This window comes from Stegostoma tigrinum, chromosome 5 (genome assembly GCF_030684315.1).
Source record: "Stegostoma tigrinum isolate sSteTig4 chromosome 5, sSteTig4.hap1, whole genome shotgun sequence".
NCBI lineage: Eukaryota > Metazoa > Chordata > Chondrichthyes > Orectolobiformes > Stegostomatidae > Stegostoma > Stegostoma tigrinum.
In genome coordinates, this window is record NC_081358.1 from 105474130 (window position 1) to 105960161 (window position 486032).

Here is a 486032-nt window from a genome sequence, read left to right on the forward strand (position 1 = left end):
ATTGTGGCACTGCAGGAGGCCCATGATGGACATGTCATCTAGAGAATGGGAGGGGGAGTGGAAATGGTTTGCGACTGGGAGGTGCAGTTGTTTGTTGCGAACTGAGCGGAGGTGTTCTGCAAAGCGGTCCCCAAGCCTCCGCTTGGTTTCCCCAATGTAGAGGAAGCCGCACCGAGTACAGTGGATGCAGTATACCACATTGGCAGATGTGCAGGTGAACCTCTGTTTAATGTGGAATGTCATCTTGGGGCCTGGGATAGGGGTGAGGGAGGAGGTGTGGGGGCAAGTGTAGCATTTCCTGCGGTTGCAGGGGAAGGTGCCGGGTGTGGTGGGGTTGGAGGGCAGTGTGGAGCGAACAAGGGAGTCACGGAGAGAGTGGTCTCTCCGGAAAGCAGACAGGGGTGGGGATGGAAAAATGTCTTGGGTGGTGGGGTCGGATTGTAAATGGCGGAAGTGTCGGAGGATGATGCGTTGTATCCGGAGGTTGGTAGGGTGGTGTGTGAGAACGAGGGGGATCCTCTTAGTGCGGTTGTGGCGGGGGCGGGGTGTGAGGGATGTGTTGCGGGAAATACGGGAGACGCGTTCAAGGGTGTTCTCGATCACTGTGGGGGGCAAGTTGCGGTCCTTAAAGAACTTGGACATCTGGGATGTGCGGGAGTGGAATGTCTTATCGTGGGAGCAGATGCGGCGGAGGCGGAGGAATTGGGAATAGGGGATGGAATTTTTGCAGGAGGGTGGGTGGGAGGAGGTGTATTCTAGGTAGCTGTGGGAGTCGGTGGGCTTGAAATGGACATCAGTTACAAGCTGGTTGCCTGAGATGGAGACTGAGAGGTCCAGGAAGGTGAGGAATGTGCTGGAGATGGCCCAGGTGAACTGAAGGTTGGGGTGGAAGGTGTTGGTGAAGTGGATGAACTGTTCGAGCTCCTCTGGGGAGCAAGAGGCGGCGCCGATACAGTCATCAATGTACCGGAGGAAGAGGTGGGGTTTGGGGCCTGTGTAGGTATGGAAGAGGGACTGTTCCACGTAACCTACAAAGAGGCAGGCATAGCTGGGGCCCATGCGGGTGCCCATGGCCACCCCCTTAGTCTGTAGGAAGTGGGAGGAGTCAAAAGAGAAGTTGTTGAGTGTGAGGACGAGTTCAGCTAGGCGGATGAGAGTGTCGGTGGAGGGGGACTGGTCGGGCCTGCGGGACAGGAAGAAGCGGAGGGCCTTGAGGCCATCTCCATGCGGAATGCAGGTGTACAGGGACTGGACGTCCATGGTGAATATGAGGTGTTGGGGGCCAGGGAATTGGAAGTCCTGGAGGAGGTGGAGGGCGTGGGTGGTGTCACAGACGTAGGTGGGGAGTTCCTGGACCGAAGGGGAGAAAATGGAGTCCAGATAGGTGGAGATGAGTTCGGTGGGGCAGGAGCAGGCTGAGACGATGGGTCGACCAGGGCCGGCAGGTTTGTGGATTTTGGGAAGGAGAATGTGAGGCTGGAGATACACAGCAGGACAAGCAGCATCTCAGGAGCACAAGAGCTGACGTTTCGGGCCTAGACCCTTCATCAGAGAGGGGGATGGGGTGAGGGTTCTGGAATAAATAGGGAGAGAGGGGGAGGCGGACCGAAGATGGAGAGAAAAGAAGATAGGTGGAGAGAGTATAGGTGGGGAGATAGGGAGGGGATAGGTCAGTCCAGGGAAGACGGACAGGTCAAGGAGGTGGGATGAGGTTAGTAGGTAGATGGGGGTGCGGCTTGGGGTGGGAGGAAGGGATGGGTGAGAGGAAGAACAGGTTAGGGAGGCGGAGACAGGTTGGACTGGTTTTGGGATGCAGTGGGTGGAGGGGAAGAGCTGGGCTGGTTGTGTGGTGCAGTGGGGGGAGGGGACGAACTGGGCTGGTTGAGGGATGCAGTTGGGGAAGGGGAGATTTTGAAACTGGTGAAGTCCACATTGATACCATTAGGCTGCAGGGTTCCCAGGCGGAATATGAGTTGCTGTTCCTGCAACCTTCGGGTGGCATCATTGTGGTACTGCAGGAGGCCCATGATGGACATGTCATCTAAAGAATGGGAGGGGGAGTGGAAATGGTTTGCGACTGGGAGGTGCAGTAGTTTGTTGCGAACTGAGCGGAGGTGTTCTGCAAAGCGGTCTCCAAGCCTCCGCTTGGTTTCCCCAATGTAGAGGAAGCCACACCGGGTACAGTGGATGCAGTATACCACATTGGCAGATGTGCAGGTGAACCTCTGTTTAATGTGGAATGTCATCTTGGGGCCTGGGATAGGGGTGAGGGAGGAGGTGTGGGGGCAAGTGTAGCATTTTCTGCGGTTGCAGGGGAAGGTGCCGGGTGTGGTGGGGTTGGAGGGCATTCAGAAACTTGTTCTGAAAGATGAGAGCTTGCACAATTCTCTGATGAAAGCTATCCAATCAGGGCAAAGCAAAGAATGGATTAGAAAGATTTCTAATACAATGACAAATGGTAACCTTAAAAAAGATTCATTTATTGCACTAGAGAATGAACACTCTGCAATTTTAGCATCAAGTGGAGCGCACAGTGGAATTATAAAACTGAAACTGACAACTTCTACAGTATCAAAAGAGCTACAGAATAAAGGGGAATATTCTCCAACAGGACAACCAGCCACTTCATCCTGTGTTCCTCCTCCACATTTTTCAAAAAACTGAAAAATTCAACACCAAACCTCTTGCAAATGTCGAAAAGGCTCAAACTGCATTAATAGAAGCGATTCATTCTGGCACTGGTGCAGCTTGCTTTTGGGATTCCCAAAAGGATGAGAGATAGTTATAACTGGGAAAAATGGAGCGCTGAAGGCCAGGTTTCTGTTTACTGAACCTTGTAAAAATATTATCATTTTGTGGTCTGGTTTGAATGCACTTTTGTTTGTTGGTTGCTACGTGTCATCTTGTATAATTTGTGTCCATTTGTTCCCTGGAGTTCGAGATCTGGGGATACTTTGAAATTGAGTTAGCATTTTGGGATTGATTTGAATGTGTGTTACATAGAAACATAGAAGATAGGATCAGAAGGAGGACTGTTTGAGCCTGCTCTGCCATTCTTCATAATCATGGCTGATTGTCCAACTCAATAGCTTAATCCTGCTTTCTCCCCATAACCCTTGATCCCATTTGCTCCAACTGCTACATCTTGTCACCTCTTGAATACATTCAATGTTTGTCATCACTGCTTCCTGCGTAATGAATTCCACAGGCTCACCACTCTTTTGTGAAGAAATGTCTCCTCATTTCTGTCCTAAATTATCTACCCTGAACCTCTAACCGTGACCCCTGGTTCTGGACTCACCCATCATCGGGAACATCCTCCCTGCATCTACCCTGCCCAGTCCTGTTAGAATTTTATAAGTTTCTTTGACATCCCCCTCCTTCATCTGAACTCCAGTGAAAACGATCCCAACTGAGTCAATCTGTCCTCGTACGTCAGACCTGCCATCCCTGGAAATCTGCCTGATAAACCTTCGCTGCACTCACTCAAGAGCAAGAGCATCTTTCCTCAGAAAAAAGAAACTGCACACAGTATTCCAGGTGTGTCTCACCAAGGCCCTGTATAATTACAAAAACACATCCTTGTTTCTGTACTCCAAACCTCTTGCAATGAAGGTCAACATACTATTTGCCTTCTTTACTGCCTGCTCCACCTGCATGCTTACCTTCAGTAACTGTTGCACAGGTCCCACTGCACACTACCCTCTCCCAATTTGCAGCAATTCAGGTAGTAATCTGTCTTCTTGTTTTTGCTTCCAAAGTTCTGTGCCTGTATCTGTGTGGGGCATGTATGGTTAATGTAATGACCTTTCAAGAAGCCATCAGTGGCTGTGTAAATCCAAAATTTGTGAAATGTTGATTCAAAAATTTGGTTTGTAAAACCTGGTAGACATTTACCTCTTGGAATTTGCTCTGTGTTGTAGGTAAATTTTAATCCCAGAAATTATCACGCTTGGAATTTCATATACTGGCCAGAATGAACTTCCGAACATTGTTTTGGCACATGAGTAAATCATTAAATCAGAATGATAAGATTGACTCATTGTTAATTTGCAAGTGATTGTGGTGTTGGAATGTTGAAAATACAACTCCCTGTGTGCCAGGAGTTTAGGAAAGGCAAATTTAACAAAGGGGAAGACTTTTCCTTCCTTTAAAGAGGAGAGACTGATGACATAATTATGTGCAGGAGTTTATGCCCCACCCCCTTTTGAATCCCTAGTGGATTAATACTAATTAACCCATTCGGCTTGACATGGATGGAGCTTGTTTGTTTTTTATGAGAAATCGGAGACACTGAAGCCCGAACCCATTTGCAGAGTTTCAATGTTGCAACACAGTGATGGCTGAGGTACCCATGACCCATCAAGCAATTCATCAATATCACATTTCAATGTTGGGGACGCACTGTGAAAATATCAGCTGTAAGAAGTGCCAGGAATCTTGAAGCCATTCAGCCTGGGTACACTTAAACATATCATGACAAAAAACTATATTAGGACACACTTGCCCTAGTATTCTAAAACATTTGAAAGGAATAATTATCTGAAAACTTAAAGGGATTCTGAAAAATGGTAAAGTACACAGAGACACAGACTCAGGGATTCAATGCATAAAAAGTGGTTAGTAAGTTTAAGTTAAGGGAGCAAACAGAAAATTGAATGTGGACAAATCTACGTAGAGCTATATCAAATATCTGGAATGAATTTCCAAATAACTTTAAGAAAAAGGTGGGCCATTTTAGAGAAAAAATAAAGTATGTTGTGTCTGAATCAAACAGAAATATTTAACTTCTGTTTTCAAATGTTCTAAGATTATATTCCATGGACTACCAAATCACTACAGATCTCTCGAATCAGACATGGTGGTAATCGTTAAATTTAAAGTAATGCAGGCTGTAGAGTGGTGGCAGCAGACAAAAATAGTTAGAATAATAGGTTGAAACAGCAATTCAGGTTAAAATGTTACAGTAGCAAAAAGGAGGTGAAGATGAGTGCACAAGCTGATAGCTTTCTCTTGGTGACGCTTGTGTCCTTGTCTTTGTTTTAAAGAAAGATTGAATTGGTGATCAAAACTCTACCGGAGGCATCAGAACCACAGGAGGAGAGATCAGCAAAACCTCATAGATCATTTGACAAGATCATGTGGGAGCTGAGAATACATGTTATGGTCTTGGGACACCGATATAAGTATGCCAAAGTGAATGTTACCTCGGAGGTAACAAACGTGAGACAGTGCAAAAAACATGCACTGAAGAATGATTTTCAGATACGTTAACAAAAGAATTTTTGTGTGGCTTGGAAGAGCACAAAAATCTAGTTTAAACAATAAGACACTGATACAAAATCCATAGAGAAATTGACTTTAAAACAATGTAGATGATATTAGTGACAGAGATGTAAAACAAATTACAACAAAATAAAAAGTGTGATTGGCTATTATATCAAGATATTGCAGAAATGAAAGCGTGCGGATTTTGAGAGGAGTAGTGATGGACTGCGTGAAAGGGTTCATAGGGATAACATACAGATACCCTGTATTGACCATTCATATGACTAAACCAATGGGTGAAAATGCATTGTGTAAAGGCAGTTAGTGTACGTGGAAAATAGGGTAAGCTCAGCCTCAAGTAGTGTAGGCGTCTGTGAATTGGAAATTGAAAACAAACACAAATTAAGGAAACATAATCTAGACTATCATCAATTTTAGAGAAAATTATGTAAGTAGACTACTGAAAAAGAATGTAGATGATATCCTGGTCACCTCAGTCAGGTGGCATGACTTGCTTGCTCCACTATGGCCTTGAACGTACATCAGGGGTGGTGTATGTATAAGGGTCTATCCCCAAAAGCCACTATGATCATTAATTTGACGATATGCCCTATTGTTGTACTCTTTATATTGATGCTAGTTATTTTCATTATGGTTTTAATTTTCTAGTGCAGGTTACATACTCTTATTTATATGTTCTCACGTAGCTGTCGCTGATTTGCATCTGCATTTGCAACTGTAACATGCGCTGTCAACTGTCATCAGGGATGGAATGCATAGGTTGGGCCAAAAGGCTAAACTTGTTGATGATATTCACTAGCTGTATAACCGTGGATGAGTCCTGTGAACATTCCCATATATGCACAGACAGCAGAATTAAAAACTTGTTTTGTCTGATGTATCTGTTGTTTGCTGTACTGGTTGTTTGTGATCCTGTATGAGAGAGAGAGAGAGAGTTTTGTTCCAAGGCTGCTGGACTTCACCTCAGACCAGGATCGTGAATGGTGCCAGAAACGAACCTAAGCCTCTGTGCCAGCCTAGATCAAGGGGGCCATGAAGGGCAGAGGGGCATAGTGACTTGGTGCTTGTTTCTTCCTTTGTCTTTTCCATTTATTATTACCACTATAATAATGTATCATTGCCATTATAATCATTTGTTATTACTTAACAAAAATTCATATTTAACCAAATTGCTGTTGCTATTATTGAGCCTTCTCTTAACTTTATTTACCTGAAAGTGAAAAGAACCACTTGGATACACACTGTGATCCACACACCCTCTCATGCAGCTTTACGATTCCTGGTCTCACTGACACTGAGTACAGGGAAAGGGAAAGAGTGCTTCCCTCCCTTTCTCAACCAACTGCCTTCTCACTAACCATAGTTTTTCAACTCTGAGCCAGAGCACTTCAAGACAGAACACGGACCTCTCTTATTTATAAGAGATAAATAAGGGATTCAGATAAATCCCCTTATTGGCATTTATCGATAAAAACATTTTAGCCCTGCATCCAAGTATCCAAGAGACTGTAGAATTAAAACAATATATTTAATTAAAATACTAAATTGTAGGCAAGCAGTCCTAGATTTATTCCAGGATTAACACTTAAATATAAAACTTTTAACTTTTGTCTCACTTATTTCCACCCGAAACAAGACCCCATTTCTGAGGGATGCCTGGTGCTGCTCTCGGTATGCTGTCCTACGCTCTTTGCTGAATTGATCAACTGCCGTGATGGTAATGGTAGAGTAGGGAATATGCGAAGCCATGAGGTTACAGATTGTACTGGAGTACAATTCTGCTGTAATGGTGGCCCACAGCACCTTGTGGGTGCCCAGATCTGCTTGAAGATTGTCTCTTTTAGCATGACACTGTCTCCACAAGAACTATGTGGAGGTAGAGTCTCCTCTACTGCTACTGTCATGGACAGGCACGTCACAGCAGCCAGACTGGTGAAGATGAAGTCAAGATTTCACTCTCTGGTAGGCTCCCTCATCACCTGCCATTGAACCAACCAAGCTACAATGCCCTTTAGGACACAGGCAGCTCAGTATATAATGGTGCTACTAACCTCAGGGATAGACATAAACTGACTCTCTGTACCCTTATCACCCTCAGTGTTTCCTCCAGCTGGTGTCACCATGGAGGAGTATTGGTTCACCAGCAGAGGGTGTGTGATAGGTGATAATCAGCGAGAGATTTCCTTGTATGTGTTTCATTTCTACCACAATGCCTGATACTGATCTGAATGATCCTTTCAATACAATCATATAACAGCTGGAAAGTGACAGAGTGGACTGCCTTCCAGTTGCAGTAGTTCTCCAAATTTCTATGCAGCGTTCAAAAAGTGTGCAATCAAAGGCAGCTTTCATCGTTGACAGAATTCTGATAAAGCCATGTACTCACTCTGCCACATTGCACTCTCTTTGCCAAGTGGAGAAGAATGCAGTTCTCTTTACATATTAAGTCTCAGCGGTCTGTTGCATAGGACAATAGATGGTGAACTGGGAAATGATGTAAATATCATCTGTTTCCATCTGAAACAAGCCCAATGTCATATTTACATTGAAACTGTTGATTAATGTGAATTCATACTGACTGTCTCTGACCAACTGAAAATCTTCATTACCCCATCCTTAATTATCAACTCCCAACAATTTTCCTACAACTGACCTTAGGCTAACTGGTCTGTAAATTATTGGTTTTCTTCTTTCACCCTTCTTAAAAAGTGGAGTGGCATGTGCATTCATTCATGTTCATAGCAACAGGGTGCACTACCTACAATGGAAACTGCAGAAATTAATTGACAGTCCTTAGACAGCACCTACCAAACACATAACATCAAACCATCTGGAAGGATAAGGGTAACAGACACATGGGAACACTACTACCGAGAAGATTCTCTCCCTGTCAAAGTTGTCACTTGGAAATATACTGCTGTTCATTGACACCGATTCAAATACTGGAATTCCTCACAACATGAGGGACCTAGGTTCAATCCCAACCTTGGGCAACTATCTGTGTGGGGTTCCTCTGGGTACTCCAGTTTCCTCCCACAGCCCAAAAGATGTGCAGGTTAGGTGGATTGGCCATGCTAAATTACCTGTAGTGTTCAGGGATGTGTAGCTCAGGTGGGTTATAGGGAGATGGGCCTGGGTGGGATGTTCCAAGTATCAGAGTGGACTTGTTGAGCCAAAAGGCCTGTTTCCACACTGTAGGGATTCTATGATTGCACAGTGTCACCAGATTACTTGTGGGAATAAAATATTTTCTAACATTCTCACAGAAATCCAATGAAAACAGCGTTCTGGGAAAAATTTGCTAATAGAATGCTGCATGGGCAGCTGTTCTTTTTAATGCGATATCCTGCATTATGATGAGTTTTAAGAATGGTGGAAAACATTTTCTTTCTCTTTGATTGCTTTGTATACTATAAAGGTTTTCTATTAAAAGAAGAAACTGGAATATGTTAATGGCTTGACTGAGTGTTAAAGGTACAGAGCTGATGTGCATTGTTTAGCCAAGGACTGAAATCACAAAAAATCAACTGGGATATTGGGTAGTAGTATAAAATGTTCTGTCGGTCCGCATCCTGTGAATAACTCTACCATAGAGTCAAAAGATTGTGTCTTATTTTGTGCTTCATTATCTGGCTTTGATTTATTTAACAGTGGACTCCTTCCTGCTGTTGAAAGTATGTTCTGTTGTGCATGGTTTAAAAGTGATTGGTAGTCAGATAAGGTTGAGGTATAACGCGGCATTACTGGTGTAAAATTATGCTAATTGATCTGCCTGCTCTGCATATTGCTGGCACATTTCCCCTGTGTATGCACTAATGCTCTTGCCAAAACCAGAAACACTGCATCTGCCATGATTCTGAAACTATGGATATTATACAACCCAGTTTTGTAGCGAGGAGTTGTTAAATGAGAAGTAACATGAAAGATCAATTTACATGGTTGAGGTGGCAAACTATGAACTTTGGAGATCTTATTCTTTTATAGTATATATTTCTATGCCCATGTGGACATTTCTGATATGATATGTAAGGTTAGAACAAACTTAATGCTGGAGTATGATACATTCTCTTAAATGTCAAATAAAATATGTCTTTAAGTTTTACTAACCTTTTTTATTGTCTGCACTGATCCAAGATTTATGTTATATTCATATTTGAAAGTGTTTTTCTAACAGTACAAGTGTATTTTGGCTAGATTCAGAGTCTTTGTGTTCTAACTTACTGTCTTTTTTTTTACCTTTATCCTCAATCTTATATTATCCACTACAGACTTTTTATTGTCTCTCTATTTTAACTGTATTATAGTTCTCATTTCTCCCCTGAAATGTTTTCCTATGTGTCAGCTCAAATTTATGTTTAACACATCTGATTTTTACATGGCAAACAGGATGATTGAAGATTACTGTCCAAACCTATCATTTGAAAGTTAGGAGTGGTTGTCTTACCTTACCTCAGGCCATAGTCCAGGCCAACACTTCAGCTCAATACTACTGCAGATGTTATCTATGAGACAGAGACGTTAAATTGGCTGCCAGCTTGGATGAACAGTATCACAGAAATGCTAGCTGATGACAATCTCCAACAAGAGAGAATCTAACTATCTTCCACTTGAAGTTCAATGCATTACCTACACTAATTCCCCCATTATCACTATTCTGTGATGACCACTGACCAAAAATCTATCTGGATCAATTATATAACTACTGTGGTTAAAGATCAGATCAGAAGCTTGGGATATTGGAGCAAGTAATTCATCCCGAGCCTTCCCATTGCCCATCCATCACCTGAAGGCACAAGTTAGTTGTGAGCAGGAATACTTGCTCGGATGGGCAAAAGAAAAGCAAATTTAAAACTAGAAAATTGGATGGTGCAAAGTAAAAATGTATTTTAGTCAACTAGTTTGGGCTTATTATGACAACTCTCTGTGTCTTCACATGTAGTGGTGGCATTTGACCTTCACCTTCTGACCCAGAGATTACCACTGCACTGCAATGCTGAGTTAAATTTGAATTTAAGGCAGATGAATAGCATTGTGTTATTATTGGATTCCTAATTACTGGAATAGCCTTCAGGTATCCTCAGGCACCTGCATCTCTTTCAAACAAAACCTATTATTTATTCCTTCCACTATTGGTTCATGTTTGCAATATTGCCGTATTGCTTAATAGATTTTCAGATTAGTAAAGTGAACTTTAGAGTTTGTGTTCATTGATTTGCAGGCTCTACCCATGACCCATGACATTCTCCCATTCTTCATCTGTATCACACAACCCCTACTTCCCTGACAACTCTGCATCAAAGTGTCTGTTTTACTTGCAAGCCCGTGACTATTAAAATGCCATGCCCCTCTGGTTCTATCTCCTTCTCAAATTGAGACCAGTTTGAAGTTGCCCTGTTGTGATTCCCCATCTCCTCTATCCCTTTAAGATTTTTCAGTTTCTTCCCATACCCTACAGGATCCTATCCTACTATATTAAATTGTTCCATACAACCGTGACCGTGCTCTCAGCTACACTACAAATAGGCCAATTTCCAGTCTGAAGCTTGACCTGAACTTCATCAACGGCATGGACAGACCCAAAATCCATTGGATTATGTAAAATCCCACCTTCCCACTGACTGGCTGGCCATGGTCCATTGCACATTGATAGACTTTTCAGGGCACTGTGAATAAGCATAAACAGTTACTCAGACTCAATTTGTAAGATGACCCTAAATGATTGACAAGCAAGGCCCACACTGATTTTGTTTGACATCCAGGACTGACTGTGGCATAATAGACATCTTATACAACATTTTACATATTCACAATCACTACCATCAGGAAGGGCAAAGATAGCAACTGCATAGGAGGACCACCACCACTGCAAAGCCACCCACCATCCTGACTTGTGAGTGGTCACCGGGTCAACATCTTCAAACTCTTCCGAATGGCATTGTGAATCTACATACCTCAAATGGATTGCAGCAGTTCAGGATGGCAGCTCACTGTCACCTTCTCAAGGCTGACGAGGAAGGCACAATAAATGCTGGCCCAGCCAGCGATGTCCATATCCTGTGAGTGAATAAAAATATGCCTAACTGCAATGGAGCTGGCCCATTGGCTTGCATCGAAATATCCAGCCATAATTGCTGCCAAAGCCCAAGGCTAAAAAAATGCCTCAGCCCCTCCACTCCCTGTGGTGGTGCTCCCTGCCTAACTGGAGTACATTCTCAGAGAGTCAGTCATTGGTTGTATAGCACAAAAACAGACCCTTCAGTCCAAATTTTCCATGCTGACCAGATATTATAACTCAATCCAGTTCCAATTGTCAGCATGTTGCCCATATCCCTCTAAACCCTTCCTATTCATATACCCATCAGATGCCTTTTAAACGTTGTAATTGCCCACTTCCTCTGACAGGTCTTCTCATATGCGCACCACCTTCTGTACGAAAAAGTTGTCCATTAGTTCCCTTTTAAACCTTTTCCCTCTCAGCTAAACCCTATGTCCTCTAGTTTTGGACTCCCTTACCCTGTGAAAAAGACCTAGTCTATTCATCCTATTCATGCCCCTCATGGATTTACAAACCTCTATAAAGTCACTCATCAGCTCCAGGGAAAATAGCCCCAGTCTATTCAGTATCTCCTCACCCCACCTCAAACCCTGCAACCCCAGCAACATCCTTGTAAATCTTTTCTGAACCCGTTAAAGTTTAATAACATCTTTCCTATTGCAGTGAGACCAGGACTGAACACAATATTTCAAAAGTGGCCTAACTAATGTGCTCTCGTGCCAATAAAGATATTCAAATGTGCCCTTTCACACATCACTAAGCACTTCATGTATATATCGTGTGTGATTGTTGAATAGGCTGTAGGTACATCTACAGCTTCTGACATTGACTTTGTACTATGCCATTCATGTCACTACTTCCTTCAAATTGACATTTCACATTTTCCTATAGTTTACACTTTGGTGTCTGTGATCTATCCAGGACCTGCCAGCCACAAATTGCCTGCTTTTCTTCTGTTCTTAAGCACTGCCAGTATAACTAAAGCTGCTTCCTAACCCAAATAGCCACCTGTAAAGCTGAGGCTGGTGTTAGCATAAATTAGATGATAAGGATAAATAAGGAAAACTGAAGAGCAAACATTTCCAAATATACTAGATGAGCCTGGTATGCCCGAAAAGTTGGTTCAGCAGGCATTTGCATAAACCACAGCGCCCACAAAATGTTTCAGAGAGGCTTTGCACTTAGAAGATATTTAGAGACAGGACAGTAATGAATAATGATAAGAAATAGAGAAAATGATTCTTGACTGGATAGATAAGACATTAATGACATTATCCAGTAACCTAGAATGGACGTGCTTTTAATGTTAGTACAAATCAGTTTTGGACTTTGATTAATGAAACTTATGTGACCAAAAAATTGCATAAAACGTTGCCTTTTTATGTATTCATCAGAGTTACTCTAGCTGGCCCTAGAATATACTCTCCTTCTCTTTCACTTGAATAAATTATCATAAACCTATATTCAAGACATTTTTTCAACTGATTATTCATAACCACAACACAGGTGTTTCTGTTCTCTAGTTGTGTAGAGTGATGGATACAGAGATACATTTTTCCTTTATTCACTATCTACTGCCATTGTAGAGATTACAACAAGGCGAAGTCAAGGACTGTTGAGACATTTTTGATAGACAGAGCCAAAGCTATGTCTTTACCTGGGCTCCAGGCTAAAGTGCAAACTCAACAAGCACATGCATGTTTGATGCAGTTTGGTTTGTGAAGCATTTAGTTTCTTGATTGGGTGGAAGCTGCTTCAGAAAGGTAAGTTACTTCCAGCAAGTGAAATTAATGAGATGCAAAAGGAAGTACATAAGTGAAATTCATCTTGGTAGCTAAAGAGGAAGGGCTTAATTTCAAAAATGTTTTAAATGGTGAGAATGTATTCTTACCAATTCAGTCATCATGTTTGCTCTTATTCTTGTCAACACAGGGAGGGGAACATCATTCTATTCACTGTTTCACTCAGTCTCTCCATGGACCTCAAAACTGTGGAATTCATGACTTCCCTCAGTATTGCCGTGAACAGGTGCAAAAAAGATCAAGAAAGCTAATGGAATGCTGGCCTTTATATCTAAATGACTGGAGTGCAAGGATACAGAAGTTATTCTGCTGTTATACAAAAATGTAGTTAAACCACTCTTGGCATAATGTGAGCAGATCTGGGCACCACACCCTCGGAAGGATATATTACCCTTGGAGGGAATACAATATAGGTTTACAAGAATGATACCTGGATTTCAGAAGTTAAGTTATGAGGCGTGATTATACAAATTAGGCCTATTTTCTTTTGAATTTATAAGGTTCAGAGGTGAGCTGATCAAAGTCTTCAAGATATTGAAAAGAAAATACAAGGTAGAGAAAGATAAACTATTTCCACTGGTTAAAGGTTCTAGAACTGAGAGTAACAGTCTAAAAATTAGAACCAGACCATTCGGGATTTTTGTCATGAAGGACTGGTGGAACTTCCTTCCACAAACGGTCTTTGGTGTTAGATCAATCGCTAATTTTAATTCTGAGACTTTTTTTTTGTTCAGCAGAAGGATAAGGGATATGGTCCAAAGGCAGTTATATGGAGATAGGCAACAGGTCAGCCATGATTTCAGTGAATGTAGAACAGGGTCAAAGGGCTGAATGGCCTACTCCTATTTCAATAATCCTATGGTCCCTAATATTCCTTGACTGCTCTAAATAATGGCTTTATTCAAGTTAAATTTCTCAACAATTCATGACTCGTGTATCTTTGCATAGATATTAATTCAACCTTGGTGGTGTCCTTCAAGTTTATATATTAAAGATGTAATTAATTGAAATTCTGGAATGGATGTACAAAAGAACTTTTCAGTGATACATTTCTTCACATCCTCATCACAAATGTATATCCCTTCATCACCCTGCTGTAATACATTTCCAAATTAGCAGCCAGTTAAAAATGAATTTTGGTGCAGTTCTATCTTATAATCTTATATACATACTGACAGCTGGATTATACTGGTGTGAAACCATTCACTTAGGATTCTTAACAGCTGTCAAAAAGAGAATGCAATTATCCCCTTTGTCAAGACGAGACTTAAACCCAGGTCCATGAGGTAAAAAGGTTAGCATTTTTACAAACTATGGCATTCTGTCTGGATTGGATTGAACTTTGATGGAACAGATTGTTCCTGATAGTCCCAACATAGCAATTCCTGTCTCCTAGATTTATGAAAACATTTCAGGTCACTAAAAACAGGAGGATTATAATCTCCTAAATTATTCAGAACACCGCCCTATGTCTTTAGGCTTTGCTGTCAAATAGGATTGAAGCACAAGCAGGTAGGCTTGTCAATGAAAATTACTGCCCAAATAAAAGAAAGTCTAATCTCACAAAAAGAGAGAGAAATAAATAAACCATAACCTGATGCTTAGTTCAAAATGAGGGTGAAATAGCCTCAGTTTCTTATATTCTAATACATATGTTAATTGGCCTTGAATATTTTAAAATAAAATGGTTGCACATCTATATTCTTCTCGTTAGTGACCTGCTTATGACCAGCAGTTATTTCTTGGCTGTGATGACCCAGGGCTAAGCTATATATAATAGGGACAGGATCAGACTCCGTGTAACCAGATGGAAATGAAAATTGAGCATGACAGCAGAGAACCATGTCGATGGTGTACTGTGTAACTGAACCATCTGATCAGACAGAGTGAGCAGAAATGTGTGTGCTGAATTAAGTGATGCCAGACAAGACTGCAGTAGCGTAGGGACAATTAGCTTCAGTGTCGCTCTTTTGAGAAGCAAAAGGCAATATTAGTGTTTTAAACTACAGTTAATAGGAAAACAATAAATTAAAGGGTTATTTCAAAATCGGTGTGCTATTAGGTACCCAGTCACATTCTGATTCTGCTTTTGGGATTTTTTATTAGTTAGTACAAAGAAAATAACAGAGAGAAAAATACCCATTAGGGGATGTCCATTTTTGTATCTCACTGTGTGAATTGTAGAGCTGCTACAGGCATATGAACTGATCCTTCATGCAAAAGCCTATATGGATTCACTCGGGCATCTTGTAAACTTTCAACAAGTAGTCACCTCAAATTATTTACCATTGAACTTTGTTGTGGAAGATTATGCAGATTTAAATTGCATTCTGATCTTTCTCTTTTCATCATTTGCACTTGATTTATCAAAGACTTCTATTTTAAATGATCATGACTACTTTAAACAAATACTGACAAAGCAAGTCCTAGTTTGATAGTCTGTCTGCATGTTCAACTGCCACAGAGAAAGGGGAACCATGTTCTTTGTCCTGAGACTTATGTGTTTGTGGTTCCATCTGTGCACCTTCCTTACACGTCATCTGAATGACCCACGCGGCCATGGTCATTAGGAAGACAGAATATTTCACACAGTCCAGACTCACATTTCCTTATTTTATATTCACATAGGGCACATTCTAGCATATATCCCAATGCACTGAAGAAAATTTTAGCATCCTTCCTTTCAGCTCTTTCAAATCAGAACAGGATATACGCCTGGGATTGTCCTGGTCTGTGTGCCTTAATTCAACACTTTTGAAGTGCATTTGGAGACATGGCCATGAGGAAAGCTCTTGCTAAAGATAATGTGTTACATTCAGTATTAATATCAAAAGATTTTAGACTTTCCAAAATGTACTTTTCACTTGGTAAACAACACTATTTGGTTAACCAAAGGTTGGAAAATAGAAATGCTCTCCAAGAATGTCTGTGAAGATTAATGATATTTGAAATATATTACTATTGTTTCAGACAGCATAGAGGACTAATTGAGACAATCTGTACTTATGCAAAGATAAGGGACAAGTTTGAAGATAAGGCAGCTGTCTGTCTCAGTCTCTAAAGTATATGCCATTAGTATGGCATTTGCTTGCTTGAACCATGTAAGAGTGAGAGCTTCAAATATCAGCAGTCTGTCTTTGCCAGTAAGAATGGTACAGGAGCTGAAATTCTAAATGAAGGGTGGAGACAGTTTGCAAGACAAACTAGAATAACTTTAAGAGTGGTGTCTCTGGAGAACTAACACATTTGTCTCTTGAATTTGATCATTCTGAATTTCAGATTTTATTACTAACAATTTGCAAATTATGTTTGTTTTTCTAATCTGACAAGATCTGGCATCACTGGAAAGGCCAATATACGAGATGTACCATAATTTCCCTTGTGAAATTCATTACATTATTATGGATACAGAGCCACATTCATACGGGCCAAGTTTTTTCTTCCCTCCCAGATGTTCATAAACCAATTAGGTTTCTTTCAAAACAGTCTGATGGCTTCATGATCATTAATCCTGGCATTAGCATTTTATTACAGATGTATGAAATTAATTATATTTAAGTTCACCAGCCATCATGGTCAGATGTTAACTCAGGTTCTTAGTCTAAATCCGTTGTATTCATCCAGTAACAAACACTGTGCCACCACATTTGTACTTGTGGTTTAATGTTAATAAAGCCAATTGTTGGGAATCTTGTGCGAGGCAGTTATTACCTGAAAGTGTCTGCTGACAGCAGATCATAAGCTCGTGCGCGCACGCGCGTGTGTGCGTGTGTGTGTGTCTGTGTGTGTGTGTGTGTGTGTGTGTGTGTGTGTGTGTGTCTGTAATGCACATTCACTCTTAAATTGAGCCTGATGCCTCACAAGAGACTTTCGGTAAATCAGATTTAAGGTAACTAATTAATTACTGTGGAAACGACCCTATTACCTTCTCAGTTTTGAGACCATCTTCGTGTGGGCATCCTCCCCGACTTTGCACCTATAATTTAAACTAATACAAATAAGGAGGATCAGTGGCTCTGAATCTATGGTAGGTGTCCCAGATGGCTCCAGAGAAGAGAAAAACAAGAGATGCTACTCAATTACAAACAAAATACTACAGATCCTAGAAATCTGGAACAAACACAGGGAATTGTGAAGGAAGTCAGTATGCCTTACAGTATCTGTGGAGAGAGAAACGGATTTAATGTATTGAATATTGTATGACACTTCTCCAAAACTGAAAGATGTTAGGAAATGATATAAGCGGGGTGCAGTGCAAAAGGCAACAGGGCTGCTAATAGTGGTGAAACAGAAGAAGAGATGAAAAATTGGTGTAAATTAAGGTGTGGAAAGGAGAGAATAGGTCCTTTCAACTAAGAGCAAAGCGAAGAAGAAACAAGCAAGACAAGGCTGTGTGAGGAGGTGGAGACGTGGGAGTGGAGTGTATCCTAGTCAAATGATGAACAGGTATAATGGGGGACAGTTTCTGAAGTCATGGAATTCAATATTGAGATCTTAAAAATAAGACAATGTTCCAAAAACTTGCGTTGAAACATTACAACAGAGCCAGGACTGAAATGTTGGCGTGAGAGCAAGATGGTTGTTTGGGATGGCAAACATCTGGGTGGAATTGTCTATAAAGCAGTCAATCAGTCAGGGTTTGGTTTCACCAATATTAAAGAGATGGTATTGTGAGCACCAAATGCAGTAGATTAGATTGAAAGACGTGGAAGTGAAATGCTGTTTCGTGCGGAAAATGCTTCTGGGGCCTTGGACAGTAACGAGGGAGGTTACGAACGGGCAGGTGTTCTAACTTCAGTGATTGCAGGAGAAGGTGCCATCGGGGAGTGAGGAAGTGTTCGGAATGATGGAGGAGCGAACCTGCAGTGCCAGGGAGGGAATAGTCCCTGCAGGATGTTGACAGTGGAGGAGGGGATGACGACGGCGGCCTTCTTCTGAGGGGGTGAAAATGGCAGAAAATTATCCTTTGAATGAAGAGTCCAGTGGGACAGAACATAAGGGCAAAAGGAATGTTATTGTTATTCTGAAAAGGAGGCAATGGGGTGAGGCTGAGCTGCAAGAGATGGGTCAGACATAGCTGGGGCACCTTCAACAGTAGTGGGGCAGCCCTTGTTGGGGAAAGAGGAGGTCATGTCAAAAGCAGTCCAGTGGAAGATGGCATTTTCAAAACACATGATGGAGAAGGAAAACCTTGGAGAAGGGAGTGGAATACAGAGTAGATGACACTCATTCTCTCTCTTTTACATCTTAATCTACAATCATTCTTACATGTCAATAAATGTGGAGCTGGGCAAACACAGCAGGACCCTGGATAATAAAATGTGAGGCTGGGTGAACACAGCAGGCCCAGCAGCATCTCAGGAGCACAAAAGCTGACGTTTCGGGCCTAGACCCTTCATCAGAGAGGGGGATGGGGTGAGGGTTCTGGAATAAATAGGGAGAGAGGGGGAGGCGGACCGAAGATGGAGAAAAAAGAAGATAGATGGAGAGGAGAGTATAGCTGGGGAGGTAGGGAGGGGATAGGTCAGTCCAGGGAAGACGGACAGGTCAAGGAGGTGGAATGAGGTGAGTAGGTAGGAGATGGAGGTGCAGCTTGGGGTGGGTGGAAGGGATGGGTGAAAGGAAGAACAGGTTAGGGAGGCAGAGACAGGCTGGACTGGTTTTGGGATGCAGTGGGTGCAGGGAAAGAGCTGGGCTGGTTGTGTGGTGCAGTGGGGGGAGGGGACGAACTGGGCTGGTTTTGGGATGCGGTGGGGGAAGGGGAGATTTTGAAGCTGGTGAAGTCCACATTGATACCATTGGGCTGCAGGGTTCCCAAGCGGAATATGAGTTGTTGTTCCTGCAACCTTCGGGTGGCATCATTGTGGCACTGCAGGAGGCCCATGATGGACATGTCATCTGGAGAATGGGAGGGGGAGTGGAAATGGTTTGCGACTGGGAGGTGGAGTTGTTTATTGTGAACCGATCGGAGGTGTTCTGCAAAGCGGTCCCCAAGCCTCCGCTTGGTTTCCCCAATGTGGAGGAAGCCACACCGGGTACAATGGATGCAGTATACCACATTGGCAGATGTGCAGGTGAACCTCTGCTTAATGTGGAAAGTCATCTTGGGGCCTGGGATAGGGGTGAGGGAGGAGGTGTGGGGGCAAGTGTAGCATTTCCTGCGGTTGCAGGGGAAGGTGCCGGGTGTGGTGGGGTTGGAGGGCAGTGTGGAGCGAACAAGGGAGTCACGGAGAGAGTGGTCTCTCCGGAAAGCAGACAAGGGTGGGGATGGAAAAATGTCTTGGGTGGTGGGGTCGGATTGTATATGGCGGAAGTGTCGGAGGATGATGCGTTGTATCCAGAGGTTGGTGGGGTGGTGTGTGAGAACGAGGGGTTCCTCTTTTGGCGTTGTGGCGGGGGCGGGGTGTGAGGGTTGTCTCACCAGCTTCAAAATCTCCCCTTCCCCCACCGCATCCCAAAACCAGCCTAGTTCATCCCCTCCCCCCACTGCACCACACAACCAGCCCAGCTCTTTCCCTCCACCCACCGCATCCCAAAACCAGTCCAGCCTGTCTCTGCCTCCCTAACCTGTTCTTCCTCTCACCCATCCCTTCCTCCCACCCCAAGCCGCACCTCCATCTCCTACCTACTAACCTCATCCCACCTCCTTGACCTGTCCGTCTTCCCTGGACTGACCTATCCCCTCCCTACCTCCCCACCTATACTCTCCTCTCCACCTATCTTCCTTTCTCTCCATCTTCGGTCCACCTCCCCCTCTCTCCCAATTTATTCCAGAACCCTCACCCCATCCCCCTCTCTGATGAAGGGTCTAGGCCCGAAACGTCAGCTTTTGTGCTCCTGAGATGCTGCTGGGCCTGCTGTGTTCATCCAGCCTCACATTTTATTATCTTGGATTCTTCAGCATCTGCAGTTCCCATTATCACTCACACAACAGGACCCTGCTCCTCTGACACTGTCTGACCTGCTGTGTTAGTCCACCTCCAAGTTTATTTAGCCTGTCTTCCAGCATCTGCAGGCCTTACTGTCTCCTGGTCATTAAAAACCATTTTTACATGTCTTTTCTCTCATTATTACAAAATACTTCTTTGTCTTTTGCACTTTCGCACTCTATTCCTCTCTCCATAGAAGCAGGCAGACCTGCTGGTTTTTGCAAGCACTCTCTTTGTTTGTTTCACAATATAAACCATGCTGGCAGAGGAGAGGATTTTGCTTTGTATATGTCTTATTGTATTCCAATGCAAGTTCAGAGACACACAAGAAACTGTGTTGAACTTCAGTGTGAGATTAGGGTTACATTTAAGTGAATCCCTGCTTTGTTGCTGTCTTTGAGAGCTGTGGGATCTAATCTTTGATAACTATATCCAGATGCTCAAAAATGGTTACTAATTGGAGCAAGCAATACTATAGCTCACTGCTGAATTTATTAATTGTTAAACCTCACCTTTTGACATTCAATTATGACATGACTCCTCAGTGATTAATTCCTAATTAAGGCTTTCAATGGCATCATTATTCTCCTTAAGAAGAAATAAAATTCCACACCTTCCAATAGAAAGTGACAAATGCTGATCGTGTTGCATTTTTCTTTTTTTTTAAAAATAGTTGTGATTATGAGCCTTTTGCCCTTGTGCTTTTAAAACTTCACTTGCCATGCATTGGCACTATTTCTTAATTTACACTGTATTTCTCATTCGCCCATCCCCTTCCCCCACCCTTCCTTATACTTTATGACCTTGGGCATGTAGTCTACAATGAAACTTGGCTCATCACATCATTTTCTTTTTCAAGGGTTGGATAGCACTCTCCACAGCAGAAACAAATAGACTTATGGAATAAATTTTGAGGACAGTGCTCTCAAGGGGTGGCTGTGAAATGAGTTGTAGAATTGAGATTCCATGATAACTAAGCCTGAATCTGCCTCCCCCACTATCCAAGCACAGGCATCATGTAATGATCAAAAATACCAAATCCAGTTATTTATTTTTCCTTGCTCATGGAATAATACATTCAATTTTAGCAGATCTTGTTGGTTCTCCTATTGACATCAGCTAACTCAGTCAAAAAGCAGGATGATTAGAACAAAACCAATGTAAAATTAGCCTTCTGCTATTGCTGCCCTGGTGAGTCTCGGGATGCAGTGCATTGATAAATTGGTCACCACCCAAAAGTAGTTATTAAATTTTATCTGTGTTCAAAGACTAGATTATTTTTGAAGCCCCTACAGCAAATATACTGAAGCTGATCGTAGAACTAGCACATTTTGCTCTGTTTTAATCATGAGAATCAAGTACTTCCATTTATTTTGTAAAGATTAAAACTGATGGGCAACGTTTAGGTATAAGTTGTAATAAGTAGATCTTTTCACTTGTTTAATGGGTCTGTTTGTCTCTGTTGGCTCTTGTCTCAATGTGAGACAATTCTGAATTCAAGTCAATAACGCATGAACTCATTGTCTGCCTGATACTCCTCTGCAATATTTATGGAGTGCCGTAATATTATAGTATTCCGGCTTCTTTTTATTTCAAAAATATACTTTATTCGGAAAACGGTTGGAGGGTTTGAGCTTTAGGGAGAGGCTTAATAGGCTGGGGCTATTTTCCCTGAAGTGTCAGAGGTTGGGGAGTAACATAAAACATAGAACATAGAAAAGTACAGCACAGTACAGGCCCTTCGGCCCACGATGTTGTGCCGTGGATTAATCCTAATCCAAAAATAAAATAACCTAACCTACATTCCCCTCAATTCACTGCTGTCCATGTGTGTGTCCAACAGTCGCTTAAATATCACTAATGACTCCGTTTCCACGACTACCACTGGCAAAGTATTCCATGCGCTCACAACTCTCTGGGTGAAGAACCTCCCTCTGACATCTCCTCTATACCTTCCTCCTAACACCTTAAAACTCAGAACCTCAACCTGAGCTACAAATCTTCTCAAAACTCGCTACCTTAAAACTATGACAACTCGTGGCAGTCAATCCTGCCCTGGGGAAAAGTCTCTGGCCTCTCATCACCTTGGACACCTCGATCAGGTCTCCTCTCTTCCTCCTTCTCTCCAGAGAGAAAAGTCCGAGCTCAGTCAACCTCTCCTCGCAAGACAAGACCTCCAGTCCAGGCAACATCCTGGTAAACCTCCTTTGCACCCTCTCCAAAGCCTCCACATCTTTCCATAATAGGGCAACCAGAACTGGACACAATATTCCAAGTGTGGTCTCGATCCCCCTGTTAATGAAAGCCAAAACACCATATGCTTTCTTAACAACCTTATCCATCTGGGTGACAACTTTGAGGGAGCTATGCACTTGAACACCAAGATCCCGCTGTTCCTCCACACTGCCGAGAATCCTGCCTTTAATCCTATATTCAGCATTTAAGTTCGACCTTCCAAAATGCATCACTTCACATTTTTCCGGGTTGAACTCCATCTGCCATTTCTCAGCCCAGCTCTGCACTCTGTCAATGTCTTGCTGAAGTCTGCAATAGCCCTCGATACTATCAGTGGCACCTCCAACCTTTGTGTCATCAGCAAACATACTAACCCACCCCTCAACCTCCTCATCCAAGTCATTTATAAAAACTACAAAGAGCAGAGGCCCAAGAACAGAGCCCTGCGGGACACCACTCAGCACTGACCTCCAGGCAGAATACTTACCATCTACAACCACTCTCTGCCTCCTGTCAGCCAACCAATTCTAAATCCAGACAGCCAAATCACCCTGTATCCCTTATGAAGGTTTACAATATCATGAGTAGCCAAGATCTTTGCCCCAGGGTGGCAGACTCCAAAGCTAGAGGGCATAGGTTTAAGGTGAGAGGGGAGAGATTTAAAAGAGGCCTAAGGGGCAACTTTTTCACACTGTGGTTTGTGAGTGTATGGAATGAGCTGCCAGACGAAATGGTGGAGGCACATACAATTACAACATTTAAAAGGCATCTGGATGGATAGATGAATAGGAAGGGTTTCGAGGGATATGTGCCAAATGCTGGCAAATGGAACTAGATTGATTTAGGCTACCTGGTTGACATTGACGAGTTGAACCGAAGGGTCTATATCCATGCTGTACAGCTCTATGACACTTTGACTCGATATACATAGTCACAACACCGTTCAGTTATGTTCAGTAGCGTATCAAGGAAACAAACAATCACTGGAATTAGACGTTATCCAAACAAAACAAAGACATCTTTTACAAGGACAAGACCATATTTACATGCATTTGAGGCACTGGGAGGGTCCAATAATTGAACAGACCCCCATTTAACTTCAGCAGAAACACTTCAGGCAGTGGTCATTCCCCACTGTGTCTTGGTGGCAGATGCCCAAGCTTTACTGCATCCTTCAGCACATACTCCCGGACCTTGGAATGTGTCGGTTCGCAGCACTCATTCGAGGTCAATTCCTTGTTCTGGAAGACTAACAAGTTTCGGGCAGACCCAAAGAGTGTGTTTCACCGTGTTTATAGCGCTCATGGTGCAGTTGATCTTGTTTCGATGTGCGTCATGGGGAAACAGACCTTGGAACGCAAGAGTCCTGTGTCAAGGAGCTGCTTGGGATGAACCTTGACAAAAGCCAGCTAAAGTATTAGTCAGTTAGTCTGGTTAGCTAGAGTGTAATTCAGAATGACATCATTGGTGTGGGCTCAATCCCCGTTCTGGTTGCGGTGTCTGAAAGGACTGGCTCCTTGTCTTGCTGCATACTGCCAACTGGTGCCCTTCAAGCTGTGTGAGATAACTGCCTCTGTCAACCATTGAAAAATGCTTATAAATCTGTTGTGGACCATGGCTTCTTACTCACTGTTAAAACACATGCTGGCCCAAATTTTTTCAACAACGAATTGTGATCATGCCATGGCAAAAGTTCCCAAAGTTGGGAATCCAAAATCCCACCCCCAAACCTGGTATTTTCATTTTTGTATGATCTACAGAGTGTAACATGTGCAATTCCTGCAGGCAACTGGTAGTGGAAGAGTCTCCAAAGAGATGGTATTTTAGAGCCCTTGCCATCTGGAAGCCAAAGTGTGCACATTAGACCAAATAACAAAAATTTGTTTTTGATGCAATTACTTTAGATAACGGTGGAAACCCTTTAGATATAATTCCCTGGGCTCATTTGAAAGAGGTAAGGTACCTTTTGGAATTTTGAAAAGTGTGCTCGTAAAGTATAAAAATTAAATTTCTTTTATTCGTGCATGGGCACACTCACTTAGCCTGTACTATTTTCCATCCTGAATTATTGTTGAGAAAAGGTGGTGATGTACTGCCTTCATGAAGCTTTGAGGTCCTTAGAGTGTCAGTACATCCTGAATGCTGTTAGGAACAGCATTCCAAGATTTTCATGCAGCAACAGTGAAGGAATGACAACATAGTTCTAAGTCAAAAAGGTATGTGTCTAAGAGACTAACTTGAAGGTGGTGGTGTTCTTGTACGCCTACTGCCCTCATCCTTCTGGATGGTAGTGGTCATAGTTTGGCGAATGCTGTTGACCACTTCTGCTGAGTTACTTCATATATTTTGGAAATGATGCACGCAACTACGAACTGTACATTGGTGGTGAAGAGAATGAATGCGCAAGATGGTGGATGGGGTGATAATCAGCAACAATCTCAATGGTTTCCATCTGCTTGTTGTTGGAGCTGCACCTATCCAGGTAATTGGAGAGTATTCCATCACACTGTTGACTTGGGCCTTGTTGAAGGTGAACAGATATTGGGAAGACAGCAGCTGAGTTATTTTCCACAGAATTCCTAGCTTCTGATATGGACTTCAAGCTGTGGTATTTATGTGGCTGGTGCAGTTTAGGCTCTGGTCAACAGTAACCCCAGGACGTTGATTCAGCAATGGTGGCATCATTGAAAGTCAAGCAGAGATGAATAGATTCTTAGATGCTGGAGATGTGCATTGCCTGGTTGTTGTGTGCAGTGAATGGTATTTGATGTTTATCAACCGAAATCTTGAATGTTGTCCATGTCTTGCTGCAGATAGCAGGAACAAATTTTTCAAAATTCTGGAATCTGTACTGACCTTCAGAATCTGAGGAGTCATGAGTGCTGCTGAATATTGTGCAATGATCAGCAAACATTCCTGTTTCTGACATTATGAGGGGCTGAAAATCATTCATGCAGCAGCTGAAACCTTTTGGGCTGAGGACGTTACCCTGAGGATCCCCTTATGAGGAAAGGTTAAGCCAGGCTAGGCTTATATCCTCTGGAGTTTAGAAGAATGAGAGGTGACTTAATTGAAACAAAAAAGATTGCAAGGGATTTTAACCAAGTAGATGAGGAAAGGATAATAAAATGAGAGGCTGGATGAACACAGCAGGCCCAGCAGCATCTCAGGAGCACAGAAGCTGATGTTTCGGGCCTAGACCCTTCATCAGAGCTCTGATGAAGGGTCTAGCCCCGAAACGTCAGCTTTTGTGCTCCTGAGATGCTGCTGGGCCTGCTGTGTTCATCCAGCCTCACATTTTATTATATTGGATTCTCCAGCATCTGCAGTTCCCATTATCACAGATGAGGAAAGGATCTTTCTTCTTGTAGAAGAATCTAGAATCGGGGTCATAGTTCAAATAGTGATGAGGAACTGCTTTAAGTTCTCTCAGATAGAACATAGAACAGAGAAGAGTACAGCACAGTACAGGCCCTTCGGCCTTTTGATTCTTTGGAATTCCCTTCTCAGTGGACATAGAATCCTTAAATATTTTTAAGGCAGAGGTAAAGAGATCCTTGACTACCATGGGGATAAAAAATTACCAGGGCATGCAGGAATGTAGACCAGAGATTAAAGTCATAAATGTCATGATTTTGTTGAATGGTGAAACAATCTGGAAGGGCTGAGCAGCCTAGTCTTGTTCTTTATTCTTATGTCATATGTTTATGTGAATTCCTGCACTGATGTCCTTGCAGTGAGATTTTTGACCTCCAAAAACCATTGCCATTTTCCTATGTGCCAGGTATGCCTCAGATCAGCAGATAGTTTGTTCGCTTCTTCCTCCTAGCTCCCTTTTTGTTGGGGTTTAAATCTTGGTGTCACACTGAAACAAGCTACTGCCTTAAGTAAAGGATAGGCACTCTCACCTCACCTCTGGAATTCAACTCTTTTATCCATGTTTGGACCAAGACTATGACGAGGTCAGGGTCTGAGAGGTCCTGGCAGAACCCAAAATGACAATTGCTCAGGAATGAAAAGGTAAGGCCACCATAGTCCCAGAGGATAATAGGGCTGCTCTCTCACTAGAGAGAAATGACTGATCATGGTTAACCTGAAAGTCACCATAACTCAGGCAAGGGGAGAGATTCAGAAGAAATGTCCTTTCAATGTATCGATTTCTCTTTAATATCTGAGGATTACTTGGTGTATGTAGAATATGAAAGGTTATGAATGATGAGTCAATATGTGACTTGGGTTGAAATGAATGGTCCATGGAGCTTGAGGGTTTGAGACTTAGGGGTGCGCTTCTCGTTTTCATCTTTATTTACAAACTCTGAACACAGAGCAGGAAGCTCTCAGGCAATCTATTTGGCAAGCTGGTAACTCCTCTGCACTTCCTGTGTTATCTGACCTTACTCCAAATCCAGCCCAACCATCCCAAACTGAAAACAAACAGTGCAGGCAGTGATTTTCCAAGGTTGAGTTTGAGAAGCCAGGATTTTTCCAACTTCTGCATCCTGACTCAGGAATGAAGTATATTATAAACTTGAATTAAATAAACATTTGATACGACATGGACTTGATTGAAGAGGAATAGTGACTTTTTCTCAGATACCCTGACCAACATTCCTCTCAACTCAATACCACTAAATCAAACGCATTGATTATTCTTTAATATTACAGATGCTTGTGGGGGATTATTGTTTCAAAACCTTTGCTTTCATAATGCTGATCACTGTACGTTAAAAGTATAGATGTACTCTGATTGGCTTTAATATCAAAAAAGGGTATCATATTGAAACTTCAGTGTCACATAATTGAAAATACATTAAAATCACTGCATGTACTCAATGGATGACAGCTGTTTCCAAACAATCATTGATATGTTAGGTCCGAGCATTTTCTATTACTTTAATATTAGAATTATCAAGAAATGTCTTTTTTTCATTTAATTCCCAACTTACAGAAGAAAGTGCTCTATCAGTGGAGCTGATTCAAAATAAATTATTATAAGTTTACCTTCCCAGAATAGTTTGTTCAACATTGCTTTACAGGGTCAATTTTAGGAAGGAATCTAACTTGCTACATCTTCAAAAGCTAAAGCCAACCTGTTGCCTCTTGATGCAGCCCTACACGGTTCCCCAACGGTAAACTAAACAGGGTTTCGTGCAAAGTTAAGGTCAAAACAACAAACTTTCACACTGTAGCCCACTGTCCAGTAGCCAGCTTAAACAACATAATTGCTTGAGTGAATATCTTTTATAGTTTCCCACAGATAGTGATGCAAAATGCAGAAAATTACCAAAGATCCTTAGATAACATGTTCTAAACACACAATTACTTCCAGGGCAATAGGTTAGATGGGCAATGTGAACTTCCCCACCTCAACAGTTACCCCCGACACTACTCACTAACCTGACTTGGAAATTTTTAACTGCCCCATCAGTGTTGTTGGGACAAAATCCTGGAATTTCCTACTAAATGGCGTTGTGGGTCTGGCTACAGCACATGGACCTCAGTGGCTCAAGAAGGCAACTCACTGCCACCTTCTCAAAGGCAACTTAGACAAGGGCTAGATTAGAAAAAGGCAATGTCTATTACTGGAGGGCTTATATTTAAGAAAACAGGGGTAAAATTTAACGGAGATGTCAGGGGCATGATTTTTACACAGAGAATGGTAAGTGCCTGCAACTTACTGCCAGGGATAGTGGTGGAGGTAGGGCTTTTATATAAGCACGTGAATAAGCAAACAATGATGGGATATGGACCAGGAGCAGCCAGAAGGGATTTGTTTGATTTGGCATGATGTTTAGCACAACATAGTGGGCCGAAGGGCTTGTTCCTGTGTCATACTGTTCTGTGTTCCATATCTTAACTAGGATCAGGCAATAAATGCTGGCCCAGATAGCAGTACCCACATACCAAAAAAAGTCTTGAGAGAGAGCAAATTGGAAAAAAAAAGGCTCTGTTCACTTTAGTCTCAAAATTCTGCTGTAGCATAGCCTTGCAAAATGTAATACTTTATCCGAACTTGCTCTGTTGCCAATGGCTCCCCAACTGAATGTGTCACAATTCTGACACAGATGCTGAAAGAGTAGCAGTTTATGTTGAATGCACTGCAAGTGTCCTGTGAATAAGCATTTTATTTTGGTTGGCTTCTTCCGAAAATAGAAGCTGCTTTCTTAACATTTTTGTTGATCTGACATTTCACCAAATGTCTTTCATGTAGAGGAGCTGGTGCAGTTATAAACATTGTCATCTGTACACACACATGCCCAGATGGGCTGGGACACCCGAAGAACATTACAATAGTGAGTCTTCAGGGCTACATACTTAAGAACGAACAAATGTGCCATATGTCATGTTCTCCACGTAATGTAAGACAGCAGTTTCCAAGCAATCTACAATTTGGCAGCACAAAGTAACAGAAAAGTCAAATTTAAGTCGTGATTAATTAATCAAATGGTTTGAATGAATGTAAGCTGTTTGTGTTTCCTGTCAGCACCAACTGTGAAATGCAATTCAGGTATGAAGTTGGTCAAGCTAAATTTAGGCCAAAGGTGTAGGCCACCTTTAAACAAATATTTCTGTTCCATTTCAGATTCAACATCTGTAACATAATATTAGAGAAGAAACGTTAAGTTGAAAGCTATACTCACTAAGTGATCCAATAGCCTGTGTATGCCGATGACTGAACAGAGATTCTTTTGATACCTCAGTCAGATGGCTGGAAGTGTGAAATCCTTGAAGATATTGGTATTTTCAAACTATTTTATGATCAGAAAAATAGTATTTTGTTTATTTTCTCTTTCTTTATTTGAAGTTGTGTTTTCTCAAGTGGATGGTCTCACACCTGCACCCAGTACTTGAACTCTTTATGCAGCTGACATGCTGTGCTTCAGTTCTATCAGCAACCCTCCTACATTCCCCATACGTAGGCCTGTGAACATTGCTGGATTTGGTTGAAAGCTCATGGCATATCACACAAATGAAGTTGGCTGAAAATTTACATTGTTGACGAGCAAGTTCTGAAGAATTGGTCTGTAAGTGTTTCCAAATCTGTTTGCCAGCTATTATAACATTTCTGAGGAAATGGTATGTGCTATTTTGTTTACATGCACATTACCCTGATTGTGTGAGTTGGTATCTGCACAATTGCTCAGTAAATCAGAAACATATACATTTGTATTTTTCGTACTTTGCCCATACAATTCATTCCAACAGCTTGTGTGAACCATTAGATCATACACTCATTCAGTGCAAATGTGAAAGGAATATTTTGTCAATGAGTAATGACTGGAAGAAAGTTTGCCACAATAGAGATAGTAGGAACTGCAGATGCTGGAGAATCTGAGATAACAAGGTGGAGAGCTATAACAAAGACAAAGAAACAAAGAAACCTACAGCACAGGAACAGGCCCTTCGGCCATCCAAGCCTGCGCCAATCAAGATCCTCTGTCTAACCTGTCATCTACTTTCTAACGGTCTGTGTCCATTTGCCTTCTGCCCATCCATGTACCTGTCCAAATATATCTTAAAAGACACTAACGTGTCTGCGTCTATCACCTCCGCTGGCAACGAGTTCCAGGCGCCCACCACTCTCCGTGTATAGAACATTCCATGCATATCTCCCTTAAATTTTCCTCCTCTCACTTCGAACTCATGACCCCTAGTAATTGAGTCCCCCATTCTGGGAAAAAGCTTTTTGCTATCCACCCTGTCTATACCCCTCATGATTTTGTAGACCTCAATCAGCTGCCCCTCAATCACCGTCTTCCTAATGAAAATAATCCTAATCTATTCAACCTCTCTTCATAGCTAGCACCCTCCATACCAGGCAACATCCTGGTGAACCTCCTCTGCACCATCTCCAAAGCATCCACATCCTTTTGGTAATGTGGCGACCACAACTGCACGCAGTACTCTAAATGTGGCTGAACCAAAGTCCTATACAACTGCAACATGACCTGCCAACTCTTGTACTCAATACCCCGCCCAATGAAGGAAAGCATGCCATATGCCTTCTTGACCACCCTATTGACCTGCGTTGTCACCTTCAGGGAACAATGGACCTGAACATCCAGATCTCTCTGTTTATCAATTTTCCCTAGGACTTTTCCATTTACTGTATAGTTCACCCTTGAATTTGATCTTCCAAAATGCATCACCTCGCATTTGCCCGGATTGAACTCCATCTGCCATTTATCTGCCCAACTCTCCAGTCTATCTATATTCTGCTGTAATTTCTGACTGTCCCCATCACTATCAGCAACTCCACCAATCTTAGTGTCATCAGCAAACATGCTTATCAGACCACCTACACTTTCCTCCAGGTCATTTACATATATCACAAACAACAGTGGTCCCAGCACAGATCCCTGTGGAACACCACTGGTTACAGGTCTCCAATTTGAGAAACTCCCTTCTACTACTACCCGCTGTCTCCTGTTGCCCAGCCAGTTTTTTATCCATCTAGCTAGCACACCCTGGACCCCATGTGACTTCACTTTCTCCATCAGCCTGCCATGGGGAACCTTATCAAATGCCTTACTGAAGTCCATGTAGATGACATCTACAGCCTTTCCCTCATCAATCAACTTTGCATGTCCTCAAAGAATTCTATTAAGTTGGTAAGACATGACCTTCCCTGTACAAAACCATGTTGCCTGTCACTGATAAGCCCATTTTCTTCCAAATGGGAAAAGATCCTCTCCCTCAGTGTCTTCTCCAGTAGCTTCCCTACCACTGACATCAGGCTCACCGGTCGATAATTACCTGGATTATTCTTGCTGCCCTTTTTAAACAAGGGGACAACATTAGCAAGTCTCCAGTCCTCTGGGACCTCACCCGTGTCTAAGGACACTGCAAAGATATCTGTTAGGCCCCCGGCTATTTCCTCTCTCGCTTCCCTCAGTAACCTGGGATAGATCCCATCCGGTCCTGGGGACTTGTCCACCTTAATGTCTTTTAGGATACCTAACACTTCCTCCTTCCTTATGTCAACTTGGCCTAGACTAAGCAAACATCTATCCCTAACCTCAACATCCATCATGTCCCTCTCCTTGGTGAATACCGATGCAAAGTACTCGTTAAGAATGTCACCCATTTTCTCTGACTCAGCGCATAACTTTCCTTCTTTGTCCTTAAGTGGGCCAATCCTTTCTCAAGTTACCTTCTTGCTCTTTATATATGAATAAAAGGCTTTGGGATTTTCCTTAACCATGTTTGCCAGCAATATCTCACGTCCTCTCTTAGCCCTCTTAATCCCTTTTTTCAGATTCGCTCTACATTCCCGATATTCTTGAAAAGCTTCGTCTGTCTTCAGTCGCCTAGACCTCATGTATGCTTCCTTTTTTCTCTTGGCTAGTCTCACAATTTCACCTGTCATCCATGGCTCCCTAATCTTGCCTTTTCTATTCCTCATTTTCACAGGAACATGTCTCTCCTGCACACTAATCAACCTCTCCTTAAAAGCCTCCCACATATCAAATGTGGATTTACCTTCAAACAGTTTCTCCCAATCTACATTCCTCAGATCCTGCCGAATCTTGGTATAGTCGGCCTTCCCCCAGTTTAGTACTCTTCCTTTAGGACCACTTCTATCCTTGTCCATCAGTATTGTAAAACTTACGGAATTGTGGTCGCTATTTCCAAAGTAGTCCCCTACTGTAATATCAGCCACCTGGCCGGGTTCATTCCCCAGCACCAGGTCCAGTATGGCCCTTTCCCGATTTGGACTACATACATACTGCTCTAGAAAACCCTCCTGGACACACCTTACAAATTCTGCTCCGTCTTGACCCCTAACACTGAGTGAATCCCAGTTCATGTTGGGAAAATTAAAATCAACCTATATGAACACAGCAGGCCAAATAGCATCAGAGATAATGGGAACTGCAGATGCTGGAGAATTCCAAGATAATAAAATGTGAGGCTGGATGAACACAGCAGGCCAAGCAGCATCTCAGGAGCACAAAAGCTGATGTTTCGGGCCTAGACCCTTCATCAGAGAGGGGGATGGGGAGAGGGAGTTGGAATAAATAGGGAGAGAGGGGGAGGCGGACCGAAGATGGAGAGTAAAGAAGATAGGTGGAGAGAGTATCGGTGGGGAGGTAGGGAGGGGATAGGTCAGTCCAGGGAAGACGGACAGGTCAAGGAGGTGGGATGAGGTTAGTAGGTAGCTGGGGGTGCGGCTTGGTGTGGGAGGAAGGGATGGGTGAGAGGAAGAACCGGTTAGGGAGGCAGAGACAGGTTGGACTGGTTTTGGGATGCAGTGGGTGGGGGGGAAGAGCTGGGCTGGTTGTGTGGTGCAGTGGGGGGAGGGGACGAACTAGGCTGGTTTAGGGATGCAGTAGGGGAAGGGGAGATTTTGAAAAATAGCTTCAGAGGAGCAGGAAAGCTGATGTTTCGGGCCGAGACCCTTCTTCAGAAAAGCATTTCTGAATGAACATCAGCTTTCCTGCTTCTCTGATGCTATTTGGTCTGCTGTTTTCATCTAGCTCTACACCTTGTTATCTTGTTATAACAGAGATTGTTTTTAATATTGCCCAAAAGCATATGATTATATAAACGAAGAACCTAAGACATCTCAAGTGATACGAAAGGAACACAATCAATATCAGTGTACTCCTCCACTAGGTCTCCAGCTGAAGGGTAAAGATTTGGAAATTTTCTCAGAAGCCTATCTGTGCTCAGAAATGTACCTTCAATTTTTCCATACTTGCAAACTATGCCCCATTTTCAAGCTTCATTACATACAGGGTGATGGAGAAGGCATTTGGCACACTTGCAGAGTGTTGGTCAGAGCATTGAATGGAGGAGTTAGGATGTCATGTTGCAGCTTTCCGGGATATTGGTGAAGCCTCTTTTGGAGTACTAAGTACAGTTCTAGTCACACCACCATAGGAAGGCTTTTATTAAATTGGAAAGGGTGCAAAAAGAGATTTACAAGGCTGTTACTGGGACTGGACAGTTTGAAATATAAGGAGAAGTCGGATAGGCTGAGACTTTTTCCCCTGGAGCATAGGGGTTTGAGGGGTGAACTTATAGAAGTCTATAATATCATGAAGAGCAAGTTAATTTGAATAGCAAAAGTCTTTTCCCTACGGCAGGAGAGTTCAAAACTAGAGAGCTTAATTTTAAAATGAAAGAAGAATGAAATAAAATGAATCTGAGGGCAACATTTTCACACAGAGAGTAGTTCATATGTGGAATGAACTTCCAGAGGATGAAGTAGATACAGGCGCAGTCACAATGCTTAAAAGACATTTGGACAGGTACATGAATGGGAAAGGTTTGGAGGGATATGTGCCAAACACAGGCAAATGAGACTAGTTTAGCTTGGGAAACCTGATCAGCATGGATGAGCTGGACCGAAGGGTTTGTTTCCATGCTGTATGACTCTATGACTCCAGGATCATCCACATACATTCTCATTCTACACATAAGTGGCCAACATCTAACTTAGTCTGCAATAGTCTCCATTTTTTTAAAAAGAGTCTAGGCCTGAAACATCAGCCTTCCTGCTCCTCCGATGCCCTTTGGCCTGCTGTGTTCATCCTGCTCTTCATCTTGTTATCTCTCAACTTTGTTTGCATACCACCCTTTTGGCTCCCCCATTGTCTCTTGTTATTCGATTGCCTACTATCTGTTCTTGGATGATATGTGACTACTATCAGTTAAATAAAGCAATTACCTTGCCACTAATTCTATCCACCAGCTAATCTCCCTTGTCAGCTTTCGATGGTTGTGCTAGTCTGTTTGCAACCTCATTGTCCCATGCAACTCTAAACTATGTTTCTCAACACATATTCACTCCATCTTGGGAAAAGTGTCAAAGAAATGTCATTGCACTCAAAATATTAATTATATTTCTCTCCCCACAGACGCTGCTACACTTGCTGAGTATACCCAGCAATTCCTATTTTTATTGCACATTTCCAGCATCCATGGTATTTTGCTTTTATCTGAGTGTTGTCTAGCTTATGTCCATTTCTGAAATCTTCCGTAGCTCTGAAATCATTTTTGTCCACCTGTCCTTTAACACTTGTTCATGCATTTGACACGACCAGACTCAGCTATTCCCATATGTTGTTGTCCAGCATTCCTTCTATATCTTCTCTAAACTTCTCCTGATCCAAACCTCTGTTCTCTATACTCTGCATCAGCATCTGTCCATGGACCTCCAGTTGACAGGAAATGGCTGCTAATTCCTCAATGCCTCCAGCTGTAAATTTCTCATCCGTACATTTAAGGTCTCATCACTATGATTTACAATACTCCAACGGCTATCTGGGCTATAATCCACCATATAATGCTCAAAATGAACAGAAAATGGTCTGGCGTGCAGCGGTTTCCTGATCACCAATGTCATAACATGCAGTACAGTTACCCAGAAGGTCTTTGCCATACTTTCATTTTTGGCCAAATGTCTATACCCTACATATCTGAAGGCAAAAAGAGACTGCTACACTTATTTCACCATCTACAACCATGTATCATGATACCTTTGTGGTAACAATGGACAGAAACTTTGATGTAGAATGATTATTGTCTACTGTCTCACCTATGAGTTTGTTTCCTGAAGGTGTTTAAGCATGGAAATGGAAGAATCTGGGAAAACATGCTGTAGTTACAGATTAACATTGACAACAGAAATGGATTTCCAGAAACGCCAGTGCTTACTTTGGCCTGCTGCATTAATTGTTTATTTATGTATTTGATTTTAATCAGATAGCAATTTTATTAAGTGTTCAAAGTTCCTAGGCAATATGGGAAAGGCTGTTACTCATATTTCTCCAAACAGTCACCTACTCCTTCCAAACAGTATCACCTCCTCGTGCTTACAGTCTGCATTTTCTGGACTGCTGGCTTTCAAAAATAATGAAGTTAGGAAAGGTGCAAGCATGCTTAGAAACTATGTTTCTGTTGTTGCAAATTCATGAGGGCAAAAGAAGGATAAACATCAAATTATGCTTGCAAATGAGTGCAGTTCAGTAGTCCCATTATTGAAGGTGAGATTTAAGAAACTGCATTCGGGTCAGAATATTAAGCATTTTCAAAGGATCCTGCACAATTTGTAATGTGCAGGTGCCGGTTTCGGACTGGGATGAACAAAGTCAGAAGCCACATAGCACCAGGCTATAGTCCAACAGGTTTATATGAAATCACAAGCTTTTGGAGGGCATGCCCCTTCATCAGGTGAAGTCTTCAAGAAAAGAGAGTCCTAATAAAAATGTGTGCTTTCTGACAGTGCTCAACTCAAGCAGAGATCCAGTTAATATCCCAATTTCTTCATTACCATTTTACACGACTCAGAGTATCTCTGCTGGCTGCAATTCTTTCTCCCGACAAAGGTAAAATCTGTCCTGACTAGATATAACCGAAACAAGCACTACCAGGGTAGAAAGGTGGAAAGTTGACAGATGAAGATATGAAATAGCAAAGCCTTGGAATGTATGAATAATTTGTGAGATTATGTGGTTTATTACTGATCATTTACTGCAAAGTTAAGCTGCTTTTCATTTTAATCTGTTACAATGGAAGTTAAATCTTACTGAATCATCCTTGCCTACATCCTTGCCTACATTGGCAAATAAATTTTGTTGATTAAATGTCTAATTGAGAATTTGTTTCCACTGACTACTTAAGCACAAGCTTTTATGGCAAATTGCGTATTATAAGTAATCTGCAAGATAACAACAGGAAATGTATTTGTAGTTGTCAAGAACGGGGGACCTCTGATGATCCAGCAATAACCACTCATTATGATGGACGTCAGTGAGTGCATGAATGCAGTTTATTGCTTAGGTGCACAATAGAAAGCGCTGGCTCTAATTTGCAAGCTTGCAGTGCCACTCTCTGGATACAAATCAGCAACACGCTGCTTCCAAACCTGGCAGTCAAGCAACATTTTTAATACTGACCATGTAGTGTCATTTTAGAGAATGCACTGTCAAATCTACTCAATGATTTGTTGAGGGGAAGAGAATTATCAAGGTAACACATTGTAAAGCATTTGCCTTCATATGCTTTTTCGTTATTTCAACCGTATAGTTCCTCTGTTGTTTTACCTTTTCTAGTCTCCTTGAATATGCACATCTGTGGCCATCTGTTATATTGTTTATATACTGTGATCCGAAGGAAAATGTCATCAGTTTTCTTGTATCTAACAGGATGTTTTCTATATATAGGCATCTGATCCTTTCACATCTGTATCAGCATATTCTTAAACATTTCGTAGAAAAGTAGTAAACGGTGATAAAATAGCTCCTAAAATGTAGTAATCATTTGTCAAAAGCATTGATCTTGCATAAAAGCAAACGGAAGTGAATGAATTGGTTAGCAATTTCTCGAATACTGATGCAACCCTGTTTAATGCCTCCATTGAAATAGCCAGCAAAATAATTGAATAATGTTGCAGTATGTGTTCACACACTGATATTTGTACAGTTCCATTTGAAAGCTATTACATTGATTTATTGTTTTACATCCATGGTTATCAAATGTCCAGAAGGCATCTGAGAACTGGTGACATCATTGACATACATGAAAGTATTGTCTTTGAGGAAAAAATGCAAAAAAAAGTGGAGATGGAGGTACTTAGTAATTCAGGACTGCTACAATAGATGATGAGAAGAGATAATTCAACAGATTTATAATTGGTTGGAAGGTTTATATCACAAGCCATCATTTTAACTGAAATTGTCAGCAATAAAGTGGACTCTGGCTGCAGGCATGGGCTGCTGAGAGGTTATGATACTGGAGTAGTAACCTAAAAATGCAGTTGACTTCTGGAATGCTCAGCAGAAGAGAAAATTACAGGGTTTTAAAAAAATTTTTCAGTTTCTGATATTCCTTTCCAGTTGGTGTGGTCACTTTATTTTCTTTCCTAGAAGCAGAGAAAGAGAAGCCTATAACTTGCATTGGTTTTCAATCAAAAATCCATTGTCTCAGTTTCTGCCACAAAGTGCTTTTTGGAATGACAGTTTTGCTATATAATCTGATGGCAGATGATGCTTTCATCTGTGAAAATTTTCATGTGTGAAAATTCTCACAATAGGAAAAATCAGGGAGAAAATGAAGACATTTTAATTCCCTCTGAAAGGACCAGGGTGAAGTGGGGGCTGGTCTTGACCTCTGAACAAAATGTTAATTGCAGCCAATTTGCTTCCTGCCTAATCCATGTTATTTCCATAAAACCTAGCCAACCTGTACTGTCAGGAAATTCCAAAGGCCTTTTAAAAATCAGTATCTTTGGCTTATTTTTGGAACTATTTCAGTTTGCGAACATCTCTGATTTAAATCATACAACTGGATTCAATTAATATTGTCCTTTTCTACATGACCATACTACTATATAGACTGCAAATATTTATCATTAGAAATGAAAGCATATGGAATTGGAGGTAAACTTTTGGCACAGGTTAATATTTAGTTAAGAAGTAGGAGATGGAGTTGGAATAATCATCTCATCAGAAAACTTTTCCACAGATCAGTTCTGAGGAAGCGTCACCGGACCCAAAACGTTAACTCTGTTTTCTTCTCCACAGATGCTGCCAGACCTGCTGAGCTTTTCCAGCAACTTTATTTTTGTTCCTGATTTACAGCATCCACAGTTCTTTTGGTTTCCACAGATATGTTGGGAATCAATTTTTCCAAATACATGCCAAATCTTGGATTAACGAACAGAATTGCATAGCTAGTTTTTCAGACAATGAACTAAGTAAAAGCAAAAAAAATCTAGAACACTTTCATCCAAAAGATTGAAAATGCTTACACATTGGACACTTAGGGCTTGCCGTATTCATGCGACCTCTGCTGTCTCTTGTGTCTCCAAGCAAAGGCTGACAATGCTGGGTCAGTAGATATTTTTAAGTCTGATATTCATGGTTTGGCAAAAGTATCATGAAAAAGCTTTGTCAAGTGGAATGAAGCACAGGTCAACAAATCAGAATGGTGGAGTAGGCTCAAATGCTGAATGGCCTATTCTTGTTCGAAACTCCTACTCGTCACTCACCTGGATGAGTGAGATGATGCAGCAATTAATAAGCCAAAAACAGTCAAAGACAAAAAGGCTTGCTTGATTAGCAGCATGGTTTCTGGAGTAGCTTTTTTACAGGTCCTCAAAAATCAATATCTGAACCCATGACTAACTGACATGTAGATATAATAAGGTAAATGGAATGTCCAAGAATTAGATTCAAAAATTCACCTTTGGCCAAGTTATATTGTCCCCACCATAGAATGGTAGAGTCAGAGTTAGCTTGGTATGACACACAGCGAGAAGCATCCGAAGAAGCTCACTGATTATCACTCTGAGATAATGGGAACTGCAGATGCTGGAGAATTCCAAGATGATAAAATGTGAGGCTGGATGAACACAGCAGGCCAAGCAGCATCTCAGGAGCACAAAAGCTGACGTTTCGGGCCTAGACCCTTCATCAGAGAGGGTCTAGGCCTGAAACGTCAGCTTTTATGCTCCTGAGATGCTGCTTGGCCCACTGATTATCACTCTGTTTGACTGGTGATATTCTTGCTTTGGATACAGAAATTTCTTTTCTACACATTTTGCAGTTTGACATTTCAATGTCAGATTTTTAAGACAATAAGTCAAAGGCAGTTCTGCCTTCTCAAAGAAGGCGGTGGTGTGATGATATGTTACTGGGCAAGCAATCCAGGTGGCCAGCCTAATGTTCTAGTGCCGTGGGCTTAAATCCCACCAGGATAAGTGATTGGATTGAGATTCAACTAATTAAACCTGTTATCAATATAAAGCTTGTCTCAGTATAAAACATTCATTGGTTATCATAAGAACTTTTTTTTAACTGACGTGTTTGAGGGAAGGAAATCTGTCAACCCTCCATTTGACTCCAGATCAAAGTTATAGGACTTACTCTTAATTACATTGAAATGTCGGGATAAGTCATGCAGTTCAGGGGGATAATGGGCAACAAATATCAGCCTTGCTGGAGATGTCCTCTAAAATAAAAAATAAGGTCAATTGAATGATTCTATACCACTATTGAAAGAGGAGCAATTGAGTTCTCTCCATGACCTTGGCAACATTCACCCCTTAACCAACAAATGCCAAAACAGATTGTCTGTGTTCAATGCAAGTTTACAATGATGGTACCTGGATTTGAGGGGTTAAGTTATAAGGAGAGATTGGACAAATTAGGCTTTTATTCTCTCAAATTTAGAGTGTTAAGGGGTGCCCGAAATGAGGTCTTCAGGATATTAACAGGAAAAGCCAGGGTCCATTAAAGATAAACTACTTCCACTAACTGAAGATTCTAAAACCAGGTGGCATAGTCTAAGAATCCGTACCTGGTCATTCAGGAGAAATGTTAGAAAGCACTTCTACATGCAAAGATGAGGAGAGGTTTAGAATTGTCTTCCTCAAATGGCGGTCGATGCTAATACAATTTTTAAACTCAAGTCTAAGAGAGACAAATTTTTATTAAGCTTGGGTATCAAGAGGTTTGGGCCCAAGCGATTGGAGTTGTGCCACAGGTCAGCCATGATCTTATTGAATGTTTCTCAGTTCCTTTAACCAGTTTTCCCCGCAGTATCCATGGGCTATCAGCTGGCTACTTTTCCATATGATATAACTACTCCATTGGTGAGAGGAAAGAATGCACGAGGATTTAACATCATTTGTAAAAGGAGTTGGAGAAACATTTTTCATGCAGCCAGTGGTTAGGGTCTGGTATGCGCTGCCTGGGTGTGTTGTAGAGTAAGCTTCAATCAAGCTATTCGAGAGAGATATTAATTATTTTCTGATAGGGATGGATGTGGAAGGTTCGGAAGGGAAGCAGAGGAGTGATAATAAATAAATTATTTCTGTGGGGAGCCAGCACAGATAGACTGAACGGTCTCCTTTGATTCTCCGACAATTTGATGACTTTATGACGTTTCAAAAGCAATTGTTTATCTGGAGCATTTCTGGAATTCATGAGGCACTATATATTTGTCTCTCTTCTAAAAAAAAATTCAAAACAATCTGAAAGCGATCATTACCAAGCAGGAAGAACACAGTTAAACTAGACAACCGTAAATGATTCATGACAAGATCATTTTGGTTAGCCCCATGGTGACTGAACAAAAGGCTTGTGACTCAGCATCTTCCCCCTCAATTCTTCCCTGCTCCTCATTGGTTGCTGACACATGCTTGGGCAATGGGCTCACATTAGCCACCTAGTTGGAATGGAATTGCAGGGGTTTTGAGTCAGACAGAAATCCTTACTTTTTTTTGCTATGTTTTATTTTCCTACGTCTTGCCACTGTATTTCAGCGCGAGCTAAAATATTATTTCATTATTTAGGGATTGAACCTGGGACCTTCATGGGCTATGAGGTCAGATTATTTACAAAGTAAATCGCCACAGAAATATATAAAACTTTTAAATCTTTAGCTATTAGCTATTTTGTCAAAGAGAAACATGTTTTATCTCCTCATTAAGAATTCTAATGCAGTCAATGTATTTACATGTTGCAACTGCACAGATGATATATATATGAGCAGGTTCTGCTGATTTCCTTTTGCATTCATTTGAAGTAAAGCCAAATGATGTATTAAAATAATGCACCATGTCCAAGTGATAAGGGAAAAACAATTTCCATAAACTATTAGTTGTGATGGTCGCTATTATGAGATCATTAAGTTTCGAACCTGTTTCTATCCTCAAGGGAGAGCACAGGTCACTGGAGGGTAACTCTCACCTCCAGTCGTTAATGATATCCTAAATTAGGTGTTGAGCAATCACAGCTGACAAAAAAATTGTAAGAAATTAATTATAATGAATGCATTAATTATTCTGTTATTCGGAAGTGTCAAATGGAATGGTGTAATGAGCAAATTTAGACATGTACCACAGCTTTATATCTTCTGATCCTCGCCAGGGAGCTACTTATTGTATGTGTAATGGGTAACCGATGACTTCTGGGCATGTACTTGCCCATTTTGCATTCAAGAGACATTTCATTTTCAATACAAGTTATCCTGACACAGAAGTGAAATACAGTGGATGTTGGGAATCTGAAATAAAACCAGCTGGACAAATTCAGTGGGCATGCCAGCATCTCTGGAGAGAGAAATAAAGTTAACACTTCAAGTCCAATGTGACACTTCTTTCTATTTGAAGAGAGAGAAAGGTCAAAAAGGAATGGGTTTTGTTCTGGGAGAAAAGATGGGGAGGGACAAGCAGAAATGTGCAAAGACCGAACAAGGCTAGTGTGCGAGCAAGATCAGAAATCACAGGTGTCACAAAGCAAAAGGCCAAAGGAGTAGTAATGGTTTAACTTTTGCTCCCTTCACCACCAGCGCACAATGGCACCCATGTGTACAAGATGCATTGCATTTTCTCACCCAGGCTCCTCTGAAAGTACCTTCCAAACCTATAACCTCCACCACATTGGTGGACAAGGGTAGCAGGTGCATCCGAACACCATCCTTCCAAGCTCCCCCTAAGCTACATATCATTCTGTTTTGAAATTATAGATTTTTCCTTCACTTTAACTGAGTCACCCTCCCAATTTACTCTCCCCACCCTGTCTCCAAATGCTAACAGCATCGTGTGTCCCTACAATCCAAGGACTGCAATAATTCAAATCGTTCAAGAAGACAGCTAACCACTACATTTTTCAGGACTTTCAGGGAAGGACAGCAATTGCTGGTCCAATCAGCGAAATGGACATCCAAGGAATGAATAACTAGAATGATTATAGAGAAGAGTGAGTGGTCCAGAATGGGTGTTAATAGTTGACGTTAATAATAGAACATAGATCAATACTGCTGGTGTTTTGAAGACAAGGATAGCAAAATGAAAGGCAGACGTTGTGAAATGCAGTTGTTGAATTCACTGTCGGGTCCAAGAGGCTATCAAATGCATAATCAGAAAATGAGATGCTGTTCCTTCAGCTTACATTGAACTTCATTAAAACACTGCATCAGGCCTAGCATAGAACAGCGAGCCTGAAGGGATATTAAAATGACAAGTGACATGAATGTCTTGGTCTTTCTTGTGGACTGAGCAGATGTGTTCTACAATGCACTCACTGAGTCTTCATTTGGTTTCCCTAATGTAGGAGAGACATCCAATGTAGTAGATTAGACTGAAAGAAGTGCAAATAATTTGCTTCTTCTCTTGCAAGGTGCCTTTTTGACTTGGACAGTGATGAGATAGGATGCAAAAGACAAGTGTTACTTATCCTGTGATTGCATGGGAACATGCCAAAGAGGGTGAGGAGAGGATGGGGAAGAGTGGACCAGGTTATCTTGAAAGCAATGGTATCTTAAAAGTAATGGAATTCTGATGGGAAGGAAGGGCAAGATGTGTTTGGTGGTGGCACTTTGCTGGAGGTGAGGGAAATTGCAGAATTAGTGATTTAATCTGAGACATTATTGAAGCTCTGTCTTTTTCCACATTGCACTGAAAAATGACAGAAAGGATAGCATGCTTCAGTTTCTCAGACCCTCTACCTCTCTGAATTTCTGGTCACCATAACACTCACCCCACCACTCTCAAATTAAAACTGCTATGACACTGCAAGGCATAGTTAGCACATTCCATGGATGAGTGGTTGAGTTCAATTTTAAAGTAGAATTTCACATGGGATGTGCAACAGTAGCTTCTACATCTTTCTGAATCATATTGCCTATTAAACATGTATACATTTCACAAGAATGTCAAGAAGCAAGATTTTTCCGTAGGCAATTAGCCCATCAATAAGCATTTTTAAAATCTTGAACAATTGTGTTTTATGAAATCCGTGAGAATAGAAAACATTTTCCTTTGAAAAAAATACATATGGGTATTTTGTATTCTGACTAAATCATTGTGAGTACAAGGATCATTCACAGTTAACAACTGGTTCCTTTGAGTGGCTAGAGCTAAGTCCACCCAGGCTTTTCCAAATTATACCTATCATGTTATTCCAGCCATGTGGTTTGCCTCCAACACCACCTTATTTTTAATCTTTTTGTAATTGTCTCCTTGTCTCAATTAATCCAATTATAGGTCATCCTTTCACTTGCTAATCAGCTGTTGGCACTTTAATCACAGGGTCTGACGCTTTCGATCGCCTGCAGAGACTTATTATTAGCCTGTCAACATTCCACTCACACTATTTATATGATCTCAGCCTATAAATTCTGTGCCCATGTGCTTTTCTTCACTTCATCTGATGACGGAACAGTGCTCCGAAAGCTTGTGGTTTCAAACTAACCTGTTGGACTGTAACTTGGTGTTGTGTGACTTCTGATCTTTTTCAGATTGAAATTTCTGAACAGAACAAAAAATACCCGTAATGTTGCTGAGATGATGAGAGAAGGAGGTTCAACATGTGCAAAAACATTAGCATAGACCGGGTTGACATGAATGGCCTATTCCTTTATTGGGTGGTCATTGTATGCTATGTTGTTTTGCAATCGTATGCTGTGTTGCAATTGCTCTCAAGAACAGACAACAAATCTCTAACATAATAAAATGTGAGGCTGGATGAACACAGCAGGCCAAGCAGCATCTCAGGAGCACAAAAGCTGACGTTTCGGGCCTAGACCCTTCATCAGAGAGGGGGATGGGGGGAGGGAACTGGAATAAATAGGGAGAGAGGGGGAGGCGGACCGAAGATGGAGAGTAAAGAAGATAGGTGGAGACAGTATAGGTGGGGAGGTAAGGAGGGGATAGGTCAGTCCAGGGAAGACGGACAGGTCAAGGAGGTGGGATGAGGTTAGAAGGTAGCTGGGGGTGCGGCTTGGGGTGGGAGGAAGGGATGGGTGAGAGGAAGAACCGGTTATGGAGGCAGAGACAGGTTGGACTGGTTTTGGGACGCAGTGGGTGGGGGGGAAGAGCTGGGCTGGTTGTGTGGTGCAGTGGGGGGAGGGGATGAACTGGGCTGGTTTAGGGATGCAGTAGGGGAAGGGGAGATTTTGAAACTGGTGAAGTCCACATTGATACCATATGGCTGCAGGGTTCCCAGGCGGAATATGAGTTGCTGTTCCTGCAACCTTCGGGTGGCATCATTGTGGCAGTGCAGGAGGCCCATGATGGACATGTCATCAAGAGAATGGGAGGGGGAGTGGAAATGGTTTGCGACTGGGAGGTGCAGTTGTTTGTTGCGGACTGAGCGGAGGTGTTCTGCAAAGCGGTCCCCAAGCCTCCGCTTGGTTTCCCCAATGTAGAGGAAGCCGCACCGGGTACAGTGGATGCAGTATACCACATTGGCAGATGTGCAGGTGAACCTCTGCTTAAAGTGGAATGTCATCTTGGGGCCTGGGATGGGGGTGAGGGAGGAGGTGTGGGGACAAGTGTAGCATTTCCTGCGGTTGCAGGGGAAGGTGCCGGGTGTGGTGGGGTTGGAGGGCAGTGTGGAGCGAACAAGGGAGTCACGGAGAGAGTGGTCTCTCCGGAAAGCAGACAGGGGAGGGGATGGAAAAATGTCTTGGGTGGTGGGGTCGGATTGTAAATGGCGGAAGTGTCGGAGGATAATGCGTTGTATCCGGAGGTTGGTATGGTGGTGTGTGAGAACGAGGGGGATCCTCTTGGGGCCGTTGTGGCGGGGGCGGGGTGTGAGGGATGTGTCGCGGGAAATGCGGGAGACGCGGTCAAGGGCGTTTTCGATCACCGTGGGGGGAAAGTTGCGGTCCTTAAAGAACTTGGACATCTGGGATGTGCGGGAGTGGAATGTCTTATCGTGGGAGCAGATGCGGTGGAGGCGGAGGAATTGGGAATAGGGGATGGATTTTTGCAGGAGGGTGGGTGGGAGGAGGTGTATTCTAGGTAGCGGTGGGAGTCGGTGGGCTTGAAATGGACATCAGTTACAAGCTGGTTGCCTGAGATGGAGACTGAGAGGTCCAGGAAGGTGAGGGATGTGCTGGAGATGGCCCAGGTGAACTGAAGGTTGGGGTGGAAGGTGTTGGTGAAGTGGATGAACTGTTCGAGCTCCTCTGGGGAGCAAGAGGCGGCGCCGATACAGTCATCAATGTACCGGAGGAAGAGGTGGGGTTTGGGGCCTGTGTAGGTGCGGAAGAGAGACTGTTCCACGTAACCTACAAAGAGGCAGGCATAGCTGGGGCCCATGTGGGTGCCCATGGCCACCCCCTTAGTCTGTAGGAAGTGGGAGGAGTCAAAAGAGAAGTTGTTGAGTGTGAGGACGAGTTCAGCTAGGCGGATGAGAGTGTCGGTGGAGGGGGACTGGTCGGGCCTGCGGGACAGGAAGAAGCGGAGGGCCTTGAGGCCATCTCCATGCGGAATGCAGGTGTACAGGGACTGGACGTCCATGGTGAATATGAGGTGTTGGGGGCCAGGGAATTGGAAGTCCTGGAGGAGGTGGAGGGCGTGGGTGGTGTCACGGACGTAGGTGGGGAGTTCCTGGGCCAAAGGGGAGAAAATGGAGTCCAGATAGGTGGAGATGAGTTCGGTGGGGCAGGAGCAGGCTGAGACGATGGGTCGACCAGGGCAGGCAGGTTTGTGGATTTTGGGAAGGGGATAGAAACGGGCCGTGCGGGGTTGGGGAACAATGAGGTTGGAGGCTGTGGGTGGGAGGTCCCCTGAGGTGATGAGGTCGTGAATGGTGTTGGAGATGATGGTTTGGTGCTCGGGTGTGGGGTCATGATCGAGGAGGCGGTAGGAGGTGAGGACTGATGAGCCAGCTAATCTTTCCTTTGCTGTCAAGGTGTTTCTGTCAAATGTAGCCTGCTAATATTACTTTAACAGAACTGAATGACTTGCATGGCTACCTCAGAGGGCACTTAGGAGTCCACCAAGTACACGTGGGATTACAGTAACATACAAATCTCTAACAGCTGATTCCAGGAGTGAGTCAGTCGAATGTGGATTACCTTACTACTTTTACTTAAAGCAAAACAACTTAAAAGATTTTTCTGTAGTCAGCTTTCTGGTTCTTGCTTTATTTAAATGATTAACCATTTACCCTTTGTAATAGCTTGACATGCTATTGCTTAAAGTATTGTCACGAAATAAGGCACCCTTGCAATGAAAGGCATCAAACAGCTACAAACCAAATGCCACCCGAAGGTTGTTTTCTCACAAAAGCACAACAACAAAAGAGAAACATATCAGATTGATCAAAGCTTCCTGACAGTGAAGTTCTTTATCTAGGTTTAAAAATAAAATTCACCTGCTATTTAAAAAATAGTCAGTAAATTGCTGAAAACAAGAATTCTATGCCAAGAGGATGAAATAAAATTGCTGTAGAGTTTTGTTTCAGAGGTGGTTCTGAGCAGCTGAAGCAGGTGAGCCCATCAACTGGAAATATAAATAAATAATCAATGAATGCAAAAGCCAGAAGCTTATCAGCTATGAGTTGGCTATGTAGAATTTTGAAGCATTGAAAAGAGAAAATTCTTCTAAACTGATAACTTTCAACTATAAAAAGGGTCAAGATTAAACCAACCTTGCTGAGTTTCAGAATATTTACAATGTTGAATACAATATGAATGTAATAAGTAGAGCCCAGTTGCTATGGGGTAGTGTTGACACACTTGAACTGTCTTTGTGAGGACTGATGAGCCAGCTAATCTTTCCTTTCCTGTCAAGGTGTTTCTGTCAAATGTAGCCTGCTAATATTACTTTAACAGAACTGAATGACTTGCATGGCTACCTCAGAGGGCACTTAGGAGTCCACCAAGTACACGTGGGATTACAGTAACATACAAGACCGCTCAGTAAAAGTTGAGATTTTACTTTTGTAAAATACATGAGTGAACTGTTTGGGCTGTATGGCATTCTGACAGCTTCATTATCACTTTCAGTAGTAGAACGTGAGAACTTTAGTTGATTTTTCTCCTCGCCTAGCTTAGATGTACCAGTGCAATCTGGAGACCTCTGCATGCTCAGTAACAAACCAGCAAGGCATTGAATTGTTGGGAACTGTTGCCATTTATAATGTAAATCCATTTGCTGCATTCTGAAAATAATAGCAAAATGTACGAGAAGTAAGAATATTATGATATATTGAGAAAGTTCCATTCTGTCTAATTTGGAAAGTACTCATTGTCCATGGAAATTCAAATAACAAAAGTAGGTGGATATTTGATATGTAGCTAGTTAATTAGATATTCAGTTTTGCAGATCTTGTAAATGTTACTCTAGATTCTTAATATTTAATCTTCCAAATTATGGTATTCCAAGGCAATAAGTTATATTTTCATGTCATTTTCTTTCTATCAGTTTTAAAATCAAGGCATTCCCCTGTTTAGATTGCTGGATAAATGTATTCTGAAGTAATTCCATATTGAGCAGCCAATCACAGCACATATAAAGAAGTGAGTTAAGAGATGCATTGTTCCATTGACACTGCTGGAGCAACCTACTGTTCACTTTGTGATCTCTCTGAGGGGCAAATGACATTGATATCATAACAGACTTGGCTGGTTTATCTCATGCTTGGTAGAAAAAGATTTAACACTGCATGATTCATGTTCACTGAGCATTTGTCTGAAAAATAGTTGCTGGGTACACTGAAGGCAGAAAGTAAATAAAACCAATAAATATACAGCTATATTGACGTTCTGTTGAGTTGTAGGCAATAGCTTTATATATAGAGATGTACACAGTATATGAAGAAAGATAAGGATGTATGGATGTCAGATAAACTAACCCATATAGATCTTGAAGTAAATATTATAGTTTTGAGGATAACGTTTAAATGAAATTCTACTTTACAGCAGAATTGACACATATAAAAAATCAAGGTATAAAATAGTAGAGAGACAAATATAAAAAAGTTGATGTAAGATCTTCCAGTCCTGCTGAATATTTCGTACATTTCCTGTATTTATTAATGTTGTATATAAGAATGGCTTATTCATATCGCTTAACTTTCTGTCTGTGATGGAGTCCGAGAAGTCATTCTGATTTGAAAACAATTTAAAATTCCATGAAGTTTTCTTCAAAATTACTCAGCTATGAATAGGCTTGAGATGGTATACACAGGAGCACACAGGGCACAGAGGATGGGGCACGAGACTGTTACATTCATTCAAGATATAAAATCCTTTCTAATTTGCTGCCAACAACAAGCACTATGAAGTTGCCCTGAAGTTGAGATTGAATTTAATTAATCTCCTCTTCCCCCATTCCTATTTCTAATTGAGATACTGAAGAAAAGAGTCTTTCTTCCACTCCATTTGTTGTAAGTGAAGTTGCCTACTTACGCTCTCTGGATGAAAGAGAGATGGTAACATTTCAGAAGAAGGGTCCCAACCCATAATGTCAACTTTCCTGCTCCTCTGATGTTGCCTGGCCTGCTGTGTTCCTCCAGCTCCACACTGTGTTATCAAAGACAGATCCTGTTCTGTTTTTGTTTGACTGCGTTCTGCTCTTCATGATAAAGTTGGGTGAAAAGTCACTCTGAATGGAAAATTAAAATTTTAAGCCCTGGAGATGTAACCAATGTCCAGTTCCAATTTTAAAGGTTCAACTTATGATTTCCAGGAAAATAAATGCTTGAATGTTATCAAACAAACAATTTGAGAGGTTTTGTAGAATTGTGGGGAATCATGAGATTATTGACATTTCTCTCTGAAGACATCTGAGCTATTACACTAATTAACAGGGCAGAGAAACAGTAAAAATATTCAACCATCTACAGTTTCTGTTCATTCGATATAATGGCTGTTCAAAAAGGAGATCATTAGGAAATAGAACAGATATATTCCCAAAAGAAATAATGGAAATGGAGCCTAAACTGTAGTTCCTTGGGTGGGCAAGTAAAATTAAAACTACGATCTGATTTTTAACAATGCAATACAACAATTTCAGCTTTAATAATCAAAACTAAAATAAAGCTAGAAGATGTAAAAAAAAGTTATATGTTGAGGACAGATTTGAAGGAAGACTTGACAGGAAGCATAATAGGAACAGTCAAACATTTTATAAAATAGAAGAGAATAACTTGCTTTGTATTCATTCACCGGTTGTGTGTTGCTGACAGCATTTATTGGCCATCACTAATTGCCCTTGAGAAGAAGGACCTGAATCTAGTGAGACATCACAATGGCAGTCCTCAAACTGTCCAGATGGAATTTCACATCAGCCCTAGGCTCCTGAGCTTCCCTTAAGAGCCTGCACTTTATAACCTGAGCCATCTCGTGGGAATTCCATGTCCATCCAGCTGAGGTGGAAGTGCTTCTTGTAGAGGCTTGCTTCTGCACACAATCCCCTTTGTATTCCTTTGTGCACTGCTTGGGCACAGCTCGGTTTAATGCTTTGCTATCGGGCAGAAGAGATCTCTAATGGAGGGTTCTGTATGCAGAAAACCTTTTGTTTTCCTTTCAGGTCTTGGGATGGAAGCAGTCAGCAGCATTCCTGGGTAACTGTACATTGTAATAGCTCATTAACTCCCAACTCAGCTTTTTATTTTGCAGTGCTGGGCAGTCTGTGGACCATGTGTATATTGTTTGTGGGTGATTACCAACCTCTCTCCTCCACTTGCATTGTTTGAAAATTTTTTTGTGCTTTTGGTTGAACTTCAGGCTCACCTTCCTGATCTTTGGCGAGGAAGGGTGTGGGCAAGTCAGAGGACCTCTGCGTAGTTGTCTTCCTGAGCCTGGCTAAGTTGGCCATTATTCAGTCTAGGGAGCAGGTAGTGAAGGGAGTCACAGTTGCTGACTGCTTCTCTTCCCCAGGAATGTTGTCCCTGTATGTCCTCGAAGAGGGAGCATGCAGGGTCCTCTAAGACTGCCTGATGCCTTTTGAGAGAGGTGGGCACTTCAGGGGATAGACTGCTTTATCTTCTCTTCTAACACTCGTCTGATTTAGCCCCATCACCCTCTCCCTTACCTTTGGTGGTCTGCTTTGCTTTTAACAGGATTTGCAGGCAAGTTAAACAAATGAAAATCATGGGTGATTTACTACTGGTGTAAAGTAGGTAAATGTTATCATAAGTGATCTGGTGATGGGAGAAGTCATTTGGTTGTGTGCAATCTTGCTTCCCAATATAGACAAAATTAAAGAAAATCCACCGAGAGGCCATTTTTTAAAGGCCAGTTAAGAGTTAATCACATGGGCCAATTAAGGAACACAGAAGTAGAAATATATTTCAGTCAACCCACCTTTTTCATGAGACTGCTTGTTCTATTCCAAATAATTGTCTCTGTAAGATTCCCTACCTCTGAATTTAATTGTAATTGCTGGGATTATTCTTACAACCAATTTTGAACAAAGGTATAATTTTTGTGATTCTTCAGTCCTCTGGCCCTGCTCTTAATTTTATTTTTTATAAAATTATTATATATGACTTCTGTAGTGGCACAGTGACTCAATGGTTAGCGCTGCTGCCTCTCAGCATGAGGGACCTCGGTTCAATTCCAGCCTTGGGCAACTATCAGTGTTGAGTGTGCACATTCTCACTGTGTCTGTGTGGGTTTCCTTGGGTGCTCCAGTTTCCTCCCACAGTCCAATTAGCTCGATTGACTGTGCTAACTTGCCCATTGTTTCCAAGGGCATGTAGGCAAAGTGGTTTAGTGATGGGAAATGCAGATACACTGGGGGTTGGGAGGTTGTAAGTCTGGGTGGCATGCAGCCTAGAGAGTTGGTGTGGACTTATTGAGCTGAATGGCCAGTTTCCACATTGGAGGGATTATGTAGGTGCCATGGTAGGGCAACTTACAAATCTTTTCACTGTATTTTTTAATGTAGAATTACATGTAACAATAAATTTCTAGTCTATTCTATTCTGTGTGGTTCAAGTCCAATTATAACAATTATTTTTATATAGCATGTGCAGTATTCAATGTAAGTATGGAAACATTCCACTCCAGTAGGTAAAATGAATAATCTGGTAATCGCAAGGATTGTGTGGTCCCAATGACAGTGAAGGCTAAGAGATTCACTACATATGAGATTGCCAGGGTCCTCCAACTTCTGGGCAGCATTGATACACTCAATTACAGAAGTTGCGGTGCACTATAATATCCTTCAAGGGAGCCAGGTCAATGGTTCAAGTTTCAATCTATTGATGAAAACCTTGAGTTGTTTAAAAAATTCTTCCCTCTCAACAGACCTGGGCTCACAACAGCATCTCTTATGCCTAAATCAATACTACCTCTGATGACCTGATAAAGTGGTCCAGACTCATCGTATGTAGCTAGATGTCTGTGTCATCTGTGTCATGTACTGATCAACAGCATCCCCTCCCCGAGGTCTGATTTGAACATATCTCATTCATAAGTAGCACTAGTATTGAATTCAAGGTATGTTTTCAAAACCTACAAAACCTCCTGTCTGGGTTTGCTTCTCCTTTGTGGGATTAAGTGTGCGAAAGAACTTGTGGACTTCTTTCCCCAGTGTTAATAGTAGACTTAGAATTGTTACACATGTGGCATTTTTTACCCAATTCTGATGTTATTTCATATATTTCTTGCTGAGACTGAAACAAATTACAATTCTGTCTTATATCCCCCCTTTAATTTTAGTCTCAGGAGGCAGCTGGAGAATTCAGGGACTTATTGGCTCACCCAGCAATTCAATGTTGAAGACTGCAGACATAATTCTCTCTTTTAAATGTAGCTGGTTCTCTCAAAACCTTGAAAGTTTACTCAATCTCGCTTCACATTTCTGATTCCATGTTTCATATGACGTGTTTTAGTGGTTGTTCCAGACTAAAGTGAAAGCACTTACAGCAGACGTAGCAATGACATCGACAACAGCAAGTCAGCCTGTACATTATACATAAATGTATTTCACAAAACACAAATCATCCATTACCTCTTCTGTCCCAAGAGCAAAGCAGTGAAAATTTCCTAATCTTTATTATTATTTTCAAACACTGAGCAAAACATTGGGAATCTGTGATGTGAATCTTTATTGTCCCAATATCTTATTATAACATGGATCACAAATCCATACTCACTACTCTGATTACTTCAGTCCAATAGATCATCAGGAAATTATCTCAGATATTGTAGGAACTTCAGATGCTGACAATCTGAGATAACAAGGTGTGGAGCTGGATGAACACAGCTGGACAAGCAGCATCAGAGGAGCAGGAAAGCAGACGTTTCGGGCCTAGACCCTTCTTCAGAAATGCATTTACCTGTTCATTTAAGACATGTCTCACGAGTTTCTTCTAGGTATTCTACTTGCCTGCAGAAACAAATACGTTATCAGGGTCAATGGCCTTTCATCAGGACATGAAATATTGGCAGCTGAAAATGTTAGTTGTGTTTCTCTCCACCAGAGCAGCCAATCTTGTTGAGTATTTTCAGCAACTTTTTGTTTTAATTTCCCATTTCCAGAATCAATAGTATTTTACTTTGTGTACTTGCTTATTATCAGCTCCCGGGAGAAAAGGAATGAGTCCACAGTGGGTGAAATGCTGCCTTTATTTTTACCTGACACTTTTTCTCTGCTGAATTAAGATCAGGGCCATGCCTTTACAAAGATGATCATGTAGCTGAAAAACATCTTTAAAAGGTTCTAGAGATTAAAATGATTGACTTACCCTTTTGCACAATCAACGATTGATCCAGAAATTGGATCAATTTACAAAAGGGCTAATAAGCCTGTCTGCTGAAATTTGCAATTACGCTAATTGTTGCCATTTATGTGTGCTGTTCATCAGCTGTAGAGATGGCCACACTTTCAAACAGTGACAAATGTGCCAATTTTTAACCTCACTCTTGAACTTATGTTGTTAAAAGCAATATTAACAAGAAAAAGACGAGAAAATGGAAATTGCTTTTCTTATAACCTTTGAAAAGCCTGTCTTTATTAATGTTAAATAAGGTCACATGCAGACACAATCCATTACAGATAATTGTGGATTTAAACAGTGAAAGCCTGAAATGTGTATGCTTCAGTTGAATGGTGAAATATATTTAAAAACAAAATTAAAAACCCTGGTGTTACATAATGTAAGTACTTCCATTCCATTTGTTTCCCTCTGTTTTATGCACTGATTTAATCTGGAGTGTTAGTCTGCGGACACCAATTGCTCTCTTGTACCTCATTCTGTTATCTTAGGACCCAGCCATGTTACTCTGTCGATCTGCGCCACTTCAAAATAGACTTGCTGGTTGTACAACCTTATTTCCTGTGGGATGAAGCTGCGCATAATTTATCTGGTCTGTTTCCTCAAGTAACAGCAACAAATTTGTTTCAGAAATTTAGTAGTTTGACATGAAGATTTGGTGCATCCAAGGAAACAAAGTACTGCACTTTCTTTCATCACTCTCCATGGCTAGGTCTGGATAGTGAGCATCATTAAAATCCCTAAGAATGTCTGCCGTCTTCAATCACTGTTGACAGACATGTACTATCTAGAATGGCAGCCTGAACCTTTGTACTGCTCACTTTGGAATTCCTCCCTAAATCTCTGACTATAACACTCTGCTGCCTCCTTTAAAACTCTCTTTTAAACTTACATCCTTAAACAAGATTTTGGCCACTTTAATCAATATCTCCTTATGTGGTTGAATGTTAACTTGGTTTGATAACATTCCTGTGCAATCTTTGTGATTTCTTTTTTGCTTCTGTGATACTTCGCTGGGTTGGAGGACAGAAAGTCAAGCCTTCATATTGTTGGAGTTATCATAAAAGTCAAAGATTTTAAAAAGTAGGCAAAAATTCCCAGTTTACCTGTGTTTTAGACCCAGGCTGCCAGAAAGCACTGCCAAGGTTTCTACAGTTAACAAAAATTATATTATCACGAATAAACAGATACTAACTACAGATAAACAATTAGGAATTATTGATATATAACTTCACTGATTAAGGCTCAATTTCCATCATAAATTCCATCTCTATGCACAAAGAGAGACACAAAAATTGGGCATTATGGGTGGAGAGAATGATTAAGACAGCACTGAGGTGGTCCTTTTGGCTTGTCGGGTAATGCTGCTACTTGATTCTTCTTGTCCACCTACTTTCACTTGATTGTGAAGATAGAGGGTAGCTGATTCACACTCAGAATGTCTCTGGCTCACTGGTTAAGAGACACAGCTAACAACAACTTCTGAGGGGAAGAGACCAAAAAAAGGTACCTTCAAGTTAGAGATGCATTTTTTAAAACTGCAGATCGAAAATGCCCCTTCTCTTCCAGAAGTCTGAGGCCAAAACATTCATGCCTGAAGCTGTTCAGCCAGTTGGGAGCCAATCACTTTGTTGTTCACAGGTAGAAGACCAATGATTTAATAACTGGTCACGAGTCCACAGACTAATTCCTCACTTGTTGCCATACAAAGTTCCATTTGTACACACGGCTTGGCTCTAGGTGGCTGCAAACTAGGTTTTGATGACTGCTTTAGCTGTGTAAATAGTACTTACAACAAGGTATTTGCTTTTAGAAAGTACAGCAAGCCTTCAACAATTCAGTCATTTTAAAACAATAACAGTATTTTTTGATAATAAAATGTGAGGCTGGATGAACACAGCAGGCCAAGCAGCATCTCAGGAGCACAAAAGCTGACGTTTTGGGCCTAGACCCTTCATCAGAGCAGTATTTTTTTCTGATTTCAGTCCACAATCAAAACTGCAGAAAACAAACGATCTTTACACTTGTTTCATTGACCAGTTAAAGGGAATCAGTTAGTTCAGTTAGCTGGACAATAATTTTCCTGATGAATGTCTACTTCCCAGGCACTTTTCCCGATCCAACTGTGAATTTCTGCTCTGGAAGTGGAAGTTGGAAAATGATCTGGTTTGATGACTGTTGTGTCAGGTCAGTGTACACTTAGGGATTGGGTTGGAGCAGGGTGATGGTTTTGGGAGCAGATGTAAATAAATGGTTCTCCAAAGTGACAAATATAATATTGATAGGAGATGTGGAAATTTGAAATTTAACAACTGCAACATGGTTTCTGTGACAATGTTAGTTTGAGTTTGACTTACCTAATATTATAGGAAGCTACTTGATGGAGCAGACCTCATTGGAACATTGAGCTGAAAAGGTACCAGGAGAAATTCACTGTCAGTTGGGACGATAGATAGTTTGTGTATGAGGCACTTTGATATGAAACTGCAGAAAAAGAAATATTTGGATACTGTTAGAAGTTCCACAATAATAAATTAATTTAATGCATGACCAAAAGATTATTAATCTTAATCTAGTCAAGGTATATAGCACATGAACAAAAAACTACCAACAGGAACGTACTCTCAGATAACAAAGTGTGAAGCTGGATGAATACAGCAGGCCAAGCAGCATCTTAGGAGCATAAAAGCTGACGTTTCAGGCCTAGAAGCTTCATCAGAAAAGGGGGAAGCGGAGTGGGAGCTGAAATAAATAGGGAGAGAGGGGAAGGCGGATCGAAGGTGGAGAGAGGAGAAGATAGGTGGAGAGGAGACAGATAAGTTAAAGAGGCGGGGGTGGAGCCAGTAAAGGTGAGTGTAGGTGGTGAGGTCGGGAGGAGATAGGTCAGTCCAGGGAGGACGAACAGGTCAAGGTGGCGGGATGAGGTTAGTAGGTAGGAAATGGAGGCGCGGCTTGAAGTGGGAGGAGGGGATAGGTGAGAGGAAGAACAGGTTAGGAAGCCGGGGATGGGCTGGGCTGGTTTTGGGATCTAGTGGGGGGAGGGGAGATTTTGAAGCTTGTGAAATCCACATTGATACCATTGGGCTGCAGGGTTCCCAAGCGGAATATGAGTTGCAGTTCCAGCGACCTTCGGGTGGCATCGTTGTGGCACTGCAGGAGGCCCAGGATGGACATGTCGTCTCAGGAATGGGAGGTGGAGTTGAAATGGCTCGCGACTGGGAGGTGCAGTGATTGCACTCTCAGTCAAGTTTAAGTCAAAATAGTGAGTTAAGGATTTGTCTCATAGCCTGAAGCTTGCAAACAGTATATATTTTATTACATCTGCTCACTAATTAATAAATAGATGAGGTAACATTCTGTTGTGAGAAGATTTCAGTTGATCTTGCAGTGTTCTCCCAGACATCCAGACACAGGGCAGATTTTTCAATGGGATACGGGGCTGCGAAAATGGTGGACAGTTGGATACATAACTTCACACAGTCAACAGGTACGTTCATTTGCTGGCACAATCTCAACTCTGGGCCAATTTATTGGATTTCAGTTCAGGGAAGGAGTATCACTCTTCCATCCAGCAGCAGATTGTGTGTTTGCGAAAGGGCAGAGATTGATTTGATTTGATTTGATTTATTATCATGTGTAACTAAATGCAATGAAAAGCTTTGTTTGTGAACAGTACGGGCAGATCATTGTAAGCAAGAACATATAAATCATAGGGTGGAAAAACTTGGACAGAGTAAGACAGTGATAATGGGAACTGCAGATGCTGGAGAATCCAAGATAACAAAGTGTGAAGCTGGATGAACACAGCAGGCCCAGCAGCATCTCAGGAGCACTGCTTGGCCTGCTGTGTTCATCCAGCTTCACACAGAGTAAGGCATGCAGGTTACACTGCAGACGATGAATGGGAGGTAAGATCAACTTTAACAAGATCAGCATTATTTGAAATTAGTCTATTCATCAGTCTAATAATGGTAGGAACAAAGCCATTTTTGAATCAGCTGATGTGTGTGTTCAAGCTTGTGTTTCTTCTGCCTGACAGAAGAGATTGTAGGAGAGCATTAGTGAGTGGAATGGGTCTTTGATGGTGTTGGCAACATTTCTGCAGCAATGAAGCATATAAATAGAGTACATGGTCAGGAGATTGGCTTCTGTAATGATCTGGGCTGTGGAAATTGGCACTGTAGAATGCCTTTGAACCTACACATCTCCATGTGAGACGATTACCTTTCATACTGGCGACTTTATCTTTATTCACTAATTAGACATGGGCCTCACTGGCTTGATCAGTGTATCATTTCTCATTCTCAGTTGTCCTGAGATGGTGATGCTTAGCTGCCCTCTTGAACGGCTGCAGTCCATTTGATGTAAATACACCCACAATGCTATAGGTAACGAGTTACAGGATTTGGACCCAGTAACATTGAACAAACAGTGACACATTTCTAAGTCAAGATGCTGAGGGGCTTGGAGAGGAACTGGAAGGTGGAAGTGTTCCCATGTACTTGCTGCCCATGTCATTCTAGGTGGAAGTGATCATCAGTTTGTCTCAGGCGCCTTGGTTAGTTTGTGCATGTGTCTTGTAGATGGCTGATACTGCTGCCGCTGAGCATTAGTGGTGGAGGCTCTGGGCTCTGAATGTTTATAGATACAGTGAGTTAGATGGTGTCAAATTCCTTGAGTGTTGTTATACCTGCACTCATTTAGGCCATTAATTGTATTCAATTAAACTCTTGACTTGTACCTTGTAGATAATGGACGAGCATTAATGAGTTTGGAGATGAGATACCTACTGCAGGATTCCAAGTCTCTGACCTGCTTTTGTAACCATAATATTTATGTGGCCACTCCAGATCAGTTTCTGGTCAATGGTAACCCATAGGATGGTCAGGGATTCAGCAATGATGAAGGATAATGGTTAGATTGTCTCTAACTGGAGCTGATTATTGCCTGGCATGTCAGCTCAAAGCAAGATATTTTCCAGGTTTCACTGCATTTGAATATAGGCAACTCTACTATCAGAGGAAACAAGAATGGTGCTGAACATTGTGCAATCATCAGCACATATCTCCCATTCAACCTTATGATCGAGGGAAGACCATTCATGGAGCAGCTTGAAGATGGTTGGGCCAAGGACATTGCCATGAAGAACCCCTGCAGATATGTCCTAAAGCTGAAATGGCTCAGCTCCAACAACCACAGCCATCGTTCCTTGTGCCAGATATAATCCCAACAAATGTGGAGATTTTCCCCAATTCCATATAATCCCAGTTTTGCACCAAAGTTTTGAACAAAGAGCCTCTTTATGGCTCAATGGGCCACACTTGGCCCATTTTGACAATGATGTCAAGGAAATTTACTCTCACTGCGCTTCCCGAATTCAGCTCTTTGGTCCTTGTTTGAACCAAGGATATAATGGAGTTGGGAACTGAGCCACCTCATGGAACCCAAACTCAGCATCAATGCAGGTTACTGCTGAGCAGGTGCTGTTTGATTGCACTTTGGGTAAAAATGACCTTCACTTTACTGACTCCCAGAGTAAACTGATGACGCATCGATTGTCCAAGTTGTATGAACCGAGTTGATTGAAGACTGTCACCTGTGATGCAAGGGACCCCTGCAAGAGGCAATCATCTTCTCAGCACTTCTAGCTAAAAATCATCATGTTTTTTTAACATTATCTTTTTGACTGATGTGTTGGGGATGTGGATACTCATGGAATATCATCCATCAGAGAAATTTATGTAATTACCCATCACCATTCACAATTGGATATGGCAAGACTACAGAGCCTAGATATGATTTGTTGTTTGTGGGATCAGTTAGCTCTGTCTTTAATTTGCTGTTTGTGCGGTTTGGCATGGACGTTTTCAAGTTTTACCAGGTCGAAATCTCACTTTTAGGTCATCTAGTCCTGTTCCTGTTATGCTCTCCTGCACTCTCCTGAACCAGATTTGATCCACTAATTTGATTGTGATGTTTGTGTGAGGGATATACCAGGTCATGAGGTTTCAGATTGTAACAAAAACAGAAGTTGCAGGAAAAACTCAGCAGGTCTAGCAGCATCTGTTAAGAGAAATCACAGTTAACAGATCTAAGAAAGGGCCACCGGACCTGAACCATTAACTTTGATTTCTCTTCACAGATGATGATCTGCTGAGTTTTTCCACCAACTTCTGTTTCTGTTGCTGATTTTATAGCGTCCGCAGTTATTTCAGTTTTATTTAGAATGCAGCTTGTGTTTGATTAATCTTCTGCTGCTGTTGATGGCCCATGGTGCTATGCGAATGCCCAGTCTTGTGTTACTAAACCTGTTAGAAGTCAGTCCCATTTAGCTCGGCAAAAGTGCCATGCAACATGATGAGGATATTCTCAATGTGAAGACAGGATTTTGTCTCCACAATGACAGTGCAATGGTCACTCTCAATGATATTGTCATGGACACATGCAACTACGGCAGGCAGATTGGTGAGAATGAGACCAAGTATGTTTCTCTGTCTTGTTGTTCTCTGCTGTAGGCACACTGTAGCGGCTATGTCCTTTAGAGCTTAACCAACTTGGTCAGTAATGCTGCTGCTGAGTCACTCTTGGACATTGAAGTCCTCCACCTAGAGCACATTCTGCACAGTTGACCCCCTCAGATCTTCCTCCAGCTAGCATTCAACATGGAGGAGAACTGAGGTGGGGAGCTGGGGTAAGTTTTTGCTGTAATCTGAGGAAAGTCTCATTGTCCATATTTGACCTGATGTCATGAGATCTCATTGGGTCTGGCATCAATGAGGACTCCCAAAGCAACTTTTAACCGACTGTATATCACTGTGTTTCTACCTCTGCTGGGTCCGTCCTGCGATGGGAGGGGGCATAGCCAGAGATGGCAATAATGTTATCTAGGGAAACAATGAATACTAGAAAATGGTTATGTCAGGCTTGTGCTTGACTTATCTGAGACAGCTCTTTCAGTTTTGGTGCGAGATCTCAAATGTTAGCATGGAGGACTTTGCAGGCTTGACATTTTCTCATTTACAATGTGTAGCTCGAAGCCAGGTGTTCCATTTGGTTTAACTCAGAAACCGTTCAGCAATGACACAACTGAAAGGCTTGCAAGACCATTTCAGAGGGCAGTTCTGGAGTCAGATGAAGACCAGGCCAGGTAAGGACAGCGTTCCCCTGTGAAATAACTCCATAGTGGCTGGTATCCCATTATCAAGTCACCCATTTATTTACGTGTGGAGAGTCCTTGACACTGATCCAATTCCATCACAGCCAGGTCTCAGGGTGAACAGGATGTCTGACACATCAGATCTTACCTGTTAACAGCCCCAATCAGGGAACTCATATTGTATGAAGTCCGGTTGGCTGACTTTGTTATCTTTACTTGGAGGGACCAAATCGGCTTTTTTGACCATGGCTTCTCAGTTATTACTAAACTTTTAATTCCAGATGTTATTAAATTCAAATTCCACCATGTACCCTAATGTCAGAAATGGAGTGTGGCCTTTTGCGGCATATTTATTTAAATTACTGAGAGAGTGCATTTTGTCCTTGTCTATGATCTTTAAACCTGTGAGCACCTGTATAATTTTTGAATTCATAATAGGCAAACAGAACTTCTCACATCTGTGTTTCGAAAGGTAGCAGAACAGTGGTGCTAACTGTAGCAATGTCATGCAGAGGACTGTTGGAAATGGGAATCCCTTTCAGACTGAATTTTCCTCGCACTTACTGCGTAGCGTGAGATTCAATTTAACTGCGGATACAGCAGCAACTAGCTTCCCAAAGTTATCGCATATGAAAACTAGAGAAAAAGTCATAGGGATCAGTGAGGCGAAGACAGTATAAAATTGGGTGTACAATTCTGAATGGGGTGCGGGATCGGAGTGTGTATATGCACAGGTCACTGAAAGTTGCACAACAGGCAGAGAGTAGTTAATAAAGCATACAAGTAAAACATACTTGGCTTCATTAATAGGGGCATGGAGTAAAAAAGCAGGGAGGTGACGAACTTGTTAGACCTCAGCTGTGGCATACAGTTGTGGTCACCACGTTTTTATGGGAAAAAGGTGAATGCACAGAAGAGAGTGCAAAAGTGATTGATAGCAATGGTTCCAGAAATGAAAAAAAAATCAGTGATAAGGATCGACTGAAGATGTTGAGACTGTTCTCCATTGGAGATGAGGCGCAGAGGAGATTTGATAGAAGTTTTCAAAATCATGAATGAACCAGATAGAGAAGATAAGGAAAAGCTGTTCTCGTTTGTAAAAGGAACAATAATGAGAGTGATGTGCAAAAGAAGCAAGGGTGATATGAAAAAAAATCACAAAGCAAATGGTTAGGATAAGGATATCACTGCCTGGAAGTGTTGGTGCAGGCAGGCTGACATTATTTGCATATGCGAGGGTATGTGCAAAAACAAACAGAGGTTTGCACTCAGTAATGATGCTCATTTGAAGAGGCAGTGCAGGTACCATGGAATGAATGGCTCCCTTCTAAACCGTAACATTCTGTAAATCTGTGATGCTCCACTGGTTCAGCATTAACAATTTATCTGGTGCCATTAGTGTTCTATTATTAAGATATTTCTTTGGAAATTAAGAAGTTCTTATATTTAGAAAGAATAGTAAAGTCACCCTCAGCTGTTGGCAGGCAAAGGGACAATGGTCATCCTAATATTGTGTAACTGCTCATGGTAATTAGCTGATGACTAATTACAGGAGCAAAGAGCTGACAAGAAATGTGAATGTTCTAATTACTCAGTGCGGGACAGAACTCATTGAATGTTGGAGCAGTCTCGATTACCAAATGGCTTAATTCTGTTCCTATGTCTTATGACTCAATTGTCCGTGATCTGGCAGAAGATGAGGTATTTAATGTACTGCTCCTAAAGCCGTTTTCATCTCATCTTTGAACATTTTTCATTGACTGTTTATTTTTATGGATTAATGTTAAACCCGCATTACATCTGCTTGGAAATATGAGATTAGTCTTAATTCCAAATAAGCAGCTTTGCTTGCAGAATTCAAAGATAGGCAGAGAAGAGGTTAGAATTATTTATCACATTATTATAATGTTATGTATGTACATTTGCAATAAATACTCTCTGTGTAACTATGGTTTAATATATAAGAGAAACCTCAGATCAATCTTGCAATTCTGTACCACAACCCACACATCCTGGAGATCATTACAGCGATTTCATATAACAGACAATCTAAGAGTAACTGGACTAATATCAGTTTACTGTATGAGTAGGTTGGGTAAGGCCTTAATGTAACAGGATATGATGATTATGTGGTATGTCGACAGGACTAATCTTCTCATTAAAAATATATAATTCCGTATAACTTGTTGGCATTTGGTTTCCTTAAGCAGAAACCACTTACACAAACTGATGAATTTGCCATTATTTTACCCTGAGGAAGCTAGGATGAAGCAAAGTTCCAACAGAGTATAATAGTTGTAGTCAAAATCGAAGTGGAGATCGGTGGCTTCGGGACTGCCATCTAGTGGCAGAGATGCACAGCTGCAACCACAAAAATCAAGATGGGCCATTCAATGTTTGTGGTATATATGGGAAAATTGAATATTGAACTATTTTGCGTTTGAATTTATTTAGAAAATATATATTGCATGTATCCTTTGCAAAACTAGCATTTATAGCCCAACACTAGTTGAAAAATGTCGATACAACAGTGAGACTTCCAAGTTTCTCATAAAAAGATAACCAGGTTGATGTGAGACCGGAGTAACCGATAGAGTTTATGGTATTCCATGACTAAAGGATAACAATGAACTACTTTGACTTTTCATACAGCAGTTTGATGGTCACTTTCACTGTTGTCGTCAGTATTCTACACTTGCTTATGATTTTCATCAGACAACCAAATTTATTAAAATTATACAAACTGTTTACCAGCAAAAACAATGTATTTCATTTGTTTCATGACAGATACAGAAACAGGCTATTAAGAACATTGAGACAAACAGTTCATTGTGTTGATACTCTAATGTATTTTGAAGTATAGAAATGATCAAATCAGTTAAATTTCTTTAATTTACGGTTTTACATAAATACTAGCACGTGTAGAGTAGATAATCAGCTAAAAGACTTATGATTCTACAGCACTGAAATAAGCTCAGAACATCTCAAAGTGCTCTAAAACACTGTTGTTATGTAGGAAACACAGCAGCCAATTTGTACACAGCAAGATCCCACAATGTGTGATTTAAACCAAATAATCTCCTGTGGTGATTTGAACTGAAGGACAGTTATGAGCCATGACTGCAGAAGAAGCATCTGTTCTCTTCTTTCAGATTCCTAAATATCTTATACAACCTCTTGGGAGACATGCTTGACCTTGGTGCACATCACCTCAAATTGTACACCACTCCTTCAGAACTTACTGCTACAGAATCAAAAAATTCATAGTACAGAAGGAGGCCACTTGACCCATCGTGTCTGTGATAACTCCCAAAAGGGTTACCTGGCCAGTCACATTCTCCAGCCCTATCCCATCGCCCTTTAAATTCATCACTTGGAAATATATATTCAGCTCTCTTTTGAAACCTCTTATGGAATCCACCTCAACCACTCTCCCAGGCAGTGCATTTCAAATCCTAACGACTGGGTAGAGAAGTTTCTCCTCATCTCACTCTCAGCTCTCTTAAAGGCAATCTTGAAATAATGATAACAAAGTGTGGAGCTGGATGAACACAAAAGGCCAAGCAGCATCTCAGGAGCACAAAAGCTGACGTTTCGGGCCTAGACCCTTCATCAGAGAGGGGGATGGGGAGAGGGAACTGGAATAAATAGGGAGAGAGGGGAAGGTGGACCGAAGATGGAAAGAAAAGAAGATAGGTGGAGAGGAGAGTATAGGTGAGGAGGTAGGGAGGGGATAGGTCAGTCCAGGGAAGACGGACAGGTCAAGGAGGCAGGATGAGGTTAGTAGGTAACAAATGGAACTGCGGCTTGGGGTGGGAGGAAGGGATGGGTGAGAGGAAGAACAGGTCAGGGAGGCAGAGACAGGCTGGGCTGGTTTTGGGATGCAGTGGGGGGAGGGGACGAGCTGGGCTGGTTTTGGGATGCAGTGGGGGGAGGGGACGAGCTGGGCTGCTTTTGAGAATCTAGTTAGTGATATACTAATGAGTGTAAACAAAATATCCTTCTTTACCCTGTCAAAGCTTTTTTTGAAATTTGAACACGACAGTAAGGTCACCTCTTAATCTTGACTGATCCAAGAGAATAAACATAATTTCTCTAATCTTTCATTGTAACTAAAATCACTCATGTCTGACATCATTCTAGTAAATCTGCTTTGTGCTCTTGCCAAGGTGTTGAAATCCTTCCTCAAATAAGATGCCCAGAACTGAACACAATACTCCAAGTGTAGTCTGAACAGTGATTTGTAGAAGTGTAGCATCACTTCTTTGCTTTTACAGTTTACGCTCTTACTTATAAATCTTGTAAGTCTTCTGAACAACAATTTCAACATTCCGGGCTGGCTTCAGAGAATTTTACATATGAAACCTGAGGTCCGTCTGCTCCTGTACTCCCATCAAAGTTGTACTATTGAACCAGGACTGGCTCTCCATGTTTCTTCGAACAAAATGCATTACTTCCATTCCTCTATATTAGTATTCATCTGACAGGTGTCTGCCCATTGGCCAACTGTCTAAAATCACTCAGCATCGTCCTCAAAACTCATTATTCTTCCTGGCTTAATATCATCTGCAAAATTAGAGATTTGGCCTCAACATTCATCTCCAAATCATTTGCATAACCCAGGAAAAGCAAGGGTCCTAATACTGATTCCTGGAGAACACTACTTTCAACTTGTCTCTAAACTGAGAAGTACCCATTTGTACTTAATCTCTGTTTCCTGTCTTTTAACCAACTTCCAATCCACGCTGTCAAGGATCCATCAACCTCAAACATTTCTCATTTTCTAACTAACTCGCAACAAGGCATTGTATCAGAGATAATGGGAACTGCAGATGCTGGAGAATCTGAGATAACAAAGTGTGGGGCTGGATGAACACAGCAGGCCAAGCAGCATCTCAGGAGCACAAAAGCTGATGTTTCAGGCCTAGACCCTTGTATCTTATGCTTTCTGAAAGTCAAAATATACAACATCCACAGAACTACCATTATCCACTGCTTGTGTCACCTCGTCAAGACCTCAATCAAATTTATCTGATATGACAAAGCCATGTTTACTGTCAAGTATTATCTTGTTTTTCTCTAAATATATATTTACCACATATTCTAGCCCCCATTAGTTTTCCCACTGTTGACATAAATCTGACAGATCTGTATTTCCTGGGTCATGCTTTGTCCCTTTCTTGTCACTTTTGCAATCTTCCAGTCCTCCAGGACTAATTCCCTGTTTAGAGAGGCCTAGACATTTTTTGTCAATGGCAGGAGAATTTGATCCCCTACCTCTATCTGCAGCCTAGGATGCAGCCTGTCTGAACCTGGCAACTTCTCCACGTGGAGTACTGCCTGCCTTTTCAACATCTCTTCTTTATTAGGGGGTTATTATTTCTTTTAAAGGAGAAAGACTTCAGAAACCTGAAGCTTATAGGGAATTGGGAGTCCTAGTTCAGGATTATCTTCAGGTTAACATGCTAGTTCAGTAGGCCATTAAGGAAGGGAAGTGCGATGTTAGCATTCAAGAGGGTTAACATGAAAGAGCAAAGATGTACTGCTGATGCTGAATAAGGCTCCGATCAGATACTTATAGAATATTAGAAGCAGTTTTTGTTCCCATGTCTAAGGATGGATCAGCTGACTTTCATTCGTGTCAAGAGTAGGTTTACAAGAATGATCACGGGGATAAAGGCCTTGGCATATGAGGTCCCTGGTCTGTACTTAATGGAGTTTAGAAGGATGAAGACAGGAATCTCATTGAAACTTAAAGAATACTGAAAGGCCTGAACATGTGGATGTGAAGAGACATTTCCACCAGTAGGAGAGACTAGGACCCAGAGACAGTGTTAGAGTGAGGGATGACTCTTTACAATCACAGACATAGAGTCATATAGCTCGGAAACAGTCCATGTGAACATTATCCCAAGCTAAACTAGTCCCACCTGACTGCACCAAGCCTATATCCCTTCAAACCGTGTCCTATTCATGTACTTATCCAAATGTCTTTTAAACATCGAATTGTACCCACATCTACCACTGCCTCAGGAATTTCATTCCACATGCGAACCACCCTCTGTGTAAAATATTTTTAAACATCACTCCTCTAACCCTGAAAATGTGTCCCCTAGTCTTGAAATCTCCTATCATAGGCAACAGAAAACTACCATTAACTCAATAGATACCCCACATTGTTTTATAAACTTTTATAAGGGCCCCTCTCACCCAAACTGACATGAGGAGGAATTCCTTCAGCCACAGGGTGGTGCATGTGTGGAACTCATTTCACAGAAGCCTGGGGAGACCAAGTCACTGACGGTGTTTTTACAAGAGAGGTAGTAGGTTTTTGATTAGTAAGGGGATCAAAGGTTAAGGGGAGAAAGCATGAGAATGGGTAGAGAAACATGATCAAATGGTGGAGCAGATTCAATAGGCTGCATGACCTAATTCTGCTCCTGTAACTTATGGTTTAATGCATCAACATCTCATTGTTAGTTAATCTCATCTCATTTATATAGTTTCTCATTCTCCCAATCTTTGAATAGAAACTGGATGCTGACAATTCCCAACATGGGAGGCAGAGGGTGACTCTAGCTGACTGTTTGCTCCTCTTGACCCCTGGCTTGGATACCATGCATCAACATCTTTGGGCATGCACCGGGGACAGTAAGCATATGCACCATGTGTCCAAAGACACATAGCAGCCTCACTACATCAACATGGCACCTATCCAATCTAATTAAAATTTGTTTTTGCAGTTAAGTGCTGTACATTGGAATGCATTGGTAGCCTTCACTGGAATGCTGCTGTCAGGATCCCACACACAGGGGTAGGCAACCAGGGTACTTCTGAGAGCTACTCATTTGCTCTTTTACCATGCACTCATAGAGCCTATTTCAGTGCTCAGAAAATAATTTCCTACCTTTGCCTTTTGGCAATTTTCCTCCTTAGCCAGAGCTTAGATGCTGACAGTGCTTCCATCATGTCTTGCTATTTAGCCCAGACACAAAGCCAGGCAGTTTGTCAGGGTTGTTAGCAGTCATCAATCAAAGGGATTACCGATGCTGCTGTGTGGCACTGTACTATATCAGTCTCATGTCTACAGCATGCATCAGCATTCTGGGCAGGCATACACTCCATCAATACATTGGCCATGGTTCAAAATCTGATAGAAGTAGCCTTCAGTAAGGTCAAGGCAAGTCTCCTGCCCATCAGGAGATACGATAACAGTAAGTCACATGCATTAGTTCTGGAGCGTGGACACAGTTCATTGCTTGGGGTGGTCACGGTCAGGAAATCAGCATCACTGTAGTCCAGGGATTGACTTCTGTTCTGAAGTTCCATTGCAAACAGTCACAGAAATAGTGTTCAGTCGGTCAGGGAGTGTAAACTGATCGCTCAGGGGTCAGGTCACCCATCATTAGAGGCTATTGGTACATGTTGGTTAGTGAGTTGGAGAATGGTCAGTTGTGAGTTGTCTCTGAATGGAAGGCGAGGTTATCAGGCGATACAGCTGCGTGAGTGAATTTGTGGCCATCAATGCTGAGGATTGGTGGCAGCAGCCTGGGATGCAGAGACAAAATTCAGTTGATGCTGTAGAGACAGAGGTTTGAATCCTGCCTTGGCAGATGGTGGAATTTGAAATTCCATACAAATCTGCAATTAAGAGTCTGATAATGAAACCATTGTTGATTGTCAAGAAAAACTCATCTGGTTCAATAATGTTCTTCAAGAAACTGCTGTCCTTCCCAATTCTGTGATTCTAGATCCACAGATGGTGACCCTTAACAGCCCTTTGGATGATTAGGAATGGGTGATACATGCTGGTCTAGCCAGTGTAGCCCATGTCCTATGAATAAAGTTTTAAAAAGCAGTAGTGGAGCAGGAGGGATGGGTGTCTGAGAATTGTGACTGGGGATGGATTTAACAAATCAGAAGGGAAGGCAGCAGGGCACGGGAGGACATAAACTAGAGGAGTGGGGGCTTTTGGAGGACAGTCTGATAAAGCCCATTACGGCTTGAGAAGAGTGAAATTTCTAGGAAACTGACAAAAAATTACCTTTAGCTGGTTTCTAGTAAGATTCAGCTCCAGGTTTAGACTGATGCTGCCACATTAAAAGACTTAATCAGTTCCACATAAAGGAAGTCAAGAACTTTATTTGGTTTGTACACAGAACACAAGCCACCATGAATGATACAAAAGCAAATGTAGGAAAATAGTGGAATCACATTGGCACTGACGACTATCTGTTCTGTACACAGTTTTAGTCAAAATAAATAGAAGATTTCCATCTTGCAATGGCATCAATGTGTACAATAAATTTCTGCTTTCAATTTGCATGAGTAATTATAAAGGATGGTAGATTCCTGGGTGCCGCACATGCTTCAGAGTTCACCTCAAGACTGACTGATATAGTACAGTGCCACAGAACAGCTTCTCCAATCCCTTTGATTGATGACTGCTAACAACCCTGAAAAGGCCTCAATGAAAATCTGTGCAGCACAACAGTGGGGATGAATAGATATAGGATAAATTGGGGGTGGGGGTGCAGGTCAGGGGTTTCTGGAATCTCAGTGTATTGGAGGAGTGGGGGCCAGAGGTCACAAACATCTCAGAAGTAGTGGAGAAGTGGGGCTCAGGGAACACAGATATCTCAGGGGTAATGGAAGATGGGGGCTCAGGGGTCACAGACATGTAAGAGGTAATGAAGAGAGCTGCAGATGTAATTCCATGTGATGCATGTGGCAACATGTGGAGGATCAGCACTGATCCAGGGAGTGCCAAGAAGAAATGGTCATTGTGGCTTAGGGGGAATCTGCTGGATTACCAGGCTGAGACTGTGACTGACTGTGCCAAGCATGATCTGTGTTTCCTGCCATTGTCACAATGTCTGTGACCACACCCAAAGTGAGCACAGTTCGTGAGAGGTAATAAGAACTGCTGATGCTGGTGTCAGAGATAACAGTATGGAGCTGGAGAAACACAGCAGGTCAGGCAACATCAGAGGAGCAGGAAAGTTGACGTTTCGGGTCAGGACCCTTCTTCAGAAGTGGGCATTTGGCATTTCTGAAGAAGGGTCCCAACCCGAAATGTCAACTTTTCTGCTCCTCTGATGCTGCCTGGCCTGCTGTATTCCTCCAGCTCCACACTGTTATCTCAGAGCACAGTTAGTATTTCTTATCTGCTTAAGCATGTAAGAAATGAGGACCTTCAAGGAGCAATCAAATCAATCAGGAACTTTCACTGCATAGGTTGAAGCCATCCATAATCACAGGAATGTAAACGCAAAATGCATGTACTATTGTGTTGGGTGCAAATGCTCATCTCAGGCAATCTCAGCCATGGCAATGTCCCTTGTAGATTGAAGCCAGTCCTCTCTGTGAAGCATAATTAACCACAGACAACCTTCACAAGTCGCACATGTAGATAACAAAACACAAAAGATGCCGCAGGATCTCAAAGGCTGCAGTCAGGCTCAGATTCTGTTCAACCTGAACTGTACGTCTATGCCTTTTAATACGCAATGACACTTCACCCAGGTGAAGACAAGTTCTTAGTGCTCAAACAGAACTGATAATTTCCTTCTGTCTCAATGCCATGAGAGAACAGGAATGCAACCCAATGTAGAGTTCTGTGGTAAGATGTTCCATCTCCCACTGTACAGAGGACTATGCTAACTTGTCATCGGTGTGAAATACAAGTGCTGATTGCTTAAATCACTCAAGAACTTTCGTGCTTCTCAATGTTGGCAAGGCCAACTACCAAGTTGCATCATGGGGTAAAAAGATCAGGTTCATTGCAAGTGTGACTGATAGATCACAGAATGAGTTTCAGTCGCCGAAGCTGCTATGACGCAAACAAGGCGCAGAGAAGTGGAGGAGAGATGGATGCCTCAGCCAGCCTTGGACCAGCTATGAGCTTCAGCAGCTACTGGAATCACAGCTGAAGGGCACCTTGGGAAGTGCAAGAGGTACAAAAAGGCCACAGGCTATCATCCTCAGTATCACTTCCTCCAGATCAGTGAGGTACAGTATTGCCACAGACTGCCTGGATGCCCGGGTACACTTCCACAGAACTAGGGTGGGACAGGACCCTTGAGCAAAAGAGGTCGGTGCCCATTCTTTCCTAATGGCTGTCAGGGCGGCAACTGCGCTCAAGTGTTAATGCAACTGGCTACTTTCAAGAAACCATGAGAAACCTGTGTGGGATCTCTCAATCATCAACCCACTGAAGTCTGAAGGCTGTTATTGATGCAGTTTGTGCCAGATCTTTTTACCCCATGATGCAGCCTGGTAGTAGGCCTTGCCAACATTGCTGCCCTCCCCCAGATGCAAAGCATGAAAGATTGTACACATATTGCATTGAGAGCAGTATAACAATACACAACCTTATCAACAGCAAAAGGTTTCTGTTCATGTCACCGGTGCACTGTCGATACCACAGACTAGACGGTATGTGCCAGACACCCCGGAACGTGCCAGGATGCCCACATCCTTGAGAACACTCATGTTCCTTGTAGTGTTTAAGGGCCAGATGTGTTACAAGGATGGCTACTGGTTGGTCTGTCACCATGGTTAAGGATTCCATTAATTAGACCTCCCTGATTGAGGTACAGTGTGGATGCAATGTAGCTAATTCCTCAACTGGGACAATGCCAGAGCAGATGCCAGGCCTCCAGAAAATGAGGTTCCGATGCCTGGATTGATCTAGGCTTGCCTTGCAGTTCATTCCAGGCAGGGTATGTCACATAAAGCTAGCATGCCGTGCTCTGACAAAGTGGGGATGTTATGGATGCTGAACAGCTGTAAGAGTGGCACACAGACATTGAGTGGCACAGACTTCAACCAGGTTGCAAGATAGAATGGGTAAGCTGTGTGGGTTGGATTGTAAACAGTGTCAGATGTGAGAATTTGCAATTGTATGAATGTATGTGCAATTGGATGTGAGCTGTGCCACCCATGTGCCTTGGGAATTGTCGGTTTGTGGTCGCTCTCCCACTAGATGCTGATGGCCTTGTGGTGTTATCATTGGGCTATTAATACACAGGGCCAGGTAATGTTTTGGGTTCAAATCCTGCCATGGTGGAATTTGAAGTCAATTATAAAAAAAAATCTGGAATTAAGTTTCTGATAATGACCATGAAACCATTGTTGGGGAGAGGGAAGAAAAGAAGTTTGGTCCACTAATGTCCTTTAAAGAAAGAAATATGTTCTCCTTCTGTGACTCCAGACCCACAGGAATGTGGATGAGTCTTAACTGCCCTCCGGATTATTAGAAATGGGCAATAAATGCTGGCCTAATATTCTGTGAATGAATATTTCAAAAATTGATGTGAAGGACAACTCTGGACTGCCAATGCTTGATTGGGTGCATGGCTGGGCCTTACCACAATGCCTTGGCATCAGTGGATACTTCTGTCTATGACAAATGGTAGAATAACAAAATGGTACATAATTAATCAGCAAAGTTTGGGAGGACAGTCTGATAAAACCCATTACGGCTTGAGAAGAGTGAACCTTCTAGGAAACTAACCAAAAATTACTTTTAGCTGATTTCTAGTAAGATTCAGCTCCAGGTTTAGACTGATGCTACCACATTAAAAGACTTAATCAGTTTGACATAAAGGAAGTCAAGAACTTTATTTGGTTTGTACACAGAACACAAGCCACCATGAATGATGCAAAAGCAAATGTAGAAAAATAGTGGAATCATATTGGCACTGACGACTATCTGTTCTGTACACAGTTTTAGTCAAAATAAATAGAAGATTTCCATCTTGCAATGGCATCAATGTGTACAATAAATTTCTTTCAATTTACATGAGTAATTATAAAGGATGGTAAATTCCTGGGTGCCGCATATGCTGTCCAAAGGTTATTTTGCCTTAAGTGTAGCAAAATTTCTGACTATATAGAATGGCAGCAGCTCTGAGGAACTTCCCAGCCAAAGTGTGAAGGCATCCCACTCCACACATATCTGATATCTATTAAATTGTCCATGTATGTTTGTATGCTTGTCCCAAAGTCAATCCTTTCAGTACTGGGTCTGGAACCAGGACAGATTGATGTTTGATTTAAAGTGGGCCGACTGGTGATATGTCAAAATGCTCCAAGTTGCTAATGGATTGGTGACATTGTTTATTCCATCTGCAGCTGTAATACTAAAAGTGAGAGGGGGATTATGGGTCCAGTTGTGATAGCACCTTAAATTTGCTAGAGCACCAAGGAACATCCATAAACCCTGTACTGTGACTATTGGAGATCTGAAATAAAAACAGAAACTGGCACAAGAGTTGACTGGCACTTGAAACAGAAATAAAAAAGTTTTAATTCTTCATTTGTGCCTTTGTAGTTTCCAACTCAAAATGTTGCAATCTTTCAAATGTTGCCTTACCAAGAGTGCATTTAAGGAATTTGCTATTTGAACACTGCTGTTATGGTAAAAGAGCAATGGAGTAGAGCATATCAGATAGTCTTTTCAAACAGTCGGCACTGACAGAATGGGCTGAATGGCCTCCTTGTCCCTTGCATGATTAAACAGATTTTCTTTTTCTCAATTTTTGTTAATCAGCTACTTATAAAAAAAACTTGATTTGGTGTTTGGCTGCCTTATTTGGGAACAATTCGGAAGAAACTATTTTTGGCCAACCTGTTCAAATACAGTCTAATATACCTCCTGAACACATGGCGTTTGAATCTGGGTCTTTTAGCCCAAAGGTAGGGACATGACCACTGTACCATAAGAACACCAACTCATCTTATGAATGCATTTAGGTGATAGATCAAGACCTACAGGAGTAAATGCTACCAAGGTTGAAGAGAGTAGGCAAAATGATCTTTTCTTTGTAGAAGCCTGAATATTATGAGTGAAGAAGACATCTGAACAAAATAAGGTATTCAGTTTTAAGGCACTGGAATTTTTTTTTATATATATAAATGGCTTAAATAATGATTTGAACAGTAACTAGGTGCACATTATCTGAAATAATGAATTGTGGGATTGGTACTTACCGAAAAAAGAACATTTGGAAAAGTGTGTATTTAATAAAATGTAAAAGTTAAAAGGCCTGAGAGAGAGACATTGGACAATTATATCTGTCATTGACTACATTGTATAACCTGTTGGGGGGGGGGGGGGGGTAAAGAGGCAAATTACTAGAATAAAACAAGCTCGTTCATCCATATAATGTGAGACTCGTAATAAGCAAGGTTAAAAATGGAATGCTCTTTTCTACTTGATGAATCTAGTGATAATTTGATCACAGATTCAACTGTGACCTAAAATCGTCTACTTAGTTTAATACAGAACTTTTTATTTTCCCTGTAAAGCTCACTTACCTGGCAGCCGATTTGGAACTGGTTCAGGGAAGCACATTTATTACATGATTTACACAAATTCAGCAGCTGAACCTAGGGCAAGTTGGTTTTGGATTTCCTTGTTAAACTGACAAGACTGACGGAAATTCAGGATGTAAATGGACCTATAGCAAAATGTCAGTGTGTGACACAGACCCACAAAAAGGAAGAATCAATCTGTAACTACTTAATGAAATGAACTGTGAAAAAGGTCATGATATTAAAGCATTTAATGCTAATGTTAACTGTTCAAACCATTAAATAAGAGTGCATTAAGGCTGCTTATTATGTCCGTTATAGTAATCAAAGCAAGACTGTAATGTGCATATGTACTCTGAGCAGCCATCTTGAAATGTTAGTCCAACGCATAAATTAATAGATTTTGGTGATGGTGAATTATCCGAAATGAAACAAGATAGACAGTGGTTGCCCAGATCTTCTATTTTTCTGAGTTCCTCAGAAACTTGTACCTCATAACACTGGCACTGGTGTATGGATGTGGCAGGAGCTGAGTGGTCTGGCCGTATGGGAAATCAGACATTTTTTGAGACTTTATAGAGGGGATGATGCTGAAGCAGAACTATTATTGAACACAATTGTTCCAAGCCCTGATTGCAGGTGACAACAAATACAGTCCAATACCCAACATTTCAATGATCTTGCCATGACAATTGAACTTCAAGTAATTGAGCTTCCTCACACTGTTGCGCATAGTTCTGCCTGATCATGTTATTAGCAATTGTGAATGTTCTCTACACACAACTTAGTGGAGAAATTGAAGGATAGGAAAAGAAATTAAATTCCATCGAAATTCCACAATGGCTTAATGGTATTTTTAAAGAATACTTGTTTGACACAACTGTGTGATTGATTCTGAAGCTTTCAGCTACATTAGTTATATGTCTAATTTTCAGTGATACTAGGTACCACAGAATCTACTTGCATATTGCAGGAGACATGCAGATTGCTTACATCTAGTCCAGTTAAGAGTTTTAATGAAACGGGAACTCAATATTTACATTTAGGATCCTTGGGTGTGACTGGCATTTGACTAAACAATATTGAGACAGAACATCACATGAAGATTATGCAATAGAACAAAAAAAAAATAGGCAATGTTGAGAAAATATAAAGAAAAGGTAAGAGATAATGGGAACTGCAGATGCTGGAGAATTCCAAGATAATAAAATGTGAGGCTGGATGAACACAGCAGGCCAAGCAGCATCTCAGGAGCACAAAAGCTGACGTTTCGGGCCTAGACCCTTCATCAGAGAGGGGGATGGGGGGAGGGAACTGGAATAAATAGGGAGAGAGGGGGAGGCGGACCGAAGATGGAGAGTAAAGAAGATAGGTGGAGAGAGTGTAGGTGGGGAGGTAGGGAGGGGATAGGTCAGTCCAGGGAAGACGGACAGGTCAAGGAGGTGGGATGAGGTTAGTAGGTAGCTGGGGGTGCGGCTTGGGGTGGGAGGAAGGGATGGGTGAGAGGAAGAACCGGTTAGGGAGGCAGAGACAGGTTGGACTGGTTTTGGGACGCAGTGGGTGGGGGGGGAAGAGCTGGGCTGGTTGTGTGGTGCAGTGGGGGGAGGGGACGAACTGGGCTGGTTTAGGGATGCAGTAGGAGAAGGGGAGATTTTGAAACTGGTGAAGTCCACATTGATACCATATGGCTGCAGGGTTCCCAGGTGGAATATGAGTTGCTGTTCCTGCAACCTTCGGGTGGCATCATTGTGGCAGTGCAGGAGGCCCATGATGGACATGTCATCTAGAGAATGGGAGGGGGAGTGGAAATGGTTTGCGACTGGGAGGTGCAGTTATTTGTTGCGAACTGAGCGGAGGTGTTCTGCAAAGCGGTCCCCAAGCCTCCACTTGGTTTCCCCAATGTAGATGAAGCCGCACCGGGTACAGTGGATGCAGTATACCACATTGGCAGATGTGCAGGTGAACCTCTGCTTAATGTGGAATGTCATCTTGGGGCCTGGGATGGGGGTGAGGGAGGAGGTGTGGGGACAAGTGTAGCATTTCCTGCGGTTGCAGGGGAAGGTGCCGGGTGTGGTGGGGTTGGAGGGCAGTGTGGAGCGAACAAGGGAGTCACGGAGAGAGTGGCCTCTCCGGAAAGCTGACAGGGGAGGGGATGGAAAAATGTCTTGGGTGGTGGGGTCGGATTGTAAATGGCGGAAGTGTCGGAGGATAATGCGTTGTATCCGGAGGTTGGTAGGGTGGTGTGTGAGAACGAGGGGGATCCTCTTGGGGCGGTTGTGGCGGGGGCGGGGTGTGAGGGATGTGTTGTGGGAAATACGGGAGACGCGGTCAAGGGCGTTCTCGATCACTGTGGGGGGAAAGTTGCGGTCCTTGAAGAACTTGGACATCTGGGATGTGCGGGAGTGGAATGTCTTATCGTGGGAGCAGATGCGGCGGAGGCGGAGGAATTGGGAATAGGGGATGGAATTTTTGCAGGAGGGTGGGTGGGAGGAGGTGTATTCCAGGTAGCTGTGGGAGTCGGTGGGCTTGAAATGGACATCAGTTACAAGTTGGTTGCCTGAGATGGAGACTGAGAGGTCCAGGAAGGTGAGGGATGTGCTGGAGATGGCCCAGGTGAACTGAAGGTTGGGGTGGAAGGTGTTGGTGAAGTGGATGAACTGTTCGAGCTCCTCTGGGGAGCAAGAGGCGGCGCCGATACAGTCATCAATGTACCAGAGGAAGAGGTGGGGTTTGGGGCCTGTGTAGGTGCGGAAGAGGGACTGTTCCACGTAACCTACAAAGAGGCAGGCATAGCTGGGGCCCATGCGGGTGCCCATGGCCACCCCCTTAGTCTGTAGGAAGTGGGAGGAGTCAAAAGAGAAGTTGTTGAGTGTGAGGACGAGTTCAGCTAGGCGAATGAGAGTGTCGGTGGAGGGGGACTGGTCGGGCCTGCGGGACAGGAAGAAGCGGAGGGCCTTGAGGCCATCTCCATGCGGAATGCAGGTGTACAGGGACTGGACGTCCATGGTGAATATGAGGTGTTGGGGGCCAGGGAATTGGAAGTCCTGGAGGAGGTGGAGGGCGTGGGTGGTGTCTCGGACGTAGGTGGGGAGTTCCTGGACCAAAGGGGAGAAAATGGAGTCCAGATCATCTCCAACACCATTCACGACCTCATCACCACAGGGGACCTCCCACCCACAGCCTCCAACCTCATTGTTCCCCAACCCCGCACGGCCCGTTTCTATCTTCTTCCCAAAATCCACAAACCTGCCTGCCCTGGTCGACCCATCGTCTCAGCCTGCTCCTGCCCCACCGAACTGATCTCCACCTATCTGGACTCCATTTTCTCCCCTTTGGTCCAGGAACTCCCCACCTACGTCCGAGACACCACCCACGCCCTCCACCTCCTCCAGGACTTCCAATTCCCTGGCCCCCAACACCTCATATTCACCATGGACGTCCAGTCCCTGTACACCTGCATTCCGCATGGAGATGGCCTCAAAGCCCTCCGCTTCTTCCTGTCCCGCAGGCCCGACCAGTCCCCCTCCACCGACACTCTCATCCGCCTAGCTGAACTCGTCCTCACACTCAACAACTTCTCTTTTGACTCCTCCCACTTCCTACAGACTAAGGGGGTGGCCATGGGCACCCGCATGGGCCTCAGCTATGCCTGCCTCTTTGTAGGTTACGTGGAACAGTCCCTCTTCCGCACCTACACAGGCCCCAAACCCCACCTCTTCCTCCGGTACATTGATGACTGTATCGGCGCCGCCTCTTGCTCCCCAGAGGAGCTCGAACAGTTCATCCACTTCACCAACACCTTCCACCCCAACCTTCAGTTCACCTGGGCCATCTCCAGCACATCCCTCACCTTCCTGGACCTCTCAGTCTCCATCTCAGGCAACCAACTTGCAACTGATGTCCATTTCAAGCCCACCGACTCCCACAGCTACCTGGAATACACCTCCACCCACCCACCCTCCTGCAAAAATTCCATCCCCTATTCCCAATTCCTCCGCCTCCGCCGCATCTGCTCCCACGATAAGACATTCCACTCCCGCACATCCCAGATGTCCAAGTTCTTCAAGGACCGCAACTTTCCCCCCACAGTGATCGAGAACGCCCTTGACCGCGTCTCCCGTATTTCCCGCAACACATCCCTCATACCCCGCCCCCGCCACAACCGCCCCAAGAGGATCCCCCTCGTTCTCACACACCACCCTACCAACCTCCGGATACAACGCATTATCCTCCGACACTTCCGCCATTTACAATCCGACCCCACCACCCATCCGACCCCACCACCCATGACATTTTTCCATCCCCTCCCCTGTCAGCTTTCCGGAGAGACCACTCTCTCCGTGACTCCCTTGTTCGCTCCACACTGCCCTCCAACCCCACCACACCCGGCACCTTCCCCTGCAACCGCAGGAAATGCTACACTTGTCCCCACACCTCCTCCCTCACCCCCATCCCAGGCCCCAAGATGACATTCCACATTAAGCAGAGGTTCACCTGCACATCTGCCAATGTGGTATACTGCATCCACTGTACCCGGTGTGGCTTCCTCTACATTGGGGAAACCAAGCAGAGGCTTGGGGACCGCTTTGCAGAACACCTCCGCTCAGTCCGCAACAAACAACTGCACCTCCCAGTCGCAAACCATTTCCACTCCCCCTCCCATTCTCTAGATGACATGTCCATCATGGGCCTCCTGCACTGCCACAATGATGCCACCCGAAGGTTGCAGGAACAGCAACTCATATTCCGCCTGGGAACCCTGCAGCCATATGGTATCAATGTGGACTTCACCAGTTTCAAAATCTCCCCTTCTCCTACTGCATCCCTAAACCAGCCCAGTTCGTCCCCTCCCCCCACTGCACCACACAACCAGCCCAGCTCTTCCCCCCCACCCACTGCATCCCAAAACCAGTCCAACCTGTCTCTGCCTCCCTCACCGGTTCTTCCTCTCACCCAGCCCTTCCTCCCACCCCAAGCCGCACCCCCAGCTACCTACTAACCTCATCCCACCTCCTTGACCTGTCCGTCTTCCCTGGACTGACCTATCCCCTCCCTACCTCCCCACCTACACTCTCTCCACCTATCTTCTTTACTCTCCATCTTCGGTCCGCCTCCCCCTCTCTCCCTATTTATTCCAGTTCCCTCCCCCCATCCCCCTCTCTGATGAAGGGTCTAGGCCCGAAACGTCAGCTTTTGTGCTCCTGAGATGCTGCTTGGCCTGCTGTGTTCATACAGCCTCACATTTTATTATAATGAAAAGGTAAGGTCTTTTTTCCCCTTAGAGGAATATTGATAAGAGTAGGTGAGTGGAAAGACAGAAAATACAAAACAGAAATATGGTTAAAGCAAATCTTGCACAGAAAAGACCAGGGACTAACAAATTGTTAGTTCCTAACTGCAGATTGATTAGAAAGGAAATGAAAAAAACATCCAAATCAGTTTTGTACCAAATATATTTGTGTTAACTTTTCTCTACTCACAATGGACGGCACTCTGACAGAATGAATTGCTCATTCAGTATAGAATCTTTGTAATTTTCATCCTATCCTTTTTGGCATTTATAAGGGACAATTAATTCAATCTGCCACATTATCGCAATTGCATGAGGATAAAATTCAACCCACTATACCTTCTCCTTCAGATACTGTTCAATTCATTGTATCATCATCCACAGTTTCTGCTTTATTTCAGAACGCCAGCTTGAAAATAATGTTGCAAAATCTTTACATATTTTGATTAATCCAGAGATGGATGCCACTTTGAAATGTCAGTTGCAGGCATTAGCTAACCATGGACTTCTATTGCACAAATATGATGGGCCTATATTAATAGTAACTAATATCTAGGTAACAGATTGCACCAATGTATAAATCATTTCCTTATTTTACTTTTACCCTGTTATTTCAATGAAAAGTACATTTAAAGGTGTGATTTATAAACTGGATTTTATATTCTTACATGTATAATCTCAAATACTGTCAGAATTATGTTACCACAGTATGTAAATATTAGCAATTATGGAAGATAAATAGTGCACATAGGCCCTTACATTATACTGTCATGATATGGAAATATTTACCAATGCAATAACACACCATAGTAGGATCTGGCACTTATACAGTTAATGGAAGGAGATCCAAAACACAATAAAATCAAACCCAATTCTAACATTAAGATTAATTCCCCACCAAAGCTGCAATTTCAGTTACATTCTTGTTCCCTGGTGTCATTGACACAAAGACAGAGGCTAAAGCATATTCCTGGGTAACCTTGGGAGCTGGTTTGTGGGGGAGGGCAGTGGGGCAAGGAAAATAGCAAAAGACCTTATTAGAATGGCTCGCTGACGTTGTTCCCCTTATGGATAAGAGCTGCAGGGGTAGATCGCCATGGGAACACACTCCATGTGAGCAACAATGACTCCACACAATGGCTATTTTTCAACATCAAAGTACTTTTCTAGTGTCATACAGGGTGTCTGCCTCACCCTGATGGGTTAATAGCTCTTTCTTTGTTATGAAACTTCTGCAGTTTTTTGAGAGCAACTCTGTTTTGCCATGACCCTCTCCCAGTGGGGCTGCTGGCCCTCTTCTGGGCTGCCTGCGATCCTGTTCCATCCAGCATCTTCAGCTGACCTGATAAGGAAGTTTGCCTTAGGCAAAGTTGTGCTGTAGGCATCCCGCTGAGATGCATAGGCCTGGGATGCATAAATTGTCCCAAAGTCCAGTTCCCAGCATTCATTGGAAAGTTTAGTCCAGAAGCCTGACTGCCTTTAAAAAAAAACTGAACCAATCTATTTCATCTGAATGACATCAGAATTTCATGATGGTCGTAACATCCTGGAACAACTGATAGGATTTATTTGCCGACACACTATCAGCCAACAAGTTCCAACAATAACAGGTCTTTTTTCAAAAGGAATATCACTTCACCATGATCTCTGTGTGAGGGAGAAAATGGTGAATCATAACCCCTCTAGAGTGGGTGCTTTTGGATCAGGTGAGAAGTAAAAATGTAAAAAGTCTCTAACGAGATCGATTTATTCATGATTTTACTGGAGGCCGGATGAGGGCAGGGTACTGGTGATCAAATCTCTCTCAATGAGATGAATTCCCTTGGTCCAGCTTTAATGCTGGCTGATTGGGTTTTCCAGGCTGTAGAAGCCCAGCAGTTAAAGGGCAGGGAGGACAGCTGGATGGAACAGGTATGTGGCTATAGGGCTCAGCTTCTGGGCTGGGAGACTTACCCCAGCCCCACTACCAACCACCTCCCTCAAACCAAACCAGTTAATGTCTCTGAGACTCCGATCTCACATCAGTGAGATCTTATATCCTTGTGGTACTCGCTGTGGGCTATAATCTCCTTGCATGCTGTCTCTAATTGCCCAAAAACTCTGCAGTCATATCAGCGCCCTCCATGATATCTCTGCCCCTCCACAGATTTCTTTCCTCCTCCCTCAACTTCTCTGACACCTTTCATATTACTATTACATATCTTATTACTGTTTCTCCTGATAACCCCAGTCTTTAGCCGTTGTCTCCCCTACTCTGCCAAAAGCCCGTCCTCCCAATCTGACTGGCTATTGCTGGCAAACAGATTTGTAAAATATTAATCAGGTCCTGTCAACTCAAGAAAGAACTTTTGTTCTGAATTTTTTGACCTTAAGACTGTGTCCTTCCACTTGTAAGTTTCAAGGACAGAGTCTGACAGAAAGAAGCAGGCAGTGCGTGTTTGCGGGGCCTGATTTAAATAGGGCTGTCAACGAAGAGTTAACCAAATGTGATTACGATTGTTTTCTCTCCCTTAAAGTTGTCTGATTGGATGTAATGATTTTAAATTAAATTGTTGTTTGGTAGAAATTATTTTTTTCACATCAATGCTTTGGGAATGGAATTACTATTTTTTTCCAACAATCTCAGCATTAAGTGGGTCGATCTTGACTATGTACGGCAGTATAAAATGGATGATAATGAGTCAGCAGCCCATTTCATATCCTATCCCAATTTTAATTCCATGGAAGTCAGCATACATTAACTATGAAACCCCCTTATTGAAGCTTTTATACAAAGTCACAACCTTCGTCTAGCTACTCTCAATACAGCTACAGCATGAGCCATAGTAAGAAATTAAAGTTTAAAGATCAAAACATTCCATTCTGCCAATTAAACCATTTCAGACACAAACTGTTCATGTTTATTCCATCAGGTACTTGCTTTCTCCCTCAAGCCAGAGCATTTTGGTGATCTGACTCTTTAACAAATTGTGAACTGACATAGACTGGTGCCCAGCTGAGTCTGTCTGTGCAGGCTCTCTGAACGAATGACTATTTGATCCGTGCTCTCTTTGTTTTCTCTATTCTTCTGTTGAATATGTTCTCCAGTGCTAAGTTTCATTGAACAGAGTGGCTTGTTAGGCCTTATCAGAGTGAAGGCAAGTGTCAAACGCATTGCCACAAGGCAGCCAGGACAGGCAAGGATGACAGACTTCCTTTGTTGAAGAACATTTGTGAACCAGATCAGTTTTTAACAACACGTGATAACTGTCATGGCCACCATGACTGAGACCACCTTTTTCTTCCAGACTGAATATTTGGATTTAAATTCCAGCAGGAGTTAGACTCGGATTTGAACCTGTGCCCCAGACTGGACTGCTGGATTACTAGTGCAGTGATATGATCACTGTGCCACTAGCTCCTTGTCTGTCTTTGTAGCTCAACAATTGTCCCCTTTCAATAGGACAAACATTCCATTCTTGAGTTCAGTCTTAAGTGGATTTGTACGCAAACTGGAACACAATACACTACAAAGTAGAACGGCCGTTCGTAAGTATAATGTTTGCATGTCAGATCCTTAAAATTAATATGGGATCTTGTTCATACGCTTTCTTGAGCATTTGATGTAGATCAGATGTTCGTAAAGTGTGGCCCGCCTCTATACCCAAATCAACTTCCTTTCCTTACCTTCCACAAAACTAAGGCTTTGAGTTTATGATGAACTTGAACCATGCTACACCTTTTCTGTGAGTGCTTCACCCTAGTGAACATAGTAAAATAATAGTCCATTCCCCAGTATTGATGTTCCTCAGAATGATCAACACATCAATAATTTGGTATTTACTTTAATCATGAATCACTCGACAGGGCCAAGGTAGACTCACAAAGCAATTAGTCTTTGCATTTGCTGAGCTATGAATAAAATTAATCCATACGTTAATGAAAAATTAACGAAAAGTCCTGGGGTGCCCTTCACACTAACTAATAGAAGAAACAGCAGGCACAAGGGAGTGATTAATTTTCCAAACTCACAGTTGGGCGTCAGGAACCATTTGCACGTTAATTGATATCACCTAAACCCACAATAATGCCGCCCATGTATGATTATTCTTCTTCACTCATTGTTATACAGGTCCCTCATCATTGCAAGGAATAGTTCTCATAAAAGGAAAATGGGCTGCTGTTGGGGGCACCTGGGATTAAACTGGCACAGGTGCAGGCATGCAAATTATCTGGTGACATTCATTGCATTTTGGCTTTACTCAAAATCATGAGTTTTGTCTGAGAAGCCAATGCAGTGCCATGTTTGTTCCAGAGGAAACAACCAATATCCATCTTTTAACACGTGCAGATTGACACATGACAGCTAAACAATAAATAAAAGATAAATCAGAATCTCCTACTCAAGTTGCTTCTCATAGAAAGCCTTTGCTGAATTTCTGTGTGTATTTTAAGGCAGGAAAGTATTTTTTAGATAGATTTAATCTGAAATGTAAATTATTTTTAGTACTATTTACAATACAATCATGTTTTTCACATGGTTAATATACGGACGTTTGTAATCAAGAATCAAGACCAAGTCAGTTAGTGCTTTCCTATAAGAAAGCACCTGGAAATGCTGGAACATTTTAGAGTTTTGCAAGTGAGGAGGAGAAACATGGGGTGCTACTTGAAGTAGTTTAAACCTGCCACCAGCAAAAACTTTTCCAGGAACAGTTCAGAGTCAAGGACGGCAATGTGTGCAGCTCGTCCAATTAGTGCGTTGGCGGTGTTTGGCAGTGCGTGGAAAATGTCATAGCGTATCAAAGTGCAGTCCTCAGTCTCTGTCACTGGCCGAAGGAGATTGTTGATCATTTCAGTGTAGACAGAACCTGTTCCAGCAGGAAAAATAAACATTAGAAGAAGAACAAGAAATTTATGATATTCACAAGGGGAATGGATATTTCAAAGACATATGTTTACCTGTGATTACAGAACTCGAATTTTGCTGAAAATTGTGACATGTCGCTGAAGGTTTTCAACCTGCACTCATCAGGACACTTGCAAAGATGCCAAATTTCAAATGCCTTTCCCAATTAATAATATAGGAGAAAAGGGTGCTGATTGGCTGTCATGTTGATTCTGAATGGTTCAGCCGGTGCCATGGCAAAAACAGTGAGGTATATATTTTTGTCGAGGTGACATATTTTCAACTTAAAGGCGCTTAAATAAAGGAAGTAACAAGACAAGTCATAAAGATGATATTTACCAGTCTGTCTATCTTTTAGTGCTGTCTTACACATTTCAATCCGGGCAGAATGAAAAGGAACATATCGATCCTGTGTTGATGCCACCAGCATGACATTCTTGAAGTACTGCAGACCTATATCAAAATAACAAGTTACAATTAGAAAATTTGACCCAAATAAAGTGTTTCGGTTCCGATTACTAGAAGTTCTTATTTCGCTTATTTTTTTGTCAGTCTTGCTGGGTCTCCTGGTGCTGAGAAGGATGACGATGACTAATTCCCATATCTATGTCTAAAGCTACAATGAGCTGAAACAAAAGTCTCATGAAACCCAGATTGTGAGAAGCAACAAAATTCTGGATTCTCAGTGAGTCAGCAGGACCTGTGAACTTAGCAGAATGCAAATTGAAAGCTGGGTGTTTTCATCCACTTAGTTGACTTGTATGTACCACAAATGATCAGGATAAAGAACCTTAGTTCATTTTGCTGGCCGTCAATCATAATGTGCTACATCCATCTGATCCATTACAATTGATGGATAAAATGTCTCCTGGTTATTCCAACGGATAATTGCAATAACTGAAGTTCTCACTCGGTATTGAACCACACAGACCAGGAATGCTTGCAGTTTAATCATTACAATGCACTGAGCTGCTTAGACAGGTCTTGATCAACGTCAAAGAAACTCAACATATGCAAGAATGAAGCAACATTCGAGACTACCCCCTACACCACTGATGCATAGCGGAATATGTAACATGCACAGAAATGACCCACCAAGATTCCTTGGGCCACATCTTTCAAGTTTACAACCTCTATCATCTTGAAAAGTAATGAAAACAGGCACATAGAAACACCACCAATTTCAAGATTTCATGTGAGGTACACACCATCCTGAGTTGAGACTATCACCATTCCCTCTCTGTTGTTGGCTCAAAATACTGGAATTCTCTTCAAACAACAATGTAGGTTCACTGTAGTGATTCAGGAAGCGAGCTCATTTCCAACTTCTCAATGGCAACGAGAGATGAGTTACAAATGCTCTCCTTGTCAGTGGCGCTCATATCCCATGAAAAAATAAAAATACTTTACAGGACTTTAACAAGGTCAAGAGTAATGATTAGTTTGGTGTCCTTGACCTGATCACCAACCAACGGCTCTGCTTGGACAGCAAATGTACTGGATGTTATATGATGAGAATCAGTAGGGTATCCCCTATATCTAGGGGAGACAGTGGCATGATGGCCACGTTGCTGGACTGGTAAACCAGAGCTAACACTCTAGGATCAGAAGTATAAGCCCCCTCCCTCCATGGTAGCATTTAAATTCAATCAATGAAAATGGAATTGAAAGTTAGTTTCATGGTTACCAGCACTGAGTCTCTCACCAATTGTTGTTTCACTAATGTCCTTCAACGGGAGGAAGCTGCCATCCTTATCTGGTCTGGCCATCATGTGACTCGAGAACCACAGAAATGTGGCCGACTCTTAACTGCACATTGAAATGGCCCAGCAAGGCACTCAATTCAAGGGGAATTGGGGATGGTAACAAATGCTGGCTTTGGTAGTGACGCCCAAAATCCATGAAAGAATGACAGGGGGAGGAAAAAATACCCTCCTCAGATAGATACAATCATTGCTCACACATAAAAAGAAGTTGACTGGAGTGATGTATTTATGGTTGGCTGCTGCCTCGGGGGCTGTTCCAATCATGACAGAGCTTTCCGAAAAGGACTGAAGCAAACTAGGAATGAAGATATAAAAAATAATTTATGTATCCACTGGAATGAATGAATGCTTTGACTGGTTCATGAACGGTAACATTTTTCTTCAAATAAAACCGAAATGACTGCAAGCAATGCAAACAGAATGCACATCACGACTTCTGTAACGATAGTTATCTCCATTTGTGTATCTTTGCATTTGTGTCAGTACATAGCTGACTGAGTCGCAGTCTCTATTTCTGTCATGAATCAGTTGGAAATAGTAACTATTTACCGAATGCGACATTTAGCTCCCTATTGTTTGGGACAGTGTGCATTTGGCCATATGGAGAGATTATATTTTCTTCATATTTTTGGGACTTCTGACATCAGTGCTCTTTGAATTGAGCAATTTTAATTGGAGCACTTTCCAATTTGTTGCACCAATCATTAGCTTTGCATGTACAGCCATTGAAACTGGCATCCCTAGGCATTTATATTTCGCTAGGCGAGTGCAATACCTTGACTTTCCATTATCACCTTTAAAGCCTCTTAGAAAGGCCTCCATAATGTTTAGAGATAATGGGAACTGCAGATGCTGGAGAATCCAAGATATTAAAGTGTGAAGCTGGATGAACACAGCAGGCCAAGCAGCATCTCAGGAGCACAAAAGCTGATGTTTCGGGCCTAGACCCTTCATCAGAGAGTCTCTTTTATTATCTTCATAATGTTTAGTGCCACTCTATTTACCTAATAATGATCAGCTTTTTGCTATGCCCTGCAGATGCTGGCAATGGATTTCAATCGGTCCAAAATCTTTTTCACTTAGCACCCACATTAGTCAATGGAAATAACAGGAAATACACTATTAAATTGGTTTCAGCGTTCAAATTATTTCTCTGAATGGCATTAATGTTCCAAACTGAGTAAGCTACATAAAGCAAAATATTTTCAGTTGGTGTACAGACATTGAGACCAGCATTATTGACACAAAGTGTCAATTTAAGTGCCTACAGTCTTCAGGAACCTTGTGCAAATATTCATTCTTGTTTTGCGCTTTTGCGATGAACATCATAGAATTGTTTAACTGTGGGGCAGGAAAGCCTGAAATTAATTGTGTTCAGAAATCTTTATACTTTTCTGCTTTAATGTTTACTGATATGCGGAAACAGCATAGTTGTTGTGGAGAAACAGAGTGAACAAGCGGATCACGATCAAGAACATCTGACTCATGGAAATCTTACCATTTAATTGTAAAATACTCACTTTTAGCACAAAAGAACTGCTAAATAGCATCGTCTGTATCACTCATTAATTTCTTCTTGATTTTTGCCTCATTTAAAATCACAACTCTATAAAAAAAATTTAATCATATTGCTTTTAACTGAAAAATATCCTAGCTATTCTTCTTTCTTTTCTTCCCTGACCCACAATGGAGTTGGGACACAAAAACTTCCTGGACAACCACTTTAATTTAAATGCTGTCACGATAGCTAGAATGCTGCAATGTGGTCCAGTTTTCACTTTTTATCAACATCGTTAAAGTAGCTCTTCACCTCACTACTGGTTAGGGAATTTCGCAACATACAAATTGGCAGCTGGATCAGCAAGCTGATATAACAGCTTCTAAGTAAACAATTATTAGGAATATTATTTGAGGTGTTTCAGAGAAAAGTGATAATGGAGGCCTTCTGTGGATTTATGTCTGTATGCCTTAACTTTTATCTTGACACGATGAACATTGGTAAATTTTATTCGAGAAGTCCTCCGCTGGTCCTTATTCATCTGGCAGGGTACAAATCAATAAGCAAACGTTGAGATCAAATAGCCAGGAGCTCTGAGAAAATTGAGATTACTTCTTCGCCTGCACCATACGTATATCACAGAAACTCGAAGGCTGTTCTGAGATTCAATGACACAACTTCAGATGATTTCACATCCCATATTTCCGAATAGAACTCTTTGTGACTTTGTTATCAGCAGTAATGAGTTTTGTCTTGTAGATTACATTACTTCTTGCCGAACAGCAGTTAATAAAACCGTCATCATAACATTTACAGGGGCACTATGACTTGCAGGAACATCTGTTTCAGTGTTTTTGACAGATGTTGGTACTTTGTAAGAAACTACTTAATATTGGTGCATATGCTCATTAATAAACACAGCTGCCAGCAACATTGATCCCTTTAAATCACATAAATATTGCACATTTTTCATGGTGACTTATGTTCTTAATAGTAATTTGGGCAGCAATTTCATTTTGCGAGTTTTTTGTCCAAGAGCACACTACCAAACAATACTTTTTTTCAGGGTTACTCTCAAGAATGCTTCAATACTGGATTGAGCCAAAACCTCCCTCGATATACTTTAGGAAGTGTCCTGGTCACCAGCTCTGTTCTCCGCACTAGCAAAAGATCTTGGGTAGTATTTCACCTGAAATTTCTGACACATATTTGGTTCATCAACAAGATGAACACCTCCACAACAACAACACAAATGGCTTGTGTTTATACAGCATCTTTGACATAAAGAACCATCCTAATGTGCCTCATAAGTAGAATGATCTTAGTAGGGTAACAGGTCAGCACAACATCGTGGACTGAAGGACCTATTCTGTGCTGTACTGTTCTATGTTCTATAAGTACACTATACAAGAAAAATTCCCAGAAAGTCACATTCACAAATACCTGGGCTGAAATGAAGAGCCCTTAAGAAGTAACTAGAATAATGAAGGAACAGTAGAGTTCTGGGTTTTGGCAGCTGAAAGCATAGCCAGACATATCGTGGCAATTAAAACCAGCATTGCTCAATAGGACAGAATTAGAGAAGAACAAATATCTCAGAAGTTGTGGGGCAGAAAGAGATAGGGAGAGTTGACGTAACAGTGAGATTTGAAAGCAAGGATCAGAATTTTAAAATAGAAGTGCTGCTTAACTGGAGCCATAATGGGTCAGTGAGGGATGGGTGAATCGGACATGAGGCAAGATAGACAGCTGATTGCGGAATTTTGAATGACCTCAAATTCAGAATAGAATAGAATCCCTACCCTGTGAAAACAGGCCATTCGGCCCAACAAGTCCACACTGACTCTCTGAAGAACATCTCACACTGACCTAACCTTACCTTATCCCTGTAACCCTACGTTTCCCATGGCTAACCCACCTAGCCTACACATCACAGAACACTATGGGCAATTTAGCAATTGGATTGCAGTAGAAAACCCACGCAGACACAGGGAGAATGTGCAAACTCGACAGAGACAGTCACCCGAGGGTGGAATCGAACCAGTGTCCCTGGCACTGTGAGGCAACAGTACTAACCACTGAACCACTGTGCCATCTGAACAGGAAGAATAGTTGCTGCTGTGACATGGATTTGAAGCAAGGTTGCAGTCATCACAACATAGAGTACTAACCACTACACAATTACAGCACCACACAAAAAAAAGTTTCTCTTCCGCTGATCAGTCATGGTGACTGCACTGACTTCTCCCAGAATGCTTCTCAGCAAAGTCTCTTTGCCATCCTTTATTGGATTTGTTTCCTCTTGCTTATCACCGGGCCGGGGTGGGGGTGGGGGGTGTTCTTCCTCACTCTGCTCACCAGTCATGGCGACTGCACCGATTTCTTCCAGAATACACGTCAGCGAAGTCTCTCTGCCTCGATTGGACAAGTATGAGGCCAGTATGAAGTGCATTGGTATGGTCAGGCTTAGAGGTAACAAAAGATCTTCGCATTGTTTCAGTGGGCAAAATAAAAACTCTTATTGATGGTTTGTGTATAGGATTCAAATTGCAATTCAGGGTCAACAAAGTCTGTGAAAAGCCTAGTTCAATCTAAGATAGCTACAAGTTAAAAAGTTGGAGTCAGTAACAAGGACATGGAATTGTACTAGGAACTGAAGACAATATTCCAATTTCTTAATTGGAAGAACTTCATCCAAATCTAGTTATCAGACAAGCAATCTGATCATTTAGGGACATGGGAGGAGGGCGAGAGACTGTGGTCAAGTATAGCTAGGTGTAACCATCACACATGTGAAAACTGATGCTGTCTTTTGTTATTATTTGTCTCCCCTCCTGCTTTGGCTAACTTTTTTGTTATCCATTCAGAGGATGTGGGCCTGTAGGAGGAGGCATGGAAAATAGATTTTGGGAATTTCTGCTGGACATCTTGTCGATGGTACACACTGTTGCCACTGTGTGTCTATGGTGGAGGGAGTGAATGTTTGTAGACGTGGTGGCACTGAACAGGTGCAAATGCAGGATGCCGAGGAGATTACAGAGCGTCAAAGGGAAAGTGTTCTTGGATCCAATACAAACTTGACATTTGTCGTGACCCTGGCTGCTAGGAATGTGTAGGACGCAGATATACTCTGTGACAGATCTATCAATGGCACAGTGTGCACCCATTTCATCAACACGGACAATCACCCTGAACCAAAGCTGTACTTTCTCTTGTTATCTGAGAGCTGCTAAAGGTAAGCTTTATTGCAAACAGTCACTGATTTTAATTGTGCATTCACCTACATACCCTTGATGCCATTTTACAGCATCTTTGATCAAAGTCTCAGCTCTTCACATCCTGCTGTTGTCTTTGTTGTGCTCGCAGGCATTATTAACTGTTCCCTCTTATTCTCCCCAGCTGCAGCTTGCCTTGGTTATCAGCTACACTTGAAAGGTGCAGTGGAATACCAGGAGCAAGCCTGGATCTGCAGTTATAATTCAAATAATGGAGTTGACAAGGCCCAAAGAAAACAAGTAACATTTATTTCCGGGTGAGAGGTGGTTTATTTAGGTGGCTTAGGCATTGTGAGCTGTCCTTTTTTATACTGGTTGTGCACTTTTATTGGCATTCTCAATGCAATTTCTTCCAAATTCTTAAAAATGTTCTGCAGTTGAGGTTATCATATACACCCTGCGCAGCACAAAGTCCCATTCATGTAGACAGTTCGTTAGACCCTGCAAAAAAACACAAAGAAACTGTCTGGGCAGCATCTCTGTATGGCCTGACAGACAGTGACACTTACTGCACGTAGACTGGTGCCATAGTCAGTGGTCCTTCTAAACTGCGTGGCTCTAAGTGCAATTTCTCCAATATTCTGCGCACAGCAATCAGCGTGTGACATGGATCACACTAACTTCTGATTTCAGAAGTCACTGCCACCTGGACGTCAGTGGTCCACACAGAAGAAAAAGAAATTTGAGGGAATGTTGGCTATAATGCACATTTCCAGAATGCTGCAATTACAACAGTCACCTTGACCAGTATGGCTCTCAAAGCAATAACGCTTCCGCAACTACTAATGATACTGGTCCTGAAATCAGTAACACCTACTGGTTTCAATTCCCATTGTAAATTTCACTGATCCTATACTGTTGGCTTTTGCTGACTGAGCTGCTTTGTTTTGGATACTATCAAGCTTCCCGAGTGATGTTGGAGCTACACTCATTGTGCTCCTGACTTGTTTCTTGTAAATAATGGACAGGCTTTAAATTGTCGTGGGATGAGTTATTCACAAGTGATTTCTAGCCTCTGGCCTACTCTTATAAACGCAGTATTCCCATTGCCAGCCCAGTTCAGTTTCTGGTCATTAATAAGGCACTGGATGTTGACAGTAGAGACTTCAAAAAATGTAATTCCTTTGAATGTCAGGTGGTTAGATTCACCCTTGTTGGAGATAATCATGGTATGATACTTATGCAGTGTGAATGCTATTAGCACTTGTCAGCTCAAGCCTTGATATTATCTATTACCTTGCTGCATTTGACCATGGACTGCTTCAGTATCTGAGAAGTCAGAAATGCCGCTGAACATTGTGCAAAGAGCAGTGAACAGACCTGATTCTGAATGTATGATGGATGGAAGGATCATTTAAGAGCGTCAATCTGGGCAAAAGCAGGTAGGTCATGCAAAAAGAGCCACCCATTTGACTGACACTATGTGGAGGTTGGGGTGGATGGGAAGCCAGACTGGGGGTGTTCCCAAGACATTTTACTATTCCCCGCTCACTCCCTCTTGCCTCATCTCATCAGTCTCCCCTCTCAAGCCTGCATGTAAGGCACTAATATTTTACCCAAAATGATTTAAACCTCTCTGGAAAATTAACAAATGTGTGTGATTATGTACACATTAGCAGATATCAGGGAGGATCACAGAATAATAGATAATACTGTGAGTAATAATAGATGAGTAATAATGAATTATAGATATATAGTGAGTTGAGTTGTGTATTTAAACATATTCCAAGTTAAGTCTCAAATGGAGTTTGTCAGCAGTTCCACTACTTTTTGGCTACTCACTGAAATGTTGTACCAATTAAGATTCCAGACAGTGCATGTTTAACTTTCCATTCGCATTCCACTGACTTTTCTTCATGATAGTGTGGTCTAACCTCTGCTGTATCATGTCAAACTATATTGCAACTTTGATCATGACTGATTGACAGTCTAGGTTTCAAAGCAACAAAGGGTTTGAAACAAATCGACTGTGCCTCAGGGTTTTTAACTCTTTGTCACGGTTCAGAAATCACTAGCCAGCATTATACACTCTTTAAAAGAAGAACTGAAAGCTTTCTATGAAGAATTACTTGATTAACTATTTCTGTTTATACAGCTTTCAAAAGGAAATAAAATCCACGCAAATTGAGCTTTTGATGTGTGTGCGATCTAAATCTAATGGATTTATTTTTGTGCATTATTTAAGTAGAAAAAAAGAATAATGGGTTTAGCCTGTGTAATTCTGTTCAGCAGTCCATATTTTCTGTCAATCGATACAATGAATACATAGCAGAATCTGAAATGGATTTCAGCTGGCTATTTACTACAATCAAAATGAATCATTAGACTTGAACTAAGATTTTTCTGCGAGGCGGAAAGCAGAAGATGTAATTTTAATATCATTGGGAATGTAAAACTAATAGACATTTGAAAAAGAAAAAATGCGTAGATAAGCGCTAGAACTGTTGCAGATTCCTACTCAACACATAACAGTGGATATCAGATGAAGACAGGCTTGGTTGCGGTGTTCGCTTTGGTTGACATTTTTCCCAGCAGCAACAAAGGTCAAGTTTTAAGTATGCATTTGTGTGAGGTGTGGAAAGTTGCTCATCTGTGCCTCAGCTTTAGTCATTTTTTTTCAGAGCAGCAAGAAAACAGGAAGAGATTGGGCGCAGGAAAATAGAAACATCAGCAGGCACTTCAATGGAATAAATACCCAATTGCTGAAGACGACATAATTTACACAGCACCTACCTGGTTTTTCACTGAGTTTATACAGAAAAGTCTTGCGAGGGTCAGCCTGGTCCTTGAACGTTAGCTGCAACAGTGAGCTAGACTTTTTCAGCTTCTGCATGAGCCAAAGACCTAAATTGGTAAAAGGACACAACGAATTATCAACAACCACCAACCAAGCAGCCCCGTCAGTTTACAAAATGACAAAGGTAGGAGAGCGTACAAGTTAAGTCAAGTCACGATTAAGTGATGCCCAACTTGATATTCAAAGCACACAGAATGTGGGGAGATGGCTAAAGCAGTTATTGTTTGAGGCATATCCAGGAAAACAAATTTAAAGTTTTGGTGCTTCTCGGTTTCTGCCTCTCATTCTGCCACTACTCTTTGCAGTCAATATCCCCCTTGCATCTGTCAGGTCTCCAGAATCAGTGACCATTGTCAGAGTAGGGTCAAGCTGCTTCAATCAACTTGTTCAGATATGTTATTATGCACCTCCATGACAGTTATTTGAACGTAATCCTTCTGGTCCATATGCAGAGACATTACTACCGTGCCATAAAAGCCTCTACATTTTTAATCACCCGGCAATGACACACTTCCACTGGTACCGTGTCCTGAAATTGAACCTGGATCTTAAAGTCTACACGTAGGAACACTAAGACCTCAAGTCTATCTGCAGGTCAAACTTCATAACTTCTGTTCCAAGTGTGTGTGTCCCCACATACAAGTGTCCCATTCACTCACTCTGACAGGTACCCAGCCATTCTGTCATACACTCTGATGCATGTACATAGAAAACCAGGGCCACAGTGACTATGGAGAAGCCAGGAAGGGGAAAAGTATAGTGGAGAAACAAAACAGAGAGTTAAAGACTCCTGTGTATGTGTGTGAGGTCAGTTTCACTGGCATCAGTATTGGGGAAAGTGGAATTTGCACTGATGGGCCAATCTCCAGCTGAACCATAATGTGGATGATGTTGTTGCCAAGTATATAATGAGGCAAGTAGGAATGTTTTTAAACTAAATTGTTAGGGGCAAGGAATCAAACTTGGGAAGTTATGGTAAATTAAAGAGTAGAGTCACGGCCAAACAAAATAATAAACAAGCTGTGGCAGGGAGTCATAGAGATGGCAAATTTAAGAGTCAACTAACAGGTAGGACTACAACTTACAAAGAAAACAAAAAAGGATCAAACTAAAGATTCTCTGATTGCACGTAGTGTTAGAAATAAAACAGATGAACTGCAGTTAGAAATGAATGAGTACAATTGGTAGTAAGTACAGAGACATGACTGCAGAATAGCATGGATTAAGACCCGAATCTGGAACAGTACAGGACATGTAGGAGTGACTGGAAATTAGGAAAAGGCAAAGGAGTATATCTGTTAGTTAATTAGTGCATTTGTACAACAGTGTGGGTGAACTAAATTCAGGAAAGCATGATGTGGAAACAGCTTGGCAGAAGTGAGAGAACATAAAAGCAAGAAGCCACTTTTGGGAACAGAATACAGACCTTGTAACAGTATGCACATGGTAATGTTAAGCATATAGGGAGAAGTAATGGCATAGTTTTGTTCTGTTGGTTGGAGAGTCAGTTTTGTAGCAAAGACGATTAACACATTGGGACCCTGTGGAATCCTTGATATAATGGACTCCAAGGGTATTGGCTAGGAAACTGAACATTCATTGGGTATTTGGTGAATTGCTTGAAACCCTCAGAGAATCCAGAGGCTTCTGCTGCAGTTAAATAAAGTGTTACGTGGGACAATGAAAAATCTCGTCTATTTCTAGAATAACTACCTAAGTGATCTCACAAATTACCACATTCACATGCAACTCCATTCTCCCCAGATCTTTTAAATCCATGGACCCTGCCCCAACATCACCTGGGGTCCTGACATCCTTTTCCTGCTGCCAAACCTGAAATCCAAACTCCCCTGGAACCTTAACACCCCATACTTACATTCTGACTGGTGCCATGGAGTGCAGGAGAAAGCAAGCACATCCTCTTAAACACATTGTAAATGTGTTTAATGTCAAGCAGAAAATATAAAAGTTTGAATACACGTATAAACAGATTCAAGGACAGCCTCTTTTTGCTCACCCTTCACTCTGGCTTGTTCTAAACACTCCATCACATACCTGTCCCCCTTGAGCCCTGGCACCCAGCCCTGCTTATCTGGCACCATCCTTATCTAGCACTGTATGACCTAGCCACATGGCATCTCATTTGCAGCAGTGATAGGGCAATTTTTCTTTTCTCTCAAATTGTTGAGAGTTTTTGGAACTCTTTTCCTGAAAAGATGTGGGGGTTAGAGTCCTTAAATATTTATACTGCTGAAGTGGATAGATTATTGTTAAGCAGTGGCATGAAAAGTTATCAGGAAGGCAGGATTGCAGATTTCAGCTTACAACCAAATTAGCCATCGTTTCACTGATCAGCAGAGCGGGCTGAAGGGGGTGACTTCTACCCCCAATTAGCACAAATGCGGGCTTCATCTTAACTCATGTTCTAACAGCCTCTAGTCCATCTGACGAAAAGTGAAAAACCCAACAATGACCAAAATGAGCAATGCACAATGTCAGTGAGGAGGAAGGGCCTGAGTATCTAGCTGCCTCCTACATAGCCAATGAACATGACTGCTCAGAGAAACAAAGCATTGGCTGTCTAACCTATCAAGCATGCATTAGGTTGGCTACCCTCAATGTCCAGATTGACAGCCTACTCAGCTAATAGATGGGCCCCCATATGTTTGAGACTCAGCAATTAGCAACAAATGCACCCACTTAGCTCAGGCCTTGCATTGTGTTTCTGGGAAGGAATGAGGCAGTAGAGGCAGGGCAACTGCTATTGAAAAGGACATCAGGCATTGTGTTTGTAGCTTTGGAGGAAATAATGTTCAGAGCAACAATGCCCAGTGTTGAACCAAAAAAAACAGAATAAAGAAATCAACGGAAGGGTTTGGAGGCTAGAATTAAAGAAGATGCAGTCACCCTCTACCTTCTCCCAAGTTGACATGTTTTGTTGTGAACATAGAACATAGAACAGTACAGCACAGTACAGGTTCTTTGGCCAGGATGTTGTGCCGACTTATTATCCTACTAAGATCAACCTACCCTGCATACCCTACACTTTACTATCATCCATGTGCCTATCCAAGAGTCACTTAGATGTCTCTAAAGTATCTGACTCCACTACCACTGCTGGCAGCACATTCCACACACGCAACACTCTCTGTGTAAAGAACCTACTTCTGACATCTCCCCTATACCTTCCTTCAATCACCTTAAAATTATGTCCCCTCATAATGGTCACTTCTGCCCTGGGAAAAAGTCTTTGAGTATCCACTATATCAAAGCCTTTCATCATATTGTACACCTCAATCAAGTCACCTCTCACCCATCTTCGCTCCAAAGAGAAAAGCCCAAGCTCCTTCAACCTTTCTTCATAAGATCTGCCCTTCAGCCCAGGCAGCATCTTGGTAAATCTCCTCTGCGCCCTCTCTAAAGTTTCCACATCCTTCCTGTAATGAGGTGACCAGAACTGAACATAATAATTCAAGTGTGATCAAACCAGTGTTTTATAGAGCTGCAGCATAACCTTGCGGCTCAGTCCCCCTGCCAATGAAAGCCACCACACCATACTGAAGGGCAAGACAAAATTTAGAAGAAACAATATAAAAGGTGAATAACAAATGGTATTTGAAAAGTGTTCAAGAAGGAAGCTCACCACGATCTTTTCAAGGGGAACTAGGGACAGGAATAAATACTATCCAGCCGGCAACTCCCATATCCCCTGACTCAATAGGAACAAAAAGTGAAGTTTTCTTGGAATTCTCTGATTGCAGTTTGAGAAGTTACACTTTGTATTGTCAGCAGTTCTTGATTAAGTTCCTAGATGTTCAGTCAAGTTGTTTAGAGTTTCTGTATGCAGTCCACTGAACAGATGGGGCTGGTGATGGAACAAGCAAATTATAAAACTATCTTAAGTGAGCAATAAGGTTCCTGACCCTCTTTGCGAGGTGTTTGGCCAGAACATTGGTGTCATTGTAATGTCAGTGTACAAGTAACCCATGAGGATCAAGCCTAATGGTCCCAGGATATGAGTTCAATTGTAAAGCAGAAGATAATGGTATTTAAATGCAATTAATAAATCTGGAATTGAAATCTAGTCGCAGTCATGCCAGAAAACTATCATTGCTCTTTGGTTTTACAAAGAATCAGAGCTAGGTGCATTGCCACTGTGTTACCACAGCCACAGCTATTTTTTAAGCTCCCTTTTCTTCCTTAAAGCAGCGGGAGCTCAAATTCATCATTTGTCCAGTTCCAAACCTGACAATGCAGTTTTTTGACAGCTTTCAATTGCTATGACAGGTAATAGGGTTTCCACTACAATTAAAGTCAGTTCTTTCACCATTCAGTATTTGAAATGTGTTGTAACATATACTTCCGTGGTTGTCTTGGCTTAGAAATGCAGCGGGAAATGAGCTCAACTCTTGCTGCTACCTCAGTGTGACATTACAATTCCCCTGCACTCGATGCGATCTGAATGAGTTTGCCAATTAATGTGGAATTGTCAGCAGATGGGGTGCTGTGAATCTCATCACTGGCAATTCAGTGACACAGCCAAATTCGTCTCATGTAGCAGCCTTTTAGGAGAAATGCTGAGAGTGAGAGCAAAAGAAATGAAATTGAACACAAAAGAGGCAGCAAGCAAGAAATATTGAGAGAGTGAAAAATATCCATATCATGAATAATGCAGATAGAGACTGATGTCGACATACTTAAACACGGAAACAGATTGCTTTCATCTATCTGAGCTGGATTACTCTGCAAATCCCAAAGGGGACAGGACCGTGTATTAATGCTGATTTGACTCTTAAATCTCTCTGTGAGCAAATTGAGCCTTGATAAAGATTTGTTTAGATCTGATTAGCATCTGAGTAGATTTGAATTGAGCATAACGTCTTATTATAAAACTACGGGAACAGCTGTTGTCTAAGATCACAACTAAACTACAGCTATACGTTCGGCAATCTGTCATTGCCTCTAGTGCCTTTCATCAGCAAGCATTTGTTTTCAACTAAATAGAAAAGACAAGTCTCTATTTTCAGGCAGAAAAAAATAGAATTTCAAAAATCTTTTCCGAAGAGACTTGAATTTACTAGAAGTATACACTTGAAACATCAGAGAGAATGTTAGAGCGAACTGAAATTTTTTGTAAGTATAATTAGGACTGCTTAGTGAGATTGTTTGTCCTGAATAGCTTGGTAGTCATACACGAATAATTCATGAGATGGTAAAGTGACTGAGTGGAGCCAAGAGTTCTTCCCATTCTTGACTATGAAGGTGCCCCCTATACTGTGGTTGCATTTGTTTATCTTCCAGTCCCCCAAATATGTGGTATTCAAGGTTTACCTTGGATAATTACTTCACGGGCCAACATCCCATTAATTCAAAGTTCAAAACACATCACAGCAATTTATACAAGTTGAATGGAATAATTTTGCAAAAGTAAAAAAAGTCAAGATATCTACTGATCATTCATAGAATCCTACAGGTAATGTGCTTCAAACCTTTTTCTGCTTTAGAGGTAATGTGAACGAGGATTTAAATTTTAATATCTTTTTATTTTAGTATTAATAAGAAGCCCCTGTAGGTCAATGTCAAAGGGTTATTTGGCAAGCGGCACTTAGTGTGGGACAGAAGAGATAAATGCAAACGAGATTTTTAAAAGTTGGACTTTACATTTGGATGTGAGACTGGAAAGAGTCGACAAAAGCAAGGATTATGACTTCAGCTGCAGTGGGAGTGAAGGTAGGGAGTTGACAGACAGTGATGGATGCTAAGTGGCCTTGGCATGCATACAGTGCAGTATTTGACCTGTGCTTTGAGTTAAGCAGGAGGCTGAAGGATTTATATGGTTTGGTTTTGCTTGAGCTTTTCGGAGGATATGCAGAATTTGATGTGTAGGAGAAGCTAAATGGTTTCTGTTGGAAGAAATTTTGACTTATCCAGTCAGCTGTCTGGCAGTGAATTAGTGGCAAGGGAAGGTTAATGAGAGCATCCTCAGCATACATTTAAGGTTGGTTACCCATCAGGAAAAGAATCACATTAGATTTTCTTGTAAAACCAGTCGATACCATCCTTTAAACTGTACACCACTGTAGTTAGATTTCTGCCATGAGTCATTAGTTATATCATGGAAACAGACCCTCTGGTGTAACCAATCAGTGCTGACAGTGATTTCAAACTAAACTAGTTTCACTTGTCTGCTTTTGGCATATATCCGTCCAAACATATTTTAATCATGTACTTATCCAAATGTGTTTAATATTTTGTAATCGTACCTGCATGCCCCATTTCCTCTGGAAGTTCATTCCACACACAAACCACTCTCCATGTGAAAGAAATTACCCCTCGTATTTTTTTAAATCTTTCCTCTCTCACCTCAACAATATGACCCCTAGTATTGAAATCCCCCACCCTAAGGGAAAGAAACCTGCCATTTGCCCCATCTATACCCCTCATGATTTTATAAACCTGCATAAGGCCACCTCCCGACCTCCTACATTTCAGTGAAAAAGGTCCCAACCTATCCAACTTCTCCTTATAACTCACACCCTCCAATCCTAGCAACATCCTTGTAAATCTTTTCTGAACCCTCTCTAGTTTAATAACATTCTTCCTATGGCAGGGTGACCAGAGCTGAGCTCAGTAGTCCAGAAGAGGCCTTACCGATGTCCAGTACAACCACAACATTACGTCGCAACTCCTGTATTCAAAGGTCTAGGCAATGAAATCAAACATGCTAAACACTGTCTTAACTGCCCTGTCTACATGTGATACAAACTTCAAAGAATTATGTTCCCAAACTCCTCGGTCTCTCTGTTCTACAACACTACACAAGGCCCTACTTTTAATTGCATAGTATTGTATAATATCCATACTGTGTGTTCTATTTCATTACCAAAGTAAATTCTAGTCTCCTCAACGTACCTGTGCTAACCAATGTGCTATTGTTATATAGTGTTCCCAGATGAGGCCCGGAAAGTGACAGGAAGGTATGCAGCTTGTTCAGGTAGCATCGAAACCTTGGCCGTGTCAGCACTGAGCGAATGATGATGTTGCCCAGTGAGTGGCCAATGAAGCTGCAAGGAAACACAGAAGATGAATTAAAATCTTAGAGAATACACTGGTTGACAACTCCAGTCTCGGCAGTGAACGATATATGTGTGGAGCTGACATTTAGCATGGAGAAGAAGCAACTCCAGAGGCAGGAAACAAATATCAAGGTTGGATTACATTGCAAAGCATGATAGCAGAACTGAAAATTATATTGAGAAATCAAGGTGAATGATCAAGATCCGTCGCAGAAAGGCAAGCTAATGTATGTTACAGTCTATATTATTAGCTGAAACCTAAAAGGAACGTCACAGTGAAAATCTTCCAGTCACCATTTAGCATTCATTACAACTGCAGAAATCATTGGCAGTGTGCTTTTCAAATGTATTTTGTCTCCATTTCTATGTGTGATGTTTATCAGCTTCCTTTAAGTAATTAAATGAAGGACTTTCTAGTGGGTAAAATTTACATCAGTGGGCTATAAGTAGCCTTTGAACTTCTGCAGTTCAGCCCAAGACACACAAGCAATTCCTTTCCACTTGTATTTACGATAGCGGATTTCTTCCAAGCACTGCAAAAGTTGGGAGATTGAGCTATAGGTCATAGGTAATGTGCCAACATTTTCCGATATTCATATACAGTGCTAGCTTTGTTACATCTCTCAAATTAAAATTCAGGGAATTAAAGGACTCTGAAGCATGATTTATGACTCTTAGAATTGGGCTTTTAATATTTTTGAACAGCAGTGTGTTTGGTTAGGCAGCTCTGAAGAAATTAGCATCCCTCCTTTTGTTGTTTTCCCTTTCTCATTGTGATTACTGTCAGGGTTCCATTGGTGAATTTTATGGACAATATTTATTATTGCAGTTTTTTTCCATTACGTCAAACTGCTTCCTTTCTGACTGAAAGAAGTATTCTTTCTGTTATCTAAATAACCAGAAGTCAGCCATCTCTGACATTGACAGGATTTCAGCACAAACAGAGTGGATGTAGGAAAAGAGGATTTAAGAAAAGGAGCTCTTCCAATTCTATCTTTCAGAAAAGCAACCTGAATCACCAAGTGACTAAGAACAGACTGCAGACCATGATGGGCTGCCAGACAAAATTAAAGATGAAGCTTTTCTTGCTCCTGCAGTAGAGTACTGGCTGTGGTGTAACTAGATGTCAAGTAATGAGAAATTTCTCTCAGTTGCTGCAAAATGAATTGCAGTGCCATAGGGAATAGTTCAAGCTGAAATCTTTTAGGGGAAAATTGCGTAGACAACAGAAGCAGTGGAGGATGCAGGAATTTGGGGAGAAGTCTTAGCTGTTAGGTGAGTCCACTCCGAAAACCAAAACACGTGACAGAACTGACTTCCTCCTGTGCTGTGAACTTTGATGGTTCCAAAACAAAATCAACAGGCAGCCGAACTACACTGATCATGTTTCCCATTACAGAACCCTTGAAACACCTAACCAACAATGCTGAGAAGCAACTGTCTCCATAGGCTCTAAGTCATCGGAGAGACAATTACAGAGCTCAACCATTTGTCAGTCGACCTGGAAGCTCCATCAATGGCACTGCAGGCTCAATGTTTTTGGCTCCAAATCATTTCAGCCAAGCATTGCACTGTCAGCTTAAGTGCTAACAATAAGCATAGCTAATGAGCAAGTGAAACATCAGGTATGATCACAGCACTTTTGTCTCATTTGTCATTGAAATGAAGCATGACACTGCTTGCCAATATGACTCCTATGCAGAGGGATCGATGTTACTCTGGTGATCATCTGTCCAGCAGATTCCTGCTCTTTAATTTTTGCCAACACATCTTGTTTGACCTGGCACTTCAACCTCACTGACTACATTTACTACTGCGAGTGTAACCGTGTTGGCACTGGTGTGTGTTTGTGAAATACAGGACCTTTGTTGGCACTGTGTTGCTGAGTCAAGGGAAATGATAGTAGGTCACTTTCCCAAGCTCAGAATGAATATAAAGGAGCAGATACTGGCTTCAAGGCACATCTTTAAGCAAACCTCACATTGGAAAATTCTAACTGCAGGGAGGGAGAGTGAAAACATGCATGTACATGTGTGTGTCTCTGTGAATGTAAATTCTAGCTTTTCAAGGGGAGGGGGTGCAGGCAAAGCAAGAAAATCACACAGGGCTCAACTCAGCAAAAAAAACAGCAATTAAACAGAATTGAAATTTCACACTTTTAAGTGAGAGCTTCATTTAAAACTCACCTTATTGATTATGACCTTGTTATATTTATGTGACCAATTCAAACTCAATTAACTCCTAACTAATATACCATCACCTGTTCCCTTATACAACTGGATCTCAGGCTCTCCTTCAAAACATATTAGATGATAACATCAACTGCCACCAACCTACTCCTTTGTTTCTCTTCCTTCTGTTTTCACTTTGAAGCAACAGCATGCGACTTCTACTTTCTTTCAAATTTTTGTTTTCTTGGGGGCTCTGAAATATCTGTACAGAGGCCAGTACCCTGTCGCCAACTCCCCCTTTATTTATATATACATGGTACACTGACTGTAACCAGCCAGCACAGAGTCTGTCCATGCAGTCAGAAGACTCTCTGAATCTTCAGTCTATATCTGTCAACCAGGGCTCCCTGATTAGCCAGGTTATCAACCTCAATCAGGGATCTCAGTCAATGAGATCCACCTGGTTTCAATCACTACAGGTTTTCTGTGGTTAGTTCTAGGCAGAAGAAGAACTTTATATTGAAAATTCATGCTTACTAATCAGGAAGTAAGCTGATGCTGGAAACTTGTTATTTCTTTGTGATTTTACATTAGCTGCCAGGCTGACCCAACTCTAGTCAAGGATGGTACGGTGGCTCAGTGGTTAGCGCTGCTGCCTCACAGCGCCAGGGGCCTGGGTTTGATTCCACCCTTGGGTGACTGTCTATGTGGAGTTTGCACATTTTACCATGTGTCTATGTGGGTTTCCTCTGGGTGCTCTTGTTTCCTCCCACAGTCCACAGATGTACTCGGTGGATTGGCCATGCTAAATTGCCCATAGCATTCAAGGATGTGTAGATTAGGGGCATGGTCTGGGTGGGATGCTTTGAGGGTTGGTGTGAACTTGTGGGCTGAAGGACCTGTTACAACACTGTAGGGATTCCAAGAACAATGTAAAACTAATCCTATATGCTTACATGCTGGTATATTTTGCTTAAATATGTGGCTGTTGAGGTTTGGAGAGTGTTTGTTAGTGCTATTACCTCACTGGTATGTAACTGAGATTACCTAGGTCTGTTACAAAGATATATATGAGAAACCTGATATAAAATTCATATATACCTCATGAGGTGCGAGGACAAGCAATAAAGTAGCAATGAATGCATCAGATTGAGCATTCCTTTCTTCAGGTTTGATAGATAGAATATATTTGATGGGCTGAATGACCATTCCTCATTTGATGTTGTCAAGAACTGTTTCCTTATAATACAAAATTTACAACTCAATCTTTTTCTCAAAATTCTATAATATAAAGATAAATTGTAGACAATTTTGATCAATTAGTACAGTGAAAGTGGCGCCTAGTGGAAACTAGGAAATCTACCAAAGTGACCTGCACTCCATTGTCACGTTCAATCCTTGCTCGTGTTTTTTTTTATCAATTGTTCTGGACACACGGTTATGAAACCCACTGTAAGAAGGGGAGGCACCTTTACAAATGAGATCAGATGAATTCTCTGCTTCCTGGCTGGAAGTTAAAGTCTGATCTGAGAAAGGAACCCCACTGGTGGTTTACTACAAAGTAAAAGTCTGTCATAAGAAAATCGGGATGTGAATATTCTGTACTTACTTATCTGGTCCCTTGTGTAGTCTTTATCTTTTTTTAACCACAGCACTGTAGGGCCTGTGTTTGACACCTGACCATAGATTATTGAATACGATTAGGAAATTCTGGAGAAACTCAGCAGGTCTAGTATCAGCTGTGACAAGAGAAATAGAGTTCATACTAAGTCCAATGGCTATTCTTTTGGAACGGAAGAAGCTTATCTCTCCACAGATGCTGCCAGACCTGCTGTGTTTCTCCAGAATCTCCTCATGGTATTCAAAAATCTATGGTCAGGTGTCAAAATAGGAAATGCCAGAGAAACTTAGCAGGTCTGGTATCAGCTGTGACAAGAGAAATAGATTTAATACTAAGTCCAATGGCCATTCTTTTGGAACGGAAGAAGCTTATCTCTCCACAGATGCTGCCAGACCTGCTGTGTTTCTCTGGCATTTCCTATTTTTATTTTGATTTCCAGCATCTGCTGTATTTTGCTTTCATTTAGATTCTGGAGATCGTTCTCTAGATACTGCTATTTCACTTCTGGATTTGAACTGTACTTGACACTGAGGTCTTTGACCAAAGTTTTGGTTATTCATCCTAAGCACACCTTCATTGCTCAGTTTTTGTGTTTCTCTTGACTTCGCTGAGCAACTGGCGATATTCTTCTGCGTTAATAATGTCACATTAATGTATTGTAAGTGGTTGCTGTCCTTGCATGAATAAACTATGAATAAACTAGGAATTAGGTAATTACTTCTAAAACACTAATATTAATGCTCATAAAATGTGGCAAAGAAAAAATTCAGACACAGGCCCAAGTAATATTTTTGTTCCGGTTTAATTTAGTTCTCTCCATAAAATTGCTACGAAAGCTTTTCAGCAGTTTTCTATACCTCTGGCCACAGCAGCCTCGGCTCCCAGTTTAAGCATTCCTCAGTTTAAGCCACTAGTATTTCAACAACAATGATCACCAAGTAGATATTCTGGAGGTGAGCTTACTTGCCAGCAAGGATTACCAAATAAGTGTGCAGCATTTTCCCTCAGGAGATTAAATAACTAGTGTGCGCATCAAAATGAGTTAGATCACATATTTATAATAAAACAAACTTGAAGTATTGAATGAAAAATTAGATGTTTTTGGAACGGGGACTTACTGTTGAGGTCAGCAACCCAGGACCCAGTGCTTCTCAGCCACAACTAACCACCTTCACTCTATCGTCCCAGTCCAGCGATTCTTTCCCACTTGAGATAAAATGTTAATTACCTTTGGTACCCATTCATAACGTTTGCTTCAGTGATTTTCCCTGATAAGTTATTCCACAGTGCTATTATGCTTTGAGTAAAAAAGTTCCACTTCAATGCACTCATTCTCATTTCAAATTTGTTTCCTTGATACTTCTGATACTTTGCTATTTGTAATCTTGAAAGGTTCGATCTGGTCAAGTCAGGAGTTATTTTGCAATGAAAATAAACCTTGGTGGCATTTTCATGAGATGATCAATTGTTATCTTGGAAGAAGAAATGTAAGGAGTAAATAATTAATTATATATCAGTTGTATTGTTCTCTTTTTCTTCTTCATTTTCTCAAGGTGTCAATTCACAAATACACAGTTGCATGCAACTTTTCAATGTCGCGAGTATTTTGCCTTTTCATTATGAATGACAGCACGTACTGTGGGGCATATCTCTCTTCTTTCCAAAGAGAAAACAACAGTCCAGAATCAACTATTAATGACCTTTTTATAGATGAGCAGCCCTTAGTACCCCTTTACAATGATCAACTATTGATCATCTTTTGTTGCTTGTATTTTGAACTCCTAAAATGTACAAAGAGGTCAGGGGCTTTTAAAACTATTCATTCAGCTGCATATACTGATTTATCCAACTTCCCCCTGTGCACTGCCCGCTTCCTCTCAGTAATCAAGCCAGCTCTCACTCAAGCTCCTTTCACTGTTCCCTTGAATCTGTGTTTCTGTCTGGTCTCCCTTGAATCCATTAGACCACGTTCCTCCTCTACTAATCTCAACACAACAAAACTGTTGAGAACTTAACTAGTTTATAGGCTCCTGCATGTTATCATTGATACTTCTCCTCAGATTCCCATTCCTTTTAAAACTGGTATTATCACCAACTCTTCAGTGCTCAGTTCTTGCAAGCTATTACCTCAGTTCCCATGTCCCTTCCTCTCCACTTGGCCTCTGACTTCCTCCGAAATGTGAGAGGTGAAGTAAAATAAGAGCAATTGCCCTTGACATCAATGCAACATTTCACCTAGTATGTGATCAAGTCCCTTTAACAATGGGAATCAAATGAAACCTCTCTGCTGACCGGACCCTTAACTAGAAGAAAAGGAAGATGTTTGAGGCTTTTGGAGGTCAATAATGTGAGCCGCAGGGACCTTACAGCGAGAGTTCCTCAGGACAGTATTCTTGGCTTGGCCATCCTCAGTGCCTTCATCCATCATAGTATCAGAAATGAATGTTCACTGATGAATGTATCATATCCAGCACAATTCATGATTCCTCAGGTACTGAAACAATCCATGTTCATTTTCAGCAAAACTCACATAACACAGTCTTAGGCTGAGAAGTAGCAAGTAACATTCATGCACAAGTACCAGGTAATGACCATCTCAGTGAGAAAGAGTCTACTGATTGTTCTTGGAGTTCAATGGCATTGTCTCCACTCAATTCCTCACTGTTACCTTCCTGGAGCTTGTCAGTGACCTGAAATTGGATCGGGATGGATAACTTTCCACTTGATGGGTGGGGCATCACAAGAATTAAGAAACTCCAAACTACCCCAGACGTGGCAACCTACTTAATTGGTACCTCATTCACCCCCTTTAACATTCACTCCCTTCACCACTTAAGCACAGTGGCAGCAGTGAGCACTATCTATAAGAAGCACTGAAGGAACTCACTAAGGCTCCTTCCACAACACCTTTGAAAAGTACAACCTCCACTAAGGGCAGAAGGGGCACAGGAACCCAATCCTTACAGGTCCCCCTCCAAGGCATACACTACCCTGATTTGGGACTTCATTGCCATTCCCTGGATCTCCCCTAATTACTAAACATCTCCCTATACCTCAAGGACTGCAGCTGTTCAAGAAGGTAGCTCATCCTTCTTCAGTACAATTTGGAATGAGCAATAAACATTAGTCTAGCCAGCAATACTCTCAACTCATGAGGGCATGTCTAAGAAAAAATCCTTGGCCACGTTGTCAATTCTCCAACCCATACCATTCTCTCTGTCTTGTTTTTGTCTCTCTCTTGGAATCAAAATGACTTCAGGAAAAATCTAAATAAATGACATGACCACAGTGCATTTTCCTTCTCTTTTCACTTCTGCAACCTCTGACACAGTCAACTCCATCTTTTTCCTTAGTGCCTTTCACTTCAGAATGTCTGCCATCACTTACAAGCAGTCACTGATGTAATGGCTCCTACAGACCACTGGTCTATAAGAAGAGTGAGTATAAGTTGACCTTTGTAGCCTCATGTGTCCTACGTTTACATGGTAGAAATCTGCGATTGAATCGCAAAGTGCTGCAAATCAAAAGCTAGTCGATGAGTACTGCAAAGAAAGTTAATATTTCAGCATAGCTGTTGGATCATTCATCAGTTCATCATCTTCACTTCTCTTATGGGTGTTGACCTTTTATTCTTTCATGGTATGTAGGTGCCCTGGCAAGATTAATATTTATTGTCTATCCCTGATTGCCTTTGAACGGAGTGGTTTTCTTGGGCATATCAGGAGACAGCTTAAGAGTTAACCAAATCGCTTCAAGTCGAGAGTTGCAGATGGGTCAGACAATTTGAAGACAGCACCTTTAGTTCTTGAAAGGCAATGGAGGTGGCGCAGTGCCATAGTGGTTAGCACTGCTGCCTCACAGCACCAGGGACTCAGGTTCAATTCCAACCTCAGGTGACTGTGTGGAGTTTGCACATTCTCCGTGTGTCTGCATGGGTTTCCTCCAGTTTCTTCCCACAGTCCAAAGATGTCCTGGTTTGGGTGGACTGGCCATGCTAAATTGCCCATAGTGTTCAAGGTTATGCAGAGTAGGGTTATGCAGGATAGGTCTGGGTGGGGAGCTCTGAGGGTTGGATTGGGCTGAAAGGCCTGTTTTCACTCTGTAGGAATTCTATAATCTGGTGAACCAGATGAGATTTTACGAAAGCCAACGGCAGTTTCATGGTTATCATCACTAAATCTCGCTTTTATTTCCAGACGTATTCATTACAGCATTAGTCTTCTGAGATACTAATTCCCTGACATTATCACTTCCCTGTTCTTCCTGTTGTTACTTTAACTTACGTCAGCAATCTCGTTTGCATAGTTCAAAGAATTCAGAAAAGCTTACAGTTTTGCTTCCAAGAATACTTTGTTTACTTTTGACAAAGGCTAAGGTAGCAAGGAAGCTCAAATAATCTACAGATGTTTGACAAGCACAGAGTTGGATAGATTATCCTGTAGCTTTTAGGACTGCTTTATGGATTTCCTCACTTTAAAGCATTATTCCTGAGAACTGCTCTGACAGGAGCAGTCAATCTCAGATTCTTTTCCTGAACTTTTAAAAGAACTTGAGTAGTTTATTTAGTTCTGATGATAATCAAACTTTTCTAACTCCTGAAACAAACCCTGGGCTGGATTTTATGAGCATGTCCTGTCCCTCCACAGAAAAGTCAGTTGTGTGCCAGCCGACTTAGCTCCCAGATACCCTATGGCAGTAATGTACGAAAAGTAGCAAAAACTGTCTCAGGGTGTGAATTCCACTCCTGAAGGAAGTAAGTCCCGACCCAGAGAGAAAGAAGAGATAACAAAGTGTGGAGCTGGATGAACACAGCACGCCAAGCAGCATCTGAGGAGCACAAAAGCTGACATTTTGGGCCTCGACCCTTCATCACCCTTTTCTGATGAAGGGTCTAGGCCCCAAACATCAGCTTTTGTGCTCCTAAGATGCTGCTTGGCCCGCTGTGTTCATCCAGCTCCACACTTTGCATTCTCGGATTCTCCAGCATCTGCAGTTCCCATTATCCCAGAGAGAAAGAAGTTGGAAAATCCATCTCAGGCAACCAGCTTGTAACTGATGTCCATTTCAAGCCCACTGACTCCCACAGCTACCTGGAATACACCTCCTCCCACCCACCCTCCTGCAAAAATTCCATCCCCTATTCCTAATTCCTCCGCCTCCGCCGCATCTGCTCCCACGATAAAACATTCCACTCCCGCACATCCCAGATGTCCAAGTTCTTCAAGGACCGCAACTTCCCCCCCCCAGTGATCGAGAACGCCCTTGACCGCGTCTCCCGCATTTCCCGCAACACTTCCCTCACACCCCGCCCCCGCCACAACCGCCCCAAGAGGATCCCCCTCGTTCTCACACACCACGCCACCAACCTCCGGATACAACGCATCATCCTCCGACACTTCGCCATCTACAATCCGACCCCACCACCCAAGACATTTTTCCATCCCCACCCCTGTCTGCTTTCCGGAGAGACCACTCTCTCCGTGACTCCCTTGTTCGCTCCACACTGCCCTCCAACCCCACCACACCCGGCACCTTCCCCTGTAACCGCAGGAAATGCTACAATTGCCCCCACACCTCCTCCCTCACCCCTATCCCAGGCCCCAAGATGACATTCCACATTAAGCAGAGGTTCACCTGCACATCTGCCAATGTGGTATACTGCATCCACTGTACCCGGTGTGGCTTCCTCTACATTGGGGAAACCAAGCAGAGGCTTGGGGACCGCTTTGCAGAACACCTCCGCTCAGTTCGCAATAAACAACTGCACCTCCCAGTCGCAAACCATTTCCACTCCCCCTCCCATTCTTTAGATGACATGTCCATCATGGGCCTCCTGCAGTGCCACAATGATGCCACCCGAAGGTTGCAGGAACAGCAACTCATATTCCGCCTGGGAACCCTGCAGCCTAATGGTATCAATGTGGTCTTCACCAGTTTCAAAATCTCCCCTTCCCCCACCGCATCCCTAAACCAGCCCAGTTCGTCCCCTCCCCCCACTGCACCACACAACCAGCCCAGCTCTTCCCCTCCACCCACTGCATCCCAAAACCAGTCCAACCTGTCTCTGCCTCCCCAACCTGTTCTTCCTCTCATCCATCCCTTCCTCCCACCCCAAGCCGCACCCCCATCTAACTACTAACCTCATCCCACCTCCTTGACCTGTCCGTCTTCCCTGGGCTGACCTATCCCCTCCCTACCTCCCCACCTATAATCTCTCCACCTATCTTCTTTTTTCTCCATCTTCGGTCCGCCTCCCCCTCTCTCCCTATTTATTCCAGAACCCTCACCCCCTCACCCTCTCTGATGAAGGGTCTAGGCCCGTAACGTCAGCTTTTGTGCTCCTGAGATGCTGCTTCGCCTGCTGTGTTCATCCAGCCTCATATTTTATGATCTTGGATTCTCCAGCATCTGCAGTTCCCACTATCTTGGAAAATGCAGTCGGCTAGAAGCTCAACCGCCTCAACAGCGCCATGATCAAGTGGTGGCCATGGCTGAAATTACAAGCAGTCCCTGAGAAGTCAAAAGTCACACAACAACAGGTCATAGTCCAACAGGTTTATTTCACATCATAAGCTTTCAAAGCACAGCCCATTTATCAGCCATTTCACCTGATGAAGGGGCTATGCTCCAAAAGCTTGTGTTTTCAAATAAACCTATTGGACTATAATCTGGTGTTGTGTGACTTCTGACTTTGTACACCCCAGTCCAACACCGGCACCTCCACATGTTGAGGAGAAGAAAGTTGGAGCCCAAGTTTGGCATTTACTGATGGGCCACATTGTGCAAACTCAGTGAGAGATAGTAAGCAGTGTGGGAAACAGGGTTAGAGAAGCTGGAGGAAGGGGCGGTTAAATTTTGACTTTGTGGTGGTGGAGTGATCCCTCCAATTTTCACAGGGTGTGTCTTTAAAGGAAGTTCTCCCTTTCCTACATGACAGTAGTCTGCACAGAATAACTGCCAGGTTATCTACCTTGCCTCCATTTACCTATCCCACACAAAAAAGGCAGGTGCAGAATGAGACTCTATTCAAATGGAGAACAACTGCATAAAGCTATTGAACAGAGTGATATGAGGAGTTCTTCATCCTGAAAACAGTTGGCATCCAAGTTCACTGGGAAGTAGAGAAGGTAATTAAGATGCTGGCCATGATTTCAAAGGGAATGGAATATTAAACTTGGGAGGCTTTGCTAAAACTATACCAGACACTTGTCAGACTATAGTTAGAATGCTGGGAGAGAGATAATGGGAACTGCAGATGCTGGGGAATCCAAGATAACAAAGTGTGGAGCTGGATGAACACAGCAGGCCAAGCAGCATCTCGGGAGCACAAAAGCTGACATTTCGGGCATAAAGCTCCGATGAAGGGTCTAGGCCCGAAACGTCAGCTTTTGTGCTCCTGAGATACTGCTTGGCTGCTGTGTTCATCCAGCTTCACACTTTGTTAGCTGGAATGCTGGGAACAATTTTAGTCCCTTACCTTAGGAAGGATATACTGGCTTTAGAGGCAGACCAGACAAAGCTCACTGGGCTGATACCAGGTATGTAGGAACTGCCTTATGAAGGAAAAGTTGAGTAGGTTGGGCTTGCACTCACTGGTATTTAGAAGAATGACAGGGGATCTTATTGGAACCTGCAGGAGATTCAGGGGATTTGGCAGGGTAGTTGACGAACAATTGTTTCTCCTTGTGTAAGTATTTAGGAACAGAAGGTCCAATCTCAGAATATGGGGTCCCCCTACCTCAAAATAAACACAGATGACAAATTTCTTCTCCGAGGGCAGTGAATCTGTGGAATTTTGTGTCATAGAGGGCTGTTGAGGCAGTGGTCTTTAAACATATTTAAAGCTGAGATAGATAGATCTTTCAATCAGGGAATCAAAGGTAAAAGGGAAAAGGTGGTAAAGTGGAGAGGAAGGTTATCAGATCATCCGTGAGTTCATTGAATAATTTCATGTGAGGGGCTAAATGGGCTACTTTTGCACTTATGTCTTATTGTCTTACTTAGTGGTCAATAAGGGCCTCAAAGGATCTAAGGGTTGATGGATTGGCTGATGGCATTTCTGCTGACTATGAGATCAGAGATGAGTTGGGGGTGAGAAAGGTCACCACATTATTTTACACCTTCATTGCAGCAGCTTCAATCGTAAAGTCCAACTCCGCGATTCAATAACATCATTTTTGAAGCCATAAAGCAAGAAGTACTCAACAGGGTTCACAACATCCACTGATGAAGAAACAGATTTAACGTTTCAGGTCTTTGGTCATTTAAGTTGCCCCCCTTTGTAATGCACATCTTGGATAGCTGTTCTCGGTACTGACTGTGGCTACAACAAGCATTTCACTCCAGATTTCAGTCCTTGGCTTGGAGTGTAAATTGGAACATGTCCTGGCTCCCCAAACCCAACCTGGGAAAAAGTTGACCCTGGAGGTTGGATTTTCATATTAGGGAGATGGTGCTATCTGGGAGGAGGTCAAACGACCCCAGCATGGGAGTGCAGGCTGCCAGCTGCAGAGGCAGGTTGGGAGAAAGACCTGCCTCAGTGCTACCACACTGTATAACTACAACAAAAAGAATAAAAACGCAAGGAACATCTCCTCAGCTCCTGGTGCTTCACAGTGCCTATGCCAACTTAATACCAATTCATGGTTCCCAAATAGAAACTACTGAACATACACCTGCAGTGTGAACCACAGATGGAACTCAGGACCCATGCAGAAATGGGACAAAATTATTTTCAACTGAATAAAGTTTGAGGCTTGTGTATAGAATTCAGTATATTGAAAAAAGAATAGTCATGCATAAAATCCCTTTTACAATCATTACATTCCTTCAGCTAGATGGAGCTTTATAACAATAAATGTTCAATGCAATGTACAATTCCCTCATAAACAGATTACTGCCCCACCTGAAAGAGTCTCTTACAATTTATAGCTGTCAATCAAACTGATAAATTGCAGGGACCTTAGTATATTAATGAGCTGTTGCAAAACCAATCATGCAGTGTCAACCCAGTAATGTAAACCCTCATAGTTATGGCAACAGAGTGAACTGGCAAGAAATGATTATGTTTAATACTGCATCACTTTTTTCATATAGTTACAGACCAGAAATTTTAAATATCTTCACAGCTCCCCTTGGCAGACGACTTCTCAACTCTTTTTGAAACTGTTCCTCTTTCCAGTGCCCTCTGATATATTTGACAGCTGCACACAACAGGATGCTTTGGCAGGACCTCTCACTCTCGACAGTTCCAAAAAGAATTGTTGACAGGTGCTTCTGAAAATCCTGACAGTTCAATATTGTCAGAACTGCTGCCAGTTCCATGAGCTTGTCGGCAATTTGTTTATGCACTGTTTTACTATTTTACCTGCTTTAAAAATTTGTCGAGGACTCCTTTCCTCTCTAACGGGTTACCCTGGCTATTCAAACAAGTCTGCAAAGCTCTGACCTGCTCATACCAGAGACAATCTACATAGGTCAGGCGTTACAATCCAGGGCTACTAAATTCCCACTTCAGTGGGGTACGAAGGTAATTTAAATGGCCATTTTCACTATGATGGTGAAACCTGCTGTCATGACAAAATTCTGGTCTTTCGTGTTTACGGAGCTGAGTTCACAAGATACAGGCCAGGATGCTGTTTGACTTATAATCTACTCAGAAAGAAACAAGAATTCAACCAGTCTGCACCCCAACACCCACAACTCAGTGCATTCAGATCCTTCTGTGTCAGATGATTAATTGTTTTGTGGTACTCAACACCACATCATGCCCAGAATTGAATCTGTGTTTTCTTTGTGAAGAATTTACTGACGCAAGTGAAACTTCACCTCCTTTCTGCTTGAATCCATTATGTTAGTGTCCTTCCACCGTTTGATTAAAAGCAGGATTCCACATTTCCAAAACCTGCTCTCAGATCAGCAGCCAAAAAAAATAAAGGATCTGGAGCAGATCAGAGGTTCAAAACAAAATGCCAAGAGTGCGGACGTTAGAGATGAAGCATTGGAAGCAAATTAAATCAACCGTGGAGAAAGTTAGAGGAACATTAGTATTTCCTCTAAGTGAGGAGTGATGAAACCCAGGGCACTTAAAGCAAACGTTTCGGGCCTAGACCCTTATGAAGGATGTTACTACTGATGGAGTTACCTGCACAGGTTTGAGTGGCTAGATTACGTACAGCTGTTCCTTGATCTTCTGTTCCATCTGTATATAAGGCATTTAATTGAAATTTAACAAAATAGACTTGTCCCTGATCTGGAGAGAAAGAAAACACCAGTTACTTATTATTCAAGTCCTTTTATATTCATGAATTTTGTTGTTGTGTATCCTTTCCCTGTAGCCAGTGATCCCTTACTTCAGGTCTTTTGTCTCTTGAACCAATTGATCTGTTGATAAAAATGTAAAACATACAAAAATTGTATCTTGATTGTTAACCTATCTGTTTGCTTTAAGTGAGAGAGAGAGAGAGAGATAATGGGAACTGCAGATGCTGGAGAATCCAAGATAATAAAATGTGAGGCTGGATGAACACAGCAGGCCAAGCAGCATCTCAGGTGCACAAAAGCTGACGTTTCGGGCCTAGACCCTTCAGCTTTTGTGCTCCTGAGATGCTGCTTGGCCTGCTGTGTTCATCCAGCTTCACACTTTGTTATCTTGGATTCTCCAGCATCTGCAGTTCCCATTATCTCTCTCTCTCTCTCTCACTTAAAGCAAACAGATAGGTTAACAATCAAGATACAATTTTTGTATGTTTTACATTTTTATCAACAGATCAATTGGTTCAAGAGACAAAAGACCTGAAGTAAGGGATAACTGGCTACAGGGAAAGGATACACAACAACAAAATTCATGAATATAAAAGGACTTGAATAATAAGTAACTGGTGTTTTCTTTCTCTCCAGATCAGGGACAAGTCTATTTTGTTAAATTTCAATTAAATGCCTTATATACAGATGGAACAGAAGATCAAGGAACAGCTGTACGTAATCTAGCCACTCAAACCTGTACAGGTAACTCCATCAGTAGTAACATCCTTCATAAGCATGTTACTAACATTTGAGAATTCTTGAGCCTACTCTATTACTAATAATGATCTCATCTGGGCCACAATTCCACATTCCTGCCCATTCTCTATTGACATTTTTTAATTAGTGATTGTCTTAACAGTTATCTCCTCCTTAAGTTTATTCAGTGGGCACAACTGAGTACTTCAGTATCTGTGGAATACATATACTAGGCATATGATGGCACCTGCAGGGGGTTTCTCATGTTCTGACCTGCACATGTGTCGTGAATATGGTCCACCAGAGGATACTGGGCTACAGTTTTCGTGATAACACACAGTGTGGAGGAGCTGGATGAACACAGCAGGCCAGGCAGCATCAGAGGAGCAGGAAAGCTGACACTTTGGGTCGGGACCCTTTTTTCTGAAGAAGGGTCCCGACCTGAAACGTCAGCTTTCCTGCTCCTCTGATGCTGCCTGGCCCGTTGTGTTGTGTTCCTTCAGCTCCACACTGTGTTATCTCTGACTCCAGCATTGGCAGTTCTTACTTTCTCCGACAGTTTTGCGAGTTTTTTTTTCCTTTATTCATCAAGCGGATGAGGGTGTTGCTGGTCAGGCAGCATTTGTCGCCCATCCCTAATTGCCCAGAGGGCAGTTCAAAGTCAACCAAATTGCTGAATTTAGCGTTTCATTTACTGGGAGAACAATTTTCCTCTGCCTTTATCATCCCACACAATTTCTGTAAGATGGGCTTATTTGGGGTCATCACTATGCGTTCCACAGGAAAATGGTATTTCTTCTCAAGGATTCTTCTCGTGCTGTTGTCGGTTTCGGAAGCCTTGAATAAAAATGTATCCCCGCAGAGAGTTTGTGACCACTAGGGAATTATTCTGACGAATTGTAAACTTGCTGAAATGTAAGTCTAATTGTAACTATTAGATGCCACATTCTAAGGTAGATGTGTTTTTAACTCAGAATGATTCAAAAAGGAATCTGTCCAGCAAATGCAAGTTGACCCTTCTGTAGTCCATCATTGTCTAAGCGCTGTCTCACACTACAGAATGTTTTCCAATGGGCAAAGTGTAGGAGATAGAGGGTAAGAAGGAGGTCCTGTCAGCCTCTGTTGCCAAGTCCTATGACACCAGGCTATAGCTTAACAAGCTTTCGTAGTGCTGCTCCTATGTCAGGTGAAGAGAGGAGAAGACATACAGGCACAGAATTTAAAATCAGAGAGATCAAAAGACCAGACAAATGGTGTGAGCGGAGTGTCAACAGGCTGAATAATAAGTCTCTGCAGGTGATCAAGGGTGTCAGGCAGTGTGAGTAGAGTGTCATCAGCTGAATGGAAAGTGAATGCAAAGCTGGCCTCAACTAAGACCTAGGGTTCATGTCATGCGACATGTAACCTCACTGTACTGTACTGTATTTGTAAAATCTTCCTTACTGTCCTGCTTCGACACCATCACCTTGATAACTTGTTATGATCTCTCTACCTTAATTAATTTGTAGAGTTCTTGGATTATTTGTTACTTTGGTTTGACCCTCAGCATTCGACTCTTACACCTATCATGTAATTCCAGTCATTTGATTTGTCTCTTAACACCGCCTTTTTTAAAAAATAATCTCTCTGCCTCAACTAATCAGCTTATAGGTAATTTCTTCACTTTTAACTCAGTTGTTAACACTTTACTCACATTGTCTGACACTCTTGATCACCTGCAGAGACTTATTATTCTGCCTGTCAACACTCTACTCACACCATTTTTATGGTCTTTTGATCTCCCTGATTATAAATTCTGTGCCTGTGTGTCTCCCTCTCATTTCATCTGACAAAGGGGAAATGCTCCAAAAGCTTGTGATTTCAAACAAACACTGTTGGACTATAACCTGGTTTCATGTGACTGCTAAATTTGTACACCTCAGTCCAATACCAGCATCTTGATATCATGGCCAAGTTTTATGATGGGATTAAATTGGCTGTTGTAAAAAGCTCTGTTCTTTGTAAGTTGGAAAACAATATGCCACCTGTTCCCTTCCACTAACAGACATTCTGCTTTGCTTTGAAATGTAAACAGGACAGATTGAAACATTAAACATTGGAACACACGCAAGTCATTCAGTACATCGCAACTGTTCTGCCATCCGTATGATCATCGCTGATTCTCCATCTTCAAGCCACACTTCTTCACACTTATAGTTTCCAGTTGTCTATTTATTTATTGAATATATTCAGTGATTTCACCTTCGCAGCCTTTTCTGGCAGAAAACTGCACAGGTTTGCTACCATCTGAATTATAAACTTGCTCCTCATTCAATCCAAACTGGCAAAAGGTCTATCCAGAGACTGTGACTCCTTGTTCTGGTCCCCTACCAAGGGGAAACATTACCTCTACTCCTAGTCTGTCCAGCCCTGTCAGAATTTGATATGTTTTAATGATATCCTTTCTCAGTCTTCTAAACTCCATTGAATACAGGCCCAGTCCTCCCTGTCTCTGGTCATACAATTGGCCGACCATTCCATGAATCAGTTCTATGAGCCTTTGTTGTGCTCCCTCTATGGGAAGTGTATCTTTTCTCAGATAAGGAGACCAAAACTGCACGCAATACTTTAGATGTGGTCTCACTTATTCCCTATTCAGTCACAGCAATACATCCTTGTTCTTGTACCCAATCTTCCTGCAATGGAGGTCAATATGCCATTTGCCTTCCTAACTGCTTGCTTGCATTCAACAACTAGTGTGGGGACACCCTGATTCCTTTGTACATCAACTTTTCCCAATCTGTCACCATTTCAATAACAGTCTGCCAGTTTGCTTTTCCTACTGAAGCAAACAACTTCACATTTATCCATGCCTCACTACATCTGCCACGAATCAACCCATTTAATTAACTTGCTTAAATTATACTGTAGCCTCTTTACGCCCACCTCACTATTCACACTTACTTTTATATCATCAGTAAACTTGTAAATATTCCATCAAATGGTTGATAAATATTGTGAATAGCTGGGACTCAAGCACTGATCCCTGCAGTACCCTATTCCCAAATGAACTATTTATTCGTTTTCCTTGTTTTCTGTCTGCTAACCAATATTACCACCAATCCCATATGGTTCATTGTGTACCATATCTTGCAGTTTAAACAAAATCATTCTGAAAATCCTAATACACCACATCCACTGATTTTCCCATATCCACTCTGCCTGTACACCTTCAAAATAAACTCCTGTTGGTTTGTCCAACATGATTTGCATTTCATAACTCCACGTTGATTTTCTGTAATACAGTTCGTATTTTCTAATCGTCCTGAAATGACATACTCAATGACAGACTCTAGTATTTTCGCGATTATCGATATTATTCTAACCACTCAGTAATTCATAGTTTCTTCCTTCTCTCCTTTTCTAAATAATGTGGCTCCATTTTCCATCTTCCAACTAGCCAGAATTTTTTTAGAATCTACAAAAATTTAGAAGGCGACAAATGACACATCTGCAATTTCCATGGCCATTTCCTTTAGTATCCTGACATGTATATTATGAGGCCCACAATTTTCTTCAGTACTTATTTTAAAATAAAACTAATTCTTTCAATTCCTCCTTTGCAAAACATCCTTACTTACCCAGCACTTATCAGGAATTATTTGTGTCTTCTTCTGTGAATGTAGTTGTTCAATTCCTGTGCCATTTCCTTGTTCTCCATTATTAACTCTCCTGTTTCAGACTATAAAGGGTGTATATTTGTCTTCACTAATCTTTTTCTTTTCACATAGTTATAGAAGCTCTTACAGACTACTTACACTTGCTGCAAGTTTGCAATTTTTGTTGACATCATATTAATTTAAAGCAATGTAGCTGGAAACTTTTTTAAAACAGCACTTTTAACCATTCTGAATGATTGGTTGGATTTCAAAACCTTCTAATTATTTCAGCTCAACAGATAGTCTATTAATCTAAGAATGGCCGACTATTGGAGAAAACTTTGATGTGATCTCTTATTTGTCTAGAAAACTAATTGGTCCCTAAAGGATTTCACTTAAACTGGAAGGTTTTTTTGTTTTTCCTTCTAGTATCAATCAGAATATGTTTTTAAATTGTGGGTATTATCAACTTGTCAGATCATTATTCTGACTGTTAAAATCATTGAACCAAAGTGTTGTCATGGGGAAACATTAGCCCTACATCTAGTCTGTCCAGCCCTGTCAGAATTTTATAAGTTTCAATGAGATCCTTTCTCAATCTTTTGAACTCCACTGAATACAGGCCCAGTCCTCCCAGTTTCTGATCATACAATTGGCTGACCATTCCATGAAGCAGTTTGATGAGACTTTGTTTCACACCCTCTATGGGAAGTATATCTTTTCTCAGATAAGGAGACCAGAACTGCACGTAATACTCGAGATGTGGTCTCACATATGTTCTGTTCCAGCACTGCAATACACCCTTGTTCTCATACTCAATCTTACAGCATAAGTCCTAAGGACTGTATATATTGTACATACTGAATAAAAGGCTATGCACGAAATAATTAGGAGATTTGAGGGGGCACAGGATCATATGGGCAAACTGATGGGTTATGGAATGGTGGCATGAAGGGGCACGAATTCAACAGAGGAGGTGGTATGAATTTGAGAGCTGGGCTGCTACGTTCTACTTTCTAACCACCTCACCCATATACCTGCCATCTCCTCATAGACTTCAATGCTTGCAAAATATACTGAGAATCTGACTCCCAAGAAAAGAAGAAAGCAAAAGACCCAGGCAAGGTCACACAGTGGGTCGGCTGTGCATTTTGGAATGTACACATATTGGGATTTTCCAGTTATTCCAGACCAGTGCATCTATAATTTGAAATTGTGACCAAGATATTTCGAGACAGTTTGACAGCAGCTGAGCACAAGAGCATAAGGAACGATCCCTGTGGCTGAATGGATAGCTTCAAGGTAAACCCAATACTGGGCCCCAGGGTTCATTTAAAAGAAACAAGTGAGTTACGGGGATAATGGGAACTGCAGATGCCAGAGAATCCAAGATAACAAAATGTGGAGCTGGATGAACACAGCAGGCCAAGCAGCATCTACGGGGAGCTGTTGGGGAACTTACTTAGGAAGAGGATTTACACTGAAGCCAGCCATCAGAAAGACTGTTAAACTGAAGAGAGGCAATGATGATGGAATGACCATTAAAGGCTGAGTTAACAGGCTGGCAGTGGTAATCAATTTGCTAGTGGGTGGCTGGGGAGAATGATGGATATAACTTTAACATTGAGCTGGAATGACCATCCCCCTTCTTTAGTTGTATGTTCAGTACTTTTTTTTACAAATTTAAAAACACCAAACTATTGGCCTTCCCAAGTCTATAAGACTGTTTGTTAGACTTCCAGAAATGCAATTAATGGAGGGCAGGGGTTGGGGGTGGCTATTATTTAACATGTATCAATATGGTGTGCAATGTCAGTACACTTCTGGTTTTGAATAAATTTGGAATGCCACATTGCAAGCTGCATTAGTTCCTAAAAATAGGCATGATGCTCGTGAAATTCTCAGCCTTTATGGAAAGGCATGAAAGAATGGTTTATATTGATTTCCAATTGAAAAGAAGGCAGCACTCCGAACAAAATGTACTCTTCCCCGTTCTTGTAATTTTAAACTAAAGATGTTCTCTGGCTTGCGATTGACAACAAATCAGCAAGAACGAGTACAGTGTAATCTCCTGGCAAAAGCAGTTGCTGACAATTACTCTGCAGTTGTGAAAAAAAAACCCATTTTGAAACTTGTTCTTTTCCTTCTCCTTAGAGGGAAGGAAGAAATGAGTCACAGCTGGGAACTAGTTAATTACGTATGTGTTTCAAAGCTTATATCCTTTCTTTTCAAGCAGGTCCGCACTCAACAATTACAGAGAGTGTATCATTTGCCAAGTGAATTGGATATGATCTATTATGTCCGCCTGGTATTGTCTCTAGAGGGACATGGAGGATCTGCAGGGAAAGGTCGGTAAATCGAGGCAAACATTTTGTGGGGAGAGCATTTTAGACAATCTGTAACGCGAAATGATTTTTATGAGCTATCACTTTATGATGAAGGACATGCTGGCTCACTACAATTTGATGGCAATTCTTCCCAAAGGCATTAGTGCAGTTAATTTCTTTCTTTTAATATATTGCTTTGTCCAACAAAGCATAGCTGCTACAGATCAGTGCACTTATTTCTTAACTTTCTACTATTTTGTTTGCCCAAACTTTGCGTTCGTGAAGAGGAGAAGCAATCCTTAAGTTTAAGAACACTTTTTTCCGCAGGCAATACTGCCCAGGTTAGGTAATGAGAGAGTAGAATGTCGGCTCGCTGTTGCATTCAAAGTGTTGGTCTATTCTAAATGGGCAGGAGGAAGGGAGAAAACATGTAGTTGGATGGGGTAGCAGGGGAGATTTTTTTCAAAAAATGGGAACAGTTGATCCAACAGCACTCATATCACAGACATAACAATTTCAAAGCAGAGACAAAGATCCCAATCACTGATTGTGCCATCAATACTGCTGGATAAACTGCCTTATATCGCACAGGATTGAGGCAAAAAAAACTTTACCAACACTATTGTTGCACTGGAATGTAGTGTTACCAAGCCTGGCAAAAGTGCAACTGGGTGGAATGCTTAACTGTTTGTAAAGAACTCAGTACACAACCTGAACTGCAGCCAAAGTGTAGGAGTGGCTGGGTCAGGAGAAACACATGCCCCATTTATTTGGAAACCTTCTGTAAATCATCATGCCTTATGTCTCTCGCAGATATCCTGAGCTGTCACTTTTATGTGCAAAGTAAAACTGTTTGTACTCTATTCTAACATGTCAGAATGCCCAAGTTCAGGAGATTAGTGGAGTGACACCACTTCCAAAATGATAGAACCTCTCACCTACTTGATGGAGACCACCAAATGAGGCCTAGATTAAAACTGTCCATGCTCAAATTTCACAGCATACCTGCAGGCAACAGCATAAAGAAGCTTCGATCTCATATGATGGGCTTGCATCCGTTTGCACATTTGAAAGCTTGAACGAAGCACCCAGTTCTCCAAGAAAGATTTTACAGAACAGTTTAATACTGTAACAATTTTTGTTGTTCCTTTTCTTGGGCCATAACAGCAAGGTCTTTGTATCATCTTACTTAGGATAGAGTTGAACATTTTATTCAGATGAATTTTTTTTGACATCACATTTTGTAAAGTACATAGCTGCTGGGGATTTTACAAGCTTAGGGACATTGAAGCAACTCTTAGATAGGCATATGGATGATAGTAAAATGTAGGATATGCAGGGTAGTTTGATCTTAGAGTAGGACAATAGGTTGGGATAACATCATGGACTGAAGGGCATGTACTGTGCTGTACTGTTCTGTGTTCTATGTTCCTGTCCCCAGTTGCATTCAGGATAACATATCAATGTGCGGTGCAAACAGTATGCACTTAAAAGAAAACTGAATGAGTGCTGGAATCAGTAGGATGCTTGGTGACTACCTTCCATTTGCCCCTCATCCATCCTAGTTGCTCGCTTCTCACTCAAGCTCATCTTCCTCTCACTTGCTTTCTCCCTCCCTCCCTCCATCCATGATTTTTACACTCCCCTTTCTGATTGCAGAATTCTCCTCTCCCAGACGCTACCTTTTGTACTTGACCAGTGATGTGGTGGCTTGGAATCTGAATATCTCCATTGCCAGTAAGCATGTTAGGGTCACCCTGCATGTAGCTCTGCTTTATCAGTCCAATTTAAATGAGGTTCCAAGCCCAAACCACAGATTTTGACCCAGCGCATATCAGTATCCAGCATTATAAACCTCCATCCAAGATCTCTGATTCTCTTGACACTTCATTATGTTAAGGATATGTGCCTTTTTTTTGCTTTATCCTAAAGAAAAGAAAAACTTTGTTTATCTTCAAAACATTAGGTCTCATTTTGATGTTCCTACAGATGTACCAATAAATAAAAGGAAGATGCACTGAGAACATTATTTAGTGACTTTTAAAAATAGAATCATCCTGCTGAATATGTAATATGGATTGGCTTTATTACAAGCTATGTCTAAACTTTATTTTTGTTTAAACATGTAAATTAAACGATTTTGACTATTTAGTTACATACATGCGTTTTGTTTTCTCGGTTGGAAACATTGCACAAAGTAAGAATTGTGTACATTTACCTTATTCTGGATATTGTCAGATTGTAGAGATGGATATGTTGGATAATTTCATCCAAGAGTCGATCAGTCATTGCATCAAAATCAGCAAAGGTGTCACTCTGCAGTGAAATATTCAAAATAAAGCAAAAGCTGATGTGACCCAGAAAACTGAATCGGAGCACAAAGATTACTATCCATCTCATTTTGAACAGATTGTACCTACATTCAGGAATGTAAACCTAATACCATTTTCTTTACTTTTCACTTTGCCTCTGTTCCTTATAAACTATTATTTATTCACATTTTGCACAACAATGAAATAAATAGCAAAATTCAAAGGTACATTGCATCTCTTTCCTACTCACTCTCTCCAATGCTCCAGACAGTATAAGCTGTAAATTTGACTGTGATAATAATTGTATGTAGGGCTGTTTACCAGAAAATTGTGTTTCATTTATTGCTGGACTTTTCTTTCAACAAAAGACATCACAATCTACTGAATTTATTTACATTCTTAAATTTTTATATGAAACCTACCTGTTGCGGTGTTTCAGAGATAGTAGGAACTGCAGATGCTGGTGAATCTGAGATACAAGGTGTCGAGCTGGATGAACATAGCAGGCCAAGCAGCATCAAAGGAGCAGGAAGGCTGACATTTCAGGCCTAGACCCTTCTACAGAAAATGAAAACTACACCTTGTTATCTCTGTTGCTGTGTTTCTCCTGTTTATTAAATCCTTTGTGCATCTTGTCTCATAAATACCTTTAGCTCCACAGTGATCTCCTCCAGCTATCTCTGCTTGCCTATGGTCTTCCAGAAAAGTCACTCCTCCAACTATCTCTTTTTGAGTGGCAACCATTTTACCTAATTCCTCTGTAAAGTGCTTCAGGGCATTTTGCATTGAAAGATCAGTATAAATACAAACTATGTTGTTAATCCTGTGATCTTTATGAAGTTGAATGTGAGTAATTTTTTTTTCCATCCAGTGAGTAGTTGGGGTCTGGAATGTGTGACCTGGAACTGTGGTGGAGGCAGGTTCAGTTGAGACATTCAAGAGGACAATGAACAATCACTTGAATAAAAATAATGTGGAAGGGGACTGAGGAAAAGTTGGAGGTTGCCACTAGGTATTGAAGATTATTTCAAAGGCTGATGCAGATGTTTAGGGCTGAATGGCCTCCTTCTGCTCCATAACACCTCTGATTCTGTGAATGGTACAGATTAGAATGGAAAGAGTTAATCCAGGAAGTGGCATAGATCATGCTACAGAATTGGAAGAGACGAAGCCTGCTGGGTAATACTTTGAGTTTTATATCAAATAAAGTTACTGAGTGTGTTATAACCGTGGAAAACAGCACTTACTATTTGAGAAATGCCTGAGCATAGCTCTAAGCTATAATACTTTGATCAGTGTTCAGGCTCTTCTGTAAGTCTGACTGTGTATGCTAAGTGGATAAGGAGATGAAACTTGTTGGAATAGATTACTGAGACCAAATAGTCAGACTGTTAATTCTGCAAAGGGGTCAGTTTAAGTGTGTGTTAAGGTTGGGTAGCAGTGAACAGCTATGACCAGAGCTTTTGTGCAAGTGATGGGAAAGGACATTAAGGAAGAGGAAAGTCGTGGTGAATTATTTCCTGACAGGAAACTCAGTTGATCTAGCTTCTAGGAAAGAGACAACAATTGAATTTTGATCACTAACACTGCCTTACAGTGACTTGCTGCTACAGTTTATGATGCTGTCTTGCTGATATACTTGATGTTCGTTGTAAATCAAGATTAAATTGCTTTTCATCTGCTACACATGTATGTAGTTCTGACTGATTTGACAAGAATATATTCAGAGACACAATGATTTACCGACATCTCCACAACCTATTATCTCCATTTCTTGACACAGAAGAATGCTGAACAGCTGGAGCAGATTGCCAGGGAAAGCTGATGAGGACAGGATTTTGGGTTCATTTGAAAAACAGATATAGCAATGTAAAGAATTTGTAATTATGAACCGGCTTTCAGACGGTCTCAGAACAACGAAGTAATTATGAAATGTCGTGATTGAACCATAGAATGATTACAGCACTGGAGCCCGTTCAGGTGAGTCCGTGCTAGCTGCCTGCAAGACAAACTCACACAGCTATAACCTCACCTAACCTTCCTTCACACCCTCTCAATTCGTTGTTGTCCTGAAATATTTTACTTCAGGTGCCTATCCAGTTTCCTTTTGAAAACCCTCTCAGATACAGTCCTCTGGATCCCCACTCACTGAATGAAATTTCCTCTTGTTGCCATTGTTTCTTTTACTAATTGCCATCAATCAGTTCTCTCTGGTTCTCAATCCTCCCAACAACAGAAACAGCTTCTCCCTGTTCACTCAGTCCAGGCTCATGATTTTGAACACCTCGATCAAACCTTTTCCTCACATCAGGAGAATAGTCCCAGCTTCTCCAAACTAGATAAGTTAATAAAGTTCCTCATCCATAGAACCATTCTTGTGAATCTTCTGTGCACCTTCTCTAATAGAACATAGAACATAGAACAGTACAGCACAGAACAGGCCCTTCAGCCCACAATGTTGTGCCAACCATTGATCCTCATGTATGCACCCTCAAATTTCTGTGACCATATACATGTCCAGCAGTCTCTTAAATGACCCCAATGACCTTGCTTCCACAACTGCTGCTGGCAACGCATTCCATGCTCTCACAACTCTCTGCGCAAAGAACCTGCCTCTGACATCCCCTCTATACTTTCCACCAACCAGCTTAAAACTATGACCCCTCGTGCTAGCCATTTCTGCCCTGGGAAATAGTCTCTGGCTATCAACTCTATCTATGCCTCTCATTATCTTGTATACCTCAATTAGGTCCCCTCTCCTCCTCCTTTTCTCCAATGAAAAGAGACCGAGCTCAGTCAACCTCTCTTCATAAGATAAGCCCTCCAGTCCAGGCAGCATCCTGGTAAACCTCCTCTGAACCCTCTCCAAAGCATCCACATCTTTCCTATAATAGGGCGCCCAGAACTGGACGCAGTATTCCAAGTGCGGTCTAACCAAAGTTTTATAGAGCTGCAACAAGATCTCACGACTCTTAAACTCAATCCCCCTGTTAATGAAAGCCAAAACACCATATGCTTTCTTAACAACCCTGACCACTTGGGTGGCCATTTTAAGGGATCTATGTATCTGCACACCAAGATCCCTCTGTTCCTCCACGCTGCCAAGAATCCTATCCTTAATCCTGTACTCAGCTTTCAAATTCGACCTTCCAAAATGCATCACCTCGCATTTATCCAGGTTGAACTCCATCTGCCACCTCTCAGCCCATCTCTGCATCCTGTCAATGTCCCGCTGCAGCCTACAACAGCCCTCTACACTGTCAACGACACCTCCGACCTTTGTGTCGTCTGCAAACTTGCTGACCCATCCTTCAATTCCCTCGTCCAAGTCATTAATAAAAATTACAAACAGTAGAGGCCCAAGGACAGAGCCCTGTGGAACTCCACTCACCACTGACTTCCAGGCAGAATATTTTCCTTCTACTACCACTCGCTGTCTTCTGTTGGCCAGCCAATTCTGTATCCAGACAGCTAAGTTCCCCTGTATCCCATTCCTCCTGACCTTCTGAATGAGCCTACCATGGGGAACCTTATCAAATGCCTTACTGAAGTCCATATACACCACATCCACAGCTCGACCCTCATCAACTTTTCTAGTCACATTCTCAAAAAACTCGATAAGGTTTGTAAGGCATGACCTACCCCTCACAAAGCCGTGTTGACTGTATTTGATCAAGCCATGCTCTTCCAGATGGTCATAAATCTTATCCCTCAGAATCCTTTCTAACACCTTGCAGACGACAGACGTGAGACTTACCGATCTATAATTGCCGGGGATTTCCCTATTTCCTTTCTTGAAGAGAGGAATTACATTTGCCTCTCTCCAGTCCTCAGGTACGACTCCAGTGGAGAGCGAGGATGCAAAGATCTTCGCAAGTGGCGAAGCAATTGCATTTCTCGCTTCCCAAAGCAGCCGAGGACAAATCTGATCCGGGCCTGGCGACTTGTCAATCTTAATGTTTGACAAAATTTTCAGCACATCAGCTTCGTCTATCTCTATCCATTCCAGCATGCACACCTGCTCTTCAAAGGTTTCATTCACTACAAAGTTCGTTTCTTTCGTAAAGACAGAAGCAAAAAACTCATTTAGGGCTTCCCCTACCTCCTCAGGCTCCACACACAAGTTCCCTATGCTATCCCTGATCGGCCCTACTCTTTCTTTGATCATTCTCTTATTCCTCACGTAAGTGTAAAATGCCTTTGTGTTTTCCCGGATTCCTTCTGCCAAGCCTTTCTCGTGAGCCCTCCTGGCTCTCCTCAGACCATTTTGGAGCTCCTTCCTTGCCTGCATGTAATCCTCTCTAGCTGAACTTGACCCTAGCTTCCTCCACCTTATGTAAGCTACCTTCTTCCTTTTCACTAGAAGCTCCACCGCTCTCGTCATCCAAGGTTCCTTAATCTTACCCCTTCTTGCCTGTCTCAGAGGGACATATTTACTCATCACTCACAACAACTGTTCCTTAAACCGTCTCCACATGTCTATAGTTCCCTTACCATGGAACAACTGCTCCCAGTCCATGCTTCCTAACTCATGTCTAATCGCATCATAGTTTCCTCTTCCCCAATTAAATATCCTCCCATTTTGCCTAATCCTCTCCTTCTCCATAGCTTTGTAGAATGTGAGGCAGTTATGGTCACTATCACCAAAATGCTCTCCCACCACAAGATCTGATACCTGCCCCGGCTCGTTTCCGAGCACCAAGTCTAGAATGGCCTCTCCCTTCGTCGGCCTGTCAACGTACTGCGTTAGGAAACCCTCCTGAACACACCTTACAAAAACAGCTCCATTCAAATCTTCTGTTCGAATGCGTTCACAATGTTCCTAAAGTCCAGAACATGACACAATGTTCGCCAGTGCTCTTGCAATCAAATAAACATTGGAAGGCTATAGTTAGTACCTTTGCCATTTCATAAAACCCTATTTATTTTGGTATCTTTGAGTGCATTGTATCTTATCCTGATAACATAAAAGCATACATAACAGGGCCAGGCGCAGGTCCTTTGGCACATCAATCTTCCTCCATTATTCAACAAGATCATGACAGATCTACTATCACAACACCAAAATCCTGTGCCCTTCCCATAATTCTTGGTAACTTTAACTTCGAGAAACCTATTTCTTTCTTAAATATATTAAGAGATGCAGTTTCCACCATCTTCTGTGATTGAGAATGACACAGGTTCACTGTCCTCTGAGTGAAGACATTTCTCTTCATCTGGTCTGAAATAGCCTACTGTATATCCTGAAACTGGGACCCCTTGTCCTAGACGCACTAACCAAGGGAAACATCATCTCTGCATTCAGTCGGTCTCACCTAGAATACAATTCATTTCAATTGGGTCCCCTCTTATCCTTCTAAAGCCCAGTGAATGAGGGCCCAATCATCACAATCTCTCCATATTTGACAAGTCTGCCATCTCAGGAATCAGTCCAACGAACCCATCAATTATTATTTATCAACTTTGACGACAGTCAGCCTTTCTAATGCCTCTCCTTATCAAGTTTTAGTACACTGAGTATCTCAGCCATGTTCTCTATTACCATGATTGAGGGTATCTACATCTTCTGTAAAGATAAATACAAAGTACTCGTTTACCACCCAAGAAACTACAGAAGTTGTTGTGCACAGCCCAAAACATCATGATAGTGAACCTTCTGTCCATGGATTCTGTTTACACAGCTCGCTGTCGAGGAAAGATGGCCAGCATCATCAAAGACCCATTGCACCCGGTAATGGTCTCCCACAACCTCTTCTGTCAGGCAGAAGATATGGAAGCGTGAACACGCACACCAGCAGATTCAGGAACAGCTTCTTCCCGGCTGTTATTAGACTAATGAATCGTCTCTCTACCCTCAAATGTTGCTGATCTTGCTAACATTGATCTTGCCTGTACGCCTCTGTCTAAGTCTTATCAATCCGCACATGTTTGCTTATTGTGATCTGCCTGTGCTGCTCATCAACAAAACTTTTCACTGTACTGTGGTACACATTACAATAAATCATTCATGCCAGTACCTCATTGCATACATCCCTTTTGTTGGTCCTTAATTAACCCCTCCTTTTATTACTCTTTTAGTATTTAGTTATTGATAGAAGAGTTTTGGATTCCTTTTTATGTTAGTTACTTCTCACACTCCCTCTTTGCCTCTCATTTTCTTCAGGCTGATTCTCATTTGTATTATCAGTCTCTCAATTTCTGTTTCATCTTCCTCTCAATTGTTCTTGCCATTCCTCAGCTCTGGTTTTGTCTACAATACCATACCCCTTCCAAGGACAGACCTCAACAAAACCTGAATCACCTTCTTAAAGTCAGATCTTTGCTGACTGATGGTTTTGCCTGTCAGTCTTTGATTCCAATTCACTAAAGTCAGATCTGTTCTCACTTTAGAGATGTTTTGATGAAAGCAGATTCTGATGAAGAGTTACCAGACTCAAAACATTAGCTCTACTTTCTTCCCACAGCTGCTTCCAGACTTGCTAAGTTTCTCCAGCGATTTCTGCCTTTGTATCAGATCTCCAGCTCTTTGTTTTATGCTACTCATCTCAGAGAAAATGGCTCTCTTGCAATTAAGTATTTTAAATCAAAGTTGTTCAGTGCCTTTTATAATAAATAACCTATAGATTAAGGTTCTAAAATCTGCCCTCAAGGGCAGAATCTTTCCAGACCTGAAAGGGCATGGGCTACAGTGAGAAATTTGGTAATATTGGGGGAAATGCTGAGTAACATGCATTTTGACTGAGGCCAAAAAAGCTGTAATTTCCAACCAGGTTCTGGACTTCAAGGTGAGATGCTAATTTGTGAGTGGTAACAGACCTATTGATGAGGGATTCTCTCTCTCTTTAGCTTTCTTATTTCTACATAATCTGGTCTCATTTATATGCAGGGCCCCACTCTCCCTCCCGCTGGATAGTAACTAATTGACATGAATTCCTGGCAGGAACATCCGAGTGGGTCAACAGTAAAGATGGTGGAAACATTGTGCTCTGACACTGTGCTAAATTAATCTCACACCTACAGCATGTGGCAACAGCCTACATGGTGAACACACTGCATTTGCTTAAAATCTGTGGGCACGTTGCAAAGTTGAACAGGAATCGTTTCTCAGTCAACACAAATGCCTGGAAGTGATCATCTCCAATAACACATGTGTCAACCACTGCTCCTCAGTGGTTGACTGGTTCGTCCCCTCCTCCCACTGCACCACACAACCAGCCCAGCTCTTCCCCCCCACCCACTGCATCCCAAAACCAGTCCAACCTGTCTCTGCCTCCCTAACCTGTTCTTCCTCTCACCCATCCCTTCCTCCCACACCAAGCCGCACCCCCATCTACCTACTAACCTCATCCCACCTCCTTGACCTGTCCGTCTTCCCTGAACTGACCTATCCCCTCCCTACCTCCCCACCTATACTCTCCTCTCCACCTATCTTCTTTTCTCTCCATCTTCGGTCCGCCTCCCCCTCTCTCCCTATTTATTCCAGAACCCTCACCCCATCCCCCTCTCTGATGAAGGGTCTAGGCCCGAAACATCAGCTTTTGTGCTCCTGAGATGCTGCTGGGCCTGCTGTGTTCATCCAGCCTCACATTTTATTATCTTGGATTCTCCAGCATCTGCAGTTCCCATTATCACCAGTATATGTAAGCTGGGTGTATTGATCACAGAATCCCTGCAGTGTGGGAACAGGGCCTTTGGCCCAAAAAGTCCACAACGGCCCTCTGGGCATTCCACCCGGCTCCATCCCCGTATAACCCACCTAATCTACATATCCCTGGACTCTACGGGCAATTTAGGATGGCCAATACATCTAGCGTGCACAACCTTGGACTGTCGGAGGAAGCCGGAGCATCCAGAGGAAATCAATGCAGACATGGGGAAATGTGCAAACTCCACTCAGACAGTCACCCATGGATGGAATCAAACCCAGCGCTGTGAAGCAGAAGTGCTAACCACTGAGGCACTGTGCTGCCAATCTTTCACTGGCTGTGAAACCGCTTGGCAAGTGAGCAGTTAGTTTCTGTTCTGACAGGCAAATGCACCTTGCTTTAGTTCAATTGCTGCTTGTTTTCATGTTGGTGAATAAAGGTGAGTGTTTTAAATCATATGAAGTCTTCTCTGGATCTCATGGAGCCACATTGAGCAATGATAAAAATCTGAGCTACATTGTGCATTTGGGAAAGAGCAGCAGTGATTTAGACAGAGTTGTATAATTGGATGTGGCTAAGGATGTGAGGGGTTTCATCGATGGGAGATGCCTCATTACCTAGTTGATAAGGTGAGTTTGGGATGGCCACTTGAGAAAACACGCCAGGCCTCGCAGCGAGAAACCTTTCATTAACCTTGACAAAATGGACATTTTTCCAGCCCTAAATATTCTCAACTGACACTCTTGATTGAACTTTCCTATCACATTCCTGTGTCTTTTATTTCTGGGCTGCAAATAATCTGAAAGCAAAATAGAAGTCCTCCTCCCCTCTGCGATTAATACATTACAATGTCATTCAAAACGAGAATAATTAGTCTCCCATTTCCTGTCTTTTTTTCTTACTCCTCTGTAATTACTTTGCAAAATTTTCTCCTCAGTATCTATTCCACTAGTTGCTGCCATATAGAACAGATCCAGCAGTATAAGGCATGTCATATGGCTCCTGACTCTAACCAAAAAGATCATGTCCTTCAACTCACCGGGATATTTTCTTTCTCCAGCACTGCAACACTCTCCTTAATCAACATTCCGTCCACTCCCTCCACCACCAGGCTCCTTCATTCCATACTTTTCCTGAACACCTTGTACCAAGACCGTTCAATACACTGCCTTTCCCTTTTTCTTGTGTTTGGTCTCCACTATGGCTGTACCATGGTACTTATGTGTGGTGACCTGTGTCACTAACGTTACTTTATGTTTACCTAATTTTAGAGCCAATTACAATCCCTCTTAGTCATGTCCCATCTTTCTTTTTCTCTCTCATGCTGTCCATCTCTCCGAACCTTCAATGCAGCTTTTAATCTTACATTGTAACTTCCATCACTTTGCCAAATGGGTTTGCAAACTTTGTCAATAGCACCAGAAAACTGCCCGCAGACCTTCGTTTAATCTGCTTTGCAAACTGCCATTGGGCCTCTTTCATTCTCTTGGGAAGGCTAACCTGGATAAAAATGGCTCATCCGAATGACCGGACCTGATGGGATGTGCAAATGAGGGAAAAGTTAGTCACTGAAGCCAGGCAGGGTAATGCAAGGCCTGGTACACAAGCAGGGCAAGGTGAATGGTTAAGGTGGCCCCATGGCTGGCAGCATTCTACACTTCTCACTGTATTTCTGTACTTCCATCCACATGACAATAAAATCTATATCATTCCATATGAGATATTTACTGTTCTCCAAAAATAATAAAACAGTACAACACAAGTTTAATCAGGATCAGCTAGAAAACATCTCTTACAAAATCGTCAGGTTTAGGTAATGGTTAAAATATATTTCCACCATCGGGTAATGGCTGATTATTTTTCCCCTTCTGAAGTTCCATTTGTTGTCCACGCTTTGAGTTGGTCATTTTGAGCTTTCTTTTATAGGGTTATTCTACAAGTGGTTCCCCCCACCGCGACTGACAGTGGTGAATCGGTTTTCATATTACAACAGCATGGCCTTCAGTCTGGTGCCAGCTCACCAAGGAACAGACTTTCTCAATTCAGTTTCATAACTGGTCATAGTGGAACAGCAGGATGCTGGTCTAATGCAACTGCACCTTGACCTCAAGAGGAGATGGTGCACTAGGATATCTCCACTTTCTTTTCTGGATCACTCACCATCCCGGCGTGGATAATACATCACAGGAGCAGGAAAGTAGACATTTTTGGGTGGAAACATCAGCGTTCCTGCTCCTCTGGTGCTGTCTGGCCTGCGATGTCCCTCCAGCTCCTCACCTTGTTATCTTTGACTCCAGCATCTGTAGTTTTTACTATTTCTAATACAGTCCCTTTTCATCACTGGATGAAAACTAAATCACTTTACCCTCTGGGAGCACTTTCACGATGTGGGCTGCAGCATTTCAAGCAGAATGCTCACCACCTCCACCTCAAGGCCTACTAGGAATAGGCAATAAAAACACTATATGCCATATATTGTGCTCAATATCCTACTAGATCCTCAATGGGCCTCACAACAAAGCGGTAGAACGTGATCTCCCCCAAGTGGCTCTTGGCTGGTAGTGCACCCAGGATTTTAAAGAATGTTTTCCATGGCAAATGAGAGTATGAGATACTGTACTGCACAGAGCTGACATAGAGGAGGGATGATTGTAGATGTGATAATTGATGTGGAACCTGTACAACTGTTAACAAGCAAGTGGATCCCCTCAACACAAGCCTAGCCCCTCTTTAATTTCAAACTATTCCCAACTGAGTTCAACTAGTTGATGTCTGACCACACGAGTTCCCAGCATAACCAATGAACGCAAGCAGTTTCGTGTTCACATAAAGCTTAGGGATTCAGTACTATAGTGAGCAAACTCAGTCTAATTTTTGAATACTAAAGGAAATACCAAGACAATGAAAGACAGAATCAGCTTAGCCGTTCGTCTGTTTTTTACCAACCTGTTCATTTGTAAGGTAACAGCTCCCTCTAGTGCATTTTGTCTGTATTCTCAAACTGGAGCAGCTTTGACTGAAATAATGGCCTCCTATGGATTTTAATTTACGAGGTGTTAGGTCCTGTTTGTGAGGAAAGTCAGCTGCTGACATTGCTAATTCATCAGAGACTGATGTATGATAAGAGCCAGTAGGTTTTATTTTTTTCACACAAGGTGTTTAATTGCTGGCCTGTCTACTTTCCTTTTCCTCCTGACGGATGTTTGGATAAGATTCCATCGGCACTGGCCACCCTCTGTTATCTGGCCCTGGTGGCCAAGCTTCATGCATAAGTCCAGACAGAGACAAATGTATGCACCCACATATCATAGGTTGCGTCACTGAGAGCAGAGTCGATTTCTCCCATGCTCCAGCTCATTTACAACAGATTTCACTTTCATGTTGACCAGCCCACAATCTATTTCCCAGTCATATTTGCTGCATGAAACTTTGCACTTTCAATGTCCCACCTCACTTTCAGTGCTGATGTTCATTCACCACTAAAGATAAAACAGGAGATTGAGAGAGTGCATATGGATATTCCGTGTCTTTTTTACCAGTTGTTCAGAAAGTGCAGTGGGTGAGAAAATCCATTTAGAAATATACAGGGCAAACAGTTGCATTGCTAATGTGGTCATTAGCTCAGGATGATGTTTATACTACTACAATTGCAGGAGTTATGACAAAAATATTCAAATGTAAATTCCAAATCTCCTTCTCTGATTTTTCTTTGTCAGTAACTTTGTTTTCCCTCTGCATTCTGCTTTCTCCAATACTCTCCACCTCCTCTTTACATCTGAGAATGCGGCAAGAGCACCGGAACCTAGGAGCAAGAATAATTCACTCAGTCCCTCGAGTTTGTTCAGCCATTTGATTCAGTCAAGAGCTCATTGTGATCCTGACTCCCGTCTCCAGTCTATCTCCTACTCCCTTTTTGATCAAATATCTCTGCAATTCCAACACAGCTCCTGAACTCCATTCACTCACACATACATCAGGAGAGCATGATTAAGATACTGTACAAAGGAGAAGTGAGGAAGTATTGCTTATTTACTTCTCATGTCCTTCATGATGCTCCTCAGAACCTCTTTGATGAAGCCTACGCACATGCCTCTTACTTTCACTCAGTTTTATGTTATCTGCCCTGTTTCTGTGCTGTAGATCTCTTTGACTCCATTGCTTAACAGCAGGAGAACATGGCTAGTTTTTAGGCAGATGCCAAGCTTAGCACTCTGCCTGAGACTATTCCTTCAGTTTTAACATCCATTCTGTATTGATTCAAAATCCTGGCATCTATTTTCCAAGATTCAATATGACGTCCTGTGCAAATTCGTGGGACAGAAGGAATGAGCTTGGCGGAGAGATGAGAGTTTGTAGAATTTAAATTAAGTTTAGATGAAAACAGAGTCACAGAATTATGCTGCTGAAGGAGGCCATTCAGCTCAATATGCTTGGACCAGCTCTCTGGTTATTTTTACTTTGTGTCAATCTCTTGCCTTTCCTCCATAACCCTACACATCATAACATTTATCCATTCCTTACCGAATGCTCCAACTGAACCTGCTTCCTCCACACTTTCAGGCAATACATTCCGGACCCTAACAATTCACAGTGTGTAATTTCTTTCTGACTCATCTCATATTTGCCTCTTTCGCAAATCAGTTTAAAACTGTGCCTTCTGCTTCTCCATCTATTTACAGTTGACAACAATTTCACGCAATCCACTCTGTCCAGATCTTCCATGGGTTTGTAAACCATGATCAAACTTCCTTTTAGCCTTCTCCTCCTGAACGAAAACAGTTGCAATTTTTCCAATCTTTTCTTTTCACTGAAGGGTCTCAGCTTTTAAACCATTCCCATGAAACTCTACTGCATTCCCTCCAATGTGGTCACATCCTTCCTGAGGTATGGCACCCAGACCTGTTCACAACACTCATATTCCGCTTGGGAACCCTGCAGCCCAATGGTCTCAAAGTGGACTTCACAAGCTTCAAAATCTCCACACCCTGAAAGGGGAATGGGTCTGGGTGGGATGCTCCAAGGGGCGGTGTGGACTTGTTGGGCCGAAGGGCCTGTTTCCACACTGTAGGGAATCTAATCATCCCAAGGACAGCCCCTCTCCTTCCCACCACCTTGGCCTGTCCTTCCTTTCTCTCACCTGTCCGTTCCTCCCACCTCACTGACCAACCCTACCCCCACCTCCTACCTATTAGCCTCATCCTTGCCTCCTTGACCTGTCCATCTTCCCTCCCACCTACCCACTCCTCCTGCCTCACTGACCAATCCCCATCCCAACTCCCTACCTACACTCACCTGTACTGGCTTCATCCCCGCCTCCTTGACCTGTCTGTCTTCTCTCCACCTTTCTGCTCCTCTATCCACCTTCTATCACCACCTCCCCCCTCTCTATTTATTTTGGAGCTGACTTCCCCTCCCCCATTTCTGAAGAAGGGTCTAGGCCCGACACGTCAGCGTTCCTGCTCCCCTGATGCTGCTTGGCCTGCTGTGTTCATCCAGCTCCACAGCTTTATTTTATACCACTTTTCCATGTCCTTTGTACTCAACTTTATCTGCTTACACTTCTCTGCATTAAACAATCTGCCACTTCTTCATCCACTCAACGTCCTTTTAAAAGTTCCACAGTATCCGCCTCAGTTTAAAATTTTCCAAACTTGGTGAGTTTGAAACTGATCCTTGCACACCAACTACTAACTTATTAAAATGTATCAGAAAAAGCAAAGGTCCTAATAATGACTCCTAGGGAATTCCACGGCAACCATTTGCAGTTTTAGTGTTTCCTATCCCTTAGCCGATTTTAATTCTATGTTGCTATTATTCCTTGTATTACTTCCGTCACAACTTTGTTGTGGGGGATTGTTTCGAAGCTTATGTACAATCACAAAAATGGATTTGCCCTCATCAATTGTCTCTGATGCCTCTTCAAACAACTCCAGCAAGTTAGTTAGGCACAATTGCCTTTCAACAGAGACTGTAAGAACTGCCGATGTTGGAGTCAGAGATAACACAGCGTGGAGCTGGAGGAGCACAGCAGGCCAGGCAGCATCAGAGGAGCAGGAAAGCTGACGTTTTGGGGCAGCTCATTTTGGTTTTCTGAAGGGTCCTGGCCTGAAACATCAGCTTTCCTGCTCCTCTGATGCTGCCTGGCCTGCTGTGTTTCTCCGGCTCCACACTGTGTTATCTATTACTTTCAACAGACCTATGCTGACTGTTTCGAAGTAAATCACCTTTTTCCTCAGACAATCAATTCTGTACCAAAGTGTTTCCAGAATTTGCCGCACTTGTGAAGTTAAGCTGACTACTCTGTAATCACTAGGGTTGATGCTTATAATCTTTTTCTGGATATGCTTACAAAGTTGGCAAGTCTCTCACGCTGAAGTAACCACCCTCACCCCACCCCACTCTGTATATTCAGGGCAGATTAAATTATTCACCTCAGGAATGTGATAATCCTCTCACATTAGTTGATTTCACTTTAAATCATTCACAACAACAATTTGGATAGTACTTTATATACAGTTGGAATGTAAAGCCTTGACTTCTGTGTCAAACAGTAGCGGATCAAGTTGCTTTATAACTGTGAAGGATAAGGAGCAGGTTCTGTTTCCACTTGTTGGTACCTCAGCAACTAAGGATCACATGTTCAGGATTGTCAGCAATAGAGTTAGGAATGAGACAAGGAGAAACATTTTTAGTCAGAGAGCTGTGAGGATTTGGAATGCGCTGCCTGGGAGAGTGGCGGAGGCAGATTCCATTGGAGGTTTCAAAAGAGAGTTGGATATATATTTGGAAGTGTTTAGCTGAGAGGGATGTGAAGAATGGGGCTAGCCGGGTGACTCTTTCGGAAACTGGTACAAGCATGATTGCCCCCTTTGGTCCTGTCAAATTCTTTGAGTCTATTTTACAATCTTAACTCGTCAAAGTACAAATTTCTGGAACCCGCTCATCAGGTTGATCCAACAGCTGTGAAATCAGCAACAAAAACAGAAATTGCTGGAAAAGCTCAGCAGGGCTGGCAGCAGCTGTGGTGGGAAATCTGAGTTGTAGTTTTGGGTCCAGTTACCCTTCCCAAGAACTGATGGTAGCGAGGATAAGTCATTTCTTCTAGGTTTTCCTGGCTCCCACCAGTTCTGAGGAAGTGTCGCTGGATCCAAAACTTTAACTCTGATTTCTCTTTGCAGACCTGCTGAGTTTTACCAGCAATTTTTGTTTTTGTTTCTGATTTTCAGCATCTGCAGTTCTTCTGGTTTTTATTTAGCTGAAAGTGAAGAATAGGTCAATGTTTGAGAAAAGAAATGGCTCACATTTTGTTTCAAAGCTTGGTCTGTCCTTAGCTCATATTTTTTTTCAATGTCTTGCTTTACGACATGTAATGATTAACAAAGAGCCAGAGTTTATCCCCCACTAATAAGACCAGGTGACTGAGGTACACCTGATGGTGCCCTACCTGGTTCCTTTCAGACATCAAGAAATCCAGCTTGGCACCAGGAAGTCCCAGCTCAATGAACGTCTTCACAAGTCGCAAATCTGCGCTGTTACCTGAAAAGAAGAACCATTCTTTAATTAACCTCAGCCTGTCTCGCTGGACAAGGATAGCCATGAAGTAAATTACCATCCCCGCTCCCATTGAGTCCTGAGATTCCTGTAAGCAGTGAGAGCAAAGAGTTGATCTTAAATATGCATTTCACGGACAGCCTGACATGTAATATCGAGGCCGTGTATGTTGAATAGCTGTTTGAATGGGAAATCGGAGCTTTGTCGGCCTTAATCCAATTGGACATTAGGCAGCAACTTCATGAAGTAAGGTTAAGTAATTTTCTCAGAGATAAAAAATGCAACTTCATTAAGAAAGATGCAACAAGCAGTTATTTAATGCAGACCTTAAATACTGCTGAGAGAAGAATCATATTTCTGGAGATTTTCATCTTGCACCCATCAGGACAAACACAAGAATGTCATATTTCAACTGCCCAGCGCAGGAATGGGCCCTTCAGCCCAGCAACACAACAATTTAGAGTTCATGGGAAAAGGACACCGATTGGTTGGTCAGTTGAAGCCGTTATCTCCAATGGCGACCCTAACCATTCCGAGTTGACATGCAAACCCTATCGGCAGTGCTTTCTCCTGTGGCCTACACTGTTGTGACTATTTGAAATTTGACATTCTTGTACTTGTTCTGACTCTATTCAGCAAAGAGGCAACAGAAAAGGGATTACATTATAAATGAGTCTAGCCTGTTGAGACACATGAAAAGTGCCTCACTTTAGAATTCATGATATTAACCGTTCCATGCTGGTCATGGATCTGATGGTAGAGATAAAGCTGGGCAGATGGTAACATCACAACTCCCACACCTCTTTCCCCTGCAGGACAACTTTGATAATGCTTTTTTGGATCCAGGCAGGTCTGATGGTGAATGACTAAACCAGTTGTCCGTCATGTCCAATCAAGTTTGTATCCCTTGGATTCAAGGAAGTAGAGTTTTGAGTTGTATTTGGGGAGCAGCAGGACACGAGAGAAGGTAATGGTTTTTCTGTGGGCTGGGTTGAAGGAGATGATGAGGGAGTGGTTGAGCAGCAGATTGAAAGCTGCAAAAGTATTGTGGGGGTCAAAGTTAGATGTTTGGGATTTTGAGGCCATGGTTATAAGTGAATTGAGGAGAACCTGCTTGATAAATTGGGTTGGAGACAGAAGGAAGTAAGCTTTTGACAAGGAAGTCAGATGTACGTGGACAGCAATACAGGGGGGTGGTCAGAGACGGCTTATCTGTGAGTAGACAGTCCACCTATTCATTCCTCTCATTAGGATTGTGTGAGTGTGTATTATTGTAAAAGCTAACTCCACAGTCATTGCCTACCGTCTAATCCATGAACACAGATAATCAGGTGGATTCCCTCTTCCAAATTCACCTCCTCCTCCTCTTCCTCTGGAGTGAAGTAAGGGATATTGGAAGCCAGAAGAGGCAGATTACTGTACAACAACCCTTCAAACTTCAGTCCCTTTAGCAACTCTTCTTTGGCTTGAATAAAACTGCAATGAAAAGAAGGTACAATGTTGACATCTAAGTATGTGCAGCACGTGCAGAGAACTGATACAAAACCCCTGGCCTGAGCTTTTCCGCCTAACAGCCTGAATCACTATTCAAATGAGGTAAATGCTCTTACACCATTTAAATATTTCTGCATGTTTATAACATAAGTATTTGAGAGTGCCCCTCCATATTACGCATGGCAAATAACCTCAGGTTTTATTTTTTTCCCCAAATCAGGGTTTGGGAACCTGAGACCTCGATAAATTTCCAGGTCCCAACTCCTTGTCAGCTCTTGCAAAACAATTTTCAAAAGTAGTTGCCCAACTTGGTCAGGTGGTAAGCGAAGCACTGTTAGCGGTGTCAGCAGGAGCTGCCCTGCAGAACACAATCATCAAAAGACAGGCTGCAAGGAAGGGAGGCAGCTCATGGGAGGCCCACCAGCCTCACAGCACAGAAAAGTATCAAACAGCTAAATGAATGGTGTTGCAACAGATTTCACAAAACAAACCCTCACGGCAAAAGTATTTTCCTTATTCAATAAACCTTAATCTCTTATTGAATCTGAGCTGTACATAACTGGTCGACTCAGATTTGGCAATTCGTGGTTCAAAAATTTCCTTATAAAACTTTCATTTGCCAACGCCTCAAGGGGCTTAACATGCTGTTAACTGAAGGCCTTCCCAACTCTTATATGCTTTCCTCCAAAAATTCCATTGTAACCCGAAGTCACAAGGTTGCTGACATTGAGTCCAGGAGCACTACTTTCTGAGGACATGCCTTACTCTTCCTGCCCCCATGAGCAATTCCAAATTCTATCCCTAATTCCTATTAGGTCCAAGGAATTTTCTGAGGAAGGGACACTGGATGTGAAATGTTAATTCTGCTTTCTCTCCACAGTTGCTGCTGGACCTGTGGAGTTTTCCCAGCAATCTCTTTTTGTTTCTGATTTCCAGCATTTGCAGTTCTTTGTGCTTTTTCTTTTGTGTAATGTGTCATAGTACTCCAGGATTATAAACTGAGTGTACAGATATCTGACTGCGTATATATACTGAATGACAATGAGTTTAGGTTATTCAAAACAGCATTCAACACCTACATGACATATTAAGTGGTTTGTCTAAAGCATAATTTTGGAAATAACTTGAATCACATTGCACCAGTAATTTTCGACAAGACACTAAACAACGTAATTGCTTTCAGGAATATAGGGCAAACGTCCCATTTATGTCTTTACTTCCATTTGAAGTGGTTTACATGGACAATGGTACTTTGCCTGTAGCTCTGTTTAATATTTTAGCTCAGGCTCTCTGCTCTGTGTTCCATTTAAACGATAAAGTGAATGCAACATATTGCTGCTATCTTCTGGGAAATCTTAACTTTGTTCAGGATAGGCAGAGAAGGAATGCTATAAAGTGGCAATATAGCTGCTGAAATTTAGAGCAGATCTTCTGATCTCTGGACAGTTGGATTTCAGGGATCGTTGAAGTGGAGCAGACCGGGTGTCTGAGGGGTGGGGGCAAAGTCAGAATGCTCTGAAGTGGTGGGGTGGGGTGAGAGTTAGGTCTTGATGGGAGGGGCATGGATCAGATGTTGAGGGGCTTGGTTGGGAATCAGGTGAAAGTGGGCATGAGATGTCAGGATGGTTTGGGTTTTCGAGCAGGTGGGGCAGTGAATGTGAACATGAGCCTGAGCAATTGTTGGGGTGGGGAATTAGTTTTGCAGTTAAACAGGAATTATATCGAATTGTAATCCCTCTGACTATTTCTCGGTAGCTTTTAAAGTGAGGAAGCCAGAACTCTCCGAAATCACCAACTCTATTCTCAGGTTTTAGGGTCACTCTCAAGTAATTGCGCATGAAAATGTTAAGTTAAAGTTTAAATTAATTTGTCATCTGTGCACCTGGAACTTTCAAACAGTCCGATTGTACATCTTTCAGGGTACATCTTGTGTCGAACAATCCCTATGTATGCCGCAGTGTTCCAGTGAAGCTCAACGCACGCTGGAAAAACAACACCTCATTTTCCGCATGGGGGCCCTGCAGCTCTCTGGGTTCAATATCAAGTTCAATTATTTCAGGGCTTAATCTCTCCCATGTCCCAGCCCCCTACCCCACCCACCAGGCCTTGATACCACATTACACACTCCCTGTTGTTAGCTACTAACAATCTCCATTAACAGCTATTCACCCTTGCAACCAGATCGTTATCGATTCCTTGGTCTGTCCAACTGCTCTTGTCTCTCTTTGGGCTCTATTCCCACTTATCATTTACTCCTTAGCCCCCAGAACCTAACCTATGTTCTGCATATAAACCGACATTTTCTGAGCTACCATTAGTTCTGAGCAAGGGTCACTGGTCCTGAAATGTTAACTGATTTCTCTCCACAGATGCAGCCAGACCCGATGAGCTTTTCCAGCAACTTCCACTGTTGGTCCGTATTTAACTCACTGCCACATCTCTTTTACATGTGTCCACCTTGGAGAAATTTTGCTCCTCTCTCCGATGGTATTTCTGTTCCAATGCTTCTTCTTGTCCACTGACATTAATTTCTCCTGGTGGTTGGCCAGATATTTGCTACAACTCATTTCCACAGCTAATTCACATTCCTGAGCGACTGCCTCCAGCTCAGACTCACCCCATGTGAATTTCAACTGAAGTTTAACCCTATCGCAGGATTACAGGCATCTTTGCAATGTTTAACATTCCACAGACAGATGCTCTTGTTGCATCCTGAGATCCACACTCAGTGCCAACAGCATCACATCACACCGCCTCAGGGTTGCACCATTCCGGAGTTCCACTTCATCCTCTGGCTCATTTGTTGCGCTAACCAGAACCATTTCCTTTCAGCATCAAGCCCCGCAAGGTGCAACAACCCAGAGATATTGGAGGATTCTCCAGCACTGTTGTCGACAGGGCCCGCAACTGGGTCTGACCCATCTCCCGCACTTCCACCCTCACCCCTTCTCTTCCCTCCTGCAACAGCAATAGGGTCCCCCTTATCCTTACCTACCATCCCACCAGCATCTATATCCAGAAGATCATCAGATGCCATTTCTGCCATCTCCAGCAAGATACCACCAGACACAAATTCCCCTCCCTTCCCTGGTCCACCTTCAGCAGCAACCATTCGTTCTCGGTCAGTCTTCCTTCACTCCCTTTAACCTCCCTACGGCCCCACGGCACCTTCCACTGCAATGCTGAAGGTGCAACACCTACCCATTTACCTCCTCCCTTCCCAGATTCCATGGGCGCAAACATGTGTTCCAGGTGAAGCAGCACTTTCCCAGCTCTTCCCACAATCCAGTCTACTGCATTTGCAGCTCACCATGCGGTCTCCTCTACACCAGGGAAACAAAGCGTAAATTGGGTGACCGCTTCGCAGGTCCTGCCTATCACTTCAATGCACTACCCTGTTTCCTGGCCATCATCTCTGTCTCAGGAGGGCTGCAGGGAGTTTCTGTGAACTCAGGAAGGACAGCAATGAGGCTGGAATGGTGAATTTTAAAATACGTGAAGGTAGGAGGGAAATGAATATTATCTTCCCAGAGGAACTCACACAGGACACCATCCAAAGGCAGCATCCCCTTTCTCACACCATTTTAAAATCATACAAAAGGGGCTGACCACTCCCACTCACCTGCTCACAACTCCCATGCATTGGCAAGGGATGCCTGAGGTCAACTAAGCTTTGAACTCGTTCAATTTACATATCGTAGGCAGGCTGTGATTTTAGGGACAACTTCAGGGGCAGGTGGGACATTGGGTGGGCTAGGTACTTGCTGTATTTTCTTGAAGCTCCTTCGCCCAACCAAAACACACACTATGGTGGTGGTGGATGGGAAAAAATATCCAGCTCCTAGAACATTATCATGAATCTCTGGATTTAGTCCAGTGACACTACCATGGCACCATTTCTTCCCATCTTGTAGTATGTACTGTTTAGATACAATTGCGTGCCTTAATGATTCTCTGTGCAAATGATGTTAATCTCGGTTGTGTCGCTTCAGCCTTTGTGTGAATAAAGCATGACGTTCATCAAGTGTACTCTGGCCTGAGACTGGCATTAGGACATGGGAATCATCAATTCAGTTTCCTCTCCCCTTTGTTGCAAATATGTTAGGATACAACATTCTTCCTGTTCCTCATCCAATCCTCCATTACCTCACCCAACCTGGCCACTCGTTACACTGTATATGTTCCTCCACATTAATTACTCAGCAACTAATTTACTATATAGTAATGATTACTCCTGTTCTAGTTGATGCAAGAACTTTGGGAATTCACTCAAGCAATTTTTCTGTTCCTTATCGTCAATGGTGATATTTCAGAGTTCTAACTGCCTTATTGATGATGCAGGTATGATAGCCTACCCCAGTTCTAACAAGAAACTTCAGTCTGACCTGTTCTGAATGTCTCAGTTCACCACCAGGAAGTGTCTTTATCCCATAATCCCAAGGCACGTGCTCAGGCTGAGAAAGGATATGAATCAGTGATCAGTCGTAAATTTACCTCGCCATTTTCTCATTGATTTCTGCATCAGCATCCTGGGAAGTAGAAGAGACCATGCCAAATGAGCCGATGGGCTGTCTAGTAATTGGAGACGCTAACTGCTTTGAGGGAAAGGAAACAGGAGAATCCCTCAACATGGAAGAAAATGGCAGACACGTGGCTGTGCATGAAACGGAAAGATTGACCACCTCAACCACGTTCGTCTTCTCAAAGACCATGCCTGAGTTACCAGTTCCAGAGGAATTTCCACCATGAACCAGAGGCTGAAATTCACTGTTGTTGGTATGCGCTGACGGGTTTTCACTTCCCTCTTGTATTCCTGTACAGCTATCACATTGCTGCTCCATTTCTAGTTTTCCTTTGTATAGGCAGGGAGTTTCTTCATGACATGTTCTGTCGGGAGAAGGGACATCGCTGAATGCTACATTGGTCAGCTCCAAAGCCTCTGTCTGCAGGTCAGGTTGTGTCACCAACTCACACGTTGTTAGCTCATTGTTACTGTTTGCAACAAATACAGCATTTGGCAACTCATCGCTAAATGACCCATGATTGCCACTTTGCAGTTCAGCAGAAAGGAATTTAATCTCTTCTGTGTGACTGTCAGGGTCAGATGTGTCAACATCTGTGTCTAATAATCTATTAAAATCCACTTCCTTACACACATGCTCTTTAACACTGTGACTTATCGAATCGTTACGGCGATCAGCACTGAATACATTTGGACGCTGGTCAATATTATTATTCATTTCAGAGGAATACCATTGATCTCTTGCCAAAATGGTGGTATTTTTGATGGGCTCCATTTTGCTGCTACTATTCAGTACTGAATCTTCTAAATGTTTAGGCGGGATCTCTTTATCTGACAGGGAATCAGAATCCTCACCGCATTCTCTTTGAACTGAACACATCTCATGTTGCTCTTCCCTTTCCTCCTCCAAGGGATGCCTACTCAGCCACTGATTTTCGTCAGCTATCTGTTGCTGCGGTAAAGAATCAGGGGCTTCACCTGTTTGATCTGAGCTACTGATCTGTGGGGCTGAGACAGATTTGGTCAATTTTCTGAGTTCCACCTCCTCTTCATCCTCAAAAGGCAACGAGCTGATTGATGTCAAAGAAGCCTGGATCCCACTGGGCAAACTGGTGCCACTTTCGGTCTGACCACCTTCTAGTGAATTCCTGTGGATTGCTTGTGCTCTAACTATCTGGTGCACGAGGTCCCGGTCACTAGATGAATCCAGTGGTTTTCGCATCTCTGACCAAGCCACTGAACTGGGTTCACTCTCTATCCCTGAATCAGATATTAACGAAAGAGATCGTTTCATGGCCCCAGTTATAATGGGATAGTCAGTACCCTCAATTCTTCTTCTTATAAATTCGTGTTCAACAGACTCACTGTCCACATGCTCAGAGTTAACAACAGAACACGGCAAGTCCAAATCTACTTCACTGAATTCCTCCTGCTGATTAATTTCAGTGTCATTAGAGGCAGAGCATTCACTGGTATTTGTCCCATTTGGAGAACAGACTAACACAGTCTCACCCTGGTAAGGATCCTTGGTGCTGGGTTTTACCTCAATATACATCAAGCCTGATGTTGATCCCAACTGTTTGACTAATTTGGTCTCAATGCATTCAGAGACAGTTTCTTGCTGCTCAGGAGTCAGTGACTTTTCATTCAGTTGGAGTGATTCAGAATGATTTTCATAGATTGTAGAGAGCTCCCCTTGACACTGTCCAACCAAACTAGCCGCCTCTGAGGTCTGAATACTTTTGGTTTCATTCTCACTAAATTCATCATATTCTTGGCTGGCAAAAGCAGCCAAATCCACAGAGTTGTACATCGTTTCCAAGGAAACAGTTTCATTCAGTGTCTGTGTTCCAGATGTCCTTGTTGCAAGCACCTTCAAAGCCTCAGAATTCAATACACCATCATGAATTTGCTGGTATCCCTTTACTTTAATGGGCAAGCTTCCAAATTCTGAAATCTTTGTGTCCATCACATGATTCACTTTCGATCCCATCTCCCTGTCAGATGCGTCACTATCAAACATGTAGCTGGCTGCAAATGGAAAAACACACACAACGTAACACAGTAAACAGTATATGTGGACAGAATGTTTAACCATTTCACGTAGCTGCAAATATACACCAATGATCATCCAATTAGCATTCTGAGGGAAACAATTAGCATATCCGGTGTGATGAACTGAAGCCAAAGCATTATTGTGGCACTGCAGGAGGCCCATGATGGACATATCGTCTGAAGAATGGGAGGGGGAGTTGAAACGGTTCGCGACTGGGAGGTGCAGTTGTTTGTTGCGAACCAAGCGGAGGTGTTCTGCAAAGCAGTCCCCAAGCCTCCGCTTGGTTTCCCCCATGTAGAGGAGGCCACAACAGGTACAGCGGATGTAGTATACCACATTGGTGGACGCGCAGGTGAACATCTGAACATCTGCTTGATGTGGAAATGTTGGGGTCTGGGATGGGGGTGAGGGAGGTGGTGTGAGGGGCAAGTGTAGCACTTCCTGCGGTTGCAGGGCAAAGTTCTGGGTGTGGTGGGGCTTCACAAGCTTCAAAATCTCCCCTTCCCCAACTACATCCCAAAACCAGCCCAGTTTGTCCCTGCCTCCCTAACCGGTCCTTCCTCTCACCTATCCCCTCCCCCCAACTCAAGCCACACTTCCATTTCCTACCTACTACTCATCCTGCCCCCTTGACCTGCCCATCCTTCCCGGACTGACCAATCCCCTCTCTACCTCCCCACCTATACTCTCCTCTCCACCTATCTTCTCCTCTATCCATCTTCGGTCCGCCTCCCCCTCTCTCCCTATTTATTTCAGAACCCTCTCCCCATCCCCCTTTTCTGATGAAGGGTCTAGGCCCGAAACGTCAGCTTTTGTGCTCCTGAGATGCTGCTCGGCCTGCTGTGTTCATCCAGCTCCACACTTTGTTATCTCAGATTCTCCAGCATCTGCAGTTCCCATTATCTCTGATCACAATCTGTTCAGAGATATCATTACACACCTCTGGAGCAAGTGGAACTTTAATCCAGGCCTCCTGGGCCTCCAGTCTAGAAGTAGGCAAACAACCATTGTGCCACAAGAGGATCCCTGGAGGTAGTTTTTAAATCAACTTTGCAGAGACATTATTACATACCTCTGGAATAGGTGTGACTTGAACTTGGGCCTCTCAGTCCAGGGGTAGGGACTCTACCTCTGCACCACTACAGTCCCTTCCAGAAGTAGGATTAAGGGCTCAGGTGATGACTTCCAGCTAGAAAGGCCAATACCCATTACAAGGGACTCAGACTCAATGAGCTCCACTGGGAGATTAAGTAGTAATTCCCCATGTAATTTGTAGGGGTTATCATATCTGGAATGTGCAAGTTTACATTGGCTTGCAAGAACAATCGTTATTTCCATTGGTGTTAAAACAAAATCATGATGGTAAGTTTTTTTTTCATGGCTGCAAAAGTAAGGAATAAGTACATAAGTTCATACTCAAAAACTTAAATATCCAAGGAAAGAAAACCGAATGTGTAAAGAGGGATTAGGTCTTGGAATTATGCCACAAGACACAAACATTTACTTATGCTGAAAGGTTAATGCTCTAAAATATTAATCATTTCCCTGTTCACACGTGCTCCCTGGCCTGCTGAATGTTTCCATTTCATTCCACATTAGAATACCCATTTAGCATTTTTATCTGATGTCCTTCAAATGAGGAAGAAATCTCCTATTTATTTCAACTGAATTTACTGAGGTGGATAGGAGAAAATTATGGTCAATTTATCTTTCCACATACCAGTACTCCGATGTATCATTTGATTTTTGACAACAGGATGTTTTATCCGTGGAAGCAACTGAGGTTGAACTCACACCTTTTTAGCTAGGAAATAGGAAATGCTGAAATCATGACGTTGCAAGGCTACAGAGAAAGGACTTTAAGATTCGTTTTGGATTGTTTTAGGAAAGTGCAAATGGTTAAATGCCTTCTTCCTTTGCTGTGTATTCCCGTGGATCAACATTTCTTAGAAATTTGCGTCTGCACACCAACAGTATATTTGTTCTAAGACCACTAGGGGGCTGCAAAGGACATTTTGCATCAACTATGCATGTTTTTGTTTGATCTAAGCATCACTTCACCTCAATTTTGACCCCCTCTTAGGTACACTCAAAATAAAAAAAAAGACTTTGTTCAAAAATGTTCTAGTCATCATTTATTTACTATGTTAAAATAAGCTTGAAATAAAAGTACTTTAGAGCAAGCGATAACAAGGTGTGGAGCTGCATAAACACAGCAGGCCAAGCAGCACCAGAGGAACAGGAAAGCTGAAGCTTCGGGTCTGGACCCTTCTTCAGAAATGGGGGAGGGGAAGGGGATTCTGAAATGGAGAGAGGGGGAGGCTATGATAGAATGTGGACAGTGGAGGCAATAGGTGAGACAGAAGACGGACAGTTCAAGGAGGCAGGGATGAAACCAGTACAGGTGAATGTAACTAGGGAGTTGGAATGGGGGTTGGACAGTGAGGAGGGTGGGGTGTACAGGTAGGAGAAAACACAGACAGGTCAAGGAGGCTGGGAGGAGAGGGGCTGATCTTGGGATGAGGTCGGGGCGGGGGGGGGGAAACGGAGATTTTGAAGCTTGTGAAATCCACTTTGATACCAATGGGCTGCAGGGATCCCAAGCGAAACATGAGGTGCTGCTCCTTCAGGCATTGGGTGGCATCTTTGTGGCACTGGAAGAGGCACAGGATGGGCATGTCGTCCAAGGCGTGGGAGGGGGAGTTGAATTGGTTCGCGACCTGGGAGGTGTTGTCATTTGTCGCGAACCAAGCGCAGGTATTCCACAAAGCCTCCGCTTGGTTTCCCCAATGTAGAGGAGGCCACAATGGGTACAGCGGATACAGTAAACCACATTAACAGACGTGAAGGTGAACATCTGCTTGATGTGGAAAGTCTTCTTGGGGCCTGGGATGGGGGTGAGGGGGGAGGTGTAGCACTTCCTGCGGTTGCAGGGAAAGGTGCCAGGTGTGGTGGGGCTCGTGGGGAGAGTGGAGTGGACAAGGGAGTCACAGAGAGAGTGGTCTTTGCGGAAAGCAGGTAAGGGTGGGGAGGGAAATATATCCTTGGTAGTGGGGTCAGATTGCAGGTGGTGGAGAATGATGCGTTGAATCTGGAGGTTGATGAGGTGACACATGAGGGCGGGGGAATTCCGTCTTTGTTTTTATTGTGGGAGGGGGTGTGAGGGCTGAGGTATGGGAAATGTTAGAGATGTGGTTGAGGGCATTTTCGACCACTGCGGAGGGGATATTGCGGTCCTTGAAAAACGAGGACATCTGGGATGTTTGGGAGTGGAATGCCTCATCTTGCGAGCAGATGTGGCAGGTGAAGGAATTGGAAATAGGGGATAGCATTCTTGCAGGAAAGTGGGTGAGAGGACGTGCAGTCTAGGTAGCTGTGGGAGTTGGTGGGCTTGAAATAGATATCGGTTTCCAGATGGTTGCCCGAGATGGAAGCAGAGAGGTCCAGGAAGGAGAGAGGTATCAGAGATGGTCCAGGTGAAATTAAGGTTGGGGTGGAAGGTATTGGTAAAGTGGATGAACTGTTCGAGCTCCTCATGGGAGCACGAGGCGGTGCCATACAGTCATCGACATGACAGAGGAAGAGGTGGGGGATGGGGCCAGTGTAGCTGCAGAAGGACTTTTCCATGTATTCTACAAAGAGGCAGGCATAGCTTGGGCCCATGTGGGTTCCCCCTTCATCTGTAGGAAGTGGGAGGAGTTGAAAGAGAAGTCACCCACTGCACCACACAACCAGCCCAGCTCTTCCCCCCCACCCACTGCATCCCAAAACCAGTCCAACCTGTCTCTGCCTCCCTAACCGGTTCTTCCTCTCACCCATCCCTTCCTCCCACCCCAAGCCGCACCCCCAGCTACCTACTAACCTCATCCCACCTCCTTGACCTGTCCGTCTTCCCTGGACTGACCTATCCCCTCCCTACCTCCCCACCTACACTCTCTCCACCTATCTTCTTTACTCTCCATCTTCGGTCCGCCTCCCCCTCTCTCCCTATTTATTCCAGTTCCCTCTCCCCATCCCCCTCTCTGATGAAGGGTCTAGGCCCGAAACGTCAGCTTTTGTGCTCCTGAGATGCTGCTTGGCCTGCTGTGTTCATCCAGCCTCACATTTTATTATCTTGGAATTCTCCAGCATCTGCAGTTCCCATTACCTCTCATTAAGTGTAAGGACGAGTTTGGTTAGACAGATAAGGGTGTCCGCGTAGAGGGACTGGTCGGGCCTGCAGGGCAGGAAGAAGTGGAGCACCTTGAGGCCATCTGCATGGGGAATGAAGGTGTATAGGGACTGGATGTCCATGGTGAAGATGAGGTGTTGAGGGCCGGGGAATCAGAAGTTTTGGAGGAGGAGGGTGGAGTAGTGTCATGGATGTAGGTGGAGAGTTCCTGGACTGGGGGGAGAAAATGGAGTTGAGATAAGTGGAGATAAGTTCGGTGGGGCAGGACTAGGCGGAGACAATGGGTTGACCAGGGCAGTCGGGTTTATGGATTTTGGGAAGGAGATAGAAACGGGTGGGACAGGTTTGGGGAATGAAGAGGTTGGAGGCTGTGGGCATTTTAGAGCACATGCTTTTGTCATTGCAGAAGTGTGTGCATTAATCAAATTAGGACCTCGAAACAGTACTTCCCATCAAAGCATCAAAGCGTACTCAAATCCTCGTTTTCTCCTTGCGTTGACTTTACTCTAGCCTTACATGCCTCAAAACCAATCTCCAAATAGGATATGCTTCTATTTCTCACACCAGCCAAGCAGCAGGCAGTGTAGTTCCAATGTACTTCCAAATTACTTGTGGCTTTTCTGCTCTGGTCTTGAGACTAGGCTAGGGAGCCTAACATCTGTAGTGGGTGAATTACTTGAGGGGATTCTGAGATACAGGATCTACAGGACCATTTGGAGATGTAAGAACTCATTTGAGTTAGTCAGCATGGCTTTGTGCATGGGAACATGTGTCTCACAAATCTGATTGAGGTTTTTTGAAGGGATGGCCAAGATGGTAGATCAGGGCAGCGTGGCAGACGTTGTCTACAGGTGTCTGGAACTGGCTGCCAGAGGTTGTGATGGAGGCGAGTACAATTTCATCATTTAAGAACCATTTGGAAAGTTATATGGATGGGACAGGTTTGGAGGGATATGGACCACAACCAGGCAATTGGGAGGAGTTTAATTCTGAAAACTGGGCGGCGTGGACAAGTTGAGCCAAAGGGCCTGTTTCCATGCTGTAAATCTCACTCATTCTACGATTATGACTTGCCATGGTCGGTAATTAATTTTTTTGAGAATAAAAATACTTCTGCCTCAATGCTTCCTTTTTCATGTGTATTCTCTCTAAACAAATTAATGAGGCAGAGACAAGCAGCGAGATACCAATGTGCTTGCTGTGATTCTGTTACTTGGTGGGGGGGGGTGGAATTGTAAATAGACAAATTATTAATCCATTTCGACAGATTCCTCTTTCTATTGTACTGTAAAACCTTTGATCCCTTCTCATGGCTGTGAGCAAAAAGATACAAGAAAGAGACTGGAGGCAGAGAGCAGGTTATTTGAAACAGAACAGCAGTCAGGTTCGTTAATGGGAAAACTGTGAAGGCTTTCGCCAAAGTGAAGAGCTTAGAAATGCTGGAGAATAGTCAGAGGTCATCTAGTTTGACCTTCTAATGTGTAATACTATGGAGCATTCCTTATCTTACAATGTCACTCCCAGTTCAGTTCTGTGAGCTGAATCAAGTGAGCCTAGTGTTCATATCTTCCCTAAATTAAGCACATCTTCTCTGTTTAACCAAATGTTTGTTTGGTTTTCTGTCAGGAAGATTTAAGAAACATGAAAAGCACAAATATTTGGTTCTGGGGACAAGCAGATAATATTACACCATTGAGTCACGCTATTGTACAAATGGATTTATGATAACACAAACAAAGTTGCTGGAAAAGCTCAGCAGCTCCTCTTTCCAGCAACATTGTTTTTGTTCCTGTTTAAAAGCATCCACAGTTCTTTTGGTTTGGATTTATGATAATGTGGAGTCAATCTTCACAAGACAAAATGCTGCTCAGACTCCCAGAAGGGATCTACAGTGGACTCAAGTATGTAGCTATTCAAATGTAAATGGAATCACGAAGGAATATTACAGTCAAAAGAAAGAGGAATCACTTACACCATCAGATGAGATTGTAATAAAAATTGCCCCCAATAAGAGAAAAGGGAAAGGTGACTTGCTGCCGGTCTCTGTAGCTTATCTTCTTTTATAGGTAAGAGATATTTATTAAATAAAGCAGAATTGATACCTTGCCGGATCAATTTGGAGGGATTATGAACTAAAGTCAAGATTGAGTAACATTGGCCATAACATTTTGGTTACTAAAAGTAATCAAGATGGTGTTCAAACTCTAATACGCTTCACTCGGCTCGGGGTGGAACATTTCAGCACCAAGAGGTTATGAGCAACAATGAGTAGATTTCACAGGATATAAACTGCTGCCGGCCATTTTAGTGAATGAGTATTTACCATATTTGTTTCAAATTCCTCTGCTCACTATTAAACAATGCTGTTGATCCATTAAAACCAAAAGATGTTTGGGGAGATTCGCTAATGTCACTCAAGAGGATTCAAATTAGTGTGACAGGACTGGCGTGGGGAGGTAGTGGTGAGGTGGTAGGGCACAGAGCAGTAGGTCACCAAATGAACTGATCAAGGAGAGGTTACAAACAAAGGCCAGTTAAGACTAAGAGGGAGTACAGAGAGAGGGAGGTTACTGAACACAGCAGGGCGGGCAGTCTGAAGGAGGAGTATGACAGGTAAAGCAGATAAACTTACAGCTTGGATTAATGCATAAAGCTGATGCTGTAGCCTCTTCAGAAGCTTACTAGAGAGAGGGACAAGACCAGCAGCTTAACGTTCTGGGATTTAGATGTTTCTGCCAAGATAAAGAGGGGTAGTAAAAGAAGTGGGGGAGTTGTGTTACTGACTAGAGAGAATATCACAGCTGCACGGAGGGATGCTCCGTGGTGTGCTCATTCATCTGGGTACAGCTCAGTAACAGGAAGGGTGTGCAATCATATTGATGGTATTGTACTACAGGCCTCCCAATATCCAGCAGGAGATAGAGGAATAGATATGAGGATTATGGAAAAATGTAAAAATAACAGGGTTGTTGAGGTGGGTGAATTTAACTTCCCCGATATTGAATGGGGCTTTCTTCGTGCCAGGACTTGGATGGGGCGGAATTCATTTGGTGCATCCAGGAGGGTTTCTTGAAACAATATGTGTCGAGTCAAAGTAGGGAAGAACTGGTTTTGGGGAATGAGCTTAGCCAGGAAATCAAAGTTTCAGATGGGGAACATTTTGGAAACAGTGAGCTTAAATCTAATTTAACTTACTTGTGAATAAAGATAAAAGTAATCCTGAGGCAAGTACACTGAACTGGGGCAAGCTAACTGTGACAGTACGAGGTAGGAACTTGGGAATGCAGATTGGCAACGGGTGTTTGAGAGTAAATCCACATCTGCCATGTCAGAAACTTTTTTAAAGGGCAGTCGACTGGAGTGCAGAACCAGCATGTGAAAGTAAAAAATAAGAATAGCATGATTCATTGACAATAAGAGGCATTGTGAGCTTAGACAAAGAGGAAACAAGGCATATGTCGGCTTAAGAAACTGAAGACAGAGCCCTCAAAGAATATAAAGAAAGCAGTTAAGAACTTAAACAAGGAGTTGGGAGGCTTGAAAGGGCCCATGAGATGTCCTTGGCAAACAGGATTAAGGAAAATCCCAAGGTGTTTTAATTGCACACAAGTAGTAAGAGGTTGGCTAGGGAAGGACAGAGGAGGGAACCTATAGGTGGAGGCAGAGGAAGTGGTGAGGCTTTTCATGGTGTTTGTTTGCATCAGTATTCATAAAGGAGAAATTTAGATGGATGGTGAAGCTAGAGAGGGGCATGCTGATATTCTTGTGACTGTCAATATGTAAAAGGATTATGAGTTGGATATTTCCTAAAACATTAAGGTAGACAAGTCTCCAGGGCCCAGTGAAATCTGTCGCAAAATGTTGAGGAGGCAGGAGAGGAAATTGCTGGGGCCTTGTAACAAATCTGAGAAGTTCCAGAGGACTGAAGAATAGCCAGTGTTATTCTTTTGTTTAAGAAGGATAACAGCAACGGGGATAATGTGCAGAGTTACATGTCAGTGAGCCTTGCATCAACAGTACGGAAATTATTAGAAAAGTTTTATCAGAAAAATTCTTAGGGGAAGAATTGACTTATTTGGAAAAATATGGATTTATTAGTGATCCGGAGGCATGGCTTTGTGCAGGGAATGTCGTGTCTCACAAACTTGATTGGGTTTTTTTTTGAGGAATGACAAGGATGATTGATTAGGGCAGGACGGGGAATATATCTTAGCAAGACCTTTGACAAGGTCCCTCACGGCAGGCTGATACAATAGGTGAGGTCATACCAGGATCCAGTGAGTTGATAGGGTAGATACATAACTGGCTTAGTCATAGAAGACAGAGTAGCAGTGGAAGGATATTTGTCTGACTAGAGATTTGCGACCTGTGGTGTTTTGCAGGGTTTGTTGTTGTTTGTTATATACGTATATTTTCAATATATTGCTTTGGTAGACTGTAGGTGATCTGATTGGTAAGTTTGTGATGACACAAAGATTGGGGGAAACTGCAGGTAGTGAGGAGACTTGTCAGAGGATACAAGCAGGACATAGATTGGCTAGAGACTTAAGTGAAGTAATGACAGACGAAGTTTGATCCGGACAAATATCAGATGATGCATTTTGGAAGGTTGAACATAGGATGGAAGTATACACCAAATGCCAGAGCTGTTTGAAGCATTAGCAAACATATGAACACTGGCGTTCTCTAAAAATGGCAACACAAGTAGATAAGATAGTCAAAAAGGCATATGGCATGCTTGCCTTCATTGGTCAGGGCACAGAGTATAAAAATTGGCTAGTCATGTTGCAGTTGTGTACAAGTTTAGTGGAATATTATGAATAGTTCTGGTCACCAGACTATAAGAAGGGTGTAGAGGCTTTGGAGAGAGTGTAGAAATGGTTTACTGGACACTGCCTATTTTGGAGGGTATTAGGTATGAGGAATGAGTGGGCAAACTTGGTTTGTTTTCACCCGAACATCAGAGATTGAGCGGCAACCTTATAGAAGTTTACAATGTTATGAGACAAAATTACAGATGGATTGGATCGTTGAAGTTTTTTCTCCCCAGGGTAGAAATGTCAATTGATTTCTGAAGAAGGGTCTCGACCAGAAACGTCAGTTTTCCTGCTCCTCTGATGCTGCTTGGCCTGCTGTGTTCATCCAGCTCTACACCATGTTGTCTTAGAAATGTCAATTACTAGGAGACTTCAGTTAAAGGTAAAATGCAGAAAGTTTAAAGGAGATGTGAGAAGCAAGCTTTGTGCACAGAGAGGGTGATAAGTGACTGGAATGCATGGCCAGAAGCGGTGGTACATTAGCAATGTTTAAGAGACATCTTGGCAGATACATGAATACATAGGAACAAGGCAAAAGAAAGATATAGGCCCTAAACGTCAGACTTCCTGCTGCTGTGTTCATCTAGCTCTACACCTTGTTATCTCATGTAGAAATAAAATGTTTTCAGTTTAGAAAGACATTATTTTTCAGCATACACTTGGTGAGTCAAAGTGCATATTCCAGTGCTGTACTGTCCATCTTTTTCTATGTCAGTTACACTAATGACTGGGGAACAGTCAGATTGTGTTTTCTCTACGTCTCATCACCGACTAATTCAGTTAGCAATCAAACTGAGAAGATCCTCAATCAGGCTACTCACTTTATGTCCTCACCAGGGTGTGTTCAAAAAGCTACAGCAGCAAGAACTGCAACCACGGTCAGGTTCTTCAACAGGGTTTCATTCCGTTTAACCAAAGCTGAATCAGGGTCTCCTTACACCAATACTGGGACTTTAATTTCAATCAATTTGAATGTCAACACACACAAAAATTACAAAGTGTGACAATGTCAATTGTTCGGTGAAAGGGGAAAACACAATAAGTCTTAGAAATAGTTCATAAGCAAGCTGGTAGAACTGATTGAGAACAGGTTGTTATATCACTCTCTAGCAGGTAAGGAGGTTAGGAGATACTGCAAGAATGTAGCTTGTACCTTACATGGAATAAGAAGTGACATCAGTAATTTCCTAACATATACATGGCATGGCTGCAACTAATCAGAACAATTTAATCCAAATGAACCTGTTGGGATTGGCCAGCTATCATGCATTTAGTGCAAGAAGAGTATTTGCAGAGTCTCAATTGGATGGCTGCCAAAGCAGGCTGGTTGGTAATGTAACCAATGCTAATGAAACATAAAGTCTTTGTCTGTAATTAAATCAGGCAGACTGCTCTCTGCTGCATGTGCGCTTGAATAAAGCTGGCCAAACCAAGTGGAGCCTTGAGCGGTCTATGAGAGAATCAGAGGGTGTGTGAACTCTGGGGAATATCCCCCATCGCTAGGCTGTAATCTTCCATTATTAAATAGAAATGATCTTTCTACCTAGAGCACATGTAATAGATTGGCTGAGGTTAAAAAGTAAGTCAGAAAATGAGACCAACCTTTAGAAACAGATTCTACATATCGGTCTTCAAATATAATAGGAAGATTACTCCAATCGCCATCTATATCCAGACACTCAATGGGCAGTGGAGGCATACTGGTGAGGTAGGATGAATTTCTGACAGCTGCTGCAATCTGACTATGCCTTTGGATTCTAGAAGTAGGAAATGACAAAGTGAGATTTAATGTTCTTAAAAATTTGTGTTGAGTAGGGATAAGCAAATTTAAGGATAAAAATAACAAAACGAAGGACCATGGATATTAGAAACTGGAAACAAAGGCAGAAATTGTTGAAGAAACTCTGGCTCTGGCAGCATCTGTGGAGAGACAGCCTTCTGAAGATGGATTCAAAACATTAACTCTGCTTTCTCTCCTCAAGTCACAGGAACAGAATTAGGCTATTTGACACAAAGAGTCTGCTCTGCAATTTGTTCATGGCTGATATGTTTCTCAAACACATCTTCTGCCCTCTCCCATAACCCTCTATTTTAAATACACAGTGACTTGGCCTCCACGGCCCTCGGGGCAATGAGTTCCACAGATTCACCACCCCCGGGTCAAATAAATTCCTTCTCATCTCAGTTTTAAAGGGTCATCCCTTCGCTCTGAGGCCGTGCCCTTGGATCCTAGCCACATCGTTCAGCGCACCTTTTCTCCCACTTCTGATTTGCTCCACTGCACCTCACCTCCACCACTCATGCCAAATTACTCAATTTCAGTCTTGTCATGCCCCATAGGACGGTTCTCATTGCTATTCTATTTAACTCAAGGGATAGAGGCTTGAAGAGAGATGACCGAAAACTGGTTAGAACATTCACCACCAGATTTATTAGGTGGAAGGAAACCATAACAGGGTCTTGTCTCATCAGCTAGAATGGCTCACAATTTCAGGCTCAGTCTATTTCTGATGAAGGGTCTAGGCCCGAACCATCAGCTTTCCTGCTCCTAAGATGCTGCTTGGCCTGCTCCACACCTTGTTATCTCGGATTCTCCAGCATCTGCAGTTCCTATTATATCCAGGCTCAGTCTGTGCTGTTTCAGTTCCTTTCCTTGATTTTGACTACTGGACAACACTCCCAAAAGATACTTTATTACAATAAATGCTGTACATAAATATCAGTTGCTGTCAAATCTGGATCGATATATTTCTTTTAGTGTCAGAGATCGTCTTTTGAAAAAAATTGTTCATGGGATGTGGGCACCATTGGTGAGATCAACTAGTATACTGTCTATCACTGACTTCCCCGGAGAAGGTATTGGTCAGTTTTCTTCTTAACCTGCTGCAGTTCTTGAGGTGTAGGGACACCCACAGAGATATTAGGAAAGGAGATCCAGGACCCTGACTGAGTGAAGTGGCGGCAATATAATTCCAAATTAGGTTGATGTGCGGCTTGGAGGAGAAGTTGATGATGGTGTTCCCATGTACTGGCTGGCCTTGCTCTTCTAAAATGGCAGAAGTAATGTCTTTGGAAGATGTTGTCAAAAAAGTGTTGGGAATTTACTGTATATAGTATAGGTTGCTGTTACCTAGTGTCAATGGTGAATAGAGTGAATATGGAGGATGGTAGATGGAGTGCCAAACAAGCAGGATGCTTTGTCTTGGACAAGCTGCTAAGTGTTGGTGGAGTTTCACTTATCCAGATAAGTGGAGATTATTCCATCACACTCCTGACTTGTCTCTTGTAGACGGTGGACAGGCTTTGAGAAAAGATAAGACAAGTTACTTACTCATTACTGACCTTTTGACTTGCTCTTGTAGCTACAGTATTTGTATGGCTAGTTCAGTTCCACTTCTGGTCAAGAATAACTCCCAAGAAGTTGATAAGGGGGGTGGGATTTAGAAATGATAATGTCATTGAATGTCAAGGGACATACTGCCTGTTCAAGATGGTTAGAACCTGGCAATTGTGCAGAGTAAAGGCTAAAGTTGCTTTATGGAGCTAGGTCACACATCAATTGTGTTATGACTGTACGGTAGTACAGGATTCTGGTATTAAATACCCTAACTCCATTCCAATGAATGATTGACACATTTTCTAATGTTCACTGTTTCAATAAGGAGAGCATTAAAAGGCTGGCCTCATCCATTTTCCTTGATTCAATAATAACAGCCTTCCTTCTGAGTTCAAACCCAGTTTGAGTACATAATCCAGTAGCACTCTTCAAAGTAACACTGATGGAATGCTGCAGTACCTGAGGTGCGGTTTTTGGATAAGAATTCTATCAGATTGATGTAAAATGTCCTGTGGCACAATTCAAACATCAGCAGAGAATTTAATCTCATGTCAATCATTATCCTCTGACAAACATCAGTAAGAATGTCTGGGACCTCTCTGTACACAGATTAGTTCTTCCCATATTGCAGCAGTGCCTACAGGATCAAATAAGAAATCTTTTGACTGTATATTTCTTTTTGGCAACAGTGAACTTGTGATAGGAGTTTTATATCATGCATACACTTACATTATTTCTTTTTGAGAAGGTATATTTCTTGTTTCAGTTGTATCTGGATTTTTGCCTTTCATGTAGAATCAGTGCTAGTCATCATGGACTTTGTTAATCAATCTTTACATGGTTTAATGAGAAAGTTGCTTAGAAATGGACTTAGTGCTTATATTGGCTCCTTCTTACCCAGAAACAAACAGCTCTTTAAGCGTAATACTTTGTTGAGAGTTAAAAATGTATGTAGGGCAACCAAATGTGTAGTGATTGGAATGAAGTTAGCTGGGTGGACCTCACAGCTTAAGGGTTCCCTGATTGGGGCTATTAATCTGGTCCAATCAGGAAGCCCTGTCTGACAGATATAAACAGGAATGTCAGGGGTTCTGCACACTCTAAAAGTTGGCCTGATCAGTGTCATGTACCATGCATGTCTAAGTAAAGGATGACCCAGTGACAGGATACTGGCTTCCGTGGAGTTATTTCAGACTGTTTAGTCATTTTTCCATTTTTTTCAGAGGATAGCAATTGCAATGTCAGAAATCTGAATCCTTCAATTAACTGGGGACAAGGACCAAGGAGAAATAGATTTAAATTCATTTCGCATTGCAGCTAGAGATGGTCATTTTATTGGATTATATAAAGCAATGTATAAAGCAAAAAAGCACTGTAATGCACCAATATTTCAGTTATCAACAGCAAGATAAAATAGACCGATTGCTAAATCAGCACATTTCCTGTCAGCAACCATAACCAGCTGGAAAATGAATAAAGAATTTATGTTAATCTTTTCTTGCCTTCCTTTTTTATCCCAGTCTCAAAGTAAAGACTCCAATGTTACATTCTTCAGCCAGGCAATTAATTGAACCAATTCAATAATCCAGTTGAACTTTTGCAGTCGACATTATCCAAAATTATTCAATCTTGATATATTTTCCAAGTTTTCTGTCAAAAAACCAGTACCATTTTCCATCTCAAGAGAGATGTAGTGGTGCTGAGGACTGCATAGATTTCAATTGAAGATGCTGCTTTACGTTTGAGTGGAGTTACATCAGAATTCACGGTACCTTCTAGTATCTATTATTAATAAATGCACCTAAACTGTGAGTGTTCACTCCTGAGATGAATTTACACAGACTCGGGAGGGTAGAATTTTAACACCCTATGAATCAGTGGTTTTTGCATGCAATAACACAAACAATTTTACTCTTCCATTTTCTTCCTCTCCAAGTAATCTGGTCAGCCCCAAAGACTCCTCCGTCTGAAACTGATTCTTCCCATCGCTCACCACCACTCCACCTTTCCAATCACCTCACCCACACTGAACTCCTTGCATTGCGAGGGGACGATTTCTTCCCCAGTTGTTCATCCAGGTTACCAATCTTATCCTTCATTGTCCTTTTCAGCATCTCCGAGGCTTCTAATCTGAACCTCTCCTCTCCATTCCCCAGACAATGGCCTCCAAGGGCCCCTGCCTGCCTCTTAACCTGGTTGCTGCATGGTTTCCAGGACCTGAATAGATATCTGGACACTGCTTTTCAGTGCCTGGGGCACAGTAGTTTCTAGGAGGACAGTGTGAAACAAGCTGGTAGGCTAGAGGAGGTGGATGTTAGTCAGGAAGATGTACTAGGAGTTTTGAGGAACTTGAAGATAGATAAATCCCCTGGGCCTGATGAGATTTATCCAAGGATTCAATGGGAAGCGAGGGAAGAGGTCACAGGGCATTTGGCGATGATCTTTTCTTCCTCACTGTCCATGGGTATAGTGGCAAACATCGTTCCCTTGTTCAAAAATGGGAATAGGGATAACCCAAGAAATTACAGGCCAGTTAGTCTTACTTCAGTGGTGGGCAAATTATTGGAAAGGGCTCTGAGACACAGGATTTATGATCACTTGGAAAGGCACAGTTTGATTCATGATAGTCTGCATGGATTTGTGAGGGGTAGATTATGCCTCACAAACCTTACTGAATTCTTTGAATAGGTGACCAAACACATGGATGAAGGTAGAGAGTGATGTGGTATACAAGGGTTTAAGTAAGGCGTTTGATGAGGCTCTTGCAGAAAGTAAGGAGGCATGGGATGGGGGAAATGTGGCATATTGGATTCAGAATTGGCTGACCCTTAGAAGACAAAAGGTGGTAGTGGACTGAAAACATTCAACATGGTGCTCAGTTACAAGAGGTGCACCACAAGGATCCGTTCTGGGTCCTCTTCTATTTGTGATTTTTGTAAATGATTTGGATGAAGGAGTGGAAGGGTGGATTGGTCAGTTCACGGACACTACGAATGTGGGTCATGTTGTGGACAGTGCGGAGGGCTGTTCTAGGTTACAAAGGGACATTGATAGAATGCAGAGCTGGGCTGAGAAGTGGCAGATGGAGTTTAACCCTGAAAAGTGTGAGGTGATTCATTTTGGAAGGACAAACTTAAAAGCAGAATACAGGTTTAATGGAAATATTCTTGGCAGTTTGGAGAAGCAGAGGGATCCTGGGGCTCATGTCTATAGTTCCCTGAAAGCTGCCACCCAAGTGGATAGAGTTATTAAGAAGGCATATGGTATGTTAGCTTTCATTAATAGAGGGATTGAGTTCAAGAGCCGTGAAGTTATGCTCCAGCTCAACAAATCCCTGGATCAGCCACATCTGTAGTATTGTGTCCAGCTCTGGTCACCTCATTACAGCAAAGATGTGGAAGTGTTGGAAAAGGTGCAGAGGAGATTTACCAGGCTGTTGCCTGGAATGGAGGGAAGGTCTCACGAGGAAAGTTTGAGAGATCTACAGCTGTTTGCTTTAGAACGACGAAAGATGAGAGGTGACTTGATAGAGATGTACAAAATGATCAGAGGTATAGATAGAGTGGACAGCCAGACTTTTTCCTAGGGTGGAGGTAGCCTTTACAAGGGGGCATAGTCTTAAAGAGAGCGGAAGTAAGATACAGGGGAGACGTCACAGGTAGGTGCTTTACCCAGAGAGTGGTCAGGGTGTGGAATGCATTGCTGGTGAGGGTAGTGGAGTCGGCCACATTAGGGGCATTTAATTGGCTATTAGATTGGCTATTAGATAGGCATATGGATGATAGTATAAGGTAGGGGTGGAGGTTAGATAGACCTTAGGATTAGGGTAAAAGTTTGGCTCAACATTGTGGGCCAAAGGGCTTGTACTGTGCTGTACTGTTCTATGTGCTAGGAGTACCTACATGGAATTATTATTGATGGCTTGGAAATCATTTAGATATCTCACCTTCTTTCTTTGCAAGTTAAAACCTAATATTTCACAGCAGGATGCACAGGCTATAATTCGGGCATGGAAACCCAGAATTATTTTGTTTCTGCAGCCCAACTGACCTGAGTACCTCAGGCAATAGCCGATGGAGATCAGTTGTTTTAATGATATTAACAAGATTGTCTTAAAATAAAACAGATCAAAAGATTCTTCTCCAAAAAGGATTTAATGCCAATACTTAACAGAAAACGCAATAAAAAGGGATAATGACCAGTGCCCTTCACTGCACCAGAACACAGTCATCAAGAAATATATCTTGATGGTATTATTAATAACAATTTTTATTGAAAAAAATTGCTTTCCGTTATCTTGTATAATTTAAAGTTGCATTGTTTTCCCCGGAGATAAGAAAAAAAATCAAATTTTGCTTTTGGCTAATTGAAAGAGAACACTCTGCCATTTGTCAAAATATAGTGGAAATGACATCAATCAAAAATCATCTTTAATGTAAGTTCAGCAAATCCAGTGCCATAATGCGCTTAAATCTTTAGTGCAGAGTGATTACACTATCTATTCTATGTTGCACTTTCTCTTCCTCCTCTTTCTCTTCCAAAATATATTTCAGGGTGGCCTAATTGAAAACTTTGATCCAGACACATCTTTCATTACGGTGAAAGGGAGAAATACAAGTGATATGTTAACAATTTAGAGGAAAGGAATGGGGAAAGAAGTCAAATGGAACCTAATTAATGCAGGGAGTAATTGTCTTTTTTATCGATATGCTGTCTCTCAGTGACTGATGTCCCCTACAGACACTAGCAGCAAGATGTTGACCTCTTTCATTGTATTACCTTTTTATGTCTCTGATTGATCACTTAAAGTAACTATTCCTTTGAATCCAATGTTTTTGCGTAATTCCCTTAACTTTCTTTGAAGACCCTTCGTTTAGGCAAATCCTGGGAATGTCCTCTCTGTCTCTCCCTGGCTATCCAACTTCCTCTTGGTTTTATATCCTTCCTTTGTCTCTTGAGCTCTGGTTCTGGGTTTCAATATTCCACTATGTTGTGAGCTATTCATATTTTTAAAAATTAAAGTTGTGATCTATTTCCAAATTGTGTTTTTGTAGATTTGTGCAGTTATGGGAAAAACAAAATTAACTGGGAAAGGCCTTGAGGTCAACTGAATCAATGTGTTCAAAACTTGAAAAATTCAAGGGTATGAAGGAAAGCAAGGCAGTATCTCATTCACCAAAATAAACACAAAATACTGCAGATGCTGGTTATCTGAAATTTTTAAGCAGTGCTAAAGAAACACAGCAGGTCTGGCAGCATCTGTTGAGGAAGTGTTTACAGGTCGAATATTACGGTTTTTGATTAAATGGGGGTCTTGGTGAGTTACATGAAAGGCTGAGGGGGATTTTTTCACCATACCATACCAAACCCACGGCATTTATTTGTGCTTATGTCTTTATACCGAGTATCACTTGTCTGAAACTTTAAATAAACTCAATCCTACAATACTGTTTGTGAGAAAGACTTACACATATTCCTGAAATGTAAGTGCCATCTGCTTCTGGTGCTCCATGAAGAAAAAAGCCTCTGAGAATCTTCTTACCTGTACAGAAACAGGTATTAGTCCATTTCATCTCAATTTTCTAAATTATTGTTTCTATTTTTACAGTGTCTTATTTGAATTCTCAGGAGGCCACCAAGTATTGCTTCTCTGATTCAGCTATGTCACTTCACCAATGAAAAGCTTCACAAAAACAGTCACTGAAGCAGAGTACAATTTGCATGTCACAATTCAACCTATGGAAACAGTAATTACTTAGCAGGTCTTCCCTGTCAAAATAACAATAAGCTTAACGGCACTTACTGCTATTTAAGTATAGAGTCAGATCAACAACAGTTCAGTTACAAAAGCCAGAAATTGCTTTGTTATCACCTTTATGAAAATGGCTTATTGCTATCCTTATCAAAATGCATGGCCTGGCATTGGTTGTCATACTCACGCAATAAGTGAACTCATCACACAATGCTAAATCAAGTTGTAGCCTGTTACTGACATAATAAGTGTTAATTGTTGCCAATTTTTCTCTCTGGCAGTGTTTTTAACTATCACAAATGTGCAATTTAATTCCATTACGGTTGAAATTGTTATTAACTTTTGAAAAAAAAATGTTTTGTTTTACTATTCTTTGACTTTGTTTTTTCTCATTGTGAGACTATTAATTCAGAGACCCAGGTAATGTTCTGAGGTCCTGGGTTTGAATCTTGCTATGGCAGAAGTTGGAATTCGAATTTAATAATAAACTGGAAATAAAAGTTTAATGATGATCATTACCAATTGTCACGAAAAACTCATCTCGTTCACTGACGTCCTTTAGGGAAGGATATCTGCCATCCTCACCTGGTCTGGCCTACATGTGACTCTTAAACTACTCTCTGGGCAATGAGGGACAGGTAATAAATGCTGGTCCAGCCAGCGACACCTACATCTCATGAATTAATTTAAACAAAAACCTGTCTTCCTTTCCCTTCCGTTCACTTCCCTTTGTGTTCCTGATTTAGTATTGAATTTGTCCACTTAAATGTGCACTTTCACCTCAGTCCTTGCACTATTAACTTCATAATCGTTCAAGTTGATGACTTAAGCTGACATACATCTGTTTGTCCTGTTCACTAAGGTCCCAGCTGGTCCTTCTCTCATTTTGATATCATCAGCTTATACTTTGAGCAATTTATCACGGGAACATTCAGAAACGTAACCATACAAGAACAAGTTGAACTCCCGGCCTCATCAAAAATCGGCCCAATGAGCTTACTAACAAATTGTGCATTATCTGACTTCTAACCCTTGGATACTGTTAGTATGACTCCACAAACTTCCCATCAACATTCCAATCCCACTTCTCTCTCCGCCTTTATACTGACGGTACCACAAGCAGAAAATTTTTCATCACATTACTATAGCCAGTATCTCAGAAACGGAGTAACAATGCTTTGACTAACAGCCATCGGATTTTTAAATTTAAAATGTTTCTTAAATCCTAGATAAGTGCTTGTCTACCTTTTACCACTGTGCTTTCTCCCCACCTTCTACACACCAAAAATACCATAAAATGTCACAAAAACACACAACGGAGACAACATGCAAGATGTCAATTCAGAGAATCGGAACTTGGGTTCACGTGACAAATCCTCATAAAACCTTCAAGCTGACCTCAGTTGCAATATATAATGAAAAGAGATCAGTTAGCATCTCTTCAGAATTAAATTTATTTGGGTTTATTATTGCATGTACTCACAAGAGTAATGAGAAGTTTACAAGTCACTAATTATGACACCATCTCAGGTACAAAGGAACCTAGGTAGAGAATCTTGGTTACAAAGTTAAAAAGTTAAACAGTCTTTAATATTAAAAGGTAGTAAAACAAAAAAATGCAGTTAGCAGTTCAACACCAGAGTCCATAAGTGCCTGCCTATTCTAGGCTCATACACGTCACAAGGGCTTGATCGCAGTCCCACTGCTGGTCTGGGCTACCTGCTCCTGCTTTCGCCACCGGCCATCCCTTACCGCTTTCTTTTGCCATCAATGCTGAAAAGATGAAGATGAAGATGACGTTGACGATGAAAGAGAAAAGAAGAAAGGAAAGAAGAAAGAAGGATGCAACAAGGAGTGGGTTGCCAGATCTGAAACAAACTGCTTGGCTGTTGGCTAACTGGAGATGTCAAATTATACCTGGACAGGTAAAAAGAGGGAGGTAAGGATGAAACAAAATCCAATGGCTGAAATTGGGCTTCATTATTCTAATTTTTAGAACAATGCCATGGTGCAGAAACTTATACATTTTTGGCGAAGTTAAGTTGCATTGTTTTGGAGGGATTCTCACCATGAGACCCATTGAGACTTCTCACCACATCTTACAAAATGCATTTCATTAACTACCAATCCCACCCCTACGATGTCCTTCATTTCTAATTCTATCCCTATCTTACCACACATCTTTCTCAGATCAACTTGTCACTCACCAGATATCTGCTGAAAGACTGGGTCCTAGCTGCTCGGTTCCACAACAAGATTTAGCAATCTGGCATTGCCCCTCATTAGCAACATAATGGCACAGCAGCACAAAGCAATGCTACCCACATATCTGGTATGGCTGACATCTCTTTGCATGTACAGCTTTTTCTCTCACCCCAGTCATTGTTTAACAGCCAGGTCACACAATTTACCTGTTGTTAGCTACATTCTGTCTAAGTACCCTCTCTAAGTCACTGTTACTCTTCCTAATTCTGACTGGATATCTGCATCTGTTTGTTGTCCTGTAGGGGAACATTACATACAGGTGAGCAATCAAACAACTCCAAATGTGAGCTTCCATTTACAGACAGAAAAAGCGTAAACAAAAACAGTGAACAGAGACTGTAGGTCAACCCCGTAATACGAGCCAAAGGTTGGAACCTCAACCAAATGCAATTTTACATTCTAAGGTTGTCTGTTGCACCCAGTTGCCATCTACTGGAACTGGGTGTGAATCAGGTCCTGCTTGGTTTGTAGCATTCAAATTAGATCTTTCAATCTGAGATAGCAAGAACTGCTGATGTTGGAATTCAGAGATAACACAGTGCAGAGCTAGAGGAACACAGCCGGCCAGGCAGTATCACAGAAACAGGAAAATTGACGTTTCAGGTCAGGACCCTTTTTCAGAAATGGGGGAGGGGGAAGGGAGCTCTAAAATAAATAGCAAGGAGGGTTGAGATTGGGGAAGGCAGGTGGGATGGTGATAGGTGAGTGCAGGTAGGCAGTGGTGGGGATTGGTCTGTGGGATGGGAGCGGCAGATAGGTGGGAGAGAAGATGGGCAGGTTGTATCAGGTCAAGGAGGCTGGGATGAGAGGGAGGGTAGGTGATGGGATGAGGACAGGGGTGGGGAGTTTTTAAAACTGATAAAGTTCACATTGAGACCATTGGGTTGCCGGCTTCCAAGGTGGAATATAATCTTTCAACCCTCCTCCTCCTCCCCAATATCCTTCACTTCCTTGGAAGACAATGCTAATCCCAGCAGCTCCTCAGCGTCTATCACATTGCCTCGTTGCTTACTTCAATTGTGCACAGCACAGCGCACAGGTATGATGTGGCACAGTCTGCCTGGATTATACTGAAAACTGTGCTACAATTCAGGATATTGTACCTTAGAAAGATTATGTTGGTCTCCAAAGAGGTGCAGAGTAATTTCACAAGTGGTTACCGGGGCTGCACGGGTTAAACAGAGTGACGGGTTACAGAGAGAGATTACATAATCTACGTTTCTAAACCCATAAACGGGTGCAGTGTGTCAACTGAGATCGTTAAGATTTTAAACAGAATTGGTGGAGTAGATTTATTATTCAATGGATGTTTATATTGCTTACCATCCCTTCAGAAGACCGGTTAGACGAGCTGTCATCTTGAACGTGTATATTGTCAGTGCAACTAGGAAGAGCATTCCAGGATTTTTACCCATGGCAATGAAGGAACAGCGATACAGTTCCACATCAGGAAGGTGGGTGGCATGGAGGGGAACATTTCTGTGGTGATGTTCCCAGGCACATGCTGTCCTTGTTTTTCTAGGTGGTAAGGTCCTGGGTTAGGAAGGTGCCGTTAAAGCTAACATCGGCACAGAGCAACTGTATAATGCATAATAAAAACCAAAAAAATTGTGGATGTAATAAATCAGGAACAAAAACAGAAGTTGCTGGAAAGCTCAGCAGCAGGTCTGGCAGCATCAGGGAAGAAAATAACTCGAGTTAGCATTTCGGTCCAGTCCCTTCCTCAGTTCTGACTCTTCCTCACTGGACCGAAACATTTTCTTGAGTTTTTTCTTCACAGATGCTGCCAGACCTGTTGAACTTTCCAGCAACTTCTGTTTTTGTTTGTGTATAATGCACATTGCTGTCACTGTGGTGAAGTGAGTGAACGTTTAAGAGATAAATACTCCTATAGATCATAGATAAATACTCCTATGACGGAAGAGTTAAGGGCAAAGGAAAGAAACTGTCTCTCACAAAACACTGTAGATGCACTGTAAATTAATAATTGAAATCTGATATATTTTTGATTGCCAAGTACATTGAGAGACCTTAATATAACAGGTGGTTAAAGTTAGGATACACATCAGTCTTACTGTCAATGAATGCCCGAACAGGCCCCAGAGACCGAACAGCCTCCTCATGTTTCTATAGCATTTCCCAATAACAGCCTTGATTGTTCAAGCTCACTCCCCACATGCATGGTCCATAGCCCTTCCCTCAAACTGACACCAAAAGCAGTGCCTACAACATATTGGGTACGGCAAATTTCTGATTCAGAATTAGAAATGAGAAGTCAGTAATTCAGTGCTCAGAAGAGTTTGAGAAAATTAACATTTCAAGTGAAACACTTCATAACTGGTACAATTAGGCTGGAGAAACTGCTTTTATAGGACTAGCAAGTGAAAATCAGGATGAGTTACCATAGGCTTTTCTGTGTCCAGGACAAATAGTGCTACAAATGGTCAAGGAAAGACATCTAGACTTCATTGTTGTAGTAACAATAATCTTACCAGTGTTACAAAGTTCAGAGATATCTTGGTTCCTCTAACTCTGGTCACTAAAGCCTCCAACTTAAATAAGCAGTCAACAATGATACCTTAAAATGCCATGACCCTAATTTCTAGAATTTTACCTCTAAATCTGCCCACCTTTATCCTTTTCCCATTATTGAAACTTCCCTTTTTCACCCAGCTTTTGCCCATTTTCTCAAACAGTTCCTCATTTGCTACTTCTCGAATTTTCCCTGATAACATTTCTTTAAAGCTGGTTTTACAATGTCAGAAGTGTGATCTAAATGTAAAACTATTTGAAGTAAAAACATAGTCAAACCATACTCAACCCTCACCTGCTACTCATGGAATTGTTCTCGTTAGACAGTAACATGGATTCTTGTAAATTTTCTTCAGTATCTTTACATTGGATCCACTCCAGATGACAAACTGTCTCAGGTAAAGGCAGAGTTGACTCTTTCAACTCTTATGAAGGGGATAGGCTCAATTTTGTCCCCCTCCACCCACACATCAATGAATACCGGTCACGTTTGGACAGTGAGCAGTTTTCCCATCGCCTCCGCCTCCGCGCTTACTTCTTTAACAGTGAGCCTAACCCTCCCTCTACTGACCCCTAGTCCCACCTCCAGCACACCCCTCCTCCTGGACACCACCCCAAGGCCTCCTACCCTCCCTCGACCTCTTCATCTCCAACTGCCGGGGCAACATCAATCGCCTCAACCGCTCCACCCCTCTCACCCGCTCCAACCACTACCCTGCAGAACATGCAGCTCTCTGCATCAATCACAACCTCACTGTAAAACCCGTGGACAAGGGAGGCGCAGATATAGTATGGTGTACTGACCTCTACATCGCCAATGCCAGACGCCAACTCTCCAACATCTCCTCCTACTGCCCCCTTGATCATGACCCCACCCCTGAACACCAAACCATCATCTCCCAAACTATCAACATCATCATCACTTCAAGTGACATCCCACCCACAGCCTCCAACCTCATCGTTCCCCAAACCTGCACCGCCCGCTTCTATCTCCTTCCCAAAATCTACAAACCTGACTGGCCTGGTCAACCCATTGTCTCCAGCTGCTCCTTCCCCACCGAACTCATCTCCACCTACGTGGACTCCCTTTTCTCCCCCTTAGTCCAGGAACTCCCAACCTACGTCTATGACACCACCCATGCTCTCCACCTCCTCCATAACTTCAAAATCCCCGGTCCCCAACACCTCATCTTTACCATGGATGTCCAGTCCCTATACATCTGCATTCCCCATACAGAGGGACAAAAGGCCCTCCACTTCTACCTGTCCCGAAGGCCCGGCCAGTCTCCCTCTACCAACACCCTCATCCGCTTAGCCAAACCTGTCCTCAGCCTCAACAAATTCTCCTTTAATTCCTCCCACTTTCTACAAAGAGGGTGGCTATGGGTACCCAAACGGGCCCAAGCTACGCCTGCATCTTTGTAGGTTGTGTGGAACAATCTCTCTTCCGCACCTACACTGGCCCTAAGCCCCACCTCTTCCTCTGCTATACTGATGACTGTATCAGCACCGCCTCGTCCTCCCACGAGGAGCTTGAACAGTTCATCCACTTTAGCAAAACCTTCCACCCCAACCTTAATTTCACCTGGACCATCTCTAATACCTCTCTCTCCTTCCTGGACCTCTCTGTCTCCATCTCGGACAACCACCTCGAAACCGATATCCATTTCAAGACCACCGACTCCCGCAGCTACCTAGAAAAGACCTCCTCCCACCCACCTTGCTGGAAACATCCCATCACCTATTCCAAATTCCTTCGCCTCCACTGCATCTGCTCCCAGGATGAAGCACCCCACTCCCGTACATCTCAGGTCCTCGTTTATCAAGGACCACAACCTCCCCCCATCAGTAGTCGAGAATGCCCTGGACCGTGTCTCCCGCATTTTCCGCAACTCATCCCTCACAACCCCTCCCCGCAATAAAAAAAGCCAAAACAGAACACCCCTCGCCCTCACATACCACCCCACCAACCTCCGGCCCAACGCATCATCCTCCGATACTTCTGCCGTCTGCAGTCCGACGCCACCACCAAAGACATTTTTCCTCTCCACCCTTATCGGGTTTCCGAAGGGACCACTCTCTCAGTGACTCCCTTGTCCGCTCCACACTCCCCTCTAGTCCTATCATACCCGGCACTTTTCCCAGCAACCACAGGAAGTCCTACACCTGCCCCTACACCTCCCCCTCCTCACCCCTATCCCAGGCACCAAGAAGACTTTCCACATCAAGCAAACGTTCATCTGCACATCTGCTAATGTCGTATACTTGATCTGCTGTTCCCATCGTGGCCTCTTCTACATCGGGGAAACCAAGCGGAGGCTTGGGGGCCGCTTTGTAGAACACCTACGCTCGGTTTGCAGTAAGCAACTGCACCTCCCAGTCGCCAACCATTTCAACTCCCCCTCCCATTCCTCAGACGACATGTCCATCATGGGCCTCCTGCAGTGCCACAATGATGCCACCCAAAGGTTGCAGGAACAGCAACTCATATTCCGCTTGGGAACCCTGCAGCCCATTGGTGTCAATGTGGGCTTCACAAGCTTCAACATCTCCCCTTCCCCCACTGCATCCCAAACCCAGCCCAGCTCGTCCCCGCCTCCCTAACCTGTCCTTCCACCTATCCCCTCCTCCCACCTCAAGTCCCACCCCTTTCTCCTACTTACTAACCTCATCCCGCCCCCTTGACCTGTCCGTCCTCCCTGGACTGAACTATTCCCTCCCTAATTCCCCCCCGACCGGTCTGTCTCCTCTCCACTATCTTCTCCTATATCCATCTTCTATCTGCTTGCCCGTCTCTCCCTATTTATTTCAGAAGCTCCTTCCCCTCCTCAATTTCTGAAGAAGGGTCTAGGCCAGAAACATCAGCTTTCCTGCTCCTATGATGCTGCATGGCCCGCTGTGTTCATCCAGCTCTATACCTTGTTATCTCAGATTCTCCTGCATCTGCAGTTCCCACTATCTCCTTCAAGTAAATGCTGTACTTTTAACATTTCATTGTTAGTAACCCCGTATTGAAAGTGAACTATCTGAGTCACAGTGTGGTGACATTCAGACAGAACAAAACAAAACATTATGTCTTTTACATTTGTTACATTACCCTTAAACTGTGATGATCTTGGCTTAAGAAAGCTGTAACATCTGTTTGGAGTGTCATACTGTCTAGGAACTGGCTCCACAGTGCTGCAAGACAGGAACAGAGCTGGGCCAGGTCCCTGCTGATCTGTTCTGCCACTTTGTCTGGGCTGTTAAACATCTGCAAGAAAATCATAAATACTTTACAACCAAATGAACTTACCTAAACCTTTGTTTCACTTTGTAAACTGACATGTTACCTCATGTTTATAGCACTATTTTGAGGAGCAAGATAAAATAGAGAACTTGTATATTAAATGATGAAGTTTTAACAGGAATAGAATTCAGAAGCACTTGAACTGTTAAAACATGGTATATTTCTTAAAAGGTAGCATTTTTATAATAGAACCTGTTACAGTTAAATTTGCATTTTATTCTGTTTAATGCTGTTTAAAATTTTTATTTTGCACATTATAAATTTTGATCATCATGGACAAAAAGTTGGAGGCCACCTGTTTAAAAGTTGTTTAACTGGGCATTCAGAAATGACTGCTTTTCTAATTTTTTTATTCATTCATGGGATGACGGCATCAGAGGTTAGGCCAGTTTTTACTGCCCATCCCCAATGGCCCAGACAGCATTTAAGAGTCAACTACATTGATATGAGTCACATGTAGGCCAGATCAAGTAAGGATGGCAGTTTGCTTCACTAAAGGCCATTAGTGAACCAACTGGATTTTTCCCGACAATTGGCAATAGATTCATGGGGATCATTTGACTCGTAATTCCAGACTTCTGTTGATTTCAAATTCCACCATCTGCTGTTTGAATATTCAGCAGTTTCTCACGGACTCCTTTACTTACTCTTGACCTATGTGTTCCATATTCAGATTTGCTACTTTTCCTTCGAACTAATTAGCGAATAGAAGGACAAAAATGTGACAGACATGATAATCTGCAGCATAAGCTCACTCACATCTTTGGTACCTGCAGTTCCCTTTACTCCTGCAGATGTCACACTCAGTCACATACAATGGTTAGAGAATTTTGGTGAGAATACATCACTCTGAGGCTGCTCAAAATGGTTAGCAAGCCCCGACAAATCATTCAAACCGTTCTCAAAACAGTTTCCTGCGCAATTTATCTTTGACTATTTCTACACATTCTGTGATTTTAAAAATTGGAACAGTGGTGACTGTATTACTTCATCGATTGATCCATTACTTTTGGAATCCAGAAATGATTGGGTTTAGGAGGACAAAATATTTCTCTCCGTTGTATTTTTATTTGTCAGTTGTGGCAGCAGGAATACACACATGCGTCCAACAGCACATAATCTCACAGTGAGAAACAATAACCAATAAAACACTGCAGCATTCTCCAGAGATCGCTTACCTGAATTTCTGAAAAATAGTGCCAGCCAACCAGAAATGGGTGGGAAAAAAAATCAATATATACAAACAGAAAATCTGCCTGAAAATCAAAGATAAGTAAAAAGTAGTATTGGATTGCTTAGGGAATGTCCTGATGATGCACATTTGATTCAGCCGAAGGAATTGGGATCAAAAAATCTCACAAATCCTCTCACACGCTAAGGTCCACAAATTATAGTTTGAGAACCTGAGAGATAAAAATATTGTTTGGAGAAAGTCACAAAACAGTAAATCCAACCAGGATCTTTCACAAAGATATTGTTGGAATAAAAGATCAGTGGTACCCATAAGGCTTGCGTGGTGGAGAGAGCATACCTGCGTAGTATTTATCTCTGTAATGCCTCCTTTTAATATTATAAAGCCTTTCTCAGTATTTCTATACAACTCAATCCTCTGAGTTTAAAGGCTTTTCTCATCAGATCCTCGAGTCTCAAGTATATGCTTTATACCAAGGTAACCAAAATTGGACAAAGTCTTCTCGTTGTGGTCTGTTAATGCTGCTGTATGATTTTAAACTGACTTCTACTAACTTGTACTTAACTGTTTTTCAAACTCTGCATTCTAATAATATTTCAGACAATTGAACATGTCCAGTGACAATCTTCTGAAGCCTTTACTTTTAACTCCTTACTAACTTAATTCAAGACTGTTGATTCGGTGTTTATCATCAGCTATATCTTTCAATGTTCTACCTGACATGTTAATTTTTTGGTTCAACTGATCTTCCTTTTCCTGAACAGACTCTGCAAATTCAACTACTACTCCTTGCTTAGTATTGCCAGCAAATATGATTGGTCAATACTGAATTTCTAAATCCAAGTTGCTCATTGGTATTAGAAACAACACCTGCATCAATGCCCATCTCAGAGTTAATCTATTCACTTTCTTTTGTGTATTCTGTATTTACAGCATCTCCTCTGTGTGGAATAGACGATGTCACATTGGGAGTTTGGGCAGCTGCAGCTCTTTGGAAGAATACCTGTTGTCACAGGTAATTATATTACATAGATTTTAAAATATTATCCTAACTTGTATTTCTGTTGCCATTTCAGGTGTCACACAAAAGGTGCCTGCTGCTTTCTAAAAATTAGTGCATCATTTTATTTGTTCCAAGCTTATAGATTTTGTTAGATTTAAGGGACAGTAGGGATTAAAGTTTGACTTTGGCAGAAATTTTAAATGAAGAGTAGTGGGTGGATATTCTGCTCCTGCCCATTTTTCCCAATTGCCAAACTTGAATTTTACTCACATGTAAAATGAACATTTTTAGAATAAGTGATAAAATCCCTACCTGCAAGTTAATGTGAAGCTGGCACAATGTTTCTTCGATGAGGCAGTCCTCTACAAGCAAGAAAAATATGCAATCAGAATTCTATCCCTTAATAACAAAGCACCTATTGGACAATGCGTGATAATGTATTAGCCAAAAACAGCTGACTGAAGAAATCTGAATCATGAAGAGCGAACAGCAGGCAACTTTAACCATCACATTTGTTTCCTGCACTCTCCACTTAGCACCTTAAGTTTCTTGGCTTCAAACAACAAACCCCACCAATATTTCAGAGAAAAAAGCCACAATAATATTATTGGTATAGACTTTTTGACAGAAACATTGCGAGGAATGGTATATGCCAAAAATGTTAAGTTTTTTTGTTTTACAGATACCAAAAAATTTTCTGTGCATTTTCTGCAGCCGCTGTCTTTAGTTTTCCCAGAGATTGGTCATTCTTACGGCTGCATTATGTTTAAATACACTTCTTATGAAAATGGGACTGTGAGGTAAATTTTGGAGTAACAGTAATCAGAAACTCCTACCTCAGTTCAAAATAGTACCATTCAATATGGTTCACATTTAAAATCAACAAACATACTTTCTGACTTACAGCATACAAAAGTTTAAACTTATCTGGAGGAATAAGTCATGGAATGAAGAACCGTGTGATGCCTTTAGTTCTAGCACTGGTGATAATGGGAACTGCAGATGCTGGAGAATCCAAGATAATAAAATGTGAGGCTGGATGAACACAGCAGGCCCAGCAGCATCTCAGGAGCACAAAAGCTGACGTTTCGGGCCTAGACCCTTCTCTGAGATGCTGCTGGGCCTGCTGTGTACATCCAGCCTCACATTTTATTATCTTAGTTCTAGCACTGGGTTAGTTTTGCAAGTTTGTTGTTTAGCAAACTCATTGGATATAAATCATACCCCACGGCTCTTTGGTGTGCATATCTAAACAAAATGTATCATTGGTGGCACATTAACAGTGAGGTCACATAATGACACTTTAACACTACAAGACATATTATTTGAACTCTGAAAACAGCCGCACTAACTCAATGTATTGCTGAATTTTCTCTGCCACGAGATGTCCAAAAGTGTTAGGCAGTTAGAAAACCTATTTCCATCCACACAGTCAGGCAGCTTGTACTAACCTGCAATGGTCACTTTATCATCTTTGAGATATGCAAGTCTGTAACACTTGGTTGAGGTCAACCTTTTGCACTGGAAGATCAACAAGTTTCAGCCAGGCCAAAGAGCATCGTTCATTGAGTTAATGGTCCTCCAGGCACCAGTGTGCATTCCAAAGAAAAGGCATTACAGCACAGAGTCCTGCATTGCAGAGCAGCTCGATGAATCGCGACAAAAATACCTGCATCTGTTACCTTCTTTGCAAAGGCACATTCCAAAAAGGAGATGTGTGATGCCACCTTCTCCACCGCAGTCATCTTGAGGGCAATGTGCGGTAGTGCAAAAAGTCTAGGGATGCGTGAAAGGTCTTTTCACTACCAGCCAAGCTAATGACGTGGTGCCTGTTGGAAAGTTCCAGTGATGGGGCATTCTGCCAAGTGACTTTGACAGTCTGCTCAGGAAGCCACTCGACAGGATCGACTGTCTCCTTGTTTCACAGGACATTACATGCTACCACTGCCTCATGGACTTGTGGGTCAAAGGTGTTTCCTTTGCAAATTGTTCCATGAGGAACAAATGATATGGAATGGTCCAACTACTTGACAACACCAGGGATGATGTGATAGTGAAACGTGGTGTTTCTGTACAGAAGGTTGACACACAACTGGATGATCTGGGTACAAAGATGAGCATCCAGATGAAGGTAATATTGGGTATGTTCTTCCCCCACTGCCTTAGCCAGAGTGGTACTAAAGTTTGGAGCAGCTGTCACTGAGGTGCAGTGGAGAGAGGTCACTAGCTAAGGTCTTTCTGCCAAAGCACGACGAGGGTCTATTACCTTTTGAGATTCCATTGTGGCCTTTATGGGAATGTGAATATATTCCTTTCATTTAATAAACTGCTTTTGTTGTTGCAACTGGATTGAAGCTCTAATAAGGAATGTCAAAATTACAATACATTTTCTGCATGGTACTGATCTGTTTACACTTGTATTTGCTTACAGAAAATTTATGAATAAAGTACATATTTGATATTTTAAATGAAAAAATATGGTCTATTTGCCAAGAGAGACAGTAAGAACTGCCGATGCTGGAGTCAGGGATAACACAGTGTGGAGCTGGAGGAACACAGCAAACCAGGCAGCAACAGAGCGGCAGGAAAGCTGACGTTTTGGATCGGGACCTTTCCTCAATCATCTTAAATCTCCTTAAGTCTTATTAAAGGTATGCAGACTTAAAATCTCACATCTGACAATCAGTGTAGATAAATTTGTTTCTCACTATGAAATGCCATTTGGACACTCTAAAGAAGTGAGTCTTGGCAAGGACTGCACTTATTTCCCACCCTGAAGTGCCCTGGGAAGGGGAGGGTGGCAGTAGCCAATTCAGAGTTCAATAAGGAGTCAATATCATTTGTGTGGGATTGGAATTATACGCTGAAAGGATCTCACGTAAAGCAACTCTATTTTAATTGTAGTCTGACAGCTGCATGGACAATTTTGTTGAAACTATTTTTTAAATTTAATTTTCAAACACTGAATTGAAATTGTCAAGCTACCAACTAATTTGAAGTTATAAGGCTGAGCCTTTGTCTCCAAAATAGTTAGGAATGGAAGGGGTAATTGTCAACAATGAAGTCACAATGAAAAATATGAATTGCCTCCTAATAACCAAATAAAGTTGCCTCAGGCAGTAAGGTGTTTGAGTTAGGTCAGCCAGTGATGCCTAAATTACTACTGACAGGCCAAGGGATAAGTTGTCTCACAAGTCCCATTTATTTTCATTGGGCTTTCTGAATTTCGACACTCTGTAGAAGCATGTTGATTAGTGGAAACATTCTGTCAATTAACTGTTAACTATTGTGACAACTTTAAATATCATTATTAGATTTTGTCCTCTAAGTTAGATGTTTGTTCACTGAAATGATTTGATCACCGGGCTCTGTCCTGCAAGGGAGGTTGATAATTGACACTGCTCTCATGCTAAGCCAAATAACTTGCGTTATTTGTGAAAGTATGACCCCTCTACATTCAAAATGGTACAGAACAATGCTAGTTAATTCTTCTGGTACGATCCAACGTGATTTGAATATCTACAGTCCTGTAACTTTAAAACTAAAAAAAATGGATCTAAGGATTCTTTGAATAACAGGTCATCAGATGTAACTTAAAAAACAATCCTAGCTATCTACCATGGTGGCTTGATGGCTCACGTGAATGCTTGGATAAGTCTCAAATACTATTGGTGTGCTTAACTAATCAAGAGGTTGTTTCTCTATCTTGGTAGTTTTCAGAAGTTAATGGATGATAATTTGCCTTCAGTGTGGTTTGTGACTGGATGTTTGCTTTTACAACTTAATAACCAATTGAGAAAATTTAACTTTCTCTAAATCTTTTTCAGAGCAGTACAAATGGCAGTTTATTGTATGATATCCTTGCTTGATTATTTGGGGTTTATTTTTGATTGTCCACTTCAAAGACTTGCCATGGTTTTCCATAGCTCCTGGCATTTACCCAGTGTGAATATGGATGAGTGGCATGAGTGGTACATGGGGTGGATGTGGAAGCATGAAGGGGCATATAAATTAATGAAGGTGCATAGGGATGATGTGGAGATGTGGGCTGATGTCTGCAATTACCATAATGGGCCTTCTAACTAGTGTTCATCGACACTCATCTTCTCCTGTGCCTAGGAAGGTAGCAGATCTGAATCTTGCTCATCCCCATCCCCAGGGGCTGAAAACATAATAGGTATGTGACAGATCATGGCCTCAGGTTGTAGTAGTTCCAAATGGTCCAGAATTACATTCCTTGAACCTGGAGTGAAATCCGAGCCCACACTCTCTCAGTACACTACATAACCATGACACTACCTGGCCTCACAGTGTGGCACAGCTGATACCAGTGAAACCGTACCTTAGCATGAGTCTTCACTTAGTGGTGGGGTGGTAGGCAACAACAACATTACATTTTAAAATTGCATCTCTCTTACCCAGTTGAATCTGATGAAGTTCTGGGATCTGTTTCATGATTGCACTGAAGTAGCAAAGAAGTCCCTTGTAAGCAGAAAGTAAAGTTCGGCAGAGATTTTCATGCCATCGGTATACGTGTTGCATACAATCCTCAGAGGTGACATTACTGCTCCCCTGGCAGAAAGAATAAAAGGGTGAGATACAGGAGAATGAAACTGCACACCCAACACTTCTCATTAATGAAAGGAACACAACCATAGCCAAGGCGGACCATGTATGGAAACAATTAAACTATATCTACATTTTCCCTTTGTTTTTGCTCTTTTCCGGCACAGTTAGTGCTCCTCTGAGCTTTTCTCTTTTGTTCCTTCTATGCTACAAATATAGTGTCTTCCACATCCAGCCCTCTCCAAGCATAGTCAGTTTGCAAATCTAAACATAGCAACTCATCGTTTCCTGGGCTCAAGTCCAGGGAACTCGTCCCCTCTTTTAGTATTCCCCATCTTGTAATATTACAAGATTTAAAGGACAATCTTGGCATTATCTGTTCACTGTTTTTCTCACAATGCAGTCAACCTTGCTGTTATCTTGACTGAGGACCTTCATCTTCCATTGAGCTTTCTCATTGGTGACATGGTGGCTCAGTGGTTAACACTGCTGTCTCACAGTGCCAGGGACCCGGGTTCGATTTTACCCTCAGGCGACTTCTGTGTGGAATTTACATGTTCTCCCCACGTCTGCATGGGTTTCCTCCGGGTGCTCTGGTTTCCTCCCACAGCACAAAAATGTGGAATTGGCCATGCTAAATTGGCCACAGTATTCAGGGATGTGTAGATTAGATAGGCTACCGGGGGATGCGTCTGGGTGGGATGCTCTGAGAGTTAGTGTGGACTTTGAGTCGAAGGGCCTGTTTCCACACTGGAGGGATTCTCTTCTAATATTCTACTTTTTTTTTACAAAAAAATTGTATGCCTGCGCAACTGTGAAAAATGTTGGCTGTGTTTTACTCGTCTTGAGATTGGGAGTGATATTTCACTGACCTTTTCAGAGAAACCCTCCCAGTTCATTCACAAAAAAACTAAGCAATATTAAAGATAAACAGCAACACTTTATTTGAAGGGAACACTTTTTTCAATCTGATAAGATTTCATCTTAAAAAGAAACAAACTGATGCAAAGAGAATGCAGGTGTTACCTGACATCTCCTCAAAGCACAAGATAGCCTAAAAAGAAAATCTGTGTTAACTAGCTGCAGCTCACCACCTCCTCCTCAAGGGTAACTGGGGGTGGGTAATAAACACTGGCCCAGTCATCCCACGGCTGAACGAAAAAGAACGCCCAGGATCTCAAAGCAGGAACAGCGCAGGGTTAAAGCTAGTCCTTTAACTTATCGATTCTTGCGATTTCAAAGACACCAAATGGAAGCCCCTGAATTTCCTCTGTCTCCAGTGAGTGTGGGGATATTGAATGAGGATAGAATAAAATTAGGCCTTAGTGCTCTCTTTCCAGAATAAATGTAACTGTCTATGCTTAGTCTTTGAAGATGAAAATGTGGGCAAGATGCTAATGGGCTCCTCATGTCATGGAACCTAACTCAACGTGGTAACATGACAAGGTGGAGATTATAAAAGAGCAAAACCTGCAGATAGAAATATATATTCTTCTAAAAAAAAGTATTACATATTTACATTCACATTAACAGAAGTACATCCTGTTGCAGTCCTCCATTAAAAGCAATCATATTCAGGTTAAGAATAACACTGAGTAAATTGCTGTTGAACAGATTTCCTCTCTACAGCATGAGAGGAATTAACATTAAAATAATTTTTAATTCTTGAGAGTGACCCAGAAAACCACATTTGTATAGCCTTCAGACTTTTCTACTCAAGAGCAATTCAGACAAATTCTAATTGAGCTAACAAATGGGGCATAATGTTGTAAAACATCGCAGTAGGAACCCAATTAAACTGAAGTGTAACACAAAGCCCAGTTAACCAAGGTGAGGAAAACAAACTGTGTTATTACTGATTAATGATATTGTAGAATGAAGGTTTGTCTGTAATAACAGGTGAGAGGTAATTCTTGTGATCAAAGTGCATTACTCAGCGAAAAAAAATTATTAATTAAATTAGACACAATACTGAAGAGCAAGGACAACTGAAACTAGGAATACAGAAGAAAAAAATGCAGATTACTTACAAAGAATTAAAATAAATTGCAAGTCATGGCAAAGTTTAAAGACTGAGTAAATTCATGATTTTTTGCAATATTTGTATTTGCTGTGCGAAGTAAAAAGACCACATCTTGTTGAAGTGAACAACACTGAAAACTCATTCTCATGACCAAGCTGCACTCCTAATCAATCTGTCCTACTACAGCTACAACACTACCAGATACTGTGGAAAATTGCCCAGGTATCTCCTGTGCATGAAAGGTAGAATAAATCCAATCCATTGAATTATTGCTCTGTCAGTGTACTCTTGATCATCGACAAAGTTATTGGCAGGGGTCAGCAACAATATGATCAAGCAGCACTTGTAAAGAAATAACCTGCTCACTGACACTCAGTCTGGATTCTGCCAGATCCACTTGACTCTTAGTCTCATTACACCCTTACTGCAAAGAGGGACAAAACAGTTTATCTCCAGAGGTGATGTGGGAGTGTTTGCCCTTGACATGAAGGCCATATTCATGGCATCAAGGAGCACCAGTAAGTTTAGAATTAGTGGGAATCAGAGAGAAAACACTTCACTGGTTGGATTCATATCTAACCCAAAGGTCATTATTGGAAGCTAATCACCTTAGCCCTAAGACATCGGTGGAAGTGTTTCTCAAGGCAGCATTGTAAACGTGAACATCTTCAGCTGCTTCATGAATAACCCTCTCTCACTGTAAGGTCAGAATTCGGATATTTGTTATGCCTGCACAATGTTCAGCACCATCTTTGATATCTCAAATACTGAAACAGTCTCTATTCACATGTAGCAAGACCAGGACAGCATCTGAGCTTTTGCTGTTGTGGCAAACAAAAGTCACATCCACTCATGCCTGGCAAAGTTTAACTTCACCAGGAGAAAATCTAACTGTTGCTGAATCTCCCATTACCAAAATCGTGCTATTACCATTAACCAGAAAGTGAACGGGACTAACTTAATACAATGACTTAAATTGCTGGTTTGAGGCTAGGAATTTTGTGGCAAGTAACTCACCTCCTGAATTGCCCACAGCTTGTTCATCATCTGCAAAGCAAAGTTAAGGGTGTACTGAAATACTCTCCACTGGTCTGGATGAAAGCAGCTCCAAAAACACACAAGAAGTGGGGAGAGCATCCCACTTGATTGGTACCCTTTTCATCACCATTAACATTCAGTCCTGTCACCAAATATTGTGGTACTCAAGGCTACTATTCCAAACCTGCAACCTCTACCACATGGAAGGGCTAGAGAAGCACGGGCAGATATGGCAACATCACAATCTGTAAGTTCCTTTTCAAGTCACATATTAACCTGAGTGGGGACGATATCACTGTTCCCACAGTGTCACTCATTTTAAGTACTAGAACTCCTTTCCCAATAGCACTGTGGGTGTCTCTAAACTCCAAGGATTGCAGTGGTTTAAGAAGACAGGTCACCATCATCTTCTCCAGGGAAATCAGGGATGGGCCTTAAATGCTGCCAACATACCTTGAACAAATATTTCTTAAAAATCACACTTAATGACAACTTTCACCAACACATGAAATCTCAAAGCTTTTGAACTGGAGTGTTTCTTGTTCCATAGGAAATATAGCTGCCAATTTGCATTCAGCAAGTTTCCACAAATATCAATTTGATCAAGACCAAATAACCATGATTGAACAGCCCATACATTGGGCCTTGTGAAGACAGGAGATCTCTGGTAAAGCTGATGACGATAGGTGAGGCTAGGATGTTGTCCTGAGGAACTAGACAGAATGTTCCACAGAATTTAACATTATAAAGCGTAGAGCTGGATGAACACAGCTGGCCAAACAGCATCAGAGGAGCAGGAAAGCTGACGTTTCAGGTCTGGACCCTTCTTCAGAAATGGGGGAGGGGAAAGGCATTCTGAAATAACTAGGGAGAGATGGGGAGGCGGATGGAAGATGGATAAAGGAGCAGATAGGTGGGGAGGAGAGACAGGCCAAAGAAGCGGGATGGAGCCAGAAAAGGTCAGTATAGGTGGGGAGTGAGGGAGGGGATATGTCAGTCCAGTGAAGACAGACAGGTCAAGGAGGCGGGATAAGGCTGGTAAGAGGTGGGGGTAGGGCTTGAGGTGGGAGAATTGGAGAGGTGGGAGGAAGGATGGACAGATTAGGGAGGCAGGGACAAGTTGGGTTGGTTTTGGGGTGTGTTCGGGGGAGGGGAAATTTTGAAGCTTGTGAAGTCCACATTGATACCATTGGGCTGGAGGGTGCCTAAGCAAAATGAGGTGCTGTTCCTGTAACCTTCGGGTGATATCGTTGTGGCACTGGAAGCGGTCCAGGATGGAAATGTCATCCAAGGTATGGGAGGGGGAGTTAAAATGGTTTGCGACTGAGAGGTGCAGTTGTTTATTGCGGACCGAGCAGAGGTGTTCTGCAAAGCAGTCCTCAAGCCTCCGCTTGGTTTCCCCAATGTAGAGGAAGCCACACCGGGTACAGTGGATGCAGTATACCACATTGGCAGATGTGCAGGTGAACCTCTGCTTAATATGGAAAGTCACCTTGGGGCCTGGGATGGGGGTGAGGGAGGAGGTGTGGAGGCAGGTGTAGCACTTCCTGCGGTTGCAGGGAAAAGTGCCGGGTGTGGTGGGGCTGGAGGGGACTGTGGAGCGGACAAGGAAGTTACAGAGAGAGTGGTCCCTCTGGAAGGCAGATAAGGGTGGGAAAGGAAAAATGTCTTTGGTGGTGGCGTCGGATTAGCGGAAGTGCCGGAGGATGATGCATTGGATCCGGAAGTCGGTGGGGTGGTACGTGAGTACGAGGAGGATTCTGTTTTGGTTGTTATTGCGGGGAGGGGTTGTGTCGGGGGGGGGGATGAGGGAAATGCAAGGGACACAGTCGAGGGCGTTTTCGACCACTGTAGAGGGGAAGTTGCGGGCGTTGAAAAGTGAGGACATCTGACCCTGGCACTTTTCCCTGCAACCACGGGAAGTGCTACACCTGCCCCCACACCTCCCCCCTCACGCCAGTCCCAGGCCTCAAGAAGGCCTTTCACGTCAAACAGATGTTCACTTGCACATCTGCTGGTGTCTGTTGTTCCCGGCATGGCCTCCTCTACATCGGGGAAACCAAGCGGAGGCTTGGAGACTGATTTGTGGAATACCTACTCTCGGTTCGCGACAAACGACTGCACCACCCAGTCGCGAACCATTTCAACTCCCCCACCCACTCTTTGGGTGACATGTCCATCCTGGGCCTCCTCCAGAGCCACAATGATGCCACCTGAAGAAACAGCAACTCATATTCCACTTGGGGACATTACAGCCCAATGGCATCAATGTGGATTTCACAAGCTTCAAAATCTCCCCTCCCCCAACAACATCCCGAAACCATCCCAGCTCATCCCCACCTCTCTAACCTGCCAATCCTTCCACCCACCTCTCTACTCCTCCCACTTCAAGCCCAACCCCCACCTCCTACCTACCAGCCCCATCCCGCCTCCTTGACCTGTTCATCTTCCCTGGACTGACCTATCCCCACCCACACCCACCCTTACTGTCTCCATCCCCGCCTCCCTGACCTGTCTATCTCTTCTCCACCTACCTGCTCCTCCATCCATCTTCTACCCGTCTCCCCCTCTCTCCCTATTTATTTCAGAATCCCCTTCCCTTCCTCCATTTCTGAAGAAGGGTCCAGACCCGACACGTCAGCTTTCCTGCTCCTCGGATGCTGCTTGGCCTGCTGTGTTCATCCAGCTTGACACCTTGTTGTCTCAGATTCTTGAGCTTCAGCAGCATACCATGTCCATAACAAAAGACATGTACTTCATGCAGAATTTTTTTTTGCTACTTTTGTGTGTGTACATAAACAGCAACCCTTTTTATTCTGGAGTGGGCTTTGTATTCAGAGCCTTTTATGTTCGACAATTCCAGTGTTCACTACCATCTGAGTGAAGAAATCTTCTCTCATCAAAGTCCAAAACCATCTACTCCATGTCCTGGAGAAGGTGTTGTCAGAGACAACATCCTCCCTACACCTACTCTGTCCAGAAATGTTACATTTGGTTCAGATCATTTTCATATATTGTGAATAGTTGGGACTGAAGCTTGGATCCTTGTGGTGCGTCATATTGTCTGCTCATCAGAGCAATAAAGACTTATGCTCCAGAATTAGCTGTGCTTCTACTCAAGCTGTTCTAGTTCAGTTACAATATTGGCATTTACTAATGTGGTAGCTTATCCGTGTATGTCTAGTACTCAAAAAGCAGGACAAATTCAAATTAGCCAATCTTTGCCTTAACGATCAACTCTTGATATCGGCAAAGTGATGGAAAGGGTCATCAATAGTACTATCAAGTAGTTCCTACACAGCAGTACACCTGTTCAGTGGAGCAAATTGCTTGCTAGGCTGCAGTGAGTCACCGATTAAGACAAATAAAGCTTGCTAAATACCTTATTGATGCAGCAACTTGTCTCATTAATGCTCAGTTTTCTATCTTCTGTAATGTTCCCAACAAGCCAGATGTCAAAAATTCTCAATGTGCAAGCCAGAATGGGTAACTGATTCCACCCACCACTTGCTCCAAAAGGACCTTCTACATGCTGGACACAGTACAATGAGAATAGAAATAACAGAGTATACCACATGAATATGTGGCTGGAGAAACGGCACAGAAGGAAGGAATTCAGATATCGAGGTCACTGGGACTGGGTTTAGGGAAGGTAGGATGAAGAAGCAGGATGAGTTGTATCTGGGCAGTGGCATAACCAATGCTCTTGGAAAAGTATTCGTTAGTGTAGTCAGAAGGGCTTAAACAAAAATGGCAGCGAGATGGGAACTGAGCAGAAAGGCAGAAGAAGCGGAACCAAAGACAGATACAAAAGACAGCAAGGTAAGCAGCAAAAATAGAAAATAGAAATGGGGCTATAATGCAAAACAAAACTAAGATGCCTAACAATATTTTAAGTCTTAATGTATGGAGCATTCCAAATAAGATTGATTAATTAGCAATGCAAAAAGATATAAACAGTTATAATATAACTGCAATTATGGAGACATGGTTGCAGGGAGCCCAAGATGGAAACTAAACGTTGAGCGGTATTCTTATTTAGGAAGAACAGACAAAAAGGGAAAGGAGGAGTGGTAGCAGCGTTAGTAAAGAATAAATAAATACGATCATGAGGAAGGATGCTGGTTCAGAAAACCATGATTGGGAGCCTGTATGGGTAAAGATAAGAGACAACAAGGGGCAGCAAACATCTTTGGAGGTTGTCTATAGGCCTGAAGGGAACAATGAGGGGGAACCTGTCGCATGATAGTAACATCACGACTTCCAATCCAGAAAGCCAGGCTAATGTTCTGAGCAGATGGTGAAATCTGACTGGAAAAAAAAATTCTGAAGACAAAAATAAAAGCAAGTCTAACAACAACTATATAACCACTATCAATTGTTCTAAAATCTCCATTTAGTTCACTGAAGTCCTTTAGGGAAGGAAACCTGCTGTACTGGTCTACATGTGACTCTGGACCCACACCTTAATCATCCACTGGATAATTAGTGATGGGCAATAAATGCTAGCCTAACCAGTGATGCCGACATCACATGAACAAATGCTGAGGATAAAAAAAGGCCGAGTTTCATGAAACTACAATCCATTAGACTTTAAAGACAGAGTAATCTGAAATTAACTTTTATTCTCCAAGGGAAATGAAACCAGATGGCCATACCTCGTGGGAAGCATTAAAGATCCTCATCTCCTATCTGATTTACATTGTTCTGAGAATCTTCTTTGAGATGAAACATCACCTGAAATGATCAAGTCTGTCAACATAAGCTTTGCAGACAAGAGAATACATAAAAGCAGCTGCTAATTCAAGACCAGAGGGGATGCAATTAACAACACAGCAATAAGCTCAGTCTGAGAGAGCTCTCCTTCCCCCAAGGAACAATGCGCCCAGCTTGCCAGCATGCATGGGAACGAAACGTCAGACAACTGAGAACGTAAGGGGCAATTGCAATATTCACCACTGCGCTTGATAGCTTAAAAAAAGAGGCAACTAATTAACCATGGCCTCAGCTTAAAACCTTACTCCTTAAGGATACCCAAAGGACTTAAGTTGTGTGATCTTTTATCTTCCACTACACGGGGACTATCACGTTTTAATTTTGAACCTTTGTATGTGTGTGTATGTACCTACTATGTGGATGTGCATGAAGTCCCAAGTAACTGCAAGAAGGCTGTTTACTTGCTGAAATAGCTTAATTATTTTTCTTGGGGTTCCAGCAGAGTACAAGATAACCCTTTTTTTTTAAGGAATCCTCTTTATATTTTCTACCCTACCATTTTCTCCCCATTCCACTCTCTTTGCAGCCTCGCTTTCTTCCACCATCCTGTTTTAGCCTGCCTTGTGGCTCCTCCCTGATTTCCCCACCACCTTGCCAGCTCCCTGTCTCCTCTCGCCTCCTTCACAGTTTTTCTCACTCCTGGATCTTCTTTGCAGTTTGTCAAACCCCAGCCTCACTACTACAGGTTACTAGACAGATGCTGATGTTGGTACAAAGCTGATACTGGTCTCTCCCATCCCGCTACCAGTAAAACAAAGTTCCTGAACGCCACGTGTCACACTCTGCGCTGCTTTTGTTGCTCCGGGTTTCATGAGTGAGCCTATAAGCAGCTACAACAGTAAAAAAGCATCCTGTGATCAGGAAAGCAGCCCAATACCATTTTTCCATTTTAAGTATGGTGAGGACTTTTCTCCAACTGATTGTTCCCGTGTACGAATTTTCTGAGAGTTTTGTTTGGGTTTCAGAGGGCATTTTATTAAAATTCAACCGTTTTTTTCCCTAATCAACCTGCTCAGGTATGTTATTTACACACGTCTGGAGCAAGTGAGTCTTGAACTTGGTCCTTCGATCCAGGGATAGAGAGAATACCACAGCGCCACAACAGGGCCTCCACGGCACCTGTGTATTCTGACTATTAGTTAGGCGGTAATAACATTGCTCAGATAACAAGGTGTGGAGCTGGATGAACACAGCAGGCCAAGCAGCATCAGGAGGAGCAGGAGAGCTGATGTTTCAGGCCGAGACCCTTCATCAGAAATGGAGGAGGGGAAGGGGATTCTGAAATAAATAAGGAGAGAGGGGGAGGCGGATAGAAGATGGATAGAGGAGAAGATAGGTGGAGAGGAGACAGACAAGTCAAAGAGGCGGGGGTGGACCAGTAAAGGTGAGTGTAGGTGGGGAGGTAGGGAGGAGATAGGTCAGTCCAGGGCGGACGGACAGGTCAAGGAGACCGGATGAGGTTAGTAGGTACGAAATGGGGGTTGGGCTTGAGGTGGGAGGAGGGGATAGGTGGGAGGAAGTTCAGGTTAGGAAGGCGGGGACAAGCTGGGCTGGTTTGGGGATGCAGTAGGGGGTGGGGAGATTTTGAAGCTTGTGATACCATTAGGCTGCAGGTTTCCCAAGCAGAATATGATTGCTGTTCCTGCAACCTGCGGGTAACATCATTGTGGCACTGCAGAAGGCACAGGGTGGACATGTCGTCTGAGGAATGGGAGGGGGAGTTGAAATGGTTCGCGACTGGGAGGTGCAGTCGTTTTGTGCGAACTGAGCTTAGGCGTTCTCCAAAGCGGGCCCCGAGCCTCCGCTTGGTTTCCCCGATGTAGAGGAGACCACAAGGAGAACAGCAGATGCGGTATACCACATTAGCAGATGTGCAGGTGAACATCTGCTTGAAGTGGTGTAGCACTTCCTGCAGTTGCAGGGAAAAGTGCCGGGCGTGGTGGGGCTAGAGGGGAGTGTGGAGCGGACAAGAAAGTCACGAAGAGATTAGTCCCTCCAGAAAGCGGGAAAAATGTCTATAGTAGTGGGGTCGGATTGCAGATGGTGGAAGTGTCGGAGGATGATGTATGGGATCCGGATGTTGCTGGGGTGGGACGGGAGGACGAGGGGGATACTCAAATTATATCACAGTTCCTTCACTGCCACTGGGTGAAAACCTCTGAGTGCGCCAACCCACCATGGACTGTAGAGGCATATAAAGGTGGCAATCACCATCTTCCTGAAGGCATTTAAGGATAGGTAACAAATGTTGGCCAAACCAGCAATGTCCCTTTCTCACTAAAGGAAATACTGATTAATTGATAATACCAAAACAAACTTGACACATGGAATGATTTAAGTGTAAAATTTGGAATAAAAAAAACTTTCAAAGTACTCATATGGCAGTGCTTTTTCTTGTAAATGACTTAAAAATGATACCTGGGGAAATTTTATATCTAAATCGAAAATGTGTTCAGGCCTTGGCACAATCCCAATCAACTTTCAGATCCAACATAATAAAATCAATAAACCATTTGTAACTCTCTGGATTTACAGCACCTTCTGACTATTATTTTTCTATGTATATCCATATTCTCATTCTACTGAGGTATTCCAAATAAATTTCTGTTGTAGGAGGGCTAATCATATACAGCATTCACTTTCTACTTCAGCTTCCATTCCTGCGATGTTATAATTCTAATGTTCTCATTTTCCTTTTTTTCCCTACACTGGTGATATAAACACAACCATTCATTGCCCTTCCTTACCTATTCTGAGAAGGTGATTGTCCTTCCCAAGTGAACTGGTGTTGACCTTGTTATGTAAGGGCTTTCGGAATCCCAGAGTAATGTTGTGACGATATCACGGAGCTGCTCCTCACTGGGCACAGATAGTCTAATGCGGGTGGAATTACAGGAGAGAGTGAGGGACCCTAATTTATAATCACGTGAGTGATATAGATGTATCGAGAGAATTATGTGGTGTATACCAAATAGCATTAGGTGATGCAATTTATGAAATAGCCTTTCAATGATTTAGTTTTAAGATTGGAATATGGTATATCTATGAAAATCATGTAGTGTAGCATTTAGTCTCTACACTGCATTTAATTGCAGCAAACAACACAAAAAGTCCACTCCTGAAGAAGGTTTTTGACTGTTCTTCTCCTCAACAGTCTGAGTTGAACCTAAATTCTTAGGTTTGCGTACAAACCACACAATGCATGCTGTTTAACCTATATACTTGCATTTCCAAATTTATACTGTTCTATAACATGTTGCAGCAATGCCACATATTAACCTATCTCTCTTACTAAAGCCTTGTTCTGTGACTGAGTGTTTACACTAAAAGCAATTTTCTGGAAGTCTCTAAAGGAGTAGCTTGCTATTTTGATTCTGGTGGGAAGTTGATTGTCAATGCAAATCAGATGTAATACCGGTTGTTGACTCTCAATTCTAATTTTCACGTCAACAGGACAAATGATGTACTCCTTGAACCTGCTAAACACAGTGGTTCACAGTGTATATATCCTCAATAGAGGAGCCCCAGCATGTTGATTCCCAATCTGCAGCCCCTGGGCCAGATTGATTGTAGAAGTTAAATTAAATGCATAAATGGATAGGGGCCATCTTTGATGGAAAATACTAAAACTGTTTCCACAAGCCAGAATTTCAGTTTATTTTCTCAACCTATTTCTCCCTACCTTTCATTTAATGGCATTACCATCAACAAATCTCTCACCATCTATATCCTGGGGCTTATCACTGACAAACTTGAACCATCACATAAATGCTGTACCTGCAAAGCCTGGTCAGAGGCTGGGTATCTGGCAGTCAATCACTTATACCTTGATGGACTAAAACCTTTCAACCATTCAAAATGCGAAAGTTGGAATGTGACAGATGAGCAGCATGGTAGCTTAGTGGTTAGCACTGTCACCTCCCGCACCGGGGATTTAGGTTCAGTTCCACCCTTGGTTGGCTGTCTGTGTAGAGTTTGCACATTCTCCCTGTGTGTCTGTGTGGGTTTCCTCTCAGTCCAAAAAGTGTGCAGGTTAGATGGATTGGCCATTCTAAATTGCCCAGGGTCAAGGGATGTGCAGGCTAGGTGGATTAGCCATGGGAAGGGTAGGGTAAGGAGGTGGGTCTGGGTGATGTGCTTTTTGGAGGGTCAGTGTGGACTCAATGGGCCAAATAGTCTGCTTCTACATTGTAGGAATTCTATGATTTGAAAAGAGGCAACTCCAAAACCAATCAAGGTGCTTCACACCATCTCAGACAAAGCAGTTCACTGGTCTGGCTCTCTAATTATTGCCCCTACTTTTCTCTCTCTGCACTACTGATGCATGGTTACACAAGCATGTGCAATCTACAAAATACATTGCAGTAATGTATCAAGACTTCTCGGACAAGGTCATGCAAATTCATGAATCCTAACACCTAGCAGCAGGCAGCAAATGAAGACACCATTATTTGCAAGTTTCCTCCAAGACCATCCTGACTTGGATTTCTACTGCAGCTTCTTCACTGGAACTCTCTTACTAACAGAACTGTCATCTCTGTACCTACATCATATAGACTGCAGCAGGGTTCAAGATAGCATCTCACTGCCACCTTCTCAAGGGTTATTGGGTGTGGGGATAAATGCTGACCTTAATAAGGATACTCAAATCTCTCGAATGAATAAATAAAATGGAAATTGCTGAGCCATAGACTCAATCCTCCCAGGTCAGCCAAGACAGACATAAATATTGGTTGTTTCAGAGACAGTAGGAACTGCAGATGCTACAGAATCTGAGATAACAAGGTGTAGAGCTGGATGAACACAGCAGGCCAAGCAGCAAAGGAGCAGGAAGGCTGATGTTTCGGGCCTAGACCCTTCAGCCCTAGGCCCTTCAGCCCTCGATGTTGCGCCGACCTGAGAACTAATCTAAGCCCCTCCCCCTACACTATCCCATCATTATCCATATGCTTATCCAAGGACTGTTTAAATGCCCCTAATGTGGCTGAGTTAATTATATTGGCAGGCAGGGTGTTCCAGGCCCTTACCACTCTCTGAGTAAAGAACCTGCCCCTGGCATCTGTCTGAAATCTGTCACCCTTCAATTTGTAGCTATGCCCCCTTGTACAAGCTGAAGTCATCATCCTCGGAAAAAGACTCTCACTGTCCACCCTATCTAATCCTCTGAGCATCTTGTATGTCTCTATTAAATCCCCTCTTAGCCTCCTTCTCTCCAATGTGAACTGACCCAATTCCCTCAGCCTTTCTCCATAGGGCCTGCACTCCAGACCAGGCAACATCCTGGTAAATCTCCTCTGCACCTTTTCCAATGCTTCCACATCCTTCCTGTAATGGGGCGACCAGAACTGCACACAATAAATTAGCTCAGTCGATCTGTAGACAGTATGGGCAGCATTTGGGCTTTCGGGTACGGAACCCATCGTTAGGCTCAAATGGAGATCCCTAACATGCACTGTGAGAGGAATAGTCACTCAGAAGTGGTTTTTCACAAATGGACCAATTAGTGACCAGACAGCAGCTCACCATCGCTTGAGCATCCTGGTACGCATCTCATAATCTGGCAACTAACCTTTTAACAGTACAGTAGGTACACAGTGATACTAGAAAATGGTTTATCACCACCCTCAGGACAAATAGGGGCAGGCAAAAAGATCACTGGCATTGTCAGTAACCTTTACAGCCTACAAGAAAAGCAATAAAATCTTTTTTTATTGTAAGTAAGTCCAGAAGAGTATGCACTTTACCCTTGATGGGAGTTTAGCCTCAGGATTGTTTTTTTTTTCTGAAATTAATTCTTGCATCAAACAAGACTGATTTTGTGAGAATTGGTGTGAGTGGGGTATCAAATTGTCACGACATCCTTTTTATTAAAACACAATAATAGTGTCACTCACGCTTGTAAGCAAAGTGGCCTTAATGGGGTCAAGCAAGTTACAATTAGCTTTAAAACATTTGTTGTTTTCCAAGGCTTAACGCATATTCCACGTGTCAAAATGAAGTTTGGGATCTGGAAAGTCAGCAGGAAACTGGAGTGTATCAGTGTTTGGGAACTCAGGCGTTCTCACATTGACATGGCTGCCCGAAGTGAGATATGGCATATAGACAAAGGCCAGTGAAAACAACAGCAGGGGTACCAAAGTGTGTGGGTTTCAGCATCAAATTTGAGCTTGTCTGTTACCCCAGTAATCTCCTGGTGGGGCAAGCAAGGACTTCAGCATTACCTGGCTCACTCCAATGAGGAATCAGCAGGCCACTGTTATCAGATCACATACTCCTACCTTGAAGGGACAGACAAACCTAAAAAGGATTCCAAACTGACCTTGAACCTCTAGCCTGAGTCTTAATAAGCAATGAGTTGATCTTCCTTCAATGCCAGAGTTATGGAGAATGAAAAACTCTGGAAGATTGTGATTTACAAGGAAGCAGCACGGAAATCATGCTCCAAAAGAATCCTTCGCCTTTCAGTATGTCTAGAGCAAGAATTTCTCGTAACCAATACTCTATCAGCAGCAAGACATGTACAAGATCTCTTGGCAACATTCACAGTCTAAACAGTGGCACTTGTTCAAGTATTTCAACATTCAGCATGGGACTGTACAGTTGTCCATGCAGCTCATGCCATGATAGGTACTGTTGAGTGTAAATTCACATCAAAGATCTCATCAATCTCACCTTTTTGAGTTAGGACTTCACTCCAATCTCTCAGACTTCAGCCCCCATAGTAGCTGGTTGAACCCAAAGTCTACAATAGCATGAATCTGCAAAGCACCTGACACAAACTTCCAAACCCATGACATCTAACATCTAGAAGGGCAAGTACAACAGACGCATGGGAACGCCACCTGCAACTTCCTCTCCAAGGTCATTCATCATTCTGGCCTCAAAACATATTGCTAATCCTTCATTATCGCTGAGTCAAAATCCTGGAATTCCCTCCCGAAAGGCACCATGAATATACCTAAACACAGATTGTAGCGGTTCAAGAAGACAGTTCTCCAACACCATCTCCAGGACTATTAGGGATGAACAATAAATGCTGGCCTAACCAGTGATGCCAGATATCTCAAAAACAGAGTTTTAAAAAACACAATAAATTCTTTTAGTTCCTCAGTTTCTCAAATCCCTTAATTGCCAGGTATTTAGGGGAGATTTTCTGTATTTTCTTCCATGAAGTCTGACACAGTAACTTGCACCATGATCTCCCTGTTCCGAATTAGATATTCTCTGGTCCTTACCTGTAAAAACCCCCAGCTGTCTTACAAAATCTTGTCCTAACCATATATCCATTGGAGCTTTTACCATTCACCTTTACTAGTCTTTGTGGGCTGCCTGAATCAGTTTCTTGTCCCTCTTTTATTGGTTTCTAAGATATTCTCATTCCTCAGATTTAGCGCTTTTTCTGGTATCCTTAGAAGCCACTTCCTGTGTTCAAATGCAATTTTTAATTTCTTTTGCTATCACAGTTTATTTAATTAGTGATTTAAAAATACAAGGCCAGTAATGCATTGTCTGATCCTGCAGGAGGTGGTTTTAATGCAGACTTGCTGTATAATTTAATACTTTTTTGTTACAATTTCCTACAATTCTTATTGTAAGGCATTATATAACATTACATCTGCTTAAGCTCACTTTTACATGCTTGCTTTGATTATTCATGAATGAAATAATTGCCAAGAATACCAATTTGTATGATCAAAGTGACAATTCATTTTTAGGACACCAGCTTCAAAGCACTTGTGTCTCTGATCTGAAATCACTCTGACAGTTACAAAGCAACATTTGTAAAACACAGACAAGAAGAACATGTTTTTATTTTATCACAGGGTTTTTGCTAACATTCAGTTTAATCAAGTCATTTTGCTTTTTCCTTCTACGACTGCCCTGGTCGCTTTCACTTTCACTCTACTCCTGGGTCATGCCAGGATACAGTATGAGCCATCGCTGACAGCCCTCCCACATCTCATCAGGATTATCGTCCCTTGCGCACTATTCTGACAGTGGGTGCAGATATTTCTAGACTTCTATAATCATGCAAGAAGTTGAAAATGGTGAGAAGATTGGGGGCATTATACTGTGGGAAGACTATCTTCATTCTTTCACTTTTGCCTAAGGCAAAAGGACATGTGACCGATGGTACATAATCAGAACTTGCTGGAAATACTCATCAGGTCTGGCAGCATCTGTAGAGAGAAAGCAGATCCAATGTTTCGGGTCCAGTGGCCCTTCATCAGAGCCGATCGCAGCTAGGAGAAGATTGGGATACGTGCCGAAGATGGAGTGGGGAGAAGGAGGAAACATAAACGATAGGTGGATTTTGAGTCCAGAGAGAGAGAAAAACAGTTGGGCAGACAAAGGAGTGGGTAGAAATCAATCACTGCCAATAGGGATCATCAGTGACTGACAATGAGTTGTTTGTGGTCGCAGCCCATGTGGAAAAAGGCCTGTGTGGGAGAAAGTGCTCAAGTCCTAAAATCATTGAACTCCATATTCAGAACAGAAGGCTGCGGTGTCCCCAAGGAGAGAAACTGGTGTTGCTCTTCCAGCTTTGCTGAGCTTTACTGGAGCACTGCAACAAACTTGAGATGGAGACATTGGCTGGGAATCAAGTGGTGTTGTTGAAGTTGCTGGCAGCAGGAATCTCAGAGTCATTTTTGCACTCAGGAAGAGGTGTTCTGCAAACTGGTAGCCCAGACTGTATTTTGTCTCCCGATCACAGCAGACCACACTGTGAGCAATGAATACAGTAAACTAGGTTGAGTAGTACAGGGAAATCAATGCTTCAACTAGAAGATGAGTCCGGGTCTTGGATAGTGAGGAGGAAGGAAGTAAACAGCCAGATATTATACTTTCTGCAACTGAATGGAAGGATGCCGTGGAGGTGGGGAGAGATGTTAAGAGTGGAGGAGGAGTGGACAAAGGGAAAGGTCTTTGTACAATGCTGACAACGGAGGGGACAGGAATGTGTATTTGTAGCGGCATCACTGGAGGTAGCAAAGATGGAGGCTAAAGATTCTTTGGATGTGGATGCTGGTGGGGGTGGTAAGTGAGAAGGAGAAGGGCCCTATTGTGGTCTGCTCTCCATTGTGGAGATAAAACGCAGACTGGGAAATCGTTTTGCAGAACACGTTCTTCCTGCAAAAATGACCGTGAGCACCCCATTTCCTGCCACTTCAACACTCCATTGTGTTCCTTGGCCAACACCTCTGTCTCAGGCTTGCTGCAGTGCTCCAAAAGAAGCTCAGCCCAAACTGGAAGAACAGCATCTTACTTTCCATTTGGGAGCATTGTAGCCTTCCAGACTATTGAATTCAATAATTTTAGGATCTGAGAACCTTCTCCATGTCCTTACCCCAACACCCACACACCGGGCTTTGTCATCATATGGCAGGCTACCACAGTCAGCCCATCATCAGCCACTAATGGGTCCTCATTAGTGGCTATTGATTCTTCCAGGCTGGCCTTTACCCCCTCCTTTACCTGCCCAATGTTTTTTTTTTCTATCTCTCTGGACTCCTTTTCCATGTATTGTTTACTCCTCCCCTCTCCCTCCACCCAACCTCCAGCACATATACCAACCTTTTCCTTGCTAAAATCAGTTCTGAAGAAGGGTCAGTGGATGCAAAATGTTAACTCTGCTTTCTCTTCATAGATGCTGCCAGGCCTGATGAGCTTTTCCAGCAATTTCAGCTTCTGAATTCCAGCAACTGCAGTTCTTTGGGGTTTTTTTATTTCGTACATGACATGTGGTTGTGGTCAGAAGTCACACCTGTCGTTACCTGAATGCGCTCATTGGCAGACTCCCAAAATAGTCATCTGGAGTGTGAACTAATCACATGTTTGTCAAATCAGTCCTCTTTCACCACCTAGCACCTCCCAAGTTTCCATATAAAGATGACAAGCTTGGACGATCTCGTAAATAGGCTTCTCTGGAACTATCCCATGAGTGGATGCGTGGATGCAACTGAAGTAGGCTGACTTGCACCAGGTGTACTTCTAATGACATTTGGGTGTGAATCATTTGGGTTCCTTGCAATATGCCATGTGAAACAGGCATGAGTAAGCCAATGAAAAATAGCCAATCAAGTTAGGTTAGCAGAAAATGACAAGCAATTATCATTTAGACGAAGAACCACTGGCACTACAACACTCCCTGTAAAGACAGATGATACATGACAGTGTAGAAGGGCAGTAGATTGCAGTTGTAATGCAGAGGAAAAATAATTTTCTCTAGTGTTCCCAGTGGTGCGATACTTCTCTCCATGACTGAAAAGTGCAAGCATTCTCAGATGTGCTCTCTTTTGATGTTGTGCCACAATTCACTAGGGCTCAACTTAATTAGATCTGTTACGTTTCTTCATGCCAGCATCCTTCATCCACCTCTCACAACATGGAAATCTTCATTCTCACAACCTTTGAATTTGGAGGAAAGCACTTCCATCAAATGGTCAACGATGGCTCCCTTAGAAATATGATACATTCTGTTGCACCGATGGAAGAACAATAGTGCGGAACTTTGAATGAGCGAAGCTTTGGAAGCAATTTCCAAATTCTGACAGTGTGGCTGCAACTGCTGAAGAAGCAAATCCTGCTTTTTACGAAGGATCAACATGATCCCTTGGTGGAGCAGAGTCAATTTATTAAACCTATTATAAAGACGCAGGAGGACATGTTCCATCATGTGATAGTGATGAGAAAAAAAACACAATCTCTGTCATTGCTAAAATGCGATTGCAGGAAAGCAAGATGAATACTTTTTAAAAGTACGGCATGAGAAACTAAGCAACCTTGTACATCTATTTATTTATTCCTTTGTGAAATATGATGGTCATTGACTATTGTTGTATATACTTTAATTGTCATTGAGAATGCAGTGTGCCACCATCTTGAACTGCTCCTGTTGATAGTCAGTAGGTAGGGTATGGCTAAGAAGGAAGTTCCAAAATTTTGACCTCATGACAGAGTCCCAAGCTAGAATGGTGTGTGATGTGGGGAAAAAAATAACTTGCAGGTGTTGGAGTTTCTCCAGTTCCAAGCTCTTGTTCTTCAAGCTGGCAGCAGCTGCAGATTTGTAAGTTCCCTTGTGAGCAGCTTACATTCTCAATCAAGATTTACAAAATATATAACAATAGCTGGGATGTCATGTTGTGGCTGTACAGGACATAGGTTAGGCCACTTCTGGAACACTGCGTTCAATCCTGATCTTCTTGCTGTAGGAAATATGCTGTTAAACTTGAGCTGGTTCAGTAAAGATTTACAAGGATGTTGCCAGGGTTGGAGGGTTTGAGCTGTAAGGAGAAGCTGATAAGGCTGGGCCGATTTTCCCTGGAGCGTCAGAGGCTGAGGCTTGACCTTAAGAGGTTTATAAAATCAAAGATACTGTGAATAGCTAAGGTCATTTTCCCAGCTTAGGGAAGTTCAAAACTAGAGGGCACAGGGGAAGATGAGAGGAGAAAGACTAAAAGGGGCCTACGGGGCACCTTTTTCAGACAGAGGATGGTGCATGCATAGAATGAGCTGCCACGTGAAATGGTGGAGGCTGGTACAAATACATTTAAAAGGCAACTGGTTGGGTACATGAATAGGAAGGATGCAGAAGGATATTGGCCAAACGCTGGCAAACAGGACGAGATTAATTTAGAACATTTGCTCAACATGGACAAGTTGGGTCAAAGGGTCTGTTTCCGTACTGCAAAACTCTATGACTCTATAAAAGTAAATTAAATAAGTTATTCCACAATCATGTGCTCCGAGCACGAAGCAACGTTTGAGAAGAGTACTTTATCTTTAAGTCCCTTTGCTTGCAAAGATAATGTTGGTCAATGAATACACAGCTCCCTTCCACAATTTGCATGCAGTACCATGAGGCTTCTGCTAGATGATGTTGTATCTGTTCCCCCAAATCAGCTAAAGTGGCACATAAGATTGCAAGATTTTTAGCAACAAATGGCATTCAGTACAGCCTAGTTTTCACAATCTTTTGCGTTAGTGTTAAAAACATTGAATTGGAAGCACATTCATCCCACAGAACCTACCATATTGCCTGGGTGAGTTCATCTCTTAATATGCTTTCTCACAAGATTTTGAGATGGCTCCAAAAATTAACTTGAAACGCTAGGCTACAAGGAACAACTGGAAAGCATTAAAGAAAAACTACAAAACACACAACTTTCCTCAAACTAACAGATATATCATTTGTCAATTCAACAATAGAAAACCACTGAACCATAATTAGATTAATTGGCACATTGAGTCTGTTCGATCATTCAGTGAGATCATGGCTGCTCTAATAATCCTCAACTCCACTTTCCTGCCTTTTCCTATAAATCTTGACTCTCTTACTGATTAAAAATCTCACTCTCTCAACACTGATTATACTTACCAACCCAACTCTGACAGCACCCTACAGTAAAGTATTCTACAGATTGACTACCCTGAAAATAAAATCCTCTTCATCTCTGTTTTAAGTGGGTGACCTCGTGCCCTGAGATTATGCCCTCTGGTCCTAGATTTTCCCAGAGGGGAGACAAGCTCTCTTCCTCCAACCCGTCAAGGTCCCTAAGGATCTTATCTGTTTCAAAAAAAGGTTGCCTATTATTCTTCTATATTCCGATGAGTACAGGCCTAATCCACTCAACCTCCATACTTGGTATCAGTCTAGCCTTCAATGTCAGTAATCTTTCCACAGGTAAGGGGATCAAAACTGGTATTCCAGGCTGGCCTTTACAGTTTGAACAAAGTTCCCTTATTTTTAAACTCTGTCCCCTCTGAAATAAAGGTTAACTGCAATGTGCCTTCCATTGCGATTGTGCAGGAGGATTGTGCTGCAGCTTTCTGCAGTCTTTCCCCATTTGTGTAACATACAGCTCTTCTATTCTTCCTGCTAAAGTGTATAACCTCACATTTTTCCACACTAGATTCGAGCTGCTACATTCTGTTCATTCGTTTATCCTATCTATTCCCTTACTTATCTTGACTCACTATTTTCTATTAGCGATTCATATCTCTGTCCATGCTAACATACTACCCCGAATATCATGGGTGCTTATCAAACATATTCTGAAAATCCAAATCTATTACTTCCACTTTATCTATTTTTGATTGTTAACTCTTCAATGAAAAATAATAAATAAGGCATGATTTCCCTTTTATGAAGCCATAATGTCATTGCAGTTATTCTGTAACTCTTAATACTCCATTGTTGCATCATTTATTAATCGATTCACACATTTCCCAGGACGACCGATGTAAAACTAACTGACCTATAGTTTCTAATTTCTGTCTCCTTTACTTTAGGTGTTTCAGCAATGTAGAAGTGCTAGAAATCTGACTGGAGGGATACAAACATGGAATTGTAGGAAAAAGTGCACAGATTTGGGAGGTGAAAAACATATTCAAGAACACAGCAGAGGAAATACAAGTTGGAAATGGGGTGAGGATAGAAAGAGTTGGGATCAAGTGTAAGTGTTTTGAAGAATAATGATGTCTGTTTTGCAGGTGTGGGAAATATTATATTGAGAAAGGAAAGAATTAACAATATCAGCTAACAACAGACCCTAGATGGGACCTTGGGTGGCTAACAATTTGGTCACTGTAGGATTGAGGGAGCAGAAGGTCAGCGTCCTGGACAGAATAAGTTGAGAAAAACTAAGATAGGAGATAGATAAGAATCCAGTGGAAAGTTTGAGTTCAGAGCTGGAGCAGTGATAAACACTGAATGAAGCTTATCCCAGTGAGACAAATGAAGAAACCTCCTGAATGGAGGTTTTAATCACAATGACTCAAGCCCACGTACTTCTCATACATGTCAGTGATGATGAGGGTGAACTAAGCATTGGTGCATCATTTAATAAACTGTGATGCAAAATACTTTGCATTTAAGATCATTTTTGAATAGTAAAGAGATTTAGCAATTAAGGATAGTGTCTGATAATGTGTTATGTCTTCCAGCCAGACCTTCTGAAGGACAGACAAACCTTCTGCCATAAACATTCGAATATGCAGCCCTTAGAATTAATAGGATTGGGCACAGGAGTGTATCAATACAATGTCTAGGGTGATAAAGAGCTGCAGTTTGACTGAGGACCGAGGTCTCAAAAATGGAGTAGAGGATGTGATTAGTAAACTCGTAGCTCCAGAGATGTCATTCTGCATTGTGGGCCAAAAAGGCAGGTAGTTGGGATTCAACATGCGCAGCAATAAGTGACTTGAGAGAAAGCTTCTTCCAGGGGCATACAATGAAAGAGATATTGGGAGGGAGAAAAGGGTCTGTACACTTTATAACATCACCTAACGTCAGGGTTCAAGAAGGATGGGATATTGGCTTGCAAACAGTATTGTGGAAATGTGGACTGTTAAAAAAAAGTTGATCTGACGTACAAGGTGAGCTCAAGTATTACATAAAGGAACTCAAGAACAAAATCGTAGTTAGGTAGAGGGTATATGTTTCAGGGTACTAGATCCAATCTTCTTCCATGGTATTGTGGCCAACAATCAATCCTTTTGTACGCACTAAATAATTTACTATAAAGCACTTGGCATATTTTGAGTACGTGAGGAATTTTTTTAAAAAAGTGAACCACTTGATTAATAATTCCTCTTTTAAATCAAGGAGTAAAGGGTACTTGAGAATAATTACATCAGTTACTTGGGAACAGCTACATCAAGCTAATTGTAGCTATAAGAATAAACAACCATGACATTCAGATTTGAAGATTTGCAAAACATCAATTAGGAGCAGATTGCTAGCAAACAAAATGTTCAGTCTGTATAGGACCAAAATGCTTCCGACTGACACTTGACAGTCTTTGAACAATACACTTGCAGGTGTTATGACAACTGTTTGATCAACTGTACCAAACAGGAGTCTCTGCACACACTTATTATCAAAGCTTCTTTGTACAATGGGCCAGAATTCTCTATTGAAGGCAACATTGGTGCACCTACAGTCAGATTGTAGCATTCCAAACCTTCAATGCATTTACACTACATCTGTTGTGCATCTTTAAACATAGAAAGCTTGGTTTAGTTGAATCCCTTAATCAATACAAAGGTGTGTAGGAGCATTCTTAAGCAAGAAACCAGGAATGCAAACAGGGACTATGAAATAGCATTGGCAGATGAGGTTAAGGGTAACCCAGAGAGATTCTACAAATACATTAAAAGCAAGAAGGTAACTAGAGAGTTGGTGAGGCCTCTTAAAGACCAAGGAGGTCATCTTTGTGTGGAGCCCCAGGAGATGGGAGAGATACTTTATGAATATTTTATTCTGGATAAGAAATGGAGTGTAGAGAATGCAGAGAAATAAACTTTGATGTTTTTAAAAAAGTTTACATGACAGAAGAGGAAGTTCAGGAGGCCTTAAAGAATATAAAGGTGGATAAATCTCTGGAACCTGATCTAATATTTCCCAGAATATTGTGGGAAGTAAGGGAGGAAATTGTGAGACCCCTTGCAGAAATATTTGCGCCATCTTTAACTACGGGTGAGATGCCTGAGAACTGGAGGATGGCTAATGTTGTGCCTTTGTTTAAAAATGGATGTAAGGAGAAATTGGGGAACTATAGATCTGAGAGTCTGACTTTGGTTGTGGGTAATTTGTTGGATGTCATTATAAAAGATAGGACATTATGGATATTTAGAGAGGCAAAAACTGATTTAGGAGAGTCAGCACGTTTTTGTGCAAGGAAAATCGTGTTTCACAAACTTGATTGAGGTTTTTGAGGAAGTTACCAAAAAGATTGATGATGGCAGTGCAGTAGACATTGTTTACTTGGATTTTAGCAAGGCTGTTGATAGGGGTCCGCATGGTGGACTAATTAATAAAGTTACGTCGCATACGATTCAGGGTGAGCTTGCCAACTGGATACATAATTGGCTTAATGGCAGGAAACAGAAAGGAATGGTGGAGGTTTGCTTTTTGGACTGGAGGACTATGACCAGCAGTGTTCCATAGGGTCTTCCATAGGGTTCTGGGGGCTCTTTTGTTTGTCATTTGTATAAACGATTTGGATGCGAAGGCAAGGTTAGTAAGTTTACGGATGCCACCGAATTTGGTGGCATAGTATCAGTGAAAAAGATTTTGTAAGATTAGAAAGGGATTTTGATCAAATGGGTGCATGGGCTAAACAATGGCAACTGGAGTTCAATCGGGATAAATGTGAGGTATTGTATTTTGGTACAAGATACAAGCGTTGGGCTTATAGAATTAATGGCAGGGCCCTGGGTAGCGTTGTAAAACAGAGGGACCTAGGGGTGCAGGTATATAACTCTGTAAAGTTTGTGTCACATATAGACAGGATGGTTAAAAAGATGCTTGGCATGCTTGCCTTCCTTGCTCAGTCCTTTGAGTGTAGGAGTTGAGAAGTCATGTACAGGTTGTACAGGACATTGGTGAGGCCTCTTCTGGAATAATGACCCCAGTTCTGGTTGTCCAGCTATAGGAAGGATATTATCAAGCTGGAAAGGGTTCAGAAGATATTTGCCAGGTATGGAATGTTTGAGTTATAAAGAAAGGCTGGATAGGCTGGGATGTTTCTGACTGGAGCATAGGAGATTGAGAGGCGATGTGACAGAAGATTATAAAATAGTGAAATGTATAGATATAGTTAATGGTAGCTGTCTTTTCCCAAGGATGGGGGAAATTTCAAGATGAGCCAATATATTTTTAAGGTGAGAACAGAGATTTTAGAAAGACATGAGCAACATTTTTTTTTAAAACAGAGGGTGGCTCACGTGTGGAATGAACTTCCTGAGGAAGTGGTGGATGCGGGTACATTACAATGTTTAAAAGACATTTGGATAGACACACAAAGAGGAGAGTTATGAAGGGATATGGACCAGGATCAGGAAGGTAGAACTAGTTTAATTTGGGATTGTTTGGCATGGACTGGTTGGGCTGAAGGGTCTGTTTCCACGCTGTGTGACTCTGACTCTACGTGACTCTAGGGGCCTATATTCTGCTTTTCAATATGTTCGTCAATTACGTAGGTGAACAAAAAGCTACACAATCAAGTTTAGTGATCGGAATATCTTAATTTGCAGCGCAGCTGGGAAAGGGTCTTCATAGGTTAGAGATAATGGGAACTACAGATGCTGGAGAATCTGAGATAACAAGGTGTGGAGCTGGATGAATACAGCAGCCCAAGCAGCTCCTAAGATTCTAACCAAGCGGAGGCTTGGGGACCGCTTTGCAGAACACCTCCGCTCAGTTCGCAACAAACAACTGCACCTCCCAGTCGCAAACCATTTCCACTCCCCCTCCCATTCTCTTGATGACATGTCCTTCATGGGCCTCCTGCACTGCCACAATGATGCCACCCGAAGGTTGCAGGAACAGCAACTCATATTCCGCCTGGGAACCCTGCAGCCATATGGTATCAATGTGGACTTCACCAGTTTCAAAATCTCCCCTTCCCCCACTGCATCCCTCAACCAGCCCAGTTCATCCCCTCCCCCCACTGCACCACACAACCAGCCCAGCTCTTCCCCCCCACCCACTGCATCCCAAAACCAGTCCAACCTGTCTCTGCCTCCCTAACCGGTTCTTCCTCTCACCCATCCCTTCCTCCCACCCCAAGCCGCACCCCCAGCTACCTACTAACCTCATCCCACCTCCTTGACCTGTCCGTCTTCCCTGGACTGACCTATCCCCTCCCTACCTCCCCACCTACACCCTCTCCACCTATCTTCTTTACTCTCCATCTTCGGTCCGCCTCCCCCTCTCTCCCTATTTATTCCAGTTCCCTCCCCCCATCCCCCTCTCTGATGAAGGGTCTAGGCCCGAAACGTCAGCTTCTGTGCTCCTGAGATGCTGCTTGGCCTGCTGTGTTCATCCAGCCTCACATTTTATTATCCTAAGATGCTGCTTGGCTTGCTGTCTTCCGTGGGGTTAAGCAGGTGGATAAAATTGTGCAACTGAATTTCAGTGTGGATAAATGTGAGATGACATCCACTCTGGACTTAGGATTAAAGAAAGCTTTTCTAAAATCAGTTTTCAATAAGGTATTATTTTCTATAGGTAAACACTGGAAAGACTAAAGGCTTTCAGCTGCTGCCTCAAAGTTTGTACTCTTCCCAAAATAAATCAATTCACATACCTTAAGCAATGTTTCAGACAGACTGTTCACTTGCACCATGCTTTACTTAGCACTGATTCCATCCTCTACAGTTACTGGGTAAGCTTAACTACACTCAAATTTGTAGACGTATGTGGCTCTGAACCGAGCCTCTGATCCTATATATACTCCATCTGCACTGAAAATGTTCATTCTATCATTTCTGTTCAGCATGATTCCCACTATCCCTTGGACATAGTCCCAAACACTATAAAATAAACTGATGTTAACCACTTCTGGTTCATCCTGCTCGAGTCCATCATCATTGTCTGTGCTTATCTAGATTTGCTACCAGTTACAGAACGGTATTGAAATGCTCATTCTTGTTGCACTTACTAGTTGATGTGAAATATCCATTGTAAAAAGTCTACCGTCCGGCGTTTTTATGAAATCTAATTTCTTACGACTCAGGCATCTTGAGCATCCTGCAACTCTTCTCTTCAGCACTGGTGGCCCGGTATTTAGATTCCCAAGCTCTATCATTTATTGTTTCATCCTAAACCCCTTCATCTCACTATTTCTCTGAGATATGTTACAAACATCACGGTATTAGGGTAGAGTAAATCAAGATTACAAGTAAGAAGAACAGAGGAATAAGTCATTCTGTCTTTTGAGTATTGTCTATCATTCAACAAAGTCATGGATAATCTTCAACCTCAATTCAATGTCCTCATCCTATTCCCATTTCACTTGATTCTGTTCAATGTGTCTGTCAATATTAATCTTCTAAGTAGTTCAACAAACCCAGCCCACCAGTTGCTGCGATACGGAATTCCAAAGTTTTGTAACCACTTGACAGTCAAAATTTCTTCTCATCTCAGCCCTAAATAGCTGAGCCTCTTTACAAACAGTGATGTTTTGGGACATGGATTAAAACCCACCATGGGAACTGGCAATATTTCAACTCACTAAACTCTGAAATTAAAAGACTAATAATTAACATGAAATAGTTACTGATTGTCATAAAACGCTTCCTGATTCACTTCTGATTCAAGGAAGGAACTCTGCCCTTATTACCAGGTCTGGTTGCATGTAACTCCAGACTCTCAGTGATGTGGTTGACTCTGAAATGTCCGAGAGAGCCACCTGAGTGGTAACAATCAGAAGGAAGTCTCAACAAAGGAATTAAATGAAACACATTACCTGTTGACAATCTAGGAACTGGAAACAATGCCAACCATAGCCCTAACGACCCTGCAAAATCCTTCTCAGCAACATCTGATGGCTACTGCCAAAATTGGGAGAGATGTCTCATGGACTGTTAAGCAACAGAATGTGTAATAGATGCTCAAAATCACTCAAAACATCTCAAGGAAATAGCCTAGACCCTAAGATTTTCTTATTTTAAAGGCAAGTGCCAGGAATTGCATTCAGATGCAATTCAAATCGTCAAATTACCAGGTGTGAAGCAAAACACACTTTATTCATACATAGAGATAATGGGAACTGCAGAAGCTGGAGAATCCAAGATAACAAAGTGTGAAGCTGGATGAACACAGCAGGCCGAGCAGCATCTCAGGAGCACAAAAGCTGACGTTTCAGGCCTAGACCCTTCATCAGAGAGGGGGATAGGGAGCGGGTTCTGAAATAAATAAGGAGAGAGGGGGAGGCGGACCGAAGATGGATAGAGGAGAAGATAGGTGGAGAGGAGAGTATAGGTGGGGAGGTGGGGAAGGGATAGGTCAGTCGGGGAGGACGGACAGGTCAAGGAGGCGGGATGAGGTTAGTAGGTGGGAAATGGAGGTGTGGCTTGAGGTGGGAGGAGGGGATAGGTGAGAGGAAGAACAGGTTAGGGAGGCGGGGACGAGCTGGGCTGGTTTTGGGATGCAGTGGGGGAAGGGGAGATTTTGAAGCTTGTGAAGTCCACATTGATACCATTGGGCTGCAGGGTTCCCAAGCGGAATATGAGTTGCTGTTCTTGCAACCTTCAGGTGGCATCATTGGAGTACTGCAGGAGGCCCAGGATGGACGTATCATCTAAGGAATGGGAGGGGGAGTTAAAATGGTTTGCGACTGGGAGGTGCAGTTGTTTATTGCGAACCGAGCAGAGGTGTTCTGCAAAGCGGTCCCCAAGCCTCTGCTTGGTTTCCCCAATGTAGAGGAAGCCACAGTGGATACAGTATACCACATTGGCAGATGTGCAGGTGAACATCTGCTTGATATGGAAAGTCATCTTGCGGCCTGGGATGGGGGTGAGGGAGGAGGTGTGGGGTCAAGTGTAGCACTTCCTGCGGTTGCAGGGGAAGGTGCAGGGTGTGGTGGGGTTGGAGGGGATTGCAGAGCGGACAAGGGAGTCAAGGAGGGAGTGGTCTCTCCGGAAGGCAAACAAGGGTGGGGATGGAAAAATGTCTTGGGTGGTGGTGTCGGATTGGAGATGGCGGAAGTGTCGGAGGATGATGCATTGTATTGGAGGTTGGTGGTGTGGTATGTGAGGACGAGGGAGATTCTCTTAGGGTGATTATTGCGGGGGTTGCATGTGAGCGATGTGTTGTGGGAAATGCGGGAGACACGGTCAAGGGTGTTCTCGACCACTGTGGGGGGGAAGTTGCGGTCCTTGAAGAACACGGACATCTGGGATGTGGGGGAGTGGAATGCCTCATTCTGGGAGCAGATGTGGCGGAGGTGAAGGAATTGGGAATAGGGGATGGTAATTTTGCAGGAGGGTGGGGGGAGGAGGTGTATTCTGGGTAGCTGTGTAAGTCGGTGGGCTTGAAATGGACACCGGTTTCTAGCTGGTTGCCTGAGATGGAGGTCCAGGAAGGTGAGGGATGTGTTGGAGATGGCCCAGGTGAACTTGAGGTTGGGGTGGAAGGTGTTGGTGAAGTGGATGAACTGTTCGAGCTCCTCTTGGGAGCACGAGGCTGCGCCGATACAGTCAATGTAACGGAGGAAGGCACCTCCTCACACCCACCTCCTGCAAAAATTCCATCCCCCTATTCCCAATTCCTTTGCCTCAGCCGCATCTGCTCCCAGGATGAGGCATTCCACTCCCGCACATCTCAGATGTCCACGTTATTCAAGGACCGCAACATCCCCCCCCCCGGCAGTGGTCGAGAACACCCTTGACCGTGTCTCCTGCATTTACCGCAACACATCTCTCACACCCGACCCTGCAATAACTGCCCTGAGAGAATCCCCCTCGTCCTCACATACCGCCCCACCAACCTCCGGATACAACGCATCATCCTCCGACACTTCCGCCATCTACAGTCCGACCCCACCACCCAAGACATTTTCCATCCCTACCCTTGTCTGCCTTCTGGAAAGACCACTCTCTCCATGACTCCCTTGTCCGCTCCGCACTCCCCTTCAACCTCACCACACCGGCACCTTCCCATGCAACCACAGGAAGTGCTACACTTGCCCCGACACCTCCTCCCTCACCCCCATCCCAGGCCCCAAGGTGACTTTCCATATCAAGCAGATGTTCACCTGCACATCTGCCAATGTGGTATACTGCATCCACAGTACCCGTTGTGGCTTCCTCTTCATTGGGGAAACCAAGCGGAGGTTTGGGGACCGCTTTGTAGAACACCTCCGTTCGGTTCCCGGTCGCGAACCATTTTAACTCCCCCTCCCATTCCTTAGACGACATGTCCATCCTGGGCCTCCTGCAGTGCCACAACGATGCCACCCGAAGGTTGCAGGATCAGCAACTCATATTCCGCTTGGGAACCCTGCAGCCCAATGGTATCAATGTGGACTTCACCAGCTTCAAAATCTCCCCTTCCCCCACTGCATCCCAAAACCAGCCCAGCTCATCCTCTCCCCCGACTGCATCCCAAAACCAGCCCAGCTCATCCCCGCCTCCCTAACCTGTTCTTCCTCTCACCTATCCCCTCCTCCCACCTCAAGCCACACCTCCATTTCCCACCTACCAACCTCATCCTGCCTCCTTGACCTGTCCGTCCTCCCCGTACTGACCTATCCCCTCCCCACCCATACTCTCCTCTCCACCTATCTTCTCCTCTGTCCATCTTCGGTCCGCCTCCCCCTCTCTCCCTATTTATTCCAGTTCCCTCTCCCCATCCTCGTTTCTGATGAAGGGTCTAGGCCCGAAACGTCAGCTTTTGTGCTCCTGAGATGCTGCTTGGCCTGCTGTGTCATCCAGCTCCACACTTTGTTATCGTTATTCATACATGATCATTAAAATATTGACAAAATAAAAGTAAAAGGATTGGCATAACTGTAAACCTATCAGGATACTTAACAAAATAATAAACTAGTCCTAAACTGTTCCAATATATTAACATATAAAAAGAGTATAGATGGTCTGATTAGCAAGTTTGCAGATGACACTAAGATTGGTGGATTAGCAGACAGTGAAAGGGGACTCTCAGAGAATGCAGCAGAATATAGATAAATTGGAGAGTTGGGCGGAGAAATGCCAGATGGAGTTCAATCCAGGCAAATGCGAGGTGATGCATTTTGGAAGATCTAATTCAAGAGCGAACTATACGGTAAATGAAAAAAAGACCTGGGGAAAATCGATGTACAGAGATCTGGGTGTTCAGGTCCTTTGTACCCTGAAGGTGGCAACACAGGTGGATAGAGTGGTCAAGAAGGCAAACGGCATGCTTTCATTCACTGGACGGTGTATTGAGTATAAGAGTTGGCAGGTCATGTTCGACCTTGGTTCTTTGGTCTTCGGTTCGACCACATTTGGAATCCTGCGTACAGCTCTGGTCGCCACATTACCAAAAGGACTTGGATGCTTTGGAGAGGGTGCAGAGGAGGTTCACCAGGATTTTGTCTGGTATGGAGGGTGCTAGCTATGAAGAGAGGTTGAGTAGATTAGGATTATTTACATCAGAAAGGCAGAGGTTGAGGGTGAGGTCTACAAAATCATGAGAGGTATCGACATGGTGGAAAGCAAGAAGTTTTTTTCCCCAGAAAGGGGGACTCAGTTACTAGTGGCCACAATTTCAAGGGAAGAGGGGAAGACTTTAGGGGAGATATGTGTGGAAAGTTCTTTACGCAGAGAGAGGTGGGTGCCTGGAACGTGTTGCCAGCGAAGTGGTAGAGTTGGGCACGATAGCATCATTTAAGATGTATCTAGACAGATACATGGAGTGGGCAGGGAGCAGAGAGATACAGATCCTTGGAAAATAGGCAACAAGTTTAAATAGAGGATCTGGATTGGCGCAGGCTTGCAGGGCCAAAGGGCTTGTTCCTGTGCTGTAATTTTCTTTGATAACAAGGTGCAGAGCTGGATGAACACAGCAGGCCAAGCAGCATCAGAGGAGTGGGAAGGCTGACGTTTCAGGCTAAGCCCTTCTTCAGAAATCTGAACAAGGGTCTAGGCCCAAAATGTCATCCTTACTGTTCAGCCTGCTGTGTTCATCCAGCCTTATTATCGCAGATTCTCCAGCATCTGCAGTTCCTACTATCTCTGTAATTTTCTTTGTTCTTTTCTCACATCTTATAGACACACCTTTCGTAAAAGCAAATCCAGAAAAATTTTTCGTCTTGCCTGAAATTCTAGCAGCAGGAAGAAAACAAGCCTGTACCTGAAGCAAAGAGCAGGAAAGAGAGAGAGAGGGAGCTAGAGAGTGAGCATGCGAGGGCAACAGAGAGAATTAGAACACGTGAGAGTGTGACAGTGCGAGTACGAGAGCATGAGAGTGATAGAAACAAAGACAGCGACAGTGACCGAGACAGTGAGAGCAATAGAGACAGACGCAGAGGCAGAGACAGATGTAGCATTTATTGCTACCCCAACAGTTATTGAGAGCTAAATGATTCTGTGGGGAGGCTGACCTCACCCTTTGAGGCTGCTTCAATTATTCCAACTTTTAAAAACCAAAGGCCTCACAAGCTGTTTACTTTATTGGCTTGAACCAGACTGCTGAATACCTCTGTCTCAACTTCTCTTCATTAAAATAATGACAAAATAAGTCTTTTTAAAGCCACAGTATCATCACATATGTCTTAGTGGTAATTACTGAGTAGTATCTTACATACACTGTCATTGTCAATGCCCCACCAACAGCTAGATGCAGCAGCGATGATCGGATTGTAGTATACAGTTGGGGAGGAATTTCCCTTGGTGTCCTCAACACTGACTCTGGACCCCATTAAGTCTCAGGTTACCGTGTCAAACGAGGAAACCTTCTACTGATGACCATATACTGCAACACATGCTCCACCCCCTACTTTCTGCAAGTGAATCAGTTCTATTTATGTTGAAAACCACTTGTTGGAAGCATTGAGGGTGGCAAGAGTGCAGAATGCATTCTGTGGAGTGGCAGGGGATCTGCAATGTCCGTTACCAAGAGATGCTTGACAATACCACTACTGACTTTACTAATATTAATGACATTAAGTTCTTCACTGTCATTAAGTCTTAGTTCCCTTATGCTTTTTCCAAGCAAATAAAACAATCAACTTTTCTGAAAGGTAATTAAATAAAACACAGCACAATACAACTTGATCATAACTATGCTACTGTGGAAAAAAAAACAAGCAGCAAAGGCAAATGCATGAGAGAACAAAATCTGTCAGTCCAACATACAAATATGGCAAAGGATCTGAGCCTCAGAAATACCCTACTCCAAAACAGAGGTGGAAACTTGCTTACCTCGACTGTAAGCTGTTTGTAATAGCTAGACCCAAACATGAGGTTTTCGAGATTAAGATTTGATACATTCGGTTCCATCTCATGACCATTTTTCCCAAGCCAGATCCCTTTGCTTAGTCGAGGAAAACTAAGGGACAGAAACAAATGCTAGTGTAATTGAAGAATGTATATAGTTCCCATCACTGTTTTGTGTATGGGGTTATCAGATGACACTTCGTGCTCAATTAGACGAAGGATGAAAGCACTTGCAGTGGAAGATTTATCTTCCCTCACCTCTTCTTACTTTTCAACACAGTAAATGTCGTATCAAATATTCCCCAGATTAGATACAACAGGAGGTAGCAGCTTTTTCTACAATGTGCCAATGTTTAGCCATCACTAACTGTGGAACACAATTGGGTGTAAGTTAAATGTGTTTGCTAATGAAACCTGCTTGATTGACATGTAAAGAAATTACCTGGAGATTTTTTAATACAGCGATATTTGTTTTTGTTTTTGTTTTCCCAATCAACAATGCCCCATGTGTCCACAAAAAAAATTGGCTGCGAAAGTAACGTCTGCCTGTTGGTCAAATACAGAAAAGTACTGTGGTTTTGCTTGGAGCCCACAACAGTTTGGGATCTTACCATGAGGATATAAATATGTATTGACCTCATGTTCTGTGGCTCCCTGGCAAAGCAGTGTGTGCTTTCTCTGTTGCTACTGTATCAAATGTCATTAATACAAAGTACTGCCAATGCTGGAAATATTAGAGAATAAGAACGAAAAAAAATTGGAAAAAATTTAGCAGATCAGATAGCATTTATGGATACAAGTAAAGTTAACGTTGCAGATCGATAAATAAATTATTGACATGAAACACTGACCCTGTTTCTCTCTACAGATGCTACCTGGCATGATGAGTTTTTAAAAGATCGTTTTGTTCTTGTCAATAATGATATGTTGCTTTGGGAAGAATCATACTGCCACTATTGCTGTGCAAACTGTTTGGACATTAAGTGGTCACACATCTAAAGACATCCCTGAAAGCATGCAGAAAGTATAGCAATCGCATTCACCGTCATACCTTATCAAGGGCTGGTGTAAAGCAACAAGTGATGCATGTGCAGTAACGGAAATGACAGAGAGGTGGAAATAGTCAAACATCACAGGTATGTGATGATGTAAGCCCCTCCTGGGATGGAAGTGAAGACCCAGTCTTCGGCTGCTGATCAAGGGTATTCCTGTAATGTCACTCAACCTGTGGGCAAACAGAAAACAGGTTTTAGATGTTACTGGGAAACAGCATGACTAAGATTATTTGACATTAGGCAAAAGACTCTTTAAAAATCCTGGAATGATTTCTATGCATTCCAAGTTACTATTTCAAAACAGAAATTATAATACATTAAATTAGCAAAAAAAACATAATTATTTATTTTGTGTAAACAGAGAAATCATGATTACAGAGACATGATGAGTTCCTGTTTGTTCGGTTCTCATGTTCACAATCCACTGAAGTCTCTCACCCTTTCTGTGACACCAAACCTGAACAGTGTATTCTCCACTTCATGTGCCTGTTCAGTTATGAAGAACTATCCAGCTCTGATTTTTAAGAAGCACACTAGCACTGCTTCAGAGTAGATGTTGCAAACAGAAATGAACAGTGTGACCTGAGTGACCGTGGGAAGAAACACAAGAAATTGTTGTGAATTAAGCCTCAGACTACAAAGTAGCAGCAAGATTGAAAGGAGTAAGGAAGAAAACATGATAAAATAAATAAATCTCAGGTTAGGTGGTGAAATTCAGTTTTAAAAGCCGGGCCTTTGGGGGATCTGACAGGGAAGGAGCTTTTTGGTCTTGGCAATTGCATTGTGTGGAATGACCATTGATTCAGTTTCACCAAATTGGTATGTACTTTTAGCTTACTTTTTAAAATGAAATGTTCCTCAGTGTCCAGCTGTTTTTACAAAATGGTAAATATTGTCGACATTTGTATACATCATTTCTTCCTCTCCCACAGTTATAGCCATCCAAGAAAATCAAAGACAGAAGACAGCAAAACTGCCTTAAGTGCACTCTTGGATTCAGATGAATGATTGCTACAAAAAAAACTTTAAAAGTTTCAGCTTCTTCCACTCTTCCTATTTCTCTTGTTAATGAAACCATAACTTGTATTGTCAAAACAGGCCCACAGCAAAGACAAAAGTCAAAACATTTGTATAGTGTCAACTAACATTCATACGTAGAAAAATGAATGGCATCCCCAGAATAACACAGTGTGGAGCTGGATGAACACAGCAGGCCAGGCAGCAGTGGAGGGGCAGGAAAGCTGGCATTTTGAGTCTTCCAGCTCCACACTATGTTATCTCAAACTCCAGCATCAGCAGGTCTTACTATCTCCTCATGCCCAGAATCATGCTCACTTCTGCACTGTTACACACAGTGAAGTACATTAGTCACGTTTCAAAATGTCAGGAGTGCAAATTTTGCATCTAAGTGAAAAAAAATTATTGGGTTGTAATTATAATCAGCCCGTGATATAATTACGGTTTCTAAATTTAACTTTTGAATACACTGATGACATCTTATTATAGATCCATACTATTGAGTTTTACCATACTTCAGTCATTTACTGTTTCTAATTTAAGTGAAATGTCAGCATCAGAATGTGTGACAAGACATTTGCAACAATTAGACTCACAGTATTAATGGATAAATATTTGGGCCAATCTAACTTAGATTTGCAGTAATTGGCACTCACTGCACAGGATACCCGAGCCAAAACAACACCGACACACAGTAAATACCTGCTCTTTCTCAAGCTGCATGCATGTTGCTCACATACACACAGATGCAATTTATTTCTCATTTACTTATTTGGTGATGAACTCTATTATTTGAAGACAACAGCATAAACGCTAGAGATCTGCTTCCTGCTCTTTGATTTCAAGGCTTGTATTTTTTGAGTCAGGCCATAATCGATGAAGAAACAAAACCTCAGGTTTCTGACAAAAGGGAAGGTTGCGGCTCAAAAACACAGAGCTCTCAGAGATCAAATTTCAGCTGGAGGTCGAAGCAAAGTAGGCTGTGGGGAGTTCTGTGTACAGAATGAAAAACTGAAGTCTGGGTTAAGCAGCAGGGATTGTGATAAAAATATATTGCTGCTCTTTCACTTTTTTTTAACCAGAGCCAACCACACTGTGTATCACTGGGGCGTTATTGAGTGAGTGATGGGATGAAGGTGACTCTGGGGAATCTATGCCATCAGCACTGTTGAGGACCAAGCTAAGAAGGTGCGACAAAGGTTAACCATGGAACTTGGATGAGGATAAACTTCTGCAGAAGTCAGCACACTAGCCAATTCCTATGGGAAATAAAAGAATTGAACGCTACTGAAAATTATACAGAAGACTGAAAATCTTTGTAACTATACATTGGGTTACATACGCCAAAAGAAATTCCGGTAAATCTGCGGCATCGTTCTAATATTCGCTATTTTATTGAATACAATTTGCTTGTCAATTCTCATTCTGTTCATTTTGGTTTGATTGTTGAAACAGAAATTGTACTAGTTCCTAATGTATTGATGCCATCTTGACCTCTTCATCTCCTGCTTTAATTCCATGATTTAATTACAATAAGTGTTGTTCCATTTCAAAGCCATTAATAAAATGGCGCCAATACATCCATGTAATGTTGAGAGTCATTTCATAATTTGCCAAAGATGTCACATTCCACAGCTCAGAGATAGCAAGAACTGCAGATGCTCTAGTCAGAGACAACACAGCAGGCCAGGCAGCAGAAGAGCAGGAAAGTTGACATTTCGGGTCAAGACCCTTCTTCAGAAATCGGAAGTGGGAAGGGAGCTGGGAAATAATTAAGGAGTGGGGCTGTGGAAAGTAGGTAAGAATGTGATAGGTAGGAATAGGTGGGGATTGGTCAGTGGGAGGTTTGGGTAAGTAGATGGGAGAGAAGATGGACAGTTTGTGTCAGGTCAAGGAGGTGAGGATGAGAGGGAGGGTTGGACATGGGATGAGGCTGGGGATGGGGAGATTTTAAACTGGAGAATTCCATGTTTAGGCCATTGAGCTGTAGTCTCCGAAAGTAGAATATGAGGTGTTGATCCTCCCATTGGCAGGTGATCTCATTCCACGTCCAACTCTCCCTCTCATCCTTGACTTGACCCAACCTGTCCAACTTCTCTCCCATCTACCTGCCCCACGCATCCTACTGACTAATCCCCACCACTCCCTACCTGCACTCATCTATCACCATTCCACCTACTTTCCCCAGCCCCACCCCGCCTCTCTATTTATTTCCCAGCTCCCATTCCCCTCCCTATTTCTGAGGAAGGGCACTGATCCAAAATGTCAACTTGCCTATTCCTGGCCTGCTACGCTCCTCCAGCTTCACAATGTGGTGTTGTCCCACATTCCACAGCTCGGTCTGCAAGTTCCCTTGTCCCTAATACTTTGATTCTTTCCCTCTGATCTGAAGTTCTTCTTCCTCATGCTCTTGTTTCCACCCTCCATTTTTACTTTGAAAATTCCCAGTGTCCACTGGAATCACTGCAGGCTTCAGGAGGTCCTCTGACTTTGCCCTGGCATCCAGTCTGGATCCTGGCCTTAGCATCTACCCCACCCCACTCCTCCTGCCCTTGCCCTCATTCTCTCTTCTCCTTGTCCAATGTTCATATTCTTAAATTTAAAATAGCCAGTATATGTTACCACTAATGTTTTAGCCGCTTCTCCTCCTCTGGCTGCTGAACCCACACTGAAGCTGTGGGTTCTATTTAGTGCAAGAAGTTGGTCAGTGCAAATAGTATTGGAGCTGTATCTGCTGCCAACGTAAACACACAATCAGTGGGTGTAACTTTTTTTCCCCCAATACTCTTTGTTTGACCTTTCAGTTCCACCTTGCGCAACTCCAGGCCTTCTCGCATCATGTGTTTATATAGCTAATCCATACCAACTAATATTCTTCTTTGCCTCTGACGCTTTCATGTCAACTTTAAATTCTTTGCCCTTTTCCTGTAAATTTTTAAAGGCCTTATTCCACCATTCTTCTGCAATCATCTCCAGACTTATCTTACAACTTGAACCCTCTACTTGCGTTATTGTAAACACCTGTTTACTACTCTGTTTGGTAACAGAGATTTCAGCTTTCCATCTTTTGCTATGTACTGTTCCCTTCCAATGGTTATTGTTCCACTTCTAGGTGTTTTGGAGTGTTTTGTTATATGAGAGGTGCTACATAAATGCTTGTTGCCATTATCATCAATGGGGGAGATCATTTATACATCCAAACCAGAGATGTACAACTGATTCAGAATATCAGTCTGATTATCATAACATTGAAATTTTAATCCAATATCCACACAATATGGAATCTCAAAATCAGCACGTGAGTTAAATAAGAAAAAAAATGGTAATGTTATTCAGTTAGCTGATTTTTGATTCTTGTTCACCTTTCTAATTATTTGGTCAAAAAGTAAATGTGTGGATGGTCTTTATGGTTCAGTCATTTAATCAGTTGAATTGTATTGTTACTCTCTATTAGCTGACATTGAATGAGACAAACAGAAGTTAGCCTCAGAGATGGACTATAGAAATGAAAATTGAGCTGGGGTCTCTGTGATGCTATATGATCCAGCCACCCTTATAGGAAAGTGTATCTGTTCCAGAAGTAAATGAGGCCAACCAGATTATGATTGTCATAACTTGTCTCCTCCTCTATTGCTCAAGAGACTGGCTGAAATATCAAGACTCAACAAGACAAAATAGTCACTGAGAATAATTTGCAGAAGTCTGCCTACAACTGGATTGCTTCTTAACATTTGTTGCCACGTTAGGACAGAAGAGGAGGGAACTGAATGACAGAAACGCCAAATGTACTGGACAAAGCTGATTACAGGAATTCCAGAGTCTGAAAACATTGGGTAGCTGAACTAAGTTCCGTCTGTGTGCATTTCATTATGTTTATATTTACTTTCCAAGGCTACATTTCATTTCAAGGCATTGATGAGTTTGGGAGCAAAATCAAAACTTCAAACTAACCAAATAAGCAGGCTAAGAACTAAATTAAATATCTGACACTTGGAATAGCTAGACGGTAATAGAATTTTATGAGCCTTTTATGGGGTTTTCATTTGTTCTGATGAATGTATGCTTTTCTTTCTAGCTTTGGCACCTAATTACCTAGATTTTGAGAGATGGTTTAACAGGTTTTTCCGATAACTCACCATTCGAAATACAGCTTGAATTATTGTACACTGATACTGTTGTAAAACCATGCAAGAATATTGGTCATTAAGTATGTCAAGCATATGTAACTCTAGAAACTCTCATGTGAGCTATGAAAAATAGCTGATAGCAAATTTTATATAGCAATCTGTTGCCTTATTTTCCACACCGTTAGACACAACTAATTCCTACATTCAATACACTAAATACTGGAAAACACTGACATATTAGTTGTTAAACATTTAAAGAATAATTGCGGAAGAATAAGCATGGACAAATTTGAGTTTGTCAAATACTCTTGTGAATTACTTAATTGAGTATCTTTAATGTGCCGATAAATTTGTTCATCTTCTCAAAGTTTGAGTTCCATTATCTTCGAGTTTGCCTCCAGCAAAACTAAAATGAAAAGAGAAAAGTGCTTCTTACGGAACACAGTTACAATCTCAGGCTATCTCGAATGGGTTTGCAGTCAGTTTGTTACTTTCAAAGTGCAGTCATTGTTATGTAGGCAAACAGCATGATGCTAACACAGAGCAAGTTTCTACTGATAGTATTAAGACAAATAATTTGTGAATCTCTTTTGGTGATGTTTTTGAAAAATAACTGCTGATGAAGACTAGTGCCATGGGACTTCTGTCTTGTCTTAAATAGGCAAATGTGATTAGATTTATTGTCACATGTACCTATGTACAATGAAAAGCTTTGTTTGTGAGCAGTCAGCAAGGATGTACAGATTAAAGGATAAAATTAAAACTTGGACAGAGTAAGGCGGACAGGTTGCATTGCACATCCTGTGCAATGGGGATGTGTGCTGGACAAGATCAACATTATTTGAGGTGACAGAATCCATTCAGTCTAACAATGGCTGGTGAGTGAGTTCAAGCTTCTGTATCTTCTCCCTGAATAAAGAGGTTGTAGGAGAGCATTACTGGTGTGTGATGTACTTCGATGATGTTAGAACATAGAACAGTACAGCACAGTACGATGTTGAGCCAAACATTTACTCTAAACCTAAGGTCTATCTAACCTCCATTCCTACCATATACTATCATCCATATACCTATGTAATAGCCGCTTAAATGCCCCTAATGAGGCCGACTCCACTAACCTCTCTGGCAATGCATTCCACGCCCCTGCCACTCTCTGGGTAAAGAACCTACCTCTGATGTCTCCCCTACGTCTACCTCCACTCACTTTTAAACTATGTTGGGAGCCCTTCTCTGGCAACGAGACATACGATTGGAGTCCGTGGATGGGAGGCTGGTTTCCATGATGGTCTGGGCTGTGCACACAACCTGCTGTAGTTTCATATGGAAATCCACTATAAAGCCACCGACTCCCACAGCTACCTGGACTATACATACTTACACACCTCTTCCTGTAAAGACTCTATCACATTCTCTCAGTTCTTCCGTCTCCATCGTACATGTTCAGATGAGGCCAACTTCGACAAGAGATCCTCCGAAATGTCCACCTTCTTCCTCAACTGAGGATTTCCCAGCTCCATTGTTGACAGGGCCCTCAACCAGATCCGACCCATCTCCCATACTTGCGTCCTCACCATATCTCTTCCCTCCTGCAACAGTGATAGGGTTCCCCTTATCCTCACCTACCATCCCACTAGCATCTGCATCCAGAAGATCAGGCATCATTTCCGCCACCTCCAGCGAGATACCACCTCCCCTCCCTTGTCCGCCTTCCGCAGGAACCATCCCCTCTGGGACACCCTGATCCACACTTCCTTCACACCCAACACCCACCCACAGCCCTACGGCACCTTCCTCTGTAACTGGCAAAGGTGCAACGCCTGCCCATTTACCTCCCTACCCACTATCCAAAGGCCAAAACATACCTGCCAGGTGAAACAGCACTTCACCTGCACTTCCCAGAATCTAGTCTGCTGCATTCGCTGCTCATAATGTGGTCTCCTGTACATTGGGGAAACTAACATAGACTGGGTGACTGCTTCACAGAACATCTACGTTCTGCTTGCAAAACGACCCTGAACTACCTGTTGCCTGCCACTTTAACACACCACCCTGCTCCCTGGCCAACATCTCTGTCTCTGGCTTGCTGCAGTGTTCCAGCAAAGGTCAACAAAAACTGGACGACCAGCACCTCATTCTCCGGTTGAGGACCCTGCAGCTCTCCAGACCCAATGTCCAGTTCAACACTTTTATGGCCAAAAATCTCCCATCTTCCAATCCTGTACCCCACACCCGAGGCCTTGTTACCACGTAGCCTGCCATTAAACACCACCTGTTATTAGTCACTAATAGTCCTATTAACAACTCACCATCCCAGCCTGATCGTTATCGACTCTTTGTCTGTCCAACGGTTCTTCTCACTTTTTAGGCTCTATCTTAACGTTTACTCCCTACTGCACCCACCTCCCCATCTTCTGCGTGCAAACTGATGTTTTCTATGAGACCATGAGTTCTAAGGAAGGGTCACCGGACCTGAAATGTTAACTCTGTTTTTTGCTTCACAGACGCTGCCAGACCTGCTGAGCTTTTCCAGTAACTTTGTTTTTATTGATAGTTTCATACAGTCGTGGGCAGAGCATTGCCTTACCAGGCTGTTATGTACACGGACAGTGTGCTTTCAATGGTGCATCTGTGGAAGTGGGTGAAGGTCCTTCCGGACATGTCAAATCCCCTGAGCCACCTGAGTAAGAAAAGGCATTGCTGTGCCTTCTTGACTGTCACATCTAAGATGAAAGCCCAGGACAGGTTGTCCTGGTCTTATAATAGTCTTAATATCTTCATCAAAAGATGGTGCATCTCCCTCTGAAAATGCAGGAATCTGTCAGAACTGTAGTGATGAGTCAGATAGCTTTGAGTGGCTAAGTTCCAGGAGTGACAAGAATGCCATCCATGACCAGTTGACACATATAACTGACTGAAGGAGGGTAAATAATAATTCTGGATTGACAGTGATCTATTATCAATAACAAGTCATGACAGGTGAGTTGTCCTTATTGGCAATTAATCCATTCAGTACCAGTAATTCATTTTGAATTCTATTATTTTTAAGCAGAACACTGGAATATTACTCACTGCTGTTCAGAGTCTGTGAAATGCAGGTCAAGCTTCAGCTGAAAGTCTACTTCATTCAATGCTTCTTCCACCTGCAAAATGAATGATAAGAGTAAAAAAAGGTTGCTCTGCTCCGTGACAGAAATATAAATTTGTCATAATAGTTATTTGATAGAAACAATGTTCGTGAGTATCACAGTACAATAAAAAGATATGCTTCCAGCTCTTGGTGATAATGGGAACTGCAGATGCTGGAGAATCCAAGATAACAAAGTGTGGAGCTGGATGAACACAGCAGGCCCAGCAGCATCTCAGGAGCACAAAAGCTGACGTTTCGGGCCTAGACCCTTCATCAGAGCTTCCAGCTCCTTTCATCTTCCATGGATCAGTACAGGATCACAAGAAAACCAAATTTCAAAACAAACAACAACTTATACTGCATGAGAAAAGGGTGTGAACGTTGCCATGCAGAACGCAAGCCGGCAGTTATTCACAAGCTTCTGTTCAAATTCGAGCCAGGCAAATTTATTCTGATTGGTCGAGGTGTTGCCATTGCAACTGCCCAGGGAAATGGTGGGCCTTGACTCTTTATTCAACTAAACTGAGTGAAACTCTGGGTCATCCTCCTTTACAAGTTAAAACATTTTCTGAGTCTGAATACCTGTTATTTGTCGAATCACATGGCAGACTAAAGGTAGAACAAGTGAGAGCATGATGGGCTGAGTAGCCTTGAGGTAATAATTCTGTTTAATTCACATCCTTACAGCCAAAAAAGAGCTCTGTGAATGAGCCATACAGGGACCTCTGCACAATTTCATGTAATTTGCTCATGAGGATGGAAATACCCACTTTCTCAAAATATCTCGGATGAAGTTTGATGATCCCCACAAGTGGGCTTGAAGGGCTCATTAAATTGACACTAGGCTGTCTCATACCTATCCATGCAACCTGCCTCCTAGTTCACAGGGGGGACAGTGGAGGGCGAGATGCATGTACTTGGTCCTATTGAGGCCCATAAATAGCCAACACACCCAAATGCCGATTACTCCTCCCCCCATGTTTTATACACATCGGAATGAAGTCCAAACCAAAAGAGAAACCTGGCAGCTTTAGCTTCCCATCTGCCCACTAAAGGCACCTCAGAGCTGTACAACCAACTTTAAACTGGCTCCGATGGTACTTGCCTCCCACATCCCTCACAGTTAGCCAACCAGCACAGCAAGAATGTTTCCAGCCTGGTTTGGGATAAGAGCACATGAGAAAGCTGTGTGATAGACTGAACTTGTCCGAATTATATTTCTTTATGTTTATCACTACAGATCATAAGGTGCAAAAACCCAACCCCATGGTTAAAACAGCAACATGATCTCTGACAAGGCAGACTTACTAAGGCGTCTTTTCTGCCTCTCTAGTACTGCTACAATCACATGCTTCTTGGAGGATTCAGATACAGAACTGGGCCAGATGCTGATCAACAATCCACACACATGCATCAGGGGTTAAAGAGGTGTATCAAGGTCAGGTCTCCAACAGTGACATGTCAGGCCCCACATCGATGGAAAGCCCATTGTATTTTCTGGGCCACAAGAAGATACAGAGATGAACGGGAAGGAGGGGTTGGAAATACGAGGTGGAGGAGGCTATGCTGACTCGTGCATAGGTGAGGAGCCCATCTTTGGGTTCTGTCATGGTTGCAGCACGGGTGCACATGGTTTTCTTCATGAAGAGTTTGGCAATCGTTGTAGGGAGCCAGGCTTACCAAGCAATCCATATATACACAAAGCTGGACATTCATCTCCCTGAGAAAGGGTTCAGTATAGCAGTGCCTAAGCAAGAGAGAATTGAAGCACCTGGACCATATTCATGCCATACGGAAATATCAAGTATTAAATACTTGGGCAGAGCCAGCGTAAATTTATGAAAACGAAATCGTATTGGAAAGCCCATTGGAGTATTTTCAGGGTGTTCCCAGCAGACTAGACAAGGAGGAATAAGTGGATGGTGTATTTTGTAGTTTCAGAATGCTCTCAATATGATGTTACAAATGTTAATAAGTAAAATTATAACAATTGGATAAGTTGCACTATCCTGCATTGAGATTAGATACTGAAATGATAATGAAAAGAAAAACAAACAAGAGAAAGAATAAACAAGTCATGCTCTGGTTGGCATGCTACAAACATTGAGGTACTGCTGGGATCAGTGCTTTAACCCCAGTTGACTTAGGTGTGAGGACCAAATATAATATTTCCACACTTGTGGATGGTACAAAACAAAATGCAAGTTTAAGTAGTGAAGAGGGCTTAAAGAGTTGCATGGCAATTTTGAAAGACTAGGTAAGCAGGCAAGAACATGATAGATAGAATATCGTGTCTTATGGCTGCTTCATTTTTAATTGTTTTTCATCCTTGGGTTTGAAGGATGATGGATAAAAGGATAGTGGAATTTTTCTCTGGCAAGGTATTGCTTGAAAGGCACACATGGTGATCCATGGAGGAGTCATCTCAAATAGGCTGAGGAAGCAGTCTGACATGGGACTGGAAGTTCACTCCCAAAAATATCTGGACCTTAATCCTGGGAACTTGGAGCAGGGTTGCTGGTCTGATTCCAAACCTTGAAGTGTTATCTGCTCCCAGGGAGGCTATCCTATTGCTGACTCTGGCATGCAACTTTATCGGCTGAGGAATGGGAGCTGTCTGTTGGGGTCTCATGTTGGAGGTGGAGATCAGGGGTCAGAGGAGAAGAATTCCTGCTCCATTTGTCCTTGAGGAACGATTCCCTTGACTATTTACCTCACTGCAGCTGCCAGTTTCTTGCACTTGGGACAACCGTTAGTATTCTAAGTAGGTTAAACTTGATACTTTCAGCTTCTTCCAAGTGTCTACAATGCTATCACACATCCTGGAGTTAACTTGGCTATCCACCTTTTGCCCCATTTCAATAAAAGCCTGGTCTTGGTGAATTAGATCAACACATTTTCATTTCTTGACCATTAAACGGGCTTATCCATGCTAAAGTCTAAGCTCTTCTTCCCACTATGCATTCTAATTTATAGTAAAAGATAACATTTGTACTAGTATAATGTTATTTATACCAAAAAAAAACCTATGTCAAAGCCATGTGTCAAACATTTCAAACTTACCATCGTGTAAAAGCTATTCACTTTTTGAAAGTTATATAGATAATTTAAGCAGATTTTGTTTCAATAACTACAGCAAGACATACGAGTTATTGCAGCAAATTACAGAAGAATAGTCAAAACACTGCAACAGATTCTGGACATACAAACGTTTAAGATCAGGCACTCAAAGAGCATCTATGCATTTTGGAAGGAGAAATTTATACTAATTATCTGGACTAGGAGTCCTTTCTGAAGTTGCAATCAACTGCATCCGTCAAAAATAATTGTACCATGAACAAGTAAGTACTCAGCTACCGGATCTATGTTTAAATGTCCAAACATGTCCTAATTGTATCGCTGATCTGCTAAACCAGAGAACACAGGGCACCTTAACTAAATTGCCATGGTTGATGAGGATTTCCTTATAGGAAGGACACGAATCAGAGGGAGAAAAATAAAAGCATAAAATGAGCACAAAAAGGAGGCAAGAAAAAATTGCCTTATATTGCCCATGCTCTCTCATATCCCAACAAGGTAGTGTATAAGAACTTCAAAAACACAGTTGGATTCTCTGAAGGGAGGCTTTTTAACCAGATTGCTGATTCTTGACTGTTAATGATTTTTCCCATTACCCATTATTTAATATTGGACAGTTGCTCTGGCAACACAAAAATCACAGCATCTTATAGATTATTCGATCATCTCAACACGTAGCAATTATTATGCCTTACAGCTGGCATGTCTTGTTCAAACTAATTGTCAATTTGAAAACTAGACAATCTCAATGTCCCAGGTCACCGGATTCCTATTGTGGATCTCAAACATTCCTCAATCTCAAGAAGAAACAAAGGACCTTCCAGGCCAATGTGCTTCAAAACTGACTTTTAAAAATCAATCAAAAAGGGTATTATCAATTGAATGGGCCAATCAAAACCAAGGATACTGGATGTACTCTTTAAGGTGTCAAACCACACCATGGGATGTTAGAATCAACATAAACACCATTGTTTTCTTTCTACTTTTTTTCATTAAAAAGATCAGTGAAAACTATTTGTAAAAGCGTCCACCAAATCCATCGAATCAACACAGTTTAGTGAACAGAAATCCTGACCACAATTAGCTACAAGTTCACCAGGCAGTCAAAGGTAATTAGTAGCAAATACATTGAAAGTGGGATATTCCAATATAGAGGGGTCCTCTGAAATAGTAGGAACTGCCAATGCTGGAGTCTGAGGTATCTAGGTGTGGACATAGCAGGCCAGGCAACAGAGGAGCAGGAAAGTTGATGTTTTGGGTCTAGACTCTTGACCTAGAGGAGTCCTCTGATCTGTTCCTACTTTAAAAGGTCACCTGAAATAGCACACAAACTTGACTCTAGTTAACTTCACAGCCTGCAGACTCTTCCTTCAACTTTAAACCATTTTACTATCCACGAAACTATGGGCATACCATGCCACTATGAGGGAGGTTAGTGATAGGAAATCAGTGACTTAGATAGTTATTAAGTATAACCTTCAACAGCACCTAATCTTTGTGTGTTGAGAGAGTGGGATCTGAGTTTTAATTCAGAGTAAATGTGAGAAATATTTTCCTTTATTTTAAAACTCACAGCTTGCTGCTGAATTATTGAATTGGGATTTATACTCCCAACAGAAAGAAAACACATATTTCATTCAAAACAAATCAAACAAATTTGCAGGCAAAAGGAAGCATTCAAATTCTTTCCAGTATACTTTCTAGTATCAATTCCTTTCCAGTATTTCTATTTCACATCAAATATCTATTCTGTTTCTTTTTCAAAGTCATTGATTAACCATGTCAAACATTTGAAATAAAAGCAAAGTGCTGTGAACCCACAAAATAAAAGCAGAAGTTGTCCCTTCAAAAGAAATGTAAAGGGTTGGAAGCATGAGCTCTGGGCAGAATTATTCCAGGCTCTGAACAATGTGGGGGAGAGATAATGGGAACTGTAGATGCTGGAGAATCCAACATAATAAAATGTGAGGCTGGATGAACACAGCAGACCAAGCAGCATCTCAGGAGCACAAAAGCTGACGTTTCGGGCCTAGACCCTTCATCAGAGACCTCTCTGATGAAGGGTCTAGGCCCGAAACGTCAGCTTTTGTGCTCCTGAGATGCTGCTTGGCCTGCTGTGTTCATCCAGCCTCACATTTTATTATCTGAACAATGTGGGCATTGGTTAAAAAGTTGGATGTTGCCAGGGAGAAACTTCTCAACATAAAGAGCAACAAATCCCATTTTCCAACCAAGTTCTGAACGGCAAAACGATATGTTCACTAGTGAGTGGCAACAGGCTTATTTTCATGTATCAGCATATATTATGATTTGATTATCATGTAATCCCACCTCACTTATTTATATCCAGCTTCCCATTTTGCCACCTGCTGGACAGAAACTAGAAGGCGTGAAAATTAGGCTATTAGAAAATTAGTCACCTAATGACTGCAGCTCATTGCTTGCTCCTCCAGGCCTCCATCTGGGGCACCACTGCGGTCCCTCCAGAGGCAGTGACTGCACTCACGCACAGTCCACGGACCTTGGCATTCAACATCCTTATCGCACCCTAATGCGATAATCTCCAGTCAACCGACACTATGGCTCTGCAACTTAGGTTTTCACTGGAACCCTTCATTACAATACTGCTGGCAGTACATCGGTAACTGTCCGTGCATGCAATCTCATGAATTTGACCGGAAGCATCTTAGGGATCTTCATTTTCTTTCTCAGTGCTCATTCACTTTGAGGCTATTTTGATACTCTCAGACTCTTTTTTTGGTCTTGTGTGCGTGGTGACCTGAAGTGGTAACGGGCCAAGAGATGGGTTGGTGGGAAAAAAACATAAGATACTGGAGTTTATTCCAGTAAAACTTGCCAGAGATGTTAATCTCTTCACACCTCACCCCTAGCCCCTTATGACCCAGTGAGGTCTGTTTGGAGACAACGGTTGTGAGACAGTCAGGAGATGTCCTCAGACATCAAGGAGAAGGACCTTATCGAGGATATCACGATGGTGATTAGAAAGATGCTCTCAGTCTTGCCTTTTCAAGCTTTGCTACCTCACTTAGAGATTTCAGTCCTTCAGTACTTTTGTCTTTTAGGGTAGACACAAAGCCAGGCAGATTATCGTACTAGCCAAGAGTGATCAGTTAAGGGGCAAACATGTTACTGTGAGGCACCATGTGATGTCAATTTCACACATGCATCATGTGCCTGCACCAAACACACACCACATGCTTCTACCTCATAGTCATGCCTCATAGTCTGAGGGGAGAAGACCTTGGTCATTTTAAGGGAAACAGCACTTGGCAGGTGTGGCATGTAAGACAACACCAACTTTCCATGTCAGACTAAGAGCTTAGGGAAGATCAAAGGATTTCCTCTGTACCACCCATTCTCACAGGAACCCCAGTTACTCCTCAAAGCAGAGCTCCTTCAGGTTGCTGGGTCAATAATCCTGGATGCCCCTCCACGAAGAAAATATAGTCAACTGTTCAAGACAGTAGCTCACAACCTTCTCACTGGTAACCAGGAACAGGCAATAAATGCCGTGTCCTGTGAGTGAATACAAAAAGAAGTCACACTGGGCTCAAATTGTTAACTCTGTTTCTCTCTTCACGCTCACTTTCTCCAGCATCCTCTTGTGCTTATTTCAGTGTTCCAAAATCTGCAGTATTTAGCCTTGATGCCAATTTTCCTTTGTCTGCCATGTTCTGGGCAAATGACATAAGCTGTGAAGGGTAGGTCCAGACTGGCGCTGACTGTGCATAACTGCCTATTAAATATACCGCATCATCAGGAAGTCTGTGAAATCTCGGGGATGGCAAGTACTTCGGCCTAGAGAAAGGGGGGGGGGGGTGGACCATAGCAAATGATGCAGGCAGGTAAACGGGAGAAAGCTCAAGTGGCCTTGCAGAGAGAATTCCTCCATGCAACTTACCAAAATTGACACATACTGATTTCTGCTGATGTTAAATTCTCTGTTTATGTTTCCATGGATGCAGCCAGACCCGCTAGTGCTTCCAGCACCCTGTTTTTAAGTCAAAACACCCTTCTCATCAAACAAGTTTACCAGTCATCCAAACATGCAGCACAACTGATTGAAGGCTGTTCTGGATTGTACCTTTCCATGGTTACATACTTAATATTTCTCATGAGGTGTTCCTAAGAATCTGTAGTTAAGCAAATAAAAAGACACACAAAAGTCACCTACATCTGTTCGAGCATCTGCAGAATAAAATTTTCCTGAGAAATAAAGAAGAGTTTTCAAAGCAGATGTTGAATAAAATTGAGACTTTGCATTGAGGTTGTGTGGACAATGGTAGAATTACATCAGGCACAGAATACGTATTAAGTTGCAAGATTGCAGTTCATCGGCATTACAAACAAACTGGTCCTACAAGCCAGAGACGCAGAACACATCACTAGCCCTTGAGTCTCAAACGGATTTACACAGGCTTGTATTTTGCCCCTCTCCGATTGGACAGCAGATGTACATAAAACTTGGGGCCATCCATTTAGTGTGCCAGTGATGATTGAAAGAAAAAAATGCTACGGGGGACTGACAATTCCCATCTTGGTGTAAATTATTCGGTCTTCACCTTTTGGGGATACGCCAGACAATTTCAGAGTACAGCAAGTAAGGAGGAGAGTGAATATAAACTACCCTACTGCTTTAGGCTATGGGGAAAACACATATGTCTTCCTAATTATTATTATTATTATGTTATTTATTTGTCGCTGAATCAAAATCCTGGAAATTCACTCCCTTACAGTATTATCACTCTGCTACAGTAACTGGGTTGCAGCAGTTCAAGGCAACTCACCATTCCCTCTCAAGGACCGCTAAGGATGGGCAATAAATGCTGGCCCAGTCAGCAGCACCCACATCCCATGAATGAATTTTTTAAAAGTTTGCAGATTTCAAGACAGCAAAGACAAGAAAAGGATTAAGTGATGACATCTCTCTGTTACAACTAGTCATGACTTTTTTACAACTTACCTATGCTTCCACTGCTTCCACAAGGCCAAATGGCAAATACTAACTAGCTTTTGTGCTCCTGAGATGCTGCTTGGCCTGCTGTGTTCATCCAGCTTCACACTTTATTATCTTGGATTCTCCAGCATCTGCAGTTCCCATTATCTCTGAGGCAAATACTAACTGCCTTGTTTTCATAATACTGTACTGTATGCTTTATGCTGAAATTGTTAGCAAAAGTGTGCCAACGTACAGTTTAAAAGCTGCCATAGTGAAAGAAAAAGCAAGTTTATGATTGCAAAAGGCCGGAAGATTCAAGGCAGCAGTTACAAAAATATCAAATATTTTTAGCATACACTAAAATGTTGTTCAGAATTGACAATGGAAGTGCAACAATGCAGGTTTGAATGTCCAATCACAGAAAGTCAAACTTATCACTAGGCAAGGAATGATTGCAAACCTTTCTGCAGTGTCCTGTCACTATTTGTCAACTTGATATTACTGGAAGATCTGAAGGGACTTTAGTGATGTATGTTTATGACTCTACTAATAACAACTGTGGAAACATGGGGAAAAGTGATGATGACATTTTCTCATTGATCAGCTTAGTGCTCAGAGTATTTTTCCTCATCACATTCTAGCTAAAGAACTGTGTGGTGTTTTTAATAAACTAGACTTGGTTTTGCATTCTTTTTATCCCAAGTTAGCATCTGGATTTTATGTGTTAGTAAGCCATTCTCAATGGTAGATTTAATTTTTCCAAGCTTTGAATGCAGTGCTTGCATGAAAGAAGTCTACGTGGGTGTACACAGTGTAAAATTGTCCAATATAATTCACAATTAACTGAACAGAAGGTTAGAATTGACATAGAGGTAATATGACTAGAAATAATTTAAGTCAGTCTACTTGGCAAAAATATGGGAAGAAAAGACAATAATGTCACCACTTATTGTTTAATTTTCAATATATCTCCACCATTACGTGAATAGAATGGATTAGCCATATATCGCTCTTCTTTCCTCAGAAGCAAAAAGACCCAATATTACAAAATCTCTAACAACTTCGGGAATAATTCAAATGCTTTTATGTTGACTAGATATTGACCATGCTTTGTACAAACAGATTTTTCTGGGCATCAGGTCTGAGCTTAGAGTTTATGAGCTTATACTCTAACTCCCATTGACTCAGTCACTGGATGGCTAAGTTGTGATGTGGATTAAACATTCTTATTCCAGTTAGTATTGTATTTGCCTCTCGAAAGTTTCTGAGCATTTACCTCCTTTTAAGTCTGGAAAATTCTCTCCCAGGAGTCAGCCCCAGCCTCTTATCACACATTGAATACAGTTACAGTAGGAACATTTAAATTCTGTCCGCGCTGCAACAAAAGCACCAAAAGAACTATTGCTTTCAATCAAAAAAAATCAATTTTTAAGACAGACAAATGTAAAATGTTCTTCGTGAATCCTGGACTATGATAACCTTATAAATTAATGATCAACAAGGATACCAAAAGAATCAAATGTTAATCACAAGACATATAATAATTTCTGATTCGAAGATGGAACCACAGTGACGTTAAAATATCTGGAACAAAAACCAGGGTGATGGGAATGGCACAGAGTGGCTGATTGCAAGTTCTCAAGCATGTGACTCACGTAAATGGCAACTCACTGTTACCTAGTAATAAACTGGCCTAGCAGCTCAGACGTATAAAAGGCGGCAATGCTCCCAATGTTGACATAGCCTTGCCAACCTTATCAGCTAATTCTGCCACAAATATTGCCAAAGCTCACACCACTCAGATTGCACCCAAAGTCTCTTTCTGATGGGTGTAAATAAGTCAAGGCAGCAAAACCACTGGCAAAGGCACTGGGCAAACTCCTTTTGGCTAACTACAGAGTCAAAAATCCCAAAATCACTCAACGGCCAAAGTCGGCTCTACCAGAATCGCCCAATTAAATGACAGCATCTGTCAGGAATGAGTCACTGACTGCTTTGTATCTTTTGTTTTCGCATTTGAAAACTTGCCTCTCATTTCTAATCTGTGCCAACGTGCCACATTTTATTACCGTTCTTATATTTTAGTACTTTCTTACTCAAGAAAGCACAGTGAGATTGGTTCCTTTTAAACAAGTACTGGGAACTTCAGCTTGGAAAAGAAATCCACAAGGGATGGGTTCCTTTCAAAATTAACTCGGTTGTGATCGACCAAGGTAGGGGTTGAATGAAGTACAGCAAATTAATTTCCAACATTCATTCACACCATTTTGGGTTTTCCATTCAAATTACCCTTGCTGATTGTAAGAGCATGGAGGGTCTTCTTAGTGAACACTGAGTTGGACGAAGGTCTGGTCAAATAAGTGGTGAATTGCTGCTTCCAGGTAATTACACTGGCTTGGCATGTCAGGAATTGAGGGGAGAAGAATTCTAAGTGGCACAGAAACAAGGTGAATTCAGCAGATAATGTGATGCAAAAACGTGGAGCAAGTCATGAAAACAGCCTGATTTGCTACAGAACCTCGAGATACTATTAAGAAATAATGTGGAGTTTGTGGCATTAAGAAATCAAGACAGCAACAGAGTAAGATGCTGCAGTAGGAACTACTCTGCTCGCCAGTTCCTTTTTCTCCTCTGTGCAATTTGTTTTTTGTTTCCCACCGCTCCAAAACTTTTAACTACCCCTACCCAGAGGAGGAGGTCAAGAGAGAGGAGTCGTGACAGGACGGGTTGGAATTGAGTAGGTGGACCGAGTCTCGGAGTGGCAGCAGCAGGGCCAACACAAGCCGAGTGCCAGAGTGACAGCAGCAGGGCCAGCATAAGCCGACTCCCAGAGTGACAGCAGCAGAGTGAGCATGGACTAGGGCCGAGTCCCGGAGTGACAGCAGCAGAGCGAACATGGACTAGGGCTGAGTTGGGGAGTGACAGCAGCAGAGCCAGTGCGGACTAGGGCCGAGGCTCAGTGAGACAGCAGCAGGGCCAGCACAGGCTGAGTCCCGGAGTGACAGCAGTAGAGTGAGCACGGACTAGGGCTGAGTCTCGGAGTGACAGCAGCAGGGCGACCACAGGCCGAGTCTCAGAGTGACAGCAGCACAGCAAGCACAGGCTGGGTCCCAGAGTGACGGCAGCAGGGTGACCACAGGCTGAGCCTCAGAGTGACAGCAGCACAGCAAGCACAGGCTGGGTCCCAGAGTGACGGCAGCAGGGTGACCACAGGCCGAGTCTCAGAGCGACAGCAGCACAGCAAGCACAGGTCGGGTCCCGGAGTGACGGTAGCAGGGTGAGCACAGGCCGAGTCCCAGAGTGGGAAGCAGCGTGAACATGGGCAGGGTCTGGGAGCAGCAGCAGAGTGAATCCTGTGCCAAGGCCTGCATGTGGAGGTGGCGTTGCCTTGTGTTGTGAAGCCGGCAGACACAAGGTTTCCATGTTGGAAAAGAACTAGAACTTCTAATACCTAAATATTTTAATCTTCACTTTTATCATCATTCTGGACTTTTCAAACTCTATTCCCATAGTTACCAATTTTATTTCACTCGGTAACAACACTAAACAAATGGGTACGTAGGTACTCTGTACCTAAGATGTCATCAAGAGGCAACATTACAAACTGACCAACCACAATAACCCCTGACCTGCATCCACCTATCTCCATCTCACCCAATCTCCCTCCATCTCTATCGTCTCCCTCTATTTCTGGGCTCCCCTCCCCCACCCCAGTCCTGACAAAGGGTTTTTGCCTGGAACATTGACTTTCCTGTTCCTTGGATGCTGTCTAACCTGCTGTGCATATCCAGCTTCACATTTATGTATTCTAGCTTCCAGCATTGCAGTCCTTACTGTCTCCAAATGACAAACTTTTTCCTGCACTCATCGAGTGCTCGTAACAATTAAGGCAATTGTATTCTATTCCATTCAAAATAAAGCCAAATAATGTACTATATTATAGTGATGGTCAAGCAACAGATCTGATAGACAGAGAGAAAAAAAATCACACAGGGGAACCAATTCTGCAAGGGTTTTCTTGAGAACTACATGCAATCTCCGGTAGAGGTCATTTCAGGAAAAGAATGCCAGGCCAAGGACCTTGATAAATTACTTGTCTTGTCTTAGACCACTAGAGAAAAGCTGTTCATTTTTACTCCCTAAAACAGAATGTAAGTGGTTTTCTAGATCAAAGTAAATGAATTAAAGTTGGAAAGCAGCTAGAATGTCTTGCTTGATCCTTGGCCTCTTGCTTTCTTAAATATAGCCCACGACTCACATTCAAGAGGGAGAGAACAAGTGTGTTGCAACAAAGTACACTACAGTGTGCACATATTTCTGTAGATGTTTGCTTATTATAAAGGAAGAGTTTGTACAAATAGTTTAGATGAATAAGAGGCCAATACAAGAACACAACCAAAGATGAAGTAAATCGTGCAGCTCCTTGAGCCTGCTCTAAGGGTCATTACAATCAGAGGTGATCCATGGGATTGGTATGGAGGAGGGAGGTCACGGCTGAAGAAGTGTTAAAGCCGAACAGAAGAGCAGCAGTGAAAGGTTCAAGACCAGCAGGACCAAAACTGCTGCAACTGCAAAATAAAAATGTTTAGGGTCTCAGTTTGAGGGCAAGACCAGGCAAAAAGAAACTTTCAGAGATAATGGGAACTGCAGCTGCTGGAGAATCCAAGATAACAAAGTGTGAAGCTGGATGAACACAGCAGGCCAAGCAGCATCGCAGGAGCACAAAAGCTGACGTTTCGGGCCTAGGCCTCTCTGATGAAGGGTCTAGGCCCGAAACGTCAGCTTTTGTGCTCCTGAGATACTGCTTGGCCTGCTGTGTTCATCCAGCTTCACGCTTTGTTAAAAGGAACTCTCATGTGCTGCGCAAGATTGTACCTGGGGTACGAGGAGAACTCAGGTTAACATATTCATTACAACTCCTTAAACCACTGTAAGTGTGTTTGTAAATTTTAAACACATGTTGTTTGTGTAGAACTTATTTCATGACTTGGGATGGAGGAGTTATTCAATTAAAACTGGAAAGAAAACAATTAAAATCCATTCAACTTTTGTCTTAAATGTTTGTTTTTAATCCTCTGACTACTGACTCACCAATCCTGATTGTACCCAGAGAAAATCACTCAGTCAGTTTGATTTTCAAGACAAGCTTTTTTTAAAAAAATCATTTATGGGGCGAAGGTGTCACTGGCTAGGCAGCATTTATTGCCCATCCCTAATTGCCCAAAGGGGCAGTTAAGAATGATCCATATTGCAGTGGGTCTGGAGTTACATGGAGGCCAGACCAGGTAAGGAGGGTAGTTTCCTTCTCTGAATGACATTAGTGAACTAGATGAGATAACAAGGTGTAGAGCTGGATGAACACAGCAGGCCAAGCAGCATCAGAAGAGCAGGAATGCTGACGTTTCGGGCCTAGATCCTTCTTCAGAAATGGGGGGAGGGGAAGGGGGTTCTGAAATAAATAGGGAGAGAGGGGGAGGCAGATAGGTGATGGATAGAGGAGAAGTTGGGGGAGAGGAAACACACAGGTCTAAAGTGCCGGGGATGGAGCCAGTAAAGGTGAGTGTAGGTAGGGAGGTAGGTCAGTCCAGGGAGGATGGACAGGTCAAGGGGGTAGGATGAGGTTAGTAGGTAGGAGATGGGGGTGGGGCTTGAGGTGAGAGGAGGGGATAGGTGGGGGTAAGGGCAGGTTAGGAAGGCAGGGATGAGCTGGAATATGGTAGGGGGAGGGGAGATGTTGAAGTTTGTGTAGTCCACATTGATACCATTGGGCTGCAGGGTTCCCAAGCCGAATATGAGGTGCTGTTCCTGCAACCTTCAGGTAGCATCATTGTGGCACTGCAGGAGGCCCATGATGGACATGTCATCTGAGGAATGGGAGGGGGGGTTAAAATGGTTCACGACTGGGAGGTGCAGTTGTTTAGTGCGAACTGAGCTTAGATGTTTTGCAAAGCCGTCCCCAAGCCTCCGCTTGGTTTCCCCGAAGTAGAGGGCACCACAATGAGAACAGCGCATGCAATATACCACATTAGCAGATGTGCAGGTGAACATCTGCTTGAAGTGGAAATTCTTCTTGAGGCCTGGGATGCGGGTGAGGGAGGAGTTGTGGGGACAGGTGTAGCACTTCCTGCGGTTGCAGGAAAATGCGCTGGGTGTGGTGGGGCTGGGGGGGAGTGTGGAGCGGACAAGGGAGTCACGGAGAGAGTGGTCCCTCCGGAAAGCAGATAAGGGTGGGGAGAGAAAAATATCTTTGGTGGTTTGGTCAGACTGCAGATGGCAGAAGTGTCGGAGGGTGATGCGTTGGATCCGGAGGTTGGTGGGGCGGTATGTGAGGATGACGGTGATTCTGTTTCTGTTGTTATTGCGGGGAGGGGGTGTGAGGGGCGTGGTGCGGGAAATGTGGCAGACACGATCGAGGAAGCTCTCGACCACTGAGGGGAGCAAGTTGCGGTTGTCGAAAAATGAGGACATCTGAGATGTACGGGAGTGGAATGCCTCATTTTGGAAGCAGATGCCGCAGAGGCAAAGGAATTGGGAATAGGAGATGGCATTTTTGCAGGAAGGTGGGTGAGAAGAGATGTATTCTAGATAGCTGTGGGAGTCGCTGGACTTGAAATGAATTTCAGTTTCTCAGTGGATGCCAGAGATGGAGACAGAGAGGTCCAGGAAGGAGAAGGAGGTATTAGAGATGGTCCAGGCGAACTTGAGGTTGGAGTGGAAAGTGTTGGCAAAGTGGATGAACTGTTCGAGCTCCTTGTGGGAGGACGAGGCGACACCGAAACAGTCATCAATGTAACAGAGGTAGGGGTGGGGTTTAGGGCCAGTGTCGGTACAGAAAAAGGATTGTTCCACGTATCCTACGAAGAGTCAGGCATAGCTTGAGCCCATGCGGGTACCCATGGCCACCCACTTTGTCTGTAGGAAGTCGGAGGAATTGTTGAGGGCGAGGACGAGTTCGGCTCGGCGGTTGAGGGTGTTGGTAGAGGGGGACTGGTCGGGTCTGCAGGACAGGAAGAAGTGGAGGGCCTTTAGGCCATCTGCACGGGGAATGCAGGTGGATAGGGACTGGACGTACATGGTAAAGATGAGGTGTTGGGACAGGGAATTGGAAGTTCTGGAGCAGGTGGAGGGCGTGGGTGATGTCACGGACATATGTAAGGAGTTCCTGGGCCAAGATGGAGAAAATGGAGTCGAGGTAGGAGGAAATAAGTTCAGTGGGGCAGGAGCAGGCAGAGACAATGGGTCGACTCAGGGCTGTCAGGTTTGTGTATTTTGGGAAGGAGATAGAAACAGGTGGTGCTGGGTTGGGGAACGATGAGTTTGGAGGCTGTGGGTGCGAGATCACCTGAGGTGATGTGGTTGTGGATTCTTTGGGAGATGGTGTTTTGTTGTTCGGGGATGGGGTCATGAACCAGGAGCTGGTAGGAGTAGGTGTTGGAGAGTTAGCGCCTGGCCTCGGTGATGTAGAGCTCAGTGCGCCATACTACAACTGCGCCTCCCTTGTCCACAGGTTTGATGGTGAGGGTGGGATTGGAGCAGAGGGAGCAGAAAGCTGCAGGTTCTGCGGGGGAAGAGTTTGGAGTGGGTGAAAGGGGTGGAGAGGTTGAGGCGGTTGATGTCTCGACGGCAGTTGGAGATAGGAGGCCTTGGTGGTGACCAGGAGGAAGGTGTGTTGTGGAGGTGGGAGAAGGGGTCAGTAGTGGTAGGGTTAGGCTCATGATTAAAGAAGGAAACGCGAAGGCGGCAAAAAAAACTGTTCAAATTCCAATCATGAGCGATATTCTTTGATGTGTAGGTGGAGGAGGACAAAGGTGAGCCCTTTACTGAGGTCTGGCCGTTCACCCTCAGTGAGAGGGAGGTTTGCGGGGATGGTGAAACTGCGGCAGGCCTGGTTGCTGTTGTCTCCTCTGGAGCTGCTGGCTGTGGAGCCAGTGGACGGAGCGGCGTTTGCGGTGGGTGGAGCGATGTCGGCGTCAGTGGGCGGACAGACATCTGCGTTGGCGAAGTTGCATCGGTGTCAGCGTCCTCTCTCCCGCAGCACTGCACCTTGTTATCTCAGATTCTCCAGATCTGCAGTTTCTACTATCTAGCGAAGTCGATGGGTTTTTCTCCCCCAACAATTAACAATTCATTCACAATCATCATTAGCAGTTTAATTCCAGATATATTTTAAATGTAAATTCTACCATCTGTCATGGTGGGATTCAAACCCAGGTTCCCAGAATGTTATCTCGGTCTCTGGATTGACAGTCCACCCATAATACCACCAGGCCATTGCCTCCCCCTAGCCAATACTGTCCATGCTAAATGAATAAGTGATTATTTTGGAGACAGTTATTTTGATTTCATGTTCTTCAGTCAATTTTTAATGCTTTAAAAGTTTTGCATTTTCTTTTTGATATGAAATGAGTTATGGCTTTCGCAACATGTTGGATTTACTCTGGTGATTTGTGCCACTTCTAAGTGAGAGCTGGGGCTTTTGTCTGTTAAAAACAAAGCAGTATAGGTAAATATTACACACTCCAGGTACTGGATTTTATTAACTGTCAAGGACACCAGGAAAGGCCAGCTCCTTCTAAGCTGCTCCTTGGTGTCAATCCTGACATAGTTAGTGATGTATACACCCTGTGATTAGTCTCAAACAAAAATTATGCAAAATGTGATTATGAACTTCAAAACTTGAACTAAAATTGGCATTTTCTGGGTGTTCATGGCAAATTTGATAATAGTGATTTGCATTATCAGGTGTAACTTGATTCAAAGCAACAAAGGTTCTGACTAAATCAGGAAGTATGACTGACTTATAGAAACTGGACTATAAGGACAAGCTAGTTTAAACACAGAGATAATGGGAACTGCAGATGCTGGAGATTCCAAGATAATAAAATGTGAGGCTGGATGAACACAGCTGGCCAAGCAGCATCTCAGGAGCACAAAAGCTGACGTTTCGGGCCTAGACCCTTCCCGAAACGTCAGCTTTTGTGCTCCTGAGATGCTGCTTGGCCTGCTGTGTTCATCCAGCCTCACATTTTATTATCTTAGTTTAAACACAGATACACTTTACGAATTAATAGATATAGTGTACATGACACTGTAAAGTTATCATGTGATTCACCATGAGCACCCTGGAAAATGCCAGTATAGTTGAGATTTTCAAGCCCATGATCACATTTTGCATAACTTTGTTTTACAATAATTCACCAGGATGTAATGCTTGCATTGATTGACCATCTCTCATTGTCTTGGGGAAGGTGGTGGTGGTGGTGGAATTGCCTTCTTGAGCTACTGCAGCCTTGGGTCTGTGGGTAGACCCACAATGGGGTTAAAGGTAGAATTCCAGGATTTTGATCCCCTGACACTGAAGGAATGGTGACACATTTCCATATCAGGGTAGTCAGTGGGTTGGAGGCCGACTTCCAGATGGTGCCATTCGCAAACGTGTGTCGTCCTTGTCCTGGAGGTAACAGAAATTGAGAGTTTGGAAGGTGCATTTGAAAAGCCTGGGTGAGGTGCAGTAGTTCATCTTGTAGATGATAAACACCGCTGCCACTGTCGGGCCGAAGGTGGGGGATAAGCTGCCAAGCAAGCATTGCAACTTAGCATTTTTAAGGAAGCGCATGTTTAAAGACAGGGAAAGATAGATAGTTCTTGCCACATTTTCTGATGTTGTGATTGTCTCACATCCCTCCCCTAGCTGGTTTAACAACTCCCTAGATACATAACCATGATCTATGTTTTCTCTGGATAACAATTTGATTTCATTTCAGAAAATCCCTTAGTAATTCCCTTTGGGCTTCTTTTCTCCTGGCCGTGGTAGGTTTTCCCAAAGTGAGATATCATTAGTGAACATTCTGATTGCTCAAATGCATCTCTGCAAATTTCACATTCTATTTTTGTCTTAGCTTTTACTGTAAACCATGCTGAACTGATTTTGAAACAAAGGGAATATATTTGAAGATCTGACATCATGAAGGGACCAAGGAGAAGGGTTTCTCCAGAGGAAGGAAGGGGCCTGGAGCAATAAGCAGTTGGAGAAGATATCTCTCAAAGTCTTTGAAAAGTAACAATTGTATTTCCACCTTTTAGATTCATCTGAGGATACCAATAGAATTATTGTATATTTAATTTTACATTTTGACTGAGAATTTTCAGGCTGTTTTTAAAGTGTCATTTAAAAATTCTGGAAAGATTTGCACAAAACTGTTTCTTGCAACTGACTGAGTCGGTTTAACCATTTGTTTTTTTTTATTAATGATTGCTCATTGTTGTTTTATTCATTTGTAACTGAGTAAGTCCATGCATTTATATTTCCATCATTATTAGGATGAAGGCATCACTTAGTAAAGCCAACATCTGTTGTCTGCCTTTAATTGCCTTTCAGAAGGTGCTAATATCGTTAGGGGATATAATTGTTGAAGAAATTCTGTCCATAGATATTCCAATACACTGCCTTGTGGTGCTTCTAGAGTCTACATTGTGTCTGTTTTCACAGGTTACAGTGCAGAACGAAGATGGTAAGAAGAGAAGAACTAGACACTGGTATTCTTACAGACTGCCCATGCAATAGCTATAAAGAACTCAAGAAATGTACCATCAATAGACCACTTGGCCCTTCAAGCCTTCTCCACCATTTAACAAGATCGGGGTTATTCTTCTAGCTAAAAATTCTACCTTCCTGAATTTATCCTCCATACTGGACTTCCTCAGCCATTCTGCAAGCACAAAACCAGATTCAGAGCAGCCTCTTATATCATTTACTCACAGACACCATTTTATGCCTCCATTTTAAAATACCTCCCTTTCTTCTTAGTTCTTACTTCACCCTCTCCCTGCAAAAATGCCTCCATATTTGCACTCCCACATGGTGGTACCTATTATTGCAAGGCTCAAGCTGTACTGTGAGTGAATTATCTGACCTACAAGTGTTCAGCAAGATCAACATATTATTCTGTCAATGTTTAGACTGAGTTTTGCTCAATGATCCTAGCATGCCTTTGTAAATTTCTACATGGGAACACATGATTATGATTGTTTTGATCATTTTCCTGCCAATTAGTTTCCCAGTTAGTAAATATTAATCTCATATACAGACAAAATTTCTTGAAAATCTAATGGCATGTAAAGTGATTGAAGAAAATAAGAGTAAATGACAAATATTGTTAATAATAAACAATTATTAAATTCTATATACAGGGCTTTCCACCAGTTTTTTTTTTCCTGAGTATTTAACAGCTCATTAAACTAGTCAGTTCTGCCTTACTGATCCAGTGTTTCAATGTGCTTTTCTTTTTATTATTTCCAAAGTTCATAATTAGAGGCAGCTAATCCAACAAGGAATTACATGCACGTTTGCCATTTAGTTATATCCAGACAAGTTGAAGGGAATAGTTTACAGATGGAATGTGGCAATCCAGTCCTCTTGGCAGAGAACCTTGATGATGGAAACACAGGTTTGAAATTGGGCCACAATGTATCTGTGATGAAAATATGACCCTTTCTCTTTTCAAAACCAGTTTCCTACTTGCAGTGTTGTTCTCCTTAAAGAGTACAATGTTTCACAAAGTAACTCACCCTCTCTCCATCCAATAAGAGGTGAACTCTGAAAAGGCTGGAGTTGTTCACTATGATCTCTTCATTTCTGTACAAGATCTGGAATATCTTGCTGTAGGCTGTGTTGTCATGAATGAAGGGCTGACCGGGGACCGAATCACCTGCAAAAAAAAACAACCTAATTGTATACAGAAACTAAACACATTTACTGCCTCAAATTAAACTCAGGCTGCTCTCAATTTCTGAAATTACTTGAACTCCTGGCTGAAAGAGAATTCTTAAGCACAGTGAAAGGACAAAGACATACAGCAAGCTCACACCTTTATTACCAAGATCCACATATTTTCCAGTTTAATACCATAGTTTAACAATCCCTTTTCCCTCCAAAGAAAAAAACCTTTGAACTTGCTTATTTTTGTACTGTCCTTGTCAGTGATTTTCCCTGACCCAATGTTGGGAAGAGAAAAAGGGAGGAATACCCAAAAGACATGTCTGAAGGAAACTCTGGGTCTATTACTGTGCTTTGTGTGTCTGCCAAAGGGGCATACAGAAACTGGTAAATGCTAATCATAATGCCCTACATTTTGTGGAAAACATAAAAAAGAAATCAGAATGCCAAACTATTTCAATGGAGTTTAATATTGCAGCTCAATCTCCTAAAGATTATCCACAACGCTGAAAAAAAACATTGTTCTGAACTATCTGAGTAACAAGATGCTAAAAAAACTGCACTCACTGTTTAACTTCAAGAAGTGCATGCAAATATGATTTTTTTCTTTCTATATGTTACGACACCTTGTAATGAAATTCATTTATAAACAACTACTCACTTAACCAAACGATGGCAATGTTATGAAGAGATGTGATCTAATTATTTTTAAATGATTATATTTTTAATACAATTACAGGATGTATGTGTTGCTAGCTCAGCTAACATTTATTGTGATTCTAAAATTGGCTTCTTGAACCACTGTAGTCTAGGTTATGTAGGTAGATGCAAAATGCCATGAGGGAAAGAATTCTAGGATTTTGACCCAACAATAATTTCATAATGGCAATATATTTCCAACCAGATGGTAAGTAGCTTAGACAGGAACTTAGGTTCAATATCTTGAAATTTTAAACAGAGGATACTTTGCTCAGGACAAGGCCCTGGGCATAACAGTGATAATGCTCCACCTGCAAGGAGCAAGAGCTTGGCTGCAGTCATTTTGTTTGTGAGATTTTCAGAGACGTTACACGGTCCATTCTGTGTGTGGAATAAGATCAATGCATTTCTGAACACAGTCAGATAGATAATTTGGTTTACCCAAACAGCAACACACCATTGCTCCCTCCCCTTTCTTTTTACCGCCCTTCAGTGAAATGTGTGGACTAATCCTAGTGAAAGTCATCATCACAATGCAGAGAGAGTTCGTCAAGTGGATTTCTGTATAACTACTCATCATTTCCAGAAAGTCTCATCACTACCAGCAGCTAAATAATATCAAACACAGATCAGTATTATAACTGAGACTGCACCCTGCCAATGTTGCTGCAGTCCCACTAATCCATGGGTCTCAACATAAAAATACCTTTTTTATCCCCCTGGTTATCAAGATTGCCTTACCTATACGAAGTTTTAAACAAAATGAACTACCATTTTGGTTTCTTAATAAATCTCTTCAATAATGACATAATTATGATTTAAAATACACAGTCAGTACCATGCATGTATAGTTATATATCCCTCCAAATACTCTGAAAACATTCAAACTCATGTATACTTAAAATAAATGAGGTAAAAGAAAAAAAAAACTTCAGAAAAATGTTTTCTGGGGTGAAAAAAGAAGTCAATGTGCTATTCTTGAAGGCAAAAAGGATAAAATGTACAATGCTACTGAGTCTGTTGCTCTAATGTTCAGGTGAGAGTGGCAGAGTCACTAGCCATGCATGGTTGTCTCTGAAGTTCTTCGAACATCACCTGCTCAGAAATCTTCCAATGCTTTGTCAACTAATCCTTTGAGACAACAAATGGGTTCCTCTCTCCCAGAGCCCAACAAGGTAATTTACTTTCCAGAAATAGGAGAGATTAACTGTGCAGCTCATTCTTAGCAAACTTTCCTTCAAAACAGCTTATACCTAGCAGGCTTTCCTCCAATTCTACCGCATAAAACAGGTCCCTCTGCAAGCTAGTCACTGTTTAAAAACATTTTGAACTGTTGGAAAAGAAGTAGTTATCATTGGTCACATGATTCATATAAAAATTTCAATGCCCACAGTGAGCATATGGTTACTTTTTTTTAAAAAAAGCTGTTCATTGATATTTCCACAAAACCAGAAATAAATCAATTTTCCTTAATTTTCCAAAATGTAACTCTGACAAGCAAGAATACACACAAACTGATTTTGCAGCAACACCATTTGACTAAAAACTACTTTAACTTCAAAATGTTAGAGGCTTTTTATTTGTTTCTTCTCAGACTTGTATCTGAGTGTGTGTGTGTGTGTGTGTGCGCGCTCATTTTCTTTCATTGAAAGTTTTAAGATACATTCAAAATCCAACTCAAAGACAACAAAATGTGAGGCTGGATGAACACAGCAGGCCAAGCAGCATCTCAGGAGCACAAAAGCTGACGTTTCGGGCCTAGACTGCCTAGAGGCGGTCCGCCTCCCCCTCTCTCCCTATTTATTCCAGTTCCCTCCCCCCATCCCCCTCTCTGATGAAGGGTCTAGGCCCGAAACGTCAGCTTTTGTGCTCCTGAGATGCTGCTTGGCCTGCTGTGTTCATCCAGCCTCACATTTTGTTGTCTTGGAGTCTCCAGCATCTGCAGTTCCCATTATTTCAAAATCCAACTGTTTGTCAATAATCTTTGCATCTTTGTTTGACTAAGTTGGAGTGTTCCAATACACCAACTGTTTGCTGTTGACTGAAGAAACCTGGCTAACTTGTTCTTGATATGATCCGTGAGGCAGTCCAAGACCTATGTAATTAGCTATATCATCAATCTGAGAAAATCTAACATCATTTGTGATCAGAGGAGGTGTGGGGCTAGAAAAGGAAACAATGTACCCTTCCAACCTCAGCTGTAACACAGCCTTATATTAAATTATAGCTCTGTGAAATCTCAAAGGAATGAAACAAATAATCAAAGCTCATGGCTTGTATTTAAATTATGACAAGGGTACTGGGACGTGACTGAAATATGTGATGGCATGCAGCAGCAGGTTGTGGTTTTCTGCCGATGATTCCTCATGCCATGGATCTGTGCATCAGGAAAATTCCCCAAGTCCATAAAAATTGCTGATGGGATACAGATTCAAAAATCCATTTCTGGACGAATCCTTATTAGCAGTAAGGGTAAAAAAAGAGCAGACAATTTACACATTCAATATGACAAAGTTGGTGCTCCATCTAAAATGAGCTGAGAGTTGAAACAGATAGAATTCTGATTGTTGCCAGTGCCTTATCCTCGGTGTGGTGGAGTAGAAATGAATGCCCCTGAAGGGTAGATAATTATCGTGTTTTGGAGTTTTGTTTTAAAATCACCTACGCCTTAACTTTAATTTAAAAAGTCGCAGCTGACAATGATAGTTTAAATACAACAGTTTCATTGTTTGATTTGCAGAGGAAGGTTGGAAAAAAGGGCCTCTTGCCTTACTCTGATGAGCAATTTGGTGACATTTTTCCAAGAGTTAATTTTATGCCATAATGAATGCTTCGCAGAGTTAGAAAAGCTTCTATTTTCTCAGCGGGGGTTTCTGAGTTCACAATGTAACTGACAGCTTGGGGTAGATATTAGAGGATGAGCTACTGTTTGAGCTTCAACATAAACAGAAGTATGTCTTATATGAGATTTATTATTTGAAGATATTTGAAGTTTCTGCCCTTTTTTATGAATGGGAATTTTATTCATGATTAAATATGTAACTATGACCACATATTGGATTATTAACATTTATCTTTTCCTCAACTTCACTTGATTCCTGAGGTCTTTTCATAAGGGATAGACTGGAAAGTATCCATTATGACTAGGACCCTAAGAATAAAACATGGCAACATCCTCTGTCAGGCTGACCGCACTGCTACTCCAGGCTCTGCCGCTCCTCCAGCATAATTAATTCTGCCCTTTATCCAGCCAGGCCTGACTTGTTTGAGATGGTGCAGTTCAAAGTTGGATCCCACAATGCTTCAAGTTAAAGTAATCCATGGTCTCCCTAACTGAAACTGATAGAACATAGAACCGACAGTGTTCCACCAGCCAAACGAGGGTACTGCTGCTTAGTCCTGAAAATGCAAAGTAATACTGAGGGTTAATGAACTGATGTCTGTATGCAAATGTAATGACACGTTCAATTTGAAAGTTCTATTTTCTGGAGGATTTTATGCTTGTAATATAACTGAGTGAGTGCTGCAATGGTCAGTGATGAATGTATCGGACTTAGAGAGTTTGGATTCATTTACTTGTGTGACAGTTAGATGACTCATTGCTTTGGTTGCCTCCTCCTCCTCATCATCATCACCAGCAGCAGCAACAGCAGCATCTTGGTGCTGCACAGTTGGTAGCAATTTAGAATTTAGCCTCATGAGAATAATAGCGTGCAGGAGACAGCCAAGCACTGCAGGACTAGGTTATAGTTTTGCTTAAACATCCAATGGTCTGTTCTGACATCTTTGTGTTGGAATATCTTCTAATATTTGCATGCTATCCACATGCAAGCAGATACAAAAGCTATGTTATATTCCTTGTACACCCAGTAGCTACTTTCTGGCTTGTCGTGGTGGATAAGTTGTCCCATGTTCAGATGTTCATCAGTCTGCCTTGATGTCAGCACATGACCTCTGCCGTGACCAGGCACTAACCTGTAGAATGGGTGTTGACTGTCACCAGTTATGAAGGAAGCAAAATCCCTTTCAGCTATGGTATATTTCAGTTTGGCAGGTTGTTGCCTCACAGTTAAATCCACACAATGACACACTGCATCAAAAAACTGCTATCAACTCTATTTTAAGTTGATTGATATTACAATCTGCATAATTTGAGCAGATGCTCCCTGAATGTTGGCTGAAGTTAGAGCTAGAAGTAATCAAAATTCTGAGGATGCAAATGTACACACAGTGCTGAAACAAAAACACTAGCCTCCACACGGCCACACAATGCAGTCTGACTGTTCTGTTAATTTTATGGAATAACAGCTCAAGCTGTTTAGCAGGTGGAGAAGATAAATTAAAGAACATTATTTTTTTTTCCACTGTAATGAGTTAGACATTAAAATTCTTCCTTCCTTTACCTCACTGGAGGTGATAATCCATTAATTACAATAGGTCAAAAAGAGGAATTTTACAATTTATTTTTCCTGTAGTTGTATGCCAGAATATCATGATATAATGTCAGTTCCTGTGATTCTGTTAGAATCTTGCTCTAATTTCTTTCCTATAGATCTTCCCAACTGTGTATCAACTATTCCTGGATTGGGGGAGGGATGATCTCCTGCCAATTTCTGCTAACACTATTGCTAATCCATCTGTTCAAAGATATGCCATTGTAACTCTTGATTTGCACTCTAATCTGCTTCCCTTCTTGCCCTGTAGGGATGTTCCAAGTCTCTGCTTGACACCTTGACCTGAAGGAACAGCAAGGATGGGAGGGCAGGGTGTGAAAAACTGTAGGTTTTATGACAAAAGCACTGTCATGTCATAGATCAGTGAAAGTAGCCTAGATATACAACATACAGAATAAAAATTCAATTCTGATTAAACAGGACTTCATAAAACATATGTGATGAAGGGTCTAGGCCGAAACGTCAGCTTTTGTGCTCCTGAGATGCTGCTGGGCCTGCTGTGTTCATCTAGCCTCACATTTTATTATCTTTCATAAAAAATATGTCAGTTACAATATAATAATTAACATTAGTATCATTCTGGCTTGAAAGTGTCGATGACTGGACCTCTGCTTGTGTAGAACAGGAAGCAAGGTTATAATGGTATGAACCATCCAGACTGACAAGTGAAAACAAATGACCTGAGCATCCTGAGATGCTGCTGGGCCTGCTGTGTTCATCCAGTTCCACACTTTGTTATCTTGGATTCTCCAGCATCTGCAGTTCCCATTATCTCTGACCTGAGCATGGTACTGGTGGCAACTTTGGATAAAAGCATGCCAGGAGGAATCATAAGCTGCGGGAGAGGAAGGGAGAAAATGGTGTGGGTGCTGGTGGGGGCAGGAAAGAAAAACACAAGGGAAAGGAGAGAACCATCTTTGTCACAGTATTTCATCAGAATATTTATTATTATTATTATTATTATTATTATTATTATTATTAATCATCATCATCATTTTGTTTCACCACCAGGTTTGTAAATTGATAATCATAAGAAATTACTTCTGTTCAACCTATTTGAAACAAAGAACTATTCACCCAAATCACAGCTCACCTATTTCACACAAATACAGATATTTCACATTGGAATTGGACACGATCAACCCTTTAGGCTTCTCCCATTGCCATGTGGATTTCATCAGCTTCAAAATCTCCCCTCCCCCCACTGCATCCAAAACCAGCCCAGTTCATGCCCGGCTCCCTAACCTGCTCTTCCTCACACTTATCCCCTCCTCCCACCTCAAGCTGCACCTCCATTTCCTACCTACTAACCTCATCCCATCCCCTTGACCTGTCTGTCCTCCGTGGACTGACCTATCCCCTCCCTACCTCCCCACCCATGCTCTCTTCTCCACCTACCTTCTCCTCTATCCATCTTCAGTCCGTCTCCCACTCTCTCCCTATTTATTTCAGAATCCTCTCCCCATTCCCCTTTTCTGATGAAGGTTTCAGGCCTGAAACATCAGCATTTGTACTCCTAAGATGCTGCTTGGCCTGCTGTGTTCATCCAGCCTCACACTTTGTTATCTCTCCCATTGCCACAGTAGGTTTAGTGTTTTTCATTTTTAAACAGGTTTCAAGAACACAGTGGGATATTCAAAAGACTTGCTGAGACAAAGTGTTTGAGAATAGGAGAATCCTGAACCACATGTGATCACCCGTGTCTTCAAAAGAAAAACAACTGTTCAAAGCCACCAAGGCTGGCCATAATTTTTTTCCTAAAATTGGGATTGATAAATCAAAGATGGCAGTAGCGGAGTAGCAGTGTTCAGGCTCCTTCCCGTTCACTGCTTTCTTCCATCCATTTCGCTTTCTTTTCTTCCTCTTTTCCTTCTACCTTTCTTTTTTGCTACATTTTACGCTAGGAGCACGACTGCTGTGGAACCAGTAGCGTCGGTGATAGCAGAAAGTGTTGTCCCAGCGCTGAGAGATGGCGCCGCAGCGTCGCTACTCCTCTGTTGGGTAGGCCCGGCACAGGGCTCGAGGCACTGGGGCAGCCACATCGGCATCAATGGCAGTTCTGGTGTCAGTGCTGGTTCAAACGGTAACATCCTTACACTGATTCAGGAAGGTTATGAGCTCTGACAATTCAACTGATTCCAAGATGGCGGCAGTGGCATTGAGGTGGGCCGACTGGCATGTGATGGCGCCAGAGTGTGTGGCGACTTTCAGGCTGGGGGGTCCGGAGAGGGGGCTGGCACGGCGCAGGGTTTGAGGCGACTGCATTGACAGAGGTGGAAGCAGTGGTGGCACTACTGTGTTGGTGGGCCCGGCTCAAGCCTCATAATAGCAACAGTGAGGATGACCTGAACATTTTCTTTTCCTTTTAGTTCTCCTTCTTGAATTTTGGCTCTCGTTTTTAATTCTAACTGTTGTATTCTAAGATGATGCTGGAGAGTGGAGGCACTGTACACTTTTCTGTACTCCTGTATTCGGGTACACGTGACAATAAAATCTAATTTAATCCAAATTAGTAGTATTACATGCAAACCTATTATCAGTATTTACAGTCTAGGTACTTGATACAAATAGTGACTCTGTACAAAACAGGTAACTGCTTCCTGTCAGTCTGGGCCTGAAAGTCGGGCAAATTGGAAAATTCTGTGTACTTTTTAAATTTTTTTTTCGCGACAACCTCGAACAGAGGAGTTTTATTTCCAGCATGTTTCCTCAGTGGGTTGTGACAGTATTAACATATTGCCTTGAAAAATCCCAAGGCTCTTCAAAAGGAGCAGAAGCACGAAAAATCTGACACAGGAACACACAAGGAGATTTGGGGCTGGTGGCCAAATGCTCAGTCAGAAATGTAGGATTAATGGAGCATCTACAAGAGAGAGGTAGACACATGTAAGCAGGGCACAGGCAGCTGAAGACACAACCAGGGATACGTGCCAGTATGGGCCAGCAATGATCGAATGAATGAGCCTTGCTGTGGGTCAGCACATAGACAGCTTTGGACTCTTCGATAGATTTTTAAGACAACCGAGATAGAACTAGAAGTATAACTCAAGTTAAAATCCCTGAAATTAGGGATGTTTTCTGAAATTTGCCAAAGATGTCTACAGGGTGAAAATGAAAACTGAATTGTGACTGATCTTGTAATTGAAACCAGAAGCCCAGAGTTTATCACTTGAATCCTGACATTTATGTTGCTAAATCCTTTTTTTGGCAGACTGATAGGGCAATAGAAACAGATGTAATAACATAAACAGCCACTGGCCCGAAGAGTCTGGCTCCAAAAAAAGGTGAATTAAAAGACAGAGAATTAAAGCATAATTTAACAGCACAGAGACTGTGTTTCAGCTGACTGTGACTCAAGATAACTCTCCAAACACAACTGAAGATGATTAATGTCTACGGACCATAAATTTCATGGGCCAACCATATGCACTACTGAAGTACTGGTAATCATACTGTAAAACTTGCAAATGATTAGCCAATCAAAATCAAAGTAGTGGTGTACTGAGATTAAAGTCCAGGAGATCCTAGTTTCCATTTTTCTCTAAGAGATAATGGGAACTGCAGATGCTGGAGATTCCAAGATAATAAAATGTGAGGCTGGATGAACACAGCAGGCCAAGCAGCATCTCAGGAGCACAAAAGCTGACGTTTCGGGCCTAGACCATTCATCAGAGAGGGGGATGGGGGGAGGGAACTGGAATAAATAGGGAGAGAGGGGGAGGCGGACCGAAGATGGAGAGTAAAGAAGATAGGTGGAGAGAGTGTAGGTGGGGAGGTAGGGAGAGGATAGGTCAGTCCAGGGAAGACGGACAGGTCAAGGAGGTGGGATGAGGTTAGTAGGTAGCTGGGGGTGCGGCTTGGGGTGGGAGGAAGGGATGGGTGAGAGGAAGAACCGGTTAGGGAGGCAGAGACAGGTTGGACTGGTTTTGGGATGCAGTGGGTTGGGGGGAAGAGCTGGGCTGGTTGTGTGGTGCAGTGGGGGGAGGGGATGAACTGGGCTGGTTTAGGGATGCAGTAGGGGAAGGGGAGATTTTGAAACTGGTGAAGTCCACATTGATACCATATGGCTGCAGGGTTCCCAGGCGGAATATGAGTTGCTGTTCCTGCAACCTTCGGGTGGCATCATTGTGGCAGTGCAGGAGGCCCATGATGGACATGTCATCAAGAGAATGGGAGGGGGAGTGGAAATGGTTTGCGACTGGGAGGTGCAGTTGTTTGTTGCGAACTGAGCGGAGGTGTTCTGCAAAGCGGTCCCCAAGCCTCCGCTTGGTTTCCCCAATGTAGAGGAAGCCGCACCGGGTACAGTGGATGCAGTATACCACATTGGTAGATGTGCAGGTGAACCTCTGCTTGATGTGGAATGTCATCTTGGGGCCTGGGATGGGGGTGAGGGAGGAGGTGTGGGGACAAGTGTAGCATTTCCTGCGATTGCAGGGGAAGGTGCCGGGTGTGGTGGGGTTGGAGGGCAGTGTGGAGCGAGCAAGGGAGTCACGGAGAGAGTGGTCTCTCCGGAAAGCAGACAGGGGAGGGGATGGAAAAATGTCTTGGGTGGTGGGGTCGGAGTGTAAATGGCGGAAGTGTCGGAGGATAATGCGCGTGACTCCCTTGTTCGCTCCACACTGCCCTCCAACCCCACCACACCCGGCACCTTCCCCTGCAACCGCAGGAAATGCTACACTTGTCCCCACACCTCCTCCCTCACCCCCATCCCAGGCCCCAAGATGACATTCCACATCAAGTAGAGGTTCACCTGCACATCTGCCAATGTGGTATACTGCATCCACTGTACCCGGTGCGGCTTCCTCTACATTGGGGAAACCAAGCGGAGGCTTGGGGACCACTTTGCAGAACACCTCCGCTCAGTTCGCAACAAACAACTGCACCTCCCAGTCGCAAACCATTTCCACTCCTCCTCCCATTCTCTTGATGACATGTCCATCATGGGCCTCCTGCACTGCCACAATGATGCCACCCGAAGGTTGCAGGAACAGCAACTCATATTCCGCCTGGGAACCCTGCAGCCATATGGTATCAATGTGGACTTCACCAGTTTCAAAATCTCCCCTTCCCCTACTGCATCCCTAAACCAGCCCAGTTCATCCCCTCCCCCCACTGCACCACACCACCAGCCCAGCTCTTCCCCCCCCCACCCACTGCATCCCAAAACCAGTCCAACCTGTCTCTGCCTCCCTAACCGGTTCTTCCTCTCACCCATCCCTTCCTCCCACCCCAAGCCGCACCCCCAGCTACCTACTAACCTCATCCCACCTCCTTGACCTGTCCGTCTTCCCTGGACTGACCTATCCCCTCCCTACCTCCCCACCTACACTCTCTCCACCTATCTTCTTTACTCTCCATCTTCAGTCCGCCTCCCCCTCTCTCCCTATTTATTCCAGTTCCCTCCCCCCATCCCCCTCTCTGATGAAGGATCTAGGCCCAAAACGTCAGCTTTTGTGCTCCTGAGATGCTGCTTGGCCTGCTGTGTTCATCCAGCCTCACATTTTATTGTCTTGGTATCTCCAGCATCTGCAGTTCCCATTATCTCTTTTCATTCAATGAGACTGCTGCTGATCTTCACTTTCATTTTCCTGCCTTTTCACTGTAACCTTTGATTCTTTATTGATTAACAGTCTATCTCAGCCTTGGATAGAGCTAATGGCCTAGTCTCTCCAGCAATCTACGGTAAATAGTTCCACAGATTTGCCTCTCTCAGAAGAATTTTCTCTTCTTCCCAGTCATAAATGGGTGAATTTTCCTTCTGAGAGCCCTCTGGTCCTTGACCCACCACAAAGGGGGAACAATATCTCCACTACTACCCTGTCAAGTCTCTAAGAATTGATCAGAAATGGTAACAACTGCCGATGCTAGAATCAGAGATACCACAGTGTGGGAGCTGAAGGAACACAGCAGGCCAGGCAGCAAAGGTGTAGGAAAGCTGATGTTTTGGGTCGGGATTCTTGTTCAGAAAAAAGGGTCCTGACCTGAAACGTCAACTTTCCTGCTCCTCTGATGCTGCCTGCCCTGTTGTGTTCCTCCAGCTCCAAACTGCTTTATCTCGAAGAGTTGATGATGTTTCAATAAAGTCACCTCTCACTCTCCTTAACTCTACTAAGGTCCAATCTACCAAACCCAGACTCACAGGATAATCCCTCCAAACACAGAATCAACTTATTCCAGAAAAGTTTCACTGCTTCAGATGACAGTATATTCTTCCTTGGATAAGAAGCCCAAACTGTTCACAGTATTCCAGGTGTGGTCTGGCTAGTGTCTTGTGTAGTATTACCAAGACCTCCCTACTTTTATATTACATTCCCTTTGAAATAAAGTCCAACATTCCATTTGCCTTCTCTACTGCCTGTTGAACTTACATGCTAACATCTTGTGATTTATGCACAAACGCTTCCAAATATCTGTGCTGTAGCTTTCTGTAATCTTACCCATTGAAATAATATTCAGCTCTATTTGTCCTGCCAATAGTGCACAACCTCACATTTTCCATCATTTGGGAGAACATCCGCAGAGGAGTACACAAAAAAAGCCTGACAGATGGAATATAAAGTGCTGTTACTAAAGTCGCAATTGAATCTTCATCCACTATTCTCTTAGGCAACGTACTCTGGATCCAAACCATTCACTACGTGAAGGCATTTTTCCTCAAGTCACCTTTGGCTCGTTTTCCAAAAGGCTTACTCTGTCTTCCAGTTCCTCTACCTCGAACCTTAGAATCTTTAACAAGACTATCAAATCTCTGCTCATACCTCGTTGCTCTTAAGAAGAACACCACTAGCTTCTCAAATCTATCCACATCAATAAAGTCCCTCATCCTGACAGCTACCCTCAAAAATCTCTTTTGCACACTCTCCAAAGCTTTCGCACCTTCCTGAAATTGTGGAGTCCAGAAGTACACACAAATAACAAGCTATGGAACAATCAATATTTTATATTAGTTCATCATAACCTTTTTGCTTTTGTACTCAATATGCCTTGGTTTATAAATTTGAGATTCTCATATGTCCTTTTAAATTGCTTTCTCAAACTTTTCTGCTCCCTTCAATGATTCTGCACACATAGCCCTAGGTTTCTCTGTTCCTGTCTACCCCTTGGAAATTGCCCATTAGTTTACATTGCCTATCCTTGTTCTTTTAACCAAACCATACCACTTACCTCTTCTCCATTAAATCTCATCTGCCGTGTCTCCACCCATTGCTCTAACTGGCCTCGACTTTCTTGAACTAAGTTGCCATTCTGCTCATACATAAAACTAAAAGAACTGCAGATGTTGAAGATCTGAAATAACAACAAATAAATTGCTGGAAAAACTCAGGAGGGCTGGCAGCGTCAGTGGGATGAAAGTAGAGTTAACATTTCAAATCCAGAGTCCCTTCTTCGGAACTATTCTCAACACACTCCTCTATTCACTGTACTTGCAAGTTATGAAATTGAGCCATATCCCTGAGGTTAATATATATCAAGAGAAGCATTAATTCAAGCACCAAACCCTAGGAAATCCCATTATACAGCTTCTGCTAGACCAAAAGATAACGTTTACTATTAATCTGTTTCCTGTCACTTTAAATTGCTTCCAACAGTCTATTTTATTCTACAGACTTATTTTTTTCTTTCAATCCTATTAAGTGGCATTTTATTCCAAACCTTTTAGAAACTCCATGCAGATCAGATCATTTGCATTAACTGCTCTTATAGCTGCAGTATTTATATAGCTGATCCAAGTAAGTATCTTGTCAATGGGAACCTAAATGATGTTGATAATGACTAAGGTCCCAAAAACACCTCTCAGGTGAAACAGCATTTTATCAATACTTATTTCAATGCACTGTATAGTATTTACTGCTCACAATGCGGTCTCCTTTACATTGGCAAGTCCAAATGTTGACTGGTTGACAGTTTTATCAAACATCACTGCTTAATCCACAGGAATGAACCCCACCCAGGTGCTTGCCATTTCAAAAAACCCACCTTGCTTGCATGTTAATACTTCTGTCCTGGGCCTATTGCAATGTTCCAGTGAAGCACAATGCAGTTTCAGAACCACACCTCAGGCACACCATCTCACTAACTCAATAGTGAATCTCACAATGTCAGAGCCTGAATTCATTTTTCTTTCATTCTCCCTGCGCAACAAACAGACTTGCCCATTTCTTGTTTACTTTGTTCTTAGCCAAGAGGAACCATTTTCATCACTCCACAACTTAATTTACACATATTTTATATTGCTTTCTCTTTTAATGAGTAAGCCCTTTGTCTTTTGCACTGGGTTTCCATCCTCCACTGTCAAATGCATAAAAACTGCTTTCCTCCAACACTTTTCAATTCTAAACAGTTAAATCAGGCTTAAAACACTAACTACTTCTCTGCCTACAGACACCATCAGACCTGCGGAGTTTCTCCGTATTTGTTTCTATCTAAATACGAAAATGCATTTCTAAGTGTGCTGCTGGCACATCCATTAACAACAGATGTGAGACTAACCAACCTGTAGTTATTTGAATTTTGATTCATTTCCTTTTGAAGAAATCATCTAACCTAATTATTCTCTTTCTAAATAAAGTCGACCAAATGTGTACATTCGGTCTCCAGATGGGAAGGTTGTGCCACAATGATAGGCAGCACTGGACTAGTAGTCCAGAGCCTCAATCTAATGTTCTGACAATTTGGGCTGGAATCCAACCATGGCAGATGGTAAAATGTGAATTCATTAATTTAAAAATAAATGAATAAAGTGTTAGACTAATGGCAATCATGTAACCATTGTCAGATTGTCATAAAAATCCATCTGGTTCATTAGTCAAATCTGCCACTCTTACATTGTCTTGCCTTCTTGTGACTCCAAGACACATATTGTAGTTGACACTTCACTGCCCTCAGAAAAGGCCTGGGAAGCCTCTCAGTTAGAGTGCAATCCAGGGGTAAGCAACATACGCTGGAACAACCAGTGACGCCCACTTTGCATGAATGAACAAAATAAGTGATCTCACTAATGTCATTTAAAACTGTAACAAAGTTTCCTTACTTTCACCCTCCATTTCCCTCACAATAAATAACAACATTCAATTTGTCTTCATAATCACTTGCTGTATATGCATACGATATTCTATTTTATTATATGTGTACCACATCGCCTCCATCCCTCTGTACCTCAGCGTTCTGCACTCTCCCTCCATTTAAACAATATGCTCTCTTTCTGTTCTTCCCGCTGAAGTTGATAAGTTCACATTTTCCTGCATATGTTACATTTTTTTGACCACTCACTTGAAATGTCTATAGCCTTTTGCAGATTACTTTTGCCCTTTTCTCAACTTCTTTCCTATTTAGTGTTGGGTCACCAGCGTCTGCATCAATCATCCATTCACCCCATCACCCAAATCACTGCACTGGTATCCTATGATCTCTAAATCACATTTTGGCAAACACAGCAGCAGTATGGCAGGAGTGGTCTAGTTTCTCCAAAGAGGGGCAATGGAAACAGTCCTGCTGAGTTAACCGCAGCTCAAATGGTAGCACAATCACCTCTAAACCACCAGGTTTGGAGTTCAAGTCCCACTCTGTGTACTGAGCACTAAAACTAAGGCCGAGATGCCAGTGCAACCGTAAGGGCACACTACACTGTTAGAGATGCCAGTTTACAGAGAAGACCTTTAACACTTGGGCAACAAACCCTATGATGCTATTTTGAAGAAAAACAAAGGAGCTGTCCTTGACGTCCAGCAAACACTTAGCCCACAATCAACAATCAACATCACAAAAAGCAGTTCATCCTAATGTCATGTGGGATATTGCTAAGTGCAAATTCACTACCATATCTCCTACATTTCCAACAATGACTACAATTCAAAAAGTAAGATAATAAAGTGTGAAGCTGGATGAACACAGCAGGCCAAGCAGCTGCTTGGCCTGCTGCGTTCATCCAGCTTCACACTTTATTATCTTGGATTCTCCTGCATCTGCAGTTCCCATTATCTCTAATTCAAAAAGTACTTTTTTTTGAAAAAATACAATCTTTGGAGATGTCTAGTGATCATGAAAGACACTAAATAAACACAAATAATTCTTTTTGTTTTAATCACATGAAGTGATTTTAACCTTGAAAGGAAAGGGAAATTATTATAAATTTTGGTTTATCCTACAATAACGTTCAAGGTCGGTTTCAGATCCAAAATAGATTAAATTACATTGAATTATTCATATGTACTAACAGTGACCCCCACCAATAATGAATGCTTATTATCTTCAGCTGCTTCATCAGCGGCCTTACTTCACCAACAAGGTCATGCGGGGTTCTATCAATGACAACGTGAGTGTTAGTACCATTTCTATCTTCTTAGAAATTGCAGTAATCCATGCCTACATAAAGTGAAATCTGGGTAACTTTCAGGCCTTAGACTGCTGATTGATAAGCAATGGGACTTTTGCCATCAAGTTCCCCGCCTACCAATATTCTTGGGTCAGCCATGGCCAAAGCACAAATAGACCATTTACATAAATGCTGAGGCTGCAATGAAAGTTTGGTATTATGGGATGAATGGTTCACCTCTGGACTGTTGCAGCCTCTTTAACATCTGTAAGTTAAGGAATAATTTCCTTTTTCTTGGAATGACATGGTTTTTGAAAAGTTCACTGCTATCTGGGACGATCGCATCTCCATGACCAGCATCCTTCCACAAGGTTAAAATTGCACCACCCTAATACCATAGCTGTGCTGAGTACCACCAATATGATGTACTGTGGCATCATTCCAGCAGGTTTTGTTTGGTAACACAGCCAAAGCCTGCTTCCTCCATCAAGAAGGACAAAGGCAGTAAGTGGACCACCATCATTTCTAAGCTCCAAGTTAAACACCAATATGAATTTGGCTCTGGTTACTGTCCCTTCATTGCTGTAGATTCAAAATCTCAGAACTTCCTATTTACCAGTATTTTCAGAGTACCTTCATGACGTGGACCACAGTTGTTCACAAGGGTAATTACAGGTGAGCTATAAATTGCAAAACTTGCCAGCAACACCCACATCCGAAGAATTTAGAAAATAAAAGAACTGCTAATTTTCCAATACAGTCATAATGTACATAATGTTAACACCACAGTTAGCCCAAGCTGAAATTGAATTTCCTCGAGCACAGTGCTATTAATTAAATTAATGGTTGCCTTCAGTGACTCCTGATGGCATTAGCAATTTATGGCTGGATGAGCTCATAGACACGAGGTATGGCCTTACATAATATCACAAGCAATGTGAAGGCTAAAAACAGTGATTCTTTACTGCATTTTCATTAATATCAATATCACCAGCACAGTTAAATGAAAAGGTTGAGCAAATAATCATTAGGGTTTCAAAATAATAAAACTTATAAAATTTCATTAATTGTCAATACTTGTACAACCACCACGAGAATTATGTGGAGTCTGAAACTGCGAATAGTTGAAGTTTATTTTCCATCCTTTTTACATAATTTCTATCTGCAAAAAAATGTAGTAGTTCATTTTTAAAGTGCCTTATACGTTCAACCAGAAAAAAACCTGAATTTATGGGGCACGTTATTATGTCTCTATGGATTTCCCAAAAATTTTGACATTTAATAAATACTTTGATGTTCAGCCATTTGCTATGTGGATGTACACAGCAGGCACTGCACAGAGTCCAAGATCCTCTAAACCAGCAATTAATCAATTTTTAGTGGTATTGATTGATTATTAAGCCAATCGGTTTCAGTTTAATATTTAATCAAAGATAGACACTGAAGATCTGCCTCACAATGTGCTGAGCTGTAACCTTGATTTGACACTGAAATCCTGGATGCAATTTAGGTCCATCAATCTCCTGACGTCATTCCCATTATTACAAGGGCGAGAGTCAGAGGCTAAAGAAAAACATAGCAGAGCAACAGTACCTCCGACTTAAAACAATTATGGTGTTCTTTATTTGTATGCAACGGAGTCAGAAGAGAATAATTCAGAGAGGGGTGACTGTTTCAAATCAGAGATTGGTGAACCTTTGGAAATCTCTAACCCCAAAAGCTGAGGAGGATCAGTAATTGAGAATATTTAAGAATGAAACTGATGGATTTGGAGATATCAAAGGTGGCACGGGATAATGAAATTGTGGAAAAATGGATTTGAGCTAGAATATCTGCCATTATCTAGCTGAATGGCAGAGTAGCCTCAAGAAGCCTATTCCTGCTCCTATTTCCTTCTTAGCAAGTCTCTATGAGAAACAGCTCTTTGTTCCTACAAGTCATTACAAAAGAAAATTATTCACACAAATGGACTAGTTTTTTTTTCTGCATTTGTAATACATTGCAGAAAACTAGCCAAAATTATTCATGAATATTACTGGCTGCAATCAAAATACCAACATAAATACAGGTACAAATTTAACTCTACAAGTTGCACTACTACTGTAAAATTCTCATTGATATAACCTTTTATTGTGGCCCATTTGTCTCCTTATTTTAAAAAGCAGGGCTGGCCTTATATTCTACTGAATTTGTAGACAGTTAGTAATGTTAGTGAAGCAGTAATCCGGAGACTTTTACTGACGCTCTGGTGTCAAAAGCACAAATCACTGCATGGCAAATACAGAAATTTAAATACAATAATCAATCTAGAATTTCAAAAAAAAACATGCACCACCAGATAATGTTGAAAATCCATCTGCTTCACTACTGTCATTTAGAAATGTACAGCTTTGCCTGTTCTATCCTGCATATGACTCCAGATTGACAATGCACGACCCTTAACTGTTCTTATAATAGCCTAGCAAGCCATTCAGTTGTATCATAGCGCTACTGAATAAGAATAAAACCACATAGTCAACCTAACTTCACCTGGACACCTGGGGTGAACTGGACTAATATGTAGAATCATTGCCTGATGAGAAAAAGGCTAGACAGGCTAGGGCTGTATCCTAGGGAGTTTGGGAGAGTTAGAGGTGACCTAATTGGAATATAAGATCCTGAGGAGACTTGACCGGGTGGATACTGAAAATAACTTCCCTCTTGTGGGACGATATAGAACCAGGAATTATATGTTTTTTAAATTGGGGTGGGGGGTGCGGCACCCATTTGAATAAAGAGATGAAGAAATGTTTTGTTTCCCTCAGAGCATTTTGAGTCTTTGATATTCCCTTCCTCATAAATCAGTGGTTGCAAAATCTTTAAATATTGTTAAGGCAGAATAGACAGATTCTTGTTTGCCAAGTGGATGAAAGATTATTGTGGTTGTGCAGGAATGTGGAGTTGAGATCACAATCAGAGCGTTCTTCATCTTATTGAATGGTGGGTCTGACACGAAGGGCTGAGTGGCCTATTCTTGTTCTTCATTTGTAAGAATCAAAGGCAAATCCTTCTCAGTCAGCACTGCAAGGTCTTCCTCATGAACACTGGAGGTCTTGTGACAAAATGAGGAGCTTCATCCATTTTGGTTAGTCAGCCAACAGAATGGCACAGTCATACATTATCAAATCATAACATCCAACAAATGTCGTGGCCACGATCATCACCACTCAGTGAAAGCTTACTATCTCAGGATACGTAGAGGCCATTTTGGGCTAAGATAAGAAGTTTCTTCATTCAGAGGATGGTGAACCACAAAAGGTGATTGAGGCCTTACCATTGAACATATTAAGAAAGATTCAGAGGGATTTCTACTGATCAAAAAGTGCCATGGGGTAAGGGAGGTTGTGCAAGTATGGCAATGTATAGAGGATCAGCCATAATCATTGCAAACTGTGGAGTGGGATTGATGAGACAAATAGCTTACTTTGTAGTCTGTTTCCATTCCTGAATATATCCACTCATGTTTGTCATGAAGTCAGCCAGCTGGCCCACTCAGAATGAGTCCCCTGATTGGGCCAGATTAACAGCCCCAATCAGGGAGCCCGGGCTGACTTATCAAAAAAAAAGTGTCAGAGATACTGACACTCTGATGTCTGACTCTCTATGAGGCAGTACGGTAGTCAAGGGCTGCTAATGGGTAAATAATGGGTGACTTGGTTATGGGATACCAGCCTCTGGAGTTATTTCACAGTCCCACAGGCAGGACAGGTCCAGAGGTGCTGGGACAGCAGCACATAGTTGCAGGGATTTGTTATCGAATCCTGGAAAGTTTACAACACAAATGGAAATCTGAGGGAAATCGACAGGATGGAAATCAAGAGGACGGTTCTTTTCTGTGGGCAGACTAGGACAAGGGAACACATTTCGAACATGAGGTCTCCCTTTTAAGAAATTAAAGGGGAACTTATACGTCTCAGAGGGCCTCTAGGCCGAGCAATTCTCTGCCAGAAAGCAATGGAAACCGGGTCATGGAATTTATCCAAATTGAGTTGGATAGATCTTTGATTGACAAGGCAGTAAAGGCTGAGAGTTTTCAAATGTTGTCTTAAACATCTGCCATGTCTCTATTGATCTATCCTGTACCTCACTATGCCAGCTCTCTTCAGATAGCTTAATTTTCATACCCACGTAGTTTCCCTTAATTAGATTTAAAATAATCGACTTAGACCCAATCTTCTCCTTGTCAAACTAGATTTAAAATGAAAACATATTTTGATTGCTGTTGACTCAGATGCCTCAGCCCTGAAATTTTTAACTAATCCTGTCAAATTACATAATCCCAAGTCTAATATAAAAACCAAAAGAACTGCAGATGCTGTAAATCAGGAGCAAAAGCAAAGTTGCTGGAAAAGCTCAGCAGGTCTGACAGCATCTGTGGAGGAGAAAACAGAGTTAATGTTTCGGGTCCGGTGACCTTTCCTCAGAGTTAAGTCCAATGTAACCTGGTCTTTGGTCAGTTCCAAAAAATGTGGACCTCTAAGAAGCTTCCTCATTCAGTGTACTAATGCCAATCTGATTTTTCCTGTTTAAAAAATAAAGATACTCAACATTATTGTTATCCCTTTATGAGAGGTACCCAAAATTCCTCCTTTTTTTCTTCATTGCGATTAAACTTAGTGGGCTTGTAGATCACTTCCACTGGTAGCTAAGTTAGAAACATGCTAATCTGACACCCTTATTCAAAAAAAGATGAGTAGTGGGAAACTACAGACTAGTTACTTTGACCGCTGTACAGGGGGAACTGGAGTCAAATATAAAAAGACAAGACAATTGAACACTTGGAAAAACAAAGGTCAATTCACCAGTGACAGCAGGATTTCCTGATGAGCAAATTGTGCTTGATAAACTTGGAGTTCTTAGAGGCTATAACAAGCAAGGTGGATAATGGGGATTCAACGGATGTTATCTTTCGACTTCCATAAAGCATTTGACAAGGTGCTGCATAAAAGACTGATCCAGAAGGTTAGATTGCAGGGGTTGAGGGTAGAGTATTGGCTTGGGTACACCATTGGCTTGGGTAGAGCATTGGCTGACTGACAAAAACTAGAGGGTCTTGATAGATCAGCCCTTCGCTGGATGGCGAACTGTAACTAGTGGGGTGCCACAGTGTTCTCAGGCTTCAATTATTTATTATCATCATAGAATCCATCAGAGAATCCCTACAGTGTGGAAACAGGCCCTTCTACCCACACCAACCCTCAGAGCTATCCCCCGGAACACTACGGGCAATTTAGCAATGCCAATCCATCTACCCTGCACACCTCTGGACTCTGGGAGGAAACCCACGCAGACTCGGAGAGAATGTGCAAAATCCACACGGGGAGTCACCTGAGAGTGGAATCAAACCTGGGTCCCGGCACTGTGAGGCAGCAGTGCTAACCGCTGAGCTACCATGCTGCCTCTAAATACTGTCTACATAAAATTACCTGCCAGCAAGGAAAGAGTATAATATAAAATTCACGAATACTACCAAAACAGGTGGGAAAGTAGGCTGGTGTTGAGGACAAAGCGTTTACAGCTAGATATTGATAGGTTTGGAGAATGAGCCAGAATCTGGCAGCTGGAGTTTAATGTGGATAAGTGTGAGGCTGTCCACTTTGGTCGAGAAATAAAAAGGGTGAATTATTATTTTAATGGGAAGCAGATTCAAAGTGCATCAGTGCAGAAGCATATAATAAGAAGGCAAATAGAATCCTGGCATTTATTGCAACGAGACTGGATTACAAAATTAAAGAATTGTTGTTACAGTCATATAAGGAATTGCTGAGACCACACCTGCAGTACAGTGTCCACTTTTGGTCTCCTTACTTAAGGAAGGACATGGCAGCAGTGCAGGCACCAGGTTAATTCCAGAGATGCGAGGGCTGTTGTCTGGGAAGCAGTTGAATAGCTTGGACTTGTACTTGGAGTTTTGAAGAATGAGGTGGATCTGATTGAGGCATATAAAATGCTCAAGGGGACTGATAAGATGGATGTTGAACATTTGTTCCCCTCTGCAGGATAGTCTCAAACAAAAGGCCATGGATATAATATTTACACAGAGAGAGAAAGAGAGGGACAGAGAGAATATAGATACAATAATGAGCTAAGGAGAAACTACTCTCTCAGAGGGTTATGAATCTGTGGAACTCACTGCCCCAGAGTGTGGTGGAGGGAAAATCAATCAACAGATTCAAGAAAGAAAGACATGTTCCTGATGAAAAGCAGGATGAAGAGTTATGGGGAACAGGTTGGAAACTGGAGCTGAGACCAGTATGATCGTGTTACAAAGGCAGAGTGAGCTCAAAGGATTGAATTGCCTACTCCCGCTCCTAAGTCCTGTCTTCCCATGTTATTTATACCCCTATTTTTCATCTCCACCCAAACCAATGCTACATCCTGACCTCCTGAAACTAAAGTCACTTCTAACTATTTCCTTGGTTAACTGTGCCATCCCTCCATATTTTTGAGCTTCCTGTTTTCCTTGTCCAGCATATAACTTAATATTCAGGACTAAGTTCTTTTCATCTTGAAGCCCTGCCTCTATGATGGCAATTGGATTCTTATTTATTTACTGCAAACATGCACTATCAATTTGTTTACTTTGAATGCTCTGCCCATTCACCAATAGAGCCTTTAGTTTTCTCTTTTTGTTATATTTGCAGTATTTTGTCTTGATTGCTGATGTATTCCAGGTTTTTACAATGTAGAAAATTGCCCAGGATGTCCTACCCTCAATCTACACCAGACAATTCCCACCCTGCCAGTCTACTTTCCATCAATAACAAGGTGAGTGCTGGCAAACAGCAATTATTCAACCCTAGATAACAAAGTGTGGAGCTGGATGAACACAGCAGGCCAAGCAGCATCTCAGGAGCACAAAAGCTGATGTTTCGGGCCTAGACCCTTCATCAGAGAGGGGGATGGGGAGAGTGAACTGGAATAAATAAGGAGAGAGGGGGAGGCGGACCGAAGATGGAGCGAAAAGAAGATAGGTAGAGAGGAGAGTATAGGTGAGGAGGTAGGGAGGGGATAGGTCAGTCCAAGGAAGACTGGAAGTCCATGGAAGTCCAGGACTGACCTATCCCCTCCCTACCTCCTCACCTATACTCTCCTCTCTACCTATCTTCTTTTCTCTCCATCTTCGATCCGCCTCCCCCTCTCTCCCTATTTATTGCCGTTCCCTCTCCCCATCCCCCTCTCTGATGAAGGGTCTAGGCCCGAAATATCAGCTTTTGTGCTCCTGAGATGCTGCTTGGCCTGCTGTGTTCATCCAGCTCCACACTTTGTTATCTTGGATTCTCCAGCATCTGCAGTTCCCATTATCACTGATACAATTGTTCAACCCTGACCTGCACTGCAGTTTTTTATTTCGATTTTGCCAGTGTCATTCGGTTCTTGATCTCATACAATCATGGTTGAAACATGGGCAAAATAGCTAAATTCCAGAAGTGCAGAACGTAACTGTGCTTGCCATCAAGGCATTTTACTGACTGTAGCATTAAAAGGAGCTCCAGTAAAATGGAAATCAACAGAAATCAAGTCGAAAATTCGTCACTGGTTGGAGTCACATCTGGCACAAAGGGAAACAGTTGTGCTTATTGGACATCAATCGTCATTGCAACAGGACATCTCTGCAGGAAGTCCACAGGATAGAGTTCATCTATTCAATCTGTTCAGAGATGTTATCACATACTTCTGGAACAGGTGGGACTTGAATCCATGCCTCCTGATTCAAAGGTAGGTCACTGCCGCAAAAGCCAATAGTTTCTCTGTCCCAGATCAAATCATCTTTGGCTGCTTCAGCGATGACCTTCCCTTCATTGTAAGGTCAAAAGTGGGAATATTCACCAATAACTGCACAATGTTCAGCACCATTCACAACCCCTCAGATATTGAAGCAATCGTGCCCATATGCTAGAAAATGTGGGAAGCATTCAGTCTTGAACTGATAATTGCCATATGATTGATTTATTGTTGTCACACAAGCACCAAGATATAGTGACATACTCTACAGGCAGATCATACCATATGAACTGCATCAGAGTAGCAGAACAGTGGACAGAATACAGAGTGACAGCAGCAGAGAAGATAAAGAGAGAGGCAGAGAGTAGAAGAGATAATGGGAACTGCAGATGCTGAAGAATCCAAGACAACAAAATGTGAGGCTGGATGAACACAGCAGGCCAAGCAGCATCTCAGGAGTACAAAAGCTGACGTTTCGGGCCTAGACCCTTCAGGGAGGGGGATGGGGTGAGGGTTTTGGAATAAATAGGGAGAGAGGGGGAGGCGGACCGAAGATGGAGAGAAAAGAAGATAGGTGGAGAGAGAGAGAGAGTATAGGTGGGGAGGTAGGGAGGGGATAGGTCAGTCCAGGGAAGACGGACAGGTCAAGGAGGTGGGATGAGGTTAGTAGGTAGATGGGGGTGCGGCTTGGAGTGGGAGGAAGGGATGGGTGAGAGGAAGAACCGGTTAGGGAGGCAGAGACAGGTTGGACTGGTTGGGAGTGGTGCAGTGGGGGGAGGGGACAAACTGGGCTGGTTTAGGGATGCAGTTGGGGAAGGGGAGATTTTGAAGCTGGTGAAGTCCACATTGATACCATTAGGCTGCAGGGTTCCCAGGCGGAATATGAGTTGCTGTTCCTGCAACCTTCGGGTGGCATCATTGTGGCAGTGCAGGAGGCCCATGATGGACATGTCATCTAAAGAATGGGAGGGGGAATGGAAATGGTTTGCGACTGGGAGGTGCAGTAGTTTGTTGCGAACTGAGCGGAGGTGTTCTGCAAAGCGGTCTCCAAGCCTCCGCTTGGTTTCCCCAATGTAGAGGAGGCCACACCGGGTACAGTGGATGCAGTATACCACATTGGCAGATGTGCAGGTGAACCTCTGCTTAATGTGGAATGTCATCTTGGGGCCTGGGATAGGGGTGAGGGGGGAGGTGTGGGGGCAAGTATAGCATTTCCTGCAACTCATATTCCGCCTCGGAACCCTGCAGCCTAATGGTATCAATGTGGACTTCACCAGTTTCAATATCTCCCCTTCCCCAACTGCATCCGTAAACCAGCCCTGTTCGTCCCCTCCCCACACTGCACCACACAACCAGCCCAGCTCCTCCACTCCACCCACTGCATCCCAAAACCAGTCCAACCTGTCTCCGCCTCCCTAACCTGTTCTTCCTCTCACCCATCCCTTCCTCCCACCCCAAGCCGCACCCCCATCTACCTACTAACCTCATCCCACCTCCTTGACCTGTCCGTCTTCCCTGGACTGACCTATCCCCTCCCTACCTCCCCACCTATACTCTCTCCACCTATCTTCTTTTCTCTCCATCTTTGGTCCGCCTCCCCCTCTCTCCCTATATATTCCAGAACCCTCACCCCATCCCCCTCTCTGATGAAGGGTCTAGGCCCGAAACGTCAGCTTTTGTGCTCCTGAGATGCTGCTTGGCCTGCTGTGTTCATCCAGCCTCACATTTTGTTGGCAGAGAGCAGAGTTAACATTTGAGAGCTCTGTTAAACAAAGTCTGATAACATCAGGGAAGAAGCTGTTCTTGAATCCGGTCCTACATGTATTCAAACTTTTATATCTTCTGCCTGACAGAAGAGGGTGCTACAGAGTATAACTGGGGTGGAAGGGGTCTTCGATTATGTTGGTCGCTTTCCCAAGGCAAAATTATAGATGGAGTCAATGGATGAAAGGCTGATTAGTGTGATGAACTGGGCAGTGTTCGTGACTCTATAGTTTCTTGCAGTCGCCAAACCTATCTGGATGCATCACAGCCTATAAAACTTGGTAAGAGTCATTGCGGACATGCTAAATTCCATTAGCCTCCTGAGGAAGTAGGCAGAATGTTGTACATTAAACAACTCATGTAATTACCATCTCCAAGAGATGGAATCTAACCAAATTACCTTTACATTCAACATGATTATGAACACTGAATCCACCAATGACCTGACGGTCACTATTGACTAGATAAACCACATGACCAGCCAACCAAATAAATAAATAAATAGGTCAGAGGTTCGGCATTTTCTATGTTCCCAATCCCTTCACACAATCCACATGAGATATGTTAACTAGGAATGTGATGGATTATCCAGCAACATGTTTGAAGGTCAACATAAAGACCAAACTTATTGCTTGAATAGTAACCCATCCATCACCTTAAATATTCATTCCCTCCAATACACATGAAGATTGCCAGCAGTGTGCATTATCAAGATTTGCTGCAGCATATTGTCCATAATCTTAGGACATTCCTTTAAAAACCTGCAATCTTAACCTTGGAGAAAAACAAGAAAAGCAGATGGTGGGTCAAGTCACATACCAGGGTGTTCCAGAATTTTGACCCAGCAACACTGAAGAAATGATGACAATTTCCATATCTGGATGCCGAGTCGGCTGGAGGTGAACTTCCAAATGATAGTATTACCGCTTATCTGTTGCCCTTTCTTCCCAGATGGTAGAGGTGAGAGATTTGGATGGCAGTTTTGAAAGAGCATTGGTGAATTGTTACCATTCATTGTGTAAGTGCTACAGAATGCTGCTACAGAGTGTTGGTGATGGAATTTCTGACCTGCTCTTGTTGAGACACTATTGGCATAGCTATCACTGCTCAGTTTCTGGACACCAGCAAACCCCATGAAGTGAATAGAGCCTGAAGGCCTATGCAAATAGCTTCATCATCAAACTGTTAATCCCAGATTCTTTGGATTCAAATTCTATCAGTTACTGTGGTAGATTCCAAACCTGAGTCTTCAGAGTAGGAGCTGGGACTCTGGGTTACCTGTTAACAGCAGTGCGTCATCACCTCCCTCACATCTATATCATCATTTCTTCATTGTTTCAACACCAAATGGACAGTGATGTCTGTCTTCTTGTTTGTTTCAAAAGGGAACAGTTTTCCTAAATGTAAAATCAGCTAGAATTATTAAAATAGCACAGGACCAATGCTGCAGTCATAGAACTGTACAGCATGGAAACAGATCATTCGGTCCAACTCATCCACGCCAACAAGACATTCTAAATTAATCTAGTCCCATTTGCCAGCAATTGGCCAATATCTCTCTAAAACCTAAGATAATAAAATGTGAGGCTGGATGAACACAGCAGGCCCAGCAGCATCTCAGGAGCACAAAAGCTGACGTTTCGGGCCTAGACCCTTCATCAGAGAGGGGGATGGGGTGAGAGTTCTGGAATAAATAGGGAGAGAGGGGGAGGCGGACCGAAGGTGGAGAGAAAAGAAGATAGTTGGAGAGGAGAGTATAGGTGGGGACGTAGGGAGGGAAGACGGACAGGTCAAGGAGGTGGGATGAGGTTAGTAGGTAGGAGATGGAGATGCGGCTTGGGGTGGGAGGAAGGGATGGGTGAGAGGAAGAACAGGTTAGGGAGGCAGAGACAGGTTGGACTGGTTTTGGGATGCAGTGGGTGGAGGGGAAGAGCTGGGCTGGTTGTGTGGTGCAGTGGGGGGAGGGGACGAACTGTACTGGTTTTGGGATGCGGTGGGGGAAGGGGAGATTTTGAAGCTGGTGAAGTCCACATTGATACCATTGGGCTGCAGGGTTCCCAGGCGGAATATGAGTTGCTGTTCCTGCATCCTTCGGGTGGCATCATTGTGGCACTGCAGGAGGCCCATGATGGACATGTCATCTAAAGAGTGGGAGGGGGAGTGGAAATGGTTTGCGACTGGGAGGTGCAGTTGTTTATTGCGAACCAATCGGAGGTGTTCTGCAAAGTGGTCCCCAAGCCTCCGCTTGGTTTCCCCAATGTAGAGGTAGCCGCACCGGGTACAGTGGATGCAGTATACCACATTGGCAGATGAGCAGGTGAACCTCTGCTTAATACGGAAAGTCATCTTGGGGCCTGGGATGAGGTGAGGGAGGAGGTGTGGGGGCAAGTGTAATCTAAAACCTGTCTATTCATATACCCATCCAGGTGCATTTTAAATGTTGTAACTGAACCAGCCTCCATCGCTTCCTCTGGCCAGTCATTCCATATATGCACCACCTTTGTGAAAAAGTTGGTCCTGAGGTCCCTTTTAATTCCTTCCCTGCTCTCCTTAAACCTACGCCCTCTAGCTTTGAACTCTTGCACCCTGGGGAAAGGACCTTGGTTATTCACCCTACTCATGCCCCTCATGATTTTATAAACCTCTATAAAGGTCACGCCTCAGCCTCCAGTATTCCCGGAAAGAAAACAGCCCCAGTCTATTCAGCCTCTCCCTGCAGCTCAAACCTTCCAATACTGGCAACATGCTTGTGAATCTTTTCTGAATCCTTTCACAACATCCTTCCTTTAGCTGGGAGGCCAGAATTGTATGCAGTATTCCAAAATTGCCCTCTCCAGCTGCAATATGACCTCCCCACTCCTATACTCGATGCACTGACCAATAAGCATTACGTATACCAAATGTTTTCTTCACCATCCTGTCCACTTGCAACTCCACTTTCAAGGAATTATGAACCTGAACTCCAAGGTCTCTTTGTTCAGCAACACTCCCCAGGACCTTACCATTAAGTGTACAAGTCCTGCCCTGATCTGCCTTTCCAAAATACAGCTGTTCACATTTATCAAAATTAAACTCCGTCTGCCACTCCTCAGCTCATTGGCCCATTTGATCAAGATCCTGTTGTACACTGAGGTTACCTTCTTCACTGCCTTCCAAGTTGCTTTACTCTTGCATGGATGACCAGTTAAAATTGCTCATTAGTCAAATTAGCTGCGACAGCTTGCTTGTAAAGTAAACATTACGTCATTAATTGTGCCTTTTTGCTCAGAAGTTGTCTGACCTGGAACATATTTTGCCAGCAATTTCTCAAAATATTCAAAATTTTTCACTATTCTTGAATTTTAACTTTTGGTTTCATGGGAAGTATAGTATTTACATGAAACAAAAAAAAGAACTTCAGATACTGGAAATCAGAACAGAAACAAAAACAGAAATTGGTGGAAGAACTCAGCAGGTCTGGCAGCATCCGTGGAGAGAAATCAGAGTTAATGTTTCAGGTCCAGTGACCGTTCCTCTGAACAGTATTTACGTGACTCCGTAAATCAAGGATAGTAAATGCATCAAGCATTTCAATATCTGTCGTCAGTTCAATGATGAAAGACCAATTTTCTCGAGTGTATTACAAAATATTCACAATTCCAAACACATTATTCTATCTAGTGAGAAATTATTCCATTGTATTCTCCACAAGAAGGTTAGGTATGTGCTTCACAGCTTTAACAAGTACCTATCATTGTTATAATCATCACTTCTCACACAACCATTTAACATGCTCTTCTTACTAAATGGCATATCAACACAGTATTAAATAATCCACGATTAATCTGCCAAAGCACTAATTTTCTGAACTACCCAATAGGGAGCTGCACTGTAAAGGGATATGAATTAGACACAACTCTGCTATTAGTATAGGGTTGGGAGTATAAGATCATTTGCCTTCATACACACATGAAAATGAATTTTATTCAACAGTAGCAATAAAATTGATTAGGATACAATGAATTAAAAAGGTATGACCTTATGAATGTCTTAAAGTTTTGGATCTCTTGGAAATAAGATGTAGGTCAGATCTTAGCACTGTCTTGGAAATGCATATGCACACATTCACATGCAAATGCAATGTCTTGAAACATGGCCAACAGATTACTAGAAATGCAGGAATGATTCAGGAATTCACTGAGTTTAATTGAGAAATTCAACTGGTCCTTGCAGCTTCCCTCACTAATCCCAGCAATAACATACCCTCCTTTCATCATGCTGCCTCTTTCTCCCTTGTAGCTTTCCAGTACCTTACTCCATTCACCTTACAGCCTCTCTGACCTAACGCTTCTCCTAGAAGTCTCCCTGATCACCACCCCACCACTCCAGCCCTCCTTCCCTCCCCAGTTTAAGTGGGGCTTCCCTAACTTTCCCCAGGGCTCTTGTAGCCTCCATCTTTCCCAGAACTCCCTGGGCCTGTAGATTTTAACAAGCAGGCAGTTCCTGATTCCATCTCCCCCACTCAAATAAAATGGTAGCTGGCTGTTGGTTCCTTGCTGGTAGCATGAGAAGCCCAGCACCTAGCCCACCCCACCTCTCCATCAGTCCAGGGTACCAGTGCCCAGCCCACTGCTCTTTGGCCCTAGAGATCTCATCCTAAGCTTCCAACTCTTGAACGCCACTCAATCTCAGCATTTTCTACAATGTTGGCACTTTTTCTATAAAGCTCTTTGTTCCTCCAATCACTGTCTGTTTTTCTCCCGTGATTGTTGTTAATTGGTTGAGCAAACACAAGATAACTTTTCCCTGATTGGTTTTCTCAGTGAATTGTTGTAGGCAATTTGGGAATTTCAGGGGTAAATCTGCCTACAACCCCATGCATTTTGAGCATTTTTGATGTATGTCAATTTTTATTGCTTTCAACTTGACATAACTTGATCAATGGTCGGCACAACATCGTGGGCTGAAGGGCCTGTTCTGTGCTGTACTGTTCTGTGTTCTATGACTACTATACTGATTGTTTAATGAAATGTTGCTGGACTTACAGCCTGGCCAATCCAGAGTTCAAGAAGAATGAATTTTCATCTTTGAAACATACGTTCACCAAATTCTGCTATGAGTGAACATGGTCATGAAACTGTAAGATGATCATAATAACCAAACTAATTCATTAATGTTCCTTAGGGAAGAAAATATTCCCCAGTCTGGCCTATACCAATGTGGCTGACATTTAACTGTAGAGTGATACAGTAAGCCACCTGCAGTTTAAAAAACTACAAAGATTATGCACTGCATCAGTATAAAAAGGACAATCACAACTCTCCTGCCTCATCAGAGACCCAGAGTCATAGAATCCCTACATTGTGGAAGCAAGGCATTCAGTCCATCGAGTCCATACTGACCATCCGAAGATCATCCCACCCAGACCCATCACCCTACCCTGTTCCTGCAACTCTGCAATTCCTCTGGCCAATCCACCTAACCTGCACATTTTTAGACAGTGGCAGGAAATCAGAGCACCCGGAATAAATCAAACCAGAGACCTTGGGGCTTAAGGCAATAGCATTAATCACTGAATCACCATGCCACCCACGTGTACTCCAAAACTTGCTGCTTTCCTGTCCAAGCTCTTCCAGTACAGTTACAATGCTGGCATCTACCTGACCATGTGGGAACACTGCCCAGGTACGTCCTGTGTACAAAGCGAGACAAATCCAAACTGGTCAATTATCACCCGATTAATCCACACTCAATCAGTAAAGTGATAGAAAGTGTCAGCATATGTGCTGTCAAGGAGCACCTGCTCAGCATCACCCAGTTTGGGTTCTGCTTGGCCACTCAACTCTGGACCTCATTATAGTGTGACTCAAATACAGACAAAAAAGCATCATTCCAGAGGTGAGATGAGTGTGACAGCTCTTGACATCAAGGCCACACTTGACTAAGTGTGACATCAAGGAACCCTAACAAAATTGGAATTGACAGGTACCAGAAGGCACACTATTTGTCGGCTAGAGTCATACCTGGCACAGAGGGAGATGGTTGTGATTGTCGAGAGTTTGTCATCTCAGCTCCAGTATATCTCTGCAGGAGTTCCTCAGGATAGTGGCCTACGCCCAGCCATCTTCCGTTGTTTCAATGACCTTCCCTCCATCACCGAAGGTCAGAAGTGAGACTGTTTGCTGATAATTGCACATTGTTCAACACAATTCGCAATTCCTCAATTAGTGAAAACAGTGCATGATCATGTGCAAAGGTCTGAGCAATATTAGACTGACAAGTGGCAACTAACATTCACGCCACAAATGCCATGCATTGACCATCTCTAATAAAGACAGGAATTAACCAGTGCCTTTGATATTCAACGATGTTACCATCACTGAAATCCCCCACTGTCAACATCTTAGCATGATCATTGACTAGAAACTCAATTGAACTTGCCACCTAAACTCAATGGCTATAAAAAGTAGGTCAAAGGTTAGGAATACTGTGGCAATAACCCACGTCCTGACTTGTCAAAGCCTGTCCACCACCTGCAAGGCACAAGTCAGGAGTGTGATGGAATATTCCCCATGTGCCTGGATGAGTGCAGCTGCAATATCACTCAGCAAGCTTGACACCATCCAGGACAAAACAGCCCCACTGATTGGAGAGAGATAATGGGAACTGTAGATTCTGGAGAATCCAAACTAACAAAGTGTGGGGCTGGATGAACACAGCAGGCCAAGCAGCATCTCAGGAGCACAAAAGCTGACGTTTTGCGCCTAGACCCTTCATCAGAAAAGAGGGATGGGGAGAGGATTCTGAAATAAATAGGGAGAGAGGGGGAGGTGGACTGAAGAGCACCACTTCCACAAGCATCCACTCCTTCCACCACTGACACTCAGCAGCAGCAGTGTGTATAATCTACAAGATCCACTCTAGACATTCAAAGATTCTTAAACATCACTTTCCAAATCCACAACCATTTCCATCTGGAAGGACAAAGGCAGCAGACACATGGGAAGTTCCCTTCCAAGCCACTCACCATCCTGAATTGGAAACCTATCACTTTTCCTTCACTGCCACTGAGTCAAAATCCTGGAATTTTCTCTGACAGGGCATGGACTGCAGTGGTTCAAGAAGGCAGCTCACCACTATCTTCTCAAGGGCAACTAGGGACGGGCACTAAAGGCCAGTCTACCAGTGATGCTCCTATCCACTTTTTAAGAAAAAAAACTCTGAAGGTACACAAACAAATTGAGTTTTAGCAAACAACTTCCATGTAGCGAACAAGAAGGTAGATCAATTGGTAACAGTAGAATCGGAAGACTGCTTCTCTCAGTCTCTCAATAATAATGATTATGACTGATGTTAAAGCAAAGGAGGCAACAGCCTAATGGTATTATTGTTTAGTTATTAATCAGAAACTCGGTGAAGTTCTGGGGACCCAGGTTCAAAATGTGAATTCAAAAATCAATCTGAAATCAAGAGTCCCGTGTTGACCATGAAATCATTGCCAATTGTTGGGAAAAACCCCATCTTGTTCACAAATATCCTTTAGGGAGCAAAATCTATCATCTTTACCTGGTCTGGTCTACATGCAACTCCAGACCCACAGCAATGCCACATAGACATAGAATCCCTACAGTGTGCAAATAGGTCCTTCAGCCTAACTAGTCCACACCAACCTTTGGAACATCCCACCATAACCCACCTCAGCTACATATCCCTGAAATTTAGCATGGCCAATCCACCTAAACTGCACATTTTTGGACTGCGGGAGGAAGCCAGAGTTCCCAGAGGAAACCCACACAGACACGGGGAGAATATAGTTGACTCTTCACTGCCCTCTTGGCAATTACGATGGGCAATAAAAGCTGCCTAGCCAAAGATGTTTACATCCCATGAGTGTATTACAAAAAATATAAAAACATCTATTCACGGAGAACTTTAAAATAACTACACATCTCATTACTGCTGAGGAATGATGAATTAAACTACCATGGACTCATTAAAATTTCACACCTCAAAGACTCTAAGACTTATTACACCATATACCTTTGATCTTTTTTGCACTACACATGCTCCCCTTTGTGATCATTATACCAATGTTTGTGTGTGTTTAATGTTGTATTTTATTATTTCTGTCAGGCTCAGGAAATAATAAAATCCCCCTTTCACAAAAAAAATCAGAATCCGCTCTTTCATTTCATCTAGGTGAATTATGTCTTCGTTGAATTATGTAGCGGCACCTGAGGAAGGAGTTTTTTAAAATCTGTCTCAAGAATTAAGGAGTTTATGACAAGAGAAGACAAGTCATGCTTCCTCACACAGTTGTAATAATGAGACGAAAACAAGTCATTGTTTCTTTTTCTTGTTTCTTTATCCCCCATTGTATGTTGCATTTAGGAAAGAAAGAGGTGTGAAGCAGGAGAAAGTTTCTACTACAAATATGAATGCCAGTGTTCGATGCTTAAGCTTAAAGAGCTATTTTAAAATGCATATTCATGACTGGTTATCCTCCCGCTGCCCTGAGCATTACAAGAGTTGCCTCTGTTCTATTACTCATTGATTCTATACATAGTGCTTATTACATGAGTGGGCTAGGAAGTCGCGGAAGAGCAATCAGAGGTAAGACCTTTTAAACACAATTTCTAAAAAGGTGGCAGGACCCAGTCTAAGGCTCAGGATTCCACTGAATGTCCATGTGACTTTGAGAGGTTGACGCAAAACCACAGAATTTCAGGGGCTTTTCAGACTTCACACAGTACAAGAGGACAGGTTGGTGCCTGCGCATATGGGAGGTAATGCCTCTCACACTCACAAAAATGCCACTGACATTTTTAAAGGCTCCCAAAGTCAACCTGTTCCTGCAAAAATCCAGCCCTTTGCCTTCCCAATAAATAGTCATTAACATTTTGTTCACGGGCAAATGCCGAAATTCCTGGGTTAACTGATGGCTGCTTTTGGTCACATGCCACAATGTCATAAAGGAGGAGGGAGACACACCAGTGAGGTATCACGCAAATAGTTTGAATGGAATGGCTCCTAAGGTTGAACAGCTGACAGTACATACAAGCTACAGCTTTGAAGCTCATGTGAGAACTAAGTGAACCAAATGCATGCGCGATAAAATTCCTGACTGAAAGTAAATTGGGTGAAACTCTTTCAGTTCATGACAGGATTCAGGAGCGGGCACAGTGTAAATACTGGAAGCACAGTTTTCCAGATGGGAACATTTACACATGCACACAGTGACAGAAATCTGGAACTCACTTTCACAAACACTCGATCAATTGTGAATTTTAAAGGCAAGACTAAAAGGTTTTTGATGGCTGAAGGTATTAAGGAACGTGGGGCAACAGCACCCATGGAGGGGAGTTCTGAAGATCAGTCATACTGGACTCAAAACAGTTTCTGTCCACAGATGCTGCCTGTCTCTGGCATTTTCTGTGTTTGCTACAGGGACGTGGGATCAAATTGCAGATCAGTCTAAGCTCACTGAATGACAGCACAGGCTCAAGGGTTTAAATGATTTACTCTTGTCGGTGTGTTAGAGTATGGCATCTGAAGATACACTGGCCTTGACCAATTGTGTGCAATTACTGAGATAATGGGAACTGCAGATGCTGGAGAATCCAAGATAATAAAATGTGAGGCTGGATGAACACAGCAGGCCAAGCAGCATCTCGGGAGCACAAAAGCTGACGTTTCGGGCCTAGACACTTCATCAGAGCAATTACTGAGTTGTTTTGTAGCGTTACATTCAAGTTCTCCGGGTTTGATGCCTTGCACTGATCACCATGACTAACTGCTCCCACCGTCTTCAGTATAAGCAGCTCCACAAGGTTGTGCTCTTGTTATTCCAAGACAGTCACTTGGGGTTGAACTGGCGTAGCCATTTATCTGGCTACCTGTCCACTTCTCACACTTCAACAAAGCACAAGCAGTGGTGAAGAGAGATTTTCGCGAAATGAATGTCTGTCCCAGGGACCTAGAATCATTGCAGCTATGGGTTGCATTTTTTTAAAATTAGTCTTTAGTTCAGGACATGGCAGAGCAGGCAGGAGGACAAATATCTGAAGCAATAAATAGGGCTTTGAAGAAGTACAACATAAAAAGGACACAATGCAGCACAGTGAAGGTAAGACATGGCAACAGAACTGTACAACAGCTCAGCCAGTATTTGAAGAGGAAAAAGATAAAAAAGATCCTGCATCATAATTTAGAGGAATGACAACGGCATAGCCAAATCATCTATCTCCTATGCCACAATGGTGAACTAACTCACTGAAATGCACTCTAGATACTTGAAGTATTCTTAAAACTGGAATAACCAACACTAAACTTCTAAAGAAAATTGGTTGCTTCAAACAGCTGTGTGTTGCAGATCCTTTTTGATAGGAAGTGATCTTCATTACAATAGGAAGCAGCTGTGGTACGGCCAGATTTATGGTTTTGCAAGTCACTTTTCTACAAAATTTGTTTTCTCCTCAAATACCTTCATGTTATTAACATCCATCTCCATGGAACTGTCTTACTTATGAAAAATAACAACGGAACAGATCAATTTATTTGATCAAGTTGTGTGTAGTTTAAATGATCAGCTATAGAGTCAGATGGCAGCCTCTTGAGTATACATTGCCATTTAGTTATGACTGGTCCGTATATTAACCTGTCTTTGGCTTATCATTTGATAAGTATAATCAAACAAAAGTTGATTGATCCCAATCATGAAAACCTAATGGAACAAACAAATCCAAGGCAGTGGGCAAGGGAATTCCAAATTTTTCCATTAACATTTATGAAAGTGTTTCTTCTCACTTCACTCCTAAAGCACCTAACTTTAATTTTGTTGTGATCTTCTCTGGATTTCTCCACCTGACACTACTGAAGCTCTTTATCTGCCTCATTGCATTTAACATCTAAGTTAAACCATCCCGTAAACCTTTAACGGTCTGTAGCTTGTCCTCATGATTTAAAGTGTGAAGCTGGATGAACACAGCAGGCCAAGCAGCATCTCAGGAGCTCCTGAGATGCTGCTTGGCCTGCTGTGTTCATCCAGCTTCACACTTTAGTATCTTGGATTCTCCAGCATCTGCAGTTCCCATTACCTCATGATTTAAATCTGGGATTCAAAGGATAAATGTAAGGATTGCAGTCACTTCTGGGATTTTCTATCTTTAACACTTCCTCCTGCTTGACTTGAGAATGTGTGATCTTCTACAAACCTCTCTTCTGAGGATACTGGCTTAAATGGGACAGCATGATTTCCCTTTAATATCACACATTTCATGACAAGTTTGACTCCCTGCAGTGCACACCCTGCCTCACACATACCTCCAAGGCCAAAGCACCTTTTGAGGTACTCTCTCCAAATGTGCGTCAGCCCTTGAGGGATTTTATGGGGTGAATAAGGAAACACTGGTCCAGGTCTTCTGCTCTCCGGAGATGAGATCACGTGTACACATCCATCCTCCAACCTGCCACAAGTGCATCAGAACCCAGGAGAAGTCTCAATGCAACAACTCAGTGGGAACTGCTTGAGACATTTCAAGTGCCGACGACCAATTCCCTGTTCGGGGAAGATTAGCCAGAAAAATTGGAGGAGGCCAAGTTACAATTTTGTTTTGTTTGTTTTTAGCCAGTGTCCAAAAGCAGAGCTTCTATCAGTGATGATAATGCTTGTCCCATTACTACCACTGGTAGTTCAAAAATGGAGCCTGCAGAAATTTAAAACCAGCACCAAAAGAATTAAGATAGGGGTTACAGCAATTTTAGTTGAAACAGATTTACTAGAACATGTAATATCTGAACAGAAACAATGTTGGAAATAGAATCAATTAAAGCTTAATTAAGTGAGAAGATCTTGACATCAGCTACAACCAGCATCAATATACCACCTACCTTTAGTATCAGCTCATGCCCTGTGAAACAAAGATTCACTGACATGCACAGATTAGCACAGTTCTCAATGTGACTTTGTAACACAGAGGCTGTTTCTTCATATCTTATAAGCTTGCAGCAATCCATCTCAAATTCAGAATGTTATGTTCAAGTTCCACTCCAAGCTTTCAACAATCTAAATTGATGCCACTGCAAAAAGAGTGCTATATAAATTAGCGAATTTAAAACTGAAATGTTAAACAAAAGCTGCATGGGTTTACATTGGTGGATTTAAAAGATACCTTTTTACTCTAGATTTTCACTGCAGCTGAGCCACTGATGACTGAATCAGTCACCACAGTTTACCCTCTCACTGTGGTTTGAAATTGCTGCATGTGCTATAAATGAAGAACTGACACAACAAAAGGATACCTTATCAGATGTGTATGTGGTACTTTTGTTCAACTACAAAGCCTGAGTCTTTCTGTGACTTCCATATGGTTTAGTCTACGTGGCTGAGGTTGAGATAGACATAGGCTATTAGATACATGGCTGCCGAAATGTTGTTGGCCGTCATTTTCAGAGGCTTGGAGAGCACAAAGACTCCAGCACTCCGTCTGTCCTAGTGGGGACAGAATTCACACAAAACAAGGCTACTGACTGAGGTAATGTACGGGTTAAAAACTGAACTACTTTAACTCCCTTCATTCAATCTGGAAATTATCCATTTGCATTTATAGGTCTCCCTTCTTCTGCAGACATCAGCAATTTTCCATTTGGTGTATCTGCTAGTACCTAGTTTAGTGCTGTCAAAGTGCATCACGTTCCACTTCACCACATAAAGCTGCACCTGGCTGGCAGAATAATGCAATTTTAGGTCAGGACACAAAGGCTTTGAGTCCGTTTAGAGTATCAAAAGATCATTACATGAAACAGTAGTACTGGATGCACATCAGGAGATTGAAAAAAAGTGGGTTTTCTACTGTTTCCAGCTAATCAAACAGGGGTAAGTTTATATAATCAAAAAAACAACAAAAAGAGATGCAGAAGCTGTAAATCAGAAACAAAAACAAGTTGCTGGAAAAGCTCAGCAGATCTGGCAGCATCTGTGAAGAAACAGAAATCATTTAATGTTTCAGGTCCTGTGACCCTTCCTCAGAAGAGGGGTAAATTTATATTGGTTCATGCCAGCAATCAGATACTCGGGGCACTTCGGTGTAAAAGCACTTCATGAAGCTGTGTTCAATCAACAGTGTATAATTTCAAGCTTTTCCCTTCCTTTTGCATTCACAGGACTGCTCTGCACTGTTTTAATTGACCAAGGCTGTTTCCTTCTTGAATTATATAGATGATGATGAGATAGTGTAGGGGGATGGGCTTAGATTAGTTCACAGGTCGATGCAACATCGGGGGCCAAAGGGCCTGTTCAGCACTGTATTGTTCCATGTTCTATGTTCCAATTATGTATTTGATGCCTAGTATCTGGGATATGGCAAGGAGGAATATTCATAAATGTTAGCTCAAGAGTGAAACTAGCTAAATGCATTTGTGGCGTAAAACAGAACATGGAAGGCAAATTCTTGTTCTTCTAGAGTGTTTACATTCACACTTAAATATTTCAAATTTCAGCTCAGCACAACAGTCTCTGCACAGGGACTTGCTGTCAGTCATGGTGCAGATGCAATCTTTTAAGTCATAAGGCATGTGCTCAATAATTGCAACAATGCTCATTTCATTCCCAAAGCTAACAGTAGGTGCAAAGGCCATGACTGACATAGCAAGTAATTGTAGATCCTGGAAACAAGTTTGCATTTCAGGAAATAATGTGCATTTGGTGACCAAACAATATCCAATTGTCCATAAACAGCAGCAGAAAGGGAACATGTGCAAACAATATATTCCCCAGCAGCTGCACTGTTTGATCACAATATGAATTCTCAGGTCCTTTGTTGTCCAGGGGCTGGTCAGTTTCCTCCTATGAGCACATGCAGAGGGATATGACAGTACCTGAAAACAAATTTAGCATGGATTACTACTTTTAATTTAGTCCCAAATTATTTTATGGCTGCCAAACATATGTGGTCAGGTTTTTTTTGTAATTAACAATTGATCCAGTTTCATTTTGCTTAGCAATGTTTCAATATCCAATGTTCCTGCAGATCTTATTACCACTGGCTTTACAGCACGATATCTGAATGTGTAGCTTTGCATAATGAGAGCCAAAGCAAAGAAAGGGGCCACAATGGTGCAGAGACTTCACAGAAAAACAATAGCATTTAGTAAGGTACATCATTCATGTGCATATAATTTTCATGTATTTCTTTTCTTTATAGCCTCCCTATTGTGAATAATATTTTATTTCTTTCACAAGATATTAAATGGTCTCTCATTTATCTCACCCATTCTTTGTGAGCCTAGACATTTTCAATTTAAACAGTGGTACTTGGACAGCTGAGCCTGAAGTTTTCCACACATGTTCATTTCCACCAGACACCAATGCACACAGATTTTGTCCATGATCACTGACATAGAAGTTATTAACTCTAGCTGCTCCTCTGTTTGGGATCAGTCAACTTTGGACAAACACAGACTATACATTAATAGGGAGAAACTCCCTATATACTCTGATGTAAAGGTACCTTGGTACTCATTGATCTGATATTTCCAGCCAGCTTCTAATTAGCAAGCAAACTGAAATTAAATGCAACTCACTAAGACTGCAGAATTGCTTGTTTTTGAGATATGAAGTCACATCATTTTGGGTTTATTTTGGAGAAAGGATAACAAAAAAAAGCCAATTTTCTTTTTGCAAATACATCATTGTGTTAATCTGGGCTTTGAGTGCTGCTTGACACAATTTGAATCAGCCTACAAGCACTCAGACATGGCATTTGAAGGTTTAAACATACACTTTGTTTGCCAGCAATTCTCAGTAGTATACGCGTAGGCTCTGTGCACCTATTTCCACTGCAAGTGGAGTGCTGCAGACTCTAAATTTCACGTGAAAAGAATGGCTCAGGGATCGAGGGACAGAACAGTTCACATACCTTCCTATCCCTCTCGTCTGCAGGTCATACTGTTATGGCCTGGCCTCAGATCATTTTCCTTTTCTACGTGACGGCCACAAGGGTCACAGGGTAGGGTTTCCATGACCAACCGCTCCCTTTCTCTTTATTACATTTAAAGTAAGTCTAATAGGTTTGAATGATGTAGCACTTACTATTTTCAGATGAAGTCTTTTGAAAAGTTTCAGAATAAAAGTTGACAAAGTATTGGTAAAATATTGATAACCCATATCAGAAAGTCTTCTTGCATGTTGCCAAAGTTTCCATCAAATTTCCAGTAACAAGTGAACAGTGAAAACTGAATGTGCCTTTCAGTAGTGCTCAAATTCCTCATCAACATGACTGCACCTGATCAGCTAGTCACTGTGAGGAATGGCTGTTAAATCAAACAAGCCACCAAAATGCCATTTGTCTCATTAACCAACATTATTGGTTATTTTAGTGACAGTTTGCCTCAATGATCCCACAAGATCCCAGTCACTCTCACTTCAATTCCTTTGTCAAGAGGACACTTTGCATCAAACACAGTTTATGGCTCAAGAGCTCCACGTGAATGCTTTAGAAACTCTTCAGTACCTGACGGAAACGTGGAAAACAGACGCAGGAGTAGGGCTTTCAGCCCTTCAAGACTGCTACACCATTCAATTGAATCATGATTGATTACCCAACTCAGTATCCTATTCCTGCTTTCTCCCCATACTTCTTGATCCCTTTAAGATTAATGGAACAAGGAATGATTATGCGCTTACTTGCAGACGTTTTAATTTCCAACCAAAAAAAACCAAAGATCTTCACAAGGAGTCCTTCCACATTGCAACAGAAATGATATTTATTTTCATAACAAGCGAACTATCACTGATCCAGATTGGGAGATCAATGGCAGATGTCCCTAAATCCAAAAATGTCATCTCCTCAGGGTCATGGGACTCTGGCTGAGAATTGGCCTAAAGGCCTGAGGCAATACATTTTTGGTCACATGTAGCAGGAAATTCCATGACAGACGGATCCAAAGTGAAGATCCTTTGCTTCCTTCTCTGTCCCTGCTCTGTTTCACCATTAAGGAGCTAGAATTTATGCATGATGCAACTTGATGGGTAAATTGCCACCGCTTTGAACAACTGGTAGCAAGTTCCTCCCAGTCATCGTGCCAATGCTACCACACTTCAAGGAGCGTTTAAAATAGGCAAGATGGGCGACTCATAGTTGGCCAAAATGGCTCAGTTTTAATTGTGACCGGAAAGGAAACAAAGTGATAGAGAGATGTGGAGGATTACAAAGCAAATTCCAGATGGCTGAAGGCCAGAGTACGGCAAACCTAGTGGAGGTTGTAGGAGAAGCCAAAGTTGTAACAGCACTCTACTCTTTCAGAGAATTCGCGCAACAGGAAGTCCCTGGGTTAGGCAGCGATTTTTACAAAGCCAGGGATTTAAAAGTTAGGTATTAATCAACTTGGAGCCAACACAGGTCAGTGAGCACAAGGAGATCTTAAAAGATGCAGAACTGGTAGAGATAAGGGCATTAGCAACAGAGTATTAAATGAGGTGAAGTTTGTGGAAGGAGGGAAAAGTTAGCCAGGTGATCAAAAGCAGGAAGAAAGGCCCCAGCTAATGCAGAAATGGAAGCATGTAATGATAGGAAGATGGAAGTAGGCAATCTGTGTTGATTAGGAAATGCAATTAGAAATTCAACTCAAGGCCAAGCAGCAAGTGAGGCTGAAAATAAATGTCATTGTTTGCTACTGGTCAAAGTATGAGATCAAAACCAATAATTCACTCAAAATTATTGAAAAAACAAATTTCAACCACAAGGTATGGAGTCACAGATGTTTCACCAACTCAGTCAATATCAGGATTACAATAGCCTCTACAGTCAGGTCTTTCTTCATCGCACTGAAACAAAAACATCGTAAGCAGTTCTAACAATCAACAGCCAAAAGGTGTTGCAAACTTCTAAACTACTGCCTTAACATTCTTAATTTTATTAATCAATTGATAAATCAGTCATGTGAATACTAGCCTGTGTCACACAGCACACTTTGGCTCTAAAGTCTTATGGTAAAATATTGCACCATGTCATTTTACTCTATTCAACATACAGAAGATGGATTAGGAAGAAATTATTGCTTATTAGTACAGACAGATCAGCCTCACTTCACCAGCACCTGGAACTGTGTCATTCAGAATCAGGATTATGTGACACCATACACATAAGCAACCATTTTGGTAACAGTAAACAATATTGCATACTGGCTACGCAAAACAACAAAGTCATCTTGTAAGAGGAGGCCCATTTTAAATGGAATGTTCACACTGCATTCTGAACATATCCAATCCTAAAATAAACACTTGACTTAAAACACTGTTTATTTTTCCCCTGAAATCAGAGTAAAACATTAGAGAAACAGATTCTTCAGTCCAACCAGTCTATGCCAACTATAAATACCAAACTTAACTAGCCTCATCTGCCCACACTGAGCCCATATCCCTCCAAAAATTTCCTCTTCACGTGTTTACCTAAATATCCTATTGAACATTTAACTGTACCTATAATCCATCACTTTCTCTGGAAGCTCATTCCACACACAACCACTCTGTTTAAAAAAAACTTGTGTCGTTTTTAAATTGTTTTACCTCTCACTTTAAAAATATGCCCTCTAGTCTTGAAATACCCCACCCCAGGAAAAAGACATCTCCCATTCATCTTATCTATCACCTCATGATTTTATAAACCTCCACAAAGTCACCAGCCACTAACCTTTTACACTTCTGTCAAAACATTACCAACCTCTTGAGCCTCTGCCTATTATAAGTCAATTTCAACAGACATGTTAAATCACCTGAAACAAAAAAAATGTGGAATCACTCCTAGATCATTGGCTTATCCAATGAGCCACACAGATCACAAGAAAGGCGATCTACAATAAATTAGTCAATCCTATTGGGACACAGCAAAGGTATTACAATTAATCTTGGTTTACTCAGGTTATCCAAGTGAAATATTAGGTGTCAGTCTTAAGCACTAACCAGTGAGCATTGCTACAAGTGCACACATGAAAATGAGTAAGACAAATAAATCCCTCTCAAATGGACAGACACCGACAACTTTCACACTTCATCGTACCTCAACATGACTCAACGTTATCAGGATTGGCAGGACTCTCACAAACAATTAGGGATGGGCAAGAAATGTTGACTTAACCAGCAACACCCAGTTTCAATGAATGAAATTAAATAAAGGGAAGAAAATTAGAGGGCAAGTACTCTGTAATGAAATGGTTTTCAGACATAATTCAATTAAACTCCACTTCAATACCTTTTAAATTGAGAAACCCAGGTTGCATTTGGCTTGTCACAAGCTCAGTAATTTTAGAGCCTTCTTCCATGTCCTTTACCTGTCCAGCTACACTAAGCCACGTCATGACACAGGCTGATTTTAGCACAGCCAGATCTCACAGTCCCCATGATCAGCATTTTCTCATTCCCTGGCTTACTGTCAACCAACCCTTTGTCAGTCTCTCATTCTTTCTTCTTCTCTCTGGGCTCAGTCTCCACAAACCTGCTTACTCCTTTCCCTCCCAATCCCTGTTGTCAGCATAAATACCACCTTTTCCTGTCTACTGTCTGTTCTGGAGAAGAGCCACTGAACTCGAAATGTTAACTCTGCTTTCTCTTCTCAAATGTTGCCAGACCTGCTGAGTTTCTCCAAAAATTTCTGCTTCTGTTTCACAAACTGATGGTATTCTAAAGCAAAAACCAAACGAACTGTGGATGCCATAAATCAGGAACAAAAACAGAAGTTGCTGGAAAAGCTCAGCAGGTCTGGAAGCATCTATGAAGAAAAAAAAATCAGAGCTAACATTTTGGGTCTGGTGGCCTTTCCTCAGATCTCTTCTGAAGAAGGGCCACCGGACCTGAAACATAAACTCTGATTTTTTTTTATTCTTCACAGATGCTGCCAAGCCTGCTGAGCTTTTCCAGAAACTTCCGTTTCTGTTCATGTTCTAAAGCACTTTATACCTTATGAGGTATACTCAGCATGACCAGTTGGTGCTCTATTCTTTCTTCTCTCTCTCTCTCTCTCTCTCTCTCTCTCTCTCGAGACAGCAGACCTATAGTCCTCTGGGACTATGGTGAGTTTACTTTTTCTTTACTTTTACCTACCTTTACAATGCAGGAAACCTGGCTGTCAGCTGCTAACAGCACACTCTCACAAACAGCAATCTGATAATGGCCAAACAATCTTTTTCTTTTAAAGAAAATTTTGGTCAAAGGATAAATAATCAGCAGGGCACCAGGCAGAGCTCCCAGGTTTCTATTCGAATAGTGCAGTGGGATGGGCTTACGTCTACTTGAGATTCCTCAGTTTAACACCTCATCTAAAAACAGCACCTCTGACAAGGCAGTACTCCCTCTTAGTACTCCATTAGCATGCCAGCCTAAATTCTGAACTCTTGCCTGTGTAGTTGGACTTGACCTTGTAGTCACCTGACTTAAAGTAATACTCAAGTCATTTTGGTGTGACTATTCGGACAAGACAATGTCACCAAGACAGAAAGAAGATACAAGAGCAGCTTCTTAAATGAACTTGACAAAGCTCAGGTTCAAATTGTCAGAGGGAGAGAAAAATGAGGGAGATGACGGGTTTCATGCTCATGCCAGTCTACCTGGTATAGGAGAAACATCCACAACACTCTCATTATTGTGATAGTGCTTTTGACTGTTTCTAACTATAACATGCCTTCCAAGATCCTGCGTCATGTTAATGTATATGGGCAATGAAACAGATGGATCAATCGATGAACAGAAAGCTCAGATCACATCTACTTCCAAAACAAACATTCAGTCTTGTTAATGCGGCGTAATTAATCGGTTATTCAGGCCATGAAGCAAGGCTGAAAACTCGAGTTTACGACAGCAGCAGTCTACCAATACAATGGGAGTCAGAAACATTTCAGATTCTGAATCCTCCTCCAGTGGAAACAAATACATATATCATAAGTTTCATGGAGACAAAGATGAGCAAACTCAGCAAGATCTGGTGAAAAGTCAACATAACTGATTTTGAGGTGCTAAAAACGGACAGTGAAGGAGAGCTATGAATATCAGGTCTGATTATTCATCTCAGTGACATTTGAAATCTAGGAATCCAAAGGATCTTTTGGAGATCAACCTGGAGGTCTTAAGGGGAGTCATATTGGAGAGGAGGTGGCAGGAGAAGGGGAACCCACACAGACCAGGTAGGATACGCAAGGACTGGCTGAGAACTGCTGCAATTGTCAGTGGCTGAGACTGGGTCCAGTGATAGAATGACCTAATATGTCCTGCCAAGGTGAGTATTACCACCCCAAGCCTTGAAACACGAGTCTGATTGGGCATCCTCTAAGAGACACATGAGCTGAACAGCCTCAGAGTTCAACCTACTCCAGGACATGGGAAGAGTGCACACTGAGGCGACTTACTCATTTCACAGAATGGGTCTGAGGCAAACTCCTGCTGTGAACCAGCCAGGATTAAAACCGGCATCTTCTCATGAAACAGAGCACATGGCATTGGTCATCAAGGGCAGCAGTGCTTTATTGTCCTGTTTGTGCTTTTGAAAGACACGTACTCTTACGTGAGAAACTGCACACAGCCAGGGAGGGTATCCAATCAGCACATCAGTAAAATATCAAGCAACAGAAAGGGTCCAAATTGTAGTGCAGGAGGAGGTCAGTTTTGGAGAATATCTCCCAGTGGTGATGGTAATTACAAAAAGGAATGCGCTCGTAAAGGGGTTAAACTGGAATTCCATCATTTCCAACAGGATTTGAATGCAAAGTTGCCTTGGCCACCTCAGCACTGCAGAGGTTTGTGTTTTCCAAGGTTAGCTGTCATGACCTTGCATCTCCTACAGACAAGCCCTCCACGTGACCAACTCCCTCTTCATAAGGAATCAAGATGACCAGCAAGGGACCAAAGAAGCACCATCATACCTTACATGTACACCAGACACCAGCACAGAAACTGTTTCCTTGTGGATCCATTTGAGGTTAGATAGGGGGGCACAGGATGCAGGAGGTGGTGGCAGAGGCAACTGTGGTCAGTTCTGCTTAGAATTGACCCAGTCCTGTTCATTAGGGTAAAAATGTAAGGCTTCAAGAGTCACAGGAAAACAGGCTCTACCCAGGCTAGCTGTGAGTCAAATTTCCCCGAGGCAGAGCAGGTCATGAACTGGGAATGGAGAAGTCCATACAGCTCAAATCCATTAGATTGTTCAGATTCTAGAGCATGATCTCCTCCATGAAGACAGTGACCAAACTGCATATGTAGAAACTGCACACTGACACCTGCAGGATGCATATTTCACACTGTACCCTGAAGTCTTCAGTGCCTCTAGTGGCTGAGACAGACAATTGGAGTGGATGCCAGTTGCCCTCCTGTTGGGCTGCCTTCTAGCCATTTGGAACACCATATAATGGCAGACCCGACATTCCAGTGTCCTTTGTATGCATCATAGGGATATGCCCTCATAACCTCGACACATAATTCATTTGGCTCCCCAGTTACCTTGCACTCTTGGGTCTCCTCTTGTTTTTTTCAAATCAAGCCTATTTCTGGGGCTGGTGATTGTGGTTTTTGTGGTTGACTCAGTTCAAAGAGAGAAAGATAACCAGGAAGCCAGAAGACGAGGGTGGTGGCACTGAGCAGCAGAGGTCATTGGGGGCTACCAGTAGAGGAGCCAAGGAAGAGGTACAGGCAGCAAAGTGACTGTGCACTGACTTTATAAGTGAGGTTGAGGAAAGCTCTGGGGAATTCCAGAAGCGGGAGGTTTGCCAGGAATTTAGAGATGGAATGCAGTCTTTGAAGAAAACAGTAAATTTCAGTAAATTTCTAGGAAGTAAGCAAATGTCTGGCCTCTCCAATCATTGGAAGGCTTCTGAAGTTGTCCCAGGACCCCAATGTTTCAAAGCTTCCTCACCAGAACACATCCACTCTAACCACCTTTCTATCTTCTTCTTTCATCTTCTCTCACTCTTTCTCTTTTTTGCTTTAGTTTTTTTTATTCTTTACAGCTCAGGCATGGAGGCAGTGGCTGGGGGACTTTGATGAACAGCCAAGCAGCTGGTCATGGTTGACGGCATTATGACTTCATTGATGTCAGTCTGCCGTGGTACCACAGTTGGTCTCTGCAGTGAGACAGATAACATGGCAATGAAGCATGGCAGCAGCTAGGGCCCAGCATAAGCATAGACGGCAGCAGTGCGGCAAAACATGGCAACAGCAGGGAAGCAGGGCTGAAGCCTTGAGAGTGGCAGTGAAGCCTGGTATACCTAACAGAGATCAGCAGTGGTGGGTCCTAGCCCAGCACGGGAGAGAGTGAGCACTCTCGAGGAAAGCCCAGCTTGGAGCAACTGTAGGCCCACGGCTTTAGAAAGAACTGTGATGTTTGTTTCTTTATTTTTCTACTTATTTACTAAGAAGACAGGCGTGTTGACCACTTTAACTTATTTCTTTATTTTTCTACTCCTATAACTAAGATTTTGTACCTAGGTGTTTTATATCAAAGATGGTGCTGTGTGTGGCGACATTGTACACTTTTCACTATATTCTTGGAGCCTGTACTTGAATACACATGACAATGCAATCCTAATCCAAAAGTAAAAGGGATCTTCAAGAGAGAACGGTGGACATCACTCTGGCGAAAGATTAAGACTTAATACGGTTATTGTGACCTGTTGGTTTCTCACATCAGAGGGTGGGGTAGGTGTTTGCCAACTCAGTCATGGATCTGTATTGATCGATGTGCATTCTCATGTGAGAGTAATTCACGTGACCAAACGTGGCAAGTAATATTCCCTTTCACAAATGTCAGGCAATGACGATCTTCAATAAGCAACAACTGAACATCACCTCTTGACATTCAGTTGTGTTGTGTCTCTGAATCCTCCATTATCAACATCGCAGGGGTTACTATTGGTCAGAACTTGAACTTTAGTCAACATATAAATATACTGGCTAGAGAAATACTGCAGTGAGTAACTCACTTTCTGATCCCACCCTCCACCGCTACCCCCCTACACCCCCCAACCCGAGGCCATCCACCATCTACAAGGCACAAGTCGGGAAGTCTGAATGAGTACAGTTCAAACAACACTCGAGAACTTTGGTCCCAGCCAGGACAAAGCATGTCCACTTGATTGATACCACACTCACAAACATCCACTCCCACCACCACCACCAATGCTCAGTAGCAGCAGGGTGTACCTTCTACAAGGTGTACTACAGAAATTCACCAAAGCTCCTTCGAAAGCACCTTCCAAACCCATGACCACATCAGATACGTCGGAAAACCAAGTCCTGCAAGTTACCCTCAAAGCCAAACAGGAAATATACCACCATTCCTTCAGTATCATTGGGTCAAAATCCAGGAACTTCCCATTAACAGCACTGTGGGTCTACCAACAGCACATGAACTGAAGTCCTCTTGCCACAGCCTTCTCAAGGGCAAAAAGGGATGGACAATAAATGTTGGCCCAGCCATTGACACCTACATCTCATAAGTAATTAAAGAAATGTAACTTTAAAATAATTTATGAAGGAAGTTAAGGAACAAGTCCTCACAGGACCCACCAAAAAAATCCATAGTGTTCATCTAATCTGATATTTCCTTCTGGACCTGTTCTCCCCACACCTATTATGGCTCTGAAAGCACCTAAACCTGCTCATTGACACTTAACAAACAGCAGATTCCTTTCCTTAAGGTGCCTGTGGGATTTAGCATCACGCCTTTCCCAGCAGCCTCAATTCTCACTCCTTCCCACTGTTCATGACAAAGCTTTCAAATATTTCAGTTTTAAACAATTGAAATCTAGGACAAGATAGTTAAAATGTAACAGACCCAACAGCATTTCCTCCATAGAGATTGGTCTCCCAGCCCCGAGAATTCAAACTGAAACTGTTATCTTGGTTTCAAAAGCAGTGAGAGGCCTTGTTTAAATTGGCAGGTGTACAGGCAGAAGGATTTGAAATAATGAGAATATAACTGCATTTTGGTGACAAACTCCTGTCACCCTGTAACCTCCCTTTTGTATGTACTGAACTGATTGAAACACCCTCTGATGAGCGTTCTCAATTTTCAATTATGTGCATTATGATCAAAGTCATGCCACAAACTGAGAACCGATCCCTGAACACAATGTTGCCAAAAAAAACGAAAGCAAGAAGGGCAAATGTGCATCAGATAATTTTTAACCTCACTGACAATATTTCTGTACAAGGCAGGGCTACAGTTAAATTAAAACCAGAATTTACTGCCTCTCAATAGATTCAGCTCGCAACTAAATCATAATTCATTGCGGTCAAGGTACAGTGCATTTTAAAAAAAATCAACAGGTTGCATTCAATAAGCTGATGTGTTTTTTATGTAGAGCACTCGGCACAGGGCTTAAATGAAAGCGCTTTATGGATCACTTTGTTCTATTTACCTCCTCTCCTGCTGTTGTTTGTTGGAAGTCATTTTTTTTGAGTGGACTCAAACTCTGTGCAGGTTGTCATTAAAAGCAGTTTGGAGCTCAACACGAAGATAGATGTGGCAATATCATTGCACATTGTGCCACGTTGCTATGTTCATGATTCATGAAGTAATTCATTTTGTTGCTATCGTTGAACGGTTCAATTTGAAACATGGAGCCATTGTATTCGTCAAAGAATGATCATCACATTTAGAATGTGCCTTTATATTGTGCAGTTGTTTGCTCCTCACATTACCACCCCCAATTTAAACTCAGAAAAAGAGAAGTTAAAGACAATTTGACTGGATAAATTTCAGCCTATGAAAGCTGCCAGTTTTACATTGAAAACTGCTATCAGCAGTGGAAGAACTGAAAAGCCACTTGTATCGGAAATCTGGTCAATTTATTTTCACACCTGTCTAAAGATGCTGAGGAAGAATAAGTGCATTTAAGTCATAAGATGAATCAGCTACCTTTGCACAAACTACTTAGCGTCTTAAGTCCGAGCAACAACTTGAAATTATATAGCACCTTTAATGTACCAAAATGTATATTAAAAAGGGGCTTCACCACAGTTGTTCTCAGACAACCTACAACAAATTCATTGTCAGAATCACATTAAAGGACGAGAGGCAGCTGGAGAGGCTTAGGGATGGTATTTCTTTCCTTAGGACTGAAACAGTTTAAAGCACAGCCGGAATTGCAAGCACTGAGGTAATGAAAGAACAAGGTTTGCTGCAAATCAACAGACAGCAGAGTCCTGGATCACCTCAGATCCATGTACGTTGGAAGTTCGAGCTAGAGGGAGAATTGCCTCAGGATATCCGCTTTTCAGAAATTTATTAAATTTGTTTGAAACCTAATATTTACGCTGCTAAGTCCCTCTTCTGGTAGGCAAATTTAACAGCATTAATCATCAAGCAGCAGCTACAGACCCTAGCTGCCAAAACATGAACCAAAGGACAGCAGGGAAAAAATACACTGCAAATAACTGGAATTCTCTCTTGAACTTACTGTCAGGATGCCTGAAAATTTGAATCGGTAGATTTATCGACTCGTTTTGTTGCTGAGGTATAACCTGAGTTCCCTGAATAATACTATTTTTTAAAACCTAGCATTTGAATCCTTTAACAGCTTGAACAGGAAATCTTTCCTGGGAGTAGGGGAATGGAACTAATTGGATACTTTTTCAAGGCACTACATATGCATATGATAGGCTACATTTTTCATGTACACATTCAGTGGAGGTGCACAACACTAGACAGTTCAACATTTATTTCTCATCCTTAAGTGCCCTTGAAAAGACTCCCTAGCTGCTGTGCTGCATGATCCGATAAATCTACATTCTTCATTTGTCTACAGCTACTTACATCTGCATTGCCGAGATGAAATTTGTTAACGTAATTTACGAAGGAATCAAAGAAAGATAAGAGTAATAAAGACAAAGAACTGTTGGCAGTGTGTCATGTCTACTCCAGAAGATGTCTACCAGAGATCAAAACATCTGTGATTTGGTCAGCGGGTTTTGTTTTTAGTAAGCAATGTTTGTCACTGCTGCTAATGATTCAGCTCCAATACTGCACAACATCAAGTGAGTGACAGTGAGCTTCACCATCAACACTGCAGTCAGTGAAGGTAATTTGGAAGCTCCCTACCGGTGCAGGCTGAAACAAACATCACATTGCATTTGTTGCACTGTAAGACCACCCGCCAACTAAAGCACAGTGAGCTCAGTCCACAAGAACTTGCTTTCATGGCTTTGAAAAGTAAACCATCAGCACCTACAAGTTATTAATTGCTTCCAGACCTATGACTTGTCATGGCAAAGTTCTTTACATTGAATAAGAGGCAGCAGCATTTTAAAACGGGCCTCCTCAAAATACAAACAGCAAATAATGATCGTGCAATTCTAAGCCTCCCAGTTAAAAAGGAGTGACAATTTATCTACTGTTTTGAGCTGTGAGTGAGCTGACAACAAAGCTAAATCGCAGACAACAGGGATAACCGTCTGAAACTGCCCCAGCCCTTTTTCAAATATGGAAACCCTACTATCAGGTCCTGACAGCAATATTCATCTGAGCAAAGAAACATTTGTGAATCTTCCACTGAGGCCCAACCAAATGAACCATGTGAACGAGCAGAAGGAAACAATCAATCACTTTTATTTTTATTATTATTTAAAATGGAAATGTGAGCACAACAATTGTAAAGAATATTAATGAGGAAGACAGGATCCATCACTGAAGAGAGGGCGTGCTGAGAAAGCGTATTGAAAGGAGGACCTCAGCAGGGTACCCTCCGTGTTCAAGTGAAGACAAGAGGAGAAACGACAGGACATACGGAGGAATACATGGCTGAAAAGATGGTGTCAGAGGGAGGGTTTCAGGTTCCTGGTGCATTGAGACCAGCTCTGGGGGAGGTGGGACCTGTACAAATTGTTCAGGTTACATCTGGACAGGACTGGGACTGATGTTCGAGGGGGACTGCTTGCTAGAGCCATTGGGAGTGTTTAAACTAACATGTCAGGTGGATGGGACCCAATGTAAGGAGTTGGAGAAGGAGGGAGCAAGGACAAAAGCAAAAGGCAGAAAGGGAATAGGAAAAGTGATAGGTAGGGAAACTAAGGACAAAGTTCAGACAGGGTTATTGAGAAAAATAACAGCGAGACAAACAATGTTAAAAAGACAAGCACAAATGCTTTGTACCTTAATGCACAGACCATTTGCAATGAAGTGGATGAACTAATTGCACTGATAGATGTCAATGGGTACGATACAATTGGGATTACAGAGACATGGCTACAGTGTGACCAGGGATGGGAACTGAATGTCCCAGGGTATTCGGTATTTCAGAAGGTCAGGCAAGAAGGAAAAGGTGGTGGAGTGACAGTGCTGGAATGGGAGAAAATCAATGCAGGAGCAAGAAAGGATATTAGCTCTGACAATATAGAGTCTGGATGGATCTTGTTCAGAAATTCCAAAGGGGCAAAAAATATTAGTGGGTGTCATATATAGACCCCCCAAACTGCAGTGGTGATTTTGGGAATGGCATTAAACAGGAAATTTGAGATGCATGTGATAAGGAAATATCGGTGATCGTGGGTGATTTTAATCTGCAGATAGTTTGGGCAAATCACATTAGTCACAATGCCATACAGGAGGGATTCCTGGAGTGTTTAATGGGATGGTTTTCTTGACCAATCTATAGAGGAACCAACTAGGCAGCAGGGTATCTTAGACTGGGTACTATGTAATGAGAAGGGAATCATTGCCAATCTAGCTGTGCGAAGCCCCTTGGGGATGAGCAACCACACATGATTGAATTTTTTATCAAAATAGAAAGTGAGATAGTTGATTCTGAGACTAGGGTGCTGAATCTTACTAAAGGAAATTATGAAGGTATGAGGTGTAAATTGGTCTTGATAGATTGGGGAAGAGCTACTCAAAGGGATGACAGTGGATACGCAATGGCAAACATTCAGGGAATGCATAGGGGAACTACAACAACTGCTCATTCCAGTCTGGCACAAAAACAAAATGAGTAAGAGGGCCAATCTATGGCTTACAAAGGAAATTAGAGAGAGTATCTAATAGGAAGAAGCAAACAGATTGTTCAAGAAAAATACGTCAGAGGATAGGAACAGTTTAGAATTCAGCAAAGAAGGACCAAGGACCATTGAGAAAGGGGAAATACAGTATGAACGTAATCTTGCAGGAAACATAAAAACAGACATGAAGAATTACTATAGGTAGGTGAAGAGAAAGAGTTTGGTGAAGACAAATGTAGGTATCCCACAGACAGAAATAGGGGAATGTAAAATAGGGAACAAAGAAGTGGCTCAGCAATTAAATATATACTTTGGTTCTGACTTCACAAAAGAAGACACAAATCAGATACCAGGATTACTGGAGGTTGTAAGATTTAGCGAGAGTGAGGAATTGATGGAGATCAATTTTAGTAGAGAAATGGAGTTGGGAAAATTGACGGGATTGAAGATGGATCAATCCCCAAAGCCTGATAATCTATATCCTGTAGTACTTAAGGAAGTGGCTCCAGAAATAGTGGGTGCATTGGTGGTCATCTTCCAGGATTCAATAGACTCTGGAACAGTCCTTGCAGATTGGAGGGTGGCAAATGTCATTCCAACATTCATAAAGGGAGGTAGAGAGAAAAAAAAACAGGGAATTTTAGGTCAGTAAGTCTAACTTCAGCAGCGGGGAAAATTCTCGAATCCATTATCAAGGATTTTATAGTGGAGCATTTCAAAAGCAGTGGAAGGATCAGACAGAGTCAGCATGGGTTTATGAAGGGGAAATCATGCTTGACAAATCTGTTAAAATTCTATGGTGATATAACTCGTCGAGCTAATAGAACATAGAACATTACAGTGCAGTAGTAGTGCCCTTCGGCCCTTGATGTTGCGCCAACCTGTGAAACCAAACTGAAGCCCATCCAACCTACACTATTCCATTGTTATCCATATGTCTATCCAATGACCAATTAAATTCCCTTAAACTTGGTGAGGTTGACAAGGGGGAGCGACTCAATGTGGTATATTTGGAATTTCAGGAAGTGTTTGACAAAGTACCACATAAGAGATTAATGTGCAAGATTGAAACGCATGTCATTGGGGGAGGTCTATTGAGATGGACAGAAAACTGGTTGACAAAAAGGAAGCAAACAACAGGAATTAATCGGTCTGTTTCAAATTCGCCGACACTAACTAGTGGGGTGCCACAGGGATCGATGCTGAGACCCCAGCTATTCACAATAGATATTAATAATTTGAATGAGGGATCAAAATATAACATCTTAACGTTTGCAGATGATACCAAGTTGGGTGGGACAGTGAACTGTGACGAGGATGCAGAGATCCTTCAGCATGATCTGGACAGGTTGGGTGAATGGGCAATTCAATGGCAGTATAATGTGGATAAATGTAAGGTTATTCACTTTGGAAGCAAATATAGATAGCAGATTACTACCTAAATGGCTGTAAATTGGGAGAGAAGAGTATGCAGCAGGACCTGGATGACCTTGTGCACCAGTCACTGAAGGTAAGCAAGCAGGTGCAGCAAGCAGTAAAGAAGGTAAATGGTATGTTGGCCTTCATTGCGAGAGGCTTTGAGTACAGGAGCAGGAATGTGGTGTCACATTTGTACAGGGCCTTGGTGAGACCACACCTGAAATATTGTGTGTTGGTTTGGTCTCCTTTTCTGAGGAAGGATGCTGTTGATCTTGAGGGAGTGCAGTGAAGGTTTACCAGGCTGATTCCAGGGATGGCAGGTCTGAGGTATAAGGAGAGATTGACGAGGTTGGGATTGTTTTCGCTTGAGTTCAGATGAATGCAGGGAAGATGTTCCCGATGGTGGGTGTGTCCAGAACCGGGGGAAACAGTCCGTGGATTCGGGATAGACCAGTTAGGATGGAGATGGTGGAACATTTCTTCACCTACAGAATGGTGAGTTTGTGAAATTCAGGACCACAGGAAGCAGTTTATGCCAAAACATTGAACATATTCAAGAGGCAACTAGATATAGCAGTTGGGGTAAATGGGATCAAAGGTTATGGGGAGAAAGCAGGATTAGGTGATTGAGTTGGACCATCAGCCATTGATGTGATGAAAGGCAGAGCAGGTCTAAAGGGCCAAATGGCCTCCTCCTGCTCCTATCTTCTACGTTTCTGTGTTTCTATATCATTCTTTGCCTTAAAAAGAAAAGATCTCTTGTCAGCTTAAGCCAGTTTCTTTCTAAGCACAAAATCAATGATACTCTGTCACTGTTTAAAGACTAACACCAAATCAAGAAGAGGCTTGAGTAATCAAAGCATATTTCAAAAGCTGTTTGGGTGAAAAGAGTACAGTTTTTCAGGAACAATATTTGGAAACATGTATTTTACTTAGTTTCTAGTCTGAGGCATCAAGCAGTGTGGATAATGTTTTCTTACATGAATATTAAAAGAGACAGAAACACTGCTGTGATTCTTCTGTCCCAGGGATTTATGCCTTCCTTGTGTTTTGAAGGAAGATGTCAAGGGGTCTACCAAAAATAAACAGAGAATGTGCACAAAGCAGGCTTTGCACAATCAACATGCAGTTCTCTATACAATTGATGTTTAAACCTGCAACTGAGCAGGGCCAATTTAGCCTGCATCTGAGCTCCATCATCACACAGGCACAGAAAGGTATGCGTGAAGGCTCTTGGGGCACAGTGGTGGCATCCCTACTTCTAGACCAGAAGGCACAGATTCAAGTCCCAGCTTCTCCAGAGGTGTGTAACAACAGACTGAACAGGTTGATTGCAACTATCAGAATGGTGTGTAGTTGTAGCATGTAATTACATCTACCATATAAATATCAAACTGGCATGCATTCCCTTCATCCAAGCCTCAAGCCAACAGGTATAACGTGTGTTGCTCACCTTGTTTTGAGTTAAACTTGAACAACATTTTAATTTTTTTTTGTTTGAGAGTTGGCACAGCCATGCCGGTTGAGCTAGTTTCTCTCATTCTAATAATATTCTGTTAACGTTGGCAGTGCCGCCTGTACTGAGGTAGCACGAGGAGAGACCAGATTGTGTAGAATGTGGATTATCACCTTTTCAATCTGAAGACCCGTCCTGCCGTATTATGAAAATGTCACAGCTGCAGATCCCATGAAAGAATGTAATACAATTGCTTACCTATTATTCTTGGCTTCCACAATCTGGTTAATACAAAATTCCATGAAAAATCACACTATAATTCAGAATTTAGCAGCAATTCTGAATATCATGCTTGCAGAATTGATTACTTTTGTGTGATGTCCACTGCCCGAAATTATCAGCAATTTTCCATTAGTAGCATTTGCCTTCAGTCAACCCTAAATGTTAACTTTTAATTGTCTCGACAGATGCTGTCAGACCTGCTGAGCTTTTCCACCAATTTCAGTTTGGGGGGTCTTTGATGTTGGCTGCCATCCCAAGGCAGCAAGAAGTATATATGGAGTCAATTGATGGAAGGTTGGTTTGTGTGGTGGACTGGCCTGTGTTCACAACTCTGTTGTTTCTTGTGGTCCTGGGCAGAGCAGATGCTATACCAAGCCGTGATTCATCAGACAGAATGCTTTCTATGGTGAATATATCAAAATTGGTAAGAGTCCTTGCGGACATGCTGAATATCCTTAGCCTCCTGTGGAAGTTGAGGCACTGTTGTTCTTTCTTCTCTGTAGGTAGACCAGGACAGATTGTTGGTGATCATCACTCTGGGGTCCTGAAGCTACGTCTCAGGTATCTGTTGGACCAGGGGACAGGTTTTGCGGTCCAGGCTCAATCAACTGTGAGAGGAGTGTTAAATGGGCTGGTGAATGGCAAGGCAAGATCCCTCTGATGGTCACTCCCCAATGACTTGTTTGATATACTCCATAAAACAAAAGCTGCTAGGCAGCTGCCTTACATGGGTTTTCTGACACATTAATGGAAAACTTACACTGTTTAATAAGCCAAACGGTAAATAACCTGCCTAAAAGGTCCAGCATAAAATGGAAGATAGTCAGGGATGGGCAAACAAGTGGTGGGCTGGCCACGTCCTGCATTATACAAACTCCAACCCACCACTACCCTCAAACTCACCAACAGTGGTCCACAAATTTCCAGTCAAAATGCTGCTTGCTAGACAGCTTCAAGTATGGCATTCTGCTTTCTTAAACTGTGGGCCTTGTTGATGATGATGCTACTCAAGATTAAACAGACAGGAGTCCAAGGTTGTGCACACATCAATCTCTATCTGGTTCCAAGGGTGTAGATTTGATTAATTCAGTTTAATTTGATTAATAACCATGGACCAAATTGCCTTTGGTGGGGTACAGAACAGCCAGACACAATCAATATAAACTAGCTGTCAAAAAAGTGAATCCAAGATTCAGAAAAAAAGGTCTTGATCCAGAGAGTGATGAGAAGTCAAACTCACTAGCAGTTAAAGGGATATATCTATCAGGATTAGTAAATAGAAGAGAACTGATAAAGAGATGCTTTGACAAATGGGTTGATCAGTGGCAAATGGAATGTGTGGGATTTTGCACAATCATACAGGGATGATGGCAAAGAAAATGTCCAGTTGGCTCATTTAATCTGTACTCCAGGCAAGCATCTTTTTATTTGTTCTCATCTAAACTTACAGGGTCATAGGAATCTACAGCACAGAAAAGAACTGTTTGGCCCTTGAGACTGTAGCAATCTAAAAGAAAACATCTACACTTCCACAACATGGTCCATCACCCCGTATGCCTTGAATTTGCAAGTGCACATTCAAATACCTGCCAAATGTAATGACAGTTTCTGCCTCTACCACCCCTACAAGCGGTGAGGCCCAGATTCTAACCACCTTCTGCCTGATAAAATTATTCCTCACATCCCCTCTAAACACCTTGCACCTTACCTTAAATCAATACCCGCCTTGGTACTAATCCCTCCTCAAGGTGATATTGTTAACATTTGTTTCTCTGTCAGTTTCACGGTGCTATTTTTCCTCTTAAACAGCAGGTTACAGGTAAATGGTTGTAAAAGTTCCCTGTCACTAAATAATTGTAACAGCTGGTTGTCAGCAACTATCAGCACACTGCAGGAAGATGTCACAGGACAATCATAGCAGGCTAAGTGTATACCAGAAACACGCCATAAAATCTAATTAGGATAAATTCAAAGACTCCTGCTTTGTTAAAATTTTAAAGTCTCATCTCCCAACTTGACTAATTATGACAATACCCAATGAATTACAAATGCCAGCTTCAGATACAGCTGCCTTTTAATGATGCACTTGCTGTGCCTTCCACCCACCAGTCTTAGCTTTTAATTCATTATGTATGTGCCAGAACATTTTGCACCTTGCTGAAACCACAGCGGTTTTGCAGTTCAACTGTGCACTGGGTTTGATCAAGGACAGATTCCAGAAGCTTTTCCAACACAGAATGTACTATTGTTTACTGCAATAACTGCCAGGTCAGTGCAGGAGACTAACTACTGTGATCCTAATTCTGCCTTGAAGTTTGACTGACAGCTCAGAGGTGAAACAGATCTCTGTTGTGTCTGGCTCAGCTCAGCAAGGCTACTGCCAGAGCATGAATAAAATCAAGGGTGAATGAACAGATTTGTGACTGACAACCGAGTGAAAAGGTTATAATGGCCAGGCAGAAAAGTGGGGTTTAGGCCACATTTGGATCAGCCTTGATCTTACTGAATGGCTTTGCAGCCTCAAGGAATTGAATGACACACTCCTCCTTCTATTTCTAATCTTCCTGTGCGCTCAACTGAGCTCAGCAACCTCAGGCCACGATTTTCACTCCTGCACACCGTCCAATGACTCTGCACATACACAGACATCAGCTGAGAAAAAGAAGAACAGCTTCCCGATATTCACGTTCCAAGATCACCAACAGGGCAGACAAGGTACAGAGGATGTCCCCGCAACTGTGAATCAGTAGCTCAAACAGGAGATCATTTGAAATTATGTCTATACCCATGGGGAAAACGAAGAAGATACTGAATGACACAAACTAGTCTAAATCATCTTGTACACTTCAAAATAGAGGTTCAGGAAACTCATTTCCAAGAATTAAGTTTTTTTCATTAAACTCAAACAGGAGATCAGAGTAGGAAAGAAAGGTCTCCAAGGCAGAGATCGACAAATTTTTGATCACACAAGGAATCAAGGGCTACGGGGAGAGTCCTGGGAAGTGGAGTTGAAATGCCCATCAGCCATGATTTAAATGACGGAGTGGACTTGATGGGCCGAGTGGCCTTACTTCCACTCCTATGTTTTATGGTCTTATGATAAATTGACAATGATGCTCCTGTGGGGCCACTTTGACGATGAACTAATAGTTCAGAGTTCTTACCTGGGGGTCCTGTCAGTGTTGCTGTCAGCCTGTGAGGAACTCGGGGTGGGATTTTCAGAGCTGCCCGCACCTGGTAATACCTGAAAGATGGAACAGGATTAAGAAATTAGAGAAGCCCATTGCTTTGACAGCTTATCCTTTCGTTTAACAGTGAAAGGCATTTTGGGCATTTTAAACTGTCTCATAGGAAGTAGGAAGAGATATAGGCCATTTAGCTAATTGAGTCTGCTCCACCATTCAATAAAACTGTGGCTGATCTGATAATCCTCAATTCTACTTTCCTGCCTTTTCCGCATAACCCTCGATTCCCTTCCTGATTAAGTACCTGTCTGTCTAAACCTTGAACACACTTAATGACCCAGCCTTGACAGCCCTCTGTGGAGAAGATTTAATCAAATTCACTACCATACAAGAGAAGAAATTACTCTTCAGCTTTTTAAAATGGGCAACCCCTTAATCTATTCTACCCTCTGGTCCTTGACTTTACCACTCTAGGGTAAACAACTGCAGAGTGATAAATGGCATCACAGTGTCAAGAGTACGCATTATCTCACCTTGGCTACCCATTGCAATAACCTGATAGATATTTACAGTGCAAGAGGAGGGCATTTGGCTCATCATGTCCTCACTGGTCAACAAAATCAGACTACTCTGATCCAGCTCTTGGACCCCAACCCAGGAGGCTATGGAAGTGTAAGTAAATATGTAAAACTGTTTAAACTTATGAGAGTTTTCTGACAAACCACCCTTTCACACAAAACAAAATGTTTCATTGTACCAATGTACATGTGACAATAATAAATCAAGTCAAACCAAATCCAAAGTGAGTTCTCGCCTCCTCCGAGTGAAAATATTTCTCCTCACGCCTCCTCTTAGCCTTCTACATCTTATATTAAATCCATACCTGTGGTTATTAATTCCTCTAATGGAAAAAAGTGTCTTCCTATTCAGCCTCCCTATGTACTTCATCATTTCACATAGTTTTTTCAAGATCCCTCTCAAACTCTGTTGCTCTCAGAAAAACAACCCCAATCGATCCTCAAAGCCTCTAGTGAACAAAGTATCCTGATAAATCTCTTCTGCATCCTCTCTAGTGCAATCAAACCTTATCAATAATCTGGTGAATAGAAGTGCACATAGTACTCCAGTTGTGGCCTGTCCAGTGTTTTATACAGTTTCAGTATAACCTCCCAGCTGTTGTATTCTATGCCTCGGCTAATAAAAGAAAATGCACCATAAGTCTTCTTAACCTGATCCATCTGCCCTTATATCTTCTTGTATTAATGGATGTGCACACCAAGGTCCCTCCAGTCTTTAGCATTTTCCAGAGTCCTACCATTCATAGTGTAATTGCTTGCCATGTGTCAATCCTTCTAAATACTTCATACTTTCCTAGATTAAATTCCATTTGCCATTACTCTGCTCAGCTGACCAGTCCATTGATAACATGTTCCAGTTGACAGCAATCCTCCTCACTGTTTACCACCTTACTAATTTTCATCCAAATGTCATCAGTGAACTTTCGGATCATAGCCCCCACAAATAAGCCCAAGCCATGAATGTACACCATAAACGCAAGGGTCCCAGCACTGAGCCCTGTGGAGCCTGACTGGAAATTATGATGATACCACAGCTTTAAGAGTTGTACTGTGTCCTTTTTAGTTTTGAAGAGAGGTTTTAAGACAGAGGTCTTGGGCTGTCCAATGAAAGCCCATAAAATTAATGGCTGGTGATTCCTTGGTTTCTGTTTAAACTGGGAACAATACAAGTGGCCTGAATGGGTTGGGCAATCTCCTACAGAACCAGGATTTTCAGTTTTAGTTTTCCAGTTTCCTCTTTCTCCTGTTGTCTTTTAACTATAGTGTACGAATAAGGTATGTTTTGCTTCAATCTGGTGGTTTGACCAACTGAATTACATCCAGAATGATATACCTGCACTGGCCTTTAAAAATAAGAAAGTTAGAAGCCTTCTTAATATATTTTGAGAGGGTCTGATCCACAACAAAACAAACTTCTAGTCACAGAAACACTCTACTCTTACTCTCTGCTTCCTTCCTTTCAGCCAAATTTGAATCCAAACTGCCACTTTGTTGGACTCTTACTTTCATGTGGGTCCTTATCAAGAGCCTTAGTCAAGTCCATGACAATCACATTTGTTGTATAACCATTACCAATACTGCTGAAAAAAAAATTAAATTTGTCAAACAAAACATTCTCTTAACAAATCCACGCTGACTATCCCTGATTAATTTGCATCTATCCAAGGGAAGGTATATTCTGTTCCTCAGAGTTTTTTTCAAGTAACTTGCATATCATCAAGTTTAAACTGACTGACTTGTGATTTCCTAGTCTACTCATTTCTCCTTTTGTCTTAATAATGAGACATTTTGCAATTCAACACAAATCACACCTCCACCCACACCCCCACAACCCCCCAAAAGGGGTCTTCAGCCATGTGTCCTTGGGAAGTTAGCCTGACTTCATGAAAACAGTAGGTGAAGACGGTGTTGGGGCTCAGGACAGGGATAAGAGATCCTCATCTCTACAATCGAACTGTCCAGGTCACAAGTATAAGATGTGGACTCACTCTGTCCACATTTGCACTGGCAAAAATTCCTGGCTTCAGGAATGAGGATAGAAATGCCAGATTCAGGTGCCATACATCATTTTTAAACATTTCCAGAACAGGTCAATCTGCACAGAAGTCCTGCCCAAAGTGTCCAATCCAACTGACAAAGGAATTCCCATGTTAACACTGATGTACTACTGGTTACTGGGGGGTTGTACACACCAAGCATAAGATGCTAAGACTGCTGAGAGGAATGATCTTATGCCTAACGACATGTCAAAGACTATTCCAAACTTTGTAACAGTGTGGTCTTAAAAGCAGAATGTTCCCCAAATAAAAGCTGAAAGAACTGCAGATGTTGTCAATCAGGAACAAAACAAAGTTGCTGGAAAAGCTCAGCAGGTCTAGCAGCATCAATGAAGGATGAAACGGAAGGTTCCCTTTGATTCAGTTGGGTAACAGTCTGTGTTAATTCGACCAAAATCAGTGGCGAAAAAGAGGATGCAAGGTCAGTTAGGAAGAGTAACTTGTAGATGGCGTAGGATCCCTATTTCAATTATACCACATAGTTGCTTCCAAAATGTCAGTGTGAATGCAAGGTGAGAAGATGAAAACCTTCACTGGAATTTAATCCAGAAGTTGAAATAAAGTTGGCTTACTATTACTACTTGGACAATCTTCGGTTTCCAAAGGAAATCTCTGACACAAAATCTCACTTATCTCCCCCAGACCTCAGTTAACTGCATGAACACTGAATTCACAATCACTTAGACCTTTGTTGACCCTATATATTTTCAACAGATGATCAGCAGGAGTCAATCTGTGTTTTTTTTCATCTGGAGCCATATTAGAACATAAGAACATAAGAACTAGGAGCAGGAGTTGGCTAATTGGCCCCTCGAGCCTGCCCCGCCATTTAATGAGATCATGGCTGATCTTTTTGAGACTCAGCTCCACTTACCCGCCCACTCACCATAACCCATTATTCCTTTACTGCTCAAAAATATATCAAGCATTGCCTTAAACACATTCAGCAAGGTGGCTTCAACTGCTTCACTGGGCAGGGAATTCCACAGATTCAAAACCCTTTGGGTGAAGAAGTTCCTCCTGACCTCAGTCCTACGTCTGCTTCCCTTTGTTTTGAGGCAATGCCCTCTAGTCCTAGTTTCACCTGCTAGTGGAAACAACCTCTCTGCCTCCATTTTATCTATTCCTTTCATAATCTTATGTGTTTCTATAAGATCTCCCATCATTCTTCTGCATTCCAATGAGTATAATCCCAGTCTACACAGTGTCTCCTCACAATCCAACCCTCTCAACTCTGCTCTGCACTCCCTCCAGTGCTAGTATATCTCTTCTCAAGTAAGGAGACCAAAACTGCACACAGTACTCCAGGTGTGGCCTCACCAAGATCCTACACAGCTGTAGCATGGCCTCCCTGTTTTTAAACTCCATCCCTCTAGCAACGGCAGACAAAATTCCACTTGCCTTTTTAATTATGTGCTGCACCTGCAATCCTACTTTTAACGATTCACGCAAAAGGATACCCAAATCCCTCTGCACAGCAGCATGCTGCAATTTTTTACCATTTAAAATATAGTCCATTTTGCTGTTCTTCCTACCAAAATGGATGACCTCACATTTATCAACATTGTACTCCATCTGCCAGATCTTTGCCCACTCACTTAGACTATCTATATCCTCTGCAGACTTTCAGTGTCTTCCGCACACTGTGCTTTACCACTCATCTTAGTGTCATCTGCAAATTTTGACACACCACACTTAGTCCCCAACTCCAAATCATCTATGTAAATTGCAAACAGTTGCAGTCCCAACACTGATCCCTGAGGCACACCACTAGCCACTGTCTGCCAACCAGAAAAACACCCATTTACCCCTACTCTTTGCTTTCTACTAGTCAATCAGTCCTCTATCCATGCCAAGACATTACCTGTAATACCGTGCAATTTTATCTTATGTAGCAGCCTTTGGTGTGGCACCTTGTCAAATGCCTTCTGGAAATCCAGATATACCACATCCACAGGTTCCCCACTGTCTACCATGTAAGTAGTGTCCTCAAAGAATTCCACCAAATTAGTTAAACATGACCTACCCTTCATGAACTCATGCTGGGTGTTCCCAATGGGGCAATTTATATCCCGATGTCTTGCTAGTTCTTCCTTAACCATAGATTCAAGCATTTTCCCCACTACCAAAGTTAAGCTAACTGGCCCACAGTTACCTGCTTTTTGTCCACTTCCTTTTATTTTTTAAACAGTGGCATCATATTAGCTGTTTTCCAACCTGAGGATTGGAGATGAGGAGGCATTTCTCCATCCAAAGAGTGGTGCGCCTGTGGAATTTATTACCACAGGAATTAGTCAATACGAAAACATTGAACACATTCAAGAAGCAACTAGTTATAGCACTTGAGGCAAATGGGAGCAAGGGCTATGGCGAGAAAGCAAGATTAGGCTACTGAGTTGGATGATCAGCCATGATCGTGATGAATGAGGGAGCAGGCTCGAAGAGCTGAATGGCCTCCTCCTGCTCCTATCTTCTATGTTTCTGCTTCTATATGTGCTCAGCCAACGTTAAGAGTACGCTCATACACAGATACGAAAGCTGAGGTGTTCTGATAGGAAAACAGTCATTCCAGCAGAATGAAGTTGTGCAAGAAGGCCATGTGCAAGATCCCTCTATGCCTCCCCCCACCACCACAACAAACATCAGAACTGAAGAAATATATGGAAACTGATCTGAAGAAGAGTCATATTGTACACAAAATATTAACTCTGTTTTTCTATCCATAATTGCTACTAGACCTGCTGAGCTTCTCCAACAATTTCTATGCTTGTTGGTGGTTCTGTACTGAGAATTAATTCAGAAAGGGCTAATGTTAGATAAAGCATTATGCTCCACACAATCTCACAATGTTGTACTGTCTTAGATGAAAAAAAGGAGTGAATACCCATAATCACTGTTGTCATAATGCTGTCTATCTTAATAATATAATTATCTCTGATTGTTGAGATGTAGTAAACCACATCTTCTTAAACCAAGATCCTCTTCTTGTTAAGACTCAATAATATCTGGTCCTCTACTAATGTAAACCAAATCAGTCCTTAGATCCAGCCAAGGAAAACAAAATTTGGTAACGATGTACATCAATCCACAAATTAATGAGAATTAAGATGAGGTTTTTTTTTCTAAATTGAGGCTATTAATTAATATTAAGGATAACATAGGATTAGGGAAGAAGTAAGCATCGATGCACTCACTAGGAGGGACAGTTGGATGTCCCGTGATCTGGCATTTGACATCATTTCAAGAGACTGCAATTCTGGGATGCTAATAAAGTGTTCGACTCTTGAGAACAGAGATATCAGTTACAATCGGTTCACTTAGTTCATTTGTCACTGTGTGCAAATGAATAACACTGGAATGGAGGCAGCTACAGACATTTTTTTGCCGGATAGACAGAGCATAACTCAAACAATATGTTGACAGAAAAGCAATGAAACTAAAACGTGCATTTAAATACAGTTGGATATAACAGCATTTATTTTCTCTACTCATCTTCCCTTCTCCTACCCTGAATTTACCACCTCCTATTATACACAGTTCGGAATCTGCCATCCCAAAGGATCCAGAGATGCTAGAATCGTGGTAATGTCATCGGCCTAGTAATGTAGAGGCACAAGCCAATACCCCGATACCATGGTAGGGTCTGGAATTTAAATCCAAATAATTAATTAATATCGGGAATCAAAAGCTCACCTTAATAATTATCATTATCATACTTACCTAACCTGGCCTACCTGTGACTCCATACCAACAGTCAAGTGAGTAACTCTTGACTGTCCTCAGGAATGGTCCAGTCTCTCCGTTTGAGGATATTTAGGTATGGACAACAAATCTTGCCTGCAAAATCCACACCCCATGAACAGAATGAAAACAAACAATGCCAGGAAACTCATAAGAGCAGGAATAAAGCATACCACTGGACTAACCTTCACAGCCCAAGGACATTGAGTCAGGGTTAGCACAACTGTTTTCAGGGTGAAGCCTGCAAACTTGATGTAAACTATAGCAAAAGCCACCACTTAATTAAATGTAGAGAGATGAGACATCCATTTCGAATTGAAGAGAATGGGAAATGAAGCTCACAAGCAGCTTGTTGGCTAAAATGATATTGTAATGTAGTTTCAAAGCAATCAATCTAAATGCTACAATCTAAAATTTTGCTTGTGGCATGTCATTCCATTTCCTCCAGTTACTTCCAATTAACCTTGAAAATGATTTTTTCTTTTAGCAATAAGTAATTGCTGATGGTGGGGAGTGAACATGTAGCCAGGGAGGTTAATTCTTATTCTCCTGAAACCTTTGTCTGATCCAATCACTCAATGGTACTGTGTCCTTTGGTAACACATATTCAGAGAATATTAGCATCAAAAATGTGTTTGAAGGTGGCTGAAAATCCAGTGGAAAGGAGGTAGCTCACTTTAGCATCTTACAAATTTTATCTGATTATGTGAGGCACTGCCATGGAGAAAGCAACTGGGAATTTAGTTAGGACACAGCAAGCGTATTTTGTGCAGGTCTGGAGGGATAGCAGGAAGTTGACTGCACTGGAGAACATGCAAAGGAGATTCACCAGAACATTGCCTAGGCTGGAGTATTCTAGTTATGAAGATAGATAGTTTGGCATTGTTTTCCTTGGAACAGAGGAGACTAAAGTGGGAGGGTGGCCAGGATTGAGATATGTTAAATTGTTAGAGGCATAGGTAGGGTAGGAAGCAATGAACTTTACCACGAAAGGTTGGTAGTAATCTGGGACTCATTCCTTGTAAGAGTGGTAGAGGCAGAAACTCCCATGACATTTAAGAAGTATTTAGATGGGCATTTGCCAAGTCAAACAAACGTATGGGCCAAGTGTTGGAAAATGGGATTAGAATAGTTGGAATCATAGAACCTCTACATTGCGGAAGCAGGCCATTTGGCCAAACGAAAGCACAATGCCCTTCTGAAGAGCATCCCACCCAGACCCATCCGCCCACTGTAACCCTGCATTTCCCATTGTTAATCCACCTAGCCTGAACATCCCCAGACACTATGGGCAACTTAGCGTGGCCAGTCAATCTAACATGCACATCTTTGGACTGTGAGAGGAAACCTATGCAGACACAGGGAAAATGCGCAAACTCCACACAGACAGTTGCCCGAGGCTCGAATTGACCAGGTTCCCAGGTGCTGTGAGGGTGCAGTGCTGAGCAGTGAGCAACTGTGCTGCCCAGATTAGGCAGGTGATCTTAAGCAGTGTAGACTTGATGGCACTATAGACTCCATGATCCTAGGTCAGTTGACAGAGTTAGTTGTGCACATGAAAACAATAATAAGAAAATAATATAGACAAGTCAGAGATAATGGGAACTGCAGATGCTGGAGAATCCAAGATAACAATGTGTGGAGCTGGACGAACACAGCAGGCCCAGCAGCATCTCAGGAGCACAAAAGCTGACGTTTCGGGCCTAGACCCTTCATCAGAGAGGGGGATGGGGTGAGGGTTCTGGAATAAATAGGGAGAGAGGGGGAGGCGGACCAAAGGTGGAGAGAAAAGAAGATAGGTGGAGAGGAGAGTATAGGTGGGGAGGTACGGAGGGGATAGGTTAGTCCAGGGAAGACAGACAGGTCAAGGAGGTGGGTTGAGGTTAGTAGGTAGGAAATGGAGGTGCGGCTTGGAGTGGGAGGAAGGGATGGGTGAGAGGAAGAACAAGTTAGGGAGGCAGAGACAGGCTGGGCTGGTTTTGGGATGCAGTGGGGGGACAGGATGAGCTGCGCTGGTTGTGTGATGCAGTGGGGGGAGGGGACGAACTGGGCTGGTTTTGGGATGCAGTGGGGAAAGGGGAGATTTTGAAGCTGGTGAAATCCACATTGATACCATTGGGCTGCAGGGTTCCCAAGCGGAATATGAGTTGCTGTTCCTGCAACCATCAGGTGGCATCCTTGTGGCACTGCAGGAGGCCCATGATGGATGTCGTCTGAAGAATGGGAGGGGGAGTTAAAATGGTTCGTGACTGGGAGGTGCAGTTGTTTATTGCGAACCGAGCGGAGGTGTTCTGCAAAGCAGTCCCCAAGCCTCCACTTGGTTTCCCCAATGTAGAGGTAGCCACACCGGGTACAATGGATACAAATCAGACATGTTTGGCAAAACAATGTTGCAGTGTGAGGACACTCACTTTGCATCCAAGAAAAGCAAATAATCATATGTGAATGCTGAGACACCAGGAGCCATGAATGAGCGAATAGATATACAAATCAGCTATATAAATCATTAAAAGGAAATGTTTAGGTCTAAAGAAAAATCAAAAATGCACTTGCAAAATGAGACTTTATAACAAGGGAACTAAAATACAAAGAAGAGATAGTTGTTTCAGTATCAAAGAACAGCGAGCATTTTTATTGACAAATGTAAATGAGAGGCTGAAATCTGTAATGTTTATCAGTAACAGGCTTAAAAATCTCCAAATATGTGATTACGAAAACCTGGAACCGAGTAAAATTTAGATTAAAATACAGTGGATTATCAGAAAATTTAACAACTATTGGGTATTCATTCATGATGGTGAATCAGTTTGTGATTGAGCATCAAGGTCAAAATTGATTCTTATCTGAAGCAAAATGACACTATTTTGTCTGGGAGTTTCACTTGCCAGTTCATCATCAGTCAGCCCCTGATTCCATATTCAGGTTGAGTTGACAAATCATAGCAATTCAATACAAAACTGAAGGAATTTCTGCCAGAATTAGCTGTGCACCTACATATACTTGCAGGTTTTAATTTCTGTGAAACTGAGACTCAGCGTTAAGTTGCAATTTCCACATCACATGGTTAAAAGGAAAAAGAAGGGCACACAGGAAAGAACGAATGAACAATAAAACAGTGGTTCACAGCTACAATGTTCATAGATCTTGAATCCACTATTACTCACAACACAATACATATCCTGCCTAAACAGAATAGCAGTGTTCAAATAAATTCATTGATTTATTTCATATAATCAAATAAACACTTTTGAATATTATTTTTACTAAAACCGTTTTAATTTTCTTATCATGCTATGTGCAAAATTGTAACACAATGAAATATGAACACTTGCAACTCACTGGTCACAAATGAGGACTCACAAGTTAGTCATTATACCTATTCTTGAAAACTGTTCATAAAAAAAAACTCTTTCATGACTGGCTAGGTCAGCATTTATTGTTCATCCCTGATTACATATAAGTAAATAGTGGTGAATTATATCAAGATATATGACATAGGAGTAGAATTAGGCTATTCAGCCCATCAAGTTTCCTCTGCCACTCAGTGAGATCATGGCTAATCTGATAATCCTCAACTTCCCTTAATCCCTAAAGGAATAAAAATGTTTCTCTCAGCCCTGAATATGCTTAATGACCCAGCCTCAATAGTCCTCTACAGTAAAGAACTCTGTATTCAGCAGCTTCTTATCCCTGCTTTAACTGGTAAACTCCCTACCCTGAGGCTATGCTCTCTGTTCCTAGACTCTCCCACAAGAAGACAATATCTCTGCACTGACCTAAGAATTTTGTATGTTTTGATAAGATTGTCTCTCATTCTTCTAAACTCCATTGAGAGACATCTACAATGTTTTTCGGGAGGGAGTTAAGATTTTGATCGAGCGGCCATGAAGGAATGTTGATCTATTTCCAAGTCAGGATGATGCGTGGCCTGGAGTGGGGCTTGTGGGTGTTGGTGTTCCTATTGCATCTTTGTTGGTCTTTGTTCTTCTAGGTGGTAGAGGTTGTGGATTTCTAAGGTGTTATCAGAGGTGCCATGGTGAGTTACTGCAATGCACTTTGCAGCTTTCAGTCTCATCAAAAATATGTGTATCATACGAATGTTTTGATGTAAATCATGACGTTGAGGATTAGGAAGCAAGTTGAATGAATTTTTCAGGATATACATGGAAGCAGCTAGAAAACATTTTGAAAAAAACTACTCTCACTTGATACAAAGCTTTGAACCAAATGACATGGTCCAAAAACATAAAGCCAGGCTCATCAATTGTAAAATTAGGATCACTTTGATGTGCAAAGAACAGGACTTGTTTGTACCTACCTTCCACAAAGTGCAATTAATTGTACATTAATCAGTCATTTTAAATCTGAAATTGATAGATGACTTTAAATTGAAAATTTTGGCTAAAGTTATTAAGAGTTAAGTGAAAATGCAGGCATGTGGAGTTAGGGCAAGGATGAGGCATTATGTCGCTAAATCATGGGACAGGGTCAAGAGCAAAATGGCTGCCTCCCATTCCTTTGTTCCAAAGCTTCAGTAATAATCATTCAAAAGTTACAAAGAACATTTCAGCAGATAAATGCTTACCATGCTCATAAGTTCTGATTATGAGTTTAATGTAAATGTTAGATGTTTCTCCTCATGGGAGAATCTAGGACAAGAGGGAATTGTCTCAGAATAAACGAGAACCAATTTAAGATAGAGATGATGAGTCTTTAATACACCATGCCACAGGGAGCTGTGGGGCAGAGTCCTTGAAGGTATTCATGGCTGATGTAGTTAGTTTCTTGACCAATAGGGGAAACCAATGGTTATGTGGAAACAGCAGGGAAGTGGGCATGAGGAATGTCAGATCACCAATGATCCTGAATGGTGGAGAAGGTTCAAGGGAATGAACAGCCTATTCATGTTCCTGTTTCTTATGACTGTATGGTCTGAAAACTCATTTATTTTAAACTATATATCAATGGAGATATTAACCAAAGAGGTATATCATACAAACACATCATGCACCATTGGTATTAGTAGTTCTGTTGTTATTCTTCACATGTGGAGAACACTGGCAAGGCTGCATTTGTTTTTGAACTCTTGCTGTTGTTTATGATGTGGTGGTAGTTTGTACTGGTCAGAGGGTTTCAAAGGTCACCGGCAATGTGAATGACACCACTTTCAAACAGGCAGTGTGCACTCATAGAACGGCAGAGCAAATCAGCAACAAGTGGTACATTGCCTTCTTTCAAAAACTACAGGAAAGCAGTCACAGCTTTATGGCAATCAGCTGCTTCCAGATATTGCTTTTAAACGTCAGCATTATTTATCAAAGGTGTTGGATAGAGTTGATGAGGGGGGGGATGGGATTATCCAGACCAGAAAACTTGTAATAAAGTGACTGAACAACCCTTCTCACTGCACTAACAGACTCCTAACACTGCTGGCCATTCAAGTATTTCACATCTCAAATCTGGCTTCCTTCCAGATTTAAATGCTAATCTGAGCAGCAATTGAATTAGGAAGCAAGGGAGAAATAAAAGTACAGACTACCTGATAGCTCATGACAAATACATTCATTATTATCACTGCTTTCTCTCTCTTCCTCCCTCTCTCTTGTTTTTCTCTCCTTATCCCAGCATTAATTTTATGGGGTAACAGGAAGTCTACATAATATTATTAAATGAAGGAAATTCACAAGCAATGTTAGCCACTCTCTAAGAATAAAACACCAAAAAGGTCTAATTCTATGCGTTCAGATGTGTATTCCCAATGGTTATTGCAGTTCACACGATATCTTCATCATTCCTGGAAGCTGCTTTGTACCACTTCAAATTCTCTGCACTTCATTACGGGCCAGGATTTCCTTTAAAATTACGTTTGAAAAGCTGCATGACATTGTTGGGGTATTTTTCAGGCTTGCAAGATATAGAATGTTTGCCTTTATTAAGAGGTGGATATCAGTTCTGAAAGTAAACCATTTTCGGCTGCAGCAACAAGTTAACTCCATGTTAGTCACTGCATTAGCAGTAAGTTGCATTTCATCTTCAGTGTGAGTCTAAACACCTATGTCACAAAGCACAGTCAATCTGTTTTGATACCAGCTTTCCAAAAATTGGTCAGTTTTCTCCTTTTGACTGAAACCAATGAGACCTGCTGTGCCAATGTCCCATCATTCTGAGTGAAATAGTTTACTTTAATCCTGACACCAAAATCTGTGTATGAAAGACAAAGCAATGCATCATATAAACTCCTCAGTCATTGCGGCAGACAGCATTAGGTAGCAATAACAATATCCAACCACGCACCAAGACTTCAATTAACACTCAAAACTTTTACTGGTTTAGCTTGAAACATTGGCCTGGATCATCCAAACATTCCTGACTCAATGCTGCTCCACATTTCTTCCAATATTATGCAGGCCCAGCTTTTCCAGAAATTCAGAGCACAGCATTCATTGGAGAATATGTCTGAAGCAGACTGGAGTTAGGGGAAGACAGCTCATACTCCCTTTGATTGCAAGAGCTACAACATGTTAAGTTTACAGGTTCACTTTGATTGTTAGCGATGGATGGGACAGTGAATGAGTAGTATCGGGTGACAGAGTGAGTGAGGTCTGTAAGCAGGGACGGAGTGGGGGAGTGGTAATGAACTAGTAAACAGGCTAATGTTCTCGGGACATGGGCTTGAAACCCACCATGGAAGCTGGTGAAATTTGAATTCATTGGGACCTGGACTTAAAAGATAGCCAAATAGTGACCATGAAACACTGCCTTCAACAAAACCCATCTGGTTCATGAATAGCCTCCAAAGAAAGAGATCAACCCTCTTTGCCTGGTCCATCCTACAGATGAGTGCAGACCCACTGCAATGTCATTAACTCTTAACTATCCTCTAAAATGAGGCAGCAAGTCACTTAGAAAGGAAAGGCATGATTAGGGAGAGTCAACATGGCTTTGTGAGTGTGGAATCATATCTCACTAGCTCAATTGAGTTTCTTAAAAGAGGTGACAAAGAAGGCTGATGAAGGCAGAGAATTAGACATTATCTATATGGATTTCAGCAAAGCGTTTGACAAGTTTCCGCATGGTAGACTGGTTAGTAAGAATAGATCTGGGATCCAGGGGAAGCTAGCGAATTGGATACAAAATTGGTTTGAAGGTAGGATACAGAGGGTGGGGGTACATGGTTGCTTTTAGGGCTGGATGCCTGTGACCTGCAGTGTGCCACAAGGATCGATGCTGGGTCCACTGTTTTTCATCATTCATATAAATGATTTTGATGTGAATATAGGAGGTAAGTTCAGTAAGTTTGCTGATGACACCAAAGTAAGTGGTGCGGTAAACAGTGAAGAAAATTACCTCAGAGTACAATGGGACTTTGCTCAGATGGGCCAATGGGTAGAGGAGTGGCAGATGGAGACTACATTAGATAAATATGAGGTGCTGCACTTTACTAAAGCAATCCAGGGTCAGACTTAAGCAGTTAATGGTAGGGCCCTCAGGAGTGTTGCCAAACAGAGACCCAGGTGTACAGGGGCATAGTTCCTTGAAAGTGCAGTTGCATTTGACACAGTGGTTAAGAAGGTGTTTAGCATTCTTGTCTTTGTCAGTAAGAACATTGAATATGCGAGTTGGGTTGTCATGTTGAGGCTGTACAGGACATTGGTGAGGCCACTTTGAAAATACTGCATACAATTCTGGTTGTCCTTCTATAGAAAGGATGTTGTTAAATTTAACAGGGTGCGGAAAAATGTTACAATGCTGTTGCCTGGACTAGGGGATTTGAGTTATAGGGAGAAGCTGAATACGCTTTTATCTCTGGAGCATCGGGCACTGACGGGTTGTCTTACAGAAGCTTATGAAATAGTGAGGGGCATCGATAGGGTGAATAGCCAAGGTCTTTTTCCGAGGGTAGGGAAGTCCAAAACTAGACATCATAGGTTTTAAGGTGAAAGAGGAAAGATTTTAAAAGGACCCGAGGGGTAACTTTTTCATGCAGATGGTGGTACGTGCATGGAATAAGCTGCGAGAGGAAGTGTTGGAGGCAGTACAATTGTAACATCTGAAAGGCATCTGGGTGGATATGTAAATAGGAAGGGTTTAAGAGGGATATGGGCCAAATACTTGCAAATGGGACTCGATCAGATTGAGATGTCTGGTTGGCAAAGAGGAGCTGGACCAAAGGTCTATTTCTGTGCTGTATGATTCTATGACTCTAAATATCATGACTTTAGCAATTACGTATCCTTTGAATAGTTGAAAAGATCTAATGAGATTCAGTTATTAAAACGCAAATAGTGGTATCAGACTATCAGAATTGGTTTTGCAGTTGTACAATTTACCAGTTTGTACACTGAACTTATACCAGCCATTTTCACATTGTAGCTGAAACTTATCTATATTGTCAACAGTTTGATTGATGGTAAACAAATGGATAAGGAAGAAGCCACAATCGTAACAGATTACACTTTTAAGGCACTTTGTTGGCCATTTTTTTTGTTTGGATGTGTGGCCCCAAACCTAATGCAATTTTTAATAAACAGTGCACCATTATATTTCTGTTGATGCAGCTAGTGTTCCAGCCAATGTTCAACTGTCTTTCTCATAAATCTTTCATGGTACTTTGTGATATTGCTTTGAAAAGAGAACAAAACAAGAGATAACAATAATCTGTAAATAAGTAACAGAAGTTCCACTTATCAGCAGTAACTGAACGAAATAAGCTTTCTTGCCGCAATGTATTGGGTCAAGTCCAACAAGTAAATGTTCTTGATTGTGTGTTGTGACACTGTCCTTAACCCAAGGGCTCATATGTAGCCACCGTACATAATCAGAATCTCTGATAACTGAATGGCTTCCATGCAAAATGAGATAAGGAAAAAGACAGATTATCCAGTTCACAAAGCAAAAAAATGGCCAAATTTGGTATCGACTGATCTAACGCTGATGTTTTGAGTCAGGAGACCACAAGGTCGGAGTGACACAGTGGCTCAGCAATTAGCACAGCTCCATGGAGCCAGGTTTGTTTCGTGTGACTTGTCTGTGTGGAGTTTTCACGTTCTCCCCGTGTCCGCATGGGTCTACTGTGTGTTTGCTCCGATTTCCTCCCACAGTCCAAAGATTTGCAGGTTAGGTGGATTGGCCAAGCTAAATTCCAACAGTGTTCAGGGGTTTGTAGGTTATGCAGATTAGCCATGGGATATGCAGGGTAACAGGGACAGGATGGAGGGGTGGGTCTGGGTAGGATGCGTGTAAGGGTCGGTGTGGACTTGATGGGCCAAATGGCCTGTTTCCACACAGAAGGAATTCTAAGTGGTCTGGATAAGAACTACAACAATACTATGCAACTATAGTTGGCTGCATTTTCCAGCATTTGAAGCTGAGGCAATATATTGTTGGGCAGAATCAAGACTTAATTCTGTACTTTGTTGTGCCTAAGCAGATTTGAAAGCTCCTGATGTTAATGATGCATGTCTGTTCTCCTGTGCTAACTTTCTACATCATGGTGAATGATATACAAGCAACTGCTCTCAGTCTGGTATGATGATATTTATTTCAATCCTTAGCCTCTCTGGGAAAGGTCTTGCATTTGGTGTCAGGACTCTGACATTGAAACCATTTTCAGGTCCTGTAGAGAGTAATCAAAGGCCACAATTTTCCATGAGGTCAACACCTCATCAGCTGGAAGGCGAGTTTGGTTGCCAATTAGCAGCGGCTGGTATGAGGTGGGAACAGAATTCTGAAAGCACGGCTATTCTAAAGGCCGAACAGCAGCCATTGCAGAGTGAAATAGCACCAGGGTGCTGCTGCAAAGCTAAAGGGACTTGGTTCTTGAGGGGCGGCAGGAGAAGGCGGGCAAACCAACAGTAAAATAAAACAAAGAACTGCAGATGGTGGAAATCTGGAACAAATTCAGAAATTGATACTGATTATATTCTCTTCCACCCTCCTCTGATAGGCAGAAGTAAAAGTTTGCATTCATGTACAAACAGATTCAAGAACAGCTTTTGAATGAACCTCTCAAAATGTTAATTCTGATCTCTCTTTCTGCACCTCCTCTGTGACTGTAACACTGTATTCGACATTCTGTTTGGCTACCCGGATGTACTTTGTATGGTACAATCTGCCTATATAGCACACAAAACAACACTTTGCACTGTATCTCGGTGCATGTAACAACAGTAAGTTAATCAACCAAATCAACCAATCAAACTAAGCAGGTCTGGCAGCATCTGTGGGAAGATAGCACAGTTGGACGTTTTGTGTCCAATTAATTTGCACAGTCCTGATGAAGATTCAAACCAGCAAGTTGGGTTTGGAGATAGATGAGTGTGAGTAGGCAAGGTGGGTACAGAGAACCTGACAGCAGTGCTAAAGATTTTAGTGAGCTCTACTTTGGCAAAGTGAGCTCAATGTTTCACTCAAGTCTCTGGGAGTGAGACTAAGAGTGCGTATTGCCCGTAAACTGGGGGAAAATGTGCTCCCAGGGTGATAATGCCTGCCAATAGGCCCAGTACCTTAGTATTATTGAAGGGTTGGAAGCACTGACTATAAACAACGTCCTATTTGTTTTGCAAGAGGAAATGGCACACAATGCTAGGGAGAAAACATACAAGGAGGTGAGTTGCCCAAGCTCACTATCTTTGATGCAATGCAAAAGTTGACAAGGAGCATTGCAAGGGTGGTACAACGAGAAGTGGTGATAGAAAGATGAAAATGGCTAGAAGACAGGGTTAAAAAGGTAACTTTCTTGACAAAGAAGTTGCAGTGCATGTGGTGTGCATTGGGAATACTGAGTTTTGCAGAGGAGAATCTGAACCAGCTGTGAAGGATGAGCAAAGTGTGGAGCTGGATGAACACAGCGGGCCAAGCAGCATCTCAGGAGCACAAAAGCAGGGTCTAGGCTAGAAACGTCAGCTTTTGTGCTCCTGAGATGCTGCTTGGCCTGCTGTGTTCATCCAGCTTCACACTTTGTTATCTTGGATTCTCCAGCATCTGCAGTTCCCATTATCAATGACGGATGAGCATGTCAGTAAAGCTGCAGCATCTGTGGGGGACTCAGAAGAAATTGAACATAGAAACTTAATTGCATCACACCCTTAAATGTACCCTCCACCATTTATGGTCCTCAGAAGGAGGGTCTTCCACCTGATTGGAAATGGTGGGACTGGGTGAGAAGCACTCTTGGAGTAAGCAGGAGGAAGTGACCCGGGGAGATGCAATTGTGGGCAGCACCTCACAAGCACAGCAGCCTGATATATGTAGCCACATGTAAAAGCCCTCTGAGGCAGTTCATGGTCTTCAGTTGAAAACGAATGAGCCCCCATTCTATCATCAGCATCTCGTGCCTTTTGGTTACGGACAATGGAGTTCCTCTAACGAGAGAGTAAATAACCTTGTGAACAGCCATATTTGGCAACACTCTTAGTGACCACAGGAATAGTGCATTAACACACATAGAATTCAAGTTTAAAAATATCATTGGCGGTGCTGTGGTACTGGCAGTCTAAAAATGCATGGCAGGGACGCCAGTAGCACACCTCGATCAGCTCTAGTGATCAAGAGCACCAGCCAAGTGTTGAAGCAGCTACAGAACAGTGTGACGGGACCACCCATCATCAGGCACCAAAAGTTTTGGCCTTTGTGGCCCCTCTGACTAAGGGTCCATTAAGCAGCAGGCCTCCATATCAGAGGCCGCTCGTACACTGACACCTTTGCAGCATCCTCTGCAGATCACTGCAAATCAGTGAGATGAAATAATACGTTGCAAGACAAATCACATAAAGTCCACAGCTGAACATTGTGAGCACATGTATAGCTACAGGCTATAGTTACTTAAAAAGCCATTTGAAATGCCACCTTTGTGCCAATGGTTGAAGGCCCCTCCCAACGAATGGCACAGCATTTTGTTGTGTTCTATTTGGACTCAGTCTATTTGGACTGCTACTGATGCATATTGTAGATATTTTCTAATCAACCTGTTCAGAAATGTTCTTACCTACCTCTTGATCAGGTGGGACTTGAATCCAGGCCTCCCAGTTCAGAGATAGCGACACTATAACTGTGCGACAAAAGCTTTCTGCCTAAATTCAGGCTGTAATGTTCTCAGGAAGTTATAAACTAGTCCTGAGCAACGTGACAAGTTACTAACAAACTTGATTCCCAATTGTACCAGTTACCATGAGACTCCGTCTCCTCCTTCAATAAAATTACTGACGGCCCAATGGAATCAGCAAAGCAATGGTGTAAACTTGCATACCCATCCACTCCATATGAGGACAAAAATGCAGCCCACTCTCTCTATGGCTTCTTCCAGACACCTTTGCAAATCCAGGCCTTAAGTCCTAAAATTGTCTCTTTCATCCTGTTCATCTCTTCTTCCTTCTTTAACATCCCCCTTAAAATCATGAGGCAGTGGAGTGCAAAGTGCAGGATTGGCTTAACTTTTTTTCCTTCTTATCTGCTGCTCCAAACCATCACTAAGATATTTGTTCTAAGGAAGTGTCAATGGACCCGAAACATTAACTCTGACTTTTTTCCTTCACAGTTGCTGCCAGACCTGCTGAGCTTTTCCAGCAACTTCCGTCTTTGTTCCTGATTCACAGCATCCGCAGTTCTTTCTGTTTTTATTAAGACATTTGAGTCCAGACACAAATTGAACGAAGAGTTGTCTCCATTTTGAACAATTAAAACCTAGCTTGACCCAGTCATTCATGTCAGTGCAATCATTTTTCAAGGAGAGATTTTAATACCTTTATAGCGTTTTCTTTATCCTTCCCTCAAACATTGAGGCATTTAAAAGTTGAAAACAAGAACCCAGAGAGGGAGGTGTTTTTTGGCCATCCAAATGATTAATTTATTGTAGTTGACTTCTTGAAGTTTTTTTTAATTTCCAAATATAGTCGTATAGTGATCTACAGTATTTAGACTTTCAGGAAATAATATTTCACTTTTTTTTCTGAGCGTAAAAGCTTCTACAGAACCTTTGGCTGCTGATTCACTTAACAGTGCTTCACTTGTAGCTGTGCTCCTGTAAAATGCAGCTTCGATATGGAGGATGGAATTTACACAATACCCAGTTCATGTCACAAGGAGATTCCACCATTGATGTTGTGGTTTATGGCATTGTGTTAATCAGCAGTGAGGATACAATGCTGAATGTAAGATGATGATGAAAAGGGCAGCACCACTGAATTGTACTTTCATATAGAAGATAGGAGTAGGAGGAGACCATTAGGCCCTTCGAGCCTGCTCTGGAATTCAGCACGATCATGGCTGATTGTCCAACTCAACAGACTAATCCTGCTTTCTCCTCGTAACCTTTGATCCCATTTTCTCCAAGTGCCATATCTCACCACCTCCTGAATGCATTCAAAGTTTTGGTGTCAACTACTTCCTTTGGTGATGAATTCCACTGGCTCACCACACTTTTAAAGATGAAATGTCTCCTCATCTCCATCCTAAATGGTCTACCCCGAATCCTCAGACTGGGACCCTTTGTTCCAGACACACCTGCCATCGGGAACATTCTCCCTGCATCTATCCTGCCCAGTCCTGTTTGAATTCTATGAGTCTCTGTGGGATCCCTCCTCATTTGTCTGAGCTCCGGCAAAAATAATCCTAACCTGGTCAATCTCTCCGCATACATCTTTCCTGCCAACTTCAGAATCAGCTTGATAAACCTTCACTGCACTTCCTCAAGAGCAAGATCATCCTTCCCCAGAAAAGGAGACCAAAACTGTGCACAATATTCCAAGTGTGGTCTCACCAAAGCCCTGTATAACTGCAACAACACATCCCTGCTCCTGTACTCAAAAACCCTCGTAACGAAGGCCAACATACCATTTGCCTTCTATACTGCCTGCTGCAACTGCATGCTTACCTTCAGCAACTGGTGCACAAAGACACCCAGGTCCTGCTGCACACTCCTTTCTCCCAATTTACACCCATTCACATAGTAATCTGCCTTCTTGTTTTTGCTTCCAAGTGAATAACCTCTGATCTCTGTATCCTCGTCACAGTTCACCGTCTCACCAAACATAGTACCATCTGCAAACTTTAAGATGTTACATTTTGTTCTCTCATCCAAATCATGAATATATATTGTGAATAGCTGGGGTCCCAGCAACGATCCCTGTGGCACCCATTAGTTACTGCCTGCCAATGTGAAAAGGACCATATTCTTTGTTTCTTCTCTGCCAATGAGATTTCTGTTCATCTCAACACACTTCTCCTAATGCCATGCACTTTAACCTCACATAATAATCTTGGATGCGAGACGTTGTCAAACACTTTCTGAAAGTCCAAATGTATCACATCAACTGGCTCCCCCTTGTCAACTATACCAGTTATTATATTAGATTAGATTAGATTCCTTACAGTGTGGAAACAGGCCCTTCAGCCCAACCAGTCCACACAGCCACTTGAAGCAGCCCACCCAGACCCATCCCCCATAACCAACACACCCCTGAACACTACAGACAATTTAGCATGGCCAATCCACCTAGCCTGCACATCTTTGGACTGTGGGAGGAAACCATAACACCCGGAGGAAGCCCATGCAGACACGGGGAGAATGTGCAAACTCCACACAGACAGTCACCCGAGGCTGGAATCGAACCCAGGTCCCTGGCGCTGTGAGGCTGCAGTGCTAACCACTGAGCCACCGTGCCGCCCTAAGTGCATTGCATGTTAACAGTGTAATCTACATAAGGTGATTAGAGTGACTGATTAGTAGCAAATAGCAGAAAACAACCCATGCATGAAAGTGCAGCAGTTTTAAGAGCTCTCACCCTCTCTGAAAGAGATCGACATTGTAGAATTTGTGCAATTCAACTGAAAACTCAACGGTTCCTTGTACTTCAGACATGATCCGTCCAAGAGCATCACCTGAAAGCAAAGAAACCAGAAAACAAGTTACATCACATCCAGGAATTGTTTCAGTAACATTTAAAACACTGCATTAATCAAAATAAGCAATCTTTCCTTATTTTTCTCGGTCCATTTTAGCACAGCAATAGAAACAAAAACCAAAATTGCCCGAAAAACTCATCAGGTCTAGCAGCACTCGTGGAGAAAAAGCAGAATTCATGTTTCAGCTCCAGTGACTCTTCTTCAAAACTGATGGTTTCTTGGAAAAGGTTAGTATTTACACAGGAGATAGGGTGAGAGGAAGGGGGAGGATTAAATGGTATATAGAGATAGAGCCCAAAAAGAGAGAAAAACAGTTGAACAGACAAAGGAATGATGAAGGATCAGCGTGGGAGAATGAATAGGTGCTAATGGGGACTATTAGCAGCTAACAATAGGTCATTGAACAATAGGTCATCAAACCCGCAGACAAGGGTGGCGCAGTGGTAGTATGGTGCACTGCCCTCTACATCGCCGAGGCCAGATGCCAACACTCCGACACCACTTCCTACCTCCCCCTCGATCATGACCCCACACCCGAGCACCAAACCATCATCTCCAACACCATTTATGACCTCATCACTTCAGGGGACCTCCCACCCACAGCCTCCAACCTCATTGTTCCCCAACCCCGCACGGCCCGTTTCTATCTCCTTCCCAAAATCCACAAACCTGCCTGCCTTGGTCGACCCATCGTCTCAGCCTGCTCCTGCCCCACCGAACTCATCTCCACCTATCTGGACTCCATTTTCTCCCCTTTGGTCCAGGAACTCCCCACCTACGTCCGTGACACCACCCACGCCCTCCACCTCCTCCAGGACTTCCAGTTCCCTGGCCCCCAACACCTCATCTTCACCATTGACGTCCAGTCCCTATACACCTGCATTCCGCATGCAGATGGCCTCAAGGTCCTCCGCTTCTTCCTGTCCCGCAGGCCCGACCAGTCCCCCTCCACCGACACTCTCATCCGCCTAGCTGAACTCGTCCTCACACTCAACAACTTTTCTTTTGACTCCTCCCACTTCCTACAGACTAAGGGGGTGGCCATGGGCACCCGCATGGGCCCCAGCTATGCCTGCCTCTTTGTAGGTTACGTGGAACAGTCCCTCTTCCGCACCTACACAGGCCCCAAAGCCCACCTCTTCCTCCGGTACATTGATGACTGTATCGGCGCCGCCTCTTGCTCCCCAGAGGAGCTCGAACAGTTCATCCACTTCACCAACACCTTCCACCCCAACCTTCAGTTCACCTGGGCCATCTCCAGCACATCCCTCACCTTCCTGGATCTCTCAGTCTCCATCTCAGGCAACCAGCTTGTAACTGATGTCCATTTCAAGCCCACCGACTCCCACAGCTACCTAGAATACACCTCCTCCCACCCACCCTCCTGCAAAAATTCCATCCGCGATTCCCAATTCCTCCGCCGCATCTGCTCCCACGATAAGACATTCCACTCCCGCACATCCCAGATGTCCAAGTTCTTCAAGGACCGCAACTTTCCCCCCACAGTGATCGAGAACGCCCTTGACTGCGTCTCCCGTATTTCCCGCAACACATCCCTCACACCCCGCCCCTGCCACAACCGCCCAAAGAGGATCCCCCTCGTTCTCACACACCACCCTACCAACCTCCGGATACAACGCATCATCCTCCGACACTTCCGCCGTTTACAATCCGACCCCACCACCCAAGACATTTTTCCATCCCCACCCCTGTCTGCTTTCCGGAGAGACCACTCTCTCCGTGACTCCCTTGTTCGCTCCACACTGCCCTCCAACCCCACCACACCCGGCACCGTCCCCTGCAACCGCAGGAAATGCTACACTTGCCCCCACACCTCCTCCCTCACCCCTATCCCAGGCCCCAAGATGACATTCCACATTAAGCAGAGGTTCACCTGCACATCTGCCAATGCGGTATACTGCATCCACTGTACCCGGTGTGGCTTCCTCTACATTGGGGAAACCAAGCGGAGGCTTGGAGACCGCTTTGCAGAACACCTCCGCTCAGTTCGCAATAAACAACTGCACCTCCCAGTCGCAAACCATTTCCACTCCACCTCCCATTCTTTAGATGACATGTCCATCATGGGCCTCCTGCAGTGCCACAATGATGCCACCTGAAGGTTGCAGGAACAGCAACTCATATTCCGCCTGGGAATCCTGCAGCCTAATGGTATCAATGTGGACTTCACCAGTTTCAAAATCTCCCCTTCCCCAACTGCATCCGTAAACCAGCCCAGTTCGTCCCCTCCCTCCACTGCACCACACAACCAGCCCAGCTCTTCCCCCCCACCCACTGCATCCCAAAACCAGTCCAACCTGTCTCTGCCTCCCTAACCTGTTCTTCCTCTCACCCATCCCTTCCTCCCACCCCAAGCCGCACCCCCATCTCCTACCTACTATCCTCATCCCACCTCCCTGACCTGTCCGTCTTCCCTGGACTGACCTATCCCCTCCCTACCTCCCCACCTATACTCTCCTCTCTACCTATCTTCTTTACTCTCCATCTTCGGTCCGCCTCCCCCTCTCTCCCTATTTATTCCAGTTCCCTCTCCCCATCCCCCTCTCTGATGAAGGGTCTAGGCCCGAAACATCAGCTTTTGTGCTCCTGAGATGCTGCTTGGCCTGCTGTGTTCATCCAGCCTCACATTTTATTATCTATACTCAAGGTTCTGTACTGTACCGCTGCATGGAAACCAGTAGCCTACTGGTATCTGAAAAGAAGACTTTTCATGTGCATGCCAAAGGGAGGAGATCAGTGAGATTTTTCATAATAGGACACTTTGTGGTGCAACTTTCAAGCCCTCAGTCAATAAATACTCACAGACGGAAGGAGATCATTGATCAGGAGCAGAAAACGTAATTTGTTTCCCACATTTCCTTTGCTTACTCACCAGTACTAAAGCAGTGTGCATTAGTCCCATGTTACCTTGGATATAAATCAGCTAACTCAGTACAGACTCTAAATTAACACGTTGTTGGTTCAAAACATCATGAATGATGTCCTAACTGATTCAGGGAGTGTGTCTTTCACTAAATTACTTAAATGCCCACTATATCATTCTACAATGTTACAACAACAGTAAATACTTGCAATAGTGTGTCAGTCATACCCTTTTATTAACAAGAACACAAGTTTCAAATCAAATTCTCCACCAGTAACTAAATTCATTTTTGGTCATATACATAAAGAAAGGAAAATAGATGTAAAATTTTATCAAAGCGTAAGAAGTGTCCTTGAAGTAGATTACAACTGCTTACTATTATAACAACTACATAGAAGATTATACATGACAGCATGTTTGGGGATAAATGTGTTCACACTGAATGCAACCATGAATAGACACCCTGCAACATAAGAATACATTTTTCGTTAACTATTGCAAGGCATGAACTAAACAGACTACTCTACCTTCTCATTCTTAGGGCATGCCTCACAGCTATTAATAATGAGGTAGTTGTTCCAAGTTAGAATAAAGCAGTATGTTCTGCTTGGAGGCACAATACATATCAAAGGCTCACTACAGTGATGAAAATAAGTCACAAATCTGAGTTTCAAGTGCCGTTTGGACATCCAGTTTCTGGCATTATTAATCTTCATCCGACAATGGTTTTTACCCAAATTCTAAATCAGCACAAAAGCTCACCACCATTGTTGATGGCATCCCTGTGGGTTAAACATATAACATCCTTACCATATAACAGCTGAGCATATCCTATCAATGCTGTCTTATTCTGAGCTTGTTAAGTTGAATATCTTCATCAGGTTTCCAGGAAAATGCCCATAAATAGATGAAAGAGGGAAACCAAGTGTGGGATTAGGGACTCTCAAGGGGAAATCTGTTCTACCAATTGTTAATAGTGCCTTATTTAAAGTGGACCTCTAGCATATAGTAACATTCATAAAACTTGGCCTTTACTTATTAACAATAGTAAACGCAATAGCTGGCTCCAAGGTCATAATTCTAGAAGTAAATGACAGGTGATGGCCTAGTGCTTCTTTCGCTGGACTATTAATCCAGGGACTCAGGTTATATTCTGTGTACCTGAATTCAAATTCCACTATGGCTGATGGTGGAATTTGAATTCAATGGGAAAAAAATGTGGAATTAAGAGTCTAATGACGACCACAAATCCATTCCTGATTGTCAGGAAAGCCCATCTGTTACACTAATATCCTTGAGGGAAGGAAACTTCCATCCTTACCTGATCTGGCCTACAGTAACGTGGCTGACTCTTAACTACTGTCATGCCAGTTAGGGATAGGCAATAAACACTTACCTAGCCAGTGATGACCATATCCAAAGAATGAATTCAAAAAGGGGTTGTTGGTTTTAGTTCTGTGAGGATGACTTATTTTCTTAAAAACTAGGTTAGAAAACCATTGAGAAGAATGATATGAAGATAGCCTATTAAAGAAACTAATTGACTTACGCAAAAAGGCTCAACAAGCTAAATGGAGAGACAATCACTGTCATTTTTGACTTGAATTTCAGAGGCAAGCAGTAAGTTTCAATTCAGAAAAAAAATCATATTAGCAAATGTGTTAACCCCCAGTTAAAAACTAAAGCCTTGAGATTAGCTCTTATAGTGAGCTCCTAGTGAGAAAATCAGTGAGTTAGCAAAGGTGACTGTGTGTCTCAGGAGGTATTAATGGAAAGAATCAAATCCTGTGTATGTCCAGAAAGTCATTGACAGGAAATGCCTGCAAACTCTTCAGTTCAGTAAGGGATTTTAAAGAGAAGATAAGAGCAATATTTCACTGGATTGAGTATTAGTAAAGGATATTGTTGGAAAAAAACTGAAATATTTTTTGCTGTCAAAATGTTTATAAATTGTCATATATGTGTTGCTTTTGATTAATCAAATCATTTTGTCTGTTAAAAATACAATGACAGCCTTGTGTGCATATTTCATTGACTGACAACCACTGTAAAGAAATTTCAAAAAATAAAACTTATGATCTATCAAGCCAGATTTCACTCCAGATTCTGACTTGTCTAGTATTATTATCAGATCACAACGCCGATTCACACACACACACACACACAAACACACACACACACACACACACACACTCTCTCTCTCTCTCTCTCTGAGGAAGCGTCACCAGAATGTTAACTCTACGTTTTCCTTCACAGATATTGCCAGACCTGCTGAGCTTTTCCAGCAAATTTGTCACTGTTCCTGATTCACAGCATCTGCTGTTTTGTTGGTTTTGGTTATTACTCTCTCTTTGGGCGGCACAGTGGCTAAGTGGTTACCACTGCAGCCTCACAGTTCCAGCCTCGGGTAACTGTCTGTGCAGAGTTTGCACATTCTCCCTGTTCTGCGTGGGTTTCCTCCAGGTGCTCCGGTTTCCTCCCAAAGTCCAAAGACGTACAGGCTAGATAAATCGGCCATACTAAATTGCCCGTAGTGTTCAGGGGTCTGTGGGTTATAGGGGGAATGGGACTGGGTGGGATGCTCCAAGTGGCGGGGGGTGTGGACTTGTTGGGCCAAAGGGCCTGTTTCCACACTGTAGGGAATATAATCTAATCTAATTTCTGCTCCTCAGAAAGTATTCACTCCACACCCAATCTGGTTGCTTTTTCCTGCATATCTGTATTTTCACTGCCCTATTCAAGTCCAGATCCCCAGTCGTCAGTGTTCCTACTTTCTCCTGATCCATTCCAAATCTCAATCTCCTCCTCCGCCACTCTCCAATTCGACATCTGTTTGAGTACCCACCTTACAACCTCCCTGTTTTCCAACACAATTTATGCCAATTTGCAATCTACCTTTCTGACCTAATCATAATTGCTGAGTTTTACACGTCCATTTCTTTGAGTCCTGAGGCACACACGTCCTACAACAAACTTAATTTTTGCATCTGTACTGTCACATTTAGAAAGTATAAATTCAATTTGAAGCTCTGGCGTGTGAAACTACAAGTAGGAATGGTTATAGCTGTGCAAGACATTAGTGAGGTCACTTTCAGAATATCGTGTACAATTCTGGTCACCCTGCATTGGGAAGGATGTTATTAACCTGGAAAGAGTGCAAAAAAGATTAACAAGGATGTTACCGAGTCTCAAGGGTTTGACTTATAAGGAGAGGCTGGATAGGCTGGGATTCTTCACCCTGGCATGTAGGAACCTGCAGGGATGAACTTATACAGGTTTAAAAATATCATCAAGGGTATTGATAAGATGAATAGCCAAGGCTTTTTCCCCCAGGGTAGGGGAATCCAAACTACAGGGCATAGCTTTAACATGATAGGAGAAAAATTTTAAAGGGATGATGGACAACTTTTTTCCCATAAACGGTGGGGTGTATATGATTCTATTATCTTTTGTCTTGTTGTCATATCTGCCAATAATCGTGCCAACAAGAACAATTCTAATTTCTTGAGCCTGAGCTTGTAGTTCAAACCCCTCATCTTTACAAAGATTCTCAGAGACCCCCTCTGCACCCTCTCAAGGATCATCACATCCTTCCTAAAGCCTGAGGAGATGAGGAAATGTTTTTCTTTAGTAAGTTGTTATTATGTGGAAAGCACTGCCTGAAAGTAGAAGCTGATTCATTAATAACTTGCAAAACTAAACTAAGGGATAAATTTAAATATAACAGGATACATGTTGGGGAACACAATCATTGGGCTCTGGTGCACAACAAGGTCGGTGGGACTAATTGCAATAGCTGTACAAAAGTACTGAGACAGATATAATGGGTCAAATGCTGCATGCATTCTATGATTCTATGTTTGCTGTCTTTGATCAAGTTATATTTATCCAAGTGCTCCATTAACAATTGATGATAGATTACATTTGAATGGCAGAACAGAAGATGTAAATTGAGCTTTACAACAGAGTCCCTCATAAGCATTCCGAACGACAGGAAAATATGCTGAAGAATCTGAATGCAAATCTTCCACCCACTCGCATGTTTTTAAGAGGGCTTCTCTCGTGACAGCACAATTCTTTGCATTAGCAATTGGTCGACAGCACCTAATCCCCATTTTATTACAGATTATATAATGTACTCGGGGAATGCAAGATAGGCTGCCTTTTAGTACTTCGTCCGTCTGGGAGCTAGGCAGCAGGGCAAAATCCCTGCCATGATCCTCATGCTTAAAAAGCAAGGACTATTGTAATCTTCACAAAATGCTTTGCTCATGGTGGCGTTTAACTACAAATCAAATTGCCAGTATACAGCACAATTCTGACACTAAATCCTTTGTGGTTAGAATCATAGAGTCATTGACATGTACAGCATGTAAAGCAGACCCTTCAGTCCAACTCGTCCATGCCGACCAGATATCCTAGAGAAATCTAGTCTCATTTGCCAGCATTTAACCCATATCCCTCTAAACCCTTCCAATTCGTATTTCCATCCAGATGCCTTTTAAATATTGTAGTTGTATCAGCCTCCACCACTTCCTCTGGCAGCCACAAGTATATTCCTCTGGAGTGTAATCTCACCTGCCCTATATCCTTTGTATACTCTCTTTCTGTTCTTCTGGGCAATCAAAACTGCTACTTTTCTACAAGAAAACCTGTTATGTAAATCTTCCAAAGACATTTGTAAAATACAGAGCATCAGTGCTAGAGCAGAATGTAAAAAACAAATGCATGAAATTACTTGCAAAGCATCCTTGAAAAATAATACTATTTTCTTTTAGATCATCATTTCCATATCCAATATTTGGCTGCTCTGCTTTGTATGGGCATTTAATAACTTACTGCACATTCTGAATAAAGAAATAGCATGGAGCTCTGAAGACTACGATTTCCACCGCGCTATAAGTATTTCTAAGATATCACCCGTTTCGAGCGGAAGCTTCTTGCATTTGTTACATAAATTCTAAGCAGGAATCAACAATAAATGGTCCCTGTTCATAGCTATGTTCCATCAGAAGCACAGAATAGTTACAACACAAAATAATGCCATTTGGCAATTTTGAGATCACAGCTCTCTCTGTAAGGGCAATTCAGCTGGCCCCACTCATAGAACATAGAACATTACAGCACAGTACAGGCCCTTCGGCCCTCGATGTTGTGCCGACCTGTCATACCGATCTCAAGCCCATCTAACCTACACCATTCCACGTGGAAGTCCATGTGCTTGTCCAATGACGACTTAAATGGACCTAAAGTTGGCGAATCTACTACCGTTGCAGGCAAAGCGTTCCATTCCCTTACTAAGAAACTACCTCTGATGTCTGTCCTATATCTTTCACCCCTCAATTTAAAGCTATGCCCCCTCGTGCTCGCCGTCACCATCCTAGGAAAAAGGCTCTCCCTATCCACCCTATCTAACCCTCTGATTATTTTATATGTTTCAATTAAGTCACCTCTCAACCTTCTTCTCTCTAATGAAAACAGCCTCAAGTCCCTCAGCCTTTCATCGTAAGACCTTCCCTCCATACCAGGCAACATCCTAGTAAATCGCCTCTGCACCCTTTCCAAAGCTTCCACATCCTTCTTATAATGCAGTGACCAGAACTGTACGCAATACTCCAAGTGCGGCCGCACCAGAGTTTTGTACAGCTTCACCATAACCTCTTGCTTCTGGAACTCGATCCCTCTATTAATAAAAGCTAAAACACTGCATGCCTTCTTAACAGCCCTGTCAACCTGGGTGGCAACTTTCAAGGATCTGTGTACATGGACACCGAGATCTCTCTGCTCATCTACACTGCTAAGAATCTTACCATTAGCCCTGTACTTTGCCTTCCGGTTACTCCAACCAAAGTGCATCACCTCACACTTGTCTGCATTAAACTCCATTTGCCACCTCTCAGTCCAGCTCTGCAGCTTATCTATGTCTCTCTGCAACCTACAGCATCCTTCGTCACTATCCACAACTCCACCGACCTTAGTGTCGTCTGCAAATTTACGAACCCATCCTTCTACGCCCTCATCCAGATCATTTATAAAAATGACAAACAGCAGTGGACCCAACACCGACCCTTGCGGTACACCACTAGTAACTGGTCTCCAGGATGAACATTTCCCATCAACTACCACCCTCTGTCTTCTTTCAGCAAGCCAATTTCCGATCCAAACTGCTATATCTCCCACAATTCCATTCCTCCCGCATTTTGTACAATAGCCTATTGTGGGGAACCTTATCGAACGCCTTGCTGAAATCCATATACACCACATCAACCGGTTTACTCTCATCTACCTGTTTGGTCACCTTCTCAAAGAACTCGTCCACCTTCAGCCCCCAAGCCCTCCACATTGATCAAGTTCAGGAACGAATGCAATTCCCTTTTCAATGCCACAGTTGAATTGTTCTCCACACCAAGGCAGGACTCTTATTGGGGTGTAACTGACTAGAAAGTCAGAAGAAATATATCAGGACTGTAACTATCACACTAAAAGCACAATGTAGCACATGGCCAAACTAACTTAAAGGAAAATCCAAAGACGTTTCATCAGTACAACGGGATGGCTAAGGAAGAGGTAGGACCTATCAAAGATGGAGAGGCTGACTTGTGTGTGGTAGATGTGGGCAAGATTATCAACAAGAATTTCGTCTCTGCCTCACAAAGGAGAGGGACGATGCAGACATCCAAGTTAAAGAGGATGTGTTTGAATGATTAAACAAAGTAAGCAAAAGGAGAAGTGAGTTTCTGAGAGGCCTGGCCTCCTTGAAGGTGGATAAATCACCAGGCCTGGATGAATTGCATCTGAAGCTGTCAAAGAAGAAATAACAGATGCTCTAAGGATTGTTTTTCCAATCTTCAATAGATAGAGACACAGCACTAGAGGATCGGGGTTCTATGACTATTGTACTATTATTCAAAAAGGGTGCAAGGGACAGGCTAAATAATTATACATCAATCAGTTTGCTCAATGGTGTGAAAATTATTAGAATCAATAATGACTCTTTGACTCTAGGAGACTGTTCCTTGAAGAGGAGCAAATTAATCAGGAAGATTCAGCATGCTCTCAATAGGGAAGATTATGTCTTACTAAAATTATGCAGGAAGTAAAGAAGGAATATAGATAAGGGTATTACAGTGGACATTATCCACATGGATTTCAGGAAGGCATTTGGTAAGATTCCACATGGCATACTCCTCTGGAAAACTAAAGCACACAGAATACAAGCAAAAGTGATGAGCGGGATCCAAAATTATCTCTGTGACATGAACCAAAGTGTGATGGTCAACAGGTGGCACATGGTTAGCACTGCTGCCCCACAGCGCAAAGGACACACATTCAATTCTAGCCTTGGGTAACTATGTGGAGTCTGCATGCTCTCCCTGTGTCTGTGGGGTTTCTGGTAGGTGTTTTTGTTTCCTTCCACAGTCCAAAAGATGTATGGGTTCGGTGAATTGGCCAAGGTAAATGTGAAGCTATGAGCATATGGTGAGGAGGCACAGGTTTGGGTGGGATACTGTTCAGAAGTTACACACAGACTTGATGGGCCAGATGGCCTCTATCTACAAGAACTTTGCTAGGGCTTGAAAACTGCAGCAAGAGAAATGATTCAATAGGCCAACATAGTTTTCCTTAGAATGGAGGAGTCCGAGGACGATGAACAAAATAATGGCAGGTTTGGCAGGGAAGATCCGTCACCTCAACACTGAAATCATTTAGCAGAGATCTCAGATTTAAAGTAATCAGCAGATGGATCAGAGGAGGCATGAAGGAAAATGTTTACATCCAGAGGTTGTTGGCGTCTGGAATCTACTACCCAGTTTGTTGGTTCAGGCAGCAATCATGAACTCGTTATAACTGACTCAGAGATAGTAAGAACTGCCAATGTTAGAGTCTGAGATAACACAGTGTGGAGCTGGAGGAACAGAGCCGGCGTTTCGGGTTGGGACCTTTCTTCAGAATTTTTCTGAAGAAGGCTCCCAACCCAAAATATCAGCTTTGCTACTGCTCTGATGCGGCCTGGCCTGCTGTGTTCCTCCGGCTCCACACTGTATTATCTCATTTAAAAGGAACTCTGATCTGCACCGAGACTGCTGTAACCTGCAAGGCTGCAGACGAGGTGCTGGAAAATGAGTGGCTAGTTTGTTCAGACAGTGCTGATGTAATTAGATTAGATTCCCTACAGTGTGGAAACAGGCCCTTTGTCCCAACAAGGCCACACCACCCTTTGAAACATCCCACCCAGACCCATCCCCCTATAACCCGCACACCCCTGAACACGACAGGCAATTTAGCATGACCAATCCACCTAGCCTACAGGAATCAAATTGGGGTCCCTGGCACTGTGATGCTGCAGTGCTAACCACTGAGCCACCGTCCCATATGATGGGCTGAAGGGCCTCTTTATGTGTCAGAATATTTCTATGATTCTAAGGATACATTCAGATGCTGTACAACCTATATAGAAAAATATTTCGCAAAGAAACATTATCAGCATGTCAACATGACCGGCAATGAAGCAATCAGATCCCTAAATGCTGGGCAGGCATCACAAATTTTCTACGATAAAAGTAGGCCAATTGTCTACTGTGCTTGTGTTACATCTTGACAATCTACATGCATTGTTTCCATAATTCTGTCACGTTCCTCTGAATGGAGAAGAAAGGTCTTTCCACACAGTATGCTACAGCCAATAGGAAGCAGGCAAAGACAAACTGAAGTGGTGGCTTGAAGAATACAATTAATAACATGTAAAGTTGGGAAATTATAGCCTAACATCAGACACCACTGAAACTTGTTAACACTCGACAAATTTTCACTTGTACTCGTGAACCAAACATTTTGATGGTGTCTGTGAATCTGTGCCTGAAATAAACCGGTTTCCTTTATAAGACTGTAAAGGAAACCTGAGGAAATATAGCAAAGGTGGGCAGGATGTGGAGGAGTTAATGAGAATGTGGTATAATACAATGTAGAAAGTCAGCAGGCACAAAACATATTGTTTATGTGAAATATAAACAAGGCTTGTGTGAGCTAGCAAGGGTACAGGTCAATGCTATCAATTAACTTGAGGATAATGATAAAAGTTTGTAAGTTAATACCAGAGATGTCAGCCTCTGCACAATTCAGTGACCTCTGCTCATCTACTAATGATAAAAATGCTTTCAAAGGAAGCTGAGATCTGATTCAGCTAAATGTCGTGTTCATGCAGTGTGAATTCTCAGATTTATGTGAAATAAGCACATAACAGAAAGTGGAGAAGCAAGTTGGCATTGAGAGGTCAGGTGACATTTTCAGACCTCCTTTCTTTCAAGTGGGAGTTGGAAGAACGGCTGTAAGAGGAATCCTACCTTATCACAAAGATATGTATGCCATCTGGGACCATTTAAGATGACATGGCTAACAGGTACTCAATCCCCTGACAGACACTGGGCTGCTTATAAAGGACAAAATCAAGAAGATTTTGTGAGCAGAAGGGGGAAAAATATAAGAGATGCAGACCAGCAAAAGGCACAGTTATCTGCATTAAAACCCATGGGAAGACAGAGAATCCAAGCAGGCAAGAACATAAGAAATAGGAGTAGTGGAAGGCCATCTGACCCATCAAGCCTGCCCCACCATTCAATAAGATCATGGCTGCTCTTTTCATGAACTCAGCTCCACTTACCCCCTGCTCACCATAACTCTTAATTCTTTTACTATTCAAAAATCTATCTTTGCCTTAAAACCATTCAACGAGGTAGCTCAGCTCCTTTGCAGGGCAGCAAATTCCACAGATTCACAGCACTCTGAGCGAAGAAGTTCCTGCTCAACTCAGTCCTAAGTCTGCTCCCCCTTATTTTGAGGCTACAGCCTTAGTGCTAGTTGCAACCACCAGCGGAAACAACCTCCCTGCTTCTATCGTATCCTGTCTCTTCCTAATTTTATCTATTTCTATCAGATTCTCTTCATTTTTCTAAATTCCAATGAGTATAGTGCCAATCTCCACAATCCATCATCGTAAGGGAACGTTCTCAAATCCAGAATCAACCTAGTGAACCTTCTCTGCACCCCCTCCAGCGTGAGTGCATCCCTTCTCAAGTAAAGAGATGAAACCTGATACAGTACTCCAGGTGTGGCCTCACCAGCATCCTACACAGCTGCTGCATAACCTCCCTGTTTTTAAACTCCATCCCTCCAGCAATGATGGACAGTATTCCAATTGACGTCCCAATTGCCTACTGCATTTGCAAACTAACATTTTGTGATTCAGACACAAGGACACCCAGGATGCCTGTGCACAGCATCGTGCTGCAATTCTTAACTATTTAAGTCGTAGCTCACTTTGTTATTCTTACCACCAAAATTGATCGCATCACATTTACGAACATTGTACTCCATCTGTCCGACCCCTGGTGACTCACTAAACCAATCTATATCCCTCTGCAGACTTTCAGTGTCTTCTGCATTTTTCTCTACCATTCACTTTCCTGTCATCTGTGAACTGTGACATACTGCACTCTAAACTCCTCAACTCTAAATCATCTGTGTAAACTGTAAACAATTGCAGTCCCAACACTGCTCCTTGAAGAACAACACCAGCAACAGATTGCCAACCAGAAGAACACCCATTTATCCCTAGTCTTTACTTCCTGTCAGTTAACCAATCCTCGATCCACGCCCAATACACTACCTGTAACACCATGCTCCTTTATCTTATGCAGCAGCCTTTTGTGCAGCACCTTGTGAATGCCTTCTGGAAATCCAGATACAGCACATCCACTAGTTCCCCACTGCCCATCACGCTCAGAAATGTCTTCAAAGAATTCCAGTAAATTAGTTAAACATGACCTGTCTTTCATGAACCTATACTGTATATGTCTGATTGGGCAATTTCTATCCAAATATCTCACTGTTTCCTCCTTGATTATAGAATGAAGCATTTCCCCAGTACAGAAGTTAAGCTACCTAATCATGCAACCAAGTTAGGTGATTGAATCCAATGTTCAACTGCACATGAACTGGAGTAATGCTGGAGAAACCTGATACTACAAGCAGTAAGTGAATGAATCCATCTTCATCATATTCTACCTTCCAGTTTTTTAGTAGACTCCAAAATAAGTCTTCAGCACTGCAATGCTCCAAACTTTCAGTCAAGAGAACCAAGTGTAACATTGAGATAACAAGGTGTAGAGCTGATGAACACAACAGGCCAAGCAGCATCTGAGGAGCAGGAAAGCTGAACGTTTCAGGCCTAGACCCTTCTTCAGAAATGGGGGAGGGGAAGGGGATTCTGAACTAAATAGGGAGAGGGGGAGACGGATAGAAGATGCATAAAGGAGAAGATAGGTGGAGAGGAGATAGGTCAAAGAGGTGGGGTTGGAGCCAGTAAAGCTAAGTATAAGTGGGAAGTTAGGGAGCGGATACGTCAGTCCAGAGAGGATGGACAGGTCAAGGAGGCGGGATGAGGCTAGTCGATAGGAGATGGGGTTGGGGCTTGAGATGGGAGGAGGGGATAGATGGGAGGACAGGTTATGGAGGTGGGTACGAACTGGGCTGGTTTTGGGATACGGTTGAGGGAGGGGAGATTTTGAAGTGTAACAATGATTTGTTTTGGAGGATGACTTTCAAAAAGTACATATGTGTGCTACCTCTTATTGAATCATCTTTTCTTTTGTATATGTGACAATGTGAGTATGTCACGTATACATCTCCAGTGTTAAGTAAAAAAAATTTTTTCTTTCAAAAGTTACAAGGAAACCTATCCTTATTCAGCTCTTGAGAGCTACAGCACTCAGGGAGTTGAAGCAGCGGAACTATACCATCTTTTCTCTCAGTACTGTGAGGTAGTATCACTTGGAATACATATCAATTCAGAATACTGGAAGCATCCATAAACATTACAGCTCTTACAGTATGTTAACATTAAAGATACATGGTGTATTTAAAGGTATCAAGAGGATGGTGGGACAGACATCAATCTTGCAACTGTATCAGAAGCCAGTGGCTTAAACAGGAATCTAGTATGAATACCAGCCATCATGTTATGCACCACCATAATGAAAAATATGTGAAAGAACCACATAAAAGAAACAAACGTTACAGTTATGGTGCTTCAGGTGAAGTTGGCAGAACAGTTATGCTGAACAGAAGTTCCTATCCAATCTGTCCTAAGGATTGATAACCATGAATGGTCCAGTGAGAATCCATTGACAGAGAGGGAAAGGGGAATTCAACGCAGTTTCTTTTTCCCTCAATCAGTTTAAAGGATGAATAATTTAACACTGTGAGGGCTGTATCAGGAAGATGTTTTCGCTTGGTCACTGACACACTAGATGCACTGTAAATGTACATAATACAACCTCGCTTCAGCTGAAAACTGACCAATTTTTGCTTCAAAGTACAGGAGAAGAGCAGATCATTTAACGAGTAGCAAGGGCACTCAGTAGACTACCAAAATGTTTGGAAAAACTCAGCAGGTTGTATAAAGTCAACATAACTACAATTAGCCAGTTCGCCTTTGAGATGTTTCTTCTCCCTCCTTCATGTTCGGTATCTAGAAAGCTTAAGAAAGGAATCTTTTAATTAGGAGCTTATATCTCACTGAAGAGGTTTCAAGTATCCATTTCACTGAGCAGACCAGTTCCATATTCTTAAATGCATCATTTTCTCAATTCCATGGTCCTTTGCAAAAAGAATTACTATCATTTGTACCTTCTTTCTTATCCTCAAGAAGACTTACTTGCCTCATAGTTAGTCTCTTAATTTTTACGTTATCACAGTCCTTTCTATATGCAACTTTAAAGCGCTTATTTTCACATTTGTTTCAGGGGTGTAATCATCTTTTCTTTTATTGAAGCTTAGCAATGCTGTCACAGTCATCAGTAGATTTGTAATTTCATTTTTTTTGCTGTAAGTGTTCTGAAGGGTCGCTGGACTTGAAACATTAAATCTGATTTCAGTCTGGAGATGCTGCCAGACCTGCTGAATTTTTCCAAACATTTTGGTTTTCGTTTATGATTTCCGGCATCTGCAGTTCTTTTGATTTTTTTTTGTTTAACTCTGGCAGTCTCTGAGCTATTGGAACTGGAAAGAAGTTTTGAAATATTTTAGCAGTAAAGTTGACAGGAGTAGAAAAAGCCTGAAGCTTTTCTTTAAACTCAGTGAGGAACAGTCAGTGAGTCAGTCAGTGTTTATTTATGTCAGTGACAGAGATAATCACATCTGATAAACGTGCAGAAAGTCACCAAAAGGAAACACTTGTAACGTCATCAGTTCAGTAAGACATTTTAGACTGAAAGGTAGCAGTGATAGTTCACTGATGTTGAGCGTTTATAAAGAGTATCGCTGCGGAAAAATGGTTAAATATTTACATTAGGCCCAGCAGCATCTCAGGAGCACAAAAGCTGACGTTTCGGGCCTAGACCCTTCACAGAGAGGGGGATGGGGTGAGGGTTCTGGAATAAATAGGGAGAGAGGGGGAGGCGGACCTAAGATGGAGAGAAAAGAAGATAGGTGGAGAGGAGAGTCTAGGTAGGGAGGTAGGGAGGGGATAGGTCAGTCCAGGGAAGACGGACAGGTCAAGGAAGTGGGATAAGGATAGTAGGTAGGAGATGGAGGTGCGGCTTGGGGTGGGAGGAAGGGATGGGTGAGAGGAAGAACAGGTTAGGGAGGCAGAGACAGGTTGGACTGGTATTGGGATGCAGTGGGTGGAGGGGAAGAGCTGGGCTGGTTGTGTGGTGCAGTGGGGGGAGGGGACAAACTGGGCTGGTTTTGGGATGCGGTGGGGGAAGGGAAGTCATCTTGGGGCCTGGGATAGGTGTGTCCCAAGTTCTTCAAGGACCTCAACTTCCTACCCACAGTGGTCGAGAACGCCCTTGACCGCGTCTCCCGCATTTCCCGCAACACATCCCTCACACCCCGCCCCCGCCACAACCGCCCAAAAATGATCCCCCTCATTCTCACACACCACCCTACCAACCTCCGGATACAATGCATCATCCTCCAACACTTCCGCCATCTACAATCCGACCCCACCACCCAAGACATTTTCCATCCCCACCCTTGTCCGCTTTCCGGAGAGACCACTCTCTCCGTGACTCCCTTGTTCGCTCCACACTGCCCTCCAACCCCACCACATCCGGCACCTTCCCCTGCAACCGCAGGAAATGCTACACTTGCCCCCACACCTCCTCCCTCACCCCTATCCCAGGCCCCAAGATGACTTTCCATATTAAGCAGAGGTTCACCTGCACATCTGCCAATGTGGTATACTGCATCCACTGTACCCGGTGTGGCTTCCTCTACATTGGGGAAACCAAGCGGTGGCTTGGGGACCGCTTTGCAGAACACCTCTGATCGGTTCGCAATAAACAACTGCACCTCCCAGTCGCAAACCATTTCCACTCCCCCTCCCATTCTTTAGATGACATGACCATCATGGGCCTCCTGCAGTGCCACAATGATGCCACCCGAAGGTTGCAGGAACAGCAACTCATATTCCGCCTGGGAACCCTGCAGCCCAATGGTATCAATGTGGACTTCACCAGCTTCAAAATCTCCTCTTCCCCCACCGCATCCCAAAACCAGCCCAGGTCGTCCCCTCTCCCCGCTGCACCACACAACCAGCCCAGCTCTTCCCCTCCACCCACTGCATCCCAAAACCAGTCCAACCTGTCTCTGCCTCCCTAACCTGTTCTTCCTCTCACCCATCCCTTCCTCCCACCCCAAGCCGCACCTCCATCTCCTACCTACTATCCTCATCCCACCTCCTTGGCCTGTCCGTCTTCCCTGGGCTGACCTATCCCCTCCCTACCTCCCCACCTATACTCTCCTCTCCACCTATCTTCTTTTCTCTCCATCTTCGGTCCGCCTCCCGCTCTCTCCCTATTTATTCCAGAACCCTCACCCATCCCCCTCTCTGATGAAGGGTCCAGGCCCGAAACGTCAGCTTTTGTGCTCCTGAGATGCTGCTGGGCCTGCTGTGTTCATCCAGCCTCACACTTTATTATCTTGGATTCTCCAGCATCTGCAGTTCCCATTATCACTAAATATTTACATTCACTTTTTTAATGTGAAATGGATATTTTGCTTCTAGTGATGTGGGCTAAGGGTGTACAGTCTGCTAGAGCTAGTTTGTGCTTTTGATTGTATTGGATGAGAGTGAGTTGTTGACAGTCTCTTGCAGTATCCTGAAAACTTGACTTTCCAGCTGAATAAAACCACTGGTTTACAGATGGCACAGTTCAGAACACTGGTCTGCAAATACAGCAGCTGTTCTTAGGCTGGTTGTTATTCTTAATTTGGTATTCAGGGGTTGCTATTAAATATGCGATCAGAGTCGGAACAGTTGAATCACAGCTCACGATTTCACTAAATGATGAAAAAGGCTCAAGGGGTTAAAAGTTCCAATATCAATGCTCTGAAGAACGTTCTTCCAATTTTACTCTGAACTGTGAATGGTTTCCTTCTGCAGAAAGAATGGAGCAAGGCCAAACACTGCCTCATGCAGACTTGCAAGATCACAACTGAGATCACTGGCGTGATTTTTATTTCACTCTAGCTTGTGACTCAATGACTAAAATCAATCACAAACAAAAACAGAAATGGCTGGAAAAGCTCAGCAGGTCTGGCAGCATCTGTGAAGAGAAATCAGAGTTAACAGTTCAGGTCCAGTGACCCTTCCTCAGAACTGACTGTAGCTAGGAAATGTTGGTTTATACAGTTTCCTAACTACCATCAGTTCTGAGGAAGGGTCTCTGGACCTGAACTGTTAGCTCTGATTTCTCTTCACAGGTACGGCCCGACCTGCTGAGCTTTTCCAGCCACTTCTGTTTTTGTTTTTGATTTACAGCATCCAAAGGTTTTTTTTTCAGTTTTTATTGACTATCATCAATCATATGGAAATTAAGGTAGAAGTGGTGGTCAGGTGTAAGGGGTGGGGAGGTGTATTGATGATGCAAAATAGCAGAATTACAAAAGACATGGCAGAATTTCAAGCTTCTCGCAATCGTACTCTGGTAGGTTCTTTATGCAGGGAGTGGTAGGGGCATGAAATGCATTGTCAGAGAGGGTAGTGGAGTCGGCCTCATTTAAGCAGCTATTAGATAGGCATATAGATGATCGTAGAAGTGAAGGTTAGATAGACCTTAGATTTAGGGTAAAAGTTTGGCACAACATCGTGGGCTGAAGAGCCGGTACTGTGCTGTAGAGTTCTATGTTCTATGTCCTATGCACTACACCTCCTGATCTTAGATTGGGAGCTGCACAATACATAAGGGTGGATGTAAGGAATAAGAAAAGGAAGGAGAAGCTGATAAGAGTAAACTATAGGCCCCTGTCCCGAGTGGGTCAAAGAATAAATCAGGAGACAATGAGGCTTTGTAATAAAGACCGTGAATTAATCGTGGGTGAATTGAATTTTCATCGATATTGGGATCGTCAGACTGGTAGAGGTAACCCCAAGGAAGATTCTTATAATGTATTCAGAAAACTTTCCAAGATCAATATGATGTGAATTCAGTCCGGCATCAGGCTATTTTTGGCTCTGGTGAATAATAAATAAGGCAGTTCAATAAATGATGTCAGAGCAAACAATCCCATCAGAAACAGCAACTATAACATGGTAGAATTTAACAGTCAGTTTGAGAGGAAGGAACATGGGTCAGAAAAACTGTGCTAGGCTTTAGTAAGAGGCAATTATCAAGAATTGAGGGTATAGCTAACTCGAGTAGTCTGAGAAAGGAGTTTCAGAGAAAAGATGGTTCATGAACAATGTCAGATATTTCGGTAAATAGTTCACAGCTCACAGCAAAGATATAGCGAGGAAGAAGAATGCTAGGAAAGGATTTACCCAACCAAGGTTGACCAGGGAAGCTAAGGATCACATTAGATTAAAAGAAAAACCTCACAATATGGCATAAGTTACTGGTGAGCTAGAGTGGTGTTGGAGGCATTATATTAGCACGGATAGAGAATTGGCTAACTAATCAAACTCAGAATTAGGATAAAGCAGGGATGGCATTTTCAAATAGCAACCTCAACGTAGCAGAGTGCTACAGGAATCCGTGCTGGAGAGACAATTATTTACAGTATGTTAGTAACTTGGACAAAGAAAGTAGAAGTACTATTGCCAAGATGCAGATGAAACAAAAACAAGTTGGAAGGTAACTGGTGAGGATAACTCTGCAGGCTAAGCAAGTCAGCCAAAACTTGGCAGATGAAATACAATGTGGGAACATGTGAGGTAATGCACTTTGGCAGGCAGAACAGAGGAATTGAATATTATTTAAATGGCAAAAGCTACACTGCAGAGGGATTTGGGAGTGCATCAATCACAACAAAGCAACCAGACAAGTTCAGCAAGTAACAGGGCAAGTTAATGCAGTGTTGGCCTTTATTTCAAAGGGAATCAAGTGTAGAAATATTAAGGACTTGTTAAAGCCCATCACCTAAAGGAAGATACATAGGTATTAGAGGAAATCTAGAGAAGATTCACTAGGTTGATCCTGTGTACAGAGAGACAGTGTCATGAGGTGAGGTTGAATCGGTTTAGGATCGTACTCATTCAAGAAATGAGCGGCGACCTTATTGAAACATACAAGATTCTTCGGGATTTCACTGGGTAGATGCAAAAAGGTTGCTTCCCCTTGTAAAATCAGAGTCTAATTTAAGGAGTCACCCATTGAGATGAAGGCTGTGGAATTCCTTAAGTGCTTGAGTCATTATGTATATTCAAGGCTGGGATAAACAAATCTTTAATTAGTATGCAAGTGAAAGATTAGAGGAAAAAAGGCAGGAAACTAGAGGTGTAGGTTATCAGATCAGCCATGGTGTCATCGAGTGTTGATGTGAATGATGGGCTGAATGTCCCACCTTAGCTCCTACATCTTATGGTCTGCTCAAAGTGCCCATTTGTGGAAGTCAAATACGGACAGAATGATTCAACTTAGCTGCCCACATGATCAGGCCATTCAGACTCTAATCTAGTTGTTTGTTCAAAACATTAGAGATCCAGCAGTACACAATTCAGCATGCTACTGTTTTCAAAACAAACCAGAAAATTAAAAAGGAAAAGCTGTTTACTAGATTCAAAAATATATGCTGGTAGCTATTCATCAGTACACATATGTGTCTGCATAAGTATTGGGACAGAAATGCCATTAAAAATATTTAAAGTTTCACAAAATAACTAAAGTACCATTTATCCATCATTAACTCCTCAGTGAGCAAAAGTAAAATAAATCAGTACAAATTTCAACACATAAGTGTCCTTTGGCTGGGGTGAGATATGTTTTTATGAATTATGAATTGCAATGTAGTTCTCCAGATATTGGTCAATCAACTTCAACAATATTATAAATGCCAACATAGATTAAAGGGAAATTGAACATTGCTGAATTAGTGCAAAATCTATAATGCTGTACTTGCAAACTTAGAGTTTTGACACTTGCTTAAATTGCTTAAGCACTGCTACATTATATTTAGTCTGTATATCACACACTCCTTATTTGCCAGCTCCCCTGGATGGCCAATTGCTAAGCAAGGAGTGACAGTGTCAGTGGTTCCCAGAAATGCCTAGAACTCCACACTTCAACCATGGGATGGACAGTCAGAAGCTGGAGGCCTCCCAACCATTTTTTTCATTACTTTCAAGAAAGACATTCCCTTCCAAAGACACAACTAACCTATCTAACTTTCATGTGGACAAAAGCTGGTTGTCAGAAAAGAAGCAAAAAATTGCATTGATATCACAAGCTCTCATGACCGTTAGACAATTTACAGCCAATGAACTACTTTTCAGGCTCATGCCTAATATTTCTGAACTTTACTTTTGCGTCACACACTTAGCAATGCTACAGGCCTCATAACTACCACAGGCAGTGAGAGTTACCTGATGGGGACAAACTTAACTTTATGTTCTAACTTCAAAAGGAGAAGATGGTATTGGCCATTTATCCGAAAGGCATTTAATCAATCAATTAACAATGAGGGTAACCTCACACTAACTGTCCTCCATCATATATACCAGGTCCCCCTCATCCTAAAGACATATCCACTCTCACCTGCACTTACCCTTGACCATTCTTCATTCCGATGCCCACAAATCGCAACCTAACCTGGACAATGAAGAAAAACCAAGGCAGTGGTGATGATGAAGACACACTGACGCTTGTTTCACACTCACACTCTCTAACCTTTAAATTGACAACAGAGAACACAGAATGGTACAGCACAGTACAGGCCCTTCGGCCCACGATGTTGTGCTGATCTTCTACCCGAAACCTAAAGGTCTATCTTACCTCCATCGCTACCTTATACTATCATCCACATGCCTATCTAACAGCCGGTTAAATGCCTCTAACGAGGCCGACTCTGCTACCCTCTCTGGCGATGCATTTCACGCCTCTACCACTCTCTGAATGAAGAACCTACCTCTGACGTCTCCCCGATATCTATCACCTTTCACTTTACAACTATGTCCCCTCATAAAAGCTACCTCCACCCGAGGAAAAAGTCTCTGGTTGTCTACTCTATCTATACCTCTGGTCATTTTGTACACCTCTATCAAGTCACCTCTCAAACTTCGTCGTTCTAAAGAGAAAAGCCCTGGCTCTCTCAACCTTTCCTCGTAAGACCTTCCCTCCATTCCAAGCAACATCCTGGTAAATCTCCTCTGCACCTTTTCCAACGCTTCCACAACTTTTCTGTAATGAGGTGACCAGAACTGGACACAATAATCCAGATGTGGCCAAACCATGCTTTTGTACAGTTTTCCTTTTTCAATTAGATTCCTTACAGTGGGGAGACAGGACTTTCGGCCCAACAAGTCCACACCGCCTCTTGGAGCATCCCACCCAGACCCATTCCCCTACAACTCACACACCCCTGAACACTACGGGCAATTTAACATGGCCAATCCACCTAGCCTGCACATCTTTGGACTGTGGGAGGAAACCGGAGCACCCGGAGAAAACCCACGCAGACATGGGGAAAATGTGCAAACTCCACACAGACAGTTACCCGAGGCTGGAATCGAACCCGGGTCCCTGGTGCTGTGAGGCTGCAGTGCTAACCACTGAGCTGCCGTGCCGTCGCTGGAGCTTAACTTCACGATTCTTGAACTTAATCCCTCTGTTAATTTAAGCTAAAACACCATACACCCACTTAACAACTCTATCCACCTGGGTGACAGCTTTCAGGGAACTGTGAACACGAACCCCAAGATCCCTCTGCTCCTCCACACTGCCAAGAATCTTTCCATTAACGTTGTATTCTGCTTTCAAGTTTGTCCTTCTAAAATGAAATCACCTCGCACTTTTCAGGGTTAATCTCCATCTGCCACTTCTCAGCCCAGCTCTGCATTCTATCAATGTCCCTTTGTAACTTAGAACAGCCCTCCGCAATGCTCACAATGCGACCCATGTTCATATCGTCCGCGAACTTGCTAATCCACCCTTCCACTCCTACATCCAAATCATTTACAAAAATCACAAATAGAAGAGGACCCAGAACAGATCCTTGTGGTACACCACTCGTAACTGAGCACCATGTTGAATATTTTCCATCCACTACCACCCTTTGTCTTTTCAGGGTCAGCAAATTCTGAATCCAATCTGCCACATTTCCTCCTATCCCTTGCCTCCTTACCTTCTGCATGAGCCTACCATGGGAACCTTATCAAATGCCTTACTTAAATCCATGTATACCACATCCATTGCTCCAACTTCATCCATATGTTTGGTCACCTCTTCAAATAATTCAATAAGGTTTTAGAGGCATGATCTACCCCTCACAAATCAAACTGTGCCTTTCCAAATCATCATAAATCCTGTCTCTCAGAGCCCCTTCCAATAGTATGTCCACTGCTGACGTAAAACTAACTAGTCTGTAATTTCCGGGGTTATCCCTGTTCTCTTTTTTGAACAAGGGAATGATGTTTGCCTCTTTCCAATGTTACTTGTGGACTACGTGCCTGTTTCACAACGTCCTCCTCTACAGCTAGGTCCCTCTCAGTTGTGAATACTGAAGAAAGGTATTCATTAAGGATCTCTCCGATCTCTTCAGGCTCTGAGCACAAATTCCCTTTACAATCATTGATCAGCCCTATCCTTTCTCTGGTCATTCTCTTGTTCTGCACAAATATGTAAAAAGCCTTGGTGTTTTCCTTGATTCTATCAGCCAAGGTTTTCTCATGCACCCTTATAGCTCTCCTAAGCCCTTTCTTCAGCTCCTTCCTGGATAACTTGAATCTCTCCAGATCCTTTTTCCATGCCTCGCTTCCTAAACCTTACATAAGCCTCCTTCTTCCTCTTAACCAGTCATTTGACCTCTCTTGAGAACCATGGTTCCCTCATTTGACCGCATTTTCTCTGCCTGCTAGGGACAAACATGTTAAACAATCTCCACATTTCCATGGTGCTCTTCCTTGAGAGCATCTGTTCCCAGTTTATGTTACCCAGTTCTTGCCTAACTGAATTGTAATTACGTTTCCCCCAATTATAAACTTTACACTGCCGTATGTACCTATCCTCATGCGTGGCTATCGTGAAAGAAACAGAGTTATGATCATGACTGCCAAAATGCTCTCCTACCAACAGGTCTAACACTTGGCCCAGTTTATTGCCAAGCACCAAATCCAAAGTGGCCTCTCCTCGTGTTGGTCTATCTACATACTGTGTCAGGAATCCTTCCTGAATGCACTGGACAAAATCCACTCCATCTAAACTATTACAACTAAAATGTTTCCAATCAATATTTGGGAAGTTGAAGTCACCCATGACTACAACCCTGTGACTTCGGCACCTTTCCAGTATCTGCCTCCCAATCCACTCCTCTGCTTCTCTGCAACTATTAGGGGGTCTGTAAAAAAAAAAGCCCCAACAAAGTGCCTGCTCCTTTTTTGTTCCAGACCTCAACCCAAACTGACTCTGTAGACATATCATTCTCGAACTGCCTTTCAGTAGCTGCTACACCTGCCCAGACTAGCAATGCCACTCCCCCATCTCTTTTTCCACACCCCCTCCCTATTTCTTTTAAAGCATCCAAATCCTGGAACTTCCAACATCCATTCCTCTCCTTGAGTTACCCAAGTTTCTGTAATGGCCACAGCATCATAGTTCCAAGTACCGATACATGCTCCAAGTTCATCCGCTTTATTTCTGATATTTCTAGCATTGAAGTATACACAACTCAAACCATCTCAGTGTGTGCAATTATGCTCCATCAACCGCTTTTCTTTATAAACCACCTCACTCCCTGTTGTGTCTGTTGGAAGGCCGGATACCTCATCCTCTGAATTACAAATCCAGTTCTCCAACCCCTGCCAAACTAGTTTAAACCATCCCGTACAGCTCTAGCAAACCTCCCTCCCAGGATATTTGTGCCTTTCTGGTTCAGGTGCAACCCGTTCTTACTGTGCAGGTCCCACCTTCCCCAGAATGTACTTCAATTATCCACATAATGGAAACCCTCCCTCCTAGAACAGCACTGTAGCCACGTGTTTAGCTGCACTCGCTCCCTATTTCTTACTTCGTTATCATGTAGTCCTGGTAGTAATCCAGAGATAACTACCCTGTTTGTCCTGGATTTCAGCTTCCAACCGAACTCCCTGGACTCGTTTTTCACATTCTCAGTCCTTTTTCTACCTATGTCATGGCTACCGATGCGTACCATGGCTGCTGGTTGCTCACCCTCCCCCTTAAGGATCTTGAACACTTGATTGGAGACATCACGGACCCTGGTACCCAGGAGGCAACATACCATCCTTTCATCTCGGTCGCGTCCACAGAACCACCTGTCTGTGCCTCTTACTGTTGAATCCCCCACTGCAATTGCTCTCCTATTCTCCCCCTTCTCTTCTTTGCAACAGGCGCAGGCTCAGTGCCAGAGATCTGTCCGCTATGGTCTTCCCCTGGTAGGTCATCTCCCCCAACAGTGTCCAAAATGGTACACATTGTTGAGCGGAACGGCCACAGAGGATCCCTGCCCTGTCTGCCTATCCCTTTCCCCTTCCTGACAGTCACCCAGCTAAGTTTTTCCTGTACCCTGCGTGTGACCACCTCCCTGTAACTCCTCTCTATCATCCCCTCAGCCTCCCGAATGATCCAGAGTTCATCCAGCTCCAGCTCCAGTTCCCTAACACAGTTTTTGAGGAACTGGTGTTGGGTGCATCTCTCGCAGGGAAAGTCAGAAGGGACACCAGCAGTGACCCTTACCTCCCACATCCTGAAAGAGGAGCATGAGCAGCAGACAACACATGGATCCCATGGAGAAATGTCTGCGCATTGACAGGCACTGGGCACAAGCGTGCTGAGTTTCAGGCAGAGCCGACAATAACGCAGGGCCCAGCTTTCAGGAGGGTGAGGTCACGCTCAAATTCTGCTGCTGAGAATTCAGACAAGAATTGCAATGGGCTAAGCTTCAGAAGAAGGCTGGATTAAAAACAGAGTGTGCTGAAGAAACACTTCTGTGAGGCAGCAAGTGGAGTTAATCTTTTACATCCAATATGACTCCTAATCAGAGTTCCAGAAGAAGGTTGATGGGTCCATACACCAAAATAACTCATTTGTGTCAAAAAGCCTGCAAGAATGAGCTTGCGATCAATGTCAAGGGGCATAGAAGAATTCAGCATCAGTTTGGGATTCAGTGATCCACAAAGCTGACAGCCCAATCTTTCCAGCAAGGAACTCGCAGCAAATCCATGTTGGAACATTTGATGATCAATGTCTCAGTTTCCAATGCAGAATGGAGATCACCAAATAACTGAGTGTATACTCACCTTGGTGTGATGCAAATTCAGGCTAACAGCTGTGGATTGTAGTTAACAAGGGGGTTTGTGATATATCACCAACGGTCCAGCAATATATCATCTAACAGATTGTTGCATTTGCTCAGATGCTGCCCGTGAAGAGTAGCAGTGGCTCCACAAAGCTCAAATTTCCCATCCCTTTTCAGCAAGGAAAGATTCAGATATCCACCCCTGCCATGTTGCCAGTGCCTGTGTGTTATTGCCGCCATCAGCAAACCAGCTTAAGACAGTCACCATCCATATCAAAGATATAGTCTGAAGTGGGATATTCCAGGGTCAGGACTGCACACAGTCACCCCCAATGAAAGTCAGTAGCCGACTAAGATATGCTGCTGCTAAGGAAAGAAAATAATGGGGAAAAAAATGTTTTGCTGACTGGAGGAAGAATCATTGAAAATCACTGGAGAAAGTTTGTCCTTATTTTATCAAAAAAAGGTCAGAATTAGGGAACAGAAGATGTAAATTAACATGAAAATGCTTATGTTGGAACACTGAATGAAAAAAATAAAATGCTGGAAATATTCAAATTGGGTTGACACCATCAGTGAAGAAAAGCTTTCAGGTCTGTGGCCTCTCATCAGAAGAGATCTGTGATGTTGGTCAAAAGGACCAGAAACAAGACTTTCTGGTGTGCTCTGGAATGCACAACTTTGTGGGCAGTAGAAAGCGATTCAATTGCAACAGCCAGATCAGAATTAGATAAATATTTAGAAAGGAAAATATCACAGAGCAACAGAGGAAGAGCAGCTGGATAATTGGACAACTGCATCAATGAGACAACACAAGCCCAGTGGGCAAAATGGCTTCCTTTCTCATCAGTAATTACATGATTCTATTATTGCTAAGTAAACTGTGTGTGTGTGTGTAACTGACAAGCCTCAACAGATCTGCATATAACTCTTAATGGTAAACACTTATTTGGCAAAAAAGCAAAATATGGTGTCAGTAAGATATCCATTTGTACTGAAGAAAATGTTATGACTAAGAAAGACTTTATTTTGACATTCATTTATCCATTCAAGATACTGGCTAAGGACTGCAGTCATTTCACTTCACTAACCCTAAAATTAGTGGCATCATTTATGGATCTATTCATTGAGGTGACCAGGCAAAATTGATTCCATTACTGCTGATTCTCTGAGATTCTGATTCCCAAGGCACTATTTGTTCTTTCCTAATTCATCCAGTTATAGATCATTCCACAGTGCTCTTTACTCTGTAGAACACAACATAATTTATAATTCAACAGCCAAAAAGGCACAGATATCAGAAAAAAAAACAGCAAGGACATCTCTGTGAGGTTTATCTTCTGAGTGCTTCATTTTTTCCTCCCTAATGTGAGATTAAAAAAATTTATGTCGAAGTACATCCAGTACAGATATGATGCTGTATTTAACAATAAAAGCTATTTTAAAAATCCTCAGGATACTACCTTGTGGTCAGAAATCACAGTAACTGTGACAATCATAGTCGATACAACAGGAAGCTATTCAAAGCTGGGCCATTTTGGAACAATGTCAAAAAGCACTTATTTACACATTGAGTAATGGAAAATTTGGAATTCTTGATCTCAGAAAACTGGAATTTGGGCTGAAATTGTAAAGATTTTCGAACTGAGAGAGGTAACTGGAGTTGAGGTACAAATCAGAGACAATCTGACTGAAAGACAGAACATTTAAAGGGCCTGATCATGTTGCTAATGGTCAGACAACATTCCACATGAGTAAGTGATGTTTTAGAAGTATATCAATATTTCTGTAATGGTGTGATTATAGTCACGTAAATTGTGTGTACACTGGAAGCATCTGTTATATTTGAGAGTTGTACACATTCAGCTAAAATCACATGACTGAACTTAATGAGAAATGGCACAGTAAGGGAGGCAATGTTCTTGGGCTTAGGGTTTCAAGTCAAGGAACCGCAGCTAGCAGAGGCATGAGACAGTTACGTGTTGTGGGACTTGACATCAGTGACTGGAGGCTTGGCTGGAGAATTCAGAACAGAGTTGAACAGATTGAAGATCTGACACAGGGAGCAAAAGGATATTCTAAAGCAGGAGCATGACAAAAAATGTGAACTCTAGAAAACTGGCCAACGCATTGAATTGGATGAGGAGCCCTTGCATAATGATACCCTCTTCCATGCTTATATTAACGTTCTGAAACTTAACATAGAAAAAGACCTGCAAATTCAATAAACTGCCAACATTGTTGCGGGTCAACAAGAAATATAATAGCAGAAGCAATCATGTTCAACAGAAAACCAATGTCCAATTACAAATTTCACCCAGTGAATGGATAATATGTCATCATTTAGGCAGGTTAAGTCAATACATAATTTAATAGAAAAGTTAACATTTCTCTAGCATGCTGTGAAGTACAGTTTGAAATTCTAGTTCCTAATCACAGAAACACTCTTCATACCTCCTTTATTCCAGCCAAGAGGAAAGAAAACCAAAACGGTAGTTTCCTTTTATCAGAAATTGAAGCCTGACTATTGCTAACTTTCCCCATTTGCTGTTCACCTTAACCTGAACCTACATGTTAAGCTTGAGAGAATCCTGAACTAGGGCTCCCAAGTCACTTTGTGCATCAGATTTCTAAAGCCTTCCCCATTTAGAAAATAGGCTATTTCTCTTTTCTTCCTACCAAAGAACATGACCTTACACTTTCCCACATTGTAGTCCTTCTGCCACTTCGTTGCTAGTCCCCTAGCCTGTCCAAGTCCTTCTGCAGCATCTTCACTTCCTCAACACTGCCTATGCCTCCATCTATCTTTGTGTCATCTTCTAATTTAGCAACAACGACTTCAGTTCCTTCATCCAGATGGTTAGGTTTAATGTGAATAGTTGAGGTCCCAGCACGGACCCCTGTGGAACTCCATGATGCTGCCATTTTGAAAACAGCCCCTTTATCCCTACTTGTTCCCTTCTTCCAGTCAGCCAACGCCCTATCAATGCCAGTACCTTGTCCCACACACCATGGGCTCTTATACTGTTCAGCAGTTCCTCTGTGGTACTTTGCCAAAAGCCTACTCGAAATCTAAATAGATTCGGGCCACTGGCTCTGCTTTGTCTCCTGCTCGTAACCTCCTCAAAGGATTCTTACAGACTTTTCAGGCATGACATCCCCTTGATGAAGCCATGCTGACTCAGCCCTATGTTACCGTGCACTTCCAAGTATTCTGCAATCTCCTCTTTAATAAAGGACTCTGAAATCTTACCAAAAACCAAGGTCGGGCTAACAAGCCTGTAGTTTCCCATCCTCTCACTTCTTCCCTTTTAAAATGGGAGTGTTACATTAGACATTTTCTCACACTGTGGGGCCTTCTTTCACTCCAGTAATTCCTGAAAGATCTCAACCAATGCCTCTACAATCTCCTCAGCTTTTTCCTTCAGAAATATGTCCCTCTGAGACAGGCAAGAAGGGGTAACATAAAGGAACCTTGGATGACGAGAGCGGTGGAGCTTCTTGTGAAAAGGATGAAGGTAGCTTACATAAGGTGGAGGAAGCTAGGGTCAAGTTCAGCTAGAGAGGATTACATGCAGGCAAGGAAGGAGCTCAAAAATGGTCTGAGGTGAGCCAGGAGGGGGCACGAGAAAGGTTTGGCAGAACGAATTAGGGAAAACACAAAGGCATTTTACACTTATGTGAGGAATAAGAGAATGGTCAAAGAAAGAGTAGGGCCGATCAGGGATAGCATAGGGAACTTGTGTGTGGAGTCTGAGGAGGTAGGGGAAGCCCTAAATGAGTTTTTTGCTTCTGTCTTTACGAAAGAAACAAACTTTGTAGTGAATGAAACCTTTGAAGAGCAGGTGTGCATGCTGGAATGGATAGAGATAGACGAAGCTGATGTGCTGAAAATTTTGTCAAACATTAAGATTGACAAGTCGCCACGCCCGGACCAGATTTGTCCTCAGCTGCTTTGGAAAGCGAGAAATGCAATTGCTTCGCCACTTGCGAGGATCTTTGTATCCTCGCTGTCCACTGGAGTCGTACCTGAGGACTGGAGAGAGGCAAATGTAATTCCTCTCTTCAAGAAAGGAAATAGGGAAATCCCTGGCAATTACAGACCAGTAAGTCTCACGTCTGTTGTCTGCAAGGTGTTAGAAAGGATTCTGAGGGATAGGATTTATGACCATGTGGAACAGCATGGCTTGATCAAATGCAGTCAACACGGCTTTGTGAGGGGCAGGTCATGCCTCACAAACCTTATCGAGTTCTTTGAGGACGTGACTATAAACGTTGATGCAGGTCGAGCTGTGAATGTAGTGTATATGGACTTCAGTAAGGCATTTGATAAGGTTCCCCATGGTAGGCTCATTCAGAAGGTCAGGAGGAATGGGATAAAGGGGAACTTAGCTGTCTGGATACAGAATTGGCTGGCCAACAGAAGGCAGCGAGTGGTAGTAGAAGGAAAATATTCTGCCTGGAAGTCAGTGGTGAGCGGTGTTCCACAGGGCTCTGTCCTTGGGCCTCTACTGTTTGTAATTTTTATTAATGACTTGGATGAGGGGATTGAAGGATGGGTCAGCAAGTTTGCAGACGACACAAAGGCTGGAGGTGTCGTTGACAGTAAAGAGGGCTGTTGTAGGCTGCAGCAGGACATTGACAGGATGCAGAGATGGGCTGAGAGGTGGCAGATGGAGTTCAACCTGGATAAATGCGAGGTGATGTATTTTGGAAGGTCGAATTTGAAAGCTGAGTACAGGATTAAGGATAGGATTCTTGGCAGTGTGGAGGAACAGAGGGATCTTGGTGTGCAGATACATAGATCCCTTAAAATGGCCACCCAAGTGGACAGGGTTGTTAAGAAAGCATATGGTGTTTTGGCTTTCATGAACAGCGGGGTTGAGTTTAAGAGTCGTGAGATCTTGTTGCAGCTCTATAAAACTTTGGTTAGACCGCACTTGGAATACTGCATCCAGTTCTGGTCTCCCTATTATAGGAAAGATGTGGATGCTTTGGAGAGGGTTCAAAGGAGGTTTACCAGGATGCTGCCTGGACTGGAGGGCTTATCTTATGAAGAGAGGTTGACTGAGCTCGGACTTTTTTCATTGGAGAAAAGGAGGAGGAGAGGGGACCTAATTGAGATATACAAGATAATGAGAGGCATAGATAGAGTTGATAGCCAGAAACTATTTCCCAGAGCAGAAATGGCTAACACGAGGGGTCATAGTTTTAAGCTGGTTGGAGGAAAGTATAGAGGGGATGTCAGAGGCGGGTTCTTTACACAGAGGGTTGTGAGAGCATGGAATGCGTTGCCAGCAGCAGTTGTGGAAGCAAGGTCATTGGGGTCATTTAAGAGACTGCTGGACATGCATATGGTCACAGAAATTTGAGGGTGCATACATGAGGATCAACGGTCGGCACAACATCGTGGGCTGAAGGGCCTGTTCTGTGCTGTACTGTTCTATGTTCTATGTTCTAAATCTAGGATATAGTCCATCTGGTCCAGGTGATTTAGATCTTTCAACATCTCCAGCACGTTCTCCTTTGTGATGGCCATGGTATTAACCTCGGTCCCCTGGCTTTCTTGAAATTTTGATATACTGGTAGTGTTGTCTGTCATGAAAATAGATGTGAAGTACAGGTTCATTTCCTCTGTTATTTCTTTGGTCTCCATTACTACTTCTCCAGCCTTATTTTCCAGCGACCCAATGTCCACTCTTGCCTCTCTGTTACCTTCTAGATACCTAAAATAAATTCTTGCACCCTTCTTTTATATTACCAGCCAGTTTACTCTCATAGTTCATCTTCTCCCCTCTTATTGATTGTTTTTAAAGTTATCCTCTGCTGGATTTTAAATGCTTCCTACTAAACTCCTTCACATTGAGATGGCGGTTCCACGAATATCTCCAATTCCAAAGATGGGCAAACTCATAACATCAGTACAAATGGGCTGTCGCATTTGCGGCAATCTTCAGCCTGAAGTGCAGAGTGGATGATTGATCGTAGCCTCCTCCAGCATCATAGAATCATACAGGAAGAAAAACAGAAGTTGCTGGAAAAGCTCAGAAAATCTGGCAGCAGCTGTGAAGGAAAAAAACCTGAGACAATGTTTCTGGTCTGGCAACCCTTCCTGGAATCTGCACTGACCAAACAAGTCTAAATATACACTATCCCAATTTCCAGCACCTGGGTCATAAGCCTTGAATGTCACAATGCTTAAAAGTGCTCAACAACAGCCAAAAGAGCAGAATGGCAGAGGTGAGGTGAGAATGACAGGCCTTGGCATCAAGGCAAAATGTGGCCACATGTGGTATCAGGAGTACGAGAAAAGCCAGAGTAAATGGGAATCAGGGGAAATCGGTCTGGGTTCATACCTAACACAAAGGAAGATGGTTCTGGTTGCTTTGAGGTCAACTGTCACCGTTTTGTCAATCACTGCAGGAGTTCCTTAAGGTGGTATCATCAGACCAAGTTTCTTCAGTTGCTTTATTATCGACAATCCCTCTAGCATAAAGTCAGAATTGATGACTGTACAATGCTCAGCACGATTCATGACTCATTAGACATTGAGGCAGACTGTGTCCAGATGTAGCAAGACCTGGACGACAGGTTGGGGCTGGTAACTGGAAAGAAACATTTCACCACATATGTCAGGCACTGACTATCTTCAACAAATTCCTTTCACACGTGAAAGGGCACTGTGCATTCCAAACTCATAATGAGATTTTTTTTTGTTCTGATGTGCCATTCTTAATTAGACGCATAGAATCATCATGGAAAAAGTGGAGGCCAGTCAGTACATTCAGGCCCATACCAGCTCTGTCAAGCAAGCCAGTTAGTTCCATTCTCCTGGTCTATCCGCATAATTGTACAAGTTTACTTCTTCAAAGTGCTATGCATTGTTTTAATAAGTAATTTGTTGTCTCTGTGTCTTCCAGGCTTTGTAGACAATTCCAGGTCATTACTGTCAACTATAGAAATAGTTGTTCTTCACATTCCCCCCAACTCACCGCATCTCTTGTCAGAATCTTAAATGCATATCCCCCATCTTCTGCTCCTCAGAATAGTTTTTCTTCAGTTTCCATATCTACACCCGTACTAGTCTTGCATATCTTTAGCAAATCACCCCTCAATCAATCAGTCTCTTTTTTTCCCCAAGAACAATACCAGTGCACACAAATAAAACAACATACTGCGGATGCTGGAAATCTGAAACAAACACAGAAATCCAGCGAGTCTGTCAGCACTTGTACAGAGAGAAACATAAGCAATGTTTCAAATTCAGTATGACTCTTCAAAAAAATACTGGTTTCTACAACCTAAATTTATGGCTAAAATCCATCATCCATGGAACAAATCCAGAATCCTGAGGTTGAATTTTAGCAATCCTTCTTAAAAATTGTTAAAATCCAAGATTTATTCTAAGATCGAGTGACTACCTGTTTTCCTAAATCTGTCAGATCATGACCATGCCTCATCAGCACTCAGCACTTCTCTTTCTTACATGGCTCATTCACGAACACTAATAGAAGGTCCACACATTCATCAGCATCCCAGCGATGTGTATCCTATTCACAAAATACTTTCCTTTTGGTTTTACTCCTTGGAAGCAGAAACAAAGCTGAAGTTTTATCCTGTCTTCTCTTTGGTAGACATGTAACCCCTTGGCACATTTCCCTTTCCTGCCTCCAAATGCTTTTATGGACTTGCTTTCTGCTACTTTTCAAAAATGCCACTAGGCATTTAAGTTTTTAGTTTTCTGTTACCGTGTAACTTGTTGAGTGACATTGCCATTCCATTAGCACCACTCTATATATATGTAGGAAGCCTTTGCTTAATGTCAACCCACAAAATGCACATTGCATTCACTCTGATCTCCAACTAGCCTCCATTTGCTTTGCAATGTAGCTCTTTTGTGCCTAGACCTGCCCAAGTGTCTCTTACGCTGAGCCTGTGAAAGTTGGCCTTTGGTAAGGTGGGGAAGCAAGTATATTTTGAAGGCAGTAATTGTCAGATTGGAGGTAGCCATTTTTTTTTATTAGCATTAGCCCAGGTTGCACTGATCTGCAATGTCTCCAGTCATCATCTTCAATAAGTGCTGAATTGCCTTGTGCAGATGGGTGGAGTGTTGTTTCATGAAATGTCCAAAACAGCAGTTATCTTACCTCTCCATCTTGATTGGCTTGAACTGTCATGCTATTGTTTGTTAATTTTAGCTGTAAAATTCATTCATAATGATACAAAAAGAGAGCTAGTGATTCTGAAGTGCTTTCTGCTGAATAAAGACAGTGAAAGTATGTTACATTTGAAGTGAAATTAGATATTATAAAGCACTTTGGAAGAGGTGAAAATACAGCGAGTTTTACTCTAGCTCTTGACTTGTCAGCAACAATGGTTAGAATAATTCCAAAAAATATGATAAACAAGTTGGTATACTGACAGTATTATCCTTTGCCTGCTGTTAAATTAAGTAGAATTAATCAGAGTAGAATTACCATGGATATGGAAAGACTGCTAACATTTAAAATTGAAAATCAAACTCAATAGTGCGCACCTCTTAGATTAATGCATATTCAAGAAACAACTGGGATTTTATACAATAATATCTCATACAGAAGGCAAGGCTTCACAGTTTGTTCAATACCTGCATAGACTGCTGACAGTTTGTACACTTTCATTGCTGTGGATCAAGAGTCACATGAAGGCTAGACCAGATAAGGATGGCAGTTTACTTCATGACAGGGCATTTTTCTGACAATTGACAATGGTTTAATGGTCATCATTAGGCTTCTAATTCAAAATATTTACTAATTCAAATTCCACCATCTGCCACGGTGGGATTCAAACCTGGGTCCCTAGAAAATTACCAGGTTTCTGGATTAATATTCTTGCAATAATATCAGCGGGCCATCACCTCTCTTAGTAAATTTAATGTACATGTTTGGGTAGAAAAGTATATTTCTTTTGGAACATAACTCTTGATTTGTAAATTGCTTCTTCATGAGGTTGCACAATACTAAATTTTCAGCAACAAAATTCTGACATTAATTGCATAACTCCTGTACATATGTGCTGGATAATGCAAGATAGGACCAGAGCCAATCTTAACATTTTGTCAGTATTTATATATTTCACTGAACGGTGGAATAAGCTCAAGGGACTGAACAGCCTAATCCTGTTCCTATGTTCTGAACGACTTTCGTCCATCTGGTGCATGGACATCTCCAGGACTTTGAGGAAGAGAGTTCCAGGACTTTGACCCAATGACAGTGAAGATACACACATATACACACACATAAAGAAAATATATTTCCAAGTCAGAATGGCACGTGGCTTGGAGGGAAACTTGCAGGTGGTACTGTTTCCATGTATTTGCTGCCCTTGTCTGTCTAACCGCTACAGATTATGGGTTTGAAAGGTGCTATCTATTGAGGGACCTTGGAGAGTTGTTGACTCTGTTGCATCTGTTGATGGCAGCATCGTTAACCATCACTGGTGAAGAGAATGTTGAATGTGGTGGATGGAGTGACAGACAAACTGGCTGTTTTGTCCTGGATGGTGTCAAGTATCTTCATTTTTTGTTGGAGCTTCATCCATGGTAGTAAGAGCTGAAAATGGTTGGGTGTAGGACACTACCCTGAGGAACCCCTCAGAGAAGTCCTGAAGTTGAGATGACGACCTCTAATAATTACTAAATTCTTCCTTTGTGCCAGAAATGACTCCAACAAACTCAGAGTTCTCCTCTGATTCCTACTGACTCTGGTTTTGCTAGGGGTTTCTTGGTGCCATATTTAGCCAAATACCAAGAGTGACACTTGAACTCACTCTCACATTACCTCTGGAATTCAGGTCTTTTCTCAAATTTTAACCAAGGCTGTCAGGAGCTGAGTGGCCTTGGCAGAAACCCCAAACTGGGCATCAGTGAGCAGGCTATGCTTAGCAGTTTCTGCTCATTAGCACTGTTCACTGATTATTGAGAGTAGGCTGATGGGGCACTAATTGGCCACGTTGGATCCGTCCTCTACTGGGCAATTTTCCACATTATGGGGTAGATGCCAATGTTCGAATTGAACTGGCACAGCTTGGCAATTGGCCTACAAGTACTGAAGCACATGTCTTCAGTACTAATGTTATAGGTTATCACGTTCATAAGCTTTGCAATGTTCGGAGTCTCTAGGTATTTCTTGATATCACCGTGGAATGAACTAAATTCACTGAAGACTGACATCAGTGCTCTTGGGGACCTCTAGCTGAGATGAAGCTGGAAGATCTGGGCTCCCCTCATCAATGTAGACAGGAATATCTGTGAAACCTCGTCTTCCAGTGAACTATTTAATTGCCCACCACCATTCATGGCTGGATATGGCAGGGCAGTAGAACTTAGATCTGATTTGATCCATTACTTGTGGAATCACTTAGCCCTGTCTTTTACTTGCTGCTTATGATATTAGGAGTGTGCCAACAGCCCTATTTCTTGGCTTCACTAGGTTGACACTTCATTGATAAGTATGTTTGCTGTTGCTCCTCACAGGCCCTCGTGCAATCTTCAATCAAAAATTGACCCTTTCAGACCAATTAGCAACATGCCTTCCAAAAAAACCACATCGCCCCCAACCCTGTTTCTGTGTCTCCTGATGCACCTAAAATACTCACATTGCACTTGTAATGTTTTCTGCACATGCACACTTTGTGGAATGTCTGAGTTTAAAAAAACATGGTGACACGCAACCAACAGAGACAAGCAGGATCAAATGGGATGGGATTATGTCATTGGCAGAACTGGTGGGGGTGCAGTGCTTCTGAGTATTGCAAATGCACAATGAAAACCTATTGGCGGGAGGTTTTGGGGTCAGCAGACATTCTCTGTCACTAACAACAGTGTGGAGCTGGAGGAGCACAACAGGTCAGGCAACATAAGAGGAGCAGGGAAGTCAACGTTTTGAGTCAGGATCCTTCTTCAGAATTGATTTCTGAAGAAGGGTCCCAAGCTGAAATATCGACTTTTCTGCTCCTCTCATGTGCCTGACCTGTTGTGTTCCTCCAACTCCATATAGCATTGTCTCAGACTCCAACACCTGCAGTTCTTGCTATTCCTGGTGCTCTATCACTAATACATCCTCCTGGTGTCTCCAACTAGGGGACGTGGTTGTTCTGTCAGTGACATGCCGAGACAACATTGGTCACCTATCAGTGATGAATCGTCGCATATCCAATTAAAGTGCAACAGGATAACAAAGTGTGGAGCTCTGAGACTTCATCTCTGATGAAGGGCCTAGGCCCGAAACGTCAGCTTTTGTACTCCTGAGATGCTGCTTGGCCTGCTGTGTTCATCCAGCTCCACATTTTGTTATCTTGGATTCTCCAGCATCTGCAGTTCCCATTATCACTGATACAAAGTGCAACAGGTTTGTATTAAATCCCTATAGTGTGGAAACAGGTAATTTGGTCCAACAAGTACACACCAACTCTCCGAACAGCATCCCAACCAGACTCACCCTCCTACCTAATACCTGTAACCTTGCATTTTTCATGGCTAATCCATTTAAACTACGCATCTCTGGACATTATGGGCAATTCAGTGTGGCCAATCCACCTAACCTGCACATCTTTGGACTGTGGAAGGAAACCGGAGGACCCGGAGAAAACCCACTCAGACACGGGGAGAACGTGCAAATTCCACACAGGCAGTCGCCCGAGGCTGGAACTGAACCTGAGCCCTGAGCGCTGTGATTTTCTTTTTTTCTTTCTTCGTTGATTTCCATAATCAAAATGTTCAGCGCAGTAAATTGTGTTGTTATAGATACTTACTATCTCAGAAAAAGTGCAGGGAGATAAATGCAGTTGCCTAGGGTGACTTGAAGTCTGAGTTTTCTATTCATTTTCATCATTATTCAGTTCTGCCAAACAGCACATCAAGATAACACAACCAACCCGGGTAACATGAACCATATCCTGTTGCTCTGCAATACGTCCCTTTGATGACCATCTCATTGTCACTGACCTGATTTGAATGAGTTTGAAGTTTGTGTTGTCTTTCTCTGTGTTCCTGTTGAAAGAATTTGACATGGTCAATCTTTTGGGATTTTCTGCAGATTCCCTGACAGAAGCTGTAAGTCAGCAAATAAAGTTGCTATGGTGATGTGGAAGCCTCTTGACACTGGTTAGACTAAAATAGCATTCCAAAAGCACACTTCAACACACGATCATGGAAATGGAAGAAATTTTGGCAGACGGTAAATTATTGAGACTAGTTCTATGTTACAGGCCAATCACTGTTACACCCCTCTCAATGAATGTGTCAATTCCTTCTTTGTTCACAAATGCAACTGATTGTCCCCTGACCCAGCTGTTCCAGGCACTATCCACAGCTATTATTTTGTTTTCTGTGAAACAGCTATATTTGACTTCCCTTATTACTGTTCACTTAAGTTTTAACTTGTTTTCTCATCATTGGAGCTTTCAACATGGTAAATAATTTTAATTCACCCAGTTCAGCTTGGTTGGCTCCCTTCATGATTACAAAAATCTTAATTTGATCATGTCAATTATCAAGCATTTCATGAACATAAATCTCAGTTTCTTATCTTTTCTGAATGCTTCATTTTGACAATGAATACTTCATTTTTGATAATGAATCTGCCTATACTCACCTTTCCCACCCAATTCTTTCTTGAAGGGTAGCCATTGTCACAGGCAAATGCATCAATCTGCACACAGCAAAATGCCACAGACAGTAACATAAGTAAGTGGTGGATTTAAAATGTTGGACAGTACATGGTTTTCTTCTGAATAAAATTATACCTATTTAATTCATTCATAGCATGTGGGTTTCACTGGCGAGGCCGGAATTTATTTCCCATTTCTGATCTTTCCTCAAGAAGGTGGCAGCGAGTTGCCTTTTAAAACCCTGCAGTCCTTGGAGTACAGGACTCAATGCTGTTAAGGGGGAAGGCCCAGGATTTTCACCTGTTGACATTGAAGGAATGGCGAAAAAGCTCCAAGATTGGATGGTACGTGGCAAGGAGGGGAAATTGCAGCAGTGGTGTTCCTATGTATCTGCTGTCCTTGACCTTCTCAATGGTCCAAATCACAGGTTTGGAAGATGCTGTTGAAGGAGACTTTGTGGAGTACTGCAATGAATTTTGCAGATGGTTTTGTGCATAAGTGGCAAAGGGAGTCAGTGTTGAAGGTGGTGGATGGCCTTCCATTCAAGTGGACTGCTTTGTCCTAGATTGTGTTGAGCTTCGAGAGTATTCTGGAAGTGTTGTGGATGTTGGAAAAATGCTTCCATTGGTAGGACAGTCTAGGACCTGAGGGCACAGTCTTAGAGTAAATGAAATACCTTTTAGAATTTTCAGCCAGAGAGTGGTGAATCGATGGAATTCACTGCCACAGAAATGCCAGGTCATTGAGTACATTTGAGTCTGAGATAGATAGTTCTTGATGATTAACGGGATCAAGGGTTACAGGGAGAAAGCAGGAGAATGGGGCTGAGGAACTTATCAACCACGGCTGGAATGGCGGAGCAGACTCAATGAGCCAAATGGCCTAATTTAGGCTCCTATGTCTTACAGTCTTATGGTTTCCATCCAGGCAAGTGGACAGTATTCCTTGATGTACACGACTTATGTCTTCCAGATGGTAGGACAGTGGGCATTGGAGAGACAGGAGGCGAATTTCTTTCCACAGAGTTCCTTGGCTCTGATATATTCTTTGATATGACCATGGGTCACAATCCCCATCCATCTATGGATATGGCAAACTGCAATTACAACATTTGTCATTCTTTTTAAGAAGGACAAACAGCCAAAGATTAACGGCAGATGCAAATGTTTCCTGGAGATCAAAGCCTTGAATGTCACACGAAGCAAGGAGTCAAACAAGTTTCAAAAACAGAAAATGCACTACAACCTGAATTTGTACTTTCACGGGAATATCATAATATATCTTGTGAATATGATGGTTAAAAAAAAGCAACACTACAACATAGATTAAAAATAAGCTTCAACCATGGCCTATGTGTATTGTCCAAGTGTGTGAAATGGTGATCTGTGAATATCACAGCCCTGACAACAACATCTTTAAACACCCCTGTCTTGCAAGTAAAACAAAGGGGAAAGACTGTTACTCTGTTACAGCACTGCTGCTCAGCCACTGCCACAAGGAATCAGGACAAAAAAGTTTCAGAAAACATCCAAAGCCAAGAATCATAAAATCGAGGTGTCAAGGCTACCAATAAGCTCCAGTGCAATGTTCAGTGATCTACTCTTCTTTAACATGTCAAAAGCTGACAGTATTAACTTTTTTAAAAATTCATTCACGGGATGAGGGTGTCACTGGCTAGGCAGCATTTATTGTCCATCTTTAATTGTTAATTGTTAGTTAAGAGTCAACCACATTGCTGTGGATCTTCAGTCACATGTTGGCCAAACCAGGTAAGGATGGCAGTTTCCTTCCCTTAAAGACATTAGTGAACCGGATGGGTTTTTCCCCAACAATTAGGAATGGATTCACAGTCATCATTAGATCCTTAATTCCAGACTTTTTTTAAATTGAATTCAAATTCCACCATCTGCCATGGTGGGATTCAAACCCGGGTTACCAGAACATTATCTGGGTCTCTGGATTAACAGTCCAGAAATAATACCACTAGGCCATCGCCTCTCCCTGTGATCTTGCACCTTTTTAGACTCATCTCTTATTTCAAATCTTTGTACATGGGTTGTGTAACTATTTCTTCTCAAGTATTATGAGCAACACTCTTTTTGTTAATTTAAGAGAGACTGGTTACATTGATTGGGGGAATGGCAGCTGAGTTGGTTGGATGGCTAGTTTGTAATAAGACGAGATGCAAACAGCATGGATTCCATTCCTGCACCTGCCGAGGCTACCCTGAAGATTGCCTGTCTCAACTTCTCCCAACTCCTGGGGTGTGGTGATCCTCAGGTTAAGCCATTACCAGTCATCTCTCTCTCTCTCTCTCTCTCTCTCTAAGAGAGCAGCCCAATTGTCTATTAAGACAATGGCAACTTCATCTTTTATGTTTACCAACAGAGAAGTGATGTTTTTAAAATTTAATCCTGTTGCAACCAACAACAGGGGAAATGGAGGTTGAGATGATGCATAATCACAGGGAGCCAGTTTATCTTCCTCACCTAGAGCTTAATGGTTTGAAGTGTGCTATCGGATTCCACTACAAATTGGGAAACCTTGCCCAAACACGGCCCATAGTGTGTGCTAGATGCTATATAGAAAGATGATCCTTGTTCAGTTTGTGGTCAATGGTAAGTCTCAGGATGTTGATTGTAGGGGATTCAGAGATGGTAATTGCATTGAAAGTCAAGGGATGATGGTTAGAATCTCTCTGCTGGAGACAGGGTCATTACTCAAACATTTTTGGCTGGAACCAAGAAGATTCAGTACGGAGAGGCAAATGGTATTATCTGCGTGCTGTCAATCCAAAGATCCAGGTAATATTCTGGGGATCGAATTTGAAACCAAGTTCAATAAAAATCAAGAATTAAGAATCTAATGGTAACCACAAATTCAGTGTTGATTGTCGGAAAAACCCATCTGGTTCACTAATGTCCTTGAGGGCAAGAAACTGCCATCCCTACCTGGTCTGACTGACATGTCACTTCAGATCCACAGCAATGTGGGTGACTCCTAATTGCCCAATTAGGGTTGAGTAACAAATGCTACCAAGTCAATGACACCTTCATCCCGTGAATAAACATACAAAAAAGTAAGCTCAAGAGTCCACTATTTCAAAAGGTAAACCATTCTAGAAAACAATGCAAGTGCAGCATTCTCTAATTTATGCCCCATTCAAATGCATCTCATCTGTACGAACATGGAATTGGAGAATTTACCTTTCTAACTTCACACACAACTTCAACACTTTTTAAGGTAGTCCTCTTTACTTTAAGGATAGGGGATGACGATCTACACAAGTAGCAATCTGCTTTGTCGAATATTATAATTGATCTTTTGTAATTGATTGGCAGATGAGCATTCAATAAATAGAAAGGAGTGTTTTAAAAAAAGCACAAAAGTTACAGCCCACAGGGACGGCTGTCAGTTCACAGTGATAAACAATTTGGCAAGCCCCATTAACCAATCCTCTTCCCAAGTTCTGCAATCTTTTTCTCTCTTTGTGTATTTTACCAGTTCCTGTTCAAAATGTGCAATTGAACACATCTCTATCATGTTCTCAGGTAGTGCACTGCTGCTCTTAAAACCACTTGGTGAATGAAAAAAACCCTCAAATCAACTTTTATTCTTTTTCCAATTACTTAATATCGGTGTCCTCTTCTTCTCAATTATCTTTCCCTCTCCTCTGACCGACCCCTCAAAATGTCGAGCACCTCAATCAAATCACTTTTCAGTCTTCTCTTCAAAGGAAACAACCACAACTTCATTAATCTATCCATGTAACTGAAGTCTCCGAACCCCGAAACTTTTCAAATTTACTTCAACCCCTCACGAACATTTTCATATCCTTGTTAAAATATGGTGTCCAGAATTGGACACAGCAGTCCAGCTGAGACCTGAACAAAATTTCTTACAAAGATTCATCATGACTGGATTCCTACTGCACCCTCAGACTCCTTTTAACAAACATTAACATGTAAGAGTTTGTAACCATTTTATTTAACCTGCTATGTTCAACAGTTTGGGCATATTTACATAGGAACTGGAGTGGGCCATTGACCTCTCAAACATGTTCCATTGCCATTCAATTAGATCACAGTTGATCTGTGGTCTAACTATACATGCCTGCCTTTGTTTCATATCCCTTAATATTATTGTTTAACACAAAGTTTACAATCTCTGATTTAAAATTAACAAATGATCTTGCATAGATTACCTCTTGTGGAGAGAGATCCAAATCTCTACTGGCATTTTGTGTGCAGAAAGCGTTCCCACATCTTTTCTTGGATGATCTAACTGTTTTGAGTCCTTCACAGATCCTAGGGCCTCCTTGAAGTCCTCATGACAGAGAACTATGCAACTGCTCCAGGGCTTGCCTCAGTCCCAACCATATAGATGCCATGTTGTTTAGTTGTTTAGAGTAACACAGCTATCGGCAGCTATATCCAACATGGAATTTGCTTCTCTCTCCCTCTGCCTCTTCTCCAACTAAATGTAACCCTGGAATTGTTCTCCAGTCCCACCTGAATGGTCTCAAGTGGCCTGCTGATTCCCATATCACAGGATCCATTGCTATCGGGTGGCTAGCACGTCCAGTACAAATTAATACAATAGATCAACAACGTCTTACCAAAATCTTCAAGAAGTTCATTTTAGTGGAGTGGAAGAAATCTCCAAAGAGCTGAAGTCAGCCATTACCACATGTTGTGAAGAAACCATCAGCTACAGAACGCTCACATCATCCAAGGCCTCACCGAAAGAACAGGAAAGCTCTCATACCTGGCAAAGCAACATCACCAATAACGCAAAGAGGACAACTCATCAAAGAGCAAAGGCAGAGTTACAAAGAAAAAGGAGGGAAATTAAGAGAAAGCTAAGCAAGTCCTTCCTGAAAAGCACAACACTCAAGGTTTCTTCAGTGCCCCCAAGGCACTACAGGGACCCAGAATCCTTGATCTCATACTGGTTCAGAGTGAGAATGGAACCTTTTTGACGCACAGAGAAACCGCCAGCCTCTAATGGACTAAGAACTCCTGAACACTAATAAAATATTCGATGAGGACCAAGTTGAAGAAATCGCCCAACCTTCTATCAAAGATGATCTTGGACTCTCACTTAGCGAGGCAGAAGTTGAAACTACCATTAGACACATGAAGAAGGGAAAAGCCACAGGAGTAGATGGATTTCCAGCAGGGATTTTCAAACTTAGAGGAGTAGAACGTCACTTCCATCAACTCTTATTGAAAATTTAGAATAAATAAGAAATTTCTGTCAATCTCAGGAATGCTGCCATTTCCATAACTTTCAAGATGGAGACAAAGCAGACTGTGGGAACTTCTGAGGAATCTCCCTAATCTCTTGCACCAGGAAGATAACTGCCCAAATACTCACCAGGTACCTTGGCTCCGAGTCTCTGAGGAAATCCTACCTGAAAATCAATGTGACTGCCAAACAAATGGTAGAATTATATATAGGATTTTCATCGCTCAGCAACTGAATAGTTGATAAGAAATACCAGAAACAACATGAACCACTCTAGTTGCTTTCACTGACCTGACCAAGGATTTGACTCAGTCAATCAGGAAGCCCTACAGAGGATCCTTACAAAGCGCATTACCCAGTGAAATTTAGTAGCATCCTTCATCTCCTCCATGACAAAATGTCAGCAATGGTCCTCACTGACGGCAGAGCTGCAGTTCTGAGGAAGGGTCACCGGACCCGAAACATTAACTCTGATTTTTCCTTCACAGATGCCGCCAGACCAGCTAAGCTTTTCTAGCAACTTCTGGAATCTTTTCAAAGACTCCCTGAAGGTATCCCTCAAGAAATACAACAGTTATCAACGCACAGGAGACAGAAGAAACTGACTTAGAGGAAACTCCTATATGAAGTGACACTATTCTTTGAGCACAACCAGTGGCAAGAGCAAGTATGGAAAGGAATGAGAGAGAGGCATACTAATAATCTCATGGTGAACAACTGATTCCACCTCCCTGAATCACCTGACAAATGTGGACGGGGTTGCAGCTCTAAGCTCACTAGCCACACAAGAAGTGACTGAACCTGTGACCAGTGACATGGAATCTCCTCAGTGAAAAATCAGACTCGTTAGCGAGTGATTGTCAGCGATGACTGGCAAGTTGTGTTCCATATCTAAGTCTTGAAATTCAGCCCTGCACACCCAAGCAACTAAGATGAGGAGAAATTTCTTAACCCAGAGAGTGGTGAGCCTATAGAATTTTTTGTCACAGAAAGTGGTTGAAATCTAAACATTGAATATTTCCAAGAGAATAGTTTGATATTGCTCTCAGGGATAAACTGTTTGGCTTCCACTTCAGACAGCGGCGACATGCTCGTATCTTGGAAGTCCGTGCAGCAGAAAACCTTATTTCAGGCAGCGCATTGTGCCCTCGTATATCACGAAAACACATCAAAAAATGCTACAGCAAATACCGTGAAAACTGGAAATCAGAAATAAAACCAAAACTCTGGACAAATACTGAGCAGGTCTGGCAGCACTTGTAAAGCGGGAAACAGGCCTCATTTTCCCTTCCCTGTTTCAGGCAGCTATTCAATTTGTTTGATTAGATGAAGAGCTCCGTCCAAGAATATTCATCTGTCTTTGTGCTTCAAGGAGGACATAAGTAATTCTATGCAGCTTTGAATTAATGAGTTAGAGCAGAACAGAAGAACAATATCAAATGGGATGGGATTGTGTACTAGCAGCCAAAACCACAATACTGTCAATGACTTCTCTGAAACTTAATATCCCGAGAAGGCAACAACAGTTGTGCACAGGCAAGTGCTGTATTATTTCAGGGCCAGCTGGGAAGCTGCACAATCAATATCAGCATGCAAATTGAGATTTTGTTTTACCTGTTCGAGGTTTCAAAGCCTGTCACAACACACTAAATGTATTCAAGCATCTTATCCACTTCGGTGGCACTTCAGTGCAATGTTATGGATCTGCTGGCCTGTGGAAAATGCCTCCTTTTTGATGAGCTGCTAAAAATTCTCAGGTGAACTGATCAGATCCTGTGGTTCGAATGAATATGAAGAGCAGACGGGTTCCTGGCTATATCACAGACACTTTTTTTTTAAAATAGCGATTGTTGCATTGCTGTTGTTTAGAATTTGCTGTGCACAGACTGGCTGTCACATTTCCCAAATACAGCGACGACTGTACTTCAGCATGTTCAATTAGCTATAAAATGTTTTAGGGCGTTCTGTTGTTGAAAATTATTATTTAATATTGCAGGATTTGGAACATATTTCTCTGCTGCGAGCAGAAAACTCAGGCCCAACATTGGTTTCCAAAACAAAATAGCCTCTTACATTGTAAGATAACAAAGTGTGGGGCTGGATGAACACAGCAGGCCCAGCAGCATCTCAGGAGCACAAAAGCTGACGTTTCAGGCCTAGACCCTTCATCAGAGAGGGGGACGGGGAGAGGGAACTGGAATAAATAGGGAGAGAGGGGGAGGTGGACCGAAGATGGAGAGAAAAGAAGATAAGGAGAGAGGAGATTAGAGGTGGGGAGGTAGGGAGGGGATGGGTCAGTCCAGGGAAGACGGACAGGTCAAGGAGGCGGGATGAGGTGGTAGGTAGGAAATGGAGGTGTGGCTTGAGGTGGGAGGACGGGATGGGTGAGAGGAAGAACAGGTTAGGGAAGCGGAGACAGGCTGGGCTGGTTTTGGGATGCAGTGGGGGGAGGGGAAGAACTGGGCTGGTTTTGGGATGCGGGGGGGGCAGGGGAGATTTTGAAGCTGGTGAAGTCCACATTGATACCATTGGGCTGCAGGGTTCCCAAGCGGAATATGAGTTGCTGTTCTTGCAGCCTTCAGGTGGCATCATTGTGGCACTGCAGGAGGCCCATGATGGATATCTTCTATCCATCTCTCCCTCTCTCCCTATTTATTTCAGAACCCTCTCCCCCTCCCCCATTGCTGAAGAAGAGTCTGGGCCCGAAACATCAGCTTTCCTGTTCCTATGATGCTGCTTGGCCTGCTCTGTTCATCCGGCTCTACACCTTGTTATCCCAGATTCTCCAGCATCTTCAGTTCCTACTCTCTCTGTTTGAAATGGTTGTCTTGTTCTCTTGAGCTTCCTTTTAGTTGCACTCTTAAACATTTGGACCCACAACCATTTAAAATTTAACCACTCAATCACCATGCCAAAACATGTTAACCTATTCCTCCCATCACCAATGTCCGGAATGCCCTCCATGTCAACCTACCCCTCAAGGACTGCAGGCCTGTTACCAGCAGTGTACTGCAAGGATCAGTTCTGGGGCCACTGTTATTCATCATTTATATCAATGATTTAGATGAGAATATGGGAGGTATCATCACTCCGTTTGCAGATGGCACCAACATTGGTGCTAAAGTGGACTGTGAAGAAGGTTATCGAAGTGTACAACAAGATCTTGATCTCATGGGCCGATGGGTGGAGAACAGGCAGATGGAGCTTTATTTAGATAAATTGCATTTTGGTAAAGCAAACTAGTGTAGTACTCAGTGATAGGACCCTGGGGAGCATTGCTGAACAGACAGGCCTAGTTCGTTGAAAGTGGCGTCGCAGGTAGACAAAGTGGTGAAGAAGATATTTGGCATGCTTGCCTTCATTGGTCAGAACACTGAGTACAATATCATGTTACAGCTGTACAAGGGCATTGTTGAGGCCCCGTTTAGAACACTGCATACAATTTTGCTCGCCCCCGTGTCGGATGGATGTTACTAAACTAGAATGATCCAGAAAAAAATTATGAGGATTTTGCCAAAACTGCAGGGTTTGACTTATAAGGACAGGCTGGATTGTTTTTCTTTTCCCCTGGAGTGTCGGAAGCTGAAGGGTGACCTTATGGTGGTTTATAGGGTCATGAGGGACATGGATAGAGTGAATAGCCAAGGTCTTTTTCCAAGAGTAGGGGAGTCCAAAACTTGACAGTATAAGTTAAGGTGAGAGGGGAAAGATTTAAAAGGGGTTTGAAGGGCAACTTTTTCATACAGAGGGTCGTGCAAGTATGGAATGAGTTACCAGAGGAAGTGGTAGATATGGGTACAATTACATTTAAAAGACATTGGACATGACTAGTAAAGTTTTCGAGCTAAATGGGCCAAAATCAGGCAAATTGGACCAGTTCAGCTTAGGACTCCTGGCCAGCGTGCACATGTTGGACCAAAGAGTCTGTACGACATAACTCGATGTCTCTAACTAATGTCTATTTGAAACAATATGCCAAATTAGTGCCAATGCATGACCCAAGACTCAACATCCTTTACCCTTTTTTTTATTACTTGTTCAAAGGATATAGGCGTCAGAGCTACACTTGCATTTACTGACCATTTTTAATTATCCAGAAGGCAGTGAGCATCCTGGAATCACATGTAGGCCAGGCCAAGCAAAAATGGTAAAGTTTCTTTCTGAAAAGGCGTGACTAAACTAGATGGATATTTACAACAATCGAAAAGCGATTACACAGTTGGTGTTTTATTTAAGTTTTTATCTAGTTCAAATTTCACCACCTGCCATAGGGGGGAATTCAAATCTTTGTCCTCAGAACATGAGTCTTGGTTTCTAGATTACCGAACTAGTGACATTACTACTGATCAATCACTCCCCACAACCCCCATCTTCCACAGCCTCTATCTGTTCGTCTTAGTCTTTATTTTGCCCTTCATGTAAATTATTTTTATTATAAACTCTATGCAATTTTTAGTCATGGAATGGAGGAGTAACTCTCCAGACTTTGTTAGTTACGTTTTCAGGGTAAGACACGTTGTTCAGCAATAGGTATGGCTGTATTAAACTCAGTCATATCTCATTTAACAACAGTGAACAATTTTATGATTAGAAGGTGCAGAGCTGGATGACCACAGTAGGCCAAGCAGTATCAGAGGAGCAGGAAAGCTGACATTTCCGGCCTACTATCTCTGAAAAGTTTTATTTTTGTTTTATAATGTGAATTCTTTGTAAACAGTTGCAGTTCAGATCAAATTGCTGATTTCTATGCTGCCTGCATCTGTGAAGGCTGCAGCAGTGTACCTTATGGAGGAGCTGGACATCATTGCCATTAACTCTGAATTTCCATCTTCTGTCTACATCTTTAACTGAATATTTGTATTTTCACAATACCATCATCGCAACCTCTAAAGTCATAATAATATTCATGTCATCCAATAATTCATCCAGAAGGAAATGGGAAAAAGAAGAAAAGCAAGAGGCTATCTTTAAGCAAATCCTTGAAAAATAGCTACTTGACTCCCTAAGGAACAAACCTTCTAAGAGACTACAGTTACTCAGAGTGTATCACTGGAAATAATTTAGCTAACTCAGCCAGTGGAACATGGTCCAATGTTCCCAAGAACATAATACCATACAGGGATATAAAAATAATTATTATTCATCCAGTTACTTACTGTTAAAATTACTTATTTGCTCCAAGGAATTCATTTCAATTGCTAAAGCTACATAGCTTGCTATCATAATAATAAGATAATAAAATGTGAGGCTGGATGAACACAGCAGGCCAAGCAGCATCTCAGGAGCACAAAAGCTGACGTTTCGGGCCTAGACCCTTCATCAGAGAGGGGGATGGGGAGAGGGAACTGGAATAAATAGGGAGAGAGGGGGAGGCAGACCGAAGATGGGGAGTAAAGAAGATAGGTGGAGAGAGTATAGGTGGGGAGGTAGGGAGGGGATAGGTCAGTCCAGGGAAGACGGACAGGTCAAGGAGGTGGGATGAGGTTAGTAGGTAGATGGGGGTGCGGCTTGGGGTGGGAGGAAGGGATGGGTGAAAGGAAGAACCGGTTAGGTAGGCAGAGACAGGTTGGACTGGTTTTGGGATGCAGTGGGTTGGGGGGAAGAGCTGGGCTGGTTGTGTGGTGCAGTGGGGGGAGGGGACGAACTGGGCTGGTTTAGGGATGCAGTAGGGGAAGGGGAGATTTTGAAACTGGTGAAGTCCACATTGATACCATATGGCTGCAGGGTTCCCAGGCGGAATATGAGTTGCTGTTCCTGCAACCTTCGGGTGGCATCATTGTGGCAGTGCAGGAGGCCCATGATGGACATGTCATCTAGAGAATGGGAGGGGGAGTGGAAATGGTTTGCGACTGGGAGGTGCAGTTGTTTGTTGCGAACTGAGCGGAGGTGTTCTGCAAAGCAGTCCCCAAGCCTCCGCTTGGTTTCCCCAACGTAGAGGAAGCCGCACCGGGTACAGTGGATGCAGTATACCACATTGGCAGATGTGCAGGTGAACCTCTGCTTAATGTGCCCTGGTCGACCCATCGTCTCAGCCTGCTCCTGACCCACGGAACTCATCTCCACCTATCTGGACTCCATTTTCTCCCCTTTGGTCCAGGAACTCCCCACCTACGTCCTTGACACCACCCACGCCCTCCACCTCCTCCAGGACTTCCAATTCCCTGGCCCCCAACACCTCATATTCACCATGGACATCCAGTCCCTGTACACCTGCGTTCCGCATGCAGATGGCCTCAAGGCCCTCCGCTTCTTCCTGTCCCGCAGGCCCGACCAGTCCCCCTCCACCGACACTCTCATCCGCCTAGCTGAACTCGTCCTCACACTCAACAACTTCTCTTTTGACTCCGCCCACTTCCTACAGACTAAGGGGGTGGCCATGGGCACCCGCATGGGCCCCACCTTTGCCTGCCTCTTTGTAGGTTACGTGGAACAGTCCCTCTTCCACACCTACACAGGCCCCAAACCCCACCTCTTCCTCCGGTACATTGATGACTGTATCGGCGCCGCCTCTTGCTCCCCAGAGGAGCTCGAACAGTTCATCCACTTCACCAACACCTTCCACCCCAACTTTCAGTTCACCTGGGCCATTTCCAGCACATCCCTCACCTTCCTGGACCTCTCAGTCTCCATCTCAGGCAACCAGCTTGTAACTGATGTCCATTTCAAGCCCACCGACTCCCACAGCTACCTAGAATACACCTCCTCCCACCCACCCTCCTGCAAAAATTCCATCCCCTATTCCCAATTCCTCCGCCTCCGCCGCATCTGCTCCCACGATAAGACATTCCACTCCCACACGTCCCAGATGTCCAAGTTCTTTAAGGACCGCAACTTTCCCCCCACAGTGATCGAGAACGCCCTTGACCGCGTCTCCCGTATTTCCCGCAACACATCCCTCACACCCCGCCCCCGCCACAACCGCACTAAGAGGATCCCCCTCGTTCTCACACACCACCCTACCAACCTCCGGATACAACGCATCATCCTCCGACACTTCCGCCATTTACAATCCGACCCCACCACCCAAGACATTTTTCCATCCCCACCCCTGTCTGCTTTCCGGAGAGACCACTCTCTCCGTGACTCCCTTGTTCGCTCCACACTGCCCTCCAACCCCACCACACCCGGCACCTTCCCCTGCAACCGCAGGAAATGCTACACTTGTCCCCACACCTCCTCCCTCACCCCTATCCCAGGCCCCAAGATGACATTCCACATTAAGCAGAGGTTCACCTGCACATCTGCCAATGTGGTATACTGCATCCAATGTACCCGGTGCGGCTTCCTCTACATTGGGGAAACCAAGCGGAGGCTTGGAGACCGCTTTGCAGAACACCTCCGCTCAGTTCGCAACAAACAACTGCACCTCCCAGTCGCAAACCATTTCCACTCCCCCTCCCATTCTCTAGATGACATGTCCATCATGGGCCTCCTGCACTGCCACAATGATGCCACCCGAAGGTTGCAGGAACAGCAACTCATATTCCGCCTGGGAACCCTGCAGCCATATGGTATCAATGTGGACTTCACCAGTTTCAAAATCTCCCCTTCCCCTACTGCATCCCTAAACCAGCCCAGTTCGTCTCCTCCCCCCACTGCACCACACAACCAGCCCAACTCTTCTCCCCCACCCACTGCATCCCAAAACCGGTCCAACCTGTCTCTGCCTACCTAACCGGTTCTTCCTCTCACCCATCCCTTCCTCCCACCCAAGCCGCACCCCCATGTACCTACCAACCTGATCCCACCTCCTTGCCCTGTCCGTCTTCCCTGGACTGACCTATCCCCTCCCTACCTCCCCACCTACACTCTCTCCACCTATCTTCTTTACTCTCCATCTTCGGTCCGCCTCCCCCTCTCTCCCTATTTATTCCAGTTCCCTCTCCCCATCCCCCTCACTGATGAAGGATCTCGGCCCGAAACGTCAGCTTTTGTGCTCCTGAGATGCTGCTTGGCCTGCTGTGTTCATCCAGCCTCATGTTTTATTATCTTGGAATTCTCCAGCATCTGCAGTTCCCATTATCTCTGATAGCTTGCTATCATATTTATATTTGTTCACCTCTGGAATATATTGAATTGATGGTTCAAGGTTATTTCCACTAGAAGGTCAAATCTGGTTTCTGAATCCCATCCCATTTAATTTTAACTCCTAATATTTGTGTTACATCCAAGGTCTTGTCATGGTATTTTTCTACATGAAAGTCCCTCTTTCCCTTTTGAGACCAATGCATATCCAGGTTCTCCTACAGCTGTTCACTTGCTTCCATTAATTAAATCCACCCTAATTTTATATAATTGGACAAGTTGGTCATTTTTGCTACAGTCGACAGTACCAAATCATTAATATATCTAAGACCCAAAAATGGTCTCACAGCCAATTTCTACGGTGCACCACTCGTCATTTCCTCTCAACCTAATGCTCATCCCTTAAAGATTACTTTTTATCATCTCAGTCAGAGACGGAATTTCATAGCTTCACCATTTCTGCTCTGTGTACAACCTTCAATATGATACTATGTAAAGATTTTGTTTTAAATTTAGTTTGTTACTATTTGTCTTGTTAACATAACTGAATGTAATATCTTCAAAATACTCCAATATCTTTGTGAAGCAAATTCTTCCAACTGTAACACTATGCTGATAACACTGTGACTTTGTTTCTTTTGATTCCTCACTATTCTCTCAGGACACGTCGCCTTATTTTAACCATAAATTATATCAAACCCACAGGTTTACCAACCACTGGGTTACCTCACTGTCCACTTTCATAAATTGACGCCTGAATTTGTTTCTCCCTAGTCTTTAATCACAATTTCTGTCCAATGCCCAACCTTGGGGATCATTTGAATATCTATTTGTTTCCCCTCTTTTTTAACCTTTTACTTCTAACTTTGGATAGGGGAAAGCAATTCATAGATTAACTTTGAAGTTCAAAGGATGGAACTGAGGAGGAGTCGCCATATGAAACAGGCATTACGTTTCAACCAATTTTGTTTATTCCTGAAAGAAATTATGTTCACAAAATCACCCAGATCTTGCAGGACAGAGAACGACAATAGGGGAGATAGTTTCTTTGAGAAACAGAGAGTTTGACATAGCATTTTCTAGTTGCTTTAAATCTCGGTTTTAATATGGTACCAACCTGTGCCCACATGGTTTCTGCATTTGACAGGCAATTTAGATAGAAGACCTCCATTATTCTATCAGGGACTCCAGTCAAGGTTTCGATGATTCACTGTTGGAAACAATTCCAAGATTTGTTCTTTCTTTTCTTCCCCCTGGATATCCTCACCCGAGAGCACAAATTGAACCCACTCTGAAAGAAGTTCTGAAGGGGCACTGGACTCAAAACAAGAACTTTGTTTCTTTTATCCCCCACAGATGCTGCTAGATTTGCTGAATTTGTCCAGTAATTTCTGTTTCTGCTTCTTTCAGATCTCCAGCCTCCACAGTTCTTTGTTTCATTTATTTGCATATATATGATACCTTTCACATTCCCAGGATGATCCCAGTACAGATCATCATGAGTAAAATATTTCTGGGCCATAACAAGTTTTGTGTGAGGATCACAGTGGACTACATGGTTAGCATTTTGTTCACAATAATGCCAACAACATAGATTCAATTCCCAGCCCTGCTGAGGATGTCTGACCTGCATCCTTGTCTTGCCCCTAAGACCTGCGAACTCAGACATTGTCAGGCCACCCACTGACAAAAACTGGCAAAGAAAATGGCTCATGCCAAAATATCAGCAGATAATGACACAAGGGCATGCCCTTAGGTACAGCACTCATAGATGGGCAGACTGGGTGGCTTCCAAGTTGTCTAGTGAGAGCAACGAGATGAAAGCCAAGTTATTTTTTCAAGTCCTCCCAACCTAACTTCCAATTATGTGCTGAACTTACCTTTTCTGTTCCAGGATCCAGAATTGCAGAATCAGAAAGTTTGTGGCCCAGGTAGATCTTACTTGGCCCATCGTCTTCCTAACTAATCCCACTTTACAGCATTTGGTCTGCAGGCTACAAGCATGAGCTACATGTCTACATACACAATTTAAATGAATAAAAACTGAAAGAACTGTGGATGCTAGAAATGAAGAACAAAAACAGAAATTGCTGGAAAAGCAGGTCCAGCAGCATCTGCAAAGAGAAGCCAGTATTAATGTTTCGCAACCAGAGACCCTTCATCAGAATTTAAATGAATTGTTGTTCTGTATCTACTAATCTTTCAGGGCATGAGATATCCTATCAACATTCGGGCCTGAAAAAAGGTCTTCCTCATCTTGATTTGGGTTTGTCTCAAACAAGTTGTTTTCTCTGATCCAGCAACGCTTCTGTTATCTCCACAATATAAGAAACTGGGTGTGAATATCATGGTATTGAAGAATTCAATAAGCATTTATTATAGCTAGATAGTATATACAACCATATTCATCAGACACAAAAGTGTCTGGGTTGATGCTTTATTTATAAGTTACAACAGAGATGTGTGCTTCCTTTAGTGTGCCAGTCTTCAAGTGTTTTAAGAATAAGATGGCGTATGAAGTCTGTTTACTCTGAGAACACAAACAATGGCGCAATGATGTCATGAGTATGTCTTTTAAAGGCGCATTGTATCTTTTAAAGGTATACTGGCATACTGGCTGTGAGACATTTCTCTTCAGAGCTTTCTAAGCCATGCTCCTTTGTCAATGTTCTCTCCGAGCTGGTACAGAGGCACTTCCCAATCATTCCAATCAGGATCCTCACAATTTTGAACATCTCAATCATGCTTCTCCGGAACTGGGGCATCTAAGGAAAGATCACTCAGCCCAAAACATTAACGCTGATTTTTCTCCACAGATGCTGGAAGACCTGCTGAGCTGTTCAACAATTTCTGTTTTTGTTTCTCCTTGACACTGACTCGGTTGTAAGAAGAACAAGCCCAACCCAGCCCATGTTTCCTAATAGTTGCATTTTACAAGTTCAGATAAAATAATTATAAATCTCCCCTGTTCCATGTCTAGTGCAAATCATCCATTCTGTCATGACATGACCTAGTTGCACGCAGTTGTGGTCTAGCTGATGATTTTGACAGTACCAATGTAACCAACCTGTTCTAATATTGCAGAAACTTAGCAAGGCCCAGAATGATTCTGAATGCCTTACAAGCTAACTTCTCAATCAGTCCTCCTCAGGACTCTGTTTACATTCATCCAAGATCCCTCACTTCCTCAATACATCTTCATATTCTCCCATTAATTGTGTACCATTTTGCCATACTCAATCTTCCAAAATGCAACACAGCACAATTCTCTTGGTTAAATTTCAATTGCAAATTGTCTGTCCAACTGACCTGTCCGTTGACATCTTCCTGCTGTCTAAGTGTGTACACAGTCATATCAAAATGGCCTTCTTTTTTAATCGTCTGTAAATTTCTTGACTAAATTGCCTACATTTACATCCAAATCATTAATACACACCAGAAAAAAAGGAGGATCTTTAGTACTGGGGCCCTATGGAATCCCTGTAGAAAAAGCCATCAACTCATAAAAACACCAGTAAACAATTATGCTTTGTTTGCAGCTACCAAGCAAACATGATCTCTGATTATATCCGGCTTGTTATATTTCCCCTGAATCCCATGGGCTTTATTTTTTTAGCCAGTCTGCCATGTGGGATGTTGGCGAAAATCTTTGCCAAAATCCATTTCAACCACATCAACTGTATTATTTTTATCAACCTTCTTTGTTACTTCTTGAAAATTCAATAAAGTTAGTCAGATCTGATGTTTTCTCTTCTCTGTATTTATCTTCTTTTCTATCAATAAGCGTTTGATCTACTTGGTCTTCATCAACTCGAATGCGTGGTGCCTTTTCAAATGGCTTTCAGGGACAGATGGCACCTCTTCTTCTCTTGTTTCTGCAACAATCATTGGCTCACATAACAAATCCATGCACACTTTCTTTGGTTAATCCATGCCAATATAAGTGACCATTTATCTTGTCTGTCAGAATTATTTCCAATAATTTGACCACTATTGAGGTAGGGCACAATGTAATTATATGTTCTATTCCTCTGCTCCTTTTTGAAACAAACAGTCCATGGTAGCAGACCTCCAGTCTCCAGTAGTTGCATCTTACACACTTCTATAACATCATCATTCATTCACATCCTTTCAAGGAGAAAGCCAGGTTCCTAGTCAGCTGGTGCTATTGAACATAGAAATAAAGAAATAATGAGCAGGAGTCAGCCATTAGGACATCCAAGCCTGCTCAACCATTCAATGTGATCAGTTCCAAACTCTGCTTTTATTCATTCATGCGATGTGAGCTTCACTTATTGTACTTATTGCACTGAAATAGTTTGACAGGGACACCAGACACCACCTTAGACATTCATTCCCTTTACAACTTAAACAGAGTGTACTATTGACAAAATGTAGTACCGCAACCTTCCAAAATAATTTTCTAAACCCACATTCTACCAATGGAAAACCAAGACCATCTGCTACAGGAGATGCCACCACCTACAAATTTCCTTCCAAATTGCATACCATCCTGACTTTGAATTGGCGCAACTGAATCAAAATATCACAATTTTATTCCTGACACATGGTGAATATACCTACACAACACAGTTTGTAGCAGTTCATGAAGTGGCTAACCAACTCAAGGACAATTCACAAGAGAGAAGAGACGATGGGCATGGAAATAACATCCCATAAAAAAAAGATACGAGAACTGTAAACAAAGGCAAGCAAAAGTTTAATATTTCACTAGAAAATCCAAAATATCTATCATTCTCTTATCTGGGAAAATCCCAAATTATATTTTTACTTAAGATGCTTATTTGCTCCCTCAGGTTGTTAACTGTGCAGACTCAATTGGCCGAATGGCTTCTTTCTGCACTGTAGGAATTCTATGATTGTAGTGTGATATAGCTAATTGAACTTATCTAAATATTCAGCAAACATTATGTATTTTTGCCAGAGTGATCTGTTTGCAGCTCTATATAAAAGGGAAGACAGAAGCCAAGACATCAATGGCACTTGAGCAGACCTATGGTTCTCTTTGTGAACTCAATCTGACTTTAAAAAAAAAGTTTGTTTTGCAGTTGAAGGAAGTTTCTTCAACTGTAAATAATTAAAGCCTCACATTTCTTACATTGTCAGTTATTCAAAAGATACAACTGGTGAAGCATAATAAGTAGTCATTTGAACGTATAAGAAATAAAATAAAGATTAAAAAGTAGGCACAATACTGTCAAAGGTGATGCAGCCACAAATAATGCCAAGCCTGGGAAGAGAATATATCCACTTCAGAAAAATCATCAAGTAACAGACACAGAAGTAATTGGTTCAGATTTTCTACTGCCAGAAGGGTATTTGTCCATTGTAGGTAGGCCTTGAGCGAGGGTACTGTGTATAATCCCAACTGATATACTTCAAGGGAATTGTGCAAGAAGTTAAATTTTCTGATGGGCCCTCTCTCTATGTCTGCCATCCTCTGAAAGTCTCCAATTAAATCAGAGAATTCAGATGTCTCTGATGAAATCAAAATAAATAGAAAAAAAAGTTTGAATAATTATCTGGTTAAATCTCCATATTTACTTCATACACCCACAATTACACTTCCCCCCAGGACACTTACATACCTGAAGCCAAAACTATACATTGTCCAGGGATAACAGGAACAGGCACATGACCCTGGTGCCCAGCAACGCACCCATCAACCACCTCACACCCTCCCGCTACCAAACATGACCACATACTACCCAGTGCCCACTGCCCAGGAAAGTTGGCCCAACCCGATTTCTCCCATCCACACCAAAATATCATAGGAATCATAGAATCCCTACAGTGTGGAAACAAGCTATTCCTCCCAACAAGTCCACACCACCGCTCCAAACAGGATCCCACCCAGACCAATTCCCCTACCCCTGTATGTCTCACGTCTAACCCACCAACCTAGACATTCCTGGGTACTATGGGCAATTTAGCATAGTCAATCCACCTAACCTGCACATCTTTGAGCTGTGGGAGGTGCCGGAGCACCTTGGGGGAAACCCACGCAGACACGGGGAGAACGTACAAACTCCACACAGACAGTCGCCTAAGAGTGGAATAGAACCCAGACACTGAGAGGCAGCAGTGCTCACCACTGAGCCCCGTGCCGGCCCATGCATCATGTTTCCTCATGCATCATTTCCCTTGCCACACTGCAGCCTCACATCCTTCCCACCTGTTAACGCTAAGCCCTTCCCAGATGGCAGCCCAGTTACTTGGCACCCTAATCTCAGTATCCTAACATGAATGTACCTTATGCGCTCAGAATCTGACAACAGTGTCAAAGCGCTTGTCAGGGCATTGACATTTCAAAATATGGTAGCTGTTACATAAAGGGAACATGATTTGTATTTCCCTGGCAGTTCTACACTAAGAAAGAATGACAGTCAAATATTGCTAAGGGAGTTCCAAGTGGCATCTCCTCTCGGAAATGCACAGCCTCCTTCTTTCATAAAAAGGGGCCAGAGTGGCAACCTGTCACCCCTCCAAAAATCTGGCTGAATACATCTATTATTAATACCACTTAGAAAACATTCAGCAACCTAAACTCACTTTTGATCAAAGCTAGGTACAGCATTACAGCAGCTCATAAACAACTCACAATTAAGGTCTTAGGCATATCCTGTGTTTAGACATGGGACTTTATTCTTGGTCATGTATCTGGTGATAACATCTCAATTTATGACTGTACAATTCTTCAAGAATGTCAAATATGTGAAGTTGAAATCTACTTTGAGTTTTCAGCGAAATAGATACACTAACTACTGGCTTGTGCAAGAATTGACACCATGATTTCAGGACAGGAAAAATCTTCAACTCCAGTGATATCACCCGAATATTTTCCATTCTTTTTCAACCTTTGTTGTTTCATCTTTTTACAGGCTATTTTCTCCTTCAATTCATAGTCAAATGGTGGCATAGTGAGGGTCCTAAGCAGATAATTTATCTGATCAGAAAGGAAGCAAACACTTCAGCAATCCATAATGTAAATAACTGAATGTATAAGGGAGGGGAGAAATTGAGGGAGAAACCAAGTCCAGATCTTTTATCAAAGTGTTAACCAAGAGAGGAGAGAAAAAATAAGTTTGCTTGCCCTAAAAGTAGATGCTATTACAGGGTTTTTCTGTGCCCATTCAACTGTGATGGAGAATAAAAAATTGGCATAAAGAGAGACTGTCATCAACATTCACCTTCGCTGAAAGCAACAAATTCAAATATTTGAATTCATCTCACATTTCACCTTCCACTTTATTTTATGTGCAAGAGAAAGCTATCACTTTAGTCTTCAGTAGTGTATGCAATCTTCAGATATTTTTCCTTCTCTGCAAAAGACCTATAGTTTAACAGAACAAACATATATTAAGGGTCTCAATGACACTTGGCTGCATAATTAAAAACTGAACAGGAATTTAAGAACCAGAAAAACTGAAGGGAAAAAAATGCCACAAAGGAAGAGAAAGAAAACTAAGTAGCCCTGTAAGTAGGATGAAAATTGAGAAGAGTAAAGTGCAAAATGCTGCCTGCAATTAATGTTTTCCTTGGCTTTCAAATACATAAAATGACATTAGTGTCCGCCATTGAGAATCTCGTATGAGAACACCTTGTGAAGCACACTACGTCACTGGTGTTGCATAAACATGAATCATTTCTGTTTTCTGTTTAAAATAATGTAATTGGCAGACAGGAAAGTGCCTACGCCTTTTTCTTTGAAAACTACTTATCTTTGTAGAAAAACAAAACTTCTTTTGACTAAATTCTTCTTTTTCTTAAAAGTCTCTATTTACTGGGTTTCCACTATGTACTTGTCATTTTTCACCCTACTGACTGAGTTGCTTTGGTTTTGCTTTTTCTTTCCTTTAAAGTGTTTTCTCCTTTCAATATTTCTTGAATATTGAAATTTCTTGAATTTCTATTTAGTCTTTTTTTTCTACTTATTTGTCATCCATTTTTCTTTCTTCATGTGTTTGCAATAGGTCATTTCCAAACTCAGTGACTACCAATTCTGTATTTTTAACTAATTTTAGATCCTAGATTCCAAGGATGTTTTTTCATTCTTGGTCAAAGAGCAGGCGTACATCATATGCACTCTTGAGTCTGCCCTGCCATTCAACATGAATTTCATGGGTAACTTCAACCCCACCTTTCCATTCGATCCCAAATTACTTGACTCCCTAAGACACCAAAAATCTGTCTACCTCAGCCTTAAATATAGTCAATGACAGAGTAACCACAAACCCCTGGCTGGAGAATTCGTAAAGGTCTGCAATCCTTTGCATGAACAGTTTCTCCTCACTCCAATCCAACACTCTGGGTCTTGAATGTTATCGGAAAAAGGATCACGTTATCAAAGCTTTTTCTTTTTCATTCATTAGGATAAATGCTAGAATGACAGGTCACAACAATTTATAATGCAAGAGAAAAGGTGGCATTAATTGGTCACCATGACATTTTCATTTGGTTGAGGCCCTGCCATGGAGAAAGCAACAGGAAATTACTGGCTACCAATGATTCCGGGTACATAAATTAAGGCATGAAGCTTGAACATATCCTTTTGGTTTGCAGAGAAGAGGATCTCTTCATACATAAAAGGCACAAAGTGAGACTGTGTCATCAGTGTTCTAGATTCCTCAGTCAAAGGAAACAAAGGTCCTCTCTATCGCTCCTCTCTATCAAGGCTCTTCAGAATCTTGTATGTTTCAATGTGATTACAGTTCATTCATCTAAACTCCATACTGGGCAGATTAGCAAGCATCTTATAAAAGCGATAAAGGCCAACATGTTGCTTCCCATCTATTTTCCAGCTATAGCTGTGTGCTAACTTTATGTTCCTTGTTAGAAGCATAGCCAATCTACTTTGAACATGAACATTTAGACACTTTACACCTTTAAATCACGCTATTCTTCTGACCATAATCTCATACTTCCTCACAATCAACTCCATTTGCTACCTTGTCACCCACCCATTTAAGTTGTAAACATCTTTTTATGGCTTCATTGTATCCAACAGTTTAGACCATTACTTAATCTTCTATCATCAGCAAATTTAGACACATTACAATCTATATTAATACACAGACAAAAATACTGTGAGTAAGTAGGCTGAGGCCCTGGAACCATTCGTATAACTCCACTGGCCACAGCCTATAAACTTGTAAATGGCCATTTAGACCCATACTCTGATTCTTGTGCACGAATCAATACTCTATCCAGACTAACCAAAACTACAATATAATCACCACCCACTAACTCTGTGTGCCATTGTCTAGCATATTGACCTTTAGTACGTGACATGTTATTGAACACTTGAGAAATACAAGTCTACCACTGGTTCCCTTTTAACCTAACTGGTTTTATCCCACAAAATTCTAGTAGATTCGTCCTGTCTGATTTTCCTTTTGTAAAAGCCTGTCAACCTTATTCAATCATATCATGAATTTCTTCATTCATTGTTAAGAATTCCTTAAGAATATATTCCATTTTTTCTTGGGAATGATGTTGAGCAAATTAACCTATAATTCCGTTGTTTTCTCTATTCCTCCTTTCTTGTATGGCATTGTGCCATTTTCTACCTTCCCATTCAAAGTTCTGAGGATCTCTAGGCAATCATATCTCGTGCATTCAATATCTCTATAGTTACCTATTTTAGAACATCTGGGTGCAGACCACCAGGTCCCAGGTTTCTTGTTGAATCTTAGTTGTCTATGTTTCTCCAAAATATTTTCTCTGCTGATATTAGTTACCTTCAGTGTCTCACTCTTTCTCACCCCTAGGATAACCTGTATTTCTGATATGTAATTTGTTGTTCTACAGTGAATTCAGCAATATATTTGCTCACTATCACTGACTTTTGCTCATTTGTGACAGTAATGGTCCTGGTTCTAAAGGAGCAAGAATTATTTGTTCGATGTTATTTTTCTCAACATACTGATAAAAGTTCTTGGACTTTAGTTTTATATTCCTAGTATCTTGTCTGACGCAAAGTGGCCTAATAAAGAAAGTCTGTAATTGCTTCAAAATGTCTATGGAATCTGTAACTATTTTTCCAGTTGTCTGAAATAAACTTAAGGGTTTGCGTCAATCACAAAGAGGTCAACTGCAATTTTCTTAGATAGTGAGCAATAGGGGTCCTGTGACTTGGTGACCCTTGAAAGCATTTTCAGCTGCTGGGAAGTAAAGACCAGGCAGCCCTGTAGCTGGTTAGACACAAAGGACAGCACCAGGCATAAAGGATTCCGTCAAGGAAAGGAGCTGGAGGGTGAATGTTCAGTTGCAGAAACAAAGAGAAAACAGACAGGAAGAAGAACACATCAAATTTATGTGAGGAGCAACATAAATCAGTCAGCAAGAGATTTTTTTTCTGGTGGAAAAGCAGACAGGAGTTCTGAAAAGCAATGTGTGAGCTGGCTAAAGATAGTGTTTAGCCTCAAAATCTGTGTCAGTAGCTCAGAGACAGCTAAGAGTTGGGTGTTTGCTCAGAAGTGATTTCACCAGGGTGTACTGGTTGCTTGTTGGAAGAGGAAGTCTAGAAGTTTAAACAAGCAGGATTGTGATGAACCAAAGGACAGTTATCACAGAACTGTCACTTATTGATGATAATCACATCATTGAAGATGACACCAAATCCTGGACAGGACTAGTGACTTACCTTATGAATAAAGAACAACATATTGTGAAACTGTGCAGGTACATAGTTCTGCGTTTACATGGTATGTGCTATGGTCCTGCAAGAAATATCTTAGTTATATCAACAATTTAACGTGAAATTTTGTGTTTGTTAAATTCGTATTCATGTTGATGCTGATTTTAAAATAAAAAATATTACAAAAAGTGAATTCCTGTTGGAAATATCTTGTCTGGGTATTGATTTGTCAGATTTTGCTATTTTGGGTAACAATTATGATATTAATTTACTCTGGCATTTTAGTCTTTCATCATGTTCTAAATGGATTGCTGAAGTAAAGGTCGAAAGAAGATCTGATTGAGGTATATAAGATTATGAGGAGCATGGATGGGGTGAATAGGAAGCAGCTGTTCCACTTAGTTAATGAGTCATTAACAGCAGGCACAATTTTAAGGTGGAAGACAGGTGGTTTGCAGGGGATTTGAACCAACGTTTTTCCAACCAAAGTACTTGACATGTTATAACATTCAAAGTTCCAGAACAGTTCTAGACAGAGTGAGATGAGTGTAAACTTAGACTAGTCTTTTTGTCAATGCAGTTTCAATGGGCTGAAGGGCTTCTTCAGTATTATATGATTCTATGGCTGACTACAATTCTGGGCAACCTTACTATCCTTTTCATTTAATCTAATGCTACTTTTAGTTTTTTTTATATCAAGCCATTGGTGGCTCAGCGGTCAGCATTGCTGCCTCACAGTGTCAGGGACCCAGGTTCAATTCCAGCCTTGAGTGGCTCTTTGTGTGGAGTTTACTCATCCCCTCTAGGGGTTTCCTCCAAGTGCCACAGTCCAAGTTAGGTGGATGGGCCATGCTAAATTTCCCATAGTGTCCAGTGATGTGCCAGCTAGGTGCATTAGCCTTGGGAAATGCAATGTTACAGGGGCAGGTGGTCTGAGTGGGAAAAGTTTGCAGGGTCAGTGCAGACTCGTCGGGCTAAATGGCCTGCTTTGACAGTACAGGGACTCTACATCACAGGTGGACCTCCAATATATATATATTTGTTAAACTGAATATATTTTTGAACAATTTGAATAATTCCTCTAAATGTTTCCCAAGGTCTATTTAGCAGCGTACCATTGAGTCTGTTTAACCAAACAACCTTAGCCTGTAGCTACTCTCAAATGTAGTGTGCATTCAATTATGTTGTACCTCCTTTCCCCAGAAGATTATTTGCTATGGGTTATTAATTAAACCTGTCACATTGCATAATGGAAGCTCCAAAACTGTTGCATCTCAACACCTGTATCAATAGCGGCTTCTAGATCTATGACCTCTCTTCCAATTGCACCTTCTTTCACTGCCTGAAAGGACAAGAGCTGCACAGACAGAGGAACATGTATAAATTCATCTCTAAGAGCCACACTATCATGACATGGATCCACATTGCCATCCCTTCATTGTCACTGGATAAAAATCCTGGAACTTCCTCCCTAACAGCAGATTACACCTAAAAGCATATTTTCATGCCATGAGGCATAAAACATGTTTGGGGATTATCTAAAGACCCTAAACAGTTGCGGTGAAGTGAGGGAAGGCATCCAAAGAGGCGACACATAAAATCACCAAAAAATGCAACAAACCTGGGAGCATTTTAGAATTCAGCAAAAGATGGGGCGGCACAGTGGCTCAGTCATTAGCACTGCCTTACAGTGTCGGAGGCCTGGGTTTGGTTCCAATCTCGGGCAACTGTCTGTGTGGAGTTTGCACATTCTCCCTGTGGCTGCGTGGGTTTCATTTGGGTGCTCCGGTTTCTTCGCACAATCCAAAGATGTGCAAGTTAGGTAGATTGGACATGCTAAATTACCCATAGTGTCAAGGGATGTGCAGGTTAGGTGCAGTAGACACGGGAAATGCAGTATCACAAGGATAAGGTGGGAGATGAGTCTGGATGGGATGCTCTTCAGAGGGTGTGTGTGGACTTGTTGGGTTGAATGGCCTGTTTCCACACTGTAAGGATTCTATGGCATGTTTGATGAAGTGGAGAAAAATGAAGTAGGAGAGTAAGATTGCAGGGAACATCGGAATGGGTTATAAAAGCTTATATAGATATGTGAAGAGAAAAAGTTCAGTAAAGGTAAATACAGTCATTTACAGTCAGAAGGTGGGAACATGATAATAAGATACAAAAAAAATTGAAGAAGAATTGGCCATGTACTTTAGTTCGGTCTTCACAAAAGATGGTAGAAATAACTTTCCAGAAATGCTCAGAAACCAAAAGCCTAGAGAGCAAGGGCGGAATTTAATGAAATTGATATAAGTTCAGTGCTGAGGAAGTTAATGGGGTTAAAGGCTGACAAATTGCCAGGGCCTGATAATCTATATTCCAGCATGTGAAAGAAAGCAACCCTGGAAATATTGAATACATTGGTGGCCATCTGTCAAAATTCTGTAGATTTCAAAGCAGTTGCTACAGATTGTTTTTTTTTTAAACTTTTCTTTTACCATCTCCAAAGAATTACAGACCAACTGGCCCAATATCAGTGGTAGGGAAAGTGCTAGATGATATTATAAAAGAGATGATAATAAAGTATTTGAAAATCTTTAACAGGATCGAACAAAACAAGCATGGATTTATCAAAGGCAAATCATGCTTAACAAATCCGCTATAGTTTGTTTTTGAAGATGTAACTATTAAGGAGAACCAGTGCTGGTACTGAGATTGGATTTTGAGAAGGCTTTTGATGTGGTCCCTCAGAAGGGATTAATGGACAAAGTTAAAGCATATTGGCCAGGGGCATGGACGAAGCATTGGCTTACATACAGGAAAGACAAAGTGGAACTGAATCAGTCTTTTCCTGAATTGAAGGCAGTGATGAGTGAGGTACCAGAAGGGTCAGTGTTTGAGGACCCAGCTATTGACAATATATGGCAATGAGAGACCAAAATGTAACATTTTCAAGTCTGCTGACACACAAAACTGGATGGAATTATGAGCTGAGGTTGAAATGAAGAGGCTTGAGGTGATATAAGCAAGTTCAGCAATTGAGAAAACACATGGCTAAATGTAAAATTCTGCACTTTGGTCTGAAAAACAGAAAGAAGAACATTATTATTTAAATAGTGTTTTATTGGAAGTGTGGATGTACCAAGAGTTTTGCTTGTCTTTGGACAGCAAATAATGAATGCATACAGGCAGGTGTATCAAGTAAGTAGGAAGACGTACGGTATATTGACCTTCATCGTGAGTAGGTTCGAGAAGCAGGAATGGCTTAATGAGGTTATATGGGGCCTTGGTGAGAGTACTCGCCAAGAGTACTGTGTGCAGGTTTGGTCTCTCTACCTAACAAAAGATATATTTGCCACCAAGGGACTGCAGCAGATGTTGGATGTCCACTCGGCTGATACTAAGGATGGCAGAATTGTCATATAAAGAGGGAATGGCCTATATTCACTTGAGTTCAGAAGCATCAGAGGGGATGTTGATTGAAACATATAAAATTCTAACAGGGCTGAAAAAGACGAGACGCAGAGCGAATGTTTGCCTTGGCTGGGGACTCTAGAACCAGCAGTCACAATACAGAGTAGACCATTTAGGGCTGACATGAGGAATTCTCTACCACAGAAGGCAGCAGAGGCCAAGTCAGTGAATATATTCAAGATAGAGATAGTTTTTTTTAGGTTTTAAAGGCAGAGAGATAGCCATGACCATACTGAATGGTAGAGCAGGCACAAACTGTCAAATGGCTTTCTCCTAGTTTTATGAATTCTATGTTGCTTCCTTTCAGGTTAACAATGATTGGTAAGAATCTTTCAAGGGATGTGGGCATCACTGAAAAGATCAGCATTTATTCAATATCTCTAAATGCCGTTGAGAACGTAGCATTGAGCCTCCTCCTAGAAAAGCTGCAATCCACTTGTTGCAGGCATGCCTGCAGTCCTGTTTGGAGTTCTCTGCCTCAGAGGTCCAAAGACACAAAATCTTCCATATGAAGACATTGCTCTTCATCCCAGTCATAAATTGGTGGCTGTCCTCTGAGATTCTGTCTCCTGACTCAAGAATCACCTTTCTTTCCCCAATCTCATAGAGAATGACTCTATGTTCCCTCACCTAGTCTGGCAGTTTGTAAAGCAATATCTTAATTTTGAAATCCTCACCCTTTGGTGTGATCCTCCTGGTGGTGGTGAGTTTGGGGAGAGATGGGGGGCACTTCACTAGGCAGGGTGGTGGCATATTTAAACACTGCCACCTTCCCACCTCTGCCAAAAATAGGTTTAAGGTGGGTCAGGCATGTGATTGAGCCTCCAGCTCCTACTGCCAATTAAGGATGACCAAAGGGGCCTCTGCGAGAGACACTATGATCAAGCAGGTTCAGCAGAAACAGTACATTATGACATTCATAACAAATGCAGGAAACTTGTCACCTCTTGCAGAGCTGGGGCTATGGATCCTTCATTAAAAGGTAATATGGTCATGTCAGAGTGCCTGGTAGGAGTCACTCTGCTATCCTGTCTTCCAAGCCCTTACACCCATTCTCCCATCTGCACAACCCCAACACTCTGCTCAGACATAGCTCCCAATGAAAGGAACTTCTGCCTCTACAGAGGAGGACTGCAGGGGTTCAAGAAAGCAGCTCACCACCACATCCTCACGGGCAACTAGAGATGGGCAAGAAATGCTGCCCAGCCAGCAACACCCACAAACCACAAATGAATAGGGAAAAAAGAAAGTCCAAGAGAAAGCCCAAGACTGATCTCACCACTGCCTGGTTGGTGTGGCAAAAAGAAGGAAGAGGTTGTGCAGGTCTTTCATTAGGCATCCAGCCAATTGATGAGACCTCTGGTTACTCCAGATGATTCCATCCATTTTTAAATCCCTCCATGCAACCCCTCCCAATCTCTGTATTCCCCCACATTCTGTAATATCTGCATTCTTCTAATTCTGACACTTTGTGCACAACCAACTTCAATTGTTCTGAAGAACCTGTCGTATTCCTTTAGTCCTTACTATTCTTCTTTAAGACGGTCCTTAGAACCTACCCTTTGATGAAGCAATTTGTCATCTGTCCAAATATCATCTTGTGTACCTTGGTGTCATGAAGTACCTTGTTCTATAAATGCTGCCCTGAAATAGTTCGGGACTTCTTATTATGTTAAAGGTGTGACATAAGTTGTTGTTGCTCCTGCTATATAAAAAATACCTATTCACACAACCATTCCGAGCCAATTATAGAGGCATAGAGTCATAGAGATGTAGAGCACAGAAACAGATTCTTCAGTCCAACTCGTCCATGCTAAACAGATATCCGAAATTAATCTCGTCCCATTTGCCAGTATTTGGTCCATATCCCTCTAAACGCTTCCTATTCATATACCCAACCAGATGTCTTTTAAATGTTGCAATTGTACCAGCCACTACCATTTCCTCTGGCAGTCCATTTCATATGTGCACCAGCCTCTGCGTTAAAAGGGACCGGAGGTAAGATCTTGACTATTCACCCTATCCATGCTCCTCGTGATTTTTTTTAAACCTCTGTAAGGTCACCCCTTAGTCTCTGACACTCCAGGGAAAATAGCTCCAGCCCACTTCGCCTCTCCCTATAGCTCAAGCCCTCCAACCCTGGCAACATCCTTGTGAATCTTTTCTGAACACTTTCAAGTTTCACTAGAATTGAATGCATGGCTCCAAAAGTGGCCTAACCAATGGTCTGCACGCGCAGCATGACCTCCCAATTCCTACACTCAATGCACGCCAATAAGGGCAAGCATACCAAATGCCTTCTTCCACTACCCTGTCTACCTGTACTGCAAGTTACTAACAGCTAACTGCCAGAGTCATTGGCCGACAGTTTCTGTTAACTGGTTATCTTAATTGGTTTGCAGTTTATTTCGTGAATCTAAAGTTTCAATATCACATCTAAAGCATTGCTCTAAATTACAGCTAAGAAAGTCTTACCTGTTTCCCTGAGCTTTCATACTTTGCTATTTTCTAATTCTGATCTCCTAACTGTTTTCTCAATTCTGTACCTCCTGGTTAGGATGGTATTCAATGCAGTTTAGAAGGCTAAGAGGTGACTTGATTGAAACACGTATGAATGATCCCGAGGGGTCTAGACAGTGACGATTTGGAAAGGATGTTTCCACTTGTGGAAGAATCTAAAACTAAGTGTGACTGTTTAAAATTAAGCAGTTGCTCATTTAAGACAGAAGCATAATATTTTTTTCACATAGGATCATGAGTCTGTGGAACTCGGTTCTTCAAAAGTCAATGCATTTGAATATTTTTAAAGCAGGAGTAGAAAAATTCTTGATCAGCAAGGGAGTGAAATTTCTCAAACACAGGTAAGAATGTTGAATAATCAAAGTAGCTGTGTTCTTATTAAAAGGTTGAGCAAACTCAAGGGGCTGAATAGTCTATGCTTGCTCCTAATTTGTACATTTGTATTCTGACTCTCATAAAGGAAACAGTGAAACTCTAAAAAATTACATAGACACAAGGTACAGACCATTGGAATTAACCTCAACCGAAGTGATTCATTTTCACTATTTTGTACGCAACGGTTGAGATGAAATTTACCTTGAGCAATAAGGTATGTGGAATAATGCAACAATTTGTAAAACAGTCTAAAGTAACCTTCCCTCTGCCTCAGTGATCACAATTAGGCTCAACAACAGCAAATTTCTTTGAACTATGGTGAAAGCATTCAGACACTCTAGCAATGAAATAGATGTATTGTAATTATGCCAGCAACATCCTCTCTCAAGCTCTTCAGAATTAGCCTTCAAGGTTATAAGTAAATCACGGTGCAGCAGTGAAAATATTTTAGGGCAGGTTAGGAGGTGTGTGTGACTGCAGTATAACAGCAATAACTCTTTCAGATTCCATTATGTACTTGCAAGCCTGCTGCGGCACAAGATCGAGCACACAGTAGATAATAGATATATCTAACTGATTTGAACTTTATCACTTACATGCCATCGGCAAGTGTATACCCATTATAAGCTCAATAGACTCCTGACCATCCTCCTTTCCTTTGTGACACCCATACTAGCAAATATTGAAAATAAGCTCATTTCTAAACTATCATTCTTACTTCATATTCAAAACAATTATTATTTTTAGCCTCCTCAAAACACTCAGACCTTCAGAACCCCTCTCATCCCGAAACCGATGCCCTTGTCCAAAGTTTGCTTCCAAGTTAGACATCAGAAGACTGTTTAAATCTCTCTAATTGGGTTTTCACCTACTCAGCACTGAAATAGTGATATCACAAATAACATTTTTGGGCCACAGATTACTTCCTTTTGTACGGCACAACCTCCCTGCAGCTTTAATACACCAGCAGAACTGAACAGTTCTCCTCCTGTTCCACGGAAATATCCTCAATTAATCTCTCTTTAATTCCTGTCCATTCCCTACATCATAATACCAAGCATCTCCATCCTCCTGTCAACCACGTAACAATTCTGGGTGACATCAAGCATAAACAAAGGGGGGAGCTTTTGCATATATACGCTGATGTCATTGAGCTCTACTGATTCATGATTGGAAATGGAGCACCCTTGACACTAATCCTATTCCCTTACCCTCTCACTTGTGTGTGCTGAGGGAGGCAGTCAATAACCTCAGTATCTTACTCAACTCAATATTGAATATCAGCACCACATCCTCTCAATCACAAGACTACTGTGCCCCGATATCAATAGCGTACACACCTTGCAGAGTTCCTTTTAAAATTCTCATTCAAATATTTGCCTCCCTTATATTCAATGTTTCTCCTAATCAGCCTATGTTTCTCCAGCCTCCATAAGCATCAACTTATCCAACACTCCACCATCCACATATCTCATCATATTTTTCTTACCCATCAGTGCTCTCCTAAATTGGCTCGCACAGCAACAAAACTTCATCTTAGTGTTTAAATCCTGTTCCAGTTCTACCTCTTGCTATCTGTCTGAACTCCTTCACTGAAGGTTAACATTCTCTGACTGACCTTTTCCTGAACTACCCGCAGCTAAACACTGACAAATACTCATTTCCTGGCACGTGTGACGCAAAGGTTCCTTGTAATCAATTCAAATTCGAAAACTGTACAGCTCTTGCTATAGGGGGGCACAGACTGCGTCATTACTAAAGGGCTACAAAAAGAACTGAACACAGTAGAGGAAAGGTCATTGATGAAGAGGTATAAAATACAAGACACAAGAAAAACTCTGCAATGAAATCCTGGAGTGAGCCTCCAACAACAACAACAGCCATTTTCCATTGTTTAGATACAACTCTACTGGTGATTCGAAATGCTAAACTTCTGAATTTTTAAACTTGATGAAAGGCTCAATATCAAGGGCAATCATTCTAACCTCACACCTGGAATTCAGATCTTTAATTCATACATGGTCCCTGGCTGTAATCAGTTCTGCACCCAGCTGCCTGGGCAGAATGCTAGCTGCACATTTGTAAACAGGTTATTGGTTGACAACATCCTCCCTTCAACTGCTAATAATTGGCCTGATGGGATCTGTCCTGTTTTTGTTTAGACAGAACACCTCTGGGCTATTTTCCATCTTGTCGAGTGGGTGCCAATGTTGTAGACATACTGGAACAGCTTTGCTGGAGACACACTAGTGCTGAAGCACAAGGCATCATTACTGCAGCCAGGACATGATCAGAGCACACAGCCCTTTGCAACATCTGTGCATTCAGCTATTTCCTGACATCATGTAAAATGAACTGGATTCAAGACTGGCATCTGTGATGCTAAGGACCTCAGGATAGATATTCAACTCAGAACTTTCGGCTGAACATGACTGCGAATAATTCAGCCCTGCCAGTTGTACTCACACTCTAGTTTCAATGCAGAGGTCTGAGCTGCTGAAGAGTCTTTCCTCACCATTCATGTAGGAGGAGTGCACATTTTCTGATCATTTAGCATCATCAGATTGGCAGCTTATTTTCAGGTATTCTTGGTGCTGCCCCTGACATGCCTTCTTAAAGACTGTTGATTTCTCGGCTTGACAGCAACCGTAGCCATGAGGTTGAAAAAAATTCTGCTGTTGACCCACAGCATTTTATGCATTTCCCAAAAAGCTGAGGAGGGAGAGGATAATCTTTGAGGACAAACTTGCACATAATATCACAAAAGACTGTATATATATATAAAAAGGAAGAGAGAGGTCAGAGTTAATTAATATAGGGCCCTTCGAGAACAACAGTGAGGAAATAGTAATAGGGAACCAGGAAACGACAGAAGAGTTGAATAAGTATTTTGCATCAGTCTTTACAGTAGAAAAAATAAATGGAAATAAATAATCAAGAGCCAAAAATATTCCCATCGGGGGGTGGAGCTGTAAAAGATAGCTCAAGAAGTATATTCAAGGCTGGGAAAGACAGATTTCTAATCAGTAAGGGAATCAAAGGTTATGGGAAAACAGCAGGAGATTGGAGTTGAAGATTATTAGATCAGTCACAATCAAATAGAATGGTGGGGCAAGAGGCTGAATGGCTTACTTCTGCCTGTAGGTTTTATGGCCTTATATGGACATACGAATTAGGAGCAGGAATAGGCCAAACTCTTCAGTCTAGTTCTGCATTGTTCACCGTGACTGACCTGGCCATTTTAAATTTTCACCTGCTCTCAACAGCCTTTCAATATTACTCATCAAGGATTATCTGCTTCTGCCTTAGATCATCTTTCAAGGAACAAAGTTCCAAAGCTTCTGGGGAAAATATTTCTCTTCATCTCAGTATTAAATCGATGGTCTCTTATTTTCAAACAGTGACCCGTTGTTCTAGATTCTCCCACAACAGGAAACATCCTTTCCACATGGGCTTTGTAAAGACCCTTCATGACCTTATGCGTTAGTTAAGTCACTTTTTATATTTCTGAACTCTAGCAGATAGCCTGTCAAACCTGTCCTCAGAAGATAACCTGTTAATTGTGCTCCTGAGATGCTGCTTGGCCTGCTGTGTTCATCCAGCCTCACATTTTATTATCTTGGAATTCTCCAGCATCTGCAGTTCCCATTATCTCTGTTAATTCAAATAGTAGTTTAGTAAACTTTCTCTGTATTGCCTATAATAGATTTATATCCCCCCTTAAATAAGGAGATTAATTACGTCCATAGTGCATTAGCAATGACAGAATTGAATCATAGAATCCCTAGTGTGGAAACAGGTCCTTCAGCCCAACAAGTCCACACAGACGCACAGAGCATCCCACCCAGACTCAACCCACCTAATCGACACATCCCTGAACACAATGGGCAATTTAGCAAGGCCAATCCACCTAACCTGCACATCTTTGGGCTGTGGGAGGAAACCGAAGCACCCAGAGGAAACCCACACAGACACAGGGAGAATGGGCAAACTCCACACAGACTCCACAAAGACAACATCCTTTGTTTGTATTCAATTTACCTTACAATCAACAATAACATTCCATTGGCTATGCTAATTACATATAATACATGCACACTAACATTTTGTGATTCATGCGATTAGACACCTTGATCCCTCTGCATTTCAAAGCTTTGCAATCACAATCATTTACAAACTATGTTCTTTTTTATTTTCCTTAATAAAATTGACAATCCCACATTTAATCTATCTTCATGCATTTGTAATTTCCTTATGCCCCCTTCGCAATTTATTTTCCTTTGATGTGGTGAATTATCTGCTGCCTTGGTCAATTCTAGAGTCTGGATCAGTGATCAGGGTTCCATCTGCTGCTTCATGCTTACTCAGCCTTTTCATAGGCATTTGATACAACTCCACTGGCTTTCAAGTCCATTTCAAAAGTAATGGAGCCTAACAGTTGGGAGGTTTTGCTGAAGTTTCACCAGGCACTAGTCAGACCACATCTGAAACACTGAACAAATGATTTGGGCCTCTTTGCTAAGGAAAGCTATACTGGTATTGGAAGCAGTCCAGAGAAGGTTCAATCAGCTCATGTTGCGTATGGAGGGACTGTCTTATGAGGACAGGTTTAGTAGATTGGTCTGTATTCGATGGAATGTCGAAGAGTAAGAGATGACCGAATTGAAACATACAAAGGTTGTTAGGGGCCGTCACAAGGTAGATGAGGAGAGGTTGTTACCCCTTGTGAAAGAGTTCAGGATTAGAAGACACACAGAAGGGTTGGCACATTAAAGATACAGATAAGGAGAAATTTATGCTCACAAAGGGCAGTGAATTCTCCACTACAGAGGGCTGTCAAAACTTGGTCATTAGGTATACTCAACCTTGAGACTTTTAATCAGTCAGGGAATCACGGGTTATAGGGAAAAAGCAGGAAAATAGAGTTGTAGACTAACAAATCATCCACAATTTCCTGCAATGGCAGAGCAGACTCAATGGGCTGAATGGCCTAATTCTGCTTCTACACAATATGGCTTTATGCTGTGATGTCAGACTGAGATCAAGATCACCAACTTAAGACTGAGAAAAGGAGGATTTTTTTCCCTCCGAGCATTGAGAGTCTTTGGAACTATTTACCAAAGAGAGGCGTGGATGCAGAGTCCTCGTGTATACCCAAAACTGAGACAGATAGATTCTTGATCAGTTGGAGAATTGAGGGTAATAGGGAAAACACAGCAAAGTGTACATGAGGAGTGTCAGATCAGTCCTGATCCTACTGAATGGTGGAGCGGGCTCGAGAAGCCAAACAGCCTACTCCTGTCCCTACTTCTTATGATCTTATAATTGTGGTCTTAAGGAATAAAAGGATTTCCTAAGGTTGAAGATATCAAGGGGAATAGGGAGAAAATAAGAGTATAACATATAGATAGTATATTAGCCAGGGTCATTCTGAATGCTGAAGTAGAATCAATGTAACAAATGGCCTTCTCCTGCTCCTAATTTCTATGTTTCTATGGTATACCTGGCATGGACAGAACAGTATTGCAGAATAAGACAAAACTTTCAAAGAAAAAAAAGTGAATTTGAAAGAAAGAACTAAATAACTGCATACGCATTGGTGCAAACTCACCACTTCCACACTGTGTAAAAAGGACACTGAGAAGGATGACATATCTTGTATTGATAGACACTGCGCTGCAAATCTGATTCACTGACCTAACTGGACGGAGATGATCATTTAGATAGCATGACTACGTAGGGGGCAATCCAACAGCCACATGATCAACTCACAGGCTGGAAGCAACATATGCTCACAAAAGGAGCATTGTACGACCTTCCACATTGCTTGACACCAGAACATAATGGAAAGATTACAGAGCTGCACTCACAGCGCGACTTATTATCACATTTTAAACCTTCACACTTGGTTCTGGAATGCATTAACTGGTCTATTTTAGCGAACGAGGCTGCCATTCCATTCTGAAATAGCATCAGCCCCAAGCTAAAGGATCTTGCTAGTACTGGATGAGGGAGCAGTACTGATTTGGTTATTAGAAGCACTTTTCTCACAATGGGAACATAAAAGACATATCAATATTTATCAGAGCATGTGAAAGAATATTTAACATCTTATCAAAGGGCCACATTCTAAAGCTGTGCCGCACTAACAATGCAACACTCTCAGTATGTAAAAATTGCCCACTTAGTGTTTCTGATAAAGTGCTAGTGAGGGATTTGAGACACCATAAACAGTAAATTAATTAAATGTCAGAGCTGATTAAAGATCAAAAAAGAAATAACAGCAAGGATGAAGCAATGGCAGAGTAATTTCCTTTAGTTTTCAGAAAAGAATATGGTAATCAGAAAGGATAAAAGGCAAGGAGTAAATTAATAAAAGGGTTAAAAGTGCAGAAATAAGGCATATGTAACAAAGTGACATAACTAAAAAGAAGACACATTGGTCCATCAAGTTAATACATAAATTTCCCTGGGAGAGCTAAAATATCAAAAACCCCTGGTAATTAGAACAAAGAAAATTGCCGCACAGGAACAGGCCCTTCGGCCCTCCAAGCCTGCGCCAGTCCTGATCCTCTATCTAAACCTGTTGGCTATGTTCCAAGGATCTGTATCCCTCTGCTCCCTGCCCATTCATGTATCTGTCTTGGTACATCTTAAATAATGCTATCGTGCCCACCTCGGCTGGCAACACATTCTCAACAGCAAAAACAGCCTTTTGTTTAACAGTAGCTAGTTGAGAGAAAGAAGTTGCCTGTTCTTTTCTGTTTTATTCCAGTGACCTTCCATGATCAGGATTAAAGTGGGAAAACAGATATGTAATACCACAAAATTGCCTGTGGAAAATAATTAATCTGAAAAATTTATTTTCAACCTGTTTAGATAAATGTTATAATACAGGATAAATATAACAATGTGATCTCTGCCACTGCTCCCTCCTGAAGGAATGGAGCAGATCAACATCCAGCACCAAAGGAAAGTGAGCAACCTGTTTCACAGGGCAGCTATTCTCTGGACAGTGAGAAACATCGAGTCTAATTCTTACTTCATAAGCATAAAACTAAACAACTGTGACCATGGTTCACTGTCCCATAAAAACTATCTGGACCTATCTCCAGTCATTAACACAGGTTGCCACATCATCCTCCTCCAAAAACTCTTCTCTATTTCTCAGATGAATGGGATTTGTCTTTGCTTGGTCGTATACTTATCATGGCTTGTGGATTTCCTGCAATGATTCCTTGTTCCACTCATTCTTCCATATGCCTTGGGACCTTCCTAATACAGTTGTATAATGGTTGTTATTATAGCTTTATTTCAAGCCTTATTTACATTATTTGTCATTAAATTGTACTTTAAGATAAATGCAATTTGCTTACTAATGTAGTTGAGTTTGTTGAGTGTATGGTGGATTTACTTTGCATATTTTAGCTTTGAAATGGCATCTGATCTCATCATAATGGTACAGGGCAGGAGGCTTAAATGAATAAGAACCAAAACATATTGCAAGTTGGTCAACATGGAAAAATAAGCAACCCACTCACTGTTGGAATGGGTCCCTTTGTCCATTGTGAAGGAGGAGACCTCTAAATAACACTAAACGTTTTCAGTTAGGTGTCAATGGGCCTGCTGACTATTCAAAATAATTTCCACTAGCTTTCCCATCTTTTAGCGTTTGTAGTTATTTTTTTCAATCCCTGTAAGTATGCTGTTTATAAACACAACACTGTTGGAAAAAGAGAAGCAAAATGCAGCATTACCCAAAGTAATCAGCAAAAACCCAGCTCAAGGAGGGAAGATTTCTCCTTTAAACACAGTGTTTTGAAATGCACCACCTGTAAGACGGGTAGAAGCTGATTTAGTTGTTATTCTCAGAAAAGAACTTTGAACACAAACAATCAGCAGAGTAATGGGCAGAAAATAGAGCGACAAGACCAATTAGATAGCACTAGTGAAGATATGATAAGCCAAACAGCCTCAGATTGATCTGAATGGATTGAGGATTTTTCAGATTCTGAGACAGCTGAACACATGCACGAACTGCAATCTCTGGAAAAAGCACTAAAAGATAAAACTTGACTTGAAGAAGGTGATTTGAACTTATTTTGTACAATCTGCTATCAATGGGATGAGCTATTTATCAAATTCCCTGCACGAATTATAATGTAACACAGGGTTTATCATCTGGAATTCCAATTCACTTAATGTTTAAACACACCTGCAATACAGTAAATAAACAGTCATTAAAGCTTCCTGAGCGCTTCGTTTCTTAATTGTTCCAGAGGAGCTTTGTAATGTTCCTGTTAACAAGTATCTCCACAGATAAAGCCGATCTAACTGAGAACAGGAGTGCCAGAAAACGGCTAACTGCCGATGAGCTGTGTAATGTTATGTTACTCACTAAAGTTTGTACTGTTAAGACAATACTTGTCATTTTTGCAATTTTGTGGCACTACATATCTGTTTTCCTGCTTTAATCTTGATCAAGGAAGGTCGCTGAAATAAAACAGAAAAGAACAGGCAACTTCTTTCTCTCAATTAGCTACTGTTAAACAAAATGACAAAGTGGACACCGTCGATCTGCCTCCCCTCCTCTCCCCTCTTAGTTCAGAACCCTCTCCCCATCCCCCTTTTCTGATGAAGGGTCTAGGCCCGAAACGTCAGCTTTTGTGCTCCTAAGATGCTGCTTGGCCTGCTGTGTTCATCCAGCTCCACACTTTGTTATCTCGGACTCTCCAGCATCTGCAGTTCCCGTTATCTCTGTTAAACAAAAGGCTGTTTTTGCTATTGAGATTATGAGGTGCGAAGAGAAGAACAGTGCCTGTGAGAGAAACAATCAGGAAGAGTAGTAAATCAGTTTAGGACATTTCAGTTGTACTACCCAGGGGCAGGGGACACTTGTGACAGATTTGAACTTGCCAGATAAAAATCATCAACAATTTTAAAATATACAGCACTCAGTCGACCCCATTCAATCTGCTACTCTGGTTGGCATTATTTTGTTAGTGAGAGCCTAACACTGGGCTGCATACATTTTTCAGACAATAAGTTCTCTGCCTCAGAAGGCAGTGGAGTCAGTGTCATTTTAAGGCAGAGGTAGATTGATTCCTGAACAAAAGTTAAGGTTATCAGAAATGGATGGGAATGTACAATTGAAAATGGTATATAAACTGGCCAGCCATGATATTATTGAATGGTGGAGCAGGCTTCAGAACAGAATCCCTACAGCATGAAAGCAGACCATTCAGCCCATCAAGTCCACACTGACCCTATGAAGAGCATCCTACCCAGATCCTCCCCACTCTTGTAACCCTGCATTTCCCATGGCTAAACCACCGCTAGGCTGAGAGAAATTATTTAATGTAACTTTTCCTAGAATCCACCTCAATGACGTTGCTCATACCCCTGGACTCTACTGGCAATTTAGCCTGGCCAATCCACCTAACCTGCAAATCTTTGGAGTGTGGGAGGAAACCAGATAACCCAGAGAATGCGCAAACGCCACACAGGCAATGACTCAAAGGTGAAATCAAACCTGGGTCCCTGGCACCATGAGACAGCAGTGCAAGCGAGCCGCTGTGCCACCCCAGGGCCAATTATTGACTTCTGCCTATAATTTCAGTGTTTGTATGTGCATTCAGGGTCCAATGAGACTCATTAGACCATGTTAACAAAGGACTAGTCAAAGTGGGCTATATGTGCACTCCAATCGGGTTTCAAGTTACATTAAATAATTTCTCTCAGTCTAGAGATACAGGAGTACTCTCATTTTCAGCTCTGCCAACCACTGAAGCAGAGGTCAGTGTGTGTTTTCAAACTTTACTCCAGAATTCCAAGCTGGCAATCTCAGCTGACACTGAAGTGTTGAAGGAGTCTTCTGTCGGCTCATCAGTGCATCCAACCAGTAAAGCAACGATCAATGAAAATTGAGTTTCTGACATTAAAGAGGTGAATATTTTCTAAAGTGATGTATAACCCACCCTACGGAAAGTTGCAGTGAGAGGTGAAAGCCTTTCATCTGCTGCTGTGTCCAATAATATGCTGCAGTATGAATGGAGTTTTTGCTTGAACCTCTGTTGAGCATTTGGAGGGAGGTACCAAAATCATAGACAGATGATTCGTGAAGGATGAATACACAGGAAAATAAGCAGAGGTAAGTGTTGTAACATTCACTCAATCAAAACATGCCAAAACAGGAAAAGAGCAATGGCACTGATGCTTTAGCATATAACACTTCAGGTGTTGTGACTTTGCACTGTGCAGGATAAGCAGGTCTCTCTGAATATACTCTTGAATAACTCGAACACAGGTAGAGTGAAGGAAATTCGTAACAGCATCAGTAATTCAGGAAAAGCAAAGAAATAAGTGAAAGAGAATTGGATTGATGGAAAACCCCTTAATATTGGAGTCTCCTTGAGCTATAGCAGAGTGAAAGCCTTCCCACCTGTGATCCAGCTATTTGTATGAGTCAGATCATTAAAACAAGTGAACCAGAGGAACTTTATGAGTTTGTTTTTGTTTATCTCAACAATTTTAATCATGTTACAATTATCAAACAATAACTGACAACATGCCTCCAGACTACTGAAAACAATGCAGGAAGATGAGTGAAATGTTTCAATAAGCATAAATTTACCACATAAATGTATTGTCGTACATTTGGTAATCCAATATATCTCACTATGACTATAACATGTATACACAATAAGACTCTTAAGTGTAATGCATTGCTGAGCCATTTTATTATTTCATTATTCCAATAGCAAGTATGGCTATCAGCCAACAACCTAGAAAAGTACTACCCAAAGCAGAAATAATTTAACTAAGAGGATTGATTTGGACTCAAGTCACTTTCTCTGATCAAGCCACAGCATTAAATGTCACACTTGCTTCAAACTGATTACACTCTTGTAACTAATAACTATTGCGATTAAAATTATTGAAGACTTGATCTCCAAGGACTCAATGTGAATTCTAAATGCAGTGCTATTCCCCGTGACCTTCAGGAGACATCCAAATGTCTCCATATTTCCACCTGCAATGCATCAGTGCTGAGATCATGCTACCATTGGCATGATAATAATGTAAGCACTTCACTGAATGTAACTCCAAGCTATATCAAATCACAGATAACATATTCCTTGAGTGACTCTCTGTGCAGTGACTATCATTTTCTGTTTCTGGACGTGTGCCACTGGGCAGGGGTGAGCCATCCTCTTTCCCTCAAGCACCAGACCATCTAGCCTGGTCAGAGGTTATCATCCAGGTTAACGTAGTCTCAGCCATCTTGAAGAATCTGCAACAGTGTAGAAAGGAAGTTCTCCATGCTGCTAGTATACATGTCGCCATCTTCTCCTCAATACCTTACGCTCATGCATCACTGTTAACATAGCCACCTCCCACCAAGGATCATGCTTTATCACTCTCCTGTTGCCTGAAGCATCTTCTTTAGCTCATTGTTATTCATCCCAAACCCTGAAAACACAAATTTTGCAAGCCTTCTGTGCTGTCTACAAACTCACTTGGGATACCTGCTCATCCTGCATCAAAAGTAACTGCTGCATCACCCACTTTCATCTCCTTGAATATTCCCAGGAGGAAAACAGCCCACAAAAGAGCAAAAGGAGTCAGGGTTCGTGGTGACCTGCCTGACAGTTGTCTCCTCACCCCTCATGAGGGCAGGATCCCGGCTCTGACTGATCATGTCGGTCCCAATATCCCAGCAAGAGCTAATGTGACTTGACATAGGCCTGAAAACAACAATGATCAGCTTCCTGGATATATGTCTGCATTAAACAACACAGGAAGGCAGCAGTACTGTGAGCCAGGTATTTCTGGAAAAGGGGCAAGGTGCAAAAATCAAGGTAAGGCAAAAGCCCTGAGCATCTAAGCAGGCTCCAAGTGAATGCTGTGAGAGCAAGTGAACGACTGAGAGGTGTAGCCTAGTCTGCTCCTTGCTGAGTATACGTTCCTGTGAACGATGTCCTTGTAAGCAGCATTACAATAATCATACTGTTGTACCCCAAGGTCTAGCACTGAAGTGCAGAAGCACAATTTAACTGGTTTGGAGACATGTCACAGTCTGTAAGAAGCTTCATGACATGTTGGATGACAACGTGTACGGGCGAGGGATGCATGTGGCCAATGCCCATGGAGCAGGCCCTGACATTTTAGGGTTCGACATTGGGGACCTTTGGAGCAAGTAGCAAGCTGAAATCACCAAGCACCTGCTCTGACTTCCATGCCGCACATTCTTCATGGGATTCGCAAAATAAAAAGCTGCAAAGAGTCCTTCACAAGTAATATTGCCTCTGAATCGGCATTGTGCTGCTGACTAGTGAAAATCTCACCTCTACGCTTAACATTTGGATAAAAGATGCAGCGAGATGCTCCTGATGTCAACATAGGCCTCATCAGACTTTTCACACATTTCTAACATATTTATCACCATAGCCCACATCATTCAAGGCCCTATGAGATTCTACTCAATCTTTTGTGGATGCTCAGCATAACCTGCTGGTTTTGCACTTATTTCTCTAATACTGATAGCTCAAATGAGGAAAGGCTGGAACAACTGCGCTTGTACTTGCTGGAATTTAGAAGAATGAGGGGAGATCTCATTGAAACATTTGAAATCCTAATAGGATTAGACAGGCTAGATGCGGAAAGAATGTTGTGATGTTAGGGAAGGCAAGAACTCAGGGTCACAGCCTAAAAATAAGGGGTAAGCCATTCAGGACTGAGATGAAGATGAATTTCTTCACTTGGAGAGATACGAACTTGGGGAATTCTCTCCCACAAGTAGCTTCTGGGGCCAGTTCATTACATATATTCAAGAGGGAGTTGGGTGTGGCCCTTGTGGCTAGAGGGATCAGTGGGGGGTATGGAGAAATAGCAGGAATGAAAACTGAGATTGCATGATCAGCCATGATCATACTGAATGATGGAGCAGACCCAAAGGGCTAATGGCCTACTCCTGCACATATTATCAATGTTTCTATGTTTTCTCTTGGCATGAGGCCAATGCTGGCAATTTATTCTCCAGGTGACTCCAGGTAGCATTTAGATGGCAAGCTCCTCGTTCATAATCTACATGTTATTTTTGCTGTGCCTTAGCCACTACATATCCAGGGTTAGATGGTTGTGTAGGATGTGTTACATCCTTTAACTTGTACGGAGCTTGTTTGCAATATTAGACAGTGGTATAAAATCTATCACTTTCATGTGAATTATTTTTCCATACTCAATCTCTTTTCAATGACAAAAGACACTTCAACTACTATATGTGACGATGGGCAGAAAACTGAATCTTTCATTATGTCCATTTTTGTCCTCAAAGGGCAAACGCAACCTGTCCCGAACCACAGTTTGTTCACCAGCACACATTTATTTCTCAAGCAAGTGAGTAATTTCAATGTGTGAACTTGAAGACAAGAAACATGAATGAGGAGAAGCAGTGGGCTATTTGGCATTTCAACCCTTCATCAGTCAATAAGATCACAACTGATTTGATTGTGACCTTAACTTCTGTTCCTGTCCACTCCCCGTGACCTTAGATTTTTTGATAAACATGGGAGTCTATCAAACTCAGCCTTGTACATATTCAGTGAAGGCAAGGTCTTGCAAGTTCTTCAGAAGATGCAATGACTAAGCTTGACCTCAATTACACATGTGCACATTTCACTGACAGGCATCAGAAAGCAATCTGATTTGGTGGGTTTTCCATAGAGACATTGAAATCAGCAGGAATAGGCTACTCATTTCTCAAGCCCACTCTGCCATTCAATATGATGATGGCTGATCATCCATCTTAGTAACCTGTTCCCATCTTCTTCCCATATGCTTTGATCCAATTAACCCTAAGAACTATATCTAACTTCTGACTGAAAACATGTAATATTTGGCATCAACAAATTTCTATGGCTTCTCTTCCCTTCTAAATAATCATATCAGGCAAGTTGGATGAAAGGGAACCATTGTTGCTATGGCTGCAATGAAGCAAGTCAACTGTCAACTTGAATCCTTCTTGGTCTGTTGTGTTTTTTTTAAGTATATCAGAGAGCACATCTGCCATCCATATCACTAAATATGATTAAAATTCCAACATAACTTACTGTCCATCTGTTCACTCTAAATACTCTCTCGGGATCAGGCTAAAGGTTTATTTTGTGATGCTGAACTACTGCCCATAGTTGAGATTTAAAACCAAATGCAGATCAAAGCTCAAAAAAAACCCTTTCACTCTACAGCAACAGCATTTCTGCTCTGCAGTTTAGATATAAACAACTTCAATCCACAGTCAGCAACCCACTGCCCAAAATACTCTTGATCCTGAATCTACAGCATGGAGACTGGAGCTCTGCACTCAATTAGCAATGCCTGGGGCAGCCTGGCGCAGAATACTGTTTCCTAAGAGCCCTTTGCAAAAAGCCAATGGCACCCACGTCTGGGCCAGAGGTAATGGAGCAGCAGAGACCTCAAAGTGTGAATACTGGCAGAGGCCGGCACCCAGAGGCAGCAGCATTATTCCCATCCATCTCCTTAAATGGGTAAAGGAAATCCTTTTCCCAGCTTCTTTAAGAAGAAACACAATCAGACGCACAGGCAGGTTATGAATACAGTTGGTGACAGAGGGTAGCAGCTGAGGAGTGACCACAGAGGGATGTGGATCCAGTGTAAAAAGAGATCCAAAGATCTGGAGAGGTTTGCAAACATGAGGGGAAAATTGGGTCCAGGTGAACTGATCTCTACGTCTGTACATGAGAGTATTCACGTGAGCTGAGTGCCCGAAACTTTCCGTAAAGGTGTCAGATCAAGAGTGCAGTTGTATCGCTGTGACATGTGGAAAACTCACATGGTACATAATTAAACAAAGAAATCTCTGAAGGAGCGCTACATTTCAAGCTGATGTCAGAGAGGAATAGGCGTGGGAGGGCGGCCTTCACAGAAATCTTTCTCTCCACACTCTGCAGGGAATGTGAATGGACAATTCATGGGAAACATTCAGATGGTGGCAGTATGCTATTTGCCCAACACCCTGTTCCCTGTGGAGGTGGCGGCTCGGGAACAGTGCATTGCTGTCACCGAGAGCGCTATGAGTCTGGTGGCTGGCAAGTACAAGGCAAGTCACTCGCTGTATTATCAGGAAGAAATGTGGAGCATACTCTGGCATAATGCATGTTGTATCTACACAACTACCGGGCTGAGGCTCCAACTGAGTAACCTGAGTTCTCATGGCCACATTCTTGCATTTTCCTTAAGGCCAGTTACACAGGAGGAGCAGTGTCCTAACCTCTGGCCTCCTCTGAGTAGGGAGGGATCCCAAAGGCAGCACCGCCACGTCATTCCTCCAGACCTGCAAGCAGCAAGGAGCAATTCACCTTCTCTTTTCAAAGGATAGTACTGGATGATCATGGGATGGGAGGGCAAGTGGTGGCGAGTGGAGCAGAATCAGTAATGGGCAGTGCCCCTTAGGGATTGCAGGCAGCTACTTCAATGGGCAAAAGTAATGGTAAGTCAAAATCAGAAAGGGGTTTTCTGGCAACTGAGATCCTAAATGCTGGAGATGCATGAAGCATTGTGAAGCCATGGATAGACAATGGATGAACTCAGGTAGCTCATGTGGACAGATATTTGACAGTAATATGCTCCTTCACTGAGAGAGAGAAACAGAGAGACAGAAAGTGTCTAAACTCTTGGCAAGACATATGCAGTTCACCTGGGGTGAGTTCAGTCGCAGCATGCAGGAACAGTGAGACTCTTTGTCACATTTACATTGATCATTGTGTAACTGATGGTGCAGAGATGCTTGGACTGGATATCATGTCAGCTGCTAGTCTCATCCAGCATTCCAGCGCTCAGGGAAAGGCTTGAGATTGTCAAAGAGACTGATGAGTGGGACCACTTCTAAGAGTCATCCCACATCTCTTCAGCCCCTCTGCCATTCCTACATAAGGCTCCACGACAAAGGCTGTCCTGCAACGGCACCGTATTTTAGGCACCTCCAAGGCAGGTACGAAAGCCGTGGGCACCTCCACCATGGGCAGAGACAAGAGAATGAGCTGCCTCCTCCACCTCATCCTCAGGCACAGGACAGCAGGCAGGAAACCAAGGCACCGCAAGATTACACACAACTTAGACAGCACATGGGTGATGTCGTTTTCTCTTTGTTTGTTCATTAATGTTTCCTGGAATAATAATTCGTCATGCCCTTGATGAAAGCTGTGCATTGTTATTGGTTGATGCTGAAAAAGCAAATGGATTTTACGGGGAATGGGGCAAGGAAGAGTTTCCTGTGAAGCCATGGTCAGTGTTACAAAAGATATGCAAGTCTCAGAAATCAACAATGAAAATTCTGTGTGGAAAAGGTTAAGAGGTTGATCCAGTGCCAAGTTCTTACATGACTGTTGCTCTTGTTATCTGACAGCATCATGTCTTTTTTTATTGATTCTTATCGTATTATTAATGGTCCCTTTGAGAATTTTGTTTACTGCTAAATGTGTGATGCAGGAAGCCAGGTTAATGTTTTATTTTGATTGTTATCTGATCACTAGAAGTGTATGGAACGTAGAACTATCATTCATCTCGTGTCCACCATTTAATAAAATCGCTGTGTCTATTTCCTGGCTGGAACATCTATGCTATGTATATACTTAGATCACAGCTATGAATAGCAAAGTTTATTCCATCTACTTGGCTTTGTACCCTAACGGTTTGGAAATAAGCTTTTTATAACAATTCATTGTGACCCTAAATTACCTTATTCATCAACTGTCACCAAACAATTTCTCGATATGGCTTTACGTCCTGCTCTGCACCTCACGCTGCCCATCTGTGACTTCCTTTCGACCCAAAATTGCCTCATAATGTTACACTAAAAGCTTGTTCTAATGAAAGCCCAGCATCAGCCTGAAGCATTGACCTGAATATTACCAGGAATGGGTTTACATAGATGAAAGGGTGAAGTACAGTCTGAGTCAGGGTTTCTATACCTATTTAAGTGATAGATTTCCTGATGAACTGGTTGGGCTTCTATTTGGGCAGGGAGGACTAAGGAAAAGGCAATTGGAAAAGACCACAAAAACAGCTCGGCCTGATTCACAATCTCATGCGTTAACAAAGAAGTTTGGATCTGTTCCAGGCCCTTGGGGAGTGCAAAAGTACAATCCCAGGAATAGACGCATATATTAACACATTCTGGTATGACTCACACATTGGCAGCTCAACCAATGGTAAGAAGAACAGGGGTACTGGGCTCTTCTGTTGCTCTTTAAAGGATCATGATCACAGAATTCCTATAATGTGAAAGCAGGCCATTCCACCCATTAACTACACAGCGACCTTCCAAACAGCATCGCAGCCTGACATACACCCCTACTCTACCCATGTAAGCCTACATTTCCCATGGCTGATCCACCTAGCCTGCACATCCCTGGACACTATGGGAGCAATTTAGCATGGCCAATCCACCTAACCTGTAGATCTTTGGAATGTGGGAGGAAGCCGGAACACCGAAAGGAAATCAGACAGAATGTACAAACTTCACACAGTCACCTGAGAGTGGAATCAAACCTGGATCTCTGACGCTGTGAGGCACCATGCAACCCTAGAGAGAGGGTGCACTTTGGTTACTATGTACAACCAATTGCTTGACAAAATATCAGAAGCAGCTGCTGTGGGGCCCTGAGTTTCTCAGTGTTGCCCTAGAAATCTCTGAGAGGTCAGTCCAATGGGCTTTCAGACCTTACCCTTGCTAAGGTCTGAAGACTATCATGCTATCAGTTCCACAGCACTGGCATGAGGTGAGGGACTGAACTTGATTACAACATTGGCCGAAGTTTAATGGCCAAACCAGGGTTGTTAAAATGGGACTCCTAATTCATACACTACTCTTTCCAAAACTCTACATCACTTGTAGCCTCACTTCGGGTATGTATAGACTTTGATAATATTCTCGGATACATGGGATGAGGAACTGTTGGAAAGGGAAGGGATTCTTCAGGTCAACCCCTCAATTAGTTGCTGCTATGCAACTCTGACAGCAGGGGTCACACAGTCATAGAGGTCTAAGGTACAGAAAAGGGCTCTTCAGCCTATCACGTCTGCACTGTTCAAAAACAACCACAGAACTAACCTAATCCAATTCCCAGCATTTGACTCATAGTCTTTTATCACATAGAGGTGCCGGTGTTGGGCTGGGGTGGACAAAGTCAGAAGTCATTCGACACCAGGTTATATTTCAAAAGGTTTATTTGAAATCACACAAGCTTTCAAAGTGCAGCCTCTTTGTCAGGTCCTCACTGCACCTTATGAAGGGACTGTGCTTGCAAAGCCTGTGTGATTTCCAATAAACCTGTCAGACTGTAACCTCGCGTTGTGTGTGACTTCCAACATAGTCTTTTGGGCCTTGGCATCACAAGTGCACATCTAAATACTTCTTAAATGTTATGGTTTTCTGCCTCTATCACCTGTACAGGCAATGAGTTCTAGATTCCCACCATCCTCTGGATAAAAAAGGTTCTCCTTACATCTCTAAATCTACTGCCCCTTACGTCCATGCCCCTTGGTCACTGATCCCTCCGTTGGAGGGAAACGTTTCTTCCTGTCTTCCTATTGATGCCTCTCAAAATTTTATATATCACAATCCCGTCCTCTCTCAAACTCCTCTGCTCTAAGGGAAACAACCCTCGTCTGTCCAATTTCTCTTCAGAATTGAAACTCTCCAGCTCAGGCAACATCCTGGTAAATGTCCTCTATCCCATCCCTCCTAGAAAGTGGATTCCAATGGAATTCCTTCCCGTCCATTTTCTTACTAATCCTACAAAATATGCTCTTATCCATGGGGTCGGTTAGATTAGTTGGCTGGTTGGGTGGTGGTTCAGTGTCAGTATTGTGGGTTCAATTCTTACACTGGCTGAGCTTATCATGAAGGACTCATGTTGTCAACCTCTCCCCTCATCTGAGGAGTGGTGGTCCGCAGGCTAAGCTACCACCAGCTACTGCTCCCTCTCATGAGTGAGCTGTCCTATGGTCTGCTAAGACCCTGGTAACTTCATCTTTTACCTCCTGTTCTTGCATTCTTCCTCCCACCGTGTTGCTACGGAGTGGTTCCTGAGAAGGATAAGGATATGAAGTGAGCAATAGAGAACCAGAAATTTACAGACTCTGTAAGTACAGAGAAGTACAGCAGCATTCCTCCAGAATACCCGAAGCCAGAAAACTCAGTTTCTGAATTCAATTAATCCTTGTAAAACAGCTGAAGACACTTGTCAGTTTCTGTACTCACAGAAACCCCACAGTGTGGAAACAGGCTATTCGGCCCAACAAGTTCACCTTCTGACCACCCAGACCCATCCTCTAACCGTATCCCTGTATTTTCCAAAGCTAACCCACATAACCTACACATCACTGAACACTATAGACACTTTAGCATGGCCTATAGACACTTTAGCATGGCCCATCCACCTAACTTGCACATTATTGGACTGTGGGAGGATACCAGAAGACCTGGAGAAAACCCACGCAAACACAGGGAGAACGCGCAAACTCCACACAGACAGTTGCCTGAGGGTGGAATCAAACCCGGATGCCTAGTGTTGACTCAAGAGGAAGGACCAGAAACACCATTTTGTCAAGTGATGACAATAAATGCTGCTGACAGACCTCAAGATTGAACAACAAAAGGATGAGGATAACAAAGTGTGAAGCTGGATGAACACAGCAGGCCCAGCAGCATCTCAGGAGCACAAAACCTGACGTTTCTGGCCCAGACCCTTCATCAGAGAAGGGGATGGGGAGAGGGTTCTGGAATAAATAGGGAGAGAGGGGGAGGCGGACCGAAGATGGAGAGAAAATAAGATAGGTGGAGAGGAGAGTATAGGTGGGGAGGTAGGGAGGGGATAGGTCAGTCCAGGGAAGACGGACAGGTCAAGGAGGCGGGATGAGGTTAGTAGGTAGGAGATGGAGGTGCGGCTTGAGGTGGGAGGAAGGCATGGGTGAAAGTAAGAACAGGTTAGGGAGGCAGAGATAGGTTGGACTGGTTTTGGGATGTAGTGGGGGGAGGGGACGAACTGGGCTGGTTTAGGGATGCGGTGGGGGAAGGGGAGATTTTGAAGCTTGTGAAGTCCGCATTGATACCATTGGGCTGCAGGGTTCCCAAGCGGAATATGAGTTGCTGTTCCTGCAACCTTCGGGTGGCATCATTTTGGCACTGCAGGAGGCCCATGATGGACATGTTGTCTGAGGAATGGGAGGGGGAGTTAAAATGGTTTGCGACTGGGAGGTGCAGTTGTTTATTGCGAACCGAGCGGAGGTGTTCTGCAAAGCGGTCCCCAAGCCTCCGCTTGGTTTCCCCAATGTAGAGGAAGCCACACCGGGTACAATGGATACAGTATACCACATTGGCAGATGTGCAGGTAAACATCTGCTTAATATGGAAAGTTATCTTGGGGCCTGGGATGGGGGTGAGGGAGGAGGTGTGGGGGCAAGTGTGGCACTTCCTGCGGTTGCAGGGGAAGTTGCCGGGCGTGGTGGGGTTGGAGGGGAGTGTGGAGTGGTCAAGGGAGTCATGGAGAGAGTGGTCTCTCCGGAAGGCAGACAAGGTTGGGGATGGGAAAACGTCTTGGGTGGTGGTGTCGGATTGTAGATGGCGCAAGTGTTGGAGGATGATGCGTTGTATCCGGAGGTTGGTGGAGTGGTATGTGAGAACGAGAGGGATCCTCTGGGGGCGGTTGTGGCAGGGGCGGGGTGTGAGGGATGTGTTGCTGGAAATGCGGGAGATGCGGTCAAGGGCGTTCTCGACCACTGCGAGGGGAAAGTTGCAGTCCTTGAAGAACGTGGACATCAGATGTGCGGGAGTGGAATGCCTCATCCTGGGAGCAGATGCGGCGGAGGAATTGGGAATAGGGGATGGCATTTTTGCAGGAGGGTGGGTGGGAGGAGGTGTATTCTAGGTAGCTGTGGGAGTCAGTGGGCTTGAAATGGACATCAGTTTCTAGCTGGTTACCTGAGATGGAGACTGAGAGGTCCAGGAAGGTGAGGGATGTGTTGGAGATGGCCCAGATGAACTTGAGGTTGGGGTGGAAGGTGTTGGTGAAGTGGATGAACTGTTCGAGCTCCTCTGGGGAGCAAGAGGCGGCGCCGATACAGTCATTGATATAACGGAGGAAGAGGTGGCGTTCGGGGCCTGTGTAGGTGCGGAAGAGGGACTGTTCCACGTAACCTACAAAGAGGCAGGCATAGTTTGGGCCCATGCGGATACCCATGGCCACCCCCTTTGTCTGTAGGAAGTGGGAGGAATCGAAAGAGACGTTGTTGAGGGTGAGGACGAGTTCGGCTAGGCAGATGAGGGTGTCAGTGGAGGGGGACTGGACAGGAAGAAGCGGAGGGCCTTGAGGCCATCTGCATGAGGAATACAGGTGTATAGGGACTGGAAATCCATGGTGAAAATAGGTGTTGGGGGCCAGGGAATTGTAAGTCCTGGAGGAGGTGGAGGGCGTGGGTGGTGTCAGGGACGTAGGTAGGGAGTTCCTGGACCAAAGCGGAGAAAATGGAGTCCAGCTAGGTAGAGATGATTTCGGTGGGGCAGGAACAGGCTGAGACAATGGGTCGACCAAGGCAGGCAGGTTTGTGGATTTTGGGAAGGAGATAGAAACTGGCCGTGCGGGGTTGGGGAACAATAAGGTTGGAGGCTGTGGGTGGGACGTCCCCTGAGGTGATGAGGTCATGGATGGTATTAGAGATGATGGTTTGGTGCTCGGAGGTGAGGTCATGATCAAGGGGGCTGTAGGAGGAGATGTCGGAGAGTTGGCGTTTGGCCTCAGCGATATAGAGGTCAGTGCGCCATACTAAAAACACAAAAGGATGAAGCTTGCTTGACTACTCTCAGGATAAAGGGCACGGACACATAGGATTTGCTGCACGCTGTCACACTAAAGAGAGTGGGATTCTTTCCTAACTATACCCTGAGCTTGATGTGCATGGTTAGAGAATGTGCAATGTTCTTTTGTTCTGCTTCACTTGCCTTGACCAAAATGAAGTTGTTCCTTGTGGATGGCAGAGCCTCCTTCTATATTGATAGAGAAAGAGACAACAATCAAAGGTTGCGATGTTTATGGCACCTGTTGCAACACAGAATGGACCATGGTTCTTGACATTTCCAGAACCAAAACACACTTCAATAAGACAAACAATTCCATGGCAGACCCACTTTTGAGGCTTAGGTATGTGTAGTCAATAATGGCATCTAGTGTCAGTTGATACAACCTTCAATAATTGGCACTGGGCTTCTGATGGAGATCAGAAGTACAAAAGTAACCTCAGCACTCAGATAAAACAGCACTGCTTCCCAAACCTTTTGCAGCACACTTCTCACCTAAAAGGTGTGCAGATTGAAAACCACTGCCATAAGCATTAAGGAACAGGGTGACCTTAAGAACTATTGTATATGCTGTCAATTCTAGAGTGTAGGATTCTAAACTGTGCTGCATCAGATGGCAGTTCTGTCACTCTCTTGTAGCCTAACACTTTATTGTCCCATTGTGGTGAACTCTGTGTTCTTCTTCAGGGTGCAAGTCTGTGTAAAGTGTATCCCAAATGTCAGGGTCTGCCTCTCAACCTCCCAAGTGAGTCCAAACAAATGCAAAGCACCATACTTTGCACTGAGTTGGTTGTAGGAGTGGCTGAAAAAAATGATATATTTAGACATCAATCCATCTTTGGACTCTACAGCAGAACTTAGATCAGGGTTTGCTCCCTCAGCCATCAACTCTCTTCAGGCACCTAACAAATGTTGTCCCATCCAAGCCCCAAGCACAAAAGGGTTCCCAGACAATATTGAGAAAGTTAAAACCACCAAAGTTGTTTCCACGATCTGCTTACATATCTGTTACTTTTTCACTCCACCAGCTACGGAGAGAAGTCTATAGGATGGCCACATCACAGAGACTTGCAACTTTCTTATTCCTGGGTTCTGCCCATATGGCCTGATATTGAAACGATCATCGTTAAGACTGCCTCCTGAAGCCCTTTAGCAGCACAGATGAGAATGTTGCAGTTGGTCTATTAGGACACACTGTGAATTCCACATATCAACAGCTCCATGGATTGGCTGCACTGAAAACAACCCAGATGATGACAAGGCCGCAACTTCCCCCCCACGGTGATTGAGGACGCCCTTGACCGCGTCTCCCGCATTTCCCGCGACACATCCCTCACACCCCGCCCCCGCCACAACCGCCCCAAGAGGATCCCCCTCGTTCTCACACACCACCCTACCAACCTCCGGATACAACGCATTATCCTCCGACACTTCCGCCATTTACAATCCGACCCCACCACCCAAGACATTTTTCCATCCCCACCCCTGTCTGCTTTCCGGAGAGACCACTCTCTCCGTGACTCCCTTGTTCGCTCCACACTGCCCTCCAACCCCACCACACCCGGCACCTTCCCCTGCAACCGCAGGAAATGCTACACTTGTCCCCACACCTCCTCCCTCACCCCCATCCCAGGCCCCAAGATGACATTCCACATTAAGCAGAGGTTCACCTGCACATCTGCCAATGTGGTATACTGCATCCACTGTACCCGGTGCGGCTTTCTCTACATTGGGGAAACCAAGCGGAGGCTTGGGGACCGCTTTGCAGAACACCTCCGCTCAGTTCGCAACAAACAACTGCACCTCCCAGTCGCAAACCATTTCCACTCCCCCTCCCATTCTCTTGATGACATGTCCATCATGGGCCTCCTGCACTGCCACAATGATGCCACCCGAAGGTTGCAGGAACAGCAACTCATATTCCGCCTGGGAACCCTGCAGCCATATGGTATCAATGTGGACTTCACCAGTTTCAAAATCTCCCCTTCCCCCACTGCATCCCTAAACCAGCCCAGTTCATCCCCTCCCCCCACTGCACCACACAACCAGCCCAGCTCTTCCCCCCCACCTACTGCATCCCAAAACCAGTCCAACCTGTCTCTGCCTCCCTAACCGGTTCTTCCTCTCACCCATCCCTTCCTCCCACCCCCAGCCGCACCCCCAGCTACCTACTAACCTCATCCCACCTCCTTGACCTGTCCGTCTTCCCTGGACTGACCTATCCCCTCCCTACCTCCCCACCTACACCCTCTCCACCTATCTTCTTTGCTCTCCATCTTCGGTCCGCCTCCCCCTCTCTCCCTATTTATTCCAGTTCCCTCCCCCCATCCCCCTCTCTGATGAAGGGTCTAGGCCCGAAACGTCAGCTTTTGTGCTCCTGAGATGCTGCTTGGCCTGCTGTGTTCATCCAGCCTCACATTTTATTATCTTGGAATCTCCAGCATCTGCAGTTCCCATTATCTCTGATGACAACGCCTTTCAGATTTCCAGCACCTGCAGTTTTTTTTTGTTTTATTCAAGTTCTGAATAGACAGACACATGGGAACTAGTTGAAAAATGTGCTCTAATGTTTAGAAAAGGTAAACACATTCAAAAAACTAAATTTAAATCTGGGTTACACACTGCAGAAAAATGGTCAACATCCTGCTGCACCCTAAACCACAGCAAATTTGCCATAGCTCAGAATATTTCTGAGCTCAGTTTCTCTTAATTGAGTGAACTATTACAGTAAATTGATATCAAATTTGGAAACCTTACTGCATCTTTTTGAGCAAAGGAGTCCATGGTTTTGGTCAAAGGGGTGTGGCATAGTTCTCAAGTTGGGTACAAGTAATTTAGAATACGGTGCAATGCTTGTAACCAAAAAGATTAAGATCACCCCTTGAACTTACAAATCTGTTGAATAATGGTGAAGAGAGACTAATTGTATGTGCCACAAGTATTCTCTGTGCCAATGAACAAATTTATGCTCAATCAGAAGATGAAGCATTGCCTATGATTTTTGGAATAAGGTGATTTGGTAAATATATTTTTTTTTGATAAAAATTGATTGTAATCTGAAGCACCAGCACCCACTTGGTCTGCAGCCTGAATAACAGACGCGCTTTGATTTTGTCTGCTTATAAGCGTGATAGTAAGTACAGTGATCAGAAGATCGCCGCAACACTGATGCAATGTCCAGATTACAATACCCTTCGGGCATACAACCCAAAAAGATGGATGTGTTTTGCTTCTCACATGTAGAAAAGTTGCCTGCTACAGCAGATGACATTGCTACAACAACTTGAGGCGACCCTGTATCATTGCAACTGTGCAATTATATTACATGGAGCGGGGGAGAGGATCACAAATACTGAGACGAGGAGCCAGCCTTCTCTCTAATCCGTAAGGTTGAGTTGCTAGCTGATAAAGGATGCATAATGCAGGGTGTCGGAACCATAAATCTGGAAACGTATGGATCACAATTGCTACATGACTTTCATGATCAAGGCTTAGGGATAAATTTGACAAAGAGTCCGGTGCAGAGCTATTTTTGGTGGCCAGGGTTAGACAAGGGCAGAGAAGACAGTGAAACAGTGCTGAGTGCATCAAGCTGAAGTAAAGCTGCCATTAGTACAGGCTTGAAAATAGACAGCAGGAAATAGGTGCTGCTGCACATTGATTATTGTGGAATTTGAAAGGTAACAATATAGATATGTCACAGATAGCCACTGAAAGTGGGCTGAGGTGTTTCTAATGAATCGATTAGCCAGAAAAACTTGGGCGATGTTGTGTACTTTGATCACAGATTATTAGATCTCAAAGGAATCTGTGTCTAACAGTAAACCTCAGTTTCAGACAGAATATTTTTCTAATTTCAAAAGAATAAATGGAGTAAATCACACTCAAGTTTCATTTTGTCATCCTGCTTCAAATGGAGCAGCAGGGCACACACTGCAAAATCGTTAACAGCGCTCTAGTCAAATTAGTACTAGATGCAAACGAGAAGAGATATCAGATATTATTGAAACTAAAACTGACAAGTATTGTTTATTATAGCACACCCCACACTACTATCAACAGAACACCAGCTGAATTGTTTCTTGCAGCCGTTAGAAAATGAGATTTTCCGAGCTGAAACCACATTTAGCAGTCAGTAGAAACAAAGTGACACAGTGAGAGAGACAGAGTCATGACTAGGGAAGACTGGACAGAAGTAATCTGAAGCTGAACCAAAAGATTTAGATGAAAAACATTATCATTAGTGGTGAACTAGCTAACAGGGAGACTTGTAGGGACACATAGTCAGGCAGATGGAAAGATTTTGTTTGTACATGTAGTTCAAGTTTCACCTTCAGAGGTTCATGAAGAGGACAGCTGGAAAGAACAAAATGAATCTGATGAATTGGATATTTTAGATATAAGTGGAGTACCAATAGTTTTTTTCAGCACAAGTTGCGCCTAAAAAAAGTTCAGGTCCAAACCAGGGATAAACATATCTGATAGACCATCAGATTAGGAGCAGAAGTAGGCCATTCACCCGTCAAGTCCATTCAATAAGATTATGGCTTATCTGACAATCCTCAACGCCACTTTCCTGCCTTTTCCTCATAAGCTTTGATTCCCTTAATAATCAAAAAAACTGTCCATCTCAGTCTTGGGCATACTTAATGACGTAACGTGAACAGCCCTCTGTCGTAAAGAATTCCACAGATTCACAGCTCTCAGAGAAAACATCAATGCTCAACTCCGTTTTAAATATTGGAAACCTTCAGATTATGCCCTCTGCTCCTGTACTCTCCCACAAGGAGAAATAACCTTTCTGCATCTATGTGCCAAAGCCTGTAAAAATCCTTGTATTTTTCAATAAGGTTGCACTCTTCATTAATCAAATGGGTAACGGCTCAATTTACCCAGCCTCTCCTCATAAGGCAGCCCCTCCGTACCTGGTAACAGCTGAGAGAACCTTCTCTGGACTTCCTCCAATGTGAGTATAATCTTTCCTGAGGGAAGGATGAAGGAGAAAACTCATTTGAAGAACAAACGCATCCCTAGTTCAGTGCTCAGCCTCTGGACACTTCAGCTGTTTTTAGTCTATTCATCAAAGATGATACAGGATCCAGGTAATCAGCATTTGCACAAACTACTCGTCAACTGTTCTCGCTGTGATTTACTGACAGAATTTTTAAAAGTGAAGGATCAAGCATAAAGATGAGCAGATTTCAGAAACAGATTCTCACACAACCTAACAATCATGATTTTAATATTCTGTGCTGATTTTAGGCATGCATACGGAACTAAAAGCTGTCCACATCAATGCGGATATACTGATTGCACATAAATAACGGCCAAAATGTGGTTTTGCATATGTTTTGTGCACAAAAAAATAAGAAAAATCACACTTAGTTTCACTCCCAATGCAGCATCTGTCAGCAATCTTTCACAACACTTTTTAAAAGTATCTCTAAATACTGAATTGCAGTTTTAAGATTAGTTCCTGGGTGTGCACCTTGATATGCCTTTATCATTCACGTGCCTTCTGTCTCTCTTTTGTATTCTGTCTGATGTCATAAAACATAAAAATATAAATGTTACAATTACAACTTGTTGCCTTTCTGAAAAGCAGCAACATCAAATGTAGAAAGGTAACTGGTCTGTTCCTGACTGCTTTTAGAATGCAAAATATTTATATTTTCTATTGTTGAAGTACATGCTGATAATCAGATGTGACAATTAGAGGCTGCTGCTCAAAATTCAACTCCTATTAAAATTAAATAAAATTTACCAGCTTTCAAAGTTTATAAGACACGAAACAAGCTACAACTTAACACTGTAACAAGTATGAAGGTTATGGAACTTGGCAAGGTTCTTGCAGTGGTCCCAATGTTCTTTCTACAGCATCTTCCAAACATGACCACCATCTAGAGCAGATATGTCGGCACACCATCAAGTTATCCTGCCTTGAAAATATCATCATTTCTTCACCACTGTTGAGTCAATATCCTGGAACTCCCTCTCTAACAACATTGTGAATGTCCCTACATGAAGTGGACTAAACTGTTCGCACAATAGAAATTTCAGTTTGCAAGGAAACATCACCACTAAATCAAAATAACTTGAAATTGTTTTTGAGTGAGTTGTGGAAATTTTGATTGCTGGATTATGCAATCAGCACCCTGTGTTTAGACGGTTAAATCTATTTGAGGAATTATGTTTGGGATACAGAAATTTACGATGGGCAAAAATGTCACAAATTTGTAACAACAGGAAGTCAAAGAATTCTAAATTACTTTTGAGTGTGGGCAACTTTAAATTATAATGCTACATTATTCACAAGTCGGTGTTAATATTCAGTGTTGGCTGAATATTGGCGCGTACAATTTTGGGCAATAGATTATAGGAAAGATGTGCATTGGAAAGAGTGCAGAAACGATTTAAAATTGAAGTTTCTCATTCCTAAAATCATTCTTATGAGGATAGATTGAGGAATCTGGGACTTTTCTCCAGAAAAAAAAAGTCTAGAGAGGAGATTTGATTAAGGTTTTCAAAATCATAAGTGAACTGCATACAGTAGAGTGGGAGAGGCCTTTCCCACTCATAAAAGTATAAGGAGCAAGAGGGCATAGATTTAAAGTGATGTGCAAACAAAGCAAGGGTGATGTGCAAACAAATCTTTTGTTCACATAAAAAGTAGTTAGGGTGCAAATGCACTGTGTGGAAATGTGGTAGAGGCAGGCTCATTGAGGAATTCACAGGCATTTGGTGATAATTTGGGTAGAAACAGTATTCAAAAATATGGACAAAAATCGGTAATGATGCTCAATTGAAGGGTCAGTGCATGCATAATGGGCCGAATGGCCTCCCTTATACCAAATGCTGAGATTCAAGTTGAACAGCCATCACGTGTAAAATTTTAAATGATTATCGTAGATAATTACCTATAAATGTACTGCAGTACAGCTCAGGCATGATCTTAGAACATAGAACATAGAACATAGAACAGTACAGCACAGAACAGGCCCTTCAGCCCACAATGTTGTGCCGACCATTGATCCTCATGTATGCACCCTCAAATTTCTGTGACCATATGCATGTCCAGCAGTCTCTTAAATGACCCCAATGACCTTGCTTCCACAACTGCTGCTGGCAACGCATTCCATGCTCTCACAACTCTCTGCGTAAAGAACCTGCCTCTGACATCCCCTCTATACTTTCCACCAACCAGCTTAAAACTATGACCCCTCGTGCTAGCCATTTCTGCCCTGGGAAATAGTCTCTGGCTATCAACTCTATCTATGCCCCTCATTATCTTGTATACCTCAATTAGGTCCCCTCTCCTCCTCCTTTTCTCCAATGAAAAGAGACCGAGCTCAGTCAACCTCTCTTCATAAGATAAGCCCTCCAGTCCAGGCAGCATCCTGGTAAACCTCTTCTGAACCCTCTCCAAAGCATCCACATCTTTCCTATAATAGGGCGCCCAGAACTGGACGCAGTATTCCAAGTGCGGTCTAACCAAAGTTTTATAGAGCTGCAACAAGATCTCACGACTCTTAAACTCAATCCCCCTGTTCATGAAAGCCAAAACACCATATGCTTTCTTAACAACCCTGTCCACTTGGGTGGCCATTTTAAGGGATCTATGTATCTGCACACCAAGATCCCTCTGTTCCTCCACGCTGCCAAGAATCCTATCCTTAATCCTGTACTCAGCTTTCAAATTCGACCTTCCAAAATGCATCACCTCGCATTTATCCAGGTTGAGCTCCATCTGCCACCTCTCAGCCCATCTCTGCATCCTGTCAATGTCCCGCTGCAGCCTACAACAGCCCTCTACACTGTCAACGACACCTCCGACCTTTGTGTCGTCTGCAAACTTGCTGACCCATCCTTCAATTCCCTCGTCCAAGTCATTAATAAAAATTACAAACAGTAGAGGCCCAAGGACAGAGCCCTGTGGAACCCCACTCACCACTGACTTCCAGGCAGAATATTTTCCTTCTACTACCACTCGCTGTCTTCTGTTGGCCAGCCAATTCTGTATCCAAGCAGCTAAGTTCCCCTGTATCCCATTCCTCCTGACCTTCTGAATGAGCCTTCCATGGGGAACCTTATCAAATGCCTTACTGAAGTCCTTCCTGAATGACCAAGAAGGATCAAGACTCCAAATGGCCTCTTCACTTGCTCTACTGTGATTGGCACAGTCAGTGTATTATGTCTGTAAAAAGTAATTACTCCTGTTCTGAGAATAAATCAAGCATCTCAGCTATTATCTGTAAACTGAGCTACAAGCCATGGTGTTGGTAGTGGTGCTGGTTGTTGTTGCGAAGCGTAGTAAGGGAGCTACACAGAAAGGGGCATTAATACCAATATTATCATAATACAGCAATACAAATCATTGACGTCAAACTGTACTTTCTCCACTAAAAGGACTGAATGCATGTGCGTATTCAATTAATCAGGTTCTCTGTGCCAATTCATTCTTGCATATGGTCACAGCTGCCTTTGCCATAGGGAGTATCATGCAAATGACCATTCATCACAAGAATGAAATTGTTTGCAGGCTATTCTGTTGCGCTGGAATGCCAAAGTCATGCCCAATCATGTTCCAGTTCTGTTCTTTATAACAAGGGTGACTGGACAGCAGTCAAGAGCAAGATCCCAACTTAATTTCCCCTCTCCTCTGGCCAAAGGCCAACAAAGCTAACTACAACGTGCATATCAGCTTAAATCACAGGGCAGAGATTGAAGGTGAGTCTTTCCCAGTCTGTAGAGCTGACTGGTTCTAACAACTGAGCTAATGAATCGATTCTACATCTCCGCATGTTTGCACTTATCATGAATTATTTTCAACAAATAAAACTAAAGCACTGGCCTTGAATTGAGCCCATCATGATGATTGTGAGCAGGACAAGTGGCTAAACTGGTTAAAAAAAAATTCTTAAAGTCATAGATATCAAGTTGTGTGAGTGTACTTGTTTGGACAAGCAGACAATGCACTCACTGATTTAAATCAGTGTACCATAGCCCATTTATGAAACTGTTTTCAATGTATTGTTTCAACTCAGTTCTCATGGGCTCAGAAACACTGCAAATGAAATATAAGTAAGTTCTGTTGCACTAAGAAATAGTTTTGTTAACACTCTTGGAGAAGCAGAAGTACATGTCGATAAAGTGGTCAAAGAGGCATACGGAATACTTGCCTTTATTCGCTGAGACACGCAGTTAAGTGAGGAGGTTGTGCTGGAACTGTACAAAAACCTGGTTATGCTACAGCAGTATTGTCAGCAGTTCTGGAATCCATATTATAAGGTGGATGTGATGAGCAGTGAAGAAGGTGCAAAGGAGATTTACCAGGATCTTACCTGGCCTGCAGAGTTTTAGTTAAGAAGAGAGATTAGATAGACTGGGGCTTTATTCCTTGGAGCATAAGAGATTGAATGGGTACATGATCGAGATGTACAAAATTATGAGGGTACAGATAGGAAGAAACTTTTCCATTTGAAGTAAGCTCAATGATCAGGGTCATACATTCAAGGTAACAGGCAAAAGGCTCTGAGGGGATGTGAGTTGTGGGAAGTGGAAGTCATTGCCTGTAAGGATGGTGGAGGCAGAAACCTTCATAAAATTTAAAAAGTATTTAGATATACGCTTGATATTCCAAAGCATTTAGGTCTATAGGCCAGGTACTGGAATGTGTGATTAGAAATAGTTCTTTTGGCCAGTGCAGACTCAATCGGCCAAATGGTCCTTTCTTTTCTCCTGTAAATTTCTATGACTCTCTGACACCTCCGCTCCAATCCAAACGCATGGCTTTGCAAGAGCTAATAAATAATTCCATTACCCTCTGATCAGCAAATATCACCCTTTCGACTTTCATCTTCCAAGTTGCAACTGAATCTATTCCCACCACCTTTGCAGGCAATGCGTTCAAGGTTACAGCAATCCATTGCAAAATAAATTCTTGTCTTCCTTCAGTTCTTTTGTTAATTAGCTCAAATCTGTGTCTCCTTGTGCCAACCCGTCCATCAGAGGAAACAGTTTCTTCTTTGGTTCTTCTTCTTCTCATCAAAAAACATCATAATTTCAACTCCCTCTATTAAATGATCCTTAAACTCAGTATCTTGTCCAAGACCAAATACTGTTGTGCTAATCCATTCAGCTTCCAATGATGCCAAACCTGAATGATTAACAAATGTAATGTAATGGCTGGAAGTTTACCAGTCATAGTTAGTTGATTAATGAGAAACATATCACAGAACAAGCATCTGCACGTTCAGTACTCTAATGCAATCGTAGTCAGCAGACACAGCACGTACAATTTGATTTACACATGCTGTCAGGAACACCAACCTTGCATTCCTTATAATTTACCGCATATCTTTCTCAAACTAAGTGGTGGCTTGCTTTATCCAAAAGCCTTCCATTTTTCATGTCTAATCCAATCAAATGTAACTAGTGAGCATTAAACCACTGAATCCGGCATTAAATTTAAACCTGATAAATCCTGGAAACAAGAGTCTTTGCGTGCTTCGACAAAAATGAGGACACAGATGCTCTTCGCATTTCAGTGGAGAAGCACTTTCGGGTCAGACAGCACTATAAAATACACCTCCAGTTAGCTTCATCACTTACCAAGTTCTTGGGCAAGAGCTCATAAGAGACGCAGAAATGCAGTTGATAATGCATGTCAACCATTAAACAAAGAGCACTCAGTGATCTTCATAACTTATAAGATTTAGGTACTTCTTTTACAAATAGAAAAGCAAATGTTTCAGATTTCAAACATGTAGTTTCATTTACCAACAGGGAAGAGTTTGCCTCAAATTCATGTCAACTTTGAGTAAAATATGCCCATACTCTCTGGAGCTGAGATTCATGAGGGGTGGCTACACTGAAACATATAAGGCAAGATTTCCTGGAAAGTGAGGTCTAGAACTCAGCATCCCGAAGAGCCAACATGGTACACATCTCACCAGTAGAAGCGGCCCACAGCCTTATAACATTCAGTAGAAGCTTACTGGCCTCAAGATGAGACTTCTGTCACCATTTGGCCTATGTTGCCAAATTATCAGCCTGGGTCCAGTAATACTCTCACTAAACCACGGATATTTCCTCCGCTTAACTATTTTGGCCTGAACTCAAGACAAAATAAAAGCCAAAAATTAAAATGCCTGATTATTATAGATTAGCTAGAGTGTGGAAACAGGCCCTTTGGCCCAACAAGTCCACACCGACCTTCAGAGCATCCTATCCAGACCATCCCCTATAATATACGTAGCCTACACATTCCTGAACACTATGGGCAATTTAGCACAACCAACCCATCCAGCCTGCACACCTTTGGACTGTGGGAGGAAACCATAGCACCCAGAGCAAACTCACACAGACACAGGGGGAATGTGCAAACTGCACAGAGACAGTCGCCCGAGGGCGGAATCAAACCTGGGCTGCTGGCGCTGTCAAGATAATAAAATGAGAGGCTGGATGAACACAGCAGGCCAAGCAGCTGTCAGGCAGCAGTGCTAACCACTGGGCCACCGTGCTACCCCTTAGCAATTATTAGCTATAACTCTTTATCTTGGGTTTCAACAGTAGTCACCAGAAAAAAAAATTGAATAGCAATGAATTAGGATCAGCAATTTTATTCTGTATGCATTCAATGAGAACATAAACGACTGTCAGAAATGGGAATGGGGTAGGCCGTTCGGCTCCTTGATATTGCTCTGCCATTCACAGGATCATGGCTGAATCGATACTCTTCACTCTACTTTCCTGTATTTTCCCCATAACTGTTGATTCCCTGATCAATCAGGAATCTTATCTATCTCAGGCTTAAATATCTACCAGGACTCTGACCCTACAGCTCTCTGTGGCAAAGGGTTCCAAAGATTCATAACCCTCTGAGAGAAGAAATTGCTCCTCACCTCAGTCTCAAATTAGCATCCCTTTATTCTGAGACAATACCCCTGGTTCTAGACCCACCCATGAGGAGAAAACATCCTGTCATCTTGTACCTTATCGTGCCCACTAGGAATCCTACGTGTTTCGAAAAGATCTCAGCTCATTCTTTTGAACTGCAACGAATAAAGTCCCAAGCTGTTTAGCCTTTGACCATTATATAATCCCTCTATATCAGAGATCATCTTAGTGACCCTTGTCTGAGCTGCTTCCAAAGAAATAACATCTAATTCTGGAGTTTCATAAAACATTGATTTCAACCATCACATCAAGTCCAACCTGTTCCCTTGATCTCAATTTTTTATGCAAAAGACAAAAATAGGAAAGCAACACAATTTTACTTCTAATTCTCTTATAATTTATTTTTCCCAGTTGTTCACAGAATAACCTTGCGTGTTGTCAAGGACACTTTGAAGAGTGAATAGGCAGAATAAACCTGTTTACTGCATCCTAATATTGTTGTGTTTAAGAACCCTGCCATTAAGCTACGTTGTCTCCCATTGTCTTTAAATAGGCCACATTTTCTCATGTTGCACTGCAATCACAGCTATACGATGCAACCAAAACCTTTTTAACTATAAAGTAACTGGCTGATCAGAATAATTTGTTCTTCATTAAAGAACTGCCACTGTATCAGGATGAAGAGCTGTTTCCAAGAAATGGGGAAGCCAAAACTGGCTAAAGAACTCAGTGCATTGAAGACATACAGATCTCAACAGCAGGGTCTTGTTAAAATTTTGTTGCTCCACCTCCCACCTGGCAGTGATCAAACAGAACTGCTTGGCCAAGATTGTGGGCTGGGGGTTAAGGGCTGGAGATGTGGGGAGGGGGTTCAAGGATGAACATTAATGGCAAGTTCTCAGTTTCCAAAACTCTTTGGCTCCTGCTTCAGTTTAGATTAGATTCGATTCCCTACAGAGTGGAAACAGGCCCTTCGGCCCAACAAGTCCACACCACCCTTTGGAACATCCCACTCAGACCCCCATCCCCCTATAACCCACACACCCCTGAACACTACCGGCAATTTAGCATGGCTAATCCACTTAGCCTGCACATCTTTGGTCTGTGGGAAGAAATCGGAGCACCCAGAGGAAACCCACACAGACACGGGGAGAATGTGCAAACTCCACAGACAGTCACCCAAGGCTAGAATCGAACCCGGATCCCTGGTGCTGTGAGGCTGCAGTGCCAACCACTGAGCCACCGTGCCGCCACGTGCTAGGAAACCTACAGGTCAGGTATCTGTAGAGTAAACAGGTATCTGTAGAGTAAAGAGAACTGGATCTTCATTCTGGCTATCGAAACTGAATGGATCTCTATCTTGTTGATGTCAGAGCACTCGGAACTGTAGCCTGGGTCTGTGAGGCTCCAAGAAAGATGTCCTCACTTATGATCCTCTGCATAAAGATATCTTCAATAAAACCTGTTTCAGGTCACTCACTGGACAGTGCAGATCTCCCACAACAACAACATACACTCAGTTAAGGGTAAATTTGTATTATACCACTGCAGATGATAATTACATCCCAGCTTGCCTTTTGTGGAAATGTCACCTGCGACCTGAATTAAAAAAGGTTAAGTTTCTGATCTTAATAAAAACCAAAAGAACTGTGGATGCGGTACATCAGGAACAAAAACAAAGTTGCTGGAAAAGCTCAGCAGGTCTGGCAGCATCTGTGGAGGAGTAAAACAGAGTTAACATTTCAGGTCTGGACCCGAAACGTTAACTCTGTTTTTTTCCTCCACAGATGCTACCAGACCTGCTGAGTTTCCAGCGACTTTGTTTAAGTTTCCGATCTTGATATTTTACCACCATGATGATCCCACCTCCGCCAAACCACTCCTACCAGTTGGGGAACATAAGAGGGTTTAAAATTGAGACCAGGACATTTCGTTGTCACATTCTCAACCTTCTCCTTGTCCTGAAGTTATAGATATTGGGGTGTCCACCAATACGTCTTCTGTGCACGTATGTGTGTAGAAATCTTTAGTTACTGCATACTGTTAAACTAGTGCAACATTTCAAACAAATGACATTGTTTCCCCATTTTTTTAAAATTCATTCACAGGATATGGCCAGGCCAGCGTTTTAACAGTGAACCACATTGCTGTAGGTCTGAAGTCAAATATATACCAGGCCAGGTAAGGATGGCAGTTTCCTCATCTAAAAGACATAAGTTAGCCAGATGGGCTTTTCACCAATAATTGACTGTGAAGTTATGCTTATCCTTTGATTCTTTTACTGGATTCAGATTCCACTATCTGTGATGGTGGCATTCAAACCCAAGTCTCCAGAACATTACCTGGGTCACTGAATTAAGTGGACTAGCATTAACACCATATTATTGGCTCCCGACGCATTGATGTCCAACCTCACAAGTATAATCTTTGGGGAGAACTGGATAGTAATCTGGCTGAAGAGAAAACACACTCAATGGCTAATATAGGTGCAGACAGGAGGCAACAGCCTAGTGGTATTATTGCTAGACTACTAACCTAGAGACTCAGGCAATGTTCTGGAAACCTGGGTTCAAATGCTGCCATGACAGATGGTGGAATGTGAATTCATACCAAATGTGAAATCTAGAGTCTCATGATAAACATGAAGCTATTGCCAATTTTTCAGAAAAAAATCCATCAGATCGATGTTGGGAAAGGAAACTGTCTTCCTTAGCAGGTGTAGTCTACATGGGACTCCAGCGATATGGGTTGGCTCCTAACTGCCTTCTGGCAATTAAGGATGAACAGTAAATGCTGACTTAACCAGTGACACACACATTGTGCAAATGAATTGAAAAGGAATTGACGGCCATGACGATCACCTCAGTCCAATGACCAGAAAGAGAGGGGCCATTCCCAGAGCTCTCATTGTCGCTATATTTTTGGGGTTTCCTCTTCTACAAAAGGCAGAAATTCCATGAGGAAATCAGAGGGATGGCTGCTTATCAGTCCAGCTGTACCACCAGGAAGTGGCAGCCACTGCTGGTACTGTGATCAATCCCATGTCACCCAGAATGGGGGAGGCTCACTGGAATCAGTCATAGCAGCCATAGTGAGGGGATGTAATCGCGGGATGGTTTTTGATCCCAAGGACTTCACCAAGTCCATATAGAGCAGCTTTTCCCGAGTGACCTCCCAATGTAGTTCACTACACCCTTCCAACCACTCCTCTCTACTCACATCAAACAGAATGCAGGCAATACTGCAAGAGCCCAACAAGGAGCCATGAATGAGGTTCTTAGCAGGATTGATTGAAGTGCTGGCAGGAACATCATCTTCAACCTTTCTCCCACTCGGACTCTACTGTGGCAAAGGATCCAAGAACATGGTAGACTCTCCACCCAGCATCTTGCCTCCTGATTCTACATATACCCATTCCCGCCCCAACGCCAACCTTTTCCCCACCTTCCAGCCCATTCCGAACAGGTAAAATGAAATCTGCACACAAGATTCTTGATGTGTCCTGGTTGGGCTTTGCAAACTCAGCAGAAGCCCGAATTCCTGCTCGTCTGCCTTGTAGCTCAGTCATGACAACAGTCCCTTGTAACATTGCTAACATTCTTGTAACATTCTTTTGAAAAAAGATGGATTATTTTGGATCTAATTACCAAGCTGGTGGCACAACAACATGTCTACACATTCCTGTGTGAGCATTTCACTCTTCGGTCCTAATTACTGATTAACTATATTACAGTGGCACGATGGCATGGGGGATCAGCAAATTCATACAAGTCGTAGGCTGTTTTGTGTTGTGGTAGAAATTGTTTTGACTCAGATGCAAATAGCAGGTTAGTACTGCAGACAGAGTCAGCCTGGGTTGTCAGTGATTACTTCTTTAACAACTGCAGCAGGAAGCCTGAAGACCAGGAACACATTCAACCATCCTTTAAGAACAGAATCCAAGATCAAACAATGCATCAGAGGGCCACTTGGCCACTGAAGTCTCAGCCAGGAAATTGGGAAGCATCCATCACATTCCTAACTTATGCATTGTAGAAAACCAACCAAGTTTAGGGAGTCAAGAAGCGAGTTAGTTATCGCAAGATTCCTCACCGCTGACCGACCCGAGTGGCCACAGCATTTATATGGCTTGGCCAGCACACTTCCTAGTCAATGGTAACCCCCAGGATATTGATAGTGAGAGATTCAGCCAACCTCAAAGGCTGGTAGTTAGGACCTCTCTTGGTGGTGGTCACTGCCTGACATTTGCGTAGCTCGAATGTTACTTGTCTCCTTTCTGCCCAAGCCCAGATATTGCTCAGGTTTTGCTGCATATGTACATAGCCTGTTCCGGATCTGAGGAGTCACAAATGGTGCAGAACATTGTGCAATCATTAGCAAATATCCCCAACTCGTACTATCTGATAATAGGAGGCAGCTGAGCCAAGGACACTATGCTGAGGAACTCATAGAAATGTGCTGGAGCAGTGATGTGCTCAACCTCCAACAGGCACAACCAATATTCCTGTTTCTGGACATGACTCCAATCAGCAGGTCTTTTCATCATTATCTATTCACAACATTTTCCCTTGAGCTCCTTGATGCCACACATTGTTAAATGCAGCCTTGATGTGCACTTCTGCACTTCAGCTCCTTTGTCTACATTTAGTCCAAGGGTGTAATGAGGTTAGGAACCAGCTGACCCTGGGAGACCAAGCTGGGCATCAGTCAGCGGGTTGTTGCTGAGCATGGGTCACTTGATAACACATCGATGACTCCTTCCAACACTTTGCAGATGCTAGAAAGTAGACTGACAAAGTAGTAATTGCCTGGATTGGATCTGCCTTATTTTTTTGAGGACAGGAGATATCTGGGTAACATTGCCCATTGCTATTTAAATGCTTTGTTGTAGCTGCACTGGAATAGTTTGTCTGAGAGCAGCTGATTTTCAAGAGGGCAGCGTTGGCACAATTGGTAGTGCTCAGGCTCCTGAGCCTGTGCACTCCGGACCTGTAACAGTCTCCTGTTTCGCTCCTTTTCATCTTCCTTCTTTTTCTTTTCTCTCTTCACGAGGCCAGAGTGGCGTCAGCGGCTTGCGGCCGCAGTGTCAGTGACGTCAATCGGTTCTCCTGGTGGCCATGGCAATGCCTGGAGTGGAGACTCCTGGCTGTGGCAGGGCTGGTGCAGGAGCTTTTGACAGTGTCGCTCAGGCAGTGGCAGCAGTGGAGCTGGCATCTCCTGGGGCATCAGTATCATCACTGTCACGCCCAGAGTGGGGACACTTTCAGGTCTGAAACACCTTGCGGAAGCCCTGCGGCTGTGCTTGAGATCCCAATTTGAACAAAAGATGAACTTGACTTTAAGTCATTTCTTTTTATTCCTTTTGTAACTCAAAATGGCACCGGATTGTGGTGACAAAACACTCTTCACTGTGTCTTCCTAGATGCACATGAGAGGAAAATCATTCATTCATAGTTCTGGAATACAAGTGCTTCAATACCATTGCCAGAGTATTGTCAGGGCCACAATCTTGGTAATATTCACTGCCTTCAGGTTATTTCTTCATATCCCATGGAGTGAATAAAATTAGTTGAAGTCTAGCATCTGCGATGCTGGAGACCTCAAGAGGAGGCTGAGATGAATCATCCACTTGCACTTAAGTATTCCCTACTGTTGAAGCTGTGGATTGTTAGAGAGTCTATTTCTCCTGTTAGTTGCTTAAGGCTGTAAATGAGTCAAGCACCACCTTTAGGTGGTGCAAATTGTTTAAGAGGAAGCTGTGTCATTCCAAAGCAATGGAAGCTTTTATAATGATGGTAACTGGAAGTTTTCCAAATGAATTGGGAAACTTTGCCATTATTTTTGGTCGTGTCCCAGGCATTTGTTCTTGAGTACATCAGGAAGAGTAATAATCCCAAAATTTAGTCAAAAAGGCAACAGAGGAGACAGTATTTACTGGGGGGCTGCAATTGGTCAGGTACCTAATTCAAATATTTAGCAATGAGGAAAAGCAAGCACCAAAAGGGAATGATAAAAATGGCACAAGGGACTAAAATGTACTGTGACATGTGCTCTTGGTTCAGCCTTAATAGAGGAGTTAGGAGGGAGCATGGGAAACTACCGAGGCAGGGTAATGGACATAATTTTAATTACTTTTAAGAAAACTAAGTGAAATGAAATAGAGCAGTTGCAGTCTGTGTTTTCTCTGGAACTGATTTGACCGTACGTGGAATGTGGTGACATCAGCAAAACATGCACAGAGGTCTGGCATGGCCAACTGACATCACTGGTCACATACCTGCATGCTGTTCATGGGTTTGGAGTAATTCTTCCACATTTTTAATTGTCCACCAGTTTTCAAGAAGATGCCTGCATTTATCACAAAACATCCAACGGGCTCAGGTGGCAAGCAAATTGTTACATCTATCCAGGAGGGCATTTTGAGACAGTACCTTGACAATCAGTCGGAGAGGAGGCCATACCAGACTTGGTATTCGGGAATGAGCCAGGACAGGTGATCAACATTCCAGTAGGAGAGTATTTCCAGCTTCGTGACAATAACTCCATACGATTTTGAGTAGTCATGGACAAGGACATAATTGGCCCTCAGGTGAGGGTATTTAATTGGACAAGGGTCAATTACATTCAAATTAGACAAGAACTGGGGCATGTGGATTTGGAGCAGTCATTTGAGGGCAAATCTACACCTGACATGTGGGAGGCTTTTAAAGATCATTGCAGGACATGCATGTCCCAGCAAAATTGAAAGATAGGAATAACAGGATCCAGGAACAATGAATAACAAGGGAAATAGTAAACATAGTCAAAAGGAAAAAGGAAGCATACACTACGTCTAGGCAACTACAAACTAACAAAGCCCTTGAAGATTATAGAGAAATTAGGAAGGAACTTTAATGCAGAATTAGGAAGGCTAAGAGGGGCCATGGAATGTCTTTAACAAACAGGGTCAAGGAACCAAGGCGTTTTATGCATATATTTGAAGAAAGAGATTAGCAAGGAAAAGAGTAGGCGCTCTCAAGGACAAAGGAGGGAAGTTATGTGTGGAACTACTGGAGGTGGGAGAGATTGTTAACAAATACTTTGTATCGGTGTTCACCGAGGAGAAGGTCATGACTGCTGTTGAGGTCAGGGATGAGTGTGTGAATACTCTAGAGAATATCAGTATATTCAAAGAGGAAGTTTTGGGTTAAATTGCATTCAGTTAGACAAGTCCCCAGGGCCATATTGGATCCATCGCAAATTACTGCAAGAGGCAAGGGAAGAAATAGCTGGGACAGTAGCAGATATCTTCACATCCTCTTTGACCACAAGCGAGGATCCAGAGGACTGGAGATTAGCCAATGTTGTTCCCTTGTTTAAGAAAGGAAGCAGGGGTAATCCAGGAAATTATAGGCTGGTGAATTTGACATCTGTGGTGGGGAAGCTCTTTGAAAACATACTGAGGAACAAGATATATGCACATTTGGAAGAAAATGGACTAGTTTGCAACAGACAGTATGGTTTCATATGGGGAAGGTCACGTCTCACTAAACTGATCGAATTTTTTGAAGAGATGACAAAGATAATTGATGAGGGAACAGCTACGGGTGTAGTTTATATGGACTTTTGTAAGGCATTTGATAAAGTCCCACAGGGCAATTGGTGCAAAAACTAAAATCACATAAGATTCAGGGTGGGCTGGCTAGATGGATACAAAACTGGTTTAGTCACAGAAGGCAGAGGGTAGCATTGAAAGGGTGTTTTTCAGAATGGAAATCAGTAACTAGTGGTGTCCTACAGGGACCAGTCTTAGGTCCTCTGTTGCTTGTAGTATGCACAAATGATCTGGAGGAAAATGTGGGTGGTCTGATGAGTAAGTTTGCAGATGACATGAAGATTGGTGGACTTGCGAATAGTGCCAACGATTGTGAAAGGATACAACAGGATATAGATAGATTGATGGCTTGGGCACAGAAACGGTAGCTGGAGTTTAATCCAGACAAGTGTGAGGTGATGCATTTTGTATGATCAAATTTAATTGTGAAGTATATAGTTAATGACAGAATCCTTAGGAACATTAACATACAGGTGGATCAGGGCATGCAGGTCCATCGCTCCCTAAAAGTGGCAACACAGCCAAATTGATTAAGAACGCATATGGCATGCTTACCTACATCGGCCGGGGCATAGACTATAAAAGTTGGCAAAACATGCTGCAGCTATATAAAACCCTTGTTAGGCCGCATTTGGATTATTGTGTGCAGTTTTGGTCACCATACTACCAGAAAGACATGGAATCTTTGCAGAAAGTGCAGAGAAGGCTCACCAGGATGTTACGCAGATTCGAGGGCATTGGCCATGAGGAAAGGTTGGAAAGACTAGGATTGTTTTCACTGGGAAGACGGCGGCTGAAAGGAGACCTAATGGAAGTCTACAAAATTATGAGACAGTTAGACAGGGTGGATATTCAGAGGCTTCTTCCCAGGATTGAAGCTTCAATTACAAGTGGGCACAGGTTCAAGGTGAGAGGGCAAAAGTTTAAGGGAGATGTATGAGGAAAGTTTTTCACACAGAGAGTGGTAGCAGCCTAGAATGAACAGCCAGAGGAGGTGGTGGATGCAGGGACATTGGCGACAATTTAAGAGGCATTTGGATGGTTACATGAATAGGGAGGGAATAGAGGGATATGGGCCGAACAAGGGCAGCAGGTTTGTTTTTAGTTTAGTTAGTGTGTGATGATCAGCACAGGCTTGAAGGGCTGAAGGGCCTGTTCCTGCACCATACTTCTCTTTTTCCCTTTTGTCTCACAGCTCTTTGCCACGAGAACTTTTTTTGTCCTTCCTCCAGTGAAAATCCTCATCTCTGGCCTCTTGATCTCCATTAAACTTCCAACAATGCCATCCCAACACCTCTGAGCCCCAACTCCTTTCCCACATGTATACAGTGGCTCTACTTCAATCCAGTTCCATACCACTGCAAGCTCCAACTGTCTCTCTCTCATTCTCTTTAATATGCTCCCAACTCTTTCTCTACCAATGGCCCTATTTCTGGTAACCCCTAAGCAGAGGCTGGTTCTATGGAAGTGCTGGAGGAGGTAGTACGGGCACCACCAAGCAAATGTCTCTCTACAATAGCAGCCAGTGAAGCACAAAGCTGAAAGGACATCCAGGAAAGTGTGAAATTTATAGGGTGACAGCTTCACAGGTTGTTAGTATTAATGCTCGTGATATTCCTGCCCTCATCTATCACACTCAGACAATACCAAAGGGTCAGCTATCTGAGGTACCACATGTCAATAAAGTATCTATAAATATATCATAATCCTAATGAAAGTTGAACAACCAGGGTTCTACAGCTGGAGAACGGGTTTTTAAATCTACAGTCAGAAAGATATATAGCACAGAAACAGACCCCTCAATCCACCTCGTCCACACCTATCAGGTAACCTAAAAAGTCTAATTCTATTTGCCAGCATTTGGCCCTTATCCCTCTAAACCCTTCCTATTCAGATACCCATCCAGATAGCTTTTAAGTGTTGTAATTGTACCAGCCTCCACCATTTCCTCTGGCAGCTCATTCCATACACACACCAACCTCTGTGTAAAAATATGGCCCCTTAGATTCCTTTCAAATCTTTCCCCTCTCAACTCAAAACTTTGCCCTCTATTTTTGGACTCCCCCCACCGTGGGGAAAAACACCTTGTCTATTTCCCCTATCCATGCCCCTCATGATTTTATAAACCTTTATAAGGTCACCCTTCAGCCTCTGAAGCTCCAAGGAAAATAGCCCCAGCCTATTCAGCCTCTCCCTATAACTCAAACCCTCTAACCCTGGCAACATCCTTCCAAATCTTTTCTGAAACCTTTCAACACTAATGACATCTTTCCTATGGCACGGAGGCCAGAACTGAGTACAGTATTCCAACACTGGCCTCAACAACGTCCCATACACGATGTACCAAAGTGCTTTGTGGACAAGGAATTGTCTCAAAGTGATTCATTGTTGTTACATAGCAAACACAGTCATCAATGTGCACACATCAAGGCTCCTCTGCGATAATTAGAAGAATTAAAATTGATCTATTTTTAGCAGTACTGACTGAAGGCTAAGCATTCAACTGTTCAAAGGAAGGGTAGGATACTTAACCTTCAAACCTTTTCTTCCTCAAGTCCAGAAATGATCATTCACTAATGCCTTTCCCTTTCATGCTCCTCATTGATTATCTTGAGCAATCACAGCCAAAGTTTCAGATCGGGCTCGGGCCCCTGGGCAGCATTCACCATTGGGCCTTCGTACAAGCTCTACTACACTTGTGCAAAGATACACAAAATGCTGCACATAACCAACAACTGTCTGCCATAGGGAGCTGACTGGTTAAATAACCAGCTTAAACTCAGTAAATAAGGATTTAGATTTAGATTTAAATTTAGGTTTTCATTGTCATGTGTACTCAAGTATGGGGTACAAGAATACAGTGAAAAGCGTTTGGTCGCCACACACAGCACCATCTTAGGTACAAAGTATCCAGGTACAAAATCTCACTTACAGAAATACAGAAACAAAGAAATAAGTTAAAAGTTCAGCTCTGCAGTCTGCTTAGTAAAGAAGTAGAGAAAACGTCAAACGTCGCAGTTCTTTCTTGAGCCATGGGCCTGCAAATGCTGTAAGCTGGCCTTCCCCAAGAGGGCGTATTCTCCCCCCCACGCCAGGCATTCTTTCATCTGCACTGGGATAAAACCCACCCAGGCATGGCAGGCTTTGCCACTGCTTGCAATGCTTCGGCCCCAAGAGCCACATCGCCATCGCTGCTATCACTCGCTGCTGCTGCGGCCTTGTCGCTGACCGCTACTGCTGCCATCCTCCTCTGCCGATCACCACTGCTGCCATCCTCCACTGCTGATCACTGCTGCCGCCATCCTCCACTGCCGATCACCACTGCTGCCATCCTCCACTGCTGATCACTGCTGCCGCCATCCTCCACTGCCGATCACCACTGCTGCCATCCTCCACTGCCGATCACCACTGCTGCCATCCTCCACTGCCGATCACCACTGCTGCCATCCTCCACTGCTGATCACTGTTGCTGCCATCCTCCACTGCCAATCACCACTGCTGCCATCCTCCACTGCTGATCACTGTTGCTGCCATCCTCCACTGCCGATCACCACTGCTGCTATCCTCCACTGCCAATCACTGCTGCTGCCATCCTCCACTGCCAATCACTGCTGCTGCCATCTTCACTGACGATTATCACTGCTGCCATCCTCCACTGCCGATCACCACTGCTGCCATCCTCCACTGCCAATCACTGCTGCTGCCATCTTCACTGACGATTATCACTGCTGCTGCCATCTTCACTGACGATTATCACTGCTGCCATCCTCCACTGCTGATCACTGCTGCTGCCATCCTCACTGACAATCACCGCTCTCGCCATCCGGGCTTGTACAGGACCCCAGCCACTGCCACGCTCCGTTGTCACCACTGCTTCCATGGCTTCAGTTTTGTGAATGCTCAAGGTCAGCATTGGGCCTATTCTCCTCCACAATGAGCTTACTCAAGGTCCATGAGATCCGCCACCAATACCATCCGAGTTCAAGCAGTAAGTAAGGGAAATCAGAAAGAAAGATAAACAAAAGAAAAAGGAGCTGGAGCGGACTACCGCCATCTTGGTAATAAGGAGGCCATTGCCTGGCTTCAGGAAGTTTCTAATTAACAGAACAGATCCCCTGCTTTCGGGCATACCTCCAAAAAAAATGTCGCTGAAGCATGAAGAGAAGTCTTCTCCTCACTGTGCAATTGTGCCATGGTATCTCTGACCCCAACTGGTAGATGCACTGTCACATCTAAAAGACAGCGACTGTGACAACACAGCACCCCCGATCCTGTGTTAAGGTGTCAATTAGGATTAAACACTCAAATGATTGAATGAATTTGAACTCAGTTGGCAGCTGCAGGAGTTGCCTGTGGTGACTACCAGCCAAAAAGACAGAGAGACTAGGCATTAAACATGGGAGACAGCTAATAACTATCGAGTGCAAAATAGTGCTCCCCACCCACATTTCAGCTTTTGCCTCACTAAACTTAGCACCTAGAGCAAAGAATAAACACTTTGGTGTTACTTCATATTCCAAAGAATGTGTTCTTCAGAATTCACACATTTTGAGTTTAAAGTGGCATTGACAGTCATCTCAATACTCCAATGTGTTACAAGCTTGTAACACAGTCCTGACAGTGTTGTCTCTGACGTATTAATTCAGCAGTGTGGTGTCGCTAACAATAGCACAGTCTCAGTGCTGTAACATTGCTGGAGCAAAACAGCTGACAGGTTCCTGCACACCTCATAATTCACATCTATCAGAGTCACTGCTCTGACACAAAGGTGCACTGAATTGAACATCTTTAATGCCACACCAAGTTGATCTGAAAACCTCCAACAGAAGAACATGCAAGAATGCTATTTTCTCTTTGTTCTTCATCAAAATAATGTTGTGACCTCAGAAGAACTTAGTTCATCTACGATTGCATGATACCCCAACTTTGTTTTTCCATAATTAGCCCACAAAAATGTCTCAAATTTGACGTACAAAATTATATTGCAAGATTAAAGGCAGAAAAAGATCTTAGATAACCATGTTTGTTTATTATAATGCAGTGAAGGGAAGTCTTCCTCATCAACTACAAACAGACAATCATTTGGATTATCCCCACTGATCTCCCACATTCGTGCGTGTCCCTTGGCAAGCCAAGAGAAAATGCTTCTGGTTTGATTTTAGTTTTGATTAAGTATTTTATTCATGCAGTTAATGCACAGTACAGTATTCAACCCTTCTGTCTCCCATATATTGCGGATCCAGTCCCTACTCCTATTATCTCTCCTTTCCAACCATTCTCACTGCTGAGCTCAGTTTACTATCACAGCAGAGCTCCACAAGCAACAACGTCTTCATTCAGTAAAGTGGTTCGACATATCTTCACCTGAACAGAACACCCATTTGTAGTTTAGCCACAATGTCATAACTCTAATCAACTCTGTCCTGTTCTGGCATCTAAATAATTTTCCCACTCCATGAGCCCTCCACTCCATCATTCAAAAGGTCATCTAAACATTTTCTAAAGGACTTCTTTCAGATTTCCAGGAGCGACATTGTGCATTAAAAGTCTTTCTTTTTCCTCTTCAAATCGTCAAATTCCCTTTTGAATCTTCTCTTTATGTCATGATTTCTTTTATTGTCAGTCACATTAAATCAGAGTCCTCCAGTTTTCACCCTGCTGCAATGTGAACAGCTTTTCCTGTTTACTCTGTCCAGATCCTTATCACTTTTGCACCTTCACATAATCTCTTCTCCAAAGAGAACACCCTCAACCTCTCTAACCTGTACCATGGAAATGTCTCATCTCAAGATTCATTGTCGTAATCATTTCTGCACCCTCTCTAATACCAATGTACAGTCTAGACTGCAATGGATGTTTACCTTCACCCAACAAACACCCCACCCTCAGAACAGGCAATTAAAAAAACACACAATCACAAAAGAGAAACTCTCTCATTCAATTTGACAAACTGACGAAGAATTTGGTTATCAGGTGTAGAAAGTTACTAATAAATGAATAGTGTTTTCTCATTGTCACTTGATTCAGCAATGATTTCTTGTTGTCATTTGGTTCAGCCTGAGAGATCTGAATCTATATATGAAAAAAATGCATCATCTGGGTTTTATTGTTTCTGCTGTTTCATTGCACAGAGCCTGAAGTTGAATAAGCCTTTTGAATAAGCCACTGTCTTTCTGAATAAAACGAAATAGGCTCCATAAAAGCCACACAACTGTTCAGAAAGCTGCACAGCAAAAGCAAACTTCCAAAGCCCAATGCTGCCAACAGTCAGGACAGAGTTATCTGATTTCAGCCGTCGGTTAGCTGGGCAATACAACTAAACTCAGGGCATAGAAGGAAGGCAAGTCAACTGAAGTCCCCTTTGTGATTAATGTGGAAACTTGAATACACTGGTTTGCGCATTCTCAAATTATAATCTCCACCACGGGTCGGCTGCTTGACAGTCCACAGGTCCCACCACTTTCATCCAGTTCAAGCATGTACTCCCCTCTCCTCACAGACGTACCAATGATTGGGGATCTCGCTCAACCCATAACTCTTGACCTTTCTGAAGCTCAGCGTATCATGGGGATCTGGCTTTGAATGCCCCTCGCTTTCCAGTCTTCTTACTTTGGGGAACATCTATTACTCCTATTATTTTGAGCTCGCTATCAATTACAGTGAGAACAACATTTCGAATAATTGCACAGTAACATACCTTAGATGGAACATAAAAAGGGGCCGGTGATTTGGACTCTATTCTCTACCACATCAGACATGATCTAGGGCTAATACTATCAGAAAGTCCTCAGTTCTCCAGAAAGATAAGCAAAAAGTCTAGATTGACATATAGTGTAATACAGAACAGTACTATACTGTTGCAAGTGTCATTGAGGTGTCTACATGCTTGCACTGATTAAAAGATCTCTTGACTATATTCAAAGAGGAGGCAAGATCTTTCTGATATCATTCCAAAAAATTTGATCTTTAAATGAATATCTCAAAAGTTGATCATCTGGTCAGAGATAGCAGGAACTGCCAATGCTGGAGAATCCGAGATAACAAGGCGTAGAGCTGTATGAACACAGCAGGCCAAGCAGCATCAAAGGAGAAGGAAAGCTGACGTTTCGGGTCTATGAAATGTCAGCCTTCCTGCTCCTCTGATGCTGCTTGGCCTGCTGCATTCATCCAGCTGCACACCTTGTTATCTCTTGATCTTCTGATCATTTCATTTCCTACTGTTTGTGGGAGTTTGATGCATACAAATTGGCTGCCTCTTTTCGTATATTACCTTGGTGTAGACAACTTTAATTTTTTTGTTTGAAAACTGCTTTGCAACATTTGCTGGTCATGAAAGATGCGCCATACAGTCACAACTTTCTTTCTTTGATTATACAGATGATGCCAAGGATAAATTGATATTGTATGAAAAATATGAAAATGTAATCAGAGACATTCTCAGGTGCCCATTCCTCTCTTGACACTTAATCCAGAAAGTTCTAACACACATCACACAATGTATGGTATTTGAACCCGACAGATTGATGGGTGCCACCAATTTAAGATTTTCTTTCAAAGGCTCACGTAACAATATAGTTTTTGTCTTTCCCTACAGGGAGTTACTAGGATGGTGAACTGATAGAACAGCAGTTAAGCACAGTGCTTAGAGTGAGAAATTTTCATATTATGTCCACTTGAACTGTAAGAAATACATTGCACCACAACTACAGAACTTGCCATTCCAAATTCACTTGCTATCAGAAAACACTTTCCTGACAATATGGAGTTTTTATTTGTGTGTAAGATATGCAATAATTTAAATTAAGAATAAGAAAAACCACCAGCTAGAAACTTAAATCCCAAAAAAACTGAATTATTAGATTATCTAATTAAGACTACTGGACTAAAAAAATTGAAACAATGGTCCAAAATTTAGATGATCACAGGCTTGTCAGACAATGTTCTCAATACACTGAGATGGCAGACCAGCTTAGCCTCAAAAAGCCTCGAAATTGGGGAGACAAAATGCAGACTGTACAACTGCTTTGCAGAACGCCTGCATTCTGTTCGCCAAAATAACGTTTTGCCTGCCACTTCAATACACCACCGTGTTCCCTGGCCAACTTTTCTGTCTCAGGCTTGTCACTGTGCTCCAGTGAGGTTCAGTGCAAAACGGAAGAATAGAATCTCATTTTCTGCTCGGGAACACTGCAGCCTTCTGGGCTTGCCATCAAGTTCAATAATTTTATGGCAACTTCTCCCATGTCATTCCCTGAACCCACATACACCAGACACTGTCCTCACATGAGCTGCTATACAGCAGCCCACTGTCAGCCACAAATGGTCGCATTAGTGTTGTGATACCTCAAGCTGACCATTTCCCACTCTTTTGTTTGCACAATAGTCATTCTGCATCACTAGCTCCATCTTCACCCACTGTTTACTCATCCCCACTCCCTAAACCCCATTATCAGCATATATACAACCCTTTCCTGTCCAAAGTTGGTTCTGAAGAAGGATCACTGGGCCTGAAACATTAACTCTGTTTTTCTTCCACAAATGCTGCCAGGCCTGCTGAGTTTTCCAAAAAATTCTCTTTTTTAAAATAGTGTGTCTTGTGACAGACTTCTTACCATCGATTAATAAAACATGTTATTTAATGATTCAAAACTTTGATTATTGCACTACATTGTCTACTCAAAGAAAGAAACCTTTAAAAAAAATGAACGCTGTAGGTAATGTTACTGAATTACTGCCTCAACTGATTAAGGGGAATGTCTGAGAAATCAAAAAGAAAGCCATGAAAACCAAAATGTACTCCTTGAGAAAATCTCAGGTAAAGAAAAAGCTGTTTTGTCCCCTATTATCAAATAGTGGTAATAGTGTTGGAGTAATTTGTCTTGAAAGATATATCATAATGTAATATTGCACAACTTTGGAAATGTATTGGTCTGAGTCTAATAACTCTTACAAAGAATCAATGTTAAAGAACTCATCAAGTTTTATCACACCATTGCCCAAAGTGGGATGTTACACTTGAATAAGCACAGTGTGGATTCAGAATGGCTGCCTTGCCTTAATGTCATAGAGCGAAGGTTGGTTGAGCGGGGGAGGGCTATGGAGTTGAGGGAGGAGGGGAGGAAACACTTTTATTCTCTTATCTATTTGAAAGAAACCAAGGTGTATTTATTTGCACATTGCTTACTACATACAAACATGAACAGATCAGACCATAAGACTACAGGACAGAGGAGCAGAAATTAGGCCATTCAGCCAAGGCAGCCATTCTGAGTTTGCTCTGCAGAGCCAAAAACTTTCTCAACCCCAGTCTGCTGTTTTCTCTCTGTAACCCTTGATCTTTTTGACAATCAAAAACCTATCTATCTCTGTCTTGATATACTCAATGACATGGCCTCCACTGCCTTCTGTGGCAATGAATTCCATAGATTCCATTAACAGCGAGAAATAAAAAGGGGTTTGTGTTTTGGTTAAATATAAGTATGTTCCAATGAAATTATGAAAGCAAACAACACTTTAGTTAAGTTGCTTTGAGTTACTATTTTGTGCTATTCTTATTGCTTTCCGCCTTGCTATTAATAATGTGTAGAAATAAGGCTAATCCCAATGCTGCAGACAAAATTCTCACCCTGAATTGTCAGAGAAAATTTTACTTGTGTATATACTTACTTTATGTATATAAATGCACAGACATAGAGATGTCTGCAAAAATGTGCACACTTGCAAATACAGAATGCATATGAACACACATACACAAATATAAATGCATACACATTTGTATACAAAGATGTGTACATACGTATATTTCACATACACACATATACATCACATATATAACTCAGATATATTGAGCTAATATCACATTTTCATATATTTATATACAAAAACATTTACTTCCCTTATTCATATGCATGAAGATCTACATACATTCCATTAACATGTATATGCACATGGATGCATCCATGCACACATATGCTTAGTCACAAACCCATGTGTCCACAGACGAATATGCACATACACACATTTGTCCTGTGTATATAGATGTTGTGACATAAATACTTATAAATGCACATAAGCATATATGCATACACATGTACACAGACATTAGATATCTGAACACTCTCTCTACGTATTGATATATAAACTAATAGACATGCATTTTTGTACACATATAAACACAGGCACAAACTGACAAGATAATGGTCAACACGTATTTCGTTCAACAATCACAGGGCAGTGTACTATGCGTGAGGCAGATAAGATCGAAACGGGCTACGCAAATCTTAAAGGCACGATTTGATGCACGGTACGTGGTCTGAATGATATCATAGGCATCACTCCTGACGCTGTGATGCATTTCAATGTAAATGGAACTTCTTTTTCTTTCTAAATCAGGCTTCAACATCAATGGACAAGCTACGATGGAATAACAATACCAGGTAATACAGAAGAAAAAATCTAAAGCAATCACACAACGAGACGATGATATCTAACCAACCTTTTTTTTTCTCTGTCGAAAGCTCACTGGGTCCCTCTACATTTTAACTTAACAGTCTCAAGCCAGGTTAAAAAAATTAATAACTCACACTGCCAAGATGCGTTCAATGTATAACTTTACATAAAAGACACGTACTAGGGAATAAAATATGACTTTACTCAAACGACTTGTTTTTACCACGACTGAGCTTTAGGATTGCCTGGTATCTATGGAACAGCAAAGTGACACACATTGATGGGTTAAAACGCTTAAAAGTCGATTAGCTGTGTAGTATTGTACAACCTTGCTGTTTATCCGTTCTGTTGTCTGACACACTGTAAGTCGCCTACATTGTCGCCTCCAGTTGCTCCCGGTGTAATGTTGCAACGCGCAGTCAAACAACGCCACCGACTGCAAACACAGCCAGCCCCCACATTACTCTACAATACATGCTTGCTCCCGCAAAACCATTACAATGTTTCCCAAATTATCCTTCAGGTGATACGACACCTCGCATTTTGCAAACTTCACTCATCCGTCGATCTTCTCCGAATTGTGTCAACTTATGTAATGACATTGATACAATTTTCCCTGTGAACACGTGGGAGAAATCTCTACTGTACCAGTGGAAAATCACAATCATTGCCTCCTACCTGTTTCCAGAGATCTGCGGGATGCTTTTTTTTTCTTGTCGTCCCTTCCAAAGGAAAGATTTGCTCTCCTTTTATTATTTCACTCTTAGTTGGACAATGTTTCTGTTGCCGTGTTCATCTTTTTTTGTTTCTTTCCAGAATACAGAATGTTTCCCATGTTGCCTTCCTCAGAATCAGTCTCTCTCCCTCTCTGTTACCAATAGCCAGGCTCTGTCTCTCTGGGTGCTGGAGATCGGTTGTGAAGGAAATCTCTTCTGGGCTGCTGACGTCACGTCAGTCACAGCAACAACTAAAACACGGCATCCAAAATAATGAGGAAAGTGAAGGAGAGAGGGGGCCAACTGCATCAACACCCGGAGTTCTCTGCTTCTCCTGCCCTCTGCCTGCGACTCCTCGGTGGCTCTGCTCCCTGACCGACCGCACGCAGTGTGCCGGCGTTCCTCCGAATAATACACATAGAGCAAGAGCTTAGCAACTGCACCCGTCCTGCGTTCGGCCGTCCACACAGAGGGAAAGAGTGTTCTGTTTTTATTTGTTTTACTGACTCGAGGAATGTGGGCTCCTTTGGGGTCGGCGTTTGATGCTCGCATGTCGTTGCCGTTGAGCACAAGGTGGTGAGCTCCCGACTCGGTCCTCCGGAGTCCATGGGCTGTAGGTACAGCACAATGCCATGAGGGACGGAGTTCCAGTATGTTGACCCAGTAGCATACGTTCCTAAACATGATGATGTATGGCTTCATGGGGAACTTGAGCGATGATGTTCCCATGTGTCTGTTGTCCTTGTTCTTCCAGATAGGTTTGGAACGCAGGGACCTTGGTGAACATCTCCAACACATACTGCTGCTTCTTGGTGTTGATGGTGGAGGCAATGGGAGCTTGTGGATGTGGTGCCAATCAAGCAGCCGCTTTGTTCCGCACAATGTCGAGTTTCTTGAGTGTTCTTGAAATTGCACTCATACGAGGAAATGGGGAGAACTCCATCATACGCCTGCTGGAGTATGCAGAGAAGTGTGAAGTTATTCACTCTGCTTGTAAGAATAAAAATAGCAGAATATTGTGTAACAGATGTGATGCTTGTAAGTAGGTGCCAGTTAACTTAGTTGACTGGACAATTGGTCTGAGATGCAGTGTGATGTCAGCACTTTAGGTTCAGTTCCTTTACCAGCTAAGGTCACTATGAAGTCCTGCTTTCACAACCTCACCCTTCCCCTGAGGTATGATGACCATCAGATTAAATTTACCCAATAATGTATAACATTGCCCATATTTGTCTTGTACACAAAAACAGCACAAATACAACTTGGCCAACTACCACCCCATCAGGCTAATCTTGGTAGAGTCATACAGCACAGAAACAGATCATTTGGTCTAATTTTACATGCCGACCAAATTGCACAAGTTAATCTAGTCCTGCTTCAGAGATAATGGGAACTGCAGATGCTGGAGAATCCAAGACAATAAAATGTGAAGCTGGATGAACACAGCAGGCCCAGCAGCACCTCAGGAGCACAAAAGCTGACGTTTCGGGCCTAGACCCTTCATCAGAGAGGGGGATGGGGAGAGGGAACTGGAATAAATAGGGAGAGAGGGGGAGGCGGACCGAAGATGGAGAGAAAAGAAGATAGGTGGAGAGAGTATAGGTAGGGAGGGGATAGGTCAGTCAAGGGAAGACGGACAGGTCAAGGAGGTGGGATGAGGTTAGTAGGTAGATGGGGGTGCGGCTTGGGGTGGGAGGAAGGGATGGGTGAGAGGAAGAACAGGTTAGGGAGGCAGAGACAGGTTGGACTGGTTTTGGGATGCAGTAGGTAGACGGGAAGAGCTCTTCCCCTCCACCCACTGCATCCCAAAACCAGTCCAACCTGTCTCTGCCTCCCTAACCTGTTCTTCCTCTCACCCATCCCTTCCTCCCACCCCAAGCCGCACCCCCATCTACCTACTAACCTCATCCCACCTCCTTGACCTGTCCGTTTTCCCTGGACTGACCTATCCCCTCCCTACCTCTCCACCTATACTCTCTCCACCTATCTTCTTTTCTCTCCATCTTCGGTCCGCCTCCCCCTCTCTCCCTATTTATTCCAGAACCCTCACCCCATCCCCCTCTCTGATGAAGGGTCTAGGCCCGAAACGTCAGCTTTTGTGCTCCTGAGGTGCTGCTGGGCCTGCTGTGTTCATCCAGCCTCACATTTTATAATCTAGTCCTGCTTGCCTGCATTTGGCCTGTAGTCCTCTAAATCTTTGCTATTCATATACCTCTTCAAAAGTCTTTTAAAATGTGGTAACTGTAGAGTAATTGAAGGTGTCTTAACAGCACTATTAAGTAGCACTTACATAGCAATAACCTCCTCCCGAAGACTCAGATCAACTTCCATCAGGGCCACTCAGTTCCTGACATCATTTCAACTCAAAGCCTGTGCTCCATCTACAAGGCACACGTCAGGAGTATAATGGAATACTCTGCATGGATTTTGCTCCAACAGCACTCAGGAAGCTTGTCACCACCCAGGACTAAGCACCCATCTTTGATTGGCGCCACATCAACAAGTTCCATTCCCTCCACCACCAATGTTCATCAGCAGCAATGTTTGCCCTCTATGCACCCCCACTTCAGAAATTCTTCAGAGCTCCTTAGAGAGTAGTTTGCAATCCTACACAGAATACTGTCCAGAAGGACAAAGGCTACAGATACATGGAAACACCAATATGTTCAAGATCCCTTCCAATGTTGACTATCCTGACTAGGAAATATATTGCAATTCCTTTAGTGTCACTGGGTCAATATCATGGAACTCCCTCCCTAACAATTGGTCTACTGCCACAAAAGGGACTGCAGCAGATCAGGAAGACAGCTCACCACTACCTTTTCAAGGCCAATTAGGGATGGGCAAATAATGTGATATATTAGCCAGTGATATCCACTTCCAATGAAAGATAAAAACAAAAATACTCCTCCCAGGGTTGAATTTCGTGAGCCTTCATGACACAATAGTTCAGCAATGATCTCATCAAAATTCTGTTCAATTTTTGAAAGCTTTTTAGCTTGCTGCATCAGCATATTGACTTATTCAATTCTTTGTATTATATAAGAGCGCTCAAATTTCTTTACGCTTTTAAATGTTACAGTGTATTTAAAAAGAATTAAATAAAGTTATCATAGCTCCCAGAGACATGATTGATGGTGCATTTAACCTGAGGGTCACCATACCTCAGGCAAAGGGTGAGGTAGTGAAGGCAAATCTTTCATGGTGATGTCAGATGATACAAGAATTGAACCCACACCATTGGCATGCAATCCAAGCTAGTCACCCACCCGACTGTGCTAACTGGTGTTGCAGCTATGCTGGAACAGCTCAGCTAGGGACATGGCAAATCCTGGCGCATACATATTCAGTATCAGTGCTGGATTTGTGGATGCTTCATCATTGAGTATATTTAAGTCTGGATTAGACAGATTTTTGGTGTCTCAGGAGATCAAGGAATGTATGAAACAGGCAACAAGGTGGTGTTGAAGGTTGAAATCAACTATCATTGTATTAAATGGTGGAATGTGGTCTATTTCTGCTCCTTCATTCATTCACAGGATGAGGGCATCACTGGCTAGGGTTGTATTTATTGCCCATCCCTAATTGCCCAGAAGGTGGTTAACAGCCAATCACATTGCTGTGGGTCTGGAGACATGTGTAGGCCAGACCAGGTAAGGATGGCAGTTTCCTTCCTTAAAGGACATTAGTGAACTTATACGTATTTGCCTTAGTCAGAGTTGCGTTGAGGTTTTCAGAGTATTATCCCAACTCTCAGACTTAGCACCAGCGAGTCAGCAGAGTAACCATGATCCACTCAGTTGATTTCAAAGACACAGACCGCCTGGCTGAGAATCACCTCATCTGGACACGCAACCATAGGCCATTTCCTTGATTAGTTTGAGAGGCTGCATTTGATTTACATTCATTTTCAAGTATAATTGTTTATTAAGTTTTCGTTGGCTCCCCACCCCCACGACCACCACCACCACTGGGTTGCCATGTAAGCTGCTGGCACATGGCAAAGGTTTGAAGTCGACCATACAGCAAGATGAGTTATAAAGCAAGGCCAGGTAGGCAGGGACTTTCTACACTAGAGTATAGAAGTTTAGAATTGGCTTTATGGAGATTTATAAAATCAAAAGGGATAGAGATGGGGTTAATGGGAAATGTCTTTTTCCTCGGTGGGGGATTTCAAGTCTATGGGGCATATTTTTAAGGTGACAGGAGAGACATTTAAACAAAGACATGAGGGGCAAAATTTGTCACAGAGGTTGGTTCTCGTGTGGAATGAACTTCCTGAGGAAGTTGTAGGTGTGGGTACAGTTATAACATGTAAAAATCATTTAGATATGTACACGAATAGGAAGAGTTTGGAGCGATATAAGCTTGGAGCAGGCAGTTGAGGCTAGCTTAGTTTGGGGTTATGTACAGCATGGACTGATTGGACCAAAGGGTCTGTTCCAAGCTGTATGATCGTATGACTCCATGTCTGCCCCTAGATTGGAGAAGTAAACTGCCTGTTATTGTCTCGAATTGGCAGGAATGCTGTGAGCATGTAGGTAGATGGTGGTATGTTAGCGAGTGCCAATAGAGCAAGCGAGTAACCCTGAGATGCAGCACAGTCCAGTCTGTGAGCTGAATGCCTGTCTCTGTGCACAAATGGTCCCCGCTGTTGCCTATCAATGTAAGTTGTTGATGCGCAAGTCTGATCTTCCAGAACACATTGCCAGTTCATCGGAGAGGTGGCATGATAGTCATGATGGGTTGTAAAATGCAGGATGCCAATGTCCGTGGAGGAGGAGTGCATGCAACTAGTGCCCATTGATCATGATGTGGACTGGAGCTTGGTTGCAGGCATTATGGAGGTTATTCAGAGCTGGATCAGCCATGCTCTGATTTCATGGCTGGGTTTTCCTGACATTGAGCTTGTTTGGTGAGTTTGGTATCTGAATGTTAAAGAAGGGAGTTGTGACATTAACGAGGTGTTTAGCAAGTCTTAATCCCCATCAATTGACACACCTCACAACTGCCTATTTGAGAATCTCACTATGTCAATTGTAAAAAGTATAAAAGATGGAGTGAGATGATTTTGATGTTGAGATAGGCCTTGTCAAACTTTTCTTCTGGTTCTGCCACACACAGCCCACATTGCTCAGAGCCATAATTGATTCTGTCATATACTGGCTCTAAAATGCAGTATAGAACATAGAAAAGTACAGCACAGTACAGGCGCTTCGGCCCACGATGTTGTGCCGTGGAATAATCCTAATCCAAAAATAACCTAATTTACATTCCCCTCAATTCACTGCTGTCCATGTGCATGTCCAGCAGTCGCTTAAATGTCACTAATGACTCCGCTTCCACGACTACCACTGGCAAACTATTCCATGCGCTCACAACTCTCTGGGTGAAGAACCTCCCTCTGACGTCTCCTCTATACCTTCCTCCTAACACCTTAAAACTATGGCCCCTCGTGGCAGTCAATCCTGCCCTGGGGAAAAGTCTCTGGCTATCGACTCTTATCAGTGCCTCTCATTACCTTGTACACCTCGATCAGGTCACCTCCCTTCCTCCTCCTCTCCAGAGAGAAATGTCCGAGCTCAGTGAACCTCTCCTCATAAGACAAGCCTTCCAGTCCAGGCAGCATCCTGGTAAACCTCCTTTGCACCCTCACCAAAGCCTCCACATCTTTCCTATAATAGGGCGACCAGAACTGGACACAATATTCCAAGTGTGGTCTCACCAGGGTTTTGTAGAGCTGCAGCATAACCTCGCGGCTCTTAAACTCGATCCCCACTGTTATTGAAAGCCAAAACACCATATGCTTTCTTCACAACCTTATCCACCTGGGTATGTACTCTGACTGTACTGAAATCATGCACTGTTCAAATGTTAGTTCTCTGTTTTACTACAAAAAAATTGAATTCTCCCTCTTTTACTGAGAAAAATTGGAATACTTAAATAAAAAACAAAACAAAGTTTGGAAACACACAGGTCAACCAGCAACTGTGCAAACACAGTCAAACTATCAGGTGTATATTCTTCTTCCAGATATGTCACATTAACTGCCAAAACAGAATAGAATCAAGTGCACAGACTATAGGGTCTCAAGAAAGTGCAAAATTCTAAATTTAACAATGGAATGCTTCCTTTGAGATCTAGATGGGTGGCTGTTCAATGGGGCACTCTTTTCCAGCTGAATTACAACTGTAAAATCATTGATACTGAGTAGGCCAAACGAGAAGACAAAAATAATAAAGTTTTATTTATTGAACTTATTTTTCTAATCAACCTGTTTATGACCGGAACCCAAGCGTCCCAGTCCAGGTTTAGGGACACTACCACCGTGCTACAAGAGGGCCCCCAATATCGGTTTTATAAATACTGTTGTTGGCTAGTCTTTAAAACTGCATAAGGATTGACACTATACATGGTTGCATCGAGGTATTGTGAGAATTGTCATTAGCTAAATCATTGGCGAGAAAACAAGTCTAGCACGTTCAGAATTGAAATAGTATAAATACTGTCAACTCATGGGCAGAACAAGAGTTGACTGATCAAACGCTATTACCTGAACTTATAAATGACTAATTGTTCCCTCGTCAACTTGAGACAGCTGGAAGGAAAGATTGGCCAACTGAAGACATATTCAGAGTTGCAGTATGAGAGGAAACTGTCAATTCCTGATGACAATTACTAATTATCTCTCTTCATTGCTACAAAATTCTAATAGTACCACAAATTGGCCAGCATTGAAGAAAACGTAAAGAGATGACAAACCAAGATAATTCTGAGATGGCTGCAGCAGAGCAGTGTCATTTGAGATAATAGGAACTGCAGATGCTGGAGAATCCAAGATAACAAAGTGTGGAGCTGGATGAACACAGCAGGCCAAGCAGCATCTCAGGAGCACAAAAGCTGACGTTTCGGGCCTAGATCCTTCATCAACGTCAGCTTTTGTGCTCCTGAGATGCTGCTTGGCCTGCTGTGTTCATCCAGCTCCACACTTTATTATCTCAGTGTCATTCGGGCCCAGGTCCTGAGCTCAGGGCTTGCCCATCTCCCTCTGCCCATCTTCTTTTGACTTCTGTTCTCTTTCTTTCCTTTTCCAGTGGGAAAGGTCCCCCTTTCTGGAGTGTCAGAAGCAGCAAGAGCGGTCCCCTTCACAGAATGTCAACAGTTGGGGGTGGCGGGGTGAGGCTGGTCAGCAGCGACGGATTTCTTGGTTGAAATGGCAGTCCCAGCAGGTGGCGGCGGCAGCGGCAGCAACGTAGGCCAAAACGCGGCACTGGTTGCTGCAGTGTGGTCGGCCCAGCGTCGAGTTTGAGCCCAGTTCGGGACCTGGCTGCTTCAGTGGCAGCTGCGTTGCTGAGATTTGTCCAGCACAGACAACATCGGTGGAGGCAAGATGGCAACAAAAAATGGGGACATGGTTCCAGTAGCTACAGTGCGGCTCCAGGCCATGGTACCTGATTCCAGCTGATGTGGCATGTGTGCCTCAGGGTACCTGAATGTTCACAGACTGAGGAATGGACTTGATAGCTCTGTCTTCCTGACAGTGAGGACGCATGTCAGAGGCAGGATGCTTCCTTTTCTTTTGGTTGTTCCTTTTATTTCTGTTCCTGTTTTAAATCCTGTCATTTATATCCCAAGATGGCACTGGAGAATGGCGACTGTGTTCACTTTTCACTGCATGCCTGTCTTCCTGTACTCAAGTACACATGGCAGTAAAATATAAATCTAACCGATTGCATTGAACAACGAGAAATCTGAATTGAATACGTAGCTAACTTTTGTAGAGATGTTTGTTGCCATGCAACTGGAGGGGATGGGGGTGGTGGTGTGGGCTGCAGGGTTTTCCAGCTCTCGCAGTTGCAGTTTTTGAGACAGTAGGGGGAGCAGTGAGAGGCTGAGCAGCAGCAAGGGGTATTTGCACGTGATTGCGGGGCTGGATGGCAAGGGAGCAACAAGGGGTAGGGATGTCATCTTGTGATTGTAATTATAATCTTCCTGTAATTGTACAAGGCCTTGGTGAGACCACGTCTGGTTGCTGAGTGCAATTTTGGTCTCTGCACCTAAGGAAGAATGTTCTGGCCACTAAAGGAGTGCAACAATTGTTTACCAGACCAATTCCTATGATGCAGGACTGATGTATAAGGACAGACTGAATAATTTCAGAGTACATTCACTGGAGTACAGAAGAACGAGGGGAAATATCATAGAAACCTATAAAATTCTAACAGGACTGGGCAGGGTAGCTGTGGGTAGGATATTCCTGTGGACTGGGTAATCCAGAAGCAAGGGTTTCAGCCTCAGGATCAGGGGAAAGTAATTTGGACCTGAGATGAGGAAAAGTGTCATTATCCAGGGAGCGGCAAAGCCTGTGGAATTATCTACCACAGAAAGCAGTTGAGACCAAAACGTTAAATGCAAGAAAAAGTCAGATATAGTTCCGAAGACTAAAGGGTGTGGGCAGAAAGCAGGAACAGGTTACTGAGTTGGATGATCAGCCATGATCATATTGCACAGGGGGTGAGGCTTGAGAGGTGAAATTGTGTACTCCTGTTGCTATGTTCAATGTTTCCAAGAAGTGGGACAGCCAGCATACAGTCAGTGCAACAATGGGGATGGGGAGGGTTGCAAGCAGTGGGTGGGGTAACCCACAGGATGGTGAGATAGAAGCAACAATGACCGGTACACTACTTTCGATTCCAGGACAGGCGTAATTACCCCAACTCCAGGTCCGGTGCAGTATGAACACAAATGCTAACATAAATGGCACCGACATGCAGCTCAAGTGCTTTGACAGGAGATGCTTTAAAAAAAATTGTGAAATTGTCAATGAGAAGGGTGCAAGGGGTAAGACTGAATGCATTCTATTACAGTCCCAGTTGGTACCATTAAAGTTTTAAAAGATTTTGAATACCCAATTAGCCTAAATAAATTACTCCACAAGATTTTGCAATTTTATACAAAGCAAACTTTATTGAATATGTAAAACAACTAAAGTATGCTGCTAACTTAACACTATAACTTATGAAATCAAATGCTATTTTCACCCTCAGGCAACTGTCTGTGTGGAGTTTGCGCATTGTCCCCATGCCTGCATAGGTTTCCTCCGGGTGCTCCAGTTTCCTCTCACAGTTCAGAGATGTGCAGGGTAAATGGATTGGCCATGCTAAATTGCCAATAGTATTCAGGGATGTGTAGATTAGGTGGATTATGAGGGATGGGTCTGGGTGGGATGATCTGAGGGTCGAGATGGATTTGTTGGGCTGAAGGGCCTGTTTCCACGTTTTAAGGATTCTATGGTCTATGATTCTACGATCTATAATCTATAAACTCAGTTCTACCTTTTACTCCGTCCCTCCCTTACCCTCAATATCTCACAACTTAGAAAACTTTGAAGGTCCTCTTGCTTTCCTAAATATATACCATGATTCTCCAAAATCCACTTTAGTTTCTGCTCAGTATGCAATGTTCCAAAGTATGAAATTTCACAGGGATCATTTCTTTAGCTTTTGGCTAACTGATCCTCCAATTTTTCTTCGAGAACCTCACAATTACGCGCTTTTTAGTTTGTTTTCTCGAACTTGGGCATTATATCAAGTTTTTACTTTTTCCCTAGGCTGCTCCCACCATTTCTGTACAGCTCTTTTCACATTAACCAATCAATTATATGTTTCTTCCTATAGATTCAAACAAGGGAGCTCTTCTAGCTTCTGTCCCCCTTCACAAAATACAAACTAGTTCCCTTCGACATATGATGAACCGTTATGGGTTACATTTTCTCTGCTTGGAGTGTATATCCAACTAACATTTATTTCATTTTGCTCCCTAAGTCACTGAGCTCCCGCCTACCCAAGACCAAAACAACAACTGACTTCTATCAGCAGCATTTAGCGCTGCTGCCTCACAGCGGCAGGGGCCCAGGTTCAATTCCATGCTTGACTGTCCCTGGGGAGTTGGAGTATTCTCCCTGTGTCGGTGGGGGTTTCCTTCCGGGTGCTCCAGTTTGCTCCCACAGTCTAAAGATGTGCAGGCTAAGTGGATTGGCCATGCTAAATTGCCTTAGTGTCCAGGGATATGTAGGTTAAGTGGGTTAGCCATGAGAAATGCAGGGTTGCGGTAGGGTTGGGTTGGGTGCTCTTTTGAGGGTCAGTGTGGACTCAGTGGGCCAAATTGCCCATTCCACCCTGTAGGGATTTTAAGATTTTGTGAGAAACACCCAGATAAATTATGCAATGGAAGTTTCTAACTCAGAGTCCATCTCAATGACCATGTGTTGTTCTTGAGATATTCGGACCAAATTTGTGAATTAGAAATGAAAACAGAAAATTCTGAAGAAACTGAGCAGGTTTGGTAGCATCTGTGGAGAGAAAAAGCAAAGTTGACACTTCCAGTGATATCAAACTCACAACATTAACGTTATTGTCTCTCCAAAGATGTGTCAGACCAGTTGAGTTTCTTTAGTAGCTTCTGTTTCTCTTTTCAGATTTTCAGCATCCATAGCATTTTGCTTTTATTGAAATGTAAATGAATTATTTTTACTTGTGATTCATGTGAACAATTTATTCCTCAAATTCCTCAAATGGAGTTTTACCAGTCTCTTTCCCAGAATTGCAAGCCATTAACTTGCTTTGTTGAAACTATAGTGTACAGGCTGTACCAAGATGTTCAGATTGGATCATTCCTTGATAACATTTTACACTTCTAATTTTGACCTTGTAAAGTAAACACAGATTATTCTTTAGATGTAATCAACATAAACCTTGTTTGATTTGTATTTAAGTCAAATGCATATCAGTGTCTTAACCACGCCTTTCTATTTATCTTACATTTAAATTCCAAAATTAAATATTGTGCTCTGAAAAATAGGACTAATGTACCCTGTATTTGTAACAATACCTTGACCTAAAAGGAATGTTGTATTTGGTTAGGTATCTTTTCCTGAAGAACCAGTTTGTCTGGTTTCTTACCTATTTCAGGCCTGAGCATGAACCAAAATGAAGGATAATAGATTAATTACTGACTTCTTTTTGTTGCTCATAGAATTGAATTAGAAATTTCAGTTGTGAATGTTTTTGAATCATAAATACAGGAGACACAACACTAATTTATATAACTTTGCAGCACTTTTATGAACCAAAACTTTCATGTGTTTCATGTTTGCACTATACACAATAATACGGTCCATGTTTAACGTTGAACCCAAATTGCAGTAATTTGCTTAAGGTAATGTGCACAGCATTTTTTTGTCACTTTTCAACCTCTCAAAATAATTAGATATATTACAACAACAACTTGCATGTATCACCTGTTAAAACATTTGAAGGTTAAGCTCTGGACATATTTGATACTGAGCCACACAAGGGAATATAAAGGCAAATGATAAATGGGCAGGTAACAAACATTTGAACAAAGTTTTCATGAAAAAATGCAGTAGAGACACTACTATATAAAGGGACAGAACTTTACAGCTTAGGCTGTTGTTGGTTGAATGCATGGTTGACAATAGTGAATTTTTAAAATAGGAGATGCTTAATAAACTGAAACTGTATCCATCACCATCCTGACTTGTGCCTTGTGGACAAAGTTTGAGAAGTCAAGGAGTGAGATACTCACCACAGGTTTCCAAGCTTCTGTCCTGCTCCTTTAGCCACGATGTTTACATGGCTGATATAGTTCAGCTTCAGTGATGACTCCCAGCATATTAATGGTGCAGGCTGATATAGTTCAGCTTCAGTGATGACTCCCAGCATATTAATGGTGCAGGATTCAACAATGGTAAAGCTATTGAATGTTATGGGGCGATAATTGGACTTTTTCTTTTTGAGATGCTTATTGCCTAGAACTTGTGTGGTGTGAATGTTCCTTGTCACTTCTCAGCCTAGGTCTGTATTTCATCGAGACTTGTTGCATTTGGATAAGATTTTGACTTCAGAAAGAAGATTTTTTGATTTATGGTTTTGTTTTGTTAGTGGGATTTCAAATATACAGAATTTAAATATTTGCCTAGAAAGCTAAAATATTCTTTGCTTTCACGTATGGAGTAACTAAGTAATCTAGAAAATCCAGGGGTGGAAAGGATATTGAATCAAGATGCTTCTTGCTGAAAATGCCAACATCTTTGCAATACTAATATATTGTAAATTTGCCAACTACAAAGAAAATAAAATACTGACTTGTGTCGGTTGCTGAACAATCAGAAACATTTCAGACCAATTGAAATACTTTATTTTAGGCCTTAGTTGCATTTTAAGAGAAAATGTTGGAACATCTGGCTCTGAGCTTGTTGGTTACACTCCGTGTAATTGATCAATGAAATTGATTACTGACTTCCATTTACATCGGGATCCTTACAGTCATAGTCAATGGATACTTTAATCTAACAAATGAGTCAACATCCCAATACGAGGGACATTCACAGCAAGATGGCAAAACTTCATTGGCAGTCTTCCAATATTTAGCCAGTTAGAATCCTGCTGCTTCCTGCTTCCAGCCAATAATATATATTTATAGAATCCCTACAGTGTGGAAACAGGCCCTTCGGCCCAACAAGTCCACACCAACCCTCAGAGCATCGCACCCACACCCATCCCCTTATAACCCACCTAATGTACGACACATCTCAGATAGCCATCTAGTCGTTTCCCTGCATCATGCTTAAAAGCCAGACTTCAACCTTCATACAGGCTGCATAAGTAGAAGGCAGAGGAAAAGAAATAACATGCACCAGCCTGTGCAGCAATAACTGCAGTGAAAGGAAACTCAATGTTTCAATCAATTCCGTATTTCTGCAGATATTGAAGGAATGGAGTGAGTATCTGTCCCTGTTGAAAGTAGCTGAACAAGCCAGAAGCCTCAGGAAGTTTGCTTAAGCATGGGGTGCAGTTCCAGAAGTGACTCATTGGTCTTGTGAGCTCTGCCATGGTGAGTGGCAATGCACAATGGCAAGGTCTTTCATGACTTTCTCGGTGCTCCTGTGAAATGCAAAACAAGGTGGCTAAGCTATGCATAGTGAATGACTAAGGACCAGTGTTCGGATAATCACAGAATGCTTACCGTAGTGAAAATAGTGAACAGGCACTTAGCACAAGCCTCTGAGTGGCATGACGGTGGATTTTTTCAGAGACACAGAGTAACCAACTGTGATGGGTCACAGGGCAAGTGTGACTCTGTATATTTCTCTTCTTATAGGAGGAATAGATTCCAAATAGCTAAGTTGGGAGAGACTAGGGAAATGCTGTGTCCTGTCATCATGCCCATGGAGGAAACTGCTCTCCTCACCTCTGTTCCATTTCAGATTCATGCTGCTGGGGCATCTCAGCCGACTGCTCCCCTTTTCCATTTGGTGAATGCACTCTTTATCCTGCTGTTGGTCGAGCTGGAGGAGGCAATCTCTGAGAGCAGAGCACTATTTGACCTCAGAGCCTTGATGGCATAATGGCTGTAAAATAACTCCACAGAGGTCAGTATCTGTCTCCAAGGCACCCTTTATTTACACATGAACAGCCTTTGACTCTAGTATTGCCTCATTTTGTGTCAGGTACCAGAGTGTCAGCATTTCTGACACTCCTATTTATGTCAGTCAGGTCTCCTTGATTAGACCAGATTAACATCCCCAATCGGGGAACTCATATTCTATGAGGCCTAGCTGGCTGACTTAATTTCAGATTCAGCTCTCGTTGCTGAGATCTGAGCCTGCCCTGATTGTACTACAGTAAGTTTTAATGACTGGACATTTCAGCAAGCGTTTGCTGTTGAGATTTTGCCTCCTTTGAGAAGTAGGCACTGTGTGGGTCCCCTGTTTCCATGGGAAATGGTAAAACTGCTGCAAAATCTTTTTCCACCATACGATTAATAATTGCAATTGCTTCTTAGCACCAGCATGCACAGTCAAGATCTCTTAAGAAGTGGAAGCAGAACTCGACCATTCATTCCCTCAGGCATGCTCCTCGATTCAATTAGATCATGGTTGATCTAATAATCCTGAACTCCAGTTTACTACCTTCTTGCCAGAACTCGTGATTCCCCTAATCATTAAAAATCTGTCCATCTCCGCACTGAACACTGGTGTGATGGCGGATATTTTAAATTATACAGTCTAATAAACTTAGATGGGTCACAGGACAGGTGTGACAATGCATTTGACTCTCCAACAGTTATGGGTTCCCATCCTGAAAATACCCCCTTATCTCAATTCTCTGTCTTCTATTAGTTAGCCAACCCTCTATCTATGTTAATATATTACCTCCAACAACATGGGCTGTTATGAAGTTGTCTAATTGTGTAACCTTTTCAAATGCCTCCTAAAAATCCAAAAAAAATTACAGCCACTGCTTCCCTTTATCTATCCTGCTTGTTTCCTCAAAGAATTCGAGTAAGTTTGTTTGACATGATTTCCTGTTCATGATACCATATTGATTTGGCTTGATCATACTATGTATTTCGAATTGATCTGGTTTTACATCCTTTACAATACATTCTATTATTTTGCCAATGATAGATATTAAGCTAACTGGTCTAAATTTTTTTTCAATCTCCTTCCCATTTACCTAATCACACCTAGGAAGTTTGGGTAGAAGTGTGAAGAAATATGGGATTCATTCTGACATTTCGCCACCAACCTAACAACATGCTGCCCATCTGCCAACCCCCCGCCTTGACCTGAAGAGCCCCAGAAACTCCAAGCCTTTCACTACAGGATTAGAAAAATTAAGTCCTTCATTGCCATCAATCAAGATCAGATTTCAATGCATATTGCAAAGAAATATTGGATATCTTGGAAGATTAATTTGAAGTAACTATTAACTGCAATTTGGATGAAAAGTTGAAAAAAATGACTAAAACAATAACTAATGCGAGAAGAAAAGGAGCATTGAACTAAGTTGATGGTTTTCAATGAACAGAGACAGGTGTCATTGATAAAATGCAATATTAATATGAGATTTTTTCAAAACTCACAGGCAACGTGGTGTCACCATAAAAATGAACATGAAGCAGTGGGTATCTCACAAACTAAAATCGTAAAACAATTGTAGGATTTCTGGGCTACTAACTCAATCATATCACAGAAAAGTCACAAAATATTGGTTAAACTTCAAGAGCCTGCTTATGATAATTGCCTTTCTCCACTACACACAAGTCAAGAGAGAACGGGAGAGCCCAGCATAAAACCAATAATTATTTTCCTCCAAGGAACAATACGAGTTATACCAATTCAGAAGTAAATCTAATTAATCTTGTCTGACAAGCTGCATGTTTAACATTTTTAACACAACAGTGAAAATTTTGAAATGTGTGGCATCAAGGCATTGATCAATAATGCAAAATGGAAAATGAGTGACTGCTGCATCCCGTGTAAACAGAATTCAGTTGTATGTTCCATTCCCCAGCTTTGCCCTTGCGTGTAGTCTTCTTATGCCCTGGTCCATTTCATCAAAAGCTGAGGATGTCTTTTATCTCAGCACATTCTTAGTATTCCAACAGTGTGGAAGCAGGCCCTTTGGCCCAACAAGTCCACACTGACCCTCAGAGCATCCTACCCAGACTCATCCCCTACCTAATCTACACATCCCTGAACACTACTGGCAATTTAACATGGCCAATCCACTTAACCTGCACACCTTTGGACTGTGTGAGTAAGCCAGAGCACCTGGAGGAAAACCACACAGACACGGGGACAATATGCAAACTCCACGTAGACAGTCAACTGAGGGTCGAATTGAACCAGGTCCCTAGTACTGTGAAGCAGCAGAGCTAACCACTGATCCACCGTGCCGCCCGATCTATTAAATACTCAGGTCTTGCTCAATATTTCAGCATTGGTCACTATGGTGTCCTCACAGCCTGAAAGATAAAATCTGGCCTCAGTGCATTCCAAAATTTGAATCTGCAACACTCTTCAAAATTTGATTGAATCATGGTTATTATAAATCTGAGGCTGTATTATTGGGTCCGCAGCACCCGTGATTTCCGGAGTATATATGCTGTTCAGTACCAAAAGTGTATATACACTCAATATGTAGCAGTGCAAGAGGAAAGTGGTGAACTTGATATAAAGCAGCATGACATGAGAACAGTATACATAATGTAAAGCAATTTGAGAGGAGTGTGGTGAATCAGGATAGAACAAAGTAATACAAGAGCAACAAATCTAGTATAAAGCAGTGCTAGTTTAAGGCTGTGAACTCTGTATAAAGCAGGGTGTGAAGAGAATGCAGAACTCAGTGAAACAGTATTGGTAGAGGGTGACTTTAACTAGCTTTAAATCATAATGCAGCCAGAGTAAGGTCAGGTTAGTATTCCTACTTTATAGTATTAAACTGCATTAATCTATTAGCGTATTCAAAATAACTGTAGTGAGAATACGTAGATTGAAAAAAAATTGGACCTCAGTGCAATTAGTCTCTTTTAATGAGCTTAATCAAAAGGGAAGTCATGGCAGCAGAAGTCTCATCTGTGATAAGCTCCACCTGCACTTTGTGGGAAGATATGGACACATCCAGTGTTCTTGGCCACTATGTTTGCAGGAAAATCTCCACCTATCTTCTTTACTCTCCATCTTCGGTCCGCCTCCCCCTCTCTCCCTATTTATTCCAGTTCCCTCCCCCCATCCCCCTCTCTGATGAAGGGTCTAGGCCCGAAACGTCAGCTTTTGTGCTCCTGAGATGCTGCTTGGCCTGCTGTGTTCATCCAGCCTCACATTTTATTATCTAGGACATGGGTGACAGCCAGGCTGAGTAGAGAAAGGCAGGTAATGGATTCTAATGTGGGAAAAAATTGTTCACTTTGGAAGGGAAAACAAAACAACGGAATATTATTTTGAAGGAGAAGAGATGCAGAAAGCTGCAGCACGAAGGGACTTGGAGATACTTGTGAAAAAACACAGAAAGCTACCACAGAGGTTGCAGCAGGAAGGCTGATGGAATAAAAAATAGCTGGAGAAGCTCAGCAGATCTAAAAGCAACTGTGGAGAGAAAGCAGAGTCAATGTTTCAGTTCCTGTGACATTTTATCAGAACTAGTAGTAGCTAGGAAAAGGTGAAAATTACACTGAAGACAGGTGAGAGGGCTGAAATATACCAGCCGCTCTCCATGGATTCAATCACTCTGCTGGTCACAGGCTTTGTCATGGACACACTAATCAATGCAGTAAAGGAATTGCTTCTCCATGAAGGTTAAGATATGCAGCTATGCCTGTTTCCTGCTGCTTCATTCTGTTGCCTTCCCTTATGAGCTACCATGTCCTGAATGAAAGAAGAGAGTATTTTTTTTTCCTGGAAGCATCAGAAATCCAACCAACTGGCTGGAAAGTGAGGGAGAGACCTATTTTGTCTCCAACAGGATGGTCTACCAGTTCGGCAGCCAACAGTGGACTTGCCCAGGCTTCAAGTGTTCTGGGGAGGTGGTAGGGGTCAAATACTGTCTACGGCAACTGCAGACCTATCAGTGGCTGGTAGCTCATTTGAATGGGAGAGTCACTGTGGAGGTAGTGGGGCTCCTGTCAGAATGAGACCTAATGGAGATGCAGGCTCAATGAACAATCCAAGCCACTGGTAAGAAATGGCGAGGGTGATGGTGAGAAGAGTGTAAGGAAGTCAGCAGCAAGGGCAAGAGGGTTTTGTTCTCATCTTCAGCCTCGTATACTGATTACCAAATCAAATGGTCAGGCACAGATTACTTAGAACAAGGGACAACCAACCCCACCCTTCCGTCCCCTGCCACCGCTGTACTACACCCCAGTCCCAGAAAGCACAAGTTGACTGCACAGTTCACCTGACATGGTGACAGACCAGTCTGCCTTGGAATAATATCTGAACAGGAATCAGCGGCATGAGATCAGAACCTCAAGTGGTCATTGTAAAAGTGGTCTTTGTAAATACCTCTGTTGGTGGTGTGATGGAGAGTACAATCACTGACATTACTGGCCTAAAGTAATTCTGGTGGAGCCGGAAGAGTAGTGGTATTCTGGCATACCTCCATCCTGCCTGACTGCCATTTTTACCACCAATTGGAAAAGCTATAGCATTCTATTCAGTGATTGTAGTTCAACATCTGGGCTGACGTGCCTTCCACAGCTGAGTAGTTGGTAGCATGTGCAAGCTAAGAGATGGAAGTATGAGAGTTTGCGGAAGTTATACTATAGTGAGGTGAGGTAATAAATTTTGAGTGTGGGTCAGACTGGATCGAGGATGTTGGTAGATGTGTAAAGTGTGTAGCAGGTATGTGTGATGAATGAGCAGTTACAAAGTTGTTTGTAAGATGAAGTTTGCATTTCAAGATGCATTCACTAAACTTGAACACTCATGTGAGGCTATTGAATACTTTGTGGCACCGTTACCAAGTACCCCAAACCTGACTGATGGCGTTAAGATGATGGCAGTTTGCTCAAATCACATTTATACTGAGCACTCTTCTCTTCACCTTTTGCAACAATGTACCCAGTGCTGAACTGGACAAGTTTGGCAATGGATGTGCTCTGATGTATTCCATAAGTTCTGCTTCTTCTTTCTACTCCTGAGCTCCCTCTTAACTATTTCAGACAGCTGCACATCCCCTTGAAGAAATGCAATCTAGGAATGTCGTCGTGCTATACATGGTGCTCGCCTCAAAACACACTTGGGCTTGGATGTGCAGCCACTCAACAGCAGACTCAGCACTGGGCTGCGAGAAGCGTTCATTTGAATTACTAAGAACATTGAGATCCCTGAACCCAATTAGAGGCTTTACGCAGTTATTCTCCCTGAGAGACTTTTCTGTTCTTTGTGCAGCAGTTCCAGCATCTTCCTTTGCCAAGATTACAATGCCACGGATGCAAATCTGTGCAAGAATTCTGTCTTTCATCAATATTCTCTCTTGCCATTGTTCTGTAATCTTTCTTGCACAAAAGACATAATTTTCAACACTTTAAGCTGATGTTGAACATAATGTCTTAACTTTCCTGTAAGTACAAAGTGTCAGCATTCAGTATTGACTGCACAAAAAAAATCTACCCTTAAGGTGTCTGTGATCTACAGTGACAACTTTCTCCTCCAGGACCTCACGTCAGAACAAGTAGTAATATCTTCCCATTTGATGTACTGTTGATGTAACCATGTTTCCTGATCAAAGCACAACTATTTAGATCAGTTTGTAGCTCAATGGCAGGCAAATTTTTAAAACTCATTTTGAATATTCAAAGCAGTTTATCTTAATTTTTAATTCTGTATCAACATTGAAATACTTTTTATGGTCATGCAGCGGTTTCAAAAGTAGCCAGATTCTGCTCCTCCAGTAAGAGAAGCATTGTCTCTTCCTCAAAACTTCCTGATATTTTTTCCTGATTTTTCTGATTCCCTGACTTCTCCTTCTTTTCAGATTATAAGATATGGAAGCTGGAGTAGGCCACTCAGCCCACCAAGTCTGCTTCGCTGTTCAGAGACCCTAGCCGATGTGATTGTTTCTTCGCTCCCCTTTCCTGCCTGCATCCCTCTGACACACTACTCCAAGAACTGTTGACTCGCTTGTCAATCAAAATATGTCCAACTCAGTCTTGATTAAATTACCCAACCACCACTGTTCTCTGGGAGAAAGAATTTCCAAGACTAACAGCCCACTGAGAGAAAAAAAATTCGTCCCAGTTCCCATCTTAAATCACACACTCATTTTAAAACTGTAATCTTTAATTCTCAATGCCTCCACAAGGGGAAACAACATCTCACCACTTCACTCTATCAGCCCCTTCAGAATTTTGCATACTTCAATCTCTCATTCTAGCGAGTTTTGAGAAGATTTGTAGCTCAGGTTGAGGTTCTGGATGAGACTTTGCTCGCTGAGCTGGAAGGTTAGTTTTCAGACGTTTCGTCACCATGCTAGGTAAGCTTCGTCGGAGGCTCACTGATGATGTTACCTAGAATGGCGACGAAACGTCTGAACACTAACCTTCCAGCTCAGCGAGCAAACTCTCATCCAGATCTCTCATTCTGCTAAATCTGAATACATGTGAGCCCAATCTGCTCAATCTTTCTTCATAAGAAAATCTTTCATCCCAGGAATCAGCCCAGTAAACCTTCATGATTTGCTTCCAATGCTGGTCTTATCACTTCTTAAGTAAGGAGATGAGAACTTTGCCCAGTAATCTAGCTGGAGTCTCACCAATGCCAACAAATTTGTAGCACAATTTCTTCACTTTGAAACTCCATTCCTCTTGATATAAAAGCCAACATCTATTGGCCTTCCTAATCACTTGCAAGTTTGTACTTGCTGGAACAAACATTTTGCAATTGATGTTACAAAACACTCAAATCCCTCTGTACTACAACACTTGGCAACCTCTCACCATTTGATTAATTTTCAGCTTTTCTATTATTCTTGCCAAAGTGGACAACTTCACATTTTCACACATTATATTCCATCTCCCTGTATCCCTTTCCAGACCCTGTAACCTCACAGCTTGCTGTGTATTATCAGCAAATTGAGCTATAACAAAACTGGTCCCTTCATCTAAGTCACGAATATGCAGCATAAATAACATACCTTGTGACAATCCATTTCTTACAGTTTGCCAACCTAATATTTATGTATTTATCCCAACGCTTAGTTTCCTGTTCGCCAATCCTCTATCTGTGCTGAAACATATCCTAGCAACATAAACTCTTCAGAGGAAAGGTCATACCAGATTCTCCATAGATACTGCCAGATCTGCTGAATTTCTCTGACATTCTCTGTGCTTCTTTAAGATTTCCAGCATCCACAGTACTTTGCTTTTACTTGAGCATAAATTCTTATCTTGTGCCATGACCTTTCATGTTGTACCTTCTTGTATGTACTGTTTTAAATGAATTCATTGATGTGGCTGTGTGGATTGGGCCAGCATTTAATGCCCACCCCTAGTTGTTCTTGAGAAACTGACAAACTGCCATCTGGAACTGCTGCAGTCCGTTTGATGTAGCTACACCCACATTACTGTTTGGTGGGAATTTGAGGATTTTTGCCCAATGATGGTGAAGGATTGGCAACATAATTCCAAGTCAGGATGGCTGGTGGCTAGGAGGGGAACATGCAGATGATGATGTCCCATGTATCTGCTGTCCTTGTTCTTTCAAGATGGTAGTTTTCGTGAGTTTGAAAAATGTTGTCAAAGGAGCCTGGGAGAATTTCTGCAATGCATTTCATAGATGGTGCTATACTACATATAGTCAAGAGAATGAACATTTGTGGGTGTGGTGCCAGTCAAGGGGGCTGCTTTGTCCTGGATGGTGTCTAGCTTCTTGAGTATTTTTTTGAGCTGCACTCATCTGGGTATTAAATCACACTCCTGACTTTGTGTCTTGTTGTTAATGGACAGGTTTTGGTGGGTCAAGAGGTGAGTTACTTGCCACAGGATTCCCAACCTCTGACCTGTTCTTGTGCACTCAGTATTTATATGGCTAGTCCATTTCAATTTCTGGTCATTGGTAACACACAAGGGGAGATTCAATGATGGTAATGCCATTGAATGTCAAGGGCCAATGTTTAGATTCTCGCTTGTTGGAGATGATCATTGCCTGGCACTTGTATGGCATTAATGTTACTTGCCACTTGTTAGCCCAAACCTGGATATTGTCTGGGTTCTGCTGCATTTGGACATAGATTGTTACAGTTCCTGAGAGGAGCCATGAATGGTGCTGAACATTGTGCATTCATCAGCAAACATCTTCAATTTTGAACTTACAATGGAGGGAAGGTCATTGATGAAACAGCTGAAGATGTTTGGGCCTATGCTACCCTGAGGAAGTCCTGCAGAGATGTCCTGGAGATGAGATAACTGAACTCTAATGGCCACAATCATTTTCCTATGTGCCAGATATGACTTTATCCAGCAGAGTTTTGTCCCTAATTCCCACTGTATCTAGTTTTGCTGGTGGCATGATGTTATCCTTGATGCCATACTCAGTCAAATGCAGCCTTGCTTTCAAAAGCATCCACTGTCACCACACCTCTAAATTTTATAGTCCGTGACTGGACTAAGATTGCAATGAGGTCAGGAGCTGAGCAGCCTTGGTAGATCTGAATTGAAACTCAATGAATAGCTTCTTGCTCAGCAATTGCTTCATTGTCTCATTGATAACCCCTTCAATTACTGTACTGATGATTGAGAGTGTCCTGATGGGTTAGATTTGTCCAGTTTTATCCCTCAGGTGAGGTAAGAGGTAGAAAACAGAGGACTTTCAGGATGACCTCAACCAGTATGGGAATTGAACATGAGCTGTTGGTGTCTCTCTCATAAAACTGATCTTACCATCCTCTAGTGTTGTAGCAGTACTGGAACAGCTTGGCTGTAGGTACAGCAAGTTATGGGCCACAAACCAGAATGTCGTCAGACCCATAGCCTTTATGGTACACTGTTACTCACCAGTTTCTTGGTATCACATGTAAAGAATTGAATTGGCTGAAGACTGACATCAATCATACTGCAGACCTCTGGAGGTGTCTGAGATAGGTCATTCAGCCGACACTTCTGGCTGAAGATTGTTGCAAATCCATTAGCCTTGTACTGGGCTTCCCCATTACTGAGGGTGGGGATATCTGGGGAACCTCCTCCTCCATGAGTGTTTAATTCTCCACCACCATTGATGACTGAATGTGACATGACTGCAGAGATTAGAGCTGACTCTGACAATTCCTGTTTGTCTTTTAGAAATCAATGATACCACATTCCCCTTTAGCCCTTTATCTGTCTTATTTGTCACATCCTGAAGGGCTCTAATATAATTGTCAAGCATGATTTTTCTTTCACAAAACCATGCAGTTAATTCTCTTATGATTGTAGTCCTATTTGCCCTGCTCAACTTCCTAAGCTGTTTCCACAGACCAGGTCTTCCACACACTTGCTATCCCTACATCCTCAACTAACCTGATTCAGGCTTGCACAAATTTCTGAGATTACCTGTCAGCTGCTACTTTGTGGCTGCACAGAATCTCCCAGTTCCTTTGGCTCCTCTCCCCCTGTTGTTTTGTTTGTTTTTCCAAATTGTCTGTTCATAGTTCATCCCAGCTCCCCTCAGCAACTCTTACTCCAACTCCAGTTCCATAGCTCCTCCACAGGCCATTCATAGCATCCCTACAGTGCAGGTAGAAACCATTCAGCCCCTCTGAAGTGCATCCTAGCCAGACCACCCCCTTCACCCTATTCATGTAACCCTGCATTTCCCATGGCTAAGCCAACAAGTCTACACATCCCAGGACACTATGGACAATTAAGCATTGCCAATCCACGTGACCTGCACATCTTTAGACTCTGGGAGTAAACCGGAGCACCCGGAGGAAATCCACGCTGACATGGGGAGAACCTAAGGCTGGAATCAAGCATTCACCTGGCACCCAACCTCTGCTGATTCCTCCCAAACTTTTCAATCCTGCCAAAATGGACTAACGTGGATTGAGTATTCAGAGCCCTTGGGGTGGTTGGTTGGACACAGGAGAGCCAGAGAAGTTGGTGGCACAGAGGGAGAGGGAAAATTCAGGAGAAGAGGAAATGGGGTGCTGAGGGACATAGAGATGAGATTGATAATGAATTTGCAGAACTGGAGAAGGGAGGGAAGAGGAGACAGGGATTCAACATAACTAAGGTAAGAAGATAGCGTGGAGGAGAGAGATGGATGGGACAAGGAGCTGAGAGAGTCATGAAGAATATATTTTGCCAATAATAATGGTTTACAGAAACACAACTTTCCCTTTCCTTCCTGATGGATTTGCTTTTCAGTAATTTTGCAGACTTACACCAATGCTTATGAGCCTCAATGTTTTGCACTAACTAAGAAAATGCAAATTGTGGACGAATAAGCAAAATTCTTCAACTCCGGTTCCCTGCTCCTTTAGGAATATGGAGAGTGCCACAAGCCTCCAGTTCCATCCAGCACAGCATTCCAAATTTCAGGGTTAATCGCATCATATCAAATTTGGCCACTATTACATCTCTCAACGGCAGCAAACAGATGAACATTAGTCTGTATTGAGAAAGCAAAATCAGGGCTAATATTCTTCTGTCAACATTTTACTTTTTATGATTGTAGTTTCAAAGCATTTGGAAAACATACAAATCAATTTCAGTTTCTTAACCAGGTCTGGGCTGCCTTTTCACCTTAAAGCTCACTGCAGTTATAACCTTAACCAACCAAAACATCATTCATTCTGTGCCATATGACAGTATTAATTAAAGGGGGCAAGATGGAAAAGAGAAACAGATTGAACTTTTAAATAGTTTAGAAAATAACAAATCACGAAGAGAGGGATGTTCACAATCTTCAGTCTTCTACATTTGTGGCCCAGATTGGACATTTAATAGTTGAGGGATTGTACTAAACACATTCTCATGCACATACAATGAATTGAATTATCCAAACATTCAAATGGATAGTCATTCAAAAAATGTCAAGTTGAGGGCTACGGTGAGCCAGCCTGAAAGAGGGGTTGAGTTCTGCAGCAAATCAGCCATGATCTTATTGAAAGGCTCAGCATGCTTGATTGAATGAACAGCCAACTTCAGTTCCTGTTTCTTATGTTGTTATGGACAGCACATCCATGAAACATGTCGCAATCAGTTTCAACAAACCGCCATGATCCTTGCTTTTCTGTACCTACCAGCTGCTGTCAATTATCCTGAATACATTAATAAAACAAAACGAGTACTGAGACTATAGTGTGCATCACCTAACAGGCGAACTGTTCTTTTCACACAGTCATAAAGTGTCTCCCCCTTTACCTTATAGATTCCTTTTGAATCGTCTGCAGTTAGTCACAACACTGTGTTTATATAAGCCAACATTTTAGTTCAAAGTTCAGATTTGATAAATCCTCCCGACTTTGAACCTGTTTCCCTGTTTATAAGGATTATATTCAGATGGCCAGAGATAATGGGAACTGCAGATACTGGAAAATCCGAGATAACAAAGTGTGAAGTTAGATGAACATAGCAGGCCAAGAAGCATCTTAGGAGCACAAAAGCTGTCGTTTCGGGCCTAGACCCTTCATCAGAAAACCCTTTTCTGATGAAGTGTCTAGGCCCGAAACGTCAGCTTTTGTGCTCCCAAGATGCTGCTTGGCCTGCTGTGTTCATCCAGCTGCACTCTTCGTTATCTTATATTGAGATGGCCTGTGTTTTTTGTTCAAGGAGGGACCTTACCAATACTTCCTCCAAAGCTTTTTGCAAAAGTTGACTGAGCTTGAGGAACAAGAGAGAAAATGTGACCAATATGCAGTCACCAAGAGTTGGCAGTTGGTGAACTTTAAATTCAGTTAAGAAAGTATGCAATTAAAAGCTAGTCTCCGTAATACTGACCATGATCATCAATTTGTTTTTGTAAAAATCCATTTGGATCACTCATGTTCTTTTGAGAAGAAAATCACTTGTCCTTACCTGGTCTGGTTTACATCTGACTCCAGATCCATGGTGATGGCACATGATAATAAGGCTAGACTAGTTCATAGAGTCAGTGCTGGCATGATGGGCCAAATGGCCTACTTATACACCCTAATAATTCTGTGGATCTGTATTGTGGATTGACTCTTAACTCACCTCTGAAATAGCCTCGAAAGTCTTTCAGTTCAAAGGCAAATTTTAAACCAAGAAACAGGGAGCAGAGGCTTATTTCAACACAATCCCCCTTGAGTTCAGGGTCATTATTGTCAAAAGGGGCAATTGCTGCTGAAGGTGAAGGCAGAAGATAACTTGGTCAGATATTAATCAGATGAACGGCAGAAGGCAAACCAACCACCAATCTGTCTGTCTGTCTCTTGGGGAAACTAAACAGGCTGAGTGTTGCATCTCACACCTGAAGTATTATTGTACTGTGTACATAATGTAACTAACAGTCCAATATAAGTATTATTTTTTGGAAAAATTCCAGGTTTTGAGTCATTGATACCAAGAGTAAACCTTTAAACCAAATAGGGAATTGACATTGAATAAAAATAGCCTACAGCATTTGGTGAGTTAGCCAGAAGGTAGGGAAATGACCACACCTGGAATCGATGAGTTAGTGACTAAATACGTAATTAAGAAAATATCTCTTAATAGAGATGTGTCAAAACAATCTTCCAGAGAAAGAACCACATGGCTGGGGCTGATGTGTGGGCACAAGAGTCAACCTGAATGCCAAAGGTGGAAAAGTCTACCCAATTGATGTCTATCAAAGACTCAGGTGATATATCATATTCAAGATCACACTCACAGCGTCATTAAGGTCTACAGTACAGGGATGGACAATAAATGCTGCCTAGCCAGTGATGCTCTCATCCCATGAATGAATAAAAAGAAAAATGCCGGCCAGTCAGTAATGCCCATATCCCATAAGTGAATGGAAAGTAGTTCAACATTAAGAAAACTGATATCATTATTTTTAACATCTGCCACAAGCCTTTATGCAACTCCATACCCTTGCCACCTTAAGTTTGTTCTTGTTCCCATATTTTGTCAAATGTCACTTTTGATCTCAGAATTCCTTTCCATCCCAAGGTGACCTTACAGGTGGAATCTTTTTGGAGTTTGACATAGATAATGGTACAATTTTTGGCAGAATTGGGTGAGGATCTGGTGAGACCAACATCAAGAGCAACTTGTTGCATCTTGTATGCATTTGCTGAGCAGCAAAGCATGTTTCTTGCTGTGCAGCAGTGTTGCCAATTAAGGAGGATTGTAGCTTGTTAAATGCTATGTTACTGATGCAACTCACATCATTAATATTCAGCTTCCAATCCTACTAGATGTGCTGAACACGTTGGACTTCAAGAATTCATGATAATTTCAGCTCACTGCTGGCTCTGAGGACCCTCCATGTCACTTAGCACCAAACAGAATCTCATGGCAAATCCGGGGACACCAGCCACATATAGCCCTTTGTATGTGGACATTAGCACTTGACATTTGCTGATCTTTTATGACCATTAGGGCAGCCCTGTTATCCACTTGCATAATGCCCAGGAAACACCGATCTGCATAGCACAGCACACCAGCAACAAGCAGTGAAAGGCTGCTGTAAGGACACTTTACGCACTTCCACAGGCACCAGATCACAGATTGGACCAGGCCATATCTCACATCTGCATGCCTGCTTTACTTAGTGTCCGCTAACTTAGCACTTGCTCACTTAGTGTGTCACATCCATCCTTTGCCTTACCAACCTGCACAGTCAAATATCCATAACAGCCTGCCTTGCTGCTCTGCAGTCGCAAGTCCATGGAACAGACATTTTGCTGTACAGAAGTGTGCAAGAAAATGTTACACTTGTGCCAACAGCTTATATGGCAAACATACTGGTAATCTCATGTGCCATTGGTTTGTGGGGTGTGGGGGGTGTAGGGGGTAGGAAGATGAGCAGGTGCAAGCTCATGTAGGTAGGTTGGGTGAAGGCCGAGAGAGGTGCAAAATCTATAGGGCTCATGGGACCAGCTACCAGAGATGGGATCTGAATGGCCAGGGCTTCAGTAGCATGTAGAGGCAGAGGCTGAAAGCCACAGACAGAAGAGTGTACACTGTAACATTCCATCATAATAGAAATTGTAAGTACACAATTTGAAAAAAAGTGACTGGGACCACACTCAGTGTGAGCGGGATAAGTATCATGACCTGTTACAGGAAACCAGTAGGGTCCACTGGTGTGAGGTCCTTTAAGGAGAAGCAGCAATACACACAGGCCTAAGAACTGTATGGGACATAGTCTTCCAGGATCTCTAATGATGTCGCACCTTATCAAAAGCCTTCTGGAACTCCAAATGCACCTATGTCTATTTATTCCCCTTTATAATTTCTGTTTCTATATCTTCAAAATAATTCCAACATAAGCGTTTACCCCTTTAAGACTGAGATGTGAAGGAATTTCTTCTCTCAAACAACCATGGATTACATGGTAGCACAATGGTTAGCACTGCTATCTCACACTTCCGGGAACCCAGGTTTGATTCCACCCTCAGGCGACAGTCTGTGCAGAGTTTGCACATTTCTTTCTGTGTCTGTGTGGGTTTCCTCTGGGTGCTCTGGTCTCCTCAACACAGTTGAAAGATGTGCAGGTTATTTGGATTAGCCATGCTAAATTGCCCCTAGTGTCCAAGAGATGTGAAGGTTCAGTGGATTAGCCATGGGAAATGCCGGACTACAGGCATCGGGCAGGGAATGTGTCTAGGTAGGATGCTCTTTGGAGGGTTAGTGTAACTTGATGGGTCAAATGGCCTGTTTCCAATGCTTGTAGGGTTTCTGTGATTGTCTGTAATTTTGTACTTCAGCAAGTTGTAGAGGCTAGATCACTGAAAACATTTAAAGAAAAGATGGATAGATTTTTGAAATACTGGGGAGCTGAGTGCTGTGAAGAGCTAGCATGACAAAGCAATTGAGGCCTGGAGCCAATCAAGTCATGATGTTATAGAATAGCTGTGCAGACTTCAAGGGCTAAATAGGCTGCTCCTGCTTCGATTTTTTCCTCTATCTTTCAAAGGATGAGGTTGTTGCTGGTTGGGACATTTAGTGACCATCTCATTTCACTGAGAAAAAGTGGCAAAGGTGTTTTCTTGAACTGCTGCAGTCAATCCCACACTGCTAATAGGGAGGGAGTTCTATGATTTTGACACAATGATACTGAAGGAATAGTGCCATTTCTAAGTCAGGATGATGAGTGTCTGAAGGAACTTGCAAGTGCTGGTGATCTCATGCATCTGATACATTTGCTCTTGCAGGTAATGGTCATGGATTTGAAAACACTTTCAAAGGATCCTGGATGAATTTCTGCAGTGCAGCTTGTAGATATTTCAAGTTTTTCTGCTTATGAGCTTTGGTGGTGAAATGCACGTTTGAGCATTTTTAAAAAACTCATTCACAGGATGAGGGTGTCACGCTATGTCAGCTTTAATTGCCCATCCCTAATTGCAGAGGGATGGCCAGACCAGTTAAGGACATTATTGAACTTGATGGCTTTTTTCTCCAACAATCATCAATAATTTTGTGATTGTCATTAGACTCTTAATCCCATACTTTTTTTAAAAAATTGCCCATGGTGGGATTCCAACCTGGTTCCCCAGAACATTACGTGGGTCCCTGAATTAACAGTCAACACAGTGTGGAGCCTGAGGAACATAGCAGGTCAGGGCATCAGGGGAACAGGAAAGTTGACGTTTCAGATTGGGACCCTTTATCAGAACAGACAATTTCCTGCTTCTCTGATGTTGCCTGACTTGCTGTGTTCCTCCAGCTCCACACTGTGTTGTCTCTGACTCCAGTATCTGCAGTTCTTGTTGTCTCTGAATTAACAGTCTGGCAATAATACTACGAGGCCCTTGTCTCCCCATAATGCCAATCAAGTTGGCTGCTTTGTTCGGGATAGTGCCAAGCTTCCTGAGTGTTATTTCATTATACCCATCCAGGCAAGTGGGGAATATTCCACACAGTCCCAACTTGTGCTTTGTAAATGGCGGACAGGCTTTGCGGAGTTATTCATTGTAAGATTCCTAGCCTCAGAACTGCTCTTGCAGCCATTGTATTTCAACGGCTGGTCCAGTTCAGTTTCAAGTGAAAAGTAAAACCCTATTATGTCCTGATTTGCTAGTCATAGTTTAAGTTCAAAGCTTGCAGACAGCCGTCTGTTTTGTGTATTTTGCATTTTTAACAGTCTGACTTGCTGTTTTTGATTATTACTCTGTTCAGTAAAATGCACTTTTTTTTTCCAATGTGGATCTGCACACTACTACAGAAAATTATGATTTGTGTCCCTCTGGCAGGAAACCTTGCTTGCTGGAGAGATAAATTGGACAATCCATATTTCCCAGAAATGTATACCCACTGTGCAAACTTGGTACCCATACTTTACAGTAGTGTATCACATTGACAAGAATGTTTATTAGTTCTGGCATTCCACTGATGAATTCACTGAAGTGTTCATATAAGTGGCCAACCCCTGTTTTGTCAACAAAATAGGAACTCGTGACAATTTCTGAAAGTGAATCAATAACCTACTAATTTATAATTAGCAAAGAGAAAACAACTGCTTGTGTAAACAATGTTCATAAAGCAAGAAAAGGCCAAAAACAGTGACAATTTCTCTGTCCATTGTAAAATAGAATCACAAAATAGTTACAGTACGGAAGGGAGTCATTCATTCCATAATTTCTTTATCGCTCTCTGCAACCACAATTCAGCTAGTCCCATTCCCCTGCTCTTTAACTGTAGCCATCCAATTTTTAACTCTTCATGTGCCTATCCAATTCCCTTTTGAAAACCCTTGCTAAATCTACATCCATCATGTTTTCATTTCAGACCACTCGCTGTGTATGAAAGATATATTGAGTTCCTCAATCATGTTCAATGATTCTGTTAGCATGGTATGTGGTCCACAAAAGCTCTTCAGTCAGCCTCTTACTATAAACAGTATTCGAGCCATCATGTTTGAGATACTCAAGACTTAGATGATTGAATGGCCTTCCTTCAACTGGGTTTCCTTCACAAAATATCCTTGTTTAGCTGAACGAAAAGTTTTAAACTAATAATTTTATGATCCCACAAACAATGAATTAAATGGGCATAGCGAGCACACATTCCCGCACCTTAAGCATTGGAAAAACTTCAGGCTAACTAATATGCCATGTTTGTACAGTCCAATAACCTCTCCACTTCTGCCACTGTATCAAAAAATAACTTGTAAAATGGCACTGCAACACATTGCTCATCATCTCAACTTACTTTCTTCAAGATCTTATTGTGGACTCTTTTCTTATTATTGTTAATTATTCATGTATACATGGGTTTTAATAAACAAGCAATGTACCGGCATAAACTCCTGAATGGGCAATAACATTTGAATTTCATTGAATAAATAATGGGTATGATTTGTTGGGAAGTGACACTCTAGAAATATCAGTTAAAAACTTAACACCTTTGAATTAAATTACTTTAACCACTATTCAATAGAGGGGGTATTAAACATTTTAACACGATTGGTGCAATTATTTATAGGCTAAGAATCAAGAACTATTATTCCAAGGTTATCTCTGCATACTTACATACTATTTCCAAAATGGGCATTGAGATTTTGTGAAGGTAATTTTTACCTAACACACCATTACTCAATTTATTTAAGCTTGAAGGGACAAGGCCATGTAGAGATTTAAATAGGAGGATAAACATTTTAAATTTAAACTTTGGGACCCAATGAAGTCAACTTTCACCTCAATGAATCCCTTCAAAAAGGGACAAACTTTTTTTAGATTTTATAGGCATTGAGAGATGCAGGGAGAACGCAGAGTTATGGTATTGATGATCAATCAATGATCAACCAATATCATACTGAATAGCAAAGAATGGTCAAATAGCTGAATCTCCAAAACTGCACACAGTTCTCCAGGTACGATCTCCTGGTTTCCATTTTGCAGCCCCTTCACATCACCACAAATACGCTATTTTTCCCCTCAGAATGCCTGGCTCCTAAGGTATCGATGCCCTTGCTGGCCTTGCACCCTTCCAAATCAAGGCTCATTTGACAATGACTTACCTTGATGCCTCCCCTCCCCCAGTTTGAGACTGTGCAATCCACACCAATATGATATTAGTTCCTGCCCTACTCTCTGTCAGGGCCTCCTATCACTGAGTATTCCCTTAGCAAACAAATACAGCAAGGCTACTCCTCAGGCAGGATCAACTGACAGCATTGGCCCTATGGACTGCCCCATCAAGGTTCCCTGGATTATATGTGATACATGATCCTACATGGTCCTTGCCACCTCCCAAGCACGCCTCACCCTCCCCAACTAACTGATCACTGAGTTTACAATGACAGCCTGAAGAACGGGCCTGTGACATCTGCACTTCTACCTGACTGTAAGGACAGACTGCAAGGGCATTGATCCCTGAATTTTCATTGGATCAACTGCCCAACTGACCACAGTCAATCCTCCTCCTGAATAAACATGCTCCAGCCCTGACTGACTCTGGAAGTACCCCTTCATTAACTGCACTTTGCACTTGCCTTGGTAAGCACCTTTCCTTTCTGTTCAAGCATATGCACTTATCCTTTCTGTATAAGCTTCTGGCAAATGCTGTCCCTCTGTTGTCTGATTTAGAAGTGTAACATACAGTGAAATGTCCCTCGCTACCTGACTATTATATGTCTCCTTTGCTGATTTCCACTACCATAAAAGCTACTGGTGGGAAAATAAGTGTTTCCTTAATCTGCACCAGAATGAGCAACCTCATGTTGTGAGGTTGATGCATTACTGTTGCCCAGTTATGTAGTTAGAGAGTCCAAGGACTGACAATGCTTAATGACCATGGGGTTTCTGTTGCAGCTGATGCAGCCCACTCTGAAATGAAGAGAAAGAAGATGACTGGTACAGCCATAAACCCATCAGAACTGAGGCAAAGAACCCAACTCGAAAGGTGCAGTTTTAATGCTTGAGTCTTTGAAGTGTTCAGTTTCACAAAAGGGTTGAAATGAATAGAGACAGGGAGCTAAGTAGGGTAATTTGTGTAATTAATATATACAAGTAGGTTTCTTGCCACCTGACACTGAGAGAACTTGATCTCACCATCAAGGTAGGGAGCGATTAATTGCAAGATTTGTCCTTAACAGTAAGAACTTGATATTGGGATTCTCCTCCCCAGCATGTTCCACAACATGGTGAACTTACTATGCTGATCATTATCCTTGTCACTCAGGGTGAGGATGATCACACCCCACTGTGACTCAGCTGAGTTGCTCTCTTAAATGATGAATATGTAGATTGTTATAAAATGTAAGGAGACTTTAATCTCCGGCCTCTTCCTTGTCAGTCCCATGAGGAAAGCTCCCAGGCTGATTATCTTTATGGTGGGATTAATGCTGGTTAGAGACGACTGCTTGCCTTTCAATATTCTAACCAGTGCAAAATGCTGATTAATCAGCAGCACAAATTGCTATAGATGCACCATTAGTGGAAACACAGTGTTCTTGCTTGCCAACACAGGCTTATTCATTTAAAGTGCAGTTGTACTGTCAATTGTCAGTCAAAAGATTTTCTGGCGCACACCAATTGAAGTGTTTTCAAGGAATAAAGGAATGCCAACAGAAGGCCAATAGCCAAGGGAGAAGAAATTGATGCTTATGTTTTCCTATTATTCAAGGCAAGCAGAGGGAAATGTTGAACGTTATGTTGAGAGCAGTAGAAGCAAACATACAGCAGATGGATAAGGAGGAGGAAGAAACTGATGTTGAGCCAGGAAAGGAAGCAGGAAAGAAAATTGGGGGATAAGGAAGTCAGGGGATAGACAGCTGTGGCAATATATTTGAAAATTAGGGTGGGAATACATTGCAACTGGCAAAGATAGATGGTTCACGGATGGCTTTTTATTTAGTAACAAGAAATTCAAAAAGTAAAACAGACTTCTGAGATTATTAACAAGTGTGGGCTCTGGAGTGTTGCTTAAATGGGGCACGTATGGAATAACTGGACAGTGGATGTCATGAGCTTAAAGTGAGTGGCTGAAGTGGTGATGGAATCAAAGTATGAAAGGCTTGTCAGGACTGAGATGATCTTTACATCCAGCACCTATCATCACTTCTAACTCTGTAAAACTCTGTTCAGAGGCTGCTCACAAAATATGGAAATGTTGGAAATCTCAAAGGAAAATAGAAAACATAGCAAGTCATCAAGTATCTAAGCAAAGAAGTGACAAGTTAACATTGCAGGCATAACCCTTTATCAATACTTTGCAAGCTTTGATGAAGTGTTATGCCTGAAACATTAACTTGACATTTCTCTGCTCAGACGCTGGGCTTGACTTGATGCTTATGTTTTAGTGACCACTTTGTACGAGTAGTTAGACTTTTGTTTGTTGTTTTCAACTCAATCCTTTCAGCTGTTCTTGTTTCATCTCTGTTTTGACAGAAGTCTTATAGAATTGTTCTTCACATTTCTATCATTGGTTTTGCCCAGCAACACAAGTCTTCACTTGAATCTTGCTATGTGACCTGACTGCAACTTCAGAATTTTTTGCTTTCATCTCAAGTTCTGGTGCATCATTGTAAAGAACCACTTAAGCCCATGCAAAATTAGTTACAGGTTAAGGCAAAACAAATGGAAGGCTCTGTGTCGGCCTGTAATTTTCTCTTTGTCTGTGTCTGGAGTTAGAAATACCTGATTATTAGCAGGTAAGTGCTTGTGGAACCAAAAATACAAGAAAGCACTTTATCTACATAAGTGTATTGGAATAACTACCTTGGTTTACAGCATTGGCACAGTCATTATTATTATATACATAATTTGGACATAGTAGAAATAAAATTGCCATAATCTCATTCCCTCATAGTGGAAGAGATAATGACTGGTGGGAAGTTTAACCTGAGGACCACCACACATCGGGCAAGGGGTAAGGTTGAGAAGACAGGACCTTCATGGTGGCCTCAACCAGTGTGGGAATTGAACCCAGATTGTTAGTATCACACTGTAATACAAAGCAGCAATGCAAGCTAACTGTTCCCCATACGTTTGCAGTGAAGGGAGGGCTGACAAATGCCACATTGACTTTCACTACTGTTATTAGCACCACTGACATGTAGGAATGAATTTTCCCATCCTTGTGCGATGAACTTGAAAGTGAGAGAGAGCCAGGAAAATGGTGGGTTGCCAGGCAGGATGGCTCTGTAATTCACTCCTGTGGCAAAGGAAGCTTTCCAGAGACAGGCTAGGAATCACATTGGCACAAATTACTGGGAAAACTCAGCCTAGCAGCATCTTTGGAGACAAAGCACAATTATCATTTTGGGTCCAGCGGCGCTTCTTCAGAGCACTTCAAAAAGGTGACTGGATCTGAAACTCTAATTCTGCTTTGCTTGCAAAGATGCTGCGAGACCTGTGAGTTCGTGCAGTGAATTCTGCTTGTGTTTCTGATTTCCAGCATCTGCAGTTCTTTGTTTTCTTTTTGGGAATCATTACTGCACACTTCATAGAGGCCATACTTTGGACTAATTTTGCTGCCTCGCTGCATTTTTGCCTTTAGTGGTGTGACTTCTGACTGCAGCCGCACATTGAGACCAACAGCTGAATGGAAAAGGCTTTCCCGTGGTATTGTAGGAACTTCTGTTGCTGCAAGCAATTTTGATATATTTGCTCATTTATTCTGTCTGTCTCCTTTTTGACTTTTTATTTTTCTTTCTGTTGTTTGATTCTGGTTTCATTCAATTTCATTGTTATAATTATTTTCTAATTTTCCTTTTCTTTTCCTTTAAGTAGATAGATATTTCCTTTTGTGAATATCTATTTTGGCTTGCTTTAACTTAATAAGGGTTGCAATATTTGTTTACACTGATAAGTTATTTTTGCAAGTTTGTCCAATTGTCCAGGCATATTTTTTCAGGTCCCATTTTTAGATATTTTACCTCACACTTGAATATTTATAGTAAAATATAACAAACTGAAGAATTATTTGTTGTCAGTATATCTTCCCAGGCAATTGTCCTCGGGCAGGCCTGGATCTTAAGAGCAGAGGAGGAAGATGTTAGCAAATTCATCATTTTATTCTACCATTTTTTCACCTGAAAGGTGAGGTTCATGTTGAAAATTGCAGTACTCTCACTTCAGTATGCAGAGATTTAGATTGCAAAGGATGTGGAGGAATAACTGTATAAACATTAAAAATTGGAGCAGAGTTTGGCCATTTGGCCCTTCAATTCTGCTCCACCATTCAACATGAAGGAAATGGGATCAGAAAAGCTAAGTGCTTGATTTTGCCTGGTGCAGACGTGATGGGTTCCCTATGACTCCATGATCACAACTGATCATCCAACTTTGTTCCCATTTTCTCCCTATACTCTTTGATCGCTTTAGCCCTCATAAATACCTAATAAGTCTAAAACCTTCTTAGAAATATTCAATGTTTTAGCTTCGACCACTTACCATGGCAGAGAACTCAACAGGCGTGAGAGGAAAGGCAGAAGAAGCTCCTTGCTGTCTTTTACATCCTGGGTAATATCATTGAAGCACAGTGTATGATCTTTTGTGTTATTATTGTTTATGGGATCTTGCTGTATATAACAGTGTTGCGAGATTTACTTGGACTACAGGAATAACCACAGTTCAGAATCCTGATGTTATTTGCCACATTGTCCTCAGTTTTTTAGAACTTTGTGTTATGGCATATAGTAATGTGAAAACAGCACAGAAAGAGGTCATTCAGTGCATTGCTTGATCTCTATTGAATAATGCTCACCCCTGTTTTCAAATCTCCCCATGGCTTTGCCTCTCTCTATCTCCGTAATCTCTTTCAGCCTTGAAATCTTTTAGGGTGTTGATGCTTCTCCAATTCTGGCTGCTGCAGCAGCGTTCTTTTTGCTGATGCCTTAAGGCCTGGAATTCCCTCCGTATGCTTGTCTTACTCATTTGCCTCATTTAAAATTCAAATTCAAACTTCAACTAAGCTTTTGGTCATTTGTCTTAACATTCTTTATGTGGCTTCCCATCAAACTTTGTTTAATAATGTTCCTGTGAAGCACAGACGATTTAACAACTTTGCATATGCTATGTAATGGCAAATTGTTATTCTGATGAGGGGCCTTCACTATTATAGATATTGGGTAAACTTGGGTGATGTGCCTTATTGAAAAGGAGATCCAGAAACAATTTAAAAAATGAAAATAATGAAAGAAGTTCAGAAAATATATCAGAAACAACGTTTCCCCCTTGTTGGAACATCCAGAGCGAGGTAACATAATGTTAGAAATTAAATGAAGCTGTTTAGAATCGAATTCTGAAAAACATTTTCTCACATAAAATTGGGAGAATGTGAAATTCTTCTACATAAACAAATGGAAAAATATTTGTAAGGCCAGTAGTTATAAATAGTTTAATAGTGGAACACATAATAATATATTTAGGGAAAGGGCAAGAGTTGAAATTGCAAAATGCTCTGTATTTTATTAATTCATTGGATGTGGCAGTTTCTGGCTGATCTAGCATTTATTGTCTAGAGGGCAGTTAAGAGTCAACCACACTTCTGTAGGTCTAAAACCACATGTAGGTTAGACCCAAGAAGTTTCATGGACATTAATGAACCAGGTAGATTTTGTTATCTACAACTGAGTGGTAGAAATAACTACATTAGGCTGGATTTTAATTCTAAATTGTTATTAAAATCAAATTTCACAATCTGCAAAGAGCCCAGAACACACTGGTGTTTTTGATGTCTAGTACAGTGATATTACCATACACGATCACCTAAATACAGTTCAATTTGCAAAGTTAAAATGGGGGAACAAGTTCAGTAAAACTATTTGGGTGACTCCTCCTCCATGTATATTCCTATAAATATGGCACTTTAGAATAATTAGTCTTTAATAAATAAAACATAGGATGAAGATTTCCTCTGGTCATTACTTGTAGCACAGCCAATCAAATCTTTTAGAATGTTTTAATGATTCAGCTATAAAAAGAGAACATAAAAAAGTTCCCTTATATTTACAACATCACCAACACAAAATTCTTTAAAAAAACCAATAAAATGGATAATGTGTCTGGTTCACAGTTTTTCTTTTAATTCTTCAATATCCAGCAGCACTAACCAACAAATCACTCACTTCACAAGTGATAATATTGGAAAGCATCTCCAGTTTTGTAAAAGTAGTAAAGTTTATTTCCGTCTGTGCAATGTTTGCAGTAGCCTGCCACCTGCTGATAAGTTGCAGAACCTACAGTAAATAAAACAGTTCAAATAAATGAGAGAATACAAAGTGTGGAACTGGATGAACACAGCAGGCCAAGCAGCATCTTAGGAGCACAAAAGCTGACGTTTCAGTCCTAGATCCTTCATCAGTAAAAGGGGATGGGGAGAGGGTTCTGAAATAAATAGGGATAGAGGGGGAGGCGGACCGAAGATGGACAGAGGAGAAGATAGGTGAAGGGAAGAATAAATGTTCTGGCTTACACCAAGAGGACCACTACCAACACACAACCCTCCACCATCCCCCACCCCCAATCCTGCCTAAGTTTTGAATTTCTACTCTTTAGGCTAGAAATTTTTCAGTGCTGTAGGATGTAAAACGACCAATTTTGTGATGAACATACATGTGCCGTTGGGTAATTAGTGCTGTCATATTGCCTTCAGCTGTACTCAAATGCTAGTAGCATCCACTTGAATCAACTGTTAGGGCCTTTGTTTTTGTAACTGCATATCCTGAAGGGTGCAATAAATTATGGACCTAAACTTTAGGATTTTTTGTGTTTACCTATAGGTGTGCTGACTCCTGAGATTACAGAAAGATTCAAAGAGCAATAACTGCAAACACTAAGGACGGAACTCGCTCTCTCCCGGTCTGGCACGAGCAAAAAAGGTGGGAAAATATAGGGAAAGTGAAAAAATAAATCTTTTTTTTTAATATGAGGAAAATCTATTCTGACTTTCTGCTTAAGATTTAAATGGTGACTTCTGAATTTTGCCATTGAGCGGTGATTACTTTATTTCCGTACAATGGCATCTTGTTAAGACTCCAGTTCACCTAACATATATGCCACTTCCAATTCTCCTGATCTTCTCAAAGGTACTACAGGGTGCAGATTCCCAGCATGTAAATCAGAGTGGCTAATTGGAGGCTGCAACTCATCAAATGCATGTCCTGGCCATATTTCAATTGCTTCTACACAACATCTCTGCATGCTCTATGGCCACCAATCTCTTTGACCCTTTGTACATGCAGATTGACATTGAAAAACCACCAGCCTCACCAGTTGTTATACCTGTCTTGGATGAACTAACATGCAAAAAAATAGAAACAAAGGAAACACCAGCCGACTGAGTTATATGGCCCTTCATACTTGCTCTGCTATTCAATATGGTTATGGCTGACTATGCAACTCAGTACCCTGTTCCCGCTTTCTTCCCATTCCCTTTGATCCCTTTCGCCACAACAAAAGTACCTAACTCCTTCTTGATAATATTCAATGTTTTGATCTCAGCCACTTTCTGTGGTGGAGAGTTCCACAGGGTCATCACTCTCAGGGTGATGAAATTTCTCCTCATATCAGTCCTAAATGGCCTATGTGGAATGCATAGACTGCAACTCTTGACTCTGGACTCCCCAGTCACTGGGAACATTCCTCCTGTGTTTGCTTTTTCTAGTCCTGTTAGAATTTTATAAGTTACCTTGAGATCTCTTCCCCATTCTTCTAAACTCTGGTGCATATAGTCCTAACTGATCCAGTCTTCATTCATAGGCCACTCCCTCTATCTTAGGAATCAGTCTGGTAAACCTTTATTGAGCTCTCTCCATAGCCAGAACTTCATTCCACAGATAAGGAGACCAAAACTGCTCAATTTACTCCAAGAGTGATCACACCAATGGCATGTATAATTGCAGCTAGACATCACTGCTCCTGTATTTGACTCCTCCAACTATGAAAGCCAACAATGTGGTTTCCACCTTGACTGCCAATTGCACCTGTCTGCTTACTTTCAGAAACTAGTGTACAGAGACACCCAGGTCTTGTTGCACCCCCCAAATTCATCAGCATTCAGATAATAATCTTCCATCCTGTTATTGCTACAAAGTGTATAACCTCACAGTTCTCCAATGACATTTCATTCACTATATATTTGCCCAAGCACTCAACTTGCCCAAATCACACTGAAGCTTTGTTTTCTTTTCATTCAAACACGGCTAACATTCATTTCCCATCCCTAATTATCCAGAGAGCAGTTGAGAGTCCACCACATTGTAGGTCTAGAGTCACATGTAGGCCAGAGCAGGTAAGAATAACAATTCCCTTCCCTAAAGGACCATAGTGAACCAGATGGGTTTTTCCCCTGAAAATCAACAGCAGTTTCATTGTTATCATTAAACTTTTAATTCCATCTGCCATGGCGGGATTCAAACACAGCTCTCCAGAACATTACTGATTGATTAATAGTCCAGTGATAATACCACGAAGCCACTGCCTACCCTCGTTGGATCCAACCCACCCAGCTTTGTGTCATCTGAAAACTTGGAGGTGTTATATTTTGTCCCAGCACCTAACTTCAGCTCTTCAACACTTGACATTGGAGTTAAGTGACAGCTAACACTTGTATGATTCTGTCAGGCCACAAGTACACAGGGACACATGCATTTCACAAGCAGAGTACATTTTATGGCTCTTAGCTTGCTTTCTTGGTGCTCACTCACTTTGTGCTTGTAGCTGACAATCTCTATTTTTTTACATTGTATTCTTAGAGTACACTCACTAATTTCAACACTGGTTCATGGGCTGCTGATCTCTGTGTGCATCAGATTATTTCATTAGCACATTAACATTGAGCAGTCACAAGCTGCCAGCCCAATCAGCTTGCATTGCATTTTAGCACAAGAGGAAGGGGCAGGCAGGTTGTGATGATAGAGAATACCGAACAATTAAAAAGGATAGACATATAGTTGTGTAGTACTCTGTCATGTCAATGTCTCATGTGCTACATGTGCCAACAGTTTATGAGGCAAACACACTGCACATGCTTCAAGCAAATGGTCATGTGTGAAAATCAAAGTGGAACAGTCTTCAGTGTGGTGAAAAGATTCTGCAATCAGTCAGCAACAGTCAGTGAGAGATTGCCTAGATTCATGTCCAGAAGCTTTGCCCCAGGGCAGAAACGATTATTATGAGGGGGCAGAATTTTACGGTGATTGGGCGAAGGTTTAGGGGAGATGTCAGAGGTAGGTTCTTCACACAGAGAGTAGTGGGTGCGTGGAATGCACTGTATGGTAGTGGAGTCAGATACATTAGGACATTGAAGCGACTCTTGGATAGGCACATGGATGATAGTAAAATATAGGGTATGCTGGGTAGATTGATCTTAGAGTAGGAATAATAGGTTGGTACAACATTGTGGCCTGAAGGGCCTGTCGTGTGCTGTACAGTTCTATGTTCTAAGATTGGCCACAGTCCTAAGCAACTAAGAGTTTGTGACATTGTGAGTGTATCTTGTTACTTGGTGATTTTTCATAAAGCAATTATATAGTTGTCTGCAGTTCCCATTATCACTGATATAGTTGTCATGTACTATTTTCATGTCTAGTGTAAAATATACAGCTTAGAATAAATAGTTTAGTTTATGGACCTTTCTCAATCATTTAGATGCAGAATCTCTCAATACAATCTTGTCAAGTTCTCAAGTGATAGTAAGTCATGCTGGCGACAGGAGTACAGTACATGAGAGGAGGGCAGCTGCTGAAGATTAAATTGAAGGCAGCTCCAATTTGGTCAGCAATGCTTTTAATGTAGCCAAGGCAACACTGACAAAGGGCTCACTTTATTGATCCTATTACAATTTGTATTTTTAAAAATTTAATCTATTTTTCCAATTGACCTGTTGAGCGATGTTACTACATGCCTCTGGAGCAGGGAGGATTTGAACCTGGCCTCCCCAATCTAGAGGTGAGGGATGCTACCACTGTGCCACAAGAGGCTGTATGTCCTCTTTTCACATGCACATGATGTAATTATAAATTAAATCTGTTCCTAAATAATCCAGGATTATGTCTGTCATCCACCACACAATGAATGAAATGAGATTTATTCTTATACACACACACACACACACACATACACACTCACACACACGTGCCCACACATGTTCATTCATTCATTCTCCGAACTGGGTCTCTTTTGACTAGGGCATCCACAATTACATTTGTGAGTGATTTTTAGGTGGTACAGTTGAAGAAACAAACTCTAGTGGAATAACCTAGTAGTCTTGGGTTTAAACCTTTCCACAAAAGATCACAGCCCACGGTTAGTATAGACAGTAATCTCTCCCTATTCACTTTGAATTATATTCCAAAGTGTTTGAAAGCTAGTAATAAACTGAAGATTTCCTTCTTTACCATTGATATTTCTGGTACCTATTTAGATTTTTGGAGAAATACCCAAATGGTTTCTGTATCTAAGATTTGTCCTCCAGGAAAATAACATGAAAATGAATTTTGGGTCAAACTTGGAGCAGAATCCCCATAGTCCCAACAACTTCCCAATTTTCCATTTTACTGTAGAATGGAGAATGACTTTACATTTGTAAATTTCTCACCCGAGGCATTGTTTATCCTTTGCCAACGACATACCTTAAATAGGTAGCTTGGGCCTCAGCAGGCAACATCTTGAAAGTTTTGGCAAAGATCTGTAGCTCGGGTTGTAGACGAGGTGTTGACTTGCTCGCTGAGCTGGTTTGTTTTTGTTCAGGTGTTTCATCACCAGGCTGCGTGACATCATCAGTGCAGCCTCCACAGTGCAGTGCAGTGATGTTATTTCTAATCTGTTTGGAATTTATACTGTCCGGTCAGTAATGGAGAGTACTGCCATTTCTGGTTTTGATCTGTATGGGGTTGTAAATGCGGTCCGATTCTATATGTTTTGTTCGACTAAATGTCTGAACCAAAACAAGCCAGCTCGGCAAGGAGGTCAACAACCTCAGGCAACATTTTTGTTGGATTGATTGACCACGAAATCAGCTGGCTGTACTTTCAGAAAAGGACCTCTTGTTCCTCCAAGTGCATTTCCCAGGAGTTGCTGTACACTTGGAGATGATCGAAATAGATGACACAATGAGAAAAGCCCACTACAATCTGGTTCTTCCATCTGTGAAAGGTGAATGGGACATTTTGGAATCAAATCACATGTCTCAATACTGTAAAACATGCCAGAGTAGGTGAAGGTAG

General features: G+C 42.4%; 1 protein-coding gene across 5 annotated transcripts; it reads right to left on the reverse strand.

Moving 5' to 3' along the window:
* Nucleotides 1-78506: 78506 nt before the first annotated feature.
* fam135b (family with sequence similarity 135 member B) lies at nt 78507-443794 on the reverse strand. Of its 5 annotated transcripts, none has more exons than XM_048529327.2 (20): nt 443367-443790; nt 321184-321280; nt 300007-300086; nt 240596-240735; nt 220932-221002; nt 212715-212888; nt 211649-211775; nt 178971-179124; nt 174865-174914; nt 172166-172321; nt 163988-164061; nt 156785-156939; nt 144111-146169; nt 139426-139598; nt 138016-138107; nt 122832-122929; nt 99692-99843; nt 92716-92826; nt 83783-83896; nt 78507-83405 (listed from the first exon to the last, which is right to left on the reverse strand). In XM_048529327.2, exons 2-20 carry the CDS (start codon nt 321258-321260, stop codon nt 83200-83202), a joined length of 4263 nt encoding a protein of 1420 aa, XP_048385284.1. In that variant the 5' UTR covers nt 321261-321280; nt 443367-443790; the 3' UTR covers nt 78507-83199. The 5 variants fall into 5 exon arrangements, with proteins under 5 accessions (XP_048385284.1, XP_048385285.1, XP_048385286.1 ...); XM_048529328.2 differs by lacking the exon at nt 443367-443790 and adding an exon at nt 443017-443241; XM_048529329.2 differs by lacking the exon at nt 300007-300086.
* Nucleotides 443795-486032: the final 42238 nt, after the last annotated feature.

Bases quoted from the DNA above. Each gene is read 5' to 3' on its own strand.
- fam135b (XM_048529327.2), bottom strand. From the start codon at position 321,260: ATGTCTGAAGTACAAGGAACCGTTGAGTTTTCAGTTGAATTGCACAAA. The intron at 139,599-144,110 runs GTAAATTTACGA...TTTTCATTGCAG, and splicing joins ATCAATGAGAAAATGGCGAG to TTTTATTCAAGCCAAAGAAG. The intron at 83,897-92,715 runs GTAGGTGCTGTG...ATTTTGATATAG, and splicing joins TAAACTCAGTGAAAAACCAG to GTCTGCAGTACTTCAAGAAT.